At 41.5% G+C, this 576,716-nt stretch overlaps 9 protein-coding genes and 2 long non-coding RNA genes across 17 annotated transcripts in view; 5 read left to right on the top strand and 6 right to left on the bottom strand.

Moving 5' to 3' along the window:
- The first annotated feature begins 95,409 nt into the window (after window positions 1–95,409).
- sphkap (SPHK1 interactor, AKAP domain containing) lies at window positions 95,410–302,792 on the top strand. Its single transcript, XM_034168147.1, is given in 13 exon segments — window positions 95,410–95,615; window positions 118,561–118,663; window positions 144,092–144,202; window positions 230,659–230,718; window positions 231,096–231,236; window positions 248,505–248,772; window positions 253,232–255,601; window positions 255,604–256,558; window positions 268,445–268,606; window positions 280,161–280,244; window positions 286,204–286,253; window positions 297,565–297,749; window positions 302,197–302,792. Coding segments are annotated over 13 exon segments (4,677 nt in total). The 5' UTR covers window positions 95,410–95,580; the 3' UTR covers window positions 302,350–302,792.
- On the bottom strand, window positions 301,889–377,519 carry daw1 (dynein assembly factor with WDR repeat domains 1). Its single transcript, XM_034168148.1, has 14 exons — window positions 377,379–377,519; window positions 377,143–377,216; window positions 360,834–360,978; window positions 345,073–345,131; window positions 344,801–344,923; window positions 344,586–344,685; window positions 338,615–338,722; window positions 325,488–325,594; window positions 322,743–322,845; window positions 318,451–318,565; window positions 316,652–316,728; window positions 311,936–312,098; window positions 305,811–305,864; window positions 301,889–302,369 (listed from the first exon to the last, which is right to left on the bottom strand). Exons 2-13 carry the CDS (start codon window positions 377,199–377,201, stop codon window positions 305,830–305,832), a joined length of 1,194 nt encoding a protein of 397 aa, XP_034024039.1. The 5' UTR covers window positions 377,202–377,216; window positions 377,379–377,519; the 3' UTR covers window positions 301,889–302,369; window positions 305,811–305,829.
- Window positions 377,520–387,354: 9,835 nt separating this feature from the next.
- On the top strand, window positions 387,355–417,761 carry slc19a3b (solute carrier family 19 member 3b). Its single transcript, XM_034168142.1, has 8 exons — window positions 387,355–387,720; window positions 387,934–388,113; window positions 388,271–388,436; window positions 391,354–391,618; window positions 396,002–396,153; window positions 405,597–405,789; window positions 410,895–411,036; window positions 417,608–417,761. The coding sequence occupies exons 1-8, from the start codon at window positions 387,571–387,573 to the stop codon at window positions 417,749–417,751; spliced, it is 1,392 nt and encodes a 463-aa protein (XP_034024033.1). The 5' UTR covers window positions 387,355–387,570; the 3' UTR covers window positions 417,752–417,761.
- Window positions 391,491–418,223, bottom strand: LOC117508392. The gene is made up of 3 exons (XR_004560076.1): window positions 418,105–418,223; window positions 395,995–396,177; window positions 391,491–391,611 (listed from the first exon to the last, which is right to left on the bottom strand). It is a non-coding gene; the product is annotated as an uncharacterized LOC117508392 (long non-coding RNA).
- On the top strand, window positions 418,111–446,354 carry slc19a3a (solute carrier family 19 member 3a). The gene is made up of 7 exons (XM_034168145.1): window positions 418,111–418,280; window positions 429,129–429,364; window positions 442,728–443,280; window positions 445,396–445,474; window positions 445,584–445,776; window positions 445,930–446,071; window positions 446,176–446,354. Exons 1-7 carry the CDS (start codon window positions 418,134–418,136, stop codon window positions 446,350–446,352), a joined length of 1,527 nt encoding a protein of 508 aa, XP_034024036.1. The 5' UTR covers window positions 418,111–418,133; the 3' UTR covers window positions 446,353–446,354.
- Window positions 446,355–446,487: 133 nt separating this feature from the next.
- Window positions 446,488–529,541, bottom strand: agfg1a (ArfGAP with FG repeats 1a). 3 transcript variants are annotated; one of them, XM_034168139.1, is made up of 13 exons: window positions 529,237–529,541; window positions 506,861–506,954; window positions 492,976–493,091; window positions 481,133–481,298; window positions 480,640–480,793; window positions 479,714–479,830; window positions 467,691–467,762; window positions 460,936–461,116; window positions 459,509–459,588; window positions 451,994–452,095; window positions 447,907–448,056; window positions 447,560–447,651; window positions 446,488–447,349 (listed from the first exon to the last, which is right to left on the bottom strand). In XM_034168139.1, exons 1-13 carry the CDS (start codon window positions 529,401–529,403, stop codon window positions 447,290–447,292), a joined length of 1,551 nt encoding a protein of 516 aa, XP_034024030.1. In that variant the 5' UTR covers window positions 529,404–529,541; the 3' UTR covers window positions 446,488–447,289. The 3 variants fall into 3 exon arrangements, with proteins under 3 accessions (XP_034024030.1, XP_034024031.1, XP_034024032.1); XM_034168140.1 differs by lacking the exon at window positions 467,691–467,762 and having other exon boundaries at window positions 447,907–448,059; window positions 529,237–529,539; XM_034168141.1 differs by lacking the exons at window positions 467,691–467,762; window positions 479,714–479,830 and having other exon boundaries at window positions 447,907–448,059; window positions 529,237–529,538.
- LOC117508389 lies at window positions 463,529–467,644 on the bottom strand. The gene is made up of 3 exons (XM_034168143.1): window positions 465,908–467,644; window positions 465,322–465,500; window positions 463,529–464,378 (listed from the first exon to the last, which is right to left on the bottom strand). The coding sequence occupies exons 1-3, from the start codon at window positions 466,089–466,091 to the stop codon at window positions 463,656–463,658; spliced, it is 1,086 nt and encodes a 361-aa protein (XP_034024034.1). The 5' UTR covers window positions 466,092–467,644; the 3' UTR covers window positions 463,529–463,655.
- LOC117508393 lies at window positions 518,674–542,464 on the top strand. The gene is made up of 4 exons (XR_004560077.1): window positions 518,674–518,683; window positions 520,977–520,989; window positions 539,969–539,977; window positions 541,358–542,464. It is a non-coding gene; the product is annotated as an uncharacterized LOC117508393 (long non-coding RNA).
- On the bottom strand, window positions 542,405–556,371 carry mrpl44 (mitochondrial ribosomal protein L44). Its single transcript, XM_034168144.1, has 4 exons — window positions 556,196–556,371; window positions 545,148–545,616; window positions 544,814–544,992; window positions 542,405–542,694 (listed from the first exon to the last, which is right to left on the bottom strand). The coding sequence occupies exons 1-4, from the start codon at window positions 556,369–556,371 to the stop codon at window positions 542,523–542,525; spliced, it is 996 nt and encodes a 331-aa protein (XP_034024035.1). The 3' UTR covers window positions 542,405–542,522.
- Window positions 556,372–560,857: 4,486 nt separating this feature from the next.
- On the top strand, window positions 560,858–571,739 carry dnaaf1 (dynein axonemal assembly factor 1). The gene is made up of 2 exons (XM_034168138.1): window positions 560,858–561,896; window positions 570,605–571,739. Exons 1-2 carry the CDS (start codon window positions 560,972–560,974, stop codon window positions 571,399–571,401), a joined length of 1,722 nt encoding a protein of 573 aa, XP_034024029.1. The 5' UTR covers window positions 560,858–560,971; the 3' UTR covers window positions 571,402–571,739.
- A 4,018-nt stretch (window positions 571,740–575,757) lies between these two features.
- The window catches only part of mffa (mitochondrial fission factor a), a 59,206-nt gene continuing 58,247 nt past the window's right edge, over window positions 575,758–576,716 (bottom strand). For all 5 annotated transcript variants that reach the window (XM_034168132.1, XM_034168133.1, XM_034168135.1 and 2 more), the window contains one exon: window positions 575,758–576,716. This exon is cut by the window's right edge and continues 1,552 nt beyond it. The gene's annotated coding sequence lies outside the window, so the exon portion shown is untranslated.

The following is a 576,716-nucleotide window of genomic DNA, read 5'->3' as shown; positions in this document are numbered from 1 at the left end:
TAATTTTAGTCTTATCTGACCAGACTATATTCTCACATTATTTCACAGACTTGTCTAAATGTTGTGCGGCAAACTTTAAAGGAGCATGTTTTTTCTTCAGCAGTGGCTTGCATGATGAGTGTGCATACAGGCCATGGTGGCTGAGTGCATTACTTATTGTTTTCTTTGAAACAATTGTACCTGCTAATTACAGGCCTTTCTGAAGTGGTCCATGGCTCTTGAGCAGCTCTTCTGATAATTCTTTTCAGTCCTCTGTCAGAAATCTTGCAAGGAGCACCTGGCCGTGGCACGTTTATGGTGAAATGATGTTCTTTCCACTTTCAGATTATGGCGCCAACAGTGCTCACTGGAACATTCAGAAGTTTAGAAATCCATCTATAACAAATGCCATGAGTATGTTTTACAACAATCAATCAGGTTGCAACGATCTTGGCGAGATCTCTTTGCTTTTACCCATCATGAGATGTTTCTTGTGTGACATCTTGGTAATGACACCTTTTAATTGGCTGTCAGTTGGGATTGAACCAGCTGATATTAATTTGCACTGACAAGGGGCAGAACTGCTTTCTCATTACTGATAGATTTCAGCTGGTGTCTTGGCTTTCCATGTCTTTTTGCACCTCCCTTTCTTCAGGTAATCAATATTTTTTTTTTCCTGTGTCATTTTATATCATTACACATAACTTAATGTATGGATATCTATGGCTTGGTTTCTTTGCATATGTGGATTACTTGGGTTGTTACCTACACCTGCTGAAAATTACATGTCAATAGCACCCTTATAAATATATTTACTGAGAAAAACGGAGACATGTTCAATATTTATTTTACTCACTGTATGTTTTAAAATGACTAAGGTTGTAAAGAAAAAATTTAATTATGCAACAAATGCACATCAGGTGCAGCACGTAAATACTGTTCGATCCACTCAGAAAATTCATTAAGTTTTTCCATTTTAGGTCTAAAATCCTGAGAACAGTACCTCACATTAGATTTTCCATGTCAGTTTAGGAAGTACTTTTTCTTCACACTGTAAATGATTTAGGGTATGTATGACTTATGAGATCAGGAAAACCAAAGATGGTCTTTTAAAAAAATATAGCAGTAAATCAGATGGGGACCTGAAGTGTTATTTTCAGTTTGTCTCATATGTACTGTTTTTTATATTATTTTCCTTTTTTGTTATTTTATTGTGAGTCCATACACCTGTTTAGCTGGCTGGTTTCAACAAACATTCTAATGAAAACCAAACAAATGTACCAGCTTGGTCTATTTAGAGCGCTTCAAATACTGTTCAAATACAATAGAGTTAAATGGACTGTATTTATATAGGAATTTTGGTGCCTCAAATTCACCCACACACATTTGTGCATGTGCGAGCGCGCACACACACACACACACACACACCGATGTTAGGGTGCTGCCATGCAAGGCGGTCACTACACAAGCAACTTAGGGCTTAAGGACCTTGCCCAAGGCCCCTGAGTAGTTTTCTGGTCTGACAGGGTTTTTAACCAATGATCCTCTGCAGTGTTAATTTTGGCACCTGTTTTTTATTTAGTCTCAGTCTTTTGTCAAATGTCCTTTTAAGTTTTAATCATATATAATCATTCACATACCATTTTATTTAGTCATGTTTTAGTAGACTAAAGGTTTGTGTTCACCAAAGACATAATAAAATCATTGGTGTTTATTTGTCTGTCCGTCTGTCTTTTAGCAGGATTACGTCAAAACTACTGCATGGATTTTGATGAAATTTTCAACACAGATAGATATTAGGCCATGGAAGGTTCCATAAAATTTTGGAGGTGATCCAGATCCAGATTCAGATTCTGGATCAAAATTACTCTTTATATAGGCTTTGAAGGATTGTGTCAAAACTTCTTCACAGATTCTCACCCAATTTACACCACAAATAGATCTTAGGGCATGGAAGACTCCACTGAATTTTGGAGGTGATCCAGATCCGGAACCGGATTCTGGCTCAGGATTTCGCTTTATGGGCTTTTAAGGATTATGTCAAAACTGCTTCACAGCTTGTCACCAAATTTGCACCACACATAGATATTAGGGCATGGAAGACTCCCCTGAATTTTGGAAGTAATCTGGATCAAGAGTACACTACAACAATGCACAAAAATCCCAAATTGAAGCGCTGATAATACAGAAAATGGTGCGACTTATGCTCCTCATGTGACTTATATATGTTCATTTGGTTTTTTTCTCTTCAAGACGTATTTTTTGACAGGTGTGACATATTTTTGTGTTACTTATATTCGGAAAAATAAGGTAACTGAATATGTCTTGGACTTCATTCATGTCAGTCATTAAGGGCCCCTTCACACAGTACGAATGTGGTCAAATTGTGTATGAAATGCACATGAAGCAGGAATCGTATGTAATACGTGTAAAATTGGAGCTGCTTCCAACACCTCATACACCTGAAGCTACAACTGTTTGTGCACACCAGCGGCTGAAAGACAGAGAGTGCCCTCTGAGAGCCCATTTGATCCCTCTCGCGGCAGGTGTCGGCCAAATTCCAGGTGACACACATGAACATCTAACACCACTCACTTGGCACTTAGAAAATGTGTGGCCATTTGCACTGTCAGCACGACACCAGTCAGCAGAGAATTACTTTCGGGCTGGCGTTGAAATTTGTCTAAGTACCCCTATGACTGTGGGGTTGCTAAGTACACATGTGGAGTGCCAGAGTGTCAGCTTGCCCCACAACACGTGTGTGTGGTTTGCCCCCCGCAGGAGAGGCGCTTCTTATCTGATCACAGAGTGACACTTTGGTCTGTGTGCTGAATGGACAGGGGCGTGGCTGGATGCCAACAGCAGAAGCTGTTGACAACTCCAGTCCTGGACTTCACAGCTGCAGAACACGTACCGTGTTTTGATGGACACGTGCGAGTGTCCTGTGAGTGGCGCACCACAGGACTATATGACAAGCCAACACTGCAACAGATACACCACTTTCAGTCATGCATCAGCAGCAATACGCCGTAACAAATGTCATTTGGTCAGTTATCAGGGAGCGTTTTTCTCTCTTTTTAAAAAATATGTTTATGTCCTTGTTGATTTCTGGCATTTTTCCGCACCTTTTACAGGACAGTGATGGTAGCACAGTGGGAAAGTTTCTGGCTGGCAATCAGAGCTTTTGTAAATTGAAGATTCGAATCCCGTGGGTAGCATGTACTTTTTTTTCACAGCAGCTGCGCAATGTGGTTACACATGCTCCAGCTGCTCAATTTCAATTTATTTTCATTTATATAGTGCCAAATCACAACAAATTTGCCTCAAGACGCTTCACACAAGTAAGGCCTAACCTTACCAACCCCTGGCACTGTGTTCCCACTGCGATGGTGTCATGCACGAGCATCGCAGCAGGATCATTCACGCCTGCCCGTCGGCTCGATGTTTTTGTGGTTCGCTCATACGAGCTGGTCCGCCGTGATTCACCCTGATTTGTACTTATTCGTACTATGTGTGAAGGGGCCCTAAGAAATATAAACTGTATGGCACTGTGTAGTATATCTGTCTGCAGTGTCAAAAGCCTGACGGACCATGTAAGAAGAAGGGAGGTACTGTGGTTACTACTACTACTACTACTCTACTGTGGATGTGGGAGGAGAAACTGGGAGTCCTGCCACTTTTGTTATGTTGTCAGTTGCAGCTTCATGGTGGAGTGGCACAGAGAAGATTTTTACCAAAACAAAAACAGTGATCAGATGTAAGCTTGAGTATCCCCTTTGCCTTTTGCTAAATGGTTGCTAAAATTTCACAACTTCTTCAAAACAACTTTCTCTGTACCCCTCCACCATGAATATGAATGGCTGGAGATCCAAGTTGCACTGGTGACTGAATGAATGAATTTACTTGCACATTCCTGTATCCCTGCAGAGTGATATCTCACCACCACTCCAGTCTCAAACTTCATGCGGTTTTGAGAGAGGTGAATACTTTTGGGCCCCTTCACACATAGTGCGACGTTTGGTCGGCGTGCACACGAAGCAGGAATTTCATGCAAAACGTGTGGAATCGTACCTGCCTATAACGCCTCATACACCTGTTGCTACAACTATTTAAGCACACCAGCAGCTGAATGACAGAGTGTGCGCTGTGCGAACCCATTGAACCCTCTCACGGCAGGTGTTGGCCAAATTCCAGGTGACACACATGAACACTTAACACCGTTCGCATGGCACTTAGAAAATATGTGGCCAGTTGCATTCTTGGCATGACAGCAGACTGCAGGCAACCACTGTCGTACTGCTGTGAAATTTGTCTAAGTTCCCCAAGAGTGTGACTTTGCAAACACACAAACACTGACACGAGGCTGTGTGTGCTCTACTCACAGGAGGCGTGGCTTCTGACAGCTGTGAGAATCTGTGGATCTGGACATTCCAGTTGGACAACACCTACTGTGTTTGGACAGACATGAACTACCGACTGTCCACTGTGAGGTGCATGTGTCTGATTGCTGTACTTACATGGACATAAATAAAAACATATGAATTTACTTGCACATTCCTGTATCCCTGCAGAGTGATATCTGACCACCACTCCAGTCTCAAACTTCATGCGGTTTTGAGAGAGGTGAATAATTTTGGGCCCCTTCACACATAGTGCGACGTTTGGTCGACGTGCGCACGAAGCAGGAATTTCATGCAAAACGTGTGGAATCATACCTGCCTCTAACACCTCGTACACCTGTTGCTACAACTATTTGCGCACACCAGCGGCTGAATGACAAAGTGTGCGCTGTTATATTGCTGTGGTGGTGACAAGCTGCAGCAAGCGAGCGCGTGTACGGAGCGGACACTGATAGTCCCCCAGGTTGAAACAGACCATCAGATCAGAGCACCCAGCGGGCAATCTGACCGTCATGTCACCCACGTGAGCTCTGTTCCACAAGATTATTATTAGTTTATTAGTTTGTTAGATTATTTAAGGGACAATGTACAGCATCATTAGGCTCAAAGAGACAGAGATGAGTTGTACCAGATTATAGCTAAATAACTAATTTCCATCCGCAGACGTGGTGTCTGTGCTGTGGCGCACCGTCCACAAGACACATGTGTCAGGCAGGACACAAGCGACTAGACGCAAGGGACCAGTACTTGTGGACATCAGAGCACACTGCTTCTCATTCATGTTTTTTCATGACTATATGTCTGTGACAATGGGTCATCACCAGAGGAACAGATGGATCATATTTGTATTGCTGGCTTGATAAATGCAGTGTTTTTATATGGTGTGTGATTTTATTTTATTTTTTTGTAATACTTCTATGTCCTTCCTTATATGAGGCAGATTCCTGCAGCTTTCAAAGAACAGCTCTGTAGATCAGTGGTAAAGTTGCTGACTGGTAATCATAGCTTTTGGAAGGCACGGGTTTGCATCCAGTGGGTGGTATATGTTTTCTTTTATTTATGTATTTTTATTTATTCCACATAAGCGGCGCAATGTGGTTCCACGGGTACCAGCTGGTTTTATTTTTTATTTATTACATGTAAGCGGAGTGATATAGTCCCACAGGCACCGGCTGATTTTTAAAAAATTTATTCCACATAAGCGGTGTGATGTGGTGCACCTCACGCTGTTCCTGCTCAAATGCACGTCACGTGCATGAGCTCTCACACCAGGATCGTGGATGCCATCGCTTGTTTTGGCGCAATGTTTCGTGGTGTGCAAATTTGAACTGTTTTGCCGTATTTGTCCAAACATCATCCAAACTTCGCACTATGTGTGAAGGGGCCTTCAACAGTGAGTGCAGTGCTAAAACTGCCATCAAGATTTCCTGCACAATCAGATGCAGATCAGTGACACACCCAGCATGGAGCTAATCGGGGTTCAGTGTCTTGCTCATGGACACTTCATCACACATGAGAGTAATCAAGATTCGACCCTCTGACCACTTAGTAAAAAAAATTTAATTCTTTCACCATTTTGCATAGTACACCACCACTGTGAAGTTAAATCATAAGGATGTAGTTCAAGCTGCTCCTGCTTTAAAGAATCTATGTGATTATATATTAGAGAAAGTGAATTTTCAGCTAATTTAACTGAACTGCCAGTGCACCTGCAGCTCACAGACAGTCTGCTAGGATACACCCTGCAGCTTCTCCTATAGGCGTCTCATTGATGACCTTTCAAATGATTGCTGATTAGGAACACTCAGTCTCCTGCAGTGTGGAGACCAGGGAGACACCCTGCTCAAGCCGCTATAGTCATTTAGTGTCTGCAATCTTTGCACTCAGCTGAATACACCTTGCTGATAGTAGCAAAGTATCTTTAGCAAACTCTGAATATTTCACGGTCAGGGTTGTTAGACTGCTACATCACGAAAATAATGACAATAATGATAATAATGACAAATAATAGTAATCAAATTTACTTTATTTTCTGCCACGTGAAATTTATGAATGTATTCCGACTTTGATTCTGTTATATTGGCTGAAAAATGTGCCTTCTGCTTCATTGCGCATGAACTCTGATACATAAGTGTTCACGCAGTTGCAAAAAAAAAGGGAGAAAAATAATCTCCTATGTAGCAAATATGGCCACAGACATATCTTTAGATGATCAAAAGTTGCCTTAATTTTCCACTTTTTAACAAAGAACTAATTCTCCAAATATTTCTAAGGCCAAAAATGTCTTAAGCTGAATGGTTTTGTTATCACATGACTTGGTGTCAAGCACCAAAGCCCTCACACTTTTCAAAAAGTGACCTGTCATCCAAACATTTCCTGGTTGAATTTAAGATGCCACAGGAAAGCTTCGACAAACAGTCCCTATGGATAAAAGCCACTTGTTGAAACAGTTCCAGGCAACCCCAGTTCGAACTGAATTTATTTGGACAGTTTATTGAAACCTGTCCAATTTAGAGAATGTCCAGACACCAACAGGACACTTTCCACAGATAACATCTCAATGAACCTAGAATCCCAACCAGCCATATGGCAAAAGCTCAACATAGGGACAGAACCACTTTGTCACCTTGAGGAAGGACGCAGACCAGACCCCTCAATATGCAAATACGAGGTCTGTTAGAAAAGTATCAGACCTTTTTATTTTTTTCAAAAACCTGATGGATTTGAATCACGTGTGCTTGCATGAGCAAACCTTGAACCTTCGTGCGCATGCATGAACTTTTCCACGCCTGTAGATTGCATCATTTTCTGGTAAGCAGCCTTTGTGTGAGGTGTGTGTCATGCGCTCGGCGTTTTTTCATTCCAAGGAAAAAGACGGAACAACTGGAGCAGCGCGACTGCATCAAATTTTGCCAGAAACTGGGTGACAGCCAGGTGGAAACCATTCAGATTATTCAGACAGCTTTCGGTGACGATCCTATGGGCATCACACAGATTAAGGAGCGGTACAACCGGTTTAAAGACGTCCGCACAATGGTGGAGAGCGAGCCATGCTCCGGTCGGCCATCAACATGCAGAAATGACCAGATCATTTCCAAAGTGAACGCTGTGGTGATGCGGGACCGTCATGTGACTATCCGAAAATTGCGGAAGAGATGGACATCAGCACTTTTTCGGTACATTCCACTGAGAAAGAAGATTTTGCCATGAAAAGAGTGGCAGCGAAATTTTTTTCATGAAAACAGTGTTTGTGTTAATCACTTCATTTTTCTAGGATGGGTTTAGAAGATGACTCAGTCAGCTTATATTTTGTTAGCCAAAAAAGAAAGAAGGTATGTGTCATTTATTCTATCTGATGTGGTTTTTCAAATAACTTTCTTTTGGGAAAAAATTGAAGCCAAATAGGCTTTAAACCAAGGGACATGCACTTTCTCCTGGGTTTTTGTTCCCCCTGGACACTTTTTCCCTGGACTCTTCAGCTCTTAGTTTTCCATGACCCTCCATCTTTCTCGTCCTTAGTCTTAGCTTGTGGCTTTTGTGCAATAATCTCCTATTTCAGACATTTAATTATTGTTCCACCCATGGTATTGACGCTAACAGGTGAATAATTATAGTGTGTTCTGTCTGTGGAATGCAGAGAAGTGTGCCCAGTCGTCTGTGTGCATATCATCTGCAGAAGACAGCATAAGTATTCACCTGTTTGCTTAAATACCAAGGGTGGAACAATAATTAATTAAAAAACAAAGCCTTTTTCAGACATTTGTCGCTGTCAACATACTCAGTTATGTGGAAGAGTTCATATGAAACAAAGTGCAAGGTGCATACCTACAAGTGGCTGATTTAATTTCATTTTGTGCTTAAGGCCATGAACGTGCACAAAATCCTCATTTGCATACTGCTGTCTATGCCTAGCCCAGTCTCACGTTTTTCTTCTTCGTGCTCCTGTGACGAAATGGTTAAATTTTTGTGATGGGGCTTTTTTAAACTCACTGTTACTAACCCTACTCCTACCCCCAACCCTAACCTTGATCATCACCTAATCTTACTCCTTCCCCCCACCCTAACCATAACCACCCCCCCCCCCCCCCCCCCCCCCCCCCCCGCTTCACTTTTAATTTTGTGCAGCCATCACGGAATGAATGAGAATGAATTTGTGCTGCCGTGATGAAAATTCAAAGGATTCAAGGATTCAAAAGAATTTTATTGTCATATGCACAAAAGAACATGTTCCCTGCACAATGAAATGTGTCTACTGCATTTAACCCATCCTAATTGCCAGTTAGGAGCAGAGGTTGCCATTAGGCGCCCGGGGACCAGCTCCAGATGTACATCCCTGCCTTGGTCAACAGCAGGGCTGAGCAAACCAAGACCGACCCATAACAAACGACACACACATAACACACAACACACATAGGCTGGCCCGGTACATAAACACATATAAAAAGCACACACGAGGGAAGAAAGAGAAAAAACCCTCATAGCCGCTGCATTACACAGCCGCAATGAGGAAAAAAACCCTATCAGCAGAGAAAAACAATAATCACACAGACAAACAAAGACTTCAGGACGACAACCGAGATTTGAAGGTCCAGTTTATCAGAACACTCCGGAGGCAGCCTATTAGGCGCCGTCAACGACCTTGTCCGACAATCCTGGAAGGGGGAGGGGCTCAGCCCTGAGCAGTCCACTGTCCACAGTCAACGTCAGAGCTGGAGAAGCTGAGGGGAGGGGGATGACCAGGGAGCGAGGCTTAAGTGTTGATCTTCTTGAGGAGGTTTTTTATCCCAGCGGCCTTGAAGTGCAGCTGTGTTTGGGGAAGCCAAATGAATATCCAGATTAGCAGACGCCTGAAAGATTCCACAGTTCTGAGAACAGACTGGCTCTCAATACATCTGAATGTAGAATGTGGTCTTTACTGACGGTCAAAGCGGGTTTCCAGAGCTGCAATCCTGCCCGAGATGTTTTCCAGCGTGCGGTTAACACCTGCCGACTGCACAGCCACTGCCTTCCCAATCGAATCAATCATGTAGGGCAGCCTGGACGGCCCAATTAATGCTGCTCCCACTTTCTTAATTTTCCGGTAAACCAGCACCATGCCCGCTCCACACAGCAGAAAGCTGGTCACCACCAAGCCAAATATATACACATCTTCGACGTCCTCCACAGAAAGCGTGTAAAGGCACATGACCTGCCATCTCCTCCACGAGTCCATCACATAACCCATCACATGCGTCCCAGCAGGACAGGTCGGGTCCTCCGCCCCCGAATGTCTTGTGGAAAAAATAGTGTCAATTGCGTTCAGAGACCACTTTAACAGATCCATTTTTGTCGTTTTCCAGAAGAGCAAAGCTGCAGCCTCACAGACAACACGCCACAGAAGCAGGAAAGATAAGGAGGGAGGGAGAAGAGAAAAATGCATCCGTCTCGGCCGAGTGCAAGCTGGCAAAAAAAAAAAAGAGGCGCTTTTCGTCACAATATCACAAACCAATAGATTAATGTATATTTCATGCTGCTGAATCACAACTTACCGTGAGACCAGGTTGCTATGCCGCATTATTAGCTACTATTAATTGGGCATCTACTCTTTGTAAATCACCCACAGAACTGTCTCGGCCCCAACGTGCCAAAGTTTGGATTGCCCGCCCACACACATTAGGACATATTTGGGATTTTAATAAATCAGACCATCTATGTTTAACTCCCCAAACACACTGCAGCTTAATTTACATGAATGTTTATCATGTTTTTTAATGCATATGAGGCCTGATGATCAATGACGAGGTCTGGATTCATTCAAGGTGACAAAAATTCAACATTCTCAAATGTCCGTCCTTAATTTTATGTTTACAGAAGAGGTGCAACTAATTATGACACAGATAACCTCAGATATCAAGATTCACCTTTCTCCCAGGAACCCTGTTTTAAAAATGGAACTTTTTCATTTCAAAATATAAAGGTGAGTCATGCCTCACTGAGTCACCCAGAGGTCCTGTCTTTGACAGAAAGTACTCATGTACCCATGGACAGAAGAGACGATTATTTTATGAAAGCATGTCATTCCCACTTGTTTGCTAAGCTGTGATCTGTGGATTATACACATGTCGAAAGTCATTTTTTTTAGGTTTCTTTCTGTTTGTTTACAGTTCTGTGGTGGCGGCACAGCATAACATCAGTGCATGCGCCCTTGATTTACATCCAGAGCAAAAAAGGAAAATTAAGTAAAGGCTTACCCGTCCTAACACCTGTAAAAGACACTGAAGCAAAGCAGTCTTCTAATCATTTTATACTTCATTACATTTCAAAATCCCTCACTGTTTCACAGACTCAGTCCCACTTTGAGCCTCCTGAATTATTTAGTTTGACTACCGTTCAATGTTTCTGCTTGTATTACAGTGTCAGCACATTAACCCGCCAGTGCCCAGTGAAGGTGCTGAGCATTATGAAAACATTTGCTCTTCGCCATCTTATTGCCAAGTACAAATGTGAGTGTGCGTGTTATTTATGAACCTACTTGAAATATATATACACTGCACTGGCACCGATCTCTGTATCTGATCAATTGTTTATCATTGGTGTTCACTATGTTGTGTACATTCAATTCAATTTATTTATACAGCACCAAATCACAACATAAACACATGGACAAAATTGTTGTTACCCCCTATATTTTATTTTATGTGCACATTTTAATATACGGTCAGAAATGTTGCAAAGCAATATTGTTTAATCAAAATATTTTAAAAATGGCCAAAATTATTTGACAACAAGAACAAAACAAAATGGTTTCATAAAGTGAAACCAAAAACCCTGACATAAAATGTATGCTGGACACAGTTATTGGCACCCTTTGATGAATTTACAGTAAAGAATCAATTTTACAGCAAATTTTGTTTAGGCCCCACTAAAAAAACAAAACAAACAAACAAACAAAAAAATTAGTTTATCATCTTTGACATCAGAAAAAAGTGGTGAGGCAGGGTAGATTTTTTCTTCTTCTTAGAAACAGGTACATAAAACATCATTTCAAACCTGAAAAAGACACATACAGCACTGTGGAGCTAAATCAACGCCAAAGGTTTTCTAATCTGAAAATAAAAAAGATTGAAAAAATTATTTTTGAAACTGAAAATTAAAGTTTTGTAATCTGAAAATAAAAAAGATTGAAAAAAATACATTTTGAAACTGAAAATTAAAGTTTTGTTCTTGAATTTTATAATCATTTAAAAAGTATTATCAAAATAAAAATAAGTGTTAGATATATATTTTTCAGTTTAAATAAATTTTTGATTCAGCTCTGTAATTTTTTTTTTTTGATCAAATAATTTATTTTCATTCATATTTCTTTTTTTCACCTTCAGATCTTTTTTTCACTTTCAGATCTTATTTTTTCAGTTTCAAACTTTTGGCCCCATTCTGGCATGGGAGGGCGTGGCTTCGATTGAGAGGGGCGTGGAATTGTGAGTGACAGGAGAGCAATCAGTCCTCACATGATGTTGCTTTCAGGAAACGTGGGTACTTTGATAGATAATGACTTAACACTTTCTCTCCACTGTATTGTCATGATACCTGTAAATAAAGTGATGCTAAAGATGTCTATAACAAGTAATTCTAGACCACTCTTGGTCATTTTTGATGTTTAAAAACTGGAAAATATGCAAGATTGTAAAGTTTAACACCTATACCTAAAAAACAATGTGTCCCATCGCTCATTTTACAGGCTGCCAGCAGTTATTGTCCAACAAGCAGTGAAGTGTTACGAGCTTTCTAAGTGACACACACAGAGACCTGGCTCAGCAGATCTGAAGAAAGCTTTAATATGGCCACAACCAAGCAGGCCGCCCCGTAAATCAAAATCCAAAGCCGCCTGGAAGAGTGCTCCAGCTACCGGCGGTGTGAAGAAGCCTCGCCGTTAGGCCCGGCACTGTGGCACTCCGCCGCTACCAGAAATCCACAAGCTGCCCTTCCAGCACCTGGTGAGAGAAATCGCTCAGGACTTCAAGACCGACCTCCGCTTTCAGAGCTCCGCTGTGATGCTTTGCAGGAGGCCGGCGAGGCTGACCTGGTCGGCAGCTTGTGGATCAGCAGCTCGGTGGATTTCTGGTAGCGGCGGATTTCTCAGAGCCACGGTGCCGCGCCTGTAATGGTGAGGCTTCTAAACGCCGGTAGCAGGAGCACTCTTCTAGGCGGCTTTTGATTTACGGGCGGTCAACTTTGTTACATCATCATTAAATTCACTATCCGGTACAACATATGGATCCACTGAACCAACTGCAACACATCAATCACGATAAACAGCTTTATCTCGAGGGTTTAAAGCCTCGTAATAAGCTTTTATTCTCTGTTGTGAAAGTGTAGGAACACGGACCCACAACAGGGGGCGCAATGAACGGACAATGGAGAGAGTAAATAACAAGATTTACTACTGAAACAAGCACGAGTAATACAACAAACACAATTTGGGGTCGAATCCGCTGGTGTCGTGTGGGCAGGCTCGAAGGTAGGAGACGTCTGTCTCAGTCGAACCGGAACCACCCAGATCTCCTCTGCCACCGAACCCTGGAAATACTGGAACCGCCAAGTCCCGAATTCCCAGGTGGCCACTGCCTCCGCTCGTCGGATCCGGTACTGCTGGCAGGAGAGAGCAACAACACACAGGAGTGGATGAACGCACCCAGTAACAGAGAGGGGAGAAGCCGCCTCCACCTCTTGGCAAAGTATAGCAGGAAGGTGAGTACTTATCCAAAGAATGAGGTTTTCAGTAGTCACCAGTCCTGAAAAAGGTTTTAACAGTCTTAGCTGATGATGCAATGTATAACTGCAGAGAATACTACCTTGGTCTTAGGCGATATCTCGGCACTGAGGTGGAGACGCCGTCCTCCTGATATACCTCGGTGCTGAGTAGAACAGCTGTGTCTGGTGATGGGTGACAGCTGTCACCCAGGCTACTCCCATGATGCGGCAGCGCCCTCTGGTGCCTGGAGCCCGCACTCCAGGCAGGGCGCCCTCTGGTGGTGGTGGGCCAGCAGTACCTCCTCTTCAGCGGCCCACACAACAGGACCCCCCCCTCAACGGGCGCCTCCTGGCGCACGACCGGGCTTGTCCGGATGGCGTCGGTAGAAGTCGGCCAGGAGGGCCGGGTCCAGGATGAAGCCCTTCTTCACCCAGGAGCGTTCCTCGGGGCCGTACCCCTCCCAGTCCACCAGATACTGAAAACCCCGGCCCATCCGACGGACGTCAAGGAGCCGGCGGACAGTCCAAGCCGGTGCTCCGTCGATGATCCGGGCAGGAGGCGGCGCCGGACCCGGGGTGCAGAGGGGTGAGGTGTGAAGAGGCTTGATCCGGGAAACATGGAAGACTGGATGGATCCGCAGTGAGGCCGGAAGCTGGAGCCTCACTGCGGCGGGGTTGATGACCTTGAGGATCTTATAAGGTCCGATGTACCGTTCTTGCAGTTTTGGAGAATCAACCTGTAGGGGAATGTCCTTCGTGGACAACCAGACCTCCTGCCCAGGACGATACTTGGGGGCCGGGGCTCGCCGCCGGTCTGCATGTTTCTTCGCCCTCGTCCGGGCCTGCAACAAGGCAGAGCGGACGGCCCGCCACACCCGACGGCACTTCCGTAGGTGGGCCTGGACCGAGGGCACACCGACCTCTCCCTCAACCACCGGAAACAAGGGGGGCTGATACCCCAAGCACACCTCAAACGGGGAGAGGCCGGTGGCTGATGACACTTGGCTGTTGTGGGCGTACTCGATCCAGGCCAGGTGGGTACTCCAGGCCGTCGGGTGCGCGGCTGTCACACAGCGAAGTGTCTGCTCCAGTTCTTGATTCGCCCGCTCTGCCTGCCCGTTGGTCTGGGGGTGGTACCCAGACGAGAGGCTGACCGTGGCCCCCAGTTCCCGGCAGAAGCTCCTCCAGACATGTGAGGTGAACTGGGGACCGCGATCGTAGACGATGTCTGATGGTATGCCATGCAGACGGACGACGTGGTGGACCAGGAGGTCCGCTGTCTCCTGGGCCGTAGGGAGCTTCGGGAGGGCCACGAAGTGGGCCGCCTTGGAGAAACGGTCCACTATCGTGAAGACGACGGTGTTTCCCTGGGACGGCGGGAGACCTGTGACGAAGTCCAGGCCGATGTGGGACCAGGGGCGATGAGGCACGGGCAATGGCTGTAGCTGCCCTGAGGTCTTCCTATGGTCGGCCTTGCCCCTGGCGCAGGTGGTACAGGCCTGGACGTAGTCCCGGACGTCGGTCTCCAGGGATGCCCACCAGAAGCGTTGCCGGACGACTGCCACGGTCCTTCGCACCCCTGGGTGACAGGAGAGCTTAGAACCGTGACAGAAGTCCAGGACTGCAGCTCTAGCCTCTGGTGGGACGTATAGTCTGTTTTTTGGTCCGTTTCCGGGGTCCGGGACACGGGTCAGGGCCTCCCGGACGGTCTTCTCCACGTCCCAGGTGAGGGCGGCCATGATAGCGGACTCCGGGATGATGGGATCCGGGGGATCCGACGGTTCCGCTTTGACATCATCTTCGTGCACCCGGGACAATGCATCCGATCTCTGATTCTTGGTCCCGGGACGGTAGGTAATCCGGAAGTCAAAACGGCCAAAGAACAGTGACCAGCGGGCTTGCCTGGGGTTCAGACGCTTGGCGGTTCTGATGTACTCCAGGTTCCGATGGTCAGTGAAAACCGTGAATGGCACGGCTGTTCCCTCCAACAGATGTCTCCACTCTTCGAGGGCCTCTTTCACAGCAAGGAGTTCCCGATTGCCGACGTCATAATTCCGTTCAGCGGGGGTCAACCTGCGAGAAAAATAGGCACACGGGTGAAGGACCTTATCGGTCTTCCCGCTCTGGGAGAGCACCGCTCCTATCCCTGAGTCCGAGGCATCCACTTCAACCACTAACTGGCGGCTAGGATCGGGCTGCACCAGAACTGGTGCAGACGAGAAGCGCCGTTTCAACTCCTTGAACGCGGCCTCGCACCGGTCCGACCAGGTGAAGGGAACTTTTGGAGAGGTCAGGGCTGTCAGGGGGCTAACTACCTGACTGTAGCCCTTAATGAACCTCCTATAAAAATTAGCAAAACCGAGGAACTGTTGCAGCTTCCTACGGCTTGTAGGTTGGGGCCAATCTCTCACCGCCGCAACCTTGGCCGGGTCCGGGGCGACGGAGTTAGAGGAGATGATAAACCCCAGGAAGGACAAAGAAGTGCGGTGGAACTCACACTTCTCGCCCTTCACAAACAGGCGGTTCTCCAACAACCGCTGCAGGACCTGACGGACATGCCGGACATGAGTCTCAGGATCCGGGGAAAAGATGAGTATATCGTCCAGATACACGGAGACGAACCGGTGCAGGAAGTCCCGCAGGACATCGTTTACCAACGCTTGGAAGGTCGCGGGAGCGTTAGTGAGACCGAACGGCATGACCAGGTACTCAAAATGGCCCAACGGGGTGTTAAATGCCGTCTTCCATTCGTCTCCCTTCCGGATCCGAACCAAATGATAGGCATTCCTAAGATCAAGTTTGGTGAAGATATTGGCTCCATGCAAGGGGGTGAACACCGAATCCAACAGGGGCAACGGGTATCGATTGCGAACCGTGATTACGTTCAACCCCCTATAGTCAATGCATGGACGAAGCCCGCCATCCTTTTTACCCACAAAAAAGAAACCAGCACCCATCGGAGAGGTGGAATTCCGGATCAACCCGGCAGCTAATGAGTCCCGGATGTAGGTCTCCATTGATTCACGCTCCGGCCGTGAGAGGTTGTACAGCCTACTGGACGGAAACTCACTGCCTGGAACCAAATCAATGGCACAATCGTACGGGCGGTGAGGAGGAAGCGTGAGAGCCAGATCCTTGCTGAACACATCAGCGAGGTCATGGTACTCCGCTGGCACCGCCTTCAGATTGGGCGGGACTCGGACCTCCTCCTTAGCTTGGGAGCCGGGAGGAACCGAGGAACCTAGACACTCCCGATGGCAGGTTTCGCTCCACTGAACCACTACCCCGGACGGCCAATCAATCCGGGGATTGTGCTTTAGCATCCATGGAAACCCTAAAACCACACGGGAGGTGGCCTGAGTCACGAAGAACTCGATCACCTCCCGGTGGTTACCTGACACCACCAGAGTTACTGGAGGTGTCTTATGTGTGATTGGTGGGAGTAGGGAGCCATCTAGCGCCCGAACCTGCACAGGCGAGGTAAGAGCCACCAGAGGGAGCCCTATCTCCCTGGCCCATCTACTGTCAAGCAGATTCCCCTCAGAGCCCGTGTCCACCAGTGCTGGGGCCTTCAGGGTTGAATCCTCATAAAGGATCGTGACTGGGAGTCATGTAGCAATGTGGGTGTGTCCCACGTGAATGTTTTGGCCCACCCCTGGCCCAGTCTCTAGGGGCGGGCGTTGGAGTTTAACCGCTCGGGGCAGTCGTTTGCCATATGCTCACTCGAGCCACAAACATAACAAGCTCCGTGGGCCCGCCTCCATTGTGCTCCAGGTGCCCTAAATGTTGCCCTGCTCGTGTCCATAGCTTCGTCAGCAGGGGGAGCCATTACCCCTCCCGAAGCCTCCGCCGCGCCTTGGTCTTCCATTGGCCGTTCAACAGCCGGTTGACGCCCCTCGGGATCCATGACGCTGTCCGAGATATCCTGTTGTGAAAGTGTAGGAACACGGACCCACAACAGGGGGCGCAATGAACGGACAATGGAGAGAGTAAATAACAAGATTTACTACTGAAACAAGCACGAGTAATACAACAAACACAATTTGGGGTCGAATCCGCTGGTGTCGTGTGGGCAGGCTCGAAGGTAGGAGACGTCTGTCTCAGTCGAACCGGAACCACCCAGATCTCCTCTGCCACCGAACCCTGGAAATACTGGAACCGCCAAGTCCCGAATTCCCAGGTGGCCACTGCCTCCGCTCGTCGGATCCGGTACTGCTGGCAGGAGAGAGCAACAACACACAGGAGTGGATGAACGCACCCAGTAACAGAGAGGGGAGAAGCCGCCTCCACCTCTTGGCAAAGTATAGCAGGAAGGTGAGTACTTATCCAAAGAATGAGGTTTTCAGTAGTCACCAGTCCTGAAAAAGGTCTTAACAGTCTTAGCTGATGATGCAATGTATAACTGCAGAGAATACTACCTTGGTCTTAGGCGATATCTCGGCACTGAGGTGGAGACGCCGTCCTCCTGATATACCTCGGTGCTGAGTAGAACAGCTGTGTCTGGTGATGGGTGACAGCTGTCACCCAGGCTACTCCCATGATGCGGCAGCGCCCTCTGGTGCCTGGAGCCCGCACTCCAGGCAGGGCGCCCTCTGGTGGTGGTGGGCCAGCAGTACCTCCTCTTCAGCGGCCCACACAACAATTCTCTCTATTTTCTTTCACGCGCCAGCTGCGTAGTAAATAAACGATAGAGACGGGAGCAGAGTCATTATCTATCAAAGTACCCACATTTCCTGAATGCAACATCATGTGAGGACTGATTGCTCTGCTGTCACTCACATTTCCACGCCCCTCTCAATCGAAACCACGCCCTCCCACACCAGAAAGGGACCAAAAGTTTGAAACTGAAAAAATAAGATCTGAAAGTGAAAAAAGATCTGAAGGTGAAAAAAAGAAATATGAATGAAAAAATTTAAAAAAAATTATTTGATAAAAAAAAATTACAGAGCTGAATCAAAAATTTATTTAAACTGAAAATATATATCTTACACTTATTTTTATTTTGATAATACTTTTTAAATGATTATAAAATTCAAGAACTAACATTGAATTTTCAGTTTCAAAATTTATTTTTTCAATCTTTTTTTTATTTTCAGATTACAAAACTTTAATTTTCAGTTTCAAAATTTATTTTTGCAATTTTTTTTATTTTCAGATTGCAAAACGTTTGGCCTTGATTTAGCTCCATACAGCACCTGCATAACAAGTGAAGAACTGAAAATATCAGATTTTTTTAAAATAAATCTTGTTTCCATGTTGAATATAGTCAGTGTACTGCATGCGAGTAGCACGAAATATGCACACTGTGTGTGCATGTTGTCAATGACAACAAGCCATAAGTTCCAGGCCCGGCTCGGTAAACTTCATCCGTCTTCAGCCAAAGCATACTCGCCACCTCGTGGACATGCCAGTTCTTGCACCAGATGTATCACCGTCAATGTAATTTGCTAAAATTAGGACAAAAAAAATTTTCATGCAGGCCAATTCTGGCATGCGGACGGGGATGATAACCTTTTTTTTTTTTTTTTTTTAAAGATCCACAAACAAGTCAGGGGATGGATACATTTCCAAGTCACTGAATATGTCTTGGACTTTATTTACACACACACATACACACATCTTCCACCGCTTAGTCCAATTAAGGGTCACGGGGGGCTGGAGCTTATCCCAGCAGTCATAGAGCGTGAGGCCGGGTACACCCAGGACAGGATGCCAGTCTGTCACAGCGCCACAAACAGACAAACAAACACATTCACACCCACTCGCACACCTACGGACAATTTTAAAGATTCCAATCCACCTAAGCAGCATGTCTTTGGATGTGGGAGGAAACCAGAGCACCCGGAGGAAACCCAAGCAAACACAGGGAGAACATGCTACTCCACACAGAAAGGCCACAGGCGAGAATTGAACCCGTGACCTTCTCGCTTTGAGGCAACAGTGCTAACCACTAAGCCACCGTGCTGCCCTTATTTACACCATTATGAATAAATACAAACAGTACTGTATGGTAAATCTGTCTGGAGGAAGCAGTTCTTAAAAACTAAGGGGCTGTGCAAGAAGGAGATCAATCAATCAATCAACTTTTTTCTTGTATAGCGCCAAATCACAACAAACAGTTGCCCCAAGGCGCTCCACATTGCAAGGCAAGGCCATACAATAATTATGAAACACAGTCTACGTCTAAAGCAACATAACCAAGGGATGGTCCAGGGTCACCCGATCCAGCCCTAACTATAAGCCTTAGCGAAGAGGAAAGTTTTAAGCCTAATCTTAAAAGTAGAGAGGGTATCTGTCTCCCTGATCTGAATTGGGAGCTGGTTCCACAGGAGAGGAGCCTGAAAGCTGAAGGCTCTGCCTCCCATTCTACTCTTACAAACCCTAGGAACTACAAGTAAGCCCGCAGTCTGAGAGCGAAGCGCTCTAATGGGGTAATATGGTACTATGAGGTCCCTAAGATAAGATGGGACCTGATTATTCAAAACCTTATAAGTAAGAAGAAGAATTTTAAATTCTATTCTAGCATTAACAGGAAGCCAATGAAGGGAGGCCAACACGGGTGAGATATGCTCTCTCCTGCTAGTCCCCGTCAGTACTCTAGCTGCAGCATTCTGAACCAACTGAAGGCTTTTTAGGGAACTTTTAGGACAACCTGATAATAATGAATTACAATAGTCCAGCCTAGAGGAAACAAATGCATGAATTAGTTTTTCAGCATCACTCTGAGACAAGACCTTTCTGATTTTAGAGATATTGCGTAAATGCAAAAAGGCAGTCCTACATATTTGTTTAATATGCGCTTTGAATGACATATCCTGATCAAAAATAACTCCAAGATTTCTCACAGTATTACTAGAGATCAGGGAAATGCCATCCAGAGTAACGATCTGGTTAGACACCATGCTTCTAAGATTTGTGGGGCCAAGTACAATAACTTCAGTTTTATCTGAGTTTAAAAGCAGGAATTAGAGGTCATCCATGTCTTTATGTCTGTAAGACAATCCTGCAGTTTAGCTAATTGGTGCGTATCCTCTGGCTTCATGGATAGATAAAGCTGGGTATCATCTGCGTAACAATGAAAATTTAAGCAATACCGTCTAATAATACTGCCCAAGGGAAGCATGTATAAAGTGAATAAAATTGGTCCTAGCACAGAACCTTGTGGAACTCCATAATTAACTTTAGTCTGTGAAGAAGATTCCCCATTTACATGAACAAACTGTAATCTATTAGACAAATATGATTCAAACCACCGCAGCGCAATGCCTTTAATACCTATGACATGCTCTAATCTCTGTAATAAAATTTTATGGTCAACAGTATCAAAAGCAGCACTGAGGTCCAACAGAACAAGCACAGAGATAAGTCCACTGTCCGAAGCCATAAGAAGATCATTTGTAACCTTCACTAATGCTGTTTCTGTACTATGATGAATTCTAAAACCTGACTGAAACTCTTCAAATAGACCATTCCTCTGCAGGTGATCAGTTAGCTGTTTTACAACTACCCTCTCAAGAATCTTTGAGAGAAAAGGAAGGTTGGAGATTGGCCTATAATTAGCTAAGATAGCTGGGTCAAGTGATGGCTTTTTAAGTAATGGTTTAATTACTGCCACCTTAAAGGCCTGTGGTACATAACCAACTAACAAAGATAGATTGATCATATTTAAGATTGAAGCATTAAATAATGGTAGGACTTCCTTGAGCAGCCTGGCAGGAATGGGGTCTAATAAGCATGTTGATGGTTTGGATGAAGTAACTAATGAAAATAACTCAGACAGAACAATCGGAGAGAAAGAGTCTAACCAAATACCGGCATCACTGAAAGCAGCCAAAGATAACGATACATCTTTGGGATGGTTATGAGTAATTTTTTCTCTAATAGTCAAAATTTTGTTAGCAAAGAAAGTCATGAAGTCATTACTAGTTAAAGTTAATGGAATACTCAGCTCAATAGAGCTCTGACTCTTTGTCAGCCTGGCTACAGTGCTGAAAAGAAACCTGGGGTTGTTCTTATTTTCTTCAATTAGTGATGAGTAGAAAGATGTCCTAGCTTCACGAAGGGCTTTCTTATAGAGCAACAAACTCTTTTTCCAGGCTAAGTGAAGATCTTCTAAATTAGTGAGACGCCATTTCCTCTCCAACTTACGGGTTATCTGCTTTAAGCTACGAGTTTGTGAGTTATACCACGGAGTCAGACACTTCTGATTTAAAGCTCTCTTTTTCAGAGGAGCTACAGCATCCAAAGTTGTCTTCAATGAGGATGTAAAACTATTGACAAGATACTCTAACTCCCTTACAGAGTTTAGGTAGCTACTCTGCTCTGTGTTGGTATATGACATTAGAGAACATAAAGAAGGAATCATATCCTTAAACCTAGTTACAGCGCTTTCTGAAAGACTTCTAGTGTAATGAAACTTATTCCCCACTGCAGGGTAGTCCATCAGGGTAAATGTAAATGTTATTAAAAAATGATCAGACAAAAGGGAGTTTTCAGGGAATACTGTTAAGTCTTCTATTTCCATACCATAAGTCAGAACAAGATCTAAAATATGATTAAAGTGGTGGGTGGACTCATTTACTTTTTGAGCAAAGCCGATAGAGTCTAATAATAGATTAAATGCAGTGTTGAGGCTGTCATTCTCAGCATCTGTGTGGATGTTAAAATCGCCCACTATAATTATCTTGTCTGAGCTAAGCACTAAGTCAGACAAAAGGTCTGAAAATTCACAGAGAAACTCACAGTAACGACCAGGTGGACGATAGATAATAACAAATAAAACTGGTTTTTGGGACTTCCAATTTGGATGGACAAGACTAAGAGACAAGCTTTCAAATGAATTAAAGCTCTGTCTAGGTTTTTGATTAATTAATAAGCTGGAATGGAAGATTGCTGCTAATCCTCCGCCCCGGCCCGTGCTACGAGCATTCTGACAGTTAGTGTGACTCGGGGGTGTTGACTCATTTAAACTAACATATTCATCCTGCTGTAACCAAGTTTCTGTTAGGCAGAATAAATCAATACGTTGATCAATTATTATATCATTTACCAACAGGGACTTAGAAGAAAGAGACCTAATGTTTAATAGACCACATTTAACTGTTTTAGTCTGTGGTGCAATTGAAGGTGCTATATTATTTTTTCTTTTTGAATTTTTATGCTTAAATAGATTTTTGCTAGTTATTGGTGGTCTGGGAGCAGGCACCGTCTCTACAGGGATGGGGTAATAGGGGGATGGCAGGGGGAGAGAAGCTGCAGAGAGGTGTATAAGACCACAGCTCTGCCTCCTGGTCCCAACGCTAGACAGTCACAGTTTGGAGGATCCCAAAAAATTGGCCAGATTTCTAGAAATGAGAGCTGCTCCCTCTAAAGTGGGATGGATGCCGTCTCTCCTAACAAGACCAGGTTTTCCCCAGAAGCTTTGCCAATTATCAATGAAGCCCACCTCATTTTTTGGACACCACTCAGACAGCCAGCAATTCAAGGAGAACATGCGGCTAAACATGTCACTCCCGGTCTGATTGGGGAGGGGCCCAGAGAAAACTACAGAGTCCGACATTGTTTTTGCAAAGTTACACACCGATTCAATGTTAATTTTAGTGACCTCCGATTGGCGTAACCGAGTGTCATTACTGCCGACGTGAATTACAATCTTACCAAATTGATGGAGATGAGTGAGGAAAGCCACCAAGTCATCCACCCAACCCTGGAGAAGTTATAGCAGGCTTCTGTGGCTGTGATTGGAAAAATTGTGCATAGTGAAAGTTTTGAATTTTGCATCACCAGTTAAACAGCTTCATGGTGGAGAGGTACAGAGGATTTTCTTAAAAAGAAAATGTGAAGTTTCAGCTGCAGTTTGCCAGAAGATACATGAGAGATGCCAGCCTAGATTTGGTCTGTTTTGTTTTGTAAAAATCCTTCTCTGCTCCACTTCACTATGAGGCTGTGAGTGGGCAGCCCAGTCACAATGATGTCGTTTTTAACGCAGTGCCATCTGAGGTATTGAAGGTCACGGGCATTCAGTGTTGCTTTTCGGCCTTGCCGCTTACATGTAGATCGTTCTCCAGACTCTCTGAATTTTCTGATTATATTATGGACTGTAGATGATGTAATCCCTAAATTCCTTGCAAATGAACATTGAGAAACATTGTTCTTAAACTTTGGACTATTTTTTCATGCAGTTGTTCACAAAGTGGTGATCCTCACGCCATCTTTGCTTGTGAACAGCTGAGACTTTTGGGGATGCTCCTTTTATACCCAATCATGAGTGTCTTCAGTTCCCAAACACTTATTGAGTGTTGTTAGAAGGAAAGGCAGTCGCAGTTCTACACTGAATTACTCCCCGGGCGACCCTACATCCGAGTGCTCCCCCCGCCTAAAAACAGACAACATTTTGCACAAATGGCCATTTTTTAATATTTTATTAATAATATTTTAGAAGTGCCCCTGAAATTGCAATTGAAATTGACATCAAAAGTCCACAGGCTACAATATTACTCCAAAACATCCATGAATTGCAAGTTTGAATAAACATGCCCTTACATTAGACACTTTATTAATCTGTCTTTCAGGAAGGAACAATTAGCTCTTTTATTAAGGTGCATATTTGTCTCAACATTTAACTAAATATTTATCTTGATGTTTGTACATATTAGGCTAAATGTGTAAATACTTAGTATTAACTAATCTGCAAAAGTTTTAGATTTGACAGAAATTTGATCATGTAGTGTTTGCCTTGTTTCTCCCAATTTTTAATCTTCATCTGTGGAACAAACAAAAATCTAAACTGAAATATTACTTGCGTTCCCATGCCAATGAAATCAAATGTGTTTCTTTTTCTCCATTAAATAAACTGAGTAATTATGATAAGCCTAATTTTAAATTTCATTATCGTTTTTATTATTATTATTATTATTTGTTGTGTGGGCCGCTGAAGAAGAGTTATTGCTGGCCCACCACCACAAGATGGCGCCCTGCTTGAAGTGCGGGCTTCAAGCACGAGAGGGCGTCGGAGCGACCGGGAGTGACAGCTGTCACTCATCATCCGTACCAGCTGTCACTCATCCACTACTCAACACCATCACCATAAAGGCCGGACTGCAACTCCACCTCCCCGCCGAGAAATCAGTGACCAAACGAGCAGTACCTGGTCTGACAGCTGGAGACGTTGGCCACCTGGGACTCGGGACTTGGCGGCTCCGGTGTTCTTCAGATCTGCTGTCGGTGGAAGCCGTGTGGGATCCGGCTCTTCTTTGGACAGACGTCTTCTATCCTCGAGCCTGCCCACACGTCACCTTGTATACGATTGACTGTACTCCTCTATTTGTTTTTGTCTGTATTCCGTTGTGCAATTCACAACATTAAATTGTTACTTTTTGGCTTATCCATTGTCCGTTCATTAACGCCCCCTGTTGTGGGTCCGTGTCACTACACCTTCACAACAGGATTTCTCGGCCAGCGACATGGATCCCGAGGGGCGTCAACCATCGCTTGAACAGCCAATGGAAGAGCGAGGTGCACAGGCGTCGGCAGGAGGCGTGTTAGGTGAGCTGCAGCAAATCTTAACCGCTTTCACTGCTCGGTTGGACTTAGTCACCGAGCAGAATGTGATTCTCAATCGGAGGATGGAGGCGCTCACCGCCCAGGTGGAAGCGCATGCTCAGGGCGCTGCTGCAGCACCTCCTCCTGCTGACCGAATGCCAGAAACAGACGTTCCACTGGTCGTTCAACGAACCCCCCCACCTTCCCCTGAAGCATACATAAGCCCTCCGGAACCGTACGGAGGCTGTGTCGAGACGTGCGTGGACTTCTTGATGCAGTGCTCGCTCATCTTTTCACAGCGTCCCGTCATGTACGCGTCAGACGCTAGCCAGGTGGCTTACGTTATAAATTTGCTTCGAGGAGAGGCACACGCCTGGGCTACGGCGCTCTGGGAGCAGAATTCACGGCTTCTAATGACATATGCTGGGTTTGTGAGGGAGTTCAGACAGATGTTCGACCACCCTCATAGAGGCGAGACCGCTTCAAGCGTGCTGCTGTCAATAACACAGGGGTGTCGGAGCACAGCGAAGTATGCAGTTGACTTCCGCATCGCGGCAGCGCAAGCCGGCTGGAATGCTGTTGCGCTCCACGCCGCCTTTGTAAACGGACTGTCTCTGGTCCTTAAGGAGCACCTGGTGGCGAAGGACGAGCCGCGGGATTTAGACGGGCTTATCGACCTAGTTATACGGTTAGACAACCGATTAACAGAACACCGACGGGAGCGAGACGAAGGGCATGTTCAGGCACAAGCCGTCCCTCTTCCTCCCGAGTCCGAAAGGGAGCCGTCTTCCCCACGCTCCACAGCCAGGGCACTCCACGTGATGACAGCTCCCCCTGCTGACGTTGCTATGGAAACGAGCAGGGCCAAAAGGCGATCAGATCAGAGACAAAGGAGGCTGTTCCGTGGGGAGTGTTTTCACTGCAGCTCAACCGAGCACACGCAGAAAAACTGCCCCAAACGGTCAAAACAGCAGCACTCATCCTTAGAGACTGGGCTAAGGGTGGGTCACAATACCCACGCGGGGAGACCCCGAAAATCTGCATGCATCCCAGTCACGATCCTGAGTGGGGATCTAACCCTTCATGCCCCAGCACTGGTGGACACGGGGTCGGAGGGGAAACTGCTGGACAGCAGATGGGCAAAGGAAGTCGGGCTCCCTCTAGTGGCTCTACCTTCACCTTTGAAGGTACGGGCACTAGATGGCACCCTTCTTCCATTAATCACACACCAGACACAGCCAGTGACATTGGTGGTGTCTGGAAATCACAGGGAGGAGATTGTGTTTTATGTAACACCTTCTACCTCCCGTGTGATTTTGGCTTATCCTTGGATGATAAAACACAATCCCCGGATTGACTGGCCGTCTGGGGTTGTGGCTCAGTGGAGCAAAACCTGCCACCGGGAATGTCTCGGATCCTCGGTTCCGCCTGCTGTGACAGCTAGTGAGGAGGTTAAAGTCCTCCCAATCTGACGGTGGTGCCAAGTGAGTACCACGATCTTGCTGACGTTTTCAGCAAAGATCTGGCGCTCACCCTTCCCCCGCACCGGCCGTACGATTGTGCCATTGATTTGATCCCGGGCGTTGAGTACCCGTCCAGCAGGCTGTACAACCTCTCACGTCCTGAGCGAAAATCAATGGAGACCTACATCCGGGACTCATTAGCTGCCGGGCTGATCCGGAACTCCACCTCCCCGATGGGTGCTGGTTTCTTTTTTGTGGGCAAGAAAGACGGCGGACTCCGTCCATGCATTGATTACAGGGGGCTGAATGAGATAACGGTTCGCAACCGATACCCTCTGCCCCTGTTAGATTCAGTGTTCACGCCCCTGCATGGAGCCCATATTTTCACAAAGCTGGATCTTAGAAATGCGTACCACCTGGTCCGGATCCGGAAGGGAGATGAATGGAAGACGGTATTTAACACCCCGTTAGGTCACTTTGAGTACCTGGTCATGCCGTTCGGCCTCACTAACGCCCCCGCGACGTTCCAAGCTTTGGTAAATGATGTCTTGCGGGACTTCCTGCATCGGTTTGTCTTCGTGTATCTAGACGATATACTCATCTTTTCCCCGGATCCTGAGACTCATGTTACGCATGTACGTCAGGTCCTGCAGCGGTTGTTGGAGAACCGGCTGTTTATGAAGGGTGAGAAGTGCGAGTTCCACCGTACTTCTTTGTCCTTCCTGGGGTTTATTATCTTCTCCAACTCCGTCGCCCCTGATCTGGCCAAGTTTGCGGCAGTGAGAGATTGGCCCCAACCAACAAACCGTAGGAAACTACAGCAGTTCCTCGGTTTTGCTCATTTTTACCGGAGGTTCATCAAAGGCTACAGTCAGGTAGTTAGCCCCCTGACAGCCCTGACCTCCACAAAAGTCCCCTTCACCTGGTCGGATCAGTGCAAAGCCGCGTTTAGGGAGTTAAAATGCCAGTTTTCGACTGCGCCAGTTCTGGTGCAGCCCGATCCAAAATGCCAGTTTATAGTCGAAGTGGATGCCTCTGACTCAGGGATAGGAGCCGTGCTATCCCAGAGTGGGGAGTCCGACAAGGTTCTCCACCCATGTGCCTACTTTTCCCGCAGGTTGACCCCGGCTGAAAGGAACTATGACGTCGGCAATCGGGAACTTCTTGCGGTGAAGGAGGCTCTGGAGGAGTGGAGACACCTGTTGGAGGGAGCTTCGGTACCATTCATGGTTTTCACGGACCATCGGAACCTGGAGTACATCCGGACCGCCAAGCGTCTGAATCCCAGGCAAGCCCGCTGGTCACTGTTCTTCGGGCGTTTTGACTTTCAGATTACACACCGCCCCGGGACGAAGAATCAACGGTCTGATGCCCTGTCCCAGGTGCACGAGGAGGAAGTCAGGACCGAGCTGTCAGACCCAATGGAAACCATCATCCCCGAGTCCACTGTCGTGGCCACCCTTACCTGGGACGTGGAGAAGACCGTCCGGGAGGCTCTGACACGGAACCCGGACCCGGGGACTGGACCCAAGAACAAGATGTACGTCCCACCAGAGGCCAGGGCTGCAGTCCTTGACTTCTGTCACGGTTCTAAACTCTCCTGCCACCCAGGGGTGCGAAGAACCGTGGCAGTGGTCCGGCAGCGCTTCTGGTGGGCGTCTCTGGAAGCCAACATCCGGGAGTACGTCCAGGCCTGCACCACCTGCGCCAGGGGCAAGGCCGACCATCACAAGACCCAAGGCCTACTCCAGCCTCTGCCTGTGCCTCATCGCCCCTCGTCTCACATCGGCCTGGACTTTGTCACGGGCCTCCTGCCGTCCCAGGGCATGACTGCCATCCTCACGATAGTGGACCGGTTCTCCAAGGCGGCCCACTTCGTGGCCCTCCCGAAGCTTCCGATGGCCCAGGAGACTGCAGACATCCTGGTACACCACATCGTGCGTCTGCATGAGATTCCATCGGACATTGTCTCAGATCGTGGTCCTCAGTTCTCCTCCCAGGTCTCGAGGAGTTTCTGCAGGGAACTGGGGGCCACCGTAAGTCTCTCGTTTGGGTACCACCCACAGACGAACGGGCAGGCAGAGCGGACGAACCAGGAACTGGAGCAAGCCCTCCGCTGCGTGACCTCCGCGCATCCGACGGCCTGGAGTGACCATCTGGCATGGATCGAGTACGCTCATAATAGCCAAGTTTCATCTGCCACCGGCCTCTCCCCGTTTGAGGTGTGTTTGGGGTACCAGCCCCCATTGTTTCTGCTAGTGGAGGGAGAGGTCGGGGTGCCCTCGGTCCAGGCCCATCTGAGGAAGTGCCGTCGGGTGTGGCGTACCGCCCGCTCTGCCCTGCTCAGAGCCCGGATCAGGGCTAAGGCCCATGCAGACCGCAGGCGTTCCCCGGCCCCTGCATACCAGCCCGGGCAGGAGGTTTGGCTATCCACAAAGGACATCTCCCTGCAGGTGGAATCCCAGAAGCTAAAGGACAGGTTCATAGGACCTTTTACCATACTCAATGTCCTCAGTCCGGCCGCAGTGAAGCACCCCGTTTTTCATGTGTCAAGACTCAAGCCCTGCCATACCTCACCACTGTGTGCCCCTGGACCGGCGCTGCCTCCTGCCCAGATCATCGACGGGGAGCCCGCGTGGACAGTACGCCGGCTCCTGGACATCCGTCGAAAGGGCCGGGGGTTCCAGTATCTGGTGGACTGGGAGGGTTATGGACCCGAAGAGCGCTCCTGGGTGAAGAGGAGCTTCATCCTGGACCCAGCCCTCCTGGCCTACTTCTACACCCGTCACCCGGACAAGCCTGGTCGGGCGCCAGGAGGCGCCCATTGAGGGTTGGGTCCTGTTGTGTGGGCCGCTGAAGAGGAGGTACTGCTGGCCCACCACCACAAGATGGCGCCCTGCTTGAAGTGCTGGCTTCAAGCACGAGAGGGCGTCGGAGCGACCGGGAGTGACAGCTGTCACTCATCATCCGTACCAGCTGTCACTCATCCACTACTCAACACCATCACCATAAAGGCCGGACTGCAACTCCACCTCTCCGCCGAGAAATCAGCTACCAATCGAGCAGTACCTGGTCTGACAGCTGGAGACGGTGGCCACCTGGGACTCGGGACTTGGCGGCTCCGGTGTTCTTCAGATCCGCTGGCGGTAGAAGCCGTGTGGGATCCGGCTCTTCTTTGGACAGACGTCTTCTATCCTCGAGCCTGCCCACACGTCACCTTGTATACGATTGACTGTACTCCTCTATTTGTTTTTGTCTGTATTCCGTTGTGCAATTCACAACATTAAATTGTTACTTTTTGGCTTATCTATTGTCCGTTCATTAACGCCCCCTGTTGTGGGTCCGTGTTCACTACACCTTCACAACAACAATTATTATTATTATTATTATTATTATTATTATTATTATTATTATTTTGTCAGTGTACCTGACAACAAAAAGAGTTGCCAATTTTCCAGCAGCTCTTGCATTACTCTTGCAGTTACACACACAAAAAAAAGGGTCAGATTCAGTCACTTCAGCTTGTAATGTGAACACAGCTAAGTTCTAAGCCGTCTTTACAAATAGGCAGGCTGTCCTTTTTGCAAATTTTTTTTCCACAAGTGGGCAGATTCAAACCGGTTCTTATACCCTGACTGTCTGCTTTCAAATGCCTTTTATTTCATAAGATGCAACCAGTTCTGGTTATGTGCTGGTTATGAGCCAATGCGGAGCAGATGGGAGGAGAGTGCCTGTCCACAGTTTCCCGCCGCACACGGAGAGAATTTGGCTGCGCCCAACTAAAAAAAAAAAAAAAACTGATAAAGCTGAATCCTCTCCATGTGCGACAGGACATACTCATACTCATCTTCAACTGCTTTTCTGGGTTTGGGTCACGTGGGCAACAGCTCCAGCAGGGGACCCCAGACTTTGGAAGAAAGTCAAGGTGTAACAGACTTTAGTCTGACTTCTGTCTTGACTCTTGTAGAGAAGAATAACAGAAGCCAGCAAAAGCTGGAGTTTAAAACCTAACCAGACCCCTCCTACTGAGAGGCAGACTGCCCCCCCCCCCCCCCCCCCCCCCCCCCCCCGCTAAATAAGGGAGAGACACTCAGCAACAGGAAGTAGAGGCCTTTACAGAGCACATCAACTTGGTGGACTCCAATATCAAGTTCACACGTGAGGATGACAGAAACAACCATTTAGCCTTCTTGGACTGTGATGTTATGATTGGAGAGAACAGGCCGTTCCAGACAGGGGTTTACAGAAAACCAACTCACACTGACCAATATCTGCTCTTTGGCTCAAATCACCCCTTTGAACACAAGCTCGGGGTGATCAGGACTCTTCAACACAGAGCCCTACAGGTTTATTATTTGTATACCACTAAATCACTGATTCTATTGATGCCAGTTTTCAGTCACTGATGACCACATCATCTCCTTTTCTTCCCTAAACCAACAGTATAAAGTGAAGAAAAAATGTATTTTTGTTTATTATTTCCAATGGGCTCTGCTGTTCATATCCACTCCTTTGTGGGTATGAAGAACACTGGATAGCCACTAAGTGATTACTGAGTCATGAAAGTATAATAGCAGGTTGTATCAGATGGAAACAACAAGAAACCAAAGGGGCAAAGCAAACTGAGCTGGTGAAAGACCAGCTGGATGACAAAGCAGAGAAGGTGGACTGATGGGGCAGACGAATCAACTGCAACACTCTTTAAAGGACAGATGTTTGCTTCAGATAAGTAATATTCCCACTCAGAGTTTATTCGTCCGTGTTATCCCTATGATCTCCAGGTCATATCAAGCCTCCTGCAGCCAAAACAGAACCTTATTGTGCAGCCTGAGATTTCAATAATTGATGTGGATAAACAGATTTGTGGGATGGAGGAGAAGTCCGGGATAAACTTACAGCAAGCATTGATCATAGTTTGTAGCTCTAGTGGTATTTGGGGCTCCATTTCATCATGAATTTTTAAACAGCAGAAATCTCTGCCACTGACAGTTCACTCATAACTCAGTTGCAGTGGTTTGTCGGCTGTTCATTGGGTTGTTAAAGGCGATGCTTGTGTCCTCCAGCACTTCGGGCAGCCTGTTGTTCCAGTTAGTGCAGCTGCATCATTCACAGCAGTCTGGTTGACCTCAGGTCATTTGGTGTCAATAAATTATGAAGCACTATTTCTGCTCAAGTCTGAAGGTAGACTAGTGTGTCCCTTAGACTAAATCTCCAGCTAATTAAGTCGTGTTCAGCGCTAAGTCTGGAATATTGATCTGTTGATCATTTCTTCATGCTTGTTCAAATTTCAGATGTGTGCACTCATCACTTTGCTCTTTGTATAAATGAGGCATTAGTACCTATGGGCATGAAGGCAGTAAGTGTCACAGCAATCTGACATTTGACCTCAATGGGCTTGACCTTCACCTAAATGATTGACTTTTCCAGGGCAGTTCTGGAATCCACCAAATACGTGCCACATTTTGTCTGAATCAGATTGAAAATCAAATTCCTTCACCTTGACCTTTCCAAAATGAATTATTTCAGGGCAACCTCAGAGTCAGTCTTCATTGAGATACCAGGTTTGGTAGAAATCAGAAAAAAGACCTGGGAGGAGTTGGCCAACAAACAGACAGGCACACATGACCTTGACCACAATGACTGACCTTTGGCAATTTAGACCTTACCTGACCAACTCCAGTATCCACCCATATGTGTGTCACATTTGGTGCAAATCAGAGTGGAAAAAAGTATCTCAGACCTTTGATGTTATTGACTCTGACACCAACAATTGACCTTTGGCAAATTTGATCTGGACATTTCCCACCTCCATATGTGTTGGTGCAAATTGGAGTGCAAATAAAAAATACTGCCATCCTGTCCAGGGTGTACTCCACCTCTTGCCCTGTGACGGCTTGGATAAACTCCAGCCACCCGTGACCCTTGATTGGAGTAAGCGGGTTTAGGAAATTAATAAATAAATACTTTTTGAAATCTTTGACCCAATGAATGACCTTTTTTAAATTGATTTTTCCTGGGCAATTCCAGAACCCACCTCTGTATGTATGGCAGGATGGGCGGACATCACAGTGAAAATCAAAATGCTTACCTTTGACCCCATTGACCATGGGCTTTGCCAAAACAAACCCTTGAAGGACAATTCTGTGGTTGACCATCATCCATATATCACGTTTGTTGGAAATCAGGCAAAGGACCTTTGAGGAGGAAGGAAGAAAAGAGAGAAATGCTTAAATTACATTTATACATCGAGTCACAGAGGCAACAGCTCCAGCAGGGGACCCCAAACTTCCCTTTCTTGAGTTACATTAACCAGCTGGACAAGCCTGGAACACCTCCCTAGGGAGGCGCCCAGGGGCATCCTTACAACATGTCCAAACCACCTCAGCTGGCTCCTCTCAACATAAAGGAGCAGTGGCTCTACTCCAAGCTTTTCACCTTATTTCTAAGGAAGATATCAGCCACCCTCCTAAGGAAGCTCATTTCTGCCACTTGTACCCACGATCTATTTTGTTTGGTCATGACCCAACCCTCATGACCATAGGTGAGAGTAGAAACAAAGACTGACCAAGAGATTGAGACCTTCACCTTTTGGCTCAACTCCCTTTTCATCACAACAGTACAGTAGAGTGACTGCAACACCGCACCAGCTGTGCTGATTCTCCTGCCAATCTCATGCCCCATTGTTGCCTCACTCATGAACAAGACCCAGAGGTACTTGAACTCCTTCACTTGGGTCAAGACCTCATTGCCTACCGAGTAGATAATCCATTGGTTTCCTGTTGAGAACCATGGCGTCAGATTTAGAGGTGCTGATCCTTATCCCAGCTGCTTCACACTCGGCTGCGAACCGATCCACTGAGTGTTGGAGGTCACAGGCCGATGAAGCCAACAGGACCACATCATCTGCAAAAAGCAGTGATGAGGCCATGAGCCCACCAAACCAGAAACCCTCCTCCCCCCGACTACACCTCGATATCCTGTCCATGAGTATCACAAACAGGATCGCTAACAGGGTGCAACCCTGGCTTAAAATACAGTATATTTTAGATGTGTGCACGCACTGGGAAGTAAGGCAACTGTACAGTCTGTTGAAAATCATGAAATCTTCAGATGTGAATGGATTAGCTTGTTTCTAATAATTATGTACTTTATAATTCCACTTCCTGCATGCCTAACCTAATTTTTCTTCCAAGTAATTTGTTCCCTGAATGCAATCAGATGCTTCATAGAAAAAAATCCCCCCAAAATCTGCATGATGTTTCACCAAGTCACACTCATTTTAAAATCTAACCTGAGATTTTCGAATCAATTTGAACAGATCTGTTGTAAATGCGTTCACGTTAGGAAGCCTTTTTCTGCACATAGCAAGAGATATTTTTTCACATATACGAGATCTGTCCACATGTCTATCTCGGCTTTCAGTGCTTACCAGTCAGATGAGTATAAAAGAACTTGTGGAGAGCTGGGCATGTCCCAACTTGTCCTCTAACACTCCGAAACGGAGGTGTTCCTTTGTCTCGCTTCATCAGCGAATCGGTCGTGATGCGCGAAGCCTCCGCGCGGCTTTCCATGACAAAATCTCTTGTTAAAAGTGAAATCTGCCGGAAAATGGCTGATGTCCAGGTCTTGTGATAACCAGAGAAAGAGCACACGACGGTCTCGTATCCACAGAGCCATCAGCTTAGAAATGATCCAGTGGTTTGTGCCGCATCGTCGCAGCTCGCAGCGCGGCGCACCGACCGTCCTTAAAGGGGTCCTTAAAGCTGTAGTTGAAGTCCTTATTCTCTGTGAAGCCCGTAAAATTTTCACTGAAAGCCAGATAAATTTTTTGAATGGTTTCTAGGTGCCAGTCTCTAACAGCTTCTGAAAAAATTCTGATGGAAAAAAAGTCCTTTTCATTCCGCCATTTCCAGACAATGAAAATCCGACGAGGGGGCGGGACCACTCCTTCCACAAGGCGTGCTCACAGGCGAATGACGTCACCGACAGGCATGGGAAAAACTCACGCATGCGCACGAGGGTTCAAGCATGTCTGACGTAAAAACATATGAATAAAATCCATATAGTTTTTAAAAAAAATTAAAAGGACCATTAATTTATGGCCAGACCACGTATGTATTAGCAGGTCTTTTATCTGGGGTTCCAAATCCGTTTCTAAGCAGCATTGCTCTCACATGCTATTTTTATTGTCTGCCTCATCCTTTCAAGAATTTGAAGCTGAACTGAACAACAGCTCCAAAGTCAACAGTGTAAGATGCTCATTTTAAGCCCCAGCATTCAGATGATTTTGCATTGAAATAGAAAAGCTGAATCAGCTCCAGATGAGCTTTGTCCACTGAAATATAATAATTTGGATGGCTATACCCTTAAAGAATCATTTCAGTTCAATTTATATGCTTTCAATAGCCCCGAATCACAGCATAAGTCATGCATAAATGCTACACAAAAAGAAACATCAAAATTAAATCTCAAAAAGAATACTGAACTCCAAATGAATATCTGACCTAATTAAATGTATTTTTTAATTTAAATAATTAAACTGAAAAAAGCTTAGATTATTTAATGAGTGTTGGCACATATTTAACAGAAGAAAATTGGTAGATAAATTTGGAGCTTTGCTGCATCAATTTTTTTCCAGAAACTGTGAGAGACCTCCAAATCGTTCAGACATTTATTCGCAATAAAAAATAGACGAGAGGGGTGGACCAGTGCTCACTCAAAGCCTGCTCACAGGCGAATGACGCAACCAACAGGCATGAAAAAACTCAAGCATGCGCACGAGGGTTCAAGCTTGTCTGACGCAATCACACGTGATTCAAATCCATATGGTTTTTAAAAAAAATAATAAGGTTGAATACTTTTCTAATAGACCTCGTATTTAAATAAATGGGTGGGCAAATTCCTCATTTCAGGGACACATAAGTCCTTGTCACATAAGTCACTTAGGGCCCCTTCACACATAACACGATTGAAGCCGACTAGCACACCAAGGAGGAATTGCATGTCACTTGTGAAAAATAAGAGTTGCTTCCAACACCTCGTACACTTGTCACTACAAAATGATCAAAAACAGATTTGTGCAAATGAAAGCCTCTTTTTTGCAAGCACTCGTGCCCCACAATCCCCCACTCCCAAAATGTCCTATATCAAGATCCACCACTAGTGATAATAACAGTTAAAAACAGCAACAAAAATGTTAACAGATTAAATGAACAATTATGTAAATTAAGTGAATTTATACTCTCCAGTATTGTTTTTGACTAAAAGCAAACAGTATCAAACCAATTTTGGGACAATTTATGCTTTGATTTAGCAGAATGTCATGAAATTCCGGAACATGATATAAATATCTAATTATCGATTTTTGATGTTATTTTAAAATTTCTATTAGATTAATGACCAATCCCATTTTGCTTGTCAGCTTGTGGCTATTTTAGGAAATGAATATAATTGATGGTGCATATCACACATGACACACAGGGAAGCAAGCAGACAAATGCATCAACCTCGCTTGTTCGGGCAAATCAGTAAACCCCTGTGGATACTTCATCTCCCTTCAGAGAATTAAGTATGCACACTGCACATCCAATTATGTGCATCCAAATGTACTATTTGGTGCAAAATACTGTTTTATTTTAACATTTTCTAAGGTCTTGTAGCGTGCATATGGCACAACGGTGAAGATGGAATCTCCACATTTGCTTGCCAAATTGTTTGCTCTGAGCCATCAACACAGTGCAGTTCCTCCATCAGCACCACCTCTCAGTCATGTTTAAAAGCTGAGGTTTTCAGTTCTTTCTTTACTCTGCTTGTTACCACACACATCAATGATTTTGTTGTCAGTTAAGAATAAAATGAAATTGCTTAAACAACAGAAGCATTTAGTCATTTCTTTGTTCTTTATCCTAAATCTGCATGTTACGTTCTCTTTTAATGCCAGCATTTTGTTTCTGACAGTCACTACTGAGATTTACTTTTTTTGTATACATATAAAGTGTATTTGTGATAATATTGAGGCATATGGAAAACTTGTATTTACCTCCAGGTATTAATACAGATACAGATACTTTATTGTTATTGCAACAAGTACAAGGAAATGTAAATAATAAAATGTTATAATAAGTAATCAAGTGTTATTTTCAATTTTTCCTATTTTAAAACACACACTTTTTTAAGGGTTTGTCCTTGCTGGCAGTTGTCATTATTTAAAGCAGAAAGTCATTTATTTGAATGTTGCCATTAAAGGAAATCAAACTTACCTGTTTATATTGACTGAATGTATTGACACAAACATGTCAGAATACTTTTTTTTTTTTTTTTGCCAAGCCATCATTTGCTTTTGCTTGTTTTTTTCTGATTTCTGTAGGCTAGAAAAGCGGGCTTGTGACCAGAGGATATTTGGTTTGATTCCCTGTCAAATTGGAAAATTACTAAGGCCGCTTGGGTAAGGTCCTTCATCTCCAATTTGATCAGATTGTGCAGTTGAGTGCCTTGCATGGCTGAGATCGGTGTATTTGTGTGTGTGTGTGTGTGTGTGTGTGTGTGTGTGTGTGTGTGTGTGTGTGTGTGTGTGTGTGTGTGTGTGTGTGTGTGTGTGTGTGTGTGTGTGTGTGTGTGTGTGTGAGACATCACTGTAAAGCTCTTTGAGCATCTGCATCTGATGGAAGTGTGCTATGGCAATGCAGCCTCTTTACAGGGGGTGGGAAAAATGTTGACACTCACAGTATCATGATAAGAATAAGATGAACTTTATTATCCTGAAGGAAATGATTTTGCCAGGAACCGAACAGTAAACATTTTTTTTAGAATAGGTACAACAAATTTATGAGAAATGACTGAATATATTTTCACAAGATGTTCGCTTACGTATATTGCACATAACTGAGTAACTGAATAACTCTGAATAACTTACGTTTACATTTATTTTCATCTCTGTGCTTGTTCTGTTAGACCTCAGTGCTGCTTTTGATACTGTTGACCATAAAATTTTATTACAGAGATTAGAGCATGCCATAGGTATTAAAGGCACTGCGCTGCGGTGGTTTGAATCATATTTGTCTAATAGATTACAATTTGTTCATGTAAATGGGGAATCTTCTTCACAGACTAAAGTTAATTATGGAGTTCCACAAGGTTCTGTGCTAGGACCAATTTTATTCACTTTATATATGCTTCCCTTAGGCAGTATTATTAGACGGTATTGCTTAAATTTTCATTGTTACGCAGATGATACCCAGCTTTATCTATCCATGAAGCCAGAGGACACACACCAATTAGCTAAACTGCAGGATTGTCTTACAGACATAAAGACATGGATGACCTCTAATTTCCTGCTTTTAAACTCAGATAAAACTGAAGTTATTGTACTTGGCCCCACAAATCTTAGAAACATGGTGTCTAACCAGATCCTTACTCTGGATGGCATTACCCTGACCTCTAGTAATACTGTGAGAAATCTTGGAGTCATTTTTGATCAGGATATGTCATTCAAAGCGCATATTAAACAAATATGTAGGACTGCTTTTTTGCATTTACGCAATATCTCTAAAATCAGAAAGGTCTTGTCTCAGAGTGATGCTGAAAAACTAATTCATGCATTTATTTCCTCTAGGCTGGACTATTGTAATTCATTATTATCAGGTTGTCCTAAAAGTTCCCTAAAAAGCCTTCAGTTAATTCAAAATGCTGCAGCTAGAGTGCTGACGGGGACTAGAAGGAGAGAGCATATCTCACCCATATTGGCCTCTCTTCATTGGCTTCCTGTTAATTCTAGAATAGAATTTAAAATTCTTCTTCTTACTTATAAGGTTTTGAATAATCAGGTCCCATCTTATCTTAGGGACCTCGTAGTACCATATCACCCCAATAGAGCGCTTCGCTCTCAGACTGCAGGCTTACTTGTAGTTCCTAGGGTTTGTAAGAGTAGAATGGGAGGCAGAGCCTTCAGCTTTCAGGCTCCTCTCCTGTGGAACCAGCTCCCAATTCAGATCAGGGAGACAGACACCCTCTCTACTTTTAAGATTAGGCTTAAAACTTTCCTTTTTGCTAAAGCTTATAGTTAGGGCTGGATCAGGTGACCCTGAACCATCCCTTAGTTATGCTGCTATAGACGTAGACTGCTGGGGGGTTCCCATGATGCACTGTTTCTTTCTCTTTTTGCTCTGTATGCACCACTCTGCATTTAATCATTAGTGATCGATCTCTGCTCCCCTCCACAGCATGTCTTTTTCCTGGTTCTCTCCCTCAGCCCCAACCAGTCCCAGCAGAAGACTGCCCCTCCCTGAGCCTGGTTCTGCTGGAGGTTTCTTCCTGTTAAAAGGGAGTTTTTCCTTCCCACTGTAGCCAAGTGCTTGCTCACAGGGGGTCGTTTTGACCGTTGGGGTTTTACATCATTATTGTATGGCCTTGCCTTACAATATAAAGCGCCTTGGGGCAACTGTTTGTTGTGATTTGGCGCTATATAAAAAAAAAATTGATTGATTGATTGATTTTATTTGAAATGGGACAATGCATATTAATGAACATAGTTACATGTAAATATGCCGGATTATAGCAGGATGCTAATTTCCATCCGTAACTCTGTTCGTTATGTATTCATCCCGCAGAATGGTGAGGAATTATAGAGTCTGATTGCCACAGTTAGGAAAGACCTACTGTGGCATTCTGTGGTGCACCTCATGGTCTCAGTCTTTGGCTGAAGGTGCTCTGAAAGGGCGTCAGGGGGAGGTGTTGTCCCTGATGCTGCGCAGTTTCATCAACATCCTTCTCTCTGACACCTCCACCAACTCCAGCTCAACCCCCAGCCAGCTTTCCTGATGAGCTTGTTGAGTCTGTTTGTGTCATCTGCCTTCAGCCTGCTGCCCGAACATGCTATAGCGTAGAAGATGATGCTGGACACCACCAAACATCTGCAACATATTTTTGCAGACATTGAAAGATCTGGGCCTCCTGAGGAAGTACAGTCGGCTGTGACCTTCTTATACACAGCATCTGTGTTTAGAAATGCAGTATACTGTCCAGTTTGTTGTCTATGTGGACACCCAGCTACTTAATGTCATGATGTGAGAATTGATTTTAAAAGTCAAGAATCCATATAATTAAAATTCAACTGCTGATTGAAATGATGTAGAAATGTAGTACCATTGTCATTCAGCCGAGGGCACAATATATTGATGTATCAAATTGGATAACAAGTATTGTGATACGTATTGAATCACGAGGTAAAGGTAGCTCGTCCCAGCCCAACCATTTAGAGAGCCCGAAAGGCAAAAGATACTAATATTCAAAATATTCAGCAATACAGTGGATTAGCAAAGAAGGGTCTGGTATAATAAAGCTACCCAGGGGTCATGAAGCAGGCGATACTTGAGACTAACAGGAACCGTGGCAAAATGTGGAACAGATGGTGACTAGAAGAGAAGCAAACAGATTCAACAGTCTGGCTGAGGCACAGGAATGACAATTTATGCAGCCTTGATGAAGGATATACAAGGTTTGTGATTATTAATGTACCACATAGATGGACCAGTGTATGAGGTTAAGAAAATGTGTGAAATTAAAGCTATAAGTAGAGGAAAATGCTCCATAATTAAAATAATAGCACTTTTGTGGCTGTAGTTTGCAGTGCTGCATTGGATAGAATTACACAGCTTAAATTAACCATTGTAATTCATTGAGGTGTTTAGTTTATGGTTTCTTTTCATTTGTTGTCGTCTTCATTAAAAGATAAATCTGCATAATGTAATGAAAGTGTCATTGGTACTTTGTACCTGATACAGTTCTGTTCGGGAAGCTGGATGTTGGCCAGAGTTGGGCTACTGAGGCACAGTTTAGGCCATCAGTTTAAAAATGCAGCAGAGCAGCACAACATTCAGGATTTCTGTACTAATTTGAATGGGTAACAACATTTTACACCAGATTTATAATATTTTACACTACAACTGACAGCAAAATTGAAGGCTAACTTGCTGTATGGTGAAACAGCATAGTTCTACCAGAAAGACACTGGAGGTAAGCTAAGGGCCCCTTCACACATAGTACGAATGTGGTCAAATTGCGCATGAAGTGCACATGAAGCAGGAATCGTATGCAAAACATGTAAAATTGTAGCTGCTTCCAACGCCTCGTACCTGTTGCTACAAATACTTGTGCACACCAGTGGCTGAAAGACAGAGTGTGCTCTGTGAGAGCCCATCGAACCCTCTCGCGGCAGCAGGTGTCGGCCAAATTCCAGGTGACATGCACGCACATCTAATGGCCCGGTCACACAGCGTACGACGATTCCTGAACGAAAGCCCTCCCTCTGTGAACAAATATGCAGTGATCAAGGATCACTTCCTAAAAACTTTTGAACTGTCAGATGCTGGAAGCTGGCAACAGGCTCTTCTCTCTGCAGAGGCAGGACGACAGCAAGTCTGTCAGAGCTCATCGACAGAATGTTTTAGGTCTGACTGGACTTTTTGTGCAGCAACTCTCTCCTTATGTGTGCGCAGCGCTGGCCAACACCACGATCATGGGCTGCCGTGCATGGCAGAGAAGCCGACAAATTCTTCCTGGCCGGCCAGCACCACGACATGACTGCAGCAGCACTCGCCATATCACACACAGTGGCAGAAGCCCCATACCACACACACCAGCTCCACTGTGGAGGAGCTGCATATCCTCCACAAAAGTGCTCACAAACCAGCTTTTGTAGTGTGTGAAAACATTAAGTCAAACTAAACGCTAATGTTACAAATCTAAGCAAATGATAAAAACTATCAAGAACTACAGCAAAATGAAATACGGATGAATTGAGGTTTTCTGCAGCATTTTTCTACAGTTTAAAAATCCTGACGAAGCACCAGCTGCAGGAACAAAGCTGCGTGAAGCAATGCCAACGAAAGTCAGCTAAAGTCCATTTTTCTTGTTTCATTTCGGCTTTGTTGCCCTTCAATAAGTGCTGTGTGACCGGGCCATAACACCACCCATTTGGCACTTAGAAAATGTGTGGCCATTCACACTGTCATCATGAAAACAGTCAACAGACAATTACTGTCAAGCTGGATGTGAAATGTGTCTAAGTGCCCCGACGACTGTGGCGTTGCTAAAAGCTCCACACATGTGGCACATGTGTCTTGCACATGTGCATGTGTGTTGCATCCTCCCCCGCTCCCCCAACACATCTGGCGTGCCCGTGGGGGGGGGCACACTTGCATAAAATGCTTATATGTATGTACAGATCTGACCACATGGGGGCCAGACAGCCAGGTCTGATCACACACAGCATGGGGAGGTGCCTGTCAGCTGATCACAGCACACTGACAGCTGGATGATGGCTCAGTGCACACATTAGAAAAACAGAAATCACCGCCAGGACAGATATATAAATAATTTCGACAATACCTACATACACAATTACATAACAAATAATGAAAATGAATGATCACATAACACAGAGTGACAAGTTGGTCTGGGGGCTGAACGGACAGGGGGTGGCGTGTGTGCCCACAGCCACGGCTGTAAATCTGATCTCTGCTGCTGGACATACCAGCTTATGAACACGTTCCATGTTTGGAAGGACATGAACTTACAACATTTCTCTGTGTGCAGCACATGTCTTTGCCTGATGTCTGCCTAATGTGGAAATATATAAAACATATTTCACCTTTACCCTGGGCTGCAGAGGCCGGACACAGCACATCTCCTCCATGTCCTTGTTGATTTCAGACATTTTTCCGCACCAATTACAGACCAGCGATGGTAGCACAGTGGTAAAGTTTCAGTCTAGTAAACAGAACTTACAGGTTAGAATCCTGGGAGTGGCATTTTTTTTTAAACCAGGGTTATTTAACCGCAGGGTTCTGTATTGCGTCCACTTTTACGGTAGTGTTCAGAATAATAGTAGTGCTATGTGAATAAAAGGTTAATCCAGGTTTTGAGTATATTTCTTATTGTTACATGGGAAACAAGGTACCAGTAGATTCAGTAGAGTCTCACAAATCCAACAAGACCAAGCATTCATGATATGCACACTCTTAAGGCTATGAAATTGGGCTATTAGCAAAAAAATGTAGAAAAGGGGGTGTTCACAATAATAGTAGCATCTGCTGTTGACACTACAAACTCAAAACTGTTATGTTCAGACTGCTTTTTTAGCAATCCTGTGAATCACTAAACTAGTATTTAGTTGTATAACCACAGTTTTTCATGATTTCTTCACATCTGCGAGGCATTAATTTTGTTGGTTTGGAACCAAGATTTTGCTCGTTTACTAGTGTGCTTGGGCTCATTGTCTTGTTGAAACACCCATTTCAAGGGCATGTCCTCTTCAGCATAAGGCAACATGACCTCTTCAAGTATTTTGACATATCCAAACTGATCCATGATACCTGGTATGCGATATATAGTCCCAACCCCATAGTAGGAGAAACATGCCCATATCATGATGCTTGCACCACCATGCTTCACTGTCTTCACTGTGAACTGTGGCTTGAATTCAGAGTTTTGGGGTCGTCTCACAAACTGTCTGCGGCCCTTGGACCCAAAAAGAACAGCTTTACTCTCATCAGTCCACAAAATATTCCTCCATTTCTCTTTAGGCCAGTTGATGTGTTCTTTGGCAAATTGTAACCTCTTCTGCACGTCTTTTATTTAACAGAGGGACTTTGCGTGGGATTCTTGCAAATAAATTAGCTTCACACAGGCGTCTTCTAACTGTCACAGCACTTACAGGTAACTCCAGACTGTCTTTGATCATCCTGGAGCTGATCAATGGGTGAGCCTTTGCCATTCTGGTTATTCTTCTATCCATTTTGATGGTTGTTTTCCATTTTCTTCCACGCGTCTGTTTTTTTTTGTCCATTTTAAAGCATTGGAGATCATTGTAGATTTTTGCACCTGCGTATAAGTTTTCCCCTCTCCAATCAACTTTTTAATCAAACTACGCTGTTTTTCTGAACAATGTCTTGAACGTCCCATTTTCCTCAGGCTTTCAAAGAGAAAAGCATGTTCAACAGGTGCTGGCTTCATCCTTACATAGGGGACACCTGATTCACACCTGTTTGTTCCACAAAATTGACAAACTCACTGACTGAATGCCACACTACTATTATTGTGAACACCCCCTTTTCTACTTTTTTTTTACTAATAGCCCAATTTCATAGCCTTAAGAGTGTGCATATCATGAATGCTTGGTCTTGTTGGATTTGTGAGAATCTGCTGAATCTACTGGTACCTTGTTTCCCATGTAACAATAAGAAATATACTGAAAACCTGGATTAATCGTTTTAGTCACATAGCACTACTATTATTCTAAACACTACTGTATGTATTATTTATATCAACCCAGTTGTTGTTGTCCATTCAGCTGTTCCCGTTTTGTGTTCGGGGTCGCCACAGCGGATACAGCCAGATCCGCATTGGTAGTTGGCACATGTTTTATGCCGGATGCCCTTCCTGACGCAACTCCAGTGTTACCGGGAGAAACACACAGCCACTGGTGTTCCAAAGTGGTCTCCCATCCAAGTACTAACCAGGTCCTGCACTGCTTAGCTTCTGAGATCTGACGGAATCAGGCTGACACAGCGAAGACTGGCTATATCAACCCAGTGATATTCACTCATTACACAGCTGGTTTTTATTTTATTGTTCTCCACATCAGCAGCGCAATATGGTGCAGCTGCTCGCACTGTGTTCCCACATGCACAAAACTGTTGCAGCATGTATTTTTTTTACTTTTTATGTATTTTTTCTTCACAACAGCTGCGTAATGTGTAACCTCTATAATAACCATGCATCTGCCACAGTTGTGAGACTTTGATGCTAACCAGTGACCTACATATTGCTAACCAGTGACCTGGACATTACATATTGCACAATTTAAAATATTAAGCAGTAAACTATTTTTAGTGCAGGACTTACTGGCTTTTTCACTTACTATTATTGACAGTGACCTTTAATCATATCAATATATAGGCACATAATTGCCAATTATCTGATGTATAAGGCCATGAAAAGGTATTATATCATCAAACTGATGCTGACTGAGAGCAGCTTTGTCTTGTCCCTTAAAATGTCCACTTCACTGCCATACAGGGTTGATTAGATTGGACAGACACTAATCAGCTGTCAAGGGAAACCAGAATGATGGATAGTGAATGAGGTTTACATTTACTGCAGGACATGAAGGGAGAAAGAAGAGTGGAACAGACACAGCAAAGGGACAGAGAGAGAGAGGGAGAGAGGATGAGAGGTTCAGCAAGGTCTTGAGAAAAATCAATTCAACAGGCTTACCGGTTTTCAATTAGCATTGCAGCTTGACTCCGATTATTTGCTAGTGTTGAAATACTAAAACCAGGAGATATGGTATCACAACGTGCATGCATCATAGAGTCTGGCAAATGAAATCAAGGTCACCGGAAAGAGCTCCATGTTTATGTAACTGCAGGCACACGTACACTCACTGGCCACTTTATTTGGTGCACTATGCTAGTACCAGGTTTGGCCCCCTTTTGGCTTCAGAATGTCCATAATTCTTAATGTCATAGGTTATAAAAGGTGCCGGAAACATTCCTCAGACATTTTGGTCCAGATTGACATGATAGCATCTCAGAATTTCCACACCAGTAAACCACTACTACCCTGAATTGTTTATGAAAGGCAGGATCGTTCCATGCTGTCAGATTGTTTATGCCAATCTGAAAAACCACATCAGTGCAGATAAAGTTTTCCCATCTTACTTTGTCTAATTTAGGTGCCCACCATAACCCCAGTTTCTTGTGCTTAGCTAAAAAAATGACATTTTTTTTCAATTTATTTTCATTTATATAATGCCAAATGACAAGAGAGTTGCTTCAAAGCGTTTCACACAAGTAAGGTCTAACCTTACCAACCCCCAGACCAACAATGGTAAGGAAAAACTCCCTCTGAGGAAGAAACCTCAAGCAGACTAGACTCAAAGGGGTGACCCTCTGCTTGGGCTATGCTACAAACATAAATTACAGAACAATTCACAGACGAATATACAAGAAATGATATTGGCGCACAGGAGGCTCGCCAACACAAACACAACTCCCATCTCTGGATGGAGCTGCACCTTAAACAGAGAGGAAAAAACAGAATCAGGCATCAGAAAGATAAAAAATACTGTATAATTTGCCAGCATTAATCAACAAGAAAAACAGAAGAAATACTAAGGTGATCGCCAGCCACTAGCCCTAAACTTCACTAAAAGACCCAGAATTTAGGTAAAGTTGAGGCCGCAGCCCGCTCCAATTACTAATAAATGAATTAAAAGAGTAAAAAGCATAAAACAAAACTGTACCAGTATGCTAGCCATATGAAAGTGAAAATAAGTGCGTCTTAAGTCTGGACTTGAAAATCTCCACAGAATCTGACTGTTTTATTGATGCAGGGAGATCATTCCACAGAACAGGGGCACGATAAGAGAAAGCTCTGTGACCTGCAGACTTCTTATTCACCTTTGGGACACAAAGTAGTCCTGCACCCTGAGAACGTAAAGCCTGGGCCGGTACGTAAGGTTTAATTAGGTCAGCTAGGTAGGGAGGTGCCAGTCCATGAATAATTTTATAGGTTAGTAGCAGAACCTTAAAATCTGATCTCACTGGGACAGGAAGCCAGTGAAGGGATGCCAAAATGGGTGTAATGTGGTTGTACTTTCTGCTTCGTGTCAAAAGTCTGGCTGCAGCATTTTGAACCAATTGGAGACCCCTAATGCTAGACTGCACTAAACCAGAAAATAGAACATTGCAGTAGTCCAATCTGGAAGAGATAAATGCATGGATCAGGGTCTCAGCATCAGCCATAGACAGGATGGGACGAATCTTCGCTATATTTCACAGGTGGAAGAAAGCAGTCCGAGTAATATTTCTAATGTGGAGGCCAAAGGACAACAAAGGATCAAAAATTACCCCAAAGTTCCTCACTTTGTCAGTGTGATGTATGACACATGAGCCAAGGCTGAGTGTTAACTGGTCAAATTGATGCTGATGTCTCACTGGACCAAGAACCATCATTTCAGTCTTATCAGAGTTTAAAAGTAGGAAGTTTCTAGACATGCAACTTCTCACTGCTGCAAGGCAATCTTCTAAGGATTTTATGTGAACGAGATTACCAGCAGTTATCGGCATGTATAACTGAGTATCATCTGCATAGCAGTGAAAGGTAATCCCAAAACGCTGCAATATGTGCCCAAGGGGTGCTATATAAAGGGAGAAAAGCAGGGGGCCTAAGAAAGACTCCTGTGGAACCCCAAATTTCATGTCACTAAGGTTAGAGGTAGTGTTACTGTACAAAACACAGTGAGAACGACTGGTCAAGTATGACGTCAGCCATGCAAGAGCACTCCCAGTAATCCCAAAATGATTTTCCAGCCTATCAAGTAGAATATGATGATCCACTGTATCAAATTCAGCACTGAGATCTAACAGCAACAGAACCGTAGTGATGTCCAAATCCATTGTAAGCAGAAGATCATTCACCACTTTAGTGAGAGCCGTCTCTGTGGAATGATATTTTCTAAAAGCAGACTGCAGTGGCTCAAAGAGATTACTCTCAGTAAGATAGTCTACGAGCTGCCGTGACACCACTTTTTCCAGAATTTTAGAGAAAAATGATAGATATGATATTGGCCGATAGTTTTTCAATACACAATACACTTTTCAATACACACCATTGCCTTACAATATAAAGTGCCTTGGGGCAACTGTTTGTTGTGATTTGGCGCTATATACATGTGCTCTGATGTTACTGTTTATCTCCATAGAAACTACCCACACAATCTTTCATACAAACTTTTTAAAGGGACATTATTGTTGTGGTGGAAATTACGGCAATAGTGTGGGACAACTACATTTTGTTTAAAAAAAAAATCACAACAGTTGTATGACATTGAATTCCCCAATTATGTTTTGATTATTTTACTGATATTTTATTCAGAGATATTTTAAAACATTAGAAAAAACGTTTGTTTACTATTCATTTTTATCATTGAAGATCATAAGTCTGGGTGTGGGACAAGCACAAAATGGCAATATTTGCATATAATGATGCTGAAAAAAGGTGAAAAAGTCATCATAGACTACTAGGACAAATTTCTTCAAACACTTTCATTGTAAAGATAACTATAAAAGTGTGAAATTTCCCCTTTTTTCTTTTTTTCATAAAATATGATCAAGGGACATAAAAGTGCCCGTAGTCTAAGAATCACCCATATATAAGATGCCAAGAAGTAGGTTTAGGTTTGAGACATTCCACGCGCGTTGTAGGTAGCAGACACAAAATCTTTGCTATTGCTGGAACAACCACTGGTCCATCCTCAATTTCAACATCATCCAATATAGTAATGGGTATTAAGTTTGGAAAGCATATCCCTCTATGATTTTTATGGACACAACTATGGAAGCAGGCAAAAGTCTCAACTTGTTGAAATTCCCTCCCTGGCAAATAAACTGCACTATCACCATAGTGGATTTTCTGCACTAAATTCCCTGCTAAGCTAATGGATTCCACACCCACATTTGTCATAAGCCTTGCAGTGTCTCTAATCACCTGCTCCGTGGCCTGCTGTAGATTCCTAATGTTACCCTCCCTGTAGAGCTCTATCTATGTTCGCAGACAAGATGGCCAGTAGGGTGGAGGCCGTCTGGCATCAGCAAGCCATGGAGGCCCCAGAATGAAGGCCAGTTATCAATAAAGCTAAAGCCTTGCTGTCTACAAAACTGCACCAGCCACCTATTTAACAATGTCAGCCTGCTAAGTGCCTCATCAGTACCCCGGGAGGGGAGGGGACCAGAGACTATTAATCGATGCTGACACATCTTTCTGGCAAGGTCACAAGTCCTCTCTATGTCCATTTTTGTGACCTCTGAGTGCTTCATCCTGATATCATTGGTGCCAATGTGAATAACTATGTGACTATATCTCATGTCATGTTCCTTCATCTGTCTTCCCTTCTGCAGCGTCAGCACCCTAAGATGAGATGCAATGTCGGGAGCTCTGGCCCCAGGAATACATTTAACGGCATCAGTAACCTGACTTTGCGGGTGATAGAATCCCCTATCACTAAAGTCCAGTGTTTCAGCCTGGAGACAGGAGTGGAAGTCACCTGTGGGCTCAGAGAATTCACATCAGGCAAATCCAAGGGGGAGAACCGATTCACAGTTCGCACTGTTGAGTGTGATCGGGGTGCCACAACCGGGCCCCAAGCCCTACGGGGCTTCCTCCGTCTAGCCACAGTCCAAAAGCCGTCCTCCACAGCCAGCGTTTCTAAGCTGATGCTAATGGGCTCACTAGACGGCCCAACACTAACCTCATCTGGAGTGCCTGTAACATCTAAAATCTGTCTGTGTGCTTGGACAAGACCCTTCATTTGTATTGTCCCAGTCCACCCAGCTGTAAATGGGTACTGGCATTGGCTGAGGACATAATCTGTTTACAACTGGTGTCACATCTGGAGAGAGCTGTAAATTCTCTTACAGTGGATGCTTCAAAGACCAGGGAATAGTACCAGCACCAATGGGACTCACAGCCTGTGTAGGACTTACTTATTTTGCCTTCAATGATGAATTTTCACCCAGACAATCATCACTCACCAGATCTTTCTTGGAAATCCTGGAAATCCCAGTAGACAGTGAATTTCTCAAACACTCTATCCAGCCTCTCTGGCACAAACATCCACATCACATTAAAAGTAACAAAAATCACCTTCCTTCCCCATTCAAGTACAGTACTTAGTTTGAATTTCAGCAGATCCCATACACTATGTCTACATGCCTAAATGCAATGAGTTTCTGCTACGTGATTATCTAATTAGATATTTACTTGAGTAAGCAGTTGACCAGATATAGCTAATGAAGTGGAGAGTGAGTGTATATCTTATATGTGTATTCTGATCTTGTTAACAGCATAGAATACAATGTAGTTTATTAACTTATTGTCAGTGACTAGGCCCAAACAAGGCCACTAGCTGTGTCTGGCCCAATCTTGCAAGCATCCTCTGGAACTGCAATCTGTCACTGCCAGCAGAGCAGGTGTGACTGTAGTACAGTACAGCAAGACCTCTACTCCTGTCATTATCTATCTCTGTCTCAGCAGCTTTCATCAAACCCTATTTCAACATTTACTGACCAGAAACACTGCTTTTTTCTCTCCTGTCACCATAGAGCTCAACCCATGTCCCTGATCCTGTTTCTACTTTCCTTGACCTATTCCATCACTCTTGTCACTACATACCAACCTTTCTAACAATCACTGTTTCGTATAACAACCAACATGCACAAAGATTTACAAATTGTAGATATTAGGCTGTTGCAGAATTTCTTCCTGTCTGTTCAATTCATATATAACCATGTCAGTGGTGGTTTCTCTAAGACTGCAAGAGAAGCTCACTTCAAATTCTAAGTTCAACAGATGAGAATATTGTTCAAAACCTAAGTCCAGTTCAAAGTTCAGGATCGAGTCTTAATGTGTTCAGTATTTCTGTTCTGCATGACAATTCCCCAAAGGCACGCCCATGTGACTGGCAGATAGAGTCAGGTGAAGGCTCAGGTGAATGCAGGAATAAACTGTCTATTCTCTGTGTGCTGCACTCACAGATAACCAGTTACATTTATCTTAGGGATTTAGCTGTTGAGATGTTATCAGTAAGTGGATCTGCTCACAGAAGACACCAAAATGATTAAACAGTTCAGTTAGTAGAAAAACTACATTTCAGTGCTCACTGTTCCAGAACCGGCACTGACGGGGTTAACAGTGATTACAGAATAACTGCTGATCACTTTGCAACTCGGAATAGATCGGATGCTGATAATTAGCAGCTGACTAACGTGAGACACAGCAGGTGAAAAACACAGGAGGAAGCCGTCAGATACATCAAGGTATAAGCACTACGGCAGGTGGACGTGGCCTTGGAATAAGCATGAATGATCAATCAATCAATTTCAATCAATTTTTTTTTTATATAGCGCCAAATCACAACAAACAGTTGCCCCAAGGCGCTTTATATTGTAAGGCAAGGCCATACAATAATGATGTAAAACCCCAACGGTCAAAACGACCCCCTGTGAGCAAGCACTTGGCTACAGTGGGAAGGAAAAACTCCCTTTTAACAGGAAGAAACCTCCAGCAGAACCAGGCTCAGGGAGGGGCAGTCTTCTGCTGGGACTGGTTGGGGCTGAGGGAGAGAACCAGGAAAAAGACATGCTGTGGAGGGGAGCAGAGATCGATCACTAATGATTAAATGCAGAGTGGTGCATACAGAGCAAAAAGAGAAAGAAACAGTGCATCATGGGAACCCCCCAGCAGTCTACGTCTATAGCAGCATAACTAAGGGATGGTTCAGGGTCACCTGATCCAGCCCTAACTATAAGCTTTAGCAAAAAGGAAAGTTTTAAGCCTAATCTTAAAAGTAGAGAGGGTGTCTGTCTCCCTGATCTGAATTGGGAGCTGGTTCCACAGGAGAGGAGCCTGAAAGCTGAAGGCTCTGCCTCCCATTCTACTCTTACAAACCCTAGGAACTACAAGTAAGCCTGCAGTCTGAGAGCGAAGCGCTCTATTGGGGTGATATGGTACTACGAGGTCCCTAAGATAAGATGGGACCTGATTATTCAAAACCTTATAAGTAAGAAGAAGAATTTTAAATTCTATTCTAGAATTAACAGGAAGCCAATGAAGAGAGGCCAATATGGGTGAGATATGCTCTCTCCTTCTAGTCCCCGTCAGCACTCTAGCTGCAGCATTTTGAATTAACTGAAGGCTTTTTAGGGAACTTTTAGGACAACCTGATAATAATGAATTACAATAGTCCAGCCTAGAGGAAATAAATGCATGAATTAGTTTTTCAGCATCACTCTGAGACAAGACCTTTCTGATTTTAGAGATATTGCGTAAATGCAAAAAAGCAGTCCTACATATTTGTTTAATATGCGCTTTGAATGACATATCCTGATCAAAAATGACTCCAAGATTTCTCACAGTATTACTAGAGGTCAGGGTAATGCCATCCAGAGTAAGGATCTGGTTAGACACCATGTTTCTAAGATTTGTGGGGCCAAGTACAATAACTTCAGTTTTATCTGAGTTTAAAAGCAGGAAATTAGAGGTCATCCATGTCTTTATGTCTGTAAGACAATCCTGCAGTTTAGCTAATTGGTGTGTGTCGTCTGGCTTCATGGATAGATAAAGCTGGGTATCATCTGCGTAACAATGAAAATTTAAGCAATCCGGTCTAATAATACTGCCTAAGGGAAGCATATATAAAGTGAATAAAATTGGTCCTAGCACAGAACCTTGTGGAACTCCATAATTAACTTTAGTCTGTGAAGAAGATTCCCCATTTACATGAACAAATTGTAATCTATTAGACAAATATGATTCAAACCACTGCAGCGCAGTGCCTTTAATACCTATGGCATGCTCTAATCTCTGTAATAAAATTTTATGGTCAACAGTATCAAAAGCAGCACTGAGGTCTAACAGAACAAGCACAGAGATGAGTCCACTATCCGAGGCCATAAGAAGATCATTTGTAACCTTCACTAATGCTGTTTCTGTACTATGATGAATTCTAAAACCTGACTGAAACTCTTCAAATAGACCATTCCTCTGCAGATGATCAGTTAGCTGTTTTACAACTACCCTTTCAAGAATTTTTGAGAGAAAAGGAAGGTTGGAGATTGGCCTATAATTAGCTAAGATAGCTGGGTCAAGTGATGGCTTTTTAAGTAATGGTTTAATTACTGCCACCTTAAAAGCCTGTGGTACATAGCCAACTAACAAAGATAGATTGATCATATTTAAGATCGAAGCATTAAATAATGGTAGGGCTTCCTTGAGCAGCCTGGTAGGAATGGGGTCTAATAAACATGTTGATGGTTTGGATGAAGTAACTAATGAAAATAACTCAGACAGAACAATCGGAGAGAAAGAGTCTAACCAAATACCGGCATCACTGAAAGCAGCCAAAGATAACGATACGTCTTTGGGATGGTTATGAGTAATTTTTTCTCTAATAGTTAAAATTTTGTTAGCAAAGAAAGTCATGAACTCATTACTAGTTAAAGTTAATGGAATACTCAGCTCAATAGAGCTCTGACTCTTTGTCAGCCTGGCTACAGTGCTGAAAAGAAACCTGGGGTTGTTCTTATTTTCTTCAATTAGTGATGAGTAGAAAGATGTCCTAGCTTTACGGAGGGCTTTTTTATAGAGCAACAGACTCTTTTTCCAGGCTAAGTGAAGATCTTCTAAAGTGAGACGCCATTTCCTCTCCAACTTACGGGTTATCTGCTTTAAGCTACGAGTTTGAGAGTTATACCATGGAGTCAGACACTTCTGATTTAAAGCTCTCTTTTTCAGAGGAGCTACAGCATCCAAAGCTGTCTTCAATGAGGATGTAAAACTATTGACGAGATACTCTATCTCCCTTACAGAGTTTAGGTAGCTACTCTGCACTGTGTTGTTATATGGCATTAGAGAACATAAAGAAGGAATCATATCCTTAAACCTAGTTACAGCGCTTTCTGAAAGACTTCTAGTGTAATGAAACTTATTCCCTACTGCTGGGTAGTCCACTTAAAATACAGAAGTCAGGTTTAGAGCTAGAACTCATGACAATGAATACTTATTAATGACTTAAACATTACAATCCCAAGGCGTAAGAAATACACTGACAGTTATATCTGAAGCTGAAAACCTCAGAGGAAATAAAGACTACATTAAGTCCGAACGCTTAACAGAGAAATCACCATTAATTAAGTCCAGGGACCTGGAAGCTCCACTCTAGTGCTCTCTAAGCCTGGAATAACATAACGAGTCACATACTGCGCCTGGAAGCGGCAGTGGAAAAACATGAGGAGTTACATTCCGCCTGGACATGGGAGCCCACAGCAGAGGAGTTCGACAGGATGTACGGAGCGCGGATACTCCAGTTCAGAAAAGTTAATAAGATTGGAGGTTCACAGTGGAAAAAACTCAGAGCTTCAATTGTGGAGACGGAACGCCAAACAAAGCCAAACCAAAACAGAAGATTTAGGTTAGCAGCTGAGTGTGATGGTATGGCACAGCTGGGCACCCGTGGCAACCCGGTTCCGACCAGGAGGAATGCGGAGGTTCTTCAGGAGATGGTGAGGTAGGTGAGGAAAGAATCTGGCCCCGAACCAGTCGAAGCGCCAAGGTTAAATGCAGAAAGATGATGAGCTGCCATCAGATTCAGCTGTGAGGTGCCCACTCAGCAGAATGTAAGTCAGCTGTGAGACGCCGCTCTGTCACTCCATGCGCTGACTTGACAGATGGGGCGGGGCCCATGAGTAACATAACAGGTTGGAGCAGAGCCCTGACATAATCCACAGCTGACCCACCTGTGGCCACTTCACCCAGCAGCTCCACCTCAACTTCACCTGGGAACACAGAAAGACAAACCAGCAGACCAGGGGCAAACCACAACAGAATCAATGTAACGTGTTGTTGTTTACAAATAAATGTGCTTTTGTAAAATATGTCATTTTTTTCATTTGTATAAAAAAAGAAAGAAATGTTCAAGATCTCGCTAGACAGCGCCTAAGCGCACGCGTGATGACATCACAACTCTTTCCAGTTAGGGAGACAAGGTTTCTTTCACTAACAAGAACTGTCAAAAAACTTTCTCGTGTGTGGTTGGAATTGTGTGGCGATAGGAATCACCTTTTGAATGCTTGAATAACGATGTCAGATGCACAAAGAAATCAAATAATAGTGAAAACATGTTCGGTGCGGTGTCATAATGCATCAATCAGTCGCTCTGTGAGGCATCATAACATCCGATTGGTTAGTGGTTCGGTACAGTGTTATAACAGATCAATCAGTCGCTCCGTGAGGCATCATAACATCAAGCCTGGTTCACATGGCAAGATAAATAGGCCGATATCAGACCCGATCTTCCCCTTCCGACAATCTTAAGGACGCCCCGACAATCGTGATGATGCTAAATATAATCTTATCAGATATTCCTGCCTTGTGTGGTGTGTTAAGAAGAACGTGAGGAGCTAAATGTGACATGCGGCCAATCAGAAAGCGAGGTGTCTGACCTGGGAATGTTCGTGTGCAAAATCTGTTTGTGTGCGTTGTTTTTACCGTGTTGCTGACACCACACACTGTACAACTAAACCTGTCAGATCTATGATTTATTTATTTTTTTATCTCCACGTGTGTGGTCTCAGGTTTTGGAAACCTACAGATAATTTTAAAATCCTGCAGTCACAACACTGTGATATAACCGGTCGCCAGTAGATGGCAGTGTTCTATGCATTTTGACGCCGGTTATATCACACGGCCTGAATCACAATTTAACAGACTTTTTGGCTTTGAGAAGCAACCTGTGCTTCTTCTGGCATTTTTACATAACACAAACATAATAACAACATCTAGAAACCCAGAGAATATATTCACAAGAATTTTAGGAACAACATACAAAGAGTTTAATGCTGTTGTCCGTGTGGAGCCTGATCAGAATGTCTCAAATGCATTTCTTCTGGCGTGAATACCCATAATGCACTGAGCACAGCTGCATGTCCACACTAAAACCTTCAACATTAGTGCATTACTTTAAAACTAAAACACATATCTGATATATTCACTTTATAAAACTTCAGACATGACGTTAATTTAAATAACTTGTCAGAAATTAGTTTGGTTAAAATTTTAACCATAAGTTAAAACTGTATGCCTCTGGATGACTTGGGTGCTATTGCCAGTGTATTAGTATGGGGTCTAACGAAATTTGTTTTTTTCTTTTCTATGACCAGTTCTCCTTTGACTGCAGAGGATACAGCGGTTTCTTCTGGAACCCACTCTTCTTTGTTTGTAGAGGATAGAACTATGTATCTACTACAAAAAGCTATATCTGCAACAGTGTTTGCTGTCTAAAAATTATTGGACCAAAACTTATTGGTCTGATGATGGTTTTTAAAGTTATCTGAAAAGCTGATCTGATAATGAAAACATTATCTTCAATAATCAGATTAGTGGAACTGTGCCCACCACTGTTTAACACAAATCGATTGACTCTATTTTGTTAACTTCTCATAAATCTTTTTCTCATACGGTCTGTGTTCAATGCATTTTCCTGTAGAAGCCGAGCGTCCGTTCACTTCAATGGAAATGCCTGGAAAGGTTTTTTTCATTGCCACAAAACACGACGGTCATTGGATAAATGCCACAATTTTGTCCCATCCCCGGACACTGAGCACCTCTTGGGGTGAATGGAGCTGTGGGTGGGCCTGGACACTGGAGTTCTGCACAATGATTGGATTGGCTGAAACCCATTTTGATTGACAGCTATAGGAATGTGAGAATTAGTTTGCACATTGTTGCAGATTTATGCATTTTTAAATGTATGCCAAAGTGTTTTGCGTGCGCTATAAATCAGTCTATTTTAAAGGCGCACAGAGAAACACACTGGATTCAGTGTTATGTGAGAAGATCTAGGTGAGTTACTCTCTGCTTCGTTCTTCAGTCAGTGTTTAAATGTCTTCGCACATTAATTAACATCCTAGTTCACAACACACCATCAAAGTATTCATGAATGTAAGTCTATCCAGGCATATATGGTAATAATTAGTGGTTGCTGATGTATTTTATTTATGAAAATTAGTGATGGAGAAACTGAAGGGTTTTGAACACTGAATCAATATGAAGCAATGGTTCAGCATTTCAAAGCTTTTGATACAATTCGATATGGCCACATCTGCTGAACAATCTTTAACATAACCAGGAACATTTAAGCGCAAGATGTCATCAAACAGTCAGGCTCTGTTATGTATGTTTAATAATAAAGGTTCTATGTGCTTCTTGAAATTTTTGATGGTATTTTTGTTTAAAAACATTAATAATATAGTTGTGTTATGAATCCCTGAAGGAGTCTTCCCAAGGGATTAATAAAGTTCTAAATAAGGTTCTAACTAAACCAATCTAATGTGATTGTGCCATCATAAAATACTGTATGTAATGGAGATATAAATTGTGAAATGCTTTTGCAACTATGGACTGTTATGACCATTTTACATATCTGAATTTACATATAAATAAATTGACAAATTTTATGATATAAGCAGACAATGAGCTTCCTCTCTTTGACAGACCAGCAGCCGCCACTGAACCATGTATAGATTACAAAACCCCAAATCAGAAAACTTTACTGGCTGACCGTGTGTGTGTGTGTGTGTGTGTGCATGTATGCTTTCAACCTAAGGAACCCAATGACCTCCCCCTTGGTGCCTCCCGTCACCATCGCTAGTTTGGTGTTGATTACTTAATTTCTGTGTTTCACAGTTGTGAATCTTGTGCCGTGTCGTGGTCCGTGACTCACGTGAGAGCACAGTTGTGAATCTTGTGCCGTGTCGTGGTCCGTGACTCACGTGAGAGGTCCGTTACAGCAAACTTCCGGTTCAGGGCACAATGTAAACAAACCTCGTGAAGTATGGACAACAAGACAACATCGGGGCATGGCAGAAGTTCATCATAGGTGGTACTCCTCTTCTAGGTAACCCTCTCAATGTGGGAGAACATGTCATCATCATAATTGAACAAGAATTCGCTGGATCAACGCCATCCAGCCATCCACATCTTCCTTATTCATTGTTTACATGTGCTGTGAGACACCAGAACTCTGCTAGCACCGCGGTGCATTCTTGGAAGTGCAAGGGGCTGCCAGGGGCATTATGGGAAACGTTAAAGTACCAAATTATTGTGGCTGTGCATAGCGAACACACACACGGTCACCTTTATATATTTGATTTTATATATATATATATATATATATATATATATATATATATATATATATATATATCAATCAATCAATCAATCAATTCTTTTTTTATATAGCGCCAAATCACAACAAACAGTTGCCCCAAGGCGCTTTATATTGTAAGGCAAGGCCATACAACAATTATGTAAAACCCCAACGGTCAAAACGACCCCCTATGAGCAAGCACTTGGCTACAGTGGGAAGGAAAAACTCCCTTTTAACAGGAAGAAACCTCCAGCAGAACCAGGCTCAGGGAGGGGCAGTCTTCTGCTGGGACTGGTTGGGGCTGAGGGAAAAAACCGGGAAAAAGACATGCTATGGAGGGGAGCAGAGATCGATCACTAATGATTAAATGCAGAGTGGTGCATACAGAGCAAAAAGAGAAAGAAACGGTGCATCATGGGAACCCCCCAGCAGTCTACGTCTATAGCAGCATAACTAAGGGATGGTTCAGGGTCACCTGATCCAGCCCTAACTATAAGCTTTAGCAAAAATGAAAGTTTAAAGCCTAATCTTAAAAGTAGAGAGGGTGTCTGTCTCCCTGATCTGAATTGGGAGCTGATTCCACAGGAGAGGAGCCTGAAAGCTGATGGCTCTGCCTCCCATTCTACTCTTACAAACCCTAGGAACTACAAGAAAGCCTGCAGTCTGAGAGCGAAGCGCTCTAATGGGGTGATATGGTACTACAAGGTCCCTAAGATAAGATGGGACCTGATTATTCAAAACCTTATAAGTAAGAAGAAGAATTTTAAATTCTATTCTAGAATTAACAGGAAGCCAATGAAGAGAGGCCAATATGGGTGAGATATGCTCTCTCCTGCTAGTCCCCGTCAGTACTCTAGCTGCAGCATTTTGAATTAACTGAAGGCTTTTTAGGGAACTTTTAGGACAACCTGATAATAATGAATTACAATAGTCCAGCCTAGAGGAAATAAATGCATGAATTAGTTTTTCAGCATCACTCTGAGACAAGACCTTTCTGATTTTAGAGATATTGCGTAAATGCAAAAAAGCAGTCCCACATATTTGTTTAATATGCGCTTTGAATGACATATCCTGATCAAAAATGACTCCAAGATTTCTCACAGTATTACTAGAGGTCAGGGTAATGCCATCCAGAGTAAGGATCTGGTTAGACACCATGTTTCTAAGATTTGTGGGGCCAAGTACAATAACTTCAGTTTTATCTGAGTTTAAAAGCAGGAAATTAGAGGTCATCCATGTCTTTATGTCTGTAAGACAATCCTGCAGTTTAGCCAATTGGTGTGTATCCTCTGGCCCCACGGATAGACAAAGCCGGGTATCATCCGCGCAACAACGAAAACCCAAGCAATACCGTCCAATAACACTGCCCAAGGGAAGCATGTACAAAGTGAATAAAATTGGTCCCAGCACAGAACCCTGTGGAACTCCACAATCAACTTTAGTCTGTGAAGAAGACTCCCCATCCACATGAACAAACCGCAATCCACTAGACAAATATGATTCAAACCACCGCAGCGCAGTGCCTTTAATACCTATGACATGCTCTAATCTCTGTAATAAAATTTTATGGTCAACAGTATCAAAAGCAGCACTGAGGTCCAACAGAACAAGCACAGAGATAAGTCCACTGTCCGAAGCCATAAGAAGATCATTTGTAACCTTCACTAATGCTGTTTCTGTACTATGATGAATTCTAAAACCTGACTGAAACTCTTCAAATAGACCATTCCTCTGCAGGTGATCAGTTAGCTGTTTTACAACTACCCTCTCAAGAATCTTTGAGAGAAAAGGAAGGTTGGAGATTGGCCTATAATTAGCTAAGATAGCTGGGTCAAGTGATGGCTTTTTAAGTAATGGTTTAATTACTGCCACCTTAAAAGCCTGTGGTACATAGCCAACTAACAAAGATAGATTGATCATATTTAAGATCGAAGCATTAAATAATGGTACGGCTTCCTTGAGCAGCCTGGCAGGAATGGGGTCTAATAGACATGTTGATGGTTTGGATGAAGTAACTAATGAAAATAACTCAGACAGAACAATCAGAGAGAAAGAGTCTAACCAAATACCGGCATCACTGAGAGCAGCCAAAGATAACGATACGTCTTTGGGATGGTTATGAGTAATTTTTTCTCTAATGGTTAAAATTTTGTTAGCAAAGAAAGTCATGAAGTCATTACTAGTTAAAGTTAATGGAATACTCAGCTCAATAGAGCTCTGACTCTTTGTCAGCCTGGCTACAGTGCTGAAAAGAAACATGGGGTTGTTCTTATTTTCTTCAATTAGTGATGAGTAGAAAGATGTCCTAGCTTTACGGAGGGCTTTTTTATAGAGCAACAGACTCTTTTTCCAGGCTAAGTGAAGATCTTCTAAATTAGTGAGACGCCATTTCCTCTCCAACTTACGGGTTATCTGCTTTAAGCTACGAGTTTGTGAGTTATACCACGGAGTCAGACACTTCTGATTTAAAGCTCTCTTTTTTAGAGGAGCTACAGCATCCAAAGTTGTCTTCAATGAGGATGTAAAATTATTGACGAGATACTCTATCTCCCTTACAGAGAGGAAAATAAGTATTTGAACACCCTGCTGTTTTGCAAGTTCTCCCACTTAGAAATCATGGAGGGGTCTGAAATTTTCATCTTAGGTGCATGTCCACTGTCAGAGACATAATCTAAAAAAAAAAATCTGGAAATCACAATGTATGATTTTTTAATAATTTATTTGTATGTTACTGCTGCAAATAAGTATTTGAACACCTACCAACCAGCAAGAATTCTGTCTCACACAGACCTGTTAATTTTTCTTTAAGAATCCCTCTTCTGCACTCTTTACCTGTATTAATTTCACCTGTTTGAACTTGTTACCTATATAAAAGACACCTGTTCACACAATCAATCAATCACACTCCAACCTGTCCACCATAGCCAAGACCAAAGAGCTGTCTAAGAACACCTGAGACAAAACTGTAGACCTGCACAAGGCTGGGATGGACTACAAGACAACAGGCAAGCAGCTTGGTAGAAGACAACAACTGTTATGATTATTTATTAGAAAGTGGAAGAAACACAAGATGACTGTCAATCTCCCTCGGTCTGGGATTCCACACAAGATCTTACTTTGTGGGGTAAGGATGATTCTGAGAAGGCTCAGAACTACACAGGAGGACCTGGTCAATGACCTGAAGAGAGCTGGGACCACAGTCACAAAGATTACATTAGTAACACATGATGCTGTCATGGTTTAAAATCATGGAGGGCAGCAGAGCCGGCCCAAGGCATACGCCAACTACGCGGTCGCTTAGGGCATCCACGCCACCAGGGGGCCCCGAGAGCACCGAGACGTTGTGATAAAAAAGTAAATATATACATGAAATTAAAATATTGAATAATTTAAACGAAATTGTATTACACCTGAAAAAAATTAATTCATTTTGACAAAATACCAATACTAGGTTAATTGATGCCTCTTGTTGGCTGCTGCCACCGTTGGGCAAATTTAGATGCACCGCTTGGGTCAGGTGGTCGATGACTAATCATGAGGAAGGAAGTGAGTGCAAGTCATGTCTCAGAAAAGAAATTATCCCTCTGGAGCGGAGAAAAGAAAAAAGAAGTTGGAAGACGAGAAAAAACAAGACAAACGTAGATTTGCATGTCCAATATTACAATTTTTGTTATCATTATTTGCAAAATGCTGCGTTCGTTTAGTGTAAAGTGCTTTAGGTGTCTTAAAGTCAGAGGCGATTGCTCTAAGACTGCAGGGGAAGCTCAGCTTCCCCTAAAATGTCAAAAAATAAGTGATCAAATATATACTGTTGTGTGTACATGTCATTGACTAAATATGCGCTACAACGCGCTCAACTTTTGTTCAGAATCAGCTTCTTATCACTGGTAACGACGCGGCTTTCCTCTCACTCAAACCCGCAGCTTCACAGTGCTGTGGACAGAGTTCAATAGCGACACAAAGCGTGCTGTTAAATGCTGGGCTTTGTCCCGCCCATCGGATGCTCAGCGTGTCTGGGGGTCTATGGGGCAGTGGGCTGGCCTCGGCTGGCCCGGAGGCTCAGCTTCTGCATGATGATTGGATGATCTGTCTGAGGCTGAATCCCTTTTTGATTGAGAGCGAAATGAGCGAATCAGCGATCTTTTGGTGTAAACATCCGTGGGAGCATTTTCATTCTGTTCTGAGTTGAACTCGGAGACTTTCCTAATCCTCTTAGTGGCATTTTCTTTGTTAAAAACGACTAGCGACAAATCGAGCTTCTATTTCTGGTGGGGGGTTTTTTTTGTGGCTGCTTGTGTTTGGAGACTGACTTCTATCACTCTTTCTGACTTCTATCGCAGTTTCTGTTCCTACCGAGTAGCGGGTGCTGCTGAGCTCCTCCACCGTCACAAAGCACTCACAGGCGGACAAACTTCACACTAGCCTCCCGCCAGTCCCAGCTAGCGAGCTAGCTAGGTAGCAAGCTGCACATAATGGCAGACAATTTGAATGTTGTGGACCGGATTTTGGCGAAGCCATTTGATAGTCTTCCTTACGAAGAAAAACTTAGAGTTAAACAGCAGGGCAGATCAACTCCTCAGATTAATTTGGTGCAAACGGTGGGGAAAGTAGCTCAGCTCTCAATGGTTTGCAGGCCAAAGTTAAAGCAATAGCCCCCAGTGCAATGTGTGTGCATTGCTATGCACACACATTGCTGTTATGTTGTGGATTTCTATGTTCATTTTGGAGATTATTTAAATATTCTATTTATTATTTAATTTTGATTACAACTTTATTTTTCTGTAAGATAATGTGAATGTCATTTGATTCTATTTTGTATTTGGATATTGAACATTTTGCACACCATTGCACATCTGAAAGAAATTAAACTATTTAACGTGTTTACTATAAATGCAGTCTCCTGCCTGCTGATGTTACTTTCAAATAATTAAATTCATGAGCCATACTTATACATCACTCTGTATGTAGAAGTTAATTAGTTTGCTACCCCTTTAAGGTTAAAAACAAGAATGACACCTGTATGATGTAAGATAATTACAAATAATGCTAATGATTGTGGGTACGTTACACACATAACAGTGTAGCCTATAGAATAATGAGGCATCTGGTGCTGAGGTGATGGTAGGGGGGCCCCCAAATGAAATTCTGCTTAAGGCCCCATAAAGGCTTGGGCCGGCCCTGCAGGGCAGCAAGGTCCCCCTGCTTAAGCCAGCACATGTCCAGGCCCATTTGAAGTTCACCAGTGACCATCTGGATGATCCAGAGGAGGAATGGGAGAAGGTCATGTGGTCAGATGAGACCAAAATAGAGCTTTTTGGAATGAACTCCACTTACCATGTTTAGAGGATGAGAACAACCCCAAGAAAACCATCCTGACCGTGAAGCATGGGGGTGGAAACATCATACTCTGGGGGTGCTCTTCTGCAAAGGGGACATGACAACTGTATCGTATTGAAGGGAGGATTGATGGGGTCATGTACTGCGAGATTTTGGCAAACAACCGCCTTCCCTCAGTAAGAGATGGGTCATGGCTGGGTCTTCCAGCATGACAATGACCCCAAACACACAGCCAGGGCAACTAAGGAGGGGCTCTGTAAGAAGCATTTCAAGGTCCTGGAGTGGCCTGGCCAGTCTCCAGACCTGAACTCAAAAGAAAATCTTTGGAAGGAGCTGAAACTCCAAACCTGAAAGATTTAGAGAAGATCTGTATGGAGGAGTGGACCAAAATCCCTGCTGCAGTGTGTGAAAACTTGGTCAAGAACTACAGGAAACGTTTGACCTCTGTAATTGCAAACAAAGGCTACTGTACCAAATATTAACATTGATTTTCACAGGTGTTTAAAAACTTTTTTTTGCAGCAGTAACATACAAATAAATTATTTAAAAAAAATCATACATTGTGATTTTCGGAATTTTTGTATGTTGGTTGGTTTATTTTTGTAGCAGGATTACGCAAAAACTACTGAACCATTTTTTTTTTTTTTTTTACTTGGTGGAATAGTGGAGTATGGGCTAAGCAAAGAACTATTAACTTTAGGAGCAGACCCGATTAAGAGGGTTAGGGTTAGGGTTTTACAGGAGCTAATTATTTTCACTTAAAGGAGACAAACTGGCACATGTGAAAACAACCTCCTTGCCAAACATAATGACAGCAATGTTGTTGAACTTTAAAACCAGCATATATAGTGAGGAAAATAAGTATTTATTTATACAAATAAATTATTAAAAAATAAACGTGATTTCCGGATTTTTTTTTAGATTATGTCTCTCACAGTGGACATGCACCTAAGATGAAAATTTCAGACCCCTCCATGATCTCTAAGTGGGAGTACTTGCAAAATTGCAGGGTGTTCAAATACTTATTTTCCTCACTGTATATACATACAGATTGAGAGAAAGAGAGAACTACTCTCCCTAACAACCTGTGCACCAAACAGTTGATTAATATGGCCTTTAACCACCTCGCACTCAGATAGAGGAATTTGGCTATACCGCTGCTGCAGAAGAACATCATCTCAGAGTGGGATCTTGTGAGAAATTAGGTTAGTACAACCCAGATCCCTGTCATGGGCTGAGAAGTTGTAACTAAACTGACCCAAAAGAGCTTTAACCTTATCCTGTGCTTGCACAGGCAAGTGGCCCAACTCCAAGACTGTTATCTGGTCCTGTACTGATGGAGAAACAGACTGAGAGGCTACTGTGGCCACCACAGGCGGTACCTCAGTAACACCTGTGGGCAAACTCACCACACGTACCTCTTCTAAAGTACCAACCACAGCACCGGGATCAAGCAACACATCTGAAGACCCCACATTCACAGTAGGAATATAGACCCGTACCACCTGCATCAAGGCAGGAGAAGGCAGGCAGGCCAGAGTCCACAGGCTCAAACAATGCCGTACTACGGGAATACTGCTCTGAACATGTGACCATGTCAAACTTCATGATGCCACTTGGGGATATGACAAGGCTTTTTACCTTGGACCTTGATTTTCCCTGCCCCCTGATGAGCAGTAATACTGGCTTCAATGGCACTTCTAGAATGCCTGCATGAACCACTTGGAAGCCTCAGATACCACCGGTAAGTTAAACAGAGTGAAGTCATGCTGCCTGAAGAGTTACCCCAAAAACACCTGCAGATGACATTCATATACAAAACACTGGGAACCTGTGAAGACACACCGCGGGGGGGTCCTTGACCACCAAAATGCCACAAGCTGGCAACAGGTTACCACAAAGCTCCACATCCAACTCTAAGTAGCCAATGTAAAGAATGGCCAAACCATTGGCTGCTCTGAGCTGTCACCAGTGACAAGATTTAAGCCACTCTTGACCCCAGGGCTCAAATTACTGACAGAAGAGAGACTCTGTGATGGTCAACACCATAGACCCTGTATCTACCAGGTAAGAAACCACAACTCCCCCCATGCTCACCTCTAAATGATGCCACAATGACAGGAGCTTGGACACTTCCACATCACCTATACCTGAACCCGAGCCAGTGACTGCTCCCTATGAACTGTGGCTATTCAATTTGGTGAGCGCTAGTTTCCCGACCACTGGGCAGAGTAAAATGGCCTGCTTGACGGAGAGGCTGGCAAAGAGGGTTGAGTGCAGGCAAAATCACAAACTCCATCACACTCCCTGACAAGGTGACCTGGTTGCTGACATCGCCCACAAATTATGGAACGACGAGACAGTGTTTGGCTATGTTGCTGAAAGCCCTGCAGTTGGAAGATGCTCTGGGTCAGTTGATTCAACTGCTCCTTCTGCAACTTGACCATTTTCCTCATCTCACACAGCTCAGAAGCCTGAGAGGAACCAGTATCTACCTGGCAGCTACCCTGGACCACACACTGAGCACCAAAGACAGAAGGCACGGAATAACTACGACCCCCATTACCTCCAGGTAATCCTTCGCTTTCCCACGTAATTGCCTCACCCCTAACCTCCAATAAGGTTGCCGACGTGCAATCTGCTTCAATTCACAATGAAGCGACCCATCAAGCACGTACTCCACAAACTGATCACGTAACAAAACCTCTGTGTTAGGGATCCCACTTATGCCATCATCTTGTACTGTTGTCAAGAGAAAAAGGCCTCTTGTAAAGCTACATAAGATTCTTCACTCTTCACTGGAATGGTACTTAATCTCCTCACATGCCTCCCCTTCCAGATGGTTGAACAAAAAGAATGCCTGGTCAGATGTAGACATGTGGCATGCTCTCATACAAGCTTGAACCTTCTCCCCATGCCTGTCTTTTACCTAAACAGAGGACATTTTATGTCCCAAGGCACAAAATCAGTCTCTCCATTGACAGAGCACTGACAGTGGAGGACGCAGTGAGCAGGAGTGATATTGAGGGCGCTGTACTAGGGCCGGGCACAGCCCCAACCTGTTCCTGTTTCAGCCTCTCATTATCCGCTCTCAGCTGAGCGACTAAATCCCTCAGCTCCTGCATTTCTGCTTCCATTACTTAACCGAACCAAATGAGACTTTCCCCGGTGAGACCAAAAATCAAGGGAAAATCAATTCCTTACAGTTCCGCAGAAGCCAACATTTGCTTTGCCCTGGAAAAAAAGAAAAAACACAAATCAAACACAGCCAAACATTTTGTTTTAAAGCAAAACAAAATGACAACCAAACAGAACACACTTCTCTGCTCTTCACTTTGTGATCCTGCCAACACATAGAAGTTTTAAAGCTTACCCATCCAATGAGCAAGCACACTGGCGACAGTGGTAATGAAAAACTCCAAGAGTTTTTTTGATTGCAGGAAGAAACCTCAAGCAAACCCAGTTCAGTGGGGTAACCATCTGTTTTGGTCAAAACAACAAAATCAAACAAAATAACAGAATGATCAGAATATGCAGTAATGCAGTAGAGATGTTGCGGCTGAGCAACCATATATAATTGAGTGTTCACAATGATACAATCCTAAAAGGACATCTCAGAGGCCTAGACCAGAGTCCACACTAGTCAGTCACTGACTGCACCAATGCTAGATTAGCCATAGAAATTAGGATGCCTTTTGGTTCCATCCCTGAACCAAATGTTGCTCCAAACCACTACAAAGTGCATCACATCCCACACGCATGGGTTCAAAAGCTCCCATGTAGATCACACACATCCCATGGGCAGAACCGCACGTAGATGTGATACAGGGCGTTCCTACACCATCCCCCAATTCCCAATGCTGCTTGTGGTTGGTAGTCTTACACCACCAAAGGCAGCATTCTTAATTTCTTATAAATAAAAATCATGGTTCCTGTTATAAACAAGCAAACATCAGTCATTTGCTCCTAGCTGGAGAGATGTCTCTGCACTAAATAAAAACAAAACCATCATAATGATCAAATAGAAGCTCAGTTTCATGACCCAGGTGAAGCAGGGATGCTGGATCAGTATTCACAGACAAGTAATTGAACACAGCAAAAGTCAGCAGCACAATCTCTCCAGAGACATTTATTATGCTGATGGAGTGTGTGGACGTTTTTCTGTCAGTGCAGAGACAGCAGCTGTCAATGTAGCATCAATGATAAACTGAATTTTGTAGTTTATTTACAAAACTGCATCATTAACGCTAAAAGTGTCACTGTGAAAGTAACAGTGATACCTAAATGAAACAGATAACATTAAAAGTTTTCTTATTCTAAAATATATTGATGCATTTATTGTACGGTGTGCTTGTCTTTACTGTTTTATTATTGAAAATGAGAAACAAAACTGACAACTCAGTCCATCAGTAACCTTTTGATGTTATTATAGTGGTCAGATCCTGTAATTATAGCTTTCCACAATGATGAGACACAGGTGGAAAGGAAGATAAATTGAAAGGTTAAACTAAAATAAATCTTGTATAACAGTGGTGAAGGGGTTGTGATTACACTGATTAACAAGGCCATTAACTCTAATTGCTTCCAAGAACTCACTGTCAGCTGCTCACTCTGTTTCCTGTTCTGATGCATGATCCAACAACTGTGTTTGATCCTAGTTCTTGAAGTTTGTTCTGAAAATCCTTTTGTTCGCATCCTGTAGAGTTTGCAAAATAATCTTTGGTGGTAGTTTGGCTCTGGACAAAACTGGAAGCTGCCAGTCCGTTGTAGGTGTCAGATTGTCACGGCACAGGATGGTATCCTGCAATGGAGGCAGATGCATAAACTGTGTTTCTTTACGACTAAATTCTGGATGCTTACAAACCTTGCAATTTGTACAAATGTTCATCGATTAGCGATGTGTCTATATTTCAGGGACATTATTGAATTTATTACCTCTGCAGTGACATTCATGTCTCCAGCAGCTCAGTCTATAAGGTCAAGAGATGTTTGGGAAGAAGCTATGAGTCAGTGACCAGGGTGTATGGCAATGCCAATATGTTTATTAATGAGGACAGCCGTCCAAGTCTTCAGAGTCTTGGTGAACCCAGTCTTACGGGATAGTTTTCAAACCTGGTTGTTTACCAGTGTACCTGTCAGAGTTGTTCGGAGTTGGACCTGGAAAGAACAACCCAGTTTACACACACACACACACACACACACACACACACACACACACACACACACACACACACACACACACACACACACACACAGAAAATGATCACGCAAGAGACACTGAATTTATTTTCCTGATCAGGAGAGGGCAAACGAGAAGCTCCTTCAGAAAGAACTATCGTCTGCTTTGAAGGCCCCATTTGCTTCTCCTTTTTATTGAATATAGTTACATACAGCATATAGGAGTGACAATATCACAAAACAATGGAAAGACACAAAGTCTGGTCTCACATTGATATGAAAACTGTTATGGCTTTGAGCCCTCAGTTTCCTAAGCTTCCTATAATGGTTAACCAGTCACAGTCAGTCAGAGCTGCGTGTCGTCAGAGCGAGCTGCAAAAAGTTTGTACCTGAGTTTTCAGAGGTGGTGTTTGTAGTTGCCATCTGCCACGCCGGTGTTTGCCAACCCGGACAGTGGGAATACCACCTCAACCGGCAACTTAGCCCAGCGACTGGACAGCAACAACGTCCGAGGCCCAACGTGGTGAATTCACTGAGGCCGCGCGCTGCGTCACGAGTGCCGCTTCCCCGAGGCCTCGTGCAGCCACCGCGGATCCATCAGCGCGGAAACACCGAGGCCGCGCGGCACCAGCGCAGTGCAGATCCATCCCGGTGACAAACAACGCAGGCTGTTAACATCGGCGATCGACAAGCTGCTCATAAGCCGACCATGGGGCCTAAGAAGGTTCTGACAGCGGAGGAAGGTGACGATATTAAAAAATCTCTGGACTTTTTATCAGAGGAGATTTCTGTTGTGAAGCAGCAACAGAAATCAATCATGGATCTGGTGGAGGAGGTGAAGGCATTACGGCTCCAGAATGCCGAGAAAGACCGGCATCTGGTGCAGCTGGAAAATAGAGTGGCTGAATTGGAGCAGTACACCAGAATTAACGACGTCATCATCACAGGTCTTCATATCAAACCACGGTCCTACGCACGGGCGGTAACAGATGAGAGCGGAGGGGAGCCCAGTGAACAGGAGGTCAGCTCTGTGGAAAAACAGGTTGCTGATTTCCTCCTATCTAAAGGTATAGAAATGGATTTAAATAACATTGAAGCGTGCCACCCTCTGCCCCGGAGAAATGACGGTGATAAACGAACCGTCATCATGAGATTCATCAACAGAAAACACAAAACAGCACTGTTAAAACAAGGAAGAAAACTGAAAGGGACAAACGTATTCATCAATGAACATCTCACCAAACGGAATGCCGACATCGCCAGGAAAGCACGCTTCTTGAAGAAACAGGGAAAAATCCAGCACACATGGACTTCAAACTGTAAAATATTCATCAAACTGAACGGATCACCAGAACAAGCAAAAGTCATGGCAATAAGGAACATCGAGGAGCTGGACAAATATGAACAATAGTGTTTCTTAAAGTGAGGATCTGGACAAATATGACCAATAAGGTATGAGGACACAAACACATCACAACACCATGACACAGACCAGAGGAACCTATTCATCTACTACCTATTCATCTACATCTGGAGACAAGAAGGATATAACTCAAAGGATTGCTGATCATGGAAAAGTAGAACTGAGAACATTTAAATACACAGACCACAATGTACTGGACTTGGAGCACGATATAGACCCGGACAATAATTTCTTCTCAAATATCAATGACAGTTGTTGCTATTATACAGATGAACAGTTTAATCGGATCATTAAAACGGATAACAAATTATCAATAATCCATTTCAACAGCAGAAGTCTATATGCAAACTTTAACAACATTAAAGAATATTTAAGTCAGTTTAAAAAAATATTTAACATAATTGCTATATCAGAAACATGGATCAATGAAGATAAAGGAATGGATTTTGAACTGGATGGATATGAATTTAATTGTGTAAACAGAAAAAATAAGAGTGGAGGAGGAGTGGCTGTGTATGTGGATAAGAACATGGATTATAAAATAGTAGACAATATGACAACTGTGATTGATAACTTATTAGAATGTATAACTATTGAAATATGTGAAGAAAAAAGCAAAAATGTATTAGTCAGCTGTATATATAGAGCACCAGGATCTAGTATTGAAACATTCACTGACTGTATGGGAAAAATGTTCTCAAAAACTAATCAAAAAACTGTGTTCATTTGTGGTGACTTAAATATTGATCTGCTCAATCCAAATAAGCATAAAATAACAGATGAATTTATCAGTATAATGTACAGTATGAGTTTATATCCAAAAATCACCAGGCCAAGCAGAATTACATCCCATAGTGCTACCTTAATTGATAATATATTCAGCAATGATATTGAGAATAACACTGTGAGTGGATTATTAATCAATGACATTAGTGATCATCTACCAGTTTTCATCGTTTATAATAGAAACCATCGGCGGAATCAGCCAGAGGAGAAAATAAAATACAGGCGAGTGCGGACAGAGGAAAACATGAACACACTAAAGAAGGATTTACAGGAGCAAAACTGGGAAAAGGTATACAGTGAAAGTGATGTTGATAGTGCATATGAAACTTTTTTACAAATATTTACATCATTATATGATAAAAATTGTCCAATTAAACAAGACTACAGAAAACAAAAAATCCAAGCTCGACCATGGATGACGAAAGGGTTACGAAATGCATGTAATAAGAAAATACACTGTATAGAGAATTCATAAAACTAAAGACTAAAGAGGCAGAAAATAGATATAAGAAATACAAAAATAGATTAACTAATATTATACGGGTATGTAGGAAGGAATATTATAGTAACATATTATATAATAACAAAAACAATATTAAAGGAATATGGGATATATTAAATAGCATTATCAAAAATGGTAATAAAAAACAGAGTTACCCTCAGTATTTCATTGATAATAATGTCAAGAAGGAAAATAAGGATGAGGTAGTCAACGGTTTTAATAATTTTTTTGTAAATATTGGACCAAGTTTGGCAGAAAAAATTCCCGATTCCCAACCTGAGGATTGGGATAATAATCTCATAGAAAGAAATCCCTGTTCAATGTTCCTCACAGCAGTGGATGGAAATGAAATTATAGACATTGTGAATAATTGTAAATATAAAACATCTACCGATTTAAATGAAATTGATATGGTGGTGGTAAAACAGGTCATTGAATGGATTGTAGAACCATTAACATACATCTGTAACTTATCATTTCAAACCGGTAAATTTCCCAATCAAATGAAAATAGCTAAGGTTGTGCTGCTGTATAAGACTGGGGATAGACACCACTTCACAAATTATAGACCTGTTTCTTTGCTTCCACAATTTTCCAAATTATTAGAAAAGTTATTCAATAATAGACAAATTCATAAATAAACATAAATTACTTACTGATAGTCAATATGGATTCAGAGCACATAGTTCAACATCACTTGCATTAATAGAATCAGTTGAGGAGATTACAAATGCCATAGACCACAAATTACATTCAGTTGGAATATTTATAGACCTTAAAAAGGCTTTTGATACAATTAATCATGACATATTAATCAATAAACTTGAACAGTATGGGATTAGGGGGTTGGTGTTGCACTGGGTGAGAAGCTACTTAAGTAACAGAAAACAGTTTGTGAAGTTGGGGGAATATACATCATCATGCTTGGACAATGCTTGTGGCGTCCCACAGGGGTCAGTATTGGGTCCAAAACTGTTTCTAATTTATATAAATGATATTGTCAATGTTTCCAAAATATTAAAATTAGTATTATTTGCAGATGACACAAGCATTTTTTGTTCAGGGGGGGATTTGCAGGAGTTACTGAGGAGGATCAGTATAGAAATGGGAAAATTGAAAATATGGTTTGACAGAAATATTGTAATACAGACATACAGGTTCAGTTACAAGTCGAGGGGGTCAATATTGAAAGGGTACATGAAAATAAGTTTCTGGGGGTGATAATAGATGATAAGATAAACTGGAAGACTCATATAAAACATATACAAAGTAAACTGTCAAGAAGCATTTCAGTTCTAAACAAAGCGAAACATATTCTGGACCACAACTCACTCCGCATTCTTTACTGCTCACTGGTTTTACCATATTTACAGTACTGTGCAGAGGTATGGGGTAATACTTATAAAGGTACAACACAATCACTATCAGTAATGCAGAAAAGAGCTATAAGAATTATTCATAATACTGGCTATAGAGATCATACAAATCCACTATTTTTACAATCCAAATTCTTAAAATTCACAGACTTGGTTCATTTTCAAACAGTACAAATTGTGTATAAAGCAATAAACAATTTACTTCCAGCAAATATTAAAAATATGTTTTTTAACAGATCAGGGGATTACAGTCTGAGGGGGAAATTTAATTTAAAGCATCAGTGGGCACGAACAACATTAAAAGGTTTCTGTATTTCTGTCTGTGGGGTGAGGATGTGGAACAGATTGGGAGTGGGGCTCAAGCAATGTCCAAGCATGAACCAGTTCAAACAGCGGTACAAAAATATGTTTTTTTCTGGGTATAGGGAGGAGGAAGGGTAATGAGGGTTAGGGTGTTTTTGTTTTTTGCTTCGGCTTGTAAATATATAGTATTTTGTATGTAAGTAGGTATGTGTAGGTGTATATTTATGTTTGTGTATATATATGTGTATATATGTATATGTGTATGTATGTTGATGTGTATATGTATGTGTATGTGTATATATATGTATATATATATATATTGATATCGGTTTAGGTGTGTAGGAATTTATGTGTATATGTGGCAAAGGGTATTACTGGTTGTGGGGAAGAAGGGGTAGGGATAAATAAGCTGATGCTTCACCCTACCCCTTTTCGGACATGTTGGGTACACAGTAGGAACTTTTTTGTTGTTGTCTTTACTGATCTATCTTGTAATTGTTGTTGTATCAAATGTTCGAAATAAACAGTTTTCATTCATTCATTCATTCATAATAATGTCCAGCCCTGAACTGGTGTTCCAGTTACAATGCTTTCCTCAAGGCTGAACCGTTAATTAAAGGTGCACTTCTGCGCTTAGCAAAAACATGACCCTAGCAAAACAGTCTGCACATGCTAGCAAAACAGTCTGCACATTGACTAAGCCAAAGATCATCTGCTCCCTTTCTCATCTGACAGTATTAATGATCACTTGAGCTGTTCAGGCTTTGACAATAAGTAATTATTTAAAGGAATAATGGTACATGAACTCTCACACATGCATACGTGTATATATGAAAAATAGAGAACAGAATCAAAGACACGATCACAGAGAGTACATCAAAGTAAAGACATTAATATTTGATAATATACAAGGTCTATTAGAAAAGTATCCAACCTTATTTAAAAAAAAAAACATATGGATTTGAATCACGTGTGCTTGCGTGAGCCAACCTTGAACCATCATGCGCATGCGTGATTTTTTTTCAAGCCTGTCGGTTGCGTCATTCGCCTGTGAACAGGCTTTGAGTGAGGAGTGGTCCAGCCCTCTCGGCGGATTTTCATTGTCAGGGAAATGGCTGAGAGACTGCCGCTTTGCTTGATCAAATTTTTTTTAGAAACTGTGAGGCACATCCATGTGGACACCATTCGAGAAATTCAGGTGGTTTTTGGTGAAAATTTTATGGGCTTCAAAGACAGTAAGGGATGTTACTGTCCCTTTAAGGACGGCCCACAGCAGCTGTGGGGCGCGCCGCGCTCCAGCTGCCATCGACAGGCTGAGCGACCATTTCATTTCTAAACGGATCGCTCTGTGGATCCGTGACCATCGTGTGCAATTTCTCTGGTTATCACAAGAGCTGGACATCAACTATTTTCCTGCAGATTTCACTTTTAACAAGAGATTTTGTCATGGAAAGCCGTGCGGACGCTTCGCGCGTCACGATGGATTTGTTGCTGGACCGACACAAAACCGGTGAACTGGTGACGCTGCCCTGTGGTGACCCGGACTCCTGTTGCGGCTGCTGTGTTTTAACTGCTGTGTTTTTAAACTTTTAAACATTTTAACTGTTGGATTGTTATTTGTTAGTGTGTGTGGGGAAAGCACCATGGCGTTATTTATGCACCAAATTTTTATAATTCTGATTTTTTGGGAATTGCTGAGGATCTGCCAAACTTTTCCGAACGCAGAAGCAGGTGAACGATCACTCACCTACACCAGAGACGCTCTTCTTTCCCTGCGATCTGCGGGAATCATGCCTCCGGCTGATCTGCCGGAGACGCTGAGGATACAACAGGCCCGCAGAGCACGTCATCGGAAAAGAGGCAGACGAGGAGGAATACGCCAGCATTTTCGCCGAAGAGGCAACAGACCGCCGCTGCCGGGTATGATCCTGTGCAATGTGCGGTCTCTGAGAAATAAGATGGAGGAGCTTCGTACCAATGCCAAAGTAGGCTTTGAGTACCGGGAGTCAGGCCTGCTTGTGATCACAGAGACATGGTTACATGCGGATATTCCAAGCTCCCTTATTGATGTGGAGGGTTTTTCTGTCATTCGAGCGGACCGGAGTGCATCCTCAGGTAAGAGCTGTGGAGGAGGCATCTGTGCGTTCGTCAATGAAGGCTGGTGCAGGAATTACACCGTTAGGGAGATGGTGTGTAACAAAGATGTGGAACTTCTGTGCCTTTCCGTGAGACCCTTTTATCTTCCGAGGGAGTTTGGTAATATTTTAATTTTTGCTGTTTATGTTCCCCCAAGTGGAAACGCAGCCCGAGCTGCAGCTCAAATTGCAGACTTTGTTCACCTTCAGTTGCAACGTACGCCTGGAGCTCCTGTTTTTATACTTGGTGATTTTAATAGTTGTAAATTAGAACTGTCCCTCCCTGGATTTGATCAATATGTTGATTGTGCCACTCGGGATGACAAGATTTTAGATAAATGTTATGGCAATATTAAGAATGCCTACAAGGCCAGAGCAAAGCCTCCTTTGTCTAATTCAGATCATAACATAATACATCTGATCCCAACTTATAAGACTGTGTTGAAGAGCAGAAAGCCACAGATCAGGATAGTGCCTGTTTGGTCAAGTGATAACATAGAGGCTTTAAAGGGATCTTTCCTCTGCACAGATTGGGACATTTTTCATACTCTGGACATTGATGAGGCCACGGATACTATAACAGACTACATACAGTTTTGTACTGATTGTGTGGTTACCAGAAAGGATATTATTATGTATCCAAACAACAAGCCTTACATAACCAAGGAAGTTAAAGACTGTATTAACCGTAAAAAAATGGCTTTTAAGAATCAAGACCGGATGGGGTTAAAAACTGTGCAAAAAGAACTGAACCAGATGCTAAGGCATGCAAGGAAGAGGCACAAGGACAATATTGAGCATAATTTTGCCTCAATGGACTCTAAAAAACTTTGGGATTCCATGAAAGTGGCAGCCAATATGGTAACAAAAAGGAAAAGTTTTGTAACAGATGATGATCAGGAAAAAGCAAATGAGCTCAATGACTTTTATTTGAGATTTGAGACTCAGGATTTTTCTTTGGATCGTGTTAACATTTTAAATTCCATTTCATCTATTGATTTGCGCCCCAGATTAGTAGTTGATCCAGGCAAAATTAAGTTACTTTTTAGTAGGGTTCAGAAAAGTAAGTCTGCTGGCCCAGATGGCATCTCAGCTTTTCTTTTAAAGACTTTTGCAGAGGAGCTCACACCAGCCTGGTGCCCTGTTTTCCAGCAGTCTGTGGATCAGCACACAGTTCCTTTACTCTGGAAAAAGTCAATTATTGTTCCAGTAACCAAAAAACCCTGCCCAACGACTAACAATGATTTTAGACCGGTAGCTTTAACTTCTGTTGTTATGAAATGTTTGGAAAAATATATGGTGTCTATTTTAAAGTCAGAGATAAATTCAGATCTAGATCCCTTGCAGTTTGCGTATAGGAGAGGGCGGGGTACAGATGATGCCATTAATGGCATCACCCACCTGTCACTAAAACACCTCGAAGACCCAAAGGCTTACGCACGTCTTTTATTTATTGATTTTAGTTCAGCTTTTAACACGTTACAGCCTCATTTACTGATTCAAAAATTAATTCACCTGTCAGTAAATCCTGTAATTATAAAATGGTTTTATTCTTTTTTTAATAGATAGAATTCAAAATGTCAGAGTTAATAACACTATCTCTGATTCTAAAAACATCAGTACTGGCGTACCTCAGGGTTGTGTCAGTTCGCCTGTCCTTTTTACTCTCTATACTAATGATTGCATTAGCCACTTTCATGGAAATCATGTTTTTAAATTTTCTGATGATACTGCCATCCTCAGTCTGCTTTATAAAGACTCAGATCCATCACTGTACTTTGAGGAGGTGCAGTCTTTTGTTCACTGGTGTGATGCTAACTTTCTTACTATAAATGTAAAGAAAACTAAGGAGATGATAATTGACCCTCGTTCTATTGGTGATCATACCCCTCTGGTAATCCATGATGAAGAAGTCAATCAGGTCAGCTTTTACAGGTATCTAGGCGTTTACTTAGATAACCAGTTCAGCTGGGAAACGCATGTCAATAACTTATGCTCTCGTTTACAGCAGAGGTTATATTTTCTGCGCAGACTTAGGGCATTTGGGGTTGAGCAGAAAATCTTGTTTTTGTTTTATCAGGCTGTTTTGGAAAGCATTATCCGGTATGGGATGTAATCTTGGTACGGTAATCTCTCTGTCCAGTTAAAATCTAGGCTTGCTTGTCTGGTGAAGACTGCTATGAAAGTGGTAGGGAGGACGGGAAACTCTTCCCTGCAGTCCATGTATGAACAGTCTGTTCTCAAAGGAATGCAGCGAGCTTTGTCAGATCCTTCTCACATCCTCTATCCTGAGTATGAACTCCTACCATCTGGTAGGCGATACAGAATCCCTCAGTGCAAATTGAATCGCTTTAAAAACTCATTTGTGCCCACATCAATTAGAGTCTTAAATATGGTTCCTGGGACAGGTAGTAGTATTGTTATTTTAGTGTTATCTATTCACTGAGTGTTTGTCATGGAAAGGAGCGGACGCTTCACGCATCACGACAGCAAGAGAGACAAAGAACACCTCCGTTTCGGAGTGCCAGAAGGACAAGCTGGGACATGTCCACTCTCCACAATTTCTCTGATACTCACTCGACTGGTAAGCACTGAAAGGCATGTCCCACTCCTTGTTAAAAGTGGAATGTGCCGTTCATTTCCAAACTGGACGCTGTGTTTTATCCGGGACGTCGTCTGCACTAGCACAGGAATTGTGAAAAGACATGGACATCAGCACTTTTTCAGCAAATTGAGACAGACGTGCGGAGGAATTCCGCGCAACGCCGTGATGAAGCATCACAGAACATGTTCTGGCATGTCCAAGCTCGTCCACAATTTCTTGGATAATCACTCGACTGAAAAACCACTGACAGCTGTCTGAACGCCATCTCAAAGCCGTCCTGTGAGACCAAAACGGGGGTGGTTTTGTGTCGGTCCAGCAGCAAATCCATCGTGACGCGCGTAGCGTACGCTCAGCTTTCCATGACAAAATCTCTTGTTAAAAGTGAAATCTGCAGGAAAATAGTTGATGTCCAGCTCGTCTGATAACCAGAGAAATTGCACACGATGGTCACGGATCCACAGAGCGATCCGTTTAGAAATGAAATGGTCGCTCAGCCTGTCGATGGCAGCTGGAGCGCAGCGCGCCCCACAGCTGCTGTGGGCCGTCCTTAAAGGGACAGTAACATCCCTTAATGTCTTTGAAGCCCATAAAATTTTCACCAAAAACCACCTGAATTTCTCGAATGGTGTCCACATGGATGTGCCTCACAGTTTCTAAAAAAAATTTGATCAAGCAAAGCGGCAGTCTCTCAGCCATTTCCCTGACAATGAAAATCCGCCGAGAGGGCTGGACCACTCCTCACTCAAAGCCTGTTCACAGGCGAATGACGCAACCCACAGGCATGAAAAAATCACGCATGCGCATGAAGGTTCAAGGTTGGCTCACGCAAGCACACGTGATTCAAATCCATATGTTTTTTTTTTTAAATAACGTCGGATACTTTTCTAGTAGACCTTGTATATTGACAATATAGAGAAAACCCTGTCATTATCCAAATGACAACCAGATACTTTGGTGATAGGACTTTGAAGGATAATGTGCAAAAAGATCCATTATTTAAAGAGACAAAGATATGCATCCTTTGGGAGTGTCAGCTGCAACACTGTGGCCATTTGCCAGATCCTCTTGTGTGAATATTTTTTATCCCCAGGACTGAGGGCAATTAATATAAAGGGGCGTGTCTATGCTCCACCTGCTTGTCATTTACACCTCCCAATGAGCATTTTTTTCTGTTGAAAACATGCTAGCAAGCCATTTTCATATATATAATTTCAAACATGGTAATGCAAATCTTTGTGAAAAACTGTCTCATGTCATTTCAGAGCGTCAGCAGCGATTCACCGATTGTTTCTGCTTAAAACTGCCTCATTTCTGCTTAAAACTGACTATAGAATTATTTAAGAGGTTTTAATTTGTCATCTGGTGGTTAATAATCACATTATTCCCTCTGATCGCTTTGGGTGTAGAGAGTCAGACTAAGAGAGTCAGTCTCAGATGCATGTGCAGTGAAGGCAGGGCAGAGCAATTTTTAGAGGGGACCATTTGGTTGGAGACACTGGGTCTCTATCGCAAACCTACCGTATGCATAACGTCATGCCAGCTTTGTCCAGTATATATTTGCAATCTGTGTTAAATAACTGAAAATAAACAATGCTTATTTGCTAGTTTTTCCTCAAAGGTAGCCACCATTTTCAGGAAATTACATGTACATGCGTCAAAGTTTGGAATCAAATTTTAACACAATTGGCCAAAAATACTGTAATTAATAAATAAACTAAATTGAGCATATCTACTTTGACACTACAGCCAAAATAATGTACAAAGTAAGTTCTTTGGGCTTCTTCCTTTTTCACATTGGGTCACTACTTCAAATCCAACATGGCTCTCTACATGTTGATTTGGCACACCGTTTATGCCATATGCCCTTCCTGGCTCAACTCCACAGTACATGGAGGATGGTCACACGTGGTCTTGATCTAGGAACCTTCTGCTCTGATCTTTTCGGTGAATATTTGCATATGTTGATTCAACGTGAGACAGTTTTTCACATGGATTTGCATTGCCACCTTTTAAATGATATCAATCAATCAATCAATTTTTTTATATAGCGCCAAATCACAACAAACAGTTCAATATCTGTGAATATGTATATGAATGTGACCAGCTAAATATCTTTTCAACTGAAAAACACTCACTGGGAGCTGTGAGTGAGGAGAGGGAGGCATATGGACACACACCCCTTTATATTAATTGTCCTCATAAATACTATGCCTCCTGTGCATGAAAGCATGCAGGTGTCCAGTAATGAAACAAAACTGTTATGTGTCGGACACCCAGGTCACATTATCACTGCAGTGGAAGCTGAACAAACAACTAACATAACAGCTCAATATAATAAGGTGTGAGGGACACCACATTTACTGACTGTACAAATGTTAGTCACAAAACCTAACGTACCTCAGGAAGTGTGCTGACGAGCGTGAGACCTCACCCCCTCCTCTTTCACAGACCATGGCATCAAACCTGGACGTTCTCTACATCCATAATGATGAGATGGCTCTCAAGACGACGATCTCACCCGTCTGGTCACAAGGTCGAGTCTCTGGCAAATACACACTGTGTACTCCAGACTTAAATGCCACCATGCTCCAATCCGTGTAGATGCACCACAGCTGTGAGTCCTGACAAGCTGCACATGATCAGCCTCAGGTGATCAGGGTGAGGTCCTGATAACTCAGCCACACAGCCACTCAGTCCTAAACGCGTGCCACCTGGAAGGAAAAACAAAAGACAGAAACAAAAGACAGCCAGGCACCCCCAGCCTCACAACAAAAACCAACAACATCATGTAACAAACTGCCACTACATACATATAGAATGTATATGTACGAGGTCTGTGAGAAAACTATCCGACCTTTTTATTTTTTTCAAAAACTATATGTATTTGAATCATGTGCGCTTGCATCAGACAAGCTTGAACCTTCGTGCGCATGCGTGAGTTTTTTCATGCCTGTCGGTTGCGTCATTCGCCTGTGGGCAGGCTTTGAGTGAGCACTGGTCCACCCCCCTCGTTGGATTTTATTGTCAGTGAAATGGCTGAGAGGCTGCCACTTTGCTCCATGAAATTTTTTTCAGAAACTGTTAGAGACAGCCAGTTGGAAATCATTCGAAAGATTCAGATGGATTTTGGTGAAGATTCTATCAGTATCACACGGATTAAGGACCATTAAAACTGGATTAAAAACGGCCCACGGCGGCGGAGGGTGCACCGCGCCCCAAGCGGCCATCGACAGGCTGGAATGAGCAGATCACTTCCAAATTTAAGGCTCTGTTGATGCAGGACGTTGTGTGACTAGCAGAGAAGTTTCAGAAGAGGTCGGGATCAGCACTTTATCGGCACATTCCACTGTTAAAGGAGATTTTGTAATGAAAGACGTGTGGACGGATTCGCGCATCGTGACGCAGCCGCTCATGGGGCGGGACAAACAACACCTCTGTGTTGGAAACCATTCAGATGGCTTTTGGTGGCTTTTCAGTCAAGTGAGTATACGAGAAATTGTTTAACAGCTGGGCATGTTCCAACTTGTCCTGTGAGACTTCCAACACGGAGGTGTTGTTTTTTTAATCCAGTTTTAATGGTCCTTAATCCGTGTGATACCGATAGAATCTTCACCAAAATCCATCTGAATCTTTCGAATGATTTCCAACTGGCTGTCTCTAACAGTTTCTGAAAAATATTTCATGGAGCAAAGCGGCAGCCTCTCAGCCATTTCACTGACAATAAAAATCCGACAAGGGGGGTGGACCAGTGCTCACTCAAAGCCTGCCCACAGGCGAATGATGCAACTGACAGGCGTGAAAAAACTCACGCATGCACACGAAGGTTCAAGCTTGTCTGATGCAAGCGCACATGATTCAAATCCATATAGTTTTTGAAAAAAATAAAAAGGTCGGATACTTTTCTCACAGACCTCGTACATATAGAAAGCAATTGTCACGGACAACAGCACTTCTGGGGAATGGCCATTTGGGACCCAAATCAGTTTCATATGGTGGTGGCTGCACCACGAGTGCATGCTCTCAAACCTGACTTGGCTTGATTTTTCGCTGGATTACAAAACTATCACTCTGTTTTTGAAATCAGTATGAAACATGCCTGAACCTGATGTGCACTCACACATTTAGGCACACCCTGAAAGAAATATTTGCATATAGCCCCTGTCACACATGCAGCTGAGTGCATTCACAGAAGACAGCCTGCCAATGGCAGAGATTTGACCTTCACACTTGTTTTGTTTACTTAGAATTTCTGTCCTCACAGAGTGATATTATTGATTTAGTTTCTGAAATCATCTAATTATTGTGTCGTGTATATCAGCATCTCTCCTCTGTGCATCTTCGGTGGCATGATGCAGATAAATATACAATAAATGAAAAAGAAGTTGACATGATGGATGCAATTATTTTGTGTGTGTGTGTGTGAGTGAGAGAGAGAGAGAGAGGCCACACTACATGCAGACCACAAACATTAAATTAAATTAAACATTGCTATCAGATTGTACACATTTACGAAATCGACAGATTAAGAAGTCAGCAGGATGTCACACTTCTGTTCTTTGCTTCAAAACGAGAGAGAGATACAGAGATAGAGCCTTATACAAACAATAGTTCATATCAAAGTTGTATTGAACCTCACCGAAAACAAGATAGTTTTAACAATATCAAATACTCAAAAAGTCAACCATTTTTCTTTCCATGCTTAATCCATGTAGAACCATTTTGTTTTTGTTGCTTGGCAAAGTGGACAAAAATACAGATCAACTTTTGCATATTAGTTGTGCTGCCTTTTCATTTCCCATAACACCAAAAACAGAATCTATATCTTAAAAGTGAAGCGGCCTCTGTGAACGTGTGTGTGTGCATGCGTGTGTGTAACATTGATCATGGAGAAACTGACATTTGCTGTTTGGTATACTTATGATTCTGGGTCAAGGATGAACACAGCGAAAACAGAAAGATGATAGGGCAAATATTTTTGGAGAAATTAGGAATATTAGGTAACAGCAGTGAAGAATGGACATTGATATCACCATTACTCAGACAAACCCTGAACAAAGGAAATATCTCAACCTTGCCAGAGACGATAGTTGGTTTCTGTTTTGCTTCTGGCACAGAAATGTTGGCACCTTTTGTGAGTGAAACAAGCTGCAGATTATTCACTCTTTCTCTCAAACTGTGTGGTCACTGGTGAAATTTTTGTGTACCAAGGTGGAAAATGGATGAATTAAAGCTGTAAAACATGACATCAACTAAATGTGCCAAATAAATAATAGTTATTCACAAAACTTTCTCATTTTATTTTCCTGCACTTTCAGTTAAAATCATTACAGAAACTCAGCTACCTATTTTATAACCACTGAAAATTTTCCTTTTAGATCACACACACACAATCACACACCACAAACACTGTTCTGCAGCCTGTACCAGCATTTAAGATAGCCCCCTTCATGACAATCTTTTGAAAGTTAGAGCTTGTTGAGTAGAAGATATGCTCTTAATTTAGTTTCTGTTTCCAGCTCACTCAGATAGATGCATGACAAGCAGTGTGTGCTTTCATCTCCACTTTAGTTGTCCTTTCAGTTTTTCTTTTTAATTTCTAGAAAGTGTGCAGTGGATTAGATTTTCCTTCAAAAGCCTTTGAACTAAATTGAGGAGAGTGGAAGGATGATGAAAAACAATAAGATACAGAAACAGCAGTCAGAGGAGGAGAGGAAGAATGATGGACGAGGAGAGGGATCCGAAAGCATGTTTATGTCTGAGTAAAATGACATCAGTGATGTTTGACTCCTGGTGCAACGTGGCATTCTAAAATTAATGCACTTTCATGTGTTCTTGCAACCAACATAAGTGCAACAATTTTTCCTCTTCTTTAAATGGTTCTAACATTTATTGTCTGTTTACTTCCTTGAAAAACATGGCATGTGACCCTAGGAGATACTATGTGACAACTAAATGTTTTAAAACACATTTGAGGCCCCACAATCTTTTAGTTATGCATTTTAAGTGTTTGTGATTGTCTGTGTTTATCAGCTATGTTGAATATATCAGTTATCTTCTTGTTATGTAGCATACTAGAAACACTTGGCATCACTGCAAATGCCACAAAAAGCCAAGGGGTCTCTGAAACACCCTGAAAATTCACAAGATGCCCAAAATGTTGCTGGACATCTTAGTTTGCCTATTCGCACTCAAAAAAAAAAAAAAAATTGTAGCAAAATATACAAACAAAGAATGCAGAAATATTGTACATATTCTTCTGCCAGATTCATACCCCTTTGGCTTCTCCCTTGTTTTCATTCTGGGTCACCATAGAAAATCCAAGGTGGATCTGCATATTGATTTGGCACAAGTTTTACACCAGATTCCCTTCCTGACGCAACTATATATTGCATGGAAAATGGGTAGGGGTGAGTCTGTACTGGTGCAACAGTATATCTTCCTCCCTGGATACTCCCCCTAGATATCCTAGGATCAGGATCTTCCCTTCCACCCCTGAAAGGCAACATTCCACAGGGCAGCATTGATTAAAGCTTACCCAAACCTTGATAAGGCCCAATCATGACAGACCAGCCTTTAAACTCTATATTTCCTGGATGTTTTATGGTTCTAGATGAAGCACAGTTTGACTGATGGTGAATAATATTGGTATTCTTTCTGTATGTATATATAGCTATCTACAGTAGGAATATTTCCTATTCTGAAGTATCTTTAAATCCCTCTTCCAAATATATGGACCTGATTGACAACCTGAAATATTGCAGAACATCTGTCCATGATGGGGTTGGGGGGTAAGATACTGTGACCTGGATACCCCCACCCTGATATCAAGAATATATATTGCCAAATTCATCCCACTATAAACTTGGCGGTATTAAACAATGATGTAGCAACCTTCTCATGAGTATATACAAACCTTTAAACTCTATATTTCATGGATGTTTTATGGTCTCAGATGAAGGGGTCAGACACTTCAGAATGGAGGATGAAAATGTTGTTTTCCACTGTTTCAGCTATTTATTAATCTGGGTAGGATGAAATGGGTGTTAATGCTACAGCAGACTTACTTTGCAGGGGTGGGGGGAAGATATTCAGGTCAGGATATCTTACCCCCTACCCAGTCATAATTGGGGAAGTCAAATAATACATGAGCAGGGAAGAAATTATAGATGTAAATTGAGAGGATTTACACAAAAAGGGGTCAGACACTTCAGAATAAAGGATGAAATGTGTGCTAATACTGCAGCAGACTTGCTATGCAGGGGTGGGGGGGTTATCCTGGGTGGAAGATACACTGTTACACAGGGAACCTTCAGCCACATTCATACATACCTTACACAGTTTTCCACCAGGACACAGTGATGACATCTCCCACAAGAACAGGGGTATTCAACTCATTCCAGAAAGGGCCAAGAGGGTGCAGGATTTCTTTTCAACCATCCACTCCACCAGGTGATTTCACAGATTAACTGATTCCATCTGCTCAAAGTGCTCAAAGAACGAGTTGAATACCCCTGCACAAGAAAATGGAGGATCATCTCAGTGAGAAAAAAAAAGTGAAAAATTGTCTCATTATTTTTATTATTCCAACTCTAAACCCAGTGGTGGGCACAGATAACCAAAAAATTAACTTCGATAAGAGATAATCAGATAACTGAAAAATTATCTTTGATAAAGATAAACCACCCAAAAATGTATCGGAAGTTACAGATAACCGATAAATTCCAGTATTGTCTCTGGTACATTTGCAACTACTAACAACCTGAATTTGAGTTTTAACACCACAATCTTTTGGAAGCATCAAAAAAGCAACAACAGACCCAAACAATGAGACTGCACTTCTGTGTTTGAACATCATGCCCCCTGCTGGAAGCTCTTGTTTACTACATGGCTTCCAGCACAGAAACACCCTGAGAGCAGCCACAAAGCCAGCTCTCTACCAATCGTAATGCTCCGGTCAGGCGGAGGTCTTGAAAAATAAAGTCATGCTGACTTATGGTTTGGTGTGAATACCGATAGAATAACTCCATTAATGTCAGTTCTGTCATTTGTACAAAGTTAAAATATAACTTATATCTTTAAATGTTGAATAATGCACTAATTCTGAGGTTTTGTAGCAAACACAGACAGATCGCAAAGGATTCTGGGTAAAAGTGCCTCTGCTAAACACTGAGTGGTTCAGTCATTCATTATGTAAACCAACATGTTAATGTAACGCGTGTCGTGTGTTGGTGTTTACAGATAAATGTGCTTTTGTAAAATATTCCATTTTTATTTGTAAAAACAGGCATTTTTACGGAGCCCTGGAAGTGTCATTGCAAAATGTTTTGCATGTGGAGAGAATGTGCGCTCATTTTATTAGTGCTGTGTGCACATTTTATGATGTTGTAAAACGTGCACTCAATATTGTCTTGACACATAAATGTTGGCTTTACATTGTAAAGTACGTTTTTGGCCCTTTTTCAGATGATTTTTCATTCGTGCGAGAATGTTTTGGACCGAGTTTCAGGTTAATCGCGTGTCCTGCATCGTGTAGTGTACATGGAGTAACAAGCTGCGTTTAACATCTCACGACCACCTCCTGATCACCGATCGTATGGTTGAATGAAAATCAAACCTGTTTGATATTATTCTGGTCGGCCGTCGTGAGGGTATCCTGCTGCTGAAGAGCAACAAGCATCCAACCACTCGCACTGTGCATGTGCAAACACCGCAGAGCTGTAATGTTTTTTTGTTGTTGTTGTTGTTGTTTTGTTTTGTTTTTAAACTTTGATGTCTCCCATCGAGAGTTTTTGTAAATTAAGTTTGAAAAAAAGCTTACATTTTGCTTCTGGAAACACGAGTTCGACGTGTGGTTTTTGAACGTACAATGTGTGTGAGAACATAAATCAGGCGCTCTGAACTTTTACACGTGCATGGTTCTGTTGTATAGTTTGAACTGAAACCGTGTACAGTGATTAAAAATATCATACAGTGTCTGCTCAGCCTCAGGACAAATACTGCTATGAACTGCCATGAACACTGCTGGCCAGTAGATGGAAGTAGAGGCCTTGAAAACTTGCCAAAACAAAATTCCAGATAATCCGTGTCTGCTACATTTAAGATGCATGGAATTTAACAAACGCAAATACAATAACAACGTCTATAAACCCAGAGAATATATTCATGACAGTTTTAGGCACTAGAGTTTAATGCTGTTGTCCGTGGAGCCTGAACAGAGTGTCTGAAATGCATTTGTCCTATCGTGAACGTACTGAGATTACCCTATCCTACCCATAATGCACTGCTGGGCACAGCATGTGCTCACTAAAACCTTAAAAATTAGCACATTACTTTAAAACTAAAACATATATATGATATTTTCACTTTATAAAGCTTCAGACATGACAGTAATTTTAAATAACTTGTCCAAAATTAGTTTGGTTAAAATTTGAACCATAAGTTAAAAAATGTATGCCTCTCTGGATGACTTGGGTGATATTGCCAGCACATCAGTATGGTATTAAAGGAAATTATTATTATTATTATTATTATTATTTTTGTGACCAGTTCTCCTTTGCCTGCAGAGGATAGAGTGGTTTCTCCTGAAAGCAGCTCTCTTCTGTTTGCAGAGGGTGGAACTATACATCTGTTAGGAAACTTTTAACAGGTAGGTGCTCAACTGATTTTAAATTTTAAAAATGATTGCCGCTGTTCAGCTTTGTTTACTATGTTATCGGTTTAAAATTTATCGGAAGATAATTAGTCTGATAATGGTTTTTAAAGTTATCTAAAAAGATAATCCGATAATGAAAACTTTATCTTCGATAATTATCTGTTATCGGATTATCGGAACTGTGCCCACCACTGTCTAAACCTGATATTAACCAAAATGCAAACTTGCATGCAAAACGTGCATCAGCGAATAGTGAAATTCCTCAGGAATGTGTTTGGGCTCATACACTGTTCCATACTTGCATGGATTGGTTGTTGGGTAAGACTGTGGAGAACATAGGCTTAGCTGTCTTTATCACTGAGAAAACATTTACTGACCTAGATTTTGCAGGCGCTCGGTGGCTTAGTGGTTAGCACTGTTGCCTCACAGCGAGAAGGTCGTGGGTTCAATTCCCGTGGCTTTTCTGTGTGGAGTTTGCATGTTCTCCCCATGTTAGCGTGGGTTTCCTCCGGGTGCTCCGGTTTCCTCCCACATCCAAGGACATGCGGGTTAATCTTTAAAATTGTCCGTAGGTGTGTGTGTGGGTGTGTCTGTGTTTGTCTATTTGTGGCCCTGTGACAGACTGGCGTCCTGTCCTGGGTGTAGAATCATACCCTTATTGCATCACTTGAGAAAATGAGAGACTGAGTGAGGAGTTGGGTGCCTGGGATGCTCCTTGATTAAGATTAAGAGCTACACATTCATGACTTCCTGGACTCGGCCATCCAAGGTGTTTCTGTATCTGGTGAAAGTGCTGAACCTGAAGAGAGATGAATTTATCTCAACAGTGACATTCACGTCTCTGGGTCCTCATTATTTGAGGTCGAGAGACTCCTGGAAAAAGTTTACGGATTTATGATGTCCCTGGTCAGAATTGTGTTTAGTTTTGCCAATACCTACACAGGAAAAAAGAGCCAAAGATTAATCCCATTTCTCTACCTTTGCCTTTTAGTCCTATCTGGTCTGTTTCAAGTGATTACAACTGTGGACAACATCATGGAAGTGGAAGTTTTCTATTGCACATTTTCTTTGCACATTTTTATTGTGAATTATTTAGTGTTTGGTGTTAATTTATACATGCTTGTACAGACAGAGTACAGTTCAAGCCAGAGTCAAATTCCTTGTATTCTTTGAAGATATCCGGTGAATAAAGGCTATTGTGATTCTGATTCTGAACACTTGCTGCACCTAGTGATGTAGCAGCTAAAGGCGACATTGGATAATGTATAACGGTATAGTAGTGGTGTCTCATTTCTTAGAGGACTATTTTTGCTCTGATCCCTTGCCCCTTGAAACAGAAAGGAGTGACCCGAAGCAAAATGGGGGCAGCTAAAAGAAATGATGAAAAATGTTCACATTTATAGTCCCATATACTTTCGTATTCATTGTTTCTCTCAATAACCCATGCTGGTGTGTTCCTGCTCAGAAATGTGGCTTAATCTCCTACATCTATATTTAGGCATCGCAGGTGACAAAGGGATTGTGTTGACATTGTATTTGGGTCACATTTTAAGGTCATTCATGCACACCACCGAACAGTAAAATCTAAGAAAAGATTCTGTCAACAAAACTAATTCTAACTTTTCTTTCCAGGTCTGTAAGTCTTCATTCTGCTGTACATCTCCATGCTCACATTAACACTTCCACTGAGATGGGGGACTTGATTAGAGCTGTAACATGTTACATAAACTTTAATATGGAAATTGATTACAGTGACATTTCTACCTAAATGTACGCCAGAAAAACAGCCTTCACATTGCCATAATATTTTCTGTGTAATATAATGTTTCATTTTCAGGCATACAATAGCCTCTGAATTATAGAATATTTGATTCAGCGTTGAGTTTCCCTTGTAAAGCTTCCCTTCTAATGTCCCTATTATATTGTACCATGGGCAGATCTAGGTTTCTTTGGGGGGGGGGGGGGGGGGGGGGTTGACTAGAGCCCATTAATTCAGACAGTAGCAACATGACAAGTAAAAAAAAAAATGGTTATGTGACTCATGGTGTCATCTTGGGCCAAAATAGCATTCACTGTTAATCTATCCCCATGTAAATCCTGCTATTTTTTATTTATTTGCTGAAAATGCCTGATTGCTGTGCATTTGGATGCACAAACAGACACAACAAGGGGCTCAAGATGTACAGATTCCCTTCAGATCTGAACAGAAGAAAAATTTGGGAAAATAAAGTCAGTCATGTGGGATGGAAGTGACTTCATTGTCAAAGCTTTGCAAGGTAAATTTATTGTTCAGTCCAGTGTACAGTAAAACTCACCTAAACTGTCATCAACTATTGTGTCCCAACACGATAGTTGAATAAACCCTCTCGTAGCAAAAAAAAAACAAAAAAAAAAACATGCTGTGTGGCTCATTATCACTTTACCGAGGCGTTGCTAGGCCGGTAGCGTAGATTTGCATTGACACTACCTGGCTATACCCACCCGCAGTAGCGAACAAGTATTGGCATACCCGCCTGCTGTGCGTAAACAAATGATGTCATAGCGCGCAGCCCAGAGGGGGGCTGTCCGCAGAGGAAAAGATGAAAAGGCGAGAAGTGTGTTTTGGTCCCAATATGGATATTCCGGATGATTTTCTCATGGATAGTACGACAATAAACAGCAGCTAAAGCAGCCAGCTTGATGAGGACACACTGCCGAATTTGTAGAGCAGCACGGGCCAGCCGACACAACAAAAGTTAAGTGAGACAACTTTTTATGTACGCGTTACATGTTGTGTATCTCAGTAAAAAGTGATAATAATGCAAATAACATGCTGTTGTCGTGCAGTATGCATTTTCTGAGTCCCTCCATTCACGCCCAGTCGCCCAAAATGACAGATATTCGCCCTCGTCTAACTCAGGCGAATATCTGTCATTTTGGGCGACTGGGTGTGAACGGAGGGACTCAGAAAATGCATACCGCCATCCAAAAGCGTGTTATTGTATTATTATTCATCCTTCATTATTTGGTGGGACCAGGGCTTTAATCCCCTAGTTGCTCCTGGTGTGTAGTGAGCACCTTGTATGACAGCACCTTAAATCGGGGTGAATGTGAGGCATTATTGTAAAGCCCTTTGAGCATCTGATGTAGATGGAAAAGTGCTATATAAATGCAGTCCATTTACCAAATGCAGTCCAGTGCCCTCCAAAAATATTGGAACACATTTTAATTTGTTTCTGCCATTTCAAATACAAGAAATACAAAAAATAATAACAAAAAAATAAAAATTTCTAAAATTATCTTCCTCAAACTCTGAAAGCAAATCTCTACAACTTGATAATACCTGTAAATAATAATCAGTTTTATTGTCAGTTTTCTTCAGACAAGTCAGGGGATGGAAACATGAACATTTCCAAGTCACTGAATATGTCTTGGACTTTATTTACATAAATTATGAAGCAATACAAAAGTTTCTTTCACCAAAATATCAAATCTAGGCTTCGTTTAGGTCTTCTTTTTAAGAAAATCCTCCTCTACACCACTTCATCAGGAAGCTGTATTTTATATTGTTAATTAATTTATATTATGTTATGTTACTTTAATGAAGATAACTTTAGATTTATTTATCTAATTTTATTTAGATTTATTTATCTTATTTTTCTTCTACTAAGGTGGATTACAACTTTTTGTGGTACACAGCTCCAACTCCTGTACAGGAGAGACCTAGCAGTCAATATCTGTCACTGATTTCAAAATGCAGCTCTTTTCAACCAGACGTGCGGTGTCGTGACATGTCAATCATCTGTGTCCAATCAGATTTCAGGGGAGTCCAGTGAAACCTTGGCCTCTGCTCTAGCTCCGCCCATGCCAGGAAGCGTTCAATATTTGACATTTCCTGTTTCATTGTGGACTCTAAATTTGGCACTTCCTGTTTCAGTTTCAACTTGCCACCAAATTCCTGCGAGATCCCACGAGATCTCGGCTCGTGGGATCCAGGAAGTGTTAGACATTTGACATTACCTGTTTCAGTGTGGACTCTAAATTTGGCACTTCCTGTTTGGGACTCCCTTACCATGAGTGAGCTTCCCACCGCTGTGCATGGCTTCGCTCATATTACTTTGTGAGTAACTGAGCATTTTATACACTGTAAATAAGTTGGCAGAACAAACTGAGTTAACATTCATTCATTCACTTTCTAGACACACTTATTCCAATTCAGGGTCAGGGGGAGCTGGAGCCTATCCCAGCAGGGACTGGGCAAGACATTTTCAGTTGGAAATGACTGGAAATGTGGTACAGTTCATAGCCACAGTGTCCTCAGAATTAACTAGTCAGTTTATTAACAAACAGTGATATGATTGGAGAGTTAGGCGAGATCGGATGAGTTATTCGTGTTTGTTGGTAAACCTATTCTCGGTGATGATTTCAGAATGCTCAGAATCCAGTATGAAGGTGACATTTGATTTGGAAAACAGGAAGCACAGCCATGCACTTAAAGAAATGCATTGCATTGAAAATGCTGCATTATGACTTGTCATCAGACAACTTTGTTGTGATGCTGTTTGTCAGTTGAACTAAAGAAAATAGAATCTGAAGGTGGTGAAATTGCATGAAACAAGCATTTTTCTTTAGAGTCGAAAGCCTGCTGAAAATAAGCATTGCCTTTGGCCAAAATGATCCTTTCAGCAAACTGTAGTTGTGCACTTTGGCTACTGCCGTCTTTCACAGAACACAATTTTACCCTCTGTCGGTCCTCCTCACAAGCAAGAAACACTCACACACACAATCACCCACAGGTCTCATCGGGACCCCTGCCATCTCAGCACCCCCTCTTTTCTTGAGTATCCCATTTTCTGCCCACCACTTTTCACAGCACAGTCTCAGTAGTTTAGCGAGAACAAAAGGTCATGATTCGTTTTACCCCTTGCAGATTTTTCAGTGATCTCTTTAATGAAGCGAGGACCCAGCCCTCACACATATCAACTTGAAGATATTGCTTTCAGTGTCTGATGCTGACATGATGGATATGAAGTGATGTCTCAAGTACCATTGGGATGGTGGGATATAGCTTGTATAACAAATGTTTTATTTCTTATATTGTACAAGTGGAGATCATAATGTGCACATTAAAAAACACGATAGCAGGCACTTTAATTCTACAAGTGTTGCTTATTCCTTTTTTATATGTATACAGTAAAATATAAAATCACCAAGACACAAATAAGACGATCACTTATTTTAGGCACTTCAGCTTTTTTGCTGCTTTCTCTGAAAATAACTGAGGTGAGATCAAGCCGCTGGAGCCTGTGGAGTAAAAGGTTCATTATAGATGAATCAAAACAGCTTTGTTGCTTTTTAAAGGAGGAGTTTAAAGTGGTGATGTGAATAAAAGACTGCAGTACACCTCACCTGTCCTGCTAGTAGAGGTGGGCGATACCAGGAATTTTGGTATTGATCTGATACCGAGTAAATACAGGCCCAGTATCGCCGATATCGATACCGAAACTTTTTCATATTTAAGCTTCATAGATCCAAAGGATCCAAAAGACTTAGGATAGAATTTCGCCAAACATTGTACATGACAACAAAATACATTATTATCACAATCAACATTTTTGTTTAAAAAAATATCACTCAACACAACTTAAAACAAAATCTCCTGAGGTAGAGGGCTGACAAACCACAATACAAGGGTGCGCTGCTCCGTGTTGTGTGACACAGCGCAGCGCTGCTCTTACAGACAGAGAGTAGACTTTGATGAATCTGCGTGCACAGCAGTCAGTGCGTGCGGGAGAGAAAAAACACTTGAGTATCAATCTTTTTACACAAGGATCGTTCAATATCAATACCAGCGTTGGTATCGATATTAGGATCAATCCGCCCACTTCTGCTTGCTAGTACTTATATCCTGTGGTGGACACAATTCAGCTAACAGCTAATTTCTGAAGTTAACTTTTTCGTTAGCAGATTAGCTCTTCAGCTAACGTTGAACACCATTATAACTAATCACTGCTTTATTAAAAACACATCCAGATGGTGAAGAGCAGAGCCTTAGAACATGGACTACTAACGGTGAGTCACTGATCAAAGCTGAAGAGTGGCTTCTGTGTGACCACTCATCTACACAGACCTGATTGGTGGATTGCTGCAGAGATGGTTGTCCTTCTGAAAGGTTCTCCTCTCTCCACAGAGGAATGCTGGAGCTCTGACAGAGTAACCATTGAGTTCTTGGTCACCTCCCTGACTAAGGCCCTTCTCCCCCCATTGCTCAATTTAGATGCACAGCCAGCTCTAAGAAAAGTCCTGGTGGATCCAAACTTCTTCCATTTACAGATGATGGAGGCCACTGTGCTCATTGGGACCTTCAAAGCAGCAGAAATGTTTCTGTATTCTTCCCCAGATTTGTGCCTCGAGACCGTCCTGTCTCAGAGGTCTACAAACAATTCCTTTGACTTCATGCTTGGTTTGTGCTCTGACATGCACCGTCAACTGTGGGACCTTATATGTAGACAGGTGTGCGCCTTTCCAAATCATGTCCAATCAACAGAATTTACCCCAGGTGGACTCCAATTAAACTGTAGAAACATTTCAAGGGTGATCAGCGGAAACAGGATGCACCTAAATGAGCTCAATGTTGAGCTTCATGGTAAAGACAGTGAACACTTAAGCCCCCGTCACACATAGCAAGAATGTGCAGGACCCAGGCCGACACAACAAATATTACCATAATCGGACACCATCTGGAGGAAAAGAGGTGTGGTCAGCAGTGTCAGAACGCATCCAGATGAATTTGTCCACACCTGCACGATGGCATCCAAAGCGTATGTAGACAACAGTAGATGACAGAGACGGCTGTCAGACTGCCAAAAAAACGCTTTGAAGACTGCCTGATGTCCAAACATCTGGATGGCAAACACGGGACCAGAGTGGGAGGGAGCACTGTGTTCCTCCCTTTGCACAATCCCTGCCGGTACTGAACATCGCAGTACAACTAACGTATGGACCCGACTCACGTCATATGTCTCAAATGGTGCGGTCACTCACTCAGTCATGCAATCACATCTGCACTCATCCTCCACTTCCCAGCACTACTGACCTCACGTGCAGGTGCGTGTGTGCATAGAGCAGTGGTGCTGGACTGATGACATGATCGTTGGGTGGGTGTGTGTGTGTGTGTGTGTGTGTGTGTGTGTGTGTGTGTGTGTGTGTGTGTGTGTGTTCATAACGGCTGAAAGAGCTATGTGTGCACAAGTTTTTTGTGTGTGTTTTGGCTCACTTCAGCGGCACAACACAACTCTGGACACCGCAATGGTTGGATTATCACATGGGATTTATTTTGCGTGGTTGATTACAGCACACAGCAGCCGACTGAGAGGATTTTAACCACAGGCTGCGGTCTCGGCTCCATATCCATCTGCACTGTGAAACACTCCTGGGCCCCTGTTGGAGGTGACATTCATGTTTATTAATGCTGTCATTGCCTGGCACAACAGTTCCATGTCATATCTCCTACAGATTTAGAAGGCGATCATATATTACAGCAGTGAGATACGTTCAGCTCCAAGCCTGATGCGTGCAATGACACGTTACTGCGCATGAGTCCATAGAGAGGCGCAGCTGCCCGTGGTATATAGAGACATGATGGAGACAATAGCTCACATTATTTACGTCGCCCATAGGAAGGAATGGACATATATCTGTACTGTAAGATCTATTGTGGATATAATAGCCTGTTCAGATTTCCGGTGGCATGTGCACAGTAGTGCACGGTGCTTTCAGTTTCATAGTCACTGTTTACATTCATTTTACATGATGACGCGTGCCACATACATATCAATAGTTACTTTCCGCTCCGGGGGAGGGGGTGCATTGGAGGTGGACATTATTATACGTGGCCTGTGCAGGTCAGAATATATAAATTGCAGTCAGATGGTGTTCCGATTGTACATGGACTGCCATCAGATACGTGTCCCATCTCGACTGTGCCCAGAGGCTTTTGAACATGCGCAACACACTCAGGGTCTCCGCCCAATTGGGAACAAGTATGTGGACTCTTGTAGATGGCTGTCAGAAAGTTTTCAAACTGCAACTGGACACTTTTCGGATGTGGGCCGAATCGTCATTCTGATGCCATTTGGCCTCATTCTGGCTAAAAAAGAAAAAAAAAATCACACTTCTCATTATGGGGTATTGTGTGTAGAATTTTACAGAAAAAAAAATGAATTTCATCCATTTTGGAATGAGGCTGTAACATAAAATGTGGAAAAAGTGCAGTGCTGTGAATATTTTCTGGATGAACTGTTTGCCAATGTGACGTAGAAGCCATTATATTTTCAGAGTAGTTGCTATTATGTGACAGCACACCATACTTGTCCCCTAAGCTAAATATCCCAGCTTCTAGGCTGCCCGAGGCCCATTCTCCTTATATAGTTGGAGCTGTAACAGAAAAACAAATCAACATGTGGTTCTTATGCCAAAAATCGCGTGGTGGCTCTGAGCAAAATGGAGCAGCACAGCATATCAATGAATAGGAAATAGTTACTTTTAAAAACAGTGAGATGATGCTAATTTAGCCCCCCCCCCCCCCCCCCCCAAAAAAAAATAGAATAAAACTAAAAATTTAAACAATTCTGTTGCATTTACTGGAAAATGTAATGTGATATTTATTTATTTATTTATTTATATATTTAGTAAACTCACTCCGTTTGCTTTACAGGTTGTTCTGTAAAGTTATTTGTGTATTTTTTTACTTTTTAATTTTTTTTACAGAATTATTCTGGCAACCACATCTGCCAGTCTTTATTATTATTATTATTATTTTAAAACAAGGCTTTGTTTATTTGTTTAGCAGCGGCTGCAGAGTGGCTTACATAACTTTCTCGTTTCTACTATGATCAAATGTTTGGTCTGGTAAAATCTGCTTCAGTTGTCACACAAATGCAGTGGAAGAAATGAATGTTTAATCGAAATGTAAAAATACAAAGTGGTGATGCCTCAGAGATTCACATACTTGCAGTAAGTATTTTGTACTACTCCGCAGTAATCTGTGCGTTTTTCTTTGTCGGTTTTAACCGTAAATGGGTCGAACTCTCCACATAAGTGGCACACTGGCAGCAAAACATCTGCACACACATGTAGGCGTGCGAGCAAGTGCGTCAACATTCGTGCGCACGCTCGCCTCGACTGCGTCGTGTGGCTCGTCCCGTTAGATGCACGCGCTGTCATTCGGCGGGCACACGCGCAGCCCGTGCTGCTGACACCACCCGCGCACACTTCATTACAACACTCACGGTGAACCAGTCTGGGATTCCTTCATTACTCTGGCCTGGGATGCGCATTTGGAGCGGAGAGCGTCCCGGGGGCATTTTTACGCGTCGCGGCGCTCGAACGGTCACAGCGGTTCAAGACACTTTGGCTGCGCGGACGCGATGTCAGGCGCCAGGTCCCTCCTGAAAACACCGAGGTGAGACACTGTTTATCGTCTTGGGATAACAAAATGTCGACAAGAAATTATTCTGTCCAAACAAAATCTCTCAAACAAGATGCACTCGTGTGGTTTGTTTGGTGTCTTTTAAGATTTACCAAGTTAGATGAATCTGCATTGATGTTTCTTTTCTTTCCTTTTTTTTATTGAAGCGACAGTTTAGATTTCCATGAAATCTAATGGGATTTTAAGGCACAGTGTTTTGTGCGCATTAAAATGCACGCAATGTTGCAGAAAAGCCGCTTTCACAGTCCGTGTGCAGCATGGCCCGTGCGCTATTTCACGACCAAGTATGTTTAACCTTTACTGTGGATTGTCCAAATGCTCTGAATTCAAGCTTCAAAACTTAAATTAGAGGCGTGGAAGGATCCTAACTTATTGTTTTTGCAGAAGTTGTCTGTTTGGCAGTGGAGTGAGGCTGAGGACGCGCACTTTTCAGGGCTTAATGTGTTCTCGGATCATGGTCGCGTGCAGAGTACCTGCCAGTCACGATGCGTACGTGATGGAAAGGTTATTCGGTGCAAATCTTAGAAAGGAGGTCGTGCGTGATGAATCGGTCTGACCATTGGCCGCCTTTCAGTTTCATCACAAAGGCTACGTTGGCATGGTCACAATAGACACATCGCCACATGTTAATTCCCTGGTTTGATTTATTTATAATACAGTGTTGCTGTATTCTGTGTGCATCAAACACTTGTCAGTTTCGTTTTCTGAGTGTGCAGTATTGCTGATTTGATGCTGATACAGAGCAAAATTGTTTGTGTTCAAAATTTGAAGTGTTAAAGCTTGTCAGTGTAAAACTTTAAGCTTCTGGTGTTAATTTCAACCATATTTAACACCACATTGTTAAATCATATAATGTTAATTCACCTCTCTACAGTTGTTTAACTCCATCTATGATTACGTGGGAAATGAAAAAAGAAGAAGAAATGTCTAAATGTATAATACAATCAGTGGCGGTTCTACACTGAATTACTTCCCGGACGAGACCCCCTCCTTGCCCCCCCCCCCCCCCCCCCCCCCCCCCCCCCCCCCCCCCCCCCCCCCCCCCCCAAAAAAAAACAAAAATCAGTCAAAATTTTGCACAAACAGCCAGTTTTTCTTTTTCCTGTTTGTAAGTGACCATTATCTGATCTCACAGCAGTCATATCACCAGTGATGACATAGAAAGCAGAATGAAATCAGAACTGAAGCTGATCTCTGAGCACATACACAAAGGAAGGTAATATGAAAAACACATAAATTAATCTTGAGATGTTCAGATGGCTTATAAAACAGCAAGGAGCCCAAATCTCACATCAAATAATTTGATTTGGCACAGTCACACTCTGCTATATTCATTTAATCTAGTTCTGTAAACTGGTCCAACATACCTCAGTTGTTTAAATATTAAACAGAATATACTGTAATATACAATACAATTAATTATTCAATTCACTGCAGCTAGTAATGTGAACGCAGCTCAATTTCTAAACCCTCAATAAGCAGGCTCTCCTGCAAACTTTTTTCCATGAGTGAGCAGTTTGGATATAGCTGTGCATTCTGCTGGTGGAATGCTCACAGATGTGCATGCGTCATCCCACAAAAAGACAGAAATGTGTGATTGTTTATATGATGCAGTGTGGCACATCATTGATGGAATTATGAGTTGCAACAAAATGAACTCTGGTCCACCTGTCACACATAGAGATGTATATTATTAAAGAAAGAAACACGAGGTCAACTGTTGACTCTTTAAATATAACAGTTTACAATAAATGATGTGTCAACTGCAATAAGTTAATGGTAAGTTTCCATGACCTATTTGCATGTTCCTTCCTAGAATTTTTTGCACTCAAGAGCACAAAGCAAAAATGGCATAGTCATAAAGCCAAATGTGCAAAATGGACTATTTTGCATATTTAATCTATTCTTGCATCTTATCTATTCTCTGTTATAAGCGCCTTGGGGCAACTGTTTGTTGTGATTTGGCGCTATACGAGGTCTGTCCGTAAAGTATAGGTCCTTTTTATTTTTTCAAAAACTATATGGATTTCATTCATATGTTTTTACGTCAGACATGCTTGAACCCTCGTGCGCATGCGTGAGTTTTTCCACGCCTGTCGGTGACGTCATTCGCCTGTGAGCACTCCTTGTGGGAGGAGTCGTCCAGCCCCCGGTCGGAATTCCTTTGTCTGAGAAGTTGCTGAGAGACTGGCGCTTTGTTTGATCAAAATTTTTTCTAAACCTGTGAGACACATCGAAGTGGACATGGTTCGAAAATTAAGCTGGTTTTCAGTGAAAATTTTAACAGCTGATGAGAGATTTTGAGGTGATTCTGTCGCTTTAAGGACTTTTCACGGTGCGAGACGTCGCGCAGCGCTCTCAGGCGGCGTCATCAGCCTGTTTCAAGCTTAAAACCTCCACATTTCAGGCTCTGTTGATCCAGGACGTCGTGAGAGAACAGAGAAGTTTCAGAAGAAGTCGGTTTCAGCATTTTATCCGGATATTCCACTGTTAAAGGAGATTTTTTTAATGAAAGACGTGCGGGCAGATTGCAGCGTCGGCTCGCAGCCGCCGCGACGCTCCGCCACAGGAAAAACACCTCTGTTGGAAGCCTTGAGGACAAGTTGGAACATCTCCAGCTGATAAACAATTTCTCATATACTCACTCCACTGAAAGCCATCAAAAGCCAACTGGATTTTAACAAATGGTTATCAACACGGAGGTGTTTTTCCTGTGCCGCCGCGCCGCGTCGGCTGCGTCCCGACGCGCGGACCCGTCCGCACGTCTTTCATTAAAAAAATCTCCTTTAACAGTGGAATATCCGGATAAAATGCTGAAACCGACTTCTTCTGAAACGTCTCTGTTCTCTCACAACGTCCTGGATCAATAGAGCCTGAAATGTGGAGGTTTTAAGCTTGAAACAGGCTGACGACGGCGCCTGAGAGCGCTGAGCGATGTCTCGCACCGTGAAAAGTCCTTAAAGCGACAGAATCACCTCAAAATCTCTCATCAGCTGTTAAAATTTTCACTGAAAACCAGCTTAATTTTTCGAACCATGTCCACTTCGATGTGTCTCACAGGTTTAGAAAAAATTTTGATCAAACAAAGCGCCAGTCTCTCAGCAACTTCTCAGACAAAGGAATTCCAACGAGGGGCTGGACGACTCCTCCCACAAGGAGTGCTCACAGGCGAATGACGTCACCGACAGGCGTGGAAAAACTCACGCATGCGCACGAGGGTGCAAGCATGTCTGACGTAAAAACATATGAATGAAATCCATATAGTTTTTGAAAAAAATAAAAAGGACCGTTACTTTATGGACAGCCCTCGTATATATAAAATTGATTGATTGATATTACCACTGTGCACTGTTTGTGACTCAGCATGCACCGTGCTTGTGTGTGCAATGGTCTCTGCACACATTTTCATATGAATACTTTTAGTAAATCAGGTCCAAAGTGTCTATGTACTGTATGCCCACAGTAAAAAGTGTTGCTTTAACTATTTTGATGTGGTTTTAACACCCTGATAGTTTTATCTCGTTAAGTCTTGAGTAAAAATAGTGTTTGAGCAAAGGCAGTGCTTTTACCTATAGTTAGGTTATACTGTAGATTCAAATCCAACCTAACATTTTTATCACATCCGTCCAACTTTATTACCAAGCAGATATTAGGTAGATCTGGTATCTCAGTGGATAAGGAGCTCATCTGCCAATATGTAGAGCTGAGTTTGAATCCCACTCACGCTACCTGTCTGTTTCCTTGGACAATATCATCTTGTACTTGTTTTACTTCATGAGCTAACTGTAATCTGATAGTGTTGATTTTGTGACACGAGGGTATTATTAACACTACTCAATGTTAGCAAGTGTTAATTTCTGCAGTGTTGAAATAATTCTGGATGAATGCTAAACAATTACTACTTCCAAAGTGTTAATTTAACACTGAAAACAGTCGACACATACAGACACCTTCCAAGTGTTAACTTTAACGAACTTTAACAGTAGCGCTGGTGGTTTAGTTGTATACAGCTGGCTATTTAAAACATATCTGTTTGTCGACAGTCCGACTTTACCAACATTTTATCTTAAGGGGGTTATACTGTAAACATTTTTTTACAGTTGTGTACAGTTACCGTTTTAACTTAAATATATACTTTGTAATGCTGTGAGCATTAAAAAGTTAAAGCACATCATTGCACAACAGAGGTTTGTGCAATGGTTCAACATAAAGGTCAGTTCTTAATACCCCCATCACACTAGAGGCCCAATGCCATCCAAATGAAAATTCGACCCACATTCTGCGGGTGTCATGGTGCATTTGAGGATGTCAGCCAGCAGTCTGAAAGCAGTCTAAATAGGTGGCAAACTTCCTGTGGCCATCCCAATCGAGATGCAGTTGAGGTGGTAATATATCGAACAGCGGCCAGAGTGCAGTCTGATCGCAATCTAACTACAATCTACATATTCGTACGGCATGAAAACAGCATTCAAAGCAATCTGATCGTGTTCGCGGGGCAGTTCGACATTGTGTGGTGGGACCATCGATTTCTATTTACTCACTAGATGGAGGACCAGGGCGATCCGCTCATTCACTGGCTGTTGCCAGAGCGCCGCCATCTTCATTATCGTCTAACAACCAGACATAAATAGAAATCAATGTGGGCATGATCAATGTTTTCAAGAGAGCTTCACCATAAAAATGCGTTTTCCGTGCTTTTACTGTGCTGTTACATGTAGTCAAACTCAGTCCCACATTTGTACAGCCACTATTTGTCAAAACAAATACAGAAGAGGATCAGACTATTTATATAATAGACTGGAATGAATTTGTTAGTCCCAGACCAGATAGGAAATTATATCATCAGTTTGTCAAACACACTGTCTGCCATGACATGAGATACTAGTTTGATCCTTAATTAATTTCATTATGAAGTTAAGTTAAAGATGGGAAATAATCAGGGATGAAAGCATGAGCTTCGCACACTTGCATCATATTAAAAATATTAATATTAAAGACTACTCTTAACCCGCCTGAGGCGGCGCTTTTACGCAGCACTTCTCTGCAAAATATTTCAAATAAATAAATAAACAAAACAGCCATGCCAGCCAGGGTCAAAGTAAGATTATTCATTAATTTCTGGACCAAGTTGAAAGAAATCTGAAAACACTACACTGGAATATGGAGTACATCAGAGAGAAATTAATCTCATTCGTGTATTTCTAAAGATGGCGGAGGGTGCAGCACACGGTATTCCTGCTGTCCCTGCATTTGTTTCTTCTAGACTGAAACCAGAGATCTACACCACAGTGGATTGCAAAACTATTGTGGAAGATGAATTTTTGAACTTCCTTGTCGTGAAAGCTAGAACTTTAAGCCAGGATGAACTTATTTTACTGGCAGCAAACACGTTTGACTCTGAGTGGATTGAGGCCTCTAAGAAAATCCTGTTTGAGTTGTGCCCTACGACGCAGCGTAACATCTCACATAAGGGAGCGCAAAAGGACATTAATAACATAAAGAGCTGTTTAAAAGTCCTTAACGAATGCGGAGAAAATGTACCGCATTTTGTATCTCATTATCTGGATGATCTGCCTCCTGTAACATTCTCAAGCATGGATGTTTGTGCCCTGCTTAAGAAGATGACGCAGCTACAAGCAGACGTTGGGGCCATGCGAGGTGTGCTACAGATGCAAGTGGATATGTGCGCAGATCTACATGCGATTACAATCGATGTGAACCGCCGGGTGTGTAGCCTGGAGAAGGCTGCAGATGAGACACGAAATAACGGCCTGGGCTCACGTGCACCAGCGGCGCTGAGGGCCCCCTGCGGTGACAGAGGCTGTGCCATGGTGGATGCAGGCGCAGGGACCACGCAGGTAATCGAGGCTATCGGGGCCGCTGCTGCTTCTCCCTGTGTGCAAGAAGAAGAAGAATCCTCCTGGATCTCCTAAGTGGAGTGATGTTAAAAAGGGAAGGCGACAGCTTAATACGGTGATGCGCGTGGATGCACCTGGGGCGAAGAAATTGAGTAAGCCTCTGGCAATTGTGGGCACTGGTGCAGCGAGCAAAATAAAGACGGTGACAACTAAGTTGGTGAGTGTTTATGCCTCCAAATTCTCTCCTGACTTAGATGTACAGACACTAACTGACTTTATGCAAGAGCAACTTGGCCGTGACGTGACATGCCAGAAAATCGCCAGTGCTAATGATAGATTCTCCTCGTTTAAAGTTACGGCTGAGTGCAAAGATGTGGTGGAGATGTACAATCCAGAAATCTGGCCGGTGGGCACTTATGTACGGCGTTTTTATGAGCCACGTAATCGGTCCGCTGCTGGCCCCAAAGAAGCCGCTGTCGTTGCACGGACTAGCAGGGCCACATTAGTCTGTGGAGCGGAGGCGCAATCATTTTTAGATATGAGCCTGAAAGTAATTTCATACAACTGATTTTAACTCAGACATTATGGACAATAAATCAATATTCGCTAATCATTTGAGTCAGTTTTGTGAGGACAATGGTTTAATACTGTCAACTAGAGCCCTCTTACCTGCAGACAGTTTCACCTACATAAGTGAGGCCTGGCACACCACGTCTTGGTTGGACCATTGCATACCTACAGCAGATGCTCATGCATCTTTGACTGATATGAAAATATTTTATGAGCTTTCAACAGCTGACCATATTCCATTTGGGATGTAAGTTAATTGTCAGTTTTTACCTGTAGTGGAAATGTATAAAAATGAAAGTTGTCTGTCTTATGTGGATTGGACCTCTCTCACAGCAACTGAATTACAATCCTATTCTGTGATCACTGATGATCTGCTGAGAAATATCTACCTGCCCAGGGAAGCTCTTGCGTGTAAGGATGCTAATTGTAAAAACTCTGAACACAGAGCAGCTGTTAGAGCTATGTATGAGGACATTGTCAAAGTACTGCTCAAATCAAGTGAGTCCCTTCCAAAAACTAAATCTAAAAAGCAGGTAAGGCCAGGTTGGAATTCCCATGTGTCTGAATTTTTTACTAAGACTCGAGAGGCGTCTCAGGAGTGGATATTGGTTGGGAGACCAAGATTTGGGCCTATTTATGAACATAAACGAGTTATACTTATCGATATAAGTATGCAGTACGTTTTATAACTAAGAATGAGCAAGCAATGAGAGCTGACTCAATGGCAAGAAAACTTGCTTGTAACAACACTTTTGACTTTTGGAAAGAAGTAAAACGCATCAAAACATGTAAGACATCTTTGCCAGGAGCGATTGATGGCACCTCTGGAACTCAGGACATTGTGGAGCTTTGGTGCCAGCACTACAGTAAATTGTTTAACAGTGTTCAGAGTGAGCCCTGTATTTTGAATGATGTGGAACATGTAGATGCAATATTGTCTCAGGAAGTGCTCAAAGCTATCACTAAACTGTCTAATAATAAGGCCAGTGGGCAGGATGGGGTTTCAGCTGAGCATTTAAAGTATGCAAGTGCAAGGTTAGCACCACTGCTATCTATTTGTCTCACTGCTCTTCCTGTCCATGGTTTTTTACCTGATTCTTTGTTAACTGTCTTGTTGGTCCCTGCTGGACAGGATCTCAAATGCTATTAAATCATCTGATAACCAGTTTGGTTTTAAGGCTATGCTGGGCACAGATATGTGTGTGTGTATGCTCTAAAAGAGATTGTTCAGAAATACAAGAGACAGAACTCTTCAGTTTTTATGTGTTTTTTAGATGCATCAAAGGCGTTTGACAGGGTGAATCATTGCAAATTATTTATGAAATTACTTGAAAAAGGTGTACCTAAATATATTGTGCGCATTTTAATTTATTGGTATGTGCAGCAAACAATGCAGGTTAAATGGGGAAACAGTGTTTCTGCTCCATTTAGAGTTCGCAATGGAGTCAGACAGGGGGGAATCCTGTCCCCAGTTCTATTTAATCTGTATCTTGATGAACTGTCAACTAGGCTCAAAGCATGTAAAACTGGTTGTGTTGCTGGAAACATGGTTCTGAATCATCTACTCTATGCAGATGATTTAGTAGTCTTTAGTCCAAGCACTGCTGGTTTACAGGAGTTATTAAACATTTGCTCAGCTTATGGGGGGGAGCATGACATCAAATACAATGCAGCTAAGAGCTTGATTATAATCTGTAGGACCAAAGAGGACAGACATATGAAATATCCTGATTTTTATCTGTCAAATATTGTATTGAGTATGACATGTAAAATCAAGTATCTTGGGCACATCGTCACTGCAGATATGACAGACGATGATGATGTCTATAGACAATGCAGAATGTTGTATGCTCAGGCAAATACACTCATGCGTAAGTTTGGCTCTTGTACTGATGAGGTAAAGCTGACATTGTTTAAATCGTACTGTACACCCCTGTATACGGGTCACCTCTGGACTAACTATAGAAAAGCCAGTCTGCAAAGGTTGCAGGTGGCCTACAATGATGCCTTGCGTGTGCTTTTGAGGAGGCCACGATGGACTAGTGCTACAGAGAAATTTGTCTCTACACGAGTGAACACCTTACAGGCTGTACTAAGGACTTTGATGTACAGTTTTATTTGTAGACTCAACAAGTCGGACAATGAAATCATAGTGGCACTCACAAATATGCAATTCAGCTCCATACGATTCCAGTCAAGCATGTGGAAACACTGGTATGGCTGTCTTTTGAAACTGAATAATTATTGTTTCTTCTCTGTTTTGTCTGTCTTTAAAATGGACTACGAGTCTGGAATAAAGTTTGAATTGAATTGAAAAATATATTCTTATATGGAATACAGGGTGGGCCAATAAAATGTTACCACTTTTTGATCGTACACAAGTTTTTGAAATGAGAACTTATTCAAAAATTTTATTTACAGACTTGTAACAGAAGTATCAAATTAACATTTGATACCAAAGGTTTCCCACTTTGTCTCTTGTTTTTCGCACAGTTCAATAAGTGATGACATGTTCAATCCATGCTCCTCTTCTTTGGATTACAGCTGCAACACGCACATTGAAGTTTGTGATTGACATTGACACACATCTCAAGAGGGATTCTCCAAATTTCCTGATGGATGTTGGTCTTCAGGGCCTCTGTGGTCTGTGGGTTGCTGTAATTGCCTATGAATTAAGAAAATGGTAACATTTTATTGGCCCACCCTGTATACAATGTCAAAGCGACTGTCGTGACCCACTAAACTGAAAGAAAAAGCAACACACGATCTGTGTTAACCCTCTGGGGTCCGAGGGCATTTTTTGGACATTTCACTGGCCTGGCATAAATGTTTTATTATTGCTGTTAAGAGCTCTCCCCGCATTCCACAATCAAGTTTTATGTGTCTTTTTCTTTTTCAGGACAACCTGTGTTTTCATAACATATATGCTTTTGTTGTGTTTTATAAGTGTAATAAAGATTTACAATCAGAAATAAGAAATGAAAAAGTAAAGCGTAAAATAATTTTCCACACAGATTTATTCAAAACTCACAGTAAACTATAATAAACAACTGTTTTGACACTTTATAAAGGTAATTTGAGGTCTATTGTGAAAGACTGTACAACAAAAAGGCTCAAACAATAAACACAAATGCACATTTTGAACAATATATACAAAATGGTCTATGTGTTTTGTTTGTCTTCATCTCAAAGCAATTTCTGTCTGCTATTACACAAAGGTTACATCGCAAACTTCTACTGTGTTTTGGAGTGTTCTGTGCCGCTCATAAAGCAGCTTTCATTCACACTTTGCACTACTTTGACTCCTTACAGTCTGAGGAGTGGCCCTCCCCCTCGCTCAATTGATATGGTAAACAGAGCTTTACGCCGACAAAGCAACAGAGTTATTCAAACATTCACATGCAAACTAGTGGAGCAATTCTGATAGTTACATACTCTTTGTTTGAGCACATGAGATTGTCATTAGAGGCTCTCCGTCTGCTTTCACTGATCACTGTGCATAATGGCGCAGGTCGCATTGGAGCCCAATAGTATGTACTCATTGAAGCACCCAGGGGGCTATTCAAATGGACCAACTAGTAACATATCACTCCTGAAAATGATATTTGGCTTTTCACGTGAGGTAAATCTGCCCTACGATTGAATTTTGGAAAGCCATGTAAAAGTGAACCAATTCCGATTGGACACTCACGTTGTGCATGTTATCACACAGCTTCTATGAGGAGTACAAAGATGGCCGATGGCTGGCTCAAAAGTCTGCGGAGTTAACTTTTCAGCAAAAAAAAGTAACTTTCTATCTCATATCATTAAAAAGTTATTTATAATTTAGTAAAGCTTGGTCTTAGGCGTCGGCCCCAGAGGGTTAACATAGATCGTGTGCTCCTCTCCAGCGGGAGGTGATCCATGTGTACATGTGTGTGCGTCATCGTGTGCGCGTTTGGAGTCCAAAGAGCAAATGGCCCCCTTTTCACACACCACAGTCTCCTCTTCCTCAGCGGGTCCCAAATTCAACCTGTCATCTTTTATTTTCTTGTCTTTAAAACTTGTATTATGTCACAGTCAAACATGGCACGTGATGCTCAGGGTCACAGTGACAGCCCAGTCAGCTGGCTCTGAGAAGCACTGACTTGCTGCACAGCTCACCTGATTGGGCTCATGTGCAGTGCCTGTGATTACAGTGTAACTTCCAGAATGAGCATGATATTACAGATCCACTGTTAGTCCACCTCATGTGTCAGAGGATGTACCTATATTATCATGTTATCATGTCTGTTAGACTCCATCCAGATTGTCGCAGTGCGCGTCAACGCACCATGTAGACATGCTGATGCAGCGCTTGTGATCGCTGTATAATGTCTAGAATGAGCATGTAATCATACAGCCATTGTCAGTCCACCTCATGTGTCAGACGATGTACCTGTATTATCATGTTATATGTCTAGTGTACATGATGATTGCATGCCACAGATTTTGCACATTACAATTTTTCCTTTGCACACCCTGGATGGGGGTCTGGCTCATCAGGGGCACAATCGGGACATGCTGACATGATCAGACTGCTCCGAATGGTGGTGGGTTGCCATTTTGGATGCCAGATTGTATGCCAGTTCAAATGCCATTCAAGGAAGCAGTCACACAGCAGTACAACCACCGTACGAATATTCCCAAGGTTGAATTCAGCACGACAGTAGTGTGCCTGTTCTCTACATTCGTGCTGGCTCTATCAATCTGGCATATTTTCCGACGTGCCAGACGAATGCTGTCCGAGGAATTCCAATGCAGCTCAGATTCAGTTGTACGAATGGCCATTCGTACAGCAGTAGGAATGCGGTATGACTGCAATTCGTCAGCCGTTCATCTGTTTTCCAGCACGAGCGACACATGAATGTGCCAACTGCTGTAGAAATGCTGTATGAGGCATTCGAGTGCAGTACGAATGCAGCACAAATTGCATGAATGTTGTTTGAATGTCAATTCGTACGTCATTTGTGCAGTTTGTCCTCTGGTGTGATGGGGTATTAATGTGTCAGTGTCCGTGGATTTGTGGCTCTGATGATGTCATATTTCCACTGGCAACACAAAGCAGCAGAACGACCCCCAGTTTCAAGGTATGCATGCATGCTGGGGCGAGCCAGATTTGAGCAGGATTCGCCAAGGGATGAACACAAATGTGGCTAGCATCTGGCTAGCTCAGGGATCGTGATGTCATACTTACTCACTATGTTCATGCGCTGACAGCATCCTCTCTGTGGTGGCAAGGACAACAAACAACCTTCTTTCTCTGTGATGCCTTCTCATCAAGAGAATCTGCCGGGTGTGCGCTGATTCCAGATTTTAAAAATGCACACTGCCATACTGTCTATTTCTTCAGTCTGACCTTGGCCAAATGAAGAGCCACACTGCATGTTGCTTCATTGAGAACTGTCCTTTCTCCCTTGGTTCTGAATTCACATCCTGTGACAGAGCTTTGGCCAATCAGAAGCCCAGTCTGAAGAATCAGACAACTGCAGGATACAAATGTATGAGTATCATAGAAGTAACAAACAAGTACAGGACAAAATGGTAAATAAATGTGCAAGCACTAGGAAAGCTCTGTGTCTGATGTCCACTCAAAGTTTTGAGCATGCACAAAACTTTCCTAGAGACTTGCAGGACATCAGCTAACAAGGAACACATTTAATGAATGAGAAAAGGACTTGTACAGAACATAACAGACAAACAGATATTAAATTTTGTATATGTAACTCATTCGTTTCCTCAATTTGTCAGTGCAAGTGACACTTAAATCAGAAGTGGTAAAAGGCAGCAACTACCTGCCTTGCTATATTTGTTCTAAATTGATGTAAATATTAAGCTACTGTGCTATTTTGTTGTGACCCAATCCCATCACCTGACCACAGCGCTAAATCCAAATTATTAACGTCTATTAACCTGCAGCAGGGATGACACACTATTGAAAGTAGGGAAGCTGCATGTCAAAAAGCCTTTTTGCAGTGTTTGATTTCCCATAATTCTCTGCATTGGCCTGAGGCTGTGCAGATGTGCAGCAGTGCAGAAACAACCAGTCTTCAGGACGCATCACCTCAGTTTCTATTAGGTATATTTGACTAAAAGTTTAGTAACTTTTTAAGTCACCGTTAGTAGCTTGCTGACACTGTGAACAGCATGACCCATTTAATGTTGTGACCTGGCATTCCCAGAAAAATTCATTTTTCCTCGTGGACTTACGCGTGGACACCTTTGGGCTTTGAAAACTGAATGCATTTAATTCACTTCTGAAATTCCTGGATTGCAGTAAAACAGAGGCCAGCATTTAAATATGCATCCCCAACCGCTTTACTTTTCCAAATGGATCCCCCTTAATGCCATTCCAGATAAGCTTCCATTTAGCTTATCTCTATGAAAGCATGCATGGAGGATAATATTGCCTTTCTCTGTTTGTTTGTTCCATTTAGCCTTGCGTTTGCCATGTTGTTGTCTGAGGCTCACTGTGGTCTGCAATACTGTGTCATTACTACATCTGCCCATATACAGTTGCGCTTAAAAGTTTACATAACCTGGTGTAACGGAGGCCAGCTGGTGTTGCTGTGCAGATGTAGTTAGTAATCCTCACTCCCAACCGCTCAAAAGGATTCTCTGGTCACAAGGCCAGAGCCCTGGATTTTAGCCTTCTGGTTAGAGAGTCTGACTCCCATGCTGGAGATCGTGCATTCGCGTCCTGAGGGGAGCGAATTGGCGGAGTCATAACAACATAACTTAGAGTGCAGCCGCTACACTGGCTGAATTTTTGTTTTTTTGGCCATTTTTTCAGAGAATAAAAATGATAATACAAAACTTTTTTTTCACTCATGGTTAGTGGTTGGGTGAAGCTATTTATTGTCAAACAACTGTGTTTACTCTTTTTAAATCATAATGACAACAGAAACTACCCAAATGACGCTGATCAAAAGTTTACATACCCCTGTTCTTAATACCATGTATTGCCCCCTTTGATATCAGTGACAGCTTGGAGACTTTTGTTGTAGTTGTAGACAAGGCTTTCTGGTGGTAAAGCTGCCACTGAATATGCCTTGAACTTTTTTTCCATCAATTACAAAGAAATACAAACAGTATGGCACTCTATGGTAAATCTACATGGAATAGACAGTTCTCAAAAACTGAGTGACTGTGCAAGAAGGAGAAGAGTGAGGGAAGCCACCAAGATACCCAGACAACCCAGAAGATGTTAGAGGCTAATGTGGCTGTGATTGGAGAAATTTGCCTTTTGTTGTGGCCAGCCTAAGGCACACCTGTGCAATAATCATGCTGTCTAATCGGCATCTTGATATGTCACACCTGTGAGGTGGGATGATTATCTCGGCAAAGGAGAAATGATCACTAACACAGATTTAGACAGATTTGTGAACAATGTTTGAGAGAAATAGGTCTTTTGTGTATATAGAAAAGGTTTTAGATTTGTGAGTTCAGCTCATCAAAAATGGGACCAAAAACAAAAGTGTTGCTTTTATATTTTTGTTCAGTGTGTTTTCACTTTCTTGTGTCATCCATGTATTTTTTAATGTATTTACAATTATATTTTGTACTTACATTGAACTTACTAAATAAAATCACACACTCACGCTTTTAATATATAGAGTTTTGAACTTCTAAAACACAATAAATCAATTACACTTAACACTGTGAAACTAACATGAACCACAATAACATTTAAAACCCTGAACTCCCATGGTGCATTGCAGCACAATGTCCACTGTTTACTGGTTAGCAACAATTGCTAATTTCTCCAAAAATATTAGTCCTATCAACCTTCCATTTTTGCAGCATTCATCCTTGACCCAAAATACATAAGCATACCAAACAGCAAATGTCAGCCCTCCCCCGGTTTCGGCATGATCGAAGGCATACACACGTACACACACACACACGCATGCACATACACACATAGAGGTCAATTGGCTATTATAATAAAGATATTTGTGCAGATAATTTAAGAAAAAAAAAACTATTTTAGGTCATTTTCATTATTTTATGAAAGAAAGAAATAGACCTTTACATATTAAGAAAATTCTAATTACCTTGTAGCTTTACACCAAGTGAACACCTCCATGAAGAAAGCAAGCAGGACATAATTATCAGTGGAAATAAAATAAACCTTCAGTAAAAAATAAGGAATCTGTTTCATTTTGTAATTGAAACATAGTTTGTGAAGCCAACTTATATTTTGGCACTCATCCTCTTTTACCTGACCAAGCAGCAATATATATTGGGTACTGCATGTATTGTGTCTCATATAGAGTGGGGCAAATAAGTATTTGATCCCACTGTCGATTCTGAAAGTTTTCCCACCTACAAAGAATGGAGAGGTCTGTAAGTTTTCTCATAGGTACACTTCAACTGTGAGAGACAGGATAAAAAAAAAAATCAGAAAATCACATTGTATGATTTTTAAATATTTAATTTGAATTTTATTGCATGAAATAAGTATTTGACACAATAGAAAAACTGAGGGGAGGTGATCGTCTAGTGGTTAAAGTAGACCTGCATTGAAATAAATGCAGTCAGATCTTTGGACCAAAACATGACTTATATTTACACATAAGATCCTTCTGAATGTAGTAAAGTAAATCTGCAAGCCCAGATCTGTCATTCAACGGAGAAATCTTCATTTAAAAATGAGAAATTTACAGCTAAAATTTAACCCTCCGCAAAAATGTCAGCACATCCGGGACACTGCCGAGACGTCAGGGAGAAGACCTTATCCCAGCATGCATTGCGCCCGCCAACTTATTAAATTATTTTTGGGGACTTTTTCATACGCCCGTTTGATTGAGTCTTGTTGCATTGAAAATCTACTGTCTTTCGCCTCTGGTGTTACTGTCGCGGGGTACGGAGGCGAGACCTGCAAAGCATCCAAGTCATTAAAAAGATTTAAACCTCTCTCAGCGGCCACGGAGCTCTGCGGCTCCGATTATCGAGACATGCGGCACTGCATATTTTGCCGCAAGAAGTCTGTCCTTGCGAGCAACAGGTGTCACTGGGCGCTCCGCATTAACTGCGAGCGTAGTCTCTGGACTTGTGCCAAGATGGCTGCACCTCCATTCAGTAGACAGAGCGGGCCACTCACACCCCCGTGTCTGCGGCTGCACAGCAGACACGGGGGTGTGAGTGGCCCGCGGAGGCATTTAACGAGCGCATGCACTCGGTAAGCGCATCGGAGGCAGTGAGAGCGAGGCATCGGGGAAGAACAGCGCCCGCTGTCGATGTCGCCGCTGATCTGAGCATGCAGAGCTGTATCTCGCATTCATTGCAGCTTACTTTTGGATTTTGAAACCAGGATGTGTATAACAGTAACATTACTAACAGATAAAATCAATTTCAATGCGGGATCGGACTGAATGCGGGAGCGCGTCATCTTGTCCCCGACGTCATGGAAATGACCCGGATGTGCAAACTGTTTTCGCGGAGGGCTAAATTTTAGCTGCAAATTTGTCATTTTTAAACAAAGATTTCTCCACTGAATTACAAATTTGGGCTTACAGATTTACTTTACTGCATTCACAAGGGTCTTATAAAAGGGTCTCTGGTGGTTGGCTCTCACTGCGGTATTGTATCACTTCCTGTTCCGGAGCACAGCGGTGTTTTGCTGTATCTGTTAGCTGTTTAATCTGCGTAGTTAGACTGATCTAGATAATTAGATAACGATTTGTTTCACAGTGTAATCTTCAAGTGCCTTAACTAAAGCACTCCCTCTGCTGAATCACCTCTAAATTATTTACACATTATTCACTTTGTGTGTTTTTAGGAATCCGCTAGCTTAGCGCAGCTACTAGCTCTTAGCCGGTTTAGCATGGCGGCTTCTCCTGTCACTCCTGCACTTTTCTGCTCTGGGTGTGAAATGTTTAGTTATTCCTCAGCCTCCTTTAGCAGTAATGGTACTTGTAATAAGTGTAGATTATTCGTAGCTTTGGAGGCCAGGCTGGGCGAATTGGAGACTCGGTTCCGCACCTTGGAAAATCCTACAGCTAGCCAGGCCCCTGTAGTCGGTGCGGACCACGGTAGCTTAGCCGCCGTTAGTTCCCCTCCGGCAGATCCCGAGCAGCCGGGAAAGCAGGCCGACTGGGTGACTGTGAGGAGGAAGCGTAGTCCTAAACACAAGCCCCGTGTACACCGCCAACCCGTTCACATCTCTAACCGTTTTTCCCCACTCGGCGACACACCCGCCGAGGAACAAACTCTGGTTATTGGCGACTCTGTTTTGAGAAATGTGAAGTTAGCGACACCAGCAACCATAGTCAAATGTCTTCCGGGGGCCAGAGCAGGCGACATTGAAGGAAATTTGAAACTGCTGACTAAGGCTAATCGTAAATTTGGTAAGATTGTAATTCACGTCGGCAGTAATGACACCCGGTTACGCCAATCGGAGGTCACTAAAATTAACATTGAATCGGTGTGTAACTTTGCAAAAACAATGTCGGACTCTGTAGTTTTCTCTGGGCCCCTCCCCAATAGGACCGGGAGTGACATGTTTAGCCACATGTTCTCCTTGAATTGCTGGCTGTCTGAGTAGTGTCCAAAAAATGAGGTGGGCTTCATAGATAATTGGCAAAGCTTCTGGGGAAAACCTGGTCTTGTTAGGAGAGACGGCATCCATCCCACTTTGGATGGAGCAGCTCTCATTTCTAGAAATCTGGCCAATTTTCTTAAATCCTCCAAACCGTGACTATCCAGGATTGGGACCAGGAAGCAAAGTTGTAGTCTTACACACCTCTCTGCAGCTTCTCTCCCCCTGCCATCCCGTCATTACCCCATCCCCGTAGAGACGGTGCCTGCTCCCAGACTACCAATAACCAGCAAAAATCTATTTAAGCATAAAAATTCAAAAAGAAAAAATAATATAGCACCTTCAACTGCACCACAGACTAAAACAGTTAAATGTGGTCTATTAAACATTAGGTCTCTCTCTTCTAAGTCCCTGTTGGTAAATGATATAATAATTGATCAACATATTGATTTATTCTGCCTTACAGAAACCTGGTTACAGCAGGATGAATATGTTAGTTTAAATGAGTCAACACCCCCGAGTCACACTAACTGTCAGAATGCTCGTAGCACGGGCCGGGGCGGAGGATTAGCAGCAATCTTCCATTCCAGCTTATTAATTAATCAAAAACCCAGACAGAGCTTTAATTCATTTGAAAACTTGACTCTTAGTCTTGTCCATCCAAATTGGAAGTCCCAAAAACCAGTTTTATTTGTTATTATCTATCGTCCACCTGGTCGTTACTGTGAGTTTCTCTGTGAATTTTCAGACCTTTTGTCTGACTTAGTGCTTAGCTCAGATAAGATAATTATAGTGGGCGATTTTAACATCCACACAGATGCTGAGAATGACAGCCTCAACACTGCATTTAATCTATTATTAGACTCTATTGGCTTTGCTCAAAAAGTAAATGAGTCCACCCACCACTTTAATCATATCTTAGATCTTGTTCTGACTTATGGTATGGAAATAGAAGACTTAACAGTATTCCCTGAAAACTCCCTTCTGTCTGATCATTTCTTAATAACATTTACATTTACTCTGATGGACTACCCAGCAGTGGGGAATAAGTTTCATTACACTAGAAGTCTTTCAGAAAGCGCTGTAACTAGGTTTAAGGATATGATTCCTTCTTTATGTTCTCTAATGCCATATACCAACACAGTGCAGAGTAGCTACCTAAACTCTGTAAGTGAGATAGAGTATCTCGTCAATAGTTTTACATCCTCATTGAAGACAACTTTGGATGCTGTAGCTCCTCTAAAAAAGAGAGCTTTAAATCAGAAGTGCCTGACTCTGTGGTATAACTCACAAACTCGTAGCTTAAAGCAGATAACCCGTAAGTTGGAGAGGAAATGGCGTCTCACTAATTTAGAAGATCTTCACTTAGCCTGGAAAAAGAGTCTGTTGCTCTATAAAAAAGCCCTCCGTAAAGCTAGGACATCTTTCTACTCATCACTAATTGAAGAAAATAAGAACAACCCCAGGTTTCTTTTCAGCACTGTAGCCAGGCTGACAAAGAGTCAGAGCTCTATTGAGCTGAGTATTCCATTAACTTTAACTAGTAATGACTTCATAACTTTCTTTGCTAACAAAATTTTAACTATTAGAGAAAAAATTACTCATAACCATCCCAAAGACGTATCGTTATCTTTGGCTGCTTTCAGTGATGCCGGTATTTGGTTAGACTCTTTCTCTCCGATTGTTCTGTCTGAGTTATTTTCATTAGTTACTTCATCCAAACCATCAACATGTTTATTAGACCCCATTCCTACCAGGCTGCTCAAGGAAGCCCTACCATTATTTAATGCTTCGATCTTAAATATGATCAATCTATCTTTGTTAGTTGGCTATGTACCACAGGCTTTTAAGGTGGCAGTAATTAAACCATTACTTAAAAAGCCATCACTTGACCCAGCTATCTTAGCTAATTATAGGCCAATCTCCAACCTTCCTTTTCTCTCAAAAATTCTTGAAAGGGTAGTTGTAAAACAGCTAACTGATCATCTGCAGACGAATGGTCTATTTGAAGAGTTTCAGTCAGGTTTTAGAATTCATCATAGTACAGAAACAGCATTAGTGAAGGTTACAAATGATCTTCTTATGGCCTCGGACAGTGGACTCATCTCTGTGCTTGTTCTGTTAGACCTCAGTGCTGCTTTTGATACTGTTGACAATAAAATTTTATTACAGAGATTAGAGCATGCCATAGGTATTAAAGGCACTGCGCTGCGGTGGTTTGAATCATATTTGTCTAATAGATTACAATTTGTTCATGTAAATGGGGAATCTTCTTCACAGACTAAAGTTAATTATGGAGTTCCACAAGGTTCTGTGCTAGGACCAATTTTATTCACTTTATACATGCTTCCCTTAGGCAGTATTATTAGACGGTATTGCTTAAATTTTCATTGTTACGCAGATGATACCCAGCTTTATCTATCCATGAAGCCAGAGGACACACACCAATTAGCTAAACTGCAGGATTGTCTTACAGACATAAAGACATGGATGACCTCTAATTTCCTGCTTTTAAACTCAGATAAAACTGAAGTTATTGTACTTGGCCCCACAAATCTTAGAAACATGGTGTCTAACCAGATCCTTACTCTGGATGGCATTACCCTGACCTCTAGTAATACTGTGAGAAATCTTGGAGTCATTTTTGATCAGGATATGTCATTCAAAGCGCATATTAAACAAATATGTAGGACTGCTTTTTTGCATTTACGCAATATCTCTAAAATCAGAAAGGTCTTGTCTCAGAGTGATGCTGAAAAACTAATTCATGCATTTATTTCCACTAGGCTGGACTATTGTAATTCATTATTATCAGGTTGTCCTAAAAGTTCCCTAAAAAGCCTTCAGTTATTTCAAAATGCTGCAGCTAGAGTACTGACGGGGACTAGAAGGAGAGAGCATATCTCACCCATATTGGCCTCTCTTCATTGGCTTCCTGTTAATTCTAGAATAGAATTTAAAATTCGTCTTCTTACTTATAAGGTTTTGAATAATCAGGTCCCATCTTATCTTAGGGACCTCGTAGTACCATATCACCCCAATAGAGCGCTTCGCTCTCAGACTGCAGGCTTACTTGTAGTTCCTAGGGTTTGTAAGAGTAGAATGGGAGGCAGAGCCTTCAGCTTTCAGGCTCCTCTCCTGTGGAACCAGCTCCCAATTCAGATCAGGGAGACAGACACCCTCTCTACTTTTAAGATTAGGCTTAAAACTTTCCTTTTTGCTAAAGCTTATAGTTAGGGCTGGATCAGGTGACCCTGAACCATCCCTTAGTTATGCTGCTATAGACGTAGACTACTGGGGGGTTCCCATGATGCACTGTTTCTTTCTCTTTTTGCTCTGTATGCACCACTCTGCATTTAATCATTAGTGATCGATCTCTGCTCCCCTCCACAGCATGTCTTTTTCCTGGTTCTCTCCCTCAGCCCCAACCAGTCCCAGCAGAAGACTGCCCCTCCCTGAGCCTGGTTCTGCTGGAGGTTTCTTCCTGTTAAAAGGGAGTTTTTCCTCCCCACTGTAGCCAAGTGCTTGCTCACAGGGGGTCGTTTTGACCGTTGGGGTTTTACATAATTATTGTATGGCCTTGCCTTACAATATAAAGCGCATTGGGGCAACTGTTTGTTGTGATTTGGCGCTATATAAAAAAATTGATTGATTGAATTGATTGACTAAATGGGGAATCTTCTTCACAGACTAAGGTTAATTATGGAGTTCCACAAGGTTCTGTGCTAGGACCAATTTTATTCACTTTATACATGCTTCCCTTAGGCAGTATTATTAGACAGCATTGCTTAAGTTTTCATTGTTATGCAGATGATACACAGCTTTATCTATCTATGAAGCCAGAGGACACACACCGATTAGCTAAACTGCAGGATTGTCTTACAGACATAAAGACATGGATGACCTCTAATTTCCTGCTCTTAAACTCAGATAAAACTGAAGTTATTGTACTTGGCCCCACAAATCTTAGAAACATGGTGTCTAACCAGATCCCTACTCTGGATGGCATTACCCTGACCTCTAGTAATACTGTGAGAAATCTTGGAGTCATTTTTTATCAGGATTTGTCATTCAATGTGCATATTAAACAAATATGTAGGACTGCTTTTTTGCATTTGCGCAATATCTCTAAAATTAGAAAGGTCTTGTCTCAGAGTGATGCTGAAAAACTAATTCATGCATTTATTTCCTCTAGGCTGTACTACTGCAATTCATTATTATCAGGTTGTCCTAAAAGTTCCCTGAAAAGCCTTCAGTTAATTCAAAATGCTGCAGCTAGAGTACTGACAGGGACTAGAAGGAGAGAGCATATCTCACCCATATTGGCCTCTCTTCATTGGCTTCCTGTTAATTCTAGAATAGAATTTAAAATTCTTCTTCTTACTTATAAGGTTTTGAATAATCAGGTCCCATCTTATCTTAGGGGCCTCTTAGTACCATATCACCCCAATAGAGCACTTCGCTCTCAGACTGCAGGCTTACTTGTAGTTCCTAGGGTTTGTAAGAGTAGAATGGGAGGCAGAGCTTTCAGCTTTCAGGCTCCTCTCCTCTGGAACCAGCTCCCAATTTGGATCAGGGAGACAGACACCCTCTCTACTTTTAAGATTAGGCTTAAAACTTTCCTTTTTGCTAAAGCTTATAGTTAGGGCTGGATCAGGTGACCCTGAACCATCCCTTATTTATGCTGCTATAGACTTAGACTGCCGGGGGGTTCCCATGATGCACTGTGTGTTTCTTTCTCTTTTTGCTCTGTATGCACCACTCTGCATTTAATCATTAGTGATTGATCTCTGCTCCCCTCCACAGCATGTCTTTTTCCTGATTCTCTCCCTCAGCCCCAACCAGTCCCAGCAGAAGACTGCCCCTCCCTGAGCCTGGTTCTGCTGGAGGTTTCTTTCTGTTAAAAGGGAGTTTTTCCTTCCCACTGTCGCCAAGTGCTTGCTCACAGGGGGTCGTTTTGACCGTTGGGGGTTTTCCGTAATTATTGTATGGCTTTGCCTTGCAATATAAAGCGCCTTGGGGCAACTGTTTGTTGTGATTTGGCACTATATAAATAAAATTGATTTGATTTGATTTATAAATACATATCAGCTATTTCTTTCTGAAATCTGACCACATTTATTTCAATGCAGGTCTACTTTAAGTGTTGCGCTTGAGAACAGAGGATCCTCGGTTCAAACCCCAGCCTGACTGGAAAATCACTAAGGGCCTTTGGGCAAGGTCCTTAATCCCCCAGTTGCTCCCAGTGTGTAGTGACTGCCTTGCATGGCAGCACCCTCACATTGGTGTGTGAGTGTTTGTGTGAATGTGTGGCATAGTTGTAAAGCGCTTTGAGCATCTGATGCAGATGGCAAAGCGCTATATAAATGCAGTCCATTTACCATTAAGACCTTAATATTTGGTACAGAAACTTTTGTTTGCAGTTTCAGAGGTCAGACCTTTTCTGTAGTTCTTGACCAAGTTTGCACACTGCAGCAGGGATTTTGGTTCACTCTTCCATACAGATCTTCTCCAGATCTTTCGGGTTTTGAGTTTCAGCTCCATCCAAAGGTTTTCTGTTGAGCTCAGGTCTGGAGACTGGCTCAGCCACTCCAGGCATCAGTACTAACCACTAAGCCAGCGTGCTACCCCATGTAAAAATCGACATCTTTAAAATAAGATGATTTTTTTTTCTTATGTTTGGAACATTACAGTAATACATGGCCATGTTGAACAAAGTGTTTCCTGTATTCAAATATTTATCCTTTCTTACAATAGCTGTCTTGTTCATTCACTGCTCTACATGCACAAATGTGACAGCTAATGGACTGCTCCCCTCAGAGTCGAGCTCAGCCGTCCTCACTTATTCCTGAATTTTTTACAGGGTACTGACAGTCTTGACATGAACCTGCTCTGACAAAGTTGTCTGGGTGCCCTTTTGCCTTTACAGTAAATTCCAGTCCTCTGCCATGTTGGAAGGCTCAGAGTCCATTGAGGTGGAGGGAAGGAGCACTGAGAGCATCATGGCCTCGTCCATCACCGCCTGTAAGAAGGTAAACACAGAAGGCGTCAGCATGCAGGACTTGTTTGTGTGTCTGTCCATCATATCCTCCTGACTACCAGGAAGGTAGTCAGGAGGATATACCATATGACTCCCACTCATTTTATCTGTTAGTTTGTTTGTAGAAGTGAAAGAGAATTTAATTTCCTTCTCCAGGGTGCCTTTGGCACCCTTCCCATCATCGTTCATTGTCACAGAGACAGCAGGGAAATGTTAGAGCTCAGGTGAATGTGAAAACTAGACAGAATTTCCTTTCAAAGTATATTACTGCATTACTGGTACAGTAATAATACATAGAAACATACAATTATTTAAGTATTTGGATAGCTGACATTTTTATCAGAATTTCAATACTGACATTTTTGTAATTTTACCTCTATTCTGTCTCTTTTATAAACAAATGTGACTTGCTGTGTCACCTATAATTCAAGGGGTGTAAACAAAAATATCACATTCAGCATTTAGTAATTGCAGCATTTGAATACACACTCCTTCCATTTTCAGAGCCCATCCGTAATTTGACAAACTAAGAATATTGTTCATACAAATCATCACTTTTATGGACAGTTTTCTTTAGATAAGTCATGTTCATGAAATGTATTTCCATGTACCCAAGATTAATGAACATTTCTAACTTATTGACTGTCTTGTACTTCAGTTACTTCAGTTATTAGGAAATACAAAGAGGATGGTACTCTGGTGAATCTGTTTGGAGTGGGCAGTTATCAAAAACTGAGTGAAGCCACCAAGACACCCATGAGAGGCATGAAGGCATTATAGGTTTCTGTGGTTTTGACCGGAGAAACTGCATCATGTAACCTTTTTCTGTTGCATCACCAATTAAAGACTTTTGTGGTGAAGTAGAACAGAGAAGGATTTTCTTGAAAAGAACATAGAAAATTTCAGATACAGTTTGCCAGAAGGCACAAATCTAAGCTTAACTCCTGAGGAGTCATCAACACAAGATTCATGGAACAAAACAACAACCTGGTCTTGCGGCATGTCGTGATTCAGCAGCACAAAATATACATTATTCTATTGGTTTGTGATATTGTGATGAAAATGAGGCGTTTTTCATCACGACAGCACAAACTCATTCTAATTCATTCTGTGATGGCTGCACGAAAATAAAAGTGAAGCGGGGGGGGGGGGGGGTCGGGTGGTTATGGTTAGGGTGGGAGGAAGGAATAGGATTAGGTTATGGTTAAGGTTAGGGTTTGGGGTAGGAGTAGGGTTAGTAATACTAAGTTTAAAAAAGCTCCGTCACGAAAATTTGACTAATTTTGTGACGGGAGCATGAAAAAAAAAATGAGACTGGACTAAAAACAATTGATTATACCAAAATAAGAAGCTTTGGACTGTGTAGACTTTATATCACTGACAATGACAACTTAGAAACTGATGAAGTTGGAGGCATCAGATGCAGATGTGACATTGTCCACCTTTAACAGAGAGCTCCATAACCATTATCTGAAAGCTTGTTGACCAAGGATCAAGTCATTAATCCAGTGTGTTTTTTTTAAAAACAACAGCTAGGTGAAAGGTGTCCTCTTGGCTTTCTCCACCTGCTGGGGATCACAGCACTGAGAAAATGCCAAGAGAAACACATCAACCTTCAGCAAGCTGTCGTAGCTGACACTCACTCGCTATGCAAGTGATACTCCTCATCTGAGTCTCCCTAAGTAACTGCTCATTTATACAGTTTACGCTGGTGAAAAATAAAACTGAGATTTGAATCTCTTCTGGCAGCCTGCAACTGTGTTCTTTTTCACCAAATCCTTCTTTTCTCTTTCTCCAATGACACTATGGGAACATCTCATGCCCTACATCTGGGGAACTCAGAGCTGGAAGGGAGTGCTACGGCTGAGGCTTCAGTTTCAGATGTTGCTAACCCTGACAGCTATTCTGAAGGGGGTAATGTCTGCCCATTGTCAAAAAACGTGGAAGGACTCTCCCTGGAGAATAGTTTTACTGCCTCCTCAGGGTGGCAGAAACAGAAAAAAAATGCAGAAATCGAAAGAAAAAGAAAGAGCAAGGGACTAGGGATGGTGCGTCAGCATCTGTCTTGTCGGAGGTGGGAGCTGACCATGTGCCACTTTTGGTACCTCGTAGGTGCCCCTGTTAAAGGTGTCATGCCTACTGAGTGTAAGCGAAAGAGGGCTGTTGACAAAAGAATGTCTTTGGCAGAGGGAGGATGCATACAGGTATAGCCCTAATCCAGGAAACCTGGGATTTTAGGAATCGCATAAGAGGCTGGGTAACCTGGGTGGTACTCTCCTTTATCACATAATACAACAAACATCTGCCCTATACTCATAAACCAGCCCTCATGAGATACAAGAAAAATTAGGGCTGATAAATCAGACACTTTTCCTATCAATCCTATCAATTTTACTGCCCTGGAAACTGTGGCAATAAAATCAGGGCAATACAGAAAAGACATTGAAAATACCAGGCTTTGTATGGCCCCGCTTTTCATCCAGTCAGGAGCCCCCATTTCTCAGTGACACATCCCCATTTTGTGTTACCCTGGTGACAAGTGCAGGATCCTAATACAGGATCCAGATCATTTCATTCAACCAAGATGTCTAATCAAGGTGAGAGGGTTTTAGCCTCCCTAGCAAGGAGAATTCTACAACTTGAGTCTCATACTGAAGTTGTGAGAAACCAGGAAGTTAGTGAAGAGGACAGTTGTGACATTATCGAGAAACAAGAACATTGCATAATTTACATGATTATCTGTGTTATTCGTTCTACGTGATTCCTGTGCATAATTATTCTTTAACTATTTTGATGATGATATAGATCAGACCTACTGTGTTACGCTATTTATTATTAGCACAAATGTTGAATGAACTTTGTTGGTGTAGTGAGTAAATGAGTTGTTATTAAATGGAATTGACAATAATTACATGGTTCTTGTTCTTTATTTTTGTTGTAATATGTGATAAATATCTTATTACATGTCTGTTTCATGCCCTATATCATGCCCCGATGTATCTGTATCAGCCTGAGTCCAAAAGGAGTAAGATACACAGCACTGCCAGAACTGACATCTTTAGATGCAGCTGCAATTCAAGTAAATGTTAACTGAAATGGTTAGGACAAGGCTATGATCATTGCATCTGTCTACCTCCCATTTGACTCACCAGATCCCCCCACCATTAAGTGAAATGGTTATAATAATTAACTATTGCAAAGAGAGACATCTCCCTGTCATGCTTGATTGTGATGCCAGTGCTCACCACATAGGCAATCAATGAGAGGAGGTCATTGATACTATTATTACAGTAGGTTCTATGGACCTAATAGATAGAGTCAGTAACTGGTCTGTTTCCAAGGAGGAGTCAATGTCAGACCATTGACAACTCCACTACAAATTGAGGGCAGAAATTACAGAACCAGTAACTTATAGAAACCCAAGGGTGACAGACTGGGATCTTTATCATAAGACCCTGACATCCCTCATGGGGGGTAGGATTATCTGAATTAAAACTATAATAAAAAGATATAGAAACTAAAGTTTTCAGTTTACAGGAGACTGTGTTGAAGGCCTACAAGACGGCATGTCTGCAGAAGACCTGGAAGCCTGGTAAGAAGCCACCATGGTGGACTCCAGAGCTAACAGGACTCCGGTAAGACGTCAGGGCCAAATGACACAGATATACAGTGGGGGAAATAAGTATTTGATCCACTGTCAATTTTGTAGGTTTTACCACCTACAAAAAAATGTAGAGGTCTGTAATTTGTATCGTAGGTACACTTGCACACTGCAAGAGACAGAATCTAAAAATCACATTGTATGTTTTTAAATAATTAATTTGCATTTCATTGAATGAAATAAGTATTTGATCCCCTACCAACCAGCAAGAATTCTGGCTCTCACAGACCTGTTAGATTTCTTCAAGAAGCCCTCCTATTCTGCACTCTTTACCTGTATTAATTGCACCTGTTTGAACTTGTTACCTGTATAAAAGACACCTGTTGCACACACTCAATCAATCAACCTGTCCACCATGGCCAAGACCAAAGAGCTGTCTAAGGACATCAAGGACAAAACTGTAGATCTGCACAAGGCTGGGATGGACTACAGGACAGTAGACAAGCAGCTTGGTGAGAAGACCTTAGCCCATCTGGATCGCTACATTGTTAGAGAGGCAATCTCTTTTTCAGTAAGACTGCACCAGGCTGCAAGTGACGAAGACTAGCAGATGCCAGTCGCACCTTAATCAGGGAAAGAATATCGGTAGATCTTCTGCTTATTGCTTTCCCATGTGATAGGGTAGGAAAAAGATATTCTTTTGTGAATAGCACAGTGATAACAGGGAGAGAGTTATGGTCAGACTCGGCTCTGAACACAACCTCACCTGTATTCACTTGTGTTACAGATGGATCATGGATCGGGGCGAAAGCCGGAGCTGGAGTGTTAAGCCAACACGACACAGGAAAAGAGCTTTGCACTGGGCAGATACACCACCGTCTTTCAGGCTGAGGTGTTTGCTGTCATTCAATGTGTGGAGCTCCTGATTAACCTCAATTTTAGGGTTACTCAGATACTCAGGCATGTATAAGAGCCATTAAGGGGCCACTCTTCTCATCAGGCTTGGTGTGGGAGTGTGCCCAAACACTTAGGGGAGGTGATGGTCTAGTGATTAAGCATTAGGCTTGAGACCAGAGGATCCTCGGTTCAAATCCCAGCTGACCGGAAAATCACTAAGGGCCCTTGGGCAAGGTCCTTAATCCCCTAGTTGCTCCCAGTGTGTAGTGAGTACCTTGTATGGCAGCACTCAGACATCGGGGTGAATGTGAGGCATTAGTGTGTAAAACACTTTGAGCGTCTGATGCAGATGGAAAAACGCTATATAAATGCAGTCCATTTACCATTTACTTAACACACCGGGAGACATTAATGATGTAGTTATTGTGTGGGTACCCGGTCATACAGATATTACAAGTAATGAGAGAGCATTTGTAGGTCCAGAGCCCATTGTAGGGGTGTCAGCTGTTGTGCAGAAGACCACCCTCTGGTAATAATACAATAACATGCTTTCGGAGGGCGGTATGCATTTTTAGAGGCCCGACGTTCATGCCTAGTCGCCCGCAATGACAGATCTATCATTGCGGGCGACTAGGCATGAACGTGAAAACGAAAATGCATACCGCCCTCCAAAAGCATGTTATTTGCATTAATATCACTTTTACTGAGATACACACCACGTAACGCGTACATAAAAAGTTGGCTAACTTAACTTTTGTCATGTCGGATGGCGCGCGCACGCTGCTGTCCAAATTCAGCAGTGTGTCCTCATCAAGCTGGGTGGCTGCTGTTCATTGTCGTACTATCCATGAGAAAATCATCCGGAATATCCATAATGGGACCAAAGCACACTTCTCGCCTTTTCGTCTTTTCCTCTGCTGCCATTTTTTTCCCCCCGCTCTGCGGACAGTTCTTGGGCTGTGCGCGCTATGATGTCATTTGTTTACACACAGCGGGCGGGTATAGCCAGGTAGCATCGACGGAAATCTATGATACTGGCCTAGCAACGCCCCGGTAAAGTGATAATAATAACCAACATTATTAACTATTAAAGAATTACAGCCATACATAGAGTGGATATTGCTGCACTGAGTTTCCGCTTTGAGTCTGATATCTTTGGTATATATAGTCTGCCTAAAGCATTGGTTTTTCTTTAGTGCTTTGTTTTTATGAATTTGTTCCACACATATCAAATCACTTATTCTGCTCAAGTGTTCTGTGAAGAGGTGGGCACAGAAACACAAAGTGATATGATCTCTTTCTTAGCTGGCCTGAAGCAGGTTTTCAAAAATGGTCTCTCTCAGTGAGATCAGCTAAATCAACGTCACCTTTACTTGGACATGAGCCTGAACAGACGGTCAGTTCCACAGGGTGCATCATGAGGGGGGCATGATTTTTCACTGTAAAGACACAGCGAAAATGAAAAACAATATATAATAATATAATAACTGTCATACAATATATCAGGCTGACTGTGTAAAATAATTATGAATTTATTTAAGCTCACAGCTGCAGGATATAACTAAAACATGGGTGTTTTTGTCATTTCACTGATAAAAATGTTTTTTTCTTTTACATCATTCATGGAAATAAAAAGAATTTTGAATGAGTGGTCACTCAAATGACAGTGTCAACAACCTATGACAGGAGTCAATGGGACAAAATAGATTTGTGGCGTCAACAACAAAGACAACTTTTCATTCTCAAGGCTTCTAAAAGGATAATAAAACCTTTTTTATTATCATTAAAATTTATTTAATAGAGAAGATGAATAAAAGCGAATGGGGCAGCAGGAGCGTTGCTAGATATATAGTTCTGCTGTGGAGACCCCCCACCCCCACCCCAGTCACTCATACCATGTTCTTTTTTTTTTTAAGCTTTCTCCATATGTGAACTGCACTCTTGTATGTACTATATCAGCTTACAGCCACTGTCATTTTTGTGCAGAAACTACTACTGATAAAGACAAAACTATAGAGTTATATTAATGAATTTATGATGATATTTATTTCAACATACATCAACATTCTCAGTATGTTTTGCAGCATAAAAGTCATATGACTTATATGCAAACAATCACAAAAGCTGACTCAAGTTATTCAACTTTCTTGCACGTTTGCAACTACATGTTAGCTAGTTGGCTTGTTCATCGACATCTACAGCCAGATTTTACCCCCTCATCCTCATCTCTCCTTACTACTTCATTCACTCTGCTTCATCTGAAGAATGTCCTGATATCCATCCATAGAATCATTATTTTTTAATTAGTATAAATTTTTTTTAACTTTTTTCTTTTTTTGCCATCACTGTACCTCAATTGTAAGACTCCAGTTTTGTGCGCCAACACGTCTGAGCGCATGCTGGAGTGTACCACAAGGGTTGCTAAAACCTGGTTCACACAGCAGGATTTTAAAATTATCTGTAGGTTTCCAAAACCTGAGAGACCACACACGTGGAGATTTTAAAAAAATCATAGATCTGATAGTGTTGGTTGTACAGTGTGTGGTGTTCAGCCACACGGTGAAGTCAACACACCACACACAAACAGATTTCACACACGAACATTCCCAGGTCAGACAGGAAATCTCGCAAAATCTCTCAAGATTCAACATAACTTCAGAGTAAACAAACAAAGATACTTTGTGGACTATTTACAACAGAGGAAAAAAATGATACAAAAAAAAGAAAAGGCATTCTTTAAAAGGAGTGGAGACAGCACGAACACCGGACATTTTTGTAAGTAAGAACAGCTGGTTTTAGATTCGGCTCCGTGCGTCCGTCACCTCGCTTTCTGATTGGCTACACGGCACATTCAGCAGGCTGCGTGCTCGTTTGTGGTCGGAGGACACAACACATACTGTGATATTGGGCCAAGACAATCCAACATGTTGAATATGTTGTGTGTTGGGGGGTTTGGCTGGATGTTTTTGTGTTGTTTTCTTTTCTTTGCTCTCCAGGTGGTATGCAAACTGGTTTTTGTATGTGGAGAAGGTGCTGGCAGAAGAATCCTTCAACAACATCATCATCATTCATCAACATTATTGGCTGCACTTGTGGAGGATGTTCATGTGCAGACTTAATGACTCGCAGCACCTGTGGATGATGCTCACGTGCAGACTTAAAGACTTTCAGCTGAAGCAGATAATGAGATGGCGTTCTGCATTTAAGCCATGAGTGATTCAAGCAGAATTGCCGGGAACTCGACCTTGTGACGTTCGTTTGTGAGACGCTGAGGACCGCGCCTGGGTTTGACACATTGTGCCTGTGAAGGAGGACGGGTGAGGGACACATGCTGTCAGCACACATCAGAGGTGATTGATTGTCTGAATAAGTGTTAATAGTGATTTGATATTTTGTTACGCAGTATATTTGAACATTGATGAGAATTGTGCAGCTCGCTTCTCACGGCCGTGGCGTGCGGACTGATGATCCTCCACCTGTTGTGAGAAGCTGCTCATTTACATAAAGCTTAAATTCAGACCTGAATGTGTTGCTGATAGTGTGTGCCTTTGAAGAATATTAGTTGTAGCTGTTGACTTACCTCACCTCTTCTATCCTTCACAGAGTCAGTTTGTCGTGTCCACCTGGGGGGTGTTTGGCGGTGAATGTGAGTCCAGAAGCGCCGGGCTTCGATCCCTTTGGGCGCTGGAGAGCGCGCCGTCCTTCACTCCGCCAGACAAATGCACTTTTATGTTGTACACCGAGTATTGCACAAGAGGGGAAAATAAAATTGTTTTGTTTTTGGAACTGCTTTCTGGTTATTTAGCACTGGGTTCAGTCAGGCGCAGGTCCGCTCCTCAACCCGCGTCAGCACATAACAGATACAGTGAGGAAAACAAGTATTTCAACACCCTGCGATTTTGCAAGTTCTCCCACTTAGAAATCATGGAGGGGTCTGAAATTTTCATCTTAGGTGCATGTCCACTATGAGAGACATAATCTAAAAAAAAAAAATCCTGAAATCACAATGTTTATTTTTTAATAATTTATTTGCATAAATAAATACTTATTTTCCTCACTATATATGCTGGTTTTAAAGTTCAGCAACATTGCTGTCATTATGTCTGGCAAGGAGGTTGTTTTCACATGTGCCAGTTTGTCTCCTTTAACTGAAAATAATTAGCTCCTGTAAAATCCTAGCGTCACCTCTTAATCGGGTCTGCTCCTAAAGTTAATGGTTCTTTGCTTAGCCCGTACTCCACCATTCCACCAAGTAAAAAAAAAACGGTTCAGTAGTTTTTGCGTAATCCTGCTAAAAAAATAAACCAACCAACATACAAACAAACTAAAGGGCATGGGTTTGAAAACAACCATTGGTGATGTGTGGCCATGAAATACTTCATGACAAGATGATGTATATGTAAAACTCTTGTGAAAACAGTCTCTCATTGCTAATGATGTTCTTTGTGTACTTTTGTTATAAGGTCATGTTCCACTTGACCATTGGCTACATTGCCCCCACGATTACTGGCGATACTGCTCATGATATCATAACAAAAAAAATTGTTGCCAGGTGCATGAAAAGTAATGCAAAAAACCCCTGATGATAATAGTTATACAGATTCCATGGATTCAGCTTGCAGGGGGGAGGGCATCACTGAGAAAAATTTCACAATTTATGATTCATACACAAATCATCATGACAATATGTTGTATTGCTCCATTTCATCTGTATCCATCTGTTTCTGTGTTTAAAACTGAGAATAAATAAGCCCTTAGAAATCTACCACAGGTGACCCATTGATATACTTTTGATATACTGATATACAGCCAATGGGCTGACAAGAGGCAATGGGATGACGATCACTGATGGCAGAGTTTACAGCAGCAGATGCAGGGCGGACGAGCATCGACGGCGGAGGTGATGGCCAACCTGGTCTCACGGCAAGTCGTGATTCAGCAGCACAAAATATGCATTAATCTATTGGTTCGTGATATTGTGACGAAAAGCGCCTCATTTTCATCACGGCAGCACAAATTCATTCTAATTCATTCCGTGATGGCTGCACAAAATTAAAAGTGAAGGAGGGCGGTCGGGGTGGTTATGGTTAGGGTGGGGGGAAGGAGTGAGATTAGGTTATGGTTAAGGTTAGGGTCGGGGAAGGAGTAGGGTCAGTAATAGTGAGTGAAAAAAAACACCCTGTCACGAAAATTTGACTCATTTCGTCACGGGAGCACAAAAAAACAAAATAACTCTCCACTGCGGACGCAGTGGAGAGTGAAGGCAGCGGCGGCACCATCAGGCCTGAGCTTTGACTGGCAAAATAACACTAAATTAACACTGACAGTAAACATATAGTCCCACTCTGACCAGAGTAGGACCATATATACACTGCAGGGTTAATTTAACACTGTCAGTGTTAGTTTTACACTGGTGATTTTACTGTGCATGGACGCTGTCCGGCTCGAGGGTTATGATTGTTTTGCTATAAATAGGATGAATAAATGGGGCGGTGACATGGCACTTTACGTCAGTTCTAGTTATCATTGTGAAATTGTTAATAATATGTCCTTTTGACAATGTCATGGAATGTGTCACAGTGGAAATTAAATGTGAAAAATCAAAAAACAATTATATCCTGGGTTTAGGTTCATCGTTTATTCGCCTCATCATATATACAGATACATACAATGTGGAAATCATTTTGGATCTATGTGCTCTCTTGGAAAATAAAATACAACATTACATAATAAATACATTCACCATGTTGACACGAGACGATTTTACAATAAATATAAATCATATGTAAATACTCTACTGCAGTTTGCTTGTTAGCAGGCAGACGGCTGAGGGGAAGAATCCAGAGTAGGCTCTGGTTGAAGTGGTTGCTAATTGTTTATTGTTGTTGTTGTTTATTACAACCTAACCCATGGATAACAAAAGGTCTTCAAAAGGCATGTAAAAAGAAAATTATGCTATACAGAGAATTCATTAAAAGTAAATCAAGGGAGGCAGAGGTTAAATATAAGAACTATAAAAATAAACTAACAACTATTATGCGGAACTGTAAAAAATCATACTTTGGAAAAATACTAAACGATAATAAAAACAATATAAAGGAAACATGGAAAATATTGAATAGTATTATAGTAATAAACCCAAATCAAATAACTATCCAACATACTTTACTTATGACAACAAAGATGAATATAACATGAGCCAAGTAGTGAATAGTTTCAATAAATTTTTTTGCTAATGTTGGGCCAGATCTGGCAGCTGAAATCCAGTACATGGGAGTACATGGGAAAATCAGCAATTAATCGCCAGAAATCCGCACACAATGTTTCTCAGCCCAGTCGATGAAAGGGAAATTATTAACATAGTTAGTACATGTAAAAGTAAAAAGTCAATGGCTCATAATGAAGTACATATGTTCTTAGTCAAGCGAATAATTACTGTTATTATATGGTACGTGATTTTGCCAACTTCTGATTGGCCCATTCGCCACTTTCTGAGCTGTACCACATGCCGAGTTGACCGCTGGTGGAGCCGAGTACACCTCGTGTGCAGCGTAGTGCTAGCCAATCGAGAGACGCCTTCTATCGATAACGACCAATCATATAACGTGATACAACGCCTACTTTAGTCCGCTTCGAGTTATGTCATGCATTGTCATGACGGCGCCGTGTACACAATGCAGTAAAAACTAAGGGCACAGAAAAAAAACGCTGCTGGCTGCAGCAGCTCCTCGGTCTTCTCTCACAAATGTGTTTAAATACAGTCCATAAAAGTCCTGCTCACAGACTGATTGACAGGACATGTCCACATCAAGTATAACTCCAGACATCTCCACTCACAGACGGTTCATTCGTGCGCGTGCGCACGCGCATCTCGCGGTCAAAGAAACTATAGCAGAACTCAGCGCAGACCTGCAGCTCAGCACAAATATAAACTAGAAGATAAATCACAGTGCACAGTCTGTCTGCAGCCAAACTGCACTCTCTGTGCAGAGAACCTGCAGGCTGCGTTCTCACCTTCTCTCTGCCCCCTGCAGCGCGCACCTGACGCAGACATTCCTGCATTGTCATGACACCACAGGAAGCTCGAGGCAGCCCCGATGTGAAAGGGGCTTTAGAGATTGTGGTCATGAAGTACTATGGACCTGTTGGTGCAGTATGACCGTAATAATAAAGAGCTGAAACTTGAGATTGATTTTTCAGTTTTAGTATGTTTGACAAACTCCCAATTTTCTTGTTTACCATATAATAAAACAGTTATAGACTTTTAATTTCGGTGAACCCCATCCTGACCAGGTCCGCATAATCACAGGTACACCGAAATTAAAAGTCTATAATTGTATAAAATCGCAAAACCATTATCATATATTTGTAACAAATCATTTCAAACTGGGATTGTTCCTAACAATATGAAAGTGGCAAAAGTGATACCTTTATTCAAATCTGGTAGCAAGCATCTTTTTACTAACTACAGGCCTGTGTCTCTATTGTCACAGTTTTCAAAGATACTGGAAAAACTTTACAACAGCAGACTGGATACATTTATAGATCGACACAACTTGCTTGATGAAAGTCAATATGGTTTTAGAGTAAAAAGGTCCACGACACTGGCATTGCTCGATTCCATAGAAGAGATCAATAAACATGTGGACCAAAGGGTAATAGTTGCAGGTTTATTTATTGACTTAAGAAAGGCTTTTGACACAATTGATCACAATATATTATTTCAAAAGTTGGAACTGTATGGGATTAGAGGGTTTGCTCTCAGTTGGATTAAAAACTACTTACAAAACCGAAAGCAGTTTGTTAAACTCGGGGAATACTGTTCTTCATGTTTGGACATCATTTGTGAGCTACCACAGGGTTCTGTGTTGGGCCCAAAATTATTTATTTTATACATTAATGATTTATGTAAAGTCTCAGATCTGGTTAAAACTGTGCTCTTTGCAGATGACACAAACCTGTTTTGCTCAGCGGAAAATCTGCAGCAATTATTATCTGATTTAGGAACAGAAATGATAAAGTTAAAGAGATGGTTTGATATTAACAAATTATCATTAAATTTGTCTAAAACTAAATTAATGTTATTTGGAAATTATAAAAAAGACATACAAATTCAGTTAAATATACATGGGGTAAACAGAGAGCGTGTCAAAAAGAATAAGTTTTTAGGTGTCATTGTTGATGAAAAAAATAATTGGAAAGCTCATATTCAGCACATTCAAATGAAGGTATCAAAGAGTATTGCAGTATTAAATAAAGTAAAGCATGTTCTTGATTGCAGAGCACTACACACTTTGTACTGTTCATTGGTTGCACCCTATTTGACTTATTGTGCTGAAGTTTGGGGCAACAATTACAAAACTACATTGCAACTATTATTCATTCTTCAAAAAAGAGCATTAAGGACAATTCATAATGCAGGTTATCAAGACCACACCAACCCACTGTTCATTAAATCTCAAATATTAAAACTTAATGATATGATTTAATTCAAGACTGTTCAGTTAATGTACAAAGTGAAAAATAAACAAGTGCCATTTAGAATTCAAGAATATTTTACTGAGAGAGAAGGAAAATATACGGGGCTTGTATCATTTTAAAATTGCTGGTGCTCGGACGACCAGGAATGGTTTCTGTGGCTCCATGTGTGGCCCTAGATTATGGAATAACCTGACGGATGAACTCAAACGATGTCCAAATATCAATCAGTTTAAAAATCAGTATTAAAAAAATGATGTTGTCAAGATATGTATCAAATGAAATACGATGAGATTTGTGTTATCAAGTGGAATTGTGAACTTGTACAGTAATATTCATTAGTGTATGCGTATGTATGTATACGAGGTCTCTTAGATAATAAACCGACCCTTTTTTTTTTTTTAACTATATGGATTTGAATGACATGCGATTACACCAGTCATGCTTGAACCCTCGTGCGCATGCGTGAGTTTTTTCACGCATGTCGGTGACGTCATTTCCCTGTGGGCAGGCCTTGAGTGAGATGTGGTCCCGCCCTCTCGGCTGAATTCCTTTGTTTCACACGCTGCTCGAGACGGCGCGCGTTGCTTTATCAAAATTTTTTCTGGACCTGTGAGGAATATCCGAGTGGACACTATTCGAGAAATTAAGCTGGTTTTCTGTGAAAAGTTTAACGGCTGATGAGAGATTATGGGGTGTTTCTGTCGGTGTAAGGACTTCCCACGGAGCGGGACGTCCTGCAGCGCTTCCAGACGCTGTCGTCGGCCTGTTTCGAGCTGAAAACATCCTAATTTAAGGCTTAATTCCCCCAGGACATCGTGAGAGAACAGAGAAGATTCAGAAGAGGCCGGCATGAGGAATTTATGCGGACATTCCACTGTTTAAGGACATTTTTTTAATGAAAGACGTATTTCCGTGACGACTCGGCAAATCTGTGTGCGCCGCGACAGGAAAAACACCTCCGTGTTGAAAACCATTTGTAGAATTCAGGCGGCTTTTAATGGCTTTCAACAAGTGAGTAACTGAGAAATTGTTTAACAGCTTGGGCATGTTCCAACTTGCCCGTTAAGATTTCCAACGGAGGTGTTTTTCCTGCCGCGACCCCCCGCGGTCGGGTCCAGCCTGACATGCGACTCTGCCCGCACGTTCTTTCATTACAAAATGACCGTTAACAATGGAATGTCCGAATAAACTCCTCATGCCGACTTCTTCTGAAAGTTCTCTGTTCTCTGATGACTTACTGCGTCAGAGCCTGAAATGTGGAAGTTTTCAACTTGAAACGGCGAGATGCTGCCGCCTCGAAGCGCAGATCGCCGTCAGGCGCCGTGGACCGTCCTTAAAGTGACACTACCAGACCAAAATCTCTCAGCCGTTAAAATTTTTACCGAAAACCAGCTGAATTTATTGAATGGTGTCCACTCAGTTGTGCCTTACAGTTTTGAAAACATTTTTATCAAACAAAGCAACAGTCTCTGAGCCATTCCTAAACAATGAAAAAAATCGACGAGCGGGTGGACGACTCCTCACTCAAAGACTTCCCACAGGCGAATGACGTAACCGACAGGCGTGAAAAAACTCTCGCATGCCCACGAGGGTTCAAGCATGTCTGATGTAATCACACGTGATTCAAATCCATATGGTTTTTGAAAAAAATAATAAGGTCGGATACTTTTCTAATAGACCTCGTATGTGTATATGTATGTGTGTGTATATATATATATATATGTGTGTGTGTGTAATTATGTATGTGTAGGTGTATGTTGGTGTGTGTATACGTATGTATCTATGTATGTAGATGAAGACACGGGGTTCACTAGATGTTTACGATAATGGGATTGTTGTGAAAGTGTAGTGACACGGACCCACAACAGGGGGCGCAAATGAACGGTCAATAGATGAGCCAAAAAGTAACAATTTAATGTTGTGAAATGTGCACAACGAATATACAGACAATCTCAGAATATGATTACAGTCAAATTACAAAGGTGACGTGTGGGCAGGCTCGAGGATAGAAGACGTCTGTCCTGAGAAGGGCCGGAACCACACGATTTCTGCCACCACCGAACCTGGTGAATACTGGAGCCGCCAAGTCCCGAATTCCCAGGTGATCACCGTCTCCGACTGTCGGATCTGGTACTGCTGGCGAGAACAAAGACAGTCAAGTGTGGGTGTGTGTACACCCATTAACAACAACGGTGGGAATGCCACCTCCACCTCTCACTCAATATGTGATGAGTACTGCAGTGATTCCTCAGGGGAAAAGAGTGCCGTCCTGCACTCACTCAGCTTCCACAGATAGAGGAACCGGTACTCCTGCAAACACTCACAGTATACAGATATATTGTAACACAAAACGGCTGAGGATATTACCTTCAATGAAGTACGATATCTCGGCGATGAGGTGGAGATGACGTCTGGGTTTTATGGAGTGAGGTGATGAAGAATGAGTGACAGCTGTCAGGAAGTAATGAGTAACAGCTGTCACTCCCAGCTGTGTCTGTGGCGGCAGCGCCCTCTCGTGCCTGAAGCCCGCACTTCAGGCAGGGCGCCCTCTGGTGGTGGGCCAGCAGTACCTCCTCTTCTGGCGGCCCACACAACAGGACCCCCCCCTCAACGGGCGCCTCCTGGCGCCCGACCAGGTTTGTCGGGGTGTCGGCGGTAGAAGTCGGCCAGGAGGGCCGGATCCAGGATGAAGCTCCTCTTCACCCAGGAGCGTTCTTCGGGTCCATACCCTTCCCAGTCCACCAGATATTGGAACCCCCGGCCCATTCGACGGACGTCCAGGAGCCGGCGCACTGTCCAAGCCGGCTCCCCGTCAATGATCCGGGCAGGAGGCGGCACCGGACCGGGAGCACAGAGGGGTGAGGTGTGGTGAGGTTTGATCCTGGAAACATGGAAGACCGGGTGGATCCGCAGTGAAGCTGGGAACTGGAGCTTCACCGCGGCAGGGCTGAGGACTTTGAGGATACGGAAGGGGCCGATGAACCTGTCCATCAATTTTGGAGACTGTACTTGCAGGGGGATGTCCTTCGTTGACAACCACACCTCCTGCCCGGGCTGGTATGCAGGGGCCGGGGACCGCCGGCGGTCTGCATGGGTCTTGGCCCTTGTCCGGGCTTTCAACAAGGCAGAACGGGCGGTGCGCCACACCCGACGGCACCTCCGAAGATGGGCCCGGACCGAGGGCACACCGACCTCTCCCTCCACCACGGGAAATAATGGGGGCTGGTACCCCAAACACACCTCAAATGGGGAGAGGCCGGTGGCAGAAGACACCTGGCTGTTATGTGCATACTCGATCCAGGCCAGATGGTTACTCCAGGCCGTCGGGTGCGCGGATGTTACGCAGCGGAGGGTCTGTTCCAGTTCCTGGTTGGCCCGCTCTGCCTGTCCGTTTGTCTGTGGATGGTACCCGGATGAGAGGCTCACGGTGGCCCCCAGTTCCCTGCAGAAGCTCCTCCAGACGTGTGAGGAGAACTGGGGACCACGGTCAGAGACGATGTCGGTTGGTATCCCATGCAGACGGACGACGTGGTGGACCAGGAGGTCCGCTGTCTCCTGGGCTGTTGGGAGCTTCGGGAGGGCCACGAAGTGGGCCGCCTTGGAGAATCGGTCCACTATCGTGAAGATGGTGGTGTTGCCCTGGGACGGCGGGAGGCCCGTGACGAAATCCAGGCCGATGTGGGACCAGGGGTGATGAGGCACCGGTAATGGCTGGAGAAGTCCTTGGGACCTTTTATGGTCTGCCTTGCCCCTGGCACAGGTGGTGCAGGCCTGGATATACTCCCGGACGTCGGCCTCCATAGACGCCCACCAGAAGCGCTGCCGGACAACTGCCACGGTCCTTCGCACCCCTGGATGACAGGAGAGCTTGGAACCGTGACAGAAGTCCAAGACTGCAGCTCTGGCCTCTGGTGGGGCGTATAAACGGTTCTTCGGACCTGTTCCTGGGTCCGGGCTCCGTGCCAGGGCCTCCCGGACGGTCTTCTCCACATCCCAGGTGAGGGTGGCCACGATAGTGGACTCCGGCAGGATGGGCTCCGGTGGATCCGACAGTGCAGTTTTGACCTCCTCTTCGTGTACCCGGGACAAGGCATCCGACCTCTGGTTCTTGGTCCCGGGGCGATAGGTGATCCGGAAGTCAAAACGCCCGAAGAACAGTGACCAGCGGGCTTGCCTGGGGTTCAGCCGCTTGGCGGTCCTGATATACTCCAGGTTCCGATGGTCAGTGAAAACCGTGAACGGCACAGACGCTCCCTCCAACAGGTGTCTCCACTCCTCAAGAGCCTCTTTCACCGCAAGGAGTTCTCGATTGCCGACGCTATAGTTCCGTTCAGCCAGGGTCAACCTGCGTGAAAAGTAGGCACACGGGTGAAGAACCTTATCGGTCTCTCCGCTCTGGGACAGCACGGCTCCTATCCCTGAGTCAGAGGCGTCCACTTCAACCATGAACTGGCGGCTAGGGTCGGGCTGCACCAAAACTGGCGCAGTAGAAAACCGTTGTTTCAACTCCTTGAACGCGGCTTCGCACTGATCCGACCAGGTGAAGGGGACTTTTGGAGAGGTCAGGGCTGTCAGGGGGCTAACTACCTGACTGTAGCCCTTAATGAACCTCCTATAGAAATTAGCGAAGCCGAGGAACTGTTGCAGCTTCCTATGGCTTGTTGGTTGGGGCCAATCTCTCACCGCCGCAACCTTGGCCGGATCAGGGGCGACGGAGTTAGAGGAGATGATAAACCCCAGGAAGGACAAAGACGTGCGGTGAAACTCGCACTTCTCGCCCTTCACAAACAGTCGGTTCTCTAACAACCGCTGCAGGACCTGATGTACATGCTGGACATGGGTCTCAGGATCCGGAGAAAAGATGAGAATATCGTCCAGATATACGAAGACGAATCGGTGCAGGAAGTCCCGCAAGACGTCGTTAACCAAGGCTTGGAACGTCGCGGGGGCGTTGGTGAGGCCGAACGGCATGACCAGGTACTCAAAGTGACCTAACAGGGTGTTAAATGCCGTCTTCCATTCTTCTCCCTTCCGGATCCGAACCAGGTGATACGCATTTCTAAGATCCAGCTTAGTAAAGATTTTGGCTCCATGCAGGGGGGTGAACACGGAATCCAACAATGGCAACGGGTATCGATTGCGAACCGTAATCTCATTCAGCCCCCTGTAATCAATGCATGGACGGAGTCTGCCATCTTTCTTGCCCACAAAGAAGAAACCTGCCCCCATCGGGTAGGTGGAGTTCCGGATCAGCCCGGCAGCTAATGAGTCCCGGATGTAGGTCTCCATTGATTCGCGCTCAGGTCGTGAGAGGTTGTACAGCCTGCTGGACGGGAACTCAGCGCCTGGAACCAAATCAATGACACAATCGTACGGACGGTGCGGGGGAAGGGTGAGTGCCAGATCCTTGCTGAAGACGTCAGCAAGATCGTGGTACTCAACCGGCACTGCCGTCAGATTGGGAGGGACTTTGATCTCCTCCTTAGCCTGTAAACCGAGAGGAACCGAGGATCCTAAACACACCCGATGGCAGGTTTCGCTCCACTGAACCACCACCCCAGACGGCCAATCAATCCGGGGATTGTGCTTCAACATCCATGGGATGCCCAAAATCACGCGGGAGGTAGAAGGAGTTACAAAAAACTCAATCTCCTCCCGATGGTTTCCAGACACCACCAGAGTTACTGGTTGTGTCTTGTGTGTGAGTAAAGGGAGGAGGGTGCCATCTAGTGCCCGCACCTGCAATGGCGAAGGAAGCGTCACCAGAGGGAGCCCTACCTCCCTTGCCCATCTGCTGTCTAGCAGATTCCCTTCTGACCCCGTGTCCACCAAGTGCTGGGGCTTGAAGGGTTAAATCCCCGCTCAGGATTGTGACTGGGAGTCATGTGGCAATCTGTGTGTGTCTCACTTGAATGTTTTGACCCCCCCTTAGCCCAGTCTCTAAGGGCGAGTGTTGTCGTTTTGGCCGTTTGGGGCAGTTTCTCTGTGTGTGCTCAGTTGAGCTGCAGAGAAAACACTCTCCACGGATCAACCTCCTCATTTTGGCCCTGTGCGTTTCCCTAACAACGTCAGCAGGGGGAGCTGTTGCCCCCAAAGCGCTGCGGCTGTGGAGCGTGGGGAGGGCGGCCCCTTTTCGAACCCGGAAGGGAGAGGGGCGCAAATGAACGGTCAATAGATGAGCCAAAAAGTAACAATTTAATGTTGTGAAATGTGCACAACGAATATACAGACAATGTCAGAATATGATTACAGTCAAATTACAAAGGTGACGTGTGGGCAGGCTCAAGGATAGAAGACGTCTGTCCTGAGAAGGGCCGGAACCACACGATTTCTGCCACCACCGAACCTGGTGAATACTGGAGCCGCCAAGTCCCGAATTCCCAGGTGATCACCGTCTCCGACTGTCAGATCTGGTACTGCTGGCGAGAACAAAGACAGTCAAGTGTGGGTGTGTGTACACCCAGTAACAACAACGGTGGGAATGCCACCTCCACCTCTCACTCAATATGTGATGAGTACCGCAGTGATTCCTCAGGGGAAAAGAGTGCCGTCCTGCACTCACTCAGCTTCCACAGATAGAGGAACCGGTACTCCTGCAAACACTCACAATATACAGATATATTGTAACACAAAACGGCTGAGGATATTACCTTCAATGAAGTACGATATCTCGGCGATGAGGTGGAGATGACGTCTGGGTTTTATGGAGTGAGGTGATGAAGAATGAGTGACAGCTGTCAGGAAGTAATGAGTAACAGCTGTCACTCCCAGCTGTGTCTGTGGCGGCAGCGCCCTCTCGTGCCTGAAGCCCGCACTTCAGGCAGGGCGCCCTCTGGTGGTGGGCCAGCAGTACCTCCTCTTCTGGCGGCCCACACAACAGGGATTTGAGTTTGTGTTGTTAAATATGTTTGTAGCATGGCCCAAGCAGAGGGTCACCCCTTAGAGTCTGGTCTGTTTGAGGTTTCTTCCTCAATACATCAGAGGGATTTTTTCCTTACCACTGTCGCCTGTGTGCTTGCTCTGGGAGTTGATAATGTGTATATATGTATGTAGGGATGTCCCTATCAGGTGTTTTTGGCCCCGATCCGATTCCGAGTCATCTGATTTTGAGTATCTGCCGATACCGAGTCCCGATCCGATACTTTAAAAAACTGAATGAACAATGAACAAATGCTAAATATATAATAATTTCATTTTAATCACATTATTTTATTATTTATCACTTAAACAGTGCACTTCTCCTTGAGGTAGCTTGAACAATCAAGTAATAATCTACCAGACCTAAAAAATGTACAAATTTCCATGTTATTTTATTTGTCTAAAAATAAATGTCCAAGGTTCCGTATGTTAAACAACAAATTATCTAATCTGAAATAACAGGTGGTTGTAATTTATAGATGAAAGATTTCTAAAGAACCATTTATTGATTTAGCTGTTTTAATTACAAGTGTTCTAAACTTTTTTAAACAGTAATCAGAAATTTTGAGGTAACAAACAACAACAACAAAAAACATTTCCAAGGATATTTCTTCAGACACGTGGTTTCTGCACTGATCTGTGGTTCAAATCCCCACCTGACTGGACAATCACTAAGGGCCCTTGGGCAAGGTTTTTAATCCCCTATTGCTCCCGGTGTGTAGTGAACCCCTCTGATGCTTTATCAGTGTTCAACAAGTTCAGAGCAGTGCAGTGAACGTGAATGAAGATGGAAGCTCTTTAAGATGCGCTCCTAAATGTGATGAGTGTGCACGTCGCTCGTGCGCACACCATCTCACTCTGTTTTGCAGACAAAAAAAAATCACAGGCCAATTTGTTTTTTCTTTTTGTTAATCAGATGACAGATCGTTGTCCTGAGGAATTGGTCAACACCGGGTCCTGCTGCGCTCGGAAGGATGACTGAGCAAGAGTTTCGGTGGGAAGGTGTCCATCATCCTCTTGTCATTCCATCGAGGCATCAGGCTGAGCGCGTAAACACACAAACAGCAGTTCTGCAAAAGAAACTTTGCGTGTGTAACTCCCCCCACCTCTCTCCGGGTTACAATTCCATCTCTTCTTCCCAAATTCACTGCGCAACTCTTGTTCCATTTGCTCCTCTGGAATCGGTTTCAGCCGCACGCATGTGCGCAAATGTCCGGTTGAACTCATGTTTTTTCTTTTGTTCAATTAAAAAAAAAAAGATTGGGTTGAACTTATCAATCAATCAATTTTTTTTATATAGCGCCAAATCACAACAAACAGTTGCCCCAAGGCGCTTTATATTGTAAGGCAAGGCCATACAATAATTATGTAAAACCCCAACGGTCAAAACGACCCCCTGTGAGCAAGCACTTGGCTACAGTGGGAAGAAAAAAACTCCCTTTTAACAGGAAGAAACCTCCAGACTTAGACCGCGTCAACCTGCCGACAAGCGGCAGTGCGCGCTCCCGTAAGAAGCGACGCTTCTGATGCCTCTAAAAAGCAGTGCGTCTCATGCCTCTGACGCTTCCGACACATGAAAGGCCCATTAATCTGCAATAATGAAATAGCGCTGATCAAAATAATGAGGATAAAATCTATATCGGATTCCTGATCGGGATGCAACATCCCTATATCGCGACAACCCTATATGTATGTATGTATATATGGGGTGGGCGTTTATAAGCTTTGCTTCTGCTCACCCCCTTTTTGGTCACACATGTCACTGTGAAATTGTCTTGTGTGTATCAGTTTTTGTTATTGTCGAGTTTGTGTGCCAAAATAAATAAATTCAATTAAATTATAGAGCTCCTGGATCAAACATGAATATTTTTTGTGGAAAAACCGACAGGTATGTACAACACTTTTAAAACTAATAATAAGGTTTTATTTATCTGTGGAGACTTTAATATAGATTTCCTAAATCCTCATAGTCAGTTACATATAGCTGAATTTATAAATTCTGTGTTTTATATGGGATTGTATCCAGTGATTTCACAAGGAAAATAACAAAGGAAACTATGGAAAATCTTAGAACAGATTTAATACATCAAAACTGGAGTGACATTTATATTGAGGATATAGATCAATCTTACAAATCATTCATTATTATTGCTTATCCTTGCACGCGCTGTTTGATGCACATTTTTCTCTACTCAAACCCATCTTGTGTGTTTTTTTAAGAGCTGACGTGACATGAATTTCTCCACTGTGTCTATTATTTCCAATTTATAAAATAAACATTGCCCTTATGTGTTAAAAGTTGGAAATCAGCAAAACAAACATAAACCTTGTATCACTAAGGGACTTCAGAATGCATGTAAAGAGAATTTTAGAACAGTTGAACCTGAGAGAAAATATAAGACATTACTGAAGTTATTAAACAAACTAACATTATGCAATCTTTTTAAAAGGCAGTAGTATAGAGATTTATTGGAAAAAAATAAACAAAAGGAGTATTTGAAAGTTTTTTAATTAAATCATAAATAAGAAAAAAGTTAAAGAATATCCTGCTTGTTTTTATGCAAATACTGACAAAACTGTTAAAGAAAACAAAGCTATAGCAGGTGATTTTAATGGTTATCTTGTTAACATGGGTAAAACCTTAGTAAATTCAATTGTATCTTCTAAAATGTGCTCTTTGGATCACAGAAAAACAATAAAAACAGTTCTGGATTCAATGTTCATTAATGGAACAGATGAAAAAGAGATTATTGACATAGTTCATAAACTTAAGGGGGAAAAAAATCAACTGATAGTGACATTTTTGATATGTTTTTGGTTAAAAATATTATTGGTTGTATTTTTAAGCCTTTAACGTATATCTGTAATTTCTCATTAATGAATGGTAAATTTCCTTTCAAAATGAAAATAGCTGAAGTGATACCATTGTTCAAATCTGGTGAGAAACATGTTTTTGTTTTTTTTTTTTTTAATTATAGGCCAATCTCCTTCTTGCCACAATTTTCAAATAAATTGGAAAAGGTATTTGTAACGAGGTCAAATGATTTCTTAACTAAACATCATATCCTTAGCCAGCAGCAGTACGGTTTTAGAAAGAATCGCACTACTTATTTGGCTGCAATGGATTTCATTGAACAAATTTCCAACGCGACTGAAAATAAGCAATATACTGTAGGGTTTTTTTGTTGTTTACAGAAAGCATTTGATACTATAGATCATACCTTGCTATTGGACAAATTACATGGTATCAGGGGATTTGCACATGATTGGATAACAAGCTACTTACACAATAGGTATCAGTGTGTCCACACTGGTGGGACAAATTCTGAATTCTTGAAGATTAGTTGTGGGGTGTCCCAGGGTTCAGTCCTTGGGCCATTGTTGTTTCTTTTTTATATTAACTCGTTTTGCCCCACTGGCAACAATTGTTGCCGAATTGTATCACTGTCATTTTGTGCTCACAATAAAAAATCTCAAAGGTACAAATACAATTTTTTCCACTTATAAAAAAAAAATCTGGGCATGAACAGGTTAATGATATATGTTTGGTTTCCAAGTCCAACTGTGTTTTGTAGTGGGGATCATTTGTGACAGCTCCTGGACACGATGGAGAATGAATTATAGAAATTTAAACAATGGTTCGAAATCTATTATTACATGATATTGATATTGAAATTGAAACAGATACAAAATGTCTTGGTGTTTATATTGATGATAAATTAAGCTGGAAAACACATATTAACTATGTTAAGTCTAAAATGTCAACCACCATTGCAATTCTGCATAAAGCACAAGACTTCCTCTCCCAACATTCATTAACCATTTTATATCATACATTACTTGTTCCATATATGACATATTGTGTTGAAGTTTCGGGAAATACATACAGAACTAACACTAATCCAATATTTCTGTTGCAAAAGAAAGCTATAAGAATGATCAGTAATAAACCATATCGTGAGCCAACAAATCTGTTATTTGTTTTTGAGGAACATTATTATTTAAGACATTAAAGATCCGAACTACTGTAAAAAATCATTGTCTTTCCGTTAGGTGTGTTAATATTTGAAATAATATAATATTATAATATAATATTAAAATACCTGGTACATTACTTGGCTTTAAAAGGCTTTACAAAAAGAATATATTTACCCGTTATAGTTTGAAGGATTAGGTTAAGCAATTTTGTCTTTGTGCTTGGGATTGTGCACTATTGCTTGTTTGGTTGTGTTTTGAAATTTTAGTGATTAAGTTACATTGTTAATGCACATTTTTTGTATTGTTGTCATGAGAATATATATTTATATATGTATACATTCTTTATTTTTTATGGTATAAGAATATGATATTTATAAGCTTTGCTTCTGCCTTCACCCTTTCAGCCACACGGGTTCTCTGTACGTTGTTCTTTTTATGTGTTTTGTTATTGCCTTTATTGTTGTTCATCTGTGTGCCGAATAAACAAAATTCATTCATTCATTCAATTAATGTAGGCAAATTTAAGAGCTGGAAGCTCACACAGCAGAAAAATACGACTGATTAACTTTAACATTACGAACCTAAAAGGTTGCAGAGTAATATATGGCTGGTAGAGCCTGGAAGCTCACAGGAGAAAACACGGCAGGTTGAGCCTGGAAGCTCACAGCGAGAAACACGATAGGTTACATTGAGAGCCTGGAAGCTCACAGCAGAAAACACGGCAGGTAGAGCCTAGAAGTTCACAGGAGAAAACACGGCAGGTAGAGCCTGGAAGTTCACAGGAGAAAACACGGCAGGTTGAGCCTGGAAGTTCACAGGAGAAAACACGGCAGTTAGAGCCTGGAAGCTCACAGCGAAAAACACGGCAGGTAGAGCCTGGAAGCTCACAGCGAAAAACACGGCAGGTAGAGCCTGGAAGCTCACAGGAGAAAACACGGCAGGTAGAGCCTGGAAGCTCACAGGAGAAAACACGGCAGGTAGAGCCTGGAAGCTCACAACGGAAAAACACAACAGGTTAACATCAGCTCCATAAACGGAGAGGGACGCCAAACCAAGATAACTAAACAGACAGACATTAAGACCAGGTTATCGGCTGGGTGCGTGGTAGAAGCACTGTAGGAACCTGGCATCAACCCAGAGATTCTGGCTCCAAATCAGTGGAAGGTCCGAGGTTAAATACTGGTGCTGATGAACACACCTCTGACAGATCCCATGTGCTGCCTTGACAGCAGGGCTGGAGCCCTGACGTCACCCACAGCCGACGCCGCCGTCCAAGCAGAAGAATGCCACAGTGACCTTCACCTCAGCTCCACCTGGAAAGACAGACAGGGCAGGAACCAGGACAGACCCCGACACTATCCTGTTGTTGCATCCTTTGATATTTATTCTGGAATAACGATTCTGTTGAAAAGTCAGTCAATCTAATAATGACACGGAAAACCGCAAAGAATTTCAGGTGCACATGTATCTAAGTGTATATTCCTGCGTGAGTATGTGTGGTTTTGTGCAGTGTGGGTGGTGAGCAGCTCTGACTTTGTGCTGCAGGTGCTGTGCAGTAACAGCGTGCTGGACTCCTTGGAGTACTGGATGAGGAACCATAAATCTCTGTGCAGACTGGATCTGCTGGACGACGACGCAGAGAGCAGCTACAACACGGTGAGTCACACTGTGCATGAAACATGCACACTTTTGACATTTTGAATCACAACGAATCCTGAGGCTTCAGGCCTGTTAGTGGCTTCAGAAGAGACATATAAGAGAATTTTAGGACTATGACATGAAGAAACATCATTTAAACATACACCTGCACTTAAAATGCCACAATTCACTGATGGTCTTTAAACTGCAGTGTTGGTTTAGATTTGATGAATCATGTGTCAGGAAGCGTTCATGCAGGAAGTTAAAACATGAAGAAATCTGCACTCAAGCGTTTTACCAGTGTGCTCCCCCCTCACACACACACACACACACACACACACACACACACTTCATTAGAGTGCATACCTCTGGCTACAAGCCAGAAGGGTAAACAACGTTGATGGCTTGATTTACTAAAGGTTTGCATGTGTACAAACATTCACAAACACCATAGCTCCCACAAAAATGTGTGCAAAAACAGTGTGCACTGAGGATTGCACCTTTACATTGCCCAAAATAACATATTTTCCATTTAACACATTTTCCCTCATGCATATGCAATTTGGGGTTTGTCCACCTGAGTGTACAAAATTGTGATTGTTAAACATGCTAATAGCTGGGCAGCACAGTGGCTTAGTGGTTAGCACTGTTACTTCACAGCAAGAAGGTCATGGGATCATTTCCCACCTGTGGCCTTTCTGTGTGGAGTTTGCGTGTTTGTGTGAGTTTCCTCCAGGTGGTCCAGCTTCCTCCCACATTTTAAAGACATGCAGGTTAGGTGAATTGGAAACTTGATAGTTGCCCAGGTCTCCCTTGCAAAAGAGATCTAGATCTCAGTGGGACTAACTTGGTTAAAAAAAGGTTAAATTAAATTTACACACTATGATGTTTTTAAAGCTCAAAATGAATTTTTAGCAGGTTCTGGTTGCTTCTATGTGTGTGTGTGTGTGTGTGTGTTTTGTTTTAATTGCCAGCATGTAAACATGCTCAGTTATGTGGCAGAATTCATGCGTAATGGAGTGCAAGCTGCATACATAGCTGTAAGTGGCTTATTTAATTTCATTTTGTCCTTACGTCCATTAACACATGAAATGCTCATTTTCATGACTTGTAAATCCTCATTTATAAGTCATGTTACCAGCTGTTGTCATGTGTACAATTATCCTCAGCAAATCACCCGCAAAACATTTTCCCACCCACCGCACAAACATTTGGAAAGCCTCGTTACACACAAGCAAGGCCCTCTGTGTTTAATATTAAAAACGCAAAGCCACTGATCAAATTGGGCAAAAATTACTGCCTGGTTGTTAAGAACAAACGGAACAAATCAACAAAGTGTCTCCACTGCTTCGTCTCCAAGTTCAGCCAGACCAGGTCCATATTGTTGAAGTGTTTTAAATGGCCTTTACCACTGAGGCATGGTGTCATATTTAATATTTAGGTTTAGTCCTATTGTTGGCCATATAGTACAGATCCAAAAGTATTTTGACAGTGATACAATTTTGGTTAATTTTGTCTGTACACCACCACAGGACTTGAAATAAAACATTCAAGATATGTTTGTAACATAAACCTTCAGGTTTAAATCAAAGCAATTAATAAAAATATTGCATTAATGATATAGGAATTATAGCCATTTGTATACACGATGCCTGCATTTTCATAGCCCATAACTCACTCTCTCTCTCACTCACACACACACACACACACACACACACACACACACACACACACACACACACACACACACACACACACACACACACACACACACACACACACACACACACACTCATCTTCAACCGCTTAGTCCACACAGCAGCACAGCAGCAGTACAGTGATCATCAGGCTTAGTCGTAGTCGTAACAAGCAGGCAGGAGGTCGAGAACACACAAAAACAGGCAGGGCTAGGAAACACAAACTCAAGAGCTGAAAAGAAGGCACAGGGCGCAACAATCTGGTGAGGAACAGACACAAGCAGTGAGCATATATACTCCCGGGAGCTAATCAGTAAATCCAGGACAGGTGTGCATGGCAAGGACCGGAAACAGGGCGTGGCCAGAGACTTAGTGCAAGAAAGCAGCAGACACACCCCCACAAGAAAAGCATACATGAACAAAGAGGAAAAAGGCAAAGCTAAGCAGAAACAAAGCAGAAAACCAAACCCCCCATCAGACCCTGACAGTACCCCCCCGCCACGGCCGACCCCCACCGGCCCAGGGGAAGAGGGATGAGCAGCATGGAAGTCACGGACCAGACCAGGGTCCAAAACAAAATGGGAGGGAATCCACGACTGCTCCTCGGGGCCGTACCCCCCCCCCCCCCAATCAACCAAATACTGGAAACCATGACCGCGACGGCGAGAAGCCAAAAGCCAGCGCACCGAAAAAACGGGGCCACCATCCACATACCGGGCAGGCGGCGGGATGATGGCAGGAGGGCACAACGCACTGGACCAGACGGGTTTAACCTGACTGACATGAAACGTAGGGTGAACACGCATGGACCGGGGGAGGAGGAGATGAACAGAAACCGGATTAATGACCTTGGACACAGGGAAGGGACCAACGAACCTGGGGCCCAACTTTTTCGGCCTGCCCCTAAAGGCAAGGTGGCGCGTCAATAGCCAAACCCTCTGGCCCGGAGAGTAAGACGGGGCTGCTGACCGACGACAATCAGCTGCGGACTTGTACGCCATCAAGAGTGAAGAACAGGATGGTGACTGGCGCTCCCACTCGGCTGTGGCCCAGGCAGCGACTCGTCCAGACAGGTGAGTTATAATGTAAGCGATCTTTGTTCTATCGGTCGGGAACATGGCTGACATTAATTCAAAATGTAACTCACACTGAGTAATAAAAGGTCTTACATCTCCTGATTCGCCTGAAAAGTGTTATGGGTGCGACAACTGGTTACACACAAAAGGGGAGTGTACAGGAGGCTACAAGGCGGCTGGCGGAGCCGGCGGGGTGTTTGTACTCCCAGTGGCCGCGTCCGACATAGCCTGAGGATCCAGCCGGGACAGTATTTGGTTCATCTGGGAGCTCACTGAAGACATAAACGCGTCCTGGTGTTTAGAAAGTTCGCTAATCCCGGTGCTGAGCGTAGAAAGCTGGTCTTCCTGTTGGGCAAGCTGCTGACTATGGTGGCGTACCGCCAACTGAAATGGATCTGAGCCCGCTGTGTCCATCGTTGGCCAGATTGATCTGACAGGCTGGAATGGGTGGACACAAATGCAGGGCTCACACAGACAGCTCTGGTTGCAGACGGGTTTTAATGTGGGAAGCAGTGGTCGGTACACGGGAAGGCAGTCCAAAATACACAGCAGCAGTACAATGATCATCAGGCTTAGTCGTAACAGGCAGGCAGGAGGTCGAGAACACACAAAAGCAGGCAGGACTAGGAAACACAAACTCAAGAGCTGGAAAGAAGGCACAGGGTGCAACAATCTGGTGAGGAACAGACACAAGCATATATACTCCCGGGAGCTAATCAGTAAATCCAGGACAGGTGTGCATGGAGAGGACCGGAAACAGGGCGTGACCAGAGAAAAGCATACATGAACAAAGAGGAAAAAGGCAAAGCTAAGCAGAAACAAAGCAGAAAACCAAACCCCCGTCACACCCTGACAAAAATACATTATAATGACTGGATCAGAGACATGGAACTGATGATGGATGATCTGATACCTGTGATTGATTTAGCTTACACATGTGTTACATCTACATCATATATATGTATGTGTGTGTGTGTGTGTGTGTGTGTGTGTGTGTGTGTGTGTGTGTGTGTGTGTGTGTGTGTGTGTGTGTGTGTGTGTGTGTGTGTGTGTGTAAATTAATGTTAATATTTGGTACAGTAGCCTTTGTCTGCCATTACAGAGGTCAGACGTTTCCTGTAGTTCTTGACCAAGTTTTCACACACTGCAACAGGGATTTTGGTCCACTCCTTCATACAGATCTTCTCCAAATCTCCAGGTGTCACATCTTTACATACATATCTATATATTAAAAGCCAAGTGGCTTCTGTGTATGTGTATGCATGTGTGCACATGTTTGCTTCAATCACAGAGAAACTGGGGAGAGCTGACATTTGCATTTGGTATGTTTATATATTTTGGGTCAAGGATGAACACTGCCAAAAGGGAATGTTGATAGAACTAATATTTTTGGAGAAATTATGGATATTAGGTAACAACAGTGAGTAATGGACATTTTTAATTACACTCTGGACTCGCAGACCATTCCAAATCATTATAGAAACTGCATAATTTATTACCACCCTTGAGAAATGTCAGCTATCTATTTTATAAACATTACCCAATCTACCCAAGACTACTCCCGTGGATCCCCATATGTTCAAAACTTCAGAATTAGTGCATTATTTTAACATTAAAAGATATGTTATATTTTCACTTTGTACAAATTACAGACTTGACATTAATGTAGTTAAAATATTCGGATAAACTTGGTTTATAAATCAAAACCATAAGTCAAACCTGCTTTCCTTTTCAAGACGTCTGCCTCATGGCTGGACCACTATATACTGTCAAGGTAAATGCCATTTCCCTACAGCAGTGCCAGGCACACAAAGACAGAAGCAATGACTCATTGGCTGGGTTTGGGTTTGGGATTGCTTTTAATTCTATCAGAAGCATTGGCATTGTTTAAACTCAAAATCGTCTTGTCAGTAGCTGAGAGTGTACCAGAGACAATACTGATTGGTTAGCGGTTAGCTATAACTTAGGATATTTTTTTTTTTATAAATCATTGGTTGTCTGGATCAGAAATTTCAGTTAAATATATCATATAGCAGATGAACACACTGATATTTGAGAAGTGAAATTAAGTTTCTAGTATTTACAGAAAGTGTGCAATATTTATTTAAACAAAATTGGGCAGGTGCACAAATTTGGGCACCCTTGTCCCCTCTTTGCATCTCTTCTAATGAGTGGCAACATGGGAGCCTCTAAATAACTCTCAAATGACCTGAAAACAATGATTGTTCAACATCATGGTTTAGGGGAAGGATACAAAAAGCTATCTCAGAGATTTCAGCTGTCAGTTTCCATTGTGAGGAACATAGTGAGGCCCAAAGTGGCAGGCCAAGAAAAATCTCAGATAAGCTGAAGCAAAGGATTGTGAGAACCAGGGTTGAGCCGGATACTCATTTCAAACGAGTATCCGGTATGGATAAAGCATTTTTGATGAGTACGAGCATGATATGAGTAAAACTCCTCAATATCTGTGCTCGTGGTGACGGAAAATCCTCATTGGCTAACTGACTGTCTTCACACTCTATGATTGGCCAGTCACACAGTGCCTGCCCCTCCCGACACAGACATGTCTCTCTGTAGCCTCTCGCACACACACAGACAGGAACTGATCTCTCTCTCTGTGCTTGGCTTGACTCTTCCTCACGTTGCTCTCTCAGTACTCCTTAAGTTTTCTTCAGCTCGCCTGTATTTCAGTTTGTATGATATTTAAAGTTACTTGGTGAACTTGTTTTTGATCGTACGCAGTGCATTTGACAAAACAGAGCTGAAAACAGCTCATGTCGCATCTGTCACTGTCTCCACTCCAGTTTTTTTAACCATTTGCTTGCTGTTAGTTTGGCTGTTAATATAAAGTCAGTTGGAAAACTGCTCCGACTGAACGCGGTGCTTTTGAGAAGAATACAGTGAACAAGGCTGACATATTATTTCCCTGTTTGCCATCACTGAATGTTTGCATGAATCACCAAGTTCACACAGATCATTAAAATATAAACAGTCTTACACACATACACTTACGCACATACACACATATAGCTGAACACACAAAGTAGCCTATATTAATATTTTTATTGAATATGGCTGCATGCAGTATCTGACATTTTCTTACTGCAGTTCATAAAAATAAACTGGTCAGTTGAACAACCTCTCTCTCCCTCTCACACAGTCACTCAGTCACACAGACATACACACACAGACAGGCATGCGCGCGCACACACACACACACACACACACACACCTTAATCAATACTGTTTAACTTTGTGTGGAAAAAAATGCCAAGAATGTTAAGTAGTAAAAATAAATAATTGGAAAAAAAAAAATCACAGTTTGATCATAAAATTAAAAAATGAAAGTTGTATTAACTATGACAACTCTTGTTCATGCGTACTTAGTAGTTCATAATTTCCTACTACACTGAATGTCAATTCTGAGGCTGTTCTGTTATTCATTCATACACTTAAGAATATTCATGTTCTGAGTTTATAAAAACTTGTTCTGTAAATGGTTCTCTTAGTTTTGTGATCAAAAACATTGATTTAAATCTCAATTTTGAAGCTGTTCTGTAAATAGTTTTCAAATAAACAATAAATATAGCAACTTCTGATCAATCCATATCAATTTCAGACTTAAAATAATGTAGTGATTTAAGCCCCACCCATTTTGGTTAAACCATGCCTACTTCCGGTTTAGTCCCCGCTCACTGTGAGTACAAATATGGATAGAGATCATTTAGATGGTTGACCAGATACAGATAGTGGTGTACTCGTTCATCCTTAGTGAGAACAGTCATAGTCAACCCACAGACCTGCTCCAAAGACCTACAACATGATCTTACTGCAGATAGTGTCTCTGTGCATCGTTCAACTATACAGCACATTTTGCACAAGGAGATGCTGTATGATGGTGTAATACAGAGGAAGCCTTTTCTGCATACACGCCACAGAGTTGCTTGAGGTATGCGAAAACACATTTGGACAAGCCAGCTTCATTTTGGAATAAGGTGCTGTGGACTGATGAAACTAAAACCGAGTTATTTGGACATAACAAGGGGCAGTATGCATGGCTGAAAAAGAACACAGCATTCCAAGAAAAACTATTGCTACCTACAGTAAAATTTGTAGCTGGTTCTATCATGCTGTGGGGCTGTGTGACCAGTGCAGGTACTGGGAATCTTGTTAAAGTTGAGGGTCACATGGATTCCAGTCAATATCAGCAGATTCTTGAGAACAGTGTTCATGAATCAGTGACAGAGTTGAAGAGACAAGTTATTGTATTCACACTGCCATGAATATTGCCATCTACTGGCTAGTAGATGGCCGTGTTCATGGTAGTATGAACAGCATTTGCCACCACACATTCGCTGAAAGTGCTGATTCCATTTAACAAACCAAATTTTAAGTTTTCAAATTGCCTTTTTTTTTTTTTTTTGTAAAAATTGAGTCGGTGGTCAGTGTTATACTGACCAACCAACTACTCATGTCAAGAAACTAATTTCCCCATAACACATTGCGGCATGTGTGTCTAAATGCTAAAACCTTCAAAATTAGTGCATTACTTTAAAACTAAAATATATAACTGATATTTTCACTATATAAAATGACAGAAGTGATGTTAATTTCAATAACTTGTCTGGAATTAGTTTGTTTAAAATTTTAACCATGTCTAAACTATCTGCCTGTGCATGACTTGTGTGATATGCCAGTGAGTCTGTATGGTATGAAGAGAAATTATCTTTTTTTCCCCTTCCTCTTCTTTTCGCTCTTCTCTTTCCTTTCTTTATGGTCACCTTGTCTCTTTTGTTGAAAGAAGGCTGATCTGAGACAGAAGCGGTGGCTCATCATTGTGTCAGTAGCTGCTAGTGTACTGAAGTCAATACTGAAAGTTATCAGTTTAGCTTTTATCTGTAACTTCCACAAAATGTTTTAGGGGTTTATCAGTTTAGCATTATATGTGGTCTGTCAATAAAGTAACGGTCCATTTTATTATTTTTTTTTAATTATATGGATTTGAATCACGTGCGATTGCATCACACAAGGTTGAACCCTCGTGCGCATGCGTGAGTTTTTCCATGCCTGTCGGTGACGTCATTCGCCTGTGAGCACGGCTTGTGGGAGGAGCGCTCCACCCCCCTCGTCGGATTTTTTCCTGAGAGAAAATGGCCGAACGCTTGGAGCAGCGCTACTGCATTAAGTTCTGCCAGAAACTTGGCGACAGCCAGGCAGAAACGATTCCAAAAATCCAGACGGCTTTTGGAGATGAAGCCATGAGCAGCACACGGATTAAGGAGTGGTACAACCGGTTTAAAGACGGGCGCGTAACGGTGGAGAGCGAGCCACGCTCCGGTCGGCCATCAACGAGCCGAAATGACGAGATCGTTTCCAAAGTGCACGCTGTGGTTATGCGGGATCGTCGTGTGACTGTCCGAGAAATTGCAGAGGAAGTGGACATTAACAGGACTTCGGCACATTCCATCGTGACGGAAGATCTGGGCATGAAACGAGTGGCGGCGAAGTTCGTGCCAAAGTTGCTGACGGCGGAGCAAAAGCAACATCGTGTTGAAGTCTCACAGGGCATGCTGGACTCCATTCACACTGATCCCAGCTTTATGGACACCATAATCACCGGTGATGAGTCCTTGGTGTATGGGTACGATCCGGAAACGAAATTCCAGTCGTCACAGTGGAAGCATTCCACGTCGCCAAGAGCGAAGAAGGCGCGCCAAGTGCGCAGCAAGATCAAGGTAATGCTGACTGGTTTTTTTGACTCCCGTGGTGTGGTACACCACGAGTACGCTCCACAGGGTCAAACAATAACAAAGGAGTATTATAGGGATGTCCTCCGTCGTCTACGTGATGGTGTGCGGCTCAAGAGACCGGAGTTGTGGGCCAGAGGAAATTGGCGCCTCCACCACGACAACGCGCCAGCTCATTCCTCTCATTTAATTCAGACTTATTTGACCAAAAACCAGACTCCGGTGGTTCAACAGGCACCTTACTCCCCTGACATGGCCCCTTGCGACTTCTGGCTCTTCTCAAAACTTAAAATACCATTAAAAGGAACCCGATTTGAAACAAGAGAGGACATCATGCCTGCGACGACGGCGGAGATGCGAGCCATCCCAAAAAAGGCGTTTTTGGAATGCTTCCAACAGTGGCGACACCGCTGGGAGAAGTGTGTGGAGTCCCAAGGAGAGTACTTCGAGGGTGATTAGGTTTCCAACCCTCCAGGTAAGCCAGTTTTTTTTCCCAGCCAATGGTCCGATACTTTATTGACAGACCTCGTAAAAGTTAACTTTTCAGTTCGTGGATTAACGGTTATCAAAGCTAACCTTTTGATTAGCTGTGCCCACCACTGCCTTTATAACACAGTACGTGTTCTCCAGCTGTGACTTGCGAATCCACAGATCCCAACAGCAGCAACTGGCGCAGACACACCCACCTCACTTAACGAACTCGGCTCAAAGAAAAAAGTCTCACTCTCTATTCCTTTGTTATGTGATTATTTATTTTATGTATTTGTTATGTAAATATGTATGTAGTTATTGTTGTATGTATTTATTTAATTGTCCTACTCTCTGTGTTTTTAATTTAACACGTCATGTGCACTGAGCCGCTGTCAGCTGGAAATGACAAGAGTATGACAGCCCGCCTACACGTGCATTGAGTGGCATGTGGCTCATGTTGCTGATGGCAGGACATATGTCCTTCAGCTGAGTTGCGAGTACACAGTGGTCAGCTGTTCCAATCATTACAGCCATCCAGATGCACCCTGCGCTGGACAGCGATCGCAATGCAGCCACCTCACACCTGATAATATTCGGTCATGGCGTGGGGGGAGGGGGGGACCACGACACACTCCTCATGACATCTGTGTTGCGGGGGGGCTTGCATGACATTTGTGTTGCTTGGTAAAGGCACACTCGTGGGGCACTTAGAAAATGTGCTGCCGTTCGCACAGCTAGGTCAAAACTGGTAAGCTCTACTCTTGTGCTGGCAGCGCGAATGGCACCTGGACTCCAGCCCACTCCGGCCAAGAGTGGGTCGAATGGTCATTCGTCGGGCATTCAGTGACATTCAGCGCTGGTTTGAAGGCTGCCTCAAGGGCATCATTCAGCCACAGTTCGAGATGGATGATGACTTTGTGCAGCTGCTTGGCTGTGGCACTATATGTCCGACCTGCGTACGACATGGTGTTCAGATGCTCCAAACACAATCAGATGGCAGTGCGACCTCATCATGCCCGCTGTTTGAATGGATTTCCAGCATAAGTGGCACGCAAATATAGAGTGCATGTGCTGTGCCTGAATGAATGTGGCAACTACTGTACGAGGCGTTCAAGTGTGGCTCAGATTTCCCACATAAGACTTCTCAGGTCAGGTCAGCGTGGTGTGGAGGGCAGCGGTCACGGCGTCCTCTGTTGACCTATTGGCCTTGTAAGCAAATTGGTATTGGTCTTGAGTGAGGGTTATGAATGACATGTGAGTTCTAACCAGTTTTTCAAAACACTTCATCATCACTGATGTTCGCTTCTACCTGCTGCACATTATTCTGAAACAAATACCACACACGCAAAGTGTTTTGACATTACTTTTGTTCCATCAACACCTCTCCTTCAAACATGCCTTTGAGGCTTTGAGAATCATCACCACGGTAACAGAAATAGTAATCCTTTTTCCAGCGTTTGGTTCTCACATGCTCATGTCACACGCTGTAAGTGTGAGCAGCCGTGCGCTGAATTGAATGTTCCTGAAGCCATCCAGACGCACGATGACTCAAACAGCTGTGTGTGACTTGTAGGCTTGTGAACCCGTCTTTATATTTGCTACAAATCCCAGAATCCCTCGAACAGAGTAAGATGCTTATCAAGGATACAGCCAGTACAGGAAATATGTCCTCATGTCTTTTAAAAAATAAAAATAAAAAATAAATTAGAGTCCTGCATTAGTGCACTGCACCACAAATTTTTCTTGAAATCAAAGGTGTGAATTAAGCTTCTCTCCAATGTACACCTGAAGGCTGGACGGCATTTTGTCTTCATTGTTATTATGTCGGCTACAAATACGAAACAGCTTATTCTTGGCTGTTTTTGTGTGAATGAGACAGCACATTGTTTCACTTTGAATCGTGTGCATGAAACTTGCATGTGAGCAGATGCTGCCTGTCTTCCTGCAGCGTTGCTCGCTTTACTTTGACATGACAAATTGCCACACTGCCTCTTGTTTATATGAACAATCAGTCATACAGTAGCATTCAATCAGTGGCACTGAGCAAGAAATACATTTTACTGTCTTACACCGAATTGTGAAGGCAAGCAAAAAAGCGTGAGGTCACAGTGATGTAAACAGAATAGTGGGTCTGACTGTTAGTATCACACTCAGACACCAGAGGCAGCAGAGAGTGAAACACAACGTTGACTTCGGCTGAATCCCAAATGTGCCGTTCTGTTTTTGGCTATTTGTGTCCTAGATTAGGGCCCTGTCACACCTTCACGGCTGAGGCAACGTATGCTGACAGCCCCGTTTTGACCAAGTGGTTTGGGTCGGAATTGCACAGTATGATACGTGTCAAAACGGTTAAGTCTGGCTTGGTTTGTGTTTCCACCGATGGCAGAACCCTTTTGTTTGGTAGGTGGAACACTTGATGAGCACGTCATCGAGTGCACATACGCTGTCACGTGGCATCTGTTCTCCACACAGAGGCAAAACAGTAATTTAACATTATTTTGTTTCATTTTATTTTTGTCTTGGTGGATCATGGGATTTATTTTCATCAAGTGCAGACTGCTGAAGAATCGACTGATGCCTGTGGTAAATGCTGATGTGAATGAATGAGGCGCTCTGACTCTTTCAACTTTTAAAATGAATTAATAGCCGTGTTGTGGCGCAAAGAGCCAACTTTCTCTGGTTCAGGCTGAGAAACACACCTGGAGCAGAAAATCCACTGAGGGGCTTGCTGTAAATATTACGTTTGGGAGTGGGCATCTTCTTCTGCAATCCTCCTGTCCTGTAAACCAGCATGGACTCCCAAAAAATTCCTGTATATTTCTATTGTCAACTGTGTCGGTAGCATGGCCCAAGCAGTGGGTCACCCCTTTGAGTCAGAGGGAGTTTTTTCTTACCACTGTCACCTGTAGGGATGGGTATCGAGAACCGGTTCCTTTCAGGTATCGTTAAGAAATGATTTGATCCACCGACATCAATAAGCTTTGCGCTTAACGATTCTGTTATCGGTCCTTCAGAGTGGCCATTGTTTTGGGGGGTGTTTGTCAGTAAAATGGTAATTTCTCTACATTGATTACAGACCCTGCAGCGGGTCTGTAATCAACTTTTCTGCAGCGCGGCTTTGCTTTGAACCTTGAACCAATCGAAGCAGTGGTTCGCAGATTGAAGCAGTGCTTCTTTCTTTTGCTTAATTTTCCCCCGCTAAAACCCTAAAGAGCATACGTCTGTGAGTATTATTTACCTTTTCTATGATAAACCAACCTGTTATGGTCTTCTGAAACAGTTGATAGATGTATTTTATAACTTCAAACGGGAGCGATGCTAATGCGTTAGCATGTCTATGGCATTTTCAATGTTAAAAGTTAGCATTAAGCAGTTGCAGCTGTCATCACGTTCCGGTGCATTTGTTTTCAAATTGTAATAGTTCTTAAATTTATTTTTGTTTATGTATTAATAATCTAATGATTATTATATACAATATATACTTATTATATACAATTTTAGAGAAAGAGACAAAAAGAACCTGAATAGAAACACAACAGAAAATATAAAACCAACTAACAATGAACATACATAAATAAATAAATAAATACATACATACATACAGAAATAAATAAGTGTTTCCTGTGAACACCTAGTGACTCTTACACCTCCACTTCGTCCCTGTTTTATTTATTTTTAATGACAATTTGTTTCGGTCAAACCATATTTTCAAAGTGTTAATTTCTTCAGTGATTTCCTCCAGAACTATCTGCCAAGCTAGAAAACTGCTGCGTCCTAGTAAGAGCAGAATACTACTGGAATGAATTTGAATAAGGAAAGTTGTTTTTTTTTTTTTCTCACCTAAATGGATGCTGCACTCACTGCAGTTTATTGTCTGGAATAGTCCCAGATTGCATTTCAGAGCTTCTAGAATTCAAACATTTTCGTGTAGGTGGTGTTGGGGGGTAATTTTGGTTTCAGCTTTTTTTGTTTTTCACCACTTTCATCCTTGAATATGGCAATCGTGAATCACTTTTGTGTGGATTAAAGTTACTAAGTGGGACTCCTGTCTTGTTGCGAGAAAGAAACGAGAATCGTCCTCCGTTCTGTTCTCACAGCTCCAAACGCTGCGCGGCTCTCTGTCAAGTTAGAACGATTGAGTCCAGTCTGAATGAATAACTTAAAAGTGAAACACTGTTTTGTTTATTTTTATTTATGTCCAAGAGATCAAGGATACAGTGACCACTTTCATATTTATTTACTTTAAGACTCAATGAAATACATAGAAAACCTGTAAAGCCTACTTTTAGTACAAAATTCACGAAGTATCGATAAGGGAATCGATAAGGAATCGGATCGATAAGCAGAATCGATAATGGCATCGATAGATAAAATCTTATCAATACCCATCCCTAGTCACCTGTGTGCTTGCTCTGGGGGTTGGCAAGGTTAGACCTTACTTGTGTGAAGCACCTTGAGGCAGCTTTGTTGTGATTTGGTGCTATGTAAATGAAAATAAATTACGCTTCTTCCACCATGACAAGGAATTAAAGTATTTTCAGACATCATTTTCCAAAACCTGGATGCTTTACGTGGACACATTTTCGTCAGGCTGTGATGATGAATCCATCTGAAATGAACGGGTAAGATTAAGATTTTCTGTTTACTTAGTGTGTGAATGGTTTTAATATTTGAAACAGTCTGTTTGCATGAGGACTGTGGCTTTGAGCCAATCAATGGACAGCATTAATGGACATATTTTGACTTATGAGTAACTTAAAAGAAACGTGTGTCAACAATTGCATAACTTACCGACAATTTATGTCCCGCACATGCAGAATGCATGAGACATATGCTGGCATACAGTGAAAATATTGTGCATGGTCAAAATATTTTCGAGGTACTCAATGTATTACAACATATATCAGTGTGCTGCAACATGCTTCAACATGCTCTTAACTTGTGCAAAACTTGGCCATAACTTATTAGATGTATGCCAGTGTATGCAGAAATTTCCTGAGATTTCTCCAGTTTTGGCAAAATTCTTTCACTGCTGCATGAAAGAGAGGTGCTTCCCAAAGACATGGAAACTATCATCTGTTCATCCTGTCTTCAAGAATGCTGGCGAACCTTTTCACCCATCCCAGGATTGCCCCATAAGGCTTCTCAGCATCATAAGCAAACTCTTTGAGTCTGCTATCAAAACGGAAGTCCTAAGTCATCTTACTAGAAACAATCTCCTCAGTGATATGTAGTATGGTTTTTGTTCAGCATGGTCTACTGCCAACATTTTAACTGTCATCATGCACAGGATTAGTGAATCTCTCAATTGTGGGCAAATGATCAGGGCTATAGCACTTGACATTTCTAAACCTTTTGATAAAGTTTGGCACAGAGGACTCCTATACAAAGTAGCTAGTTATGGCATCACATGGTATGTCCTAGCTGTCAGGTCTTTCGTTACTACTGGATCCTTTCAGGTTGAGATGAAGTACCAGACCTCTGAGTCTCACAGTATTAATGCAGGTGTTCCATGGGGATTGATTCTTGGACTTACCTTGTTGCTGATATTCATAAATGACCTTCCTGATTATATCATTAGTTCCTTTGTGTCGGCATCAATTAATAGTCTCTGGTCCCCTCCCCTGATGAGGTGTTTAGCAGGCTGACATTGTTAAATAGGTGGCTGGTGCAATTTTGTAGACAACAAGGCTTTAGCTTTATTGATAACTGGCCTTCGTTCTGGGGCCGCCGTGGCTTGCTGATGCCGGACGGCCTCCACCCTACTGGGGAAGGCGCCGCCATCTTGTCTACGAACATAGATAGAGCTCTACAGGGAGGGTAACATTAGGAATTTACAGCAGGCCACAGAGCAGGTGATTAGAGACCCTGCAAGGCTTATGACAAATGTGGTTGTGGAATCCATTAGCTTAGTGGGGAAATTAGTGCAGAAAATCCACTATGGTGATAGTGCAGTTTATCTGCCAGGGAGGGAAATTCAACAAGTTGAGACTGTGGCCTGCTTCCATTGACGTGTCCATAAAAATCATAGAGGGATATGCTTTGCAAACTTAACACCCATTACTATATTGGATGATGTTGAAATAGAGGATGGTCCAGTGGTTGTTCCAGCAATATCAAAGATAAAATTCTGATCATTGGTGACTTTAACGTTCATAAAAATAAGCCTTCTGATCCCCTCTGCAAATCATTTATGGAAATTGTGGATGCATTAGGATTTTGGCAATGCATTCAGGACTCAACGCACATTAGTGGAAATACCCTGGATTTGGTTCTCGCACGTGGTATTGCTGTCATGAATACTGACATCATGCCTCTTACATCAGTGGTCTCTGATCACTCACTTATTAAGTTTCTAGTTTCGCTGCCAGAACAACAACCTTATATCACTACAGCAATGTATTAACTTCTCAACTAAGACTGAACTCGAAGCTAGACTGCCTGATGTCTTAGCTTCACATTTGGCAAATACCCAATCAATAGACAGTCTTGTGGATAGTTTAAACTCAGTGCTCAAAACTACACTCGACATGATTGCACCACCTTTGTTAAATCCGCGCCCCACCAAAACACAGTCACCTTGGTTCAGTGATAAGGTCTATAACCAAAATGGTGTAGTTGAAAATTAGAAGTATTCCAGCTTGCGTGGCGCGATGCTATCTTAGAATATAAGCATGCATTGCTGGCTACAAAGCGGACCTATTACTCTGATGTGATCAACAAAAACAAGCATAACTCAAAGTTCTGATTTGACACGGTGGCAACACCTATTCATGGACAACCATCTGTAGTTCGCTCTCCTTTTACAGCACAAGAGTTCCTGGATTACTTTAAGTAACACTACCTCTAACCTTAGTGACATGAAATTTGGGGTTCCGCAGGGGTCTGTCTTAGGTCCCCCGCTTTTCTCCCTTTATGTAGCACCCCTTGGGCACATTACGGTGTTTTGGGATCACCTTTCACTGCTATGCTGATGATACTAGTTATACGAGGTCTATTAGAAAAGTATCCGACCTTATTATTTTTTTTCAAAAACCATATGGATTTGATTCATATGTTTTTACGTCAGCCAAACTTAAACCTTCGTGCGCATACGTGAGTTTTTCCACGCCTGTTGGTTGCGTCATTCACCTGTGAGTACGCCTTGTAGGAGGAGTGGTCCAGCCCCCTCATCGGATTTTCATTGTCAGGAAATGGCGGAATGATTTGGGCTTTTTTTCCATCAGACTTTTTTCAGAAACTGTTAGAGACAAGCAGCTGGAAACCATTCGAAAAATTTATCTGGCTTTCGGTGAAAATTTTACGGGCTTCACAGAGAATAAGGACTGTTACTACAGCTTTAAGGACGCCCCACAATGGTGCACGGCGCGAGCCGCCATCGAGAGGCAGAAAACACCACATCATTTCTAAACGGATGGCTGTGTGGAGCTGGGACCGTCGTGAGCAATTTCTCTGGTTATCACAAGAGCTGGACATCAGCCATTTTCCGGCAGATTTCACTTTTAACAAGAGATTTTGTCATGGAAAGCCGCGCGGAGGCTTCGCGTGTCAGGACCGATTCGCTGATCGAGCGAGACAAAGGAACACCTCCGTTTCGGAGTGCCAGAGGACAAGTTGGAACATGCCTATCTCGGCTTTCAATGCTTACCAGCCCAGTGAGTATAAGAGAAATTGTGGAGAGCTGGGCATATCCCAACTTGTCCCCTGGCACTCCGAAACGGAGGTGTTCCTTTGTCTCCTTTGAGCAGCGAATCGGTCCTGACGGCTTTCCATGACAAAATCTCTTGTTAAAAGTGAAATCTGCCGGAAAATGGCTGATGTCCAGCTCTTGTGATAACCAGAGAAATTGCTCACGACGGTCCCAGCTCCACACAACCATCCGTTTAGAAATGATGTGGTGTTTTCTGCCTCTCGATGGCGGCTCGGAGCGCGGCGCGCCATGCGCCATTGTGGGGCGTCCTTAAAGCTGTAGTAACCAATCAATCAATCAATCAATCAATTTTTTTATATAGCGCCAAATCACAACAAACAGTTGCCCCAAGGCGCTTTATATTGTAAGGCAAGGCCATACAATAATTATGTAAAACCCCAACGGTCAAAACGACCCCCTGTGAGCAAGCACTTGGCTACAGTGGGAAGGAAAAACTCCCTTTTAACAGGAAGAAACCTCCAGCAGAACCAGGCTCAGGGAGGGGCAGTCTTCTGCTGGGACTGGTTGGGGCTGAGGGAGAGAACCAGGAAAAAGACATGCTGTGGAGGGGAGCAGAGATCGATCACTAATGACTAAATGCAGAGTGGTGCATACAGAGCAAAAAGAGAAAGAAACAGTGCATCATGGGAACCCCCCAGCAGTCTACGTCTATAGCAGCATAACTAAGGGATGGTTTAGGGTCACCTGATCCAGCCCTAACTATAAGCTTTAGCAAAAAGGAAAGTTTTAAGCCTAATCTTAAAAGTAGAGAGGGTGTCTGTCTCCCTGATCTGAATTGGGAGCTGGTTCCACAGGAGAGGAGCCTGAAAGCTGAAGGCTCTGCCTCCCATTCTACTCTTACAAACCCTAGGAACTACAAGTAAGCCTGCAGTCTGAGAGCGAAGCGCTCTATTGGGGTGATATGGTACTACGAGGTCCCTAAGATAAGATGGGACCTGATTATTCAAAACCTTATAAGTAAGAAGAAGAATTTTAAATTCTATTCTAGAATTAACAGGAAGCCAATGAAGAGAGGCCAATATGGGTGAGATATGCTCTCTCCTTCTAGTCCCCGTCAGTACTCTAGCTGCAGCATTTTGAATTAACTGAAGGCTTTTTAGGGAACTTTTAGGACAACCTGATAATAATGAATTACAATAGTCCAGCCTAGAGGAAATAAATGCATGAATTAGTTTTTCAGCATCACTCTGAGACAAGACCTTTCTGATTTTAGAGATATTGCGTAAATGCAAAAAAGCAGTCCTACATATTTGTTTAATATGCGCTTTGAATGACATATCCTGATCAAAAATGACTCCAAGATTTCTCACAGTATTACTAGAGGTCAGGGTAATGTCATCCAGAGTAAGGATCTGGTTAGACACCATGTTTAAGATTTGTGGGGCCAAGTACAATAACTTCAGATTTATCTGAGTTTAAAAGCAGGAAATTAGAGGTCATCCATGTCTTTATGTTGTAAGACAATCCTGCAGTTTAGCTAATTGGTGTGTGTCCTCTGGCTTCATGGATAGATAAAGCTGGGTATCATCTGCGTAACAATGAAAATTTAAGCAATACTGTCTAATAATACTGCCCAAGGGAAGCATGTATAAAGTGAATAAAATTGGTCCTAGCACAGAACCTTGTGGAACTCCATAATTAACTTTAGTCTGTGAAGAAGATTCCCCATTTACATGAACAAATTGTAATCTATTAGACAAATATGATTCAAACCACCGCAGCGCAGTGCCTTTAATACCTATGGCATGCTCTAATTTCTGTAATAAAATTTTATGGTCAACAGTATCAAAAGCAGCACTGAGGTCTAACAGAACAAGCACAGAGATGAGTCCACTGTCCGAGGCCATAAGAAGATCATTTGTAACCTTCACTAATGCTGTTTCTGTACTATGATGAATTCTAAAACCTGACTGAAACTCTTCAAATAGACCATTCCTCTGCAGATGATCAGTTAGCTGTTTTACAACTACCCTTTCAAGAATTTTTGAGAGAAAAGGAAGGTTGGAGATTGGCCTATAATTAGCTAAGATAGCTGGGTCAAGTGATGGCTTTTTAAGTAATGGTTTAATTACTGCCACCTTAAAAGCCTGTGGTACATAGCCAACTAACAAGATAGATTGATCATATTTAAGATCGAAGCATTAAATAATGGTAGGGCTTCCTTGAGCAGCCTGGTAGGAATGGGGTCTAATAAACATGTTGATGGTTTGGATGAAGTAACTAATGAAAATAACTCAGACAGAACAATCGGAGAGAAAGAGTCTAACCAAATACCGGCATCACTGAAAGCAGCCAAAGATAATGATACGTCTTTGGGATGGTTATGAGTAATTTTTTCTCTAATAGTTAAAATTTTGTTAGCAAAGAAAGTCATGAAGTCATTACTAGTTAAAGTTAATGGAATATTCAGCTCAATAGAGCTCTGACTCTTTGTCAGCCTGGCTACAGTGCTGAAAAGAAACCTGGGGTTGTTCTTATTTTCTTCAATTAGTGATGAGTAGAAAGATGTCCTAGCTTTACGGAGGGCTTTTTTATAGAGCAACAGACTCTTTTTCCAGGTTAAGTGAAGATCTTCTAAATTAGTGAGACGCCATTTCCTCTCCAACTTACGGGTTATCTGCTTTAAGCTACGAGTTTGTGAGTTATACCACGGAGTCAGACACTTCTGATTTAAAGCTCTCTTTTTCAGAGGAGCTACAGCATCCAAAGTTGTCTTCAATAAGGATGTAAAACTATTGACGAGATACTCTATCTCCCTTACAGAGTTTAGGTAGCTACTCTGCACTGTGTTGGTATATGGCATTAGAGAACATAAAGAAGGAATCATATCCTTAAACCTAGTTACAGCGCTTTCTGAAAGACTTCTAGTGTAATGAAACTTATTCCCCACTGCTGGGTAGTCCATCAGAGTAAATGTAAATGTTATTAAGAAATTATCAGACAGAAGGGAGTAACAGTCCTTATTCTGTGAAGCCTGTAAAATTTTCACCGAAAGCCAGATAAATTTTTCGAATGGTTTCCAGCTGCTTGTCTCTAACAGTTTCTGAAAAATTCTGATGGAAGAAAAGCCCAAATCATTCCGCCATTTCCTGACAATGAAAATCCGATGAGGGGGTTGGACCACTCCTCCCACAAGGCGTGCTCACAGGCGAATGACGCAACCGACAGGCGTGGAAAAACTCACGCATGCGCACAAAGGTTCAAGCTTGGCTGACGTAAAACCATATGAATCAAATCCATATGGTTTTTGAAAAAAATAATAAGGTCGGATACTTTTCTAATAGACGTCGTACATGTCGATAACTGCTGTAATCTCATCCACAAAAAATCCCGAGAACATTGCCTTGCATCAGTGAGAAGCTGGATGTCTAGAAACTTCTAACTTTTAAACTCTGATAAGACTGAAATGATGGTTCTGCATCAATTTGATCAGTTAACGCTTAGCCTAGGCCTAGGTGTGTCATACATCACACTGACAAAGTGAGGAAACCTGGGGTAATTTTTGATCCTACATTGTCCTTTGACCTCCACATTAGAAATATTATGAGGGCTGCTTTCTTCCACCTGTGAAATATAGCGAAGATTCATCCCATCCTGTCTATGGCTGATGCTGAGACCCTGATCCATCCTCTTATCTCTTTTAGATTGGAACTGCAATACTGCAATGTTCTATTTTCTGATTTAATGCAGTCCAGCATTAGGGCTCTCCAACTGGTTCAAAATGCTGCAGCCAGACTTTTGACACGAAGCAGAAAGTTTGACCACATTACACACATTTTGGCATCACTTCACTGGCTTCCTGTCCCAGTGAGATTAGATTTTAAGGTTCTGCTACTAGTCGATAAAATTATTCATGGACTGGCACCTCCCTACCTAGCTGACCTAATTAAACCTTACGTACTGGCCCGGGCTCTGCGTTCTCAGAGTGCAGGACTACTTTGTGTCCCTCGGGTGAATAAAAAGTCTGCGGGTCATAGAGCTTTCTCTTATCGTGCCCCTGTTCTGTGGAATAATCTCCCTGTGTCAATAAAACAGATTCTGTGGAGACTTTCAAGTCCAGACTTAAGACACATTTATTTTCCCTTTCGTATTGCTAGCATACTGGCATAGTATAGTTCTATGCTTTTTACTCTTTTAATTAATTATATTAGGAAACGGAGCGTGCCGCGGCCTCAACTTTACCTAATTTCTGGGTTTTTAGTGAAGCTTAAGCCTAGGGGCTGGCGATCACCTTAGTGTTTCCTGTTTTTCTTGTTCTTTAATGCTGACAAATTATACTGTATTTCTTGTCTTTCTGATGCCTGATTGTTTTTTTCTTTATGTTTAAGGTGTAGCTCCATCCAGAGATGGGTGTGGTATTTGTGCTGGAGACCCTCCTGTCCTGTGCACCGACAGCATTTCCTGTATATTTGTTTTGTGAATTGTTCTGTAATTTATGTCTCTAGCATGGCCCAAGCAGAGGGTCACACCTTTGAGCCTGGTCTGCTTGAGGTTTCTTCCTCAGAGGGAGTTTTTCCTTACCGCTGCTGCTCTGGGGGTTGGTAAGGTTAGACCTTACTTGTGTGAAGCGCCTTGAGGCAACTCTGTTGTGATTTGGCACTATATAAATGAAAATAAATTGAAAAAATTGTAAACTTTGTCAATATATATGCTGATGATGTAACACTTTATGGGTGAACTTCCAGAAGCCACAATGATCATTCCATTCTGTTGACCTCTCTTATGACTGACAAGAGGCAGTCCAATGGGGAAATAAGTGGATTGTGACCTTTAACACCTCCAAAATGAAGTTACTCTTTTTTCACCACCATCAATCCGATCTGTCCTTCCCCTCTGTTCATATGAAGGGTTCTAATCTCCCTGAAGCTCCCTGCTTCAAACAACTGCTTGGCTTTAAATTTACCCTTGATCTTAAGTGGAACTCATATATACTGTCTGTTAAAACTGATGATAAAATGGCAGGGTGTTTCTATCGTTCCAGAAGGTACCTGACTCCTGCTCCTATTTCCTATCTGTTTAAGAACAAAATAAAACTTAAAACAGAATACTGCTGCCAAATCTGGGCTGGGGCTGCTAAGAGCACACTATCTTGTTTTGATAGAGTGCAAAATTGCTTAAGGAACATTGCCGGGGATGACCTGTTTTCCCACATGGTAATGTGCTGACAAGTGAAGAGAGTGTATTGAGAAGGTGGAGGGAATACTTTGAGGAGCTGATGAATGAAGAAAATGGGAGAGAGAAAAGGCTGGATGATGTGGAGAGAGGAAATCAGGAAGTACAAGGGATAAATAAGGATGAAGTGAGGGCAGCTATGAAAAGGATGAAGAGTGGAAACGCAGTTGGCCGTGATCTGGTCTTTGCTTTATTGCTATTTTCATGACAGGTGCTCTGATGAACATAGGACACTTGCAACACCTCTTCACTTATTTATGGCTAGAACTACCTTTCCCCATCTCTGTGGAGGCAAACCATCCCTACTACATCTGTACTTATTCTGAATTCCAGACAGAAGTTTCACACTGACAGTTTCTTTCCTCAAACTGCCTCTTTATGGAACAAAAGGACTGTTTCCCTGTGTAGAAAAGCGGACAAGCTACTTCTGATCATCAATACAATTAGAAATCATGAATGAACATGATATGTTGGACGTCTGACACCACTCTGGGAGTTTCACCCAGGGAATTCGACACTTTGAATAACTTCAACTCAAGACACACGGGTTCGTTGCAAATGAGACAGAGGAGTGGTTCCCAAATACAAAAAAGAATTTATTAACAATAAGATTTCTAATTAAAAAGACAAATTTATAAATACTAATTTAAAAAAACACTGTTCGTATTCACGAGGGCGCACTTGCATCATGCAGCCCGGCAGCACACGCAGCCTGAAGCTGTCAGAGTTTTCCAATTGTCCACACTGAGCGAATAAAGCGGCCGCAGCAAACAGGGCACATCCACCGGTCTCACAGAACGAAATCTCCCACCAGAGCACCAGAGCAAAGCAGCAGTGCCTCCTTCCACAGCTCTGTCCAGAATCCTACATTTTAAACAGATAAATATAAATAACAAATATCTGAAAGAGGAGCTTAACTTCCCGCTGTACATATCGAACCATCCGTCACAGCAATCAGTTGTAACTCGACACCGCTCCAGAGCGTCAACAGCACCACAAACACTTAGCAGCGCACCACCGACAGCCCACACAGAGGTCTCTAAACAACAAAACCATTTCCTTAAACACTCAACACACACCTCAACGAGCCTGCAGCTGTGTCCAGTGCCTACCTGTCTTCACGGGAACGTGGAAGTGAACACGTCCAGACACCTGCAGTCAAATCTCCAGAAAGAGAGAGAAGAGCGCACACCACCTTCTTTTATAAGAAACACTCCCCCGCCCCAATTAGCTGCACTCAATCCACCAGCTGAACATCATTAAGGTCATCCATCTTGCTACACCTGTTCACGATAACCTTGGTGTTTTCAAGCCCAGTGTTTATACACATATTTTCTTGACATAGAAGCAGTCAAATTGCCTTTCTCTGTCACAACTGATGCACATTTCATAATGAAATCTTCATCATTAGCATCTTCGGCATCCTTGTAATCACTGCCTTCTCAATCTCAGCATCACCATTATTATCATTATCATAACTAACAGCTGTGTGTTGTGAAAGTGTAGGAACACGGACCCACAACAGGGGGCGTAAATGAACGGGCAATGGATAAGCCAAAACAGTAACAATTTAATGTTATAACGTGCACAACGGAATACAGACAAAACAGGTTTGGAAAAACAGTCAATTATACATTGAGTGACGTGTGGGCAGGCTCGAGCATAGAAGACGTCCATCCAGAAATGAGCCGGATCCCACACGGCTTCCACCACCAACGGATCTGAAGAACACCGGAGCCGCCAAGTCCTGGGTCCCCAGGTGGCCACCATCTCCAGCTGTCAGACCTGGTACTGCTGGCAGAGAGAACAGAAACAGTACAGATGAGTGTGAGTTCGCACACTCAGTAATCCCTCAGTCTGTGTTCGTTAAGGAGGGAGAACCTCCACCTCCAATAACACACTTGTGCAGCTCCTGTGTAACCACTTATCTGGTTGGGGTGTGAGGCGAAGCCGTCGCAATTCACACCAAACGCCAATACAGCAGACAAGGAAACCGCCACAGGAAAACGGCTGCAAAAGAGCTCAGACTATTATTCTGTTTAGATTCAGCAGAGAATTACCTTTATGGTAGCTGATTTCTCGGCGGAGAGGTGGAATTGCAATCCGGCTTTTATGGTGATGGTAGAATGGGTGACAGCTGGTGCTGTTGACGAGTGACAGCTGTCACTCTCTGTTGCGCCAACACCCTCTCGTGCTTGAAGCCCGCACTTCATGCAGGGCGCCCTCTGGTGGTGGTGGGCCAGCAGTACCTCCTCTTCAGCGGCCCACACAACACTGTGTCAATCATCTCTTTTGTAACCCATAATCTTGAGTGGTTCATAGTCTTATTATTTGGTTACCTACTACTTTTGTTTGTTTTTTAAAGGTACACATGACTCGCATATCTGGAATTACATTGTCACTAAAGATGTCTGTAAATTCAACGATATGTTATGTCTCCAAACACATTCTGAACAAGAGCTAAACTTGGATGGCATCAGATGAAGCCAACCCGGGAATGCAGTTCACTCACGGCCACTTGAGACTGGTTCCAAAACAGAGCACATTCCCACAGAAGCCCATGTTAAAATGTCCAACTTTAGAGCAGAAATTGTTTACAGCCTGGTACAAAAAAAAGATCTTGGTCTCTATAGATATTTTAATCCATAGACATTTTAATCCATAAAGTTCTCTAAATTTAGGGTGTGGTCCCTTTGAGTGACAGCAGCTGAGCCCAGCATCCCCGCGTCTCGTCCACTTCTTTACCGTCTTCACTACAGGTTTTGCAAATTTTAATTTCTGCCTGTAGGTAGGAATGAGGTAGATCAGACAGTGATCAGAGAGTCCCAAATCTGCATGGGGAACAGAGTGATAGGCATCGTTTATTGTGGTGTAGCTGTGATCAAGAATGTTTGTGTACCTGATGTGCTGTCTGTATTTACAGAGTTCGTGTGTGAGATTTGCTCTGTTAAAATCCACCAGAATGATGAGCAGGGTGTCTGGATACTTCCTCTCTACTTTTACAATCTGGTCAGTTAGCTGCTGCAGTGGCTCCATTACGCATGCCTGACATGGGATGTAAACACCGACCGGCACAAATGAGGAAAACTTCTGTGTTGAATAGAAAGGGTGACAGTTTATGAAAAGAGGGCTGCACATCCTTTTCAACACTGTGACATCTTACACCATCCTTCATGAATGGATGGGAGCACAGTGTGTAGCCCCCACCATCTCAGTTTCCTGTAAATACCATACAGAGCTGCTCCGCCTCCAACCAAAACATCTGTAATACTCCCTGGTTTGGTGAAAACCAGCAAAAAAGTTCCAACAGACGGCAGTCCAATGTTTATGAGCTCTTCCCAGGAGTAAGAGAAGAAAGGAAAGAAAAGCAGAGTGTAAAAAATACAAAAAACACACAAAGTACGAGAGAGTGCATTACCGAGATGGTCATCCACGGTGGCATCTTCAGATCTAGGTGATGTCACGCAAGCTTTGTACAGTATATATGCAGTCTATGATTCTGACTTACAAAAATGTCAAATTAGCTAGTACAGAGGAAGTCCTTACAACACAACCTGATGGATGTACGTCTCTGAAAATTTCCACAAAATCAGACAATAATAATGGTGCTCCCCATATGTTGGTTCATAGGTGACTGTATGCAATAGTGACCCAAAGGTCAGATTTCAGTGGGGTCAGAATTCTGTATGGCACCTGCCAGTACCAATGGGTCTCAGAACCTATACGATTTCCTAATTTTCATATCAATAGAGGACATGCTGTAGTTCCTAAGACTGAGCAGACTTTACAGTTTTTTGAAGGACTCAATAAACGCCATCTCCTGATTTGATTGTACTAAAATGAGACACTGTTTGTCTGCTTTTAAAAATATTGGGCAATTCATTTGAAATACCAGGAACAGTGTGTTTAAGTAAAAAAAAAAAAAAAAAAAGGTTCTATATTTAGAAAGTGCCATATTCCAAAATAGCAAGCGTGAAAGGCCAAAAACTGTGCTAAACAAAAGATAAAAGCTCAGGATTTTTTTAAATTTGGATGTATCACCCACCTCTGGCTGCATCATGTTGCCACCTTTGATCACTCACTCATGTTTTAATGCATGAAGTCACAGAGAAGTGATCATGATACCTTACATTCAGTTTTACCCTGCAAATATTTACTTAATCTCTGCACATTTGAATATTCTGTCCTATTAAATAATTCCCTTCATTGAAATATGAGTTTCATTTCAACATAAACATTAATATTTATGGATAAAACATTTTTTATTATTATTATTTTCTTGCATAGACTTTGAGAATTGATTTAGGGTAATTTTCAGGTGCTGAATCTAAATCTGAGCTCAGATTGCCTCTATTACATTCCATTTTTATGCATTCTGCATGTTCCCCATTGATGGATTATGCAAATGTTGCTCATTCAGTCACAAGCTTGATGCCACTAATCATGCACAGAAGGATCCGTAGTTACAAACACAGCAATGTAGTGTATTCTATCAGATGTCAGGAAAATTGTAATGAACAATACATAGGTGAGACTAAGCAACCTTTACACAAAAGGCTATACCAGCACCGCAGAGAGGGCGCAAATGGACCTCAGTCTGCAGTTCATCTCCACCTGAAAGACACTAACCATATGTTTGAGGACAAGAAAGTTAAAATCTTAGCCAGAGAGAAGAAGTGGTTTGAGAGAGGAGTCAAAGAGGCTTTCTATGTGAAACAGTTGAAACCCAGCCTTAACCGGGGAGGGGGTCTGAGACACGCTTTATCCCCTGTTTACAATGGGGTACTCAGGTCAAAGCAGTTTCAGTCTTTTGTTCATGGTAATGAGTCATTCATGTCATTAGGAGAGTCGTCAAGGGAGCCATCAGGAGAGACTTCTGTCCCATCATTAGGAGGGACAGCTGCCCTGTCATTAGGAGGGTGCTTACTAGAGCACAATAGGTGCTAATTAGAGCTATTGTTTAGTCACCAGCCTATAGCAGTCGGCCTCTCGGTAGGAGGGGTCTGGTTAGGTTTAAAACTCCAGCGTTTGTGGCTTCTGTTTACAAGAGTCAAGACAGAAATCAGACTACCAGAGCAAGAATTTTAGCTGAGGAAGCTTCTGCGATTTGAAGTGAAACGTTCTAGCGTCAAGCAACCCAGTCCAGTCGAAGATTCAACCTTCTCTACTATGGAAACCACCTGGACAACTGAGAGCCTACACAGAAACATGCACAAAAGCAGCTTCAAAAGCATAGTTTGTAAACCAGGTTTGCGAAATGTGAACTGTAACATCCAGACAGTAGATGGCGCTTTATGGCAACCTCACTACCTCTATATGCAATGTATCTGAAACACCGCAAGATTTATGCACACGTGATGAGATAGAATATGGGGGAATAAACAGACCTGAAATAATTACGGTGTGATCGTTATAACAAAGATACACACTCACAACACACACACTCAGAGTCAAGGGGCAAAACACAACATCAACTCAATCAATCAACTTTTTTCTTATATAGCGCCAAATCACAACAAACAGTTGCCCCAAGGCGCTCCATATTGTAAGGCAAGGCCATACAATAATTATGAAAAACCCCAACGGTCAAAACGACCCCCTATGAGCAAGCACTTGGCCACAGTGGGAAGGAAAAACTCCCTTTTAACAGGAAGAAACCTCCAGCAGAACCAGGCTCAGGGAGGGGCAGTCTTCTGCTGAGACTGGTTGGGGCTGAGGGAAAAAACCAGGAAAAAGACATGTCGTGAAGGGGGGCAGAGATCGATCACTAATGATTAAATGCAGAGTGATGCATACGGAGCAAAAAGAGAAAGAAACAGTGCATCATGGGAACGCCCCCACAATCTACGTCTAAAGCAGCATAACCAAGGGATGGTCCAGGGTCACCCGATCCAGCCCTAACTATAAGCCTTAGCGAAAAGGAAAGTTTTAAGCCTAATCTTAAAAGTAGAGAGGGTATCTGTCTCCCTGATCTGAATTGGGAGCTGGTTCCACAGGAGAGGAGCCTGAAAGCTGAAGGCTCTGCCTCCCATTCTACTCTTACAAACCCTAGGAACTACAAGTAAGCCCGCAGTCTGAGAGCGAAGCGCTCTAATGGGGTAATATGGTACTACGAGGTCCCTAAGATAAGATGGGACCTGATTATTCAAAACCTTATAAGTAAGAAGAAGAATTTTAAATTCTATTCTAGAATTAACAGGAAGCCAATGAAGAGAGGCCAACACGGGTGAGATATGCTCTCTCCTGCTAGTCCCCGTCAGTACTCTAGCTGCAGCATTCTGAACCAACTGAAGGCTTTTTAGGGAACTTTTAGGACAACCTGATAATAATGAATTACAATAGTCCAGCCTAGAGGAAATAAATGCATGAATTAGTTTTTCAGCATCACTCTGAGACAAGACCTTTCTGATTTTAGAGATATTGCGTAAATGCAAAAAGGCAGTCCTACATATTTGTTTAATATGCGCTTTGAATGACATATCCTGATCAAAAATGACTCCAAGATTTCTCACAGTATTACTAGAGATCAGGGAAATGCCATCCAGAGTAACGATCTGGTTAGACACCATGCTTCTAAGATTTGTGGGGCCAAGTACAATAACTTCAGTTTTATCTGAGTTTAAAAGCAGGAAATTAGAGGTCATCCATGTCTTTATGTCTGTAAGACAATCCTGCAGTTTAGCTAATTGGTGTGTATCCTCTGGCTTCATGGATAGATAAAGCTGGGTATCATCTGCGTAACAATGAAAATTTAAGCAATACCGTCTAATAATACTGCCTAAGGGAAGCATGTATAAAGTGAATAAAATTGGTCCTAGCACAGAACCTTGTGGAACTCCATAATTAACTTTAGTCTGTGAAGAAGATTCCCCATTTACATGAACAAACTGTAATCTATTAGACAAATATGATGTGTCAGAATAGAGGTTACTGTACCCACTGACAAGACCGAAGATGAAGTCACACAGCATTCCAGCGCCACTGATGGACTGGGATTCAGCCAACTTACCGGAGGCGTGGCAGCATTTCAAGCAGCAAGTTGAGCTAATGGTCTCAGGTCCGCTAAAAGGGAAAGAGGAACCGGAGTAATGCAGTTATCTTTTGCTCTGGATCGGGGAGAAAGGACGTGATGTCTACAACACATGGACACTCAGCGGATGAAGCAAAAAATTGAGGACATACTATGACAAGTATGCAGCTTACATCACGCCTAAATCCAACCCGATCTACGCCAGGTGCCGCTTCCATGAGAAAATACAAGCACCGGGTGAGTCATTTGAACACTTCATGACAGATTTAAAACTACTTGTGAAAGACTGTGGTTACCCAAATAGCGACGAAATGGTCCGGGGCCGCATTGTTTTCATCACAAACTCTCCATGGGTCTGCGAAAAGTTGCTGAGCCAGGGAGTCGACCTCACTTTGGAGAAAGCAATTGACATTGCCCGCTCACATGAACTAGCCCAAAACCAACTGAAAGAAATGACCGGAGCCAAAGACACCTCCAAAGTGGATGCTGCATATGCAACTAAACAGCGCCAGACTTCCCAGAAATACTCCAAAATAAATGACCCAAAACAAGGTAACAAAGAGTGTGACAGATGTGCATGCTCTCACAGCCCCAAAGATCTGTGCCCTGCTAAAGGCAAACAACGCATGAAATGTAAGAAATACAATCATTTCGCCAAAGCATGCAGATCCAAAGTCACAACTCCAGCTAGGCCACAAAGAAGACCTGTTCATGCATTGGAACAAAACAGTGATGATGAGCAGTGTGAACTATTTATTGATAGCATCACAACTGTAAACACAAACAAAAGCAATGTACAAGCCTACGCAGACATAAAGGTAGGACCAGACCAAGAAACTGTGAAGTTCAAAATTGACACAGGTGCAGAGATTAATGTCATTCCAGACAGCATCTACAAGGCACTGTTCAACGATGTACCCACGATGCCACCTGCACAATCCATCACAGCATATGGTGGAAAAGCCCTAAAAGTATGAGGCAGCTGCAACCTAAAGTGTGAATACAACAACCAAGCAAAACAACTGGACTTTCACATCATCAATGCCAAAGCACCACCCATCCTAGGACTAAGCGCTAGCCTAGAGTTAAACCTGATAAGACTGGTTATGGGAGTGAGTCAAAGCGAAACAGACAACGACTCAAAAGCAATACTAAAGGACTATGCTGATGTTTTCCAGGGCATTGGAGAGTTTCAAGGAGAATGCACATTCCGCATCAACCCAGATGCAACATCTGTGGTATACCATCCACGCAGAGTCCCCATAGCACTACAAGCAAGGCTCAAAGAAGAGCTTGACAAAATGGAGGACAATAAAATCATTAAAAAGGTAACTGAGCCTACCGAATGGGTCAGTGCCCTTGTTGTTGTAGAAAAAGCCCAAAAACCTAAACTACGCATATGTCTAGACCCAAGAGACCTAAATAAGGCCATTCAGAGACCACACTATCCTCTACCAACACTCAAAGACGTCACAACAAAGCTTGCAGGAGCACAGTACTTTAGTGTACTTGACGCAAGATCAGGCTACTGGGCCATTAAACTAAGCAAGAAATCGTCACTGCTGACCACTTTCAACATGCCATTTGGCAGATACAGATTCCTTAGGCTGCCTTTTGGTATTAGCTCAGCACAGGACGAGTTTCAAAGACGTGTGGACGAGACATATGAAGGACTTAGGGGTGTCGCTGCCATTGTAGACAATATTCTTGTTTTTGGCAAAACAAAGAGGGAGCATGATGAAAATCTGAGAGCAATGCTCCAACACACAAGAGAAAAAGGGATTAAAGTTAAACCCAGACAAGTGAAAAATCTGTGTATTTTGGCCACAACCTTTCCAACAAAGGCATTAGCCCAGACCCACAAAAAGTGAAGGCCGTACAAGACATGCAGCCACCACAGTCCAAGTCGGAACTCGAGACAATATTGGGCATGATCAATTATCTGGCCAGGTTCACTCCACGCATTTTGGAGGTGAACGCACCACTAAGACTGTTACTAAAACAGGACAGTGAGTTAATTTGGGACACTGTACATGACAGAGCATTTGAGCAAATCAAAGAGCTAATCACAAACCACCCAGTGTTAGCCTACCTTGACCTTCAGAATGAACTGACCCTCCAGGTGGACGCCTCAAAGAGCGACCTAGGCGCCGTACTGCTCCAGGATGGCAGACCGGTTGCCTATACATCCAAATCACTCAACAGCACAGAACAAAACTACACTCAGATCGAAAAGGAGCTGTATGCGGTGCTCTTTGAATGTAAATGTTTTCATGAGTATATGTACGTCAGGAAAGTGACCGTGGAGTCTGACCACAAACCTCTGGAGGCAATACTCAAGAAGCCACTCACTGCTGCACCACCTCGTCTTCAAAGGATGATACTGCAACTTCAAAAATACGACATCCACATCACGCACAAAGCTGGAAAAGAAATACCAGTGGCTGACACGTTGTCGAGAAAGTCAATTGAGTACCGTGACAACAGCTTGTGTGAAGGTATGGATGCACAAATACGAGGTCTATTAGATAAGAAACCGACACTTTTATTTTTTTTTAACTATATCGATTTGAATGACGTGCGATTACACCAATCATGCTTGAACCCTCATGTGCATGCGTGAGTTTTTTCACGCGTGTCGGTGACGTCCTTTCCCTGTGGGCAGGCCTTGAGTGAGATGTGGTTCAGTCCTCTCGGCTGAATTCCTTTGTTTCACACAGTGCTCGAGACGGCGCGCGTTGCTTTATCAAAAATTTTTCTGGACCTGTGAGGAATATCCGAGTGGACACTATTCGAGAAATTTAGCTGGTTTTCGGTGAAAAGTTTAACGGCTGATGAGAGATTATGGGGTGTTTCTGTCGCTGTAAGGACTTCCCATGGAGTGGGACGTCGCGCAGCGCTTCCAGGCGCCATCGTTGGCCTGTTTCGACCTGAAAACATCCTAATTTAAGGCTTAATTCACCCAGGACGTCGTGAGAGAACAGAGAAGATTCAGAAGAGGCCGGCATGAGGAGTTTATGCAGACATTCCACTGTTTAAGGACATTTTGTAATGAAAGACGTGCGCGCAAATTCGCCGAGTCATTTCTGTGACGACTCGGCGAATCTTTGGGCGCCGCGACAGGAAAAACACCTCCGTGTTGAAAACCATTTGTAAAATTCAGACGGCTTTTGATGGCTTTCAACAAGTGAGTAACTGAGAAATTGTTTAACAGCTTGGGCATGTTCCAACTTGTCCGTTAAGGTTTCCAACGGAGGTGTTTTTCCTGTCGCGACCCCCAGCGGTCGGGTCCGACCCAACATGCGACTCTGCCCGCACGTTCTTTCATTACAAAATGTCCGTTAACAATGGAATGTCCGAATAAACTCCTCATGCCAACTTCTTCTGAAAGTTCTCTGTTCTCTGACGACTTACTGGGTCAACAGAGCCTGAAATGTGAAAGTTTTCAACTTGAAACGGCGAGACGCTGCCGCCTCGAAGCGCAGATCGCCATCAGGCGCCGTGGGCCGTACTTAAAGCGACACTACCAGACCAAAATCTCTCATCAACCGTTAAAATTTTTACCGAAAACCAGCTGAATTTATCGAATGGTGTCCACTCAGTTGTGCCTTACAGTTTTTGAAAAATTTTTTATCAAACAAAGCAGCAGTCTCTGAGCCATTCCTAAACAATGAAAAAACGATGAGAGGGTGGGCGACTCCTCACTCAAAGACTGCCCACAGGCGAATGACGTAACCGACAGGCGTGAAAAAACTCTCGCATGCCCACAAGGGTTCAAGCATGTCTGATGTAATCACACGTGATTCAAATCCATATGGTTTTTGAAAAAAATAATAAGGTCGGATACTTTTCTAACAGACCTCGTACACTCTCTCATAAGCAACCTAGCAGTGAGTGACAAAAAACTTCAAGAGATGAAAGCAGCAACTGTGCAGGACTCACAGCTTACACTGTTAAAACAAGTCATCAAATCAGGCTGGCCCAGTGTCCACAAACAATGCCCACCACTCGTGCAGGAGTACTGGAATCACAGAGATGAGATCAGTGAAGCTGAAGGCATAATGTTCAAAGGTGAAAAAATAATTGTGCCCCAGAGCCTTCGACAGGAGATGTTGAACTGCATCCATGCTGGCCACATGGGTGTGGAAAAATGCAAAAACCGAGCATGTGACCTTCTGTTCTGGCCAGGAATGGCACAGCAGATAGAAACGCTTGTTGGACAATGCAACATATGCCAAGAGCGGCGCAGCGCCAACACTAAGGAACCGCTACTATCACACGCTATCCCACAAAGGCCATGGCAAGTAATCGGAACAGACTTATTCACATGGAATGGACATGACTATATCACACTCGTGGACTACTACAGTCGATACTTTGAAATGGAGAAACTGAACAGTAGCACTGCATCTGCTGTGATTTTAAAACTCAAAGCAGCATTTGCACGGCACGGCATTCCTGAACGTGTCATAAGCAACAATGGTCCCTGCTACAGCGCAGCAGATATTTCAGCGTTTTGCAGAAGTGTGGGACTTCTCACACATCACCACAAACCCAAGATACCTACAAAGTACAAACAGCCAAGCGCATCCTGGACAAAGCCCAGGCAGACGGCAAAGACCCTTACATTGGATTGTTGGAGTACAGAAACACTCCTGTGGACAACCTGAAGTCTCCAGCACAGCTGTTGATGAGCCAGAGACTGCGCTCTATCCATCCCACAACAGCTGCACAACTACAGCCAAAAGTCACCCCTCAGCGCATCGTGAAGCAGCAGAGAGAAACCTGCCAACACCAGCAGCAGCTGTACTACAACAGGTCACCTAAAGCCCTCCCACCTCTACCAGCAGGTGTACACATTTGCTTCCGCCAAGAGGATGGATCATGGAAACCTGCTACAGTGGCACAACCATCGCATACTGACAGGAGCTACCACATCAAAACGGAAGAAGGACAGACTTTTCAGCGCAACAGACGGCACCTTCAGGAAACCATCGAGACCGCGGACCAACCAGTGCCAGAGTCAACAAGCACTGAACCTATCTTAGCTCCAAGTGACCAGCCACAAGAGCAGCCTGGTTACACCACCAGATCAGGCCGTGTCATAAAGCCTCAAGAAATACTTGATCTGTGAATGTTAAGAGTTGTTTACATTATTTTACAAACAGGCACTTTACCATATTAGTTACATGAAAATGTTATGCCTGAAATAAAAAAAAGTTTTGAAACTGAAGTAACATAAGATACAGCTAAGTGACAAGTTTACGTATTAATATTTACTGTGCACTTGCTGAGATGAGCACTGTTTATTTTGTTCTCAAACCAATTAAGTGTTAAATTTACCAGGTCATGTATTACCCATATGCAATGCATTTCTATAATATTTTGTCCCAGTATGCAAAGCAAAAAATTTATCAGAGTATATCTGTCTGGAGATGGGGTTTTTTTAGGAGGGAGATGTAACATCCAGACAGTAGATGGTGCCCTACGGCAACCTCACTACCTCTGTATGCAATGTATCTGAAACACCGCGTGATTTATGCACGTGATGAGATTGAATATGGCGGAATAAACAGACCTGAAATAATTACGGTGTGATCGTTATAACAAAGATTAACACACACACTCAGAGCCAAGGGGCAAAACACACCATGAACAAGAGCCGTATTATGGTTTATGGTGCTGAAGAGGTGTGCGAGACTGCAGCTTTTGCTTCAATGCTTGATATGAAATATGAAATATGTTTTCATATCTCAAAAACATGATGTGATTCGGATTCAGCGCTACTGAATTTCCCAAAATCCATTGAAAAACCCTATGCAAGAAAAATCGTGTTGACCAGTGTTATTATTATTGTTTAGAAAATCACTACTGAGTAGTGGTGGGCAAAGTTTCACTAATCCGCTAACTGCTAATTATCACAGCTAATGTTTTCATTATCCATCAGCGGACCAATTATTTTCTGATAAATTTTCATCTGATAATTTTTATAAGCACTAACATATTTTCACAGGCGTAGTAAATAAAACTTAACAGTTAAAACATTTGTGAAGTCTGATATAAAAGATTTGAGTACCTACCTGTTTGAGTACCTACCTGTTAAATGTTTTGTAGTAAATGTGTAGTTCTATATTCTGCAGACAGAGGAGAGCTGATTTCAGAAACCACTCTATCCTCTGTAGACAAAGGAGAACTGGTCACAGAAAAGAAAGAAAGCAAGAGGAAAACAGATCATTTCCTTTGACACCATACTGACTTGCTGGCAAATTCACCCAAGTCATCCAGAGGCATACAGTTTTAACTTATGGTTAAAATTTTAACCAAAGTAATTTCAGACAAGTTTAATTTAACCACATCTGAAGTTTTATAAAGTGAAAATATCAGCTATATGTTTTAGTTTTAAAGTAATGCACTAATTTTGAAGGTTTCAGTGTGGACATGCTGTCTCCACAGTGCATTATGGGTAAAAGTTCATGACGGGAGCAGTGCATTTGAGACACTCTGATCAGGCTCCACATGGACAACAGCATTAAACCCTTTCTATATTGTGCCTAAAACTCTCTTGAATACATTCTCTGGGTTTAGAGCCGTTATTGTGTTTGTTTTATGTAAAAATGCCAGAAGAAGCTCAGGATGCTTCTCCATTATTTTCAGTTGGAATCACTGTGAGCTGCATTTGCTTCCTGTTTGCTGTTTAACGTCCTGCTTATGTCTTACAGTTTGTCCTCTTTGTTCCAGAGTAACATATGTAAGATGTCTGAAATTTGGTTTGAGTTTATTAAATTCCACGCAGATTAAACGTAGCAGACATGGATTATTTATTTGGAATATTTGTTTTAGCAAGTTTTCAGGGTCTCTACTGCCATCTCCTGGCCATTAGTGTTCATGGCAGTGGTCTTCCTAAGTATTGCGATCTCCCATAATCCTTTTATTATTTAAAATTAAAAGATATGTTATATTTTAACTTTGCACAAATGACAGAATTGACATTAATGGAGTTATTCTATCTGGATTAATTTGATTTATAATTCAAAACCATAAGTCAAAACTGCTTTATTTTCAAAGACCTCTGCCTCACGACGGGACTGCTGTAAGGAAGGAATAAGGAATAATTACTTTTTTGTGGTAGCCTGGCGGTCTGGTCCCTTTTGCTGGGGTAGCAGCCCAGTCTCACGTTTTTTATTCGTGCTCCCGTGACGAAATGAGTCAAATTTTTGTGACTGAGCTTTTTTTAACTCACTGTTCCTAACCCTACTCCCACCCCCAACCCTAACCTTAACCATCGCTGTGTTAAAACTCAAAATCGGCTTGCTAGTAGCTGAGAGTGTATCGGAGACAATACTGAAAGTTATCGGTTATCGGTTAGTTGTAGCTTCCAATAAATTTTTGGGTGGTTTTATTGGTTTAGCTTTATAAAACATAACTTTTCAGTTAGCTAATTAGCTGTTATCAGAGCTAACGTTTTGGTTAGCTGTGCCCACCATTGCTACTGTGAAATGCAGTAAATCTAACAATGGGTACCTCATGAGCCTAATGTAAGACAACCCTAATTACAAGTCAACCCTCCTTTTTCATGACTTGTTTTTAGAAAAATGCTTTCTGAAGATCAAATCTTGTTTATTTGTTTTTAAAAACACTTTGTTTTGAAAATAATGTTAATGAAGCACAACGAGAGAGCAAAATTCATAATTTCTCCACTGGTGGGACTATTTACACATTTTTACCACTTGCATAATGACATAAAAAAAGGACGATGAAAAAAGATTTGAGAGTCAGAAACAAATGCAAACAACAGTCTTTATAAAACTGAGTCTAGTGAAAATCTGTGTGTCTGCAGAATGCAGATTTACTGTTTCTTCAGTTTTTCCTGGTCAGATATAAAGAAAAGCAGAAGTAAATCATGGTGTAGTGTGATTCTGCTGATTTCTTTGTAATGCCCCGTTTACACATAGACGGTTTTGTCGGCGGGTAGTACGTAGACTGAAGTTCGCGGTAGTTCCAGCTGTTTTCTCGGTGGAAAGGGTGGAGCATTTCGCCGGCGTTTTGACCACCATACTATCCGCAAATAGGCAGATAAAACACCGCTAAATCTGCCGAATAAAGCGGCAGTTTGACGCCGTAGCATTCGGCACACGTCAGGCCACAGGTGTTAACACCCAGTTCTATCCTTTACAATCGCAGGTTAAGATGCGCGTGAGAACGGCGGTGTTCTGCCGCTGCCGATAATGCCCTGTGTACCGCTGGTTAATCCAGGCAAATCCTGCGTTTTATCCGGGCAAATCCTGCGTTACTCCAGGATCATTTGCATATAGGCACCGCCCCCAGAGTATAATAGGCTGAAGCAGCAGGAATACATGCCTCTGTCACTGCAGGGGGAGAGAGATCATCCTCAGCCTTTTCTTCTCCTTTCTTTCCCCCTCCTCAACGTGTTGCTCCGTCTCCACCACAGGCCTCCCCTCTGCTTCTGAACCAGACCTCTTGGTTTCCTTCTTCTTTAAGTCCTTGCTGCTGCCAACTTTCTTTTAGGAGGCATACTGGAGCTTCTCGGCAAAAATATCTGGAGCTGGCCGTGAGTGAGAGGCCTGCATGCAGCGCGCTAGCGTTTTTATACTGACCGCCGCCTATCGGCCGTTTGGAATGCCATTTTAACTGGGAGGTGGCGTTTAGAACGGCATACTGTCCGCTAGTGCCGCCGTTTTGTCTGCCTCTGTCGCTGGTTAAAACGCTGTTGTGTACGCAGATGTGGGCTCTATCTCCATTTTATACGCCGTTGATTAGGGATACAAAGCCGGCCACCGAATAACAGCGGTGTAAACTGCGGCACTACAGGAAGGGACAGGATGAAACGGCAATTTAAAAGTATCAAACGCCGTTGTTCGCGTTGTCTCTGTCGTCACGCAAATTCTCCAGGAGTGCTCCCGGAATTATTCGACATGTTGAATAATTTTTTTGACGATTCCCGGTGAAGCCGGAACTAAGCCACGCCCCCTAGCGCCAGTGTTAACAACGGCGTTTGATCCCTAAGACGGCCCAGAGGAGCCAAAAACTCTTCCGGGACGCTTCCGGGAGCTCTTACCGTCTATGTGTAAACGGGGCTTAAATCTTTCCTAATGTAGTTTGAGCAGTGAAAATAACATTGTTCCAGTGTTGAAATAGAATTATGGAACATGCGGAGAGGGTTTATGCACTTGTCAAAATAGTCAGCACAATGGTCAGGGGCGGATGTCACTGATGCAGAAATAGGCGGAAAGGACTTCTGTGAGAACTGTAAATAATTGTAAATAATTATGATTTTATTGTGTTATTTAAGAATGTTTTATCGTGGTTGTTGGCTGATTTGTTAAAATTGTGCAGGTGAATGTTTGTGGTGTTAAAATCTAAGGGCCCCTCCACACGACTGTGGACTTGCCAAGTGCACATGTGGAGTGCCAGATTGTCGGCTCACCCCACAACACGTGTGCATGTTGGGGAGAGCCCCCCCCCCCCGCTCCCCCAACACGTGTGTATAGTTCACGCGCCCCGCACAGGCGAAGCACCTCTCATCTGATCACAGAGTGATATCTTGGTCTGTGCACTGACAGGACAGGGGGCGTGGCTGGCTGGCTGCCAACAGCTGCTAAGACATCTCTGGTCCTGGACGTCACAGTTGCAGAGCACGTCCCATGTTTTGACGGACACGCGTGCGCGTGTGTGTGCTTGCTGTTATCACGTTGAAATACATCAGAACCTATATTGCTTTTGCAATGGGCTGGAGAAACAGACCGTCAATTCATGTGGACACGGAGCAGGTGATCTGAATTTCACATATGTCTGACAGGACCACGCATGTCGGGCCGTGAGGACTGTGAGCGGCACGCCATGGGACAAGCCAACAGTGTGACAAATACGCCACTTTCAGTCATGTATCAGCAGAAATACACTGGAACAAATGCCGTTTAGTCAATTCAATTCAATCAATTTTTTTATATAGCGCCAAATCACAACAAACAGTTGCCCCAAGGCGCTTTATATTGTAAGGCAAGGCCATACAATAATTATGTAAAACCCCAACGGTCAAGACGACCCCCTGTGAGCAAGCACTTGGCTACAGTGGGAAGGAAAAACTCCCTTTTAACAGGAAGAAACCTCCAGAAGAACCAGGCTCAGGGAGGGGCAGTCTTCTGCTGGGACTGGTTGGGGCTGAGGGAGAGAACCAGGAAAAAGACATGCTGTGGAGGGGAGCAGAGATCGATTACTAATGATTAAATGCAGAGTGGTGCATACAGAGCAAAAAGAGAAAGAAACAGTGCATCATGGGAACCCCCCCAGTTATCACAGTGCTTTTTCCTCTTTTTAAAAGAAAATACATTCATCTGCTTGTTGATTTTAGCCATTTCACGCTCCGGTTAAAAGACAGTGATTGTAGTGCAGTGGTTTCCATCTGGTAATCAGAGCTTACGGGTTCAAATCCCGTTGATTGGCATTTTTTTTTTAATTAACTAGAGTTATTTAACCACAGGGTTCTGTATTGCCTCCCCTTTTATTTATTATTTATATTAATCCAGTGATATTCACTAATTATACAGCTGGTTTTTATTTTATTTTCTGCCACATCAGCACACATCGTGCATGCCTGCCCATCGTCTTGATGTTTTCGTGGTTCGCTCATATGCTCTATTCCGCTGTGAGTCGCCCTGATTTGTACTTTTTCATACTATGTGTGAAGGGGCCCTAAATAACTACCATTCAGCATGATAAATGTGAATTGTCACATACAGCTTTCATGGGTTTTTGATGCCACCTACTGTTGTGAATACAACCCCAATTCCAGTGAAGTTGGGACGTTGTGGAAAATGTAAATAAAAAAATACAATGATTTGCAAATCCTATCCAACCTATATTGAATTGAATACACCACAAAGACAAGATATTTAATGTTCAAACTGATCAACTTTATTGTTTGTGCGCAAATATTTACTCATTTTGAAATGGATGCTTGCAACATGTTTCAAAAAAGTTGGGTCAGTGGTATATTTACCACTGTGTTGCATCACCTTTCCTTCTAACAACACTCAATAAGTGTTTGGGGAGCTGAGGACACTCATGATTGGGTATAAAAGGAGCATCCCCAAAAGTCTCAGCCATTCACAAGCAAAGATGGGGCAAGGATCACCACTTTGTGAACAACTGCATGAAAAAATAGTCCAGCAGTTCAATTGCAAGCAATTTAGGGATTCCATCATCTACATACAGTCCATAATATAATCAGAAGATTCAGAGAATTTGGAAAACTTTCTGCATGTATCTGGCAAGGCTGAAAACCAACATTGAATGCCCGTGGCCTTCAATCCTTCAGGAGGCACTGCATTAAAAACCGGCATCCTTGTGTAAAGGATCTTACCGCGTGGTCTCAGGAACACTTCAGAAAGCCATTGTCAGTTCACACAGTTCGTCACTACGTCTACAAGTGCAAGTTAAAACTCTACCATGCAAAGCGAAGAGGATTTGCAAATCATTGTATTCTGTTTTTATTTACATTTTACACATCGTCCCAACTTCATTGGAATTGGGGTTGTATATGATATGTAAAATTGTAGCCCATGGTTATTAGACATATTTTTCAGATGTATTTTAACCAAAATTACCATCTGATAGTTAGGCTGGTATATTTGACTTTTCTTTCTTTGTCCATTGATTTTGGTTCTATGTCTGTGCTTTGAATTTATAGACCATGGTGAAGCTTGACACATTCAGCTTAAGATTCAAATGTAGTTTGGTAGTTGTAGTGGTCTGAGTCTCAGCCTGTGCTTTCCTGGCACATATAGCAACACAAAACAGATTAAAGATGCTGTCATCAGCAAAACATTAGCTTGTGGTATGAGCCGAACAGGCAGAGTTTCTTCTTTTAAATATCTCAGGTTGTCCATCAACATGTATACATCTACTATAATAGCAAAGTAAAATCACACATGGCTGTTGTCTAAAAATGTATAAAATTACAAATAAGTAGATTGTTAGTTAGTTTGGGGTTATTTTGAAATTTACAGGTTTTGTGTATTTCCTGCAGAGGATGCATTTACACTTTTTGTCTGCCACATCAATAAAATGTGTGATTTCTATTTTTCCAGGTGGTACCAAACATTTGCATTTAACTGAATGTTGTAAAGTGTGTCTTGTGTGTACATTTACAAAAGCAACAACGCAGATCAGAGCACCACAGGCAGAGTTTACTGCTGCATCCAAGCACTTCAGATCATCTAAACCTGGCACGGCACTCAGCATCCAACAAGCCAGGTGCGCATAACCTGCTGTTAAGTCAGGACAGTCTTTTCCATATTCCTGCAGGAACCTTCTGTGCAGCATAGCTCTGTTCACACCAGTTGGTTCACAGTTGGACAAAAAGTAACTTGTTCAAGCGGTAAATGTATCAATTTGTCATGGATCATATACTTGAAAACAACTTTTCTTTATTAAGCCCATGCCACAAAGCTCACAATCTCCCAGTGAAACAACTTTGGTATTCCAGAACCGATTAGTTATTATTCCCTGGCTTACCTCAGAATAGTATCAGAACTCTCAAAAAGATTCTGAATTTGACAACTAAAGCATTGACCATATCTAGGAAGTTTAATCATATGATTCCAATGTTGACCTCCCTTCACTGGCTGTGAACTGTGTACTGGATACACTGATACTGAATGGCAGATCGGTTAAGCCTGATGTGCTGCTGACAGCCCATCATTCTGAGGGTCCTTGCCTTATGTGCTCCTCAGATCCACTGCTTCTTGCACTTTGTCAGTTGCTGGGGTCCTCAACACTATACGAGGTCTGCCAATAAAGTATCGTATCTTTTTATTTTTTTCAAAAACTATATGGATTTCATTCATATGTTTTTACGTCAGACAAGCTTGAACCCTTGTGCGCATGCGTGAGTTTTTCCACGCCTGTCGGTTGCGTCATTCGCCTGTGAGCACGCCTTGTGGAAGGAGTGGTCCCGCCCCTTCGTCGGATTTTCATTGTCTGGAAATGGCGGAATGATTTGGACTTTTTTTCCATCAGAATTTTTTTCAGAAGCTGTTAGAGACTGGCACCTGGAAACCATTTGAAAAATTTATCTGGTTTTCGGTGAAAATTTTACGGGCTTCACAGAGAATAAGGACTGTTACTACAGCTTTAAGGACGGCTTTAAGGACGGCTTTAAGGACGCTCGGAGCGCCACGCTTGGACCGCCGCGCTCTGAGCTGCGACGACGAGGCATAAAACGCCAGATCATTTCTAAGCTGACGGCTCTGTGGATGCGAGACCGTCATGTGCACTTTCTCTGGTTATCACAAGACCTGGACATCAGCCATTTTCCGGCAGATTTCACTTTTAACAAGAGATTTTCTCATGGAAAGCCGCGTGGAGGCTTCGTGCGTAACGACCGATTCGCTGTTTGAGCGAGACAAAGGAACACCTCCGTTTCGGCATGTCATGGGACAAGTTGGGACATGCCTATCTCGGCTTTCAATGCTTACCAGTCCAGTAAGTATCAGAGAAATTGTGGAGAGTTGGGCTTGTCCTAACTTGTCCTCTGACATGCCAAAACGGAGGTGTTCCTTTGTCTTGCTCAAACAGCGACTCGGTCGTTACGCACGAAGCCTCCGCGCGGCTTTCCATGACAAAATCTCTTGTTAAAAGTGAAATTTGCCAGAAAATGGCTGATGTCCAGCTCTTGTGATAACCAGAGAAAGTGCACACGACGGTCTCGTATCCACAGAGCCATCAGCTTAGAAATGTTCTGGCGTTTTCTGCCTCATCGTCACAGCTCGGAGTGCGGCGCACCAAGCGTCCTTAAAGCTGTAGTAACAGTCCTTATTCTCTGTGAAGCCCGTAAAATTTTCACCAAAAGACAGATAAATTTTTCAAATGGTTTCCAGGTGCCAGTCTCGAACAGCTTCTCAAAAAAATTCTGATGGAAAAAAAGTCCAAATCATTCCGCCATTTCCAGACAATGAAAATCCGACGAGGGGGCGGGACTACTCCTTCCACAAGGCGTGCTCACAGGCGAATGATGTCACCGACAGGCGTGGAAAAACTCACGCATGCGTACGAGGGTTCAAGCATGTCTGACGTAAAAACATATGAATGAAATCCATATAGTTAAAATACGATACTTTATTGACAGACCTCGTATTTCTCTAGCTTTTGCTCAGAGAAATATGGCGCATGGGCAAAATGTTTCAGCTGGCATTCCCTCACTTTCCCAGATTTGTGCAAACAGTATGCCACATCTGAATCTAATAATAATAATAATAATTAAAAAAATATATTTATATTGCACTTTACATTTGATTCCAAATCGCAAAGTGCTACAGAGACAAAAATAACAGTAAAAACATCATAAAAATATACAATCTCCCTCAGTAACTGTTCCTTTGACAAAGTGATTTGAGTGGAATCCTCCAAAGAAGCACAGTATCAAAGATAATCAGTCTTTGCCTTAGATCACTGGTTAGTAGGCATGTCACAGATCAGAAAAGCCAGGGTTCAGATCGGATATGGTTTTTAAGCCACAGATTGGATCATTTTTCGGATCAGCAAAGAAAAAAAATAAATGCTACTTTGTTTTCCATTTTTACCAGAGGCCATCATATAAGGCCATTGGGTATTGGGAAGGCTTTTTGTCCGTCCTTCTGTTCGTCCGTCCGTCCATCCGCCCATGCTCAGCATAAGTCCAGTTCTATTACTGCCAGAGTCTTCAAATTCACAGGGAACACATTTTTGGGACACAGACCCTGGATTAAGTTTTTTATTGAACATGTACAAATTGTACATAAGACAATAGGATCTTAGTAATTAAACAACTGCAAATTATAAAGAATACAGTGCTTATACACAGAGGGTATTTTAGTATTGCACTATTTTTAAAAGAACTTAATGGGCAAAGAAAGCAAGAAATTTTTGCCTATGGCCCTGAATGAAAGCAAGGTGTCTAATGTTTTACATAATATTTCAAAATAATGCAATGTGAACAGTAAATAGTGAATAAAAATAGCATTTGTCAATCTCAGGAAATGTAAAGAAGAAGAAGAAATGGAGCAAAGCTGATAAGTTCATAACTTCAAATTATATTTCAAAAAGATGATGTCTCCATTGTCTGGTGGGAGGAGAACAATGACTTTATAACCTTTTCAGAACAAATACATTTGTCTTATCACCACTGTTCCAATGTCAGTCAGATCAATGGTCCTGCTGAGCAGACAATTGGAAAAGGTTGGGATTATGGTACTCGTTATTTTCCGGAGCTGTGGACTTTCTGCCAGCTTGACTGTGGACATGCATTGGTTGTGATGCTTGGTTCTGTGAGCTCAAGACCGTACAGGGAAGAAACGACAGACACTCACCTTCACCTCCATTCATTTTTAAGAGATTCTGTTGTGTTTTGGATCCAGACCTGTGCGGAGCCTGCTGTCTGTAGCAGAGCATGAGGCTGTTTTAGCTCTGTTTTAACAGGCAGCCTGAATGCCCAGCTGTATTTCCTCTGGTCACGTTTCACTGCTATTGCATCAACAATGGACACTTACAGTATAAGTAACACAAGAAGCACATGGATCCTATAGATTTTGTGCTTCATTTCCTGCAAAGCAGTGGCAGCTGGTGAAAAAAATATTGGTGGGGCTCGTGCGCCAATAGATTTCTCTGCCTAGTCCAGTACAGGCATTCAAATGAACAGTCGGAAAGTTACTACAATTCCACAATAATCATTTAATGTCCTTCTCAAAATCAGAAATTTCACAGATAAAGTTAACTATTTACAGCTATATTAGGCCTCATTTATAGTTTGGAAAAGAACAGTATCAAATACAATACAACACTCAAGTTCTTGAGCAAGGAACATTTCACCATTTGACACCAATTACGCACATAGTACACCAAACTGTACTGCACTGCCATTATCTTCAGCCAAACAGATCATGGGTTTCACAATGACATCCCCTCAACAAAATAGAAGATTTCACCAAATTTAGACTCTTTAAAAATATGGAACAATTCCTCACTTAACAAAAGAACATTATGGACATACTACTGGGTTTAGTTGGTGTCGTGCTGCTTCTTCTCCGCCTACGTGAGTGCAGCCAGTGTGTGGCAGTTTGTGGTTGCTCCTTTATCCCAGGTTCCCCCCTCACCTCCCAAAAACTGTGTCCAAAGGTCTTCAGCTTACTCCAGCAAAACACACAGAGACAAAAAATAAATAACCCAAATGTTGGTGGGGTTTTTGTTTCCGCCATGAACAGCAGAACTTTCAGGGGTGACCCAAGCCATTAAATTTGGCGATGCTGATTGGCCAAATATTTATTATTTTTCCTTAGCAACCATACACAATTTGTCCAGGGGTGAAAAATTCTATCGCCCCAAAGCTATTAAATTTGGCGATACTGATTGGCCAAATATTTATTATTAATCATGCACAATTGGTCATTTCTCTGCATTTCAAGGGACTCTTGAGTGATCGCCCAAGAAGAGAAGTGATACGTTCTGTCGGTGGAAATGCACTGTTGAATGAGAGTCAGTTGGTGGAAATGTTGTTTTAATAATTTAGATTACATGTAGGCACATACTATTAAGTAAATATAACAGACATTGATAATACTTTTTTTTTTTAAATATATTTGATAATTTCCCGCTCCACATCTGGGAGGGCAGCGCCAGAGTGCCCCCTATGGGCCAGCTGCCACTGCTGCAAAGGTATTTGCTTTCCCATAGCAGGTTTTACCATGGCATTTTTCAAGTAAGTAAGTAAGTAAGAAACAACTCCACTGGTGAGCAATGAGGTCACCAGAGAAAGTCCCAGTCATGATCAAATATCTACACTGAACAAAAATACAAACACAACACTTTTGTTTTTGCTCCCATTTTTCATGAGCTGAACTCAAAGAACTAAAACATTTTCTTTATCCACAAGAAACCCTATTTCTCTCAAATATTGTTCACAAATCTGTCTAAATCTGTGTTAGTGAGCACTTCTCCTTTGCCAAGATAATCCATCCCACCTCACAGGTGTGGCCTATCAAGATGCTGATTAGACAGCATGACAGGTGTGCCTTAGGCTGGCTACAATAAAAGGCCACTCTGGTCTCATCAGACCAGAGAATGTTCTTTCTCATAGTGTGAGAGTCCTTCAGGTGCCTTTTGACAAACTTCAGGCAGGCTGTCATGTCCCTTTAACTAAGGAGTGGCTTCCGTTTGGCCACTCTGCTATACAGGCCTGATTGGTGGATTGCTGCAGGGATGGTTGTCCTTCTGGAAGGTTGTCCTCTCTCCACAGAGGAATGCTGGAGTTCTGACAGAGTGACCATTGGGTCCTTGGTCACCTCCCTGATTAAGGCATTTCTCCCCCAATCGCTCAGTTTAGGCGGGCGGCCAGCTCTACGAAGAGTCCTGGTGGATCCGAACTTCTTCCATTTATGATGATGGAGGCCACTGTGCTCATTGGGACCTTCAAAGCAGCCAGGAATGTTTCTGTACCCTTCCCCAGATTTGTGCAAACACTGTAAATGCTTATGTACATGTGATTTCTTAGTTTTTTATTTTTAATTAATTTAGCAAAAATCTAAAAAAAAAAAAAGCTTTTTTTCACATTGCCATTATGGGGTATTGTGTGTAGAATTTTGTGTAGAGGAAAAATGAAATGCATCCACTTTGGAATAAAACTGTAATATAACAAAATGTGGAAGAAGTGAAGTGCTGTGAATACTTTCTGGTGGCACTGTATAATCCATATTCTTCCAGCAGATCATTAACCAATAGTAACTTAGCAGAGAATGATTTGGTGTTAATAAATTCACAGCTACTGTGCTTGAAAGGTTTATGTCAGAACTAAAAGAATGAACAGATGCGATATATATTTATTACTTAACTGTAAAAGGTAGGTTAAAAACTAAATTTGCAGAAGTTAACCTTAAATTGTCATGTGTTCATTGGCTCGTTGGAAAAGAAATAGCACACAGAATAAGGATAGTGTACTATGTTTTTGCACAAGGACATTTTTTTAATATAATGTTACACACTTTTTTTTATTTACAAAAAAGAGCCAAAGGGAGACAGAAGGACCATGAAGAGCAGCTGTGTGTAGGAGGAATGGTGTTGCGGGAGGGCTGGTGAGGAGCAGTGAAGCTTTGATGGACATGGAGTCTGAAAATGTCTTATTATTTCTTATACTGAATACATCTGTGCACATAGTATTGTGTTTTTGTACATGAGTGTGTGGGTAAAGAAATTAGTCTGTACTCAGAGCAGATCCATTTGTTCTTTTGTAAGTATATGTTTACCCACAACTATCATGGCTCAAGCTGTGCATTTGATTTATTTTCTTGTGCCCAATATTCTCCTACTTGACAAAAAGCATCGTACAGCACAGTGTAAGACTCATTGCTGCAGTAGTTTCAAACTGAGGTGCTCGTCATTTTCATGTCCAGCAGCTACATTCTTTAAATAGCGTGTCTGCTTGCTCTCATTTGTGCGCCGTCGGGTGTGTAGTCTTAAAATGAGATGTGGTCAGGCAGTGTCAGCGCATTGCTAATGTAAGGCATTGTAATTGTTTCATACATTCGACATGGTGCATCAGCAGTTAACAGTATTGCCTCACAGCAAGAAAGTTTGGGATTTGATTCCACCAGTGCCCCGGTCCTTTCTGTGTAGAGTTTGCATGTTCTGCTCATGTGTGCTTGGGTTTCCTCTGGACATGCTGATCTCCTCCCACCATCAAAAACATACACATTAGGGTCTGCTCTGTTTCTCCGCTCTTGAGCAAGGCAGTCTCTCTGCATCTTGAGTTGGTGGTCTCCATGCACTGGACTGTGCCTCTGCTCCTAGTGGCTGTATTATGTCTAACTGTAAGTAGAATGGATTGAATGCAGAAGACAAAATTTGTTGTATGTATCCATGGATGTACAATGACAGTAAAAGCCCTTCTTCCTCATTTTCCTTCATCCTCTTAATGATGGTTTCTAGGGGCAGATGAGGTCAGGTCAGATCAGGTATGGGAGCATGTGTTGGTGTCACATATTGTTGCATCCACCACACTACACACCACACCGAACTGCCTGCTTGGGTCCTGGACAGCATCCACCCATCCGTCCCCACCCCTGAAAATGAACTCCCAAACTGGTTACAGTACATTCTCCCGATGGAGTGCACAGAGCTATGTGCATACAGTTGTCTCAGACAGGTGATGATCCAGTGGTTAAGCATTGGGCTTGACACCAGAGGATTGTTTGTTCAAATCACAGCCTGACCAGAAATCCCCTAGTTGCTCCTGGTGTGTAGTAGGCACCTTGCATGGCAGCACCCTGACATTGGGGTGAATGTGGGCGATACAGGGAATTTTGGTATTGATCCGATACCAAGTAAATACAGGCCCAGTATCGCTAATATCGATACTGATACTTTTTTCATATTTAAGCTTCATAGATCCAAAGGATCCAAAAGACCTACCATTGAATTTCGCCAAACATTGTACGTGACAACAAAATACTTTATTATCACAATCAACATTTTTGTTTAAAAAAATATCGCTCAACACAACTTAAAACAAAATCTCCTGAGGTAGAGGGCTGACAAACCACAATACAAGGGTGCGCTGCTCCGTGTTGTGTGACACAGTGTAGCGCTGCTCTTACAGACAGAGAGCAGACTTTGATGAATCTGCATGCGCAGCAGTCAGTGCGTGTGGGAGAGAAAAACAGCTTGAGTATTGATCTTTTTACACGAGGATCGTTCAATATCAATACCAGCGTTGGTATCGATATTTTCGATATTAGGATCGATCCGCCCACCTCTACTTTGAGTGTCTGATGCAAATGGAAAAGCACTATATAAATGCAGACCATTTACCATTCTGTGCATTCCAGCAGCACAACACATCATAATTATTCACCAGTTTGCAGAATCACTGTGGTTAAAACAACAATTAAATGTCTGAAATAGGTGATTGTTTGCATTTTCTTTCTTTTCTTATTGCCAGCATTATCAAAAGACAACAGAAGGGTCATAGCAAGAAATTATTTAGAAACAGCCTACCAGAGGATGTAATAACAGCACAGAGTGTAATCAATTTCAAAAATAGATTAGACAAACACTGCAGAAATGATGATCGTAAAAATAATATAGACAGCATTCAGGGATGTGAAATTTCCACAGAATTGTGGATTTCCAAGGTTTAGTGTTGTAACGCTGGATTGCAGTTAATCCATGATCCGTACAGACCCTGACAACCCTGACATGTAAAAGCTTTAATTCATTGTGCAGGGAACAAATGTTAAAAGATTGTGGATTATAAACAGGCCTATAATGCCACTCACATTCCATTTGCAGAAATGTTTGTAATTCACATTTTACAAACTGCTGAAGCCAAAGTATTGCATCTGAGGTGACTTCTGCATTTCAAATTGCTGCTGTCTGTCAGCACAGGTGGTCAGAGTCACCCTGAGTTTCACATTGGTTGGCTGCACTGATGTTGAACACAGCTGTACATCTACATGGGATGAACATGCAGTGAACCAAGAACCGCAAAACCCTTGGGATTCTCCGTGAGAGGAGTCTGCAGTATGTGTTTTAAAACCAAAGTGCTGATCCAACGTCCTGTGTGAATATGGAAAACAGATGTTTGCGCAAATTCAAGCCTGACAGTTTGACCAAAGTACAACAATATGCATAATCCAACATATGGATACCACAGAACATGAATGTCTTATTACTTATGCTGTACTTACTGGCTCATAGAAGAGTTTATTAAATCTTGAGGTGGTTGGTCCAGGCTCATTTTTTAAATTAATATTTCCATAATGAGCAACCAGAGGAGCCTCTTCAGCCACAGACTGCTCCTTCCCAAATGCAGGACCAACAGACTGAAAAACTTTGTCCCTTTGTCCCTCAGGCCATCAGACTGTACAACTCCTCACTTGGTGGGAGGAGGAGTAACAGGAAGACAGAGGAGGGTGACTGGCATCATCCATAAAGTCCAGCAGTTTGTCCAGTGTTCTCTTCTCTGCCACCGTCTTCAGAGAGTCCAGCTTTATGTCAACCACAGAACCAGCCCACCTGATCAGTTTGTCCAGCCTGGATGTGTCCTTCTAGGATGTGCTGCCCCCCCCCCCCAGCACACCATAGTGTAAAAGAGGACACTGGCGACTCGGGATGGGTATCGAGAACCGGTTGTTTTCAAGTATCATTACGAAATGATTCGATCCACTGATATCAATAGCCTTTTTGCTTAACGATTCCCTTATCAGTCCTTCAAATCAAATCAAATCAATTTTAGTTATATAGCGCCAAATCACAACAAACAGTTGCCCCAAGGCACTTTATATTGTAAGGCAAAGCCATACAATAATTACGGAAAAACCCCAACGGTCAAAACGACCCCCTGTGAGCAAGCACTTGGCGACAGTGGGAAGGAAAACTCCCTTTTAACAGGAAGAAACATCCAGCAGAACCAGGCTCAGGGAGGGGCAGTCTTCTGCTGGGACTGGTTGGGGCTGAGGGAGAGAACCAGGAAAAAGACATGCTGTGGAGGGGAGCAGAGATCAATCACTAATGATTAAATGCAGAGTGGTGCATACAGAGCAGAAAGAGAAAGAAACACTCAGTGCATCATGGGAACCCCCCAGCAGTCTAAGTCTATAGCAGCATAACTAAGGGATGGTTCAGGGTCACCTGATCCAGCCCTAACTATAAGCTTTAGCAAAAAGGAAAGTTTTAAGCCTAATCTTAAAAGTAGAGAGGGTGTCTGTCTCCCTGATCCGAATTGGGAGCTGGTTCCAGAGGAGAGGAGCCTGAAAGCTGAAGGATCTGCCTCCCATTCTACTCTTACAAACCCTAGGAACTACAAGTAAGCCTGCAGTCTGAGAGCGAAGCGCTCTATTGGGGTGATATGGTACTATGAGGTCCCTAAGATAAGATGGGACCTGATTATTCAAAACCTTATAAGTAAGAAGAAGAATTTTAAATTCTATTCTAGAATTAACAGGAAGCCAATGAAGAGAGGCCAATATGGGTGAGATATGCTCTCTCCTTCTAGTCCCTGTCAGTACTCTAGCTGCAGCATTTTGAATTAACTGAAGGCTTTTCAGGGAACTTTTAGGACAACCTGATAATAATGAATTACAATAGTCCAGCCTAGAGGAAATAAATGCATGAATTAGTTTTTCAGCATCACTCTGAGACAAGACCTTTCTAATTTTAGAGATATTGCGCAATGCAAAAAAGCAGTCCTACATATTTGTTTAATATGCACATTGAATGACATATCCTGATCAAAAATGACTCCAAGATTTCTCACAGTATTACTAGAGGTCAGGGTAATGCCATCCAGAGTAAGGATCTGGTTAGACACCATGTTTCTAAGATTTGTGGGGCCAAGTACAATAACTTCAGTTTTATCTGAGTTTAAAAGCAGGAAATTAGAGGTCATCCATGTCTTTATGTCTGTAAGACAATCCTGCAGTTTACCTAATTGGTGTGTGTCCTCTGGCTTCATGGATAGATAAAGCTGGGTATCATCTGCGTAACAATGAAAATTTAAGCAATGCTGTCTAATAATACTGCCTAAGGGAAGCATGTATAAAGTGAATAAAATTGGTCCTAGCACAGAACCTTGTGGAACTCCATAATTAACCTTAGTCTGTGAAGAAGATTCCCCATTTACATGAACAAATTATAATCTATTAGATAAATATGATTCAAACCACCGCAGCGCAGTGCCTTTAATACCTGTGGTCCTTCAGAGCAGCCGTTGTTTTTGAGGGTATTTGTCTGGAAAATGATCATTCCTCTACATTGATTACAGACCCTGCAGCAAGTCTGTAATCATCCGTTTCTGCAGCACGACTCCACTTTGAAGCGTGAACCATTGAAGCAATGCTTCGATCCACTAGCTTGTTGGTTCTTTGATTCACTGCTCTTCAGAAATGGAAAGTCCGCTTCTTAACCCCTCTCAAAGCCATTAAAATATCGTGAGTCACTTTTGTGTGGATTGAAGTCACTAAATGGGATTTGTGTCTTGTTGCAGTCAAGAAATGAGAATCGTCCTCCGTTACGTTGGCATATCTCCAAACGCTGCATGGCTCTGCAGAGACAGAGTCCACTCGGAATTAATAACTTCAAAACGAATCGCCTCTTTAAATAAAATTACACCTACACTTACAAACGTTGTAATACAGACAATAAACTACAATCGACTAAAACGTTTTTCCTCCCAAAATGAGATGTCCTGCATTCTTTATGAATTACATCCTGACGTGCAGCGCAGCCAGCTTCAAGATCTCAGCTCAGATGTATAGAAAGACATTCATGCCAATAATGTTTGAAAGGAAATGCTTTTGACAAAAACTACAGATTTTATTTATTTTTATTTATGTCCAGAGATCAGGGATCCACCATGTAGAGTTTATTATGTCCAAAGTTTATGGATCCAGTGACCAATTTCATATTTATTTACTTTGACTCAATAAAATGTTGTTCAATTTCAGTTTAATTTAATCGGCTTATAAAGCGCCAAATCACAACAAAAGCCGTCTCAAGGCACCTCACATAGAACAGTTCAACATAAAAATTAAAATAAATAAATAAAAATAATTAATTCAAATACATAATTAAAAACAAGTAAAAGAATAAAAAATAAAAACTACTCATAAGAAAGAGAATAAAAATAGGCTTTAAATCTTGACTTAAAAATGTTCACAGACTCTGACTGCCTCACGGTCGCAGGAAGACCGTTCCACAGAGCGGGTGCATGATAAGAAAAAGCTCTTTGACTCGCTGACATAGAAAACCTGTAAAGCCTACTTTTAGTACAAAAATTCACAAGAGGTATCGATAAGGAATCGGATCGATAAGCAGAATCGATAATGGTATCGATATCGATAAAATCTTATCGATACCCATCCCTACTGGCTACTAACGATTGGTAGAACATCCACAGACATTTCCTGCAGATGTTAAATGACCACAGCCTCCTCAGAAAATACAGCCTGCTCTGTCTCTTCATGTACAGGTGGTTGGTGTGGGTTGTCCAGGCCAGTTTACTGTCCAGCCACAGCCCGAGATACTTATAAGAATCCACAGCCTCCATTTCAGCTCCCTCGATCAGAACTGGTCGCGCTCTTATTTTATTTTATTTTATTATTATTTATATGGCTGTGCCTTGCTGGTTACATTTGGGGGTAGTTCCACACCGTCTGTTCACATAATAGCAGGGGAAAACCAGCTGAATACTTTGTGTGTAAATGTGTCATCATTTCAGCCACAATTAGCATTAGACATCCATTTTTGAGCAGCGGATCCTTGCATCTGCAAAGACTGTGCCTGACATTTCCAAGTGTGCCGCACAGCATTCAAGCTTCACTCAAGCAATATGTATTCGGACATCTTTGCTGGGATTGTGATGAATACGGCTGACGTGTCATTTGTACCACTTCAGTGAGATCACAACTGCAAATTTTCACTGATCCGAGTGTTTGGTCACTCATTGGTGTCTCCACGAGAAGTCACCAAATACTCTCCATCAGTGGCATCCCAGTGAGATAACACCCGAAGCAGTGATGCCAGTAACACATTACTTAGTAACGTGTTGCTCTAATCTGACTACTTTTTTCAGTAACAAGTAATGTAATGCTTTAAACTTTCCAAATCAGTAATTAGATAAAAGTTACTTCTCCAAGTCACTGTGCATTACTGTTATTTTTATATTGTGGGTCAATCGCAGCATTAAAACTGGCCTGTGGGCAGGCTGTCAGGGTTCGATTGAACTGCCCACTTCACCCACTTTCAACAAGCTGCGATCTTTTCATCTGCTGTTTTGTGCAGCAGGTCCGAGTTGAAAAAACAGTTCTCATCATTCAAAATGTGGTGACTGCAGCAAACCTCCACTGAGTTTTACAAAGACATTTTTTTTCTTTAAAACTCTGTGCCACTGGAGTGTCCTCGCTAAAAACAGCTGATCCACACCTTAACAACAAATACTAACACTTTTTCCCCCCACCCAAATGCACCTAAGGTGTCTTTCTGGGGATGAAATAATGTAAAAAAAAAAAAAAAGCTGATAAAACTTTCTTACCTGTCAATCTGGACATGTTTTCTGTATAAAATACACATTATCCATTCTTCCAGCTCAGAAGACAAATCAGGGGTGAATCCAGATGGAAAGGGGGCATGGGGAGGGAGGGGGCATATGCGACCCCCACAACACCCCTAGATTAAAGGTCCACATTTGAAGACCATTTTCATACTACTACTAGAAATAGTACTTATAATAATAACAATAATAATAATTGTAGTAATAATAATAATAATAGTAATTTCAACAACTAAAATGTTTATAAAGAATTTAAATGTTCGAAAAATGTTAGGACAAATTTACTAGTTGCATTTATAAACAATGTAGGTTAGAAATTGTAGGTTTTACCATTACAGTGTGTCAACAGTTAGGGTCCCTTCACACATAGTGCAAATAAGTACAAATCAGGGCGAATCACAGCGGAACAGCTCATATGAGCGAACCATGCAAACACTGAGCCGACGGGCAGGCATGCATGATCAAGGTGCGGCAGTGTCGTGTACGTGGGAAAACCGTATGAGCAGCTGCGCGATGTGGAAAAAATTTAAAATACATGCTGCAATGGTGTCGTGCACATGGGAACACACTGCGTGATGTGTAACCACATTGTGCAGCTGCTGTGAAAAATGCTGTCCATTTGGCTGCTCCCATTTCATGTTTGGGGTCGCCACAGCGCATACAGCCAGATCTGCATTAGTAGTTGGCACAAGTTTTACACCGGATGCCCTTCCTGGCGTAACTCCAGTGCAACCTGGAGAAACACACACAGCCGCTGGTGTACCAAAGAGGTCTCCCATCCAAGTACTAACCAGGTCCTGCACTGCTTAGCTTCTGAGATCTGACGGGATCAGGCTTACACAGAGAGAAAAAGAAATACATGTCACCTACGGGATTCAAACCTGCACTTTACAAAAGCTCTGATTGCCAGACAGAAACTTTACCACTGAGTTACCATTTCTGTCCTGTGAAAGGTGTGGGAAAATGCCTGAAGTCATTGACGTATTTAAAAAAAATAAAACCACACATCGTATAAAAACACCGCATTTTATTGAATCCCTCTTATCAAGCTGGCAATACAAATATGATTTGTCTGTTTCTCTGTATATGACGCATGGTCACAGACGTACAGTCATGAAATGACGAGTGAGACGCAGGGCGCTCTTATCATGTCCACATCTACTGGCAGTGTGTCCAGTAGATGTTTATGATGATTGACGTAAAGAAAGGGTGACTATAAAGTGCGTATTGGCAAAATAATTTTCATGTTGAGGTGGCGGGGGGGGGGGGGGGGGGTTGTTGACAGCTTCTGATAGTAACTAATAAAGAAACCAATAATCTAACTTAGTTACTTTTAAAATTGAGTAATCAGTAAAGTAACTAAGTTTCTTTTTCCAGGAATAATCAGTAATCAGTTACTTTTTCAAAGTAACTGTGGCAACACTGACCCTAAGTAACTGATAGATTCACACAAAGTTATTCCAGAGATTCCCAAGTATAATCCAAGGAGCTTTAGTACCAGAGACCTGAAAATAGTTGTTTGGAATCATCTTAGCATCTATGAGATATTTTTTGGCTACACAGTTTAATATCTATATATCTGTATCTGACTTATGGTGGCCACATGTTAACTTGCTGAGAAGATATACGTATAAAATGACTCTATAAAAATGTTACACTGGTGACCAGCTGGAAGACAAAACATGCAAATAAATTCCTGGAAGACCCACTTTACTCACCTACAATCTGCTTTGGAAGTGGGTAGCAGTTGTGAGAAGCCAAATGAACACTTGTTATTTCAGGTGTCCGTTCCACCCTCCACCTTGCAATAAGACAGCAAAAAAGTCTGTCAGTCAGTGATTAGCTGACACAAGCAATTGTGTATCCTTTAGTTGTCTATGAAATCGGAACAATTCCCCAGGCATTTCTCAGACGTTGGCACAGAGCTTGCCAGATTGTTGTGGTTCCTAATTATAGAACAACGCCTCTGGGTTCTTCCCTATTAATTGGGATAAACTCGTCACACTTTTCTTGGCCACGCTGCTTTCCTCAATCTGTGTTTCGTATATTTATTTATTTATTTTAGGCACAGTGTTGTTGACCAGGCAAACACATCATCGACACTGAAATCAGGAAAAGTTAGCAACAGCCATAGAGCCACATGATGTGCCAGATAATTGGTGATAACCTGGTGAATTACAAATTTTTGGTGAAACAACATTAAAAAATCTGAACTGAAATTATGACGACCCTCAGTCTGTTCCAGCCATTTAATATCTTATGTTGTAGCTCTGTGGTGGACTTGATTCATTTATTTCTGATCATATTAACATCAAATGGTGTACATTCCAAAAACTCTTAATTTAAATTGATCAAATCTGGAGTCTTTTGGTATTTCAGCAGCAGAACTGTGCTGCTGGTTTCCAAAGTACATCCATGTTTTATGTTTTGGATTGTTTTATTATTTTTTAGCAAAGGAAAGATGGGACTGAAATACACCTCTCACAATGTGCTAATGCACATGACAGGAAGCAGTTTGAGGTCTGAGGTCAAGGATGAAGAGACAAAATAAAACTGTTTGGTGTAATTTTCAACCTGTTAGACAGATAAAACTACATGAAAACCTTCAGGTAAGTTGGAGAGTTTTTAATTTCTCAGACAAATGCTTGTTTTCACAGAAACATTCGAGTTCAAAGTGGTTTCTGTTTGGACTCTGAGGTTACTTTGTTACTTTTCAGTGGGACTGAGTTCTGTAGACGATGTGTTCATTCTCTTTGGTTTGGAAATATTTCAGGGATCAGCAAACTTTTATTTATTACATTATGTTGGCCACAGGTTGGTCACAGCTCAGAAAATTAATTACATATTAATGAGACTGGATTATGATGCTGAATTATGATTTAAAAAAAACAGCAGTCAAACTTTGCACATGCAGACAGGCTGAGGTCACATTTGTAGAAGAAGACAGCAAACTTTCAAGTCTAAATCTTAAAGTTTGAACAAAACTTAGAGCTTGACAATGAGCTGGTCTTGTATCACAACCCCAAGTCAAACATCCAGGTCCATAGCACTTCTTTGCATCACATGACAATCACCTCTGACCTTTTTTGTACCACAAAGAGAATATTTCTGTCAATGTGGTTGGCATTTGACAGAACACTTGGTTGAACAGATATGAATATAAATTAGATTTTGAATATTGACAAATATAGTCTGACAGGTGATAAGACCGTAGTTACCTGTACGCACAACACCTGATGGGAGCAATGGCTGTGATTCAGTGGACGTACTGAAAAATAAAAGGAGTCTTGATCAAAGTTCGTCTTCTTGACAGCACATTTAGCGTTATAACGGTGTTGCCCTCATGGCTCTGTGGGTTTGACCCACATCCCTACAGTTGCATCATTATGAGTCATATGGCCCTTACAGGCCTTGGAAGTCAATCCACATAGAAGGCTTGGCCCCCATGTATACCTGCTGGCAGATATAGTTTGTTGTTTTTTGTTTTATTTTATTTAATTTTTTTGTAGGCAAGAAATTGGTTAGATGTAAGGCAGATTATTACTTTAACAGCAAGCACAAATTCTGAACTAAATTGTTTCTCCCCACACTTGTATTGCTGTTGATTTTAGCAGCAAACACAGAACATGAGTCTCATACATGTGAAGAATATGCAGCATGTAGACTGTATTACTGAACGTGTTACGGCTTCGACATTATGAGAACACATCTGCTGCTGGATATGAAACAGAAAAGGGAAAAAGATGGAATGAGGAGTGTGTCACCTCACTGGCACAGAGGGTGTCTTGATGGCGAGCAGAAGGATTCAAATGCACCTCAAGCAGTTCAAATGAAATGGTTTGTGATTTGTGTCAACATGTGATGATACTACATATGCATACATATGTATGTATATATACTCAACAAAAATATAAACGCAACACTTTTGGTTTTGCTCCCATTTTGTATGAGATGAACTCAAAGATCTAAAACTTTTTCCACATACACAATATCACCATTTCCCTCAAATATTGTTCACAAACCAGTCTAAATCTGTGATAGTGAGCACTTCTCCTTTGCTGAGATAATCCATCCCACCTCACATGTGTGCCATATCAAGATGCTGATTAGACACCATGATTAGTGCACAGGTGTGCCTTAGACTGCCCACAATAAAAGGCCACTCTGAAAGGTGCAGTTTTGTTTTTTTTGGGGGGGGGATACCAGTCAGTATCTGGTGTGACCACCATTTGCCTCATGCAGTGCAACACATCTCCTTCGCATAGAGTTGATCAGGTTGTCAGTTGTGGCCTGTGGAATGTTGGTCCACTCCTCTTCAATGGCTGTGCGAAGTTGCTGGATATTGGCAGGAACTGGTACACGCTGTCGTATATGCCGGTCCAGAGCATCCCAAACATGCTCAATGGGTGACATGTCCGGTGAGTATGCCGGCCATGCAAGAACTGGGACATTTTCAGCTTCCAAGAATTGTGTACAGATCCTTGCAACATGGGGCCGTGCATTATCCTGCTGCAACATGAGGTGATGTTCTTGGATGTATGGCACAACAATGGGCCTCAGGATCTCGTCACGGTATCTCTGTGCATTCAAAATGCCATCAATAAAATGCACCTGTGTTCTTCGTCCATAACAGACGCCTGCCCATACCATAACCCCACCGCCACCATGGGCCACTCGATCCACAACATTGACATCAGAAAACCGCTCACCCACACAACGCCACACACGCTGTCTGCCATCTGCCCTGGACAGTGTGAACCGGGATTCATCTGTGAAGAGAACACCTCTCCAACGTGCCAAACGCCAGCGAATGTGAGCATTTGCCCACTCAAGTCGGTTACGACGACGAACTGGAGTCAGGTCGAGACCCCGATGAGGACGAAGAGCATGCAGATGAGCTTCCCTGAGACGGTTTCTGACAGTTTGTGCAGAAATTCTTTGGTTATGCAAACCAATTGTTTCAGCAGCTGTCCGAGTGGCTGATCTCAGACGATCTTGGAGGTGAACATGCTGAATGTGGAGGTCCTGGGCTGGTGTGGTTACACGTGGTCTGCGGTTGTGAGGCTGGTTGGATGTACTGCCAAATTCTCTGAAACGCCTTTGGAGACGGCTTATGGTAGAGAAATGAACATTCAATACACGAGCAACAGCTCTGGTTGACATTCCTGCTGTCAGCATGCCAATTGCACGCTCCCTCAAATCTTGCGACATCTGTGGCATTGTGCTGTGTGATAAAACTGCACCTTTCAGAGTGGCCTTTTATTGTGGGCAGTCTAAGGCACACCTGTGCACTAATCATGGTGTCTAATCAGTATCTTGATATGGCACACCTGTGAGGTGGGATGGATTATCTCAGCAAAGGAGAAGTGCTCACTATCACAGATTTAGACTGGTTTGTGAACAATATTTGAGGGAAATGGTGATATTGTGTGTGTGGAAAAAGTTTTAGATCTTTGAGTTCATCTCATACAAAATGGGAGCAAAACCAAAAGTGTTGCGTTTATATTTTTGTTAAGTGTATATAGAGAGAGAGTGAAAGGGGGGGGGATGGTGCAGATAGCAGGTAGAGCAGATATGGGGATGACAGTTTGAACAAAAAGCCAGCAGGATTTCACCTGTGAGTGTGGAAAAGACAGACTGCCTCAGTGACTCACCATACAGCTCTGCTTGATCAAAAATGACAGGCACGGTAATATTTAGACCTTATAGAAATAAATGTGCTTGTGTCACACTCTTGTGCCATGGCACTTGACAGCACTGTGTGCACACATGTGATGTAAGGGAGGGGGTTGCACCTTTGCCTGACCCACACATGATCACCCCTCCTTTTTTTAATCCATACACTAGCTCACAGAGCTCATCATAAAGATACAGACGCAACACTGTTCTTATTATTTCAACTGTCGGTCACAGTATTGGGTTGAAACCAAATAATAACTGTGAGTTCAGTGTGGGCCATCTGCTGTGAGAATATTACCACACTGCCAAAAAAGTAAGACAGCCCCATTTCCATACATATGTAGAGTGTTTTAAAAAGTATTCAGCCCCTTGGGTTTTTACACATTTTAATTTGTTTATGCCATTTCTTATACAAAACATAATTGAGGCTTCTTGATAATATGTATATGTCACAGACATGAACGAGTGAAGTTCTTCAGCATCTCACTATGTCATTTAGGGGAGCATTAGCATGGCTAAAGCCTTTCAGCTTTCCTGCCTTTTTAAGCATTTTTCTTTATCAATATGATATACGATATGACTATGATTTGACACAAAGTGCAGCAACAGTGAAAATTAAACTTTCTTAAACAAAACAGTAATAATACCACACTCATTTTGCACTCATCATAAGGTCAGGATACTGTGCCCTCCAAAAGTATTGGAACACTTGGAATTTCACACATTTTAAATTGTTTATGCCATTTCAGATACAAGAACTACAAAAAAATATAAAGAACAAAAATTTATAAAATTATCTTCCTCAAACTCAAACTGAAAGAAAATCTCTAAAATGTGATAAAATCTGTAAATAATAATCAGTTTTTTTGCCAGTTTTCTTCAGACAAGTCAGGGGATAGAAACATGAATATTTCCAAGTCACTTAATATGTCTTGGACTTTATTTACATCAATTATGAGGAAATACATTTTCTTTCATCAAAACATTAAATCTAGGCTTGCATGTCAAATGTACTTTCTGGTAAATTGTAGCTGAACTTATCGGGTCTTCTTTTTAAGAAAATCCTCCTCTAATTCTTGTAACACATACACACATACACAAAATCCGCTCCGCTGTAAGCCGTCTGGATCCATGATGAACTGTTCAGATGACAAGTGGAACTACACAAAGTCTTTTTTTTTTCTTTTTTATGGAAATCCAAAGTCAGTGCACAGTAGGGTTGAGCCAGATACTCGTTTCAGACGAGTATCCGGTACGGATAAAGCATTTTTGACAAGTACGAGCATGATCTGAATAAAACTCATCAATATCTGTGCTCGTGCTGAAGGAAAATTCTCATTGGCTAACTGACTGTCTTCACGCTCTGTGACTGGCCAGTCACACACAGCGCCCGCCCCTCCCTACACAGACACGTCTCACTGCAGCTTCTCACACACACAGACAAGATCTCTCTCTGTGCTTGGCTGGATTCTGCCTCACATTGCTCTCTGTCAGTACTCTTTAAAAGTTTTCTTCAGCTCACCTCTTTTTCGGTTTGTCTTATATTTAAAGTTACTTGAACTTGTTTCGTATCATACGCAGTGCTTTTGACAAGACAGAGCTGAAAACGGCTCCTGTCACGTCGGTCACAGCCTCCGGTCGGGGTTTTTTTATTTATTAATTTATTTATTTTTAACCATTTGTTTGCTCTTTGTTTTGTAGGTGATATAAGTTCAGTTGGAAAACTTTGCTCCTACTGAATGCAGTGCTTTTGAGAAGAATACAGTGAACAAGGCTGACATATTATTTCCCTGTTTGCATGAATCACCAAGTTCAAACAGATCATTAAAATATAAACAGTCTTACAGACCACTTACACACATACACACATGTAGCTGAACACACAAAGTAGCCTATATTAATATTTTTATTGAATATGGCTGCATGCAGTGTCTGACACTTTCTCACTGCAGTTCATAAAAATAAACTGGTCAGTCGAACAACCTCTCTTTCTCTCACACAGTCACTCAGTCACACACACATGCACACACAGACAGACAATCATGCACACACATACACCTTAATCAATATTGTGTAACTTTGTGTGGAAAGAAATGCCAAGAACATTAGGTAGTAAAAATAAAAAATTGAAAAAAAAATCACAGTTTGATAATAAAATTAAAAAAAGAAAGTTGTGTTGAGTATGACAGCTCGTGTTCATGCGTACTTAGTAGTTCATAATTTCCTACTACATTGAATGTCAATTCTGAGGCTGTTCTGTTATTCATTCATACACTTAAGAATATTCATGTTCTGAGTTTATAAAAATAAACTTGCTCTGTAAAATAGTTCCTTTACTGTTGTGATCAAAAACATTGAATCTCAATTCTGAGGCTGTTCTGTAAATATTCAGTCATACACTTAAATACACTCAAAATATAAACGCAACACTTTTGGTGTTGTGCTTACTTTAACAGCAAGCACAAATTCTGAACTAAATTGTTTCTCCCCACACTTGTATTGCTGTTGATTTTAGCAGCAAACACAGAACATGAGTCTCATACATGTGAAGAATATGCAGCATGTAGACTGTATTACTGAACGTGTTACGGCTTCGACATTATGAGAACACATCTGCTGCTGGATATGAAACAGAAAAAGGGAAAAAGATGGAAATGAGGAGTGTGTCACCTCACTGGCACAGAGGGTGTCTTGATGGCGAGCAGAAGGATTCAAATGCACCTCAAGCAGTTCAAATGAAATGGTTTGTGATTTGTGTCAACATGTGATGATACTACATATGCATACATATGTATGTATATATACTCAACAAAAATATAAATGCAACACTTTTGGTTTTGCTCCCATTTTGTATGAGATGAACTCAAAGATCTAAAACTTTTTCCACATACACAATATCACCATTTCCCTCAAATATTGTTCACAAACCAGTCTAAATCTGTGATAGTGAGCACTTCTCCTTTGCTGAGATAATCAATCAATCAATCAATCAACTTTTTTCTTATATAGCGCCAAATCACGACAAACAGTTGCCCCAAGGCGCTCCACATTGTAAGGCAAGGCCATACAATAATTATGAAAAACCCCAACGGTCAAAACGACCCCCTATGAGCAAGCACTTGGCCACAGTGGGAAGGAAAAACTCCCTTTTAACAGGAAGAAACCTCCAGCAGAACCAGGCTCAGGGAGGGGCAGTCTTCTGCTGAGACTGGTTGGGGCTGAGGGAAAGAACCAGGAAAAAGACATGCCGAGAAGGGGGGCAGAGATCGATCACTAATGATTAAATGCAGAGTGATGCATACGGAGCAAAAAGAGAAAGAAACAGTGCATCATGGGAACCCCCCACAGTCTACGTCTAAAGCAACATAACCAAGGGATGGTCCAGGGTCACCCGATCCAGCCCTAACTATAAGCCTTAGCGAAAAGGAAAGTTTTAAGCCTAATCTTAAAAGTAGAGAGGGTATCTGTCTCCCTGATCTGAATTGGGAGCTGGTTCCACAGGAGAGGAGCCTGAAAGCTGAAGGCTCTGCCTCCCATTCTACTCTTACAAACCCTAGGAACCACAAGTAAGCCGCAGTCTGAGAGCGAAGCGCTCTAATGGGGTAATATGGTACTACGAGGTCCCTAAGATAAGATGGGACCTGATTATTCAAAACCTTATAAGTAAGAAGAAGAATTTTAAATTCTATTCTAGAATTAACAGGAAGCCAATGAAGAGAGGCCAACACGGTGAGATATGCTCTCTCCTGCTAGTCCCCGTCAGTACTCTAGCTGCAGCATTCTGAACCAACTGAAGGCTTTTTAGGGAACTTTTAGGACAACCTGATAATAATGAATTACAATAGTCCAGCCTAGAGGAAATAAATGCATGAATTAGTTTTTCAGCATCACTCTGAGACAAGACCTTTCTGATTTTAGAGATATTGCGTAAATGCAAAAAGGCAGTCCTACATATTTGTTTAATATGCGCTTTGAATGACATATCCTGATCAAAAATGACTCCAAGATTTCTCACAGTATTACTAAAGATCAGGGAAATGCCATCCAGAGTAACGATCTGGTTAGACACCATGCTTCTAAGATTTGTGGGGCCAAGTACAATAACTTCAGTTTTATCTGAGTTTAAAGCAGGAAATTAGAGGTCATCCATGTCTTTATGTCTGTAAGACAATCCTGCAGTTTAGCTAATTGGTGTGTATCCTCTGGCTTCATGGATAGATAAAGCTGGGTATCATCTGCGTAACAATGAAAATTTAAGCAATACCGTCTAATAATACTGCCCAAGGGAAGCATGTACAAAGTGAACAAAATTGGTCCTAGCACAGAACCTTGTGGAACTCCATAATTAACTTCAGTCTGTGAAGAAGATTCCCCATTTACATGAACAAACTGTAATCTATTAGACAAATATGATTCAAACCACCGCAGCGCAGTACCCTTAATACCTATGACATGCTCTAATCTCTGTAATAAAATTTTATGGTCAACAGTATCAAAAGCAGCACTGAGGTCCAACAGAACAAGCACAGAGATAAGTCCACTGTCCGAAGCCATAAGAAGATCATTTGTAACCTTCACTAATGCTGTTTCTGTACTATGATGAATTCTAAAACCTGACTGAAACTCTTCAAATAGACCATTCCTCTGCAGGTGATCAGTTAGCTGTTTTACAACTACCCTCTCAAGAATCTTCGAGAGAAAAGGAAGGTTGGAGATTGGCCTATAATTAGCTAAGATAGCTGGGTCAAGTGATGGCTTTTTAAGTAATGGTTTAATTACTGCCACCTTAAAGGCCTGTGGTACATAACCAACTAACAAAGATAGATTGATCATATTTAAGATTGAAGCATTAAATAATGGTAGGACTTCCTTGAGCAGCCTGGCAGGAATGGGGTCTAATAACATGTGATGGTTTGGATGAAGTAACTAATGAAAATAACTCAGACAGAACAATCGGAGAGAAAGAGTCTAAACCAAATACCGGCATCACTGAAAGCAGCCAAAGATAACGATACATCTTTGGGATGGTTATGAGTAATTTTTTCTCTAATAGTCAAAATTTTGTTAGCAAAGAAAGTCATGAAGTCATTACTAGTTAAAGTTAATGGAATACTCAGCTCAATAGAGCTCTGACTCTTTGTCAGCCTGGCTACAGTGCTGAAAAGAACCTGGGGTTGTTCTTATTTTCTTCAATTAGTGATGAGTAGAAAGATGTCCTAGCTTTACGGAGGGCTTTTTTATAGAGCAACAAACTCTTTTTCCAGGCTAAGTGAAGATCTTCTAAATTAGTGAGACGCCATTTCCTCTCCAACTTACGGGTTATCTGCTTTAAGCTACGAGTTTGTGAGTTATACCACGGAGTCAGACACTTCTGATTTAAAGCTCTCTTTTTCAGAGGAGCTACAGCATCCAAAGTTGTCTTCAATGAGGATGTAAAACTATTGACAAGATACTCTAACTCCCTTACAGAGTTTAGGTAGCTACTCTGCTCTGTGTTGGTATATGACATTAGAGAACATAAAGAAGGAATCATATCCTTAAACCTAGTTACAGCGCTTTCTGAAAGACTTCTAGTGTAATGAAACTTATTCCCCACTGCAGGGTAGTCCAACAGGGTAAATGTAAATGTTATTAAAAAATGATCAGACAGAAGGGAGTTTTCAGGGAATACTGTTAAGTCTTCTATTTCCATACCATAAGTCAGAACAAGATCTAAAATATGATTAAAGTGGTGGGTGGACTCATTTACTTTTTGAGCAAAGCCGATAGAGTCTAATAATAGATTAAATGCAGTGTTGAGGCTGTCATTCTCAGCATCTGTGTGGATGTTAAAATCGCCCACTATAATTATCTTCTCTGAGCTAAGCACTAAGTCAGACAAAAGGTCTGAAAATTCACAGAGAAACTCACAGTAACGACCAGGTGGACGATAGATAATAACAAATAAAACTGGTTTTTGGGACTTCCAATTTGGATGGACAAGACTAAGAGACAAGCTTTCAAATGAATTAAAGCTCTGTCTAGGTTTTTGATTAATTAATAGGCTGGAATGGAAGATTGCTGCTAATCCTCCACCCCGGCCCGTGCTACGAGCATTCTGACAGTTAGTGTGACTCGGGGGTGTTGACTCATTTAAACTAACATATTCATCCTGCTGTAACCAGGTTTCTGTTAGGCAGAATAAATCAATACGTTGATCAATTATTATATCATTTACCAACAGGGACTTAGAAGAGAGAGACCTAATGTTTAATAAACCACATTTAACTGTTTTAGTCTGTGGTGCAATTGAAGGTGCTATATTATTTTTTCTTTTTGAATTTTTATGCTTAAATAGATTTTTGCTGGTTATTGGTGGTCTGGGAGCAGGCACCGTAATAATAATCCATCCCACCTCACAGGTGTGCCATACCAAGATGCTGATTAGACACCATGATTAGTGCACAGGTGTACCTTAGACTGTCCACAATAAAAGGCCACTCTGAAAGGTGCACTTTTGTTTTTTGGGGGGGGGATACCAGTCAGTATCTGGCGTGACCACCATTTGCCTCATGCAGTGCAACACATCTCCTTCGCATAGAGTTGATCAGGTTGTCAATTGTGGCCTGTGGAATGTTGGTCCACTCCTCTTCAATGGCTGTGCGAAGTTGCTGGATATTGGCAGGAACTGGTACATGTTGTCGTATACGTAGGCCAAGAGCATCCCAAACATGCTCAATGGGTGACATGTCCGGTGAGTATGCCGGCCATGCAAGAACTGGGACATTTTCAGCTTCCAAGAATTGTGTACAGATCCTTGCAACATGGGGCCGTGCATTATCCTGCTGCAACATGAGGTGATGTTCTTGGATGTATGGCACAACAATGGGCCTCAGGATCTCGTCACGGTATCTCTGTGCATTCAAATGCCATCAATAAAATGCACCTGTGTTCTTCATCCATAACAGACGCCTGCCCATACCATAACCCCACCGCCACCATGGGCCACTCGATCCACAACATTGACATCAGAAAACCGCTGACCCACACGACGCCACACACCTTGTCTGCCATCTGCCCTGGACAGTGTGAACCGGGATTCATCCGTGAAGAGAACACCTCTCCAACGTGCCAAACGCCAGCAAATGTGAACATTTGCCCACTCAAGTCGGTTACGAAGACGAACTGGAGTCAGGTCGAGACCCCGATGAGGACGACGAGCATGCAGATGAGCTTCCCTGAGACGGTTTCTGACAGTTTGTGCAGAAATTCTTTGGTTATGCAAACCGATTGTTTCAGCAGCTGTCCGAGTGGCTGATCTCAGACGATCTTGGAGGTGAACATGCTGGATGTGGAGGTCCTGGGCTGGTGTGGTTACACGTGGTCTGCTGTTGTGAGGCTGGTTGGATGTACTGCCAAATTCTCTGAAACGCCTTTGGAGACGGCTTATAGTAGATAAATGAACATTCAATACACGAGCAACAGCTCTGGTTGACATTCCTGCTGTCAGCATGCCAATTGCACGCTCCCTCAAATCTTGCGACATCTGTGGCATTGTGCTGTGTGATAAAACTGCACCTTTCAGAGTGGCCTTTTATTGTGGACAGTCTAAGGCACACCTGTGCACTAATCATGGTGTCTAATCAGCATCTTGGTATGGCACACCTGTGAGGTGGGATGGATTATCTCAGCAAAGGAGAAGTGCTCACTATCACAGATTTAGACTGGTTTGTGAACAATATTTGAGGGAAATGGTGATATTGTGTATGTGGAAAAAGTTTTAGATCTTTGAGTTCATCTCATACAAAATGGGAGCAAAACCAAAAGTGTTGCATTTATATTTTTGTTGAGTGTATATTCATGTTTTGAGTTCATTAAAAAAAAGTTGTTCTGTAAATAGTTCTCTTACTTTCGTGATCAAAAACATTGATTTGAATCTCAAGTTTGAGGCTGTTCTGTAAATAGTTTTCAAATAAACAATAAATATAGCAACTTCTGATCAATCCATATCAATTTCAGACTTAAAATAATATACTGATTTAAGCCCCAGCCATTTTGTGTTAAACCACACCCACGTCTGATTTAGGCCCCGCCCACTATGAGTACAGATACGGATACAGATAATTTAGATGGTTGAACAGATACAGATAGTGGTGTGCTTGCTTATCCCTAGTGCACAGCATCACTAGACTACACGTTACAATTTGGACTTTAGCAGCAGTGGAACACCAAAATGTAACTCCCTTTTCTGTTGTTTATAAATTAATAAAATATCAAATGACAAGGATCTATTTTAGCCGTTATATAAAACAAATAATGAATGTTGTTACATTCTTTCAATGGAACGAATATTTAATTTGGTGAAAGCCTTTCACCTCATGAAATATTTGTACCATTGAACTCATAAATATAATGTGTGTGTGTGTATATACATATATATATATATATATATATATATATATATGTATATGTACACACACACACATATATCCTCCTCCTGGAATCCCTCCATCTGCAGGAGACGATGGTGGTCCAGTTTGTTTGTTTTTTACTTTTTTGTTTGTTTGTTTATATATAGTATATGGACCTAGGTTTACGGGTGCCCTGCTGACAAGACGACTCCATTACAGACCATTAAACCTGCAGCCAGAGGTGACGGCGGGTGAGATGGAAAAATGAGGCAGCAGAGAGTGTGACAGAAGGAGAGTGACTGAGTGGAGATAGGTGAGAAAGGTGGAGGAGACATGAACAGAAGAAAAAGTATTCTTGATTTACACCTGCTTTAAGAAGCGTGATTTTTTTTTTTTATCCCTCTTTTTCTGCGATTCAGCAGATGTATTTTAGCTGGAGGTTGTACATGCATGCCTCGCAGTCAGTATTTTTTAATAATAATTATTATTATTATTTTATTTAAGTTTCTGTGTTTGTGAAGCGTTGTGTGTTGCCCAAAAAAGCGACAATTAAAAAGCAAAACACTCAGTGTGAGTCTGAGCAAAACACAGAGGAAAGAGAGGATCTTAATTCAGAGACTGTTTGTCAGTGTGGCCGGTGACGGAGCTTTAACTCACCCGGTGTGAGGGGAGTGCTGAGAGCCCCTCACACCAGGCGAGCAAGAGGCAGGAGCCAGCCACTGCGCGAATAGTCACTCCCCACGTAGAGCGGAGAGCAGCCAGCGGATGAAGCTATGCTCTTTTATTTTTTTGTTTTTAAACAGAAACACAGTGCTTCACTTTAAATGCGCAGTAAACTATTTCCAATGTTCAGTGTGGACCATCTTTCTCCTAAAAGGCCTTATTTAATCTGTGTGCTGCATTGGAAAGCTGTAGCTTTTGTGCTAAATGGATTAGCGCTTACACGGCTTAAGTGCATGCTCTAGTCTTCTGTTTTTTTGTTGTTGTTGTTTTTTTGTTTTTTTTCTGAGAATGGTACAGTGCCACACAGAGATCTGGCATATGTACTACAACGTTAAAAGAAGCGTCAAGGCACAGAATTAGCCTTGAACATTTTTTGTAATCGAATTATTTGAGTTACTTGACTAATCGTTTCAGTCCTAGTTCAACTGCAGGTGGTTGAGTCAACACCAATCCACAAACCTGTCATCACACTCCTGTACTCACCTCCTGGTCACTGCCAATAAGCGAAGTGCACATCTCGGGCCGCGTGGTGCATTATGGGTATGCTAACAGGGCTGGATCCAGAGTGAAAATCTGACAGATGCATTTTTGCCCAATGATAAAATAAAAATCGTACGTGTCTTGTTATTCAATAATCTTCATTCTTTTATTTGTGTTCAACATACACTGTTACACTGTAATGACTGTACTGTCACACGAATGATGTGGCGCGACATTACAGTCATAAGCCGATGAACGAAAACGGCGTCATCAGCCACATTATAATTCGGCACAGTTTCAGGATATTGACAAAATAAATGTGTGCAAGAAATAATTTTAGTCCATCTTTTACGTCCGTCTGGATCTTTCTTTTCTGTGGGGAAATTGTGTAGAATGAACGGCGGTTTACGACCACATTTCTTCTTCTTTCTGTCTTTGTGTGGACTCAGCGGAGCTTTGCATTTGTGTGTTTTCAGCCAACTTTCAAGCCTATAAATTCCGTTTGAGCATTTGAAAATAGCACAATGCGCACCTGTCATTAGTGTATGTGTCGCTTAAGACTTAAAGCCTTTGAAACAATCCCTGTAAGCCTTAACTTTTACAGTCCGCTAATGCCACTGTATACGAAATTCAATGAGAGCGGTGTGAGTTTGGTAGTTGGAATCTTTGCCCCCGTTTGACCCACGAATCAGAATCAGAAGAATCAGAATTGCCTTTATTGTCATTGTAATTTGCATTACGAGATTTGAGTGCAACTCCAAAAAGGTGCTTTCCGTGGTGCGAGTAATTTTTAGCCAAATTAAAAATAGTGAAATTTAACAGTAAATTATTCAGAGTATATGTACAACTAATATAAACATAAGGTAAAATTAAATTAAATAAAATTAAATGTGGACTAAGTAATGTAAAATGAGAATTATATACAACTGTGGAATCATATTGCACGGGAATATTGCACATGGTTTACAGATATTGCACAAGAAACTTGAAGGTGCGGAATAGAGTTATTTGTTTTTGTTCAGAGCAGTGATCGCTCTGGGGAGAAAGCTGTCCCTGAGTCTGTTTGTCCTAGTTTTGACTGACCTATACCATCGACCGGAGGGTAGTAAGTCAAACAGGTGGTTGCTGGGGTGGGATGTGTCTTTGCAGATGCTGGCAGCTCTGCTGAGGTAGCGAGAGCTGGCAATGTCTTCTAGGCTTGGCAGAGAGCAACCAGTGATCCCCTGGACCGTTTTGATCACCCTCTGCAGCGCTCTCCTGTCTGCTGCTATGCACCCCCCATACCACACTGTGATGCATTACGTCAGGATGCTCTCGATGGTGGCTCTGTAGATCATCACCAGCAGTTTCTCCTCCAGATTATTTCTTCTGAGCACCCTCAGGAAGTGGAGTCACTGCTGGGCTTTCTTCACCACCACTGTGGTGTTGGCAGTCCAGGAGAGGCTGTCAGAGAGCTGCATTCCCAGGAACCTGATGGAGCTGACCCTTTCCACACAGTCCCCTTGGATGTAGAGCGGGGCTGGGTCAGCCCCAGTCCAGGATTATTTCTTTTGTTTTTGTGGTGTTCAGGGGCAGGTTGTTAACTGAACACCACGCTGTCAGTCGATTTACCTCGTCTCTGTAGTCAGTCTCATCCCCCAATGAGATGACCCCAATCACGGTGGTATCATCCGCAAACTTTATGATGGTGTCTGTGGGCTGGGTCGGAGAGCAGTCGTGCGTGTAAAGGGTGAACAGTAGGGGGCTCAGTACACAGCCTTGAGGGGAACCGGTGCTGAGTGTAATGGTGGAGGAAAGGTGGGGGCAAAGTTTCATGGACTGTGGGCAGTTTGTGAGGAAGTCCTTGATCCACTGGCAGATGGGGGTGGAGATGCCCAGATGTGTCAGTTTCTGGACCAGGGTCTCTGGGATGATGTGGTTGAAGGCTGAGCTGAAGTCCAGGAAGAGCATCCTCACATAGCTCCCCTGGTGCTCCAGGTGGCTCAGCGCAGTGTGGAGAGCTGTGGTGATAGCATCCTCTGTGGAGCGGTTTGCCCTGTAGGCAAACTGGTGGGGGTCCAGAGTGGGAGGCAGACAGGCTCTGATGTGCTGAGAGACCAGTCTTTCAAAGCACTTCATGACCACAGGCGTAGGTGCAACACGCCTGTAGTCATTTATGCTCTCCACTGCTGACTTCTTTGGGACTGGAATGATGGTGGAGGATTTGAGGCAGGGTGGAATGGTGGCCTGCGACAGGAACAGGTTGAAGATGCAGGTGAAAACTCCAGCCAGTTGGTCAGCACACGCTTTCAGTACCTTTCCAGGTACACCATCGGGGCCGGCCTCCTTCCTGGGGTTCACCGCCTTCATCACACGTCTCACTTCATGTTCCTGAGGTGTTAGCGAGATAGTGCTGGAGGGTGGTGGGTGTGGAGTTGCTGCTGGTCTGTCTGCTTCGAAGGGGGCAAAGAAGTGGTTCAGCTCCTCTGCCAGCGAGGCGTCAGACCTAACATTTCCTGGGTTGCTGCTTCTGCAGTTGGTTATATGATTTATTCCCTGCCACATCCTTCTGGGGTCATTTACAGCGAAGTGGTCCTCTGTCTTTTCCTTGTAGGCAGCCTTGGCCTCTCTGATGCCTCTTTTCAGATTGGACCTGGCCGCGCTGTACAGGGCCCTGTCCCCTGATTTAAAGGTGGTGTTGCAGCTTTTTAATAGGGACTGGACTGCACTGTTCATCCAGGGCTTCTGGTTCGGAAAAACCCTGACTCTTTGGTTGAAGGTGACAGTGTCAACACAGTTCTTAATGTAGGAGAGTACAGTGTCAGTGTACTTCTGCAGGATGTGGCTGGAGAATAAATCCCATACAGTCCGTGAGAAGCAGTCCTGTAGCTGGGAGAGCGCTCCCTCAGGCCAGGTTTGGATTATCTTCCATTGTGGCTTTGTTTGCCTCAGCCGGGTGGTGTAGGTGGGGGTGAGGGACAGGCAGAGATGGTCTGATCCAGCGAGATGGGGGAGTGGCGTGACTTTGTACACGTGTTTAATGTTTGAGTAAACATTGTCCAAAGTATTTTCCCCTCTGGTGGCACACTTCATGTACTGGACGAACTTAGGGAGCACAGTCTTTAAACATGCTTGGTTGAAGTCACCAGGAACAATACAAACGCCATCCGGGTGGGTCAGCTGCTGTTTATTTACACAGGCGAGCAAGAGGCTAACGGCCATGCTAACATTAGCATCGCATGGGATGTAAACAGCAAACACAACGACTACTGTGAACTCCCTTGCACGAGACTGCCAGCACCTCTAAATCAGGAGAACAGTGAGAGTCAATGACCCTGCTGCTACAGCACCACTCGCGGTTCACATAAACACAGAGCCCTCCACCTCTGCACTTACCGAAGCACTGGTTCTGTCCTGCCTGTGTAGTGTGCGGCATGCTAGCTCGACTGCAGCGTCAGGGATCAGCGGGTGAAGCTACGTCTCCATGATGAAAATAACGCTGCAGTTCCGCACAAAGCTGTTTGTGGCCATCTGTAGCTCCAGTTCCTCCATTTTGTGTGTGATGGATCTGGTGTTTGAGAGGAAGAGGCTCGGTAATGCTGGCCCATGTGGTTGTTTACGTAGCCTAGCATCGGAACTGGACCGACATCCTCGCTTCTGCTTCCTGTCTCTACAACGCCTTCCCCGCCTGCTGGGCAGGCCAGTAATTCATGGAGAGCCCGGTGTTCTCACTATGTCCTCCGGGATGTTGTGGTACTGGTGGAATTCACTCGTAAACGACAGTTTGTACCTCAGACCGAGGTCAATAAGGTTCTGGCAGCTGTAGCTGTGGGTCGCTTTACAAAACTCGAAGAATATACACGCAAAAAGTAAGAAAAACAAGCACCAAATTGGAGAGCTAAAAGCCGCTGCACCCGTGCGCGCTGCCATCTTGCTCCAGATGCGTTGCGCACTTCGCTTATTCAGCCCACAATGGCAGAATCGTCCAAAAACATCTGCAGGTGGTAGAATTGTGACCAGAACCTGAAGTCTGAGGTGTAGAGTGTGAACAGAAAGGGAGACAGGACTGTCCCCTGTGGTGCCCCCATGCTGCTCCCAATGGTGTTGGATGTAATGTCCCGAAGCCTCACATACTGTGAGCGGCCATGAGGTAGTTGGTAATCCAGGCCACCAGTGGAGTCTCCACCTTGATGTCACGTAGCTTATTGCTGAGCAAGTCAGGCTGGATGGTGTTGAATGCGCTGGACAAGTCAAAGAACATGACTCTCATAGTGCTGCCTGCCTCCGTCAGGTGAGCGTAAACTCTGTGCATCATGAAAATGATGGCATCCTCCTCTCCCCTGTTGGGCTAGTACACAAACTGCAAAGGGTTCAGTGATGATTCAGTGACTGTGCGGAGGTGCCTCAGGACGACCTTCTCAAGTGACTTCATAACATCTGATGTTAGGGCCACAGGTCTGGAGTCATTCAGTGTGTTGGGGTTCTTCTTCTTGGCCACAGGGACCAGACATGAGGTTTTCCCCCCAGCTGGAAAGCATATCTTTTCAGCACTCAGGGGCTGAGGCTGTCAGAACCCGCAGCCTTTCCTGGACACAGGCGACTAAATTCTCTTCCCACCTCCTCTGCACTGATGGTGATGGGATCCATTGAGGAGCATGAGGGAGTGGTGGAGGTAGGGGAGTGTGGGTAGGTTGGTGAGAGGAGGGAGGTGGTGTTGAGTGGGATGTGAGGTGAGTGCACAGAGGAGGGGGGACACTGAGAGGAGTGGGGGGAAGAGTGGGCAGAGTCCATGTTGTAAAACCTGTTGAAGAACAGGTTTAACTCATTGGCCTCATGAAGGTCTCCTTCCATCATCAGGTCCGCCTTCTTACCGTGACCACTGATGGTTTTCATCCCTTTCCACACCTGCCTCATGTTGTCCTGCTGGAGGTTGTTCTAATGGCGCACAGTCTTGATTGGGATATGTTGCCTCTACACAAGTTGACATAATCTGTTATGCAGTCTGTAATGCTTTCAGTGTCCTCCTCCTGCGCATCACAGAGCACAGCCCAGTCAGTTGCCTCAAAGACTGTCTTCAGCCTCCTATGACAACCTCCGAACCACTCTGGTGATCACAGGTTGCCGCCAATGCAGGAATGTAGATTGGCTCTAGCTAAATCAGGTTATGGTCTGCTTTGCTGAGTGTGGGGGAGGGCTGTGACACTGTATGCTTCCTTGACATTAGCATACAGTAGGTCAATTGTCTTATTATCTCTTGTTTTACAATCCACAAACTACTTGAAAGTGGGAAGGGATGCTGAAAGAGTAACATGGTTGAAATCCCCAGAGATGGCTACAAACGCACTGGGATGCAACATCTGCAGCTCGCCATCGCTGAGGTGATGACGTCAATGGTCTGTGACGCATTCGCCGCCAGAGGAAGTTACTCAGTGAGGATGATGGTGTGTGAAAACTCCCTCTGCAAATAATAAAGATGGAGCCTTACTGCCAGCAGTTCAGTTATGGATTACATACACACTCTTTCACCGTAACATGTCCTGGATTGCATCACTTGTTGTTCACATAAACAGTGACACCCCCCACCACCACCACCACCACAGCCACCACCTTTCTTTTTTTCCATTGTTGGCACGGCTCTGGTCTGCTTGCACCAATTGAAAGCCAGGTAAACTCACTACAGGGTCCGGTATGTTGTTGTGCAGCCATGTTTCCCTGAAGCAAAGACTGAGCCCTCATGGAACATACTGTCACTCCTCACGTGATATTACTTCATCCATTTTGTTTGCCAGCAATCTTACATTCCCCATAACAGTGGAAGGAAGATACGGCCAGTATTTCCTCTTCCTTTGTCTCCGTCTCAACCTGGCTCTACAGCCCTGATATTTCCTCCGCAGATCTGTAGGGATATCATGCCTTTCCTCATCGGGCTGCTGCCTCGGAGCTCAATCACGCCGCTCCACCATGACCGGGACCCAGCTCAGGCAAAACACTCCCAACACCAGGAAAACAGTCAGTAACAAGTACAGCAGTATGTATTCACTGTTCAATAAATTACTAAACCTATTCACTAAAAGAAAGTAGAGGAAGAACAAATAAATAAATAGTAAAACATGGTTGAACGACAGAATAATGAGGAGCACTCTGGCAGGCAGCTGTCCATAACAGTGCCACCTTGAATCATACACCACACACTCAGGCCAACGATGTGGGTGAGTAAAAAAAAGAAAGGGCTCAATATAGCAACATGTAACCATAATAACAAAAACAGCATCTTAGCATAACATGCCACCCTGATTCACACATGAAGAACAGGACGGGCCTGATGGACTTAATCAAGCAGCACAATGGTCTAATCCCTCTGCCCAACTGTTTGGTAAGTTGGTCATCTGCATCAGGTGCTCGAGGCAGATTGGCAGATGGTGGTGCAGTACGAGAGCTGTTGGGGGATCCAGAGCAGTGGCAGGGGCACCAGCAGCAGGAGAAGCTGCTACAAAGGGATGTGGCGGACAGTTTGAAGTAGGGGGCTCAATGGAGGACTGCTCATGGACTCATGAGGCAGTGCAGTCATTGTCCCAGTCATCAGCAACCGAGAGAGAATCAGCATGGGATGGTTCAGCCGTTGCAGCTGTAGTGTCTAAACTAGACAAATCAGTCTCATGCCAGTCAGATTCAAAGGGGCATTGGTCATGCTCGGGGCAGGCATGGAAGCCTTAGTAATGCCTCATCATCCAATGCTTCTTTCAGCAGAAGGAAGATGACCTGAAGCAGCGAGTTTCTGTGAACTACCCCTTCATTTCCCTCTGGATCCCTGATCTGGTAAATATGCAGGGCAGGTTTTGAGGCCACCACGGTATGCATAACAGGCAGCCACTTGTCGGAGAGCTCACATTTCCCCTTGATGCCTTTGTTTGCCAGCAGCACCTGGTCATCAAGAGACAGAGGCTGACCCTTGACCCGTTTGTTGTACTGGTCACACTGATGGCTCTCAGCTATGCAGTTCTTCTGAGCCAGTGCCATGGCACAGTGCAGGTCCTCCAGAGGGGATTTCACATAGGCATCATAGTGACACACATTCACATCACTGAGCACCTTCTTGAAGAGAAGGTCAACTGGCAGCCTAGGGACTCTCCTGGATATCAAGTACAAGGGCACAAACCCAGTGGTCTCATGAAAAGTGCAATTGTATACAAAGGTCATGGTCTGGATCATTTGCATCCACTTCTGTATGGAGCAAAGGGGAAGCAATCTCAAGATGTTGTCCAAGGTATGGTTAAAACTTTCTGTGCCTCCATTCCCCATAAGAATGGTAAGTTGAGATGTGGGACTTGTCAACTCCTGACAACTTCAAGAGCTCAGCAATCAGCTCAAAGCCTTCACAAATGGATCTCTCTTGAGGGCATCTGCCACCACATTCACTCTGTCCAGAATGTGTTTGTTCTCGAAGGAATATGGAGCCAGCTTAGAGACCCACCGCTGCTCACAATCATCAAGTTTCATCTTGGTCAAGCTGTATGTGAGTGGATTTTTGTTGGACCAAAGTGTGTGTCACCCTTAAGCTAGCGGCTAAACTCATTGCAAACTGCCCACTTCAGAGCTAAGAATTCTAGTCTTTGGGCAGGATAGTTGGCTTGACTGCGACTGAGAGTTTTACGTGCAAAGGTGATGGGTCTTGCATTACCACCAGCAGACACCTGTAATAGAACAGCATCCAGACCATCAAGGGAAGTATCAGTGGAGAGAATGAAAGGCCTATCAATGTCCACACTGTTGAGGAGTGCACTTTTCAGATTTTCAAATGCATTCTCACAGGCGGGAATCTAATCCTGAGGTGTCAGTTCTCAGAAGGTGCCAGCCCATCTCTGACCAAAGGAGCCTTTAGCCCTCCTCTTCTGTCCTGCATTCAATGTGTAAAGTGACTTTGCAATGGAAGAACAACCAGGAATGAAATAATGATAATACAGCACCATCCCAAGGAAGGATTCAACCCTCCGCTGAGATGGGCTGCAGCCATCTTTGTTCATGAGGTCCTCCCTCCTGAAAGTGGAGCTGGCCTTCACTTTTTTCTCGTCAACTGAGACACCACTACTGTCAACCATGGGACCAAGAAACCTCACAGACCTGCGTAGGAAGTAGCACTTCTTCTATGCTAGCTTCATGTTGTTGTTCAAAGATGCAAGAAGACAACTTCCAGCTATTTCAGGCCTTCTGCCTCAGATGGAGCGAAGACGAGTAGGCCAGCCAGATAACAGAGAAGGCTGGAGAAGTTCAAGTCACTGAACACACTGATCAATATCCACATGACTGATGCTGGCATAAGCCCTGGAGAAGTATGTTGTACTTGTACAGGCCTAAGGGTGTTGTAAAGGCCATGTACTGCCTGTCAGCCTCATGGAGGGGGGCGTTGTAGAACCAAGATATGAGATACATGTTGCTGAAAAAGGCCTTACCTCCAAGGGCAGCAAGACAGTCAGCCTGGTGAGACAGCGGTGGGTGTCCTTGACAGTGTCTTGGTATTAAGCCAGCAAAAGTCAGTGCAGATCTTCAATTCTCCTGACTTCTTCCATACAAAGACCAGCAGCGAAGCATATTTGCTGACTGACTTACTGGTGTTGCCTTTTAACTCCATCTCAGACAGCGCCTCTCTCAGTTTATGATAGTGTGCTGGAGGGACACAGCAATAGGGCAGCCTGAAGGGGTGATCATCAGTTAGGTGAATTCAGTGGACAAACTCCTTTGCATCCCAGCAGTCCAGCTTATGTTTAGAGAGGACATTCTGGTAAGTGAGCACAAGTTCAGCTAGCTGCTGTTTCCATTCATCTGATACCTCACAGTCCTCAAGGTTGATGTCTGCCAATCCACAGTCCTTAAGCCACTGAAAGGGGTAGAGGTGGCATCTGAGTTGGGGTTAGAGTCAGTTGACTGACTGGTCTGTGTCCTACTCACACCCTGGGAGAGGGGGAGGTCCTCCACCTCCACACAAGGAAGCACATCTGCCACTTATGCATTGCGGTGCAGTGTCACAGGCCTTATTGTTGTGTTAAGGATCTTCATCGGGACCCAAAGATCTCCCCACATAGGTGCCACAACCCATCCAACAATGATGTCTTTAGGAGCTGAATGGGAAGAGGTGGGCTCTGCAATGATAGTGCTCCCAGGTGACACAGGAGCAACACTGAGTGGCTTTCCCCACACCAGATACTCCCGCTGCGGTTGAAGAGTGACAACCTGCCTCAGCCTGATTGCACCAACTTTGTCAGGCAGTTCAGGACCAGAGCAACGGGTAATGCAGCTGAGCAACTGAAGGAATTGCTCACAATCATTGTCTGAGGTGTTGGAGTGGATGAGCTTCCAGTACTTCTCATCAGACTACATCCTCTGTATTATGGGCCTAATGACATTGTTTGCAATGATGAGCTTGTCTCTCTGCCCTGGGATGAGAAAAGTTGGCACAATGAATTTGGACCCATAAAGCTTAATTTCCAGTTCATAGACACAACTGGGTTGTGCCGTAAGGCCACCGCAGCCAATAAGGACCACCATCTCAGGCACAGGGTGAGGACTAGGGAGAACACTAGCGGCTCTAGGCTTGGAGTCTGCTATCCCATATCACATGTAAGAGGTTGTAATTCTTGACGTGTGTATCAATTTTCATGATGATATGACAAAATTCAAGGCATCAAAAGAAAGAACATAATTTCATGGTGAAGGATCGATATTCAGCACACCACCACATGGATGCCATTACTTGTAGTTTCACGGCGATCATCGTGTACATTCACCAACTTGTTCTGCATGTTTTAGAAGTAGAATGAAGTTGATGGGGTTAACTATGTGACATCAGTACCTGTTAAAGTATAATGTTCCATGGCAAATAGTGGCCACACCCTTCAACATAGAAAAAAGCTTTTGATAACTTTTGATTAGTATCATCTCTGGATGATCTGAAAGAAATTTGAAGTGCATTGGACAAAATTCCTAGGAGGAGTTTGTTGAAATACAACGTGTGGAAATCATGCCAAAATGACACAAAAAATTTAAAATGGCCGACTTCCTGTTTGGAGTAGACCAATGGTGCAAGAGACCTTTTTGTACGTCTATGCAAGTCACACATGTGTACCAATATTCATCTCCCTACTCCAAAAAAATCCCCTTTTGGGAGGGTTTTTTGAAAGTCTCAACAGGGCACTATAATGGCATTTTGCCCCACCCATGGGCAATGCCCCTGTCAAATGTAAGAGGTTGTCCTGACCTGTGTATCAGTTTCCATGATGATATGACAAAATTAAGGCCATCAAAAGGAAGAACGTAATTTCATGGCGAATGATCAATATTCGGCACGCCGCCACACGGATGCCATTTCTCATAGTTTCACAGTGATCATCGTGTACGTTCACCAACTTATTCTGCATGTTTTAGAAGTGGAATGAAGTTGATGGGGTTAACTATGTGACATCAGCACCTGTTAAAGTATAAATAGGATATTTCCTGTTACCACCGGGGTGCACTATGACTTAGGTGGGAAGTTAATATATGGCGATGTTCAGGGTGGAGCCTTCATCATGTCCAGCAAGTATGTGGTGGCATAAGTATGTGGGCGTGACAGCCGTTCAAAGTGAAACGCCGTGCTCCGAAACGCTCACCAACGTTTGACAAAACATAGCAGCCACGCCTTTTGACCTACAGAAATTCTTTTGATAACTTTTGATGAGCATGGAGTCATGATGATGTGTACCAAATTTGAAGATGATTGGATGAAATCTCTAGGACGAGTTCATTCAAATGCAGGCCCGGCGCCAGGAAAAAAAATATTAATATTGAGTTTATCACAGGGGGCGGGGTCGGCTCCCCCCCCCACACACACACACACAAAAAAAGTGCACACCGGAGGGTACCTGCCTCTGAGCGTGCGTAATGAATTGGGTGCGCTCCTAGAAAGCTCGTGTATTTAGGCTACACCATTGTAAGAGACTGACTGAGTAAGAGTAAAGAGTGATGACAGTATTTTTTTTAATTATTATTTGAACGTATAGACCCTCGGTCAAGTGATCTCCTGCATACAACAAAACCAAACCAACAACTGATCTGAGAAACGACATGAGACAGTAGATTAACCCCACATAACCCTTTCATGTACATATACAGTGGTCCCTCGTTTATCGCGGGAGTTACGTTCTAAAAATAGCCCGCAATAGGCGAAATCCGTGAAGTAGTCAGCGTTATTTTTTACAATTATTATAGACGTTTTAAGGCTGTAAAACCCCTCACTACACACTTTATACACTTCTCTCAAACAGGCATTAACATTTTCTGACTTTTCTCTCGTGTGTAAACACTCTCAAAGTTCAAACCTTAGAAAAAGAAGACCAACCTGTTTTCAGGCCCAAACATTTGTTTGAGAAATAAAAATAGAACATTTTCCTATAAATAATTATGATGGCTTTTAGAACTAACAAATTTAATTTTAATGATCAACCTACGAGGGTTAGGGACACATAAGAAATTATTAATAGCGACTGACCAGTATTTCACAGTTACTCTGATCGCGCCTCTTCGTCCTGACGCCACGCCACTGTTGTGCCTTTTTCCACTCACACCTCGCTGCCGGTGTCTTTTTCCGAGTGAAGAACACAGTTATGGGTAGTTGTTGGTGCTCTTTTTTCTTCTAGGCGAGAAGATTCTTATAAACAGACACGCAGAACACAATGTGCGTACTTTCCCTTCGCGGTGCCACAACAGGTGTCCTGTCATCTCGACAGAACACCGGCCTGCTTGATGAGGACGCAGAGCACAATGCGCTGTTAAAAAAAAAAAAAAAAAGCATGCAAAATTGGACTAAAAAAATCCATGAAACTGTGAGGCGCTATATTTTCCAGTATTTCTTTTTCTTTCTTTTTTATTTTTATTTTTGATAACTCTCATATCCGAGGGGGCGAGGTTGATGACGTGAGGGGGCGTCGCCCCAAACGCCCCCTCGTGGCGCCGGGTCTGTTCAAATGTAAGTAGTGAAAATGGCAAAAATGACCTCAAAATTGAAACTTCAAATCAAAATGGCTGACTTCTTATCGACATTTCACCACATCTCCCAAAATGTAACTAAAATGCACAGGCGCATGACCACTTATAAAGGATGATAAAAAAAGATGTAAAAGTGATGTAAAACAAATAGGCTCATTTCACCAAATACTTAACCAGTATACTGTAAATTATAAGCCGTTTTGTCTCACCGATCAAAGTTTCCCTTTAATGCGCTGGCTGGTCACAGCAGTATCACCAGCATAAACAATACAAAATCAAATCACAGGAGAAAGATAAGAGGAAAAAACACACTCCAAAACAGTGTGTGAGTTTCTCCTTAACAAGCTTGTTAACTGGTCAGCCCACCCTGCGCGCCCGCGGGAGTCAGAGCAGCTCTCTGAGGCCGTGAAGCAGCAGTGATGAATGGGCAGCAGAAACAGACAGGACCCAGGTGTCAGCAGCCGTACCCAGGGGGCCAGACGGGCGTTGATCAGGATGCAACAGGTCGTCACGGCACCAAGTGAGGAGGTGATGATCTAATGGTTAAGCCGTGGGCTTCAGAAAAGAGGATCCTCGGTTGAAACCCCAGTCTGGCCAGCCAATCACTACAGACCCTTGGGCAAGGTCCTTAATCTCCAAATTGCTTCTGGAGTGTAGTGAGTGCCTTACATGGCCGCACCCTGGTATCGGTGTGTGAGTGTAATGTGAGGCATCATTGTAAAGCACTTTGACCTTCTGATATAGATGGAAAAGTGCTGTATAAATGCAGTCCATTTACGATTTACCAAGTCTGGCCGGTTGTGTCTGACTCTGTGTTGTGTTTGAAGAAGAGACTCAGATGTAGATATTTTGGAAGCTGACTCCATTTAATTTGTATAGCTCCTGACAAAAGCAGTAAAAATACAAAACAAAAAATCCCCAGTTCACTGACTTCCTTAAAACATGCCCTTCTCCCATGGAGATCAGTAACAAAAGGGGCGCACACAAATAATACATTAAATCATTTGAACAGAACAGAACAGCAGTAAAAATGCAAAACAAATCCTCTGGTCAGTGACTTCATTAAAAATGCTCCTACACTAATTAAATGACACAGACATATGTTTTAGTATATCACAGACACTTTATAACAAGTCTAAACTAGCCAGCATACTTAAAAATGCAATTAGCAGTGGTAAAAACAGAAATTCCCCCCAGACCTCCAAGACGTCTTATCTGTCCCACGGAGATCAGTAACAAAAAGGAAGGTGCGAAAACGCTAGCTATAGAGGGCAGTGTCACATTATAACGTTCCACATACTGACTCGGAAGCCCAAGCTGTGAGATATGAACTAAAATAAATAAAATTTAAATAAAATAAAGGTTACACAGATTTTGTGTAATTATAACAATAACTAATGTATAATATAGTTTACATACACACATTGCTGCTGTATAATTACCGCTATATACGGTAGTGTTCAGAATAATAGTAGTGCTATGTGACTAAAAAGATTAATCCAGGTTTTGAGTATATTTCTTATTGTTACATGGGAAACAAGGTACCAGTAGATTCAGCAGATTCTCACAAATCCAACAAGACCAAGCATTCATGATATGCACATTCTTAAGGCTATGAAATTGGGCTATTAATAAAAAAAAAGTAGAAAAGGGGCTGTTCACAATAATAGTAGCATCTGCGGTTGATGCTACAAACTCAAAACTATTATGTTCAAACTGCTTTTTTAGCAATCCTGTGAATCACTGAACTAGTATTTAGTTGTATAACCACAGTTTTTCATGATTTCTTCACATCTGCGAGGCATTAATTTTGTTGGTTTGGAACCAAGATTTTGCTTGTTTACTAGTGTGCTTGGGGTCATTGTCTTGTTGAAACACCCATTTCAAGGGCATGTCCTCTTCAGCATAAGGCAACATGACCTCTTCAAGTATTTTGACATATCTGAACTGATCCATGATACCTGGTATGTGGTATATAGGCCCAACACCATAGTAGGAGAAACATGCCCATATCATGATGCTTGCACCACCATGCTTCACTGTCTTCACTGTGAACTGTGGCTTGAATTCAGAGTTTGGGGGTCTTCTCACAAACTGTCTGTGGCCCTTGGAACCAAAAAGAACAATTTTACTGTCATCAGTCTACAAAATATTCCTCCATTTCTGTTTAGGCCAGTTGATGTGTTCATTGGCAAATTGTAACGTCTTCTGCACGTCTTTTATTTAACAGAGGGACTTTGCGGGGGATTCTTGCAAATAAATTAGCTTCACACAGGCGTCTTCTAACTGTCACAGCACTTACAGGTAACTCCAGACTGTCTTTGATCATCCTGGAGCTGATCAGTGGGTGAGCCTTTGCCATTCTAGTTATTCTTCGATCCATTTTGATGGTTGTTTTCCATTTCCTTCCACGCGTCTCTGGTTTTTTGCCCATTTTAAAGCATTGGAGATCATTGTAGATGAACAGCCTATAATTTTTTGCACCTGCCTATAAGGTTTCCCCTCTCCAATCAACTTTTTAATCAAACTACGCTGTTCTTCTGAACAATGTCTTGAACGTCCCATTTTCCTCAGGCTTTCAAAGAGAAAAGCATGTTCAACAGGTGCTGGTTTCATCCTTACAAAGGGGACACCTGACTCACACCTGTTTGTTGTTGTTTGTTTTTTTACTAATAGCCCAGTTTCATAGCCTTAAGAGTATGCATATCATGAATGCTTGGTCTTGTTGGATTTGAGAATCTAGAGAATCTACTGAATCTACTGGTACCTTGTTTCCCATGTAACAATAAGAAATATACTCAAAACCTGGATTAATCTTTTTAGTCACGTAGCACTACTATTATTCTGAACACCACTGTATATATAATAATGTATAATTGCCGCTATATGTGTGTGTGTATATATATATATATATATATATATATATATATATATATATATATATATAAAACTTCATTGTTGTTTAGATTCATCTTTTGCGGTACTGCGCACACACACACACACACACACACATGGAATTTCAGTAGCCTCATTGTAAAATTTTACAGAGATCTGGTGAAAATTTTATGAAAATAGCATCTTTAGATACATATTTACCATGGAAAATGGTAACTGTTCAATACTTACTTTACCTGCTATATGGATGTATGTTTTTCATTTATGCCTTCCTTTGTTGATTGATTGATTAATGTCTATCTCATTTTTCATGAGCGACACCAAACTCGCTGACAGTAGTCTCTGAGCAGCGGCGGGATCTTACCTAATATTAGTTAGCTGATGTAAGTCTGCTGTTGGTTTTAGCTAGCTTATGGTAGTCAGTTAAAGTGTAGTTTGAAGCAGAAGTTAGAAACTAGCTAACATTAGTATTCACTGAGGGTTTCATCAACTCGTCAACTATTATGACCACTGACTCGGTGCTGAAGGCAGCAGTCAGCTCGTCATGGACAAAGTGGCAGCAGAGAGCGGCGATGGTCGAGACTTGCACATATTAAAGAATTATTAACTGAGCATGAGGTCTGTATGGGAAATTATCATATACCTATAAATGATACACCAATATGATTGGATAAAACACTAAATAATAAATAGCAATACACCCTTTTCGTGGATGGGTAATATTTTTCATACCACCCGAGTAATCAGCCAATCCGGACAGCGGAGCGGCGCCATGACAAAGAGGCGCGGTCAGAGGAACTGTGAAATACTGGTGAGTCACTATTAATAATTTCTTACGTGTCCAAACTCGTAGGTTGATCGTTAAAATTAAATGTTAGTTCTAAAAGCCATAATAATTATTTATAGGAAAACGTTTTTTTTTCTACTAAGGTTTGAACTTTGAGTGTTTACACAGGAGAGAAAAGGGAGAAATGTTAATGCCTGTTTGAGAAAAGTGTATAAAGTGTGTAGTGAGGGGTTTTACAGCCTTAAACCATCTATAATAATTGTAAAAAATAACGCTGACTACTTCGTGGATTTCGCATATCACGGGTTATTTTTTTATCGCAATAAACGAGGGACCACTGTATATGATAAAATCGTTATCAAGTTGTTCACCAATGAATATGGCTTTTTACACCCTTCAGAAAACCATACAACATTTATCATTTATAGGTACGAGGTCTGTTAGAAAAGTATTGGACCTTTTTATTTTTTGCAAAAACCTGATGGATTTGAATCACGTGTGCTTGCATGAGCAAACCTTGAACCTTCGTGCGCATGCGTGAACTTTTGCACGCCTGTCGATTGCATTATTTTCTGGTAAGCAGCCTTTGTGTGAGGACATGTGCAGTGCTCTCGGCACTCCACATCCTGCACCTGCATTCATGTCCTCTCCTCACTCCCAGTTATTTATGTTCACTTCACGTCCTGCACCTGCCATGTTTTTCTCTCACTTTAACTCTGTCTGCTTTGTGTTTCCTTTCACTCACGCTCTGTGCACCTGTTCACATATCTTTGTCTTTTTTTCACTCCACCTTGTGTTGTTCTCCCTCACTGTCTTGCACAATGTTGTATCTTCGTTCACTAGCCATGCCCTCTTCTTGATTGTTCCTCACGTGCGCCTTGTTAACTCCTGTCTTATTTAATCTCCTCCCAGCCACCACACCCTTGCTCGTTTGTTGTCTTTGTGCACTCACCAGCTCTGTTTGTAGTCCTGTTTCTGATTAGCCAAGTATCCAGATCCTGCTTTGTGTTTTTGACTGTGCCTTTTGCCTCGTCCATGATGTCTGTGTCTGCTCATGCCTTTGAACCCTGCTTACCCATGACTGCGTTTTTGCCTGACCCTGTTTGTGCTTCTGCCTCGCCAACTGACCACCTGTGTACCGAACCTGAGCCTGAATTAAAGACAATGATTTCTTCTACATGCAAGCCTGTCTGGGAGTTGCACAATGGGTCGTAACACTTCAGGTGCCTGGCACCCGCCGTGCCTGACAGTACTTTAGGGGTGTATGAAATCATGTTTCAAGATTGTTCAAGACATGAATATGGAGCATAATACTCTTAATAGTTACAGTTACAGGTAATAAAGATATATCAATGTTTTCACCCCCAATACCCTCTGTGAATCAAACCACACAGGACAGTGTTCATTCCGTCTTCCTTCTCATGAAATGTCACACCTTTACATTAAATTGCTCACACATATTTTAAGTTCATTGTTGAATTTTAATGCTGTTCTATCTGTGTTTTTATTTCCGTCTTCATTGCCGTCAGCTCTGCTTTGTACATCTGGAGCATCAGAAAACAGACTGCCGTGACTACAAAAACACCAAGGTGAGCAGAAATCTCGTTTGCACACATTCTGTCCTCTCGGACCCCGCTTTCTTTACCGCCCACTTTACGTCTCACATGCACCCTGTACATTGTTTCAGATATAAAAAAGACAGTTGCCATGGATTCGCAGTCATTACCCAGAATTAGCGGGTTGTTTAGTTAATATGCAGGTTTGTACAGCGTTTTGCAGCAAGTGGTGGCAACAATGGGCGACCAGTAATCTCCTTCACAAGCTCAAGATTCCTCACCGGAAGGTTTTCATAATTATGTGTTGAGGTTGGAAGTGGGTCCGCTTCATGCTTAGCTGTAGGGAGAACTTGAACTTGAAAAAGAAGTATTTTGTCAGAATGTCTGTGTGCTCGGCATGTCTCCTGCAGAAACTGGCATCTGTGTCTCCAGACCTGCCAAAACTGGTTGAATTACTGACTGTCCACCAGCCCAAAGCAAATGAAATCCTACTGCTCGGTGGCCTAGAAGCTTCAGATTCCTGCCAAACACACCCACACACCCCCTCTCAGGTGAGTGTGCAGCATGACTTTAAATCTCTGCTTCTGTTTTCATCCTCTGAATGAACTACTCTGAGGTGGTATGTCATTCTTTGTACGCTGATTTGATGTGAAAGTGGCTTTTGTGATCCATAGAATAACATTTATTCATTATATCTTCTAACTCTGCCAATCAAATCAAAACAAAGAAATAAACAAACAAACAAACAAAAACGAGGCCAGATACCTGAATGTATGCTATTTATCACTGTCTTCCACAAGAACCCGTGTCAGCATTGTTTCCTCTGTGTCCTTGTCAGGATGATAAAGACACACCTGCATTATTCTGCTTATGTTTCTGAAGCTTTTGGAAAGATTATGGTCACGCCTGAAAGAGCCACATATTGACTGCTGGCACGAGACGTGATGTGAACAACAAGCCTGACACGGACAGTTTATCTAAAAAAATTAACAGACACATTTTTCTCACTATGCCACACTGAAAGCCACGTCCCCAAACAGGCTGTTGAACTGGTTATATTTATATTGCTGTCATATTATCATAGTGAACCATTTCCAATATTAAGAAGTCGAAACATAAGTATGTTATGACCAGTGATGTTGGTAACGCATTACTCTAATCTGACTGCTTTTTCAGCAATAAGTAATCTAACGCGTTAATGTTTCCAAATCAGTAATCAGATGAAAGTTACTTCTCCAAGTCACTGTGCGTTACTATTATTAGGTCAGTTGTAGCATTAAAACCAGCCTGTGGGCAGGGGGATGTCAGCGTTTGGTTGAACTGTCCACTTCGCCCACTTCCAGCACACTGCGAGCTTTTCCTGCACTGTGCAGCAGCTCTGAGTTGAAAAACAGTTGTCTCTCAAATGCTTAGCGCTATGGCTTTACAAAGACATGTTTAGGTTTTTTCTCCTTTATTTAAAGCTCTGTGCCACTCTGTGTCCTCGTTAAAAACAGGTGATCTGTGATGTGTTATCAACAGATACCAACTCTTTTTTTTTCCACCCAAATGCACCTAATGTCTCTTTTTGAGGGTGACACAATGTTAAAAAAACAATTTGATGATCAAATTTTCTTACCTGTCAATCTGGTTGTGTTTTCTGCATAAATAAATGTTATCCATTCTTCTGCTCAAACAGCAAGTCAGGGACGAATCCACATTGGACAGGGGCGTGGGCGGGGCTCTCCACAACACCCCGAGATTAAAGGTCCACTTTTGAAGGCATTTGTTCATACTATTACTACTACTAATACTACATCTAATAATAATAATAGTAATAATAATTTCAATAACTAATGTGTTTAGAAAGAATTTAAATGTTAGAAAAATGTGAGAAAGAATTTAATAGTTACATACATTTATGTAACTATTTATGTAACTACTGTTACAGTGCTGTCAACGGTTAAATATGTGGTCAAGAAAGATGTCTTTATTTTATTTTTTAGAAAACAAACATTTATGTTCATTGAAGTCAAGAAAGGGGGACTGTAAAGTGAGTTTTGGCAAAACTGGTTATCATTTTCATGTTGAGGCAGCGGGGGGGGGGGGGGTGTTGTCGGCAGCTGCTGACAGTAACTAATAAAGTAACTAGTAATCGAATTTAGTTACTTTTAAAATTGAGTAATCAGTAAAGTAACTAAGTTACTTTTTTCAAGAAGTAATGAGGAATCAGCAAATTTAATTACTTTTTCAAAGTACCTGTGGCAACACTTGCTACGATTCCACAGTCTGTGTTTTCTCTTTAATGGAACAACTTTGCTGATGTGCTATAAAAATACATGAGGGGGTACAGGCAAATTTTCTCATGGTCAAAGGTTAAAACAGGAATTTCTGATCATTTATAGGGAAAAAAAATGTTTTATTGGAACAAACAGGAACTGTTGTGTGAGTAATTTATGCCCCAAATACTGCTGTTTATCTGAGTACAGTTTCGATTTTTTTTTTTTTTTTTTGGCTGTTACGATGACGAAGCTTTCATTTCTGAAACTTGGAGCTTGCAAATAATTTGACACCACAATTTAGAACATACAACCAGTGTTTCCTGGGGTGGATAGCTGAAAGCTGCAGTGCATCTGGAAAATGTTCACAGTGCTCCACTTTTTCCACATATTGTTATCTTGCAGCCTTATTCCAAAATGGATGAAAATCTTTTTTCCCTCAAAATTCTACACACAATACCCCACAATAACAATGGAGAAAAAAAATTAAGATCTTTACAAATGAAAATTAAAAAACTAAGAAATCACTTGTACATCTTTATTCACAACCTTTGCCATGAAGCTCTTAATTGAGCTCAGGTACATCCTGTTTCCACTGATCATCCTTGAGATGTTTCTACAGCTTAGTTGGAGTCTACCTGGGGTAAATTCAGCTGACTGGACATGATTTGAAAAGGCGCACACCTGTCTACATATAAGGTCCCACAGTTGACAGTGCATGTCAGAGCATAAACCAAGCATGAAGTCAAAGGAATTGTCTGTAGACCTCCGAGACAGGATTATGTTGAAGCACAAATCTGGGGAAGGTTGCAGAAACATTTCTGCTGCTTAGTGCTTGAATTGAGGCCTTGCTTGCCTCTACTGGTGGTTGGCTCTCACTGCGGTATTGTATCACTTCCTGTTCCGGAGCACAGCGGTGTTTTGCTGTATCTGTTAGCTGTTTAATCTGCGCAGTTAGATTGATCTAGTTATCTAGATTACGATTTGTTTCCCAGTGTAATCTTCACGTGCCTTAACTAAAGCACTCCTTCTGCTGAATCACCTCTAAATTATTTACACATTATTCACTTTGCGTGTTTTTAGGAATCCGCTAGCTTAGCGTAGCTACTAGCTCTTAGCCGATTTAGCATGGCGGCTTCTCCTGTCTCTCCCGCACTTTTCTGCTCTGGGTGTGAAATGTTTAGTTATTCCTCGGCCTCCTTTAGCAGTAATGGTACTTGTAATAAGTGTAGCTTATTCGTAGCTTTGGAGGCCAGGCTGGGCGAATTGGAGACTCGGCTCCGCACCGTGGAAAATTCTACAGCTAGCCAGGCCCCTGTAGTCGGTGCGGACCAAGGTAGTTTAGCCGCCGCTAGTTCCCCCCTGGCAGATCCCGAGCAGCCGGGAAAGCAGGCTGACTGGGTGACTGTGAGGAGGAAGCGTAGCCCTAAACAGAAGCCCCGTGTACACCGCCAACCCGTTCACATCTCTAACCGTTTTTCCCCACTCGACGACACACCCGCCGAGGATCAAACTCTGGTTATTGGCGACTCTGTTTTGAGAAATGTGAAGTTAGCGACACCAGCAACCATAGTCAATTGTCTTCCGGGGGCCAGAGCAGGCGACATTGAAGGAAATTTGAAACTGCTGGCTAAGGCTAAGCGTAAATTTGGTAAGATTGTAATTCACGTCAGCAGTAATGACACCCGGTTACGCCAATCGGAGGTCACTAAAATTAACATTAAATCGGTGTGTAACTTTGTAAAAACAATGTCGGACTCTGTAGTTTTCTCTGGGCCCCTCCCCAATCGGACCGGGAGTGACATGTTTAGCCGCATGTTCTCCTTGAATTGCTGGCTGTCTGAGTGGTGTCCAAAAAATGAGGTGGGCTTCATAGATAATTGGCAAAGCTTCTGGGGAAAACCTGGTCTTGTTAGGAGAGACGGCATCCATCCCACTTTGGATGGAGCAGCTCTCATTTCTAGAAATCTGGCCAATTTTCTTAAATCCTCCAAACCGTGACTATCCAGGGTTGGGACCAGGAAGCAGAGTTGTAGTCTTACACACCTCTCTGCAGCTTCTCTCCCCCTGCCATCCCCTCATTACCCCATCCCCGTAGAGACGGTGCCTGCTCCCAGACTACCAATAACCAGCAAAAATCTATGTAAGCATAAAAATTCAAAAAGAAAAAATAATATAGCACCTTCAACTGCACCACAGACTAAAACAGTTAAATGTGGTCTATTAAACATTAGGTCTCTCTCTTCTAAGTCCCTGTTGGTAAATGATATAATAATTGATCAACATATTGATTTATTCTGCCTAACAGAAACCTGGTTACAGCAGGATGAATATGTTAGTTTAAATGAGTCAACACCCCCGAGTCACACTAACTGTCAGAATGCTCGTAGCACGGGCCGGGGCGGAGGATTAGCAGCAATCTTCCATTCCAGCTTATTAATTAATCCAAAACCCAGACAGAGCTTTAATTCATTTGAAAGCTTGTCTCTTAGTCTTGTCCATCCAAATTGGAAGTCCCAAAAACCAGTTTTATTTGTTATTATCTATCGTCCACCTGGTCGTTACTGTGAGTTTCTCTGTGAATTTTCAGACCTTTTGTCTAACTTAGTGCTTAGCTCAGATAAGATAATTATAGTGGGCGATTTTTTGCTGAGAATGACAGCCTCAACACTGCATTTAATCTATTATTAGACTCAATTGGCTTTTCTCAAAATGTAAATGAGTCCACCCACCACTTTAATCATATCTTAGATCTTGTTCTGACTTATGGTATGGAAATTGAAGACTTAACAGTATTCCCTGAAAACTCCCTTCTGTCTGATCATTTCTTAATAACATTTACATTTACTCTGATGGACTACCCAGCAGTGGGGAATAAGTTTCATTACACTAGAAGTCTTTCAGAAAGCGCTGTAACTAGGTTTAAGGATATGATTCCTTCTTTATGTTCTCTAATGCCATATACCAACACAGTGCAGAGTAGCTACCTAAACTCTGTAAGGGAGATAGAGTATCTCGTCAATAGTTTTATATCCTCATTGAAGACAACTTTGGATGCTGTAGCTCCTCTGAAAAAGAGAGCTTTAAATCAGAAGTGTCTGACTCCGTGGTATAACTCACAAACTCGTAGCTTAAAGCAGATAACCCGTAAGTTGGAGAGGAAATGGCGTCTCACTAATTTAGAAGATCTTCACTTAGCCTGGAAAAAGAGTCTGTTGCTCTATAAAAAAAGCCCTCCGTAAAGCTAGGACATCTTTCTACTCATCACTAATTGAAGAAAATAAGAACAACCCCAGGTTTCTTTTCAGCACTGTAGCCAGGCTGACAAAGAGTCAGAGCTCTATTGAGCTGAGTATTCCATTAACTTTAACTAGTAATGAGTTCATGACTTTCTTTGCTAACAAAATTTTAACTATTAGAGAAAAAATTACTCATAACCATCCCAAAGACGTATCGTTATCTTTGGCTGCTTTCAGTGATGCCGGTATTTGGTTAGACTCTTTCTCTCCGATTGTTCTGTCTGAGTTATTTTCATTAGTTACTTCATCCAAACCATCAACATGTTTATTAGACCCCATTCCTACCAGGCTGCTCAAGGAAGCCCTACCATTATTTAATGCTTCGATCTTAAATATGATCAATCTATCTTTGTTAGTTGGCTATGTACCACAGGCTTTTAAGGTGGCAGTAATTAAACCATTACTTAAAAAGCCATCACTTGACCCAGCTATCTTAGCTAATTATAGGCCAATCTCCAACCTTCCTTTTCTCTCAAAAATTCTTGAAAGGGTAGTTGTAAAACAGCTAACTGATCATCTGCAGAGGAATGGTCTATTTGAAGAGTTTCAGTCAGGTTTTAGAATTCATCATAGTACAGAAACAGCATTAGTGAAGGTTACAAATGATCTTATGGCCTCGGACAGTGGACTCATCTCTGTGCTTGTTCTGTTAGACCTCAGTGCTGCTTTTGATACTGTTGACCATAAAATTTTATTACAGAGATTAGAGCATGCCATAGGTATTAAAGGCACTGCGCTGCGGTGGTTTGAATCATATTTGTCTAATAGATTACAATTTGTTCATGTAAATGGGGAATCTTCTTCACAGACTAAAGTTAATTATGGAGTTCCACTAGGTTCTGTGCTAGGACCAATTTTATTCACTTTATACATGCTTCCCTTAGGCAGTATTATTAGACGGTATTGCTTAAATTTTCATTGTTACGCAGATGATACCCAGCTTTATCTATCCATGAAGCCAGAGGACACACACCAATTAGCTAAACTGCAGGATTGTCTTACAGACATAAAGACATGGATGACCTCTAATTTCCTGCTTTTAAACTCAGATAAAACTGAAGTTATTGTACTTGGCCCCACAAATCTTAGAAACATGGTGTCTAACCAGATCCTTACTCTGGATGGCATTACCCTGACCTCTAGTAATACTGTGAGAAATCTTGGAGTCATTTTTGATCAGGATATGTCATTCAAAGCGCATATTAAACAAATATGTAGGACTGCTTTTTTGCATTTACGCAATATCTCTAAAATCAGAAAGGTCTTGTCTCAGAGTGATGCTGAAAAACTAATTCATGCATTTATTTCCTCTAGGCTGGACTATTGTAATTCATTATTATCAGGTTGTCCTAAAGTTCCCTAAAAAGCCTTCAGTTAATTCAAAATGCTGCAGCTAGAGTACTGACGGGGACTAGAAGGAGAGAGCATATCTCACCCATATTGGCCTCTCTTCATTGGCTTCCTGTTAATTCTAGAATAGAATTTAAAATTCTTCTTCTTACTTATAAGGTTTTGAATAATCAGGTCCCATCTTATCTTAGGGACCTCGTAGTACCATATCACCCCAATAGAGCACTTTGCTCTCAGACTGCAGGCTTACTTGTAGTTCCTAGGGTTTGTAAGAGTAGAATGGGAGGCAGAGCCTTCAGCTTTCAGGCTCCTCTCCTGTGGAACTAGCTCCCAATTCAGATCAGGGAGACAGACACCCTCTCTACTTTTAAGATTAGGCTTAAAACTTTCCTTTTTGCTAAAGCTTATAGTTAGGGCTGGATCAGGTGACCCTGAACCATCCCTTAGTTATGCTGCTATAGACGTAGACTGCTGGGGGGTTCCCATGATGCACTGTTTCTTTCTCTTTTTGCTCTGTATGCACCACTCTGCATTTAATCATTAGTGATCGATCTCTGCTCCCCTCCACAGCATGTCTTTTTCCTGGTTCTCTCCCTCAGCCCCAACCAGTCCCAGCAGAAGACTGCCCCTCCCTGAGCCTGGTTCTGCTGGAGGTTTCTTCCTGTTAAAAGGGAGTTTTTCCTTCCCACTGTAGCCAAGTGCTTGCTCACAGGGGGTCGTTTGACCGTTGGGGTTTTACATAATTATTGTATGGCCTTGCCTTACAATATAAAGCGCCTTGGGGCAACTGTTTGTTGTGATTTGGCGCTATATAAAAAAATTGATTGATTGATTGATTGAAGCTGGAGCTCTTGCTTGCCTCTACTGGTGGTTGGCTCTCACTGCGGTATTGTATCACTTCCTGTTCCAGAGCACAGCGGTGTTTTGCTGTATCTGTTAGCTGTTTAATCTGCGCAGTTAGATTGATCTAGTTAACTAGATAACGATTTGTTTCACAGTGTAATCTTCACGTGCCTTAACTAAAGCACTCCCTCTGCTGAATCACCTCTAAATTATTTACACATTATTCACTTTGTGTGTTTTTAGGAATCCGCTAGCTTAGCGCAGCTACTAGCTCTTAGCCAGTTTAGCATGACGGCTTCTCCTGTCTCTCCTGCACTTTTCTGCTCTGGGTGTGAAATGTTTAGTTATTCCTCGGCCTCCTTTAGCAGTAATGGTACTTGTAATAAGTGTAGCTTATTTGTAGCTTTGGAGGCCAGGCTGGGCGAATTGGAGACTCGGCTCCGCACCGTGGAAAATTCTACAGCTAGCCAGGCCCCTGTAGTCGGTGCGGACCAAGGTATCGTAGCCGCCATTAGTTTCCTTCTGGCAGATCCCGAGCAGCCGGGAAAGCAGGCCGACTGGGTGACTGTGAGGAGGAAGCGTAGTTCTAAACAGAAGACACCGCCAACCCGTTCACATTTCTAACCGTTTTTCCCCACTCGGCGACACACCCGCCGAGGATCAAACTATGGTTATTGGCGACTCTGTTTTGAGAAATGTGAAGTTAGCGACACCAGCAACCATAGTCAAATGTCTTCCGGGGGCCAGAGCAGGCGACATTAAAGGAAATTTGAAACTGCTGGCTAAGGCTAAGCGTAAATTTGGTAAGATTGTAATTCACGTTGGCAGTAATGACACCTGGTTACGCCAATCGGAGGTCACTAAAATTAACATTGAATCGGTGTGTAACTTTGCAAAAACAATGTCGGACTCTGTACTTTTCTCTGGGCCCCTCCCCAATCGGACCGGGAGTGACATGTTTAGCCGCATGTTCTCCTTGAATTGCTGGCTGTCTGAGTGGTGTCCAAAAAATGAGGTGGGCTTCATAGATAATTGGCAAAGCTTCTGGGGAAAACCTGGTCTTGTTAGGAGAGACGGCATCCATCCCACTTTGGATGGAGCAGCTCTCATTTCTAGAAATCTGGCCAATTTTCTTAAATCCTCCAAACCGTGACTATCCAGGGTTGGGACCAGGAAGCAGAGTTGTAGTCTTACACACCTCTCTGCAGCTTCTCTCCCCGTGCCATCCCCTCATTACCCCATCCCCGTAGAGACGGTGCCTGCTCCCAGATCACCAATAACCAGTAAAAATCTATTTAAGCATAAAAATTCAAAAAGAAAAAATAATATAGCACCTTCAACTGCACCACAGACTAAAACAGTTAAATGTGGTCTATTAAACATTAGGTCTCTCTCTTCTAAGTCCCTGTTAGTAAATGATATAATAATTGATCAACATATTGATTTATTCTGCCTTACAGAAACCTGGTTACAGCAGGATGAATATGTTAGTTTAAATGAGTCAACACCCCCGAGTCACACTAACTGCCAGAATGCTCGTAGCACGGGCCGAGGCGGAGGATTAGCAGCAATCTTCCATTCCAGCTTATTAATTAATCAAAAACCCAGACAGAGCTTTAATTCATTTGAAAGCTTGACTCTTAGTCTTGTCCATCCAAATTGGAAGTCCCAAAAACCAGTTTTATTTGTTATTATCTATCGTCCACCTGGTCGTTACTGTGTTTCTCTGTGAATTTTCAGACCTTTTGTCTGACTTAGTGCTTAGCTCAGATAAGATAATTATAGTGGGCGATTTTAACATCCACACAGATGCTGAGAATGACAGCCTCAACACTGCATTTAATCTATTTTTAGACTCAATTAGCTTTGCTCAAAATGTAAATGAGTCCACCCACCACTTTAATCATATCTTAGATCTTGTTCTGACTTATGGTATGGAAATTGAAGACTTAACAGTATTCCCTGAAAACTCCCTTCTGTCTGATCATTTCTTAATAACATTTACATTTACTCTGATGCACTACCCAGCAGTGGGGAATAAGTTTCATTACACTAGAGGTCTTTCAGAAAGCACTGTAACTAGGTTTAAGGATATGATTCCTTCTTTATGTTCTCTAATGCCATATACCAACACAGTGCAGAGTAGTTACCTAAACTCTGTAAGTGAGATAGAGTATCTCGTCAATAGTTTTACATCCTCATTGAAGACAACTTTGGATGCTGTAGCTCCTCTGAAAAAGAGAGCTTTAAATCAGAAGTGCCTGACTCCGTGGTATAACTCACAAACTCGCAGCTTAAAGCAGATAACCCGTAAGTTGGAGAGGAAATGGCGTCTCACTAATTTAGAAGATCTTCACTTAGCCTGGAAAAAGAGTCTGTTGCTCTATAAAAAAGCCCTCCGTAAAGCTAGGACATTTTACTACTCATCACTAATTGAAGAAAATAAGAACAACCCCAGGTTTCTTTTCAGCACTGTAGCCAGGCTGACAAAGAGTCAGAGCTCTATTGGGCCGAGTATTCCTTTAACTTTAACTAGTAATGACTTCATGACTTTCTTTGCTAATAAAATTTTAACTATTAGAGAAAAATTACTCATAACCATCCCAAAGACGTATCGTTATCTTTGGCTGCTTTCAGTGATGCCGGTATTTGGTTAGACTCTTATTTTCATTAGTTACTTCATCCAAACCATCAACATGTCTATTAGACCCCATTCCTACCAGGCTGCTCAAGGAAGCCCTACCATTATTTAATGCTTCGATCTTAAATATGATCAATCTATCTTTATTAGTTGGCTATGTACCACAGGCTTTTAAGGTGGCAGTAATTAAACCATTACTTAAAAGCCATCACTTGACCCAGCTATCTTAGCTAATTATAGGCCAATCTCCAACCTTCCTTTTCTCTCAAAAATTCTTGAAAGGGTAGTTGTAAAACAGCTAACTGATCATTTGCAGAGGAATGGTCTATTAGAAGAGTTTCAGTCAGGTTTTAGAATTCATCATAGTACAGAAACAGCATTAGTGAAGGTTACAAATGATCTTCTTATGGCCTCAGACAGTGGACTCATCTCTGTGCTTGTTCTGTTAGACCTCAGTGCTGCTTTTGATACTGTTGACCATAAAATTTTATTACAGAGATTATAGCATGCCATAGGTATTAAAGGCACTGCGCTGTGGTGGTTTGAATCATATTTAATAGATTACAATTTGTTCATGTAAATGGGGAATCTTCCTCACAGACTGAGGTTAATTATGGAGTTCCACAAGGTTCTGTGCTAGGACCAATTTTATTCACTTTATACATGCTTCCCTTAGGCAGTATTATTAGACGGCATTGCTTAAATTTTCATTGTTACGCAGATGATACCCAGCTTTATCTATCCATGAAGCCAGAGGACACACACCAATTAGCTAAACTGCAGGATTGTCTTACAGACATAAAGACATGGATGACCTCTAATTTCCTGCTTTTAAACTCAGATAAAACTGAAGTTATTGTACTTGGCCCCACAAATCTTAGAAACATGGTGTCTAACCAGATCCTTACTCTGGATGGCATTACCCTGACCTCTAGTAATACTGTGAGAAATCTTGGAGTCATTTTTGATCAGGATATGTCATTCAATGCGCATATTAAACAAATATGTAGGACTGCTTTTTTGCATTTACGCAATATCTCTAAAATTAGAAAGGTCTTGTCTCAGAGTGATGCTGAAAAACTAATTCATGCATTTATTTCCTCTAGGCTGGACTATTGTAATTCATTATTATCAGGTTATCCTAAAAGTTCCCTGAAAAGCCTTCAGTTAATTCCAAATGCTGCAGCTAGAGTACTGACGGGGACTAGAAGGAGAGAGCATATCTCACCCATATTGGCCTCTCTTCATTGGCTTCCTGTTAATTCTAGAATAGAAGTTAAAATTCTTCTTCTTACTTATAAGGTTTTGAATAATCAGGTCCCATCTTATCTTCGGGACCTCATAGTACCATATCACCCAATAAAGCGCTTCGCTCTCAGACTGCAGGCTTTCTTGTAGTTCCTAGGGTTTGTAAGAGTAGAATGGGAGGCAGAGCCTTCAGCTTTCAGGCTCCTCTCCTGTGGAACCAGCTCCCAATTCAGATCAGGGAGACAGACACCCTCTCTACTTTTAAGATTTGGCTTAAAACTTTCCTTTTTGCTAAAGCTTATATTTAGGGCTGGATCAGGTGACCCTGAGCCATCCCTTATTTATGCTGCTATAGACTTAGACTGCTGGGGGGTTCCCATGATGCACTGAGTGTTTCTTTCTCTTTTTGCTCTGTATGCACCACTCTGCATTTAATCATTAGTTATTGATCTCTGCTCCCCTCCACAGCATGTCTTTTTCCTGGTTCTCTCCCTCAGCCCCAACCAGTCCCAGCAGAAGACTGCCCCTCCCTGAGCCTGGTTCTGCTGGAGGTTTCTTCCTGTTAAAAGGGAGTTTTCCTTCCCACTGTCGCCAAGTGCTTGCTCACAGGGGGTCGTTTTGACCGTTGGGGTTTTTACGTAATTATTGTATGGCCTTGCCTTACAATATAAAGCGCCTTGGGGCAACTGTTTGTTGTGATTTGGCGCTATATAAATAAAATTGATTGATTGATTGATTGATTGATTGATTGATTGATTGATTGATTGATTGGTTGAAGGTCCCAAAGAGTGCAGTGGCCTTCATCACCAATAAATGGAAGAAGTTCGGATCTATCAGGACTCTCCCTACAACTGGATGTCCATCCAAACTGAGCGTTCGGGGAGAAGGGCCTTAATCTGGGAGGTGACCAAGAACCCGATGGTCACGCCATCAGAGCTTCAGCATTCCTCTGTGGAGAGAGGAGAACCTTCCAGGACAACCATCTCTGCAGCAATCTATCAATCAGACCTGTATGGTAGAGTGGCCAGACGGAAGCCATTCCTTAGTAAAAGGCACATGGAAGCCCGCCTAGATTCTCAGACCATGTGAAACAAAAATCTCTGGTCTGTTGAAACAAAGATTGAACTCTTTGGTGTTAATGCCAGGCATCATGTTTGGAGGAAGCCAGGCACCATTCACAGGCACAATGAAGCATGGTGGTGGCAGCATCATGCTGTGGGAATGTTTTTCAGTGGCAGCAAGTGGGAGACTAGTCAGGATTGAGGGAAAGATGAATGCAGCAATGTACAGAGACATCCTGGATGAAAACCTGCTCCAGAGCGCTCTTGACCTCAGACTAGGGTGACAGTTCATCTTTCAGCAGGACAATGACCCTAAGCACACAGCCAAGATATCAGAGGAGTGGCTTCAGAACAACTCTGTGAATGAGTGGCCCAGCCAGAGCTCAGACCTGAATCTGATTGAACATCTCTGGAGAGATCTGAAAATGGCTGTGCACCGACACTCCCCATCAAACGTGATGGAGCTTGAGAGATGCTGCAAAGAGGAATGAGCAAAGCTGCCCAAAGATAGGTGTGCCAAGCTTGTGGCATCATATTCAAGAAGACTTGAGGCTGTAATTGCTGCCAAAGGTGCATCAACAAAGTATTGAGCAAAGGCTGTGAATACTTATGCACATGTGATTTCGTAATTGTTTGTTTTTAATAAATTTGAAAAATAAAAAATAATTTTTTTTTCATGTTGTCATTATGGGGTATTATGTGTAGAATTTTGAGAGAAATTAATTTACACAAGCAGGGATGGTGGCCAAGTGGTTAATGTGCTTGGTTTCAGTTCAGAAGGTTCCGGGTTCAAATCCCACCCCTGTCACATTTCTCCATGTAATGTGGAGTTGCGTCAGGAAGGGCATCCGGCGTAAAACCTGTGCCAATTCAACATGCAGATCCACCTTGGATTTACTGTGGCGACCCTGAGTGCAAACAAGGGAGCAGCCGAAGGGACTTACTGGAATAAAGCTGTAAAATGTGGAAAAAGTGAAACACTGAAAACTTTCCAGATGCACTGTAGGTCCATGTGTATTTGAACAGAGATGCAATAGTTGTATATACCACCACAATGGAACTGGAAAGAAACAAAATGTGCTTTTAATTGAAGGGGTTTGACAAAAAATATTGCACAATTAATTTAGAAATAATGTTTACATACAGGATCATTGTTAATACAAATTATTGCTTTTGCATTTGCTCAGTTATTTTTCAATTCTAAAAATGGCGCATCTGTGAATTAAAATGGTCGGAATTCCTAAATGGTTAATGTGATATGGTTTGTTAACTCCCTAAATTAAGCACAACTTGATTTTTTTTTTTTAATTTAACAACACTCTAGTGATGTAGAGCCAAAATTACAAAATTTGTCACTGTTCAAATACTTGTGGACCTCGGTATAGCCCGCTAGGCATTACTTTTCATTTTGTTTTATTGTTTAAAACTTTGACTTTACCAACCAATTGAAGACCTACAAATTTAAATTATCCTCTTTTCTATTTAACTGTTTTCCCAAAATATTTCCATTAAAGTCTACAGAAACTTGATATGACATAATATTCATGGAAACACACACACACACAGAAAGGACAGCCGGTACCCGTCAGCTGCCTCCGGGGTCCCACCTACCAACAAAGATAAGTAGGACTCCTTCTTCAGCTTGATGGCATCCCTTACTTCTGGCGTCCACCGTCCTTCCGGCGTTCAGGGATTGCCGCCGCGACAGGCACCAGAGACCTTGTGACCACAGCTACGAGCGGCCGCATCAACAATGGAGGTGGAGAACATGGGCCACTCGGACTCGATGTCTCCAACCTCCCCTGGGATCTGGGAGAAGCTCTCCTGGAGGTGGGAGTTGAAGACCTTGCTGACAGAGGGTTCCGCCAGTCGTTCCCAGCAGACCCTCACGATACGTTTGGGCCTGCCAGGTCTGACCAGCTTCCTCCCCTCCCAGTGGATCCAACTCACCACCAGGTGGTGATCGGTCGACAGCTCTGCCCCTCTCTTCCCCCGAGTGTCCAAGACACATGGCCGTGAGCACTCCGGCTCAGGGTGTCCTGGTGCCACGTGCACTTATGGACACCCTTTTGCTCGAACATGGTGTTTGTGATGGACAAACTGTGACTAGCACAGAAGTCCAACAACTGAACACCACTCGGGTTCAGATCGGGGAGGCCGTGCTTCCCAGTCACCCCCCTCCAGGTCTCACTGTTGCCGCCCACGTGGGCGTTGAAATCCCCCAGGAGAACAATGGAGTCCCCAGTCGAAGCGCTATCTAGTACACCTCCCAGGGACTCCAAGAAGGTCGGGTACTATGCACTGCCGCTCGGCCCGTAGGCCGAGACAACGGTGAGAGACCTGTCCCGGACCCGAAGGCATAGGGACGCGACCCTCTCGTTCACTGGAGTGAACTCCAGCACATGGCGACTGAGCTGGGGAGCAATAAGCAATGCAACCCCAGCTCTCCGCCTCTCCTCATGGGCAACGCCAGAAAAATGAAGCGTTCAGCCCCTCTCCAGGAGTTGGGTACCAGAGCCCAAGCTGTGCGTGGAGGTGAGCCCGACTATCTCTAGTCGGTATCTCTCAACCTCCTGCACAAGCTCAGGCTCCTTCCCCCCCCAGCAAGGTGACATTCCACGTCCCAACAGCCAGGGGCTGTGAGCACGGACCGGACTGCCGGGCCACCCACCCTCGACCGCCACCCAATCCTCTCTGCACCCAACCCCCATGGCCCCCTCTGCAGGTGGTGAACCCGCAGGAGGGCGGGCCCACGTCGCTCTTTGGGCTGATCTCGGCCGGGCCCCATGGGCTAAGGCCCAACCTCCAGGCGCTCGCGCGCGAGCCCCAACCCCAGGCCTGGCTCCAGGGTGGGGCCCCGGCTCCGCTATATCGGGCGACGTCTCGGTCCTTGATTTTTTTACTGGTCATGGAGGTTCTGAACTGCCCTTAGTCTGACCCGTCACCTAGGACCTGTTTGCCTTGGGAGACCCTACAAGGGGCACAAAGCCCCCGACAACATAACTCCTAGGATCATCCGGGTACGCAAACTCCCCCACTACGATAAGGTGGCAGCTAGAGGGGGAGCAATACTCAGTCCATTTCACAATATTCAGAAATTATAGTGTGGTGCTGGTGTGTAACCCAGCTTTTAAATACTTTAATTATGCTGCTTAATGTGTTTTGTATTATCTTCTTTTACATTTTTACAATTTCTTTCCCTTTACCGTATCCCATATTGACATCACAACCTATATGTTTGTTTGATAAGATTACTAACACCAAAAGCCTTAATCATTTTCAAATTCATGGCTCCCCTAACTGACCTGATTTTAAAGGTAGAACCCCAAACACACTCAGTTATGCCCAACCTTAGACATTGCTTCAAAAAAAGACAGTGCTTTACATCCCACTTTAGTTTTGCAGAAAATGTAAAGTAAGTAAATGTATTTATATATGGCTCATCAATTCCACTTACTGCAGAACTGTAGTAAAACCTAGAGACAGATTTAATATACTGGCAAACATTTTAATCATTAAAAATATTAGTAGTAGTAGAAGAAATATGAAAAAAAGTCTTTGAAAGAAGAACAAGAGCCCTTATTGTCATTGTACATATATGCAATAAAATGTGTCCTCTGCATTTAACCATCTTAATTACAGTTAGACACAATCCAACCACTAGGAGCAGAGTGAGCAGCCACAGTCTGGCGCCCGGGGACCAACTCCAGATGTACAGACGCTGCCTTGGTCAGGTGCAGAGAAAGGAGCAGACCCTAAATAAACATGTTTTAGTGCATGGAGGAAACACACACAGACACGGGGAGAACATGCAAACTCCACACAGAAAGGGCAGGAAGCAATCCCACAACCTTCTTGCTGTGAGGCACCAGTGCCAACCACTAAGGCACAGTGCTGCCAAAGTGGACCAATAAGGGTGTTGTATTGTGAGGGCCATTATGTCCTCTTTCCATCTGGAAGCCCGTGATTTGCACAGCCTGTGTGAGCAGGTAAAATGGAGAACTTCTGTCTGTCTATTTCTATGTGCACATGTGCCTTTGTGTTCATTCAGTATGTGTGTGCACGCATGTGTGTGTGCTCAACTCAAACATAATTTATAAAGCACATTTAAAACAACTGCAGTTGACCAACATGCTGTCCACAATAAAACAATAATAAAAATGCAGAAGTTACAATAAAACTAAGCCATATAACTCAATACTATAAAATTAATAAATTATTTACAATTACAGTACACTTAGAACTGATTAAAAGCCAGGGAGGAGAGGTATGTCTTTAATGAAGATTTAAAACCCTCGATCGATCTCACAGAGCGAATGTGCCAGGGCAGGTTGTTCCAGATCTTAGGGGCCGCTGCCGTAAAGGCTCTGTCACCTTTACTTTTCAGCCTCATTTTTTGTGTAACCAATAGTAATTGATTCACAGGTCTCAAAGCGCTGGCAGGGATGTAGGCACAAAGGAGCTCAGGTCGATACTGTGGGGCTAAACCATTAAGAGCTTAGAAACAAATTCTAAAATTTGAAAATCTATTCTCAAAGCAACTGGAAGCCAGTGCAGCGAAGCCAAGACAGGGGAGATATGTTCATATTTACATTGGCCAGTGAGAAGACGAGCAGCTGCATTTTGTACCAGCTACAGGCGATGCAAAAGTGTCTGATCAAGGCCAAAATACAATGTGTTGCAGTAATCTAACCAAGTGTTGACAAAAGGATTGATTACAGTCTCAAAATCCCTACGTGTCAAGTACCCTTTAACTTTTGATCAAATCTGCAAATCAAAAAAGCTATTTTTCCAACCGAACTAACCTGATGATCAAATTTCAACCTGTCATGAAATATTACACCAAGATTTTTCACTGACGACTGGCTATTAGGATTCAAGGAGCCCAAAAAGCCAACCAAAACATCTGATGGACCACATCCAAACATTATAATCTCCATATTATTTTCAGTTAAATTCAAAAAAATTGCAGACATCTAAGATTTAACATAATTTAGACAGTCAAGTAATGTCTATATGGAATGATTAGAATTAGATGTCGGTGGCAAATAAATCTGCACAGCGTTTGTGTGTATATGTGTGTGCATGTGTAATAGCTATATGTACATGTTCCATGCAGGGCCAGCAGTACCAGCGAAGTACAGGTGTGTGCCTGCTTCCATGTTTGGGGCAGAGATGCACCAACAAACCCGGCAGCGTTGTCTTAGAGATCAACAAGTTCCTGATTGGCCTTCAGTGGGGAAAAGAGCGACAGCTTCAGGAGGGTCGAGTGGCCAGACAGCGGCTTGATGATGATACAAATCGCTCAATCTCATCTATAGAAGAAGACTTCTTGACTGCTTCGGAACACCTTGGTGATGACAGTGAGGATGATGGCTTCAGAAATGGTGAGACTCATTATGCTGTTAATGTGATTTAGTTAGAACAGCGGTTATGGGGCTATTCAACAGAGTGACATTCCTTCCCGTACATACATACAGTGCAAACATCATCAACCACTAATCCAGGATCTGGTCACAGGGGCAACAGCTCCAGTGGGGGACCACAAGCTTCCCTTTCCTGGCCCACATTAACCACAACTGACTAGGGGATACCGAGATGTTCCCAGTGTGGAGATATAATCTCTCTGTCTAGTCCTGGGTCTTCCCCAGGGTCTCCTCCTAGCTGGATATGCCTGGAATACCTCCCTAGGGAGGCGTTCAGGGGGCATCCTTACCAGATTCCCAAATCACCTCAGCTGGTTCTTTTCAACTCGAAGGGGCACCCTCAGACAACACCTCAATATCCTGTCCATGAATATCACAAAGAAGATTGGTGACAAGACTTAGCCCTGGCGGAGGCCAACCCCCACCGGACATAAGTCTGACTAACTGCCCAAATGCAGCTTTCACTTTGTCGGTACAGAGAATGGATAGCTCTAAGAAGCCATTCCTTCTTGTTTCATCTCAAATAGCAAATTGGGGAATGTTTGAAGCATCACAGTAATGTCTTCATCTATCTTTGTCAATCTTGAACAAACTGGTATACATAGTAGTTACAGCCATCATTGACACCAGTTTTAAAATCAGGGTGAAATTTTCAAGTTGTTCAAAACTTTTCATCCTGATTCACCAATTTGTCACTAGTGCACTGTAACTACCGAATGTTCGTAGTCGTAAAAGCTTCAGTCATGTTTGAAAATCTTTAAACAGGGTAGTCTTAGAGAGTACAGCTTGAAACTTCATGCTCCATCGGGGTAAAAAGTTGAAATAAAAAGCAGACTTTGTTGCGGTTCTGGCTGAGAGCGCAGCACCTTACTTTAGTTTTTGGGCGGCTTGCCAGGTCTTCACTTTATAAGCCAGCCAGATGCCAGGTTTGTATTTCACATTTTTGTACTTTTTTTGCATTGTGGGCGATGGTAATAGAATGGCTCCCTGTGGAATAGGAGTGTTATTGTTCATGTATGGCTCAACTGCTACTCATTACACATGATCACACATATAACATGTCCAGTTCATTTTTACAGCGACCAATCAGATTGCAGTAATTATCCCATGCTTACCATATATTCACTGCATTCATCCTGTCCTTATTAATACTGCGCCATGCCCTACTCTTTTCCATTCTTTCTGCAAGTTATCTTGTCTACATGCAAATTCAGTAATAAAGTAGTCAGAAAAACATCTCTCCTGCAAGCATGCATGAGAGTGCATGCTTTGAAGCAAACCTAGATTTGTACGTGGTGGTGGTGGTGGTGGTGGTGGTGGGAGGGGTGGTTAGCGCATTTGTTTGTTTGTTTGTTTGTGGTCAGCATCAAAGCAGTTCTGGCAAACACTTTTCAGTATTATAGGTCACATGATGTACAGAAGCATCACATGATATTATAAAATACAGTGAGATAACGTATGGACAGACAGCTTATTTAACTTTAGCAGAAATGACAGTAGTATGTTATGTCGATCTTGGATTCAATAAAAATAACGAAATGGTGATATTCAGCAGGACTCACCCTTCTGTCACTATAACTATAGGAATTATAGCTCAAGTGAAAGCTTCGCTTGAATAACACTTACTGGCCAGGGAGGATCCAACAGTGACATTCCAACAGCTAATGGAAATGTCCTTTTGCAGTTGTGCTTTGATGACATTCTGAAAATATAGCTCTTCCACAAATCTGTAATGGAAACTCGGCTAATGTGTAGCAGTAGTGCGTTGTCCCAAGCCTGAACTGACATGTTAGAGCAACACAACAGAGGCATTTGTACAGAGAGCATCTTTTTACTGACTGATAATTTAAAACCAGCAACATTTTGTTCACGTAATGAATAAAATTTGTTAAAATTTATTTCGAAACGGGCAGCGCAATGGCTTAGTGGTTAGCACTGTTGTTTCATAGCAAAAAGGTTGTGGGATTGCTTCCCACTTGTGGCCTTTCTGTGTGGAGTTTGCCTGTTCTCCCCATGTTTGCATGGGTTCCCTCTGGAGGCACAGAGGGAACCCATTTACTTAGGTGGATTGGAAACTGTCCGTAGGTGTGTGCGCGGTGGGGGTGAGTGTGTTTGTTTGTCTACGAGGTCTGTTAGAAAACTATCCGACCTTTTTATTTTTTGCAAAAACCATATGGATTTGAATCACGTGTGATTGCATCAGCCAAGCTTGAACCTTCGTGCGCATGCGTGAGTTTTTTCACGCCTGTCGGTTGCGTCATTCGCCTGTGAGCATGCTTTGTGGGAGGAGTGGTCCAGCCCCCTCGGCGGATTTTCATTGTCAGGAAAATGGCCGAGCGACTACCTCTTTGCTGCATCAAAATTTTTTCAGAAACTGTGAGAGACAGCCAGGTGGAAACCATTCGGAAAATTCAGATGGCTTTCGGTGAAGATCTTATGGGCGTCACACAGATTAAGGAGCATTACAACTGGATTAAAGACGGCCCACAGCGGCTGAGGGCGCGCCGCGCTTCGAGCAGCCATCGACAGGCTGAAACGACCAGATCATTTCCAAACTGAAGGCTGTGTTGATCCAGAACGTTGTCTGACTACCAGAGAAATGGCAAGAGAGGTGGACATAGCACTTTTTCGGCACATTACACTGTTACAGGAGATTTTGTAATGAAAGACGTGCGGCGGAATTGGCGTGTCAGGATGGAGCCATGTAATGGCGCAGAACAAAAAGCACCTCCGTGTTGGAAGTCTCACGGGACATGCCCAGCTCTTCCACCATTCGGAAGATTCAGACGGCTTTGGGTGGCTTTTCAGTCGAGTGAGTATCTGAGAAATTGTCGAAGATCTGGGCATGTCACATGTCCTGTGAGACCAACACAGAGGTGCTTTTGTTCCGCACCATTAGCGGTTCCGTGGCGAATTCCTCCACTCCTGTTTTCATGACAACATCTCCTTTAACAGTGGAATGTGCCGGAAAAGTGCTATGTCCACCTTTTCTGCCATTTCTCTGGTAGTCAGACGACATCCCGGATCAACACAGCATTCAGTTTGGAAATGATCTGGTCGTTTCAGCCTGCCGCTCGGAGCGCGGCGCGCCCTCCGCCATTGTGTGCCGTCTTTAAACTGGCTGTACCACTCCTTAATCTGTGTGATGCCCATAAAATCGTCCCTGAAAGCCATCTGAATTTTCCGAATGATGTCCACCTGGCTGTCTCTCACAGTTTCTGGAAAAATTTGATGCATTGCTGCTCCAGCCGTTCAGACATTTTCCTCACAATGAAAATCCGACGAGGGGGGAGGACCAGTGCTCACTCAAAGCCTGCTCACAGGCGAATGACGTAACCGACAGGCGTGAAAAAACTCACGCATGCGCACGAAGGTTCAAGCTTGGCTGATGCAATCACACGTGATTCAAATCCATATGGTTTTTGCAAAAAATAAAAAGGTCGGATAGTTTTCTAACAGACCTCGTATATGTGGCCCTGCAACAGACTGGCTTTCTGTCCAGGGTGTACCCCACCTCACGCCCTATGATTGGTGGGATAGGCTTCAGCCCCCCGTGAGCCTTAATTGGAGTAAGCATGTATAGAAAATGGATGGATGGATGGATGGATGATTTAAAAACTTATTCTCAGAAATGGTTTAAAGGGGAAACTGAAGAATGCAAATGAGGTTTGACACTTCAGATAAGTTCTTACTGTAAAAATTTGGAAAATGAAGTCTCATTTCTGTTTATACAACTCCATGACTCCAAGGCCACGCAATGATGTTGATGTGGGTGTAACCGTTTTGAAGTTCTCTGTCGGGTAGGTGGGTGTCATTATGCAATTTACGCCGGAATAGTAGGGGGCACGACATGGAGAACAAGGCAGGGCCTTTTTTCTGCCTGCACCGCCACTGTTCCTGGTCTTTTTTTTTCTGGACTAATTTGTCTCTCAGTGAGCTCCACGTCTTTATACAATCATCAACCTCCAAACCAACATTATGTGCAGTTTCCCTCCATGAATTGCGGGTCATTTGAACGTCTTTGTAGTTTTTCGACTTTGTGTTGTATGGTTGGTCATATTTGTGGACTTTTCTGCCAAATGTTCCTCTGTTTGATCCATGATCAAAATGTAATCGGCGTGCGCACTGGAAAAACTTTTAACTATGATGGGAGAGGAAGGAGTGAATCTAGAAAAGTGACCAATCACAACCCTTGTAGCCTCAGTTGTTTTGATGTGCTGTTTCAATTTCTGGGAGGTGCACTTCAGACTATGGAGAGGGGCTTGGATAGGGTACGCAGCAACACAGAGGTCTGCATCACTACAGAGCTGCGGAGACAGAGAAGCATAAATCAGGCTTAAGGGAGGCTGAAACTTTGCATTCAGTTTTGTTCTTTGTTTTTTTTTTTTTTTTTTTTACTTCCTCTTGTTTCTCTCCACAGAACCAGAAAGTGTTGACCCAGCAGAGAGCTTGGTAGAAGTAGCACAGAAGCCCTCTGTCAGACATGCATGTCATAGAGGACAACTGGCCCATCATCAGAACAGGGAGGAATCTGAAGTGAAAAGAGAAGAGAATGAACAAGAAAGCCTGCATACCAAGGAGTCAGCTGGTAACTACGCCACCAATCTGGCTGAGTCAGTACTGCAAGATGCCTTCATACGCCTCTCACAAGATGAAGTATCTTTTGTTCCTGAGGCTGCTGTCAGTTTATGTCTCTCTAGTCGTCCCTCCAACTTCACTCAGCTCTCACAGAACAGAGACCCTTACCCACAGCACATATGCTCATTTGAGCTACCGAAGATTGTTATAGTTCAAAGCCCAGACAGTTCTGAGGGGGCACCAGAATGGCAAGAGACCCATGCATCTCAAGTGCCCGTTCCGGATGTCACTGTCAAATCCAGTGAAGTGCCACAGAATTGGACGCAGCCACAAGGACGCCCATCCAAATATGTGGAGGTGGCACTGGCTTGTGCTGCTAGTGTCATCGGCACCATTACTACCCCACAGCTGACAGAACAGCTTGCCATAGATTCTGCTTCAATGGAGGACACAGAGGAGACGCTACAGGAATCACAAGAGAGAGGGGAATACTCCTTCTCTTCTGCCATGTGTGGCATGGCTCGGATGGCTGGAGCAGTAGCAGCTGTGGAGCTAACACAGGAGGCATTGGCTAGTGGTGATTCTGATGTAGGTTCAGGTGAAGTCTACACAGCATCCCAGGGTCTGATGTCTGCTGCTGAGACCTCTGCAGCCTTCGCTCTGCACTGCAGTGTGGCAGAGGGTACCAGTGTTGAAGCATTCCGATCCAACATCGCTGAGGTCTTGCACAGGGAAGCAGCCGAGGTTCTGAATCAGCCACAAGGCTACAGGAGTGTAGCCCACCTCCTGGAAGCCACACATAACAAGATAGTAGATGGCATTACTTGTCCTAAAAAATCCTACATGGATGAAATGCAAGTGGATGACATAATCAATGAGGTGGCAGACAACCTCTTTAAGCATGCTCTGGAGAAAGCAAAGAAGAAAAAAGAACTGCAAGGTCCAGGAAAAGATGCCCCAAGTATCCAATATTTTCTGCAGGACAGTGTAAATAGTTTACTGTTTGATGTTCTTTGTCTCATGCAGAAAAAAATCAGTCACATTCCTAGATGGGAGCAAGAGATTCTTGAGTCACAGGATGGTGATCCTTGTGCTCGGAATGCAGATACCATAAAGGAAGGTATTGACACATTAAGTCAGTTGCATTGCTTAATTAGGTATAGCCAGGCCAAAAACAGTGACAACAACAGTGATTTGCTTCAGAAGATTTCTGCGATGCCTAGACAGAAAGAGAAACACCTTCTTGAGGACAGTGCTCTCACTTCTTCGGCACATCAGCCATCATCCTGCAGACAAAATGACTCTAAATCTACTACCTTGCCTGCGAAAGATGTTCCTAATGTCCAGCAGATCTATCAAGGTGGCGGTGAAGTCCAAGAACCTTTAAGTGAAATTTCAGTTCACAGTGCAGAGAAACGAGAGCGATTAATGACAAGCAGTGACAGCAGGCAGGCTTCCCTCAGCCCACAGTCCTCTCTGAACTCCTGCAGTTCCCTGCTGTCTCTGAGAATGGACTCGGAGACCAGGACACCCATTACTTGTTATGCTGATGATCTGGCTACAACAGTGGTATCTATGGCTACAGAACTAGCTGCGATCTGCCTGGAAAACTCCACTGGGAAGCAGCCTTGGTTCTGTACCCTGAAAGGGGCATCGACAGAGGGACCAGAATCTTACCTGATCCCTGCTTGCCGCACAGTCCTCGGGAGAAAGGAGAGTCAGAGCAGCACTGCAGCTTCTAAAAAGCATCGGGCACCACGACTAAGTGAGATCAAGAGAAAAACTGAGGAGCAACCAGAACTGATGGAACGACTGGTGAACCGGGTGGTTGATGAGTCTGTCAACCTCGATGAACCACAGGACCCCTTTGCTGTCTTTGCCTCAGAAGTCACAGCCAGGATCTTGAACTGCCCTGAGCTCAGTGTAGTGGACACCTCCAAATCTGGCCAGACACGCAGCAGGTTGCAGTGTGAGAGATGGAGTCGAGGGAAGGCATCCAGCTATGAAAGCATTCCAGAAGAAGATGCAGACCCTTCAGGCACACCCAACACCCTTGGTCCTGGCAGTCGACTAGGTCAGAATTTGAGTCGCTGTAGCTCAATTTCCAAGCAATCAAGCTGTGAGAGCATCACAGATGAGTTCTCACGATTCATGGTAAACCAGATGGAAATGGAAGGCAGGGGCTTTGACCTTCTGCTGGACTACTATGCAGGGAAAATGCCAGTACTATCCTGGCTGCAGCAGTGCAGCAGGCGGCATCCAAGAAAAATGGCCACCTCAATGTCAGGACCACATCTTGTCTGTCTAAACAGTCTAGTACAGAGAGCATTACAGAGGAGTTTTACAGGTTCATGCTACGGGACATGGATAAGGAGAATAAAGATTATGGCATTTCAAAGAGCAAAGAGTGGAGCAACAGCTTGCTCCCCCCATCTCCTAGATCACTCTTCTGTATACGACAGTCATCTGTCCCAGACCGGCGGTCATCAGACTCACGGCTGACTGTCAGCTCACCCATTAAAGCCAACTCTTTTGATGGATTTGCCCGCAATGTGCATGGAGACACATTAAATATCTACCCAACCAATTCGGTGTCAGCCACAGGACTGTGCAAGTCAGACTCCTGCCTGTATCAACGCGGCAGAACTGACCAGATCACTGACATGCTGATTCATGAGACCTGGTCTAGCTCTATTGAGTCCTTAATGAGAAAGAATAAAATCATTGCAGATCCAGAAGACAGTATTGAGCTGGAGGCTGCAGGAGACCCCCAGCCACATGTGCAGCACTTTGCCAATCGTCTGGCAGCAGACATAGTTGATATTGGAAAGTCTGCGTTAGCAGGCCAGCAAGATGGAAGTGGAGGCATGACTGGGTCTCAGCCACAGCCACGCATGCCCGTTGGTGAAAGAAGGAGGGGGTTCAAACAATCCCATCAAACCTGTAGTAGGAGCAAGTCTAGCCAGGATCAAGGTGGAATAGGGGCCAGTGACAGCTGTGCATCCCACAAGAGGAGCCCAAGAGAAGTGCCCCTGATCCACATTGAAGCAGATCAAAAAGATGAAGAGACTTTCCAGAATCCTGAAAGGATAGAAGGAGCACATCAGGAAACACGTCCAGATACAGCAGCCTGGAAGGGTAGAGAGAGAGCCACAGTTAACACCACCAGGTAGTCCTCTGATAACATCTATGTGTCAAAGTTACATCCCTCCTTCACAAAAAACAATTTTTTGTGTATTTGAGAGATTCAGACAGAGGAAAAAAAAAAACAGATTAAAAGTGCAAATTAGACAAATATATTTGTTGCATACAGATCTGAAAAATAGAAGTGTCTGAGAGTATAGCAACTACTTTCACTGTTTGATCAGAGAATGAGTGGCACCCACAGGATCCATTCACTGGAAAATTTGCATACTTTAGGACCTCTTCACACATACTGTGAATTTGGTCGAATTCCAGCGAAACAGCACAAAACAGTTGAATTAGTGAACCATGAAACATCACACCGACAGACAGGCACGCACGATCCCGGTGCGACGGTTCATGCACCTGACAGTGTCTTTCAAGCAGGAACACAGTGCAAGCTGATGCAGCTGCTGCTGATGTGGAGGAAAATGAAATAAAAACCAGCTGTATAATTAGTGAATATCACTGGGTTGATATAAATAATACATAAAAGGGGACGCAATACAGAACCCCGCAGTTAATTGACCCTGGTTAAATTTAAAAAAAAATGCCACTCACAGGATTTGAACCCACACGCGCTTATTATGAGACAGAAACTTTACCACTGCACTATAATCACTGCCTCATAACAGGAGCATGAAATGGTTAAAATCAAGTATTTTCTAAAAAAAAATTAAAAAGCACTGTTACAGTCCAGCTGGAACAGCCTGTCAATGTGCGCGCTCTCTAGCCCATCACAGAAGCGATACATGTTTTTATGTGTTTTGATGTGAGGACAGCAAGCACACATGCCTGTGTCCGTCAAAACACGGTGCGTGTTCTGCAGCTCTGATGTCCAGGACCAGAGTTGCCAACAGCTGCCATCAAATCAAATCAATTTTATTTATATAGCGCCAAATCACAACAACAGTCGCCCCAAGGCGCTTTATATTGTAAGGCAAAAGCCATACAGTAATTACAGAAAAACCCCAACGGTCAAAACGACCCCCTATGAGCAAGCACTTGGTGACAGTGGAAAGGAAAAACTCCCTTTTAACAGGAAGAAACCTCCAGCAGAACCAGGCTCAGGGAGGAGCAGTCTTCTGCTGGGACTGGTTGGGGCTGAGGGAGAGAACCAGGAAAAAGATATGCTGTGGAAGACAGCAGAGATCAATCACTAATGATTAAATGCAGAGTGTTGCATACAGAGCAAAAAGAGAAAGAAACACTCAGTACATCATGGGAACCCCCCAGCAGTCTAAGTCTATAGCAGCATAACTAAGGGATGGTTCAGGGTCACCTGATCCAGCCCTAAATATAAGCTTTAGCTAAAAGGAAAGTTTTAAGCCTAATCTTAAAAGTAGAGAGGGAGTCTGTCTCCCTAATCCGAATTGGGAGCTGGTTCCACAGGAGAGGAGCCTGAAAGCTGAAGGCTCTGTCTCCCATTCTACTCTTAAAAACCCTAGGAACTACAAGTAAGCCTGCAGTCTGAGAGCGAAGCGCTCTATTGGGGTGATATGGTACTAAGAGGTCCCTAAGATAAGATGGGACCTGATTATTCAAAACCTTAAAAGTAAGAAGAATTTTAAATTCTATTCTAGAATTAACAGGAAGCCAATGAAGAGAGTCCAATATGGGTGAAATATGCTCTCTCCTTCTAGTCCCCGTCAGTACTCTAGCTGCAGGATTTTGAATTAACTGAAGGCTTTTCAGGGAACTTTTAGGACAACCTGATAATAATGAATTACAATAGTTCAGCCTAGAGGAAATAAATGCATGAATTAGCTTTTCAGCATCACTCTGAGACAAGACCTTTCTAATTTTAGAGATATTGCGCAAATGTACAAAAGCAATCCTACGTATTTGCTTAATATGAGCATTGAATGACATATCTTGATCAAAAATGACTCCAAGATTTCTCACAGTATTACTAGAGGTCAGGGTAATGCCATCCAGAGTAAGGATCTGGTTAGACACCATGTTTCTAAGATTTGTGGGGCCAAATACAACAACTTCAGTTTTATCTGAATTTAAAAGCAGGAAGGTCATCCATGTCTTTATGTCTGTAAGACATTCCTGCAGTTTAACTAATTGGTGTGTGTCCTCTGGCTTCATGGATAGATAAAGCTGGGTATCATCTGCGTAACAATGAAAATTTAAGCAATGCTTTCTAATAATACTGCCTAAGGGAAGCATGTATAAAGTGAATAAAATTGGTCCTAGCACAGAACTTTGTGGAACTCCATAATTAACCTTAGTCTGTGAAGAAGACTCCCCATTTACATGAACAAATTGTAATCTATCAGATAAATATGATTCAAACCACCGCAGAGCAGTGCCTTTAATACCTATGGCATGCTCTAATCTCTGTAATAAAATTTTATGGTCAACAGTATCAAAAGCAGCACTGAGGTCTAACAGGACAAGCACAGAGATGAGTCCGCTGTCTGAGGCCATAAGAAGATCATTTGTAACCTTCACTAATGCTGTTTCTGTACTATGATGAATTCTGAAACCTGACTGAAACTCTTCAAATAGACCATTCCTCTGCAGATGAACAGTTAGCTGTTTTACAACTACCCTTTCAAGAATTTTTGAGAGAAAAGGAAGGTTGGAGATTGGCCTATAATTAGCTAAGATAGCTGGATCAAGTGATGGCTTTTTAAGTAACGGTTTAATTACTGCCACCTTAAAAGCCTGTGGTACATAGCCAACTAATAAAGATAGATTGATCATATTTAAGATCGAAGCATTAAATAATGGTAGGGCTTCCTTGAGCAGCCTGGTAGGAATGGGGTCTAATAGACATGTTGATGGTTTGGAGGAAGTGACTAATGAAAATAAGTCAGACAGAACAATCGGAGAGAAAGAGTCTAACCAAATACCAGCATTACTGAAAGCAGTCGAACATAAAGATATGTCTTTGGGATGGCTATGAGTAATTTTTTCTCTAATAGTTAAAATTTTATTAGCAAAGAAAGTCATGAAGTCATTACTAGTTGAAGTTAAAGGAATACTCGGCTCAATAGAGCTCTGACTCTTTGTCAGCCTGGCTACAGTGCTGAAAAGAAACCTGGGGTTGTTCTTATTTTCTTCAATTAGTGATGAGTAGTAAGATGTCCTAGCTTTACGGAGGGCTTTTTTTTATAGAGCAATAGACTCTTTTTCCAGGCTAAGTAAAGATCTTCTAAATTAGTGAGACGCCATTTCCTCTCCAACTTACGGGTTATCTGCTTTAAGCTGCGAGTTTGTGAGTTATACCACGGAGTCAGGCACTTCTGATTTAAGGCTCTCTTTTTCAGAGGAGCTACAGCATCCAAAGTTGTGCTCAATGAGGATGTAAAACTATTGATGAGATAATCGATCTCACTCAGAGTTTAGATAGCTACTCTGCACTGTGTTGGTATATGGCATTGGAGAACATAACAAAGAAGGAATCATATCCTTAAACCTAGTTACAGCACTTTCCAAAAAACTTCTACTGTAATGAAACTTATTCTCCACTGCTGGATAGTCCATTAAAGTAAATGTAAATGTTATTAAGAAATGATCAGACAGAAGGGGGTTTTCAGGGAATACTGTTAAGTCTTCAATTTCCATACCATAAGTCAAAACAAGATCTAAAGTATGATTAAAGTGGTGGGTGGACTCATTTACATTTTGAGCAAAACCAATTGAGTCTAATAATAGATTAAATGCAGTGTTGAGGCTGTCATTCTCAGCATCTATGTGGATGTTAAAATCGCCCACTATAATTATCTTATCTGAGCTAAGCACTAAGTCAGGCAAAAGGTCTGAAAATTCACAGAGAAACTCACAGTAATGACGAGGTGGACGATAGATAACAACAAATAAAACTGGTTTTTGGGACTTCCAATTTGGATGGACAAGAATAAGAGTCAAGCTTTCAAATGAATTAAAGCTCTGTCTGGGTTTTTGATTAATTAATAAGCTGGAGTGGAAGATTGCTGCTAATCCTCCTCCTCGACCCGTGCTACGAGCATTCTGACAGTTAGTGTGACTCGGGGGTGTTGACTCATTTAAACTAACATATTCATCCTGCTGTAACCAGGTTTCTGTAAGGCAGAATAAATCAATATGTTGATCAATTATTATATAATTTACTAACAGGGACTTAGAAGAGAGAGACCTAATGTTTAATAGACCACATTTAACTGTTTTAGTCTGTGGTGCAGTTGAAGGTGCTATATTATTTTTTCTTTTTGAATTTTTATGCTTAAATAGATTTTTACTGGTTATTGGTGATCTGGGAGCAGGCACCGTCTCTACGGGGATGGGGTAATGAGGGGATGGCAGGGGGAGAGAAGCTGCAGAGAGGTGTGTAAGACTACAACTCTGCTTCCTGGTCCCAACCCTGGGTAGTCACGGTTTGGAGGGTTTAATAAAATTGGCCAGATTTCTAGAAATGAGAGCTGCTCCATCCAAAGTGTGATGGATGCCGTCTCTCCTAACAAGACCAGGTTTTCCCCAGAAGCTTTGCCAATTATCTATGAAGCCCACCTCATTTTTTGGACACCACTCAGACAGCCAGCAATTCAAGGAGAACATGTGGCTAAACATGTCAGTCCCGGTCCGAGAAAACTACAGAGTCCGACATTGTTTTTGCAAAGTTACACACCGATTCAATGTTAATTTTAGTGACCTCCGATTGGCGTAACCGGGTGTCATTACTGCCGATGTGAATTACAATCTTACTGAATTTACGCTTAGCCTTAGCCAGCAGTTTCAAATTTCCTTCAATGTCACCTGCTCTGGCCCCCGGAAGACAATTGACTATGGTTGCTGGTGTCGCTAACTTCAGATTTCTCAAAACAGAGTCGCCAATAACCAGAGTTTGTTGCTCGGCGGGTGTGTCGCCGAGTGGGTAAAAACGGTTAGAGATGTGAACAGGTTGGTGGTGTACAGGGGGCTTGTGTTTAGGACTACGCTTCCTCTTCACAGTCACCCAACCGGCCTGCTTTCCCGGCTGCTCGGGATCTGCTGGGGTGCAGCTAACGGCGGCTAAGCTACCTTAACCCTAAGCTTACCTGATCGATCTCTGCTCCCCTCCACAGCATGTCTTTTTCCTGGTTCTCTCCCTCAGCCCCAACGAGTCCCAGCAGAAGACTGTCCCTCCCTGAGCCTGGTTCTGCTGGAGGTTTCTTCCTGTTAAAAGGGAGTTTTTCCTTCCCACTGTAGCCAAGTGCTTGCTCACAGGGGGTCGTTTTGACCGTTGGGGTTTTACATAATTATTGTATGGCCTTGCCTTACAATATAAAGCGCCTTGGGGCAACTGTTTGTTGTGATTTCGCGCTATATAAAAAAATTGATTGATTGATTGATTACTGAGATACACAACACGTGGAATCACATTAACAATATTTAATGTCATTTCAAAACGTACGACACCCAGCAAACGCATACATAAAAACTTACCTTCACCTTTAACCAAATGGTTGACCTCTGGTGGCTCTTGTCAGGCTAATTCTAGAATCCACCTGTGTCACATTTTATCCAGATCTGGTTCAAATTCAAATTCTTTGACTTTTACCAAAATTAATTCTTTAAGAGTAATTTCTGTGTCAGCCTTCATTGACATGCCAAGTTTCGTAGAAATCAGTGACCTGAGAGGGATAGTTCAACAAACAACAGACAATTTCAGTTTATTTTAGGAGGCCAAGGACATGTCAGACAGATATGACCTTGGCCTCAATGATTGACCTTTGACAAATTTGACCTTGTCTGGGTAATTCCAGAGCTCACTTCCATATGTGTGCCAAGACACTGGAGTGAATAACATCAGTTCCATTTCATCCCTCCTGACCACCAGAGGGCGGTGCTGAAGGCACTGAATGATCCCTTCGCGCACGCACAGTTCGAGTAATAATACCAAAATAGTCACACCTGTGACACCATGGATGACTAGTCACAGTGTATATAAGCATACGTCATCCGAGACTCTGTTCCTTTTTTTCTTCTCATACGCGGTTCGCTACTGTTGGCGTCCGCCATTTTGCGCTGGATATTTATTGTGGTTTTGCCATCGTTGGATGCCCTTTCGCCTTTCCTTTTGGCAGGAGCAGCGTTTTTCGCCCTCCTGGGGCAGTGACGGTTCTTGTTACTGCGGTAAGTGTCTCTTTTATTCGCCATTACCGGTGACGGCAGCATGTTCGCCCCCTCTCCTGGTATTGCGCGTGTATGCAGACATACATATATTAATTTGAGCTACCTGGGTTAGCCTTTGGTCCTTTTGTTGTTTAGTTTTTGCTGTTACCGGTGACAGCTGCATGGGCGCCCCTTCTCCCGGTTTTGAGCCTATTTATGTTTGTAGCTGACGGAGTTGGCCTCCTTTTGTTGTTTAGTTGTTGCTACTGCTAGTGACGGCAGCGTGAGCGCCCCCTCTCCTGGTTTTGAGCCTGTTTACACTGACAACTGACTGTGTTAGCCTTTTTTTGGGTTGTGTCTTTGGCACCTTCTGGTGACGGCGGCGTGCGCCCACCCCTATCACAGTTTTTTTGGCCTGCATTTTGTCACAGCTAATGGAGTTGGTCTCCTGTTTCGCTATTACTGGTGACAGCAGCGTTCGCGCCCCCTCTCCCTGTGCTGGCATATATTCTGAGAACTGCTAGCCATGTGGATTCGCCTGTTCAGCGGTCAGGCTTATGGACGGCTCCCACTGCTATGATGCCACTTCCACAGGATGGGGCGCGGTCTGGCAGCACAGAGCGGTTCAAGGACTCTGGAGCCGAAGGGATCGCTTGAGACATATCAGTGTGCTGGAGCTACAGGCAGTGCACCTAGCTCTGAGGCACTTTCTTTCCCACCTGGAGGGGAGACACATTCTGGTATGGTCGGACAACACCTCGGTTGTCTACCACATCAACCATCAGGGGGGCACCAGATCGGCTCATCTTCTAAAAGTCTCCAGGGATCTGCTGGAATGGGCCTTTCCTTGTCTGTCCACTCTGCGGGCGGAGTGTCTACCAGGAGAGCAGAACCGAGCTGCGGACACACTCTCTTGTCAGGCGCCTGCTCCAGGGAAGTGGTGTCTTCACGCCGATGTGGTGAGCATGATCTGGGACCTCTGTGGTCGCGCAGAGGTGGATCTGTTCGTGACGGAAGTGTCGAGTCATTGCCCTCTGTGGTTTTCCCTTACGGGGTGTTGGGCGCATTGGGTCAGGATGCGTTTGGTCATCCGTGACCCAAGGTGCTCCTGTACTCTTTTCCTCCTCTTCCGTTGATTTGGCCCACTCTACAGAGGATTCTCAGGGAGGGCCACAGACTTGCTGGTGGCTCCGTCCTGGCCCGTGCGTCCATGGTTCCCATTGCTATGGAGTTTATGTTGAGGCGACCTATGGTGTCTTCCACCCAGGAGGGATCTTCTCTCTCAGTTGGGGGACAAATATGACACCCCGATCCTCAACGCCTGAACCTGTGGATGTGGCCGCTGGATGCCAGCGGTCAAGACTGCCTGGGCTCGCTGATCCTGTCAGGCGTACCATTTTGTCTGCCAGGGCACCTTCTACCCGGCAGCAATATGACAACAGGTGGTGACTATTTTGTCAGTGGTGTTCTGCCTGCAGTGAGGATCCAGTCACCTGTTCCATTTCTGCTATTCTGGATTTTCTCCAATCTGTCCTTATTGAGGGCTGTTCTCCCTCAACACTGAAGGTATATGTAGCAGCTATTTCATGTTACCATACTAGAGTGGATGGTTGATCAGTTGGAAGCCATCATCTAGTTTCTCTTTTTCTGCGTGGTGCTTGTAGGTTGCATCCACTGGCTGCCCCACATGCACAAGCCTGTGATCTGACCCTGGTTCTCGGAGCACTTTGTCGTCCTCCATTCGAGCCTTTGGCAGCGGCGGACCTCAAGTGGCTCTCGGGTAAGACTGCGTTTTTGTTGGCCATCATCTCCGCTAAAACAGTGGGTGAGTTACATGCTCTATCTGTTAGCTCCTCGTGTCTCAGATGGAGTCCCGATCGGGCTGATGTTACCCTGTGACCGAACAAGGCATTTTTGCCTAAGGTGTTGTCCCGTGGTCATAGTAACCAGCCATTGAGATTGGCGCGGTTTCGACCCCAGTCGTCTGTGGCCGGGGATGGGTCTGAGTTGTGTCCAGTGAGAGCACTAGAGGCATATATTGCAGCTACTGAGAGTCTGAGATGCTCTGACCACCTGTTTTTGTGTCATGGGGGTCCTAAGTTGGGCTTTCCTTTATCTAAACAACGTCTCTCTCATTGGATCGTTGATGTCATCTGCCATGCCTATCGTGCAGGGTGCTGTTCCAGGCCGGCCGAGGTGAAGGCTCAAACTTCCAGGAGTGTCTCTGCTTCCTGGGCAGCTATGAGAGGGGTTCCGCTGGATGCCATCTACGCTGCAGCATCATGGGCTTCCCCGAGTATGTTCACTCGTTTCTACAGTGTCAATGTGGCCGACCCTCATCCTTTGGGTCATGTGCTCCTGTCGGGGTCCTCTGGGTCTCCTCTGTGAGGCGGGTGCTCAGGATTCCTCGTGACATTGTTGGTATTAGTCATTCAGTGCTTTCAGCACCATCCTCTGGCGGTCATCCGGGATTCATAGAACCGTGGTTACATACGTAACCTTCGTTTTGACCTATGATCCCAATGCCCTTAATCCTAAAAATTGACCCATTGCAAATTGGGCCTCACCTGCGCAATTCCAGAATCCATCCCCAAATGTGGATATTGGACTGAAAAAAATAATTCTGACCTTTGACCCCAATAACCTTGACCATTTGCAAAACAGGCCTTTTAAGGACAATTTTGGGTTTGACTGTCATCTACATATCATTTGGTGAAAACTGACCAACAGACCTGGAAGGAATAGGGGAACAAACAGATAAACCAAAATTTTTACTTTGACCCCAATCACATTGCCAAAACAAGCCAGCTAAGGGCAATTCTTTGGTCAACCTCTATGCATGCAGTAACTTTGTTGGAAATAGGCTTAGAGGAGGAGTGGAACAAACACACAACCATGTTTGTCTAATTATTATTGCTATTATTATCTCAGCCAGAACAGCCAAAATGCTGCTGTTACTTGAACAGCAGCATTTTTAAAAGCTTGCTGGAGAAGCATGGTGCGAAAGAAGGCGAGGAAAACAAGTTATACTGTTTATGTAAAGTCATTTAAATGGACATAAATCCTTCTGAATGCTGCATTTTATTGATCTCATTCAAATGACCAGAGTGACATTCAAACCAGCGTATGATGAGGATTCAACAAGGTGGAAATTATCTCATTAACTCCAAAATCTGAATGGCCTTTCTATTTAGAGGCGCTAATGGAGCATGTAGTCTTCAGTGAGACATTTTGGGTGCAGACGCACAGGTTAATGAAGTCTGGAGAGCGACACCATGCTTCAGTATGGAGTCAAAGGCAGCACAATATGTTAATATTCAAGGATATTAAAAAGAATTACATACGTGGAATTGGGTGAACTGTTGAATTTTGATGATCAGTACAATTTTCTTCATATTAACATATGACCTTTAGGAATAAATGAGAATCAATCAGTTTAAGGTTGTTCAGGCCACAGGAGAGTGACTGAGTGAACTCCTTTTCACTCAACAATACATGTAATCTCAGGACAAGCGGAGGGCATTTGTTTATCCCTCGTGTAAAAGTGGAACACATTCACCCGCCTCGTCAATAAAACCTGATTTCCCACAGGAATGGTTGAGGATGTCAGCCCTCAGTCATCTGATTATGACTTCATTTAATCAGTTTACTCAAAATCCAGCAGTACCTCAGGGATATGAGTTTACTGAGGCATTAAAAACATCAAAGCAAGTCAGCATTCTTGTTTCCTGTGATGAATATTTATTTCAAATACCACAAGCTTAAAGGGGTCATATTGTACATCTTTGAAGGGAGTTAATGTAGTAGGTCACCAGGGCACTCATTTATCAACCACTCGTACCCAGATATTTGTACTTAAACCATGCAAACATTTGTATGCAATGTGTGGAGTTTATACTTAGAAATATGTGTAAATATATGCACAACTCGGATTGTGCATATGTGCAGAATCCAGTGGTAGAACAAGATACATACAACCTTGTCCGCATACATTCTTTATTTTCTCAAATTAACAAATACACAATAATTATGCGGAGTTGAAAACAGACATGTTGCCTCAGTGGTGTCGAAACCTACATAAGATGCCTGTGTTAACTAAGCAACTTTTGCTATTACAAGGCATGAATCAAAAAGCTTCCCTCCTGCAATTTCCGGGGAAGTGATGGTCTAATGGTAGACCAGAGGATCCTCAGTTCAAATCCCAGCCTGACCAGAAAATCACTAAGGGCCCTTGGGCAAGGTCCTTAATCCCCTAGTTGCTCCCGATGTGTAGTGAGTACCTTGTGTAGCAGCACCCTGACATCGGTGTGAATGTGAGGCATTATTGTAAAGCGCTTTGAGCATCTAATGCAGAGGGAAAAGTGCTATACAAATGCAGTCCAGTCCATTAGACTAAAAATGGGCCCACATTGTTTTTGCTGGTCAGATTTCAGTAGGATAGATTTTATATATTTTGATATTAATAAAGACAGCAGTGCAGTGACACCACAAGAGCACAACGGATTCTAGGGCAACTGTAATTATGATGATACTTATTCTATTAATTGGAAAGTTTTATGCTAGTTCTTGTGGTGAGATTGTTAAAACTACTTATTTAAAAAAAAAATGATTGCGATATCTAAATTAAGAAACATGATGACAACATGAGTTAATGGTTGATACAAACAGTTGCGTTCAAGACAGCTGGTGGATTGGTTGTCTCCACCAAATGTTGTTGCTTGTTATATTTGTTTTTGGGGTTCCACTGCTGTGACCACACACAAACACATTGAATTCCACTTCACAAAAGCTGTTCTTCATTCTTGTAGTCATATTCCAGTGAGGAACACAAGCAACAAATGGGATTTGTTTGTTTTTTTACCATGTGAGGACGTTTCTGAATGCAAATGATGATGAACGTGCATGAGTATGAGCTTTAGAACATGTTGGATTTATCGATACTTGATACTACTGGGGTCTCCCTCTTTGATAAATACATTTTTTGTTTTGTTTTTTGTACTTGCATCTTAAATTCGGTTTGTTCGACAGCATGTGGAACCTTTTCTACACAGTTTGATAAATAAGTGCTCTAAAACAAGTCTTTCAAAGATAAATTTTGCTTACTGGAGAGTAGTTTCAACACACACATATATTTTCCAGACTACAAGGCACACTGAAGAATATGTGACACATTTTTTTTTCTGTACTATGAACTCTTTAATTTTGAATTGTTGTGCACTGTTGAAGTGCACTTTTTATTATTGTATATTAGAATTTATTCTTTTATTATTGGAATTAAATTTTTTAGTGCTTTGATTCGTGGGAAAGCCCTACATAATAATAATAATAATTTGTTATTATTATATTACATAATGCTGTCATTTTAAATTATTATTGTTAATAGCAAATCTGTGATTTTATGTATATGTCGCAAGAGCTTCACAAACTAGATTAAAAATATTAAAACAAAAATGTGACTTTGGAAATTAAGGGAGATGGGTTAGACTTTGAGGATGACTGAGAAAACGTTACAACCATATGTAAGTTTTAAAGAGAAATTTAAAATGTTGTTGGACAATATGACCCCTTTAATTAGATCTCACATTTCTAGAATGAAACTTAAGAAGATGCTGCCTTTTAAAATCCATTTCAGTTTTAGTGACCCGAATGTTTCTGTGGCTTACGAGTGCAACATTGCAACAGCATTTAAATAACTGCCACACACTGCAGCAATCACTGTGCACAACACCTGCCAAAGCAACCAGCTGATGGTCACTTGCAGCATTTTGCGGTTTGCTCTCCCCAGCAGTGAGAGGGCCAGGCCAGCTGTGGCGGTGGCTGCGGTAGTGAAGAGGGACAAGCGTTCTATGAGTGCTAGCAGTGAGGAGAGCATGGGGAGCTGGTCCCATATAACCCCCGAGGATGACCCCCATGAGGAGACCAGTAGTTTTATCCAGCTGAGTGAGGGGTCAGTAACCGTCGCTCCAAACGCCGCTGCTCCCACCCTCACCCCGCTCTCATTGGCCCATTGCTGCTGACACCTTTTCCTCTCCTGTGCCAATGTCAGTTTAACCTGCACCGCTGCAATATCAAAGCCCGCTGAGACCCAGGATGGTAAAGAGTTCACAAAGTCCGCTCCATAGGTCGCACATAGGTCTACTCACTGCCTGTACACCCCCCTCCCCCAAACACACACACACAGGATGCACTGACTGACCCATGAGTGCGTGCTCTCACATCAAAAGCCTTGGGTTCAGAACATTCACCTCACCATTTCCTGCTTCATCAAATTCTCATTCCTTTTCAGTCTCCAGCTTTCTCAAGTCTCACCAAAGAGCCTGAAGCCGCCGCTCTGTCATCACTAGTTTGTAGAAACTTTAACCTTCAAAGGACGAACATATTGCTGGCAATATGGTTGGTCTACTTTTACTGAATGGTGCAATAACTCCAGACGTATTGGTGAGGTGAATAAATAAATAAATAAATAAATAAATAAATAAATAAAAGTCAAATCATATACTGTTGATGTGATGCTGTTAAAATGAGGTCAGGGTAAAAATATAAACAGGGTACAAGTAGGGACAGTCCTTTGAGAGTTTAAAAAAAAATGTCACAACAGAACTAACATGAACCTAAGCTTTGTAAATCACTTTCAAATGTGAATGTAACCAGAGTAAGAGCCAAATTTGATACTGAAAATCAAATTTGGTCCGAAAAAACTAAACCATGACTGATAAAGAAAACCTTGGCCTTAAAATACATATTTAAAAAAATTAATTTGTATTACTACTGAAAAACCAGTACTGGGATGGAAAAAATGTTGCACCATTCAAAAAATGAACTATTCAAAACAATAAAGGTCATGGGGGGGGGGAACCTATCCCAGTGGGGTATACTCAGGACTGACTGGCAGTCTACCACAGGGTCAACACATACAAACACATTCAGACTTATGGTCAATTTAGAGTCATTTGTTCACTTAACCTTTATGTATATGGAAATGGGAGGAAGCCGGAGCACCTGGCAAGGCTCCACACAGACAGGACCAGGTTGGAAGTGAACCTGAGACCTTGCTGTGATGCAACAGTGCAACCATGAAACCATTGTGGTGTGCTTGTATTGCGAAGGTCCAAAAGGACTAATGCCATCAATATTTGCCCCTTGGGCACCTTGCACTGTTCAATGAAATTTCCTGACAATTGGTGCAGACATTCCTTGGAGGTCTGTCTGGTCATGGAAGTGCAGACTTATGGACTGAATCTCCCTGGGGCCCACAGGCCCTTCCACTACGGCAAAAAAATTAATTGCCAAAAACTGTTAAGCAACATTTTCTGTAATTTTGCAGAAAGATTCTTTGGGATGCTGCATACAGAAAGAAAAAGTTTAATTGTCCTTATCCCTTAAATGGTCAAGCACATATACGAGGTCTGTTAGAAAACTTTCCGACCTTTTTTTTTTGCAAAAACCATATGGATTTGAATCACGTGTGATTGCATCAGCCAAGCTTGAACCTTCGTGCGCATGCGTGAGTTTTTTCACGCCTGTCGGTTGCGTCATTCGCCTGTGAGCACGCTTTGAGTGAGGAGTGGTCCAGGCCCCTTGTTGGATTTTTATTCCGAGTAAAATGTCTGAACGATTTGGAGCTTTGCTGCATCAAATTTTTCCAGAAACTGTGAGAGACAGCCAGGTGGACACCATTCGGAAAATTCAGATGGCTTTCAGGGACGATTTTATGGGGATCACACAGATTAAGGAGTGTTACAGCCGGTTTAAAGACCACCCACAGTGGATGAGAGCGCACCGCGCTCTGAGCGGCGATCGACAGGCTGAAACGACCAGATCATTTCCAAAGTGAAGGCTGTGTTGATCTGACTACCACAGAAATGGCAGAAGACGTGGACATCAGCACTTTTTCGGCACATTCCGCTGTTACAGGAGTTTTTGTCATGGAAAGAGGAGTGGAGGAATGTGCCACAGAGCCGCGAATGGCACGGGACAAAAGCACCTCCGTGTTGGTCTCACAGGGCGGCTTTCAGGTGGCTTTCAGACGGCTTTCGGTGGCTTTTCAGTCGTGTGACTATCCGAGAAATTGTGGATGAGCTGGACATCAATCAATCAATCAATCAATTTTTTTATATAGCGCCAAATCACAACAAACAGTTGCCCCAAGGTGCTTTATATTGTAAGGCAAGGCCATACAATAATTATGTAAAACCCCCACGGTCAAAACGACCCCCTGTGAGCAAGCACTTGGCTACAGTGGGAAGAACATGCCAGAACATGTCCTGTGAGGCTTCATCATGGCATTGCTTTGCGCCATGCGGCTCCGTCCCGACGTGCAAATTCCTCCGCACGTCTGTCTGTGTGCCGAAAAAGTGCTGATGTCCACGTCTTCTGCAATTTCTCTGGTAGTCAGACGACGTCCCGGATCAACGTTCCGCATTCAGTTTGGAAATGAACGGCACATTCCACTGTTACAGGAGTTTTTGTCATGGAAAGAGGAGCGGAGGAATGTGCCACAGAGCCGCGAATGGCGCGGGACAAAAGCACCTCCGTGTTGGTCTCACAGGACAGCTTTCAGACGGCTTTCAGTGGCTTTTCAGTCGTGTGACTATCCGAGAAACTGTGGATGAGCTGGACATGCCAGAACATGTCCTGTGAGGCTTCATCACGGCGTTGCTTTGCGCCATGTGGCTCCGTCCCGACATGCGAATTCACCGCACATCTGTCTCAATGTGCCGAAAAAGTGCTGATGTCCACGTCTTCTGCAATTTCTCTGGTAGTCAGACGATGTCCCGGATCAACGTTCGGCATTCAGTTTGGAAATGAATGGCACATTCCACTGTTACAGGAGTTTTTGTCATGGAAAGAGGAGCGGAGGAATTCGCGCGTCGGGACGGAGCCGCATGGCACAAAGCAACGCCATGATGAAGCCTCACGGGACATGTTCTGGCATGTCCAGCTCATCCACAATTTCTCGGATACTCACACGACTGAAAAGCCACAGAAAGCCGTCTGAAAGCCATCTGAAAGTCGTCCTGTCAGACCAACACGGAGGTGCTTTTGTCCCGCGCCATTAGCGGCTCTGTGGCACATTCCTCCACTCCTCTTTCCATGACAAAAACTCCTGTAACAGTGGAATGTGCTGAAAAAGTGCTGATGTCCACGTCTTCTGCCATTTCTGTGGTAGTCAGACGATGTCCCGGATCAACACAGCCTTCACTTTGGAAATGATCTGGTCGTTTCAGTCTGTCGATCACCGCTCAGAGCGTGGCGCACTTTCAGCCGCTGTGGGCAGTCTTTAAACCGGCTGTAACACTCCTTAATCTGTGTGATCCCCATAAAATCGTCCCTGAAAGCCATCTGAATTTTCCGAATGGTGTCCACCTGGCTGTCTCTCACAGTTTCTGGAAAAATTTGATGCAGCAAAGCTCCAAATCGTTCAGACATTTTACTCGCAATAAAAATCCGACAAGGGGGGTGGACCACTCATCACTCAAAGCGTGCTCACAGGCAAATGATGCAACTGACAGGCGTGAAAAAACTCACGCATGCGCACGAAGGTTCAAGCTTGGCTGATGCAATCACACGTGATTCAAATCCATATGGTTTTTGCAAAAAATAAAAAGGTCGTATTGTTTTCTAACAGACCTCGTACATTTTTTTGAAAATTAATTAATTGCTGTATGAAATTAAAATTTTCCAACTTTTAAAATATTTCATTTTTAACTTTGAAAACATATTACAGACAATTAATTAGCTACTCTCTTTCAAATCTTGCACACAACTTTTTTTAAAAAAGTTGGAAAATCTTGAACAATTGATAATGATTCACATTCACATGTATTGAGCACCGGAAACTAACCAACATGTATACACAAACAAACTAACACATGTACAGAAAAGCTCTTACTCCTGTTCTAACTGTAACATCTTCCCTCTGGAGCTTTTACACTAACAACATCCTATTGGCAGTGGAAGCTGAGGAAACAGTTGTGAGTATTTTGACCAGTGACAATACAAAGGCTCACATTGCACTTCTGACATGTGATAGAGCTCTGTCCACCCTGGTATATCCTGCATTGACCTTTCACTGACAGAATAAGCAAGTGGTCAATCCTGTCATATCTCCTATCATCCACAGGCCTGGGGACTTTTGGCTGCTTGATTACTTTTGGTGGTGTATTTTCATTTTCTTTGGAGGGACATCCCCTTTCTGCTTTTCAGGGTAGATGAGTCCTTTGGCAACATCCAACCTAAAGTCCTTCAGACACTGGTGTTTCTGACCAAATGGGGCTGCTTCACAACAGTGGAGAAGCCAGATATTATTGACAGATTGACTATCTGTAGAGTATAGTCCTCAAAACACAAGTATATCTGAGAATGAGTGTTCCTATTTTATACCACTATCTGGACAATGTATCCCCCAGGATACAGACATGCAATGGCTGATTATCAAAGCTGTGTAAATGCAATTCATTATTTTAAACAACAATACATAAAATCATCCTAAAAGAACAATATTTTACGAAAGCAAGTCCTAACAAAATATAATAAACATGAAAAATATCAGAACATACCTCATAAGCAGTCTGTTTATCCACGTAGGCTGCCATTTTGGAATTTGATAGACATGTATCAATATAGTTTTGAATCCTGGCATGAAGTCACATGACCTGGTACTTGACCCATCACCCCTTAAGGTTTTCCCACAGTATGAAGTACAGATACTTAATGCTCCTCCCCCCACAGCCTTCCACATGTCTGTATCTCCCAGGATACACAAAACATTTAAGGGTTAAGTCTTTCTAAGGGCTCTCCAGGGTAGCTCAAATGGGCAAAAAATGCCATTGTTCATGCTGTATGACTTATTGCAGAAGATCTATTCTTTTTCAGAACTTTGGCACAGACATTCCTTGGGTGACTGTCTGGCCATGGTAAGTTGGTCTTTCCGATTGAATCCCTGTGTACTCCCCCCAAGGGCTCCCCAGAATTGTCAACAATTTCAGGCAAATACAGTGCATCTGGAAATTATTCATAGTGCTTCACTTTTTCCACATTTTGTTATTTTACAGCCTTATTCCAAAATGGATGAAATTCATGTTTTTTTTTTATTTTTGCTAATTTATTAAAAATAATTTTTTTAAAAATCTAATCTATGTACGTAAGTATTCACAGCCTTTGACATGAAGCCCAACATTGAGCTCAGGTGCATCATGTTGCATCATGTCAAGCTATCAAAGGAATGGCTTTGGGACATCTCTGTGAATGTCCTTGAGTGGTCCAGCCAAAGCCCAGACCTTAGTCTGATTGAACGTCTTTGCAGAGATCTGAAAATGGCTGTGCACCGACACTCCTCATCCAACTGATGGAGCTTGAGAGGTTCTGCAAAAACAGGTGCACCAAGCTTATGGCATCGAATTCAAGAAGAGCTGAGGCTGTAATTCAGGGGTGGGCAATCATGTGCCATAAAGGGCCGAGACATTGCAGGTTTTCCTTGCTACCAGTCTTCGCAGGTGATTTCATTAATGTTCAGGTGTCTCCGCAGGTGATTTCATTGATGACCAGGTGTTTATGTGCAGAGGAGAAGCTCATCAGCAACCCACCTGGTGAGGTGATTGGTTGCAAGGAAAACCTGCAGTGTCTCGGCCCTCGTTGCCCACCTCTGCTGTAATTGCTGCCAAAGATCAATCAATCAATCAATTTTTTTTTTATATAGCGCCAAATCACAACAAACAGTTGCCCCAGGCGCTTTATATTGTAAGGCAAGGCCATACAATAATTATGTAAAACCCCAACGGTCAAAACGGCCCCCTGTGAGCAAGCACTTGGCTACAGTGGGAAGGAAAAACTCCCTTTTGACAGGAAGAAACCTCCAGCAGAACCAGGCTCAGGGAGGGGCAGTCTTCTGCTGGGACTGGTTGGGGCTGAGGGAGAGAACCAGGAAAAAGACATGCTGTGGAGGGGAGCAGAGATCGATCACTAATGATTAAATGCAGAGTGGTGCATACAGAGCAAAAAGAGAAAGAAACAGTGCATCATGGGAACCCCCCAGCAGTCTGCGTCTATAGCAGCATAACTAAGGGATGGTTCAGGGTCACCTGATCCAGCCCTAACTATAAGATGCAACCACAAAGTATTGAGCAAACAGTGTCAATACTTATATGCATGTGATTTCTTAGTTTTTTATTTTTAATTTGCAAAACCTTCAAAAAATGCTTTCATGTTGTCATTATGGGGTGTTGTGGGTAGAATTTTAAGGAGAAAGTGGATTTACTCCATTTTTAAGAAGGTTATGTCATAACAAAATGTGGAAAAAGTGAAGCACTGTGAATACTTCCCAGAAGAACGTACACATGAACAGCTTACTTCATGCCACTTTCCCTATATTTGATCAAAATTCCTCTTACCTTGTCCAAAGGACTTCGGGGTCTCTTGACCATGTTATTTATTGTGTATTTTTCAGTGCAACATTTCTTTAGTCCCAGTACAATGTGTTTGGGTGCCAGTGTTTTCCTTTTCAGTCGAGTATGTCTTTCAGGGGCAAATTTTATTTTCAGTTCGGTGTCACTGATGTGGCTCCATAAATGTGATGATAATTTGAGACGCTTGTTTGATGTCTAATAAAGTGTGCGAGTAGAAGTGCTTTGCACCTCCATAGGTTCTGCTGTTCCTATAAACTCACCATCTGTGGCAAACCATTTTAACATATGCGGTAACATACTTTCACTTGGCTCGATATCCTTAAAGTAATGTTGACTTGTCATAGTTAAAGACACTGGTCAGATATCTGTCCTTACAATCTGATGAGTAACATTGTTAGTGCATCTCCACATGCATTTTGAATAGACAGAATTCCATTTCAGATATTTTTATGTCAAAGATACTGTAACATCGCTTGTGACATATTCTAAAATAAGCATTTCATGTTAAATTCTGTTGAGTCAAAATACACATAAATTCAGATTATAATTCGCACTACCCAGATATCCTGCTTGTGATGTAACTCCAATACAACCAGCCCAGGGGATCATGTTGAAAGAATGTTACTGAGAAAATATTGTGAAGATGAGTGATTTGCTCAGTTATTAAATTGATACTCACAAGATGGGGCACTCAAGAGCAACATGTTTTGCATAGATTCATGCAAATTAATTCTTTGTAATTCAGTGAAACCATAATACTGTAAATTGGTCTCTGTGGTCTTGACATTTGTGCAATGTATTTGTACAATATTTCATACACATATGTGCGGCATGTGCGGGGGGCTGGAATGATCACTCAGCTGTGTGCATGTGTGTGTTCATAATGGCTGCATGAGCCACTAAGCGTGCGTGTGTTGCGTGTGCCACTGGACACCATTGCTGAAAGTTTGCTGGCAGTGGGCCAAGCAGTCACAGGTGTCAGGCACAGCTTTGACACATATGGTGTGAGTCCGGTCCATACGTTGGTAGTACTCCGGTGTCCAGTACCGGCAGGGACTGTGCAAAGGGATGAACACAGCACTCCCTCCCACTCCGGCCCCGTATTTGCCATCCAAACGTTTGGACATCAGGCAGTCTTCAGCGGACATCTGACAGCAGTCTGTGCCATCTACCTCCTGTCCACATACGCTTTGGATGCCATCATGCAGGTGTGGATGAGATCATCTGAAGGCGTTATGACACAGCTGACCACGCCTGTTTCCCTCCCGACTGTGCCCAATTTTGGCAATTTTTGCCTTTTCGGCCTGGTTCCTGCACATTCTTGCTATGTGTGACAAGGGCTTCACTCACCTGGATCTCACTCACACAACGTCTAATCTGGTACCTGATGCCTGCGATCTGTGAATGTTCCTCACATGAGAATCACCAGTTTCACCCATTTCTATTGTCTTTGTGCAGATTTAGACTCATTTTGTTTGGCTGCAGTACAATTTTTTTTTTTTTTTTTTAGTTTGGTAGCACTGTATAAACATATGATATATCACATGCTCCTTTAAAACAGACTGATTTATAGCTCACGCAAAACACTGGCCTAATTTTAAAAATGCATAAACACGCAAAAATGTGCGAATTAATTCTCAGATACCTATATGTCAAAATAGCTGTCAATTAAAATGGGATTCAGCCTTTCGACTGATCGTCCTGTCATTGTGCGGAAATCCAGCATCCAGGCTTGCCCACAGCTCTTTGCGTCCAGGGGTGTGACAAAATTGTGGCATTTGTCCAATGACTGTTGAGGTTCGAGGGAATGAAAAAAACCTTTCTAGGCAGTCCCATTGAAGTGAACGAACACTCAGCTTCTACGGGTAAATGCACTGAACACAGGCCATATGAGAAAAAGATTTATGAGAAGTTAAAATAGAGTCAGTCAATTTGTGATGAGTAGCTGATTCTGAATGGAATCGTCTTCAAGATGAACGTGTTCTAACGCATTTGTAGTCAATGAAATGTTAAACTGTACATATTTGACCACTTACTTTTTTGACATTTTAGGGGAAGCTGAGATTCCCTTGCAGTCTTAGAGAAACCACCTCTGGTCCAGAATGTAATTATCAATGTTCATTGTTCAGTGTTGTTAGATATTATCCATAGTTTCTCCAAAAATATTAGTCCTGTCAATGTTCCATTTTGGTGGCATTCATGCTTGACCCAAAACAAATGTCAAAATGGCAAATGTCAGCTCTTCTCAGTTCGTCTGTGATCAAAGTTATACACACACACAAACACACAGCTTTTTGTCTTTTCTGCATTGTGCCACAAGCAGGTGCTTTTATTTTTACACACCCACAAACACAGATGGTGGCAGAAGACATCAAATGCACTACACTTCTCACTCATGGTAGCAGCAACATGACACTTAACTGACAAAACCAACTGAACTACAAAAACACAATAAATCAATAACACTCACAGCACTGTTAAACTCATATGAACCACAATAACAACATTTAAAACTCCAAAACCCTGAACTCCCATGGTGCAATGCAGCACAATGTCCATTGTTCACTGGTGTTAGCTAATATTGATCATTTTGATCGGACAAATATTTTTGGAGAAATTAGCAATTATCCCTAACCAGTAAACAATGGATGCTGTGCTGCAATGCACCATGGGAGTTTGGGGTGTTGAGGTTTTAAATGTTATTGTGGTTTATGTTGGTTTAACAGTGTTGTTACAACCAGAATGCTGATGGGTCGACTGATGGCTGTGGTAAACGCTGCCATGAATGAATGAAGCGCTGTGACTCTTTAAACAGCATTAATGGACGTATTTATAGTTATGAGTAAGTTATAAGAAACGTGTGTCAACAATCCCATAAGTTACCTACATCTTATGTCCTGCATGTGGGGGACATATGACTCATACCCTGGCATGCGTAGTAAATTGTCAGCATGCCCAGAATATTTTAAGGTGCAGGTAACACCCCAGTCAAATACGCTGCGCTGCAGGCAGTGCATCACAGAGCCGTGCTGTTGGCTGTCATCTCAGCTGAACGATCGCGCCCTGCGGGTCGTCATCTCAGCTGAACGATCGCGCCCTGCGGGTCGTCATGTCAACTGAATGATCGCAGCGCTGTGCATGAGTTCATAACAGCTAATCGCAGTGCTGCATGTGCGTGAAGCTGGATCAAATGATCACTCAGCTGCATGTGTGTGTGCTCACATCATCTGATGGCTTCGGTGCATGTTCGTGAGCCAGTTTGTACAGTATCCCACTGTTCGCTAAACAGCTGATGTCCAGCTGAGAGAGAGAGCGAGAGCATGTCCGATGGATTTAGTCCTGTCTCAAATATATGGATCTGAACACAAGATATATTCTTCAGAATACATATTGTGTCGCCAGCTGACATACGGCCAGTGAATGATGGCATTTGTAGTGATGTGGTGATGACAATTGCACCCTGCAGCTGTGGTGGAGGTCCTCTGCAGTGCGCGCTGCGAAGGAGGACCATTCTGGCTGGATGTGACCACTTTGAATTCACCCCGACGACGATCAGCTTGTTTCAAATGCTGTTTTGACACCGTGAGAATATTTAGAATGTAGTCAGATTACAATTAGAGTCCACCTCGACTGTTGTATGATATTTGTCCACCTCAAACGAACCTCAACAGTAGAGATGTTGAGCGAAAATTTTGACCTTGGACTGTGGCTTTTAAAAATCAAATGAATGTGTTCTGGGCAAACCCTCAGACATTCCACCAACACGGTTGTTTTATACCTCTTTCAGTTAAACAGAGAGACAAATACTCAGGACCAAAGACAATACCTTCGCAATCACCAGTGTACTGTACATTTCCATTACTATTATCTTATTTTCAGACTTCCAAAGACATTTTGGATATTTCAAATTTTGAGGAATTTGGGATATTGTATATGTAGATACAACTCTGAGCTGTAACTCCTATAAAGACTTTGAATTGGAATTAGGATTATTCACATTATACAGTAAATACAGATCTATGATGGATTACAGGTACAGTATGTCACATCTATTTGTTCTACAATTCAGATGGATATTCTTCAGTGTTGTAGTCAAGTTCACCTTCCCTATGACGAAGGCTGAGTCCTGGATCTCCGAGGGCAAGAACAAGACCAAGTCACAACAACTCGAAGCCAAGGGCGAGGTCACAGCATCCGAGACAGAGTACTACACAAAGTCTGTTGTAGTTGCCGCGGCCCATTCCTATTGACTCACGCGTAATTTCAATTCACAACCAAGTGAGTCGGACACATCTTGATACAATCTTTTGTGTACCATTTGAGAAGCAATGTGTTGGGATCACAGACAGTCATACATTACCCATGTGAATAAATATAATAATGCTTGGGTAGTGACAAGGCTGTTTCAGAAGATTTTTACACATTAGTACTTGCTATGCTGAGATGCAGCATAGCGTGGCATGTGTCAGTGTGTGTAGTACTGTGGTGACTAGAAAACAGTTCAAGGACTGTGTGCACAGACTATCGTATGCGTAATGTTACTGTTTGGTGGGAAGTAAACAGTGCAAAAAATAGGGAAAAACTAGCGGTACTGAGGCTAAGACCAAGACCGAGTCATTACATAGCGAGGCCGAGGCAATAAGACCTCCAACACTGATGTTCTCATTGTGACTATTAGACAACTTGCACTGTTATTTGGACACATCAGAATGTAGAACTAGATAACTTCTGTTTGAATTGTGACTAGTCATAAATTATTTTGGGATATCCATGAAGTGAAGCTTGTCTACACAATAAATGTTAAAATGGTTTGCCGTACTCCATCCTTCCCTGATCATTGTTGCGAAGGCTGCCAGTCCACTACTGCTCTCAACTCCCTACATATCTCCTCATCCTCTTCATCTCTGGCCAGACTCACTGCCAGGCGATAAATAAATCACCGGCTCTGCCACTATGAGCACCCAATTCTCTTGTCCCTGCTGTTGTATTTCTTTATCACCAACTAATCAGCGCCGTGGCCTGCATCACTGTTACAGCTACCACTAAGTCTAATGTCTGGAGACAACACGTGATCTCGTCTTTTTAATTGGGTTACAGAAATGGGACCAGCAGTGCGTCCAGCGTGGGCCTGGCAGACCTGGATGCTTTTTCTGACGTACCCGCTCACAGTGCAGTCATCAGGTAACTGTCACACTTTCTGTCACTCTGATGCTGGTATTTGTCTCAGATGATATGCAGCACACATGATACAGTTTGTTCCCGTCATGTTTCTTATCCAGAGAACAGTGTGACATGTGACTGTGACACCTATCACACCTATCTCTGTCTCTGCGTGGATGCGGGTGAAACAGGTGGTTGCACACTTGACTACGAAGCAGAAGGTTCCTGGATAAAGTCCATCCAATCCTCCATTCTGTATGTACATCTGGAAATGTGTCAGGAAGGGCATTCGGTGTAAAAAATGAATATGCAGCTCTGCATCAGATCACTGCAAAATGGGACCAGCCAAAAGAAATCAGTCTTACAATATGAAACCTTATATATAAAAGGCAGCTGTATGTATTTACTGTATGTATGTCAGTGAAAAACTTTCACATCACCCATCACAACTCAAACAATGGGCATCATAACATTCATTTTATCATTCGGAATACATGGAATACCTTATTATGTACAAGGGGCGGTTGAGAAGTTTTGAGCGTGACTCAGAAAAAATATTGTGTAGTTCTCCATCTTTTGCATTCTGAGAAACCAACATTTCTCAACTGTCCATCCAGTGAGTGAAAACCTCACACATTCTCCAGAAATGTTGGTTTCTCAGAATGCAAAAGACAGAGAACCACACCCTACTTTTTTCTGAGTCAGGCTCAAAATGTCTCAATCGCCCCTCGTACATTAGATGAGACTAATATCATATAAGTCATATACTGACTTAATTTGTGGAGATTGTCTGAATTTGAATGCATTAGTTCACACAACTGCCATCAGAGGGCATTTCAAGGATGTAGAACGTACATCATGCCATATGATGGGAGTGATGGACTAGCAAGGGAAGCGCTAGCAAGAGCTGAAAAGGCCAAACAACAGACAGACTCCAGACACTCTTTGTACCAACACAGGAGTTCCCGCTCACCTCAAATCAAGGAAAAGTTTTGCAACAGTCCAGCCACTCCCAGCAGGGACTAGGAGAAATACCTGGAAAGCTCAGTCGAAACCAATCATTACAATACAAGACCCCAAAGAAAAACTAGCAAAAGGAAATAAACTCAGTAGGAGAGAGTGGTGCGCACTAACCAGGGCATGCACTGGAGTATGAAAAACAGGGAAAAATATGGAGAGGTGGGGCCTGCACATGGATAGTAGCTGTAGTTGTGAAGAACCCCAACAAGACCTAGTCCACATAACAGAACACTGCCCCCTAAGCATATACGTCACTGATAACAACCTAAAAAATGCCACACCATCTGCAAAATCATGGCTCTCAGTCTGGTCTGATAAGATATGATGATGATGATGATGATCACTCTACACTGTCTACATCATAGGGTTTCACTCTACATGTGGCTGCATAGTGTTGTATAGTTTTTTCCAGAGATAGATTGATTGATTGACACAACAACCTTTATGTACTTTAATTCAAGCAATTACCACCAAGGGGCATTCGTGTACAAAAGTGCAAACCAAATGTGGAGACCATCATGTACACAAGTTTAAAAATTCAGTCTTTTTACTAATTTAATCCTAAACCGTTACACCATTGAATCCAGGAATGTATCACCTACAAACCTGGAAATGTCAAAGGCAAAGCAATAACAATTCTCTCCAAAATCTCACACTCGGGCATCACCCTATGGAAGCATCTGTTGATCAAACTAGAGCACCGTGCTCATAGAGCACAAACCTCTCCCAACACTAGCTTCCAATTCCACAAAATTTTACCTTGGAAAAAATTTCAAGGTCAAAATCCAGTTAGAAGTGAAGTAATGTCAGGGGGATGTATTTAGTTCATGCACTTGAATCAAAGTTTTTGTGGTGTTGTCAGGGGTTTTTTTTGTTTGTTTGTTTGTTTTTCTTTTCAACTTTTTTGGTTTCTCAATTCTTTTTCAGATCATTTTCACAGAACATTGGTTATCTCTGCTATGCACAATTTGTCATTGCTTTGTGGCACATGTTTTCTGACTGATAACTGGAGGATAGACAAACAGGCGTAACATTGGAACCTCCATCCAATTTTGGTGGTGTAGGTAAATCCATAACAGAAAAATTATTAACGTCCACAAAATCCACAATCCAGATCAGATCCGGATCAGACATTGTCAGGTGATAGTGAGTGCCAGTCTGCACCTCACTTTTTAATATGAGGGTGATCAGGTCACATTTGATTAAGATATAATGTAAAATATACATTAAATGGGGTATTCAATATTAATTTTAAATGGCCCCCAAATCTGTAATCTGAATCAGATCAAACTTTGTCAGTCTATAAAGGATAGCATCCTACATAATGCTCCCAAATATACTCAACAAAAATATAAACGCAACACTTTTGGTTTTGCTCCCATTTTGTATGAGATGAACTCAAAGATCTAAAAGTTTTTCCACATACACAATATCACCATTTCCCTCAAATATTGTTCAGAAACCAGTCGAAATCTGTGATAGTGAGCACTTTTCCTTTGCTGAGAAAATCCATCCCACCTCACAGGTGTGCCATACCAAGATGCTGATTAGACACCATGATTAGTGCACAGGTGTGCCTTAGACTGCCCACAATAAAAGGCCACTCTGAAAGGTGCAGTTTTGTTTTATTGGGGGGGATACCAGTCAGTATCTGGTGTGACCACCATTTGCCTCATGCAGTGCAACACATCTCCTTTGCATCATCCATGAAGAGAACACCTCTCCAACGTGCCAAACACTAGCGAATGTGAGCATTTGCCCACTCAAGTCGGTTACGACGACGAACTGGAGTCAGGTCGAGACCCCGATGAGGATGATGAGCATGCAGATGAGCTTCCCTGAGACGGTTTCTGACAGTTTGTGCAGAAATTCTTTGGTTATGCAAACCGATTGTTCCAGCAGCTGTCCGAGTGGCTGGTCTCAGACGATCTTGGAGGTGAACATGCTGGATGTGGAGGTCCTGGGCTGGTGTGGTTACATGTGGTCTGCGGTTGTGAGGCTGGTTGGATGTACTGCCAAATTCTCTGAAATGCCTTTGGAGACGGCTTATGGTAGAGAAATGAACATTCAATACACGAGCAACAGCTCTGGTTGACATTCCTGCTGTCAGCATGCCAATTGCACGCTCCCTCAAATCTTGCAACATCTGTGGCATTGTGCTGTGTGATAAAACTGCACCTTTCAGAGTGGCCTTTTATTGTGGGCAGTCTAAGGCACACCTGTGCACTAATCATGGTGTCTAATCAGCATCTTGATATGGCACACCTGTGAGGTGGGATGGATTATCTCAGCAAAGGAGAAGTGCTCACTATCACAGATTTAGACTGGTTTGTGAACAATATTTGAGGGAAATGGTGATATTGTGTATGTGGAAAAAGTTTTAGATCTTTGAGTTCATCTCATACAAAATGGGAGCAAAACAAAAAGTGTTGCATTTATATTTTTGTTGAGTTTCTGACAGAGTTATGAATTTTTTAAAATTCGTTCAATGTTAAAGATGGTGATTTTTCCAATTTTCCAAGATTTTTCCTGACTTTGCCCTTTGACCTTGAAAATTGAATCAGGATATGAATCTTCATTAAAAATGTCATAATGATATGTGAAAAATTGTGGGCTCCAGGCTGTTCACTACAAAAAAACAAAAAAAAAGGAGCAAAAACATAACCTCCTTCAGTTTTGTTGGCAGAGGTAGTAATAAGTAATGATTAAGAAAACAATAAATAATGATTGATACAATAAATGCATTATTTAGTGTATGTACAAATAACAGTTTATTTCTTTAGTCATCATTACTGTACACAAGGATGGCAAACGTCCATGCACTGCATTCAGATTGGTCTTCCAAACACAATAAACCCATTTTGAAATCATACATTAGAACCACCTTGAGTGTTGTCATGGATACATGATGTCACACTTGTGCATTGTCTAGCACTCCAACAGTGTAAAAACCTCACCTACCCTAGTTTATGATGTAACTTAATTTAGAAGCACCCCAACATTAGCAACTGTGGCAGTGTGACATCAGTTGAAACCAGTTTTCCATTCAAGAGCTCTGTCATCTGGACTGACTAATTCAGTCAATGGTTGTGCATAGCACAACAGGCCGTCTAATGTGTAGATGGATCCAGAAATGCAGCGCAACACCCCATTACACATTTGACACCATAATGTAAATGATTCTTTGTGAGTCAGTAATACCATAAATTACAGCTCTGTGTGGTCACATTTGATCAGTTCTCTCAAAACTGGAACCACTGTATCTTTGACTAACACGCAGCCCTTCCAACCATCTGTAATTAGGCAGCGCAATCTTATGTGAAGATGGACGCTAAAAGACTAAATATGACACATATGACGCAATAACATACATCCGGGGACAGCCCTCGTATGTCCCATCAGAAACACAGCACTTTCTCTGAGTTTTTTGGCAAATTACACGCAAAGTGAAAATACAAAGAAAAGTGACGATGTGGTGGAACGTGGACATGTGTTGCGGTTTGTTTATGACCCGGTGCTTAAACATGTCGAGGAGGTTGTGCAGGTGAGAGAACGCAGCTACTCTGTCTAGGTGTGTAGGCCAAAACCTACTGACACAACCTCTCCCATTTCTCCACTGGGAACCGAAAAAACTGCACTTTTCGCAACTTCTTCAGTGATTGCAGCCCAAAACAAAACAGCACACCATCTTTCCATGTGAAGTGATGCTGTGTTTGTGTTGCACAATGGCAGGCTGTCCCTGGAAGTGGTCAAATCTCGTGATATCACGCAATGGTTTAAACGAGACTCCTTTGTCCTATTGGCTCCAAACTGTTCAACAGTTATGACCTTGACCTTTCAAAGTCACCTACAGTCAAAGGTCGTGTGTCCAAGAGAAATGTGATATATGACTTCACATTAGTAAGAGCCAACTCCTTGGAATACTCACTCCAAACCAAACCTTTGACCTTGGTCTGTGACCCTGACTTGTAAACAGTTTTTCTCAAAATCAAGAAATTTTGGCTGACGGTCAGTCATGCCAGCAAGTTTTGTCAAATTAGAGTGGATGGAGGACCGTGTGTGAACACACAGGGCTGAAAACAGATCTGCACCCACCACCATTGTGCACGGCTGTAACCATTCACACAGAGGCTGGAGGTGAGAGCAAAGCCATGAACTACATGATGGGCTGAGTTCTAGTCAAGTCAAAAATTACATATATAGGTTCCTCGTGTACTAAGAGGTAAAGACATCACAGCTACCTTTGTCCTTCACACGTCTGATGCTGTGAGTGACACTTGTAAAGCTTCTGTCGATTACATATGTTTTTTTCCTGGATCAGTGGAGTAAGTGATTACTGTCAAACTGGGACAGCCTGTCATGGTGGAACACACTGTGGCTGCAGCTCTTTTTTTATGCTGCTGCAGTGACGCGTACAAGTGTAAGAAACGAGTGTCAGTCCTGAAAAGCACAGAGCTGCACATCAGCATACCAGCTCTGTTTTAACACCTGTGAGAAACTGCATCAAATAAATGCATCACAGTGGGTAAAAATATTACAGTGTAAAGAGCTGCGTCAGAGTTGTGAGTGAAAAAGGCAGAGCTATTTGTGCATGTGATGTTTGGAGCTGATCTGTAAGTGGATCACAGAAAACAAACCTCAATTCAATGTGCAGTAACTAATATTCTTTCTACCGCATACAGTGTTAGACAGCAGTAAACAGAACAAAAAGTTTATTTCATCAAAGATTCCTCAAATTATTTCAGGTTTTTGAGAGTAATAATTCAATGGAGCCCCTCCACCCCCCACCCCAAGAAAAACCTATATATTGCAAACCTTGAAATATTGTAATGTGAATTTTTACTATTATTTTCCTTTGCTGAAACATTTTTAAAAGTACTTTTTGTTGTACAATGGCTGGATACTTTATTTCGCAGACACTGTTTCACAATAATATTCAATTTGCATTTTCTCCACACAGTGACAAGACAGAGAAGTGCCACCCAGCAGGAACCAAGGACATTGCCTTTGGTATGTGCGGTGATAAGACAACCACAGTCACCTTCTTTTTCCCCGTGCTGGTAACAGCATGGCACTTGAACAACAAAGATGTAGATGAGTGGGGTACTGGGTAGGTTAGTCCATTCTAGCCAACTAACAACAATAACTCAAAAAAACACACACAAAAAAAACAAATACAAGCTCTGTTTACATTAGGTACAAATGACAGCAACAAGCAGTTGGCTTTCTTGCTTGATGGGCGTGGCCGGGGCTGTACCGCTCCGTAAAATGTTGTAAATCACTTCAGTGGTGTTATCTGGTCATTGGTAGATTTAGAAGTGCTTATTTCTCGCTAACATCTACAATACATATGAGAAACAGATTCTGTGTACATAAACAGTGCGTTTTTCACCATCTTGCATTATTTTGTTTGAGAAAACAAAATAGTGAGTGAATAAACGCTGTTTATTCACTCGAATTGGCAGTCGCCATGTCACATTGCTCAGTATTTGTAAAAAATAGACTCGTTTTAGCCCCACCTAGCTGGCGGCACAGCGACCATTGTCTCTCGCTGCTGCAAAACACCCACTCTGTTTGAAAATTAATAGCAAGTCATTGCTTTGCGTCTTTGGCTGTCGCTTGTCGCTAGCTTAACCTGTAAATGCTGAGATAACACCTCACACCTGAAACCAACCCAGTCTTATCAGTTTTTGTTCGCGCTCCCGTCACGAAATGAGTCAAATTTTCATGACTTTTTTTTATACCCCCAACCCTAACCATAGCCCCTCAGACACCCCCCCCCCCCCACACACACACACACACACACAGAGAGAGCACTCTTAATTGCGTGCACCCGTCAAAGAATGTATTAGAATAAATTTGTGCTTCCCTTATGAATATTTTGCACATTTTGTGACAATATCATCAACCAATAGATTAACGTATATTTCGTGATGCTGAATCACGAAACATGACGTAAGATATGGTAGCCTGAAACACACTCCACGTTGCATGTCCCACACGCATAAGCCGTGTGCATGTATTTACATGGCAGTGTGTCAGCCGCTGCTCAGTCTCTGTCCACATCATTTGTATTCATTAAAGCCTATTGTTACACACTGCATATTGTGTGACTGTTTTTGCAAGTGATTTTTACAGTGCACATTCAGTTTTGACTTTTTTGTGTGTGCACATTTTTTCTAATGGCTCATTTGGCTGATCAAACTGTCACGTGACAGCACACCACTTGTTGTTTTATAAGATATGAACTGAAACATTTAAATGATATAAACCCAGATAAACTCATCAGCTTTTATTATAATCTATAACCAGGCTCTGGTCACTTGCTGTATGTACGAGGATCATACAGTGGATCCAGAAAGTATTCACTGTGCTTCACTTTTTTCACATTTTGTTATGTTATAGTCTTCTTCCAAAATGGAGCAAATTCATTTTTTTTCCCTGCAAAATTCAACTCATGACACCCCATAATGACAACATGAAAAAAGCTTCTTTTTTTTTCTTTTTTTTTTCTTTTTTTTTTTTTTTTTGCATATTTATTAAAAACACAAAACTAAGAATTCACATACGTAAGTATTCACAGCCTTTGCTCAATACTTTGTTGATGCACATTTGACAGCGATTACAGTCTCAAGTCTTCTTGAACATCTTGAATATGATGCCACGAGCTTGGTGCCCCTGTCTTTGGACAGTTTTGCCCATTCCTCTTTGCAGCACCTCTCAAGGTCCATCAGGTTGGATGGGGAGCATCAGTGAACATACGGTAGTGTTCAGAATAATAGTAGTGCTATGTGACTAAAAAGATTAATCCAGGTTTTGAGTATATTTCTTATTGTTACATGGGAAACAAGGTACCAGTAGATTCAGTAGATTCTCACAAATCCAACAAGACAAAGCATTCATGACATGCACACTCTTAAGGCTATGAAATTGGGCTATTAGTTAAAAAAAAGTAGAAAAGGGGGTGTTCACAATAATAGTAGCATCTGCGGTTGATGCTACAAACTCAAAACTATTATGTTCAAACTGCTTTTTTAGCAATCCTGCGAATCACTAAACTAGTATTTAGTTGTATAACCACAGTTTTTCATGATTTCTTCACATCTGCGAGGCATTCATTTTGTTGGTTTGGAACCAAGATTTTGCTCGTTTACTAGTGTGCTTGGGGTCATTGTCTTGTTGAAACACCCATTTCAAGGGCATGTCCTCTTCAGCATAAGGCAACATGACCTCTTCAAGTATTTTCACATATCCAAACTGATCCATGATACCTGGTATGCGATATATAGGCCCAACACCATAGCAGGAGAAACATGCCCATATCATGATGCTTACACCACCATGCTTCACTGTCTTCACTGTGAACTGTGGCTTGAATTCAGAGTTTGGGGGTCGTCTCACAAACTGTCTGCGGCCCTTGGACCCAAAAAGAACAATTTTACTCTCATCAGTCCACAAAATATTCCTCCATTTCTCTTTAGGCCAGCTGATGTGTTCTTTGGCAAATTGTAACCTCTTCTGCACATGTCTTTTATTTAACAGAGGGACTTTGCGGGGGATTCTTGCAAATAAATTAGCTTCACACAGGCATCTTCTAACTGTCACAGCACTTACAGGTAACTCCAGACTGTCTTTGATCATCCTGAAGCTGATCAATGGGTGAGCCTTTGCCATTCTGGTTATTCTTCTATCCATTTTGATGGTTGTTTTCTGTTTTCTTACATGCGTCTCTGGTTTTTTTTTTGTCCATTTTAAAGCATTGGAGATCATTGTAGATGAACAGCCTATAATTTTTAGCACCTGCGTATAGGTTTTCCCCTCTCCAATCAACTTTTTAATCAAACTACGCTGTTCTTCTGAACAATGTCTTGAACGTCCCATTTTCCTCAGGCTTTCAAAGAGAAAAGCATGTTCAACAGGTGCTGGCTTCATCCTTAAATAGGGGACACCTGATTCACACCTGTTTGTTCCACAAAACTGATGAACTCACTGACTGAATGCCACACTACTATTATTGTTAACACCCCCTTTTCTACTTTTTTTTACTAATAGCCCAATTTCATCAACAACCATCAAAATGGATAGAAGAATAACCAGAATGGCAAAGGCTTTCCTTTACAAGATCACAGGTCAAAAAGACACTTTGTGGTGCAGGCTATATAGAAGAGGCTGAGTTTCCAAGTGGGATGCTGCTGCAGCTGAAGAATATGTAGCAGCCACTGACACAGACAAAAACACCAAGGTACAACCCCTGGCAAAAATTATGGAATCACCGGCCTCAGAGGATGTTCATTCAGTTGTTTAATTTTGTAGAAAAAAAGCAGATCACAGACATGACACAAAACTAAAGTAATTTCAAATGGCAACTTTCTGGATTTAAGAAACACTATAAGAAATCAGGAAAAAAAAATTGTGGCAGTCACAATTCAAGTCAGTCAGACTAAAGAGCAGATCTGATTTGATGCAGGTGTTAGTTTTGGGGATGAAAATTTACAGGGTGATTCCATAATTTATTCCTCAGAATTGAGTGAGTCCATATTTTTTTCCCTCTGCTTGGTCTAAAAAAGTAACCGTTACTGACTGCCACAATTTTTTTTCCTGATTTCTTATAGTGTTTCTTAAAGCCAGAAAGTTGCCATTTGAAATGACTTTAGTTTTGTGTCATGTCTGTGATCTGCTTTTTTTTTCTACAAAATTAAACAACTGAATGAACACCCTCCGAGGCCGGTTATTCCATAATTTTTGCCAGGGGTTGCACAACGTCTCTACGTGGAGGTTTGCTATGCTTGAGATATCTCCCTTTCAAGTGACTCAAGTGATCTCTTTCACCTCAAGGACCACAAGAAGTTCCCCATGAAACATGTATGCAGTGAATCTGAAGCTGTACCTCAGCAACATAACCTCAAATGCAGAGGTTACTTTGGATGACTTTAGTCAAGCCATGGATATAATTCTGGCTGACCAATACTAGCTGTGGGCTGAGGAGCTTCTCCTTTCGACATGTTCAGAAATGGACCATTATGGACATAAATGCTCACATTATTCAAACCTCACAATATCTGGGTGATTCTTAGACTACGGGCACTTATTATGTCCTTTGATCATATTGTATTAAAAACAGAAAAAAGGGGAAATTTCACACTTTTATAGTTATCTTTACAATGAAAGTGTGTTAAGAAATTTGTTCTAGTAGTCTATGATGACTTTTGCACCTTTTTTCAGCATCATTATATGCAAATATTGCCATTTTGTGCTTGTCCCACACCCAGACTTTTGATCTTCAATGATAAAAATGAATGGTAAAGAAATGTTTTTTCTAATGTTTTAAAATATCTCTGAATAAAATCAGTAAAATAATCAAAACATAATTGGGGTATTCAATGTCATACAACTGTTGTGATTTTTTTTAAACAAAATGCAGTTGTCCCACATTATTGTCATAATTTCCACCACAACACTGTAATGTCCCTAAACAGTTTGTATGAAAGATTGCTTGGGTAGTTTCTATGGAGATAAACGGTGACATCAGAGCACATGTATATAGCGCCAAATCACAACAAACAGTTGGCCAATAGTGCCCGTAGTTAAAGAATCACCCATCTTCAATGTTCCTGTAATATTATTTTTGTGTGTGACAAAAGAAAATGCTACTAAATAGCTTTCTATATTGGTGTACAGGCTCTTTGTCATTGCCAAGCAGCATTTTGGAGTGAAAAATGCATTATTTGGGAAGTTTCGACTTCAGGGGATATGTACGGGGGGTTAGACTAGATCATTTGGTTGATGATATGCATTTTCTTGTTCATAATAACCGTCTTCATATTTTTAATGGGGTATTTCAAAATATTTGTGTTAACACCAACCCCTAACTCAGGGACATTCACAGAGTTGTCCTGAAGCCACTCCTTTTCATATCTACGATGATGGAGGCCACTGTGCTCAGTGGGACCTTCGAAGCAGCAGAAATGTTTTGTACCCTCCCCTAGATTTGCACCTCAAGACAATCCTGTCTGAGGTCTACGTAGAATTCCTTTGACTTCATGCTTGGCTTGTACTTTGACATGCACTGTCAACTGTAGAACCTTATATATAGACAGGTGTGTGCACCTTTCCGAATCATGTTCAGTCAACTGAATGTACCCCAGGTGGACTCCAGTTAAGCAGTAGAAATATCTCAAGGATGATCAGTGGAAACAGGAGGCACCTGAGCTCAGTGTCTCAATGTTGAGCGTCACGGTAAAGACTATGAATACTTATGTACGTGTGATTTCTTAGTTTGTTTTATATAAATTTGCAAAAATAAAAATTCACATTGTCATTATAGGTTATTGTGTGTAGAATTTTGAGGGAAAAAGATGAATTTCATCCATTTTGGAATAAGGCTGTAACTTTCTTACTTTCTGGATGCACTGTAACATGGACAGTCAATCAGTGAGATTATATTTGAATCAGATATGCTTTAAATATGATTTGAACTTGTTGGTTTTGAATGTTCTACAACCCTAATTCCAATGAAGTTGGGACGTTGTGTAAAATGTAAATAAAAACAGAATGCAATGATTTGCAAATCCTCTTTAACCTATATTCAATTGAATAATAATAATAATAATAAATTTTATTTGTACCGCACTTTATATTTGAATGCAAATCTCAAAGTGCACATAAAAGTACAAAATACAACACAAAGACAAGATATTTAATGTTCAAACTGATAGACTTTTTTGTTTTTGTGCAAATGTTTGATCATTTTGAAATGATGCCTGCAACAGGTTTCAAAAAGGTTGGGACAAAAGACTGGGAAAGTTAATGAATGCTCAAAGAATACCTATTTGGAACATTCCACAGGTGAACAGCTTAATTGAAAACAGGCGAGTGTCATGATTTGGTATAAAAGGATCATCCCCAAAAGACTCAGCCGTTCACAAGCAAAGATGGGGTGAGGATCACCACTTTGTGAACAACTGCATGAAAAAATAGTCCAGCAGTTTAAGAACAATGTTTCTCAACATTCACTTGCAAGGAATTTAGGGATTCCATCATCTACAGTCCATAATATAATCAGAAAAGTCAGAGAATCTGGAAAATTTATACACGTAGGCAGCAAGGCCAAAAAACAACATCGAATGCCCATGACCTTCGATCCCTCAGGTGGCACTGCATTAAAAACCGACATCACTGTGTATAAAGTTTTACTGCGTGGGCTCAGGAACACTTCATTGTCAGTTAACACAGTTTGTTGCTACATCCATCAACAACATCCAGAAATGCTGCCGCCTTCTCTGGGCCCGAGCTCATTTGAAATGGACAGACGCAAAGTAGAAAAGTGTGATGTGGTCTGATAAGTCCACATTTCAATTTGTTTTTGGAAATCATGGATGTCGTGTCTTCCAGACAAAAGAGGGAAAAGACCATGCAGATTGTTACCAGCGCAAAGTTCAAAAGCCATCATCTCTGATGGTATGGAAGTTAGTGTCCATGGCATGGGCAACTTATACATCTGTGATGGCACCATCAGTGCTGAAAGATACATCCAGGTTTTGGAGCAACACATGCTGCCATCCAAGCAACGTCTTTTTCAGTGACGTCCCTGCTTATTTCAGCAAGACAATGCCAAGCCACATTCTGCATGTGTTACAATAGCGTGGCTTTGTAGTATAAGAGTGCAGGTACTAGACTGGCCTGCCTGCAGTCCAGACCTGTTGCCCATTGAAAATGTGTGGCGCATTATGAAGCACAAAATACGACAACTGAGACCCTGGACTGTTGAACAACTGAAGTCGTACGCCAAGCAAGAATGGGAAAGAAATCCACCAACAAAGCTTCAACAATTAGTGTCCTCAGTTCCCAAACGTTTATTGAGTGTTGTTTGAAGGAAAGGTGATGTAACACAGTGGTAAACATACCACTGTCCCAGGTTTTTTGAAACGTGTTGCAGGCATCCATTTCAAAATGAGCAAATATTTACACAAAAACGATAAAGTTTCTCAGTTTTGACAGTGAATATCTTGTCTTTGTGGTGTATTCAATTGAATATAGGTTGAAGAGGATTTGCAAATCATTGTATTCTGTTTTTATTTACATTTTACACAACGTCCCAACTTCATTGGAATTGGGGTTGTAGGTGATCTGGCCCCTCTGGTGTCAAAATCATAAAAACACCAATTCATTGAATGAAGCACGATCACTTTCCTTAATAAACAATACTTCATTCATTCAATCATTTTCTATATCAACATTTTCCAATTAAGGGTGACAGGGGAGCTGGAGCCTATCCCAGCAGTGTTTGGGCGAGAGGCGGGGTACACCCTGGACAGGCCACCAGTCCATTGCCTCACTAAACAATGCTTCAGTAGTAATGAAAACTATAAAAGTTATATCATTTATGGAAAGGCTACAACCATGCATGTTGGACATGTACTACGTTGCTTTTTTCCTTTGAGCACAGAAATGTTGGGTATAGTGTGCTCTGTAGACAGGGCTTGAAATAGTACGTGCATGTGCTAGTTTGTGCACGTATTATTTGAGCAGTGCACGTAATTTTATACTGCACTTGCACTGGTTCAAGTAACTTTATCCAAGTTTTGTCAACTATAAGCACCAGTAAAATGAACCAATAAAGGAATACATAAGGAAAAAACAATTTTCAGTGTTGTCTTCGTCTTCCCTGCGTTTTATGACTCAGACAGACAGAGTGAGTTGCTGCGCTCCATTTGTTGTGTTTGTGCACACACATGTAAACAAAGAAAAGAAAAAAATCTGGCTGACTGCAGTTCCCTCTCTCTTCCCCCCCCTCAAACTCTGTCATCGTGTTATAAACCAGTCACCATTTGTTTTATTATACATCTGTGTAGTTAACAAAATTATCTTCACGGACGATTAGTTCACGTGGGCACATGAAAAAAAAAAGTGGCTGTCGCTGCAGTTCCTTTACAGAACCCAGGAGATGTCACTTAAAGTGATATTTTTTTTCTGGCCATGATAATTTGTGTGCACGTTTTCCTTTAATTGAGCACACGAATTAATAAAACATGCTCTCAAATTAATAAAACGTGCTCACGTTTTCCTGGCCGTGATAATTCGTGCGCACGTTGTCCTTTAATTGAGCCCTCAAATTAATAAAACGTGCACACGTTTTCCTTTAATTGAGCCCTCAAATTAATAAAATGTGCACACGTGTTCCTTTCGTTCAAAATGAACTCCATAATATGACCTAAACTGTCATCCTCACGACGCTTCAACCTCAGCATCCTTTTTAATGTGCTTAACCTCCAGATGATGCCATGCTGGGCAGCTGGAGTTCTCTGTATGTCCTTGTGCGCCAAAACCATGATGATACACTCTGACCAGATCCATTTCTAATGGGAAATGTATTACACTGTCTCCTGGTTTGTTGACTAATAATCAACATTTATGTGTCAAGACAATATTGAGTGCACGTTTTACAAATTGTGGCGACGTTTAAGTAGATCTTGCCCTTGTTTTACTCAAACAATGCTTAAAATGCGTGCACAATATCATAAAACGAGCGCACAATATAATAAAATGAGCGCACAATATAATAAAATGTGCGCACGATATAATAAAACGTGTACACATTCTCTCCACATGCAAAAGATTTTGCGATGACACTTCCAGGGCTCCGTAGTTCCTCGCTCTCTCTCCCCTGAAACTTTGTCATAATTGTGTTATAAACCAGTCACCATTTGTTTTATAATACATCTGTGTAGTTAATAAATAAAATAATCTTCACGGACGATTCGTTCGTGCGTGCACGTGAAAAAAAAAACTGAGGGGAGAGCAGCAGCAGTGGCTCCCCAGAGAGGAATTAAAAGTCTGACACATCAGAGGAGGAGTTTTAAGGTTGATATAAGACTGACATTTGGCTGTGCAAGTAACTTTTTTTTGGTGCAAGTAATTTTTTGTTACTAGCACCAGTGCAAGTAGGTTAAAAAAAAGGTATTTTGACCCCTGGTAGATAATCACTGCACTTGATTCAACTGTACAGTTTCACTTTTATGAATTAAAATTGACCACCAACAATTACAGATGTCCTATAGTTTCAAAAGTGGTTAAACGCAAAGATCACCTTTGTTTGGTGATTTTGAAGCAGTCCAATATTGGCCTTGAGGCCCATTGGGCCCGTATTCATCCCCAGATCCTGAAGTGAATGATTGTCTACAGCTCCCCCTTCAGTCCACCACAGGTTACTTTTCCAGCCAACGCTGATACCCTTTTACAACTACAACCCCTGGCAAAAATTATGTAATCACCGGCCTCGGAGGATGTTCATTCAGTTGTTTAATTTTGTAGAAAGAAGCAGATCACAGACATGACACAAAACTAAAGTCATTTCAAATGGCAACTTTCTGGCTTTAAGAAACACTGTAAGAAATCAGGAAAAAAAAATTGTGGCAGTCAGTAACGGTTACTTTTTTAGACCAAACAGAGGGAAAAAAAATATGGAATCACTCAATTCTGAGGAAAAAATTATGGAATCATGAAAAACAAAAGAACGCTCCAACACATCACTAGTATTTTGTTGCACCACCTCTGGCTTTTATAACAGCTTGCAGTCTCTGAGGCATGGACTTAATGAGTGACAAACAGTACTCTTCATCAATCTGGCTCCAACTTTCTCTGATTGCTGTTGCCAGATCAGCTTTGCAGGTTGGAGCCTTGTCATGGACCATTTTCAACTTCCACCAAAGATTTTCAATTGGATTAAGATCCGGACTATTTGCAGGCCATGACATTGACCCTATGTGTCATTTTGCAAGGAATGTTTTCACAGTTTTTGCTCTATGGCAAGATGCATAATCATCTTGAAAAATGATTTCATCATCCCCAAACATCCTTTCAATTGATGGGATAAGAAAAGTGTCCAAAATATCAACGTAAACTTGTGCATTTATTGATGATGTAATGACAGCCATCTCTCCAGTGCCTTTACCTGACATGCAGCCCCATGTCATCAATGACTGTGGAAATTTACATGTTCTCTTCAGGCAGTCATCTTTATAAATCTCATTGGAACGGCACCAAACAAAAGTTCCAGCATCATCACCTTGCCCAATGCAGATTCGAGATTCATCACTGAATATGACTTTCATCCAGTCATCCACAGTACACAATTGCTTTTCCTTAGCCCATTGTAACCTTGTTTTTTTCTGTTTAGGTGTTAATGATGGCTTTCGTTTAGCTTTTCTGTATGCAAATCCCATTTCCTTTAGGTGGTCTCTTACAGTTCGGTCACAGACGTTGACTCCAGTTTCCTCCCATTCGTTCCTCATTTGTTTTGTTGTGCATTTTTTATTTTTGAGACATATTGCTTTAAGTTTTCTGTCTTGATGCTGTGATGTCTTCCTTGGTCTACCAGTATGTTTGCCTTTAACAGCCTTCCCATGTTGTTTGTATTTGGTCCAGAGTTTAGACACAGCTGACTGTGAACAACCAACATCTTTTGCAACATTGCATGATGATTTACCCTCTTTTAAGAGTTTGATAATCCTCTCCTTTATTTCAATTGACAACTCTCGTGTTGGGAGCCATGATTCATGTCAGTCCACTTGGTGCAACAGCTCTCCAAGGTGTGATCACTCCTTTTTAGATGCAGACTAACGAGCAGATCTGATTTGATATAGGTGTTAGTTTTGGGGATGAAAATTTACAGGGTGATTCTATAATTTATTCCTCAGAATTGAGTGAGTCCATATTTTTTTTCCCCTCTGCTTGGTCTAAAAAAGTAACCGTTACTGACTGCCACAATTTTTTTTTTCTTGATTTCTTATAGTGTTTCTTAAAGCCAGAAAGTTGCCATTTGAAATGACTTTAGTTTTGTGTCATGTCTGTGATCTGCTTTTTTTCTACAAAATTAAACAACTGAATGAACATCCTCCGAGGCCGGTGATTCCATAATTTTTGCCAGGGGTTGTAGATGGACTGGGGAGATGCAGATGAAGTGTCTTGTCCGAGGACACAGATAGGTAGCCTGATGCACAGACTTTGATTTGAACCCCAGTCTACATGTTGATAGTGCAACTCCAATCCCACAAAGTCACCTGCTCTGTGACAGAGAATGGAACAAATATTGTCTCCAGTCAAACATGAGCTCAGGATAATTTATTTACATTTTTGAAGAATCATGTTGTAGGTGTTAATGACAATATAATCTTAGTTCTGCTTCACAAAACAGAGTACTTGTTAATTCTCAATGGTGCTCTACATTTGTGTAGTCACACCGGCTACAAACATAATGTTCTCAGAATAGCTCTGTGGGAAAAGGGTGCTTCCTGAATATTGCCTGTTACTTCTCATCTTTTAGGGAGTCGTTCAGGGAAGGCGGTGGTGGCTTGCAGCAATCACAGGGAGTTGGTGGTGGTAAACTGCGACCTCGAGCCCGAGTGTGTAGACTCAGAGCTGCGAGTGTCTCTGCAGTGGATCGCTGCCTCCGAGCTGGGCATTCCTGCTCTCTACTTACACAAATCCAAAGAGAAGAAGTTTGCAAAGGTGGGTCACTCTTCTCACTGTGTACTTTTTAACACCACAGTTTTTGTCTCCATTTTTCTGTACTGAAAAACTGAAGAACCCTTTCTTGTTTACCTGATGGGAATGTTTGCTTGAAGAAGAATGAGATCCAGAAGTTATGATCACTTCCTTAAAACTGCAAAAGTATTTTTGTTGTTGTTGTTAGATGTACACACTAAACCATCTCTCTTTATAACCATGCATGGTAGTGCATGAAGGGGTGTTGGTTTTGGTCCTGTGTGTAAAACCATCTGTGGTGAAACAAAATAAAGTACGTTTTGATGTGATTTAAACCAAATAAAGAAATAATTGATGATCAGCAAAGGACAAAGTGTTGTGATGTCAAGGTTATGGACCAAAGCCAAAGTTAAGTCACAGTGTCTATATATAGGGGACAAAGATGCCGGTAACGCGTTACTCTAATCTGACCACTTTATTCAGTAACAAGTAACCTAACACATTAATATTTCCAAATCAGATTAAAGTTACGTCTCCAAGTCACTGTGTATTACTGTTCGATGCTGCGAGCTGTTCATCTGCTGTTTTGTGCAGCAGCTCTGAGTTGAAAAACAATTGTCTCTCAAAGCGCAGTGACGGCAGAGCACCTGCACTGAGCATTACAAAAACATTTTTACGCTTTTTTTTCTTTAAAACTCTGCCATTCTGTGAATGTCCTCACTAAAAACAGCTGAAGACCTGTGATGCATTGCCAACAAATACTAACGCTTTTTCTTCCACTCGAATGCACCTAAAGTCTCTTTCTGAGGACAACATGACATAAAAAACACCAATAAAACTTTCTTACCTGTCAATCAAGTTGTGCTTTCTGCAAAATACATGTTATCTATTCTTCCTCTTCTTCCTGCTCAGATGGCAAACCAGGGGCAAATCCAGATGGGAAGGGGGTGTGGGGGGATGCAGCCCCCAACAACACCCCTAAATTAAAGGTCCACTTTTGAAGACATTTTTTCATACTACTACTACTACTACTACTACTACTACTTATAATAATAATAATAATAATAATTTCAACAACTGAAATGCTTAGAAAGAATTTAAACATTAGAAAAATGGTAGAAAGAATTTGTTACATTTATAAATGATGTAGATTATAAATTGTAAGTTTTACTGTTACGGAGAATAATTAGAGTGGAACCCTGCAAATGGTGATACAAGCATCAAATTTGGCACAAATAATCCACAGACATGAACTCTTTTGAAAAAACTGATTGGCCACTTGAATTTTCAATAGGCAGCCAGGTAGGGTTCAATTGAAGAATTAAACAGGGGTCAAAATTAAAAGATGCTCCAATCATATAGACAAATTCACCACATTATTTGCCTGATCATAAAGATTCCAAAAAGGTATAGTTTGGACAATTTGTGACTGAATGTTATGGAGTTATGGGGTAAAAGCAGCAAGAATGGTGACAAATGTCAGTTTCAGTTTGTACAGGGGTTAACGTTGCTCAATTAATTTTGCTCCAGCTGTATTTGTGCTGAATTTGATGCTTGTATCACCATTTGAAGGTTGTTTTAGTTATCTGCTACACTAATAAGCCAACAGAGCATGAACCAGCTGCTGTCTGTTAGCTTAAACATGTGTATATAAGACAACTTGAATTAAAGGAGAAATGCTGCTTTTAACAACCTAGACCTCATTTCTCGCATAAAATATGGTTGTTTACTCACCAATATAAGTTTGGTGTCATTAGAAGTACATAGTTCAAATGGCGTGTTTAGTTCAAATCTGAGGCAAACATTTTCTTCTTCTACTAAGGTGGATTAGAACTTTTTGTGGTACACAGCACTAACTACTGTACAGGAGGAACCTAGCAGTCAATGTGATTCACTAATTTCAAAATGCAGGTCTTTCAACCAGATGTGTGGCGCCGTGACATGTCAATTATCTGTGTCCAATCAGATTTCAGGGGAGTCCAGTGAAACCACGGCCTTCGCTCTAGCTCCACCCATGCCAGGAAGTGTTCAACATTTGATATTCCTGTTTCACTGTGACTGAGAATTCGGCACTTCCTGTTTGAGTGTGAGCTTGCCACTGAGTTCCACCGAGATTCCATGGGATCTCGTCTGTCAATCCAGGAAGTGTTTGACATTTGAACATTTCCTGTTTTACTGTGGATTTGAAATTTGGAACTTCCTGTTTAGGATGCCCTGTACCATGAGCGAGCTTCGCGCCGCTGTGTGTTTCTTAGCTCGTATTAAACATGAAGTGTTAGATCACCTTTCTGTTGGTCACATGACTTTTGACCTTGGGTGACTTGAAAGGTCAAATTCATGGTCACAACTGTTTACACCAATATGGACCCAATATGGCAGGGGTGGGCATCGAGGGCCGAGACACTGCAGGTTTTCCATGCAACCATTCACCTCAGCAGGTGGGTTGCTGATGAGCTTCTCCTCTGAACATAAACACCTGGTTGTCAATGAAATCACCTGCTGAGACACCTGATCATTAATGAAATCACCTGCTGAGGTGACTGGTTGCATGGAAAACCTGCAGTGTCTCGGCCCTTTATGGCACGATTGCCCACCCCTGCAATATGGAGTAATCAGTATACATTATAGACTTTTGATGAGGTGTACCCGTGATTAATTACAGGTACACCGAAATCAAAAGTCTATAACTGTAAACAAGAAAATTGGGAGTTTGTGAAAAAATACTATAACTGAAAAATCAATCTTAAGTTTCAGCTCTTTATTATTACTGTCATACTGCACCAACAGGTCCAAAATACTTCATGAGAGCAATCTCGAAAGCCTCTTTTACACCGGGGCTGCCTCAAGCTTCCTGTGGTGTCATGACGACGCAGGAATGTCTGCATCAGACAGACTGTGCACTCTGATTTATCTTCTAGTTTATATTTGTTCTTGTGCTGAGCTGCAGGTCTGCACTCTGAGTTCTGTTATAGTTTATCTTTTCTACTTTGCGCGAGATGCACATGCACACACGCGTGAACGAACCATCCGTGAGTAAATGTGGAGATGTCTGGAGTTATACTTGATGTGGATATGTCCTGTCTCTGGCAATTAGTCTGTGAGAAGGACTTATGTCCTTTCTTTAACACAGTGATGAGAGAGTTTGCGGAGAGCGAGGAGTGCAGGCAGTCTTTTGTTTTTGTTTCTTTTAATTGTTCACATGTGGGCACATGAACAAATAGTCCGTGAGTGGACTGGAGATGTCCAGACTTTTTACTGAATGCTGACATGTCCTGTCTCTGGCAATCAGTCTGTGAGCAGGACTTTTATGGACTGTATTTAAACACATTTGTGAGAGAAGACCGAGGAGCTGCTGTAGCAGCTGCAGCCAGCAGCGTTTTTTTTTTCTGTGCCTTTAGTTTTACTGCATTGTGCACACGGCGTCGTCATGACGATGCACGATGCAACTCGAAGCAGGCCAAAGTAGGTGTTGTATCGCTGCTCTAGCATCTGCAGCCAGCAGCGTTTTTTTTTCTGTGCCCTTAGTTTTTACTGCATTGTGTACACGGCGTCGTCATGACGACACACGATGCAACTCGAAGCAGGCCAAAGTAGGCGTTGTATCGCGTTATCTGATTGGTCGTTATCGATAGAAGGCGTCGCTCGATTGGCTAGCGCTATGCTGCACGCGATGTGTACTCGACTCCACCAGCGGTCAACTCAGCATGTGGTACAGCTCAGAAAGTGGCGAATGGGCCAATCAGGAGTTGGCAAAATCACATACCATATAATAAAATGGATGGTAGTATAAAGTGGTTACATTTGGGACAGAATTGTTGAAATATCAAGGCCACACAGGACCATTTATTATAGTATCACTGAATCACAATTTAATTTAATTTGCATGAATTACTAGTGGAGCAGGTAGCTCAGTGGGATAAGGTGTTGAGGTTCCTGTGTATGTCCTTAGACAAGACACTTCATCTGAGCTGTTTCAGTCCTTGCAGCTCTAAATGGGTACCAGCTTTGGCTGGAGAAGTAACATGGCACCAACAGGCCTCAGGCCCAATATAGGACTGATTTCTGTTATGAACACGTAAGGTGCAGGTGTTGTGTTCTCTGAGTGTACTTTGTCTTACCTTGTTGTGCGAGATTATTTCAGAAAATATTCATCCACACATTGGATTTTTGTGTCCAGCTTTCTTTTTATTAACTGAATTTTACTGACGGTGTAAAAATTGTGTGTCCTTGGGAAACATGACACAAATGTCCGTATTTCTATGAAGTCTGTTGGAACTTAAAAATTAAACTGCTTGATGAAAGAAAAGCAGATAACTCATCAGTTATGACACAGGAAGTGAAGATGTCAGTATTTAGATTACTATTACTGACCATATATATATATATATATATATATATATATATATGTCCAGTAATAATCCTCATAAACTTGCCAAAGTGAATGTTTATTTTTGGATTTTTGTTTCCTCAGTTCCAAAAGGTGGTCCACCTGATGTCTCAGAAGTCGTGGCAGATTGCAGACTTGTTCAGCGCTGTCATTCAGTTCTGTAAGATCCATGAGAAAGAACAAGAGGAGGGCAGGTGTCTCTCCAGCCTCTTTGACTGGCTCCTGGACATGCTTTAGAGTGAACTACCTGCCTCATTCTGCAACGAGAAACACACACTTCAGTTATTTACTGTTTGTTCAGTCCTGTCTCATTATTACAACAGTTTCTCAGTGCAAGCTGAACATACGAAGCGTCTAGCACACTTATTTAAACTCCTCACTGGTGTCACTCTGTGTCCACTGAAGTTGTGATTTTTGTCTGTGTGCAGCCATGAATGGATCCGTGTCCCTTTAATAAAAGCATGTTTTGTGTTCAGATCCTTGTGAGACACACATGCAGAGCAAATCGTAGGTATATGGGTTGGACATCCCAAATGGGAATGAACTAGCCTTCAAGAGATTATACTCAGCAGGTTTTAACTGCTATAGATTATATATAAGTACATACATATATATATTTCCAGATTCTGACTTATTTATTGAAAATGTACACATAAAACAAGGTACCAAGAGAAGACAGGGAAACCAGGTTTAATGCATCATACAAACTAAAAAAAACTAAAAGCTTTTTATCAACCCTACTTTGTAAAAGAGGCTGTTGAAATAGAAGTCCTGAAAACACTTTCTCAAAAAGTCCAGAGATTTGTTGCGTTCCAAGATCTGTTGTGACCTTGAATTTTAGTTTATATATATATATATATATATATGTGTGTGTGTGTGTGTGTGTGTGTATATATATATATATATATATATATATATATATATATATATATATACACACACACACACACTACTGTTGGCTTTTCTGATAATGACTACGGTTTGTAACGTTGAATGTGTTTGTGACTTTGTTTCTTTACTCTGTGGTACTCTGATAGTATCTCAGCATTTGAGGGAAAAGCACATAAATCCGCTGTAAACTCTGTCACTGTAGAATTGAATGTATTTAACTTTTGCCATCAATAAATTGCTGTGATGTGAAATACATGTAATATGGATCAGTCACAACACTGAACATAAAGTCGGGGTAATTGTTTAATTGTTTAGTCACGTATTTATTAATGTCAGCGTGGAACCGAGTTCAGTCTCCCCAAAGACAAACTATATAAAGTAGATGAGCTTTGACAAAAGACGCTTCGGGGATCTTCATTATAGTTAGCTAAGAATGGAGTAAGAGACCATCATCGTTGTACTACTCATGCCTTCAGACAATACTGCAGGACACAAATAAACAAGGCAGGGTGTACAACCTCTGCTGGCTGATAATAAATATGTTTAGTTTTAGCTATTCAAGAATTTATTTAAAATGATGCTCAACTGCTCAATCACACAGGAAATTAAGTTTCTGCAGAATGTAACTTTTATTTAAAATGAACAACGTATGATCATTCTGTTGCAGTGTTTTCCTGAGAATTTTGTTCATACCTGGTGATATTCACCAAAAAACCTCAAATTGTCTATAGCATAGAAAAAACATGAGGCATGCAGAAACATAAACACTAAAGTTAAGTCATGTGCTCATTATTTATGTAATCCTACCATAGACCTGCAAAGCTCGATTACTGGTTAAAAAAGAAAAGAAAAAAAGAAGAAATGTATTTATATTAAATGTATGTCTGTCTTTTTTTTCAAATTAATGGATATCTGGTGATATTTTTGGTCATTTCATCAGTGTTATTTTTAATTATTAAGAAATCATTCTGGCCTGGCAAGAGGTCTTGTTGGCCTGGCAGCCTTCCAGGCCTGTACTATTAGAGGGGGAGCAGTGGACATGCATACCTTTATGTAGAGATTATGAACTAAAGCAAAAACACAATACAAATAACAATGTATACAACAATACAAAACAGTTCTGAAGTACAAAATATTAATCATGACAAAATGAGTTAAGATTTGACCCTTGTTCCACAAAGAGAGTCATGGCTCATTTTACAATTAGTCTGGCTCAAGCCCGGAATAACTGTAAAGCAGGTAGCTCAGCCAGATGAGGAGTTGGGCCAACAATACGTAGGGTGAAGGTGTGATTTCTGGTCATATTACCTGTGTGTATCCTTGGACAAGACACTTCATCTGCATTGTTGGTCCACACAGCTGTAAAGAGACTACAGCCGTGGCTGGGGAAATAGCCTGCTTCAGACTGGCGTCCCATAAGGGGAGTAACACTAAAGAATTCAAAGATAAGCACAGGCACCAATGGAGGTCAGGCTCTGTACAGGGCTACTTCTTCTAGGCTTAAGCCAAAGACGTTTTGTGCAGTGGTTGCTGATGCTACTTCAAACACTGAGGCCTGGTGGACCAGTTATAAGGATCAATGTAAGTAGTAGAGAAGCTTGAATCTTCGACTGGACTGGGTTGCTTGACGCAAGGACATTTCGCTTCAAAGCGCAGAAGCTTCCTCAGCTAAAATTCTTGCTCTGGTAGACTGACTTCTGTCTTGACTCTTGTAGAGAAGAATAAACAGCATCCACGAAATCTGGAGTTTTAAACCTAACCAGACACCTCCTACTGAGAGGCAGACTGCTATAGGCTAGTGACTAAACAATAGCTCTAATTAGAACCTATTGTGCCCTAGTTAGCACCCTCCTAATGACAGGGCAGCTGTCCCTCCTAATGATGGGACGGACGCCTCTCCTGATGGCTCCCTTGACGACTCTCCTGATGACGTGAATGACTCATTATCATGAACAAAAGACTGAAACTGCTTTGACCTGAGTACCCCATTGTAAACAGGGGACAAAGCGTGTCTCAGACCCCCTCCCCGGTTAAGGCTGGGTTTCAACTGTTTCACATAGAATGCCTCCTTGACCCCTCTCTCAAACCATTTCTTCTCTCTGGCTAAGATTTTAACTTCCTTGTCCTCAAACATGTGGTTAGTGTCTTTAAGGTGGAAATGAACTGCAGACTGAGGTCCACTGGCGCCCTCTCTGCGGCGCTGGTATAGCCTTTTGTGTAAAATAAAATACAGATTTATGTCTACAGCCGCAGCCCCTAAAATGGTGTCAAAGTTTTAAAAGACAAACTTGACACCAAATTATGTTTTCATTTTATAAAAATATTTTTTTTTTATAATCCTTCACATCAACGGTCCTGACCTACATACAGTATATCAGATATATGTGTACTGTACATGGTGCGCTAACTACTCACACAAGGCTATGTGACAATTTTCTATCTTGATAATAGCAACCCAAAAGCTGCGCAAATAGTTTGTCTGACATGTACTAGATTGCTTACTGGTTTGACAAAAATCTTTTACCAGAATGAAAATGTAAAATAATCAATGCTCTTTTTGTAAAGTTCCAGGCAAATCTGAAGACAGCAGGTCAATGAAAATTATTTTTGATGAAGAGATGTTAGTTTGAAGATAGAGCTACAGTCAGTTTAACAGGAAGATGATGGCTGCAGTGTTAGCCTGCGTTGTAAAACAGCTTATACAGAGCTTTCAGATGTTAATCTCCATTTGGAAATGGTTTTACAGGATTAGCAAAATCTATTATTTGACTCCCTCCCAGTCGGAGCAGTTGATTCCTTAAATGTACCTGTAGCCCAGGGGAAGAGTCAGTACCAGATCCGGCATGTGTTGTCCTTGCTGCCTGCAGAAAGTCACAGATGTAAACAGATAGATTAAAAAAAAGGTCAAACTTACAAATTGTTTCTTACCTCTGCCAAAGAGCTTACGGTTTCCACTCACATTTCTATCCACTGGTTAGGGTGCAAGCAGGATTACTCAAAAAGAATTGACTTTTGCTAAATACGTATATCATGTAATTTGTGCTTACCCTGGAATGGCAGTAATTAAATTTTGGGATATATATAAGTAGAAAGGAGTTGGGGCCAGAAAATAGAAAACATTTTAAATTCAATAAAAAGCTGATCCCCCTGCTGACCAAAAGACAAAGGAGGGATTGTAAACTCAGGTGCATAGGTCTCAGGAAATGCATATTAGATCTTTATGATGTCATAAGGCTCCATCATAAATACCAGGAAAGCGAAAAATGGAAAGATCTGGAATCAAATAGAGCTCAAAATTTAATCAAGATTTCCTCAATCCAAAGTCATGTGGTCACAAAATTTGTCCTTTTGTGTTACAACCCCAATTTCATATATAAATGAAAATAAATAAATAATTCCAATAAAGTTGGAACGTTGTGTAAAATATAAATAAAAACAGAATACAATAATTTGCAAATCCTCTTCAACCTATATTCAATTGAATACACGACAAAGACAAGATATTTAATGTTCAAACTGATAAACTTTATTGTTTTTGTGCAAATATTTGCTCATTTTGAAATGAATGCCTGCAACACGTTTCAAAAAAGTTGGGACAGTGGTATGTTTACCACTGTGTTACATTACCTTTCCTTCTAACAACACTCAATAAGTGTTTGGGAACTGAGGACATTGGGTATAAAAGGAGCATCCCCAAAAGCCATTCACAAGCAAAGATTGGGCCAGGATCACCACTTTGTGAACAACTGCATGAAAAAATAGTCCAACAGCTTAAGAACAATGTTTCTCAATGTTCAATTGCAAGGAATTTAGGGATTCCATCATCTACAGTCATAATATAATCAGAAAATTCAGCGAATCTGGAGAATTTTCTACATGTAAGCGGCAAGGCCAAAAGCCAACACTGAATGCCCGTGACCTTCGATACCTCAGGTGGCACTGCATTAAAAGCCATGTGTGTAAAGGATATTACCGCATGGGCTCAGGAACACTTCAGAAAACCATTGTCAGTTAACACAGTTCGTCACTACACCTACAAGTGCAAGTTAAAGAGGATTAGCAAATCATTGTATTAGGTTTTTATTTACATTTTACACAATGTCCCAACTTCATTGGAATTGGGCTTGTATAATGCGCAAAGTCAAACAACCAGACAGGTACCCAGATGCTCTCCACTTTCCCCAGGTGGTTGGCAGAAGTAAAAACTGCAAGACATAGAATACTGAATTGACTTTTGAAGACATTTCGGTATGTGTAATCTATCTTGGTCCATTTTTGCATTGAGAATAAAAGAGGAATAAAGGGGAAAGTTAAACTGTATTATTTTAGTTATTGCAACTATAACTATATCAGATTCCATTTTAATAAAGCTTGAAAAATGTGATGTATCTAACAGCAATATTTATTAGACTCTAAGGGAAAGTCACAAAAGAGGGCTGATCCCATGTTTTTATAAACTCTGTTTAAACATTGCAAGATGTGGCATATTGAAACTTCGCGGAGGTTTTCTCTATTGAAATCACACTCAGCCACATTTCCACTACATCCTATAAAAGTTGGGTGGATGCAGTCAGAACTTACGCAATGTTGTGGAATCGCAATAGAAACTGATAAAAACGTGGTCAAAACTTGGACATCCATCCACCCTCCATCCATTTTCTAAACCTGACTTTTCCAGTCAAGGGTCACGGAGGGTGGCTGGAGCCTCTCCCAGCAGTCACTGAGCAAGAGGCGCGAAAACATTGTGAGGATGTCGTCAATTCAGGATGCAGTAACAACTCACTAAGGATGCAGTAACAACAATATTGGCATAACTAATACATAGTCCTTGCGCCATTACCACAGAATGTCAATGCCACATTGTAGAAGACATAACGCTGTTATTACATTCTTTCAGAACTTTCCATGTCTGTGGCATGTTTGCAGCAGGATCTCACAGCCTCTATGTCACGTTCAGAGGAATTATTATAAATACTGGATCCAGTTCCTCCCTTCAATACTTCTGTTGCAGCTGATAACAATCTGCACAAGTATTTTCTACAACCATAAAGGCCCCTTTACACATAATACGATTGCAGCCACATAGGACACAAAGGAGGAATTGCATGCCACTCATGAAAAATCAGAGCCGCCTCAAACGACTCGTACAGCTGTCGCCACAACCATTCGCACACACAAGCTGCTGAAAGACAGCGAATGCCCTGTGAGTGCCCATTCGACACCTCTCTCAGCAGGTGTCAGCCAATTTCCGGGTGCCACACAGAAACATCTAACACCGCTCACCCGGCACTTAGAAAAGGCGGGGCTATTCACGCTCCTGGTATGATAGTAGACAGCAGGCAACCACATTTGCACTGTCTGTGAAAAGTTAAGTGCCACACGAGTGTGGCATAACCTAGCAACACACAAGGGCGTAACTGTGCTGAACCCCCCCACCCACCTAAACACAAATGGCATGTGGAGTGTGTCGTCTTCGCTGCTGGACCAGCTGATCGCTGTGTACTGCAACTCAGCTGGTGAACGCACAATGCACGTGTGGGTGGGCGTTCACACCCTCATCACATGTGGACGGGCCAGCGTCTGAGCGCGCGGTACGGTGAGAAGCCGGCCCGGCTGGCTGATATCACTTCCACCATGTAAATTGTAATTTACATGACAGACAGAAATAGTGGAAATTAAATAAAACAAATATCTTGTGCTACATTACAAACACAGACATCAAGCAGGTGCAGGACAAAAAATAATAATACATTAAAATCATAGAACAAAGGAACAGAGAGTGAGCCTTTTTTCTGTGGCCTGACGAGGTCCACTGACATATACTCAACAAAAATATAAACGCAACACTTTTGGTTTTGCTCCCATTTTGTATGAGATGAACTCAAAGATCTAAAACTTTTTCCACATACACAATATCACCATTTCCCTCAAATATTGTTCACAAACCAGTCGAAATCTGTGATAGTGAGCACTTCTCCTTTGCTGAGATAATCCATCCCACCTCACAGGTGTGCCATACCAAGATGCTGATTAGACACCATGATTAGTGCACAGGTGTGCCTTAGACTGCCCACAATAAAAGGCCACTCTGAAAGGTGCAGTTTTGTTTTATTGGGGGGGGATACCAGTCAGTATCTGGTGGGACCACCATTTGCCTCATGCAGTGCAACACATCTCCTTCGCATCATCCGTGAAGAGAACACCTCTCCAACGTGCCAAACGCCAGCGAATGTGAGCATTTGCCCACTCAAGTCGGTTACGATGACAAACTGGAGTCAGGTCGAGACCCCGATGAGGACGACGAGCATGCAGATGAGTTTCCCTGAGATGGTTTCTGACAGTTTGTGCAGAAATTCTTTGGTTATGCAAACCGATTGTTTCAGCAGCTGTCCGAGTGGCTGGTCTCAGATGATCTTGGAGGTGAACATGCTGGATGTGGAGGTCCTGGGCTGGTGTGGTTACACGTGGTCTGCGGTTGTGAGGCTGGTTGGATGTACTGCCAAATTCTCTGAAACGACTTTGGAGACGGCTTATGGTAGAGACATGAACATTCAATACACGAGCAACAGCTTTGGTTGACATTCCTGCTGTCAGCATGCCAATTGCACGCTCCCTCAAATCTTGCGACATCTGTGGCATTGTGCTGTGTGATAAAACTGCACCTTTCAGAGTGGCCTTTTATTGTGGGCAGTCTAAGGCACACCTGTGCACTAATCATGGTGTCTAATCAGCATCTTGGTATGGCACACCTGTGAGGTGGGATGGATTATGTCAGCAAAGGAGAAGTGCTCACTATCACAGATTTAGACTGGTTTGTGAACAATATTTGAGAGAAATGGTGATATTGTGTATGTGGAAAAAGTTTTAGATCTTTGAGTTCATCTCATACAAAATGGGAGCAAAACCAAAAGTGTTGCGTTTATATTTTTGTTGAGTGTAGGTAGGCATGTCCCTGCAACATGCAGCTGTTCAGATATCTGTGCTCACAAGTCACAGCTGGGGAACACCTGTAATGGCCTGTAGTATATGACATTGCATGACTGTACAGTGACGCACGGATGTCAGCTTGCTGTCCTCACGTGGAATAAATAAAATTGTGTCAGCACACCACAATGCTGGTGAATATGGTGCTGTGCAGAAAATAAGCTCACGGGATGCCCCGCGAGGCATGTGTATCTGCGGGATTTCCCCACACTCTAATAATTAAAACACATCACATTTGCAGTGCAACACTGTGCGCTGGACATGACATGCCGGCTGATGTGTTCACGATGCGAGAGCCCGTCTCTTCATGAGATGGGAGCCCAGGCGATGTCTTTGTGAGAGGAGCACATCAGGTAATTCATGTAAAACATAAAAGGGAGAACAGTAAATCAAGTCATTTCATTACTTCCTGGTGTACGTCTAGGTGGAGGCTAACTCTGTTCTTTATAAGAGGAATTAAGTATTATGAATTGTGGTGTTTAATTTTTTTCTCTGCTGCTGTGTTCGCGACTTTCCACGTGCTCACACTGTGTTCATGCGCACGAACACAAGTATCGTGCACGCCTGTCTGACCGTGCATCCCTCCCGACAGCAGGTGTAATATTTTGTGGTTCTCCATTTCGTTTTTGGCTCGCCGATTTTCTTCTGGTTTCTGCGTCTTTCATGTTATGTGTGAAGGGGCCCTAACTGCAAACATTTAAATGTTTTCTCTTTTCTATTTAAATATTTTCTGCACCTTGTCCCAAAGCAACTTGTGATGCCAAAAGCATGCACAAGCTATTAAGAGCTCGAGGAGGTGAGCTGTCCATCGTGCTGATGGTTCAGTGTCCAATCAGCACCATAGACAGCTCACAAAAAGGAGCACATAGTTAGAGACTGCACTTTTTCAATTTCAATTCAATTTAATTTTCAATTTATTTTCATTTATATAGCGCCAAATCACAACAGAGTTGCCTCAAAGCACTTCACACAGGTAAGGTCTAACCTTACCAACCCCCAGAGCAACAGTGGTAAGGAAAAACTTCCTCTGAGGAAGAAACCTCAAGCAGACCAGACTCAAAGGGGTGACCCTCTGCTTGGGCTATGCTACAAACATAAATTACAGAACAATTCACAGAACAATTCACGGACAAATATACAAGAAATGCTATTGGCGCACAGGACAGGAGGATCGCCAACACAAATACAACTCCCATTTCTGGATGGGGCTGCACCTTAAACAGAGAAAAAAACAGAATCAGGCATCAGAAAGACAAAAAATACTGTACAATTTGCCAGCATTAAACAACAAGAAAAACAGAGAAATACTAAGGTGATCGCCGGCCACTAGCCCTAAACTTCACTAAAAGACCCAGAATTTAGGTAAAGTTGAGGCCGCAGCCCGCTCCAAAACTGTACCAGTATGCTAGCCATATGAAAGGGAAAATAAGTGCGTTTTAAGTCTGGACTTGAAAATCTCCACAGAATGTGACTGTTTTAATGATGCAGGGAGATCATTCCACAGAACAGGGGCACGATAAGAGATTGATTCTTGTGGACACAAGAAAACTTGCAGAATGAGTAACAAAGCACAGCACATGGCACAGTATTCATAAGGACTGGACAGATGCAGTGAGAACATGGCAAATGTGTAGTGTGGTCTGACTAAGAACACATTGGATGTGGTGTATGTGTGATAATGCATGTGATAAGAAATTAGTGTGAACATGTTACACATAGTGAGAACCTGGCAGGAAAGAAGTAAGGATTTAAAAGATATTTGAAAACTACACATTTTGACCATGTCCACGCTGCATTCATCAAAAATTTCAAGACACTTGATGGTTTTCTTCTGAATATGATGGGGGCCTATTGAGTGACAGCTCACAAGAAGCACTTAATTCACTGATAGAGGCAAAATACTAACAATGAGTGGTCTTTGGCTGTGTGTGTGAGAGACACTGTATACCTGTAATGATGGTGTTGCCCTCATAGTTGAAGACACATGAGAAGATCTCGTCCCTATGCCCCTCCAAGACCTGAAGGCAAACTCCAGACTGAACATCCCAGAGACGAGCCGTCCTATCCGCGCTGGCAGTCAGTAACCTGCTGCCCTGGGGACTGAAACAGATCTACCAAGAGGGCCAATGTGAGGAGAGTGTGGGTGCTATACTATGAGCCACAGTGAGCACTGAATAAGAAATTATGCCCACAGTGAAAGCAAGATAAATGGAGGGCACAATGAGTGTGTCAAAACACTTTCACTAAGTCAGTGCTATAAGTGCAGATTTATTTTTTCCTGTGGAGTTTTATTTAAAAATAAAAATAAAAAAGGCTGAAGTTGATTGGGTTAGAGATTGGGCTTATCGTTCCCTGAATGGCTTTATATATTGCCACACTGACGTAAAAGAAGTGATGATTAAATGAGGCTGGCTCTGGATGGCCATAAAAGCAAAATGTGTTTTTATTAAAAGTCTAAACTCAGCATCAAGGAGGGACCTCAAAGTAAATGGAAGAAGCTGAGAAAGATAGAGGATCATTTCTTGGCTGAGAAGGACAGAAATGAAAACAGTGAGGGAGAATAAAATGGACTGAGAAAAGGAGGAACACCAGGAAAAAAAATGTGGGCACAATAACTAAGACTAAAGATGTGTCCCAATTACATTTTACATAATAGTGTAAAGGGTTCTAATGTAGTATCTTCCTGCAGAAAATGAAGTGAAACGTTGCTGGTTTTTTGTCAAAAAATAAATAAATAAATAAAAAGAAGAAAAAAATTAATTATAAATGGTGGTCAGAGTGGACATAACACCTCAAACCAAAACAGACTGGCAGGAACTTTACAGCGATAATATGACTGGCATGAGGATTCCACATGAAGCATTTTGCATTTTTACTTGTCCTATAAGAATAAAGGATGCGTGATGCAACAGTGAGTAAAACAGAGGCGAAGCCAAGTCAAGTAAGTGCCATTGATGTGTTGTGTATCAGGATGAAATATTACAGAAAGTTTGTAACCCCAAATCAGATGAGACAGTATGGGAAATGGAAATTTAAAAAAAAAAACTGCAGTGATTCTTACATTTACTTTGACTTCTGTTTTGTTGCAGACTGTATGAACCCAAGATATTTCATGTTTTGTGTTGCCAGCTTCATTTGTTAATATGCAGTGCATCTGAAAGGTACTCACAGTGCTTCATTTTTCCCACAATTTGTTATGTTACAGCCTTAATCCAAAATGGAGAAATTAATTTTTTTTTTTTCCCTGCAAAATTCTACTCACAAAACTCCTTAATGACACTTTGGAATAAGGCTGTAAAATAAAATAAAAAATGTGGGGAAAAAGAACAGCACTGTGAATACTTTATGAATGCACTGCTCATCCATTCCTGCATTCCAGGTATGAGAGGGTGTTGCACAATAGTTATGAAGAGAACATGACAGACTGCATCAAGGATCAGAGCTGAGGCCTTTCTTGTCTTGATGGGCAGGCTGAAGGAAGAGATCAGACAGGAGTCTCTGTGGATTATGATATTTGAGGTTGACATTGTGATCTCAAGTGATAACAGGAAGCAGGTTGAGGTGAGTCTGAAGAGGTGGTGTTATGCATTAGACAGAAGGGGAATGAAAGTCGGTCAGCACAAAATGGATACATACATGAATGAAATGACAGAGTGTGGCGGAATAGTGCTGTTGTGAGGAGTAGAGGCAGTGAATGTGGATGAGTTTAAAATATTGTGGTAGAGAGGTGAAGAAAAGAAGACAAAATGTACATGCGGGTGAAGTGGGTGAAAAATACTGGCAGCAGTGATTAATGGTAGAACATTACTTTCAAGTGTGAAAGGAAACATGTAGAAGGCAGTGAGACCAGTTGTGTTGTTACGCTTGAAGGCAGTGACACTGGCAAAAACACAGGAGGCAGAGTTGGAGGTGGCAGAGCAGGAATGATGAGGATGGAGAGGATTAGGAATGAGCATGTTGTAGATAATGTGCAGGTGACATCACGGATCATGTGATATGTGTTTACACAGCCATATTTGATGGCAACTCTCACATGGCATGGACGGCAAATGATTGAACTTTATGCTTACCAGTTGTGCATTTTCACATTATTTACGACTGTCTGGACAAATTCTATCAACATGGTGTTTCATTGCTGTGCATATGATTGCACAAGCTGTCAGAAGAAGGGCTCCAGGGTACACCTTTATCGTTTTCCCGCTGACAACAAGCGGTGTGAAAAGTGGGTGGCTGCCGTGACAACACAGGTTTGGCACCCGACCCAGTATTCCCGACTATGCAGCAAACACTTCATATCGGGTGAGTAGTTAGAATTTCAGCCTTGGTCTATGACCACATTCTACACCCATCCAGCCATGAAGACACTGTAGGCATCCAAACTTTTATATGCCTTCAGCGCTTCTCCTGTGTAGGATGATGGAGTGTTAATGAAGTAAATAAAAATGTCTGGAGATCGCACATCTGGTTTCCGCTCAAAATCGTTAAACTGGCAAACGTCTCAAGGGAAATATTGTAGGGATCAGCACTGATTGTATTTTCTCTAAATATCTCTTCTGATGTTCAGGATCAAGCGCTTTTGATATATCAGACAAAGTAACTTGGCCATCCACCGACAATCCAGCATCGGCCATATTGTGGTGTATACAGAGCTGGCCGTCCATTAAGGCTACATAAATATAACCACGTGTTGCATGTGACATCGGTGCACATTGTCATTTGGGACAGCGGAAGTATACATTGGTTTGAAGACAAAATGAGAGACATGAAACTGAGATGGTTTGGACATGTGCACAGGAGGGACACAGGCTATACTGGTAAAAGGATGCTGAGCATGAGGCATGAGGCAAGAGAAGCTGGAGGACAAATAGGTTTATGGATTGATGAAGGACATGCAGGTGACTGGTGTGACAGAGGAAGATGCAGAGCACAGGGTGAGATGGAGACAGATGACCAACTGAGGCAACTCTTGATGGGAACAGCTGAGAGATAGAGGAAGAAATAGTAAACATTCAATAGCGAGGTGACAGTCTAGTGGTTAAGCATTGGGCTTGAGACCAGAGGATCCTTGGTTCAAATCCCCGCCTGACTGGAAAATCACTAAGGGCCCTTGGGCAAGGTCCTTAATCCCCTAGTTGCTCCCGGTGTGAAGTGGGTGCCTTGCATGGCAGCAGCCTGACATCGGGGTGAATGTGAGGCATTGATGTGTAAAGCACTTTGAGCATCTGATGCAGATGGAAAAGCGCTATATAAATGCAGTCCATTTACCATTTATTGACAAAAAGCCCAAATATCAGCATGTTATAAATTTCACGATGACAAAAAAGGTTAGAAAAGTGGCCTTGTGTCCAAAGAGCCCAGAGGAACAGAAAAATGTGGGTGGGGAAGGTGAAAGAACAGCAATTATCCCACTGTCATTACCAACTATGTTATGGTATAGGTGCACCATGATGGCTAGAGCAAATTGATTAATTATGTATTAAAATATTTTGTCTGGTGGCAAAATTGTGCAATCCATCAGTCTCCCATAGATTTGGGACTCTGGGGGGCACATGATGTCACATTTCCACTTGCCACATAGAGATTGGCATTCTGCAGAACGACTATCCTGGTTTCAAGACATATATGCACACTGAGGAAAGTTGGATTTGAGCGGGATCTGCGAGGCCTGAAAACAAATGTGGCTAAGAATCAATGACTCAGTGGTGCCTTCTTGTCAAAAGAATATGCTGAGCACTCTTAGGTCCAAATTAAAAAATAATTGAAAGCACACAGCCACGCTGTCTTTTTCTTCAGTCTGACCTGGAATAGGCTATGTCAGGTCCTCTCATCGCTCATGCAGAATTCACACCCTGTGCCAGAGCTCTGGTCAATCACAGGCCCAGCTTGAAACATCAGTGAGGATACCAACGCATGAGTATCTTTACAGTAAATAACAAGTAGAGGACAAAATGGAACACAAACATGCAGGCAGTGGGAAAGCTGTCTGCCTGATGTTCACTCAAAATTTTGAGCACAAAAAATCATTCTGATGGACACGCCGCACATCAGCTGACAAGTAACTCATTTTGCAGATGGGAAAAGGACTTTTGCAGGACAAAAACGAAGACAAACGGAAATCCAAAATTCGTATCAGCTTCTCATGTTTCCTCGATCCGTCATAGTGTGCCAAGGGCTTAACCCTCGAACAAGGTCCTTAACTCATTGAGTACCAGCCATTTTCAACGTTCAGAACATCCAAGTGACAGGATTTCTTCAGCATTTGAGTGTTTTTTCAAGACCCATAGAAAATTGAGTTCTGTGTCCATGTCAACAACAAACATACCACAAGAAAAGAAATTGGCTCGGCGCGGGGCGATACTATCGGAAAAGACGCATTTTAGAGTCAATGGCATCGAGTGAGTTAACAATGGAATTGCTTGCAGTGTGAAGTTTAGCACCTTGCAAGATAGCAACCTCTGTGCGAGCGTGTGAGAGAGATTGGATGAATGTGAAGTATGCAAGCTTTTTATCATCTGATGGATGGATAAAACTGATAGAGAAATGCAGACCATTTATCATTTTACAAAAATAAATTGTGAAGTTCAGTCAAGTAAAACAACTTAGGTCACACTTCAAGAGTTTTGGGGTCTCTACTGTGATATAAACTACACATTTTGTGTCTCACCTTTGAAATCTCTCCCTCATGGCCCTCTAGTGTCACAAGGCATTGGTGTGTGGCGGCACTGTACACTCGTGCGGTTCCTGATGGAGACAGCGACAGACACCTGTAGTGTTAGGAATTTGATTTTGTGTTCTGTTTTGTTAAAATGCTGATTACTACAATTTTCACCAAGCTGGAGAAGGAATAACAAGCACATAGTCTGCACTAACCCATTTTAACCTTTTGACCCCCAAATCAATAGGTTTACTGGTGTCACAGTGGCTATCACACATACCAAGTTTGGTGAGAATCGGGCTAGTACAAATAAGTAATCTCATTCACAACTGAAATGTAACATGACTGACTGACTGTGACTCAGCACACAGTCGTGGTGTCTAGCTCACTGGTGGTACCTTGGTAAAAATGATGGAAAATCTAAATAATCAGGATGCTAAAGACCTGAAATCTTTTGTTTTTTTAAAGATGTCACATTAATGCTAGTTTAATGCAGCTGAACCCCCCCCCCCACACACACACACACCCTTAAGGACAGAGCTCCCCATCACTGGTCACTTTATTTTCTACTGGACACTTTAGTATATTACGGACATTTCATTCTATTGCACTACAATACCTGCTAACTTGAATCCACTGGCTAATTTGCACTAAACCATTTACTGCTGAATGTTGCACAAAACTGTGAATGTTGCACACTGATGAACTATTATGTACATAGGCCATTACACAAGTATATTTTATATTTCCCCTCTTATAATGTATATTTCGATTTTAGTATGAGTACATTGCTCTGTTATATTCTATTGTTCTTACCAACATCCTTATTTTATGTTATTTCTTTTTTCCACTTATATTTAGATATTTATACTTAGAGTAATTTATATATATATATTTGGGCATCCAGTGTGGGCAGCAAAGTAAGAATTTCATTGTACAGGGAAATGTGTTTCTTTACTGTGCATATGACAATTAAAGCTTTGAATCTTGAATCTAGTTTTTAGTGAACTAGTGCAGTGCCCATAGGAAGGTTGTATTCCTATAGAAAATTGGGAGCTAAAAAATTAATAATTAAAAATTAATAATTAATAAAAGACCATCACCAGATCAATACCCCACATAAAAATGCCAAATACCACCACCAGACCAACTGAATTCTAAATAAATGCAATACTTTCAAATGCCAGCAATTGCAATATAAACAATAAAAATCATAACTAATGAATATACCTGTACAGTATTTAGCACAGTGCTTTAATTTTCTCTCAAAATATTGTATTTTACAAACTATATCTTGTCAACTGGTTTATCTATTAAAGAGTAAAAACTGAAGGAAATCAATTGTAAGGCCTGAAAGAAGTTTCTGTAGGAAGTATTTTAGTCATAAGATCAAGTGGGAGGGGGAAGTGGTGCCTTTTTAAATACTTGACTTATTATATGTATATATTTTTTTAAGTTAGCGGTTTTACATGACGAAATAAATGGAACATGGAAACAAATTTGGAAGGCAATCCATATACAAACAGAGGTTTTGCAGGACAAAGATGCCACAGAGGGTGCCATCTTGAAAATACTGATGTTACAATGTTAAAATAAAGGTCCAATATCAAAACAAATGTTTTAAAATTTAATCCCCAAAATTTTCATAATAAAGGATACACGTCATCGTGCCATGCGCAAGCCATATCTAAAAGCTGAGGTCGATCTGACAAACAGAGATATGTGAGCCACATACTCACACAGAGATGTTTCTTGCATTTTATAGATAGATATACTTTGCAGTATTTTTTATTTATTTTTATTCTCACCATCAGCAGAAGCTGAAGCAATGAGCTGGCCAGTTAAATCAAAACACACATCCAGCACTTCTTCTTTGTGACCATCGAGAGTGGCCACACACTTCCCGCTGCTGGCGTCCCACAGCTACAAACACACACAAGACAAAGATCACATTCAAGTGAACAAACACAATGTGCCCACATGTGGTTCTCAGCCTTCATAAGTGGTTTCATTTTAACCAGGTTCCCCAAAAGGAAGCAGTGATGTGGATAAGTTAATCTTCTGTATATGACTCATCTGGGCATAATTAAGCAATTAGGATTTAATTTATCCTCCTTGAAATTATGTCAACCTTGGAGACAGGAGAGTTGCAGAGTGTGAAATGAGAGAGGAAATGAATATAAATAAGGAGCAATTCACCTCAAACACTTATGTCTTCATTTCAAAATGGTTAATGATTTAAATTGTTGAAACCATTGCAGCATAGTGTGGGTACATTATATGCAGTAATATTCCCATAATTACATGAACCCTTAGAGTCCTGGTAATCATTCATATGAATTATAAAATATGCGATTTGCAATATCAGATCACCTCGAGCTGCACTTAGTTACATGGACTGGATACTGATAATGGAATGAGACTGGACTGATAACCAGTCAGTCAAACCACTTGAGGACACAGGCTAGTTTGCATTCATAATCAGAATTATTTTTAGTCTGGATGTTATCTGACATTTAAATATGTATTTCATGCAAGACTGCCAGGAAGCCATAACCCATGTTGTCACCAGGCAGCAAATGTAGGGTCATTCCGTGTCAACTCAACCAATGGCCCATGCCTTTGCATCTCAGATTTTGTTCATATTCATACCAAATGGACCCTGACGTGACCTGATAGCAGATGTCAAATAATTCTGTTCTGGCACAAATATTTTTCAAGATATGACAATTTTTTTTGTAAACAGAGGTTAGGACAAATTTTGAAAATTTGTGGCTTCTCATTTTAAGCCAATTTACAAACATCTGTATCTCATTCATTTTTTTAGGCTGAACCTTAAAATTTCCTCTGTGATTTAATAACATCTATCAGTTTAAAACAGTAGCAGCGAATAATACAAAATACTTTTTGTGCACATATGGTAAGCCATTGAATATGGGCAAACTATACTAAATTGTGAGAAACGTCACATATTCGCAGCATTATAAAATGCATTTTCTTCTTCATCTCAGATCCATGATTTTTTATCCATGAATAGTTGTCTAAGGTGGCTTTTTAACTCCCTATTTTCTCTCTTTTAGAAAGTTATACCCTGAGAGATATAGCCTCTTAAAGTTGAAAAAAATGTGAAAATTAGCATAACTTCACAGGGATGTAACCCAATGTTTGAATACTGTAAAATCTTTCAAACCATCATTTTCTGTAAGGTAATTTAGTGTATTTTGTAGATCTATAGGGTTGAACATCCTTATACTGCGCTACAGTCGCTGTCTTACAAGAGAAGCATAAAATGCCTAAAATCAACAAGAAGATAAACATATTTTTACAAAAGAGAGAAATTAGACGATGTATAGAAAGGAACGTTTTCATCGTCTTTAATTACGGCAAAAAAGTGACGTAATAACTGACAAAATGTTTGTTACAGCGTATTTTTGGTAATACGTGACTGAAAATGGTGTATCTGTTGCACTGTTGGCTTGTCATATAGTCCTGCGGTGCGCCACTCACAGGACACGGATGTGCTGTCAGACAGACGTGACATTCAGATCACCTGCTGCATGTCCATGTGATCTGACGGTCCATTTGACCTGGGACAGCCTGTCAATATGCACGCTGTGCACGCGCTCCATCCCCTCGCAAAAGCAATATATGTTTTATGTATTTCCACGTGACAACAGCAAGCACACACACACACGCGCATGCGTCATGGCGGACAGTTGTAAGGTCATGTTGTAAGGTCATGTACGTCAAAACACGGTACATATTCCACAGCTGAGACGTCCAGGACCGGAGATCTCAACAGATGCTGCTGTTGGCAGCCAGCCACACCCCCTATCTGTTCAGCACCCACACCAAAGTTGTTGTTTTGGCATGTAATTGTGTATGTAGTGGTGTATGTAGCCATCAATTCTAGCTGTCAGTGAGTCTCTGGCCAACGACCAACTGACAGGTGCCTCACCGTACTGTGTGCGCTCTGGCTGGCTGCTCCCCATCTGTAAATACATATCAGAATATCATGCTCCCCCCTGCACACGTGGCACGCAAAACACACACGCCACATGTGTTCAGGGGGGAGCCGACACTCTGGCATGCCACATGTGTATTGCTTGGTAATGCTACAGTCGTGGGAGCACTTAGACAAATTCCACAGCCAGCCCGAAAGTGGTCATCTGTTCACCAATTTTGTCCTGACTGTGCGAATGGCCACATATTTCCTAAGTGCTCCGCGAGTGGTACTGATGTTGGTACCTGGAATTTGGCCAACACCTGCCAAGAGAGGGATCGAACAGGCTCTCACAGGGCATTTTCTGTCTTTCAGCCACTTGTGTGCGTGAATGGTTGTAGTGACAGGTATACAAGGCATTAGAGGTGGCTCCAATGTTTCACAAATGGCATGCAATTCCTCCTTCGTGCGCTAAGCTTCAATCATGCTATGTTTGAAGGGGCCATTTGTAAGAACCAGTTAAATAACATAAAAGGTAATACTGAGGTATCTGTGAATTACAGTACACTGTAAAAAATGTTTTTTAATGGTAAAACAAACAAAATAATAATAATAATAATAATAATAATAATAATAATAATAATAATAATAATAATAATAATAATAATAATAATAGTAACAATAATAAACAGCAGTTGTGGTTTCCAAAGTAATTCTGTAAAAATAAAATAAGAATAAAAAAATACAGCAAAAATATGTCAATACTTTTACTGAACTACATGTAAATTTTACAGTATAAAGCTGTGGTAATGTACAAAAAATTTCCAATTGAAAGCAGTAAATCCATGAACCTTTATCTCATAAATGAAATTATAATTTTTTTAAACTAATTATTTCTGTATAATTTAAATGCAGTTGTTGCTTACTGTTGTAGGCCTTCACAGTGGATTTGGCATTAAATTCACACTTTGATCTATTTTTCCTAACATAGCCTTGAACCTTGAATAAATACCACTTTCTTGTGCACGTGATAATTGTAAATTTTATTCCTACTAATGAAGCTTTTTTACACAACAAAAAATGAGGGTCTGGGAGTTTGCTGTTTTCAGGGTCTTACAGCATAATGAAAACAGCAAATTAATTATAAAAATACAATAAAGTGTTTCAAGAGGAAATTATGGAAACACAAACTGCCATGTTACGGTACCAACTGTCCTTGGATTACATGAGGTAATGAAAAGTCAAGTCTGGGATCATGCACTGGTGCCAAACCTTGCCACATCCACAAGCCCATATAGTGCAGCAGCTAAGAGAATATTTAAGCATTAAATTCAGCTCAAATACTCCTTAGACATTACTCTTTTGAAAAAACGACTAGCCACTTGAATTTTCAATATGCAGCCAAGTCGGGGTCAATTGAAGAATTACACAGGTGTCAAAATTAAAAACGGTCCAATCAAATTAAAAACTGCACTACATAATTTCTCTGATCATAACAATTCCAAAAAGGTATCGTTTGGACTATCTATGACTGACTGTTCAGGAGTTATGGGGTAAAAACAGCAAACAAAAAAAAAAAATAGTGACAAAGGTCAGTTTCAGTTTGTAAAGGGCTCAAAAGTTAAAGTTGCTCCAATTTTGGTTAAAACAAATGATGCAAATTAGCTCAACCAATAATTTACATCACTTTTTACCAATAATGAAGAAAGTTTAACTTTTGAGCCCTGTACAAACTGAAACTGACCTTTGTCACTATTTTTGCTGTTTTACCCCATAACTCCTGAACAGTCAGTCATAGATAGTCCACATGATACCTTTTTGGAATAATTATGATGAGACAAATAATGTAGTGTAGTTTTCAATTTGATTGGACCATTTTTATTTTTGACCCCTGTGTAATTCTTCAATTGACCCATACCTGGCCTCATATTGAAAATTCAAATGGCTTTTTCAAAAGAGTAATGTCTAAGGAGTATTTGTGTTGATTTTGGTGCTTGTATCACCATTTGCAGGATTGTTTCAGTTATTCACTGCACTAATATAACCAAGCCAAACTGATATTTTATTGTCAAGTGTGGACATGTATGTAGATTATGTGTGACTCGTATGCAGATATCATATTAAAAGTGTAACTTCAGCTTTCATGTTGTAGCTCACCTTGCTGTTTTTATCTATGGAGCCTGTGACTATGAGGGAGCAGTCCCAGTTAAACTGAACATTGCTTATTTCCCCAGTGTGACCTCGCAGAACGTGAACACGCCTGAGAAATAAACAGAAAAATAGTCAGACACATCCATCTGTGCACTCATGTACTTTCAGTTGTTCTTACTAGTTAATAACACCTGTGTACATGAAAACAGTAAGGGTTAGGGCAATCTAACATTTGGCCTCAGTGACCTTGACCCTCACCTTCACATGGATTTCTGGTTAACCTTGCCAGTCCATTTCTGGAATACACCGAAGTATGTGCCACATTTGGTCCAAATTGGGTTGAAAATGAAATTCCTTGACTGACCATTGCAAAATGATTGTTTTTTTCTTAACGTCAATTTCCTGGCGGGCCCAGCAATAGACTGGTGGCCTGTCTAGGGTGTACCCCTCCTCTCACCCAATGACTGCTGGGATAGTCTCCAGCTCCCCCAGGACCATTGACTGAAATACCAGATATAGAAAAGGAATGACGTAATGCATGAATTTCTGAGCAAACCTTCATTAACATACCAGGTTTGGTAAAGAAGTGTGGCACCAAACAAACAGGTAAACACGGCCTTGATGATGGCACCTGTCGGAAATCGGACATTGCTGGGAGATTTGACATTGCTGGATTAAACCTAATAAATAACCTGAGAAAGTATCAGATATGTGACCTGCCTGATGTGTGCAGAAGTATGTGCATTTCATTTTTAGACACCATGGCTGAATCTCAATTCTACCCCTCGGCCCTTCCCCTTACCCCTTCCCCTCCGTTTTGCACGGACACAACAGACAGGACAGAGGGGTGTCTCAATTCTCTTTTTGGAGCAAGGTGGAGGGGTAGGCGGAGGGCTACAAGCCTGTTCAAACAGAGTGAATCTGGATGCACACTCCGTTTGGAGGGGTAGGATGCGCTTACAGCTGTCTCCAAAGAAACAAACATGGCGCCGAAAGAGTCGCACAAATATAAGCAGCTTTCATTACAAACTACAGTCTACACTTGCCAAAAAACTTTACAGGCAATTGCCTATGACAGCAACGTGTATGCTGCTGGATGCATGTTGCGTATATTGTCGTTCTGAAGAATATCGTAACTTCACTCGTGTGCTGAGGCGTTATAATGCATATAATACACACAAACGCTACGATAACACTTTTTCTCACAATGGAGAAAATCATGATAAAAGATAAGCACTTTAATTTGTATGTTTAGAAATCTTTAGATAATAATGATCCCTGCTGTTGGATTTCAAGGTCTGTAACGTGTGTGTATTTTGTAAACAAACATGGAGCCCTGAGCGCACTCATCTCCAAATAAGCTTTCAGGCAGAAAATGAGGAGAAATTTCACCAATGGGAGTAAGTTGGAAAATATATACACACACGTATATGTGTAACACATAACCTGACGTCCTAACAGACTGCTATTATTTGTCAAGGAAATTTCTAAAGGAAATAGGGCTGGATGCAAAAAAAATTGGAGAATCTGAAAAAGAGATATAAGGTTAACAAAACTAGATGCAGCCCATAACATACATACAGGTGCTGGTCATATAATTAGAATATCATGAAAAAGTTGATTTATTTCAGTCATTCCATTCAAAAAGTGAAACTTGCATAATATACATTACTAATTAATTAATTACTAATCAATCAATGAATGATTAATCAATTAACGATATTAACTATTACTATTGTTAATGATTAATTACAAATTATTATTATTGGTATTATTAATATTAATTAATTAGTAATTAATTATTATTATTATTATTATTATTATTATTGTTGTTATTGTTATTATTATTATAATAAATGACTAATTAATTAAATTAATTATTAATACCATAAAATTCTCCAACATGATTGTGATGCGTCGAAGAAATCTGCAACTTCCTCTATTTCTTTGCATTTACACAGAACGGCGAGAAAATAAAAAGAGCAAACAGGCTACTGCAACAAGTTGCATTTCGGTTGCCATGTTAACAAACAGTGAAGACAGCAGTTTGAGAGGGGCAGGTTGTTTTTCCCATAGGGCAGAGGGGTGTCTCAGTTCATAGGCCTAGAGGCATACCCCTTCACCTTACTCCTTGCTTTAATGGGGCGGGGGTAGGGCCAAGGGGAAGGGTACAAAAAGAGAAAGGCCAAGGTACAAAAGAGAACTGAGACTGGGCCCCATTTTTCTTTATGGTGGTCCCTCTGTTATGGCACAATTTTGCACTACTTGAAGTCCATAGTTTTGTTTTGCTTCTTAAAAAACAGGTATTTTTGTTTTGAATTCCATCTAGAACACAAAGCAGATGCAGATGGCACATATCCTATTTTTTTTAAATGGCATTAATTTAGAAATCAGACAAATTTACTGAAGTTCCTGTATAATCACATTAAACAAGTTTTGCTTCACTCTTTACAAACTCATTTGAATGAATGTATATTGTTTATATTTATTATGTAAATATTATTTGGCCTTCTCATACCCCTTACACTCAGCTTTGGGGTTTAAAAAAGTGCAAAGTCCATTTGAGTGCCAGAAAAATACAATGCTGATTCTGCTAGCTGTTGTACTTCCAAGATTATTGGGGCCATAGTGAAGAAGGTGGCACATCTCACCCCCCCCCCCTTCCCACACACACACACACACACACGCACGCACGCACACACACACAAGTATGTAAATGCACAGCATGCAGTAATATCATTGATATCTGACCTTCCTGAAGCAACATCCCATATAGAAACAGTGTGGTCAAAGGAACCAGTGACGAGCTGACTGCCTGATGTGTTAAAGCAGAGAGACAGGACCTCTGCAGTGTGACCCTGGAAGGAAAAAAGCAAGAACATCATCATTCTCTGAAAAGGGTGCATTACTTTTTATTTGTTATTAGTAAACAGAGCATAGGACATAACATACTGCAGATGCTTGAAATATTTTGGAACACTGCTCCTCTCTGGGGCAGAGTGAGCCATTCAGTAGCACTGAAACTGTGTGCAGGCTGCACCTCAAAGAGGACTCACTACAACCCTCAGAATGCATTTTGTACTAGCTTATTAAAGCACTATGGCTGCATGAATGTACTCCATCAGCTCATGGAGGAAAAGTGAACTGGAAAATAGGTTGATCAGGAAGAGAACAGCTGTAATGAAGCATTAATCAATAACAGTTCTGATAGAGACAGCAGAAAGGGCAATGTGGAAAGGTCAATAAAACAGCCACATAAAATTAAAGGGGTTGTAATATTCAACTATCCAGCAGGTTAACATAAGCCATGGGTGTCTTAAAAAAGGTATTAAAGTTTGGAGCTAGAAACACCCCACAGACACCAAGGCAGTGCATCTTAAAATAAATGTGCTTCACATCGCTAAGGGTCCCTCCACACATAACACGATTGAAGCCGACTAGAACACGAAGGAGGAATTGCATGCCATTAGTGAAAAATCGGAGCTGCCTCCAACACCTCGTACACCTGTGGCTACAATTATTCACGCACATCTGCGGCTGAAAGACAGAGAGTGCCTTGTGAGAGCCCGTTCAATCCCTCTTGCGGGCAGGTGTCGGCCAAATTACAAGTGACACACATGAACATCCAACAGCGCTTGCTTGACACTTAGAAAATGTTTGGCCATTCGTGCTGTTAGCACGAAATCAGTGAGCAGATGATCACTTTCAAGCTGGATGTGAAATTTGTCTAAGTGCCCTCACGACTGTGGCATTGCAAAAAGTAACACACATTTGGCATGCATGTGTATCGCACATGTGCATGTGTTGCACTCCTCCCCCCCAAAACACACGTAGCATACTTACTTGTTATTGTGTTTGTTTTAAATGTCAGAAGCAGCTCTGTGGTCTCTACTGCCATCTACTGGCCAGTAGTGTTCATGGCAGTATTTGCCCTAATTTGAGATATCCCATAAATTATAATTCTTTGAACACCTGAGAGTTGTTGCAGCCTCTTACTGCAGCTAAAGAAACAAAATTATACATTTTGGTTGTATAATGTTCTTTTACAATTCTCGCTGTGGATTTTGTTGTTTAAAAAAAACTGGTACGCAAAGGATTAAGGGTAAGGGGCTGAGCATCTGGGCACAAGTAGATGGCAGAGTTCTATGCATTTTGACCCCGGTTACATCAGACGGTTTTCAAATCGCAACTTGACTTAGTTGGCTTTTGCAAATGGCTTTTTTTTTTTTACATATAAATAAAATGGCATATTTTACAAAAGCACATTTAAATACCAACACACGTCACGTCACACTAACGTGTTGATTTTTATATAGAATGAATGAGTCAACCAATCAGTGTTAGTGGAGGCTCATTTACCCATAATCCCTTTGGCATCTGTCTGTGTTTGTTACAAAACTTCAGAATTAATCCATTATTTAAAATGAAAAGATATGTGTTATATTTTGACTTTGTACAAATGACAGAATTGACATTAATGGAGTTATTTTATTCATATTAATTTTATTTAGAAATCACAAACCATGCTTTATTTTCCAAGACCTCCACCTCACAGCAACACTACTATTGAGTAGAGAGTTGAGCTTTGCTGCTCCTTTTAACTGTTTCACTGCTGCAAGCTATGTAGTAAACAGGACCTTCCAACAGTAGGCAGGGTGTGCAAAGACAGAAGTGCTGACTCATTGTTTGGGTCTGTGGTCGTCTTTGATACTACCAGAAGCGATTGTTGTGTTAAAACTCAAAATCAGCTAGTTAGTAGTTGTAAGTGGAGACAATACTGAAAGTTATTGGTTAGCTGTAGCTTCCGATAAATTTTTGGGTGGTTTATCGGTTTAGCTTTATAAAAGATAACTTTTCAGTTAGCTGATTATCTGTTATCAAAGCTAACTTTGTGGTTAGCTGTGTCCACCACTGCATAAAATGCTTATATGTATGTACAGACATGATCATATGGGGGCTGGACAGCCACGTCTGAGAGCACACAGCACGGGGAGGCGCCTATCAGCTGATTTCAGCACACTGACAGCTGGAAATGACGGGCTCAGTGCACACGACATGTCACATTCAAAACAGAGACCACCATCAGGACAGGTATATAAATAATTACGACAATACCAACATAGGCCATTACATAACAAATAACTACAATGAATGACCACATAACACAGAAACAGAGTGACACGTTGGTCTGGGCGCTGAACGGACAGGGGGGTGTGGCTGGCTGCCAACAGCAGCTGATGTTGAGATCTCTGCTCCTGGATGACCCAGCTGGGGAATAGGTACCATGTTTTGAAAGACATGAAGTTACAATTTTCCTCCATGAGGCACGTGTCTCTGCCTGCTGTCCTCATGTGGAAATAGATAAAACCTCTTTCATCTTTGTGTCAGGCTGCAACGGCCGCACACAGTGCACCTTGGCAAGCTGCAGGCCGGCTCGACACGCATGTCCATCGATCATCTAATCTCTCTTTTTGAAAACATGCGTTTATCTCCTTGTTGATGTTATGCATTTCACACCCCCGTTATGAGACAGCAATTGTAGTGCAGTGGTAAAGTTTCTGTCTGTTAATCAGAGCTTTTGTAAATTGCAGGTTTGAAGACTGTGAGTGGCATTTAATTTTTTTATTTAACTGCAGAGTTCTGTATTGGGTCCCCTTTTATTTATAGCGCACTGCTTCATTCATGTCATTTCATGACTATATGTCTGTGACCATGGGTCATCTACAAAGGAACAGACGGTTCATACTTGTATTGTCCGTTCGATAAGAGGGATTCAATCAAATGCAGTGTTTTTATGGTGTTTTTTTTTTTGTTCTCCACAGCAGAGGCGTGATGTGGTGCAACACATTCCAGCTGCTCGTACTGTGTTCGTGCACGTGCACAAGCATGCACAAAACCGTCACTGATGTGTCGTGCACACCTGTGTGCCCGTGCATCCCTCATGACAGCAGGTGGAATGTTTCGTGGTCCCCCCATTTTATGTTTGGATTGTGGATTTTCTTCCAGTTTCTACTATGCAATCCCATGATGCAGCTGGAGACTTATAATCAAAGAAGAAATATTGTCAAGGAAATATTCAAATATAAGGGACATACATGAATATAGGGTTGTGTTTGAGGGTCTGTGGAATTGTATAAATATACATCAGGAGCAATTTAAAAAGGTTCGCTGCTGCAAAAACAGCATTGTTCATGACATATAGAGATATACGCATATGTGTTATCTGTAAACATCCAGGTCAAAGGACAGGCAAGATGGTGGCAGCAGAGTATGTCTGAATTGTGTTCCTGTTGTATGAATTTGCTATATAGACTTCTGTGACATGTCACAGAAGTCTACAACAGTCCATTTCAGGTCTAAGCATTACCTATAGCAGGAGGGTTTCTAGGCAGTGTTGCCAACTACTCAGTAACAAAAGTAGCTATTGGCTATCCTAAAAGTCACTAGAAGTTGCTAAATGATGTCACTGCCTAATTTGCATATTATCTGCATAATATGATGTCATAACAGATGCTGTAGAAAGAAATAACGCTGTGGGAGAGACAAAAAAGTTAATAAAAACACCATAATATTTAGAACTACAAATAAATTTGATTCTTGGTTTATTTATTTTGCCATTAAAATTGGCCAACACTTCTCAAAACAAAATAATAACTTCTCAAGGCAAGGACTTCTCAAAGTCATAATTAGACGCATAGCACAGCAAACGAGGTAAGTAGATTAACCGAGTCCGAGTGAGGTTTGCGATTCAGTGATCAGATCACTGTAGCAGCATTTACGTGAGAAACAATTTTTTTGTTGTTGTTTTAGATCCCTAACACATTGCAGGATCAGCTGCGCTGACATTGCACGTGTGTGATTCATTTGCAGTGAATGCAGAGGAGTGTATATGAGGTCTGTGAGAAAAGTATCGTACCTTTTTATTTTTTTCAAAAACTATATGGATTTGATTCATATGTTTTTACGTCAGCCAAGCTTGAACCTTCGTGCGCATGCGTGAGTTTTTCCACGCCTGTTGGTTGCGTCATCCGACTGTGAACACGCCTCGTCGTTGTTTCATTGCGAGGAAATGGCGGAATGATTTGGGCTTTTTTTCCATCAGAATTTTTTCAGAAACTGTTAGAGACAAGCAGCTGGAAACCATTCGAAAAATTTATCTGGCTTTCGGTGAAAATTTTACGGGCTTCACAGAGAATAAGGACTGTTACTACAGCTTTAAGGATGCCCCACAATGGCGCATGGCGCGCCGCGCTCCGAGCCGCCATCGAGAGGCAGAAAACACCACATCATTTCTAAACGGATGGCTGTGTGGAGCCGGGACTGTCGTGTGCAATTTCTCTGATTATCACAAGAGCTGGACATCAGCCATTTTCCGGCAGATTTCACTTTTAACAAGAGATTTTGTCATGGAAAGCCGCGCGGAGGCTTCACATGTCACAACCGATTCACTGATCGAGTGAGACAAAGGAACACCTCCGTTTCGGAGTGCCAGGGGACAAGTTGGGACATGCCCAGCTCTCCATAATTTCTCTTATACTCACTGGGCTGGTAAGCATTGAAAGCCGAGATAGGCATGTTTAAAAATGATGTTGTGTTTTCTGCCTCTCGATGGTGGCTTGGAGCGCGGCGCGCCGTGCGCCATTGTGGGGCGTCCTTAAAGCTGTAGTAACAGTCCTTATTCTCTGTGAAGCCCATAAAATTTTCACCGAAAACCAGATAAATTTTTTGAATGGTTTCCAGCTGCTTGTCTCTAACAGTTTCTGAAAAAATTCTGATGGAAAAAAATCCCAAATCATTCCGCCATTTCCTCGCAATGAAACGACGAAGAGAGGGGTGGACAACTCCTCCCACAAGGCGTGCTCACAGGCGAATGACGCAACCGACAGGCGTGGAAAAACTCACACATGCGCACGAAGGTTCAAGCTTGGCTGACGTAAAAACATATGAATCAAATCCATAGTTTTTGAAAAAAATAAAAAGGTCCGTTACTTTTCTCACAGACCTCGTATCTCCCTCTGCGCTGTGCTTTGCTGCTGCCACAGGCGGAGGACACTGTGTACTGAACGCTTGTGACTGCTGCTGTGGGGCGGTGCGGACCCGTTGCCGCTCGGTGAGAACAGAGACTGACAGATCAATACATGCTTCCACTTTTGAGTTGCCAAACACCAGAAAAGTCTCCAAGGATGCCAGGAAAAGTAGCTAGATTTGTTGCAAGCTTTTGAGGAAAGGGTTTGGAAAGTCACCAGATTTAGTGAGAAAGTTGCCAAGTTGGCAACACTGTTTCTAGTTGCAGAGTTACAGAATAGCAGAGTTACAGAATAGCAGAGAAACAACTATATTCAATTCTAAGAAATACAGTAGAAAAAAAACATTTTGTACAATATGATTTCTTCACAATCCTGAACCACATTAAAGAAACAAATTTCATGAGAATTTTAAAGCAGTTCCTTAAATGGACTGCATTTATATAGCACTTTTCCATCTGCATCAGATGCTCAAAGTGCTTTCCAATAATGCCTCACATTCACCCCAATGTCAGGGTGCTGCCATACAAGGTGCTCAGTCACTACACACCGGGAGCAGCAATTAATATATTCAAATATTACATTTACATGTAAAAATCAAGAACTAGGAAAATAAGGCAGGAATTGAGGTACTGAGTATTCTCCTTATATATTTGATCCTCAAATGTAGTTATTATTGAAGCAAGACTTTAACTGAACCACCAAAGTTTGAAAAGTTTATTATCAACTAAACAGTTACAAATTTCAACTGAGGCCATTTGACATTTTAACAAAGGTTCCTGGCCATATTTTCATAGTGATTAATCTTTAAAGGATTTGTTATTAAACAATTTATTAAATGGCTTTAATAAAGGGAATGTAGCACAGTTATTATGTACACGAATGTCATCTGACACTTTCAGAGCTTAACAGATCGGCAATAACAATTCAGAAACCAAAATGTAAACACGTCACTTTTTTTAAAAATGACTTTTAATTTTCAATCTTATACTGTGATGTCATACATTGTAATATACACAATTTCAAGCTTTATAAAAGTAACTTACATTCTAATGATAAAAAACAACAATCAATATATAAATTTTCAGGCTTTAAGACTGCTATCAGCTATGTTTTTAGTGATAGAATTGTTGAAATGTAAGTACATGTGTCTTCTGCAAGCAAGGTTATACAACCCCTGGCAAAAATTATGGAATCACCGGCCTCGGAGGATGTTCATTCAGTTGTTTAATTTTGTAGAAAAAAAGCAGATCACAGACATGACACAAAACTAAAGTCATTTCAAATGGCAACTTTCTGGCTTTAAGAAACACTATAAGAAATCAAGAAAAAAAGATTGTGGCAGTCAGTAACAGTTACTTTTTTAGACCAAGCAGAGGAAAAAAATATGGAATCACTCAATTCTGAGGAAAAAATTATGGAATCACCCTATAAATTTTCAAACTTTTCATCCCCAAAATTAGTCTGCATCTAAAAAGGCGTGAACACACCTTGGAGAGCTGTTGCACCAAGTGGACTGACATGAATCATGGCTCCAACACGAGAGATGTCAATTGAAACAAAGGAGAGGATTATCAAACTCTTAAAAGAGAGTAAATCATCACGCAATGTTGCAAAAGATGTTGGTTGTTCACAGTCAGCTGTGTCTAAACTCTGGACCAAATACAAACAACATGGGAAGGTTGTTAAAGGCAAACATACTGGTAGACCAAGGAAGACATCAAAGAGTCAAGACAGAAAACTTAAAGCAATATGTCTCAAAAATCGAAAAATGTACAACAAAACAAATGAGGAACGAATGGGAGGAAACTGGAGGAAACTGGAGTCAACGTCTGTGACCGAACTGTAAGAAACTGCCTAAAGGAAATGGGATTTACATACAGAAAAGCTAAACGAAAGGCATCATTAACACCTAAACAGAAAAAAACAAGGTTACAATGGGCTAAGGAAAAGCAATTGTGGACTGTGGATGACTGGATGAAAGTCATATTCAGTGATGAATCTCGAATCTGCATTGGGCAAGGTGATGATGCCGGAACGTTTGTTTGGTGCCTTTCCAATGAGATTTATAAAGATGACTGCCTGAAGAGAACATGTAAATTTCCACAGTCATTGATGATATGGGGCTGCATGTCAGGTAAAGGCACTGGGGAGATGGCTGTCATTACATCATCAATAAATGCACAAGTTTATGTTGATATTTTGGACAATTGAAAGGATGTTTGGGGATGATGAAATCATTTTTCAAGATGATAATGCATCTTGCCATAGAGCAAAAACTGCAAAAACATTCCTTGCAAAAAGACACATAGGGTCAATGTCATGGCATAGGGTCAATGTCAATGAGCAGATCTGATTTGATGCAGGTGTTAATTTGGGGGATGAAAATTTACAGAGTGATTCCATAATTTTTTCCTCAGAATTGAGTGATTCCATATTTTTTTCCTCTGCTTGGTCTAAAAAAGTAACCGTTACTGACTGCCACAATCTTTTTTTCTTGATTTCTTATAGTGTTTCTTAAAGCCAGAAAGTTGCCATTTGAAATGACTTTAGTTTTGTGTCATGTCTGTGATCTGCTTTTTTTCTACAAAATTAAACAACTGAATGAACATCCTCTGAGGCCGGTGATTCCATAATTTTTGCCAGGGGTTGTATTTGCTATTTGGACCAACTTTCACTTGAGCCCTATTTGAAGAAAATTGAGTGAAAATTGACCAATATATAAGGTTTTAAAGAAAAGCAGTCAAAATCCAAAATCAAGCTATATGTAACACAGCTGTTTTACAGGCTGGGAATACAAACCTGTATAAATTTTGCTTTGCACATGAAATGAAATGCACTTTAAACCATTTTAATTACTAGATACAATACATAGATTTTTAATACAGTGACAAATAAGTCATATATCATCAAGTAGAGAAATCTAGGACGTAAGCCTAATGGCCCAGTCACATGGCACACGACGATTCCTGAACAAAGGGAAAAAAGTAAAAAAATCACAATTCATTGAAAAAAAGGTGGATGAACGAGCTTTATCACCGAACAGCCTGCGAACCAAGAGAGCAAAAGGGACGAAAGAGGAACAAAACGAAACCAGAGCTAACACTGATCTCCACGCTTTAAACGAAACGCGCCTGGAGCCACCGGTGGAGCAGCATGTCTGCATCTCTGAGTTCCAGGACTCAGTGCTGGGACAGAGCTCATAGCGCCGAGTCCTGGAGAAACTGCAAACAGAAGCTGTGGCGATCTGTGCGCACGTCGGTGGGTCCACCTGCTCTGGTTCATCATCCAGAAGAGGGATCATCTCCATTATCAGAATCCTCACTGTCTGACGACATGCTGGGTGCTCTGTCTTGCTCCAATTAAAAAAAAAAACTCTGGTGTGCCGTGGTCACTGCTCTATCACTGTATTAAGTTACTAAGCCATATATATTGATTTATAACAGAAAACTGTCAAAGGGGGTAATAAATATAAGTGTAAAGATAATTGAATATATCAGAGCAGTAAACTGTGTGAACGCTGTGTATTGACTCCCCATGAACACAGCAGCAGCAGCAGCACTCAGCAACGGCTTCTGTACTGTGTGAAAACATTCAGCTGGCCGAATGAAGTCAAACTAAAAGCTAACATTACAAAAACTAAGCAAACAATAAAAAACGTCAAGAACGACAGCAAAATGAAATACGGATGAACTGAAGTCGAACTAAACGCTAACGTTACGAAAACTAAGCAAACGATAATAAAACATCAAGAACGACAGCAAAACGAAATACGGACGAATTGAGGTGGCATTCGTTCAAATTTTTCAACAGTTTAAAAATCCTGACGGAGCGCCAGCTGGAGGAACGAAGCTGGGCGAAGGTTAAACGATGCCAACGAAAGACCAGATTTCTTGTTTCGTTTGGGCTTTGTGGCCCTTCGTTTAGTGCTGTAGGCCATAAGGAGAATTTTGTGCATTTCCAACTCCACTATGTAAACATCTGTAACTTCAGCCAGTTTTATCTTTGAGCATTCAGCATACTCCCTTCTTTTCCTCTCTCTATCCTTCTTTAGTTCTTCTGCATAGGCTTTAACATTTTACTTCAACTTCTCTCTGAATTTTGTCACTTTTTGTGCAGTATGTCTTATTTTTGCTTTAAGAGCATGTTCAGCTTTAACTTCACTCAAAGAAATATCTTCATCGGTGTAGCTCATGCCTGAAAATGAAAATCAGCCTACATTTTTGGAGCAAGATGCCAACAGGTGTCCCACAGCTTTAGAATTACAACACATAATAGCAGATCTGCCTGTTAGAGACAATTTATAGTGAAAACACTGCTGCATAATACACCTTAAAATATGGACATTTTTGCTATTTGATGAATCTAAAGACACCAGAAATATAAAAATCTGAATTCTATTGCATCATTCAAAAATGATTTTCAGCTAAATACATAACAAGCCTTGTTGAAAACAATGTCTGCCATTGAGAGTCCCAGGGTTCTTCAGATATTAAAACCAGAATATGACTAACTAGCTCATTCTGTACATATCTGAGTTACAGAGACTTCAGGCAAATTTTGATAGCCTATATTCCCACACTCATGATGTCCAAGGTAAAAATGTAAGTATTGTGCAACTGCCCTATGCATGGCTTCTCATTGTACAAATTCAAAAACAGCTACTGATTTTCACATTTTCTGAAAATTAAAAAAGAATGATCAGTGGTAGTTGGTTACGGAGACTTCGGACACTAACCTTTGTCATAAACAAATCTCCAGCCTCTGGTGATATGTGGATTATTTCATAAATATGTGTTACAGGTATTTAGCTCAAGTCCAGCACATGCTGCTCAAGAACGCTGTCAGCAAGCACTTTCTGTGTATCACCATGGAAACAGTTGGTGCACTACATGACCTTTAGGACTAAATTCTAAAAACAAGACATGTTTACATAACATTGTTTTAATACCAAAAAAGCTGCAATATTTTGATTAAAGATTTTTCATGGCCACAAGTCCTAGCTAAACAAACTAACGTATAGTTTGTTATGGTGGCTTCATTAAGTTGTGAGCTGGCCCAAAGTAAAAAAAAAAAGACTTTAAAAATAAATGAAACATGGAAAACGCCAAAAAGCCCTGTTTTATATATTTAAAACTGGATTTTAACTCACATAATATTATTTCACTCTCTTAATGGCATAATTTATAAATATTAGAGACCTAGACTTTTCAAAAGACACATAGATCAAGATAGTCCCATTACTTTCAAAATTATGAGCCATTCAGTGACAGAAAAGGTCAGTGTACACAATACTGTGCTACATGCCCATGGTTAGATTTCTTTTAAGTAATGTACACCTCCTCACAACGCTGCAGAAAGGATTTGGTACAAATTAGAGCCTGATGAATATATCAGTTTGCCAATAATATCCGCCATTATTATCACTTTACCGGGGCGTTGCTAGGCCAGTATCGTAGATTTACGTCAATGCTACCTGGCTATACCAGCCCGCTGTGTGTAAACAATGACGTCATAGCGCGTAGCCCAAGAACTGTCCGCAGAGGGGACGGGGGGGAACTGTCCGCAGACGAAAAGATGAAAAGGCGAGAAGTGTGTTTTGGTCCCAATATGGATATTCCGGATGATTTTCGCATGGATAGTACGACAATGAACAGCAGCTAAAGCAGCCAGCTTGAAGAGGACACACTGCCGAATTCGGACAGCAGCGCGCGCGCCAGCCAACACGACAAAAGTTAAGTGAGCCAACTTTTTATGTACGCGTTACGTGTTGTGTATCTCAGTAAAAAGTGATAATAATGCAAATAACATGCTGTTGTCGTGTTGTCGTCTAACTCAGGCGAATATCTGTCATTGCGGGCCATTGGGCGTGAACGGAGGGACTCAGAAAATGCATACCGCCCTCCAAAAGCATGTTATTGTACTATTATGAGTCTTTCACAAAAATATTGGTGCTGGTATTATTTTTGCAGATATGAAAACTTTTATTTTACCAAATAAACAATGCAGAAAAAACACTTTGGCCTTTGGAAATGCTGTCATTACATAGTTTCTCCACCAGAGGGCACTCCAACAACATTGCTATCAAGCATGGCTGGGACCCACATCACCCCTTGGTCACATTAGCTATAACAAACAAGAGGCAAAGCGACCAACTGCCATTAATTTTCAATCATTGTTTTACAGCAACAAGAAAGAAGTGTATGGCCCCAGAAAGGCAAAGCCAAAATAAGATAAGTCTGTTTTATGCAACTACTGAGTGGTGCAATATGGTGATGAGAAATCCAAGTGAAAGCAGCATTACATACTTAGTTAGTTATATTTATAGTCATTTATAATTATGTTCATGTTTAAACTGTAAAACATTTCTTATTTTTTTGTATGTATACTCAACAAAAATATAAACGCAACACTTTTGGTTTTGCTCCCATTTTGTATGAGATGAACTCAAAGATCTAAAACTTTTTCCAAATACACAATATCACCATTTCCCTCAAATATTGTTCACAAACCAGTCTAAATCTGTGATAGTGAGCACTTCTCCTTTGCTGAGATAATCCATCCCACCTCACAGGTGTGCCATACCAAGATGCTGATTAGACACCATGATTAGTGCACAGGTGTGCCTTAGACTGCCCACAATAAAAGGCCACTCTGAAAGGTGCAGTTTTATCACACAGCACAATGCCACAGATGTCGCAAGATTTGAGGGAGCGTGCAATTGGCATGCTGACAGCAGGAATGTCAACCAGAGCTGTTGCTCGTGTATTGAATGTTCATGTCTCTACCATAAGCCATCTCCAAAGGCGTTTCAGAGAATCTGGCAGTACATCCAACCAGCCTCATAACCGCAGACCACGTGTAACCACACCAGCCCAGGACCTCCACATCCAGCATGTTCACCTCCAAGATCGTCTGAGACCAGCCACTCGGACAGCTGCTGAAACAATCGGTTTGCATAACCAAAGAATTTCTGCACAAACTGTCAGAAACCATCTCAGGGAAGCTCATCTGCATGCTTGTCATCCTCATCGGGGTCTCGACCTGACTCCAGTTTGTCGTCGTAACCGACTTGAGTGGGCAAATGCTCACATTCGCTGGTGTTTGGCACGTTGGAGAGGTGTTCTCTTCAACTCTATGCGAAGGAGATGTGTTGCACTGCATGAGGCAAATGGTGGTCACACCAGATACTGACTGGTATCCCCCCCCAATAAAACAAAACTGCACCTTTCAGAGTGGCCTTTTATTGTGGACAGTCTAAGGCACACCTGTGCACTAATCATGGTGTCTAATCAGCATCTTGATATGGCACACCTGTGAGGTGGGATGGATTATCTCAGCAAAGGAGAAGTGCTCACTATCACAGATTTAGACTGATTTGTGAACAATATTTGAGGGAAATGGTGATATTGTGTATGTGGAAAAAGTTTTAGATCTTTGAGTTCATCTCATACAAAATGGGAGCAAAACCAAAAGTGTTGCATTTATATTTTTGTTGAGTACTGATATTGCAATTTTTTTTACTCTGGAATTGTATCAACCCCCACAAAATCCTTATTGGTCAGTCTGCATACAAATGCTCCCCAAACAGACACTTCTTCCCTCTCTCTCCTCTCAACAGATGTGCCATTTTGAAGTTACATGTCACTTGAAATGAGTTCCTCGGATTCCTTTATTTCCAAAGATTAGTTCTGCTTGTACCATTAGAACTTTGTGGATAATCCAAATTTGATAAGGTGGAGCTTGATGATGTCAGGAAATTCTGCTTTAAATACCTTGACTAGTTTCTGTCAAATGATTAATCAAACATCACATTTGTTCAGGATTTCCAAAACAAACACAAAAACAGCTCACAGCTAAAGTAGCCACCTCCTCTCCATTCATCACATCCCACAACTTGGCAGTTGCATCCATGCTGCCTGTGGCCACCAGGGTACTCTGAGGATTAAACGCCAGGCACACCTATGACATGCACAAATCTTGTAAAATTATTCGTGCTACATTCTGGTACAATGTCAGTCTTTCTGGATTTCATGACAAAATTAACTAGGAATTGTTTCTGAATGCAAAGAAGCAGCATTTTCTATCACTGACCCATACTTCAACATAAACACGTAAAAGCATGCATACTGAAGAATTTATACAGCTGTGGACAGAAGCTGACATACACCTTGGCTATAAAAATATTCAAAGTGAAATTTCTCCTATTTGACATGTTCACTTTTATGAAACAGTATGTGTGTTAAGGCAGTGAGAAAGCCTATCTTACTATGGGGAACACCAGCAGTGTGCCAGGGCAATGTAATTATTGTGTGTGCCTATATGGGGGTTTGCCACCAGAAGCTCTTCGGAGGTGTGTGCATTATGGGGTTAAAATTGTCTCATTAATATTTGTAAATGCACACAGGGTGATCTACAAATAATCATTGATTTGAAAATGTGTTCAGATATCCACAAATGCAAATTTCATATTTGTAACTTGTAAATTGGTCTTTGCAAATAATATTGTATTTGCAAATATAAAACTTAATTTGTAAAAAAAAAAAAAAAAAAATTACATTTGTAAAACTGGAAACTGTATTTGTGAATTGAGTTTCAGCATTTGTGGATCACCAATTACATGCATTCATCGCTTTCCTCTGTGATGTAATTTTGAGACATTCTTTTTGCGAAATCCACACAGATCAAATCAAATCAAATCAATTTTATTTATATAGCGCCAAATCACAACAAACAGTTGCCCCAAGGTGCTTTATATTGTATGGCAAAAGCCATACAATAATTACAGAAAAACCCCAACGGTCAAAACGACCCCCTGTGAGCAAGCACTTGGCGACAGTGGGAAGGAAAAACTCCCTTTTAACAGGAAGAAACCTCCAGCAGAACCAGGCTCAGGGAGGGGCATTCTTCTGCTGGGACTGGTTGGGGCTGAGGGGAGAGAGTCAGGATAAAGACATGCTGTGGAGAGAGCAGAGATCAATCACTAATGATTAAATGCAGTGGTGCATACAGAGCAAAAAGAGGTGAATAAAAAGAAACAGTGCATCATGGGAACCCCCCAGCAGTCTAAGTCTATAGCAGCATAACTAAGGGATGGTTCAGGGTCACCTGATCCAACCCTAACTATAAGCTTTAGCAAAAAGGAAAGTTTTAAGCTTAATCTTAAAAGTAGAGAGGGTGTCTGTCTCCCTAATCCGAACTGGGAGCTGGTTCCACAGGAGAGGAGCCTGAAAGCTGAAGGCTCTGCCTCCTATTCTACTCTTACAAACCCTAGGAACTACAAGTAAGCCTGCAATCTGAGAGCAAAGCGCTCTATTGGGGTGATATGGTACTATGAGATAAGATGGGACCTGATTATTCAAAACCTTATAAGTAAGAAGAAGAATTTTAAATTCTATTCTGGAATTAACAGGGAGCCAATGAAGAGAGGCCAATATGGGTGAAATATGCTCTCTCCTTCTAGTCCCCGTCAGTACTCTAGCTGCAGCATTTTGAATTAACTGAAGGCTTTTCAGGAAACTTTTAGGACAACCTGATAATAATGAATTACAGTAATCCAGCCTAGAAGAAATAAATGCATGAATTAGCTTTTCAGCATCACTCTGAGACAAGACCTTTCTAATTTTAGAGATATTGCACAAATGTACAAAAGCAGTCCTACGTATTTGCTTAATATGCACATTGAAGGACATATCCTGATCAAAAATGACTCCAAGATTTCTCACAGTATTACTGGAGGTCAGGGTAATGCCATCCAGAGTAAGGATCTGGTTAGACACCATGTTTCTAAGATTTGTGGGGCCAAGTACAATAACTTCAGTTTTATCTGAATTTAAAAGCAGGAAATTAGAGGTCATCCATGTCTTTATGTCTGAAAGACATTCCTGCAGTTTAACTAATTGGTGTGTGTCCTCTGGCTTCATGGATAGATAAAGCTGATCCACAAACAAATGCCTACTGATTCGCAAATACACACTCATGCACACTGGATATCCACTAGATGGCAGTGTGGTTCCATTCATTACACAGCTGTCTCTTTAGATCTCTCAGCCATTTAATTTGACTCATTTTGACTTCTGATATGAGCTGGACGGACAAGGAGAGCAGTCGCCATCATCTAATGTAAGTACAAACAACTTTTGTTGTCCTAATTTAAGATAAGACTCGACTCACTTGATTATGTATCAACTAGCGTGGACCTTGGAGGAAAAATTGACTTTATGGCGATTCATCAAGAAGGAACATAATCAAGCGAGCCGAGTCTTATCTTAAGTTAGGACAACAAAAGTTGTTTGTACTTACATTAGATGATGGCGACTGCTCTCCTTGTCCATCTATGTCCGTCCAGCGGACATAGATGGATGGATAGATGACAGTAATTTTAAATAACTTGTCCAAAATTTGTTTTGTTAAAATTTGAACCATAAGTTAAAAATGTATGCCTCTGGATGACTTGGGTGATATTGCCAGGGTATCAGTATGGTGTTAAAGGAAATGTTTTTTTTTTTGTGACTAGTTCTCCTTTGCCTGCAGAGGTAGAGTAGTTTTTCTTGGAAGTATCTCTCTACTGGAAATATCTCTCTACTAAAGGGTAGAACTATATACATCTGCTAGGAACTTTTAACAGATAGGTCTCAACTGATTTTAAATTTTTAAAATGTTTGCTGATGTTCAGCTGGGTTTACTGCATTATCGGTCTAAAAGTTATTGGAGGACAATTCATCGGAAGATAATTAGTCCGATAAAGATAATCCGATAGCGAAAACATTATCTTCGATAATTATCTGTTATCGGATTATCGGAAGTGTGCCCAGCACTGTTTACAGGACATATTGCTAAAGATGCCCCAGTTAGCCATGAATGACGCCAATTAGTCATTCAGAGATTATAAAAGTAATTTCATTAATTTGTAGAATCCATTCTATAGTGCATCCAGAAAGTATTCGCAGCGCTTCACTTTTTCCACATTTTATGTTACAGCCTTATTCCAAAATAGAGTAAATTATTTTTTCCCCCTCGAAATTCTACTCACAACATCCCATAATGATAACATATATTAAGTTTTTCTTTTAAATTTCTGCAAATTTATTAAAAATAAAAAACTAAGCAATCACACCTGCATAAATATTCACACCCTTTCCTCAATACTTTGTTGATGCACCTTTGGCAGCAATTACAGCCTACAGTCTTCTTGAATATGATGGCACAAGCTTGGTGCACCTATCTTTGGGCAGTTTTGCCCATTCCTCTTTGCAGCACCTCTCAGGCTCCATTACGTTGGATGGGGAGTGTTGGTGCACAGCCATTGTCAGATCCCCAGGTGGACTCAAATTAAGCTGTAGAAACATCTCAAGGATGATCAGTGGAAACAGCAGCCGTTTTGAGCATCATAGCAAAGGCTATGAATACTTATGTACACGTAATTTCTAGTTTTATATATATATATATATATATATATATATATATATATATATATATATATATATATATATATATATATATATATATATATATATATATACAGTGAGGAAAATAACTATTTGAACACCCTGCGATTTTGTAAGTTCTCCCACTTAGAAATCATGGAGGGGTCTGAAATTTTCATCTTAGGTGCACGTCCACTATGAAAGACATAATCTAAAAAAAAAAAATCCAGAAATCACAATCTAGGATTTTTTAATAATTTATTTGTATGTTACTGCTGCAAATAAGTATTTGAACACCTGTGAAAATCAATGTTAATATTTGGTACAGTAGCCTTTGTTTGCAATTACAGAGGTCAAACGTTTCCTGTAGTTTTTCACCAGGTTTTCACACACTGCAGCAGGGATTTTGGTCCACTCATCCATACAGATCTTCTCCAAATCTTTCAGGTTTGGAGTTTCAGCTCCCTCCAAAGATTTTCTATTGAGTTCAGGTCTGGAGACTGGCCAGGCCACTCCTGGACCTTGAAATGCTTCTTACTGAGCCCCTCCTTAGTTGCTCTGGCTGTGTGTTTGGGGTCACTGTCATGCTGGAAGACCCAGCTATGACCCATCTTCAATGCTCTTACTGAGGGAAGGAGGTTGTTTGCCAATATCTCGCAATACATGACCCCATCCATCCTCCCTTCAATATGGTACAGTCTTCCTGTCCCCTTTGCAGAAGAGCACCCCCAGAGTATAATGTTTCTACCCCCATGCTTTACGGTTGGGATGGTTTTCTTGGGGTTGTTCTCATCCTCTAAACATGGTAAGTGGAGTTGGTTGATTCCAAAAGCTCTATTCTGGTCTCATCTGACCACATGACCTTCTCCCATGCCTCCTCTGGATCATCCAAATGGTCACTGGTGAACTTCAAACGGCCCTGGACATGTCCTGGCTTCAGCAGGGGGACCTTGCTGCCCTGCAGGATTATAAACCATGACAGCATCATGTGTTACTAATGTATTCTTTGTGGCTGTGGTGCCAGCTGTCTTCAGGTCATTGACCAGGTCCTCTTGTGTAGTTCTGAGCTTTCTCAGAATCATCCTTACCCCACAAAGTGAGATCTTGCATGGAATCCCAGACCGAGGGAGGTTGACAGTCATCTTGTGTTTCTTCTACTTTCTAATAAATAATCATAACAGTTGTTGCCTTCTACCAAGCTGCTTGCCCGTTGTCCTGTAGTCCATCCCAGCCTTGTGCAGGTCTACAGTTTTGTCCCTGGTGTCCTTAGACAGCTCTTTGGTCTTGACTATGGTGGACAGGTTGGAGTGTGACTGATCGAGTGTGTGAACAGGTGTCTTTTATACAGGCAACAAGTTCAAACAGGTGCAATTAATACAGGTAAAGAGTGCAGAATAAGAGGGCTTCTTAAAGAAAAATTAACAGGTCTATGAGAGCCAGAATTCTTGCTGGCTGGTAAATTTCAGACCCCTTCATGATTTCTACGTGGTAGAACTTGCAAAATCGCAGGGTGTTCAAATACTTATTTTCCTCACTGTATATATATATGCAAAAATCTCAAAGGCAAACAAAACCATTTCATCCATTTTGGAATAAGGCTGCAAAAAAAAAAAAAAATGCAGAAAAACTGCAGTGCTATGAATACTTTTGAGATGCACTTATATTTAAAGAGGCAGTCATCATAGCGTATCCAAACTGGTGACATACTAAAAACCCGGACATATTGAAAAACACCTAAATAAATCTATCTTGCAAATATTCTTTGTTTAAATAAGTTTACGTTTAAATAAAGTAGACATTCTAACTTACTTAATACACATATTGTTTGCTAAAATGGAACATGTGCACTACAGGAAAACCTAGATTGAATGTTCTCAGCCAAAGTGTACATCATCAGTATTGCCACAGTAACTTTGAAGTTACTTTATTTTTTACTTTTTACAGTAACACTTTACAGTTACTTGATACAGTCACTTCATCAGCAGCTGCGGACAACTTATCGGCAGCTGCTGAATGTAACTAATAAAGTGACTAGTAATGTATAACTTGTTTATTTTCAAGACTGAGTACCCAGAAAAGTAACTATAAGTTTGCTGATTTGTTACTTTGCTGATTACTCAATCTTAAGAGTATCCATGTTAGATTACTAGTTACCTCATGTTATATTACTTATTAGTTACAATTTGTCAGCAGCTGCTAATAAAGTAACTGCATGAAGCAGCTAATGAAGTAACTCTATGAAATAACTGTGTAAAGTAACTAAGAAAGTAATTTTTCAAAGTAACTGTGGCAACACTATACATCATAATGTAGAGTAGCCTACACCATACACGACAAGCACTGCACAAAATCATACTGCCGTTGAATAAATTTCATTTATATCTGAATGTCATACATACTACTTCTGCCATATGCCCCCGAAAGGTATAAAAACATTTTCCAGTCTCAGCACACCACAGCTTGCAGGTTTTATCAAAAGAGCCAGTGGCAATCTTGTCTCTGCATTTCCAGAAAGAAAATGAAGATAAAACTCTTTTCCAAAAAGTTAAATAAACAACATGAATAGTGTGCAGCTATTGTCAGTTAATATAACATTTTGTTAAAATAACATTACCCATAAGGGTTGTTGAATGCAATGGCATACACCACATTTCTGTGACCCTCAAGTTTGTGAAGCTCTGTGCCTGAGGCTGTGTCCCAAACCCTACATGTTCTGTCGTAGCTCCCAGTTATAAACCTAGACAGACAGACAGAGAAACAGACAGACAGACAGACAGACAGACAAACACTGGTGAGATAATGGACTGGGCAAAGAAAAACAAAAAAGATACAGGCCCTTGGCCCCTCATGGCACATAACAGTTGCCCACCCCTGACTTAGACTGACCTTGAGCCTGATTTGTCAAAGGCAATGTTTGTCAGTGGCAGTATGTGCGCTGTAAGCACCTAAAAAAAAACAAAGAAATGTTAAAATAACTAGAATTAAGACAACTTGTGAAGCGGCATAGATGTTCAATATAATTATACATTAAAAGGATTATTCTTGAAAATGGTAATTGTGTGTGTGTGTGTGTGTGTGTGTGTGTGTGTGTGTGTGTGTGTGTGTGTGTGTGTGTGTGTGTGTGTGTGTGTGTGTGTGTGTGTGTGTGTGTGTGTGTTTGCACCTTGGACATCTTTTTAAAATAACCTTATTAACAAAATTGGTTTATTAAATTCTGTACTTACAGTTATGCTCAAAGGTTTTTATATAACGGTTGAGTGGATCCTTGTCATTTCATTGGCGCTTTATATGTCACGTGACAGGGATTATTCGTCCCATTTTTGTTGTGTTCCATTTACCATGCAAACTGGTTCCATACGTTTTGTACCACTACATGATGCGAACCCTGCTCACACACACACTAGTGCTGGTGGCGCATAGCAGAGTTTGTTTTGCTGATGGATGACAATTTGAAAGAGCTAATTGATGGTGCTAATTCTTCTAACACACACGCACACACACACACACACACACACACACACACACACACACACACACACACACACACACACACACACACACACACACACACACACACCACGTTGCCGTAAGCTGTCTGGAGGCCTGAAGAGTTATTAGGATGAAAAGTTGGACAAATTTCTGACATAATTTTTCACTGGAGTGAGGAAGTACACAAAGCCATTTTTTTTCTTATTTTTTTGAGAGTACACAAAGTCAATGCACAGCATCACGGACTACATCATCAGAACTATTTTTGGACTCCTATTTAAAGTTCGTGTTGGACTGTTGACTTCAAAGCACCAGTGATGAACACCAAATTGTAAGTCTCTTTTCTGTTGTTTATAAATGAATATAATATCAAATGATAAGGATCTATTTTAACCGTTATATAAATAATGAATGTTTTTACATTCTTTCAATGGAATGAATATTTAATTCTGTGAAAGCTGAAATGTACTATTAAACTCAGCTTCACCTCGTTGAATGGTACATTCCAGCTTTCACCTCATGAAATATTCATACCAAAAAGAAGACCTGAAAGTTTCGCTACAAACTGCGAGAAGGTACATCTGAGATGCAAGCCTAGATTTGATCTGTTTTGGTGAAAGAATATCCTTCTCTGCTCTACTCCACTATGACATTAAGAGTGGTGATACAAAATGCTAAACATGCACTGTACACAATTTCTCCAATCACAGCCACATAAGCCTATAACATCTTCTGGGTTGTCTGGGTGTCTTAGTGGCTTTCCTCACTCTTCTCCTTCTTGCACTTTTTGAGAACTGTCTACTCCACACAGATTTACCATAGAGTGCCATACTGTTTGTATTTCTTTGTAATTGATGTAAATAAAGTCCAAGACATATTCAGTGGCAGCTTTACCATCAGAGAGCCTCGTCCAAAACTACCACAAAAGACTCCAAGCTGTCATTGATGTTAAAGGGAGCAATACTAAAGGATTATTAACTGACTGTGAAGTCTGTACGGGGAAATATCAGACCAACGTGTTGACAGTACGGACCGAGCACTAGCAAGGTACGTGCGAAAAACACAGAGGTTTGATATCCCCATACAGACCGAGCAAGCGAGGTTAGCAATTTGTTTATTATATGGCTATAAACATGCCAACTTACAGTATCGCCTGAATATGAAAGCTGCTAATGGCTCATAGTAAGACCTGTTCACTTCACTTCCATGAAGAACTTGCTAACAAATGATCTGGACGTTAGCTGGTAAGCTTTCAATCTGTGTGTTTTTTTCAGATGATGTTTAGATATTTATGGAGTAAGTTCACGTCCGACTTCATTTTTCTAATCGTGTTTTTAGCTTCGTGGTTTGTAATGAAAATACACGCTGCGGACCAATTGTCATGGTAACGGTCCGGATATGGGAAAATATCCAACCTGTAATCAGCCAATCAGAGCATGCATAGCGTCGCAGCTATATAATAAATGGTATTAAGAACAGCGGTATGTAAAGTTTTGATCGGGGTCATTTGGGTGTTTTCTGTTGTCATTATGATTTAAAATGAGTAAACACAATTGTTTGACAATAAATGGCTTCACCCAACCACTAACCATGGTTGAAAAAAACAGTTTTTGTGTTATCATTCATATTCTCTGAAAAATGGCAAAAAAAATAAGTAAATAAAAAAAATAAAAAATTCTGCCAGGGTATTTCAACTTTGACCACAAATGTAAATAAATAGATGATTGGCCGTGTAATCAATATCCCATTGGATTTTTGATGCCATGACCAACGTCTGGGGTGGGTGCGAAAATGTTGCCAAACGAAAGCCTATGGTACCCCAAACAACATACTTTTTTCACAAACATGAATTTTGAACATTAATGAGAACCGCTGGTCCAAAATGTCAACATGCATCAAGTGCAGTGCATCTGGAAAGTATTGACAGCACTTAACTTTTTCAACATGTTACAGCCTGATTCTAAAATGGATGAAATTAATTTTTTTCCTCAAAACTGTACACACAATACTCCATAATGACAATGTGAAACAAGAGCAATCAGAGATTTCTGACATCCACCAATCCCCTCCACAATTCAGTGGAGTCTTCCATGCCCCAATACTACACTCAACAAAAATATAAACGCAACACTGGTTTTGCTCCCATTTAATCCGTGAAGTAGTTTTGACGTAATCCTGTACATTAATCCTTCAAACAGTAAGCCTTCAAAGCCTATATTAAGTGAAACTTGATCCAGAATCCAGATCCGGGTCATCACCAAATTTTAATGGGTTCTTCCATGACCTAATATCTATCTGTGGTGTAAATTTGGGCAGAATCCATGAAGTAGTTTTGACATAATCCTTCAAAGCCTATATAAAGGGAAATCTTGATCCAGAATCCGGATTCGGATCCGGATCACCTCCAAAACTTAATTAAGTCTTCCATGGCCTAATACATCTGTGGTGACAATTTGGTTAGAATCCACGAAGTATTTTTGATGTAATCCTTCAAAGCATACATAAAGGGAAATCTTGATCCAGAATCTGGATTTGGATCCAGATCACCTCCAAAACTTAATGAAGTCTTCCATGGCCTAATATCTATCTGTGGTGAAAATTTGGGGAGAATTTGTGAAGTAGTTTTGACATAATCCTTCAAAGCCTATATAAAGGGAAATCTTGATCCAGAATCCGGATTTGGATCCGGATCACCTCCAAAATTTAATTAAGTCTTCCATGGCCTAATATCTATCTGTGGTGAAAATTTGGGGAGAATCTGTGGAGTAGTTTTGACATAATCCTTCAAAGCCTATATAAAGGGAAATCTTGATTCAGAATCTGGCTCTGAATCTGGATCACCTCCAAAATTTAATGGAGTCTCCCATGGCCTAATATCTATCTGTGGTGAAAATTTGGTTAGAATCCAAGAAGTAGTTTTGACGTAATCCTGTGCAGTAATCCTTCAAACAGTAATCCTTCAAAGCCTATATAAGTAAAACTTGTTACAGAATCTGGATCCGAAAACAGATCATCACCAAATTTTAATGGGTTCTTCCATGGCCTAATATCTATCTCTGGTGAAAATTTGGGGAGAATCCGTGAAGTAGTTTTGACATAATCCTTCAAAGGCTATAAAAAGGGAAATTTTGATCCAGAATCCAGATTTGGATCCGGAACACCTCCAAAACTTAAATAAGTCTTCCATGGGCTTGTTGTGTGGGCCGCTGAAGAGGAGGTACTGCTGGCCCACCACCACCAGAGGGTGCCCTGCCTGGAGTGCGGGCTCCAGGCACCAGAGGGCGCCGCCGCCTTACGAGAGCAGTCAGGGTACTGGACACAGCTGACTCCACTCAGCACGGGGGTATATCATCAGGACGGCGTCTCCACCTCAGTGCCGAGATATCGCCTTAAGACTGAGGTAACGTTCTCTGCATTCATATTCTGAATAACCAGCTAAAACTTGTTAAACCTTTTCAGGACTGCTGACTACTGATAGCTAAATTGCTTGGATAAGTACTCACCTTCCTGCTATATATTGACAAGAGGTGGAGGCGGCTTCTCCCCTCTCCGTTACTGGGTGCTGTCGCATCCACACCTGTGTGTTGTTGCTCTCTCCCGCCAGCAGTACCGGATCCGACGAGCGGAGGCAGTGGCCACCTGGGAATTCGGGACTTGGCGGTTCCAGTATTTCCAGGGTTCGGTGGCAGAGGAGATCTGGGTGGTTCCGGTTCGACTGAGACGGACGTCTCCTACCTTCGAGCCTGCCCACACGACACCAGCGGATTCGACCCCAAATTGTTAATTGTTGTATTCGTTGTGCTCGTTTCACAACAGTAAAACTTGTTATTCACCTTTCTCCATTGTCCGTTCATTACACCCCCTGTTGTGGGTCCGTGTACCTACACTTTCACAACAGGATATCTCGGCCAGCGTCATGGACCCCGAGGGGCGTCAACCGGCTGTTGAACGGCCAATGGAAGACCAAGGCACGTCGGCGGCTTCGGGAGGGGTAATCGGTGAGTTGCAGCGGATCCTCACCGCTTTCACCTCTCGGATCGATTTAATGACCGAGCAGCACATTCTCCTAAACCGCAGGGTGGAGGCTCTCGCCGCACAAGTGGAGGCGCGCCCTCCGGGCGCCGCTGCGGCTCTCCCTCCCGAGGACCCTGCGCGTGAAAGTGACGTTCCACTGGTCGTTCAACGGTCCCTTCCTCCGTCCCCAGAAGCATACATAAGCCCTCCAGAACCGTATGGAGGCTGTGTGGAGACGTGCGCGGATTTTCTGATGCAGTGTTCGCTCGTCTTCGCACAGCGTCCCGTGATGTACGCGACTGATGCTAGCAAAGTAGCTTATGTAATAAATCTGCTTCGCGGGGAGGCACGCGCTTGGGCTACAGCGCTCTGGGAGCAGAATTCACGGCTCCTTCATACATACGATGGGTTTGTACGGGAGCTCAGAACGGTGTTCGACCATCCCAACAGAGGAGAGTCCGTTTCAACCGCACTACTGTCAATGAGACAGGGGCGTCGGAGCGCAGCTGCCTATGCAGTCGCCTTCCGCATCGCGGCGGCGAGATCCGGCTGGAATAGCACTGCCCTCCGCGCCGCCTTTGTAAACGGACTGTCACTGGTCCTAAAAGAGCACCTGGTGGCGAAGGACGAACCGCGGGACTTAGATGGGCTCATCGATCTGGTCATACGACTCGACAACCGGTTAGAAGAACGCCGTCGGGAACGAGGCGAAGGGCGTGGCCAGGCACGCGTCGTCCCTCTCCCTTCCGGGTCCGATCGAGCTCCGCCCTCCCCACGCTCCTCTGTTCCTGCGCTCCGTGCGCCTATGGCTCCCCCTGCTGACGAAGCTATGGACACGAGCAGGGCAACATTTAGGGCACCTGGAGCACAAAGGAGGCGGGCCCACGGAGCTTGTTTTGTTTGTGGCTCGAGTGAGCATTTCGCAAACGACTGCCCCGAGCGGTTAAACTCCAACGCCCGCCCCTAGAGACTGGGCCAGGGGTGGGCCAAAACATTCACGTGGGACACACCCACATTGCTACACGACTCCCAGTCACGATCCTGTTTGAGGATTCAACCCTGAAGGCCCCAGCACTGGTGGACACGGGCTCTGAGGGGAATCTGCTAGACAGCAGATGGGCGAGGGAGATAGGGCTCCCTCTGGTGGCTCTTACCTCGCCTGTGCAGGTTCGGGCGCTAGATGGCTCCCTCCTCCCACCAATCACGCATAAGACACCTCCAGTAACTCTGGTGGTGTCAGGTAACCACCGGGAGGTGATCGAGTTCTTTGTGACTCAGGCCACCTCCCGTGTGGTTTTGGGTTTTCCCTGGATGCTGAAACACAATCCCCGGATCGATTGGCCGTCCGGGGTAGTGGTTCAGTGGAGCGAAACCTGCCATCGGGAGTGTCTAGGTTCCTCGGTTCCTCCCGGCTCCCAAGCTAAGGAGGAGGTCCGAGTCCCGCCCAATCTGAAGGCGGTGCCGGCGGAGTACCATGACCTCGCTGACGTGTTCAGCAAGGATCTGGCTCTCACGCTTCCTCCCCACCGCCCGTATGATTGTGCCATTGATTTGGTTCCAGGCAGTGAGTTCCCGTCCAGTAGGCTGTACAACCTCTCACGGCCGGAGCGTGAATCAATGGAGACCTACATCCGGGACTCATTAGCTGCCGGGTTGATCCGGAATTCCACCTCTCCGATGGGTGCTGGTTTCTTTTTTGTGGGTAAAAAGGATGGCGGGCTTCGTCCATGCATTGATTATAGGGGGTTGAACGAAATCACGGTTCGCAATCGATACCCGTTGCCCTTGTTGGATTCGGTGTTCACCCCCTTGCATGGAGCCAAGATCTTCACCAAGCTTGATCTTAGGAATGCGTATAATTTGGTTCGGATCCGGAAGGGAGACGAATGGAAGACGGCATTTAACACCCCGTTGGGCCATTTTGAGTACCTGGTCATGCCGTTCGGTCTCACTAATGCTCCCGCGACTTTCCAAGCGTTGGTAAACGATGTCTTGCGGGACTTCCTGCACCGATTCGTCTTCGTGTATCTGGACGATATACTCATCTTTTCCCCGGATCCTGAGACTCATGTCCGGCATGTCCGGCAGGTTCTGCAGCGGTTGTTGGAGAACCGCCTGTTTGTGAAGGGCGAGAAGTGTGAATTCCACCGCACTTCTTTGTCCTTCCTGGGGTTTATCATCTCCTCCAACTCCGTCGCCCCAGATCCGGCCAAGGTTGCGGCGGTGAGAGATTGGCCCCAACCCACAAGCCGTAGGAAGCTGCAACAGTTCCTCGGCTTTGCTAATTTCTACAGGAGGTTCATTAAGGGCTACAGTCAGGTAGTTAGCCCCCTGACAGCCCTGACCTCACCAAAAGTCCCCTTCACCTGGTCGGATCGGTGCGAAGCCGCGTTCAAGGAGTTGAAACGGCGCTTTTCGTCTGCACCAGTTCTGGTGCAGCCCGATCCTAGCCGCCAGTTAGTGGTTGAAGTGGATGCCTCGGACTCAGGGATAGGAGCGGTGCTCTCCCAGAGTGGGAAGACCGATAAGGTTCTTCACCCGTGTGCCTATTTTTCCCGCAGGTTGACCCCCGCTGAACGGAACTATGACGTCGGCAATCGGGAACTCCTAGCTGTGAAAGAGGCCCTCGAAGAGTGGAGACATCTGTTGGAGGGAACAGCCGTGCCATTCACGGTTTTCACTGACCACCGGAACCTGGAGTATATCAGGACCGCCAAGCGGCTGAACCCCAGGCAAGCCCGCTGGTCACTGTTCTTTGGCCGTTTTGACTTCCGGATTACCTACCGTCCCGGGACCAAGAATCAACGATCGGATGCATTGTCCCGGGTGCACGAAGACGAAGTCAAGACGGAACCGTCGGATCCCCCGGATCCCATCATCCCGGAGTCCGCTATCGTGGCCGCCCTCACCTGGGACGTGGAGAAGACCGTCCGGGAGGCCCTGACCCGTGACCCGGACCCCGGAAACGGGCCAAAGAACAGACTATACGTCCCACCAGAAGCTAGGGCTGCAGTCCTGGACTTCTGTCACGGTTCCAAACTCTCCTGTCACCCTGGGGTGCGAAGAACCGTGACAGTCGTCCGGCAACGCTTCTGGTGGGCATCCCTGGAGGCCGACGTCCGGGACTACGTCCAGGCCTGTACCACCTGCGCCAGGGGCAAGGCCGACCATAGAAAGACCTCAGGGCAGCTACAGCCACTGCCCGTGCCTCATCGCCCCTGGTCCCACATCGGCCTGGACTTTGTCACGGGTCTCCCGCCGTCCCAGGGAAACACCGTCGTCTTCACGATAGTGGACCGTTTCTCCAAGGCGGCCCACTTCGTGGCCCTCCCGAAGCTCCCAACGGCCCAGGAGACAGCGGACCTCCTGGTCCACCACGTCGTCCGTCTGCATGGAATACCATCAGACATCGTCTCCGATCGCGGTCCCCAGTTCACCTCGCACGTCTGGAGGAGCTTCTGCCGGGAACTGGGGGCCACGGTCAGCCTTTCGTCCGGGTATCACCCCCAGACCAACGGGCAAGCAGAGCGGGCCAACCAAGAATTGGAGCAGACTCTACGCTGTGTGACAGCCGCGCACCCGACGGCCTGGAGTACCCACCTGGCCTGGATCGAGTACGCCCACAACAGCCAAGTGTCATCAGCCACCGGCCTCTCCCCGTTTGAGGTGTGCTTGGGGTATCAGCCCCCCTTGTTTCCGGTGGTCGAGGGAGAGGTCGGTGCGCCCTCGGTCCAGGCCCACCTACGGAAGTGCCGTCGGGTGTGGCGTGCCGCCCGCTCTGCTTTGTTGAAGGCCCGGACGAGGGCGAAGAACCATGCAGACCGGCGGCGGGCCCCGGCCCCCAAGTATCGTCCTGGGCAGGAAGTGTGGTTGTCCACCAAGGACATTCCCCTTCAAGTGGACTCCCCCAAACTCCAAGAACGATACATTGGTCCCTTCAAAATCCTCAAAGTCATCAATCCCGCCGCAGTGAGGCTCCAGCTTCCGGCCTCGCTGCGGATTCATCCAGTTTTTCATGTCTCCCGGATAAAACCCCATCACACCTCACCCCACTGCACCCCGGGTCCGGCACCACCTCCTGCCCGGATCATCGACGGGGAACCGGCTTGGACCGTGCGCCGGCTCCTCGACGTCCGTCGAATGGGCCGGGGTTTTCAGTACCTGGTGGACTGGGAGGGGTACGGCCCCGAAGAACGCTCCTGGGTGAAGAAGGGCTTCATCCTGGACCCGGCCCTCCTGGCCGACTTCTACCGTCGCCATCCGGACAAGCCCGGTCGTGCGCCAGGAGGCGCCCGTTGAGGGGGGGGTCCTGTTGTGTGGGCCGCTGAAGAGGAGGTACTGCTGGCCCACCACCACCAGAGGGCGCCCTGCCTGGAGTGCGGGCTCCAGGCACCAGAGGGCGCCGCCGCCTTACGAGAGCAGTCAGGGTGACAGCTGTCACCCATTACTGGACACAGCTGACTCCACTCAGCAGGGGGTATATCATCAGGACGGCGTCTCCACCTCAGTGCCGAGATATCGCCTTAAGACTGAGGTAACGTTCTCTGCATTCATATTCTGAATAACCAGCTAAAACTTGTTAAACCTTTTCAGGACTGCTGACTACTGATAGCTAAATTGCTTGGATAAGTACTCACCTTCCTGCTATATATTGACAAAAGGTGGAGGCGGCTTCTCCCCTCTCCGTTACTGGGTGCTGTCGCATCCACACCTGTGTGTTGTTGCTCTCTCCCGCCAGCAGTACTGGATCCGACGAGCGGAGGCAGTGGCCACCTGGGAATTCGGGACTTGGCGGTTCCAGTATTTCCAGGGTTCGGTGGCAGAGGAGATCTGGGTGGTTCCGGTTCGACTGAGACGGACGTCTCCTACCTTCGAGCCTGCCCACACGACACCAGCGGATTCGACCCCAAATTGTTAATTGTTGTATTCGTTGTGCTCGTTTCACAACAGTAAAACTTGTTATTCACCTTTCTCCATTGTCCGTTCATTACGCCCCCTGTTGTGGGTCCGTGTACCTACACTTTCACAACAGGGCTAATACCTATCTGTGGTGAAAATTTGGGGAGAATTTGTTAAGTAGTTTTGACATAATCCTTCAAAGCCTATATAAAGGGATATCTTGATTCAGAATCTGGATCTGGATCCGGATCACCTCCAAAATTTAATAGAGTCTCCCATGGCCTAATATCTATCTGTGGTGAACATTTGGTTAGAATCCGTGAAGTAGTTTTGACGTAATCCTGTACATTAATCCTTCAAACAGTAAGCCTTCAAAGCCTATATTAAGTGAAACTTGATCCAGAATCCAGATCCGGGTCATCACCAAATTTTAATGGGTTCTTCCATGGCCTAATATCTATCTGTGGTGTAAATTTGGGCAGAATCCATGAAGTAGTTTTGACATAATCCTTCAAACCGTATGTAAAGTGAAATCTTGATCCAATATCTGGATTCGGATCCGGATCACCTCCAAAACTTAATTAAGTCTTCCATGGGCTAATACATCTGTGGTGACAATTTGGTTAGAATCCACGAAGTATTTTTGATGTAATCCTTCAAAGCATACATAAAGGGAAATCTTGATCCAGAATCTGGATTTGGATCCAGATCACCTCCAAAACTTAATGAAGTCTTCCATGGCCTAATATCTATCTGTGGTGAAAATTTGGGGAGAATTTGTGAAGTAGTTTTGACATAATCCTTCAAAGCCTATATAAAGGGAAATCTTGATCCAGAATCCGGATTCGGATCCGGATCACCTCCAAAACTTAATTAATTCTTCCATGGCCTAATATCTATCTGTGGTGAAAATTTGGGGAGAATCTGTGGAGTAGTTTTGACATAATCCTTCAAAGCCTATATAAAGGGATATCTTGATTCAGAATCCGGATCTGGATCCGGATCACCTCCAAAATTTAATAGAGTCTCCCATGGCCTAATATCTGTGGTGAACATTTGGTTAGAATCCGTGAAGTAGTTTTGACGTAATCCTGTACAGTAATCCTTCAAACAGTAAGCCTTCAAAGCCTTTATTAAGTGAAACTTGATCCAGAATCCAGATCCGGGTCATCACCAAATTTTAACGGGTTCTTCCATGGCCTAATATCTATCTGTGGTGTAAATTTGGGCAGAATCCATGAAGTAGTTTTGACATAATCCTTCAAACCGTACGTAAAGTGAAATCTTTATCCAGAATCTGGATTCAGATCCAGATCACCACTAAGACTTAATGAAGTCTTCCATGGCCTAATATCTATCTGTGGTGTAAATTTGGGCAGAATCCATGAAGTAGTTTTTGACATAATCCTTCAAACCATATGTAAAGTGAAATCTTTATCCAGTATCTGGATTCGGATCCGGATCACCTCCAAAACTTAATTAAGTCTTCCATGGGCTAATACATCTGTGGTGACAATTTGGTTAGAATCCACAAAGTATTTTTGATGTAATCCTTCAAAGCATACATAAAGGGAAATCTTGATCCAGAATCTGGATTTGGATCCAGATCACCTCCAAAACGTAATGAAGACTTCCATGGCCTAATATCTATCTGTGGTGAAAATTTGGGGAGAATTTGTGAAGTAGTTTTGACATAATCCTTCAAAGCCTATATAAAGGGAAATCTTGACCCAGAATCCGGATTCAGATCTGGATCACCTCCAAAACCTAAGTCTTTCATGGCCTAATATCTATCTGTGGTGAATATTTGGGGAGAATCTGTGGAGTAGTTTTGACATAATCCTTCAAAGCCTATATAAAGGGAAATCTTGATTCAGAATCTGGCTCTGAATCTGGATCACCTCCAAAATTTAATGGAGTCTCCCATGGCCTAATATCTATCTGTGGTGAAAATTTGGTTAGAATCCAAGAAGTAGTTTTGACGTAATCCTGTGCAGTAATCCTTCAAAGCCTATATAAGTAAAACTTGTTACAGAATCTGGATCCGGATACAGATCATCACCAAATTTTAATGGGTTCTTCCATGGCCTAATATCTATCTCTGGTGAAAATTTGGGGAGAATCCGTTAAGTAGTTTTGACATAATCCTTCAAAAGCTATAAAAAGGGAAATTTTGATCCAGAATCCAGATTTGGATCCGGAACACCTCCAAAACTTAAATAAGTCTTCCATGAGCTAATATCTATCTGTGGTGAAAATTTGGGGAGAATTTGTTGAGTAGTTTTGACATAATCCTTCAAAGCCTATATAAAGGGATATCTTGATTCAGAATCCGGATCTGGATCCGGATCACCTCCAAAATTTAATAGAGTCTCCCATGGCCTAATATCTATCTGTGGTGAAGATTTGGTTAGAATCCGTGAAGTAGTTTTGACGTAATCTTGTACAGTAATCCTTCAAACCGTAAGCCTTCAAAGCCTATATAAAGTGAAACTTGATCCAGAATCCAGATCCGGGTCATCACCAAATTTTAATGGGTTCTCCCATAGCTTAATATCTATCTGTGGTGAAAATGTCATCAAATCCATGCAGTAATTTTGATGTACTCGTGCTAACAGATATACGGACAGACAGCCATACAAATAAATAAATAAATATTATAAAAATAAATATTACATTATGTCCACATCCTTGGTGGACATAAAAAAGTTGTTTTTGAAATTTTTGCAAAAATGAATTTACGCCATTTTGGAGTAAGGCTGTAATATAACAGAATGTGTAAAAGTGAAGTGCTGTGAATACTTTCCAGATGCGCTGTGCCTGCGTATTCATTTGGTACAAGTTTTACGTTGCATGACTTAACCCCACATCACATAGAAAATGGGCATAGTTAGTCTTTAAGCAGAAACATTCTACTTTGGATGCAAGCACCCCAGCCACTTGACTACCATGCTATCTACATTCCAGAGTAGTGTTATATGTACATCATGGAGTGACATTGTGTTGTGACCACCATACAACCCAAAAATTATGTTTATATGACTCATGACTTATATGACTTATGTTTATATTTGATGGATGTATGGATGTCATGGCATGATCTACAAAATGATACCCCAATGACATCATATCATGTCACACACATGACATGATTTGACATCAGTTTGTGGCATCTTTGTGACTTTTATATGATGTCATTACATGACATGTCTAAATCCTGACCAAAACCTGAAGTCATCTGACTGTGTTTGCTGGATCCATGAAACACCATGATTCAATTTCCCTGTTTGTCCCATTCATTTATTTTCTAGACCCACTTACTCCAATTAACGGTCATGGGGGACTGGAGCTTATTCCAGAAGTTATAGCAGGAAAGGCAGGGTACACCCTGGACAGGATGTCAGTCTATCGCAGGGCCACATATACACAGACAATCACATTCACACACACCCATGGTCAATTTACAGACACAATTTCACCTACATGTCTTTATATGTGAAAAGACGCCGGAGCACCCAGAGGGAACCCACGCAAACACGGGGAGAACATGCAAACTCCATATAGAAAGGACCAGGTGGAAAATGATCCCAGAACCAGTTATGCCGGTAACGCGTGGTCGCCCTTTGTCCTTGCCCTGTCTGTCCCTTTTGTGTGTTGTTTGTCTGTTTTCCCTCCAGGTGGTGCACTGCAGGGCCGAGGAGCACCTGCATCTCATCATCTCCTCGCACCTGAGGCTCATGTGCTCCTGATCAGGAGCAGGTTACTTAAACCCCAGCTTTGTGCTCAGCCTTGGCCAGATTCTTCCATGACCTTGACCTCCCCAGAATCTTGGCTAGATACCACTTTAAGACTACCATTACTTCAACTCTGATGCTTTCATGCGCTCTGTCTTCTGAGAGATTCCCTGAGATGCCTCTGTGTGACGTCTGAGCTTCCCGCAGCTCCTCTCAAAGGTAACCTGGTACATCTATTTTCCACAGTAGAGGTCTTTGACCTTTGGTGTTTCCAGACGGCTTCCTGCGCGGCTTCCACGCTGCAACTTCTCCTGGCTTCGATGCCACTACCTACAGTACGTCACTTTGGACTCGCAGTTGTGCCGCTGCTCCTCAGCACTCAGCCTCAGAGCGTGCTGCTCTGCTCCATTCAGCTAAGGTCCTGCCACCTCTGAGTCTGTGAAATTCCGCCTCTCATTCTGCTCCAGTCAGTGACTGTGCATTACCAAGAACTGTATGAACTGTTATGCAGAACTACTAAGAACTTCCAAGTCATTCCTGAAGCCAAGTCAAACTTAAGTGAACTGCGTCATAAGACACACTGCTGCTGACCTCTGACCTCTGTGAACAATTCCTGAACTGTGAATAATTCCTGAGCTGTGAACATTCCTGCATTAATCCTTCCTGTGAACATTCTGTTGTTAAAGGCTTCCAGTGTTACGAGTGCAATCACTCACCTTTGTTCTTCTTGTTTCTCAGAACGTTCCTGCCTCCTCAGTCTGAGCGTCCCACCTGGCTCCAGTTCCTGTGCCACACTCATGGATTTCATTCCCACTCACTAACGCTCAAGCCTAGCTCCATATGCACTGTAGTTCCCGGCTTTCCACTGCTACAAGTGAGCCCTGTCTCGGCTCTGCAGGCACCAGCTCCAGCTTCAGCACTATTAAATCCTTTGTTAATCCATTATTGTAAATAAATCTCCTTTCATTCACTCCTGTCTCGTCCTTGCCCCCCGCATTTGAGTCCACTGCCTGAACCGGTCCGATCCCTTCCGGACCTATAACCACAACAGCGTTACTCTAATCTGACCACTTTTTTCAGTAACGAGTAATCTAACGTGTTAATCTTTCCAAATCAGTATTCAGATTAAAGTTACTTCTCCAAATCACTGTGCATTACTATTCTTTTTGAATTGTGGGTCGATTGCAGCAGCCCGTGGGCAGGCAGAGGTCGCGGTTCGACTGAACCGCCCACTTCACCCACGAAGCGTTTTATGCTGCAGCTTTTCATCTGTTTTCTGCAGCGCAGGTCCGATCTGAAAGAACACCTGTCCTCTCTCAAAGCACGTGACGGCAGCACTGCACTGAGCTTTACAAAGACAGTTTTACGCTTTTTTTCTTTCAAACTCTGTGCCACTCCATGTGTGTCCTCGATAAAAACATCTGATCCACATGCATTAACAAATGCTTGTTTTTTTACACCCAAATGTGCCTAAAGTCTTTTTTAGAGGATGACATGACGTAAAAAAAAAATGCTGAAAAATGTAAAAAAAAAAAAAACATTTCCTACCTGTCAATCTGACTGTGCTTTTTCCATAAATACATTTTATCAATTCTTCCTGCTTAGACAGCCATCCAAGGGTGAATTCAGGACAAAAGGGGGTGTGGAGGGAAGCACGGCCCTCCCACAACACCCCTAGATTAAAAGTCCACTTTTGAAGACAATTTTTCATACTACTACTACTACTATAATAACAATAATTATAATAAGAAGAATTTTAACAATTAAAATGCTGAGAAAGAATTTAAATGTTAGAAAGAATTTAGTAGTTACATTTATAAACAATGTTGATGATAAATTTCAAGTTTTACTGTTACAATTCTGTCAACAGTTAAATATGAGGTAAAGATGTCTTCATTTTATTTTTCATAGGACAAGTATTTATGTTCATTGAAGTCAAGAAAGGGTGACTATAAAGTGAGTATTGGCAAAACTGGTTATCATTTTCATGTTGAGGTGGCAGGGGGTGTTGTCAGCAGCTGCTGTAAGTAACTAATGAAGTAACTAGTAATCTAACTTAGTTACTTTTAAAATTAAGTAATCAGTGCTAACCACTAAGCCCCCGTGTCCCCTTGTTTGTCATAGATTAAAGTAGAATTTACAAAGATTTTAGATAATTACTATCAATGATTTTAAAAAGAGGAGGAAACAAGCATACCACAGTAAATAGCTGATGTTACCAAATCTTTCATCATCCAGAATGTTTTGGAGTGCTGTTTGTTACAGAGATTATCACCTTGCTGAATTCTAATTGCAAAAACATTTGCTATAGTTCTTCATTTAACAGCAAGGCTAACCATGAAATATATTAAAACTACAGATTGGAAAAGAGAAGCCCTGCAGTCACATGGAGGTGTGTACTGGGACAGATCCAATCCCCTGTGACTCACAAGAGCAGGAGGTATTCTACATGCTGCTGTGCTGATTTGTTCTTCCAATAGTGGGAAGTAGACTATGAAATAGGTGTCTGACCTTGCAGTTGTGCAACTCTTGGTGGTCCTGCTGGCCCTGTTTCTGCTGAAGTCGTAGGATCAAGTGTCTGACCTGATCAGCACGGGACTCTGTGATCAGAGGCTCAGCTTGTCTGATCTCTGACACTAACTGGTCTGGGTTTGTTCTAAATGGTGGGAAAATGTATTGTCACACTTGAGGAAAAGAAAATCATAATAAATAAAATAAAAAGTTAACAACAGAAAATTACACTGAAAACATTTTTAATACATCACATTGGTCAAATGTTTTAAGCATATAGAACAAGTGAAGCACAGTCAGAGATGAAATTCAACTGAAAACATGAAGAGCAAAAAGAAAATATTAGCCTACTACTCCAGTGATATCAGCATTGTGAACTATTGGTCAAGTAATCAAATGACTTGTCAAAAATAAGTGTCATCTGTCATCTGTTTTGAAGAAACAATTTTCCATTCTCTCAAATGTGACTCAAAACTGGCTTTCTTCACTCGTCTCCATCTTGCACACTTAGCTTTTGAGAACTGTCTATTTCAGACAGATTTTTCATACAGTACCACACTGTTTGTATTCCTAAATGACTGATGTAAATAAAGTTCAAGACATCCAGTGACTCGGAAATTTTCAAGAAGAAGAAAACTAAAGAAAACAAGCTGATGATTTTGATTATTTCATCCTTATACTTAGAATTACGGTACGGTGCATCAGGAAAGCATTCACAGCACTTCACTTTTTCCATTACAGCCTTATTCCAAACTAGATGAAATTAATTTTTTCCTCAAAATTCTACACACAATACCCCATAATAACAATTTGACATTTTTTTTAGATTTCTGCAAATTCATTAGGGTAAGTGTAAGCTCATGCACCTTTTACGCCCACTTTCAACTTTGATGTCAATTTACAAAAAAAAGAAAATATATATTTTGCCATCCATTACTTCATCCAGTCAAATGGTTTGTTACTTCTTTGACATTTTTTTATTGCATACAAATCACATTTTCCATTGCTGAGTTAGCCCAGGGGTGGGCAAACATTTTGACTCGTGGGCCACACTGAGTTCTAAAATTTGACAGGGGGGCCAGTAGAGGAACAGATGGATGGAGTGTTTATGTGAACTAATGTAAATGACATGTAAAAGCCATTATACAAAAGGTTTTGATCTTTAACAGGCAGCAAAGCATGAATATGAATGGCTTATTGTACAAATTATTTAACAAATGCATGCATTTTATAATAGAGAAACTCACATTCAGTTTCAGTGGGAACAGTGTTGTTCTCCCATTTTTGCCAGTGCATAAAAGTCTGGAGTTAGCTTTGTTGTGGCAATTCTAAGGATGGATCTGAGGTGCTGGTCAGTTAACTTGGATCTGTGACGGTTTTTGTTGATGTTCATGACGCTGAACGTCTGCTCACACAAGTAGGTCGAGCCAAATAACACCAGCATCTTCTGTGCCATCCTCCGGAGGTTTGGAAACTTGGCTTTGTTAAGTGAAGTATAAAAGTCTTTCAGGTTTAGAGAGTGAAACTTCTTTAAGATGGAGTCAGACTGAAGATCGGTTTCAATTACAGGTCATGTGGTGCAGTTTTAGGGTTATGTGACAGGGGACAAGACACCAGCTGAAGTGACTTGTCAATTTTTTTCAAAATCAGAGACCCGACAGCAGAATCCTCTGTGCAGGTCATCCAGTGATTTGCTGTACTTCTCCGTGTTTTGGGTGGCCTCGTTCTGCTAGTGTGGGAAAATGAGTGAAAGATTTGTTTGAAATTTGTCTGGAGAATAAAGTCAGCTTGGATTTGAAGGCTTTCACATTTATGTACATGTCGTGCACAAGCTGATCTTTTCCCTGTAGCTTCACATTCAGCTCATTCATGTGGGAAAATATGCCCACAGCAAAAGCAAAGTCACAAAGCCAGTTCTTGTCACTCAACTCAAGAAACTCATCGGATTTCGCCAGTAACTCCAAAAATGAGTTAATTTCCTCTTTGAAACACTTTGCCCAAACTTAACCAGCGGACACGAGAGTGGTAAAGTAAGTCCTGGTGATCTGCATCAGTTTCCTCCAGAAATGTAATGAATTGATGGTGCTGGAATCCCCTTTCTCATATAAAGTTCCACTAGATTTGCCACATGATTAAGGTGCAATACAGACTTACACAGAGATTCCTGAAGAATGATGCAGTGAAGGAAAATAACATCCTGGTCAGGGTTTTCCTCTTTCACTTTATCCTGGATTCTTTTCAGCAGGCCCGACATTTTTTCCAGTTAAATTTGGTGATCCATCCATGGTGACAATGGCAAGGTTACTCCAAGGTAGCTTCATTCTCTCGATGACAGCAGACACCCTGTCATATAAGTCCTCTCCCCGCATCTTTCCTTTCAGAGAATCCATGGTTACAAACTCTTCCGTTATCTCAAAATCTTCATTAATCCCTCGGATAAAAATTAGGAGCTGAGCAGTGTCTTTTATGTCGTTACATTGACCCAGTGCTAATGTATATAATGTAAAGGACTCTGCCTTTTTGTTTAAGTCGCTAGCAATATTTTCATCAGTCAGCTCCACACGGTGAGTCACTGTCTTCTGTGATAAACTGATCTTTTAAAACTTGTCTTTGCTCTCTGGATATAGGAAACCTGCTGTTTCTATCATGCAGTCTTTCAAAAACTCACCTTCTGAGAAAGGCTTGCTGGCCTTTGCTAATTTGAATGCCAGCAAAAAAATTGCCTTGGTACTTGACTCTTGAACTGCAGTTTGCCAGTGAAACAAATTTTGCTGAGCCTGTAAATTAGCCGCCAACCTGTGAGCAGTAGCCGTCCATTCTTGCGTTGACTGCTTGCTAGCATAGTTAGCATGTTTTGTTGCAAAGTGATGGCTGATGTTGTATTCTTTAAAAACTGCAAGTTTCCTGGCATATCAGACATTCGGCCATTGATCGGACATCAATGAAAAAATATTTTGCTGTCCATTCCTTATTAAACACTCAGCACTCACGGTCCACTTTTCTTTTCTTTGGTCCGCTCATTTTTGTAGAAGGGTGCAATGTGGAAAACCGAACCTGACAGCAATGCTGCATTTATGTGCGTTTGGAAACACTGGCGAGACAAGCTCTAAATAAAGAGCCAAATCGCTGAAATTACATGAAGTATAAGTCATTTTGGGATCATCCAAGGAGCATCTGAATGCAGCACAATACACCACACTCCAACAAGGGTCAATGTGCGCCATCTAATGGGGAAATGCAGTAACTGCAAGAACATTAAAACGAATGTGATTTAATGGTAATTAAATTTAATAATATAATTTGAACAAGCTAGGCAGGCCGGATTAAAAAGCCAAACGGACCGTAGATGGCCCGCGGCCCATAGTTTGCCCATGTCTGAGTTAGCCCCACCCCAATGTATAACGTCTCGGAACGCTTGACTAGAAGACACCCAAAAACTTTGGTGTTTTGGGACCTGTCAGATTTCATTCATTTTCAGCAAATTTCAGCCACATCTTTGGTAAGTACATTAATATGATGTCAAATAAGAGGTAAATGTCTTCAATTTGATTTATAGATTTAGTATTTTGCCAAATTATACGATTTCCCTTCAAATGGAAAGATGAGTTTTAAGAGCTAGCAAACATACCTGATCTCATGCTAACACACCTAGCCCTGTTAATGCTACTCTGCCACAAGAACTAAGGTTGTCAGCTACAAATATTAAGCATTTTGTTATTCATTTAACATTGATATTTAGATAAATGCATCATAAATTGTTCTATGGATGTGATTAATTACATAAATTAACTTTTTTTTTTTACAGGTGGGCTTAAATGGTACATCCCTTCAAAATGCATGCAAACTACAGCGAGCACAATATTCAATGACAAAAACTTTATACTTCTGAATGTGTGCACAGTAGTAACTTCTGTAATGTTTGATGCAAACTATATTTAGGCTCCATGCATAGTTTTGAAAGCATATCTTACATTTTGAAAGGAAAGCATTGTCTTTTTAAGCGTTCCTCACGGTGGAATCACTTAAACCCCAGCATGCTACATTTAAGACCACCTCCTATATTTCAATACAGAATTTTCTCTACTACAAGTTAAATACATTTTTCTGTTCAAAAGTGTTTAAAAGTAACAGTTCACTGTGTGAATTTAAATTATTGATCTACTTTACTGGACAGATAGATAGACAGATAGATACAGACAGAGAAATATACAGACAGCTAAAATATAAATTTTAGGATGTAAATATGAATGTAAAATTTTTTTTGAACTACATGTTCACTGTTATCTAATAAATATATTGCTGTTTATTTTTAATTGAATTGCCTGAAGTGCCTGAAACTAAATTAACCGATTCATTGTTGTGTTGTGTACTGGATTGTTTGTCATGGATGTCAATTGTTCAGATGATGATCTTGTTCAAAACGAATAAAAAAAAACATTTTTACTGTCATTTATAAAATATATTGCATTAATTATACTTTTCTGCATTAATTATTGCATTAAAGGGGTTTATATTATCAATAAATGGTGTTATGGGCTTATTTGGAACACGCATGGGCTTAAATGGTACCATGGTACCAATTAAGCCCATTCCAGACTTTTGACTTTTTCTCTAAAATTTCTTAATTATGTCTTTTGAATTGTACATCAACTAATTACTAAATATTCAAATGAGAGGTAAATCTTTCCCTTAAACAAATGATGTCACTTACAAATTATGTCAATATATAGGAAAAATAGCGAAACTTGGATTTTGGTGGGCTTAATGGGTACACTTACCCTAAAAATAATAAAAAAAAAACCTAAGAAATCAAATGTACATAAATATTCACAACCTTTGCCATGAAACTCAAAATTGAGCTCAGGTGCCTTTTTTTCCACAAAATTCTACACACAATACCCCATAATGACAATGTGAAAAAGTTTCTTTTTTTTAGATTTTTGCAAATTTATATAAAACAAACAAACAAACTAAGAAATCACACGTACATGAGTATTCACAGTCTTTGCCATGAAGCTCAAAATTGAGCTCAGTTCCATCCTGTTTCCACTGATCATCCATGAGATGTGAGTCCCCCTGGGGTAAATTCAGTTGATTAGACATGATTTGGAAAGTGACACACCTGTCTACATATAAGATCCCACGGTTGCCAGTGCATGTCAGAGCACAAACCAAGCATGAAGTCAAAGGAATTGTCTGTCAACCTCCAAGACAGGATTGTCTGAGGCATAAATCTGGGGAAGGGTACAGAAACATTTCTGCTGCTTTGAAGGTCCCAGTGAGCACAGTGGCCTCCATCATCTGTAAATGGATGAAGTTCAGATCCACCAGGACTCTTCCTAGAGCTGGCCACCCGTCTAAACTGAGTGATCGCGGAAGAAGGGCTTTAATCAGACGGGTGACCAAGGATTGAGGGAAAGATGAATGCAGCAATGTACAGAGACATCCTAGATGAAAACTTGCTCCAGAGCTCTTGACCTCAAACTGGGGCGACAGTTCATCTTTTAGCAGGACAATGACCCCTAAGCACACAGCCAAGATATCAAAGGAGTGGCTTCAGGACTGAGTGGTCCAGCCAGAGTCTAGATATGAATCCGATTGAACATCTCGGGAGAGATCTGAAAATGGCTGTGCACTGATGCTCCCCATTCAACGTGATGGAACTTGAGAGGTGCTGCAGAGAGGAATGAGCAAAAACTGCCCAAAGATAGTTGCACCAAGCTTGTGGCATCATATTCAATAAGAATTGAGGCTGTAATTGCTGCCAAAGATGCATCAACAACGTATTGAGAAAAGGGTGTGAATATGTGATTTCTTATGTTTTTTTAATAAATTGGCAAAAAAAAAAAAACTTTTTTCACATTGTCATTATGGGTTCTTGGGCCTCATGTATCAACGTTGCGTACGGCGATATTTGAGCGTATATGGGGTGTACGCCAAAACGGCTGCGCTGTGAGTTTACACACGAGAGAAAAGTGAGAAAATGTTCATGCCTGATTAAAAAAGTGTATAAACTGTGTAGTGAGGGGTTTTACAGCTTTGAAACGTCTATAATAATTGTAAAAAATAACGCTGACTACGTCGCGGTTTCGCGTATTACGGGCTATTTTTTAGAACGTAACTCCAACGATTAATGAGGGACCACTGTAACACTTTATTGATTATATACTACAAAACAATTGATACGACAGCCGCTTTTGATGCTCTATTGGCACGTGTCGTGATTGGTGGAGTTCTTTTTCATTGCCGTCTTCCCGGCTTCCATGTCATAAAATGAGGGTGTGTCTGAAGCGGAGTCTGAATATTTATGGGCGTGTTTATTATAATTACGATCGTTTCCACCCGCTGCATTTATCAAGATCACGTCAGGCGTACGCCAGAAATGAGCAGGTGCGCACTGCTTGATACATGTCACGGCGACTTTGGTGTATTTCAAGTTTACGCCACAAGTGCGCAACATTGATACATGAGGCCCCTTGTGAGTAGAATGTTGAGGAAGAAAATTTATTCACTCCATTTTGGAATATGGCTGTAACATTATAAAATGTGTCAAAGTGAATCTCTGTGAATACTTTCGGGATGCACTGTGTTAGATTATGTCCAATTACTTGTTGCCTCTGAAAAAGGAGGGACTGCATAAAAATTGGTGGAATTCCTAAATAGTTACTATGACATTTTTGTTAAACCCCTTGAATAAGTTGAAAGTCCACAATACAAGCACATATTGTTGTGTATAGAAGAAAAAAAAAGACAAAATTGCGTCACTGTCTAAATACAGTCACTTGCCCAGTTCCGGATCATTGCCAGTTCTGGATCACTGCTGTAGTAATTGCATCGCCGTTTCTCGTAATCAGCGCAAATAAGCTAGTACTTGGTACCAATGGAAAGACAGATGTTTTGTCCACAAATGACCACAAGCTTGCCCGGATCTAGCCATCCTTGTGATCAGCAGAGGAATCAAAACATCCAGTGTCTGTGGTGTGTGCGCTTTTTCCTCACTCAATCATTCCTGCAAGTTTTAAAGTAACGATCTCTAAAACGTAGCAAAGGCGAGTTAGCCATTCTGTGTTTTTGGTTCTAGAGTGGGAAAATACTTACTTACTTGGGTAGAAAATGTCATTGTGTTATGTCTTGCTGTTTAATTGCTGCATGCATTTACCTCTGACGTGAAAATTTGCCAGTTGTGGATCACTGAAGCAGCAGCCTCGTGTCTGTAGTTGTGAGCCATGTGTACTTTGGGGGTCATCTCAAAATCACGAATGGGCATGAATGTGGGGGCTTTCACTTTTTAATTCGGGAGAACTCTCACCTCCACACATTTAAAAACACATTTAAACCCTCCTTTGCTCTTTATCTCTAACAATATAAGATGCAAAATGATAGCAAGTTGGGGCATCTTGTGCTATCCTGACCCACTTCATTGAGCTAAAAGTTTAGGGGGAGATGTCAAAATTCAAGAATGTTTATTACCACAGATTTTATATTATCTTCATTTATTAAGGAATGCCACCCAATTTGAGTAAATGAATTAATCATTTCATATAAATAAAAAAGTTTTTTGGAAAAAATAATTTGCAAATGCAATTTGTGCTTGTAATGATGGCACTTTATGATGGCAGTGCCTTTTTGTTTTTCAGATGCCACCTAAAAAGAAGAAAGCTGCTGCAAAGTCACCCATAAAGAAGGGCACTGCTGCCAGTCCATCTGTGCAAAAGGCAAAGCAAGTTAAAAAGCGCTATATGAAGGCTGGTTATTCCAAATCTCCTTCAAGGCCCAGCAGGATTCAGCAAGGGCTGTTTCTCATTAAGGAACAAAAGGTATCCGTTCGTTTGGCTGCAAAACAAACTGGCCTGACATATGGGTTTCTGCACAGAAGACTAACAGGGGAGGTGGAGCTAGATTGTCGCAGTGGTCCTGCACCAGTGTTCAATGCAGCTGAGGAAGAAACTATGGCAGAATGGCTGGTAGAAATGGCTAAAAGGGGAATGGGTCTCACGCCCAGTGAATTTCTGGACAAAGTGCAAAGAATAATCGTAAAAGAAAAGTGGAAAAACCCTTTTAAGGACAGTCGCCCAGGATATAAATGGTACTATTCATTCATGGCCAGAAATGACCACATAGTGCGGTGTCAAAAAGAGGTCGCCTTAGAATTGAGTCGATCAAAACTGACAAAAGATCAGGTTTGATTCATGGTTCATTAAATTCATGAACTATATGGATTCTCTGGATCTCTTGGACAAAGTGGCTTTGTCATGGGCAGTAAGGCTGGCACAGTTATTGGACCTGTTAAGTCTGAAGATTCCAAATCGCAAGTACCTTATGTGTCTGGTGGTTCATCCAAGGAATGATTAACCACAATGCTGTGTTGTAATGCAGACGGGGAAATGTTACTTCCATTCTTGATTTACTCACGACCAAAACCTTCTGGCTGCAATCCACTGAATGGAGCATTAAAGGGCACAGAAACTGAGTACACTAATAAAGGATGGATGCAGATACGTTTGGAAAGTTTATCAAGTTCTTTGATAGGCACGCAAGTCAGGAACATCCAGTTATCCTCCTTGTAGACTCCGTCAGCAACCACATTGATTTAGAGCCCTTTATGTATGCCAAGGAGAGAGGCATTGAGCTCTACCGGCTGGTGCCAAATGCTACACACTTGATGCAGCCACTAGATCAAGGCATATTTGGGCCACTTAAGAAATCATGGTACAAAGTACTCAGAAGCCACTACAGAGAAACTCCAGGAATTAAAGTCACCAAGGCTAACTTTGCTGGTATGTTGAAGGTAGCCAACTTCTACAATCCACGCACTATCATAAACAGTTTCAAAGCAACAGGAGTATACCCAGTTGACTGAGCACAAATAGATGATGATGCTTTGAAGCCAGGCCTGACATATCAGTTAGATGACAGTGCCAGTACATTAGTTGATCAGCAAGTAGATAAAGCTAGCTCAAGTGATGAGATGATGAAAGCTAAGGGAGCCTTGGAAGTGTATGAAAGTGTCTTGACCACACCTGTACACCAGAAGTATAAGCAGCGCATTGAGGAAAATATGATGTTGTCGGTGCATCACCTGGGTTTGATGCATATCAGAAGCTGGTGAGAAAGAGCCAGGGGAAGACTTCACCAAAAGCAGACACTGCTGCTTTGGATTTGTTGGCTAATGTTGCCCTTGCCCAATCACCTCCAGGATTGAATACTCCGAAACCAAGTACAAATACCTTCAGTACCAGCATGGAGACACCAAAGAGCACATTTGATGTCAATTCCATTTCCCCTGTACTACAAGAGTCCCTCATCATTCCGAAGGCAAAAGAACATGTCATCAAACGGCGATGGATGGTTAATACTTTGCCTGATGACTTAACATCCGATGAAGGAATAAGACAATTAGCACTAAAGCAGCTAGAGTTCACACGGAAATTTGCAGAACATGAACGAAAAGCGAAAATAACATTCTTGAAACAGATGCAGAAAAGTGATAAGCCATCTAAGAAATCTGTCACTTTTGATGACAATCAACTCAACTTCAAAGGATACTGAGGATGAAGAACAATGTATTGTTTGCAATGTAAAATGGTCTCAACATCAGGACATGAGCACTGAACGCACATGGATAGAGTGTGCCATGTGTGAGAAGTGGATCCATGATACTTGCATCCCTGAATGGGTTAACACAGATGGCCTAGAGGAAGAGGACATTGACTTTCTCTGCCACAAATGTTGCAACTGAGTGGGGATTCAGATGGTTAAATTATAGATTAAATATTTCTGTTTTGTGGGCTTCTGGGGATTGATCAGTTAATACTAGTACATGAAAAGCTGTTTTACAACTGTTTTTTGTATCAATGGAAATTGTAAAGAGAATGGAAAAATGTGGGAAATAAGTTTAGTTTCTGATTTGTTGGGACAGGTGACCACATGGCATTAGTTTCAGATTCCGTCAGTTTATGAACTTTCTTACATACCTGTTGCTGCATCCAATGAGTGTATCATCATGCTTTCACCTGTACAAATCTGAGAACTAAAGTTATTTCCCTAACCTCCTAAAGTTGTTTTCTCAGGTTTTTTTCAGACAATGCACATTCACAACTGTGTAATCAAGGGGTACCATTCATACAAAGTGAGACCTCCGATGACCGACCCCCCAACAACCTTACGAGTTCATAGGGAGTACTCAAATATTAAAGATGAGTCAGCATGTCTGGTGTGGGTTCCAGAGCTGAGTACATTCCCAGCTCATATGCATAAAGACATCGTTGATCAGAAACGAAGGCTCCTGCTAAAGGATAATGCAGGACTCCCAGTAGGGCATGTCCCAAGGGGACTAGCTAGAGCTTTTCAACAGATTTTTGACAAAGATTCAGAGGCCAGCATAACTGCAGTGGCAACTGGTTTCTCACCGTGAGAAACCATTTGTACAGGTGAAAGCATGATGATACACAGAGTTTCTCACCGTGGCCACCAGTGCTTGAGCAAGGGGGAGGAGTTGTTATTCCATGTTCTTTTACTATAAAATGTTCAGCAAGGTTCATGAATATTGCAGAAAAATGGGTGAAAGAAGCTGTTGAAACCATACCTGAAAAAGAAGTAATTTCTGTATTAATTGTATAAGCAGATGTCCCCTCTATGCTGCTGGTGTCATTACAAAAATGCTGGGTTGTTTCAGTGTCAGTTATTGTCTTGAAATCTGAATTTTCAGTCCTTTATACTCAACATCATTTGCCAACGTTTTGTTCTTAATAATAACTGAACTGAAATATAGATGTTATTTCATGCAAGCAGAATTTCTACTCATCCTTGACTGAACAGCAGTCCTTGGTATGAAAAAGGTGTGTGCCCATGCACACTGAAACCTAACCACTTTGTTGAGTAAAAATACTGCTTGTTGCAAGTAACATCTGCATTTATGAATTGCAAAGCAGATGAATCTATTTGATAAAATAACTGAACTTGAAAAAAAATAAACCTATTTGTGAACTTCTGTGCTCGTAAAGAGAAATGCCCCAATATATTACATATAAAGGAAAGTATGTTTTTAGAACATAATAATAACATATACGAGTATATATATAGATGTATGTTTAAACTGGACTATGAGTCTGAAATAAAAAGCTATATATATATATATATATATATATACACAACCCCTGGCAATAATTATGGAATCACCGGCCTCGGAGGATGTTCATTTAGTTGTTTAAGTTTGTAGAAAAAAAGCAGATCACAGACATGACACAAAACTAAAGTCATTTCAAATGGCAACTTTCTGGCTTTAAGAAACACGATAAAAAAATCAGGAAAAAAATTGTGGCAGTCAGTAACGGTTACTTTTTTAGACCAAGCAGAGGGAAAAAAATATGGACTCACTCAATTCTGAGGAATAAATTATGGAATGACCCTGTAAATTTTCATCCCCAAAACTAACACCTGCATCAAATCAGATCTGCTCGTTAGTCTGAATCTAAAAAGGAGTGATCACACCTTGAAGAGCTGTTGCACCAAGTGGACTGACATGAATCGCGGCTCCAACACGAGAGATGTCAATTGAAACAAGGGAGACAATTATCAAACTCTTAAAAGAGGGTAAATCATCACGCAATGTTGCAAAAGATGTTGGTTGTTCACAGTCAGCTGTGTCTAAACTCTGGACCAAATACAAACAACATGGGAAGGTTATTAAAGGAAAACATACTGGTAGACCAAGGAAGACATCAAAGCGTCAAGACAGAAAAACAAGACAGAAAACTTAAAGCAATATGTCTCAAAATTCAAAAATGCACAACAAAACAAATGAGGAACGAATGGGAGGAAACTGGAGTCAACGTCTGTGACCGAACTGTAAGAAACTGCCTAAAGGAAATGGGATTTACATACAGAAAAGTTAAACGAAAGCCATCATTAACACCTAAACAGAAAAAAACAAGGTTACAATGGGCTAGGGAAAAGCAATCGTGGACTGTGGATGACTGGATGAAAGTCATATTCAGTGATGAATCTCGAATCTGCATTGGGCAAGGTGATGATGCTGGAACTTTTGTTTGGTGCCGTTCCAATGAGATTTATAAAGATGACTGCCTGAAGAGAACATGTAAATTTCCACAGTTATTGATGATATGGGGCTGCATGTCAGGTAAAGGCACTGGGGAGATGGCTGTCATTACATCATCAATAAATGCACAAGTTTACGTTGATATTTTGGACACTTTTCTTATCCCATCAATTGAAAGGATGTTGGGGATGATGAAATCATTTTCAAGATGATAATGCATCTTGCCATAGAGCAAAAACTGTGAAAACATTCCTTGCAAAAAGACACATAGGGTCAATGTCATGGCCTGCAAATAGTCCGGATCTTAATCCAATTGAAAATCTTTGGTGGAAGTTGAAGAAAATGGTCCATGACAAGGCTCCAACCTGCAAAGCTGATCTGGCAACAGCAATCAGAGAAAGTTGGAGCCAGATTGATGAAGAGTACTGTTTGTCACTCATTAAGTCCATGCCTCAGAGACTGCAAGCTGTTATAAAAGCCAGAGGTGGTGCAACAAAATACTAGTGATGTGTTGGAGCGTTCTTTTGTTTTTCATGATTCCATAATTTTTTCCTCAGAATTGAGTGATTCCATATTTTTTTCCCTCTGCTTGGTCTAAAAAAGTAACCGTTACTGACTGCAACAATTTTTTTTCCTGATTTCTTATAGTGTTTCTTAAAGCCAGAAAGTTGCCATTTGAAATGACTTTAGTTTTGTGTCATGTCTGTGATCTGCTTTTTTTCTACAAAATTAAACAACTGAATGAACATCCTCCGAGGCCGGTGATTCCATAATTTTTGCCATGGGTTGTGTATATATATATATATATGTGTGTGTGTGTTATTATATATAACATAATATAAATTGCAAAACATAACATTGAAATGTAGTGATCGTTTCACAATTTTCATCCCAAAGTGAAACTGCTATCTCATTACATACATTAAGTGAATTGCCAGAGCAAGATTAATTATCTGACTGATTTCGCTTTAATCTGTCTAACTGATCTGTACAATAACTGAAGTTATTGTACTTGGCCCCACAAATCTTAGAAGCATGGTGTCTAACCAGATCGTTACTCTGGATGGCATTTCCCTGATCTCTAGTAATACTGTGAGAAATCCTGGAGTTATTTTTGATCAGGATATGTCATTCAAAGCGCATATTAAACAAATATGTAGGACTGCCTTTTTGCATTTACGCAATATCTCTAAAATCAGAAAGGTCTTGTCTCAGAGTGATGCTGAAAAACTAATTCATGCATTTATTTCCTCTAGGTTGGACTATTGTAATTCATTATTATCAGGTTGTCCTAAAAGTTCCCTAAAAAGCCTTCAGTTGGTTCAGAATGCTGCAGCTAGAGTACTGACGGGGACTAGCAGGAGAGAGCATATCTCACCCGTGTTGGCCTCTCTTCATTGGCTTCCTGTTAATTCTAGAATAGAATTTAAAATTCTTCTTCTTACTTATAAGGTTTTGAATAATCAGGTCCCATCCTATCTTAGGGACCTCGTAGTACCATATTACCCCATTAGAGCGCTTCGCTCTCAGACTGCGGGCTTACTTGTAGTTCCTAGGGTTTGTAAGAGTAGAATGGGAGGCAGAGCCTTCAGCTTTCAGGCTCCTCTCCTGTGGAACCAGCTCCCAATTCAGATCAGGGAGACAGATACCCTCTCTACTTTTAAGATTAGGCTTAAAACTTTCCTTTTCGCTAAGGCTTATAGTTAGGGCTGGATCGGGTGACCCTGGACCATCCCTTGGTTATGTTGCTTTAGACGTAGACTGTGGGGGGGTTCCCATGATGCACTGTTTCTTTCTTTTTTTGCTCCGTATGCATCACTCTGCATTTAATCATTAGTGATCGATCTCTGCCCCCCTTCTCGGCATGTCTTTTTCCTGGTTCTTTCCCTCAGCCCCAACCAGTCTCAGCAGAAGACTGCCCCTCCCTGAGCCTGGTTCTGCTGGAGGTTTCTTCCTGTTAAAAGGGAGTTTTTCCTTCCCACTGTGGCCAAGTGCTTGCTCATAGGGGGTCGTTTTGACCGTTGGGGTTTTTCATGGTTATTGTATGGCCTTGCCTTGCAATATGGAGCGCCTTGGGGCAACTGTTTGTTGTGATTTGGCGCTATATAAGAAAAAAGTTGATTGATTGATTGATTGATTGATTGATTGATCTGATATGTGTTTGTTGGAAATCATTTTCCTTTCACTAATGTTTGATATTGTTATAATTGACACCATGTGAAGCAGTAGATGTTATTAAAAGTTTTTCAATAAAAATAATGTTGTCTGTCATTTCTTTCAGTTTTGATAAATGGTCTTTTCCTTTTCTGCTTGTCATTTAAAGGCTGTATTAAACATAGTTGTAAATAAAACATGAAGTGAGCTAATAACCCCTTAAAAAGAAGCATTATTTTGTTTGTGAAGGTTGAATGGTGGATACACGCTGTTTCCAGTTATATACAGTGAAGTATATTGAGAAATAAGTTGATCTTTTGTTATGAGAACTCTTGCAACAGCACATTTATGCTTTGTCAGAAATAATGTGGAATCTCAATAAACTTATTTCAATTTAGCAACTTCTTAATGACCATATATGGACCAAATAATGCAGGTTTAAATGCATTTAAAAACACTTAATTTTTTGCTCGTAAAAACATATAACAGTGCCTTTCGAAACTAAGTAAATTCTCATTTAATAAGTATAATTTATATCATTTTGTGTTCAAAACACATTCTCGGGCACAGTGTGTATCATTCTGCATTAGAAGGGCTCCAGCCAGATGCCAGGAATTCCCCCAAAGTGAGGCAGAGTGTCGTGATCCGGAACCGGGCAAAGTGATCCATTTCTGTCAAATATTTGCACCACACATAATGTGGCTTCACACTTTAAGTAGAAGGGCTACACCATCCAGACTTATTTAGCGAGATAACATCCAAATGCCCAATACAAAAATACCCAATAAAGGATATTCAGTTGCATTACAGCTCCGTACAGCGGGACTTTAAAACGGTGATCCGGAACTGGGCAACCGTCTGTACCTCAATCTGGACCTGACTGTACGTGAGGAATTACAGCAATAATTTCAGAATGTAATACTACTACTACTACTACTACTAACAATACTAATAATACCAAGCAAACGAGGATGATGACAGACCGAGCGCGAGTGAGTGTCGTAGTCATCCCACTCAGTTTTCGTGACCGCAAACCGGAAGTACACTTTCGTCACCATACACAGGAAGTACAAATGAAGCATGCTGGGAGATACCAAGGTGCATGATGTGGGAGAACTTTTTCCCGCAAATGTGGAGAAAACGGAGCAGCGAAAGGCTGGCATAGGAATACACTGAGCGAGCAGCATTACCGCCGTAACTATATCACTTTGATCAATCAACAAAGTAGTTCGGAAAAGAATCCGCCCAAATCTGACGTTCTTCACGTTTAATGGCGGCTGACAACCAGCTTATACAGAGCATTACTGCCACCAGCTGGATTGGAGCGTAAATCAGGAGGCTAACATCCACAAAATAAAATGAGAAAAGAAAAAAAAAGGTTGTAGACTTATACCCTGTGCAGTAATCCTGTATTCTTCAGATAGTCATATAAGTAATTGAAGCAGGTAAAATCTGACTATCTAATGGATCAGCTTCTTAAAAGAGCTCAGTGGTAATTGGTCATATATAATCAAATTTGTGAATTAGGCATAAATAATATATATTGTTGTGACGATTACAAATCTTGAAGAAAGAATCAAATTTCTGTGATATATATATATATATGTGTGTGTGTGTGTGTGTGTGTACTGTTGTATGAACTGTTAGTAATTTGTTGCTTATTCATAATGGCAGGTACTTTAAAGAACATTTTAAACAAAGAAATACTGTGAACTGTTATTAAGTTGTTGCTTATTTATAACTAGAGGTCATGTAATGAATATTTCTACACTGTACATAGCATAAGTATCTACTTTCATTGATTTAAAATGTTGTTTTATGAGTCATTAAATATCTATCAATATATTTATAATTGCAATTTAATATATGTCAGTGCCACGTAAGTAAGGAGAATATGTTTTGTTGTGTAAAACATCGCTTTTTTTAATGAAATCATCAACCCTGGAAGAAAAATATTAAAATAATACTGCCCAATTGAATCTTCAATTTTACAGTATTTCAATTCAATATTTAAAACTATTTAAAACAATATTTAAAAATAAAAACGCTGCTCGGTCAAAGGCTTTGCTATCATTATAGTGTTTCTGTACAACTCACTCTGGAGACAAATCCAGAAGGTCGATTGATTTAATCCTCACAACATCCTCCTTGTTCATATTCTAGAATTATCCCTGGAAAAAATGAAAAAAAACAGTCATTACATCTCGGGCACCACTTATGTCGCAGCAAAACCAGCAATATAATGTGCTGCTACAATTTAAAAAACAAAACGTCCCACAGATTTCAAAATGTGCTAACATGACTTTGGGGACAACTGCGTCATTCTTTCTTACCTGGTGGATAATATCTTAAAAGAAACCGCTTCAATTTCATTTTGTTTTCAGCCCGTCGCTCAAAGCCTCAAACAAACCGTTTCTATGGCGACAGTATCACACACGGGTCGCCGCATGACGTCATCACGCATACGTAGTCGGACCAGGACAATCCGTCCTTTTCTCTCAGTCACACCACAGGAATTTGTTTTGTTTTTGTAAACGCCATTCTCTGCATCACAGTTTCATAATCATGTTATATATTTATTAGGTTAGATCAATTCAGGAAGGAATAATTTAAAATATCTCAAACTCAAATAATGAGAAACATCTGTGAAATAAGCAAACAAAAGAAGCAGCGTGATGTAAATGCAAAGACTTGAATATTTGTTAGTTATTATTAACGCTGCAAAAACATGTAACTATGCCAACATCTCTCAACTCCTTTTATGTGACCGATAATACGTACACCTCATCCATTGTTATCGCACCCATGCTCCCCATCCAACCTGATGGAACTTGAGAGGTGTTGCAGAGAGGAATAGACAAAACTGCCCAAAGATAGGTGCACCAAGCTTGTCGCATCATATCCAAGAAGATTTGAGGCTGCAATTGCTGCCCTAGGTGCATAACAAAGTACTGAGCAAAGGGTGTGAATACTTACGTACATGTGATTTCTTAGTTGTTGTTTCATATATATATATATATATATATATATATATATATATATATATATATATATATATATATATAGTTGTCCATTTGGCTGCTCCCATATTGTTCGGGGTCGCCGTTTCTGGCGCCGGTACAGCCAGATCCGCATTGGTATTTGGCACAGGTTTTACGCTGGATGCCCTTACGTGTTATGAGTAGAATTTTGAGGGGAAAATAAAAATGAACTTACTGCATTTTGGAATAAGACTGTAACAACAAAATGTGGAAAAAGTGAAGTGCTGTGAATACTTTCCGAGGCCCAGTATATATCCTGCATTTGACAGATTCTATCAAATTCAAAACTCTTGGGTCGATATGTAGGCTATCTGCTGAAGATTTGTAAATGCCTCTTCATTGAGGTTCGTTCCCCATATCAGACATTCAGCTGATTTTTTACTTAGAAATAGTTTAAACACTGCTTTATCATATTCTAAAAAGTTCTCCGTTATTTCCCGATCTGAACCTTCTGGGCTCTAAACATAGGATAGGTACCCCAAAATTTGACATTTTTGCACTGAGTGGTCTTTGCACACAAGTATATAAAAACAAACCATATTAAGGCAAGTAAATTTTATTAATCTAATGTGCATATATATTGAGTATTCAGAAAAGAATTATTGGATTTGAGGGACTTCTGGAATTTTTTAAACAAAACTTAAAAATGGCAAATTCTTTTCAACTACACTCAGACTGTGTTCACATGAGCACCTGGAAAAAAACAGAACATTGACATTTTTGTGTATTCCAAATATACATATGCATGTAAACTGAACAGCCTGTTTTTTGTTCAGATGACTGTTCATTCAAAATAGTTTAGATGTGATACAGTTTATGATTACTATGTGTATTTTAGACAGGAAAGTCTCCATTTAGCATAAACGTTTTACTACAATATTATGCCTGATAAAATTTGACAACAGATATAGAAGTAAAATTTTCTTTTATTTAGAAATCTTTTCCCCCATCCCATGTGGGTCTACAGCTTTTCAAATAAAGATTTGCAATCATTTGCTTTGAATAAAAAGTGAAGAATTAGCAATCACAAGAAACTGACTTAGAAATGATTAAATACAAGGTCTGTTAGAAACGTATCCGACTTTTTTATTTTTTGCAAAAACCATATGGATTTGAATCACGTGTGAGCTTGAACCTTCGTGCGCATGTGTGAGTTTTTTCACGCCTGTCGGTTGCGTCATTCGCCTGTGAGCAGGCTTTGTGTGAGCAGTGGTCCACCCCTCTCGTCGGATTTTTATTGCGAATAAATGTCTGAACAATTTGGAGCTTTGCTGCATCAAATTTTTCCAGAAACTGTGAGACACCTCCAGGTGGACACCATTCGGAAAATTCAGATGGCTTTCAGGGACAATTTTATGGGGATTACACAGATTAAGGAGTGCTCCAGCCGGTTTAAAGACCGCCCACAGTGTCTGAGAGCGCGGTGCACTCTGAGCGCCGATCGACAGGCTGACACCCCGCTGAAACAACCAGATCATTTTCAAAGTGAAGGCTTTGTTGATCCGGGATGTCATCTGACTTCCACAGAAATGGCAGAAGACATGGACATCAGCACTTTTTCGGCACATTCCACTGTTACAGGAGTTTTTGTCATGGAAAGAGAAGTGGAGGCATGCGCCACAAACCTGCGAATGGTGCGGACAAAAGCACCTCCGTGTTGGTCTCACGTTGCTTTGCACCATGCGGCTCCACCGCGATGCGCGGAATCCCTCCGCACGTCTGTCTCAATGTGCCGAAAAAGTGCAGATGTCCACGTCTTCCGCAATTCCTGTGGAAGTCAGACGACGTCCCGGATCAACACAGCGTCCAGTTTGGAAATGAACGGCACATTCCACTGTTACAGGAGTTTTTGTCATGGAAAGAGGAGCAGAGGAATTCCGCGCGTCGCTGTGGAGCCGCATGGCGCAAAACAACGTCGTGATGAAGCCTCACAGGACATGTTCTGGCATGTCCAGCTCATGCACAATTTCTCGGATAGTCACACGACTGAAAAGCCACCGAAAGCCGTCTGAAAGCCGTCCTGTGAGACCAACACGAAGGTGCTTTTGTCCTGCACCATGAGCGGCACGGTGGCGCATCCCTCCGCTTCTCTTTCCATGAAAAAAACTCCTGTAACAGTGGAATGTGCCGAAAAAGTCTTGATGTCCACATCTTCTGCCATTTTTGTGGAAGTCAGACGACGTCCCTGATCAACAAAGCCTTCACGTTTGAAATGATCTGGTTGTTTCAGCGGGGTGTCAGCCTGTCGATCGGCGCTCGGAGTGTGCCGCGCTCTCAGCAGCTGTGGGCAGTCTTTAAACCGGCTGGAGCACTCCTTAATCTGTGTAATCCCCATAAAATCGTCCCTGAAAGCCATCTGAATTTTCCGAATGGTGTCCACCTGGAGGTCTCTCACAGTTTCTGGAAAAATCTGATGCAGCAAAGCTCCAAATCGTTCAGACATTTTTTCGCAAATAAAAATCCGACGAGAGGGGTGGACCACTGCTCACACAAAGCCTGCTCACAGGCAAATGATGCAACCGACAGGCGTGAAAAAACTCACGCATGCGCACGAAGGTTCAAGCTTGGCTGATGTAATCACACGTGATTCAAATCCATATGGTTTTTGCAAAAAATAAAAAGGTCGGATACTTTTCTAACAGACCTTGTATATACAGAATGTACAGAAACTTTATTTTCAGTGATTTTAGAACAAACTCCTGAATTTTAGCACGCTGTGCTGCTCAAATATTTTTTTTCATACACAAACACACCGTGCCAGGAATAAATGATCGTTTATAAGAAAAGGTGGTGAGTGAACAAACCATTCAACAGCTTATATCTTCCTCCTCAGCGCTGCTGCTGTCAGCTGACAGCTGCGCTCCATCCTCTTTCTGTCGCGTTCAGCTGGAACATGCACGGTTTGGAGCCGCTCATTATTTACACTGTTAATCTCTTCATCAGAAACATCCTCATCTTCAAAAACAATCGATATGTCACTTAAATCTTCGCTATAATTGCGCACTATGCCTTTGCTGTCCGTGTCTGCCGTGTTGGTAAACAGAGCCGCGCTGCGACACATTTACTCGAATGACATCACATCCGTCGCAGTGAAAAAGTAGGTCAACTCGGAGGCGGTAAATTCAAATTCTCAGATGGGTAACGAAACGTCTAAATACATGTTCTGTGTAATTTTATGGTAAAAAAAACAAAGACAACATGTGGAAAAAGCTTTTTTATTCTTCAAGAATATGTAAAAACGTCATGGCGTGGCAGGGACACTTTAAAGCTACCGGCTTGCGTGTGCGTGCACGCGGTGCGTGCTCACACAAGTGGGACAGCGCTTGTGCGTGCGTGTACTACCAACAACAACAAAAAAAGACTGTGTACTTGCTCAGTGTAGCGAAAAAGTCACCTTAGACAGCTTACAGCACAATGGATTTGTTTTGTGTGTGTGCGTTGTGTGCGTATGTGTGTAGTCACGCTTGTGCGCCTGCGTGTTTGTGCGTGTGTTTGTGCATGTGTGTGTGCGCGCAGAATGCAGTGGTACCAAACGTATGGAACCAAAATTGCACTCTAAATGCAATTATCCATGTCACGTGACATACAAAGCACCAATCAAATGACAAGAATCCACTCAGCCGTTATATAAACATATTTATGTTCTATTCATACAACCAATGTATAATCAAATAGTACATCAACATTTCAAGAAACAACCACTGGAATACTGCAAAATGTTTACTTTTTAAAGTTTTCAGAGGTGTACCCTTGGAGAAACGATTGTCAAATATGTTTGTAAATCGGAATGCCTGTGCAGAAAATAAAATAAGACCTGTTTGTGGGGGCTGGTAGAAAATCAGTTGAGGGAAGTCACGAGACAGGTGCCTTTTGAGATGTCAGCACTGAAACAAACACATAAATAAATGAATAAATGCATAAATAAATAAGGTTACTTTATGTTACGTTGAATTTATTTATTTTAATAGATAAATTTGGCATTACATACTGCAGCCGAGCTGACATATTGACTCAAACCTATGTAAACTCAGCTTAACATAGGCGGAGGCGCTGTGAATACTTTCCAGATGCACCGTACAAAGACGTTTCAAGACTAGTATCTAAACAGTAGCTAAACAGTAAGGGACTGCACACACACACCCTTGTTGAACTCTGTTGTCTGTTGGTTAAATCCTAGAGTGGGCTACTCCAACTCTTACTTCAGTGGCTCTGTTCTTTGAAAAAAAATCCATAACCCAGTTAAACATTCTGCCATCTATTCCCTTGGCTTCAAGTTTGATCAGGAGACCATTCCGCAACAACATATCATACACCTTTTCAATACCCAAAAAGACTGCTACTACCAGTTCCTTATTAGTTTGAGCTTTCCTAATAAAATCTGCAACCACAGCACAGGATTCATGGTCGCCCTCCCTTTGCAAAAGTCACTCTGATTAGGACTGTGTAACCCTCTAATTTATATTATATAGTGACCTGTCAGTGACCATGCGTTCCATTATTTTACATAAGTTAGATGTCAAAGCAATTGTTCTATAACTAGTAGTTTTACGTTTATCTTTCCCTGGTTTTCCAATGGGACAACAACTGAGTGTTTCCATGCCAATAGTGTCCCAGATTCCCAGACTGTTATATAGCTGTAAGATCACCATCTGTGCTTGAGGGGATACATTTTCCACCATCTTGTAACAAAGCTCGTCTTTCCCAGAGGACATAGCTCTGATTCTATTCAAAGCTCCTTTCAACTCAAACATAGAGAACGAAACATTTAACACTGGATCAAAATCACTCTTCTTCTCTAATATATTACGATGCACCCTCAACATTTCCTCTCTACTGGCTTGTGCTTCGGGAGTAAGATTATCAGAACTATGAACTCTGACAAATGTTTTTGCCAAAGCTTCTGCCTTGTCTTCATTATTTTTCATAATTTCCTTATTATAGCTGATAGCTGGTAAAGTATACTCCCTCCTTATACCACCCATCTTCCTGATCAGACCCCACACATCACTAAGGCCCCCATCTCACATAGTACAAATAAGTACAAATCAGGGGAATCATGGCAAAACAGCTCGTATGAGCGAACCACGAAAACACTGAGCCGACGTCAGGAGGTACACGTGGTCTGGCAGGCGTGAACGATCCCCCTGTGACGGTTTCTTGCACAAGCATGCACAAAGTCGTTGCAGCAGGAACACAGTGCGAGCAGTTGGAGTATGTGTAACCACCTCATGCAGCTGCTGTGGAAAAAAAAAATACATGCCACCCACGGGATTCGAACCTGCAATTTACAAAAGCTCTGATTGTCAGCCAGAAACTTTACCACTGCACTATTGCTGTCCTATAAAAGGTGTGTAAAATGCCTGAAAACAAGGAGATAAATGTATTTAAAAAAAAACACACACACCATAAAAAACATCACATCTTATTGAATCCCTCTTATCAAGCGGACAATACAAGTGTGAACTGTCTGTTCCTCTGCAGATGACCCATGGTCACAGACGTACAGTCATGAAATGACACAAATGAAGCAGTGCACTCTTATGTCCACATCTGCTGGCCTGATCTGTCCAGTGCACCGCTGGACAGACACTGCGTCATGTAGAATAGAGCTCATGTGGTTGATGTGACATTCAGATCACCCGCTGCGTGTTATGATCTGACGGTCAGTTTCACCTGGAACAGCCTGTCCATGTGTGTGCCGTGCACTCGCTCGCTGCAGCTTGTTGCAACAGCGATATGTTTTTATGTATGTCCACATGAGGACAGCAAGCAGACACGCGTGTCACAGTGGACGGTTGTTAGTTCATGTCCGTCCAAACACGGTACATGTTTCCAGCCGTGACGTCCAGAACCACAGATCTCTACAGCTGCTCCTGTCGGTGGACACACCCCCTGTCAGTTCAGCGCACACACCAACGTGTCACTCTGTGTCTGTGTTATGTGATCTTTTTTTTATTTGTTATGTAATTGTGTATGTAGGTAGTGTAGTACTTATTAATATACCTGTCCTGGCTGTGGTCTCTGTGTTTGTAATGTGACACGCTGTGTGCACTGAGTCGTCATTTGTGTCTCTGGTCAGCAGCTGAGAGGCCCCTCCCCGTGCTGTGTGCGTTCAGACGCGGCTGTCCGGCCCTGCATGTGCTCATGTCTGTACATACATAAAAATTCAGAAAATCACATTGTTTTGCATTTTATTGCATGAAATAAAAGATTTGATCCACTAGAAAAAAACAGACCTTACTATTTGGTACAGAAACCTTTGTTTGCAGTTACAGAGTTCAGATGTTTCCTGTAGTTCTTGAACAAGTTGCACACTGCAGCAGGGATTTTGGTCCACTCTTCCATACAGATCTTCTCCAGCTCCCTCCAAAGATTTTCTATTGAGTTCAGGTCTGGAGACTGGTTCGGCCACTCCAGGACCTTGAAATGCTTCTTACGGAGCCCCTCCTTAGTTGCCCTGGCTGTGTGTTTGGGGTCATTGTCATGCTGGAAGACCCAACCATGACCCATCTTCAATGCTCTTACTGAGGGAAGGAGGTTGTTTGCCAAAATCTCACAATACATGACCTCATCCATCCTCCCTTCGATACGGTGCAGCTATCCTGTCCCCTTTGCAGAAGAGCACCCCCAAAAATGATGTTTCCACCCCCATGCTTCACGGTTGGGACGGTGTTCTTGGGGGTGTTCTCATCCTCCAAACACAGCGAGTAAAGTTGATGCCAAAAAGCTCTATTTTGGTCTCATTGGATCACATTGGATGACCACATGACTTCATGACTGTGGTCCCAGCTCTCTTCAGGTCATTGTCCAGGTCCTCCTGTGGTGTTCTGGACTTTCTCAGAATCGTCCTTACCCCACGAGGTGAGATCTTGAATGAAGACCAAAACCAGGGAAGACTGAAAGTCATCTCGTGTTTCTTCCACTTTCTAATAAATAATCATAACAGTTGTTGTCTTCTACCAAGCTGCTTGCCCGTTGTCCTGTAGTCCATCCCAGCCTTGTGCAGGTCTACAGTTTTGTCCCTGGTGTCCTTAGACAGCTCTTTGGTCTTGGCTATGGTGGACAGGTTGGAGTGTGATTGACTGAGTGTGTGAACAGGTGTTTTTTATACAGGTAACAAGTTCAAACAGGTGCAATTAATACAGGTTAAAGAGTGCAGAATAAGAGGGCTTGTTAAAAAAAAATGAACAGGTCTGTGAGAGCCAGAATTCTTGCTGGTTGGTAGGGGGTCAAATACTTATTTCATGCAATAAAATGCAAATTAATTATTTAAAAATCAGACAATGTAATTTTTCAGATTTTTTCTTTTTTTTAGATTCCGTCTCTCACAGTTGAAGTGTACCTACGATAAAACTTACAGACCTCTCTATTCTTTGTAGGTGGAAAACTTGCAAAATTGACAGTCCACTGTACCTGCATAACCATGAATAATAAAATCAAAAATAACAGTGTGGCCTAAGCCAAGTTTCTTGCACAAATAACATTTGGTTTCTAATTCCTGTCTTCAATAAATTTCTTAAACTCCTGCCCATTTGCCATTTAAAGGCTGTGGGTGTTCCACTGTAAAATATTAAAAAGTAGTATGATCCTCCTCTTGATGACTGTGTATCTAATAATGATTTTAATCCTCTCTGTTCTGCTCGATGATTGGGATATATATATAAGGTTGGGTAGGATTACTTTGAAAGAGTACATGTGGATTACATGTATGTATGTACATACATTTGGATTACTTGTAATCTGATTACTTATATATATATATATATATATATACGAGGGCTGTCCGTAAAGTATAGGTCCTTTTTATTTTTTCCAAAAACTATATGGATTTCATTCATATGTTTTTACGTCAGACATGCTTGAACCCTCGTGCGCATGCGTGAGTTTTTCCATGCCTGTCGGTGACGTCATTCGCCTGTGAGCACTCCTTGTGGGAGGAGTCGTCCAGCCCCTCGTTGGAATTCCTTTGTCTGAGAAGTTGCTGAGAGACTGGCGCTTTGTTTGATCAAAGTTTTTTCTAAACCTGTGAGACACATCGAAGTGGACACGGTTTGAAAAATTAAGCTGGTTTTCAGTGAAAATTTTAACAGCTGATGAGAGATTTTGAGGTGATTCTGTCGCTTTAAGGACTTTTCATGGTGCGAGACGTCGCTCAGCGCTCTCAGGCAGCGTCATCAGCCTGTTTCAAGCTTAAAACCTCCACATTTCAGGCTCTATTGATCCAGGACATCGTGAGAGAACAGAGAAGTTTCAGAAGAAGTCGGTTTCAGCATTTTATCCGGATATTCCACTGTTAAAGGAGATTTTTTTAATGAAAGACGTGCGGACGGGTCCGCGCATCAGGACGCAGCCGACGCGGCGCGGCGGCACAGGAAAAACACCTCCGTGTTGATAACCATTTGTTAAAATCCAGTTGGCTTTTGATGGCTTTCAGTGGAGCGAGTATATGAGAAATTGTTTATCAGCTGGAGATGTTCCAACTTGTCCTCAAGACTTCCAACAGAGGTGTTTTTCCTGTGGCGGAGCGTCGCGGCGGCTGCGAGCCGACGCTGCAATCCGCCCGCACGTCTTTCATTAAAAAAATCTCCTTTAACAGTGGAATATCCGGATAAAATGCTGAAACCGACTTCTTCTGAAACTTCTCTGTTCTCTCACGACGTCCTGGATCAACAGAGCCTGAAATGTGGAGGTTTTAAGCTTGAAACAGGCTGATGACGCTGCCTGAGAGCGCTGCGCGACGTCTCGCACCATGAAAAGTCCTTAAAGCGACAGAATCACCTCAAAATCTCTCATCAGCTGTTAAAATTTTCACTGAAAACCAGCTTAATTTTTCGAACCGTGTCCACTTTGATGTGTCGCACAGGTTTAGAAAAAATTTTGATCAAACAAAGCGCCAGTCTCTCAGCAACTTCTCAGACAAAGATATTCCGACGAGGGGCTGGACGACTCCTCCCACAAGGAGTGCTCACAGGCGAATGACGTCACCGACAGGCGTGGAAAAACTCACGCATGCGCACGAGGGTTCAAGCATGTCTGACGTAAAAACATATGAATGAAATCCATATAGTTTTTGAAAAAAATAAAAAGGACCTATACTTTACGGACAGCCCTCGTATATATGTGTGTGTAACAAAGAAGTAATGTGTTTCCTGAAGAGCAATACTTACTCTTTATTTTTTTTAAAAAGGGAAAAAAAAATCAACTGGATGTCAGATGTTGCGAAGAAGATTAAATAATTTAAGTACTGAGCTCACAGACAGTAAAAGAAGCCTGATTTCTTCATCCAGCTTCCCTCATTTCAGGTCAAAGTCTACTGCTCATAAACTGTGACAGAGATATGTAGATTAGCAATTATAAAAAATACACATGTGCAGTGCAGTCTAGCTGCCTCCTGGTAATTCTGATAGATTTAAGAAAGTAAAAAGTACTCAGGATAGACAGAATTTAATAAGATCTCAAAGGAACTGCATTCCATCTTAAAAGTATGCACTGTTGGGAAAAGCTGAAGTCCTTAGGCTGGATTTATCCAACTGCAATCCTGTCGCTCTACGGGTTTTTTGCCAACTGCAGAGTTGCAGAGCCCTTCCTCACACCATACCTCATTGGACCGCACAAAAACCTTTCTGAAGAAGTGGTAAGAACAAGCAAGAGCTGTACTGATGATTGTGGATGTAGGTACCAGAACTCAGCAATAACTGCACAAGTTGTGAAATCCGTGCATGGACAAAGGTTGAGAGTGTATCAGAACCCTGCATGGTGTCATGAGCACGACCACAGTCACCATTGCACTATTTTTTTTAAACTCAGCTCCTTAACACAAAGTCTTGTCTCCGATTTTTCACCACAGGTGACAAACTACCTTTTTCCCATCTGGACGTACTCTTATCTTGCCATCCTGTTCCCCGTCTTCCTGCTGACGGACTTCCTGAGGTACAAGCCCCTCATTGTTCTACAGGGACTCTTCCTGGTCACCAACTATATCCTGCTGTGTTTTGTCCCTGGACTGCCTGCTATGATCTTCCTTCAGGTCCTTTAAAACTTTAATAGCAATTAATGCTCATATTTGCACAGTCACTATGGTTTCCATTTCTGACAAAAAAAAAAAAGAAAGAAAGAAAACAAGCTGATATTGCCTTAGCAGTATAAAATTGACAATCACTTGACACTGTTTTGTCTTTCAACAGGTCAACTATGCTATAGTGACATCCACAGAGGTGGCTTACTTGTCCTACATTTACAGTATGATTCCTATTGAGATGTATCAAAGGGCTACTAGTTACCTGCGCAGCGCCATGCTAGTTGGATACACATTTGGCACTGCTCTAGGTCAAGCACTCATCTCCTTGGCAGGTTGGATGTCCTTCTCCATAATTATAACAGCCTAGTGCTTCTGAACCCTGTTCCTGGTAACTCCCTGCCTTGAATATTTACCATTTTCTCCATGTTATTTGTCAGCTAATCTTGCTATAGCAGACTTTGCACACACTTGTGTAGCTAATCACTAGCAGGTTTAGCTAACAACTAGCAGCTGTTCTCGACTTCAGGGTCCCATGATGTTTTGGGTTCGTGCAGGGCTTACGGTCCTGTGGTAGCATGCTGCTCTATTGTGGTTTGTTGTTTCCTCGTAGTTATCAGGAAATAAGGACTTTCTGGAAAGACAAAAGGGCACCGCAGTTTCATTTGAACCCTGTGTGATATCACAGAATTTAACCACGCATGTGGACCTGCGCTCCGTTATGCAATACATATGCAGCATAAGTTTGCACAGAAAAATGGCATAGTGTTTTGTTTTTGGCTGCAATCACTGAAGCAGTTGCGAAAAGTTTTTTTTTCGGTTCCTAGTGGAGAAGGGAAGACGAGGCAGATGGGAGATGTCATGCAGGTAAGTGTTAGCCTACACAGCTAACCAGAATAGCTGCATTCTCTCGCCTGCAAAACCACCTCAACACGTTTGAGCTCCAGGTCATACGAGGTCTATTAGAAAAGAAACCGACCTTTTTATTTTTTTCAAAAACTATATGGATTTGAATCACGTGCAATTACATGAGACAAGCTTGAACCCTCGTGGGCATGCAAGAGTTTTTTCACGCCTGTCGGTTGCGTCATTCGCCTGTGGGCAGGCTTTGAGTGAGGAGTGGTCCACCCCTCCCATCTATTTTTTCATTGTTTAGGAATGGCTCAGAGACTGCCACTTTGCTTGATCAAAATTTTTTCAGAAACTGCGAGGCACATCCGAGTGGACACCATTTGAGAAATTCAGCTGGTTTTCGGTGAAAATTTTAAGGGCTGATGAGAGATTATGGAGTGTTACTGTCGCTTTAAGGACAACCCACGGAGCCGGAGGGCGCGCCGCGCTCCGAGCCACCGTCGTCAGCCTGTTTCGAGCTGAAAACTTCCAAATTTAAGGCTCTGTTGACCCAGGAAGTCGTGAGAGAACAGAGAAGTTTCAGAAGAGGTCGGGATCAGCAGTTTATCCGGACATTCCACTTTAAAGGAGATTTTGTAATGAAAGACGTGTGGACGGATTCGCGCGTCAGCAGGCCGCCGCTCATGGCCCGGCGCCACAGAGAAGCACCTCCGTGTTGATAACCATTTGTAAAATTCAGGCGGCTTTTGATGGTTTTCAGTCGAGTGAGTATCCGAGAAACTGTTTAACAGCTGGGCATGTTCAAACTTGTCCTGTAACGCTTCCAACCCCCGGCTCCGTGGGTTGTCCTTAAAGTGACAGTAACACGCCATAATCTCTCATCAGCCCTTAAAATTTTTACCGAAAACCAGCTGAATTTCTCGAATGGTGTCCACTCGGATGTGCCTTACAGTTTCTGAAAAAAATTAGATCAAGCAAAGCAGCAGTCTCTGAGCCATTCCTAAACAATGAAAAAATAGACGGGAGGGGTGGACCACTCCTCACTCAAAGCCTGCCCACAGGCGAATGACGCAACTGACAGGCGTGAAAAAACTCTCACATGCCCACGAGGGTTCAAGCATGTCTGTTGTAATCGCACGTGATTCAAATCCATATAGTTTTTGAAAAAAATAATAAGGTCGGATACTTTTCTAATAGACCTCATACATGCCCACTTTCCCACCGCATCATCACTTTTTCTTTGCATTTTCACTTTGCTCTTAATTTTCCCAAAAATTACCATAGTTTTTCCCTGGGAATTACATCATACGCATCATGTTTTACCCCTGTAGCGCCAGCCCTCAAACAAGACTGCGGTGCCCAATATCTATGGCACATAATCTGGGTGTGATTTGTCATGCAATAAAAAATACTAAAAAAAAAATTGATTGGCTTTGGTGACCGCATTTCATGCTGGTTTGCACCCCCCGTGCATGGCAAGCGGAAACACCATTTTCATTATTTACAACTGGCGAGTCAGATCGGAACCCCTCAGTGTGCAGGGGATGATGGGACCCTGAAAGACTCATTGGAATACTTGTCAAGCAGAGAGCCTCCAGTATAACAAGTGAACTATTTATTATGGCGTATTTCGGGTACCCATAATTTCTGTCTCAGCCTGCTTTCACTTAGCTGTGAACAACTGAGTGAAAATAGGTCTCTTAAAGCTTTGAGAAGCAACAAAGTTGTTAGGTATTTTTTCTGAAAACACAAGTTAAGGTGCTATAAGGAGTTAAGTTGGCTGGCAGTGGGTCTGTTTGCAATTAGTAGACAAGCAGAAGATTTGACTGATGGGTCATTTATTACATCCGCCAAGGGTTTAATAAAATCACCTGCGTTTATTTGTCTGTCTGTCTGTGAGCAGGATTACATCAAAACTACTGCATGGATTTTGACGAAATTATCAACACATACACATATTAGACCATGGAAGACTCCAATAAATTTTGGAGGTTGGAGATTCTGGATCGTTTCACTTTATATAATCTTTGAAGGATTACGTCAAAACTACTTCACGGATTCTCACAAAATTTTCACCATGGATACATATTAGGCCATGGAAGACTCTCCTGAATTTTGGAGAAAACAGATGACAGCCTTTTTCATAGTGAACAACTCCAAATCTTTGTACAATTACAGTTCACACACTTAGGAACATTACAAAAGTTAGTTATCATATGCAAAGACACGGGGAGAGAGAGGGATCGCATCATGTTCACTGTCCTCTGTCAGTTGGGGAAATTAAAAATAGACTTTAGATAAACATGGTGTCCAAGCATTGAACTCCACTTTTAACTACAAATGAAACCATGTTAAACTGTGCTTGATCAAAAATGACAAAATATGACCTCTAATCAACAGGAATGGACTACTTCTACATCAATGCAATCACTCTGGGAATTGTAAGCATGGCTTTTCTTGTCTCCTTCTGGTTACCCATGCCACAGAGGAGCATGTTCTTCAAAGGTGGAACATCTACAAGAGTAGATTCACAGGATAATAATCAGGCCGGTGCAGAGCCTGATAAGACGACGTGTAGTGTCTGTGCAGGCTGGTGCAGCAGAGAAAACATCATCAGTGCTGTGCATCTACTCTGGGAAAGCTTCAAGCAGTCATACTCTTCCAGGTATGAATTTTTATGTCCAACCACATGGTACCAAACATGTGGGACATTGTGGTCGTGGCTACAGGAACAAGACATTTCCATGCTCGCTCAGCTGATGCACAGAGTGTGTGGCCCTCTGACACTGGGCGGCTATAACAGATCCTAGTAGTACTCACATAAAACAGGTTTTTATTAACAGAATTTGAGAACTAATTCTGAGGTTTTGTAACAAACACAGACCGCAAAGCATTCTGGGTAAAAGTGCTAAACAGTGATTGGTTCAGTAATCCATTATGTAAACCAACACGTTAATGTGATGTGTGTCGTTTGTTGGTTTAAAGATAAATGTGCTTTTGTAAAAACAGGCATTTTTATGGAGCCCTGGAAGTGTCATCGCAATTGCATGTTTTAAAACTTTTATGATGTTGTAAAACGTGCACTCAATATTAGTAAGTAAGTAAGTAAATTTATTTATATAGTGCCTTTCACAGACATAAGGCCATGTACACACGTTGTCGGGTATTTGTAAAACCGAATATCTTACCCTTTCAGTTTGGGGAAAAACTTCATCCACACTACGTCGTTTAAAAAAAAAAAATCCATCCACAACAAACCGTATAAATGTGTTGTAATTAGTCTGCCAAACCTCTGGGTGGCGGTACTGATTAAAATTCTATCCAATCAGGAGCCTTATTCTCTTGTCGTCACTTCCACAAAAACTAAAAACATGGCGCCAACCTCATCCGTGTGGACCGATAAGGAGTCAGAATTACTTCTAACCGTAGTTTTAGAATACAAAGTTAACAAATATATGCACACAAAAAGCGCCTGGACAATGGACAATACCAACACTTTGAGAGTAGCCATGTACCCAGACGTTTAATACTGCCATGAACACTCCTGGCCAGTAGATGGCAGTAGCGGCCTTGAAAAAATGTCAAACAAAATTCCAGATAATCCGTGTCTGCTACATTTAAGATGCGTGGAATTTAACAAACGCAAATACACTAACGTCTATAAGCCCAGAGAATATATTCATGAGAGTTTTAGGCACTAGAGTTTAATGCTGTTATCTGTGGACCCTGAAATGCATTTGTCCTGTCATGAACATCTGAGATTACCTTATGCTACCCATAATGCATTGCTGCCTGGCACAGCATGTGCTCACAAAACCTTAAAAATTAGCACATTACTTTAAAACGAAAACATATATCTGATATTTTCACTTTATAAACTTCAGACATGACAATAATTTTAAATAGCTTGTCTAAAATGAGTGGTTAAAATTTGAACCATAAGTTAAACATGTATGCCTCTGGATGACTTGGTGACATTGCGATTATATTAACATGGTGTTCAAGAAAATGATTTTTTTTTTTTTTTTTTTTTTGGTCACTAGTTCTCCTTTGTTTACTGATGATAGAGTGGTTTCTGTTTGCAGAGGGTAGAACATGCCTATTAGAAAACTTTTAACAGGTAGGTGTCAACAGCTTTAACAGTTTTAAAAATGTTTTTCACCGTTCAGCTTAGTTTAGTACGTTATCGCTCTAAAAGTTATCAGATGGTAATTCATCGGAAGATAATTAGTCTGATGATGGTTTTTAAATTTATCTAAAAAGATAATCCGATAATGAAAGCATTATCTTTGATAATTATCTGTTATCGGATTATCGGAAGTGTGCCCACCACTGCTAAGATTTCGTACTTGTAGCCACTACCACTTGGGACATGAGTTTTGTAGTTGTCGCTACGTCCTCTTTGTTTTAATGAATCTATGGGGACAGGGGAGTACATTAAAAGTAGATTTCAGGCTTGTTTGGTGCATATACGAGGTCTATTAGAAAAGTATCTGACCTTATTATTTTTTTCAAAAACCATATGGATTTGAATACGTGTGATTACATCAGACATGCTTGAACCCTCGTGGGAATGCGAGAGTTTTTTTCACGCCTGTCGGTTACGTCATTCGCCTGTGGGCAGTCTTTGAGTGAGGAGTCGCCCACCCTCTCGTCGATTTTTTCATTGTTTAGGAATGGCTCAGAGACTGCTGCTTTGTTTGATCAAAATTTTTTCAAAACTGTAAGGCATAACTGAGTGGACACCATTCGATAAATTCAGCTGGTTTTCGGTAAAAATTTTAACAGCTGATGAGAGATTTTGGTGTGTAAGTGTCGCTTTAAGGACGGCCCACGGCGCCTGACGGCGATCTGCGCTCCGAGGCGTCGTCGTCTCGCTGTTTCAAGCTGAAAACTACCACATTTCAGGCTCTGTTCACCCAGGTCGTCGTCAGAGAACAGAGAAGTTTCAGAAGAAGTCGGCATGAGGAGTTTATGCGGACATTCCACTGTTAAAGGAGATTTTGTAATGAAAGAACGTGCGGGCAGATTCGCATGTTGGGCCGGACCCGACCGCGGGAGGTCGCGACAGGAAAAACACCTCCATTGGAAACCTTAACGGGCAAGTTGGAGCATGCCCAGCTGTTAAACAATTTCTCAGATACTCACTTGTTGAAGCCATCAAAAGCCGCCTGAATTTTACAAATGGTTTTCAACACGGAGGTGTTTTTCCTGTCGCGGCGCAGACGGATTTGCGTCGTCGTCACGGAACCGACTCGGGGAATTTGCCCGCACGTTCTTTCATTACAAAATCTCCTTTAACAGTGGAATGTCTGCATAAACTCCTCATGCCGACGACTTCTGAAACTTCTCTGTTCTCTCACGACGTCCTGGGTGAACAGAGCCTTAAATTAGAAAGTTTTCAGCTCGAAACAGCCAGACGGACGCAACCTCCGACCGCGCGGCGCCGATCCGCTTTGTGAGCTGTCCTTAAAGTGAAAGAAACTCCACAACCTCTCATCAGCCGTTAAACTTTTCACCGAAAACCAGCAGAATTTCTCGAATAGTGTCCACTCACAGGCCCTGAAAAAATTTTGATAAAGCAACGCGCGCCGCCTCCAGCAGCGTCTCAGACAAAGGATTTCAGCTGAGAGGGCTGGACCAGTGCTCACTCAAAGCCTGCCCACAGGCGGATGACGTCACCGACACGCGCGAAAAAACTCACGCATGCGCACGAGGGTTCACGCATGTCTGGTGTAATCGCACGTGATTCAAATCCACATAGTTTTTTTTTTTGTTTTTTTTATAAAACTGCCGGTTAGTTTTCTAATAAACCTCGTATTAACATTTTGATTAGGATGAACAGCTTTTTTATTTCATAACTCACTAACAATTCATGGTAGACACTTGATACTTACATCATAGGTAACCAGCAGGGAGTAGTTGAATTAGTCACAGAGAGAACAATGTACCTACGTTTGGCAAGATGGTATATACGTGGTGTGTCCATAAAGTAACGGTCCTTTTTATTTTTTTAAAAACTATATGGATTTCATTCATATGTTTTTACGTCAGACATGCTTGAACCCTCGTGCGCATGCGTGAGTTTTTCCACGCCTGTCGGTGACGTCATTCGCCTGTGAGCACGCCTTGTGGAAGGAGTGGTCCCGCCCCCTCGTCGGATTTTCATTGTCTGGAAATGGCGGAATGAAAAGGACTTTTTTTCGATCAGTATTTTTTCAGAAGCTGTTAGAGACTGGCACCTGGAAACCATTCGAAAAATTTATCTGGCTTTCGATGAAAATTTTACGGGCTTCACAGAGAATAGGGACTTTAACTACAGCTTTAAGGACCCCTTTAAGGACAGTCGGTCCGCCGCGCTCCGAGCTACGACGTCGCGGCACAAACCACTGGATCATTTCTAAGCTGATGGTTCTGTGGATACGAGACCGTCGTGTGCTCTTTCTCTGGTTATCACAAGAGCTGGACATCAGCCATTTTCCAGCAGATTTCACTTTTAACAAGAGATTTTGTCATGGAAAGCCACGCGGAGGCTTCGCGCGTCACGACCGATTCGCTGATGAAGCGAGACAAAGGAACACCTCCGTTTCGGAGTGTTAGAGGACAAGTTTGGACATGCCTATCTCGGCTTTCAGTGCTTACCAGTCGAGTGAGTATAAGAGAACTTGTGTCCTTTTTCATTCCGCCATTTCCAGACAATGAAAATCCGACGAGGGGGCGGGACCACTCCTTCCACAAGGCGTGCTCACAGGCGAATGACGTCACCGACAGGCGTGGAAAAACTCATGCATGCGCATGAGGGTTCAAGCATGTCTGATGTAAAAACATATGAATGAAATCCATATAGTTTTTTTAAAAAATAAAAAGGACCGTTACTTTATGGACACACCACGTACACAGATATTCTGAATATTGTACTGAATTTCACATACATTTTTTTAATCAAAATCTGAGCATGTGTAAAAGTTGTAAGGAGAGCCAGTTTCATTGTTGTAAATTATTTGTAATCCCAAGTGTATCACTACGCATGATAATTATCACCATCCAGGCATTTAATCTACTGGTCTCTGTGGTGGGCTCTGGCAGCAGCTGGCTATGGGCAGATCTTCAACTATATCCAGCTGATGTGGGACCATATCAAACCATCTGCCACATCCTCGGTCTATAATGGAGGGGTAGAAGCTGTCTGCGCTCTCGTAGGTAAGACAGGTTGTTGGCGTGCATCTGAGACAGAGACAAGAAAATAGAGCAAAGCTACATTTTCCACTGTCACACTTGAAACATTTGAGTGTAATAGAACATTTGAGAAGTATCACCACAGAAAAACTGTTATCCAGCAAAGGCCTGGCACTTGTACAGCAGCAAGAGTGAAAAAGAAACTACACAAAAACACATGGTTCTTTTGAATATTGGGCCACATGTAACAACTTATATGTATTCTTAAATACATGTAATAATTTCAAAAACCATTTTTCATATGGTGGGCTAGAGTGACCATGCTACACCAGAATCAGCAGACACTTGTAAATCCAGAGAAAGTGTAAATCTCATAAATCTGTATTTGTGTAAATCAGCACACATTTATGAGAAGAGTGAACGACCATAAGGGCCCCTTCACACCTAGTACAAATCAATCAATCAATCAATCAATTTTATTTATATAGCGCCAAATCACAACAAACAGTTGCCACAAGGCGCTTTATATTGTAAGGCAAGGCCATACAATAATTACGTAAAACCCCCAACAGTCAAAACGACCCCCTGTGAGCAAGCACTTGGCGACAGTGGGAAGGAAAAACTCCCTTTTAAGAGGAAGAAACCTCCAGCAGAACCAGGCACAGGGAGGGGCAGTCCTCTGCTGGGACTGGTTGGGGCTGAGGGAGAGAACCAGGAAAAAGACATGCTGTGGAGGGGAGCAGAGATCAATCACTAATGATTAAATGCAGAGTGGTGCATACAGAGCAAAAAGAGAAAGAAACAGTGCATCATGGGAACCCCCCAGCAGTCTAAGTCTATAGCAGCATAACTAAGGGATGGTTCAGGGTCACCTGATCCAGCCCTAACTATAAGCTTTAGCAAAAAGGAAAGTTTTAAGCCTAATCTTAAAAGTAGAGAGGGTGTCTGTCTCCCTGATCTGAATTGGGAGCTGGTTCCACAGGAGAGGAGCCTGAAAGCTGAAGGCTCTGCCTCCCATTCTACTCTTACAAACCCTAGGAACTACAAGTAAGCCTGCAGTCTGAGAGCGAAGCGCTCTATTGGGGTGATATGGTACTATGAGGTCCCTAAGATAAGATGGGACCTGATTATTCAAAACCTTATAAGTAAGAAGAAGAATTTTAAATTCTATTCTAGAATTAACAGGAAGCCAGTGAAGAGAGGCCAATATGGGTGAGATATGCTCTCTCCTTCTAGTCCCCGCTAGTATTCTAGCTGCAGCATTTTGAATTAACTGAAGGCTTTTCAGGGAACTTTTAGGACAACCTGATAATAATGAATTACAATAGTCCAGCCTAGAGGAAGTAAATGCATGAATTAGTTTTTCAGCATCACTCAGACAAGTCCTTTCTAATTTTAGAGATATTGCATAAATGCAAAAAAGCAGTCCTACATATTTGTTTAATATGCGCTTTGAATGACATATCCTGATCAAAAATGACTCCAAGATTTCTCACAGTATTACTAGAGGTCAGGGTAATGCCATCCAGAGTAAGGATCTGGTTAGACACCATGTTTGTAAGATTTGTGGGGCCAAGTACAATAACTTCAGTTTTATCTGAGTTTAAAAGCAGGAAATTAGAGGTCATCCATGTCTTTATGTCTGTAAGACAATCCTGCAGTTTAGCTAATTGGTGTGTGTCCTCTGGCTTCATGGATAGATAAAGCTGGGTATCATCTGCGTAACAATGAAAATTTAAGCAATGCCGTCTAATAATACTGCCTAAGGGAAGCATGTATAAAGTGAATAAAATTGGTCCTAGCACAGAACCTTGTGGAACTCCATAATTAACCTTAGTCTGTGATGAAGATTCCCCATTTACATGAACAAATTGTAATCTATTAGATAAATATGATTCAAACCACCGCAGCGCAGTGCCTTTAATACCTATGGCATGCTCTAATCTCTGTAATAAAATTTTATGGTCAACAGTATCAAAAGCAGCACTCAGGTCTAACAGAACAAGCACAGAGATGAGTCCACTGTCTGAGGCCATAAGAAGATCATTTGTAACCTTCACTAATGCTGTTTCTGTACTATGATGAATTCTAAAACCTGACTGAAACTCTTCAAATAGACCATTCCTCTGCAGATGATCAGTTAGCTGTTTTACAACTACCCTTTCAAGAATTTTTGAGAGAAAAGGAAGGTTGGAGATTGGCCTATAATTAGCTAAGATAGCTGGGTCAAGTGATGGCTTTTTAAGTAATGGTTTGATTACTGCCACCTTATGTACCACCACCACCTGTGGTACATAGCCAACTAATAAAGATAGATTGATCATATTTAAGATCGAAGCATTAAATAATGGTAGGGCTTCCTTGAGCAGCCTGGTAGGAATGGGGTCTAATAGACATGTTGATGGTTTGAATGAAGTAACTAATGAAAATAACTCAGACAGAACAATCAGAGAGAAAGAGTCTAACCAAATACCGGCATCACTGAAAGCAGCCAAAGATAAATAAGTACAACTCAGGGCGAATCACGGCGGAACAGCTCATGTGAGTGAAATACAAAAACACTGAGCCAACAGCAGGCATGCACAATGCCGCTGCGATGGTTTCATGCATGCGGGAATACAGTGCGAGCAGCTGCGCAATGTGTAACCACGTTACACAGTTGCTGTGGAAAAAAAAAATACATGCCACCCACGGGATTCGAACCTGCAATTTCCAAAAGCTCTGACTGCCAGCCAGAAACTTTACTACTGAGCTATCATTGCTGTCCTGTAAAACATGTGGGAAAATGCCTGACATCAAGAAGGACATGGGCATATTTAAAAAATAATAAAACCACACATCATATAAAAACAGCGCATTTTATTGAATCCCTCTTATCAAGCGGACAATACAAGTGTGATCCGTCTGTTCCTCTGTAGATGACTCATGGTCACAGACACACAGTCATGAAATGACATGAATGAGAAGCAGTGCGCTATCATGTCCACATCAGCTGGCAGTGTGTCCAGCCGGCCTGGCACATTTGTTCTGCCCAACACGCGTGTCTTGTGGACGGCGCACCACAGGACTGACACCGCATTATTTGGAACAGAGCTCACAAGGGTCATGTGACATTCAGATCGCCCGGTGCATGTTATGATCTGATGGTCCATTTCACCTGGGGTAACCTGTCAGTGTGCGCGCCATGCGCACACTCGCTGCAGCCCATTGTGACAGCGATATGTTTTCATGTATGTCCATGTAAGGACAGCAAGCAGACACGTGCGCGTCACAGTGGGCAGTTGTTAGGTCATGTCCATCCAAACACGTTATGTGTTCTCCAGCCGTGATGTCCAGACCCACAGATCTTCACAGCCGCTTCTGTTGGCGGCTACCCCCATCAGTTCAGCGCACACACAAACGTGTCACTGTGTCTGTTTGCAAAGCCACACTCGTGGGGCACTGAGACAAATTTCACATCCAGCTCGACAATGATCATCTGCTGACTGTTTTTGTGCTAATTGCGTGAATGGCCACACATTTTCTAAGTGCCAAGCGAGCGGTGTTAGATGTTCGTGTGTGTCAGCTGGAATTTGATTGACACCTGTTGTAAGAGGGATCGATGGGCTCTCATAGTGCACACACTGTCTTTCAGCCACTGGTGTGCACAAACAGTTGTAGCAACAGGTGTTTGAGGCATTGGAGGCAGCTACAATTTTACACATATTGCATACATGTCCTGCTTCATGCACACTTCATGTGCAATTCAACCACATTTGTACTATGTATGAAAGGGCCCTAAAGAACATCCCAAATAAGGCTGCACAACCCACCGATGCATGTCAGAAATGTCCAGTGAGGACACAGAGATCAGCAACATGGAACTGAAGAGGAACTTTAGTTGTCTGCACCTCATCATATTTGAAATACATATGTTTAGTCTGCAGGAAGACATTTACAGTAACACTACAATTCAAATTGTAGAGTTACACAGGATAAAATAAATACTGGTGACATGTAATTTAGTATGTAGGATTTTCAAGCTAAAACTGACACGAAATAAATGATTCAATCAATTCCTGAAAACCTAAGTTTGGATGACAGCAGACTAACTGCAGAACTGCTACTGCAGGTCTGAACCATTTGTACATTTTGTTTGTACCTACGAAAAAAATCAAAATATGAGAAAATTGATGAATGTCGGAAATTTTCATAAATCACTTGTGCACATCTATCTGTAAAGCAAGAAACACCTGTGTGTGTGTGTGTGTGTGTGTGTGTGTGTGTGTGTGTGTGTGTGTGTGTGTGTGTGTGTGTGTGTGTGTGTGTGTGTGCATCCTTTATTGTGCAAATTTTGGGGATTAATTTTCAAATTCTTTTTCTTCCATTTATTTTGTTATATATATATATATATATATATATATATATATATATATATATATATATATATATATATATGGAGTGCTTTAGTTAAGGCACGTGAAGATTACACTGTGAAACAAATCGTTATCTAGTTAACTAGATCAATCCACCGGCACGGCTACACCTGAAGCCCGAGGCGTCAGCGCACATCCACCGGCGCGGCTTTACCGAGGCCCGAGGCGCCAGCGCGGAGTTATCTGACCATGGGTCCGAAGAAGGCACTGACGGCGGAGGAGGGAGACGATATCAAGAAGTCCCTGGACTTTTTGTCTGAGGAAATCTCTGTTGTTAAAATGCAGCAGAAATCCATTATTGAGCTGGTGGAAGAAGTGAAGGCTCTCCGGATCCAGAATGCCGACAAAGACCGGCGTCTGGTGTACCTGGAGAACCGTGTTGCGGAGTTGGAACAGTACACAAGGATGAACGACGTTATTATTACAGGAATTCATATTAAATAAACCTCGATCCTACGCACGGGCGGTGTCAGAAGACAGCGGAGGGGAGGCCAGCGAGCAGGAGGCCAGCTCAGTGGAACAACAGGTGGCTGACTTCCTGCAATCTAATGGACTGTAATAACACTGAAGCGTCACCCCCTGCCCAGGAGAGAGGATGGAGACAAGCGAGCAGTTATAATGAGGTTTGTCAACAGAAAACATAAAATGGCATTGTTAAAACAGGGACGGAAACTTAAAGGAACAAACGTATTCATCAATGAACATCTGACCAAAAGAAACGCAGACATCGCCAGGAAAGCTCGTTTCTTAAAAAAGCAGGGAAAAATTCAACAGACATGGACATCCAACTGCAAAACATTTATCAAATTAAATGGAACACCAGGACAAGCGAAGGTTACGGTAATCAGGAACATCGAGGATCTGGACAAATACGACCAATAAGGTATGAGGACACAAACACATCACAACACCATGACACAGACCAGAGGAACCTATTCATCTACTACATCATCTACATCTGGAGACAAGAAGGATATAACTCAAAGGATTGCTGATCATGGAAAAGTAGAACTGAGAACATTTAAATACACAGACCACAATGTACTGGACTTGGAGCACGATATAGACCCGGACAATAATTTCTTCTCAAATATCAATGACAGTTGTTGCTATTATACAGATGAACAGTTTAATCGGATCATTAAAACGGATAACAAATTATCAATAATCCATTTCAACAGCAGAAGTCTATATGCAAACTTTAACAACATTAAAGAATATTTAAGTCAGTTTAAAAAATATTTAACATAATTGCTATATCAGAAACATGGATCAATGAAGATAAAGGAATGGATTTTGAACTGGATGGATATGAATTTAATTGTGTAAACAGAAAGAATAAGAGTGGAGGAGGAGTGGCTGTGTATGTGGATAAGAACATGGATTATAAAATAGTAGACAATATGACAACTGTGATTGATAACTTATTAGAATGTATAACTATTGAAATATGTGAAGAAAAAAGCAAAAATGTATTAGTCAGCTGTATATATAGAGCACCAGGATCTAGTATTGAAACATTCACTGACTGTATGGGAAAAATGTTCTCAAAAACTAATCAAAAAACTGTTCATTTGTGGTGACTTAAATATTGATCTGCTCAGTCCAAATAAGCATAAAATAACAGATGAATTTATCAGTATAATGTACAGTATGAGTTTATATCCAAAAATCACCAGGCCAAGCAGAATTACATCCCATAGTGCTACCTTAATTGATAATATATTCAGCAATGATATTGAGAATAACACTGTGAGTGGATTATTAATCAATGACATTAGTGATCATCTACCAGTTTTCATCGTTTATAATAGAAACCATCGGCGGACTCAGCCAGAGGAGAAAATAAAATACAGGCGAGTGCGGACAGAGGAAAACATGAACACACTAAAGAAGGATTTACAGGAGCAAAACTGGGAAAAGGTATACAGTGAAAGTGATGTTGATAGTGCATATGAAACTTTTTTACAAATATTTACATCATTATATGATAAAAATTGTCCAATTAAACAAGACTACAGAAAACAAAAAATTCAAGATCGACCATGGATGACGAAAGGGTTACGAAATGCATGTAATAAGAAAAATACACTGTATAGAGAATTCATAAAACTAAAGACTAAAGAGGCAGAAAATAGATATAAGAAATACAAAAATAGATTAACTAATATTATACGGGTATGTAGGAAGGAATATTATAGTAACATATTATATAATAACAAAAACAATATTAAAGGAATATGGGATATATTAAATAGCATTATCAAAAATGGTAATAAAAAACAGAGTTACCCTCAGTATTTCATTGATAATAATGTCAAGAAGGAAAATAAGGATGAGGTAGTCAACGGTTTTAATAATTTTTTTTGTAAATATTGGACCAAGCTTGGCAGAAAAAATTCCCGATTCCCAACCTGAGGATTGGGATAATAATCTCATAGAAAGAAATCCCTGTTCAATGTTCCTCACAGCAGTGGATTGAAAAGAAATGATAGACATTGTGAATAATTGTAAATATAAAACATCTACCGATTTAAATGAAATTGATATGGTGGTGGTAAAACAGGTCATTGAATGGATTGTAGAACCATTAACATACATCTGTAACTTATCATTTCAAACTGGTAAATTTCCCAATCAAATGAAAATAGCTAAGGTTGTGCCGCTGTATAAGACTGGGGATAGACACCACTTCACAAATTATAGACCTGTTTCTTTGCTTCCACAATTTTCCAAATTATTAGAAAAGTTATTCAATAATAGATTAGACAAATTCATAAATAAACATAAATTACTTACTGATAGTCAATATGGATTCAGAGCACATAGTTCAACATCACTTGCATTAATAGAATCAGTTGAGGAGATTACAAACGCCATAGACCACAAATTACATTCAGTTGGAATATTTATAGACCTTAAAAAGGCTTTTGATACAATCAATCATGACATATTAATCAGTAAACTTGAACAGTATGGGATTAGGGGGTTGGTGTTGCACTGGGTGAGAAGCTACTTAAGTAACAGAAAACAGTTTGTGAAGTTGGGGGAATATACATCATCATGCTTGGACAATGCTTGTGGCGTCCCACAGGGGTCAGTATTGGGTCCAAAACTGTTTCTAATTTATATAAATGATATTGTCAATGTTTCCAAAATATTAAAATTAGTATTATTTGCAGATGACAAGAATTTTTTGTTCAGGGTGGGATTTGCAGGAGTTACTGAGGAGGATCAGTATAGAAATGGGAAAATTGAAAATATGGTTTGACAGAAACAAATTATCATTAAACTTAAGTAAAACAAAATTCATGTTATTTGGCTATTGTAATACAGACATACAGGTTCAGTTACAAGTCGAGGGGGTAGATATTGAAAGGGTACATGAAAATAAGTTTCTGGGGGTGATAATAGATGATAAGATAAACTGGAAGACTCATATAAAACATATACAAAGTAAACTGTCAAGAAGCATTTCAGTTCTAAACAAAGCGAAACATATTCTGGACCACAACTCACGCCGCATTCTTTACTGCTCACTGGTTTTACCATATTTACAGTACTATGCAGAGGTATGGGGTAATACTTATAAAGGTACAACACAATCACTATCAGTAATGCAGAAAAGAGCTATAAGAATTATTCATAATACTGGCTATAGAGATCATACAAATCCACTATTTTTACAATCCAAATTCTTAAAATTCACAGACTTGGTTCATTTTCAAACAGTACAAATCATGTATAAAGCAATAAACAATTTACTTCCAGCAAATATTAAAAATATGTTTTTTAACAGATCAGGGGATTGCAGTCTGAGGGGGAAATTTAATTTAAAGCATCAGTGGGCACGAACAACATTAAAAGGTTTCTGTATTTCTGTCTGTGGGGTGAGGATGTGGAACAGATTGGGAGTGGGGCTCAAGCAATGTCCAAGCATGAACCAGTTCAAACAGCGGTACAAAAACATGTTTTTTTTCTAGGTATAGGGAGGAGGAAGGGTAATGAGGGTTAGGGCGTTTTTGTTTTTTGCTTCAGCTTGTAAATATATAGTATTTTGTATGTAAGTAGGTATGTGTAGGTGTATATTTATGTTTGTGTATATATGTGTGTATATGTATATATGTGTGTATATGTGTGTATGTATATATATATATTGATATCGGTTTAGGTGTGTAGGAATCCATGTGTATATGTGGCAAAGGGTATTACTGGTTGTGGGGAAGAAGGGGTGGGATAAATAAGCTGATGCTTCACCCTACCCCTTTTCGGACATGTTGGGTACACAGTAGGAACTTGTTTGTTGTTGTCTTTACTGATCTATCTTGTAATTGTTGTTGTATCAAATGTTCGAAATAAACAGTTTTCATTCATTCATATATATATATATATATATATATATATATATATATATATATATATAATAGCTTTATTTTGACATGAAACATGCTCCTCTCAGAATTTTCTATAGGAATACAAACTTCCTACGGCACTGCACTAGTATTTATGATCAAATCTGTTCGTACAAGTGATTCTTGCATGAGGCCCACTGTCAAGATCAGAGGATTGTCTTCCTATTGAAGAAGAGTAACTGTAAAGATTACAACACAAATATTAACATTGTTAATAAAAGTTGTCATGACTGACTGCAAAGTTATAAAAGCTCCCAATTCATACAAATCAAACATAGCATTAATGGTAATATTTGGATAAATGACTGACTTGAAATTCACATCAATTTTTGAAAAGAATAGCAGCATTGTGTTGTGTTTGGCTGATATTCAATCTGACTGCATCTGAAGAGGTGATAGAGGTAAAAAGTAATGGCTTCTCAGATTATTGCTGACAGTTGATTCTAAAAGACAGGCCATGTGATTCATAACACAGTGGGAGTGCAGAGGCCGTAGGCATTGATTAAAGGACACGTTCTCCTTCATGATAACGTTCAAAGGTCTGTGTTTCAGTTAATTAATGAGTCAAGAGGTCACAGCAAAGATGCACAACAACAGCCGAAGTGAAATGGATTCACTAATCACCTCTTCTATGGGGCAGGTGCTGCAGCGGCCTTCTCTGTGGGTCACATCAAGGTGACCTGGACTGTGTGGGGTGAGCTGGCTTTAGGCCTGTTCTCAGCCATAGGAGCAGGTGCTGTGTTTCTGATGGGGCTCACCAGCAGTATCTGGGCATGCTATGCTGGATACGTCATCTTCAAATCCTCCTACATGTTCCTCATCACTATCACAACGTAAGATCACAGCAGTCTTTGTTGCAACAGTGTTTATGGAATAACATATTCATCCCATATTGTTTCCTGTTAATATACAAACAATGTTTAAACATTTTACTGTTTTTTTTTTTTTTTTTTTTACTTTCATGAAAATGTGAATGTTTGTGGCATGGTTTGTTTATTTCTTTCTCTAATTGTAAGTGAGATATCTCAGATGGATATTAAAGGACATGTTCCATGCTTTTTAACGTCCCAGTTAGCAACACAACATCAAAGTACTCAGGATTGTAAGTCTTCCTGCACACATGTGCTCATAATTTAGTGGTTTCTGATGTTATTTATTCCTCTCCCAAAGCCAGGTAACAGGTGCATTTCTGGAAAGCGTCTCACTCGGCAATTCTCTGCATTTCTCTGCGTGTGACGTAGTTAATAGCAAAACAGAAAAACCCAAACAGAGACAGACAGAGCAAAACGAATGAGGTTATGCCCAATAACGAAGCTTCTGAGCTTTTCTTTGAAAGCAGTGGCACGGATTTACAGAGGAGACAACACACTTCATCCCAAAACTTTTAACTTTTTCAGAGTCTGTCGGATTTTGGAATGTAAAGTGTCGTGACGCTGCCGTCTGTGTCACAGCTGCTGGTTTAATGCTGCTGGGATCATTGGCACGCCTGGACACGCAGATGTATGTCTCATATTGGAAAAACTCAGAAGACGCTATTTTCAGGAGATAACGGACTCTCTAATGTGTCTCAATCCTGACAGAATTTGAGTTGAAGGCAGAGCTGCGATTGGACATTATGCGCGTCCCATAAAAACCCGAGAGCAAGTGGACCTGGACATTATTCTTTGGCCCAGTAGAACTTGAAAATGATCTCTGGCTGTGGATCCGAGTGAGTGGACCGTTCCATGGCTGGCGATCACAATTGCTATCGCGTGTGTGACGCGTGCATGAGGGCTTCTTTTTGTTGTGGACTAATTTGGAAATCTTTACACAGGGGTGAGTGGAATGTTAATTTCTTTTTCATCATTTGCTTTGTGTTCTCTTAAATGGAGCTTTCAATTAAAGTATTTTTTTGTTTACTTTGAGTTACTGTGTGTGTGTGTGTGTGTGCGCGCGCGCACCTGCAGCAGCTGTCTTAACCCCCAATTTAGACGGACTGAATTTGAACAATATATAATCAGTATTAAGCTTGTAGACTCTCAAATGTCATAAAACTGTCACTCTATAAGGAACTTTTTAAAAGAGAATTAATGTTGAATAATCCCTTTAAAAAACAGCTAACATGCGGGTCGAAAACAGCTGTTACGCTGTTTTAACTCGCATGTCAGCTGATTATTGCCGCTTATTGGACGTGGAATGTCTCCGTGACATTTGTACAGGCAACATGATGACACAGATATATATATATATATATATATATATATATATATACATATACATATATGTTAGATTTTTCACAGTTATATACAACACTTATTGGCGTTTTTAACAGGCTGTGTTTATGACTAATTGCCGCAGGTGCACAAAATCTTCTCACAGCTGCTGGCTTTACCGTGACTGCATCAAAATGAACAGTTATCACTTAAAAATGAGTCATTATAACACAACATCACACTTGTATAAACTTTGGAATTAATCTGTGTCTCAGTTCTTAACATTAGCAGATGCATTCCATTGAAGCGCACACTGGGACGCTTCTAGTAACTATGTCACGTGTCAGAAACACCCGAGTACCCACAACTACTTTTTTCGGAAGTCTCCGTAGCTGTTTACTGCGAATGCCATGTACTTTGAAACTGGTCATGGAAGTGCACAAAGTAATCCCGGTGGATCATTGGATGGTCACTAACTGCCTAAATCTTAATTGTTATGATTTCAGTGCGACGTGTCCATTAATGGATAGCAAACATACTGGGTGAAGATGTAAACAGTAGATTGAGCAAGAGTAGATTGCATCTAGAGGTAGATGCACATTCAGGATCATTTTTCATTAATAAATAACACTGGCCAACAAATATATATATATATATATATATATATATATATATATATATATATATATATATATATATATATATATATATATATATATATATATATATTTCTTGCATGGACTTTGAGAACTGATTTAGGGTTACTTTGGGATGATGAATCTGAATCTGAGCTCGGATTTTCTCTATCACATCACGTTTTTTTGCAATCTGTATGTTCCTTATTGATGGATTACAAAAAAGTTTCTCATTCACTCATGAGTTTGATGCCACTAATCTTGTACAAAAGCAGCTTCAGAAGCAGTTTTTAAACCAGGTTTGTGAAATATGAACAAAAGCTGTAATATTGTTTATGGTGCTGAAGAGGTGTGTGAGACTGCAGCTTTTGTTTCAATGCTTGACACAAGAAATACGAGGTCTACTATTATTTTTTTCAAAAACCATATGGATTTGAATCACGTGTGATTACATCAGACATGCTTGAACCCTCGTGGGCATGCGAGAGTTTTTTCACGCCTGTCGGTTACGTCATTCGCCTGTGGGCAGGCTTTGAGTGAGGAGTCGCCCACCCTCTCGTCGACTTTTTCATTGTTTAGGAATGGCTCAGAGACTGCTGCTTTGTTTGATCAAAATTTTTTCAAAGCTGTAAGGCACAACTGAGTGGACACCATTCGATAAATTCAGCTGGTTTTCGGTAAAAATTTTAACGGCTGATGAGAGATTTTGGTGTGTAAGTGTCGCTTTAAGGACGGCCCACGGCGCCTGACGGCGATCTGCGCTCCGAGGCGGCGTTGGAAACCTTAACGGGCAAGTTGGAACATGCCCAAGCTGTTAAACAATTTCTCAGTTACTCACTTGTTGAAAGCCATCAAAAGCCGCCTGAATTTTACAATTGGTTTTCAACACGGAGGTGTTTTTCCTGTCGCGGCGCACACAGATTCGCCGAGTCGTCACGGAAACGACTGCGAATTTGCGCGCACGTCTTTCATTAAAAAATGTCCTTAAACAGTGGAATGTCCACATAAAGTCCTCATGCCGGCCTCTTCTGAATCTTCTCTGTTCTCTCACGACGTCCTGGGTGAATTAAGCCTTAAATTAGGATGTTTTCAGGTCGAAACAGGCCGACGACGGCGCCTGGAAGCGCTGCAGGACGTCCCGCTCTGTGGGAAGTCCTTACACCGACAGAAACACCCCATAATCTCTCATCAGCTGTTAAACTTTTCACCGAAAACCAGCTTAATTTCTCGAATAGTATCCACTCAGATATTCCTCACAGGTCCAGAAAAAATTTTGATAAAGCAACGCGCCGTCTCGAGCAGCGTGTGAAACAAAGGAATTCAGCCGAGAGGGCGGGACCACATCTCACTCAAGGCCTGCCCACAGGGAAATGACGTCACCGACACGCATGCGCACGAGGGTTCAAGCATGATTGGTGGAATCGCACGTCTTTCAAATCCATATAGTTAAAAAATAAAAATAAAAGGGTCGGTTTATTGTCTAATAGACCTCGTATGTTTTCATATCTCAAAAATGTGGTATGATTGGAAAAAACTAACATTAGATTTCAATTCAGCACCCCCAAGTGACCAAAAATCCATTGAAAAACTCCATGTTAGAAAAATCCTGTTGACCAATGTAATTGCCCATTGATGGAAGGCTTCCCCCTATCAATGGGAGATTACCTAACATCACAGCAATATGGCAGCGCATACAGTGAGCAGTAAACAGAATACCCTCTTCATTCATTTTTACTTTTATATAGTATTTGATTGTGGGTTTTATGCAATAATTCTAACTGTAATGCATTTAGATTGGACATTTGAAATACCAACTTTGAATTAATAAATGTCCAATGTGCAATGGAACGCAGCAGTAGCACTCCCATTACACTCAAGGGCACATACACAGAGGACGGGAGGGGTATAGTACACTAGCTCTGAGTGTTCTGTTGCTTTGTTTGTTTGTTTTAGGTTGTAGAGTAAAAATAGTTGGGTTTATAAATTTGAAATGTGTTTGGGGCCCAAAACCAATAGTGCTTCCAGCATTATCATTATTATTATTTTTTAACCGCCAGTAGCACTGCACTCCCAAGTCCCTTCAGATAGTTGAAGTGAGCAACGAAGATCAAAACGGAACTTTTTGTAAATCAAACGATATACAATGTTGGCCGTAAGCCTAAGAGTAGACATCAAAAACCACCAGGCTTAATGGTGGCAGCATCTTGCTGCAGGGATGCTTCTCTGCTCCATTTAATGGGAGGCTTAAAAGGGTAAAATGAATGCAGCAAAAAATCCTGTCACATATTTGAGGATAACCTCATGCATTCTGCTACTTGGGAGGTTTGTTTCCACTGTGACAGTGACTCCAAGCGAAATATGCACTGGAATGACAAACAAAACTAATGTTTTGGAATGGCTGGGTCAGAGTGCAGACTCAGTATAATTGACCATTTGTTGTCTGGAGTGAAAAACTATTTTCTTTCACAATCCCCATGCATGCTGTCAGCCGCTTCATTAGTTTTGCAAAGAAAAATGGACATCAATTTCAGTGATTTGCAAAGCTGATATAGAGCTATGCACACAGACTCAGTAAATACACTTAAAAGTGTATACTGTACTCATTTGAAGTGGGTAAAACATACAATCAACTATTTTATGTTTTTGTTTATTTGTTTCGCTTCAGGTTTAAATTTAAACCGTGGACAATTCCAAGGGTAGGAATATATTTTTCTATTTATGAGGACTGGATTCAGCAGAAGCAAACACACACAGTAAATTTTGCAGAGTAAAATTTACTCTGCTGGGATAACATTTGGTCCCAGTCCAGATAGAGTTAAATAGATTGTCACAGTGTAAAATCAACTTTTATTCGAGTAGAAACACTTGATTTGACAAGAAGACGGTACAGCTGATTTCACTCTATATGTGTATTTTACTCTATTTATACTGGGACCAAATGTTATCCCAGCAGAGTATATTTTACTCAGCAAAATTTTCTGTGTATAGGTTTTAAAACTGACATGACCTGAACCTTAGCCCTTTGGTCTGGTTTGAAACTGGCATTAAATATGATGCTTGATGGATATGGGATCAGTTTTCTCAAACATGAAACTTGAATTGCCCTTTTAGATTTCAGATTGCAGCCAATATGTCCATGGAATGCTACGCTTTGACATTTGGGATCAACACTTTTGTAGCACTGTCACTGCAGACTATGATAACAGTCATTGTGGTCGATGAAGCTGCATTGGGCCTGGACATTGTGACACAGGTATGTAAGCAGAAAAACAGATACTGCACATAAGGTTATTTTCATTAGTTACTTCATCCAAACCATCAACATGTTTATTAGACCCCATTCCTACCAGGCTGCTCAAGGAAGCCCTACCATTATTTAATGCTTCCATCTTAAATATGATCAATCTGTCTTTATTAGTTGGCTATGTACCACAGGCTTTTAAGGTGGCAGTAAATAAACCATTACTTAAAAAGCCATCACTTGACCCAGCTATCTTAGCTAATTATAGGCCAATCTCCAACCTTCCTTTTCTCTCAAAAATTCCTGAAAGGGTAGTTGTAAAACAGCTAACTGATCGTCTGCAGAGGAATGGTCTATTTGAAGAGTTTCAGTCAGGTTTTAGAATTCATCATAGTACAGAAACAGCATTAGTGAAGGTTACAAATGATCTTCTTATGGCCTCGGACAGTGGACTCATCTCTGTGCTTGTTCTGTTAGACCTCAGTGCTGCTTTTGATACTGTTGACCATAAAATTTTATTACAGAGATTAGAGCATGCCATAGGCATTAAAGGCACTGCGCTGCGGTGGTTTGAATCATATTTGTCTAATAGATTACAATTTGTTCATGTAAATGGGGAATCTTCTTCACAGACTAAAGTTAATTATGGAGTTCCACAAGGTTCTGTGCTAGGACCAATTTTATTCACTTTATACATGCTTCCCTTAGGTAGTATTATTAGACGGTATTGCTTAAATTTTCATTGTTACGCAGATGATACCCAGCTTTATCTGTCCATGAAGCCAGAGGACACACACCAATTAGCTAAACTGCAGAATTGTCTTACAGACATAAAGACATGGATGACCTCTAATTTCCTGCTTTTAAACTCAGATAAAACTGAAGTTATTGTACTTGGCCCTACAAATCTTAGAAACATGGTGTCTAACCAGATCCTTACTCTGGATGGCATTACCCTGACCTCTAGTAATACTGTGAGAAATCTTGGAGTCATTTTTGATCAGGATATGTCATTCAGTGCGCATATTAAACAAATATGTAGGACTGCTTTTTTGCATTTGCGCAATATCTCTAAAATTAGAAAGGTCTTGTCTCAGAGTGATGCTGAAAAACTAATTCATGCATTTATTTCCTCTAGGCTGGACTATTGTAATTCATTATTATCAGGTTGTCCTAAAAGTTCCCTGAAAAGCCTTCAGTTAATTCAAAATGCTGCAGCTAGAGTACTGACGGGGACTAGAAGGAGAGAGCATATCTCACCCATATTGGCCTCTCTTCATTGGCTTCCTGTTAATTCTAGAATAGAATTTAAAATTCTTCTTCTTACTTATAAGGTTTTGAATAATCAGGTCCCATCTTATCTTAGGGACCTCGTAGTACCATATCACCCCAATAGAGCGCTTCGCTCTCAGACTGCAGGCTTACTTGTAGTTCCTAGGGTTTGTAAGAGTAGAATGGGAGGCAGAGCCTTCAGCTTTCAGGCTCCTCTCCTGTAGAACCAGCTCCCAATTCAGATCAGGGAGACAGACACCCTCTCTACTTTTAAGATTAGGCTTAAAACTTTCCTTTTTGCTAAAGCTTATAGTTAGGGCTGGATCAGGTGACCCTGAACCATCCCTTAGTTATGCTGCTATAGACGTAGACTGCTGGGGGGTTCCCATGATGCACTGTTTCTTTCTCTTTTTGCTCTGTATGCACCACTCTGCATTTAATCATTAGTGATCGATCTCTGCTCCCCTCCACAGCATGTCTTTTTCCTGGTTCTCTCCCTCAGCCCCAACCAGTCCCAGCAGAGGACTGCCCCTCCCTGAGCCTGGTTCTGCTGGAGGTTTCTTCCTGTTAAAAGGGAGTTTTTCCTTCCCACTGTAGCCAAGTGCTTGCTCACAGGGGGTCATTTTGACCGTTGGGGTTTTACATAATTATTGTATGGCCTTGCCTTACAATATAAAGCGCCTTGGGGCAACTGTTTGTTGTGATTTGGCGCTATATAAAAAAATTGATTGATTGATTGAAGGTGACGTTAATGGCTGATGTTCAGCTATGTAAGTTTTTCAAATGTTAAATTTGTCTTTCATGTAGATTTATGAAATTATAAATCACATTAATCATACATTGTCTGAAATAACTATGTGGCATTCAGATGTCTTGCTACTTATTTGGGGATGGCGTTGTTTTGGTTGCTTGTGGAAGAGGAGAAAAAAAGGGCTATTTAGAGTCACCCGACCAATATATTGGTTGGTCGGCAATATTGGCTGATATGAGCCTTTCACAAAAATATCTGTATCTGCGTTATTTTTGCTGATATGAAAACCTTTATTTTAATAAAGAATGCGGCAAAGGCTTTGATTTTTGGAAATTGTGTCATTACATAGTTGGTCCAGCAGAAAGTGATGCAATAGTATTGTTTACAATTCTTTCAATCATGGGTGGGACCCCCATTTTGGGGTCCCACATACAAGAAACAGAGGGAAAGTGACCAGCTGCTATTAATTTTCAGCCAGAGTGGGTATTTTACAGTAACAACAGCCAAGTGGTTGCTTGGCCAAAGTACAACCCCAATTCCAATACCCAATCATGACACTTACCTGTTTTCAATTAACCTGTTCACCTGTGGAATGTTCCAAACAGGTGTTCTTTGAGCATTCATCAACTTTCCCAGTCTTTTGTTGCTACTGTCCCAGCTTTTTTGAAATGTGTTGCAGGCATCCATTTCAAAATTAGCAAATATTTGCACAAAAACAATAAAATGTATCAGTTTTAACATTAAATATCTTGTCTTTGTGGTGTATTCAATTGAATATATGTTGAAGAGGATTTGCAAATCATTGTATTCTGTTTTAAATTACATTTTACACAACGTCCCAACTTCATTGGAATTTGGGTTGTAGACAGGAAGTATATTTTATGCAAATGATGAGATGCGACGCAGTGACTGCTGTAGCATGACATATGTTGGTTATATTTTTAGTTATTTACAACCCCTGGCAATAACTATGGAATCACCGGCCTCGGAGGATGTTCATTCAGTTGTTTAATTTTGGAGAAAAAAAGCAGATCACAGACATGACACAAAAAACACCTGCATCAAATCAGATCTGCTCATTAGTCTGCATCTAAAAAGGAGTGATCACACCTTGGAGAGCTGTTGCACCAAGTGGACTGACATGAATCATGGCTCCAACACGAGAGATGTCAATTGAAACAAAGGAGAGGATTATCAAACTCTTAAAAGAGGGTAAATCATCATGCAATGTTGCAAAAGATGTTTGTTGTTCACAGTCAGCTGTGTCTAAACTCTGGACCAAATACAAACAACATGGGAAGGTTATTAAAGGCAAACATACTGGTAGACCAAGGAAGACATCAAAGCGTCAAGACAGAAAACTTAAAGCAATATGTCTCAAAAATCGAAATTGCACAACAAAACAAATGAGGAACGAATGGGAGGAAACTGGAGTCAACGTCTGTGACCGAACTGTAAGAAATCGCCTAAAGGAAATGGGATTTACATACAGAAAAGCTAACGAAAGCCATCATTAACACCTAAACAGAAAAAAACAAGGTTACAATGGGCTAAGGAAAAGCAATCGTGGACTGTGGATGACTGGATGAAAGTCATATTCAGTGATGAATCTCGAATCTGCATTGGGCAAGGTGATGATGCTGGAACTTTTGTTTGGTGCTGTTCCAATGAGATTTATAAAGATGACTGCCTGAAGAGAACATGTAAATTTCCACAGTCATTGATGATATGGGGCTGCATGTCAGGTAAAGGCACTGGGGAGATGGCTGTCATTACATCATCAATAAATGCACAAGTTTACGTTGATATTTTGGACACTTTTCTTATCCCATCAATTGAAAGGATGTTTGGGGATGATGAAATCATTTTTCAAGATGATAATGCATCTTGCCATAGAGCAAAAACTGTGAAAACATTCCTTGTAAAAAGACACATAGGGTCAATGTCATAGCCTGCAAATAGTCCGGATCTTAATCCAGTTGAAAATCTTTGGTGGAAGTTGAAGAAAATGGTCCATGACAAGGCTCCAACCTGCAAAGCTGATCTGGCAACAGCAATCAGAGAAAGATGGAGCCAGATTGATGAAGAGTACTGTTTGTCACTCATTACGTCCATGCCTCAGAGACTGCAAGCTGTTATAAAAGCCAGAGGTGGTGCAACAAAATACTAGTGATGTGTTGGAGCGTTCTTTTGTTTTTCATGATTCCATAATTTTTTCCGCAGAATTGAGTGATTCCATATTTTTTTCCATCTGCTTGGTCTAAAAAAGTAACCGTTACTGACTGCCACAATTTTTTTTCTTGATTTCTTATAGTGTTTCTTAAAGCCAGAAAGTTGCCATTTGAAATGACTTTAGTTTTGTGTCATGTCTGTGATCTGCTTTTTTTCTACAAAATTAAACAACTGAATGAACATCATCCGAGGCCGGTGATTCCATAATTTTTGCCAGGGGTTGTATAATAAAGTTTTGACTGATTGATGGATTTGTTTGGCAAAATATATGATATAACAATGACAATATACATACATACATTTGCAGAGGATGTCATGAAAAAGCACAGACGTATTATTTCCATCATGGTCCCCATGAACACACAGAAAAACAAACATAAAAGATACAGGGAAAAAAAACCCAGAAATTACCGGTAATTAAAAATGGCTACAAGGCCATCTAAAAAAAATACAAAATTATAGAATATAGCCTTTATTGTCATTGCACATGGACTGCATTTTTATATAGCGCTTTCCCATCTGCATCAGCTGCCCAAAGCGCTTTACACATCAGTGCCTCACATTCACCCGATGTCAGGCAGCTGCCATGCAAGGTGCCATTACACACCGGGATCAACTAGGGGATTAAGGACCTTGCCCAAGAGCCCTTAGTGATTTTTCAGTCAGGCTGGGACTTGAACAGAGGATCCTCTGGTCTAAACTAAGTAAATGAACTAACTAAATTGACACAGAACTGCATGGTCAGAAGAACAGTTCATTTTGTAACATCTTAAATCACATAATTTGAGTACATTTGAGTGCCGCACAAAATAGATTTGTTTTTTTGTGAAATATATACATACCACGAAATTTGTCCTCTGCCTTTAACACATCCTAATTACAGTTAGACACAATCCAACCACGCAGTGGGCAGCCATAGTCCGGTGCCCGGGGACTAACTCCAGATGTAGGATGTAGATGCTGCCTTGGTCAGGGCCAGAGAAGGAGCAGACCCTAAATAAGCATGTTTTTGATCGTGGGAGGAAACTGGAGTGCCCGGAGAAAGCCCATGCAAACATGGGGAGAATGTGCAAATTCCACATAGAAAGGCCGGGATCCCACAACCTTGTTGCTATGAGGCGCCAGTGCTAACCACTAAGCCACCGTGCCGCCATTACATGAATAACCATCTGTTTGTTCAGACTGCTCTTTTGTCCAAATCTTTGACCACATTCAGAACAGCCAAATTGTTTTTGTGTTTTGTTTTTCATTTGTCTTGAATTTCCTTCTAATAGAGTGCAGTGGGCCCCAGACATGGGGTCTAAAGTTGCACCCTTAATATTACTGACATTGTATCTGAGGGCTGTCTTCAAGATGGTGACCTATCCTCTCCTCAAATACTGCCTTTGATCTCCTGCCCCACTTCTCATGTTTGAGTAAGCGAAGCAGTGAAAGATCTTTTTCTTCTCCCCAATGGACCAACTCACAATGGTGTAGTTTCAGTGGATTCTTTTGACCCTTTGATGGTGTTGTTGCTGGGATCCAGAATCAGAACTATCTGGTGGATCACCCAGCTGAATGTTGCCACAGGAGAAATGTCTCCCCGCAGTACTGGGAGAAGTTGCACCATTACTTTCTTCACACGCCCTGGTGCCTAAGCAATTTGTGGAGTTTTTAGCTGGGGTTTGTTTTCTTTGAAACACCCTCATACCAAGATCTCTGCTGGCAAAGCCCTTCACAGTGGAACCAAGGACACTTGAGGCGCGTGTCCAGTATGAATTATCATGTGTTTGTCCAGGTTGCTCTTTTGTCCAACTCTTCGACCATATTCAGAACAGCCAAATTGTTTTTTAATTTATCTTGGATTTCCTTTTAATTAATATTATCGTGAAAGTTCACATTTAAACAATAAAACATCAAACTTCACTTATAATACTTTGTCATAAGGGTTTGATAATGAAATGTTAAGACTCATGATCTTTTATTTATGTAAAAATCAGCAGATATATTGGTATAATTTTTTTTTTTTTTTTTTTTTGCTTCCTAATATCAGTTGGTATCGGTCCCCAAATAAATCTGTATCACATAGACAGCACTAAAAATTGCCTAAAAATTTCAAAACAATATTAATATTTTAACACAACACAGAGGGCATCCTTTTTCCCCATTTGCAAAATATCTGGGTGACAACATGGCGCCTGGTGTGAACTTGGCCTAAATCTCATTTTGTGGAATATCAAACTATGATGAGAGACTGACACCTGGTGGTCGTCATTCATGTTTGCATGCAGACATGTTTTATGTCAGTTGAATTTGTCAGCGGAGTAACAAAAGGCCCTCTCTCTGCAGTTTATCATGTACGGGAGCTACTATGGAGTCATCTCGGTGCTCTTTCTGATTCGAGGATCATACACCGCCTGCGTAAATCGTGCAGGAGCCAAGCAACAGGAGCGTGAGCCTGGTGTGGACATGATCTTTGAGGAGCATTTCTGAGCAACACATACTCTTGTTCTTTGTAATTATGTAATTTAATTTACAGAGATTTTTCATGTTTTATCTGTAACTTATCTGTTGAAAAACTGACAAAGCCAAATGGACCAATAAAAGTGCTTTTGTTTTAATGGATTAGTCACACATATTAATAAAGATAACATCCTGAGTTTTATCTGCTTGCATGTGTAATTTGTGACACGTATCTCATCTCGAGGTGGACCATGACCAAGCCTTTGCTGTCCTTTCGACCGGGTTGTTGATTGAGAAAACATGCTCAGCAGCACTTTCACAATTTAAGGTGTTTCCAACCAGAAGAATAACAGTATTGCGCTCAGGCTCTCTCACACACACACCTGAAACAGGCAGACTGGAGCAGAGGCAGATGGAGTCTGTGAAGACGTGGAGGGCAGACTGGCGGTTTCCCACAACTCTGCTGTGCATTTATGGATTCTTCAGCACCGTCAAACCTCTGGAACCGTTCCTCACCCCATACCTGACCGGACCAGACAAGAATCTGACAACCGAACAGGTGATAAAGACAAACGTTCTTGAAGCTTTTCAAAGAGCAAAAACAGCATACTTTGATCTTGCAGTAGAGATAAACATCTCTACAGACGAGGAGTAAAAATCTAGTCAGAATAATAAAACCTCTGATTTATAGCTATGAAGGAAGCAATACTCATCATCATGCATGAGGAGGAATTATATAACGGCTGAGTGGATCCTTGTCATTTCATTGGCAGCTTGTACAACCCTGATTCCAATGAAGTTTGGGACGTTGTGTAAAATGTAAATTAAAAACAGAATATAATTATTTGAAAACATATATATATATTATATATATATATCTTCAACCTATATTCAACTAAATACACCACAAAGACAAGATATTTAATGTTCAAACTGAGAGACTTTAAAAGCTGGGACAGTGGTATGTTTACCACTGAGTTACGTCACCTTTCCTTCTAACAGTCAGCTTTTTTGAAACATGTTGCAGGCATGCATTTCAAAATGAGCAAATATTTGCACAAAAACAAAAAAGTTTATCAGTTTGAACATTAAATATTTTGTCTTTGTGGTGTATTCAATTGAATATAGGTTGAAGAGGATTTGCAAATCATTGTATTCTGTTTTTATTTACATTTCACACAATGTTAAGGATTTTGTATATATGTTATCACTGTTAAACATTTGTACATTTGTCTTCTTTCTCATGAGAACGGTGTTGTGCTGTTTTGCACTTCACCCTGAGAATGTACGTGTTATTCAACCTTGTTTTAGCTTTGTCTTCTTTCTCATGAGAACGGAGATGTGCTGTTTTGCACCTGTCTTAATGCAATCCTGAGAATTCAATTTTGTTTTAGCACTCTGGGGTCAATCTGAGCTGGGAATGAAGGGCTGGATGTACTTATTATTATAATATAACTTTGTTTTCGCAGCCTCTAACGACTGGGAGTAAGAGAACGTTTTGACTATTGTGATGTGGTGTTTAGTGTGAAGGAGTGTGAAAGACAGGACACTTCAGGCAGATGCAGAACAGCTGATACCTGCAACAGACGAACGAGATGTGCTGACCTGAAAGTGTTCTTCCTTACAGCTGCACTTATTGACGTATGCGTTTATGTTATGGGAAGAAACTTGTCTTGCGTCATCACCCCCACCCTTAGGACAAGTTTCTTGTTTATGTGATGAGGGCGTCTCTTAATAAAAAGAGCGGAAAAGCAGGCCAGACTTTAAGTGTAGCCTTGGTGTACAGCCTGGCCGCACTCCGCGCGTAAAATTTGACTTTCTGTCTCACTGGTGTTTCTTGACTCTGTTTGTCTTGTTAAAGGTTTTAAAAATGTTTGGAGGAGAAAATACCCAACATTGACTGGGGGCTCGTCCGGGATCTCAACAATACCGGAGGTGTCCAGCGGAGGTCGTCAAGTCCAGACGTAAATCCTTGGCCAAGGTCCGATCGATTGATCGTGTCTGCAATTGTCGACCACCGTTGGCATCGTCTGGTTGACGAGATTTTCCCGAAGAAGACAGACAGGAAGTCGAGTCAGTGAGTAAAGTTTCTTTGTAAACAGTACTGAGTGAGTGGTGATCAGATCACATAAACAGTTAAATTCCGCAAGCGATGATACAGAATCGTCTGTTAATGCAAAGCAGTTAAACTCTGTAAGGAGGGTGCGGACTCCTCTGTTTATATACGCGTACCGGTAGGGGATAAAAGTGATTACATAAAACAGTTAAATTCCGCAAGCGATGATACAGAATCGTCTGTTAATGCAAAGCAGTTAAACTCTGTAAGGAGGGTGCGGACTCCTCTGTTTTAATACGCAAAGGAAATCCCGGGTAGGAATATGTGCACTGTAAAAAAGCAGTTAAATCTGGCAGGGACGGCGGAGTCCCCTAATGCAGGACATTAGTTAAATTTCACGGAAGGGCGAGCTCCCCTGGCATAAGAATACGCGTACGATTATTAAAAAGTGTTTCTATGTGTAAATAGTGTTTTGTGTAAGTGTAAATAACTGTGTGAAAGTGTAATACTTTGGACAACGTTAGTGACAACCGTGCGTGTGGAAGCAGCAGGCAAGTGATTCCGCTTCCTACGGGGAGGTGAAAGGAATCAACCACACGACGGCAAATTAATTGTCACGTCCAAAGAAAGTGTGAAAACTTCAGATTTAGAACACCCTAGGTGTGCCCCCGTCTGAAGTCCAAATTATAACAAGGGATAAAAAATATAATAAAAATGGGGGGTAAGACGTCTAAAAATAAGGAAAATGTATCAACTGACGACTGGAAATTTATGGAGGCAAAAAATCCAAAAGCAATAAAGAAATTGGAGACCTGGATAAATAAACATGACTTTGACGGACGACTGAACCTGATCAGCATACAAAAGCTGAAGAAGGAGTTAGAACGGGAACATAAAGGTGATGAGAAAAAGATGCAGAAAGTAGGGGCAGATTTAGTGGCATTTTGGGAGGAGGAAGCAGAGAACAGACAGAAAGGAGCAGAGAAGCGACGATTAGAGAAAGCGAGGAAAAAGAAAGCTGTAGGTAAGGCAGAAGAAGATGTGATAATTCAGCACAGAGAGCCAGAACAGCCTCAACAACCACCGCCGGCTGGATCGTCGGTGACAAAGAGACCTTTATCTCCTCTACCAGAGGATGACGATGTACCGCCACCACAGTATGATTTGGCCGTAAAACCTAAGGTAAAAAGAGAAAAACCAGAAAAACCACAAACACGCAGTCAAGCGAAAGTGCCTACAGCCCCTCCCATGGTGGAACATAGTGATCAGGGAGGTGCCTATCCTATGATAGAAGTACCAAATCCTCGTGCAGGAACAGCAGGACAGCTACCAACCATGCTCGTTTATCGGACATGGAATGCTGATGATATCAAAGCAGCAGTCGACATGATACCATCGCCACATGTCGATATCGAGGGCTTTATGCAGGATATAGAAAACATTAGAACATCTTACCACCTTAATGGACCTGAAGTCCAACAGGTGTGGATGAAAGCATGTGGCCCTAAATGGAGTCAGGTACGCGGAGACTGGAATCCTGCAGATCAACAAGGCGTACCACTGACACATGATGATCTAGTCTTGAAAACAAGAGTGGAAGCTATGATTACACGTGCGAAAGGAGTGTTAGGACCAAAGATAAATTATACTGAAATTACCAGGACAACTCAGAAAGAAGGAGAGCCATGGACAGAGTTTAGGTGCAGGTTTGAGAATGTGTTTAGGGTCCATAGTGGCATATTGCCAGAAACACCTGTGTATGAACAACAATTGAAAAACGCTCTGATCCAACATTCCAATAAGGATATAAAAGCTTGGATACAGAAACATTGGATTGGATTGCCTACAGGCACATTGGAAGAAACACATACACACTGCTGTCATGCAGAAGAAGTCTTAAAGCAGAAAAAGACAAGAAACAGCGACAAAGGAGTGTATGTAGCACATGGAGATGATGAAATATATTACCAGCAGGGTAACTTAAGACAGCAGAAGCAGTGCAAACGCCCAAAAAAGCCATGGCAAAATAGACAAGGTGGACAGCCACAACGTCAAGGACCATGGCAACCACAACAGCAGCACAGACAGGGAGGGCCACCACGTGGTCCCCTGATTTGTTGGAACTGTGGAAGAGAGGGACATATGTATAGAAATTGTCCGAATCCACCTACTGAGGGAGCAGCAGGGAGAATTCCACAACGGAATAATCCTCCGCAGCCACAGTATCCACAATGACTAGAATCCATAATCCATGATTCCACATCAGATAGGCAGTCTGATTGTGATATGGATCTGTGTGCCTTGCTGGGAAATCCGGTACCAAAACCAGAAGTGACTTTGTTGGTAAATGGACGACCAGTGACATTCCTTTGTGATACAGGAGCATGTAGAACCACATGTAATGACAACATACCTGTCCATCAATTAAGCAACGAAATCTTTAGGGTTCGCTCTGCAAATGGACAAACATCAGACGTCCCTATCACCAAACCCATAACGTTGACAGATCCACTTGGCCTGACGTGTACTATGTCAGTGTTGAGCATGCCACAATGTCCAGTTAACCTCCTAGGACGAGACGGATTGACTGCATTGGGCTTGTCCATAATTGTGGAACAAGGGAAATTAGTTGTTGAACGCACAGGAGGCGTTAACATGGTAAGAGAAGAAAGCGCTGACCCCACATTCCCCTATTACTATACATTTGACATTTCAGAAGAAGATGCTGCAGGATGGGGTAAAGATGTCGTCTTGCAAGCGACAGCCCTACTAAAAAATCCTGAACAACAGATGTCACCACCTGACCTGCATGTCACAATGTGGCATAAAGATCCTCCAGGTCCGGATGGTGACTATGAAACTAAATTGAAAAATGTTTCACCTGTGAAACTGACAATGACCGATTTGATTCATGATGGCAACTCAACAGCTGTCATAACAGTAACAGGCGCCACTGAAGATGTATCAAAATTGAGATTCACAGGTATGCCATTACATATGTCACTTTGTAAGCCATATTTGACAGAATGGCAAGAATTGGGACTGACAGTCATAACAGCTTTGTCAGCCTCTGATTGGAGTAGAGTTGGCCCACGAACGGAGTTCAGTCCATCAACCAAGTTGTATAAAGTGCCAGTTAATGTCTCATTGGTGCTGACAGCTGGAACACACATTGATGCGTCCACTTCACAATCCTGAGTGTTTCAGTTGAGTCCTGAAGAGGATGCTCTTCTCTCTTCAGTACCGTCAGGATTGTGGACAACAGGTCCTTCAGACGTAGGACTGATTAAAAATGCACAACCTGTAGTTATAAGGCCAAAAACAGAATACAGACCATGTGTAAGACAGTATCCATTGAAACCTGATGCAATTGACGGAATCAGGCCAGTAATAGAGGATTTATTAACAGCAGGAGTAATAGTGCCATGTCCAGATTCACCATGTAACACACCCATATTTCCGGTAAAAAAGGCTCCGCCCTCAGTGGGGTGGAGAATGATTCAAGATCTGCAGGCAGTAAATGCTGCTGTGATTAAAAGAGCACCATGTGTCCCAGATCCACACACCTTGTTAAATTCGCTGAGACCAAATTCTAATAGTTTCTCAGTAATTGACATAAGTAATGCATTTTTCTCTGTGCCAGTACATCCAGATAGTCAATTCTGGTTTGCTTTTACCTTTAAAGGACAACGATATACATTCACCAGATTACCGCAGGGTTACGCAGAGAGCCCAACTATTTATTCTCAAGTCATGTCAGCATGTTTAGCCAATTTCGTTCCACCGGCAGATAGCCAACTGTTAGTGTATGTTGATGACATTTTGATTGCCTCTGACACACGAGAAAACTGCATAACTGACACAGTAGCATTATTATGTTTCTTATTTGACAATGGCCACAGAGTGAGTAGAAACAAAGTTCAGTTGTGTAGGGATAAAGTAAAATATTTAGGACATGAGTTATCAGCCACAGGGCGCACGATCCTGTCTGACAGGAAGGAAGCAATTTTGCACGCTCCAAAACCACAAACCAAAAAGCAGATGATGTCATTTCTTGGATTGACAAATTACTGCAGGGCATGGATTCCTTGCTATGCAGAGGAATGCAACAAATGCAACAAATTGCAACAAATTGCTATATGCAAATGTGCGGCTCACACCAATGGCTCTGACAGTGTTTCAAAAGGAAATGATTTTGCTGACAGAGCAGCAAAAGAGGCAGCAGCAGCTTCTTCTATTTTTGTTGTACAGGAAACTACTCCAGATTTGCATTTAGGTCATACACTGCTTGCTGACATGCAACAGCAGGCAACAGACAGAGAAAAACAAATGTGGATAGCTAAAGGAGCTACGTATGCAAATGACTTGTACGTATGACCACAAAAGAAACCCATATTGCCAAAAAATATGTTTAAATGGGCAGCTATTATGAGCCATGGCGTGACGCATGTCTCATCAGGGGGTATGATATCGCAATTGCAATCTATTTTTTGTCTTTATGGGTTCGATGCATATGCAAAACAGCATTGTAGAGCATGCATGATATGTGCAAAACACAACTCACAAGGCAATTTGAGACCCCAAAGAGGTAAATTTCCAACACCACAATATCCCTTTCAAGTGATTCATATGGATTATATACAGCTGAGTAAACATGAAGGGAAGGAATTTTGTTTAGTCATAATTGATGCCTTCTCAAAATGGGTAGAATTGTTCCCTACAAAACATGCAGATTCACTTACAGTGGCTAAAGCATTATGCAAAGACATCATCCCACGATTTGGAATACCAGAAACAGTCTATTCAGATAATGGAGCGCATTTTGTTAATACAATAGTGCAATACGTAGGAGAAGCACTACAGGTTAATCTCAAAAATCATTGTTCTTATCATCCACAAAGCGCCGGATTAGTGGAAAGGATGAATGGAACAGTAAAAAACAGACTTAGAAAGACAATGGAGGAAACCAATGGAGGCAGACCATGGACGCATTGTGTAGATTTGGTAAAAATGTATATAAACATAACTAGTACCATGGGGTTGACACCGTATGAAACATTGTTTGGCAGAAAATATCGATTGCCATATTATGGACAAATTTGGGATGTACCTGAGGAAGCCAATTTGGCGGATTACATGAGAAAAATGTTAGAAGGACAACGAGGGAGAGATCCAAACACTGATGATCCCATTTCTCCACAGGAGGACCCTAAAGTGGTACCTGGAGACTGGGTGTTGATAAGAAGCATCAAGAGAAAACACTGGCATTCACCTAAATGGGAAGGGCCCTATCAAGTACTACTCACAACACCCACAGCTTTGAAAATTGGGGAAAGAAGTACATGGATTCATTTAACTCACTGTAAGAAAGTCATTTCTGCAGACACAGACAAACAGTAAGAACAGTAGGACAAGACTAGTAATAGTGTGTGAGCTTGGTGTTAAGATCCAGGTTAGACACGAAAGCTAGCAGAAGACATTAAGAAGCCACTGTTCTGAACATAGGTGTGCTGTAGTGTGCAGAAATGGCGAAAGAAAAAAATAAAAAGAACGAGGGTTTCTGGACCCCACGGACAGTCCTTGTTATGCTACTTTTCTTTTTTGAATTGGGATTATTATTAAAAGCCATGAGCACGGGACATGATAATAAGGATCACATCCACAGATTGCAGAGACCAAAAAGAAGTAACGAAGACCCCAGTCCGATAATAAATGCCACAGTACATAGCTGTAATGGGAATAATGCGTACCGATTTGGTGTACAAGCCTGCATTCCTAGAAATACATCTGTGATCATCTCTGTACCATATAGTGGTCTTACCCATGGAATGCCGGATGGTGACAGAGGGACTAATTACGGAAATAGTTTCTCATGGTATATGACCAACGATCAACAAGATAGGAGATGGGAAACGTTGGTAGCCGATGAATGGAGTAGATGGACACCAAGATGGGCACAAACCGAGTGGGCTAAGTACCAGAGTCAAATTCTCAAAATGTATCAAACAGATGATAAGCTGTCTATAGTGGTGAATACCACAGAAAAAGGAACCATATTCCCACCTGATATAGAGGGAGACTGTTGGTTGTTCCTCCTTTGGGTATACAAACAAGGAAAAGATCCGTATTTCCATTTCTTCCTCTGTGAAACAGATAGAGTACAGCAACCAATATTGACCGAATTAAGTACGTCAAAGGGGGTGTCCATACAAGCAAAGGGGGTGCCCATACAAGCAAAGGGGGTGCCCATACAAGCAAAGGGGGTGTCTGTACAAGGCACAAAAGACATGAAGGCAGATGACTGGTTCCTAGTAACTACAGGAATTAGTGGACAAAATAACAATTGGCTTTTAATGGCAGAACAAGCAGGACTAGCAGCAAAGAAGGACTGTGTTGTATGTATGGGACCCAGACCTATATTACAGGTAATACCAGCAGCATTACCCAAAGACTGTCTACTGACTGCTATGACACAGACATACATTGCGGCAAACAACAATTGTTCTAAGTGGGACAAGATCTATCCAGTGACCAAATTGACTAAGATTAAACCTTTATTCTCAAGCAAAGTTGGGCATGCTAACCATACATGTGTACACTTGACAGGGACAAGTAAGACTTTGGGTAGCTTAAACCACACCGCCTGGTGTAAGAATGTGGTCCATAGTACTCCCACATTCAAACCTGTCGGGAGGAGTGACGTATGGTGGTGGTGTGGGGATAACAGAATCTTTGACAGACTGCCATGGAATGTGTCAGGTTATTGTGCATTAATATCATTATTGTTACCAGTTGAAGCCATACCCATGACCCCTGAAGACGTTACGACATATGCAGCCTCTCTTATTCCTGAAGATTGGCAGAAAGGCATAGCCAGACATAGAGTGAAAAGAGATTGGAAAGGAGTGGGAAATCCAACATATATTGACGCAATAGGAGTCCCCAGGGGAGTGCCTGACGAGTATAAACTGGTTAATCAAATAGCAGCTGGATTCGAATCTTCCATCTGTTGGTGGTGCTCAATTAATAAAAACGTGGACAGAATAAACTACATCCACTACAATGTACAGAAATTAGGAAATTGGACTGAGGAAGGATTTAAGGCTGTCCATTCACAGTTAGAAGCCACGTCCCTTATGGCCTTCCAGAATCGTATTGCTCTGGATATGTTGTTGGCAGAGAAAGGAGGTGTTTGTGCCATGTTCGGAGAACAATGCTGCACATTCATTCCCAACAACACGGCTGCAGACGGCAGTCTCACTCAAGCCATTGACGGGCTGAGGACGTTGAACAGGAAGATGAAAGAGCACAGTGGAGTAAACACCGAAGGCTGGGATTGGTGGCTGGAAGGGATGGGAAAATGGAGGTCTTTGATTTCTTCACTATTAGTGTCTATAGCAGTATTTGCTGCAATTCTAACATTGTGTGGATGTTGTTGTATTCCATGTCTCCGAGGCCTTGTAAATAGAATGATAACCACAGCAATAAGTCCAGGACCAGAAGGGGGTCCGGCATCATATCCACTTCTGCGGACAGACGACAACGAGGAGGACGATGGCTCTCCTGACCTGTACCCAGACCAATGGAAGTATGATGACCCAGACACCGATGATGGTGACAATGACGACATCACCTCTGGGGTGTAAGCCTAGAGAGAGAACATACCATGATGAACCTCTTAGTGAAAATCTCAAAAAGAAGTGCTAAGCTGAGTGATGCCTACTGTATGTTTAACAGGCGATAAACAGGAGGGGAATGTTAAGGATTTTGTATATATGTTATCACTGTTAAACATTTGTACATTTGTCTTCTTTCTCATGAGAACGGTGTTGTGCTGTTTTGCACTTCACCCTGAGAATGTACGTGTTATTCAACCTTGTTTTAGCTTTGTCTTCTTTCTCATGAGAACGGAGATGTGCTGTTTTGCACCTGTCTTAATGCAATCCTGAGAATTCAATTTTGTTTTAGCACTCTGGGGTCAATCTGAGCTGGGAATGAAGGGCTGGATGTACTTATTATTATAATATAACTTTGTTTTCGCAGCCTCTAACGACTGGGAGTAAGAGAACGTTTTGACTATTGTGATGTGGTGTTTAGTGTGAAGGAGTGTGAAAGACAGGACACTTCAGGCAGATGCAGAACAGCTGATACCTGTAACAGACGAACGAGATGTGCTGACCTGAAAGTGTTCTTCCTTACAGCTGCACTTATTGACGTATGCGTTTATGTTATGGGAAGAAACTTGTCTTGCGTCATCACCCCCACCCTTAGGACAAGTTTCTTGTTTATGTGATGAGGGCGTCTCTTAATAAAAAGAGCGGAAAAGCAGGCCAGACTTTAAGTGTAGCCTTGGTGTACAGCCTGGCCACACTCCGCGCGTAAAATTTGACTTTCTGTCTCACTGGTGTTTCTTGACTCTGTTTGTCTTGTTAAAGGTTTTAAAAATGTTTGGAGGAGAAAATACCCAACACACAACGTCCCAACTTCATTGGAATTGGGGTTGTATGTCACATGACATGGATTATTCATAAGATTTGCCATTGTGTTTCATTGACTGAGCAATAGTTCTTCTCACTCACACATCTTCAACCGCTTACTCCATTAAAAGGTCTCGGGGGGGCTGGAGCCTATACCAGCAGTCAGAGAGTGAGGCGGGGTACACCCTAGGCAGGACACCAGTATGTCACAGGGTCACATATAGACAAACAAACAGTCACACCCACACTCACACCTATGGATAACTTAAAAGTTTCCCATCCAACTAACCTGTGTGTCTTTCGATGTGGGAGGAAACCAGAGCATCCAGAGAGAACCCACACAAACACGGAGAACATGCAAACTCCATACAGAAAGACCACAAGTGGGAATGGAACGTGTGACCTTCTTGGGGGAAGTGATGGTCTAGTGGTCAAGTCATTGGGCATGAGACCAGAAGATCCTCGGTTCAAATCCCAGCCTGACTGGAAAATCACTCAGGGGGTTGGGCAAGGGCTTTAATCCCCTATTGCTCCCAGTGTGTAGTGAGTACCTTGTATGGCAGCAACCTCACATTGGGGTGAATGTGAGGCATTATTTGTAAAGCGCTTTGAGTGTCTGATGCAGATGGAAAAGCGCTGTATAAATGCAGTCCATTTACCATTTCCTGTGAGGCAACATTGCTCACCACTAAGCCACCATGCTGCCCGCAAAAAAATAATAAAATATCAAATGACAAAAACTATTTTTGCCATTATATATAAAATGAATGTTTTTTTATTCTTTCAATAGAACAAATATTTCACCTCATGAAATATTCAAATCACAAACATTCATTATTTGTATACTGATTTATTGGCATTTCTTTGCCATCAGGTGAACAACCAGATTTTCCCGGTGTGGACGTACTCCTACCTCTCCGTGCTGGTGCCTGTGTTCTTGCTCACTGACTGGCTGTGCTACAAGCCCGTGGTTGTGTTCCAGGCCATCACCCTGTTCATCACCACAGCCATGCTGCTCTGGACTCAGAGTGTCGGAGCCATGCAGGCCACGCAGTTCTTCTATGGAGTGGTTACAGCCAGCGAAGTGGCTTATTTCTCCTACATCTACAGGTAACTCCAAGTGAAGAGCAAGACTCCAGCACAGCCAGGTGTCTGAATTTCACATACTGATCCACATTAGTTACTCAAACTCAAATTTCAATAATTTCAATGGCAAGGTAGTGCAGTCAGTTCTTTCTTTCTTTAATATTTATTTCATTCATTTAAAAGAAAAACAGAAAAGCAGAAACAAAGCACCACAACACCAGAATGAAAAGGAGCAGAAAGAACAAGTCTTATGATTTCTGCCCCTTTTAACAATACAATCTTTCAATATCCAGCATCATAGTCATTATTTAACAGATTGCATTTCTTTAACTTGTCACATACCACTGACCCATTTCATAATTATGACCATTAATTAATAGTTTACATCTCTGACAGGTTACATTTTAAACTTAAGACACTCCAAACATTATTAACAGATTACTTTTTTTTTTTTTTTTTTTTAAACTTTCTTGCAGCCCACTGACTTATTTCATAGTTTCATACTTACTTAATACATCTAATTTAGTACGTTTAAATAATTTAAGCGACCTTAATTCTTTAATTTCTTTATTAAGATTGTTCCATAATTTGACACCATTTACTGCAATACCCCGTTCCTTTACTTTGGTTCTAAGTCTTGGTTTTTTAAAGACTTCTGTTCCTTTCAATTTATAACTACTTACTCTTTTTTCAAACATATTTTGAATGTTTGTTGGTAAAGTATTTTTATTAACTTGGTACATTGTAATATTTTCAAATCGACTAAATCATGAAATTTAAGTACCCTATACTTAATAAACAATGGATTAGATGGATCTCTAAAACCACTGTTACTAATCACTTTTAAAGCTCTTTTCTGCAAAATAAATAAAGGTTGTATATAGGTGTGTATGTTGATCCCCAGATTTCTACACAATAAGTTAAATATGGGACAATCAATGAATTGTACAATGTTAATAAACCATAACTATTTAATGAATATTTTACTTTATGCAAAACAGCAATGGCTTTCGCTATTTTTCCTTTTATGGATTCCTTTTTTATATCTTCTGTTTACAAAATATATCCCTCCATTTGAACTTCATCCATGAGATCATCTTTAAGCCAAGATTCAGTGATTGCAACAATACTAAATCTATTTTTAAACTGATTTAAATAATCTTTTATTTGTGACATTTTACAATACAAGCTTCGGCTGTTTATACAACCCCTGGCAAAAATTATGGAATCACCGGCCTCGGAGGATGTTCATTCAGTTGTTTAATTTTGTAGAAAAAAAAGCAGATCACAGACATGACACAAAACTAAAGTCATTTCAAATGGCAACTTTCTGGCTTTAAGAAACACTATAGGAAATCAAGAAAAAAAGATTGTGGCAGTCAGTAACGGTTACTTTTTTAGACCAAGCAGAGGAAAAAAAATATAGGAATCACTCAAGTCTGAGGAAAAAATTATGGAATCACCCTGTAAATTTTCATCCCCAAAACTAACACCTGCATCAAATCAGATCTGCTCGTTAGTCTGCATCTAAAAAGGAGTGAACACACCTTGGAGAGCTGTTGCACCAAGTGGACTGACATGAATCATGGCTCCAACACGAGAGATGCCAATTGAAACAAAGGAGAGGATTATCAAACTCTTAAAAGAGAGTAAATCATCACGCAATGTTGCAAAAGATGTTGGTTGTTCACAGTCAGCTGTGTCTAAACTCTGGACCAAATACAAACAACATGGGAAGGTTGTTAAAGGCAAACATACTGGTAGACCAAGGAAGACAAAGCGTCAAGACAGAAAACTTAAAGCAATATGTCTCAAAAATCGAAAAATGTACAACAAAACAAATGAGGAACGAATGGGAGGAAACTGGAGTCAACGTCTGTGACCGAATTGTAAGAAACCGCCTAAAGGAAATGGGATTTACATACAGAAAAGCTAAACGAAAGCCATCATTAACACCTAAACAGAAAAAAACAAGGTTACAATGGGCTAAGGAAAAGCAATTGTGGACTGTGGATGACTGGATGAAAGTCATATTCAGTGATGAATCTCAAATCTGCATTGGGTAAGGTGATGATGCTGGAACTTTTGTTTGGTGCCTTTCCAATTAGATTTATAAAGATGACTGCCTCAAGAGAACATGTAAATTTCCACAGTCATTGATGATATGAGGCTGCATGTCAGGTAAAGGCACTGGGGAGATGGCTGTCATTACATCATCAATAAATGCACAAGTTTATGTTGATATTTTGGACAATTGAAAGGATGTTTGGGGATGATGAAATCATTTTTCAAGATGATAATGCATCTTGCCATAGAGCAAAAACTGCAAAAACATTCCTTGCAAAAAGACACATAGGGTCAATGTCATGGCATAGGGTCAATGTCAGTGAGCAGATCTGATTTGATGCAGGTGTTAATTTGGGGGATGAAAATTTACAGGGTGATTCCATAATTTTTTCCTCAGAATTGAGTGATTCCATATTTTTTTCCTCTGCTTGGTCTAAAAAAGTAATCGCTACTGACTGCCACAATCTTTTTTTCCTTGATTTCTTATAGTGTTTCTTAAAGCCAGAAAGTTGCCATTTGAAATGACTTTAGTTTTGTGTCATGTCTGTGATCTGCTTTTTTTCTACAAAATTAAACAACTAAATGAACATCCTCTGAGGCCAGTGATTCCATAATTTTTGCCAGGGGTTGTATGTATGAGTGACAGGGTATCTTCTGCAATTTTTTCACTATTCAGCTGTTCTACCGTATAATACTCACAACCAATCGTTTTTAAGTCAAATATACTTTCATTAGTATTAGTGTCTATGTCATATATTTTATCATCTGTTTCCATGTTTGATCTGATTTTTTGTTGGTCCAATTACCAACAGACGTCATATTTGATTGTCTATTCAGGTCTGTATTTTGTAAGGTCCTCCATGTTTTTTGATTTGTATACCATTTGTTCCTTCTTTCACTCTAATCCACACCCTACAATTCCAGACCCATGTAGCAACAATGTGTTTCTGTTTTTTTAGTAGTCTTGCTTCCCTAGCAATATCTGCATTTTTTTTTGTTAGATGCTCATTTATATAGACACTCGTTCCTTTCAAATTCTTTGCCTGTCTTAACTCATTTTTATATTTTCTGCTTGTAAATCGTATAACAATGTTAGTTTATTTTTTCTATCTTTAGTTGGAATAGTATAACAGTCTGATATCGTGTCTTGATGGATGACAACACCTTTTTGATATAAAAAGTTTGTAAATTGTTGTTCCAATCATTGTCGTTCTTCAGGTGGTGCATCCTCCCCACTGGTTCCACCAGAATCCACCACCCTTGCATATGTCCGAAGTTTTGTTTCTAGTCCAGATATTATAACATCATCTTTTCTAGTGAATTGTTCAAGTTTATCTACACGTTGCTCAAGTTTCTTAATGATCTTGTCCTTCTCTTTAACCAGATTTTGGAGTTCTTTCATCTCCACCGTCAGCCTGTCTAAATTAGACATGTCTTTTGATATACGGTTTAATGAGGTCTTTATCTCCTCTATATCTTCCTCAAGTTTATCTGTTTTCCTGGGTGGTGCCATGCCGACTATCATGGCTCAGTATGGCCACTATTGATTACAAAAACAATTCTCACCCGTAGCCTCCACCACCCCAGGTCTGGTCGCTGCACACCAACCCTCCCCGTTGCTAACCTCGTTCACAGCCGCCCCCAGCCACGGTCGTAGCTACCGCTAGCCACGGATGTAGCCGTAGGCAACCTCAGATGTAATTCTCCAGCCTCAGATGTCGCCGCCGCCAGCCGCGGATGTAGCCGCCACTAGCCTCGGATGTAGCCGACACCGCGGGCCTGGATGTATCACCCCCACCAACGCCGCAGGCCTGGATGAACCACCTCCACGATGCCGTGGGCCTGGATAAACCACCTCCGCAGATGCCGCGGGTCCTGATGAACCACCTCCGCTGATACCGCGGGCCTGGATGAACCGCCTCTGAGCTGTCTATCGCTGTTGGAGTGACGCTGCCACAAGTGACGCTGACGCGTTCCTTCTTGCACCCTGTTCATTCTAGACAGGTTATGGAGTGGATACAAGAACACAACCATCAACAGTCACTGAGTGTCTTTTGACATTTGTTTAAATTAATCATGAACAGCAGGTCAAAAACTGAGTGGGTATATGCAGGAGACTAGCAAGGGAAACCACCAACTAGGGTTGAGCCGGATACTCATTTCAGACAAGTATCTGGTAAGGATAAAGCATTTTTGAGTATGAGCATGACATGAGTAAAAATATCTGTGCTCGTCTTCAAAGAAAATCCTCATTGGCTACCTGTCTTCACACTCTGATTGGCTAGTCACACACAGCGCCCACCCCTCTCTTCAGACATCTCTCTGCAGCCTCTTGCATATGTACACGCACGCACGCACAGGAACTGATCTCTCTCTGTGCTTGGTCCGTGCTCTGTGACTCTACCTCACATTGCTCTCTCAGTACTCCTTAACTTTTCTTTACCTCGCCTCTGTTTTGGTTTGTATATTTAAAGTTACTTGGTGAACTTGTTTCGTATTGTATGTAGTGCATTTGACAAGACAGAGCTGAAAACGGCTGATGTCGCGTCGCTCACTGCCTCCACTCCGGTTGGGTTTTTTTTTTAACCGTTTGCTTGCTGTTAGTTTGGCTGGTGATATAAAGTCAGTTGGAAAACTTTTGCTTGTAGTGAACGCGATGCTTTTCAGAAGAATACAGTGAACAAGGCTGACATATTTCCCTGTTTGCCATCACTGGATCTTTGCATGAATCACCAAGTTCACATAGTTCATTAAAAAAACAGTCTTACACACATATAGCTGAAGACACAAAGTAGTCTATTAACATTTTTATTGTATATGGCTGCATACAGTATCTGACACTTTCTCAGTGCAGTTCATAAAAATAAATTGGTCGAACAACCTCTCTCTCCCTCTCACACAGTCTCACACACACAGAGACACACACACACCTTAATCAATATTTTTTAACTTTATGTGTGGAAAAATGCACAGCAACCTTGCATTTTCAACAAATAAAATAGCTGGATTTACATGCAGACACATTAACAGCCAACACTATTTTTGCCCCAAGTTGGCACGATGAGACACGTGACCGATTTTTTTCGACTCATCATGTCACCACTCTAATAAAGGTACTCTAACTCGCTCATCCCTACCACCAACATACCCATGTTAAAATCTGAAGGACTTCCAGGCTTCAGCAACTGCAGCTTTTTCTGTGGCTTTTTACCAGCCATAGCTTCAATGCTGTGGCTCAAAAAGCTTGGTTACAAGGAAGATGTATCATTTCAGTTGCATTTTGCTGGCAGTAGAGGGGAAACATGAGCCTACAGCAGTGGTGGGCACAGTTCCACTAATTAGCGATGCTAACTTTTTTGTTAACAGATTAGCTTTTCAGCTAATTTTGAAAACCATAAATGAACCACTTAGCTATGACATGAAGCTCCTCCTCCTTCAGATATTCCTTCATTATTTATGCTTGTCTGTTTACAATGTAGGATTGTGGACTAAGCTGCAGAAGGAAGTCCTGCTGTTTTGCCCTGATGTTCTGCTGGGAGGCTTTGACCCACCCTGCTCAGTGTGCCGCTCTCGCTGGAGCGACAACACACAGAATGTATCTCTTCCCACATAGATCTCTTTCAGTGCAGCTTCTTGTTTTGACTTTAACACAAAGTTAACACCCAAGTCTTTCATCACCAACCGTAAATGGCCATTAGAACATTCCAGTCGTATCTTTCTGAACTCTCCCGCATCAAACTCCATCGTGTCAATGTTTACAGTGCTCATAAACTTTTAAGTTTCTTAAATATTTATTATGGCCACTCTTAAAACTTCAGTTCTCTTTATATTTTTATTACTGGTAAATTTTATAATTGATTTAGATGAGATATACTCATTATCTCACAGGAATTTATCACAATTATCTGGGAACTACTTTTTGCTCAGGAATTCATCAAGCACATCGGCCACGGGCGAGTACTAACACAGAATACCCAGAAACTGTGGAATGTTGTTCGGCCATAACGAGAGCGTTAACTTTTAGCTTGTCATACATAAGCTAAGCTAGTGGCGCTTGTGAGAGTGTGGCTTTGACCTGTGAGGCTATTTGGATGTGTGTGTCCTGTCCGTTGTTCCACTTGATGTTCACCGCTGATGGTGAAGGTTCTGTCAGCTCAGATGGACATCTGCGTCTGCCTGCTGAAAGGCCACACTCATGCGCCTGTGTCCAGTAGTGTTTTAATTTAGTAATATGTATATGTTGTGGATATGAAAAAACGAAGCTCTTCAACATCTCACCATGTCATTTCTGGTTTGTGGCTTCCTCTACCATCAGTTTGTGGGTTTTTATGGCAGTCTTGTCCGGTTCATGACTTTTTCTTGCCTGGGCAGATTTTTGTACCATTTCCAGTTTGTGCCTTCATCTACCACAAGATTGAGCTTCGCGCTGCTATGCGGCGCTTCACTTGTACTAACAAATTGTCATTTTATAAATTGTTAATAACTGCCTTTTTTTTAACAAATAAAAAGTAGAAGCACTCGGAGAGTGCAAACCTTCGCCAAGGCCAAGGGGTCACTGACGCCATAACATCTACACGCCGTGGAATCATTGAACCTAAAAAAGTCTAACAATGATGTTTGCTCAGTAGTAAAAAAAAGTTTCATCTGCTGTGACTGGATAGCATGTATCCTTAGCGCTTGGCATCACAGTTTATTGCAACTTGCACCTTTCCCAGAAGCTACTGGCATCTGAGCACTGATATTGATATTGCATGTGCTTATAGACAAAAACAAATGAGACAAAATTAAATTTATTATTCAACTAAACTGCAAATATATTATTTTTTTAACATTTATGAAACACTTCTCTAAATAAATAACAGTAAATTCTGAAATAGAACTATTTTTTAAGTGTTGCATGTGCTACACAAGGCCATAGGGTCACTGACCCTAAAATTCAGTGTTACAACCAAAATTATGATACATACACTGTTCTTTCCTTTATATTTGACGTCCTTGACCATGAAAGCATACCAGTAGAACTTGGAATCACTTTTATGTCTTTATTAGTTCAAAAGTTATTGTATAAAAACGATTTTTCGGTAATGGCGGTTTTCTTCTGGATCTAGCTCCATAACATTTGAAGCTACATCAAATCTGATAAGTATTCACACCCTTTGCGCAATACTTTGTCTACTTTGACCGGATGAGATGTTCAGTCAGATTCAGGTCTGGGCTCTGGCTGGGTCACTCAAGGACATTCACAGAGTTGTCCTGAAGCCACCCCTTGATATCTTGGCTGTGTGCTTAAGGTCATTGTCCTGCTGAAAGATGAACTGTCGCCCCTGTCTGAGGTCAAGAGCACTCTGGAGCAGGTTTTCATCCAGGATATCTCTGTACATTGCTGCATTCACCTTCCCTCAATCCTGACTAGTCTCCCAGTTCCTGCTGCTGAAAAACATCCCCACAGCATGATGCTGCCACCACCATGTAGGGATATACCTGGTTTCCAAGGCCACAAGGCCTGGCATTCACACCAGAGTTCAATCTTTGTCTCATCAGACCAGAGAATTTTGTTTCTCATGGTCTGAGAGTCCTTGAGGTGCCTTTTGGCAAACTCCAGGTGAGCTGCCATGTGCCTTTTACTAAGGAGCGGGCTCCATCTGGCCACTTTACCATACAGGTCTGACTGGTGGATTGTTGCAGAGATGGTTTTCCTACTGGAAGGTTCTCCTCTTTCCACAGAGGAATGCTGGAGATCTGTCAGTGACCATCAGGTTCTTGGTCACGTCCCTGACTAAGGCCCTTCTCCCGCAATCATTCAGTTGAGATGTGTGGCCAGCTCTCGGAAGAGTCCTAGTGGATGCCTCCTTCTTCCATTTATGGATGATGGAGGCCACTGTGCTCACTGGGACCTTCAAAGCAGCAGAAATGTTTCTGTATCCTTCCCCAGATTTGTGCCTCAAGACAATCCTCTCAGAGGTCTGCAGACAATTCCTTTGACTTCATGCTTGGTTTGTGCTCTGACATGCAGTTTCAACTGAGTCAGAGCTCTATTGAGCTGAGTATTCCATTAACTTTAACTAGTAATGACTTCATGACTTTCTTTGCTAACAAAATTTTGACTATTAGAGAAAAAATTACTCATAACCATCCCAAAGATGTATCGTTATCTTTGGCTGCTTTCAGTGATGCCGGTATTTGGTTAGACTCTTTCTCTCCGATTGTTCTGTCTGAGTTATTTTCATTAGTTACTTCATCCAAACCATCAACATGTTTATTAGACCCCATTCCTGCCAGGCTGCTCAAGGAAGTCCTACCATTATTTAATGCTTCAATCTTAAATATGATCAATCTATCTTTGTTAGTTGGTTATGTACCACAGGCCTTTAAGGTGGCAGTAATTAAACCATTACTTAAAAAGCCATCACTTGACCCAGCTATCTTAGCTAATTATAGGCCAATCTCCAACCTTCCTTTTCTCTCAAAGATTCTTGAGAGGGTAGTTGTAAAACAGCTAACTGATCACCTGCAGAGGAATGGTCTATTTGAAGAGTTTCAGTCAGGTTTTAGAATTCATCATAGTACAGAAACAGCATTAGTGAAGGTTACAAATGATCTTCTTATGGCTTCGGACAGTGGACTTATCTCTGTGCTTGTTCTGTTGGACCTCAGTGCTGCTTTTGATACTGTTGACCATAAAATTTTATTACAGAGATTAGAGCATGTCATAGGTATTAAAGGCACTGCGCTGCGGTGGTTTGAATCATATTTGTCTAATAGATTACAGTTTGTTCATGTAAATGGGGAATCTTCTTCACAGACTAAAGTTAATTATGGAGTTCCACAAGGTTCTGTGCTAGGACCAATTTTATTCACTTTATACATGCTTCCCTTAGGCAGTATTATTAGACGGTATTGCTTAAATTTTCATTGTTACGCAGATGATACCCAGCTTTATCTATCCATGAAGCCAGAGGATACACACCAATTAGCTAAATTGCAGGATTGTCTTACAGACATAAAGACATGGATGACCTCTAATTTCCTGCTTTTAAACTCAGATAAAACTGAAGTTATTGTACTTGGCCCCACAAATCTTAGAAGCATGGTGTCTAACCAGATCGTTACTCTGGATGGCATTTCCCTGATCTCTAGTAATACTGTGAGAAATCTTGGAGTCATTTTTGATCAGGATATGTCATTCAAAGCGCATATTAAACAAATATGTAGGACTGCCTTTTTGCATTTACGCAATATCTCTAAAATCAGAAAGGTCTTGTCTCAGAGTGATGCTGAAAAACTAATTCATGCATTTATTTCCTCTAGGCTGGACTATTGTAATTCATTATTATCAGGTTGTCCTAAAAGTTCCCTAAAAAGCCTTCAGTTGGTTCAGAATGCTGCAACTAGAGTACTGACGGGGACTAGCAGGAGAGAGCATATCTCACCCGTGTTGGCCTCTCTTCATTGGCTTCCTGTTAATTCTAGAATAGAATTTAAAATTCTTCTTCTTACTTATAAGGTTTTGAATAATCAGGTCCCATCTTATCTTAGGGACCTCATAGTATCATATTACCCCATTAGAGCGCTTCGCTCTCAGACTGCGGGCTTACTTGTAGTTCCTAGGGTTTGTAAGAGTAGAATGGGAGGCAGAGCCTTCAGCTTTCAGGCTCCTCTCCTGTGGAACCAGCTCCCAATTCAGATCAGGGAGACAGATACCCTCTCTACTTTTAAGATTAGGCTTAAAACTTTCCTTTTCGCTAAGGCTTATAGTTAGGGCTGGATCGGGTGACCCTGGACCATCCCTTGGTTATGTTGCTTTAGACGTAGACTGTGGGGGGGTTCCCATGATGCACTGTTTCTTTCTCTTTTTGCTCCGTATGCATCACTCTGCATTTAATCATTAGTGATCGATCTCTGCCCCCCTTCTCGGCATGTCTTTTTCCTGGTTCTTTCCCTCAGCCCCAACCAGTCTCAGCAGAAGACTGCCCCTCCCTGAGCCTGGTTCTGCTGGAGGTTTCTTCCTGTTAAAAGGGAGTTTTTCCTTCCCACTGTGGCCAAGTGCTTGCTCATAGGGGGTCGTTTTGACCGTTGGGGTTTTTCATAATTATTGTATGGCCTTGCCTTACAATATGGAGCGCCTTGGGGCAACTGTTTGTTGTGATTTGGCGCTATATAAGAAAAAAGTTGGTTGGTTGGTTGGTTGGTTGGTTGTAGGACCTTATATGTAGACAGCTTATGTCTTTCAATCATGTCAAATGAATTTACCACAGGTGGAGTCCAATTAAGTTGTAGGAACATCTCAAGGATGATCAGTGGAAACAGGATGCACCTGAGCTCAATGGCAAAGGTTGTGAGAAAAAAAAATCCACATTGTCATTATGGAGTATTGTGTGTGCTGTAAATACTTTCTGGATGCACTGTAGATTTCCTGATTTTCTTGTCCTTTATGCCTCTCTACCCTGGAGCTGTAACTGGCTCAGTAACAGAATGTCCAATTTTTCCAGTCACATCCACAGAATCTAGTTTCTATTTATATATTATCCCGTCAGTTATGTCAAAAGGTTCCATGGCTCATTTTTGTTTACTATTACTGCTTTTTAAAGTGAGCCTGCTTTAAACACATTCATCATTATTTTTATATTCAAGATTGATTGAAGTGACTTGAAAATGTTCTTGTATCCATACCTTAATTTGTCATTTAGTTGATGTGTTGTATTAAATAATATTCATATTCGCAGTAACTTGAATTTTCATTTTTGGGCCTATAATGTAGTCTTGGTATTTTTTTGTTGTTGTTGCTCTTATGAGGCAACACTGCCTGTCAACTTTGATATAATGCAATTACTGGGAGCTGATTCAACTTTCAACCAACTGTTATTTAAGTGATATCACACAGGAGTATATTCACTTATGTTCTACACTGTGGAATGATTCCTAATTTCCTCGCAGACACATACTTACATACACCTTGACTAAATACTTTTAAACTCAATTATCGCTAATGACACATATACAATTAACACTTATTCAACAATGCATGTTAATTCATTTAATGTCCATTTTAGCTGTAAGTTATTCAAAAAGAAGATGGATTGATTTTAGTTTTTATTCACTATGTCCTTTATTGTATCTGTTTGGGTTTAACGGCTTCATCGTTGTTGAACAACCTTTTAAGTTATGGCTGATGGAGCACTCAAGATGTCATATTTGTATCTGATGCCTCCAACACCTTTGTCAGTGATCCTGTGGACCTTTAGAACAAAGGTTAGTTAACTTCTGGGTGTTAATTTGGTCCTCCTTCCTCAGTGGTATGTAGTCTGCCTAGTTCCAGATAGTACAACAAATTTTTGCAAATTTTGCAGTTTTCCTTTAGATGCCATTATCACAAAATAAATAAATAAGTAAAAGACCCTGTTAAATGGCTGAAGGCATTGGTTATCTAGGTTCTTCAGTTAACCCTGAAATACGCCAATTTTAGTTATGAAAATAACTTCCAATTTCTGGAATTGTCCATGGTGATTAAAACTAGTGACCTAATATTTAATTTAAAAAACATGACCATGAATAAAAACTGAAAAATGTTTTAAAAATAACTTCATATGGAAATAATGTAGACATATCTAAACATATGTTTGATAAAAAATAGAATGCGTACAGTTGGGGAAAAATTGAGTTTATAAAGTTTGAATCAAGGTATATGCAAACATATATCCACAGCTGTACATTTGTCTTCTCATCTGTCTAGCTGAGAAATGTATATTCTTCTCAAACGATAGATTGCTCTGATGTGGTTTCAGTCCATTTGTACACAGTATAATGGACTGAAGAATTAGTCACATCATGCATAGAAGTGGAAAAAATGGGGGAGATACATATTAAGCATGAGCAAACCTTTTATAACAGAATTTATATAACGCCTGAACAGATCCTTGTCATTTGATTGGTGGTTTGTATGTCACATGACATGGATTATTCATACCATTTGCCATTATGTTCCATTTACCGTGCAATTTTGGTACTATATGTTTTGTGTTGTTGCACGCTGCGACCACCGCACTCACACCAGCAGCGACGGTGCTTGGTTTAAAAACAAACATGGCGGGGTTTGATTTAGTGACAGAGGATAACATGAACAAGCTTATTAATGTTATCATTACGTCGTAAACCTGGAGGCATTTGCAGTATTTGCTGGGACGTCTATGGCCAAAGTTCAAGTGCTGTTGGATGAAAAGCTCAACAAATTTCTGTTGTGATTTTTTGTTGGACTGAGGAAAGCAGACAGCAGTCTATACATGAAGAAGTGGGTGCACGGTGTCAGATACAGACTACATCATCAAGGTTTTTGAACTCTGTTTTGCAAGTTGAGAAATATTTTGGATTGTATTGGACTGCTGTTTAAAGTTTGTGTTGATCTATATGGAACCGCTTGACCTCAGAGGACCAGTGATGCATCCCAAAATTTAAGTCCCTGTACTGTTGTTTATAAATTAATAAAATATCAAATGGCAAGGATCTATTTTAGGGGTTATATAAAACAAATGTTTTTTCATTCTGCCTCAAATGGAACATTCTTTCACCTAAAATATTCTTACCATTGCACTCAGACATTCACTATTTGTATAATAAACCATTATTCTTTAATCAGATTATTTTAAAGAACATTTTCTGACACTGTACTGAAATAGTCTTTCATGTAGGGCAGTAATTAAACTATTTTTTAATTGGTCCGTTGATTATATTCAGATTAGCTAATTATCCTTTTGTTAACTTACAAGTAAATCATAACCATAAATTCCATCAATAACTTTCAATTGTGCATTAAAATATTTTGTCAAGAAAAGTGTTTATTATACAAATTTTTTGAAAATCCCAACATATAAACAATATAAAGTGACAAAAATTAAAAAGGCAGTAATGGGGGGTGGGGGGGCATGGAAGAAACTCTTGCACGTAACTTTGATTTAAAAAAAAAAAATTCTAATATATTTTTATCAGGCCGCAACTAAGCATTATTTTCACAATTAACCAGCTTATTATTTTCTAGATTAGTTGTTTGGCCCATACAATAGTCCAAAAAAATGAGTTTCTCACTGTCCTAGATATCCTCAAATGTTTTATTTTGTCCAAAACCCAAAGATATTTAGTTTACTGTCACAGAGAAGTGAAGAAATCAGAAGAAACAAAGAATTTGGACATTTTGAAAAATTACCATGATTAATAGAGGTCCCCAATAGTTGGCAATTAATCTAATAATAGAGTAATCATAGCTTTCTACTTTCAAAACTTTGGTGCTGCTGGTGGGGATGAGCCATTTACAATATGTGGTTTGTTTCAGTGTGATAGATGTGAAGCAGTACCGTAAGGCGACCTCTTACAGCCGCAGTGTGCAGCTCCTTGGCTACACCGTGGGCTCGGTGCTGGGCCAACTGCTCGTCAGCTTCAACCTCATGTCCTACAACAACATCTTGGTATTTACACTGGTTCTCACTGCCATTGCTCTGCTGACATCATGCTTCCTGCCAATGCCACAGCACAGCTTGTATTTTCATCACAAAAACGCTGGCCTGAATGGAGTAACAGAGGAAAGAAACAGGTGTGTAGATGGGAACACAGATGCCTCAACACATGGGAAGAGATATGAAGAAATGGGAAATGAACAGACAGGGGAAAGTGGAGACACGGCTAGAGGTGCAAGCCCCAAAATAGAAGACAAAGAGCCAAAACACGAAAAGAACACAGAGTATGGTGGTGGGGAAAGCTGTGTCAGAGTTCTTCTCCAGTTGTGGAGGGACTTCCTCCAGTGTTATTCCTCCAGACAGCTGCTGTACTGGTCATTGTGGTGGGCTATGGCCACTTGTGGCTATAACCAAACTGTCAACTATGTCCAGGTGAGTCATAACTACCATCATAAATAAAGAGATGAGAAGTAAAGATGTGATACCCTTCAGCTTTTGACAGTAAATGTGTTGCTACAACTTAACATCTCTGCTGATGAACAGGATGTGGAGCTTATGTGACCGTGTGTGTGTGTGTGTATGAGGTATTAATATAAGGATACTGATGTGGATTTGTTTCCAGATTTTTAAACCTCTAATTAGATAAGGGAAGATGCATTGGTGCATCCTGATTGGCAACCATCACAGCAGATTGCCAGTCCATCCCCACCTTCAAAAACTATACCCATCCGCTTTAGCCAGGCAATGTGTGGGTGTCCCTTTGGCATTATACAGTTACTGGGATCCTCAATACTGAGGCATTTGGATGCCATATCATGCTCAGGAAGTGTGTTCCTAGTGTCACAGCTTGTATTCTCTCACAATGCAAGTAGCACACCTCAATGGAGTTTTGCCAAGTAACTACTCATTTGAAACAAATTCATTCCAGTGATACCCGAAGACTTTCTGTACAGCTTGTAGCAAAGACATCCATTTGCTGCCCAAGGTGACTGAGTACAGCTGTCACAGAGTAAGAACAGAGGGACCACGACCCTGTAGACATGGACTTTCCTTCTCCTACAAATACATTATCATCACCAAACATCTCTTTTCATTAGTTGTTGCAATACAGGCAATCATTTTTCAGAGGGACTACAAGTCCTTGCTTCTAGTCTGTTCTGATACCCGTCTCCCAAATGGAAGCAAGGTTTTATACCACAGATCCCTATGCACGTAACTGGTGCTTCAGTGTTCGTCCATGCCAAAATTAAATGATGCACAGCAGAAAACGTGTAGGGCAGTGCTTCTAAGGAGGAAAACTATGACAGATTCTAGGAAAAGCACTGCCCTACGTGTTTTCTGCTGTGCATCATTTAGTTTTAGTATGCACAAGGACCTGAAAACCAGTTTTGTGCACATGCCCCTGTAGCTTTACCCACCATATTTGTGCCATCACCTTTTCACTCGGTGAAAGTCAGTTGTTTCCATCTGGCTGATCCTGGAAATAGATGTTGAACACTCTGGTAAGAGTATTAACCTCTAACTGATCAAAGTAGCTGGTCCAATCCGTACAGTAGTCATCTATTAAGTTTGTGCCATCTCTCACGCTGATCTTTAAATCTTGCCAGAATAAGTCTGGGGTGCAGAGGAGACAGCAGCCTGCAGGATTGTTAAGTGACAAGTCTATGATTAGAGATCAAAAACTGGGCACTACTAAAGACCTTGCAATTTCGCAGGAATCACCAGTCTCTTTCCAGAAGAGTATGCTTTATCTCCTTAACTATACTGCTGTAATAGAATACAACAGCCAGCAGTGTGGTTCTGGATGCTGAAACTAGGATCCAGCAAACTCTGAGCTCCCCCTTTTAAACTCTGTTGGTTTTTCGGCTGTTTGTTTTTTGTTTGGGCTTTTAATTTCTTCACCTATTTCTTAAAACCATTTTAACTTCTTCATGTTTTATTTTGTAAAGTACTTTCTGGACTGAAATACATGGTTATTTTAAGGTGCACAGAGTCATTTCCATCAAGGTTGCCAGACTCTTTGGAACCAGTAGTCAGTCAGTACCCATAGTTGCCCTACAAATCACCCATAATCAGCGGAGTGCCACTTTGAAGTACATCCACAATCAAAGTGAAGCAACACAAAGCCTCACTCACTATGATCTCAAATGTTGTGGGGTACATATCTAGTATGCTATATATGCTAGTGTTGAAGTCAAAGAATATGAAGCCATAATGCATTCTGGCAGCTTTAACAGCAGGCTATCTACAGCTAAATGAGGCAAATTGTCCCTGCACTACAAACCCACATTTTTAAAGGTGGATTTGTGGTCATTAAGCCATTTTGAGCCAGATGCGTTTGAATCCCCAATTTGAATCACTTGGAACACAAGCGTGGTTATATTTTTAGACTCATTGCCAGATTTATAAGTTAACACGAAAAAGTCCATACAGCTCTTTCAAAGACTGAAACAGTGCCGTCTTATAACTAACAGTGATCCCTCGTAAAAATGACACACGAACCTCTTGACTAATAATCTGCCCAGCATGCTTACTGGTACTCTGTAGGTGCTGTGGGAGCACGTGCAACCATCACAGAACTACAGCATCTACAACGGAGGGGTGGAGGCAGTGTCTAACCTGTTCAGTAAGTAAATTTACAGAAGGGGGTCATATTACATCACAAAAGACAAGTGATCTGAAATTACAGATGTGATGTCACTAAAATATTTCCTTTAACAGACTGTGTTTTACAGGTGCAACAGCAGCTTATGGAATAGGCTTCATTGAAGTCAAATGGGAGCAGTGGGGAGAGTTGGCCTTGGGTGGCTTCTCTGGACTCGGGGCCGCCGCTCTCTTTCTAATGACCTTCATAGACAACATTTGGGTCTGCTACTCTAGCTACGTCATTTTCAAAAGCCTGTATATGCTACTCATAACAATAGCCATGTAAGTGACCATGTGTCCTACAACAAAAGCTCTTTTTGTTTGCCTTTTAATCCAAGGATTCAGATCTGATTTTATTGCAGGCAGATCAAGAAACGCAACAATAAAACCACTTGTATATTTTTGAATTAAACATTTCATGACCTGATGCCCCAGGTACCAAATTGCAGCAGATCTGACAATGGAACGATACGCATTAGTGTTTGGTGCAAATAACTTTGGAGCACTGGCCCTACAGACCATCATCACCTCTGTTGTGGTTGATAGCAGAGGGCTGGGCCTGGACATCATCCCTCAGGTGAGCTGTGAGATCAGAACATGTCAGCTTGTCTCCAACAGGAAGTGTTTAAGCCATCTTAGTAACAAACTCAATTGTGCTCTTTACATTTTTTTTTTTTGCAGTTCATTATATATGCCAGCTACTTCACAGTCATCGTAGGTGTCTTTTCACTCAGAGGTCTGTTTACTTTGTGGAACGTCAAGAAAAACAAAGAAGCCAACCCTCCAGACAGAAATGCACCTGAAAACTGTCACAACAAAAGACTTTCAATGCAAGAAATGTGTCACAGCAAACTGTGATCAGCAATCTTGTTTTTGGTCCAAAGAATGTCTACATACCAATAATGTAAAAAGCTAAAAATTATTGACTGCAACACCATGAATATAAATCATTTTATACAAAACAAATATACAAGATATGCATACATCAATATAAATGAATGATTTTATCATTTATTTTGACTTAAAATTTGTTTTAATATATATACTGTATATATTTACACATTAAATTAATGTCAATAATACCCAATGTAAGTGGTTTTCAGTTTGTGAGCCATATTGGATATGAATGTGGATGATGCTTGGATTTATGTCAACGGGGCAGAAAAGTAAATCGTCTGCCAAACATCTCATCCCTGATGTGTAGCGCTCACCATTTCTGTCAGTAAACAGAATATGCTTTTGTTCTTCGGGGATCGGACTTTACCTATGCAAAAAACAAAAAAAACAAACAAAAAAAAACAAGCCAGTCTGGTTTGTAACAAACAAATCAGCCAACTGCAGCAATCAGCTAAAAAAAAAAAAAAAGAACGCACAAAAGAACACGTCCTAACAAATCTTGTGAATTTGACAGAAATACTGATATGCACAAGGAGCTAATTTCCAAGAAGAAAAAAATATGTACAATTTGCAGCATAATGAATTGAATATACTGAATGCAATAACTTAGTTTTCAGCCAGTTTGATTACACATTGAGGCTCAGTCAAGGCCAGGGTATTTCAGAGGTTAAACAGGGGATCAACCTCTCCCTCTGCACACACCATCACTTTGTTTTGTTGCAACTGACAACGTCAGCATCACCATTTTTTATATTGTTGCATCTGCGACAATGGGCAATAGAAAATACAATTTTTTATAAAGTTTGTGGTTTTAAAGCTACTTGTGAAACAAAACAGTGCAATAGGTACAAGTGCGTGCCAATGGTTGACCCTGTAGTGAATCTGAAAGGATGGAGTGCTATAAGAAGGGATTTGTTGAAGAGCCTCCTGCAGGGTATTGTACAGATGGACCCGCACCCTGAGAGACAGAAAGGACAAAGGAAAAAAATATTTACAAACACGCATCAGTTAAAAATCATAATAATGTCCAGCTTTAATCTGACTTAGGTTTTTTTTTTTTTTTTTTGCGTTTTAACAGCAACACAGTAATGGAACATAATACAAATTCAGAAACATACATGAAAAAGCATTGAAGTGAAGTAATAACAGTAAAAGCCAATTTACTAACCAAGAAAGGGTTGCTAGGGACCATATGGCCAGTCATCGTCTGCCCAAAAGGGGTTACAACAGGTTTTGCCTGGCCAAAGGCAGCAAATCCTCCTGGAAGGAAAAACAAATGAAAAATTAAAGAACAAGCAATGGAGCAGTCATTCAGCAGTCGTTCTTTGTGCACACAAATGAGCAAACCAAACCTCAAACAGTACATAAGAAATGATGCCGTTTGAAAGACGCTTGAGATTCTTTCAGATTGGAGCAGATTCCTAAGTGTAGCAATGTGGATTCTCTTCATGTTAAGTACAGTCAGTAATCAGCACAGACATGTAAGCCCCAACAGCACGTGACTCAAAAACATACCATTGGGATGCTGGGGATATGCTGGAGGAGGGAACTGAGGCTGTCCAGGAAATGGCTGCTGGAAGGTTCCACTAAAGCTGGTGGGTAAGTTGTAGGCTGCAGTATTCCCAAATCCAGCTGGCATACTCATGGAGCCTGTACCAAATGTGGCTACAACACACCAAGATGAGAACACAGATACTCTGAAATAAGAGGCACTGGAATTGACCATGTCACCAAAACTTTGTAGACTGTAGTCAACAAGTACATCAAATTAAAATCAACCTACAAACCAACGTTACATTACGCGTAATTTCCCTCCATGAATTGTGGGTCATTTATTGTCTTTTCCCAACTCCATTTTGTAAACTGAGCCAAATTTGCAGACCTTTCTGCCAAACGTTCTTCTATTTGATCCACGATTGAAATGTAACCAGCATGCGTACTGCAAAAACTTTGAAAATACATCAGGGGAGGAAGGAGTGAGACTGGAAAATTGACCAATCACAGCCCTTGCAGTCTTCATCATTTAACAGGTGCATGTCAGGCTATGGAGAGGGTTCACAGCCATGCAGAGGGCTCTGATCAAAAGTAGTTGTCTTTGGTTCACCATACCAAGGCATATGTGTGAAACCTAACACCATATTAACAGTGCAGGCAACAAGCAGTATTTTGTTAATAATAATAATCGCCAGCTTTGAATTACAGCCTGCCTCGTTTAGGCGTCGGGTCTCAACTATTCCCCCCAACCCCACCCCAAAGCCTAGCTCCAGGAGGAAGCCACGGTTTCCCTAACCTGGACAACGTACCTCTATCCTTTATTGTGTCAATCATAAAGGGTTTACTGAATCACGCTTTGTCTCCTCATCTGGAACCAATCTGCCAAGAGGGTGGTCCTACCAGGACATGATGCTCAGACAATACAGCTCCCAGGAACACTGGCACACACAAACCTCTCCACCATGATAAGGTGGTGATCCAGGGAGGAATAGATCTGGGAGGGCGTTTTGAGTAGAGCCGCTGCTTATGCACATGGAAAGGAGCCAGTTGAGGTGGTTTTGAGCATATGACAGGATGCCCCCTGGTCATCTCTGAGGGAGGTCTTCCAGGTATGTCCAGTTGGGAGAAGACCACATGGAAGACCCAGGACATGCTGGACAGATTATATTGCCCAGCTGGCTTGGGAATGCCTCGAGATCTCCCTGGAAGTTACAGGACTTGACCGAGCATACTAAAGTGTGGGAAAAGCTGCTTGGTCTGCTGTCACCGAGAGCCGGACGTGGATAAGTGGCAGAAAATGGGCACCAACCTGCATGTCTACTCAACATGCAAGTCCCTTTGGCTGCTCCCTTGTTTGCACTCGGGGTCGCCACAGCAAATCCAAGGTGGATCTGCATGTTGAACTGGCACAGGTTTTACACAACTCCACATTACATGGAGAAATGTGGCAGGGGTGGGATTTGAACCCGGAACCTTCTAAACTGAAACCAAGCACATTAACCACTTGGCCACCACCCCTGCTAAAGTAAGTCCCTTCGGCTGCTCCCTTGTTTGCACTCGGGGTCGCCACAGCAAATCCAAGTTGGATCTGCATGTTGAATTGGCACAGGTTTTACGCCGGATGCCCTTCCTGACGCAACTCCACATTACATGGAGAAATGCGGCAGGGGTGGGATTTGAACCTGGAGCCTTCTGAACTGAAACCAAGCGCATTAACCACTTGGCCACCACCCCTTGCATGTCTACTCAACATGTTCTACCTAAATGCCACATTTAAAGTAATTGACATTTGTCTTTCTTGATTTATTGAAAAACAATACTTCCTATAAACCATGGACATCCAGGGAATACGTAAAAATGTCTTAAAAATATGTCTTCAAAAGTGCATCCTCAACCAAATAGAGACTCCGGGCCTGTACAGTACCTGTTAGCAGGACCAAAATACTGATGAGACAGGATGACAATAAAAGCACTTCCTGAATGGCCAGACAGAATTATTCAAATTTCACTTTCAAGTTATTTAATTTTATATAGCACCAAATCACAACAAAGTTACCTCAAGGTGCTTTACACAAGTAAGGTCTAACCTTACCAACCCCTAGAACAAACATACAGGCGACAGTGGTAAGGAAAAATGCCCTCTGATGATTTGAGGAAGAAACCTCAAGCAGACCAGACTCAAAGGGTAACCCACTGCGTAGGCCATTCTGACAGTTACAAGGTTTTTACAAAGTTTTACAAAGCTGAAGAAACAGGACAACATCTGCTGCATCAGCTTCAGAAATGACATCTCACAGTCAGTCTAGCATCCTGTGAGCCACAGTCACCATTCCTGTGCGATGCCCTCTGCAACCCAGAGAGAGAGAAAAAAAGAGCAGAACCAGTCGGCCACAATAACCACACCTTAAGTATAATTCATCAGCAGTAAACTGACAGGAAAGCAGAGAAAATACTAAGGTGATCGCTGGACGCTAGCCCTAAGCTTCACTAACAGACCCAGAATTTAGATAAAGTTGAGGCTGAGACAATTTCAATTCAATTTCAGTTTATTAATTTATATAGCGCCAACTCATGACAAAGTCGCCCCAAGGTGTATTCACAACAACACAAATTAATCTAAAATCAAAATTAAAAGCAAGAAAAGCACAATAAAAAGATAAAACACAGTAGAATAAAAAGACATTACAAAGCAAACACATTAGATTAAATTAATGATAAGACAGTCTAAAAAAGTGGGTCTTCAGTCTTGATTTAAAAGTCTCCACCGTGTCAGACTGCCGAATAACAGCAGGTAGATCATTCCAAAGAGTCGGACCACGGTAGGAGAAGGCTCTATACCCCACAGACTTCTTGTTCATCCTCGGAATACACAGAAGCCCTGCGAACGCAAGGGCCTCGCAGGTATGTAGGGCTTAACCAAGTCCACCAGGTAGGAAGGTGCCAGTCCATGAACAATTTTACAAACCAACAATAAAACTTTAAAATCCGATCTGGCACAAACCGGTAGCCAATGAAGGGATGCCAGAATGGGAGTAATGTGGTCAAACCTTCTACTTTGTGTCAAAAGTCTGGCAGAAGCATTCTGTACCAACTGAAGTCCTCAAATGCTAGACTGCGGCAGGCCAGAAAATAAAGCATTACAATAATCCAGTCTGGAAGAAATAAACGTATGTATCAAAGTCTCAGCATCAGCCATAGACAAGATGGGACAAATCCTCCCCACATTTCGCAGATGAAAGAAGGCAGTCCTCGTAATGTCTCTAATGTGGGGGCCAAAAGACAATGTAGGATTGAAAAGTACTCCAAGATTTATTACTTTGTCCCTATGATGCACAACACACGAACCAAAATTAAGCGCCAACTGGTCAAAATGATGCCGATGTCTGGCTGGACCAAGAACCATCATTTCAGTCTTATCAGAATTCAAGAGTAGGAAATTACTAGACAACCAACTTCTCACAGATATAAGGCAATCTTCCAAGGCTTTTATATGAGCAAGATTACCAACAGTTACCGGCATGTACAATTGAGTATCATCAGCATAGACCTGTTCCATTACTAATAAAATGAATTTAAAAGAATAGGAAGCATAGTTGCATACTAGGCTAGAATGCTAGCCTTCCATAGGGAGATCATTTCACAGAACTGGGACAAGATAAGAGAAGGCTCTGTGGACCACAGACTTTTTATTCACCCTAGGGGACACAAAGTAGTCCTGCTCCCTGAGAACGCAGAGCCCGGGCCGATATGTAGGGTTTAATCAGGTCAACTAAGTAGGGAGGTGCTAGTCTGTGAATAATTTTATAGGTTAATAGCATAACCTTAAGATACAACCTCACAGAGACAGGAAGCCAGTGAAGAGATGCCAAAATGGGTGTAATGTGATCAAATTTTCTGCTTCCTGTCAAGAGTCCAGTAGCATTTTGAACCAGATGCTGCATACATCAAAAATAGATTTCTTTTTTAAATAAAATCTGTCATCAAGCATTCTCAAGCAACAGCAGAAGGATTTATGTGAGAGAAAGATAGAGAAAGAGAGTGAGACAGAGACTACAAAAAGTAAAGAGAAATGGTGCCCTAAAAATAGATGTTAAACACATTCACGTACCTGCTGCTGCCACATTTGTTGGTCGCCCATTGCTCTGGAAGGGGTTTGTAGGTACAGCTGCTGGGGCAACACCAGGAGCAACAAAGGGGTTAGTCTGTTGAGCTGTTGGGCAGAAGTACATACCATCAGACGTGCTAAAACCACAAACATTGGTACATACAGAAGATGCAAATTCTCTAAAGTAGCATCATGCTCCTCTGCCATTTCAGCCACTTCAAATACTAAAAACAAACACACTCCCATAAGGCTAAGAGGTTACTGGACAAGAAAGCGGTGACTCCATGACAAGGGAGACTAGCTCACCAACAGAGCCCTTCAAACACATCAAGCATAACCATAGCTCAAACTGGAAAAGTGGAAGAGTTTACAAAAGTGATGAAATGGAAATATTACCACATTAAGTCCAAATATGTGGAATAAATAAGCTCACGTTAACATTCAGAGTGTTTGGAAAGTAGAGGTGGGTGAACTTAGAAGGTGTACTCCACAGAGGCTTCCACTGCAAGGTCTACAGTCTGAGTACGGTACCATCTTGCTTCCCGGAATGAGTTCCACACCAGCATTAGATCACGTTTCTGATAAACAGACCTAAGTCTTTGTGCATACAACATGGACTGGGAACACAGGAGTGACAGAGATGCATCCCACAGCTGAGTTCAGTACTTTGCCCATTTACTGATGTTGAATAGATTGTCATTTTAACATTTTCTTTTTCTGTTTCAGCAGATACATACAATTAAAAAGTAAATGACTGCAATTGGCCAATGATACCACTTACTGAAGCAACAAAATTCCATAGTGGAACAGCTGCACACCCATGTAACTGCATCTGACTATATTAACATTTAAGATGAGTGGCCGCAGAAAGTTCACTAAATGCTGTCATGTTGCATCTCACCACATAGCCAACAACTTGATGTAAAAGTGGTTTCCTGTCTGTGATTCAGAATAACTGTTTTGTTAGTAAATCTAATGGTGGCAAAGTCACAATTAAAATGGCATCTGCTTTGTAGAATTTGAGAGTTGCATGTGCCGGCCTTTTGGAACTTGCTTCACAAAAAGCATTACACATGATGTAGGGATATAAAAAAAAAAAAAATTATTCATAGTCTCTCCAATGTTTAGATCAGATACTGGTTCTGGTAGTGGGTGGACCCATTCTTACCTCGGGGGGTGTCTCAGAGTTGCATGGGTCACCATGTAATGTACACAGATGTAATAAACCTGTTTCCAAATTACATATGTTTTTTTTTCAGAAATGTAGGGAAACTTGATTTGAAAAAGAGATAAAGTATTTATTCTTTGCTTTGATCCAGAGTCATTCTGACTGTACCTGCTGCTCATTGATTAATGGATTAACCAAAAGATCTAGGACTAGATTACAAGCATTTTAAGTCCCTTTCACATTGGCATATTCATAGGGCTGCGTATTGCGGCACTGTGTTTCATTTAAATAGGCCCGAAATGTGCGAGTACTCAGCCTTTTTCTGTGGTCGTAGATCTGCTTACAGCTGCAGGTGTGCACACAGCAATGTGTCCCTTGCCGCTATTTAAACCCAGTTCACTCCTGCCGGCTGTGCAAAACACATCACTGCACTTGGAAAACAGTGGACTGTATCATGATGGTTTTACAGTTGAATTACCGCCACGTATGTAGCCATGTCTGCTATTTTCTGCCTCTGTGGAAGTGCACTCTGTTCTCTCCTGCACAGTGTGGTGCGGCTCAGAAACAAACAGTCATTTAACATTATTATTTTTTGTCTTGGTGGATCATTTTCATTGTGTACAGATGCTGCTGAGTCTGGCTGTGGTAAAGGCTGCTGTGAATGAAGCGCTGTGACTCTAAACTTTTAAAGCTCCGGTTGCTCCTATCAGGTTCATTGATTTGATCAGACCTGATCGATCAGGACATATGATCGCACTGACATGCAGCGATGGTGCTTTTGTTTTAAAGAGTCACAGCTCTTTTCAGGTTTGATCAGACCTGATCGATCAGGACATTTGATGATCGCAACGACACGCAGCGACGAGGCTTTTATTTTAAAGTCACATATTTTAAAGTTTGATCAGAAAAGAGAGTGCGAGAGAGAGAGCGCGAGCAACCGACCTGCTGTTTCTGGATTTCTGAGCTGAGGTTCGATTCCCTGTTCTGAGCACACACACGCGCTGTGGGCTGTGTGATCATGTTATGTTCTCAGCTGAATCATTCTGGGTGCACGCACTAAGTTTTTGGTTGTGTACAGGAGCGCCGTGTTGCACAGACTTGCATGCAGTAATGCTGTGCTGCGCAGACCTGCTTAAAACTATGTCCAGCACACTACGCCGAAGAAAATTAAACATGTTTAATTTCTTCCGTCCTACACATGTAGCCCTCAACATACTGCTGCGCAGGGAGCAAAAACTCGACAGAGAGCTGCTCTACTCGGCGTAGACGATAAGCCACAATGAGCAGCTCTACGAATACGCCAGTGTGAAAGGGGCTTTACAGTACATGCCAAAAGTATGCACAGCACTTCACTTTCTCCACATTTTATTATGTTTCAGTGTTGTTGTGTAGCAGACCCTGTCCAAGGCAAATTTTTCCTTAGGGAGACAAAGACACTTTGACTTTTTCCAAAATGGATGAAAATAATACATATCCCATTTCATTTTGAGATTTTTGCAAATTTATATATATAAAAAAAAACAAACAAAACAAAACAAAACAAAAAAAACAAAAACAAAATTCACAGCCTTTGTAAAGAAGCTCAAAATTGAGTTCAGGTGCATCCTGTTTCCACTGATCATCCTTGAGATGTTTATGCAGCTTAACTGGAGTCCACCTGGGGTAAAATCAGTTGATCAGACATGATTTAGAAAGACACACACCTGTCTACATATAAGGTTCCACAGTTGACAGTGCATGTCAGAGCACAAACCAAGCATGAAGTCAAAGGAATTGTCTGTAGACCTCCGAGACAAGACTGTCTTGAGGCACCAATCTGGGGAAGGGTACAGAAACGTTTCTGCTGTTTTGAATGTCCCAATGAGCACAGTGGCCTCCATTGTAAATGGAAGAAGTTCGGATCCACCAGGACTCCTCCTAAAGCTGGCCGCCCATCTAAACTGAGCGATCGGGGGAGAAGGGCCTTAGTCAGGGATGTGACTGACCAAGAACCCAATGGTCACTCTGTCAGAGCCCCAGCATTCCTATGTGGAGAGAGGAGAACCTTCCAGAAGGACAACCATCTCTGCAACAATCCACCAATCAGGCCTGTATGGTAGAGTGGCCAGACGGAAGCCACTCCTTAGTAAAAGGCACACGACAGCTGACCTGGAGTTTGCCAAAAGGCACCTGAAGAACTCTCAGACAATGAGAAACAAAATTCTCTGGTCTGATGAGACAAAGATTGAACTCTTTGGTGTGAATGTCAGGCGTCGTGTTTGGAGGAAACCAGGCACCATCCCTACAGTGAAGCATGGTGGTGGTATTATCATGCTGTGGGGATGCTTTTCAGCAGCAAGAACTGGGAGACTAGTCAGGATGGAGGGAAAGATGAATGCAGTAATGTACAGAGACATCCAGGATGAAAACCTGCTCCAGAGCACTCTTGACCTCAGACTGGGATTACGGTTCATCTTTCAGCAGGACAATGACCCTAAACACACAAGATCTCAAAGGAGTGGCTTCGGGACGACTCTGTGAATGTCCTTGAGTGGCCCAGTCAGAGCCCAGACCTGAATTCGATTGAACATCTCTGGAGAGATCTGAAAATAGCTGTGCACAGACGCTCCCCATGCAACCTGATGGACCTTGAGAGGTGCTGCAAAGAGGAATGGACAAAAGTGTCCAAAGATAGGTGCGCTGAGTTTATGGTATCATATTAAAGAAGACTTGAGGCTGTAATTGCTGCCAAAGGTGCATCAACAAAGTATTGAGCAAAAGGGTGTGAATACTTACGTACATGTGATTTCTTAGTTAGCTTTTTTTTTTTTTTTTTTTTAATTCGCAAGCAAAAAAAAAAAAAAAAATAAGTGAAATCTGAGGAAAATTTGCAGGGTGTCTGAGGGGCAGGGCCCCAGGAACCAAATAAATTTTTTTTATCTAATGATACATTTTCAGCATCTCCTGGAAGAGAAAAATCTCAAAAGTGCATATTTAAATGATCCTAGATTCAACCTTTCATTTGAACTGTCAATGATCATGTTGAAGTAACAGAATATGACATGGAATTAGGACCTGGAATGAGTTTCCTTTTAATTGTAAACCAAATTATGCATTAACTCAGAATAATTAAACTACATGAAATTCATGAAGACTGAAAAGACTGTTGAAGCATTTCAAAAACCAAGCTAAAGCTTGGAGAATATTTTGAAAATTAAGGCAAAATATCAATCACATACCTTATAGTAAAAAAGCCATTGACATTCTTGTGTAAATTCCTGTAAATCCATTCAAAGCCACAATGTCTTTCCAATGAAAGAAAGTCTAGATTAATTAAAAAGTTACCTACTCTTGTCTGAAATCCTGTTTTAACAGCACAATGGTTATTTTCCAGAGACAAAAAATTCTTATCCGTTTCTTTTATTTGTGTTCATGATGATGAACTTTAAATTCAACCCAGTGCCAATTCCACAGATTCTTGTACTTATTCAACTTTTTCAAACCATCTTTCTCGCCATCTTCCCTCTGTCTGACGTCGCTCCTTGACACAAACATGCCAACTGTCGTTAACAGCCATGCTCTGGGTATGGCATTTTTCGCCGCAAAACTCTATGGATCCAAGGACACATTTGTATCTGTTATACAGATCAGTGTCCATGGATTTATAAAACTTGCATGATGTTGTAAAAAAAAAAAAAAAAAAAAAAAAAAAGAACGCTTTGTGATAGGCATTTTAAAAACTCACAATTACAGAGTACAACACGAACCCCCCCCCCATGATGAAAGCCGCGGAATCCCTCGGATCCACTGAGTTTTCACAGCCCTGCATTATGGGGTGTTGTGAGTAGAATTTTGAGGGAAAAAAAATGAATTTACTCCATTTTGGATTAAGGCTGTAACATACAATGTGGAGCAAGTGAAGCAACCAATACTTTCCGGATGCACTGTACAATAACGTTATCAGATTCATAATTGCTGTCTTGCTTCAAGAAGTCACACTGGAGTGGGGAAGTTAAGAATGTTGGTTTGTTACCTGTTGATGACATTGTTTAGGAATTAAAACTAATCCATATGCATTAAATCTAATACCCCCGTCACACATAGCCGGAATCACGCAGAGTGGCGTCGGAATTATGAATCGGCACACGTGAAAAGTGTCGGATTTCAGTTCCAAAACGTTCTGACAGCCATCTGCGGAAGTCGACACAGTTGGTCAAAATCAGCTGGCGGCCGCGAGTGTGATGTTCAAAACTCTCCGAGTGCAGTTGAGATGGGACACCTATCCAACAGCGATCCATGTGCAATCTGACGACCATCTGACCACAATTTACATGTTCCACTGGAGGCTACATGGGATCCAAAGCGATTTGAGCGCATACGAGGGAACCTTGAGATGGCTCTGGCACCGCAAAGCTTGCCGGTATGACCTACACGTGCCATGTATAATAATGTCCACCCCAGCGCAAAGGAACTGTTAAAATGTATGTGGCACGCTTCATCACAATAATAATTTAGAATTATTATCATGTACAGTGAATGTGAACAGCAGTTATCAAACCGAAAGCTCCATGCGCTACTATGCGCACGCCACAAATCTGAACAGGCTGTTATATCCACAGTAGACCTTACAGTACAGATATTTGTCCATCCCTTCCCATGGGCAATGTAAATAATGTGAACTATTGTCTTCATCATAACACGGGCAGCTGCGCCTCTCCGTGGTGCGCAGTAACGCATCATTACACGTGTCATGCTCAGAGCTGGACAGATCTCATGCTGTAATAAATGATCACCTTCTAACTCTGTAGGAGATATGACATGGAATTTGTGCCAGGCTCTTACACCATTAACAAACATGAATCTTACCTCCAACAGCGGTCCAGGAGTGTTTCACAGCGCCAACATGGACACGAAGCTGGGACGCAGCCTGTGGTTAAAATCCTCTCACTCAAAAGAAAAATATTAATCCCATGTGATGATCCAACTATTGCGGTGTCCACAGTTGCATTGTGTTCCTGAAGTGTGCAAAAAAGAAAAAAGAAAATTCCCTCCACTCCGTTTGAAGCAGGGGACTGCATGGCCCAATGCCAGCAAACTTTGAGCGAAGCTGTCTTGTGGCACGCGCACGCACGTGGGCCCCGCCTGTGCTTAGTGGCCCATGCAGCGTTACACACACACACACGGCTGAATGATAATTGCAGCCCCGTGCGTGTACCACGCACATTTGCACGCATGAGGAACACAGCGCTCCGGTCCCGTGTTTGCCATGCAGAAATTTGGAGATTGGGCAGTCTGCAGCGCCTTTCATGGCCATCTGACAGCAGTCTGTGTCGTGTACATATGCTCTGGATGTGATCTGACAGGTGTGGACAAGGCAGTCTGTCTGCGCTCCGACACTGCAGACCTCGCCTCTTTTGAATTGAATAGAAGATTTATTTTGACCATAACAAAAGAAAAAACAAAACGGACAATGTAAAATTAAAGTTAGTTCAAAATGGAGTGAAAAGTCGAAACTTATCTAATCCCTCCCCTTCTCCGTGTATAATGATTTACATATCAATCCCTGTTTCCTTAAAAAATACTATTGACAATAATAATAATAATAGCAACAACAGTAATGATACAATACAATTTTAGAAAAAAGACAGACATAAGGAACTCGACAAAAAACAACAGAAAAGATAAACCCAACTAATGAACATAAATAAATCCATAAACAAATATAGAAATAAATAATCAATAACAGTTTCCCGTGAGCTCCTAGTAACTCACACTTCATCCCTATATCCCATGAAAACACATTCTTTATATTTTGTTTTTAACTGTTGAATGTTTGGACATTGCTTTAATTCCTCATTCATACCATTCCAGTCTCACCCCACAGAATGAAATGCAGAATCATTTCTTGTTTGTGCGGATTTTGTTCATTTTGAAATTGTATTTCCCTTGTAATTGATATCCCCCCTCTCAATCCTTAAACAATTTCTGTATGTTTTTTGGTAAAAGGTCATTTTTTGCCTTGTACAAGATCTGTGCTGTTTGGAATTTTACTATGCTAATTTTAATAGTTTTGATTTTAAGAACAGTGAGTGAGTATGATCTTTTCCTCCCGACTGTGTCAGATTATGGCCATATTTGCCGTGTCGGGCATGCTTCCAAGAAATTCTTGCTATGTGTAACAGGGGCTTAACTTCCAGCTGTCTTTGTAGAACTGTACTCATCGCTTTCATTCTTAATCACTGTCTGTCCTTTAGTAAAAACTGTTTAGATATTTATGATGTTATTGGCTTGGTTGTTAAAATTCCCCAAAAGACATAAAATGAACATTACTGAAAAAGGTTAAAGAATGATCAACCTGCAGATTCACTTACCTCCAAAACCGTGGGTCACAGTCGGCAGAGACTGCTGTGTTGGAGCTGATGAAACAACGGCCTCCATGCCAAATACACTCCTGCAGTTGGGGGGTTAAAAATAAATAAATCAAAGAAAAACACACACACTCAACACGAAGGGTAGACTGAAGGACTCTAATTTCCTCAATTTCATAGGAAGAATGAAAACCAGTCAGAGAACATATATTCTTAACCTTCATTTTGACATCAGTTATGCTGAGTGCAAGGTTATCTTTATCTGCACAGCCTGTTCACACTTGCAGTTTCACATTCGCATCTGAAGTAGCTCCTCTGGATGAAGGACTTTGCTCAAGAGCACCTTCCTCCTCATAATGAGGCGAGGACAAGTGCTGCTCTTTGACCATCCTCACTGAGATACATCAGATCGTCTGATAATAAGGCTGCTGCTTTGACCTTTCGGTGCCACTTTCACAGCCTGTGGACACAGACTCGGGACAAAACAGCTGCAGATCAGCTGCCCAACAGACCTACAGCCAATGGCCATTTGCATTTAGCTTTGTGATGGACTGGTCACCTACCTATGTTCTTTTTTGCCAAAGAGGTGCTGTGTTTATAAGACATAACTGGATAAATCAACACTTATTCTTCTTTTTAGCGCTCAGATAAAAATAAAGCTGCCTTCTGGCTGGAGGGTCACTGGTTTGATCCCCTGACAAATAAGGAGGAATGGGTGATAAAAGAATAAAGAATTAACTGTGTTAAATTTTTGGACATTAACAATGATGGGCTTTGGGCATTTGGGAGAGGAGTGGCATGTGGGGAAAAAAACCAGACTGAAAGTGAACCCACATCTTCTAAAACTGAGAAAAGTGTTGACAGAAAAGCTTACTTAACTGAGGGTTATACGCTGCACTGACACAGCAGAATGAAAAAAAAAGAAAAAAAAAAAGACACACTGAAGTCACCGTCAAGCAACATGCAAAGAACAGACACGTCCCATCTGGACCATTCACAATAAAAGCCTGAGAAGTCCACTGCTGCTACAATCACAACTGTTATTCATACAGCACTTTCTAACATTATATACAAAGTGCACCAAAAAAATAATACGCCGTTCTCCTATCACAGGGCCCACAGCTCTCCACACAAAATGTTGCCTGAAGAAGGGGGTGGGCTGATGCACGAGCATAACCAACATCATGTATACCAGAATGTCAATTCAAATGTTTAATTTAATCACAAATTAAAACTATATCACAAATAACTCACCTCATTGTGCCCATTTTTTGTCCTTTTCTCATTCAGTCAATGTATCCCATGTAATTTAACTGTAGTTAACCAACTTTCTTAAAAAAATTTTATATATAATATCACCAACACTGAGATGCCCTTGAACAAAGTCCAAAACCCCCAACTGTTTGATTGGAACTGCTCATCTTTCTTACCCTTGTGATGTGCTGGAGGTGTTATAACCACTCGTTGCAGGTGCAGAGGAACTGAAGACATTATCAAGTTCAGCCAGTGCAGCATAGCGGTCCCCTCCCGTCTGCATTACTGGCTGGTTCTGAGATAAACCAACTCCTGCTGCAGTTGTAGCCGTGCTCCCCGTACCACCAACAGCAACCCCTGTGAACCAAAGCAGAAAACAGCAGCGCCGACATTACCTCATTTTATAACTCTGTTTAAATCTAATTTTGACAAAATCAACAAGAAGGCCAGTGAAAGCTGCCATATTCAACCGAATAAGAATAATGAGGAATACAATTTCAAATATTAGCATATCTGCACTTTCTTGTAAATAAATATGAACACCACAAACTAGTACTGGATAAGTACAAATCATACACTAGAATCCAGTGGAACTTGTACAATTCATGTTAGTAGGGTGTATGTGCACAAATTGGAATGAATTTTTTTTTGTATAAAAACTGCTTCAGTATCATGAGGACCAAAGGACAGACATTTGGTTAAGCCATCTCAAAATTAAATTAATCCTAGAATGTGCATAGCATTTATGGTTTCAGCATTAAAAATAGTTTACAGTTTGTCAAAAATGCAAATCTATCTGAGTCAATACAATGCTGCATAACCCAACAATGGAAAGGCGTCATCAGGATGACGCCTGATAATAATGATCTTCATTTTAGGATTTAATTGAGTGAGTGAGTGAAAAATTAGTCAACCCCTATCAGTAAGATTCCACTGTTTTGTGGTCTCATGCTTTAGTAAAGGAACCCCCAAAAACAGATATGCGTGCTGATCAACAATCACGTCAATTGATGAAAAAAAAATTCTCAAAGATACAATATCTTCAGTTATTACTTGTCATGTCTTCCATGTTATAAAAGCTGTCTGCAGCTATCACATCACATTTCTAATGAGGAAGTCAAGCACAATGACGCCCATCATTAATGCAGCACACAGCAGTGATATGTGTGTTGCTCCTGTTTTACATCACCAGCTTGACCTTACAATACATAAGCAGCGCATGTATGTAACACCTTCAGCTGCAGCAATTCAAGTCACTTCGGAAACTGTATGAACTGTGCTGAAGTCAAGGTTGTTGAAGGCACAGCTCTGGCACCCCTGCTGTGTGGAGAACCTGCATAAAGCCTGGCGCACACGGGGGTAAGATTCTTTTCCAAATGGCACGCGTGGTCAAATGCTTAAGCAGGATACCCTCGTCTCCGGTGGATTTTGTGAGAGTCATCCGCCTTTCTGATCCAAAAGCAAACTATTTAGCGTGTTTAATAATTTCTGCCTCGCGTGACAAATGACTCGCTGTGTGCGGGGGAGCATAAGCATTCTGCTTTCAGTCTGACTGAACTGCACCTTCGCCACGACCTGTGTACCCCACCGCCGTGTCACGTGTCATAGATAACATGGCGGAACACATGGAATCCCAGTTGTCATCGGATGAAGATGATATGATCAGTCTTTTAGCTGTATTATTGATTCGGAGACGGCGTCGAAGACGAAGATCTGCTTGTCGTAAAACCTGGACAAGATCTTGGATAAAGAGGAGAGAGAATCAAGGGGCGTACAGTAATTTGGTCCAGGAACTAAATGCCGAGGATCCAGAGACATTTTGCAAATACCACCAGATTGATCGCCAGTCCTTTGATGAAATCTTAGCATCAGTGGAGCCTTTTATTAAGAAAGAAGACACGACTACGCGTGCTGCAATAAAACCTAGCGAAAGACTTTCTGTCACACTAAGGTTTCTAGCAACAGGTAAGTCTCCTTTCCCATCAGATATGACCTTTATATTTGCTAGCCTGGTCTATGTAGATTTTTAATTATATGTAACCCACCAGGCTCTCACTAGAACATAGACTAAGCCTGGACAGTGCTGGGAGAAAATACTTTGAAATTGTATATAGTTACGGGAATACTGAATACTTGCCTTAAAATATTAAAATATTTCTATATAAATGTGGTGCATAATAAGATATGATCAGAAAAATCCAGGCTTGTTACACCTGCTGTTGACTTTTTAACACAAATTTTGAAAGCAAAATTGTGGTGATAAAAAAGGATTGTACCTTAAATAGCTTTCAATCTTTGTAAATATTTTGCAGGGACAGATCACTGATTTTAAAACAAATACGTAAATGGTCTTTTCCAACTTCATCAAGCTCAAAGCCCTTGAAAAAGTGAAATGAAATTCAGAAACTTTGACAACCAGCTATTTTAAAGTCAGATTACTGACGTTCAGTGTCCAACACTGTCAATTCTGAACAACAGAAAAAAAAAAAAAAAAAAGTTCTTGTCCCCCTTTACTCACCTACTGGTTCCATACGTAACTGTCTGTTAAAGAATTTCCGTTTGTATTCCTTTAGGAGAATCGTTTAAGAGTCTGTCGTTCCAGTATCAGATGGGGGAGAGAACGGTTTCTGGAATTGTATCCCAAACATGTCAGGCATTGTACAATATTCTGAAAGAGCAGCACTTAAAGGTAAGCTTGAGCAAACAGTTTTATTGTAAAAAGTGAAATTGAAAAAAGAAAAAAAAAAATGAAAATAAAAATACTGGGAAATACAATAGAACCTTTAACAAATCCTCTACTATTACAATGTATGTGACTTTAAGCTGTAAGTTGTAATACTGATTGTTTTAACATTTTAAATGGAAGAAGTTTTGAATCTTTTACTTTGGTTCACTGTCATGGTTGTTTTGTTCTGTCGGTTATCAAGTTGTGACCATTGATTTTGGCCCACAGAACACTGGGAATTTGCACTGTTTTGCAGTTTATTTTCCTGTTGCCAAATACTCTGACATTGGTGTCAGTGCCAGGATTCAAAAATTGTTGCGGTGGTGGACACCATGTTTGATTTGGGATTGTAGAGGCAGGATTATGATGTTGTTGCTGGTTTGGTTGATACCATCTATTGTATTCGGGTGGTGCCGAAAATAAACGGTCTGGTGGAAACCAATTAGACTGCTGATTATACTGCAGAGAATGCACTTGACTTTGTGGCTGTGATTGTAACTGGCCAAGAGTTCCCATCTGAGCCTGAAAGATGACAGTGTTAATGTGATGTACAGCTAAATGCTTCATTTTTGGATCTAGTTGTGATAGGGCCTCTGACACATAACAAGCAAATGGGTCAATTTTCTGGTGGGCATTTTCTTCCCTTTTCTTCTTTCGATCTGATAATGTTTGAGTTAACTCTTTAATCAAATGATACTCGTCCTCAGCCTGTCTTTTAGCAGATGACTTTGTTTTTGCCTTCAAGGGCTCCTTTGTTGATTTTCTTCCAGGGGTTACGTCTTGATCAGTTCCATCAAGTGTTGATGGAGTTGATGGGTTATCTTGGAGACTTTCTGTGTCATCTTCATCATCATTGTTGTCATCATTTGTTACTTCAGATGAGACAGTTGAATTCTGCAAACAAACAACAAAAAAAAAAATTGACATTTGAAAATTAATAAAATGAATTATTTTCTATTTCTAGACTCTATCTACTCCAGATGAATGGCTGGCCATAGCAGAAGAATTCAAAAGAAAGTGGAACTACCCATGCTGCATTGGGGCCATAGATGGTAAACATGTGGCAATTCAGCAACCAGACAACACAGGGTCCCAATTCTTTAACTACAAACACAGTTTTAGTGTTCTTCTGTCTGTTGTGGATGCAACCTATAGATTTGTTTATGTTGACGTTGGAGCTGCTGGCCGTGCAGGTGATGCTAGGATTTTCAATTACTCCACACTGAAAAATGCCCTGGATGACAAATCTTTGAACCTACCATCTCCTGAGACTGTCGATGGAATTCCAGATCATAAAATCTCCTTCCATTTCATAGGTGATGATGCTTTCCCAATGAGCATTAACATGATGAAACCCTATCCTCACAGGCAGTTGGACAAAGACAAACGAATCTTTAACTACCGCATTTCACGCGCAAGATGTGTGGTAGAAAATTCATTTGGCATATTGACAAATAGATTTCGGGTATTCTTGACAACCATCAACTTGTCTCCTGAAAAAGTAACCTACTTAATTCTGTCAGCTTGTTGTTTACATAATTTCATGATTCAGAAAAATAAGCACCTGTATGTTAATGTCTGTGATGTGGAGGACACTGAAACATGCATGTTGATTCCTGGAGCTTGGAGGAGTGACCCAAAACTACCTGGGATTGGCCCAAGTACTCAGCGAAACCCAACACAAAGTGCAAAGGAACAACGGCAGCTCCTAACTATGTATTTCAACTCAGAAATGGGATCTGTTCCTTGGCAGGACAAAATGATAAATCTTTAATGCTAATGGGGAAAAAAGAAAAACAAACATGTATCAGTGTAAATAAAGAATAAAGAAACTTACCTTGTTTAAATTTGACATTGATGTTCTTGTCTGTATGTGTGGATCCAAAAACTGTAGTCTCTCTTTCATCCAGGTTGCTCTTTTACTTAAACTTTTCCTTGAACTTCCACTGGGTCCCAGTTTCTTTATTTTTGTGTAGCTGTTGCGAAGAGCTTTTATCTTTGAAAAAACCCACTGAGCTGAAAAACATGGAATGATATTTGTTAATTTTTTTTGTAGAACTGTTATATTCAAAATGTGTGTAAATTATTGGAGAAACTGTAACAAATATAAAGATGAAATTAAATTCTGAAACAGTCCTACCCTTGTCACAATGCTATGAAAAATGTCACTTGTAGCAGTCACATATAATTCAGTGGTGATATAACAAGTCAGGCCTGGTCATGAGAGACTAGCTCTGTTTATTCACGATTGCAATGTGTTGTGGAAATGGGTGTATAAGTGCACTGCATGTGGAAAATTTATAATTGTAGAACCTTTTTGCAGAAAATATATTCGCCTTTTCAAAAAACTTATGACATCCTTTATAAATTATGAAGCGTATTTATTTTATTAGCTAGTAGTCAGGATAATTAGAAAAACTCACCTGTTTTGTTGAGTTTCTCTGCGATTTCTGACGCAGCAAGGAAGCGTTTATCCTGGTTTTTGAAATCTGCTGAATCAATGACATACAAACATGGATAATCGGGCCATAGGTCTACAAGTCTGTCTTCCAAAATTATTTCAGAAACAAACTGTGACGACAACGGGGATTCCATGTGTTCCGCCATGTTATCTATGACACGTGAGACGGCGGTGGGGTACACAGGTCGTGGCGCAGGCGCAGTTCAGTCAGACTGAAAGCCGAATGCTTATGCTCCCCCGCACACAGCGAGTCATTTGTCACACGAGGCAGAAATTATTAAACACGCTAGATAGTTTGCTTTTGGGTCAGAAAGGCGGATGACTCTCACAAAATCCACCGCAGACGAGGGTATCCTGCTTAAGCATTTGACCACGCGTGCCATTTGGAAAAGAATCTTCCCCCCGTGTGCGCCAGCCTTAAGAAACAGGCTACACAGGAGAGGTTTACCTTGCTCTGTTTTGGCAGAGCTAAACCTGTTATCCAGGTCAGCCAGGGCTGCATATCTATCAGCAGAAACACTAGTAATCTGTACAGCATCTCTGCCAGCTCCTGTGGAGTTACTCTGTGAGGAGGAACTGAAGGATCCAAAGTCAGCACTACACGATTTTGGGAAGTTGTCAAAATTTGCAAAACTGCCATTTGCTAGTCCCCCTGAAGCACTACCTGCATGAGAAAAAGAGATCATAACATCATAAGAGGGGCCTTAGTTGTTGGTTTTGAGTAACAACAGAAACAGGGTGGAGATGGAGAAGCTGCAACACGAAAGGTGAACCTGGGTAGAGCCAAAATGGGGCATGATCATCTTTCAGATACAAAGCAATATAATCAAAACATATCTTCTATAACACTGCAATATGTCGACTCCCCAATAACCGATGGGCCCTAATGAAGGCGTAAAATTAATGATTTGCGTTAGCTCACAATTTGAAGAAAAAAATCATGTTTTCAGTTCATGAGCTACATCTGAGGTAAGATCTGAGCTCAGTCACGTACTGTGAATAAGGCTGGAACTAACTATTGTTTTCATAAACAGCAATTATTTTCTTATTAGTTGTTAGGTTAATAAAATGCAAAAGAAAAAAATATTAATTGGTGTTATCCATAGCCTAAAAGGATGCTTTCAAATGCCTTGTTTTGTCCAGAGCCTACAAAATATTCAATTTACTTCCAGACAGGAATAAAGTATCGAGTAAAATAAACCAGAAAATATTTACATTTTCTCTCCTGTGTAATTCTTTTAGTCACTCAAAATAATTGTTTATCATTATAACCACACAAATGTACTAACCTTTACATGGACAAAAACTGGCTTGTAATAATAGGAAAAATGTACGAGGGGTGACTGAGAAGTTTTGAGCCTGATTTAGAAAAAGCAGGGTGTGGTTCTCCATCTTTTGCATTCTAAGAAACCAACATTTCTTAAGAATATGTACAATTTTGATTCACTGGATGCAATGTTGAGAAATGTCAATTTCTATTTTAAATATTAAGATGCTTTTATCAGACATTCAAATATCAGATATCATCCCTGCTTTTGCAGGTGATGTGGTCCTGTTGGCGTCATCGGCCTGTGACCTCCAGCACTCACGGGACGGTTAGGAGCCAGGTGTAAAGTGGCTGGGATGAGGATCAGCACCTCTAAATCTGAGACCATATGGGTGGGAGGGAGGACAAGAATCACTAGCATATAGGAGGCGGCGGAGGGCGGGAGTACCAAAAGGAAGGCAAGCTCTAAGCGACTTACTGTGTGCACCCTGGTGAGGCAGACTTGTGGCAAACTCACCCATACTGCAACTGGATGAGAGCACAGTGAATGCTGGGAGCAAAAACCAAAGAAAGGAGAAATAAAGGAATGAACTTTGTAAGACATGGTGGAGTAACAAAAGAATATAACAAAAACAGAAGGTCAAATTAAAAATTGTAGCAAACACGAAACAGCCACTTAAGTACACAATATGGAAAAATATCAAATGCCAGACCAGAAGCACAGTTAGCGTCTGTGAGATGACTGACAAAGAACAGCTTTATACAGTACACAACCAGCAGGCACCATCCATTCATTATAGTTATTAATGCAGACAATCCAGCAGAGGGCACTGCACAGCACTGATAGAGGATGTGAGCCAGTTTTTTTTTTTTTTTTTCCTTTAAGCCAACTTTATTGACAATTCAAGAACAACAAAATAACTGATAACACAATCCAAGCACAGAATACACACAAACACAGACAGACATTGGGGGGAGAAAAAAAAAAAAATGATTGTGTGAAATCCCGACATCCCGGTGTGTCTTGAACGTATCACAAATTAGTACATCTTCTCGCGACACTTTTGCATGCTTTTTTTTTCTTTTCTTTTTTTTCCCCCTCTCTCCCCTTTTTTCCCTTCTCTCCCCTTTTTTTCCCCCCTTCTTTCCTAAAAAGAGAAAGAACATATACAACATAAATGGCATTTCACAAATAGAGAAACAATTTGAATATTGCCACAACAGGCTACAGAACTGAATGATGACCAGCATACAAGTAAAGGACATATAGAAATAAATTAAATTTTACAAAGAAATATAAATAATAAAGAAAGTAAAATAAAAAGGCAAATAAAATCAATTTAAACTAGGGGTTTTCTGATAAGTTCAATTCGTTAAACAAACAATGCAGTTCCATGGCTTGATTTTTGTTCATAAATTTCACAGATGAGAATTAGAAGCAGAGTTCCTTGTGAAAAGTGAAGAAGGATGGTTTTGTCTTCAGGAAACGGCACTTGTGAATGAAGAATTTACCCAACACAATTATTACATTTAGAACACTCTCAAATTTCTTTTCTTTTCCTAGAATTCCAAATAATAATTCATGTCATCCCACAAAGCTTTTGCGTATATACAATCATAAAATAAGTGATCAGTTGACTCAATTTCCCGTTCGCAAAAAGAACAACTGTTATCGTCAAAAGCAAATCGGTGTCTGAGAAAATCTTTTGAAGGATAAACATCTGAAAAAGTTTTGAAGTGTACTTCCTTAGCTTTTGGTGGAATTGGAAGTTTTATATAATCTGTTCTAATTTTTTTGATTTGATCATGAGAGAATAAATGCAAGATAGACTTTGGATTGGATTTATAGGGGAACAAAGCATTAGTAAAAAATTCCCTAATTTTGGAATTTGAAAGTGTTCTAGCCGTAACATTTTGACCGTTTATCAGGAGTTTTGGTAGTTCTGGGGACCTGCAGATGGGGTTTTGAAAAAGACTGGTTGCTGTAGATAAAATATTTGGAGGGATAGCTCTAATAATTTTTTGAAATTCTTTTTTCTCTGCTTCCAGTTTATATTTAGCTTTGAATTCATCAAATGATAATAGTATGCCTCTATCATTTAATAAATGCATCACCGACCAAATTCCTTTTTCATACCAATTCTTTAAAAAGATTGATTTGTTTCTAGATTTTATATAATGACAATTCCATAGTGGAGTATTGTGAGGGCTATAATTATGTTTATAAATTAGTCTCCAGTACAATAAAACTTGCTGGTGAAATGATGAAAGTTTTATGGGTAATTTCCAAATATCAAAATCACTTCTAAGTAATAAGCTAACTCCTCCCATTTTGGAAAATATTTTATTTGGAATATGAAACCATAGGCTATTTTGATTAATCAAGAAAGACCTGAGCCAATTTATTTTTGAAGTACCGTTAAGGCTATCGAAATCTATAGCTTGTAACCCTCCATCTTCAAACTGTTTGACTAAATTCCCTTTTCTTATATAATGAGTTTTTCGTCTCCATATAAAGTCAAAGTTAATTTGATTAATAGATTTAATTGCTGATTTAGGAAATCCTAGTGTATATGCCGGGTAGACCAGTCTGGAGATACTTTCCATTTTTGTGATAAATATTCTTCCCAGAATGGATAAGTCTCTCTGTGACCAATTATTTAAATGACTTTTGCATTTTTTAAGTTTCTCCCAAATATTAAGATTTTCAAGTTCAGTCTTATTTTTAGTTATATACATACCTAAATATTTGACTTTGGATTTTATAGAGATGTTAGATGCATTAGATAAAGTACAGTCTTTTAGAGATTGAATTTAAACAAGTGTGAAATACTATTTTCATCCTGAGGTTTCTGAAAAAAGATCAATAATTTGGAGGAGTTGAGGTATATCGTTTAGATTATTTTAAAAAATGGTTGTATCATCAGCTAACTGGCTAATGGAAAGCTCTTTACCTAGTACAGCAATTTTACCAAAATTAGCATTTTTTATTTGTATAGCAAGCATTTCTGCTGCTACAATGAACAACAGAGGCGAGATTGGGCATCCCTGTATGTTAATCTTAAATCATTGTGAGGTGCCATGAGGAAGACATACTGAGCTATTTGTATCTTTATAGAGTAATATGATTACATTAATAAAGTTATTTCCAAATCCAAAGAGATCTAAAGCCAGAAACATAAATTCGTGCTCTATCATATCAAAGGCCTTATAGAAGTCTAGGAAAAGTACAAAACCTTCATTGTCAATTAGATAATTATAGTCAATCAAGTCCAAAATGAGGCGGGTATTATTGTGAATAGAGCGACCTTTTAAAAAACCAGATTGCGTGTCAGAAATAATTTGGGATATGCCTGATTTTAACCTGTTTGCAAAAATGTGGGTTAGGAGCTTATAGTCATTATTTAATGAAGTTATAGGTCTTAAATTATTCAGAAGAGTTGGGTGTTTCCCGGGTTTAGGTATGAGTGTGATCACCCCTTGTTTCATAGTATGTGTTAAAGAATCCTTTTCTAAAATTTCTACAAGCATTCCAAAAACAAGGGCTTTGATATGATCCCAGAAGTATTTGTAAAAGTTAGTGGTTAATCCGTCACAACCTGGGGCTTTGTCCTATTAATTGCATTTCTTTCTTGTCTTATTTTTTCTAGCCTACAGAAATATGCTGTACTTTTCTCCCCCTCCTCTATCCACTTGGCTCGGGATCTTAAATATGTACCTTTCGCTTTTTTAGTATACATCTCATCTAACTTAGATTGTAAAATGCTTCTCCAATGTTTGTCCTCATTATTAAAAATAGTTTTGGAACAAATATGATTGAGCTCTTGAATAATTTCTATTTCTTTTTGTTTCATTCAGCTTACTATGTTTAATTGAGATTTGGCGTACTTTAAATTTAAAAAACTCCCATTTTTCTGCAAAAGAATTTAAGTTTTTATCCGATGTAATAAGACCAATTTGTTCAATAATTTCGTTATTAAAATTTTCACTGGTGAGCAAGGATGAGTTAAATTTCCAATAACCTCTGTTGTGATGTTTTTCCATTTGAGATGTGATATTAAGTAGTATCAAACAGTGATCGGTTAAAGGAGCGGCTGAAAATTCAGCATTTACAGTTTTGTGCAGAAAATTGTTTGAAATTAGCCAAAAATCAATACGGGATTTAGCTGTTCCATCAGGTTTGAACCATAAGAAGGATTGAACAAGTGGATTAACCAGCCTCCATGGGTCTATTAGGTTAAGATCTAAACAAAGGTTTTGTAAAATTGAGTTTATATGATAAGATTGGAATTTGGAAGGTGACCTATCTAGCCAGTCGTCATACACCATATTAAAGTCTCCACCCAGTATGATATTATTTGTAGAGTATTGGAGTGATAGATTTTTAAGATGATTGGTAATTTCCACTAGAAGTAGTTTGTTTTGAGTAATGTTGTTATAGCCATAAATATTGCAGAGGATCAGGAAGTCATTTTCCATTTTAAATACACAAATTAGCCAGTGGCCCAGGTCATCTTTCCTATGAGTTTCTATTTTATTATGAAGGTTCTTAAATAAAAAAGCTACACCAGCTGATTTGTTGGTACCATGACAAAGAATTACTTTTTCTCCCCACTGATTAGACCAAAAACTTTCATCTGCTTCAACAGAGTGTGTTTCTTGCAAGAAAATAGTCAGTTTTGACATTTTTACAAAACAGAAATATTGATTTTCTTTTGACATGGTCTCTTAAGCCCCTAGTATTTAAAGACACACAATTGAAATTAAAAGGAAAAATGGACATAAATGAAATTATAGAACAAAGTAAATAAAAGCTGAAATTCTCACGTAAAAGTAGAAGTGTATGTAAGCTTGAAACACTGAATCCCTTTAACAAAACTAGGAAAAAAAAAAAAAAAACGTAGACCTCCAAAAACTTAGTCAAGTAGTGACATTTCAAACAGGTTTGTAAACATTAGTTTTAAATCTGCCTATTTGAACTTAAGGCAAATAGCCTTTGAAAAAAAATGAGTGCAACTTTAACAGGAAAAATTATCTATGTATTTTATTAAGATACCTTATTACATTTTATTTGTTTAATTTTTTTTTTTTTTTCCTTTCCAGTAGTGCATTGATGTTTTGGATAGCTTTATAATTAACCAGGGAATACCCGAACTCCGTTGATATACCCAACGTGCCCTCGGTAGTAGACGTTCTTCCCCTCTGCTCTGGCTTGCTCCATTTTTGACCAGGCTGCAGCTCTTGCTTCCCGGTCTTGCTTGAAGTCTTGCTTGAAGTATATGCCCAACTCCTTGCACGTCCTGGAGTTCTTGGTCAGCTTCCAGAAGGCGTCACGGTGATGTCTCATGGTGAATTGGATTATTATTTGAGGGTGTCTCCCCTCATCTCTTCTCCCCAGGCGATATGCGGTGTCCACAGCGCTGTCCAGTGATGATGCCCACTGTGGTGCGATCTTGCCCAAGATGTCGATTACTTCTTTGCGTGTCTCTTCTCTCTCCTTTTCTTTTAAGCCCTGGATTTTCAAGTTCCAGCGACGCTTGTAGTGCTCTAGCTCCAGTACTCTTTCCTTCAGCTCCACATTTTCCTTGGCAATAGCAGGCATTTCTTTTCCCAGGTCAGCTAGTTTAGTTTTACAGTCTTTTATATCAGCTGCATTCATTTCAACTAGCTTGGAAATGTTAGCCACCATTATCATGCTGTCACGTAGCTGTATTCCAAATCCGTCAATTTTTCTTGTCAACTTGTCAATGGCTTCTACAATGGAGTTGTTAGTATCTTCATTTTGAGCTACAACTACCTTGTTAGGAGGCGTGGGAGCTTTGGTGGGTGTCGGTGGAGTTTTCCTTTTAGTTGACGGCAGTGAAACATCCATTGCGTACACGTGGTCAGATGCTGAGGAACTTTTGGATGCCGCTATCTTAGCTGCGGCTTCGGCTTTTTCCCGCGAGATCGTCTTCTTCTCCAAAAAGCACTTTAACTGGTTGAAAAAAAAAAAACAAACAAACTTGAAACCAAGTTTATTGTCTCAGAAATGATGAATAAGATCAGAAACCTGTTTGTTGGTCAAAAATGGTGGTCTAAATCCGCCATCTTGCCGGACTCCGGATGTGAGCCATTGTGTCAGTGTGTAAGAAAGAAAGCATGGCCTCAGTATCCTCATTGCTATCAGACCAGTGGGACTGCAGTGATCTTCAAGAACTTTACACTTGCACAATATGTAGATACATGTCAGTCTCTTTGTTTGCACATCACAGCTGTTGGGTCAAAGTGCTTCTCTGACCTGGATGATTCTACATGGCAAGAGAAAAACCATTTCTCTGCATGAAGCCAATTTCAGGTTACAAAACTACAAAACTTGACTGGCAGCTGAAAATGAAGATACAGGTTTCAAGCTATGAAACGAGATTTAAATGAGCAAATAAAGTTGACAACTACAATTTACCCAACACTTTCATGTGTGAAAAAATCAACAACTATGTTGTTGCTTTGCCACACAAAAATTGATAAGGTCTATGAATCTAGCATGCAACAGTCAAATAATGACGCTTTCCAGATATGCTAAAGGGGCTGCTTAGAGTGAACCTCTGGTGTCCTCTGCACATTCTCTTGTGTTACATGTGACGTCACACTCCTGTGTTCTGTTTTTGTGGCCTAAGGTAACTTACTATGTAAACACACAATCCTGGGATCAACTGTGGTCAAGGACATTTGTCACATATCACTGTTTTCAGTCTCTGCACCTTCAGCGATTAGAAACTGCTGCAATGCTATTATTAACCTAACAAACAGTAAATATCAATTTAGTAACATTTTCTGCACTGTACATTTTATCCCATCAAAACAAGCAACAAGCCTCTTTTTTTTTTTTTTTTTTTTTTACATTTCCTGATTTAGAGTTTACTTTAATCAGCCAGCACTAATTTTAAAGGATATGTCACACTGAAATCATAAAAATTTAGATTTAGGCTGCGAGTTACCATCCAATGATCCACCAGGATTACTTTGTGCACTTCCATGACTGGTTTCAAAAGATACGGCATTCGCAACAAACAGCTATGGAGAGTGCCAAAAACAAAGTACCTGTGAGTACTCGTGTTTCCAATAGCCGTGACATGACTATTAGAAATGTCCCAGCGCACAATTGAATGGAATGTAGCTGCTAACATTAAGAATGGAGGCACAGATTAATTCCAAAATTTATATAAGTGTGATGTTGTGTTACGATGACTCGTTTTTAAGTGAAAACTGTTAATTTTGATGCAGTCATTGTAAAAGCAGCAGCCCTGAGAAGGTTTATTGCACCTGCACAGCCAAGAGTCATTAACTCAGCCTGTTAAAAGCAAAACAAAACACTTATAAGTGTTGTACGCAACTGTGAAAAAACTAACATACAGGGTGAACACAAAAACACTCCTTGGTTTCAAATATGTATAATATCAAAAGTCACATGAATAATTTTACAATTTTGAAGAAGAACCTGCTTAAGAGAGAGAAAAAAAAACTTGAGTTTCTGCAACTGTTGACACCAAAATTGTAAAATTATTCATGCGACTTTTGATATTATAGATTTGTTTTTGTGTTCACCCTGTATATGCCATCACGTTGCCTGTCAAAAACAATGTCAGACATTCCATGTCTATGTACAAACAGCGCAGCAGCCGTTTTAACCCACATGTCAGCTGTTTATCTAGTTTTTCTTCAACATTAATTCTCTGTAAAATGTTCCTTATAGAGATAGACAGTTTTACGATACTTCGGAGAGACTATAAGCTTAATACTGCTTATATATTGTTCAAATTCAGCCATAGGTCCATGTAAACTCTACACTTATGAATATGGATGATTACCCAGATCTGATCACATCTGTGTGATTGTACAGATGTGATCAGATCTGAAAACAGCTGAGCTGCACAATAGCGTGCTGCGCACGCGCACACACACATTCATTTACATCAAAGTAAAATAAAATTTTTGCTTTCATTGAAAGCTCCACTGAAAGGAACACAAAGCAAAAGAAAAAAAAAAAAAGTGACATGCCACATTCAACCTGTTGTAAAGATTTCAAATAAAAATTCCACAACACTAAAGAAGCCCCCACGCACTCAATCGCCAGCCAAGGAAAGGGTCCACTAGTCCTCACTCGGATAGCCGGCCAGAGAATAATGTCCAGGTTCACTTGCCCTCAGGTTCTGATCGTGTGCGCATAAAATCCAATGCAGCTCTTCCTTCAGCGGAAGTTCTGTCACGATTGTGGCATGTTAGAGAGTCCATTATTACCTGAAAACAGTGTCTTCTGAGTTTTTCCAATATGAGACATACAGCTGCATGTCCAGGCAGTCTGTAAAAACAGTGTGGTGAAGACTGTTCACGTCCATGATGACGGTGGCAATAAACCAATCCTGTGACACAAACAGCAACGTCATGACACTTTAGGTTCCAAAATCTGGCAGACTCTGAAGAAGTTAAGAGTTGTGGGGTGAAGAGTGTCATCTCATCTGTAAATCCGAGCCATCACTTTCAAATAAAAGCTCAGAAGTTTCATTTTCGGATGGAGCAGGTTCCCTGTGTCAGTCATCGGGATGTTTCTGCTTATTCTAATATCTATGTCACACACCGAAAAATGAGTGAGAAGGTTTCCAGAAATGCACCTGTTAACTTGCTCAAGGACAGCAATAAAACCATAAGAGTGCACTAATTATGAGCACATGTGCATGGAGAGACATAATCATGATTATTTTGATGCTGTGTTGCTAAGTGGGATGTTAAAAAAACGTGAGACATGTCCTTTAATATGTTTACACTACATAAATATTGTGATGACACCATGACATATTTGAGAAGACCAGGAGTACCTGACCACGGGAAAAGAAACACTTATATGCTGGACTTAAGCACTCAAGCATTTAAATGAAAATAAGAAAAACATTTTGCATTTTCTTCTTGAAAATGATTCCCCAAACTAGATTTGGCTTTCATTCTTGCGTAAAACAAACAAACAAAAATTCAAAATAAATAAAACACTATTGACAACAGAAGACAGGATCCTCACTGCAATAGCTGTACATGAATATACAGTAAGTCCCTTCAATTGCTCCCTTGTTTTCACTCAGGGTCACCACAGCAGATCCAACATGGATCTGCATGCTGATTTGGCAGACATTTTACACCAGATAACCTACCTGATGCAACTCCACACTGCATGGAGAAATGTGGCAGGGGTGGGGCTTGAACCAGAAACCTTCTGCACTGAAACTAAGCACACTAACCACTAGCCTACATGCTACATAGAATATTGACACACACACATGCACGCACGCATGCACACTTTGGGTCCCACAAAGCCTGTGAATCCAATGTTGTTATATAGTCATTTGACAAGATTCATTATACAAAGGAATGGCTCCCACAGTGTAAGCTTTATCAAAAAAAAAAAAAAAAAAAAAAAAAATCTATGATGAATGATAAATATCGCAACATACATCTTCATATAAGCCAGTGTTATTCAGTAACATCGGGGAAAAATCATGACCATATGGTGCACAGTGTTCAGTCAAATCTCACCCTCGGTGAATGAGCAGTGAACACATGGGAAGGATTTGGAAGCAGATATGACACAAACAACAAAATTAATGATTTAAAGGAACATAAGGACAACTGTGTCATCTTTGTGAGTATCATACAAAATAGGGCTGTATATCAACAAAAAGTACCACTTTTCCAGTTTACTGTAATTAGGCACCACAGTCTCATTTGAGGGCAGGCACTAAAGGGGTAAAATATGACGCATAATTTCTCTACTTCTGGGGAAACTTCATATATACCACTTCATATATATAAATAATGCAAACAAAGTGAAAATGCAAAGAAAAAGTGACGATGCAATGGGGAAGTGGACATGTGTTGCAGTTTGTTTATGACCCAGAGTACAAACATGTCGAGACGGTTTTGCAGATGAGAGAACGGAGCAACTCTGGTTAGCTGTGTTGGCTAACACTGACTGACACGATGTTTCCCCATCTGCCTCGTCTTCTCTTCTCCACTGGGAACCAAAAAAAAAAAAAAAAAAAAAACAACTTTCACGACTGCTTAAACGATTGCAGCCGAAAAGAAAACGGTACATCATTTTTCCATGTGAAGTTATGCTGTGTATGTATTGCACAATGGTATCGGCTGTCCCCACAAGTGGTCAAATCCCATGATATCACACAGGGTTCAAATGAGACTGCGGTGCCCTATTAGGACAGCTTGAACAGAAAAGAAAAAAAAAAAAAAACACACACACACCTTATAACCTGTACCTCAAATATATTTGCGCAATGAATTATGAAATTATCTTACAATTAGCATAATTGAAGTACGTCAAATGTTCTTTTAATTTAAAAACAGATTAATCTGGCATTTTCCCCATAAGAGTCCTTGATCATGGGGATTTTATTTTCTCCCTCCTTAAATGAGCATATAAAAACAAGGCAATGAGGAAAAAAAAGAGGAGGAGACAGCAGCTCTGTATCACAACCCTTGACACTGCACTCAATGCACTGACGGATGTTAAGGTCATATGGGTGTTCCTGGGGCGTGTACATTACCTTTCCGTAGATGTCTTGTAAATCACCTCAGAGGTGTTAGTTAGTTTTAGAAGTGTTTATTTCTTGCTAACTTTCACAAAACATTAGATTTATACAAAAAGACAGCTGCTTCAGGGCATTTTCCACCATACTGCATCAATTTGTTCGAGTGAACAACCAGCTGACGTTATGCTACCTATTCACTTGGACTGACAGTCGTGGTGTCGCATCACTCAGTATTTGCATAAAATAGACTTCAGGTCTATTTTGGCCCTGCCTAGCTGGCAGCAGAGTGACTGTCGTCTCTTGCTGCTGTAAAATCCTCACTCCGATTGAAAATGAATGGCAAGCTGTCACTTTGCACCTATCATTTGTAGCTAATGTGACTGTAGCTTATGTGCCTTTGTGCTCTTTCACAATACAGAGAAAATGTATATTTTCTTGCAAAATATATTTCCTCAAAAATTCTCATCACAATAAGAAAATACAATTCAGATCACTTCAGCTAATAATGTGAATGAAGCCGGACAGCTCGAGAGACACAGATTATGCACACACGATGTGTACATGCTCCAACACACAAACAGGATGCAGAGAAAAAGTAAAAATAAATAATTAAATGAATAAATAAATACAAATCTTTTTGTATTTATCTTTTTGCTCTTTTTGCTTTATGAGTAGTTTGCTACTCTCTTTAATTACAGAACATTTGAGGGATGTGAAGAGTGACATTGGGGAAATGAAATAAATCAATAATTTGTCATTTTTCTTTAACTGTGCAACATACAAGATGTCATATCCTTACTACTGTCTGTACCATTGTAGCACAGATCATGCACATGCATTTATGTAGCAACATGCTGCATTTTGTAACTAATAAAAACAAAACTAATAAAAACAATCAGTTCCCAGTCTTCATAATACAGTACTGGTATGCTCAGGTATTGTAACAGCTCAAACAATCCTCCATAAAGATGAAATACTATGATTTCACCAGCCACAGGCATTACAGGGAAAAGAAAACTGCATATTCAGGAAATGTGTTCACATATTTTAACATATTAAAACACTTTATATACAGCTGAGTGGATCCTTGTCATTTGATTGGTAGCTTGTATGTCATGTGACATGGATTATTTGTACCATTTGCCGTCGTGTTTCATGACCGTGCAATAGTTCTTTTTAGTGTGCAATTTTGGTGCTATATGAAATGTGCTATTGCACACCCCAACCAAAGTGCATGCTCACACTACTGTGGCCAGTGTTTAGTTAAACATGGCGGAGTTTGTATTGCTGGCAGATGACGATCTGAAGGAGATAATTGATAGTGCTAATTCTCCTAACACACACAAAAAAAACCAAATCTACCAAGGTGTCTGGAAGCATGAAGAGCTGTTAGGATGAAGAGGATGAAGTTAGGATGAAAAGCTGGACAAATTTTTGACGCCATTTTTCATTGGAGTGAGGAAAGCAGAGGCAGTCTGTACACAAAGTCAGTGGATGGCATCACGAACTACTGAGAACAATTTTGGACTCCTATTTAAAGCTTGTGTTGGACTGTTAAGCACCAGTGACAAACACCAAAATGTAAGTCAAGGTAATCAATGTAATGTATCAATGTAATGACAAGGATCTATTTTCGTCGTTATATGAAACAAATAATGAATGTTTTTCCATTCTTTCAAAGGAACAAATATTTCATTAGGTGGATATTGGAACGTACTATTCAACGAGGCGAAGCCGAGTTGAATGTACGAATCCAATAAATAAATGGATTTGTACCATTGAACTCAAACATTCATTATTTGTCTAATATTAATCGCACAAAAAATTAAAATATTAATTTTCCCCATTCTATTATATACACACACTGCATGTTCTGTCTACAAAATTCTCCAAGCTAATGTGTTTGGTGAGTGTGATCTGGATGCTCTACCTGTGCTTGAAGGTGGAAACTGGGCTTGGGGTGCTGAATGGAAACCAGTTGGCCCAGGAGTGCTCCCAAATGCATCAAAATTAGCAAAGTCTGCGTTTGCATTTGGAATCTGTCCTGCTGAAGTGGTGGTGTGGTGACGTTCAGACAGACAAACCAACAAAAATGACAATGAGAACAAAATAAATACATGGATGAGACAAAGAACAAAGGGCTGATATTCACTGTATGAAAGCTAAAGACTTGGGTGGAAGACTGCAAATCAAACAGATTACATGATCAGTATGAAAGATAATGACAGCGGAGTGTCATATTAATAAAATATGAAACAGCTCTCACAGCTGGAAGGTACGCTGACATTTGGCTTCTCGGAACATACAGGAAACCCAATCTAACTGTCAGGATGAGATGACACAGAATATGAAGCTATTTGTGTGCAGTTACAGTGGTATTCACAGTACCAGTCTCTCAGGTGCACAGTTGTGACGTGGGATGCCACTTTGGTCACAGTATTATGGGCAAAACTTGATGGAATTTTTAAAAGAACATGAGAGGACATCACATCTTCCACAGGAAGCATGCACTAATAGCCCTATGTGGAGGCATTAGTCACCATGACAATCTGTCTGTTCATAACACAACTGCCAGTGTGCCATAAACTATGATATAAAACCCTCTTCCAGACTCTGTAAGAGGTGTCAAATTAAATGTAACATCTATGAATTCCTACTTTAGATATCACCTGTTCATCTTAGTGGATATAGTGTTTGCCAGAGAACATGTTTTTACAAGTTTTATCTTCAGCATAGGACAATTTTAGGACAATTCGGTGTGTTTTTGCAAGCTGTGTGATATATTACTGCTGGTTAGACCATGCATCAAACATTTTAACTTTTTTTTTTTTTTTTAAATGATTATCAGTTTCTTACTTGTGTGGCTGCCAAAATGTGCAAAATTAGCAAAACCGGCGTTCATGCCGCTGGGCGGGGCAGCAAAGATGTCTCCCCCAAGGTCACTCAGCAGGTCAAACTTCTTATCATGAAACTGCTGCTGCTGAGGTTGTCCACGACTCACCACTGGAGACTGGGAGACAGACAGATTGCTTCTTATCATTCAACTGACTTTGAATAAGCTTTTGATGGTGACAAAATAGTGTTTGAAGATACGTCCTGTTCAAAAATGAAGAGAATAACCAGTGCAAATACTGTGAACCTATCAAATCAAAGTAACAGAAATGCTTTAACCAAATGGCCTTAAATAGAGTAAAACAGCCATGAGACAAAAAAAAAAAAAGATGAAAATGGTACACGACCATATGATCAGAATCAGTCATGTTTTAAGAATAACATGTTTAATTTATTGAATTTTACCAGTTGCTGCTGATGATTACAAGCTGTGTATGTAAATCATGAGGAAACATACCTGATTAGGTGGTGTAGTCTTGTTGAGGTGTAGGGTGGGGGCCGACTCCCCCAACAGGGATTTTAGTGGTCTAACCTCCGGTGTGCTGCTAGTGCTACTATTTGAGGAGCCAGAAATGGAAGCATGAACTGATGCCACCACCTTTGCCTGCTCAGGGGGTACATACCTAGGAAGGAAAGGGGGAGGGGGGGGGAGAAAGTCTTACATGCCTCTTCATGCCAACTTCCTCTGCATTCTTTTCTGTGGAATTTACAAAATGAATGATTGTGCGTGGCAGATATCCTACCACACAAATTTGAAGACTAAAATACATGGACATAATACAGGGTTTTAAAGGCAATTAAGTTTCATAAATTTCACACAAATTTGTGATTAAATTTAAAAGTTATATTTGAACATGCTGCTTTGCATCACTAACAGACAGGCCATACTGCTTTGAGATGTGTGTGTGTGTGTGTGTGAGAGTGTGTGTAGAAAAATAATCTCCACTAAGGAGGAGCTTGTATTGACTGCAAGCAGTGGCATGTTGAAGGGGAGAAAACTTATCGTTCTTGTTTTTGTTCAGATGTCAATGTTTAAACTGGGGTGACAGACGTTCTACCAAATCAACTAAATAATCCTATACTTTAATTTTATTTCATCTGTGTTTAGCCATAGCTTATCAGTTACATCAGTAAAGTTATTAATAATTAATAGTGAATCGTGCTTTGTACATATTAGTGGTGTAACAAATCATATTTGATCCCCCACCCTCACCCTCCACTGTCCGGCCTGCATATTAACTGCAACATTAACATGACAGTGTGAAAATATAGGTTTATTGTCACAATCTATATTATAATAGCCAAGTGGCCTCTGTGTGGGTGCGGATTTATGACTTGGATCATGGAAAAACTAGGGAGAACTGACATTTGCCGTTTTGTATGCTTATGTATTTTGGGTCAAGGATGAATGCTGCGCAAATGGAAAATTGATAGGACTAATATTTTTGGACAAATTAGTGACATTAGCTAACAACAGTGAACAACAGACATTGTGCTGCAATGCACCATGGGAGTTTGGGGTTTTAAATGTTATTGTGATTCATGTTGGTTTAACAGTGCTGGTATTGATTTATTAAGTTTTTGTATTTCAATTGGTTTAGTCAGTTAAGTGTCATGTTGCCATTACCATGAGTGAGAAGTATGGTGCGTTTGATGTCTTCTGCCACCATCTGTTTGTGGGTGTGCAAAAATAAAAACCACTTTCTTGCGGCAGAATGCAGAAAAGACAAAAAGCTCTCCATGCGTGCATATAACTTCGATCACAGACAAACTGTGGAGAGCTGACATATGCCATTTGGTATGGCCAAAACAGAACATCGATAGGACTAATATTTTTAGCGAAACCGCAGATATTAGCTAACAACACTGAACAACAGATGCTGATAATTACATTCTGGACTCACAGACCAATCCAGCAGGGACAGTAAATCATCTATATTAGGGCTGAAACGATTAATCGAGTAATTTGAATAATTCGATTATAAAAAATGTTTGAGGCGAATTCTCTGCCTCGAACATTTGCCTCCTGTTTACAGCCTCCTGTTTACAGTCATATAATGGTGTTTCCACACACTAAGTAAAATCTAAATGGGAAAAAGAAGCAAAAATAACTATTTCAGAAGATGATTGGCTGATTATCTGTAAAAGTCAAATGAGCACCTCTAACTCTGGTCAATGGAGGGAATTTTCATTGAAGAATGTAATTTTTTTTTTTTTAAATCACCCCCAAAATAAAACAACTCCAGAAAGGTCAACCAAGTTGCAGACGGTGCTGGAGTGAGTGTGGCAGTGCTCAAGCAGATCCTTTCCATGTTTTTTGAGACTGCCCGACTATACGATTCTACTGGCAGGATGTAGTGGAGGAAATGAAATCAATAGTAGGCTTTGAGATTAAACACGATTTTTGTACAATTTATCTTGGTAATTTCTCCCCCACAATGAAAGTTACAGATAAATATCTGATTAAAATAATGTTAGCAGCCAGTATAAAAAGCTATTACAAGAAGATGGCTAACAAAAAAGTCCCCATCAAAAGAAGAATGGACTGGAATTGTGAAAGAAATATATGACATGGAAAAACAGATGTTTTCTTTGAATCTGTGCATGGACCAATTCACTACATACTGGAGTAATAGTCAATAGTCAATCAATTTATATAGCACCAAATCACAACAAACAGTTGCCCCAAGGCGCTTTATATTGTAAGGCAAGGCCATACAATAATTACGGAAAAACCCCAACGGTCAAAACGACCCCCTGTGAGCAAGCACTTGGCGACAGTGGGAAGGAAAAACTCCCTTTTAACAGGAAGAAACCTCCAGCAGAACCAGGCTCAGGGAGGGGCAGTCTTCTGCTGGGACTGGTTGGGGCTGAGGGAGAGAACCAAGAAAAAGACATGCTGTGGAGGAGAGCAGAGATCAGTCACTAATGATTAAATGCAGAGTGGTGCATACAGAGCAAAAAGAGAAAGAAACACTCAGTGCATCATGGGAACCCCCCAGCAGTCTAAGTCTATAGCAGCATAACTAAGGGATGGTTCAGGGTCACCTGATACAGCCCTAACTATAAGCTTTAGCAAAAAGGAAAGTTTTAAGCCTAATCTTAAAAGTAGAGAGGGTGTCTGTCTCCCTGATCTGAATTGGGAGCTGGTTCCACAGGAGAGGAGCCTGAAAGCTGAAGGCTCTGCCTCCCATTCTACTCTTACAAACCCTAGGAACTACAAGTAAGCCTGCAGTCTGAGAGCGACGCGCTCTATTGGGGTGATATGGTACTATGAGGTCCCTAAGATAAGATGGGATCTGATTATTCAAAACCTTATAAGTAAGAAGAAGAATTTTAAATTCTATTCTAGAATTAACAGGAAGCCAATGAAGAGAGGCCAATATGGGTGAGATATGCTCTCTCCTTCTAGTCCCCGTTAGTACTCTAGCTGCAGCATTTTGAATTGAAGGCTTTTCAGGGAACTTTTAGGACAACCTGATAATAATGAATTACAATAATCCAGCCTAGAGGAAATAAATGCATGAATTAGTTTTTCATGCATCACTCTGAGACAAGTGTTGTGGGCTGGGGTGTTTGGCTGGCTTGGGTTTTGTTTTCTGTTTCTCCCACCAGGTGGTATGCATTCAGGACTGAGTGGCTGAGCATTAGGACCTCACCCTGAACACCTGAGGCTTGTTTTCACATGCAGGTCATCAGGACTCACAGCTGTGGTGTATTTTGTCTTAATCAGAGATTGCTGCATTTAAACCTTGAATACACAGTGTGTGATTGCCAGAGACTCGACCTTGTGAGCAGACGTGTGAGATCGACGTCAGGAGAACAATCTCGCCATCACGGACGCAGAGACCGCTCCAGGTTTGACGCCACAGTCTGTGAAGGAGGATTGGGTGAGGTCTCACGCTCTTCAGCACACTTCCTGAGGTAATTTGGTTTTGGTGACTTTTATGAAGTAATGACAGTGGATTTGGTGTCCCTCACACCTTGTGTTATTGAGCTGTCACGTTATGCTAATTGTCTAATCAGCTTCTGCTGCAGTGGAGATTTGAACTGAGTTGTTCCATGCCTGCAGAGTGAGAAGCTGATGTACAGATTTAAGCCAGGAAGTGTTTGCTGATTGCGTGCACCTTTGAGTTGTGTCTCTCTGTGTGGAGTTGGACTCACCTCCATGTTTTCTTTCTTCACAGACTCGGTTTGTCGCGGCCACCTGGGGGGTGTCGGCGGGGTCCCTGGGTCCGAACTGCTGTGGCTCCGGACCGTTTGCGCTGTTGAGAGCGCGCCGTGTTTCCAGCTCACCAGACCGCGGACTTTTTAGTTGTTTAGCACGTCACTCACTGTTATGTTTATTAAATTCTGTTATCCTTTGAACCGTGCTCTGCTTATTTTATGCTGGTTCCTTTCAAACGCTGGGTCGGTGCTCCGACCGCGTCCGAAACATAACAACAAGACCTTTCTAATTTTAGAGATATTGCGTAAATGGAAAAAAGCAGTCCTACATATTTGTTTAATATGCGCTTTGAATGACATATCCTGATCAAAAATGACTCCAAGATTTCTCACAGTATTAATACAGGTCAGGGTAATGCCATCCAGAGTAAGGATCTGGTTAGACACCATGTTTCTAAGATTTGTGGGGCCAAGTACAATAACTTCAGTTTTATCTGAGTTTAAAAGCAGGAAATTAGAGGTCATCCATGTCCTTATGTCTGTAAGACAATCCTGCAGTTTAGCTAATTGGTGTGTGTCCTCTGGCTTCATGGATAGATAAAGCTGGGTATCATCTGCGTAACAATGAAAATTTAAGCAATGCCGTCTAATAATACTGCCTAAGGGAAGCATGTATAAAGTGAATAAAATTGGTCCTAGCACAGAACCTTGTGGAACTCCATAATTAACCTTAGTCTGTGAAGAAGATTCCCCATTTACATGAACAAATTGTAATCTATTACATAAATATGATTCAAACCACCGCAGCGCAGTGCCTTTAATACCTATGGCATGCTCTAATCTCTGTAATAAAATTTTATGGTCAACAGTATCAAAAGCAGCACTGAGGTCTAACAGAACAAGCACAGAGATGAGTCCACTGTCTGAGGCCATAAGAAGATCATTTGTAACCTTCACTAATGCTGTTTCTGTACTATGATGAATTCTAAAACCTGACTGAAACTCTTCAAATAGACCATTCCTCTGCAGATGATCAGTTAGCTGTTTTACAACTACCCTTTCAAGAATTTTTGAGAGAAAAGGAAGGTTGGAGATTGGCCTATAATTAGCTAAGATAGCTGGGTCAAGTGATGGCTTTTTAAGTAATGGTTTAATTACTGCCACCTTAAAAGCCTGTGGTACATAGCCAACTAATAAAGATAGATTGATCATATTTAAGATCGAAGCATTAAATAATGGTAGGGCTTCCTTGAGCAGCCTGGTAGGAATGGGGTCTAATAGACATGTTGATGGTTTGGATGAAGTAACTAATGAAAATAACTCAGAACAATCTGAGAGAAAGAGTCTAACCAAATACCGGCATCACTGAAAGCAGCCAAAGATAACGATACGTCTTTGGGATGGTTATGAGTAATTTTTTCTCTAATAGTTAAAATTTTATTAGCAAAGAAAGTCATGAAGTCATTACTAGTTAAAGTTAAAGGAATACTCGGCTCAATAGAGCTCTGACTCTTTGTCAGCCTGGCTACAGTGCTGAAAAGAAACCTGGGGTTGTTCTTATTTTCTTCAATTAGTGATGAGTAGTAAGATGTCCTAGCTTTACGGAGGGCTTTTTTATAGAGCAACAGACTCTTTTTCCAGGCTAAGTGAAGATCTTCTAAATTAGTGAGACGCCATTTCCTCTCCAACTTACGGGTTATCTGCTTTAAGCTGCGAGTTTGTGAGTTATACCACGGAGTCAGGCACTTCTGATTTAAAGCTCTCTTTTTCAGAAGAGCTACAGCATCCAAAGTTGTCTTCAATGAGGATGTAAAACTATTGACGAGATACTCTATCTCACTTACAGAGTTTAGGTAGCTACTCTGCACTGTGTTGGTATATGGCATTAGAGAACATAAAGAAGGAATCATATCCTTAAACCTAGTTACAGCGCTTTCTGAAAGACTTCTAGTGTAATGAAACTTATTCCCCACTGCTGGGTAGTCCAGAGTAAATGTAAATGTTATTAAGAAATGATCAGACAGAAGGGAGTTTTCAGGGAATACTGTTAAGTCTTCAATTTCCATACCATAAGTCAGAACAAGATCTAAGATATGATTAAAGTGGTGGGTGGACTCATTTACATTTTGAGCAAAGCCAATTGAGTCTAATAATAGATTAAATGCAGTGTTGAGGCCGTCATTCTCAGCATCTGTGTGGATGTTAGAATCGCCCACTATAATGATCTTATCTGAGCTAAGCACTAAGTCAGACAAAAGGTCTGAAAATTCACAGAGAAACTCACAGTAACAACCAGGTGGACGATAGATAATAACAAATAAAACTGGTTTTTGGGACTTCCAATTTGGATGGACAAGACTAAGAGTCAAGCTTTCAAATGAATTAAAGCTCTGTCTGGGTTTTTGATTAATTAATAAGCTGGAATGGAAGATTGCTGCTAATCCTCCGCCTCGGCCTGTGCTATGAGCATTCTGGCAGTTAGTGTGACTCGGGGGTGTTGACTCATTTAAACTAACATATTCATCCTGCTGTAACCAGGTTTCTGTAAGGCAGAATAAATCAATATTTTGATCAATTATTATATCATTTACTAACAGGGACTTAGAAGAGAGAGACCTAATGTTTAATAGACCACATTTAACTGTTTTAGTCTGTGGTGCAGTTGAAGGTGCTATATTATTTTTTCTTTTTGAATTTTTATGCTTAAATAGATTTTTACTGGTTATTGGTGGTCTGGGAGCAGGCACCGTCTCTACGGGGATGGGGTAATGAGGGGATGGCAGGGGGAGAGAAGCTGCAGAGAGGTGTGTAAGACTACAACTCTGCTTCCTGGTCCCAACCCTGGATAGTCACGGTTTGGAGGATTTAAGAAAATTGGCCAGATTTCTAGAAATGAGAGCTGCTCCATCCAAAGTGGGATGGATGCCATCTCTCCTAACAAGACCAGGTTTTCCCTAGAAGCTTTGCCAATTATCTATGAAGCCCACCTCATTTTTTGGACACCACTCAGACAGCCAGCAATTCAAGGAGAACATGCGGCTAAACATGTCACTCCCGGTCCAATTGGGGAGGGGCCCAGAGAAAACTACAGAGTCCGACATTGTTTTTGCAAAGTTACACACCAATTCAATGTTAATTTTAGTGACCTCCAATTGGCGTAACCGGGTGTCATTACTGCCGACGTGAATTACAATCTTACCAAATTTACGCTTAGCCTTAGCCAGCAGTTTCAAATTTCCTTCAATGTCGCCTGCTCTGGCCCCCCGGAAGACAATTGACTATGGTTGCTGGTGTCGCTAACTTCACATTTCTCAAAACAGTAAGTAAATGGACAGACCATATCGGAAGAAGGGGCTCCTCACCACAACATGATGTAATTATTTATTACTTACGCAAAGTGGGTTTACGCAAATGCCCCCTACTGGTCTAATTGATGTACTCTCTCAATTTTATTATACACCTATATGAGAACACTTCTGCCCTGTATTGTTGTGGTGAAAAGACCTTAAATTGTACACATTGTCATTTCGATCCGCCTTCCCCATTTATTCTTTTCATGCCCGTCTGTGCCTTTTTCTCTTTCTTTAGTTTCACTGTATAATATAAACAAATGACTTCAAAAAAATAAACTGGTCAAGAAAAAGCAGTTGTGGGTTCATGTGAAGGGATCCTGATAAAAACAGACAACCTCCAGGGAGCAGGCTGCAGGTTCAGTGCATTTCTGGATCCAAACAGAGAGAATCTTTCCAGAACATCAGAAATTGAGAAGCAATAGTTAGCCACCTGTTCCCTGTGCCGTTGTGAGCCCACTGAACAGAGCACCAGTGTGGGTGGAGTCGAAGTGGTTGAGAGTCCACTCAGGAATAAAAGTGACTTTAAGTCATTTGCCAAGTGTTGTGCCTGCTTGGGAGGACACATCTATTTCACCTGAAAAACCTTTCTTGTGCATTATCATTTTATGTTTTCTTTTGTTCAAAATAAATTATATTCATTCATAGTTTGTGTGTGTGTGTGTGTGTGTGTGAGTGAGTGAGTGAGAGAGAGAAAATGGACACGAGTTGGCTGATTCGAAAATGATCAGATTTGTAAATAAAACCGTAACATGAGCCAAACTGTGAGTTTTGTGATTTGTCACACCTGTAGTATATACAGTGCATCTGGAAAGTATTCACAGTTCATTTTTCCCCCTCAAAATTCAACTCACACCCCATAATGACATGATTTTTTTTTTTTTTTTTTTGCAGTTTTTGCAAATGTATTAAAAATAAAAAAGGTAAGAAATCTCATGTACGTTAAGTATTCACACTCTTTGCTCAATACTTTGTTGATGCACCTTTGCCAGCAATTACAGACTCAAGTCTTCTTGAATATGATGCCGCAAGCTTGGTGCACCCATCTTTGGGCAGTTTTGCCCATTCCTCTTTGCAGCACCAACAGGTTGGATCAAGTTGGATGGAGATGCACAGCCATTTTCAGATCTCTCCAGAGATGTTCAATCAGATTCAGGTCTAGGCTCTGGCTGGGCCACTCAAGGACATTCACAGAGTTGTCCTGAAGCCACTCCTTTGATATCTTGTCTGTGTGCTTAGGGTCATTGTCCTACTGAAAGATTAACAGTCACCCCAGTCTGAGGTCAAGAGCGCTCTGGAGCAGATTTTCATCCAGGATGTCTCTGTACATTGCTGCGTTCATCTTTTCCTCAATCCTGACTCGTATCCCAGTTCCTGCCGCTTTTGGCAAACTCCAGGTGGGCTGCCATGATGACTCGGCAATACTCTAATCACCAATAAAGTCTTACAAATTCTAAGAACTTATTGAAAGCCAAGAGTGCTATGCACCCTTGCCCATATTCAAACAAGTGTTGCATGAGTACAAACATGGGTTCATGGGTGAACTTCTTCACTTTAATTACCTATGTATAAAAACAAATCTAGGAAATTGTTTTTGGAACAAAAAATTAAAAGTTGTATCCCTAATATACGAGGTCTGTCCAAAACGTATCGTACCTTTTTATTTTTTTCAAAAACTATATGGATTTGAATCACGTGTGATTGCATCAGCCAAGCTTGAACCTTCGTGCGCATGCGTGAGTTTTTCCACGCCTGTCGGTTGCGTCATTCGCCTGTGGGCAGGCTTTGAGTGAGCACTGGTCCACCCCTCCCGTCGGACTTCTTTTGTCTGAGAACTTGCTGAGAGACTGCCACTTTGCTCCATGAAATTTTTTCAGAAACTGTTAGAGACAGGCAGTTGGAAACAATTCGAAAGATTCAGTTGGATATCGGTGAAGATTCTGTCGGCGTCACGCGGATTATGGACTGTTAAAACCTTTTTAAAGACGGCCCACAGCGGCGGAGGGCGCGCCGAGAGGCCATTCGACAGGCTGGAACGACCAGATCATTTCTAAACTGAACGCTGTGTTGATCCGGGACATCATGTGACTACCACAGAAATGGCAACAGAGCTGGACATAGCACTTTTGCGGCACATTCCACTGTTACAGGAGATTTTGTAATGAAAGACGTGCGGAGGATTTCGCGTGTCGGCACGAAGCAGCTCAGGACGCGCAGCAAAAAAAAAAAAAATCACCTCCGTGTTGGAAACCATTCAGAAGATTCAGACGGCTTTCGATGGCTTTCAGTCAAGTGAGTATCCGAGAAATTGTGTAATAGCTGGACATGCCCCAATATGTCCTGTGAGACTTCCAAGATGGAGGTGTTTTTTGCTGCGCTTCCTGAGCTGCTTCGTGCCGACGCGCGAAATCCTCTGCATGTCTTTCATTACAAAATCTCCTGTAACAGTGGAATGTGCCGCAAAAGTGCTATGTCCAGCTCTGTTGCCATTTCTGTGGTAGTCACATGATGTCCCGGATCAACACAGCGTTCAGTTTAGAAATGATCTGGTCGATCCAGCCTGTCGAATGGCCGCTCGGCGCGCCTCGCGCCCTCCGCCGCTGTGGGCCGTCTTTAAAAAGGTTTTAACAGTCCATAATCTGCGTGACGCCGACAGAATCTTCACCGATATCCAACTGAATCTATCGAATGGTTTCCAACTGCCTATCTCTAACAGTTTCTGAAAAAAATTTCATGGAGCAAAGCGGCAGCCTCTCAGAAAGTTCTCAGACAAAAGAAATCCGACGGGAGGGGTGGACCAGTGCTCACTCAAAGCCTGCCCACAGGTGAATGACGCAACTGACAGGCATGGAAAAACTCACGCATGCGCACGAAGGTTCAAGCTTGGCTGATGTAATCACACGTGATTCAAATCCATATAGTTTTTGAAAAAAATAAAAAGGTACGATACTTTTTGGACAGACCTCGTACAATCTATGGTTCCTGTTTTTGTTCTCCCCCTTTTTCTGGACCAATTTGTCCCTCACCGAGCTCCAGTTCTTTATACAATCATCAACCTCCAAACCAACATTATATACAATTTCCCTCGATGAACTGCAGGTCATTTGAGTGTCTTTGTAGTTTTTCGACTCCGTGTTGTAAATATATTTGTGGAATTTTCTGCCAAATGTTCCTCTATTTGATCCATGGTTGAAATGTAATTGCTGTTTGCACAGCAAAAAAGAATTTAAAACATAACGGGAGAGGAAGGAGTGAAACTGGGAAGTGACAAATCACATCACTTGTGGTCTCCGGCCGTACTTTAAATTTTTGGGTTGTGCACGTCAGACTCCAGAGGGGGGCTCAAAGAGGGTACACAGCGACGCAGAGGGCTCTGAACTCAAGTGGTTTTCTTTGGTTTGCCACGCCCAAGGATATGTGTGAAACTTAAAACCATAATACAGTGCTGGTGTCACAGACCGAATGGCCCGCTGCTAAAAATTGGTCAGACCTCCTCCACTGCGCATGCATCATTTCAGAGCTCAGCTTGTCTGAGACATCAGATGACAAGGTAAAACCTGTTATATCACTCTAAAGTCAGGTTTAAGCAGAAAAGAGGCCATTTTAAGCAGAAACGAGGTGATACTCTGCAGCACTATGAAATGACTGATGCGCAGTGAACGCATCAGCTAGCAGTTAGTGTCGCCGCGGTGCTCTGATCACTTCCTCCATCTTTTATGATGAAATAATACTGAATTTATGGGGAAATGATTGTTGTAAAAAAGCTTCAGATATTTGTCACTGAGACAGATTATGACTGGAGTGCAGTTTTAAGCAGAAAGGAGGTGATAATCCGTAAACTGCGGATAATGATGCATGTGCAGTGAAGGCAGGGCAGAGCGATTTTTAGGGGGGACCGTTCGGCCGGTGACTCTGGCAGCAAGGAGCAGATTGTTAATAATTGCCAGCCTGCTTCAATTAGGTGCCGGGCCTGAGCACGGTTTGAAAAAAATAAAATAAAACACCTGGGCATTTAATCAAGGAAATACAGTAGTCTGAGTACCACTACAAGAAGTGAAGCAAATTGTGAAAAGCAACATGTTAATGGATGGTTTGAAGCCATCAGAGAGATGAAGTGAACAGGGAATGTCAACAGCAGTTGGCGGGCTTTCAAGCAGCAAGTCTGACAAAACATTAGCCCATGGGACCAGACTCAATGGCAGATGTGCCATCCATCAAAAACAGACTTGGTGCATATATAAAAAGAAGCAGAGTGCAGAATTGCTTCTAAAATCCATTGCTGCTGGTAATCTAGGAAGCACAGAAGAGTGGTGGCTATTAACGGACACGTCATTTACCAAACAGACTGCAGACTGAATGGGGTGAGACTCGTGTTTAATAAAGCTGATACTGATTCATCAAAAATGTCTTGATCAGACAAGCTATTGATCTTTGTGACCACATCCTCCCTAGTTACATGGAAGAGAGGTGGGAGACAGATGTAAACTGTAGATGTATGCTGGGAACAGAGATGGAGAAAGAGAGAAGGTGTACATAAACAAGAAAATAATGTGCGCATTGGAGGAATGCAATGCCATATAAAACCATGCTATTTTTGCCAAAAGTTATACCACCATTATACCAGTTGACAATGCCTAGCCTAGGGTCAAACTGGTATCCTCCATTTCAGAGAAATTACAATCCAGAAAGGCAGTGAAAGAAATTTACATCACCTTGCAAGAGCACTGTTCTTATTTTCACATTGAGAGAGAGAGAGAGAGAGAGAGAGAGAGAAAAGACTTACCATCTCTTTTTCTCGTACTTATCTTGAAGGAACTCTTTGACTTTCTGTGGTTCTCTAAACTCTGGTATTGAGGATGTTCTCTCATCATAAAGGCCCAGCCAAATCTGCTTACATACCTGGAACACAGAACAACTTATAATGAGACATAAAAGAACATATTATACACGAATACCCTCCATGAAAAGGCTGAGCTGTTTACATTAGCAGCTGTGATTTTCAATTAAAATGTTTACAATCAAGGCGGATTAGGGTAATTAGGCCATCAGCTGTGCATAATGTTTAAAAATGGTTTTGCCCCAACTTCATTGGGATTAGTTTTTGATGGTGGATTTCCGTTTTGACAGACCCCCTGGAGATATTCCTAAAAGTTCTCCGTTAGGAACACTGCAGTTTTCTGGCAATTAACCCTTTTGTTATGTGTCGACGCGGGTTGAGGAGCGGACCTGCGTCTGACGGAACCCAGCGCTAAAATAACCAGAAAGCGGTTCCAATAACAAAAACAATTTATTTTTCACCCTCTAGTGCATAACAAAGTGTAAAAACTAAAACAGCGTCATTCTGGTGGAGTGAAGGCTGGCACGCTCTCCAGTGCCCAAAAGGATCGAAGCCCGGCGCTTCTGGACTCACTGTTACCGCCAAACACCCCCCAGGTGGACACGACAAACCGACTCTCTGCGAAGGATAGAAGAGGTGAGGTAAGTCAGCAGTTACAACCAATATCCTTCAAAAGGCACACACTATCAGCAACACATTTAGGTCTGTATTTTAAACTTTATGCAAATGAGCAGCTTCTCACAACAGGTGGAGGATCACCGGTCCGCACGCCACGGCATTGAGAAGCGAGCTGCACAACTCTCATCACAATTCAAATATACTGCGTAACAAAATACCAAGTTACTATCAACAATTAGTCAAACAATTAATCACCTCTGATGTGTGCTGACAGCATGTGTCCCTCACCCTTCTTCCTTCAGAGGCACGATGTGTCAAACCCAGGCGCGGTCCTCAGCGTCTCACAAACGAACATCACAAGGTCGAGTTCCCGGCAATTCTGCCCGAACCACACATGGCTCAAATGCAGAACGCCATCTCATCATCCGCTTCAGCTGAAAGTCTTCAAGGCTGCACGAATGCAGAACGCCATCTCATTATCCGCTTCAGCCGAAAGTCCCCAAGGCTGCACGTGAGCACCATCCACAGGTGCTGCACATACTGTCGATGAGGGTGAAGGACTCCTCCGCCAGCACCCTCTCCACAGACAAATCAGTTTTCATACCACCTGGAGAGCAAAGAAAAGAAAAGAACACCAAAATGTCCAGCCACACCCCCCCAACACACAACACCTTTCCTGTCAAAGTAGGAATTATGAAAGTTTAACCTCCTCGCCCATGAATTTCAGGAGGCAAAGAGAAAAAGTACTTCCTAAAATACTGTAAATGGCCAAATAAACCCTGTACATCATACAGCCAACTAATTTGTCTTCAATGCGAACCCCCTTAAATTAAGAATGGAGATGCTTTAAAATTTCATGATTTTACTGCCTTTATTGCAAAAAATAACACTGTCATACACTTTTCAATGACTATGAATTAACTCAGTCCACCATGCATTATTTATTTATTCACGAGTCCACTTCGAGTGCTTACAAGACCCAGGAAAATACTGGGCCAATCAAGTGAGTCTATGCCTATTTATTTTCATTCATCAAAGTCACTTGCATCATCATCCCCCAGATCATCACAGTTGTCTAGTGAATCAATGCCAGTGGTATTTTCTGATTGGTTTTCACAGGAAATGCATGGGGAAAGTTCAGAGCAGGACAGTTCTGCTTTGTTGCAAGAGCAGTTACCCTTCGACCATTTCCCTTTATTATAGTTACAGTGGGTCAGTTTCAAGAGACCCCTGCTTTGTGACTTCATCATTAGTCAATCACAAATACTGACCATTATGAGCTTTTGTTCCAATCTGTATCTCAGGGGTCACCAACCCTATTCCTGGAGAGCCACTGCCCTGTATGTTTTCCATGTCAACCTACTCAAGTCACACCTTTTTCTTTTCTTAAGTGGTGTCTTCCAGCTGTTGATTGGCTGAGCACACCTGATAGAGTTAATTGTCTGGGAGTGGATCAGGGAGAGTTAGAAAACATGCAGGGCAGGTGCCCTCCAGGAACAAGGTTGGTGAGCCCTGGTGTAACCAGATCCACAAATAGGGCTGCCACGACTACGTCGACTATTGAAACTGTCAACAACTAATTTAGTAGTCGACGAATCATTTGCTTTGAACCTTAAACCAATGAAGCAGTGCTTCGATCCGCTGCTTCGTTGGATCTTTGCTTTGTTCCTCTTCAGAAGCGACAACTCTGCTTCTTAACCCCTCTCAAAGCCATTAAAAATATGTCAATCATGAGTCACTTTTGTGCTGATTACAGTGACTAACTGGGACTCCTGTCTTGTGAGAAAGAAACGAGAACCTTCCTCCATTCAGTTGCGCCAAACGCTGCGCTGCAGAGTCAAGTTGGAAAGATAGAGTCTGCTTGGAATTAATAACTTCAAAGCGAATTGCCATTTAAATCAAATTACATCTCTTTCCAAATGCTGTAATACAAACAATAAACTGCAATCAATAAAAATGTTTTTTTTTCCCCCTCCCCAAATGAGATGTCCTGACTGATGAGCAGCAGCCCAAGACTGTATGGCTGCAGACCTACAGACTCCAGCAGCAAGCTGAGCTCAGCTCAGACATATGGAGTGACATCCATGCCATTAATGTCTGAAAGGAAATGCTTTTGACAGAAACTACAGATTTTTTTCTATCTATGTCAAGAGATCAAGGATCCACCATGTAGAGTTTATTTATGTCCAGAAATCAAGGATCCAGTGACCAATTTCATATTTATTAACTTTAAGACTCAATAAAATGTTGTTGACATAGAAAACCGGTAAAGCCTACTTGTAGCACAAATAAAATTCACTGGAAGTATCGATGAGGGAATCAATAAGGAATCGGATTGGTAAGCGGAATCGATAATGGTATCAATATTGATAAAATGCGATAAGCTGCAATTTACGTATGATCCGACTTGTCGACTAATAGTAAAAATAATTGTTGACTAGTCGACTGTCAAAATAGTCATTTGTGTCAGCTCTATCCACAAATGTGTAAAAAAAAAAAAAAAAAAAAAAAAAATCTGTGCGTCTGTAACCATTTGTCTGTGAAAATCGGGGCACTCGATTGGATGTGTTCTTACACGTGACTTCTGCTACACTTCTGCTGCGAAACATCCACAAATGTGTGCAGTGATTTGTACTAGTGTGGAAACTAACCACCAGGGGGCGCAAGCACCAATGATATCAGTCATCGCTACTGTTTTAAGCCTGGCCAGGCCCTCAAAGAACATCTTTGAGGGTGTCTTTTATTTATTTATTTTTTTTCCTGTGTTTCAGAGACCAGGAACATGAATGGATGTTCTTGCATCTTTTAATGTTAAGTAAACACAAGAATAAAAATGGTAATAATAAAAAAAATGTTAACACAAATAGTACTGTATCCTATAGAAGAGCACTGCATTCACTGGATATTAAAAAAAAAAATCCTGTACTCATAATTACGAGAGATGGAAGTCTGGAGGGGGTGCGAGAAGTGGGCTAAGGTTAGCTGACGATAACACACTATGATCGGACACTTAAGGTGTTCCTCGACAAATCAAATTCCTCCAGGGAGGGGCACGGGGCCCCCACACTGAAAAGCGTCTGGCCGGGAGTTCTTCTGGAATCAATCACTTCAAAGGGAATTGCCCTTTCCAAATGACACCTCTTTCCAAACGTTTTACAACAGACCAAACTGTTATTCCCCAAAATGAGATATCCTCCGTTCTTTGTGAATTACACGGATCTTTACATGCAGCTGGTTGAAAGGCACAGTCAACATTTTCTTATATTACCATTGTTATTCTTGTGGTTATTTAAAATTAAAAGAAGCAAGAAGATCCATTCATGGTCCTGGTCTCCAAAACACAGGAAAAACAAAAAATGAAACACGCCCTCAAAGATCATCTTTGAGGTCCTGGCCAGGCTAATAAACGGTAGTGGTGACTGATATCATTGGTGCTTGCGCACCCTGGTGGCTAGTCTCCACACAATTACAAATCGCTGCACGCATCTGTGGATGTTTCGCGGCAAAAGGCACGTGTAAGAACACATCCAATCAAGTGGCCCGATTTTCACAGACACATGGTTACACATGCACGTCCCCCCTGCCCTCTTTTTTTTTTTTTTTTTTTTAAACACATTTGTGGATCTGGTTACAGATTTGTGAATTGAAATACATTTTTGCAAATACTTTGCTACGGTAATGGCCCCAAACAACCCAAAACAATATCCCACATGCTCTACAGCACAAGGGCATAGAAACGGGGTTTAAAGGGGTAAACCCAGCACAGAGGCCTCCTTGTGCATAGAAAGGGGAAAAAATATATGTTGGGCATATTTAAAGGTTAATGTTTACTTTGTGCTTGTTTCTTTAGGAATAAATGTATCCATGCATGAAAGTTGGACCATAGTTCTGAAGTATTCTGTGCTTAGCACAAAGTACATTTTATTGCAACACCTGATCATTATGGTTATTGATGTTTCATGCTTTATCTGCGAAACAGCATCTGTGTCGGACATCACGGCTGGGCACACAGGATGCACAACATGTGAACTTACTCGTGCTGGCTGTCTGAAATACTTTCTTTTTTTTTTAAACCTTTACTTGGGTCAGCACAGTGGCTTCGGGGTTAGCACTGTTGCCTCACAGCAAGAAGGTCATGGGATCGATTCCCACCTGTGGCCTTTCTGTGTGGAGTTTTCATGTTCTCCCCGTGTTTGTATGGGTTCTCTCCCGGTGCTCTGGTTTCCTCCCACATCCAAAGACATGCAGGTTAGGTGAGTTGGAAATTTTAAATTGTTCCTAGGTGTGAGTGTGAATGTGTTTGTTTATATGTGGGCCTGCGGCAGACTGGGGTCCAGTCCAGGGTGTACCCTGCCTCACGCCCGATGACTCGTGGGACAGGCTCCAGCCCCCCTGTGACCCTTAATTGGAGTAAGCGGTTGAAGATGAGTGAGTGAGTGAGTGAGTGAGAGAGACATTCAATTATTGTTCCATCCACAGTATGGAAACAATCTGATGAATAATTATGCTGCGTTCTACAGGCAGAAACTGGGACCACCACACTGTTAATATACAGATTTCTAGACTGAATATATGTGCAGTTAAAGCATGAAATGCCAGATTCAAATGGAGCAGGTCTTGCATCATAATCGATACAGCTGCTGCCACTTTCAGGGTGTGAACACACTAATTAATCACGTGTTAAGCCTAAATAATTCAAAGTGAAAAAAACAAAATATACTTTTCTGTTTGTTTTCCCTTCTTAATGTTTTGTATGTGTATCAATTACTCTCTGTTGTACTATAGCAAAAGAATCTTTCAAAAAGAATTTATATAACATCCTTGAAGGATATATGGATCAGCTCCAAACCTTGAGTCCGCTGTACTGCCTGACCACCACTGTGCCACAAGTGTTAATCACCTTACTTCCCAGGTGGCACTGCTCTATTTTAAACACCATTTAAAAGAAATTATTCCTGAATGACAGCACAGATTTCCACCACCCGGTGTGGCCTCTTGATTTGGATACTAATAGTACACTAAATGCTCGCAGTGGAGATTATATATATATATATATATATATATATATATATATATATATATATATATATATATATATATATATATATATATATATATATATATATATATATATATATATATATATATATATATATACACACACACACACACACGAAAAGCTCATCTTTGACAATATATTTGTTTAAAAGGAACGTAGTAACTAGTGCACGTACAGACCCTGCAGTGAATGTAACTTTTAAGTAGGAAAATCATAACTGGATATGGATGTGCATTCTGAATCGTCGAGTAGGAGCCAGAAGGAGGAGTTCAGCATGTCACCCTTTTGTAACAGTGTTTTGAGGCAAGTTTAGAAATGAGAGTTGCATGATATTGAAGGGGGGGTTGCAATATACTGTGATGTGCAACAAAAAAGGGATTTTCACATATATAGCTCTATTTGACTCATTCTAGAATGATTAGGGTGCTTTGTACTAATGTAATTTTCTTTTTGGTAGATCTGATCTTACAACCCCAATTCCAATGAAGTTGGGACGTTGTGTGAAATGTAGGATTAACTTGAATTCAAGTTACTCCTACCAGGTTTATTAAAACAGCAGAGCAGATCAGTCATCAAAAATCATTCATCTTTGCTCAAAAATGGGTTCAGAATACATACACATCTTTAATAATGCCACAAAACCGATACTCGCAGCATGTGCAGCAAAAAGAACACTCTTCTTTTCAAAAACAGAGTTTTTAAGCTTGCAGTTCAGAAATCTATCCGGGCGGGGCTCCCAGTCCCGCACGTCAATTTGTCCGAGCGGGGCGCCCAGTCCCACACGTCCTCGGTCTGAGCACAAACGTAACCCCATGGTAGAAAGAAAAAATAAAGCAGGCACTGTTAATCCTTAATCGTCCAACGTTGTGATGGGAACTGATTTGATAGCTGCCTTGGGTGCAGAAGTTTACCAGCACATACACCCCCACTTTCTGCCTTTCGCGGCAAAGTGTAACTAATAATGTAGCTCCGTATGAGAACAGTGTGTGTTCAGTTCAGTGGCGTTATTGTGTCTCTCCGGACACTTTCAAGGTTGCCTCCCCGATAACAAATAACCCAGAACATATTTGAACATATCATGAAACATCATGTCAGGCATTAGTCATGACTTTATTAAAATGGTCAACGTCTGACATGTTTTAAAACCAACATGTTACACCCTACTTAAGCATATGTTATTTATGAAAACCTTAAACCAAAACACTTTACTGGTTTGAGAGTCAACAAATCTGTCAGCAGTTCAACATGTTCAATACAATTCATCATAAGCACATATTTCAATCATTAATCAAACTGTATAATATTGTATAATTTCAAAACCATCATAAATCAGTTGAACACATAGGCATACACATCTTCATTCATTTGACATGATAAAACCCTTAAACACATTATGGCACAAGTATACACTCTATTCAACTTCATTCATTCAATACAATATCTAGTTCATTTAAACCTGCATGGTGTACATACTTCTAAACATTTGTTACTTTTTGAAAATAATGAACATAAAACCTTTTATTCAGTTTGGTAACTTTTAGCATTGTTAGCATGCAAAGCTAATTATGAGTAAAATAGCATATAATTTCATTTATTCTTTACAGGATTAAAGTCACTAACTGTGACTCCTGTCTTGTTGCGAGAAAGAAACGAGAATTATCCTTTCAGTCGGTCTAGTGGTTAAGGTGTTGGGCTTGAGTCCAGAAGATCATGGGTTCAAATCCCCACCTGACTGGAAAATTACTAAGGTCCCATGGGCAAGGCCTTTAATCCCCTATTGCTCCCGGTGTGTAGTAAGCGCCTTGTATGGCAGCACCCTGACATCAGGGTGAATGTGAGGCATAATTGTAAAGCGCTTTGAGCATCTGATGCAGATGGAAAAGCGCTATATAAATGCAGTCCATTTATCATTTAGTCCTCCGTTCTGTTCTCAGAGCTCCAAACGCTGCGCGGCTCTCTGCCGAGTCAAGTTAGAAAGACTGAATCCGGTCGGGATTAATAACTTCAAAGCGAATCGTCGTTTAAATCAAATGACACCTCTTTCCAAATGATGTAACACAAACAAACTGCAATCAATCAAAAAAAATTTTCTCCTCCCAAAATGAGACACCTTGCACTGATGTGCAGCAGCGGGCTGAGCTCAGAGGTATGGAGAGACATTCATGCCAAAATGTCTGAAAGGAAATGCTTTTGACAAAAACTACAGAGTATTTTCAAGTGTTCTTTTGCACTGGATTTGTTGTTTATTTTTTCTGTAAGAAAACTGCTTGGAGTGGAAAATTACCAAAGCTGAAAAATAAAAAATAAAACCTCAAGATTTGCACTAATGTAATTTTTCTTTTGGTAGATCTGATCTTACAACCCCAATTCCAATGAAGTTGGGATGTTGTGTGAAATGTAAATAAAAACAGAATTCAATGATTTGCAAATCGTCTTCAACCTATATTCAATTGAATACACCATAAAGACAAGATATTTAATGTTCAAACTGATAGACTTTATTGTTTTTGTGCAAATATTTGCTCATTTTGAAATGGATGCCTGCAATAAGTTTCAAAAAAGCTGGGACAGTGGTATGTTTACCACTATGTTACATCATCTTTCCTTCTAACAACACTCAATAAGCATTTGGGAACTGAGGACAGTAATTGTGAGTGTCATGATTGGGTATAAAAGGAGCATCCCCAAAAGGTTCAGCCATTGACAAGCAAAGATGGGGTTAGGATCACCACTTTGTGAACAACTGTGTGAAAAAAAAACAGTCCAACAGTTTAAGAACAATGTTTCTCAACATTCAATTGCAAGAAATTTAGGGATTCCATCATCTACAGTCCATAAGATAATCAGAAAATTCAGAGAATCTGGAGAACTTTCTACACATAAGCGACAATGCCGAAAACCAACACTGAATGCCCATGAATCTTCAATCCCTCAGGCGGCACTGCATTGAAAACGGACATCATTGTGTAAAGGATCTTATCGCATGGGCTCGGAACACTTCAGAAAATCATTGTCAGTTAACACAGTTTTGTCGATACATCTACAAGTGCAAGCTAAAACTCTACCATGCAAAGCATCAACATCATCCAGAAATGCTGCTGCCTTCTCTGGGTCTGATCTCATTTGAAATGGACAGAAACAAAGTGGAAAAGTATGCTGTGGTTTGATGAGTCCACATTTCAAATTGTTTTTTTAAATCATGGACGTCGTGTCCTCAGGACAAAAGAGGAAAAAGACCATCCAGACTGTTACCAGCGCAAAGTTCAAATGCCAGCATCTGTGATGTTATAGAGGTGTGTTAGTGCCCATGGCATGGGCAACTTACACATCTGTGATGGCACCATAAATGCTGAAAGGTACATCCAGGTTTTGGAGCAACACATGCTGTCATCTAAGCAACGTCTTTTGCAGGGACGCCCCTGCTTATTTCAGCAAGACTATGCCAAGCCACATTCTGCACGTGTTACAACAGCGTGGCTTCATAGTAAAAGAGTGCGGGTACTAGACTGGCCTGCCTGCAGTCCAGACCTGTTGCACATTGAAAATGTGTGGTGCATTATGAAGTGCAAAGTACAACAACGGAGACCTTGGACTGTTGAACAACTGAAGCCGTACATCAAGCAAGAATGGGAAAGAATTCCACCTACAAAGCTTCAAGCTTTCATGGATCCAAGATGGCTCCACGTGAAGGCGCCCTGGTATTTTGGTGCTCCCTGTTTTGTCTGTTTTTGTGCGTAAATTATGTGTCATCGTGCTCTTACACCCACGAGGAGCTTCTAAACATCAGATGATCAACACCCACGGACATTACGCCAGTTTTTTTAGTGCCTGCAGCTGAACTGGTTCACTTTTTGGCCAAAAGAGTGAGACGCCGGCGGAGAGGAAAACGAGCTGGAGCTCTCCTGCGCCTCAGACAAAGGGGCACGCGCACGCCCCTACCTGGGATATTTCTCTCCACCGTCCGCTCACTCGGCAACAAGATGGATGAGCTGGCACTGCTGATGAAGAAGAATAGAGATTTCTCCTCATCTTGTGTACTGTGCTTCAAGGAGACATGGTTAAATGCACAGACACCGGACTGCGCGCTCCAACTAGAGGGATTCCAACTCCTCCGCGCAGACAGTGACCGAGCACTGGAAAAACAAGAGGTGTAGGACTCTGCTTCTATGCCTGGTGCTCCGATGTGACTGATCTCCCAACACTGCTCTCCCTCTCTGGAATATCTCCTCATAAACTGCAGGCCGTTCTACTCTCCACGTGAGTTTAACTCCTTCATACTTTGCTCCGTGTATATTCCACCGAGCGCGGACGTGCACGAGGCCGAGAGCGCGCTCTCGGATCAGATTATGAGCGTGGAGAGAGACTTTCCGGACTCCCTTGTTATAACTCTCGGTGATTTTAACAAAGGGAATCTCAGTCAGGAATTACCAAAATACAAACAGTTTGTTAAATGCCCGACCAGAGAAGGGAGCACGTTAGATCATTGTCACACGACAGTGAGTGGCGCCTACAGCGCGGTGGCCCGTGCAGCTTTGGGACTCTCAGACAACGTGATGGTCCTCTTGATCCCCGCGTACAGACAGAGACTAAACTCTCCAAACCTGTTGGGAGGACATCTAAAGTGTGGAGCAATGAAGCTGTAGAGGAGCTACGCGCTTGGGCACTACGGATTGGGATATGTTTGAGGCTTTAAAAGACAGTCTAGATGACTACACGGACACTGTGACGTCATATATTCATTTCTGTGAAGACAGCATCATCCCACAGCGTACCAGGGTGAGATATAACAACGACAAGCCCTGGTTCACACCTAAACTGCAGCACCTCCGTCGGCAGAAAAAGGTGGCTTTCAGAGGAGACAGAGACAGTTATAGAGGTGCAAAGTACAGATTTAGCAAGGAGGTGGCAAAGGCTAAATCCATGTACAGTTCACGTCTGCAGCAAAGGTTCTCTGCCAATGACTCGGCCTCTGTGTGGAGGGGGTTGAAAGAGATAACCAACTACAAGCCCAAAGCACCTTGTTCTATTGACGACCTGAAGCTGGCCAACGACCTGAACGTCTTCTATTCACGTTTTGAAGTCATGGACTCACACCCCCCCACACAACTGGATATTCAAACACTCTGGACCTCTCCCCTCTCACCGCTGCCCCTCCCGCTGCCCTCTCGGTTCAAGAGGAGGATGTGAGAAGACATTTCATAAGGCTGAATCCACGTAAGGCCCCGGGCCCAGACTGTGTCTCTCCTGCCACCCTGAGACACTGCGCTGATGAGCTGGCCCCAGTCTTCACGGGGATCTTCAACAGCTCCCTGGAGTCATGCCATGTTCCAGTCTGTTTCAAGTCCTCCATCACTGTTCCAGTCCCCAAGAAACCACGCATCACTGGACTTAATGACTACAGGCCTGTGGCTCTCACGTCTGTAGTCATGAAGACCTTCGAACGCCTGATTTTATCCCACCTGAAGTCCATCACCGACCCCCTCCTGGACCCCCTGCAGTTTGCCTACAGAGCCAACAGGTCTGTAGATGACGCCATAAACCTGGCCCTGCACTCCATCCTGCAGCACCTGGACTCCCCAGGAACCTACGCTAGGATCCCGTTTGTGGACTTCAGCTCTGCATTCAAACTATCCTTCCGGCTTTGTTCCAAGACAAGCTTTCTCTGCTCCACGTGCCCGACTCCACCTGCAGGTGGATCACAGACTTCCTGACGGACCAGAGTCAGCGTGTGAGGCTGGGAAAGAATGTCTCGAACACTCGGGCTCTCAGCACAGGATCTCCACAGGGCTGTGTCCTTTCCCCTCTGCTCTTCTCCCTGTACACTAACTGCTGCACCTCCAGCCATGACTCCGTAAAGCTCATCAAGTTTGCGGACGACACCACCCTCATTGGACTCATTTCGGATGGGGATGAGTCTGCCTACAGGAGGGTGGTGGACCGGCTGGTGACCTGGTGCAGCAGCAACAACTTGGAGCTCAACACCCAGAAAACAGTGGAGATGATCGTGGACTTCAGGAAAGCCACAGCCCCCCTGCCCTCACCAACAGCCCGATCACCACTGTGGACTGTCACCGCTTCCTCAGCACCACCATCACCCAGGACCTCAAGTGGGAGTCAACCATCAGCTCATACGGTCCATCTGGACCAGAACCTCCCGCCATAAGAATAGTTTCTTCCCCTCTGCCGTTAAACTCATGAACACTTCATAACTCAGTCATCTTAACCTTAACTCTGTCACCTTATCATTTTATCACAGGTCACTTTAGACAATGTACTCTGGTTTTTAATTGCACTCCTCCCACTGCACTGTTGTTCTGTTTGTGTCGTTGTACATAGCCTTTCAAATTTCTATTTCATATCTTATATTTTATCTTATTTTAGCACATATTTTATCTTAGCATTTTATATTGCTCTCTGTTTAATGTTGCACCATTATACCAAAGCAAATTCCTAGTCTGTGAATCCTGTTCATTGGCAATGGCAATAAACTTCTTCTGAGTTCTGAGTTCAACAATTAGTGTCCTCAGTTCCCAAACACTTAATGAGTGTTGCTAGAAGGAAAGGTGATGTAACACAGTGGTAAACATACCACTGTCCCAGCATTTTTGAAACATGTTGCAGGCATCCATTTCAAAATGAGCAAATATTTGCACAAAACAATAAAGTTGATCAGTTTGAACATTAAATATCTTGTCTTTGTGGTGTATTCCATTGCATATAGGTTGAAGAGGATTTGCAAATCATTGTATTGTTTTTTATTTACATTTTACACAACGTACCAACTTCCTTGGAATTGGGGTTGTAGACCAAGCTCCAAGTGTAATTTCTGTACTTCCACAGTAGCATGCCCCCGGACATCCCTCGGTGACCCTTTTCATGGACCAAAAAAATAAAAATAAAAATCCCTGTCGAATGCTGTTTCTGAACCCTCCCAGACCATGATTCAGCAAGGTGAAGCAAAGTTTCACTTTTTTTTTTTAGCCACAGACATTTCAAATGTTCTCACAGCAAGAAGGTCATGGGATCGATTCCCACCTGTGGCCTTTCTGTGTGGAGTTTGCACGTTCTCCCCAAGTTTATGTTGGTTCCACCTTCCTTACATGGGTGCTCCAGCTTCCCCCCAATATCCAGAGACATGCAGGTTCACACGGCAAGATAATTAGGCTGATATCAGACCCGATCTTCCCCTTCTGACAATCTTAAGGATGCCACGATAATCGTGATGGCGCTAAAGATAATCTTATCAGATATTCCTGGTGTGTGTGGTGCTCTAAACTGCTCGGAAGGACGTTAGGAGACGCAGCCTGCTGAATGTGATATGCAGCCAATCAGAAAGCGAGGTGAAGGACGTACGGAGCGGAAAATAAAATCAAAACGGCTGTTCTGACTTACCAGAAAGTCCGGTGGTCGCGCTGTCTCCACTCCTTTAAAGAACGCCTTTTCTTTTTGTATTTTTTTTCCCTCTGTTTTAAATAGTCCACAAAGTATCTCCGTTTGTTTACTCTGAAGCCACGTTTAATCGAGAGATTTTGTGAGATTTCCTGTCTGAGCTGGGAATGTTCGTGTGTGAAATCTGTGTGTGGTGGTGTTGTCCTTACTGTGTGGCTGAACACCACACACTGTATGACCAAAACTGTCAGATCTATGATTTTTTTATCTTCATGTGTATGGTCTCTCAGATTTTGGAAACCTAAAGATAATTTTAAAATCCTGTCGTGTGAACCAGGCCTTAGGTGAATTGGAAACTTTATAAATTGTCCATGTCTCCCTGGTAAAAGGGATATTGATCTCAATGGGACTAACATGGTTAAATAAAGGTAAAAATAAGAACTTGTCATCATAATGTCACAGCATCACATTCAAGATTGTTCTCTGTGGTGTATTTTGCAGTAAAATATACACCAAAATGCAGGAAATGGCACCTAAGAAGTCACACCTTACTCTTTCGCAAATCCATGCCTTCCCTCCTCCCCCTTTACAAAATCCTAGATCTGCTACTATCCACAGGGAACCCACGTGAACACAGGGAGAACAAGCAAACTCCACACAGAAAGGCTCAAGTGTGATGTGAATTTGGGACTCTCTCTCTCGCTCAACATTTTCCATATATCCCAGCTTTTTCTGATTTGAAGTTGTAGTAGTCATCCCACATACCTCGTTTCCATGTTTCTGTAGAAACTCGATTTCCTGTTGTGTGAAGGTTGTCATAGAGATGGACTTCACTCTGTGAGGTGGATTGAGACCTCGTCTGTGGACAGAAATGGAAACTGGGGTCAATTCAGTTTTATGATGTTACGCATGTGAACTTCATCTGAAAATATTCTAAATCCCACTTTTCAGGTCAAAGGGTTTTAATTAACAACAGGCCTACTAGCTGCTATGTGAAATTGAGGTGAGAAAGACAGCAGGGAAAAAGAAAGAAGTAATGAAAAATAAATAGGATGAAAATAGTTCACTGAACTTCCACTGGCTGGACCAAATAAAATCTTACGTATATAACCAAGCTGTTTCCCTGGGATGAAAGAGGTTAAAACAAAAAAAGCTGAAACCCAAAATTACTGGGGGGGGGGGGGGGGGGGGCGGGGGCATGCCCCTCCAGAAAATGTTTGAATTCTAGAAGCTCTGAGATGCAATCTGGGGCTATTCCAGACAATAAATTGCAGTGAGTGCAGCAAGCATTTTGGTGAGAAAAAAACCCAATGTTCCTTATTCAAAATCACTCCTCTAGTACCACTGTCACAAGAATTTACAAATATATCTTTTCAACATAAAGTAAGAGAAACTAATCATACCTGTAAAGTAATGCACAGGACAATCAATATGATAAACAATGTAACTGATTAAGGGAGCAGAGCTAATAATAATAATGGCATTTATTGTCATTGTACATTCAGGCATTAAAGCAAAAAAGATCTTCTGATTGATTTTTTTTTTAAACAGCCAAATCAAACTGTTCACCATCTACCTTTTTATAGAAATCCTTTTGTGATCATGTCCTGGTGTTTAAGGTAAAACAAGGTGGAGACAGCTAAGAAAACAGCAAATTGTTATCCTGCTGAACAAGATTTTATTTCACTCATGAACACTACTGCTCTTTTCTAATGCAGTGTCATATCAGACACATAAGTAAGTTCAGGTCAAAAAATGTCGATGGACTCTGAGTGCCAAAGAGGAGGGTGTGTATGTGTGTGTGTGGGGGGGGGGGCTCACCTGGGAAAAATCTTTTGAAAATGAGGCACCAAATGATACATTTTGAAAATCACAATTTTAGGTAAGAATAGAACAAAGAAAGTCCATATTTGGTCACAAAATTTTGTATTTTACACATTTCCGCAGAGTGAGGGGTCATGGTAGCAGGAAAAAAAATATATACTAATTTCCATTCCAACAACTTTCCATTCATGGCATAGAAGTGAAGCCACAGCAAGGACACAATTATACAAAACTTGAAAGTGCACAGTAAAGTAACTGAACACAACTCAATTAAACTTATTTGCACAGATATTCAATAGTAGAGTAAATTTGTCATTCATAGCTGTGTAGATTCAAATCACTGAGGTTCTAGAAGATATGAGGTAAAATAGTCAGTTTTACGAGTGCATGCCAGTGCTGCTTCATCATGTATCAGTGAGAATGAAACAGCTCATCAGGGGTTCCCAAGTTCGGTCCTCGAGATCTACCTTCCTGACACTCTTAGTTGTCTCTCTGCTCCAACACATCTGACTCCAATGAAAGGCTCGTTAGTAGGCTTTTAATGAGCCTTTCATTGGATTCAGGTGTGTTGGAGCAGGGAGACAACTATAAGAGCGTCAGGAAGGTAGATCTCGAGGACCGAACTTCGGAACCCCTGGCTTAGATTGAACTAAGCTATTATTGAGCCTACAGGACACTTAAATCAACACTCAGAATTTAACTGTTTCATGTTTTCCATCAGTTTACAGCAATCGATTGGAGCAAAACAAAATAATTTATTTATTTATTTATTTATTTTTTGTACAAAGAACTGAACATGAGCAGGATCAGTGTAGAAAAAAAACCTGTTAAAACCATGAAAAATTCAAGAGAAAAAGCACAAAGCTGATCTGAATTAAAAACTTTTTCAAGTCTTTAAAAAAGAAAGAGAGAGAGAAGATGAGGATGTCCAAATGGTCTGTTGAAAAGGTAACAAGAATAATTTCAAAACCCTTTATGGATAAATGTATTCATCCTCACTTATCAAAATTCATGCAGGTCCTGATCATAGAGTGTATCAGCACACACTCGTTATTAAAACAGCTTTTTTGAGACGTGTTGCAGGCATCCATTTCAAAATGAGCAAATATTTGCACAAAAACAATAAAGTTTATCAGTTTGAAAATTAAATATCTTGTCTTTGTGGTGTATTCTATTGAATATAGGTTGAAGAGGATTTGCAAATCACTGCATTCTGTTTTTATTTACATTTGTTACAATGTTTAGTTATTCCTCGGCCTCCTTTAGCAGTAATGGTACTTGTAATAAGTGTAGCTTATTCGTAGCTTTGGAGGCCAGGCTGGGCGAATTGGAGACTCGGCTCCGCACCTTGGAAAATCCTACAGCTAGCCAGGCCCCTGTAGTCGGTGCGGACCAAGGTAGCTTAGCCGCCGTTAGTTTCCCTCTGGCAGATTCCGAGCAGCCGGGAAAGCAGGCCGACTGGGTGACTGTGAGGAGGAAGCGTAGTTCTAAACAGAAGCCCCGTGTACACCACCAACCCGTTCACATTTCTAACCGTTTTTCCCCACTCAACGACACACCCGCCGAGGATCAAACTCTGGTTATTGGTGACTCTGTTTTGAGAAATGTGAAGTTAGCGACACCAGCAACCATAGTCAATTGTCTTCCGGGGGCCAGAGCAGGCGACATTGAAGGAAATTTGAAACTGCTGGCTAAGGCTAAGCGTAAATTTGGTAAGATTGTAATTCACGTCGGCAGTAATGACACCCGGTTACGCCAATCGGAGGTCACTAAAATTAACATTAAATCGGTGTGTAACTTTGCAAAAACAATGTCGGACTCTGTAGTTTTCTCTGGGCCCCTCCCCAATCGGACCGGGAGTGACATGTTTAGCCGCATGTTCTCCTTGAATTGCTGGCTGTCTGAGTGGTGTCCAAAAAATGAGGTGGGCTTCATAGATAATTGGCAAAGCTTCTGGGGAAAACCTGGTCTTGTTAGGAGAGATGGCATCCATCCCACTTTGGATGGAGCAGCTCTCATTTATAGAAATCTGGCCAATTTTATTAAACCCTCCAAACCGTGACTATCCAGGGTTGGGACCAGGAAGCAGAGTTGTAGTCTTACACACCTCTCTGCAGCTTCTCTCCCCCTGCCATCCCCTCATTACCACATCCCCGTAGAGACGGTGCCTGCTCCCAGACCACCAATAACCAGCAAAAATCTATTTAAGCATAAAAATTCAAAAAGAAAAAATAATATAGCACCTTCAACTGCACCACAGACTAAAACAGTTAAATGTGGTCTATTAAACATTAGGTCTCTCTCTTCTAAGTCCCTGTTAGTAAATGATATAATAATTGATCAACATATTGATTTATTCTGCCTTACAGAAACCTGGTTACAGCAGGATGAATATGTTAGTTTAAATGAGTCAACACCCCCGAGCCACACTAACTGTCAGAATGCTCGTAGCACGGGCCGGGGCGGAGGATTAGCAGCAATCTTCCATTCCAGCTTATTAATTAATCAAAAACCCAGACAGAGCTTTAATTCATTTGAAAGCTTGACTCTTAGTCTTGTCCATCCAAATTGGAAGTCCCAAAAACCAGTTTTATTTGTTATTGTCTATCGTCCACCTGGTCGTTACTGTGAGTTTCTCTGTGAATTTTCAGACCTTTTGTCTGACTTAGTGCTTAGCTCAGATAAGATCATTATAGTGGGCGATTTTAACATCCACACAGATCATGAGAATGACAGCCTCAACACTGCATTTAATCTATTATTAGACTCTATTGGCTTTGCTCAAAATGTAAATGAGTCCACCCACCACTTTAATCATATCTTAGATCTTGTTCTGACTTATGGTATGGAAATAGAGGACTTAACAGTATTCCCTGAAAACTCCCTTCTGTCTGATCGTTTCTTAATAACATTTACATTTACTCTGATGGACTACCCAGCAGTGGGGAATAGGTTTCATTACACTAGAAGTCTTTCAGAAAGCGCTGTAACTAGGTTTAAGGATATGATTCCTTCTTTATGTTCTCTGATTGCCATATACCAACACAGTGCAGAGTAGCTACCTAAACTCTGTAAGTGAGATAGAGTATCTCGTCAATAGTTTTACATCCTCATTGAAGACAACTTTGGATGCTGTAGCTCCTCTGAAAAAGAGAGCTTTAAATCAGAAGTGCCTGACTCCGTGGTATAACTCACAAACTCGTAGCTTAAAGCAGATAACCCGTACGTTGGAGAGGAAATGGCGTCTCACTAATTTAGAAGATCTTCACTTAGCCTGGAAAAAGAGTCTGTTGCTCTATAAAAAAGCCCTCCGTAAAGCTAGGACATCTTTCTACTCATCACTAATTGAAGAAAATAAGAACAACCCCAGGTTTCTTTTCAGCACTGTAGCCAGGCTGACAAAGAGTCAGAGCTCTATTGAGCTGAGTATTCCATTAACTTTAACTAGTAATGACTTCATGACTTTCTTTGCTAACAAAATTTTAGTTATTAGAGAAAAAATTACTCATAACCATCCCAAAGACGTATCGTTATCTTTGGCTGCTTTCAGTGATGCCGGTATTTGGTTAGACTCTTTCTCTCAGATTGTTCTGTCTGAGTTATTTTCATTAGTTACTTCATCCAAACCATCAACATGTCTATTAGACCCCATTCCTACCAGGCTGCTCAAGGAAGCCCTACCATTATTTAATGCTTCGATCTTAAATATGATCAATCTATCTTTGTTAGTTGGCTATGTACCACAGGCTTTTAAGGTGGCAGTAATTAAACCATTACTTAAAAAGCCATCACTTGACCCAGCTATCTTAGCTAATTATAGGCCAATCTCCAACCTTCCTTTTCTCTCAAAAATTCTTGAAAGGGTAGTTGTAAAACAGCTAACTGATCATTTGCAGAGGAATGGTCTATTTGAAGAGTTTCAGTCAGGTTTTAGAATTCATCATAGTACAGAAACAGCATTAGTGAAGGTTACAAATGATCTTCTTATGGCCTCGGACAGTGGACTCATCTCTGTGCTTGTTCTGTTAGACCTCAGTGCTGCTTTTGATACTGTTGACCATAAAATTTTATTACAGAGATTAGAGCATGCCATAGGTATTAAAGGCACTGCGCTGCGGTGGTTTGAATCATATTTGTCTAATGGATTACAATTTGTTCATGTAAATGGGGAATCTTCTTCACAGACTAAAGTTAATTATGGAGTTCCACAAGGTTCTGTGCTAGGACCAATTTTATTCACTTTATACATGCTTCCCTTAGGTAGTATTATTAGACGGTATTGCTTAAATTTTCATTGTTACGCAGATGATACCCAGCTTTATCTATCCATGAAGCCAGAGGACACACACCAATTAGCTAAACTGCAGGATTGTCTTACAGACATAAAGACATGGATGACCTCTAATTTCCTGCTTTTAAACTCAGATAAAACTGAAGTTATTGTACTTGGCCCCACAAATCTTAGAAACATGGTGTCTAACCAGATCCTTACTCTGGATGGCATTACCCTGACCTCTAGTAATACTGTGAGAAATCTTGGAGTCATTTTTGATCAGGATATGTCATTCAAAGCGCATATTAAACAAATATGTAGGACTGCTTTTTTGCATTTATGCAATATCTCTAAAATTAGAAAGGTCTTGTCTCAGAGTGATGCTGAAAAACTAATTCATGCATTTACTTCCTCTAGGCTGGACTATTGTAATTCATTATTATCAGGTTGTCCTAAAAGTTCCCTAAAAAGCCTTCAGTTAATTCAAAATGCTGCAGCTAGAGTACTGACGGGGACTAGAAGGAGAGAGCATATCTCACCCATATTGGCCTCTCTTCATTGGCTTCCTGTTAATTCTAGAATAGAATTTAAAATTCTTCTTCTTACTTATAAGGTTTTGAATAATCAGGTCCCATCTTATCTTAGGGACCTCGTAGTACCATATCACCCCAATAGAGCGCTTCGCTCTCAGACTGCAGGCTTACTTGTAGTTCCTAGGGTTTGTAAGAGTAGAATGGGAGGCAGATCCTTCAGCTTTCAGGCTCCTCTCCTGTGGAACCAGCTCCCAATTCAGATCAGGGAGACAGACACCCTCTCTACTTTTAAGATTAGGCTTAAAACTTTCCTTTTTGCTAAAGCTTATAGTTAGGGCTGGATCAGGTGACCCTGAACCATCCCTTAGTTATGCTGCTATAGACGTAGACTGCTGGGGGGTTCCCATGATGCACTGTTTCTTTCTCTTTTTGCTCTGTATGCACCACTCTGCATTTAATCATTAGTGATCGATCTCTGCTCCCCTCCACAGCATGTCTTTTTCCTGGTTCTCTCCCTCAGCCCCAACCAGTCCCAGCAGAAGACTGCCCCTCCCTGAGCCTGGTTCTGCTGGAGGTTTCTTCCTGTTAAAAGGGAGTTTTTCCTTCCCACTGTAGCCAAGTGCTTGCTCACAGGGGGTCGTTTTGACCGTTGGGGTTTTACATAATTATTGTATGGCCTTGCCTTACAATATAAAGTGCCTTGGGGCAACTGTTGTGATTTGGTGCTATATTAAAAAAAATTGATTGATTGACATTTCACACAACGTCCCAACTTCATTGGAATTGGGGTTGTATGAGCATAGATCGCACATATACTGACATCATTTGAACTTTACTTTGCAGACCAAGCATTCAACACAGTCAAATCTATTCCATATGAAATCAGACCAAAGAATAAATCCGATGCAGGCCAGGAAAACAAAAATAACCCAGAAACGTTTGCCACAGAAGTAAATACCTGGATTTCTGGAAATTCCTGGAAAAGCACCACTGTGAAACAGGTCTTGGGTCTAGTTATTCTTTTGGCACATTCAGAATTGACTGGAAATGTATTAAAGTAAAGCAGAATAAAATAAAATAATTAAAGATTTGTAATGTTTTTAATCTATTGTAAGAGCCACAACTTGAGCCAAACTAACTGAAATATGATGCACACTTCATATTGTGTTATATTTTATGTCATTTTCATTACAAATTACTAAAAATAATGTTTAAAATGTTGAAAACACATTCATATTAGATGGACATGACAAGTCATGATTAGTCATCTTCATAAACATGCAGCCGTTAAACACAAACATGGTTCAGTATGCTTTGGCTTTTAGGTTTGTAGTTTACAAGAAAAAAAAAACAATTCCATTTATTCTTCCAAACATTCTAAAGAGTGCATGCTGGTGTCCACTCCACTGGTCTTAGATCTATGCTCAAACACACAGTAGGCTGACCTCCCACCACCACCACCACCATCATCCTCCTGCACGCAGGAGATGAAGGAACAGACTCTGTGACTTACTGACAGCAGTGAGGAGAATGAAAGGAAAACAGAGACGTTATTCTAAAATGATTTTTGAACATCTTGAATGCGTGGGATGTCCCACACATTCTCGAAAGCATGTCACTCCCGGAACACTCGTGTCCTATGGACGTTGTGTCCCAGGGATGTGGTACATTTGAAATCTTGTGTCTAAACCGTCATGATTCTGCATCAGGACAGTGCAAACCACCCCAGGATTTTTCACACCATAGCACAGCACTGGAGGGAACTTAGCAGGGCATAGACAAGCATCGCAGCAAAGTATTGGAGGAGGGTCCAGGGGCATCCTTCCAAGAAAATTTCTAACATTTTGGAAACACTATTTCCTGCATTTTGAAGGCCACTTTGTGTTTCTAACTAGAACGTTAAATAACGCGAGATGTATTTCAAAAAAGAAAAAGGGAAAAACAAACAAACAAACAAAAAAAAACAGAAAAGCCTCAGCATAGGGGATACAAATAACGTGCTGGCGAGAACCGTGTGTGTGTGTATATACACACATACACACACACACTTGGGGGTGTAGTTATAACCTGCACAAGGCTGATTAATTATTCTGTGCACAGTTTTCCAAGATGTACTTAAGCAGTAAGCCTATATAAAATAAGTTGTAATAAACTGCCAAAAGCCCCAGTTACGAGCTTACAGGATATTCCTAGAGCAGTGGCCCCAAACAGTGTACCATAATGGTTCAACAGGGTGTAGGTTTTCACTACAACAGAAAATAGCAACAGCTTATTTGAAGGATTAACACCAGTTTGAATGAAAGAGGAATTCAGCAAAATCATCTGGTCTAAGGACAGGAGTCTATGAGGGTAAATAAAAAAAAATAAATAAAAATTGGCCTCACCCAAAATACGTCACAGTTGAAATAGTGTTCTTGCATTATTTTATTATACTTTTGTTCTGGCGCCATGCTATTGGCCTGTACTTGCACTGCTTTATTGGTATTGTATTCTTGTATTTTTTATATTGTATTTTTATATTTTTATATTTTTAATTATATTTAGGGTATTTTTATCGGTTTTTATGTGTTACGTGATTGTTATGAATGGTGTGACTCACTGCCAAAACAAATTTACCTTTGGTACAAATAAAGTAACCTTGAACCTTGAACCTTATTTTTCAACATAGTTCCTTAACTTCAATGCACTTGGTTCAGTATTGCTCAAGCTTCACTATCTCTTCGTGGAAAGTCAAATCTTGGCACTCCAGATACTTTTGTTTCCGGGTGTGGCAGAGAGTGTTTTATAGTATCTCAATCTCAATTTATTTATAAAGCACTTTAAAATCAATACCAAAGACCAAGGCGCTGTAAACAACAAGAACAGGCAAGTTAAAATAGATAAAAATAAATAAATAAATAAACCACAGTTAAAACCAGAAACACTAAAAAAAAAAATAAACAAACAACGTGTCAAACTGCATTAAAAGCCAAAGAGAAGAAATGTGTTTTAATAGAAGATTTAAAAGCAGAGAGAGAATCAGCCTGCCTAATGTGCAAAGGAAGATCATTCCACAGTTTTGGGGCAACGACTGAAACTTTACCCTCACAATCCAACAGTCTATGTAACACTTAAATTATTTACTGTTGCCCCTTGCAGAACTTGTTCCAAACCCGACTCATTACATGTAATCACTTAATTAGCCAAATAAGTCCCTAAGTGTTACACATAACAGGTGTAATCTGTATCTGTTACAAATCACATGCAGTCTATCCACCTACATCTGGGTAAATCTGGCTATAGTGTAATATGACCACAGAAAGATCAAAAGTAGTAAGTCCCTTCGGCTGCTCCCTTGTTTGCACTCAGGGTCGCCACAGCAAATCGAAGGTGGACCTGCATGTTGAATTGGCACAGGTTTTATGCCAGGTGCCCTTCCTGATGCAACTCCACATTACATGGAGAAATGTGGCTGGGGTGGGATTTGAACCCGGAGTCTTCTGAACTGAAACCAAGCACATTAACCACTTGGCCACCACCCCCGGCACCACAGAAAGATCAAACATGATATAAATCAAATCTTTATATAAATAGCAACTGCTGATGGACCAACGTGTCAGGGATTTACACGTGGCTTCACCCAACCAGTCACAGTCATGCTCAAAAGTTTACATACCCTGGCAAAATTCTTGTTTTTTGGCCATTTTTCAGAGAATATGAACAATAACACTAAAACATTTTTTTTTCATTCATGGTTCATGGTTGGGTGAAGCAATTTATTGTCAAACAACTGTGTTTACTCTTTTTTTTTTTTAACTCTTTTTTAAATCATAATGACAAGAGAAACTACCCGAATGACCCTGATCAAAAGTTTACATACTCCTACTTCTACATTCTACTTACAATACCCCATAATGACATCATGAAAAAATATTGTGGATTGCCCCCTTTAACATCAGTGACAGCTTGGAGTCTTTTGTGGTCGTTGTGGACGAGGCTCTCTGATGGTAAAGCTGCCATTAAATATGTCTTGGATTTTATTTACATCAATTACGAAGAAATACAAACAGCATGGCACTCTATGGTACATCTGCATGGAGTAGACAGTTCTAAACTGAGCGACTGTGGGAGAAATATTGCACTGATCCAAACAAAGCTCTCCACATCACCAAATAAAGTACATAATATGGTGAGCCTACTGGACTTCTAAATTGCCAGCATGGCCAACACAAAAATAACCTTAAAAATTCTAATAGTACTACTAGCAAAAACTATGGTTTCTGTCCTTCCCTGATGAAAGGACCACTTGAGCTGCACCGTGTATTATTATCATTATCAGAGGCGTTACACATCGCGTGCTGCAGCCTTCTTTATAAAGACGTTAAATTACACATGCCACTGCCCAGCAGGAAAAAATAATCACTGAAGGACATCTGTAGTAAAGCAAGTCCCTTAAACGTCTCCCTTGTTTCATCACAGTAGATCAGAGGTGGACCTGCATTTTGATTTGGCACAAGTTTTACACTGGATGGCCTCCCTGACACAGACAGCTCCACATTACATGGAGAACAGTTGAGGGGTGGCCATGAATCAGGAACATTCCATACTGGAAACAAGCAAAGAGAGTTGTCTGGCCACCACCCAGACAACATCAGGAGTATTTAATGATTTACCAGTTGGTGAAGAAAGACAAAATGTCTGTCATGTGCAACAGGTGAACCGCATTTGTTTGCGCTTTTACACTGAGCACAAATGACTTTAGTAATCATTAGTTTTCCATAATATGACCTCTTCAATAATTATCTTATTAACAAATTTGTGACTGTTCAACGATTATTCAGGCATCAACAAGCTTCAAAAACAGTGGAAAAAAAAAACTCAGTGGTTCAAACAGAATTGAATTTTAATCCAATGTTTGTCCTTGAGGAAAAGTTGATAAGCAGGTGTCTGACTCACGTGCGGGCAGCACAGTGGCTTAGTGCTGTGCACTGTTACCTCACAGCGAGAAGGTCCCAGGATTGCTTCCAACCTGGTCCTATCTGTGTGGCGTTTGCATGTTCTCCTGCGCAGCGCAATGATTTATTTAAATCACAATCTTTGACAATTAAATAACTGCACATCGTGGCAGACAAATACACAAACATAGGAAACACTGCCACGTTTCATACCCTAACATAATCTATACTATGGAAGCATACAGTGAGTTTTAGCAATGTGTGAATGATGTAAAAAAAAAAAAAAAATATATATATATATATATTATATATATAAAAAATATGTGGGGGAAAAAAAAAAAATGTGGAGCCGCTCCTCTTTCCATGACAAAAACTCCTGTAACAGTGAAATGTGCCGTTCATTTTTAAACTGGACGCTGTCTTGATCCGGTATGTCATCTGACTAGCACAGGAATTGTGAAAAGACGTGGACATCAGCACTTTTCCGGCACATTAAGACGGACGTGCGGAGGAGTTCCGCGCGTTGCGGTGAAGCCGCTCGGCGCAAAGCAACGCCGTGATGAAGCCTCACGGGACATGTTCTGGCATGTCCAGCTCATGCACAATCACAATCGGATATTCACATGACTGGAAACCAACCGGAATCCGTCTGAAATCCACCTGAAAGCTGTCCTGAGAGACCAACACCGAGGTGGTTTTGTCCCGCGTAATGAACGGCTCCGTGGCGCATCCCTCCGCTTTTCTTTCCATGAAAAAAACTCCTGTAACGGTGGAATGTGCTGGAACAAGTGCTGATGTCCACAACTTCTGCCTTTTTGTGAAAGTCACACGAGGTCCCGGATCAACAAAGCCTTCACGTTGGAAATGATCTGGTTGTTTCAGCGGGGTGTCAGCCTGTCGATGGGGGCTGGGAGCGCGCCGCGCTCTCAGGAGTTGTGGGCCGTCCTTAAAGCGGCAGTAACACTCCGTAATCTGTTTAATCCCCATAAAATCGTGCCTGAAAGCCATATTAATTTTTCAAACAGTGTCCACCTGGAGGTCTCTCACAGTTTCTGGAAAAAAATTAATGCAGCAAAGCTCCAAATCGTTCAGACATTTATTCGCAATAAAAATCCGCTGAGAGGGTGGACCACACCTCACTCAAAGCCTGCTCACAGGCGAATGACGCAACTGACAGGCATGAAAAAACTCACGCATGCGCACGAGGGTTCAAGTTTGTCTGACGCAATCACACGTGATTCAAATCCATATGGTTTTTTAAAAAAATAATAAGGTCGGATACTTTTCTAATAGACCTCGTATTATTTTAAAAGATGTAACTGTACGGGAATCAGAAATGGATGGATTAAAAATTACTTACAAAATCGGAAACAGTTTGTTAAACTCAGGGACTGCTGTTCTTCATATCTGGACACTGTTTGTGGGTTTCCTCAGGGTTCTGTTTTGGGACCACAATTATTATGTACATTAATGATTTATGTAAAGTTTTGGATCTGTTTAAGGCAGTTCTGTTTGCAATTATTGTCAGATTTACATATTTGAATGATAAAGTTAAAGAGATGGTTTAATATTAACAAATTATCACTAAATCTGTCTCAAACTAAAATAATGTTATTTGGGAATTACAATAAAGACATACAAATTCAGTTAAATATACAAGGGGCAATCATAGAGCGTGTCAACGAAAATAAGTTCTTAGTTGCTATTATTGATTAATTAATTGAAAAGCTCATATTCAACATATTCAAAAGAAAGTGTCAAAGTATTGCAGTACTAAATAAGGTAAGGCATGTTCTTGATTGCAAAGCACTTCATACTCTACTGTTCATTGGTTGCTCCCTACTAGGCTTACTGTGCTGAAGTCTGGGGCAACAATTATGAAACTACACAGCAATCATTATTCACTCTTCAAAAAAGAGCATTAAGAATGATTCACAAAGTAGGTTATCGAGATCACAACAATTCATTGTTTATTAAATCTAAAATATTAAAACTTCACAATATGATTACATTTACGACTGTGCAATTAATGCATAAAGTGAAAAATAAGCAACTGCCCCACAGAATTCAAGAATTTTTCAAGGAGAGAGAGGGAAAATATAATTTAAGGGACTCGTATCATTTTAAAATTGCTGGCACTCGGACGACCAGGAAAGGCTTTTGTGTTTCTACTTGTGGCCCTAAAATATGGAATAATCTGGCAAAGGAACTCAAGCGATGTCCAAATGTCAATCAGTTAAACGCCAATATAAAGAACTGATGTTTTCTGAATACGTGAAAATTGTCTAAATTCAATTCATGTTTGAAGGGCTATATAGCTGTTGGTTAAAGTATGGACAATTAAGTTATTGATTTTGTATTTTGTTGTTGTTGGATTATGCGATGTGTGCTGTAATTGGTGTGGATATGATGAGGAATTTTGAGTTTATTGATTATTTTAAGATGTCTGTGTTTTGCTGTCCTGTTCACTTTGTTTTGTTTTGGTTTTGTTGTGATAAGTAAAAGTGTCTGAGGTAAAAGGGGCAGGTGTATATAAGCTTTGCTTCTACCTACACCCTTTCAGTTGCATGGGTTGACTGGCTGAGAAATCTGTTTTGTTTTATTTTGTTGCAAAGGTCCTTCCTTGAACTGAATAAACTTGAACTTGACTAATTTTAATACTGCCGGTGGGCCTTATTGTTCCATGAAGTGTCACAGTTCTTGCCCATGTTTCAAAAATAAATGTCATACCTATGCTTATTTCCTCTTCAAAATGCATTTTCTGACAAATGCAATTGCAACTGATACTGGAGTATCAGTTGCAACTGCATCTGGAAAATAAATTACATTTTTTTCAGATGCTGAAACACCAGACATACATTTTGAACAGAAATTCTTACTGATCTGGTACTGCCTTAATCTGTAATGGTGAGGTTGTCTGGTTAGGACAAGATAGACCATCTTTGTTCGCCAACTGTGGGCAGGAAGACTTTTAGATCAAGTAGACACCAAAAGATTATCTCCCAAGCTCTGTCACTATTTACATTCCTACATACTCAGGAAGAGTCAGACTGAGAGGACCTACTTCCTGACATTAGAAATACTCCAGAAACGTGCATTGTGAGTTGCGTTCCTCTTGGGAAGGCCGATTCCAACTCCACCCATTAAACAACCACAAATATGGTGGCGGTTGAGGAGAAATGAGGTAGGAAGACATGCCACTTGTCACTGCCATTAAACAAATAAACACAGTTCTTGCCCAAATTACAAATGAAATTTCAGTAAATTAAACTAAAGACTCCAATATAAACAGTCACATAACTGTGACATAGTGTTAGAAATACAAAATATGTACAGCGGTTGGCTCCACACTCGTTGGTAAAAGCAGATGGAGGCAGAATCCAAAAAACACTGCATCTCCCGAACATGAACCTTCGAGCTTTCTCTCACACAATCAAAGCATGTGCAACTGTATGTCTGTAAAGTTAAAAAGTTCCAGAATCACAGTGACCTCTCCACCACTTCCTGTTGCACACATTGTGCATCATCACATGCAATAGCAGTACAGGGGCTGTGCCACTTCCTGAACAGACAACCAAACCACACTTCCAACATCTTTTCAAATTGCACACATCGGTAAGAAATTGCTCAGTGCAAATACAACACGTTATTTCTTACTGAGCACAGCAGGTGCACCAAGAAACAGCTCCTACTTTTTATTGGTGCACACACACACACACACACACACACACACACACACACACACATCCTTTTTGTTCATTCTTGTTTTATCAAGTCCTTCCATATAAATTATCCATCCATCCATTTTCTGAACTCAGTTTTTCCAGTCAGGGGTCCAGGGAGTCCTTGGGGGAAGCCTTTCCCAGTGGTTACTGGTCAAATGTCACTTAAATCAGATTATTTATTTTTTACTCATATGTGACCTTTCTCATAACAGCTTGAAAAGTGCAAGTCACAAGTTTTATCAATTTTTCCATCTCTTCCTCTGTCCAGCAGAAAAAAAAAATGTTGCCATTGTGGTGGCATGGTGGCTTAGTGGTCAGCACTGTTGCCTCACAGCAAGACGGTTGTGGGATTGCTTCCCCCTGGTCCTTTCTGTGTGGAGTGTGCATGTTCTCTCCGTGTTCGCGTGGGTTGCCTCCAGGTGCTCTGGCTTACTCCCACTTTCAGAGACCAGAAATGGAAATTTTAAACCCACAGAAGGTGTGTGTGCACACGTGTGATTGTGTTTGTCTGTCTGTGGTCCTGTGTTTGTCTATATGTGACATCCTGTCCATGGTTTGCCCTGTTTATCATTGTGTTTGTCTGTCTGTGGTCCTGTGTTTGTCTATATGTGACATCCTGTCCATGGTTTGCCCTGTTTATCACCCTATGATTGCTGGGATAGGCTACAGCACTCCCTCCACCCCTTAATTGGAGTAAGCAGGTATAGAAAATGAAACAACAAATGCTTCCATTGCAGTTTTGGGAAATGTAGCTTTTTCAAATTGCTTCAAAAACCACTTGCTTCCACTGAGTGCATTTTCAATTTGCTACTTCAAATTGTGTAATTTGGAGAGTAAAGCCCTCTGACACCTGCATGACTTTGATCCACAACACTTACACGCACTCTGCCGTGCATGAGAGTAAACTCGTCTCAAACCGTAAACTGTGCCCAGATTCATGCAAGTGCGCAAAGAAAATTTTTAAATGTTCAAAATTTCCATCATACATTAATGACCTGAACATTACGCAAACAAGTCAAAAACACTTCATGTGAGTGATTACATCAGTGCACCACATCAGAGCGCAGCTCGTTTGAACGATTATAACGAGATGTTAAATCAATCATAAACATACTTTTACAGCTGCTCACAAGAAGGGATGAACATGCAACTGTTTTACCAAGCCATTAGAACATAAACATGACAAATAATTACCTTTATAGATGGCTCCAAATACGTTCTCCACCTCATTAAGTGTGCACGCGCAAGAAAAGCAGCAGCTGGAGCGCTCCACTGTGATTCCAGAAGCGATTAGAGCCATTTTCAACATCCAAATTACACAGAAAATGATTAATCCACTACAAAATAATTATTTTATATACGCAGCGTCCAGCGCACAAGGCGTGGCAGCCATTGGAACAAAGCATGGCGTCCAGTTGGGAACATGGTGGGTGGGATCGTCACGACGATGTGCATGCAAGCGCGAGGATTAAAGTCATGCAAGTGTCAGGGGACCTTGATGGAAACCTGCCTACTGTTTAATTTCTCTCTTCATTTTCTTTGATGCTCCCTATTTCTTTCTTTGTTCTTCCACTGAGTACATATGCCAGGCCAGGATGTGATGCTTGTAAGGCTTCCACACAAAATGAAGAAGACAGGAGCATGTGCATAACCAGTTAAGGAGCTAATCAATGTAGCAGCAGACATCTAGAACGTTTAAAAGAGGCAAACTAAGTACATGAAGTCTTTTAATCTGATCCATTTTGTCCTTTCAGATGGATTCATCATTACAGCCTGCAGAAACCTCGTATCCAGATGGAGACATTCTTGTTTTGGAAGACACTGTTTGGAAATACTTTAATTCATTACAATGGAAATTGGGTTGAATAAACAGCATTATAAAGAAGTCCCTCTGTGTTAAAATACGGTGCTTAAGGGGCCTTTGTAGCCTGAGCTGAAGAAAGCCACTGCTTTGTGCCACCACCAACAACAAGAAAAATAAATTATTTTAAAGCTGAAAGTCCTTTCTGCAATTATTTTAACAGCATCACAGCGCTCCATGTATTCATGATCAGCATTCACCGCAGCCATCTGTCATCTCTTCAGCTTTCTGCTTGCAACAAAAAATAAATCCAATTAAGGATCCACCAAAAAAAGTTTGTCAAATGACACTGTTAACAACAACAACAACAACAAGTCATTAATTAATAGGCTGAGGTTACAGAGGCAGGGCTATGAGACAAATCCAGAGTTTTTAGATTTTCCCACTCTGGGACCTGTTTTCACAAAGTATTGTTTTCGGCTATCAACAAGACAAGTTGTGGGGGAGCTGTCTAATTTTTATTATTTATTTTTGTCCTCAGCTGAGAATGTGATTGATGCATGCAGCACAGTGAGGGAGAAGGTGCATGTCACGCAATCACATTACTGGAACCCTTCATTTGAGTAAATTCAACATCTTTTGTTGATTCGTCGTGAAAAATGACAGCAGATTTTTATCCTTAACCCTCTGGGGCCAACGCCGTTGTATACGACGGCTAAGACCAAGCTTTACGAAATTATAAATAACTTTTGAATGATATGAGATAGAAACGTACTTTTTTCTGAAAAGTTAACTCCGGACTTTCGAGCCAGCCATCGACCATCTTTGTACTCCTCATAGAAGCTGTGTGATGACGTGCACAATGTGAGTGTCCAATTGGAATTGGTTCACCGTCACATAGTTTTCCAAGATCCAATCATAGGGCAGATTTACCTCATGTGAAAAGCCAAAGATCGTTTTCAGGAGTGATATGTTACTAGTTGGCCCGTTTGAATAGCCCCCTGGGTGCTCCAATGAGTACATACTATTAGTACATACTCAGTGTGCCCTGCGCCATTACGCACAGCGATCAGTGAAAGCAGGAGCACACGGAGAGCCTCTGATGACAATCTCACATGCTCAAACAAAGAGTGTGTAACTATCAGGATTGCTCCACTAACTCTGTTGCTTTCTCTGCGTAAAGCACTGTTTACCATATCAATGGACAACAAAAGGCATAGACCATTTTGTATATATTGTTCAAAATGTGCATTGGAGTTTGTTGTTTGAACCTTTTTGTTGTACAGCCTTTCACACAAGACCTCAAATTACCTTTATAAAGTGTCAAAACAGTTGTTTATTATAGTTTGCTGTGTGTGGAAAATTATTTTTCGCTTTATTTTTTCCTTGCCTATTTTTGATTGTAAACCTTTATTACACTTATAAAACACAACAAAAACATATATATTCTGAAAGCACAGGTTGTCCTTAAAAAAAAGAGACATAAAACTTGATTGTGGGATGCAGGGAGAGCTGTTAACGGCAATAATAAAACATTTATGCCAGGCGAGTGAACTGTCCAAAAAATGCCCTCGGACCCCAGAGGGTTAATTTAATTATGCCACATAGCGAGTTCTGCAACTATTCCACACATGCACATCATGGTGGTGATGTTCAAATGTATAGAGCGGCCCTAATCTAGGCTCCTTGGTTATTGAGGCAAAGAAAATGTGTTTTAAGTACCATGTTTTCCTTAACCTTTGACCTATCACCAAACCACTTCAAAATCGTATCACTGCTCCATGTCAATCCAAGTAATATTCCCACCAAATTCGAAGGAAATCTGTCCAGCCATTTTTAGTTATCCTGTCTACAGACACACAACAGTGAAAACAATACCCTGATATTGTCACTTTTCCGATGTGTAGGGTAATAAATTACATGAGGCACAATACCTAAAGTAAATAAAGATGGTGTGTTGACACATTAAAGCTGTGACCGCAGTGACATCACCACTATTTGTTTACAATACAAAAACCTGAAAACTTATGAGACAAAGTGTACTGTTGGATCCACCAAGAGCAAGACATGAAAAACGGGTCATCAGGGCTCCGTCTGACCGTGACCTGTCTGCTTTATTCAGGATTATTGGGGGGGTGATACCGTTGATAGAAAGGGAAGACATAACTTTGACATGCAATATTTTTTTAATGGACAATATGTAATTTAATGTTCACTTTATGTATTATGTGATATGTTACTTAACTATTCAATTTATTTGCAGTTCTAACCTATATTCATGGATCGTATTTTCAAACTAATTTTTGGGGGGGCAGTTTGACACTGACCTCTTGCTGAGGACAGGTTAAAGTGCACTTATCTTGACAGTATAAAGTCTTTATTTGAACTAATTCTAATGAAATCATTTAGAAATACGTGAAATTAATTTCATGAGGACACAGGTAACAGATTTAACTTTATTTATTTTGAATGCAAAGAAGACTTCCTGATGTAGGACATGTTTTTTCCATTATCACAAGAATCAGTCTGTATAATAATAATTAGGGATGTTCCATCAGGATTTATGCTGCCGATTCTGATACAGATCAGCCTTGAGTGCCAATCACCGATACCAATTACCGATATCGATCACATTGATGACCGGTAAATTTTTCGATTTAGTTATGAATGCTACTGGGCTGGCTACATAAAATCACTTTAATTTAGACAAAAACACATTTTTACTTGATTCTTCAAAGAAAACGTACAAAAACCTTGCAGGAAAAATGCGGCAACTATTCAGTCAAAAGAACAACTGAAAAACACCTAAATTTAGCTGCTATCAGTAACACAATCTTTAACAGATTGAAAACATGAAGGCTCTCAAAAGTGCAGAAAGATAAATAAATAAAAGGCAATGTATCTCACACATCCCATCCCAATCAAACATACATACACATACATACATATCAGCATTTTATGCAAGTGTGCCCCCCGACACGTGGTATGCGAACCACATGTATGCCACATGTGTTTTTTTTGAGGGGGGGGGGAGCAACACACATGCGCACGTGTGATACACATGCAGGCCACATGTGTGGCTTCTTCTGCAAAGCCACACTCATGGGGGCACGTAGACAAATTTCACATCCAGCTCGAAAGTGATCGTCTGCTGACTGTTTTCATGCTGACAGTGCGATTGGGCACACATTTCTAAGTGCCAAGCGAGCGGTGTTAGATGTTCATGTGTGTCACCTGGAACTTGGCCAACACCTGCCGCTAAAGGGATCGAATGGGCTCTCACAGGGTACACTGTGTCTTTCAGCTGCTGGTGTGCACAAATAGTTGTAGCGACAGCTGTACGCAGCATTAGAGGCAGATCTGATGGGATGGAAAAATCACCTTAAGAAGCCAGGGGTTCAGGGACTGCTTTGGCTTCGACCCTGCTGAAGCCTTTGCTTTATGGGCTTATAAAGGGACTTCTTTTGTCTATTTTTTAACGTCAAAATGTAGAGTAATCAGAAATTAATCTTGAAGTTAAAAAAAAAACATTTGTAAGGACTTTCTATAGTAAACTGCTGTGTATAAATTAGCTCCTGTGCAGTGACACACATTTCTACACTCTTCCATGTTTTGGTCTGATGCCTCTTTCTTTTGGCTTTAAAGGCTGTAAAAAAAGATTAAAAAAACAACTGTTTCAGAGAGATATGAATGTAAAATGTTACTTTGGTCCCGGCCTCCCCTATAATACTCTCGCCTGGAGCGCTGCTACGTGGCTGTGCTCAGACTGGAGTGCTGAGACTCACTGGGATAAGTTCTCCCCAGTGGAAAAGAGGGTGTCTCATTTTGGGAAAAACAACTTTGGTTGGTTGTAGTTTGTTTTACAATGTTTGGAAAGAGGTGTCATCTGATTTAAAATGGCGAGTCACTTTGAAGTTATTGATTGTGGAATGAGCCATCTTTCCACCTCGGCAGAGAGCCACAGCAAATCCTACAAGACACACGGATACGGAGCAGAGGATATTATCGTCATTATTATTATTTTCACGAGGGACGCTAACCTTAGTTTAGGAACCAGAGAAGCGGGAGATATTAAGATTCCAGTCCCTGGCAGAGATCTGTGTCGTTAGCTGCTCCACAAAAACAAAAGGCTTGTTAATGACAAAGGAATAAAAACTGTCTGTGTGAAGCAGGGGACGATTCTCACAGAAAAAGAGTCCCGTTTAGAGACTTTAATCAGCAGAAAAGGCAGAAATGGCTTTGGTACAGGATGATGAATAAATTGTGGATGCGCTGCTTCTACATCAGAACCAGAGGCTCCACAATCAACATATAGAAATGATTATTTTCCCGTTACACACCCTAAAAAACAATGTAAAGGCCCAAATGCAGTGTATTTTTTATTATAACAGAGTAACGGACTGTTGCGCTGTTGTAATGCTGGTGAGAACCCTGAAATGTCTGATTAAATTAGTTGTATTAATACATGTTTGATGGGGCAAACCAAGGACGATCTGTTGAACTGGCACAAATATGCAATAGAGAAACACTATGGCTTTTGGAAATGGTGTAATTACATAGTTTGGCCAGCAGAGGGCACACTGACAGCATTGTATATAATGCTGTCAAGAATGGCTGGGAGGCAAAGCAATTAGCTGCCATTAGTTTTCATCAAAGTGGGTGTTTGAGAACAGCAAAAGCAGTCGCTGTGCTGCCATCTAGCTAGGCACGGCCACAATAAATAAAAGTCTATTTTATTCAATTGCTGACCAATGTAACATGGCAACTGCCAATCTGACTGACACATGGCTGGCTGTATTTATAGTTATTTTGAATAAAGTTCATGCACACTGTCAAATGTCGTCTCAATTACATTTGTTTTTCAAAGGGTTTGATAAAATGTTCAGAATCACTGCCATTTTTATGTAAATATCAGCATCAATATCGGTAGGGGTATACACAACGCCACAATACAATACATTCACTGTTCATACTAACTGTGTAGAAAGTAATCTGTGGTGAATGTTTTAACTTTAAATAAAAATTATTCTGAGGCATAGCCTAAATTGTAATCCTTGATGGATGCAGGTATTAATTTCAAAATGAGCAAATATTTGAACAACAATAAAGTTTATCAGTTTGAACATTAAATATCTTGTCTTTGTGGTGTATTCAATTGAATATAGGTTGAAGAGGATTTGCAAATTATTGTAGTTTGTTTTTATTTACATTTTACACAACATCCCAACTTCATTGGAATTGGGGTTGTACATGATCACATATATTTTTGAAGTTTACAATTTATATTTGCATTCTAAGTTATGAAAATGGTTTGTTAAAACAATTTCTGGTTTTCACAGTAAAAAAAAAAAAAAAACTAACTTTTTTTCTGATTTGAATTTTATGTTTTGGGGTGAATATTGGGTCAATGTTTTAATGCAGTCTGTCAGAATGAAAGTGAGGTTGTGCTGAAAAAAAATGACACCAAACAAGGCCAGGTAAACAGTTTTGTAAGGTAAATTATGAAGGTAAAACCAAAAGTAGTCAAATATGCCCCAAAATAACCAAGACTCCAGAGGGTTAAAAAACAATACGATTTGGTAAAGACTTATCAAATTCAAATTATCGCAATTCATAATGCATCATTACACCCTTATATGTTGGTACCGTATTTTTTTTTTCCCTCACTAATATCGGTATCGGTCCTCAAAAATCTATATCGGTCGGGCACTAGTAGCTAGAACACTTTTCCTGTCAGGCTGATGCGGGTCGTTTGAAAAGAACTACACTTCCATTATTTGCGCAGGCAGCACGACCCAAAAATCACATGTAGCGGCTTGTGCTATGTGAGGGCTGAGCTTTAGAAGTTGTAACGCAGCCGGTGGAGCACACAGCTGGCTGGTGGTGAACACCTCCACGTACCACACCCAACCTCACCTACACCACTGCACAACCAACTAACTGGCTAACAGCTAACGCTAGCTGGATAAGGTTCGTGAGTGAGTGGCAAACCTTTGTACGGTCTGCGCCATGTCTAAGCAGTAAGGTCACGATGTGAAAGTGATGACTTACAGGATTCCGGAGCAGGAGGTGCAGACGAAGGAGCCCACGGTCATGTTGGCGTAGGTCGGGCCGCGCTGGTCGCAGTCAAAACACTTTCTGTTAGGAGACAAACTGGTCATTTCTCTCAGCAGCTTCAGGTGTTTCTCTTCTTGCTTTCGTTTCGCGCTTGCCGCCATGGTAAAAGAATTCGCTGCAGGGTTAAATAAACCTAGAGGATATGAAACTGGACGGTCCACCACAACCAAAACAAAGGATTCTTTTTAAACACTTTCAACCCGGTTCTGAGCACAGGAAGAGAACGGAGAGATGGATCTATCTGCTCCAACAAGAGTCCAAGGCGTTTTCAAATAGTACAAGAGCGAAAACTTAATTAATTTCCTTTTTCGCGTAAATCACGTTCTCTGGGCTGAACCTTTTATGAAGGTGAAGGTCATTTTTTTTTCTCTTTGTGAAACATAAATTTCAGTCATATGTCATGTTATCATCCGTAAAGCGTAAGAATAATGCTGTTGGTAGTCGTTCGTGCGCTTACACTAGATTACGTTGGCTGGTTGAACGTGATGTATCACGTCTCATATCAAATATCTTTGGCTGCAGTCATGACGGGCTTTCTTTAATGGATTGGCGCCACCGCGCGACTTGTATTTGTCATAATAACGTTCTTCGTATTTGCAATGTAACGGTCATGTTCATTCTAACGGTATTTAATTCATTTCAGAAACAGTGTGGAGAAAAACGTGCAATAAATAATGTAAGTGTAAAAAAATGAGGCTATATTTAAGACTATTAAAAGAAAATTAAATATTATGAAATTTCTTTTTTAAAGCACTATGCTGTGCAGGGGTTTTAGGCATCCTAGAATCCTGATGCAAATGTAGAATATATAAATTGTCTGTCTTGCATCTTAAGCCACTGATTATTTTAACAATACAAAATTATGCAAATCTAGAATGAGTATTTTTTTTTCTAGTAAACCACAATGGAAATTAGTGTTGATTGTATTATCCGTGGATTTTTTTAAAAGATAAGATCAACTTTATTGATCCCACAACGGGGAAAATCACTTGTTGCAGCAGCCAAAGTCGTACAGTAATAAAGAAAAAAATTACATTAAAGAAAGGTGACTAAAATACAACCCCATTTCCAATGAAGTTGGGATGTTGTGTAAAATGTAAGTAAAAACAGAATACAATGATTTTTAAATCCTCTTCAATCTATATTCAATTGAATACACCACAAAGACAAGATATTTAATGTTCAAACTGATAGACTTTATTGTTTTTGTGCAAATATTTGCTCATTTTGAAATGGATGCCTGCAACAAGTTTCAAAAAGCTGGGACAGTGGTATGTTTACCACTGTGTTACATCACCTTTCCTTCTAACAACACTCAATAAGTGTTTGGGAACTGAGGACACTAATTGTTGAAGCTTTGTAGGTGGAATTCTTTCCCATTCTTGCTTGATGTACAACTTCAGTTGTTCAACAGTCCGGGGTCTCCATTGTCGTATTTTGTGCTTCATAATGTGCCACGCATTTTCAGTGGGCAACAGGTCTGGACTGCAGGCAGGCCAGTCTAGTACCCGCACTCTTTTACTACGAAGCCACGCTGTTGTAACATGTGCAGAATGTGGCTTGGCATTGTCTTGCTGAAATAAACAGGGATGTCTTTGAAAAAGACGTTGCTTGGATGGCAGCATGTGTTACCTCCAACCACCTCTACTGGTGGTTGGCTCTCACTGCGGTATTGTATCACTTCCTGTTCCGGAGCACAGCGGTGTTTTTCTGTATCTGTTAGCTGTTTAATCTGCGCAGTTAGATTGATCTAGTTATCTAGATTACGATTTGTTTCCCAGTGTAATCTTTACGTGCCTTAACTAAAGCACTCCTTCTGCTGAATCACCTCTAAATTATTTACACATTATTCACTTTGCGTGTTTTTAGGAATCCGCTAGCTTAGCGTAGCTACTAGCTCTTAGCCGATTTAGCATGGCGGCTTCTCCTGTCTCTCCCGCACTTTTCTGCTCTGGGTGTAAAATGTTTAGTTATTCCTCGGCCTCCTTTAGCAGTAACGGTACTTGTAATAAGTGTAGCTTATTCGTAGCTTTGGAGGCCAGGCTGGGCGAATTGGAGACTCGGCTCCGCACCGTGGAAAATTCTACAGCTAGCCAGGCCCCTGTAGTCGGTTCAGACCAAGGTAGCTTAGCCGCCGTTAGTTCCCCCCTGGCAGATCCCGAGCAGCCGGGAAAGCAGGCCGACTGGGTGACTGTGAGGAGGAAGCGTAGCCCTAAACAGAAGCCCCGTGTACACCGCCAACCCGTTCACATCTCTAACCGTTTTTCCCCACTCGACGACACACCCGCCGAGGATCAAACTCTGGTTATTGGCGACTCTGTTTTGAGAAATGTGAAGTTAGCGACACCAGCAACCATAGTCAATTGTCTTCCGGGGGCCAGAGCAGGCGACATTGAAGGAAATTTGAAACTGCTGGCTAAGGCTAAGCGTAAATTTGGTAAGATTGTAATTCACGTCGGCAGTAATGACACCCGGTTACGCCAATCGGAGGTCACTAAAATTAACATTAAATCGGTGTGTAACTTTGCAAAAACAATGTCGGACTCTGTAGTTTTCTCTGGGCCCCTCCCCAATCTGACCGGGAGTGACATGTTTAGCCGCATGTTCTCCTTGAATTGCTGGCTGTCTGAGTGGTGTCCAAAAAATGAGGTGGGCTTCATAGATAATTGGCAAAGCTTCTGGGGAAAACCTGGTCTTGTTAGGAGAGACGGCATCCATCCCACTTTGGATGGAGCAGCTCTCATTTCTAGAAATCTGGCCAATTTTCTTAAATCCTCCAAACCGTGACTATCCAGGGTTGGGACCAGGAAGCAGAGTTGTAGTCTTACACACCTCTCTGCAGCTTCTCTCCCCCTGCCATCCCCTCATTACCCCATCCCCGTAGAGACGGTGCCTGCTCCCAGACTACCAATAACCAGCAAAAATCTATTTAAGCATAAAAATTCAAAAAGAAAAAATAATATAGCACCTTCAACTGCACCACAGACTAAAACAGTTAAATGTGGTCTGTTAAACATTAGGTCTCTCTCTTCTAAGTCCCTGTTAGTAAATGATATAATAATTGATCAACATATTGATTTATTCTGCCTTACAGAAACCTGGTTACAGCAGGATGAATATGTTAGTTTAAATGAGTCAACACCCCCGAGTCACACTAACTGTCAGAATGCTCGTAGCACGGGCCGGGGCGGAGGATTAGCAGCAATCTTCCATTCCAGCTTATTAATTAATCAAAAACCCAGACAGAGCTTTAATTCATTTGAAAGCTTGACTCTTAGTCTTGTCCATCCAAATTGGAAGTCCCAAAAACCAGTTTTATTTGTTATTATCTATCGTCCACCTGGTCATTACTGTGAGTTTCTCTGTGAATTTTCAGACCTTTTGTCTGACTTAGTGCTTAGCTCAGATAAGATAATTATAGTGGGCGATTTTAACATCCACACAGATGCTGAGAATGACAGCCTCAACACTGCATTTAATCTATTATTAGACTCTATTGGCTTTGCTCAAAAAGTAAATGAGTCCACCCACCACTTTAATCATATCTTAGATCTTGTTCTGACTTATGGTATGGAAATAGAAGACTTAACAGTATTCCCTGAAAACTCCCTTCTGTCTGATCATTTCTTAATAACATTTACATTTACTCTGATGGACTACCTTAAAGCAGATAACCCGTAAGTTGGAGAGGAAATGGCGTCTCACTAATTTAGAAGATCTTCACTTAGCCTGGAAAAAGAGTCTGTTGCTCTATAAAAAAAGCCCTCCGTAAAGCTAGGACATCTTTCTACTCATCACTAATTGAAGAAAATAAGAACAACCCCAGGTTTCTTTTCAGCACTGTAGCCAGGCTGACAAAGAGTCAGAGCTCTATTGAGCTGAGTATTCCATTAACTTTAACTAGTAATGACTTCATGACTTTCTTTGCTAACAAAATTTTAACTATTAGAGAAAAAATTACTCATAACCATCCCAAAGACGTATCGTTATCTTTGGCTGCTTTCAGTGATGCCGGTATTTGGTTAGACTCTTTCTCTCCGATTGTTCTGTCTGAGTTATTTTCATTAGTTACTTCATCCAAACCATCAACATGTTTATTAGACCCCATTCCTACCAGGCTGCTCAAGGAAGCCCTACCATTATTTAATGCTTCGATCTTAAATATGATCAATCTATCTTTGTTAGTTGGCTATGTACCACAGGCTTTTAAGGTGGCAGTAATTAAACCATTACTTAAAAAGCCATCACTTGACCCAGCTATCTTAGCTAATTATAGGCCAATCTCCAACCTTCCTTTTCTCTCAAAAATTCTTGAAAGGTTAGTTGTAAAACAGCTAACTGATCATCTGCAGAGGAATGGTCTATTTGAAGAGTTTCAGTCAGGTTTTAGAATTCATCATAGTACAGAAACAGCATTAGTGAAGGTTACAAATGATCTTCTTATGGCCTCGGACAGTGGACTCATCTCTGTGCTTGTTCTGTTAGACCTCAGTGCTGCTTTTGATACTGTTGACCATAACATTTTATTACAGAGATTAGAGCATGCCATAGGTATTAAAGGCACTGCGCTGCGGTGGTTTGAATCATATTTGTCTAATAGATTACAATTTGTTCATGTAAATGGGGAATCTTCTTCACAGACTAAAGTTAAATATGGAGTTCCACAAGGTTCTGTGCTAGGACCAATTTTATTCACTTTATACATGCTTCCCTTAGGCAGTATTATTAGACGGTATTGCTTAAATTTTCATTGTTACGCAGATGATACCCAGCTTTATCTATCCATGAAGCCAGAGGACACACACCAATTAGCTAAACTTCAGGATTGTCTTACAGACATAAAGACATGGATGACCTCTAATTTCCTGCTTTTAAACTCAGATAAAACTGAAGTTATTGTACTTGGCCCCACAAATCTTAGAAACATGGTGTCTAACCAGATCCTTACTCTGGATGGCATTACCCTGACCTCTAGTAATACTGTGAGAAATCTTGGAGTCATTTTTGATCAGGATATGTCATTCAAAGCGCATATTAAACAAATATGTAGGACTGCTTTTTTGCATTTACGCAATATCTCTAAAATCAGAAAGGTCTTGTCTCAGAGTGATGCTGAAAAACTAATTCATGAATTTATTTCCTCTAGGCTGGACTATTGTAATTCATTATTATCAGGTTGTCCTAAAAGTTCCCTAAAAAGCCTTCAGTTAATTCAAAATGCTGCAGCTAGAGTACTGACGGGGACTAGAAGGAGAGAGCATATCTCACCCATATTGGCCTCTCTTCATTGGCTTCCTGTTAATTCTAGAATAGAATTTAAAATTCTTCTTCTTACTTATAAGGTTTTGAATAATCAGGTCCCATCTTATCTTAGGGACCTCGTAGTACCATATCACCCCAATAGAGTGCTTCGCTCTCAGACTGCAGGCTTACTTGTAGTTTCTAGGGTTTGTAAGAGTAGAATGGGAGGCAGAGCCTTCAGCTTTCAGGCTCCTCTCCTGTGGAACCAGCTCCCAATTCAGATCAGGGAGACAGACACCCTCTCTACTTTTAAGATTAGGCTTAAAACTTTCCTTTTTGCTAAAGCTTATAGTTAGGGCTGGATCAGGTGACCCTGAACCATCCCTTAGTTATGCTGCTATAGACGTAGACTGCTGGGGGGTTCCCATGATGCACTGTTTCTTTCTCTTTTTGCTCTGTATGCACCACTCTGCATTTAATCATTAGTGATCGATCTCTGCTCCCCTCCACAGCATGTCTTTTTCCTGGTTCTCTCCCTCAGCCCCAACCAGTCCCAGCAGAAGACTGCCCCTCCCTGAGCCTGGTTCTGCTGGAGGTTTCTTCCTGTTAAAAGGGAGTTTTTCCTTCCCACTGTAGCCAAGTGCTTGCTCACAGGGGGTCGTTTTGACCGTTGGGGTTTTACATAATTATTGTATGGCCTTGCCTTACAATATAAAGCGCCTTGGGGCAACTGTTTGTTGTGATTTGGCGCTATATAAAAAAATTGATTGATTGATTGTTACTCTAAAACCTGGATGTACCTTTCAGCATTGATGGTGCCATCACAGATGTGTAAGTTTCTCATGCCATGGGCACTAACACATCCCCATACCATCACAGATGCTGGCTTTTGAACTTTGCGCTGGTAACAATCTGGATGGTGTTTTTCCTCTTTTCTCCGGAGGACATGCGTCCATGATTTCCAAAAACAATTTGAAATGTGGACTCATCAGACCACAGCACACTTTTCCACTTTGTGTCTGTCCATTTCAAATGAGCTCGGGCCCAGAGAAGTCAGCGGTGTTTCTGGGTGTTGTTGATGTATAGCTTTCGCTTTGCATGGTAGAGTTTTGACTTGCACTTGTAGATGTAGCGACGAACTGTGTTAACTGGCAATGGTTTTCTGAAGTGTTCCTGAGCCCACGCGGTAAGATCCTTTACACAATGATGTTGGTTTTTAATGCAGTGCCGCCTGAGGGATCGAAGGTCACGGGTATTCAATGTTGGTTTTCGGCTTTGCCGCTTATGTGTCGAAAGTGGTACAGTATTATGCAGTAATCAGGATTTTCCTGATTTTTGAAGGCAAGAGGAAATGGAATTGTTTTACACACACACACACACACACAAATAAATTGGAAAAGAATCATATGTATTCAAGTGTAATCATCAGTAATCCTATATGAAATGGTTTTTCGAAACATATAAGATAGGTAATAGTGAGAACTGCAATTACATAGGCATTTTAGCTAAGATTAAAAATCATTAATGGGAGACAGGCCTTTCAAAATAAAGCTGCTGACTCTCCTTTTCCGCTTGTGCTCTCAGACGGTTGTTGGCAATCTGTGCAAGAACCTTGGCTGTGGTAGACAGCAAGGAGGTTCCGTGAATGTTTATGCAATCAGACTAATCCCTTTTCCGCTTGGATGGTGACAATCATTTAGTCTTTCAGGTCAGCAGGCATTTCTTCTCAAGTCCAAAATTTGATCAGTTGGTGCAGTTAGTGTTGGAAAAAACAGACTTGCTTTAAAGATGTCAATGAGAATGTTGTTTTCACTGGGTGCTTTGTTGTTTTTATTGCCTATATAGGTGAGGAGTTTCTTTGAGCTGGGGTTGGAGTGAGTTCTTCAAAGAAGTCTTGTCTTGGTAGATGGCTGAGCACTTCCTCCTTCTAGACGAATGGGTTTGTGTTAAAGAGGTCTTCCAAGTGTTATTCATTTGTTTCATTAAGTACCAATGTCATCTTTGGTGTTAGCAGGCTCAGACCATCCTTGCTTCGAAGAGGTGCTTGTCCTTGGATGGGCTGTAGCTGGCTTTGGTGGCATCAGACGCAGTTTTTAGTATGGCTGAGCCAGGCATTCGCCTGGGGAACATTTTTTCATGACACATATGGGGATCGGCACAACAAGCACTTAAAAAAAAAAAATCATACTGCATTGCAAAGCGGTTATCATATCACTGTGTGAGAAACTGGCAAATTGATGCCCCACAGCTGTTCGGTGTTTGTCTCCTATGTAGGGGAGGTGATGGTCTAGTGGTTAAGTGGTTGGGCTTGAGACCAGAGGTTCCTTGGTTCAAATCCCAGCCTGACTGGAAAATCACTAAGGGCCCTTGGCCAAGGTCTTTAATCCCCTAGTTGCTCCCGGTGTGTAGTGAGCGCCTTGTGTGGCAGCACCCTGACATCAGGGTGAATGTGAGGCATAATTGAAGATGCAGATGGAAAAACACTATATAAATCTAGTCCATTTACCATTTACATAACGTGGGACAGGCGTGCTCCTCCCTGCACTGTGTGCTCTGGTCTGCATCCTGTTCCCGATGCTTTGCTTCCACAGCTTAGGATGCTTAGGATGCAGCAGAACAGAACTCTGTACAACATTTCTCATCCAGCTCTCATCGCATTTGCTGGATCAGTGAGGCAGGCAGCTAGTTTATGAAATAAAAGGTATTGGATAGCAGACAGACAAGTTTGAATCTCACTGGAGAGGACAGGAGCTCCGTTCATATTTCGAGCTGAAGTGACTTCAATCTAACCTTTTTGTATGCCTGCAAGAGTGTGTGCCATCCAATTTTTACAATAATTTTCCAGCAGCTGGAAAATTTATTTTTATTGTCATGTATGCTGACAAAATAATAATAATGAGATTTAAAATGAGGCTTATCTTCATAATTAACTGGTTTTATTTGATGGAGAAAAAGAATCACATTTTATTTAATTGGCATAGGAATGTTTGGAACATTTCAGTTTAGATTTTCCTTTTACCCACAGATGAAGACCAAAAATTAGGGAGAAAAAAAGGCATACACTACATGATAAAATTTTTGTCAAACCTTTTCAGATTAATGCTAAGTACAGTAGTGTTCAGAATAATAGTGCTATGTGACTAAAAAGATTAATCCAGGTTTTGAGTATATTTCTTATTGTTACATGAGAAACAAGGTACCAGTAGATTCAGTAGATTCTCACAAATCCAAGAAAACCAAGCATTCATGATATGCACACTCTTAAGGCTATGAAATTGGTCTATTAGTAAAAAAAAAAAGTAGAAAAGGGGGTGTTCACAATAATAGTAGTGTGGCATTCAGTCAGTGAGTTTGTCAATTTTGTGGAACAAACAGGTGTGAATCAGGTGTCCCCTATGTAAGGATGAAGCCAGCACCTGTTGAACACGCTTTTCTCTTTGAAAGCCTGAGGAAAATGGGACGTTCAAGACATTGGTCAGAAGAACAGCGTAGTTTGATTAAAAAGTTGATTGGAGAGGGGAAAACTTATACGCAGGTGCAAAAAATTATAGGCTGTTCATCTACGATGATCCCCAATGCTTTAAAATGGACAAAAAACCAGAGACGCATGGAAGAAAATGGAAAACAACCATCAAAATAGATAGAAGAATAACCAGAATGGCAAAGGCTCACCCCTTGATCAGCTCCAGGCTGATCAAAGACAGTCTAGAGTTACCTGTAAGTGCTGTGACAGAAGACACCTGTGTGAAACTAATTTATTTGCAAGAATCCCCCACAAAGTCCCTCTGTTAAATGAAGACGTGCAGAAGAGGTTACAATTTGCCAAAGAACACATCAACTGGCCTAAAGAGAAATGGAGGAATATTTTGTGGACTGATGAGAGTAAAATTGTTCTTTTTGGGTCCAAGGGCCGCAGACAGTTTGTGAGATGACCCCCAAACTCTGAATTCAAGCCACAGTTCACAGTGAAGACAGTGAAGCATGGTGGTGCAAGCATCATGATAAGGGCATGTTTCTCCTACTATGGTGTTGGGCCTATATATATCACATACCAGGTATCATGGATCAGTTTGGATATGTCATAATACTTGAAGAGGTCATGTTGTCTTATGCTGAAGAGGACATGCCCTTGAAATGGGTGTTTCAACAAGACAATGTCCCCAAGCTCACTAGTAAACGAGCAAAATCCTGGTTCCAAACCAACAAAATTAATGCCTCACAGATGTGAAGAAATCATGAAAAACTGTGGTTATACAACTAAATGCTAGTTTAGTGATTCACAGGATTGCTAAAAAAGCAGTTTGAACATAATAGTTTTGAGTTTGTAGCGTTAGCAGATGCTACTATTATTGTGAACACCCCCTTTTCTACTATTTTTTTTTTTTACTAATAGCCCAATTTTGTGAGAATCTACTGGTACCTTGTTTCCCATGTAACAATAAGAAATATACTCAAAACCTGGATTAATCTTTTTAGTCACATAGCACTACTATTATTCTGAACACTACTGTATTTACACATTTAGCCTGATGTTTACAAACATCAAGCTAAATGAGACAAATATGCACCTTAATAACGAGTTAATTGTCCCTCCCTGAAAGACAGATTAATAAAGCTTGTAATGACAGACATTTAGCATGTAAGGGCATGTTTATTCAAATGTTTTGTACAACCCCAATTCCAATGATGTTGGGACGTTGTGTAAAATGATAAAAAACATAATACAATGATTTGCAATTCCTCTTCAACCTATATTCATTTGAATACACCACAAAGACAAGATATTTAATGTTCAAACTGATGAACTTTACTGTTTTTGTGCAAATATTTGCTCATTTTGAAATGGATGCCTGCAACATGTTTTAAAAAAGCTGGGACAGGCAACAAAAGATTGGGAAAGTTGATGAATGCTCAAAGAACACCTCTTTGGAAACAGGTGTGTGTCATGATTGAATCCCCAAAAGGCTTAGCCATTCACAAGCAAAGATGGGGTTAGGATCACCACTTTGTGACACAACTGCATGCAAAAAAAATAGTCCAACAGTTTAAGAACAATGTTTCTCAGCATTCAGTTGCAAGTAATTTTGGGATTCCATCATCTACAGTCCATAATATAATCAGAAGATTCAGAGAATATGGAGAACTTTCTACACATAAGCAGCAAGAACGAAAACCAACACTGAATGCTCGTGACCTTCGATCCCTCAGGCGGCATTGCATTGAAAACCAACATTGTGTAAAGGATCTTACCGCGTGGGCTCAGGAACACTTCAGAAAACCATTATCAGTTAACACAGTTCGTCGCTGCATCTACAAGTGCAAGTTAAAACTCTACCATGCAAAGCGAAATCCATACATCAACAACATCCAGAATTGCCGCCACCTTCTCTGGGCCCGAGCTCATTTGAAATGGACAGACGCAAAGTGGAAAAAGGTGCTGTGGTCTGATGAGTCCATGTTTCAAATTGTTTTTGGAAATCATAGACGTCATGTCCTCCGGACAAAAGAGGAAAAAGACCATCCAGATTGTTACCAGCACAAAGTTCAAAAGCCAGCATCTGTGATGGTATGGGGGTGTGTTAGTGCCCATGGCATGAGCAACTTACACATCTGTGATGACACCATCAATGATGAAAGGTACATCCAGGTTTTGGAGCAACACATGCTACCATCCAAGCAACGTCTTTTTCAGTGATGTCCCTGCTTATTTCAGCAAGACAATGCCAAGCCACATTCTGCACGTGTTACAACAGCGTGGCTTCGTAGTAAAAGAGTGTGGGTACTAGACTGGCCTGCCTGCAGTCCAGACCTGTCGCCTATTGAAAATGTGTGGCACATTATGAAGCACAAAATACAACGGAGACCCCGGACTGTTGAACAACTGAAGTCATACATCAAGCAAGAACGCGAAAAGAATTCCACCTACAAAGCTTCAACAATTAGTGTCTTATTCAGTGTGAAAGGTGATGCAACAGTGGTAAACATACCACTGTCCCAGCTTTTTTGAAACGTGTTGCAGGCATCCATTTCAAAATGAGCAAGTATTTCCACAACACAATTAAGTTTATCAGTTTGAACATTAAACTTTGTGGTGTATTCAATTCAATATAGGTTGAAGAGGATTTGCAAATCATTGTATTGTTTTTATTTACATTTTACACAACATCCCAACTTCATTGGAATTGGGGTTGTACAAGTTATATTGTAGCCTGTGGTACTTTGATGTCAATTTCAATTACAATTTCAGGGGCACTTCTAAAATATTAATCATAATAAAAATTGTCTGTTTGTGCAAATTTTGTGGGGGTTTTTTATTATTGGGGAGAGGGGCACTCAGAGGGAGTCTTTCCTACACAGTTAATGCAATTTCAGTTCAGTTATGTGACGTTAACTGGACACAATATATTACTTTAATTAAACTGCAATTTGCATAAAGCCGATGTCGACATGTTCCAGAAAAAAATAGAAAGCACTTTTAGTAAAGGGACAGCCACTAACATGCAGTGCCTTCATAAATGGAACTTTATCTTCATGAGTTCCAGACCTAACGTTTCTGTACAAGGAAATGAGTCTTGAGGCACAATTTTGAACATTCACTGACAGATGTGCAGAATGTCTCCTGTTTTATCAATTAAACATCTCATACTTTTTCTCAAACAAGAGTACAAAATATGACAAACTAAATCAAAAAGGCACATATGAATGATATATGGCATTTAATGATACATGAACAGAAACATACCACATAATACAAATAGGTGTATCATTTACACAGAATAGACAAATTGCCAGGGCCGTTTTTTTTTTTTAAAAGCCACACAATCACTTGGTCAAATTTCCTCAGAAATACTGATATTTGTTTAATCAGAAATGCATTATAAATGTCAATACACATTATCTTTATTTGCCAACTGACACATAATTATCTTGGCCCATAAATCCAACAGATATGAAGCCATACTATTTGAGTGCCTTAAAGGTGATATGAACAATCACACAGCAGCCAGCAACTATTTTCTATGTAAATATTTAGTGCTTTAACAGTGCCCCGTTCAGAGAATGAAGCAACACTCCCCTTGTGCTGCTCAGCTTTTCTGTACATTTACATTCTCTGATGTCTGCGAGTACTGTCTTAAAATGAATGCTCCTCCCCAAAATGATAAATGTATTAAAGGATTATTTAACTGAGTAAGTGAGGTTAATAATTCATTGATTATATGTCTGTTCGGAGCTGTGTTTTCATATTGCTGGTCTTCATTTTGCATGTCCACTTCGAGCTCATTTTCTGTTAATTCCTTCAATTCAAACTTGTCCGTATAATAAAATCCACTCAGAAAATGGAAAATGTCGTTCGCTTTTTGTTTTATTTTGCGCAATGAAAACTGTAAACAAACTCGGAAATCTAATACGTGATCTGGACCGATTGTCATGGTAACTGTCTGATATGACCGGAAATCAGCCAATCAGAGAGCAAGTACTGTTACAGCCACGTAATAATACTCAATACTCACCAGTCACCACATAACTGTTAATCTCCCCTCCAAACCAAGAGTCCTGATGGCAGCAACTTTATAGAAATGTGCCCCCCTCCCCCCCAAAAAGAGAAAATTCACATCTACAGGCTAAAAATGCCTCTGAGCAAGAATGGGATTGTACTAGAATGTATATTTGGGTTTTCCCAGTTAGACCTGATAAAAGCCTCCAACTACTGAACATTCTGTTCAATGCGGGGAGGGGGGTCGTGAGGAGGAGTGACCAAGGACAGAAGCTTTGTTTACACTGAGATACCTGGTCCAAGCACAATACCTAATGGCAGAAAAGTCATTCATAGCACCTTTAAGTGACATGGGGATCTTTTTTATTCAACAGTATAATCTGTAGGAAATCGAAGTTCACGAATGAAAGATTTGTAAAATTATGTTGTAAGGACAGACATGCCACTTTTCTTCCCCGGCACATCACCTTCAAATGTTTCTTCTTTAACTCCTGCTTGTTGAATCAATAACTAGTTGCTGAGGTGGTTGTGGAGAGAAATCGACGGGCTTGCGGCTCTCAGTAAAGCCGTACAGTTTTCTCAGTGCTACCCGAGCAGCCTCTTCTTCTGCTGCAATGAGTGTCTCTCCTGGTCCCTCACCCAGAAGCTTCTTATCACTGACAAGACAATATGACAAGGTGACAAGACAAAAATTAATAAAAGAGGCAGATATGTGGAAAACACTAACCATAAAGTTTATGCAGGCATGAGAATGAGAAATCCTGAATAATCTTCAATGTTGGCCATGAGTCTGGATTTTAGACAAAATTAGAAGGAAAAACCTTTTACATACATGGAATCTGTAGACTGCCAGCAAGATGGAAATAATATTAAAGTGCAGTTACTGATTTTTCAAGAACTATTTACCATGAGAGCATGTGATTGCACAAATTCTTCTCCCCATAGCTGGGGAGTTTCAGTCAGCTTGGATGCACGCAGCCAATTCAGTGGGCTCAGACAAAAACAGTCTTGGTCATGTTGGTCCAAGTCAACATGGTTCAAACTGCATTACTTGATTCTTAAGTATCACACATTCTAAGTCAACAATAATAATAATTTGTAGAACTCATCTATGTGAAGGGAAGTTTGGGATCCCCTGCTGAAGCGACTAACTTTTCAGGAACAAATCAGTTCATTTTTTGGAAATTCCGTGCTTGGAGGCACGGACAATTTAAACCCGGGAGCCAGGCGGAAATTTGCTGCTACCCATGGCTTAGAACACAGTTTCTCGACTGTGGAACAGACCTCTCTCAAAAAGCTCGACTTCAGGAATCTCCCCCACACCTCATCACACTCAGCAGCTAACAGCAGAGAGCATGCAGCAGCAGTTGAGAGGGTTCACAGTGGCTCCTCTCTGGTGTTGGAAAACGCAGCAGGTTGTATCGATATTTTCTGATACTTGAATTACATTGGTATCGGAATCTGATACTGGATCGGATCGGTCCCATCCTTAGTTTTTACAGTGTACTAACACATACATTGCTTTGAGATTAATTAATGCCACACACAAAAAAAAAAAGCATGATTAATAGCACACATGAAGTCTATAATCCACTTTATTATATGGTATGTAATTTTGCCAACTTCTGATTGGCCCATTTGCCACTTTCTGAGCTGTACCACATGCCGAGTTGACCGCTGGTGGAGTCGAGTATGTGCAGCGTAGCGCTAGCCAATCGAGGGACGCCTTCTATCGATAACGACCAATCAGATAACGCGACACAACACCTACTTTGGCCCGATTTGCGTCGTCATGACGCCGCCGTGTACACAATGCAGTAAAACTAAGGGCAGAGAAAACGCTGCTGGCTGCAGCAGCTCCTCAGTCTTCTCTCACAAATGTGTTTAAATACAGTCCATAAAAGTCCTACTCACAGACTGATTGCCAAAGACAGGACATGTCAACGTTCAGTAAAAAGTCCGGACATTTCCAGTTCAATCACGGACGATTTGTTCGTGCGCGCACATGTGAACAATTAAAAGAAAAAAAAAAAAAAAAAAAAGGCTGCCTGCGCTCCTCGCTCTCCACAAACTATCTCATCACTGTGTTAAAGAAAGGACATAAGTCCTGCTGACAGACAGACTGATTGCCAGAGACACAACATGTCCATATCAATTATAACTCCAGACATCTCCACATTTACTCACAGACGGTTCGTTCACACGTGCGCATCTTGAAGTCAAAATAGGAAAGATAAACTATAACAGAACTCAGAGCGCAGACCTGCAGCTCAGCACAAGAACAAATATAAACTAGAAGATAAATCAGAGTGCACAGTCTGTCTGCAGAGCGCACCTGATGCAGACATTCCTGCGTCGTCATGACACCACTGGAAGCTCGAGGCAGCCCCAGTGTGAAAGGGGCTTTAGAGTTTGTGCTCATGAAGTATTTTGGACCAGTTGGTGCAGTATGACAGTAATAATAAAGAGCTGAAACTTAAGATTGATTTTTCAGTTTTAGTATGTCTGACAAACTCCCAATTTTCTTGTTTACCATATAATAAAACAGTTATAGACTTTTGATTTCGGTGTACCCATGATTATGAGGACCTGGTCAGGATGAGGTTAACCTCGGCCAAGGCCTCTGTGAAGATAAATCAGAGTGCACAGGTTCACCGAGGCCTTGGCTGAGGTGAACCTCATCCTGACCAGGTCCGCATAATCACGGGTACACCTCATCAAAAGTCTATAACTGTATAGTACTTTGGGTGACGGCATGTATTACATGGTACATACCTGTACAAGCCAACAAAGTATAATGGCAGGACAGTACTGGCTGCAGCTGCTCTAATGAGGCGGGGCTCTGGAAGAGGACTGTTCCGTTGAGTTAGCTCCTCCACCAGCAAACCCATAGGGTTTACCACCATCCACATATCAAAGAGGTCCTTCCCTATCAGCTGAGTTAGGATGAAATCCTACAGAGGGAAGGTTTAATGGATGCGAGTGAGAACAACTAAAACTCTGCTAGTGTTTCAAAGCTGAAATAAAGAGCCCATTTTGTGATTGGACAAATTATAATTTTCTTAAAACAATACAGAGTCTGATGGATACTGTGGAACAAGATTCTTACCCTGAGGAAAAATCCAGCTGTTTCTGGTCCGCTGCTCTCCAGAAGAGCTCCAATCACAGCCATGAATGTAGAATGTAGCACTTCATCTGTGAGAGGGAATTCTGCACTCATGGTTAGATCATCAAAGCCAAGATTTCTTGCTACATAGGTCACAACTGGTAAACCGGAGAGGTAGGCCACAATGCTCTCTACCCCCTCCCTTGGCATGCTCGGGAAGCTGGCCGTGCACCAGTCAGTTAAGAAGCGTCTGGAGAATGTATTTCCCTTTGCGCTCAACTGAGTATTATCAGTCAGCGCAAGAGCAGCAGTCTCAGAGTCTACACCCAAAGCCTGTCGCCTCTCAAGCTCCGCCTGCAGGTAACATGGATTGATGAAGGCTGTTTTCAAAAGCTCCAGTGAGAAGTTTTCATGAAGGCGGCAGCAGAAAGCCTGAACTTCAGCATGATAGTCCCAGTTTGGCTGTTGAGAGCTGAAAAATAATTAAAGAGTGAGACAAAATTTTCTGAGCACAATTATATGAAACATCATCATCATTTGCAGTAAGACTGAGCAATGACTTCTATTCCAGTGAAAACATGGCTGGAGACAGAACGTTGCTTCATTACTGTCATATGTTGTTATCTGAAATAAACAGTGAAAAAGATTCATTTCAATTTTTATTCACATTTTCAGTGGGTATATATTTTACATGTAGCTAAATGATTTGTTAAAATAGCACAGAATATTTCAGAAAAATTTTGAATTGATTTAATTACATTTAAAAGCTTTTGAAATAAGAACTGGGAAAAGCAGGGGTACCTGTAACTATATTTAAATGGGAACTCGGTGGGTCATTACAAATCAGTAGTTACTATCAACAGCAACAAAAAAAACTAGAAATAGTTCAGATGGTAGAGCATGCCGTCTTGTGACCGAAGGGTCAGCGGTTCGAATTGGCTCCCAACCAGTCAAAAATCTGCATGTTGCCGTTGTATCCTTGGGCAAGACACTTAGGGTAGCGTTGAGAGTGTTCAAGATGGCGCCACTGGATATGGCTTGTCGTCCACCTCTGCTATGTGTTTTGCTTATATCGCTGATACTATCGCTGTTTGTGAAGAATATCTCCTCACTGCTGAGGTATGATCACCAGACACTACGGAATATTAACGATTCTGTGATAAAGTCGACGATCTATGACTTTAGAGGACAATCACAGACTCCTCCACTTCTGGCCTCTGTGCCCCATGACCTGCGGGGTCTACACGGCCCCCTTTTCCGTAGAAGCCGCCACAGAAAGTGGGGGAAACGAAGTGGTCGGCTTGTTCGATTGAGAGCCTACCTGGCGCAGAATCATTGCGACCCTTTTTGGATTCCCCCGGAGTTCGCTGATTTCACCGTGCGGTGTTCCTCAGAGGTTAGCTGGCTTCGATCAGCTGTCCCATATGCCCCGGCTACTGTCCCAGCCGCCCGCAGCGAGTCAGCATCTGCAGACGGAGCTCCGTGTTGGAAAATCTCCGCCCTGTTGCTCGTAGTTCCAAGAAAACAAACTACACGCCGCTGCATTTTGCTCTTATCAACGCAAGGTCTGTTGCTAACAAAACTTTTATCTTAAACGACTTCTTCACTACACATGAGTTGGATTTCCTTTTGTTGATGAAAACGTGGATTAAACCCGGTGACGTCAGCATGTTCACTGAACTCCTCCCCCCTTGCTGCTCTTTCCTCAGCTAACCGAGAGCTACTGGAAGAGGAGGCGGAGTTGCTGCAGTCTTTAGGGACAAATTTACATGTAAATCTGTGCATGTGAATAATTATTCCTGTTTTGAAGTACAGTTATTCACAATGGAGCTTGACTGCCCTATCCTATGTGCTGCTGTCTACCGTCCACCTAAATTTAATAAAGACTTTATTCAGGAGTTTTCTGAGTTCTTGGCTGAGGTGGCCCCTAAATATGATCAACTCCTTATTTGTGGAGATTTTAATATCCACGTTTGCTGTCCATCTGACAAGCTGGCTGTTGATTTTATACGTCTTTTGGAGTCATTTGACTTAACTCAGTCTGTGGATAAACCTTCACATAGAGATGGACATCGTTTGGATTTAATTATTTCCCAAGGGCTCTCTGTGTCACTGGTTGAAATTTCTGAAATCCCCATCTCAGATCATTTCCCTATTATTTTTAATGTTCTTGCACCTGCACCTGCAAGCAAGCCTCCTGTCCCGGGTTCCTGTAGGCGCATTATTACCTCTTCTACAGCTGGAGAGTTTACTGCTGCTTTTGTGGATTCTAACTTTGCAGCTTCTAATGGAGATACTTATCCTGAATGCCCAGAGAGTCTTCTGTCATCCTTCTATGCTGTGTGCACTGGGATTCTGGACATCATCGCTCCTCTTCAGCACAGATCCACCAGGACTAAGGCTGATCCTTGGCTAAATGACACAACCCGAGCCCTAAGTCAGCGCCGCAGACAGGCTGAGCGTCGTTAAAGAGGCTAAATCTGAATTTCTCTCTAAAATTATTTTTACAAGTGGACACTGCCCTCGTGTTTTGTTTAACAGAATTAACTTGGTTGTGAACCCACACATCTCTCCTCTGGCTGATGCCACCGTTTCTACTTGTGAGGACTTTCTGCACTTTTTTGTTGATAAAGTGAACTGTGTAAGAGCGCTGAACAGCTGCAGCATTAGCCAAAGCCAGCCTGAGATGGCTTTGCATTCCGCCGTGTTTGATCACTTTGAACTGATCTCCCTTACGTCCCTCACTGATATTGTTAACAAAATGAGACCTACAAATTGCCCTTTGGATGTCTTTCCAACTAGATTGTTGAAAGAGGTGCTCACCACCGTTGGGCCAGCCCTCTTGGTTTTAATGAACACTTGTCTTAGCTCAGGGTGTGTCCCGAACTCTTTTAAACATGCAATAGTGAGACCACTTCTTAAAAAGCCAAATCTGGATAAAAATGTTCTGTCCAATTTTAGACCTGTTTCTAATCTGCCTTTTATCTCAAAGGTCCTTGAGAAAATTGTTTTTACACAGCTGCAATTGTTTTTAGAAAGTAACTCTGTTTTTGAGAAGTTTCAGTCTGGCTTCAGATCAAGACACAGCACTGAGTCTGCACTTTTAAAAGTACACAATGACATTGCTCTGTCCGTTGATACCAAGTGCCCTGTTATTTTAGTAATGTTGGATTTGACAGCGGCATTCAATACGGTCGACCATTCTATTCTTTTATCACGACTTGACCAGTGTGTTGGTATTCGTGGTACAGCACTGAAATGGTTTAAATCGTACCTAGCCAAACAAACTTTTTCTGCAATGATCAGTGATTTATCTTCCTCAGTTGCGCCTTTGTTTTGCAGTGTGCCTCAAGGCTCGATTCTTGGCCCTTTATTATTTTCATTGTACATGTTGCCACTGGGATCTATTGTAGCCAGGCACAATCTTGCTTTTCACTGTTATGCAGATGATCTACAGATTTAATTGCCTGTGATCCCGAACACAGCAGGTGCTCTTCAAGCCCTCATCAACTGTATTGCAGATATAAAGTTATGGCTAGGTCAAAATTTTCTCCATTTAAATGAGAACGTATTTTATTTGGCGATTGCGCCACTGATTTTAACCACCTGCCTGCTAAACTGAAAGCCACTGTAAAAAACCTCTGGGTCACCTTTGACAGTGGCTTCATATTTGATAAGCAGATTGATAGTGTGGTCAGGACCAGTTTTTAATCAGCTGCATCTCTTGGCAAATGTTAAACCTTTTTTAAACCATGCAGACCTGGAGAAAACCATTCACGCTTTTATCAGGTCAAGGATCGATAATTGCAATGCACTTTATGTTGGGATTTCCCAGTCGTCTCTCAAACGGCTTCAATTGGTTCAAAATGCAGCTGCACGTTTTTTAACAAACACTTCCCGTCGCCAACATATCACTCCGGTTCTTTATTCTCTTCACTGGCTCCCCGTTTCTTTTAGAATTGATTTTAAAATTTTGCTCTTTGTTTTTAAAGCTCTTAACGGTCTTGCCCCTTCTTACCTTTCCGAACTGTTGTGTATTCGTAACACAACCTGGGCCTTAAGGTCTACAGACCAGCTTTTACTGGAAGTCCCAAGAACCAGGTATAAGCACTGGGGTGATCGAGCTTTTTCTGTTGCTGGGCCTAGACTCTGGAACAAACTTCCCCCTGACATGAGAACCATGACAGACTTTCATCTTTTTAAAGCTCGACTCAAAACTCGTTTGTTCAGACTGGCTTTTGATACTTATTAAGCAGTGATGGTGTATTTATTTTTATTTTTTTTGCATTTTATTTTTTGAATGTTAACTGTTTATGCACACTGTCTTTTCCTTGATTGATTTTAATGGAAAGCACTTTGTGCACCTTGTGTGTTGTAAAAGGGCTTTATAAATAAAATTTGATTGATTGATTTGATTGACTTAACCCACCTTGACTGTGTTTGAATGAGGTGGTGGTCGGAGGGACCGTAGGCACAGAATGGCAGCCGTCAGTTTGCTCCAGGGCAGCTGTGGCTACATTAGTAGTTTACCACCACCAATTTGAATGAATGAATAATGCAACTTGTAAAGTGCTTTGGGTGTCTTGAAAACTACTATAAAAATCCAAGTCATTATAATCATCATCAACAGGCAGAAGCCTATTGCATGCAGCTAACTGGATAATCCGTGACTGGGTAAAGTTTCTTTACATTTAGTGAGGTACACATTAGGGTTGGGTATCGGGAACTGGTTCTTTTTGAGTATCGTTAAGAAATGATTCTATCCACCGACATCAATAGCCTTTTTGCTAAACGATTCCCTTATCAGTCCTTTAGAGCAGCTGTTTTTGGGGGTGTTTGTCGGGAAAATGATCATGTCTCTACATTGATTACAGAACCCCTGCAGGGTCTGTATCAACAGTTTCTACATCGCGACTCTTCTTTGAAGCTTGAAGCACTGATCCGACCCGCTGCTTCGTTGGACACTTCTAACACTTCACAACCACATGTTCCATCTATTCTTTATTTTCGGTTTCACACTACCATTCAATTGTATATTTTCACCCCATGTACTGGCATCATGTTTTGCAGCATCATGGTGGCTAACTGATTACTGTGTTTGTTTCTAGAGCAGAAGGTTCCTGGTTCAAGACCACCAGTGCCCAATCTCTGTGTAATGTGGAGTTGCATCAGGAAGGGCATCCAGTACAAAACAATTCATATGTGCTGGACGATATTTCGCCATATGCAGCACCGCTGGCCGTCTAAATTTATTCATGATGGAACAGCCGCGGTCGGGTGGGAACATAAAGGCGATCGGAGTTGACCCTCGGGGAAAAAAGGCAGAAGCCAAAATAACTTACTTTACTGACATCATGTTTCTCCCTGCGTTAACTTGCTTAACGTGTTGACTAACGTGAAAGGCAGCACTCACAGTGTTTCAGCAGGTGAGAGACAAACTACATCTAAACAGACAAAATCTTCCAGAGGAAAAATCTCCAGACTGCAATCAGGACGCAGCATGAAATTTATTCAGTTTTGATGCATTTAGTGTTGTTTACACTGATTGTGATATCGGCATCTTAAAAATGAGAATGTTTCTTGTAAGTGACTACTGGACAAATATAGTTTAAGAAAACATCTGTGATCACCATGGATGCACCTTTGCCACTGAGGGCTGTTCACTGCCTCATATAAAGTGGCCGTTCCTAAACAAAGTTAAATAAATAAATAAAATATTCTTTGATATTTTCCTTATTTTTCCCAGCTCAAAATGCCCAGTTGCATTGATGATATTACATAGGTCGCACAGCAACATATTATTTTGCATTACACAACAAATTTAAAAATGGGATATTTTGAGATTTTTTCCTCCGAGCTCATCCTTATTATGTGCTCTTTTTAATCGTGTGAGCTACATGATAACATTGATTGTTTTTGAGTTATTGTTTACCATTTGTGACATCAAAGCTGTTTTAATGAAACATAACGTGGTCTCAAACAAAATTAACCACAAATTGCACTACAAGTGTCAATGCAGAATATAGCTTCTGCCAAGCAGGTCGGAGTGTTCACTTAGCGGAATATTTCCAAACACAGCCTGCACAGTAAGTCCAAACAAAACTTTAAACACCATCAGTTATGGTGATCAGGTATGTGACAAAAAAATTTAACTTCAGTGGATTTTTATTACCATCGGAAAGAGCCTGGAAAGACCTTTAAAATGGTGTTTGGATCATCTTTGTACACCAAATATTAAGAAGGTTATGCCACTCTGAGGCTTGCCAAACAAGCCCAAAAATGGTCAATTGTTTTACATGAAAAACAAAGGAAAATGTGCGACCGGCTACATCAGAAAAACACATATAACATGCTGTAACTTTTTTTTACCTGTAGAGTTATCTTAATATAGTAGCACATTGAAAGCACAATAGGATAACATGGATTAATTAACTGATTATTAATTAACGGACAGCTAAAACAATAAAACGCTCATAACTTTCTTATTATTTGGAATTTTTAAATGAAATTTTCACGAGTAATAAGCTTATTCAGCATTGGACACAATGATGGTCTTAATAACCAATGAACTTCATTGTAAAATGTAGCATTTATTATTTTTTGGACAGTTGCAGGATAGGCAGTGAAGCTCCCCACACTGAATGAATCGATTTTATTTATTCAACACTGTGTTGAATAAATAATGAATAATAATACATGTACATGTATTTGTATTGAACCGTTTCGGTACAGGACGTTTGGTTCGGTACAGGGCTGTGCACGGGTGAGTTTGCATCGTTTACATTCAGTGTTGCCAACTTATCGACTTTCTAGCTAAATATGGCGACTTTCCAAACCCTCTTAATGACTTTTCCTGGCATTACTGGAGACTACTGTGATGTTTGGCGACTGAAAGTGAAAGTCTCTGTTGTCACGCGGCAGCAGATCTCCCCCTCCTCCTCTGACTGCTGCAGCCTGTAAAGCACTGAGCCGAGGGATATTTACAATCCTCCTCACTCGCATTCGCTCAGCCTACTGACCTCGTTTGCTGTGCTGTGATTAAATAGTCCCCAGACTTTGAGAAGCCCTGGCCTTTAGAAGTTATTTTATTTTATTAAGTGATGGCCAATTTTAATGGCAAAATAAATAAACAAACCAAGAATCAAGTTTATCTGTGGTTCTAAATATTTTAAGGTGGTTTTACTCACTTTTTTGCTCCTCCCACAATGTTTTTCTTTTCAAAACTTTATTTAAAAAGATATATTAACATTAAACAAACAGTTAATAAAAAGAGATAGAAAATAAAATAAATTGTACAAAAGTAAAGGGATTCTTTAACATCAATTCTCTTAAAAAATTCCTTATAGAGTGCAACAGTTTTGGACAAGTTATTTTTCTGGCAAAAAATATGAAGGTTGAATAAAATGAGGCAGTCTGAGTCCGTGGACATTTTTAAGTCAAGACTCAAAACCTATTTTTATTCTCTTTCTTATGGATAGTTTTTATTTTTATTTGTTTTTTTATTTTACTTCTGTTTTTATTTATGTATTTGAATTTTTTTTTATTCATTTCTAATTATTTATTCAATTTTATGTTGACTTGTTTTATATAAGACGCCTTGAGACGGCTTTTGCTGTGATTTGGCGCATTATAAGCTAATTAAATTAAATTAATTAAAATGGAAGAGATTATTTCTGTTTACCATGGCATTTTGAATGTTTTATCATGTTAGCAACACAAAATGAGGCCACTTAAGGACAAAAAAAAAAAAAAAAAAAAAAAAAAAGAAAAAAAAAAGTTGTTTATCATCCCTGCCTGACAGAAAATTACCAAGACTGCAAAAATTATTTCCACCGTGCCCAAAATTACTTCCACCGCGTGGCGAAAAGTGCCGGTGGAAATCATTTCGGCACGGCAGTGGAAATAATTTTCACCACACGGTGGAAATAATTTCAGGCACGGCTATGCCACGTTTTTGAGCTGCTCTTAGCGATGGCACCCAAAATGGCACAGAATCCCTCCGCCAGTTGGTGATTTTCTGTTCCGATTCAAACGACTTTACGGCACCCAAAACGGCATAGAATCCCTCCAACTTTATGGCACCCAAAATGGCATTAAAAGATGAAATATTAGCACCAACACTCAATGCCGAAGGCGCCGCCATGTTGAAATAAACTCTTTGATTATGTCATTTGAACTAGCCAATCAGCGAGGAGATCCGGTCAAATAGCACTAGATGCGTGTTTGCCTTATCCGGCAAAATATCCACTTCGTCTAACTTATTATCAGGCAGCATTTTGCAATTATTTATTTTCCTGTTTGTATAATGTTACAATAAATTGTTGATTTAAACAAGCAAATTTAGGTGTTGCATTTTGTTCCCATACTGTACCGAAAATGAACCGACGCGTGACCTCAAAACCGAGGTACGTACCGAACTGTGATTTTTGTGTATCTACACCCCTATTCAGTAGTGATGGGATGATGATACCTCAAGGACTGTACTGACACACTACACAAACTGTGTCGGCACTGTTGACACAGTGTTGGTCGCTCAATAGTGACCCCTGCAGTAGTTATAAAATCATTGCAGGTAAATAAGACGGAAAAGTTACCGTGCTGCAAACGCAACATCAGCCTGTGAAATAGTTAATCGCCAGTGAGTCCTCTATTTAAAATATGATCTCATCATTGCATAATTTCATGTGCTCAATTTGTGTGTCAAGTTAAGCTGTTCATGAGAAGAGTTTAAAATTTGCTAAAAACCTTGTTTGTGTAAATGCTAAACTGAGTTGGTTTGTAAAATATAGCAAATTTGTCTGTAATAAAATTCAAAGTTAAAGGGTGATTCTTTAACTACGGGCACTACTGGCCTTGTAAATGTAATTTCCACCACACCATTGCCTTACAATATAAAGCGCCTTGAGGCAACTGTTTGTTGTGATTTGGCGCTATATACATGTGCTCTGATGTCACTGTTTATCTCCATAGAAACTACCCAAACAATCTTTCATACAAACTGTTTAAAGGGACATTACAGTGTTGTGGTGGAAATTACGGCAATAGTGTGGGACAACTACATTTTGTTTAAAAAAAAAAAATCACAACAGTTGTATGACATTGAATACCCCAATTATGTTTTGATTATTTTACTGATATTTTATTCAGAGATATTTTAAAACATTAGAAAAAACGTTTCTTTACCATTCATTTTTATCATTGAAGATCAAAAGTCTGGGTGTGGGACAAGCACAAAACGGCAATATTTGCATATAATGATGCTGAAAAAAGGTGAAAAAGTTATCATAGACTAACTAGAACAAATTTCTTAACACACTTTCATTGTAAAGATAACTATAAAAGTGTGAAATTTCCCCTTTTTTCTGTTTTTCATACAATATGATCAAAGGACATAATAAGTGTCCGTAGTCTAGGAATCACCCTAAAATTTGTAACTTATGTATGGAAATTTGTTAACTTAAGTGTTAAAGCATACGAAATAAAAGACTGAAAATAGATTCATTTATGCATTTTTATTGAGGAACAAAGGTTTCTGAAGTGTCTTTGCTCCAAGGCGATTTCTCCTCTTACACAGCAGTTCCCCTGCCTTAGAAAAAACTCTTTCACAGGGTACAGATGAAGATGGTGAGCATACAAATTACAGTGCGAGTTGATAAAGGTGTGGATATGTTTTCTGGTTATTCTTCCAGTATTGTAAAGGAGTACAAACATATCTAATTGGAAAAATAACAATAAACAATGCCCAAAGGAGAAAAAGATTTATCTCATTTGATGTCAAAAGCTCAAAATTATTCCAGACTAGGGCAACGTCGGCAACATGTCGATACAGTTTGTTTCCTTATAAACACAATTTGGCGCAGCGCAGTCGAACGACACACTTCCTGTATCGGTCACGTGATTTTTTCTTAAAGCGATACGCGCACCGATACGGGGTTTCACTCGTGTGCTCGGCACAGTGTTGACGCACCAGTGTTGTTCATCCCATCACTACGATTCAGCACACAGAATAACAACACAGACCATAACAAAACTCATAAAAAGAGCAACGCACAATAAACCCGTGTGGCCTAAAGGGTGAAGGCAGAAGCAAAGCTTATAGATACCCTCCCCTTATACAGGGTTTTCAATCACGTGACCGATTTGCTGCAGGACAGGTGCCGTCGCCATTCTGGATTACAAGGAGGCTGGCGTGTGATTGAAAAATGAAGAGAACGTACGGTTATTACGAGGCTTTAAATCCTCGAGATAAAGCTATTTATCGTGATAGATGTGTAGCAGTTGGTTCAGTGGATCCGTATCTTATACCAGATAGTGAGTTTAGTGTTAACGTAACGAACTGGCCGACCGTGTCACACTGCGATGTTGTGAACTAGGAAGCCGCCGAGCAGGTCAGCCTCGCCGGCCTCATGCAGAGCATCACAGCGGAGCTCTGAAAACGGAGGTCGGTCTCGAAGTCCTGAGCGATTTCTCTCACCAGGCGCTGGAAGGGAAGCTTGTGGATCAGCAGCTCGGTGCTCGAGGACCACAATGTAAATAAGCATCCGTATTGGAAGCGTTCTTGTGTTATCCTCTGCAGTATTTTTATGTATTGTTACATAATTTTATTGCCAAATAAAATAAAATTCTGTGAGCAGTGGATTTCTGTTAGCGGCGGATCTCTCACAGCGCCACGGTGCCGTGAGGCTTCTTTACATCGACGTTGAAACTTGTGCAATTGTTCGCCAAATGCACGAAGTGTAATCACAGCGGCCACCGCGTTGTAATCCAGAATGGCCACAGGACACAAAATAACGTGACCGATACGTCACATGAAAACCCTCTACCATAAAAAATAATGTGTATATATATATATATAACTATATACAGGCGCATGGGTGCACAGTAGGATAATTTTCTTTCTTTGTAAGTTTAGTTGTTCTCACCTGTGTGTGCCGAATAAACTCATTCATTCATATACTCATAACAACAATAATGTTATGTATTGTATTGTTGGCCACTGATGATCAGTGGCCTTGAACTGCTCTCTGAACATGCTAATCGGTTAGCCTCACCGTGGTTTGGGCGGCGGAGGGCCTTCAAGTTTCAACTTCTTCCTCAGGTAAGACTCGTACGCTCTCATCCATCTCTTCTTCTCTCTAACTTGTGGAAAGAAAATAGTTCTGCAGACACGCTGACAGTGAATTCCCAATGTTATCGTAGCACGAGTTAGTATGTAGCAAGCCGCCATTATGACGGAGGCAGATAGATCCTTCTTCTTCTATCGAGTTTTTGGCGCTTTGCAAACCGACAAGGTGCATTACCGCCACCAACTGTTAGGGTGTGGAGTTTGACGAAATGAGGGACATTTACACTGTATGCAAATACATGCCTCCAAGGTGTCGGTGTAAGTGTAAAAAAGAAAGTAATCCCTCGAGTGTTAAACTGTTCTGTCCTAGCGCTGACATTATCTAATATAATTATTATTTGACACATTTAGTTGATGTCATGATTTACAGCTGGCAAGATTGAGATATTTCCTTTGTTCAGAGCTTGTATGGCAACCCAGTCTCACGCATGGTGGCACTACGAAAACTACATTAATCTATGGTTGCGTGACGGGGGTACGAAAATGGGGTGCTTTTCGTGATGGGAGCACGAAATTTGAGGTGGGGATGTCTGGAGGGGTTATGGTTAGGGGACGGTAGACGCTAATGCTATGGTTATGGTTAAAGTAGCATCAATACGAGGTCTGTCAATAAAGTATAGGTCCTTTTTATTTTTTCAAAAACTATATGGATTTCATTCATATGTTTTTACATCAGACATGCTTGAACCCTCGTTCGCATGCGTGAGTTTTTCCACGCCTGTCGGTGACGTCATTCACCTGTGAGCACTCCTTGTGGGAGGAGTCGTCCAGCCCCTCGTCGGAATTCTGTTGTCTGAGAAGTTGCTGAGAGACTGGCGCTTTGTTTGATCAAAATTTTTTCTAAACCTGTGAGACACATCGAAGTGGACACGGTTCAAAAAATTAAGCTGGTTTTCAGTGAAAATTTTAACGGCTGATGAGAGATTTTGAGGTGATACTGTCGCTTTAAGGACTTCCCACGGAGCGAGACGTCGCTCAGCGCTCTCAGGTGCCGTCGTCAGCCTGTTTCAAGCTGAAAACCTCCACATTTCAGGCTCTATTGATCCAGGACGTCGTGAGAGAACAGAGAAGTTTCAGAAGAAGTCGGTTTCAGCATTTTATCCGGATATTCCACTGTTAAAGGAGATTTTTTTAATGAAAGACATGCGGACGGATTGCAGCGTCGGCTCGCAGCCGCCGTGACGCTCCGCCACAGGAAAAACACCTCCGTTGGAAGCCTTAAGGACAAGTTGGAACATGTCCAGCTGTTAAACAATTTCTCATATACTCACTCCACTGAAAGCCATCAAAAGCCGCCTGGATTTTACAAATGGTTAACAACACGGAGGTGTTTTTCCTGTGCTGCCGCACCGCGCCGGCTGCGTCCCGACGCGCGGACCCGTCCGCACGGACCCGTCTGCACGTCTTTCATTAAAAAAATCTCCTTTAACAGTGGAATATCCGGATAAAATGCTGAAACCGACTTCTTCTGAAACTTCTCTGTTCTCTCACGACGTCCTGGATCAATAGAGCCTGAAATGTGGAGGTTTTCAGCTTGAAACAGGCTGACGACAGCGCCTGAGAGCGCTGAGCGACGTCTCGCACCGTGGGAAGTCCTTAAAGCGACAGTATCACCTCAAAATCTCTCATCAGCCGTTAAAATTTTCACTGAAAACCAGCTTAATTTTTCGAACCGTGTCCACTTCGATGTGTCTCACAGGTTTAGAAAAAATTTTGATCAAACAAAGCGCCAGTCTCTCAGCAACTTTTCAGACAAAGGAATTCCGACGAGGGGCTGGATGACTCCTCCCACAAGGAGTGCTCACAGGCGAATGACGTCACCGACAGGCGTGGAAAAACTCACGCATGCGCACGAGGGTTCAAGCATGTCTGACGTAAAAACATATGAATGAAATCCATATAGTTTTTGAAAAAAATAAAAAGGACCTATACTTTATTGACAGCCCTCGTAGATGCAATAAATAGCAAAATAAAAAAAAAATACGTTTCATGGAAATCAGGTGCTTTTCGTGAATGGTTACATGGGACTGATGGTGATATCAACGTCCATTGTTCACTGTTACCTAATATCCCTAATTTCTCAAACATATTAGTCCTATCAACTTTCTGTTTTCACATTCATCCTTGATTCAAAATACAACAGCATACCAAACAGCAAATGTCAGCTCTCCCCAGTTTTTCCGTAATCAAAGTTACACACATATACATGTACACAGAGGCCACTTGGCTTTTAATATATAGATGACCTATTCGTAGTCTTGTGATTACTTCTTCTTCCCTGTGACTCCATCTCCCCTGTCTGCTTGTCCCTGAATTTTATGTAAAAACTGACCCTTATATTCCCTGTCCCTTTGCTTTGTCATGCTTTGTTCATTTCTGTCTTGATGATTGTTTTGACTTCAGATTTACTCAGTGCAATGTTGATCTGTATTTCTCATTTTAGAGCTGCTTTTACCAGCTGATCTACTACTTTGTTGCCCTCAATTTCAGCATGAGATGGAACCCACATTAGACACACTGAAATATTCTGTTGTTGTAGTTTAAATAAGCTTTGAAGAATCTCATTCATCAGGTTTGGCCTGCAAACAGATAATCCATTTGAAATGCTGACTAATGCCATTGAATCTGAACAGATGACATGGTGACTGAACTTCACCTCCTGTACCCCCCACAGTAGAAGCAAAATTGCTAGCAGTTCCACAGAAAAGACAGCTAAATGATCTGACAGTCTTTTTATGACTGACTTGTGAAATTGGGGAATATAAGTTGCTGCTCCTGTCTTTCCTGTGACTGGATCTTTAGATCATCTGTAAATATTTGAAGGTACCACTGAACTAGACCGTCCATCCCACCATACTTATTACTTTCCTTTGATACTTTCTCCACCTCAAAGTCTACTTGGAGCATAGGAAACAAACCAAGGGTAAAATAACAGACAATGGTACTACACAACCGTGTTAACAGACAAGCCTAATTTTCTAGCATGACTATATTCTACCCAGCCAAAACTCACTCACTCACTCACTCACTCATCTTCAACCGCTTTTCCAGGTTCGGATCGCGGGGGCAACAGCTCCAGCAAGGGACCCCAGACTTCCCTTTCCCGGGCCACATTGACCACCTTTGACTGGGGGATCCCGAGGCGTTCCCAGGCCAGTGTGGAGATATAATCTCTCCACCCAATATGGGTATAAAACAGATTTTGTAGGATGTGTCTGTTTGTGACCCTGTAAATTTGTCCAATACCCCATCAATAATTGAAAATGCCTCAAAGTTAAAGGTAATTTTCCAACCTCTACCTGAAGAGCTGGGATTGATGACGTCTTGAAAGCTCCACAACACACATGAAGGGCCTGAGGTTGTATCACATTGAGGTTTTGTAGATGAGATGCGGCTGAGCTGGATACAATACATACATAATCTAAGGCAAATCTTATTATAGCAGTACAAATTTGCTTCAGAGACTTCATGCTAGCTCCTCAACTATTAACAGACATGAAAAGGAACAAAATTCAAACTATCACATTAAATATTTGTTAATTATGATGGAGGAATCAAAATAACATCATAGTTGCTTGACAATATCATTTTAATCAAGTTTAGAAATATTCATTAAGAAAAAAAGAAAACCAGACATTTGATATAGAATTTACTTTACAATGATTATTTGATTTAGTAATAGGAAAAACCCTGTGAAAATGCTTGATTTAAAAAAACTTGAAAAATATTTGGAAATTTTGGAAATTTTAAGTATTTTTCCAATACTTGAAAATTCAAGTATTTTTCAGATGTACTTGGTCCACGTCCAAGTACTTTTACCATTTTTGAAAAAGCACTTGAGTCAAGTCCAAGTACCTGAAAAAGTACTTGCAAGTCCAACTACTCAAGTACAAGCGCTTAAAATAAGATGTAACCCCCCCCAAGAGTTGTCGTGGAGGCGGAAACTGTTGAAACACACCAAAACCCTTTTTTTTGTACCAGGCTGTAAACATGTTTATTTCTTCTTTGAAACTGGACATTTTAACATCGAGTCCTTTGGGAAAGTGCTCTCTTTTGGAGCCAGCCTCAAACGGTCAGTCAAGGTACTGCATGAAAATTCAGTAAGGTATGTCTTCTAGAATATATTCCATTTCTAAGGTAGAACTCTACTAGTGTATACTAACGTATATCCAAATATCTGAAAAAGGAAGAGTAGAATAAAGTAGAGCCACTAGGTGCCTGGTCTTGAGAACCAGGGATGGTAGGTTGAAAAGCTTTCTTATCCCATGGGAAGAAAATGGACATGACATATAATAATATATCATAAGACATATATTTGCATTTGTGCTCAGGTTGCCGCCTGGGAAAGACGACGGGGACACCGTTTCGTCGGATGCTTACGTCATGTGGACGTAATATCACTTCCGGATCTTCCGGGCTTTAAACACAGCGCTGCTCCGATCTCGCAGCATGGTTTAATTACACGCTTCCCCTTGCTTGTTCGGTAAATTCCAATAAAGTTAATAAATAAATAAATAAATAAAAGCACAGCTCAGTTACGTCCAGTCTCGGTGCAGCACATAAAGCTGTCCGAAAACAACAAAAACTATATCCGGTTAGCCCCAGGAAACAACCGCCCAGCGTTTCCATAGAAACAAAATACAACCGCTGAAGTCTGATAACTCGAGTTGTTCGCGTATATAGAACAAGGGGATTATTTTAAATGTATGATAAAATGGAAAATGTTGCTGACGCTGGGATGATGTGCAACTCGTCTGCAGATGATGGAGGGAGTTTATCTGAAGAAAGCAACAAGGAAAATGACAAAAAGCCACAAAGACGAACTCAAGGCAAGAAGGAAAAGCACTGGGGGCCACGGATCACCAAGAAATTTTTGAAAGACCACTGCAAAGAACACAAGCTTTATTCAACACCTTGTCTGAATGACACTTTGTATTTGCATTACAAAGGTTTCTCCACCATTGAGAACTTAGAGGAATACATCGGACTGAAATGTCTCTGGCTGCAAAGCAATGGGCTGCAACGCATTGAGAATCTGACCGCCCAGACTGACCTACGCTCCTTGTTCCTCCACCAAAATCTCCTTTCCAAGCTGGAAAACCTTGAACCTCTGAAAAAGCTTTGCACCCTAAATGTCTCCAACAACTACATACGCGTCATAGAGAACATCTCCTGCCTTCCTGATCTGAGCACTCTGCAGATTGCCCATAACAAGCTGGAGACCATGGCGGACATAGAGCACCTGGCTCAGTGTCCATCTATCAGCGTGCTTGATTTGTCTCACAACTTGTTAAACGACCCAGAGATCTTCCGCATACTTGAGGCCATGCCCCAACTGCACGTGCTACACCTAATGGGGAATGATGTGGTGAAAAGAATCCCAAACTACAGGAAGACTGTGACTGTGCGCCTCAAATGGCTCACGTTCCTTGACGATCGGCCTGTGTTCCCCAAAGAACGAGCCTGTGCAGAGGTATGGGCAAAGGAAGGGCTGGAAGGGGAGCGCAAGGAAAGGGAGCAATGGGAGACACGAGAGAGGAGGAAAATTGAGGATAGCTTGGATCATCTGGAAAAGATTAGAGAAAAGGCGCAGGAAAAACGACGTCTACGAGAGTTACAGCTGGAAGGTGATGTTTTGAAGTTCCTGTGCATAAACCACAAATTACTACTGGTGTGGCACCCATTGTTATGCGTCATCACAGTTTATGTACAATCCTAACCCTAAGTTTAACCCTAACTCCAAGTTTTGAGCTTGAAATTTGTCAGTTGCATCCTGTAGAGCTTTGACACCAAGATGTACCTCTTTATCTTGTGATAATCTCTGTGGTTTCTTGTAGGATGTCAAATGTGAAAGAGGAGTATGGTACTGTATCAACAGCCACTCACAGAAAGCACCAAGGGTTCTTTCTTGGTGCAAGTGTTCAGTGCAGTATGTAAATTGGGGCAAAGTTGGAATTTTAGCTTTCCTGAAATGGACTGCCATTGCTGGAAGGGCTCTGTGCATTTTCACTGTTGGAACAAATCTCTTAAACCTTGAAAATTACTTTTTCCTAAAGAATTTAAGGGAAGGATTAGAATTGAAATTGATTTGGCAATGAAATGAACATAAGCCTATCAACAAAAATGCAGACGGTGATATGGTAAAGGATAAATAATACAGTTTCTATTCTGGTCTTGCACGTTAAACCATATGAAACTGAGGGTAAAACATGCAGTTAAAAAGACACAACTACATGATTTTAAATTTTTTACTTGAAAGAAATTGACAAAATATGTACAATATCACAAAACATCTTAAGTCAAGTTTGGAAGCATGTGATAGTGTCGCATTTCAGTTTCATCACATTCACCACATCTGAAACCACCCAGAGCAGACAACTGATCCATCTGCACCTCTTGAAAATAACAGTCTGCTGCAATCAGGTGAAACGTGGGCATCTCCTTGCCTTCTCCAGCCACTGGAGTATTAATCACCAAAGTGCCTTCACATTTCTTCACACACATAGGACCACCCCACATGGTCAAGTCGCAGTCGCGCCCTTTTTACATGTGAACTCTGTCGGAAAGGTGATTATGACTTTTAAACAGTTGTTCATATTGTGTATTCTTTATGTATTGTGGCTACTACATGCAGAAACTGAGCTGATTTTATGGTGTAGTGGATAGTGACACACGACACCAACACGTGCTCCCAGACTTGATTTTACATAGTAGCCACTTGAAATTTAGTTTAAATAAATAAACAATAAATTCTGTTGCCCAACTTTAAATAATCGTGCCCGTGTTCCACGCAGATTGTAAACACTAAGTAATCAGCAGATTACTTGGTTGAGTGGTTTGCACAGTTGCTTCAGCAAGAAGGTCCTGGGATTGCGTCTGGCTTGGTCCTTACTGTGTGGATTTTGTGTGGGTTCCCTCTGGGTGCTCCGGCTTCCCTCCACTTGTAAAAGACATACAGGTTAGGTGAACTGAAAACTTTAAATTTCCCTGTAGGTGTGAATGTGTTCCTCTGTACACAGAGGAACATGCCACATAGCCACCCTAGGCCGGTGGTGTGTGTAGGCTGTATGCCACCTCTCGCCAAACTGGAATAGGATGCAACTCCCTTGTGACCAGTAGTTGGAATAAGAGGGTATAGAAAATAAATGGGCCTGATGTGTATCAGAATTCTGCTAATGCATGACTTCTGGAAGTGAGCAAAGCTGTGGTCCAGATGTGTAATTCAAATTTACATTTTTTTTAAAAGGAATTTCAGAAAAATTAAAACCGAGGGATGGGTTTCATCTGAACATGAAGCACAGATTGCCTGACAACGCCAATGTTGTCACATGACCTACATGTCACAGAAGCAGAACAGACCTTTGAAGGTTATGCTGGCTGTAGAAAAAGCAAAAATCATCAAACAGCTTAATTTAAAACAAAAAGAACTCAGATGTTTGCAAATATTTTTGAAGAGACATTCATCATGCAACAGAGTCACTGTTTCATGAGGCTGAAGCGCAAACTGGGGCGAGAATATTTCATACACATACACACACACAAATCCAATACCCACCTTCTTACATTGCGCAGTGACTCATTAATTATCATGTAACTTTTCAAGTGTCCAGGAGGTCACAGTCAGGAGTCACTCCATCATGAAGTCTAGAAAACATCATCAGCAGAGCTAAACCACAAAAACGGTATTTTGTATTATCTCTGTTCAACTGAAAAGTGATTTTTTAAAATCTAAAGTTACATTTCACAGCTTTAGTGAGCTAAACAGAAATAAATGTTTATCACCAAACATCAAATCAACAATAGCCTAGTTATCTGATATTTAAGCTGTTCCTCAAAGATTTGTACTTATGTACTTTATATAAAAGTTAAGTGCATGAGTTGTGTTTCATGCTGGTGAAAGCCTTTATGGCAACAAGCCTGTTGTGCCCCCCCCCCCCCCCAAAAAGTTTGTGTTTACGTTACTTTATTCATTTATTATGAAGTACAAGGCTTGAAGACTTTGTATTTAATATGTACGCATGTGATTTCAGTTGACTTCCTTCCTATTCTTATCAACTAACGTGAGCCTTGTGGAGTCCGCTCCAGAGAGCTACACACAAGCAGTAACAGCGCTCTCAATGAAGATAGACCTCAGACAAGAGCATAGCCTTTCGAACTGCACTAATATAACAATTGCTGGACCTCAACCAGACCCCAAAACATCTACGTGCAGAAATCCCGTGTTCAAGAAGCATAGGCGTTCAAAATTGTTTACTACTCTGACCCTTAGCAAAAGTAGTATACTTAAGTATGCTTCAGTATAAGTATAGCAAGTATACTACAGACCATGTACTGTTAGTATACTAAAAAGTACACAAATTTAATACTTTTTCGGACTAAATTGGAACATTTCAAGTTTATAAAAGTATATTTTAAAGTTCGTTTTAAGTTTTCAAAAGTACACTTTAAAGTATACAAGTACACTCATCTATATACTATCAATGTACTTGGTATATCTCTCTTGTATGCTTAAAGTATACCACATGTACACTTATCAATGTACTTGATATATCCCTCTCCTGTGCTTAAAGTATACCACAAGTGCGCTTATCGATATACTGCCATTGTACTAGTTGTATACTTTGAGTCCCTATTTTTAGTTTATTATTGTATACTTATAGTATACTGTTATACACATTGGTTATTTCACTATTTTACATTTTATACTTTAATTTTGCTTGGCATATTACTTGTAGCTTACTATTTATAAACTGAAAATATTCTCCTTAAAGTATTCTTAAAGTTTACTCATACTGTATGTACACAAGAGTGTGATGCATTTAAAAAATCACAAGACAGAATGTTGAAAGCAAGTTTGATATATTTTCAAACATTTCAAAAACAAAGACCTATGAAATCAAGTCGTTCCTTTGTGGAGAAAATTAAAGGAAAAAGTGCATGTAAAATGTCAACATAATGGTCTCTCCAAGATCCAGTCCTTATTTGTAAAAATGTAAATATAGCATCTTCAACTAAGAACTAAAGTCCTTCCTTGTCAAAAAAGGTAAAAGATAAGTGTGAACCTTAAATAAATATCTACATAGAAAAAAAATCTGTACTTTTATGACTTCTTTTCAGTTACTTGAGTCAATGGCTTGACTTAGTATATCTTGCTCCAAGTGCATAATAAGTGTTAGTACTTTGTGGCAGAAAGACGTAAAAAGTATGCTAAAGTATAAGTTTTAGTATTAAAGTATAAGTCTTAGTATTAATGTACTTAGACTTGGACTTTTGTTTATACTTTTCAGTATAAGCCAAGTATACTTCACTATACTATTCTTATATAAAGTATAGTTTATAAAAAGTCACCTTCAAGTATACTTCCTCAATTTTAGCAAAAAATAAGTATACTCATAGTACACTTGAATAAGCGTCTTTTTGCTAAGGGGAACCACGCCCGGATTATGTGGGATTCAAGTTATAAGAAAACCAGCATGCTCGGAGGTCACTTAAATGTGCGCAGCATGGTATCAAAACGTGAACAATTAGATTATTTAATGTGATTCAAATCTTGATTTTTTTTGGTTTATCAGAAACATGGCTTACTCGTGCCTCACCAGACTCAGCGGTACTGATACCAGGCTATAATATTTATAGAAAAGACAGAGACCAAGGAAAAGGGGGTGGGGTACTGCTATATGTCAGGAGTAAATTTAAATGTAATCAAATGGTATGGCCTAATAAGATCACACTAGAATGACTTGGAGTAAATATTTCTCTTTCTGTGGAAATGTTATTGACTGTAATCTGTCTCTACTGTAAACCGTCTTCCACAAATGAGTTTTATGATCAATTGCGGGATCTCCTTAAAACATGTGATCATAAAAAAGTAATGATCATATTAGGAGACTTCAATGTCAATTGGGATGACAAAAAAGACAGGAAAAATCTGAAATTAATTACTGATCAATTTAATTTTACACAATTAATTGAGAATCCGACCAGAATTACAAGTTGTTCAGCATGTCAAATTGACTTGCTTTTCTCAAATAGGCCTGAAAGGATTACTAAAACATACATTCTATTGGCTGGTCTCACAGACCATAATGTTATTCTTTGTACAAGAAAATTAATTAAGCAACATTTTGAGCATTCATACTCTAATCATGTGAGGAAACAAATGTCTAAAGTTATACCAAAGAATCAACAACAAAACTTGGGAAAAGCATTAAAAGATCTCACTTGGGAAAGTGTAACCATGTGACAATATTGAAACATGCTCTGATATATTTCTTAAAATTCAAAATGTATGTAGTTCTTTTACAAAAAACATGAATTATAGGAAAATAAAATTTTACTCTCTCCCATGGGTAGATTCAAATTGTATAAATTTAATGAAAAAAAAGAGACCAGTTATTGAAAAACTCAATTAAATCCAGATTGACAACAGACAGACAGATATATACTTCAATGCGAAACAGAGTAATATCAGAAATGCGAAGAGCAAAATCAGTTTTTTATCACAATGATGCAAAACGCAAATGTAAATGGAAAACAAATATGGCAGAATATTAAACTTTTAGTGAGGCAGAAAAAGAAATATGTGTTGGGAAAGTGAAGTACACGGACCCACGACAGGGGGCGTAAATGAACGGCCAATAAGAAGTCCGAATAAATAATTTATTCTGCAAATGTGCACAACAACCAAATATGCTTTTAGTCTGTCAATCAATCTACACAAAAGATGACGCGTGGGCAGGCCCGAGGGTAGGAGACGCCTATCCAGAGAAGAGCCGGGACCCACGAGGTTCCACCGCCAACGGAGACCTGCAATCCACCGGAGCCGCCAAGTCTTGAGTCCCCAGGTGGCCACCACTTCCAGCTGTCGGATCTGGTACTGCTGGCAGGAAGAACAGACAGGTTAGAGGAGGGTGTGTGTACACCCAGCAAATAGTCAGCAAAAAGTTCAGTTCCTCTCCTGAGGGAAAAATCCACCACTCCCAGAAAACAGGAACACTGAAAACGTGCAGTACCAGCAGTATACTTCGAGATAAGGAAAGTGAGGAGTGGAAACGCCAACTCTTACCAACTTCCACAAACCCAGCTCCAAGCTGCGAGTATACCAGAGGTTACGACTGCAAAGGTCAGTAGCAATAAATGTGCGAACGGCACAAAGCGGCTGAGTAGGTTTACCTGACGGGTAAGCTGATAACTCGGCAGAGTTATGATGCCTCTCCCAGGCTTTTATGGATGTGATGTGATGAATGATGATGTGTGACAGCTGTCAGCTCCGAGCACCTGGCGGACTCCTGTGGTGACTGCGCCCTCTGGTGCCTGAAACCCGACGACAGGCAGGGCGCCTTCTGGTGTTGGGCCAGCAGTACCTCCTCTTCGGCGGCCCACACAAAAATATGCAAATCATTTGGAATTGAAAATTAATAACCAGCTTGTGAATGATCCTACGATTTTAGCAAAAGAGCTGAATTTATCATTTTTACGTTCTGTTGAAGAGATGGCAGCATGTTTCAAGTCGCCTGAAATAACCTACAACAATCCAGGACATAGTTAAATGTTTAATATAAAACCAATATCAGAGGTTGAAACTTTAAAGATTATAAATGCCATGAAGGAGTCCAAAGCTAAAGGCCATCATGGCTTTGATGTTGGATTCCTAAAAATACATAAAATGGCTCTAGCACATCCAATTACACATTTAATAAATTTGTCAGTTGAGCATTCCATTGTACCACAGACATGGAAGATGGCCACAGTTACCCTGCTCTTTAAGGCGAGTGACAGAGATGATATTAATAACTACAGACCAATTAGCATACTGTCAGTCTTTTCTGAAGTCCTTGAAAAGTGGGTCTCCAAGCAATTGATTCAACATCTACAAAGTGGCCAACCTACTCTGCATTCCAAGTAATTTGGTTTTCGTACTTATCATTCAACTGAGACTGCCATAACAATGTTCATGGAAAAAGTGAAAAGTCATTTGGATAAAAACAATTGTGTAGGAGCAGTTTTCTTAGATTTGTGTAAAGCGTTTGATCTAGTGAATCATAATATTTTATTATTAAAGTTGCAATCTTTTAATTTTTCTGAGCATGCCATAAAATGGATGGCATCTTATTTGTCAAATAGAAAACAGGCCACCGTGGTTAATGGTATTAAATCCTCCTACTTAGATTGTGCACTAGAAGTCCTCCAAGGATCTATCTTGGGGCCCATTTTATTTTCATTATTCATTAATGACCTACCAAATGTTTGTGAGGATGTCCTTGAAGATGCCAAACTGTCTAGCATTGAATCTCTTGTCATCAAAAGCCAACTTCGCTGGACAGGCCATGTAGTCCAGATGAATGAGAACCGGCTGCCGAAACAAGTCGTCTACTCCGAACTGGAACTGGGCCACTGAACCAGGGGAGGACAGAAGAAGCGATACAAAGATCTGTTCAAACTAAACCTGAAGAATTGCAACATCAACTGGAACACCTGGGAAGCTGCAGCCAAAGATTGGCCAAAATGGAGATCCGCCATTCACCTTGGCACTCGAAGAGGCTAAGACCTACACAAAAGAGAAAAGAAGAAGAAGAAGAAAAGAGCGACTTCAAGACTCCAAAAAGCAGAAACTCCCACCAACTACCACCTGTCCAACCTGCGGGAGGCAGTGCGCTACGCGACTGGGACTCCTGAGTCACCTAAGAGTCCATGCCAACAACTAGGAGACCATCATCCTCAGCAACGAGGGATAGCCACGACCAAATGTTTGTGAAGATGTGGACATACAACTTTACGCTGATGATGCGGTAATCTACACAAGTGCAAGATCACCTGAGGCAGCAGCTCAAACTCTTACGTCAGCCCTAAAGTATATTTTAAATTGGCTTAATGGATCATGTCTGAAATTAAACATACAGAAAACTGTCTGTATGTATTTTTCAAAAAAGGCTTCCAATATTGAGTGCTCCAATGTATACACTGGAGATGATGAACTGCAGTTAGTTAAAATATTTGGGAGTGTTGCTGGACTCAACACTCTCCTTTAAAAATTATATTAAAATAACTAAAATAATCAAATACAGTGTGTTTAACTTCAACCAAATAAGCAGGTCAATGACAGATCAAGCGGCTATGATGTTCTTGCACTGTTTGATTTTTTTTTGTCATGTAGGTTACTGCATAACCTGCTGGTGTCTAACAGGTGTAACAATTGTAAAAACCGATTGAAAGGCTTTATAAAAGAGCACTGAAAATTTTACATAAAAGACTGTTTTTGTATCATCATTGTAAAATTCTAACAAAGTATAACTTATTTAGTTTTGAAAATTTTATAAAATTTAAAAATGCTTGTCTAATATATAAAACTTTACATGGGTTGGCTCCTCCACCTCTTGCAAATTATATTAAATATACAACAACTGGTCCGAGGGTCACTAGAGCCGTGAGTAGAGGGGACTGTGAAGTGTCCGAAAAACAGCTTTTGCACAAAATGTTCTGTCCTACAAAGGCAGTGTCCAATGGAACGCTTTGCCAACTACAGTGAGGGAGGCCCTAAGCTTTAAAGCTTTCAAAAGTCACGTAAAGGAGTGGCTTAAATCAAATAAAAATGTGAGCATTATAAACTCAATTGTAGAAACTAAGAACTATAGGAAATGTGCAATGCACTACAGCACTTTAGAAGTTACTGTTCTTAAAGCTATATATGGTCTTTAAAATATATAAATGTATGAAATTAGACTTGCAATTTTAATTAACTTATTTCAATTGAATTGTACATGTAGTAGTAGTAGTAGTGGTTTTTTTTTTATAACTGTGTGCTTTCCTTTGACTGAGTTTGTGTAAGATAACCTCCATGCTCAGATCATGCCAGTGTCCTCTTGTTTCCTGTCTTTTGTCCAGTCTGTGTCTTGTTGTAGTAGTTAGTGACCCCTATGTAATGTAGTCTGTTGTCATATGATAAGCTCCTGTGATGTTTGTGTGTTTTTATTGTAAATTATTTAATTTTTATAGTCTGTCAGGGACTACAGATGGAAATTAGCCCATGGCTATAATCTGACATATTTAGACTTTATGTGTTCATTAATATCTGTCGTCCCTTTTAAATAAATAAATGAAATGAAACTGACAGTCGTTTACAATCTGTACAGAATTTATTGCAAGATTTACTTGTGGTCATTTTCACTTCAAGATGGCGGCTTCTGTTCTGATGGAATTCTTTTAAGATTAAACATAAAAACAGGGGGAAAAAGGGTGCAACATTTATGTTTTTGAAAAATACATAACTTACTATTCTACTATAGCAAATTATGTGTGGTTGATCCTTTGAAAACTATAATTTATTTTTCCATTTCAGGAGAGACTGAAGCTTCCACGAATCCAGAACCTCCGGGTGAGGAAAATCTAAGCGTGATCATCACCTCACTTCAAGAAGAGATCCAAACCTTTGTGCCTGATGCTCGTGAACAACTGTTAGATTCAAAACCCAATAATGACGAACCAAACAGTGGCAACTTGGTGGAGAAGCAGGACCAGTCACAGAAGAAACAGCCTGCGGCTGGTGAGAAAGGAGTGACTTCAGATCCAGGCGAGGAAGGAAATGTGGCAGGAGAGATGTCAGAGGAAAATCACTTAAATGGAATCCAGAATGAAATAAATAGAGTAGAGAATGTAGTGAAGCCAAAGAGGGAGCCAGGTGAAAACAAACCAGCTGTTCCTGAAGAAGAGTCTTCAGCAGCTCGTGGTCCTGGGCCTCTGGTGACAGAAGTGGAAGCTGTAGAGCATCTGGAAACCATCCAGTTTCCACATCGCTCACTTTGCATTGATGATCTGCCTGATCTGGAGGATGTGGAAGCAGAAGACAAGGGCTTCACTGAAATGCTCTCTTTTCAGGAGGTGGTTAAACCGAAGATACAGGTCCTATCAGAAGGAGGCAATGATGCTGATTCACTCTGGACCTGGAAAGAGACCATCCCTATTTTTTGTCCAGAAAACAAAACTATTACGAGTGGCTGTGAAGCCTCTGCTGAAAAGTCACCATCTGTGGTTCCAGAGGACCTGGGTCACCTTGAACCTCCTATTTTTGTTGCTGGGAAACACCAAACTAAGGCAGTAGCCAGTTCACCACGCTGCTTGATCGAGGAACTGAACTGAAAAAACAACAGATTTTCGAGCCAAATAGATTTTTGTGTGTGTGATTAAATATCTTCAAATAAAATCAGTTGTTTTGACAGAAATAACCAAAACATGGCACGGTGTTGAATATATTCTATTTAGCAGTTAAGGCATTTTTTTTAAACATAAGCAGATGAAATCTAGGCTTGTGTCTCCCTTGTGCCTTCTGGCAAGCTGCATCTACAGAAGTTTATAACTCCCAAGTTGTCTTTTGACTATGTTCTGCTTTGTTTAGTTTCACTCTGTTTTTGAAGTGAGTCCGTTATAAACACAATTACCATTCAATCACTCCATTTCTATTACTTACTGATTGAAATGCACTCCAAGATATAGACAACAACTTAGAAATATTCTTCTGTTCATCAAAACCAGTATTAAAAAAACTATGTAAAAATGATTTTGAAGTGTATTAAAATTTATACATACCTGTACAGATTTTATTTATTGTACTGAGTTCTTGTGTTAGGGCCTCTACTTGTTTTTATTGTTCAGAAAAGGAAATGTTTGTATTGTTCAGAAAAGGAAATGTTTGTAATGTTTGTGGGCAGTCTAAGGCACACCTGTGCACTAATCATGGTGTCTAATCAGCATCTTGATATGGCACACCTGTGAGGTGGGATGGATTATCTCAGCAAAGGAGAAGTGCTCACTATCACAGATTTAGACTGGTTTGTGAACAATATTTGAGGGAAATGGTGATATTGTGTATGTGGAAAAAGTTTTAGATCTTTGAGTTCATCTCATACAAAATGGGAGCAAAACCAAAAGTGTTGCGTTTATATTTAAGTTCTGTGTGTGTTTTTTGTTGTTTTACTAGTTTGGGAGGTCCTGCAACTTATGAATGAATAAATTTATTTGGCACACAGACTCAACAATAACAAAAAACTCACAAATGCTGTGATTTGTGTTTGCTGTGATTTGGCACATTATAAGCTAATTTAATTAATTAACAAATAGCACAATTTCACAGTGAACCTGTGTGATTGAAAGGGTGTGGGCAGAAGCAAAAGCTTGTACTCTGTGTCCTTGTACTCTGGTGCGGCATATTCTGAAAAATCACACATTCGCAATTATTATTCTTAATAACAATGACTAATAGTAAAAAACTCACGCATGCGCACGAAGGTTCAAGCTTGGCTGATGCAATCACACGTGATTCAAATCCATATGGTTTTGGCAAAAAATAAAAAGGTCGGATACTTTTGTAACAGACCTCGTATTGTTAATCTGACAGCCATACAAAAAATAAAATAAGTTAAATGACAGTATTCAGTTGATTTATTTTCTTTTCCTCCTAAGGGGGGGGATTAAAATGGGTAGCAAGGTGGCTTTGTGGATAGTATGGTTGCCTCACAGTAATGCTTCCTGTCTGAATTGTCATGTTCACCTCTGTGTTCACGTGACTTCCTCCCACTTCCAAAAACATGTAGTGTAGGCGAGTTGGCAACTTAAAATTGGCTGTAGGTATGGTGTGAAAGTTTATGTCTGTGTGGCTCTGTAATACTGGCAGCCTGGCCAGAGCGCACCCCGCCTCTCACCCAAAGACCACTGTGATAAGCTCCAGCATCCCTGTGACCCTTAATTGGAATAAGTGGGTATAGAAAATGAAGGATTGTAGCATAAATCTGTCACAAAATGTTTATAAAAGTGAAAGGGTCTGACTGCTCTGTATTAATAAGATTAAGTAAAACATAAAAAAACTAAAGAGACTTTCTAAGCTGCTCTGGTTCAACATTTTTACTGAAATCAAACATTTTCAATGAGCAATTACAAGCAGGGAAATGGTCCAAATAAGAAGAAAAACAAAAAAATGTTTCAAACCAAGATACAGAAGAAAGGAAGTAGTCTTCAATCTTTTGTCCAGCACATTATGGATTATGAAAAACTGTCATGTCTCCTGCCCACTAAATCCCACCCCTCAGATACGGTGCACCCAGTGCACAGTGGTCTCACTCATCCATACAGACATGGTTTTTAGTACGGGCGAGCCGGGCAGTCATCCGGGGTGCATTTTTTTCATGACACATATTGGGGACAGAACAACAAGCACCCAAAGGAAAAAAAAAAAAAAAAAAAACATACTGCATTACAAAGCGGTTATCATATCACTGTGAGGAATTGGGAAAATGGCACCCCACAGCTGCAGGCAGGTGCCCCTGCGTGAACAAAACAGAAGCAGTGACAGAGGTTCAGCGGTTGTCTCCTACATAACCTGGGACAGGCGTGCTCCTCCCTGCGCTGTGCGCTCTGGTCTGCGGCTCCGGATGGAGCATCCTGCTCCCCGATGCTTAGCCTCCACAGCGTCTTCTCTGTGGCAGAGCAAAGTCCACATAGGATGCAGCAGAACAATAACTCTGTGCCACATTTCTCATTCAGCTCTCCAGGCAGGTAGTGACTTGAATCTGACCTTTTTGTTTGCCTGCGAGAGTTTGTCATCCAATTTTTACAATGTACGCTGACAAAATAATAATAATGAGATCTAAAATGAGGCTTATCTTCATAATTAACTGGTTCTATTTGATGAAGAAAAAGAGTCATTTGATTTCACTGGCATGGAAATGTTCGGAACATTTCAGTTTGTCCTTTGACCCACAGATGAAGACCAAAAATTAGGGAGAAAAAAAAAGGCAAACACTACATGATCAAATTTTTGTCAAACCTCAAACCTTTTCAAGTTAGTTAATGCTAAGTATTTACACATTTAGCCTAATATTTACAAACATCAAGCTAAATATTTAGCTGAATGTTGAGACAAATATGCACCGTAATAAATGAGTTAATTGTTCCTACATTAAAGACAGATTAATAAAGCATCTATGACAGACATTTAACATGCAAGGGTGTGTTTATTCAAGTTATATTGTAGCCTGCAGTCTTTTGATGTCAATTTCAATTGCAATTTCAGGGGCACTTCTAAAATACTAATAATAGTAACAAAAAATGGCTGTTTGTGCAAAAATTGTGTTATTTTTTGGGGGGGGGGGGCACCCGGAGGGGGTCTCGCCCAGGGAGTAATTCAATGTAGAACTGCCCCTGCATCCATGAATAAAATAAGTTTGGATCCACCAGGACTCTTCCTAGAGTCAGCCTGTCTAAACTGAGCAATTTGGGGCGAAGGGCCTTAGTCAGGGAGGTGACCAAAAAACCCAATGGTCACTCTGTAAGAGCTCCAGCATTCCTCTATGGAGAGAGGAGAACCTTCCAGAAGGACAACCATCTCTGCATGAATCCACCAATCAGGCCTGTATGATAGACTGGCCAGACGGAAGCCACTCCTTAGTAAAAGGCACATGGCAGCCCACCTGGAGTTTGCCAAAAGGCGCCTGAAGGACTCTCAGACCATGAAAAACAAAATTCTCTGGTCTGATGAGACAAAGATTGAACTTTTTGGTGTGAATGTGAGGTGTCATGTTTGGAGGAAACCAGGCACCATCCCTATAGTGAAGCATGGTGGTGGCAGCATCATGCTGTGGGGATGTTTTTCAGCTGCAGGAACTGGGAGACTAGTCGGAATTGAGGGAAAGATGAATGCAGCAATGTACAGAGACATCCTGGATGAAAACCTGCTCCAGAGCGCTCTTGACCTCAGACTGGGGTGACGGACAATGACCCTAAGCACACAGCCAAGATACTTATTTATGGGGAGGTGATGGTCTAGTGGTTAAGGTGTTGGGCTTGAGACCAGATGATCCTCGGTTCAAATCCCAGCCTGACTGGAAAATCACTAAGGGCCCTTGGGCAAGGTCTTTAATCCGCTATTTGTAAAGCGTTTTGAGCATCTGATGCAGATGGAAAAAGCGCTATGTATAAATGCAGTCCATTTAAGATATCAAAGGAGTGGCTTCAGGACAACTCTGTGAATGTCCTGTGGTCCAGCCAGAGCCCAGACCTGAATCTGATTGAACATCTCTGGAGAGATCTGAAATGGCTGTGCACTGACGCTCCCCATCCAACCCAATAGAGTTTGAGAGGTTCTGCAAAGAAGAATGGGCAAAACTGCCCAAAGATAGGTGCATCCAGCTTGTAGTATCATATTAAACAAAACTTGAGGCTGTAACTGCTGCCAAATGTGCATCAACAAAGTATTGAGCAAAGGGTGTAAATACTTATGTACATGTGATTTCTTATTTTTATTTTTAATAAATTTACAAAACATTTTCATGTCATCATTATGGGGTGTTGTGAGTAGAACTTTGAGGGAGAAAAACTTTTTTTTTTACCTCATTTTGGAATAAGACTAACATAAAATGTGGAAAAAATCAAGCACTGTGAATACTTTTCAGATGCACTGTAAGCTGGGTTTAAATACAATCAATCAATGACACTGGAAATAACTAAAAATTAAACTGTAATTTTATTGGAGTAGCATTATTAAGTACAACCAGCATGACTCCTTACATCATTAGAGAATTTACTGTTGAACAAGTGAGAAAAAATATTTAACTTACATTAATTAGGCTCCCACCCCCGTTCTCGCAACACAGATGGACTCCAAACAAAAGATTAATCACAACTTGGGCAATTAATAAACTGTCCATCTTGTTAATCTGTTTGTGAACTTTTTGACTGTTACATTTGTACAACTTGAGCCTTCACAGATGTGTAGCATCAAAGCAAAGCATTTTTATGCTAGTCGGGATGTTTCAAATGTGTTATCCACAAGTTCCCTAATGTTTCAAAGAAATCACAAGCTGAAACAGCACTGAGTATAGATGCTCCCACCAACCTTAAATACTGTATATGCCCCAATTATGGTCCACAGGCTTTTATTCAGTAGTCAACCTGTTACCAGCACCGCACAGAATCTTCTATTTTCAAATTATTCATAAACTAATAAGTAAGTGCTGTATAAATATATGTAAGTCATGCGTAGCTTCAAGCAAACCAATTATCAACAAAAAGGGTGAAAATAGACATTAAAAATTAACAGTAAAAAAATAAAACTGTACAAGTATTGGATAAATGGATTCAAATGAGCCTCATCCTGGAATAAGCCTCAAACCAGTGCTATGTTTTCCTAACACATAGACTAAAGGTCATAAATATTTGGATGCCAAGGTGTTGCCGCCCCCCACCCCCCTGTTCTTCTGCTATTTTAGCAGTCTTCTGCAGCATATAGGGAGTTGAAAGCAAATAGTCAAGAGTTGAAATTGGAGACTTTCAGCATTAATCTGAGTTTAAATCAGGCAAACATTAAATTAATTATTGTGCTTTTTGTATGTCGTCTTCTCCCAATTCAACAACTAGCTGTTGAGCTGTGTGTGCACGTATGCCACCAACTGACAGGAGGGTGG

Source organism: Thalassophryne amazonica, chromosome 4, assembly GCF_902500255.1.
Source record: "Thalassophryne amazonica chromosome 4, fThaAma1.1, whole genome shotgun sequence".
Classification (NCBI taxonomy): Eukaryota; Metazoa; Chordata; class Actinopteri; order Batrachoidiformes; family Batrachoididae; genus Thalassophryne; species Thalassophryne amazonica.
The sequence above is the reverse complement of the archived record's forward strand: the minus strand, read 5'-3'. Positions and strand labels throughout refer to the sequence as shown.

What these genes read in the sequence shown, in the direction of transcription:
- slc19a3a (XM_034168145.1), top strand. Translation starts at nt 418,134, where the DNA reads ATGGAGTCTGTGAAGACGTGGAGGGCAGACTGGCGGTTTCCCACAACT. An exon ending in TATTTCTCCTACATCTACAG is followed by an intron (nt 429,365 to 442,727) that starts GTAACTCCAAGT and finishes GGTTTGTTTCAG; the next exon opens with TGTGATAGATGTGAAGCAGT. An exon ending in GCCTGGACATCATCCCTCAG is followed by an intron (nt 446,072 to 446,175) that starts GTGAGCTGTGAG and finishes TTTTTTTTGCAG; the next exon opens with TTCATTATATATGCCAGCTA.
- LOC117508389 (XM_034168143.1), bottom strand. Translation starts at nt 466,091, where the DNA reads ATGGCGGAACACATGGAATCCCCGTTGTCGTCACAGTTTGTTTCTGAA. An exon ending in AGAGAAACTCAACAAAACAG is followed by an intron (nt 465,501 to 465,907) that starts GTGAGTTTTTCT and finishes CATGTTTTTCAG; the next exon opens with CTCAGTGGGTTTTTTCAAAG. An exon ending in CAATGTCAAATTTAAACAAG is followed by an intron (nt 464,379 to 465,321) that starts GTAAGTTTCTTT and finishes GTTTGTTTGCAG; the next exon opens with AATTCAACTGTCTCATCTGA.
- agfg1a (XM_034168139.1), bottom strand. Translation starts at nt 529,403, where the DNA reads ATGGCGGCAAGCGCGAAACGAAAGCAAGAAGAGAAACACCTGAAGCTG. An exon ending in GTTTCCACCTTCAAGCACAG is followed by an intron (nt 467,763 to 479,713) that starts GTAGAGCATCCA and finishes TTTTGCTCCCAG; the next exon opens with CATTCACTGTGCTCTCATCC. An exon ending in TCCCTAGCAACCCTTTCTTG is followed by an intron (nt 447,350 to 447,559) that starts GTTAGTAAATTG and finishes TCTGTCTCTCAG; the next exon opens with GGTGCGGGTCCATCTGTACA.
- mrpl44 (XM_034168144.1), bottom strand. Translation starts at nt 556,371, where the DNA reads ATGGCGGCTTGCTACATACTAACTCGTGCTACGATAACATTGGGAATT. An exon ending in CAGCTGGATTTTTCCTCAGG is followed by an intron (nt 544,993 to 545,147) that starts GTAAGAATCTTG and finishes TTCCCTCTGTAG; the next exon opens with GATTTCATCCTAACTCAGCT. An exon ending in TACTTTGTTGGCTTGTACAG is followed by an intron (nt 542,695 to 544,813) that starts GTATGTACCATG and finishes TTGTCTTGTCAG; the next exon opens with TGATAAGAAGCTTCTGGGTG.
- dnaaf1 (XM_034168138.1), top strand. Translation starts at nt 560,972, where the DNA reads ATGTATGATAAAATGGAAAATGTTGCTGACGCTGGGATGATGTGCAAC. An exon ending in ACGAGAGTTACAGCTGGAAG is followed by an intron (nt 561,897 to 570,604) that starts GTGATGTTTTGA and finishes TTTCCATTTCAG; the next exon opens with GAGAGACTGAAGCTTCCACG.
- daw1 (XM_034168148.1), bottom strand. Translation starts at nt 377,201, where the DNA reads ATGAACAAGGAGGATGTTGTGAGGATTAAATCAATCGACCTTCTGGAT. An exon ending in TTTGACAAATCAGGCTCAAG is followed by an intron (nt 344,924 to 345,072) that starts GTCAGTCTAAGT and finishes CTGTCTGTCTAG; the next exon opens with GTTTATAACTGGGAGCTACG. An exon ending in ATGAGGGAGAGATTTCAAAG is followed by an intron (nt 312,099 to 316,651) that starts GTGAGACACAAA and finishes CCCTCTTGGTAG; the next exon opens with ATCTGTTTCAGTCCCCAGGG.
- slc19a3b (XM_034168142.1), top strand. Translation starts at nt 387,571, where the DNA reads ATGCACTGTTGGGAAAAGCTGAAGTCCTTAGGCTGGATTTATCCAACT. An exon ending in CTGCTATGATCTTCCTTCAG is followed by an intron (nt 388,114 to 388,270) that starts GTCCTTTAAAAC and finishes GTCTTTCAACAG; the next exon opens with GTCAACTATGCTATAGTGAC. An exon ending in AGCTGTCTGCGCTCTCGTAG is followed by an intron (nt 396,154 to 405,596) that starts GTAAGACAGGTT and finishes TCTATGGGGCAG; the next exon opens with GTGCTGCAGCGGCCTTCTCT.